Source organism: Homo sapiens, chromosome 5, assembly GCF_000001405.40.
Source record: "Homo sapiens chromosome 5, GRCh38.p14 Primary Assembly".
In the NCBI taxonomy this organism is placed as follows: Eukaryota; Metazoa; Chordata; class Mammalia; order Primates; family Hominidae; genus Homo; species Homo sapiens.
This window is the reverse complement of record NC_000005.10, coordinates 158,673,539-159,132,199: the sequence shown is the minus strand read 5'-3', so window position 1 is coordinate 159,132,199 and position 458,661 is coordinate 158,673,539. Positions and strand designations below refer to the sequence as shown.

The 458,661-nt window shown below is 40.2% G+C and overlaps 1 protein-coding gene and 2 long non-coding RNA genes across 30 annotated transcripts, besides 24 other annotated features; 1 reads left to right on the top strand and 2 right to left on the bottom strand.

Annotated features, from left to right (window-relative positions):
- Positions 1–14,721: 14,721 nt before the first annotated feature.
- Positions 14,722–31,717, bottom strand: LINC02202 (long intergenic non-protein coding RNA 2202). Its single transcript, NR_109890.1, has 3 exons — positions 31,362–31,717; positions 20,202–20,341; positions 14,722–17,088 (listed from the first exon to the last, which is right to left on the bottom strand). It is a non-coding gene; the product is annotated as a long intergenic non-protein coding RNA 2202 (long non-coding RNA).
- On the bottom strand, positions 24,761–27,181 carry LOC107986467 (uncharacterized). The gene is made up of 2 exons (XR_001742942.1): positions 27,104–27,181; positions 24,761–25,333 (listed from the first exon to the last, which is right to left on the bottom strand). It is a non-coding gene; the product is annotated as an uncharacterized LOC107986467 (long non-coding RNA).
- Positions 27,263–28,168: an enhancer, noted in NCBI's record as "H3K4me1 hESC enhancer chr5:158531040-158531945 (GRCh37/hg19 assembly coordinates)". NCBI's record gives its function as "activates a minimal SCP1, AML or CMV promoter by ChIP-STARR-seq in naive H9 embryonic stem cells {active_cell/tissue: H9 hESC(naive)}" and the evidence as "EXISTENCE:reporter gene assay evidence [ECO:0000049][PMID:30033119]".
- Positions 30,749–31,375: an enhancer, noted in NCBI's record as "H3K4me1 hESC enhancer chr5:158527833-158528459 (GRCh37/hg19 assembly coordinates)". NCBI's record gives its function as "activates a minimal SCP1, AML or CMV promoter by ChIP-STARR-seq in primed H9 embryonic stem cells {active_cell/tissue: H9 hESC(primed)}" and the evidence as "EXISTENCE:reporter gene assay evidence [ECO:0000049][PMID:30033119]".
- Positions 31,376–32,004: an enhancer, noted in NCBI's record as "OCT4-NANOG-H3K4me1 hESC enhancer chr5:158527204-158527832 (GRCh37/hg19 assembly coordinates)". NCBI's record gives its function as "activates a minimal SCP1, AML or CMV promoter by ChIP-STARR-seq in primed H9 embryonic stem cells {active_cell/tissue: H9 hESC(primed)}" and the evidence as "EXISTENCE:reporter gene assay evidence [ECO:0000049][PMID:30033119]".
- Positions 32,284–436,280, top strand: EBF1 (EBF transcription factor 1). 28 transcript variants are annotated; one of them, NM_001324106.2, is made up of 17 exons: positions 32,284–32,855; positions 35,070–35,226; positions 35,794–35,857; positions 36,525–36,580; positions 47,461–47,534; positions 58,736–58,804; positions 292,090–292,171; positions 308,883–309,000; positions 335,725–335,855; positions 354,661–354,787; positions 401,043–401,131; positions 418,018–418,083; positions 419,053–419,230; positions 419,867–420,046; positions 424,027–424,221; positions 424,564–424,632; positions 433,058–436,280. In NM_001324106.2, exons 1-16 carry the CDS (start codon positions 32,722–32,724, stop codon positions 424,629–424,631), a joined length of 1,788 nt encoding a protein of 595 aa, NP_001311035.1. In that variant the 5' UTR covers positions 32,284–32,721; the 3' UTR covers position 424,632; positions 433,058–436,280. The 28 variants fall into 28 exon arrangements, with proteins under 28 accessions (NP_001311035.1, NP_001311032.1, NP_001311030.1 ...); NM_001324103.2 differs by having other exon boundaries at positions 308,883–309,024; NM_001324101.2 differs by having other exon boundaries at positions 308,883–309,024; positions 335,722–335,855.
- Positions 32,822–33,111: a silencer, noted in NCBI's record as "silent region_16568". NCBI's record gives its function as "represses an Ori minimal core promoter by ATAC-STARR-seq in GM12878 lymphoblastoid cells {active_cell/tissue: GM12878}" and the evidence as "EXISTENCE:reporter gene assay evidence [ECO:0000049][PMID:35858748]".
- Positions 33,754–34,647: an enhancer, noted in NCBI's record as "H3K4me1 hESC enhancer chr5:158524561-158525454 (GRCh37/hg19 assembly coordinates)". NCBI's record gives its function as "activates a minimal SCP1, AML or CMV promoter by ChIP-STARR-seq in naive H9 embryonic stem cells {active_cell/tissue: H9 hESC(naive)}" and the evidence as "EXISTENCE:reporter gene assay evidence [ECO:0000049][PMID:30033119]".
- Positions 35,542–36,435: an enhancer, noted in NCBI's record as "NANOG-H3K27ac-H3K4me1 hESC enhancer chr5:158522773-158523666 (GRCh37/hg19 assembly coordinates)". NCBI's record gives its function as "activates a minimal SCP1, AML or CMV promoter by ChIP-STARR-seq in naive H9 embryonic stem cells {active_cell/tissue: H9 hESC(naive)}" and the evidence as "EXISTENCE:reporter gene assay evidence [ECO:0000049][PMID:30033119]".
- Positions 40,294–41,423: an enhancer, noted in NCBI's record as "VISTA enhancer hs1123". NCBI's record gives its function as "enhancer in: cranial nerve[5/9]" and the evidence as "EXISTENCE:transgenic organism evidence [ECO:0001131][PMID:17130149]".
- Positions 49,071–50,366: an enhancer, noted in NCBI's record as "VISTA enhancer hs1117". NCBI's record gives its function as "enhancer in: neural tube[7/8] | hindbrain (rhombencephalon)[7/8] | forebrain[7/8]" and the evidence as "EXISTENCE:transgenic organism evidence [ECO:0001131][PMID:17130149]".
- Positions 71,710–73,088: an enhancer, noted in NCBI's record as "VISTA enhancer hs1022". NCBI's record gives its function as "enhancer in: neural tube[10/11] | hindbrain (rhombencephalon)[10/11] | midbrain (mesencephalon)[9/11] | dorsal root ganglion[8/11] | forebrain[6/11] | trigeminal V (ganglion, cranial)[10/11] | cranial nerve[9/11]" and the evidence as "EXISTENCE:transgenic organism evidence [ECO:0001131][PMID:17130149]".
- Positions 91,974–92,053: a silencer, noted in NCBI's record as "silent region_16567". NCBI's record gives its function as "represses an Ori minimal core promoter by ATAC-STARR-seq in GM12878 lymphoblastoid cells {active_cell/tissue: GM12878}" and the evidence as "EXISTENCE:reporter gene assay evidence [ECO:0000049][PMID:35858748]".
- Positions 155,657–156,174: an enhancer, noted in NCBI's record as "NANOG hESC enhancer chr5:158403034-158403551 (GRCh37/hg19 assembly coordinates)". NCBI's record gives its function as "activates a minimal SCP1, AML or CMV promoter by ChIP-STARR-seq in primed H9 embryonic stem cells {active_cell/tissue: H9 hESC(primed)}" and the evidence as "EXISTENCE:reporter gene assay evidence [ECO:0000049][PMID:30033119]".
- Positions 173,518–174,380: an enhancer, noted in NCBI's record as "OCT4-NANOG hESC enhancer chr5:158384828-158385690 (GRCh37/hg19 assembly coordinates)". NCBI's record gives its function as "activates a minimal SCP1, AML or CMV promoter by ChIP-STARR-seq in naive and primed H9 embryonic stem cells {active_cell/tissue: H9 hESC(naive and primed)}" and the evidence as "EXISTENCE:reporter gene assay evidence [ECO:0000049][PMID:30033119]".
- Positions 173,640–173,689: an enhancer, noted in NCBI's record as "active region_23539". NCBI's record gives its function as "activates an Ori minimal core promoter by ATAC-STARR-seq in GM12878 lymphoblastoid cells {active_cell/tissue: GM12878}" and the evidence as "EXISTENCE:reporter gene assay evidence [ECO:0000049][PMID:35858748]".
- Positions 173,720–173,789: an enhancer, noted in NCBI's record as "active region_23538". NCBI's record gives its function as "activates an Ori minimal core promoter by ATAC-STARR-seq in GM12878 lymphoblastoid cells {active_cell/tissue: GM12878}" and the evidence as "EXISTENCE:reporter gene assay evidence [ECO:0000049][PMID:35858748]".
- Positions 177,844–177,973: an enhancer, noted in NCBI's record as "active region_23537". NCBI's record gives its function as "activates an Ori minimal core promoter by ATAC-STARR-seq in GM12878 lymphoblastoid cells {active_cell/tissue: GM12878}" and the evidence as "EXISTENCE:reporter gene assay evidence [ECO:0000049][PMID:35858748]".
- Positions 179,646–180,303: an enhancer, noted in NCBI's record as "NANOG hESC enhancer chr5:158378905-158379562 (GRCh37/hg19 assembly coordinates)". NCBI's record gives its function as "activates a minimal SCP1, AML or CMV promoter by ChIP-STARR-seq in naive and primed H9 embryonic stem cells {active_cell/tissue: H9 hESC(naive and primed)}" and the evidence as "EXISTENCE:reporter gene assay evidence [ECO:0000049][PMID:30033119]".
- Positions 216,597–218,246: an enhancer, noted in NCBI's record as "VISTA enhancer hs230". NCBI's record gives its function as "enhancer in: neural tube[7/8]" and the evidence as "EXISTENCE:transgenic organism evidence [ECO:0001131][PMID:17130149]".
- Positions 250,599–250,778: an enhancer, noted in NCBI's record as "active region_23536". NCBI's record gives its function as "activates an Ori minimal core promoter by ATAC-STARR-seq in GM12878 lymphoblastoid cells {active_cell/tissue: GM12878}" and the evidence as "EXISTENCE:reporter gene assay evidence [ECO:0000049][PMID:35858748]".
- Positions 379,634–379,753: a silencer, noted in NCBI's record as "silent region_16566". NCBI's record gives its function as "represses an Ori minimal core promoter by ATAC-STARR-seq in GM12878 lymphoblastoid cells {active_cell/tissue: GM12878}" and the evidence as "EXISTENCE:reporter gene assay evidence [ECO:0000049][PMID:35858748]".
- Positions 394,131–394,707: an enhancer, noted in NCBI's record as "NANOG hESC enhancer chr5:158164501-158165077 (GRCh37/hg19 assembly coordinates)". NCBI's record gives its function as "activates a minimal SCP1, AML or CMV promoter by ChIP-STARR-seq in naive H9 embryonic stem cells {active_cell/tissue: H9 hESC(naive)}" and the evidence as "EXISTENCE:reporter gene assay evidence [ECO:0000049][PMID:30033119]".
- Positions 414,483–415,784: an enhancer, noted in NCBI's record as "VISTA enhancer hs813". NCBI's record gives its function as "enhancer in: midbrain (mesencephalon)[3/9]" and the evidence as "EXISTENCE:transgenic organism evidence [ECO:0001131][PMID:17130149]".
- Positions 419,463–419,963: an enhancer, noted in NCBI's record as "H3K4me1 hESC enhancer chr5:158139245-158139745 (GRCh37/hg19 assembly coordinates)". NCBI's record gives its function as "activates a minimal SCP1, AML or CMV promoter by ChIP-STARR-seq in primed H9 embryonic stem cells {active_cell/tissue: H9 hESC(primed)}" and the evidence as "EXISTENCE:reporter gene assay evidence [ECO:0000049][PMID:30033119]".
- Positions 433,775–434,429: an enhancer, noted in NCBI's record as "NANOG hESC enhancer chr5:158124779-158125433 (GRCh37/hg19 assembly coordinates)". NCBI's record gives its function as "activates a minimal SCP1, AML or CMV promoter by ChIP-STARR-seq in primed H9 embryonic stem cells {active_cell/tissue: H9 hESC(primed)}" and the evidence as "EXISTENCE:reporter gene assay evidence [ECO:0000049][PMID:30033119]".
- Positions 454,789–454,838: an enhancer, noted in NCBI's record as "active region_23535". NCBI's record gives its function as "activates an Ori minimal core promoter by ATAC-STARR-seq in GM12878 lymphoblastoid cells {active_cell/tissue: GM12878}" and the evidence as "EXISTENCE:reporter gene assay evidence [ECO:0000049][PMID:35858748]".

Sequence of the window (458,661 nt, the reverse complement as noted above, 5' to 3'; positions counted from 1 at the left end):
ATAAAGGCTCATGATAGATAGGATGTGGCAGAGGTCAGGAATTCTGCTGAGTACAACCTGAGGGTATCCTTCAAATTGCTTGAGCTTTCTCCAAATCCCCTAGGACACAATCAGAAAACGAGTCCCCTTTAATTTTGGTGCAGAGCTTTTTTCTTCCTTCTTCACAGAGATTCAGAGTGAAGATGCGTTAGGCTGAGCCATCTAATTGCATTCTTTACTCCCTAACATTAGTTTAGCCCTTTCCTGCTTTGTATCATCTATTATAATTACTAATTTGCTGGCCACAATTAGCATAGGGGGTTTTATAGAAGCAGAAACAATTTCTTAGCTGCCCAATGTTACTAAATAATTTAAAAAGGGGAAGACAACGAATTTCCATCAAATGTGCTTTGTTTTCTTAATGCATGTGTTGCCATTAAGGAAAACCATTATAAGGTAAAGAAATCAGGAAATTCATAAAGATCAATACACCAATTATTTCCTGCATTATAAAAGTTACCTCTTCATAATTTTCTTTTCCTGGTGAGGTAGATTTAATTTGCTATTAGAAACTCAAAAGCTGAGAGGTCAGTTTCACTGTTCAAAACAGACTGCTCTTTGTCTAGCAGGAAACAATGTTTTCCCAAAAAAAAGTCCAGAGAGATCACATCCCCCAAAAAAATCATCATTGAAAAGGTTGATTATGAATCAATAGAAACTTTTTTTTCTATAACAAATTATGTTGAACTATACTGTACCCCCCAGGCCCCACCCCCAAATCAGAGTAAGAATCTCTTGGGGGTTTTTTGTTTGTTTTTTGTTAGTTTTCATCACTGTAACTATGCTGAAATTCAAAGCAGGGTGGGCAGATATTACACAACTTCATGAAATATACTAAATATACCAGTGGAAATCAAATGTGAGGCATGGTTAGTTTCTGCTGGCAGACTTACTTGAGATTTTCTGAAGAATTCTTCAGGTTTCCTCCAGCCCCATTTGTTCCTGATGCTGATCAGTGTTGATGATTCCATTATCTTCTTTATGTTACAGATTCCTCCCTCCCCCAATGTTCACTCTATTGTTTTATTATGTGTTGACATCAGCCTGCGGACGATGGTGTTCTGGCAGAGTCCCCTTCCGTGGCTTTCTGAATACCACTGGTAAGTGTACTTTGAGCCTCTTTCTGGAACTATATCCCCAGGGCTGCAAATTATACTTGATTTCATTGTTTGCAAGTGTGTAGAGCCAACATGTCTGTTTAAGATACTGAGCCAAGTATTGTCTTTCCAGTACATCTATAACTATTGATTCCTATGAGAGAGGCCTAATTATATTTGTGCTTATCTTAAAACCACAGCAATGAAAGAGGCTTTAAAAATTCCTTCATCTCATCTAGGGCCTGGGTCCGTCCCCATCCCCTATCAGCCTTCTGTGGTACAAGTAATAGAAACCAACTCTGGGCAAGTTAAACCAAAAAGGGTATTTGTGTTATTGAAAGGGGGTCTCCAGAAATAAAAAGGCAGCTGAAGAACCAGGCTAGGACGACTCAGGAACCATGAAGATTCTGGGGATCTAGGTGACAGGCACTGACCAGTGGTGTCACCCAGTGGTGACTCCAAGGAGATATTTGAGGATATTTGGAGGAACTTTAAACCCCTCCATCCTACCCTAATTCTTTGTGTGAGAAGTTGAGCTTTCTTACCTTTATGCAAAATGCTATACGAAGATAGGTTAAAGTGGTCCCCCAAATCCTGCCCTCAACAGACTGCCAGCCCCATCCCTTCTACATAGAAATTATAAGGCTGCCATTGAAACAACCACGGGGGGTGGTCAGCTTTGCATAGTCTTCCCAACCCCATACTTAACCACTGCAGAGAAGAGAGTCTTGGGGAAGAAAGTCCATCTGGACAATCTTAGGTGTGTGACCACCCTTCGGCCAGTGTCACTGTTTAAGTCAAGGCTGCCACAATAGAGGAGAGGTAATTCTTCACAGGGAAAATTGAGGGCTGTTCCCCAAGGGAAAGAGAATGGCCAAAAAACATGTGGCCACTACCTTACCAAGAGAGTGAGAATCACTTTCAGTGATATTGGCTGTGCTGACTCTTCAAGTAGCCTCTTGAGAAGATCTGGTGGTTGCAAATCCTGCCTTTCCTTGAAGAGAGCTCAGCCACCCACACCCTTCATGGCTTTCCTCTACTGATCCTGGCTACACATTCTTGAGCTCATCCAAAGCACGTCTTTCAGATGTTTGATGTCAGCTTGCAAGTCAAACTCTCTTTGCAAGTTGCTCTCTCCTTCTCTAGATATTTTTGGGAGCTCTGAACTAGCTATTTTATTTTGCTGGGTTGCGCTTGCCCCAAATCCTTACATGCCTGACTCTATTTCACCCTTCAGTTCTCAGCTCAAATTTCATCTTCTAGATGAGACCTAATCGGACAAATCAAGCTCAAGGCCCTCGTACTCAATGCTTCTCTCTGTCTGCCACCCTGCATACTCTTTATTGCAATATGAAATTACTTTTTTGGGGTTTACTTTTTGTCTATCTTTCCCATGAAACTAAGCTTTAAGTTCCATGAGAACAGAGACCTTCTCTGTCTTTGTATTACTGTATATACTTCTTGCCTAGAATTGTGCCTTTTAGACTAAAGTTGCCCAATAAATATTTATTAATTAAATAAATTAACAAATTAACATGTTTTATACAACTTTTTAGTGTAATATATAATATGCAAGGAGAAACATGCATTAGACTATATGCACGGTTGAAGAGATGGCTCTAAAGTGAGGATTTGTTAACCACTACCCAAGTCAAAAAACAGAATAGTACTGGAATCCAAGAAACGATCTTTGCACTTCATGTATCCATTTCCAATCAAAACCCCTTCTTCCCCTAGAGGTGACTACTATCTTCACTTACATGATAATCATTTACTTGCTTTTCTTTATAGTATTATCACCTGTACACTCATCCCTAAACCATATAGTTTAGTTTTGTCGCAGTTAGAACTAGATATAAATGGAATTGTATTATATGCACTTATCTGCACAATAATTATTTCACTAATAATTACTTCATATAATTATTTAAAATAATCTATTATGTAATTATATTATAATTAGTACATTATTATTATATTATATAATATTATTATCTATTATATAAGTATATATTTATTTATATTAGTGGAAATACTGATTACAATAATTATTTCACATATATTTAGTATACTATATGTACTTATCTGCATAATTATTTTACTAATTATTAGTGAAAATAATTATATAATTACCTATAAAACTATTTATAATTATTTTTAAAAAATTATACTAATTATATGTATAATTAGTATAAGTACATATAATTATACATATGATTATTTTATAAATAAATGTTTATAAATAATTATTTTTACAATAATTAGCGAAATAATTATGTAATAATAATTAGTATAATTATTTCACTAATTTTCATGCAGAGAAGCACATAGAAAAAATGATTTTAAACTTTCAACTTCCAGCATGATGGAATGAGAAGGCAGAGAAATTCTGTCCTCAAAAAGCAACTATTAAGTTGGTCAAAACTTCAAAACCAACAATTTCAGTGCTCTGAAAGTTGACCAAAAGCATACCACAAACTGATGAAATGTCCTGAAGTTTGGGTAAGAACAGCATGAGTCTGTGGTGGTGTTGCCCAGGCTGCTCCCATCCCCTCCCTCCCCGCCTGCCAGTTCTGTGGTGGTAGTTCAACCAGCGGGGGCCAGGTCATGGAGACCCACAGCCTTGTTGCTGCTGCCAGAAGGTGCTCCTTGATTTGGAATGTTGTCAGTTAAAGTGGCAATCTTAGTAACAAGTGGATAGGGAGAGCCAGCAGCTCTGCTAGTCTGAGATTATGGCCCTATTTGGGACAAGCGGTGGACCGAGAGGCTTCCAGGGATTTAACAGGGACGCACAGATATGAGATAGCCCCAGGGGCTTGGTAATCTCCCCACATATCCTGTGTTGACGAGAGGCTGTGCTCATGTGCTACAGAGATAAGCTTGAACCCAGGCCATTCACACATGCCTGGCCAATAGAACCTGCACACATGAACAGAAGAGAAATAAGAAAGCCCAACAGAAAATAAAAGTCAAGCCTGACTTAAAAACTTCCTAAGTTTTGAATGTACTCCCCACTCCACACATAGCCCATTAGCAAAGAGTGAAAGCCTCACTGGCTTGAGGGGTTTGAGTGCTGTTGCTGACCATTCTTAACCTGAACTCTAAGCTGTCAAGGGCAATTCCTAGGCATCCAGGCTTTAAAATGTAAACAAAGATAAAAACTGATCAAAGTCAACAGTGGCCACACGCTTTATAGATTTAGCCCAGGCAAGTTACTAAGTTAAAAAACAAACAAACAAACAAACAAACAAACAACTCTAGGAGGAAAAAATCACAATCCAGAGTGGCTGCAGTATTAGCTAAGATGTTCAATATTCAATATAAAATTACAAGGCATATAAAGAAACCAAAAGGATGACCAAACTGAGTCTACTGAAACTGTCTCTGAGTGTTTCCAGATAATGAATTTAGAAGACAAAAATTTCAAAGTAGCTATTATAAATGTGTTCAAAGAGCTGAAGAAAACAATTTTTAAAGATTGAAGCAAAACATGACAACAATGACTGAATAGAGAATCTCAATAAAGAGACAAAAATTATTTAAAACAAATGAAAATTCTGAAGTTAAAAATTCTAACTGAAATGAAAAGTTTACTACAGAAGCTTAACTGTAATTCTGAGCTAGCAAAAGAAAGAACTAGGGCTGAACGTGGTGGTTCACGCCCGTAATGCCAACACTTTGGGATGCTGAGACAGGCAGATCACTTCGGGCCAGGAGTTCAAGACCAGCCTGGCCAACATGGTGAAACTCTGTCTCTACTAAAAATACAAAAAAAAGTGGCCAGGCATGGTGGCATGCGCCTGTAATCTCAGCTACTCGGGAGGCTGAGGCAGGAGAATTGCTTGAACCTGAGAGACAGAGGTTGCAGTGAGCTGAGATCATACCACTGCACACCAGCCAGGGTGACAGAGTGAGACCTTAAAAAAAAAAAGAAAAGAAAAAAGAAAGAAAGAAAGAACCAGGAATTTGAAAAGAGAGCAGTGAAAATTACCGAATCTGAAAAATAGGGAGAAAAAAGATGAAAGAGAAATAGACAATCCTATAGACCTGTGGAATAATATTAAATGTACCAACCTAGGTGTAATGGGAGTCTCAGAAAGAGATGGAAAGGAAAATGAGATAGAAAAACACCTAAAAGTAATGGCCAAAAACATTTCAAATTTGATGAAAATATATTAATGTACAGATCCAAGAACTTCAAAGAATTTCAAGTAGGATATACACAAAAAGATCCTCCTTAGACACCTCAGAATTAACCTGTTGAAAAATAAATACAAAGAGAAAATCTCAAAAACATAAAAAAACCCCACAACACAGAGGAACAAGAATCCTAGTAACATCTGATTTCCTATCAGAAAGAATGGAGGCCAGAAAAGCAGTAGAAAGCTATATTCAAAGTGCTGATAGGAAAATTTTTTAAAAGCCTGCAAACTTAGAATTCTACATCAAACAAAATTATCCTTCAAAAGTGAATACAAAAATAAAGATGTTCCGGAAATAAATGAATATTGAAAGAATTCCTCACTAGCAGAGCTGCTTTACAAAAATACAGAAAAGGTCTGTTAGGCTGAAAAAAAGTGACAACAGAAAATAGCTGTAATCCTAAAGAATAAGCGAAGAATGTCAGAAATAACAAATATGTGGGAAATTGTAAAAGTCTCTAGAAATAAGTTTTTCTCATTTTTCTTTTAATTTCTTTAAATGATACAAGACTGTATAAGGCAATACTTATAACAATCTAGTTGTATAGAGTTAATGTAGAGACATAATCTATACAACATAATAGCACTAATGAAGGGGGAAAAAAGAGATATATTAGAGCAAGCTTATCCACCCCATGGTCTGTGGGCCACATACAGCCCAGGATGGCTTTAAATGTGGCCCAACACAAATTTGTAAGCTTTCTTAAAACATTATGAGATTTATGCATGGAATTTTTTTAAAGCTCATTAGCTATCATTAGTGTTATTGGATTTTATGTGTGGCCCAAGACACTTTGTCTTCCAATGTGGCCCAGGGAAGTCAAAAAATTGGAAACCCCTGTATTAGAGCAATGTTTCTATATTTTACCAGAAATGACTTAGTATTATTCTGAAGTAGATTGTGATAAGTTGAAGTGCATATTGTAAACCCTAATACAACCACTAAGAAAACACCTAAATGACATATAGTAAAATGTACACAGAGGAATTAAAAATGACACATTAAAAATATTTATTTAACACAAAAGGAGGCAGTAAAGCAGGAACAAAGGAAATACATGAGACAAACAACACACAGCAAAATGGCTAACATAAATGCAAAGATTATCAACAGTTACATTAAACATGATTGGACTAAACACTCACTAAATACTCCACTCAAAAGGCAGAGATTGTCAGACTGAATGAAAAAGCAAGAGCCAATTATATGCTATCTATAAGAGATCTGTTTTAGGTTCAAAGGCACAAATAGGTTAAAAGAAAAGGATGGAAATAATATACCATGTAAACATTAACCATAGGGTTGGAATGGCTTTTATCAGACAAAATAATCTTTAAAATAAGAAATATTATCAGAGACAAAAGGACATGTTATAATAATAAAATGGTAATACATTCAGAAAATATAACAATTATAAATCTCTATGCACCAAATAATAGAGCTTCAAAACACATAAAGCAAAATTTGACAGAATTAAAAGGAGATGTAAACAATTTAACAATAATAGTTGAAGATTTCACCCTCAATAATTGATACAACAAATAGAAAGAAAAACAAGAAGCATATGGAAGACCTGAACAACACTAAGACCTGAACAACACTATCAATCAATTTAACCAATATTTATAGAACAAACAACTCAATAAATGCAGAATACATATTATTTTCAAGTGCACATGGAACATTCTCCAGGATAAATCATATATTGTATCCATAAACAAATCTCAACAAATTTTCAAAGTTTGAAATCATCTAAAGTTTGTTCTCTGATCACAACAGAATTAAATTAGGTTTAGGGATCCACAACAGTAAGAATTCTGAGTAAAACTCAAATATTTGGAAATTATACAACACACTTTTAAATAGCCCATGAGTCAAAGAAGAAATCACAAGGGAAATTAAAATATACTTTGAACTAAATGATAATGAAAACACAGCATAGAAAATGTATGGATTGCATTAAATAAGCACTTAGAAGGAAAATTTTAGCTCTAAATGTCTATATCAGAAAAGAACAAAAGTAATCTAAAGGTAATCAGTAATCTAAACTTCCTCCTTAAGAAACTATAAGCAAAAGGAGAGAAAAAATATTAGAGCAGAAATCAGTGGATCCCATAAAGAGAATCAGTGAAACCAAAAGTTGGTTCTTTGAAAATATTAAGAAAATTGGCAAATTCTCAGCAAGTCTGACAAAGAAAAGAAAATAGAAGATACAGATTGTTAAAATCAGAAATTAAAGAATGGACGTTATTACCAACACTGTGGGAATTAAAAGGATTATATGAAAATATTATGAATAACTTTATACCAACAAATTAGACAACTTAGATGAAATGAGAACATTCCTTGAAAAATGTAAATTACAAACACTAAGAAATAGAAAATATGGATAGATTAGAAGTGAAGAAATTGAACACTTATGTTCATAGCAGCATTATTCCCAATAGCCATAAGGTAGAAGCAACCCAAGCATTCATTGACAAGTGAATGAATTAACAAATGTGGTGTACACATGTAATGGAATATTGTTCAACCTTGAAAAAGAAGGAAATTCTGACACACGCTACCACATAAATAAACTCTGAACTTACTTCAGTCACAAAAAAGACAAACACAGCTGGGTGCGGTGGCTCGCACCTGTAATCCCAGCATTTGGGGAGGCCGAGGAAGATGGATAACTTGAGGTCAGGGGTTCAAGACCAGCCTGGTCAACATGGTGAAACTCTGTCTGTACAAAAAAATTAGCTGGGCCTGGTGGTGTGTACATATAATCCCAGCTATTTGGGTGGCAGAGGCATGAGAATCACTTGAACGCAGAAGGCAGAGGTTGTAGTGAGTCAAGATTGTGCCATTGCACTCCAGCCTGCATGACAGAGGGGTACTCTGCCTCAAAAACAAAAGACAAACGCTATATGATTCCACTTGTATGAGGTGCCTAGATTAGTCAAATTTATAGACACAGAAAGTAGAATGGTGGTTGCGGGAGGAGGGGAGAATGGGGAGATGTTTAGTGGTATAGAGTTTCAGTTTGATGAAAATAGTTCTGGAGATTGGTTGCACAAGTTTGACTGTACTTAACACTACTGAACTGTACACTTAAAAATGACTCAGATGGTAAATTTTATGTTATGCAGTTTTACCATAATTTTTTTAAAAAGAAGCTTCCTTGGAGAACACAAGATTTCAACACATCATTACACCTGTATAAACTCAATGCATTCCAAAACATTATAAAAAGAAGAATTAGCAATTTAAAAAGTCTGAGTAAACCTCAAATATTTGAATTTAAAAGAAATTGAATTAGCAATTAAAAAATATTTCCAGAGAGAATAGTCCAGAACCAGATGATTTTACCGGTAAATTCAATCAAATATTTAAAGAAATAATACCAATCCTTCAAATACTTTTTCCAAAAATAGAGGGGGGAGGGAACACTTCTGAACTCACTTGATGAAGTCACTATTACCCTGTTACCAAAACCAGACAATGACCTCACTGGAAAAGAAAACTACAGACCAATTTCCTTCATGAACATAGATACAAACATTCTCAACAAAATATTAGAAATTTGAATTTAGCAATATATAAATAGGATTATACACTACGACCAAGTAAGATATATCCCTGACATGTTAGGTGATTTAATGGCATTTCTGTAGAGTATATACCTAGAGGTGAAATTTCTAGATTATAGGGTAAAATATTTTGTAAATAATGTCAGACTTGGTTCCAAAGTGGTTGTACTTATTAACAGTGTATGAGAGTTCTCACATGTATTAAGTAACACTTGCATTGTCAGTCTTTTAAACTTTTGACTATTTTTTTTGAAACACGGTCTTGTTCTGTGACCCAGACAGACTCACTGCAGCCTCAGCCTCCTGGGCTCAAGTGATCCTCCTGCCTCAGTCTCCTGAAGATCTGGGACCATAGGCATGTGCCACCACATCCAGCTAATTAAAAAAAAATTTTTTTTGTAAAGATGGGGTCTCCCCGTGGTTGCCCAGACTGGTCTCTAACTCCTGGGCTCAAGCAATCCTCCCACTTCATATTCCCAAATTGCTGGGATTACTGGCATGAGCCATCGCACCCAGCCTAACTTTTGCCTGTTTGATAGGTATAAGACTATCTTACTCTGGTTTTATTTTGTATTTGCCTGAATTGTAATACAGTTGAGCACCTTCTTATGTGTGGTTAGCCATTTGGGTATCTTCTGTACATGTGTGTAAAATGCCTGTTAGAGTTTATAAATAGTGATTATATATAAGATTTTATTGAGTGTTTACTACATGCCAGGCACTAATTACTAGATAAAGATTCATTTTATCATCACAATAAAGCTAAGTAGTATGTACTATTATTATCTACATTAACAACTTTTTTCTGCTTCTATTGTGATGAAGACAATATGATTTTCCTCTTTTAACCTATTAATGTGGTGAATTACTTGCTTTTCATTATGTTACATCAACCTTAAAATCAAAGGATAAATTCTACTTGTTCATGAGCTATTGTCCTTCCTGTATATTGTGAATTCAATTTGTTAATATTTTGTTTAAATTTTTAAAAATCTAGGTTAATGAATAGGATTAACCTATATTCTTCTCTTACACTGTTTTTGTTAGGTTTTGATATCATTATTATTATTATTATTACTGTTTTTGAGGCAGAGTCTCACTTGGTAGTCCAAGCTGGACTACAGTGGTAGTGCGATCTTGGCTCACTGCAACCTCTGCCTCCCAGGTGCAAGCGATTCTCCCGTCTCAGCCTCCCGAGTAGCTGGGATTACAGGTGTCCACCACCAAGCCCAGATAATTTTTGTATTTTCAGTAGAGACAGGGTTTCGCCATATTGGCCAGACTGGTCTCGAACTCCTGACCTCAAGTGATCTGCCTGCTTTGACTCCCAAAGTGCTGGGATTACAGGTGTGAGCCACCGCTCCTGGCATCATTATGATTTTTAATCCTGAATATTTATCATTATTCCATTACAGTAGTCCCACCTTATTCACAGGACATACTTTTGAAGACACCCAGTGGATGACTGGAACTGCTAATAGTGCCAAACCCTATCAATACTATGTTTTTTGCTATATATGCTTACCTATGATAGAGTTTAATTTATAAATTAAGCACAATAAGAGATGAACAACAATAGCTAATAATAAAATAGAACAATTATAACAACATACGGTAATGAAAGTTATGTGAGTGTGGTCTCTCTCAGAATATCTTATTGTACTATACTCATCTATTTTCTTCAATTTTTTTTTAACTCAATGGTTCTTTTAGAGACATATACTTGCCTATTTTCAGATCATGGTTGACCCTGGGTAATTGAAACGCAGGAAAGTGAAACCTGGGATAAGGAGGGACTGCTGAAATTTCCCCTACTCATTTGGAAGTAACACACGCTAGTTCTATAATGTGTAGTTGTTACCTTATATTATGGATTGAATTGTTTCCCTCCAAAAGATACACTGAAGACTTAACCTCCCACCTCCACTCGGTAACCTTATTTTGAAATAGGGTCTTGCAGATGTAATCAAATTAAGATGAGGTCATCAGGGTGCAACCTAATCCAATATGGCTGGCGTCCTAGTAAGAGGAGATGGCAGTGACATATGGGGAAGATAGCCCAGTGAAGACAGAGTCAGAGATTGGAGTAATACTGCCACAAGCCAAGGAATGCCTGAGACTACTAGAGGCTAGAAAAAGCAAAGAGGGCTTCTTCCCAAGAGCCTTCAGAGAGAACATAGCCCTGCCAACACCTTGATTTTGGACTTCTAGCCTCTGATACTATGAAAGAATATATTTCTGTTGTTTAAGTCCCCCAGTTTGTGGTACTCTGTTATGGCAGGGGTAGGAAACTAATCCTAGAAATTCCAACCTCCATAATTAGTGTACCAAAGTTTACAAGTGATCAGAATGTTATTCCCTTCCTGGACAAACGTGGAACACAGGGAAACCACAAAGAAGAACCTTTTATTATTTCTGTATTTCCCTTCTTCAAACTCATATGCTTTTGTTGTCCAGTACTTTAATCAATCCCCCCTTTTCCCCACTAGAAATTCTCATTGCTATTTTATACAGTCGATGCTTATTTTGTTTACCCACATTACCTACTTGCTTTGTTCCACAAAGTTTGATGCATCTCAGATCTTCTTTCCGGTGTCATTGTCTTCCTGCCTAGGTACAGCAAGTGATTTTCTGTAGTGAGAATCTGCTGACAACAAATTCTGTCAGGTTTAGTTTCACTTTCACTGGGTGTAGAATTCTATGTGGCAACGATTTTATTTTGGTACACTTAAGACACCATTTCACTATCTTCTCTCTACCATTACTGCTGCTGAGAGAAGAGCTAGCTCTTCGTTGGAATCATTCTAATTGCCATTCTTTAAAAAGTTACTTATCAGGCTGGGCGCGGTGGCTCATGCCTCTAATCTGTGTGTCAGGAATTGGTGGGTTCTTGGTCTCACTGACTTCAGGAATGAAGCCACGGACCCTCGCCGTGAGTGTTACAGTTCTTAAAGACAGCGCTTTCCTTCAGATGTTCGGATGTGTTCGGAGTTTCTTCCTTCTGGTGGGTTCCTGGTCTCACTAGCTCAGGAGTGAAACTGCAGACCTTTGCGGTGAGTGTTACAGCTCATAAAGGCAGTGTGGACCCAAAGCGTGAACAGCAGCAAGATTCACTGGGAAAAGTGAAAGAACAACACTTCCACAGTGTGGAAGTGGACTCCAGACCCTTGCCACTGCTGGCTTGGGCAGCTTGCTTTTATTCTCTTATCTGGCACCACCCACATCCTGCTGATTGGTCCATTTTACAGAGAGCCGATTGGTCTGTTTTGCAGAGAGCTGAATGGTCTGTTTTGACAGGGTGCTGATTGGTGGGTTTACAATCCCTGAGCTAGATACAAAAGTTCTCCATGTCCCCCCACTAGATTAGCTAGATACTGAGTGTCCATTGGTGTATTTACATACAAACCCTGAGCTAGACGCAGAGTGCTGATTGGTGCATTTACAAACCTTGAGCTAGATACAGAGTGCCGATTGGTGCATTCACAATCCCTTAGCTAGACATAAAGATTCTCCAAGTCCCCACCAGATTAACTAGATACAGAGTGCCGATTGGTGCATTCATAAACCCTGAGCTAGACACAGGGTGCTGATTGGCGTGTTTACAAACCTTGAGCTAGATACAGAGTGCTGATTGGTGTATTTACAATCCCTTAGCTAGACATAAAGGTTCTCCAAGTCCCCACCAGACTCAGGAACCCAGCTGGCTTCACTCAGTGGATCCCGCACCAGGGCCACAGGTGGAGCTGCCTGCCAGTCCCATGCGCCCTGCACCCGCACTCCTCAGCCCTTAGGCGGTCGATGGGACTGGGTGCCGTGGAGCAGGGAGCGGTGCTCCTCCAGGAGGCTGGGGCTGCGCAGGAGCCCATGGCAGGTGGGGGGAGGCTCATGCATGGCAGGCTGCAGGTCCCGAGCCCTGCCCTGCGGGGGCAGCTAAGGCCAGGTGAGAAATCAAGCACAGCAGCTGCTGGCCCAGGTGCTAAGCCCCTCACTGCCCAGGGCTTGCAGGCGGGCCCGCCGCTCTGAGTGCGGGGCCCGCCGAGCCCACGCCCACCCGGAACTCACGCTGGCCCGCAAGCGCCGCGTGCAGCTCCGGTTCCTGCCCGCGCCTCTCCCTCCACACCTCTCCGCAAGCTGATGGAGCCGGCTCCGGCCTTGGCCAGCCCAGAAAGGGGCTCCTACAGAGCAGCAGCGAGCTGAAGGGCTCCTCAAGCGCGGCCAGAGTGGGTGCCAAGGTCGAGGAGGCGCCGAGAGCGAGCGAGGGCTGCAAGGGCTGCCAGCATGCTGTCACCTCTCACCAGCACTTTGGGAGGCGGAGGCGGGAGGATCACGAGGTCAGGAGATCAAGGCCATCCTGGCTAACAGGGTGAAACCCCGTCTCTACTAAAAATACAAAAAAATTAGCCGGACGTGGTGGCGGGCGCCTGCAGTCCCAGCTACTCGGAGGGAGAATGGCGTGAACCTGGGAGGCGGAGCTTGCAGTGAGCCGAGATTGCGCGACTACACTCCAGCCTGCGTGACAGAGCGAGACTCCGTCTCACACACACACAAAAAAGTAGCTTATCTTTTTTCCCTCTGGCTGTTTTAAATATTTTTCTATTTACTTTTGTTTTTCTGCAATTTTACTATAGTGCATCTAGTTGCAGATTTTATTTTACTTGCTTGGGGTTCTCTGGATCTCCTCAATTTATAGATTTAACATGTTCCTTCGATTCTGGAAAATTCTCAGCCATTTTCTCTCCAAACATTTCCTGCACCTCATCTTCTCTTTCCTCTCCTCCCAAGGACACAATGTTAGATTTCTCACTATATCCTCCTTGTGTCTTACTCTCGTTTTTATTTTTCCTTCTCCATGTTTCGGTTGGATAGTTTAATTTATCTTTCCATTCATTAGTTCTCTCTTATCCAATCTGCTGTTGAATCCATTCACTGAATTGTTAACATTATTTTAGTCTTTATTTATAAAATTTTTTTTTCAAATCTGGTATGACAAATTTTATAGTTTTTCTGTTTCCTGCAGATATTGTAGAGTTTGTCATTTACTTCTTTACACATGGTTAACTATGGTGATATTTCAGTCTGTATGATACTTTCAATACAGGAGTGGAGTGCAGATGTTTCTGCCTTCTGTTGGTTCTGTGGATTCTCATTGAAATCCTAGCTTAATTTGAGGAGGTCTCCTAAAAATTTCCCACCTTGGATGGCTTTGAGTCCTGACCTTTGCTGCCTCTCCCCATACAGCCCCTGAGCAGAGCCCAAGTGAACGATAACCAGAAATGCTTTCAGGCCTAATTGGTTTCGTGTCTGATATTCCAGTCCTTTTTCTGGTTACAAATCTGTCCCCTCAAATTGTCCTGGGAATTTCCGACTGTTGTTTTTTTCTTTTCAGTCCTTTTCAGGAGAGTTCAAACTTATTTTGACGTGTGTGTGTGTGTGTGTGTGTGTGTGTGTGTGTGTGTGTGTATGTTGGTAGTAGAGGGTTGATTTGAATGACCTAGCTGCCATGGCTGGAAACCAGAAGCTCAATGATACTATTTTTGGTCTTTCACATTCTTGAGTATATCCAAGTTGGCATGATATCCCCACAACATAATGGAATTTGAGTGCTTAACTGCATGTGAAGTACTATGCATATGATTATGGACTAGCATCAAGGAAAAGGAAGGGGAAATTAACTTTGCTTAGATTCCTTATCTAATTCTAGTTATTTAAGAATATTATCCAAGTCCTTATTTAACAACAATCGTTTGCACATCTCAAGACAGTATGAAGTCCACAAATCTTAACATAAGAAACTGAAGTCGTAGTCTAAGTGCCAACATATTTACTGGAGACAGATTTATTTAAACAATCAGATTTGTGAATGGAAGCCTCCAAAAACACAAAATTTAAAAATCAACAATTGCTCTTGCTTATTAGAAAGAGGCTGTATTTTTATATTTTAAAAATATCAATGCTTCTCACACATGCCCTTATACAAAATTAATGAAATAGAATATTTTATCAAAATATTAAAAATAACTATGCTTTTAATGCTAAGACTACTGTGAAGACTAAAAAAATTTTGAATTCAAATTACAAAATCATTTGGTCTGAAAACATAAGGTACTCCACATTTTACCTATTGTAGAGTTTAAAGTCCTTGTGAGCAATTTGAAGTGTCAACTTTCCTACTGATGTGGCCTACATATTTCAAAATCCAATCTCTATTCTGTTTAATAGTAGGTGCTTTCTGAAGGCTATAGTCCATCACACAAGAGAATACTTCTTCTCACTTATACAACACATGTGTTCATGCCATTCGATTTCAGAGTACAAATACTAAGTCGACTGGTCTTCATTCTCTTGAAAAGCTAAGCGAGGTAAAAAAATAATAGCCATAACGTACAGATCACAAAAAAAGTTATTTCTTTTCCACATGGTTTCCAACAGCCACAATGAAGCCAGCATTGGGTGCTGAGTGAGTGTCATGTGGGTTTTCCAGGGCCCAGGGCAGCTGTGCTCAGCAGCAAGGACATCATTCCTCAGGTTGCTTAAGAAGTCAAACCCAGGCCGGGCACGGTGGCTCATGCCTGTAATCCCAGCACTTTGGGAGGCCGAGGCAGGTGGATCACGAGGTCAGGAGTTCGAGACCAGCCTGACCAACATGGTGAAACCCCGTGTCTACTAAAAATACAAAAATTAGCCGGCCTGATGGCGTGCGCCTGTAATCCCAGCTACTCAGTAGCCCGAGGCAGGAGAATCACTTGAACCCAGGAGGTGGAGGTTGTATTGAGCCAAGATCACACCACTGCACTCCAGCCTGGGCAACAGAGCAAGACTTGGTCTCAAAGAAAAAACAAAGAAGTCAAACTCTGTCTCTCCTGATCCCATAACCTCTACATGCTCCACCTTGATTTCCAGAGGCTTGAGACCCCAGATGTCCCTTCTGTAGCTTAATCAAGTCATCTGGGTTGGTTTCTTCACATTGCTTTGGCACATGTACTTATAAATGGATATCTCAAAGGGGAAACTGAATCTTTCTCTTGAGAGGCAGCATGGTGGAGTGATGGCCTCGGGCTTGGCCTGGGATCCAATGCTGACTTCACCACCTAATGCCTTACAATCTTAGACAAACTATCTCATCCCTCTGTGCCTCAGTTTCCTCATTTGTTAGAAGAGAGAATGATTGCTTCCACTTCATAAACTTGCCATGAGGAATCAATGAGGTCATAAACAGAAAGAATTGACTAGTTTGGCATATAAAAAGTGCTCAATAAATTTTTTGATGTTATTATTCAGATTGAGAAATGTTGTGCACAGCTTTGGTTAACTCACCTGGGGAGAGTAATATTCTTGAGAGAGAGTTTTGAATGTAGTTCAGAAATAATTAAATGCCTTCCTTGATTGAAATAGAAAGGCAATTAAGACAATGAAGTATTTTTCTCTGTAGTATCTAGGACATATTTTCTCATTTTCCTTTTGTAATGGGAAAATGTGAAACTCGGTGAAACTTTCTCAGAGTAGTGACAAATTACTCATTCTGAGGTCAATTGTTCCCCCACAAATACATTTCAAACAGGGAAGGTAGGTAAGATTCTAGAGGCCTCGGAATTCAATGCTGGGGTAGAATGATGTTTAGGACTCAGGCAGCCCAGATTACTAGTGTTGCCAGCCATATGATTTTGGAAAAGCTCTTTAATCCCTCTGGGTCTCAGGCTTCCTAACTATAAACTAGGGGTAAAAATATCCACTGGCAATGGTGATGGTGTTAGGGTGACAGGAGACAGGCTGTGACTGTTACTACATGGTAGCTAAGCAAAAACCCAGAACTGACTTTACAATGGGTTCCAGGGACTGACTATAATAGGGAGCAACATGTTCACATAAAATGGACCCAGTAGCCAAGCTTCTTTCATTCTACCCAAGAAAACCATCTCACAGGCCAGGTGCGGTGGCTCACACCTGTAATCCCAGCACTTTGGGAGGCCGAGGCAAGTGGATCACCTGAGGTCAGGAGTTCAAGACCAGCCTGACCAACATGGTGAAACCCCATCTCTACTAAAAATACAAAAATTAGCTGGGCATGGTGGCAGGTGCCTGTAATCCCAGCAACTCGGGAAGCTGAGGCAGGAGAATTGCTTGAACCCGGGAGGCAGATGTTGCAGTGAGCTGATGTCGTGCTATTGTACTCCAGCCTGGGCGATAAGAAAAAAAAAGAGAGAAAGAAAGAAAATCATCTCACAGATACATGTATCTTGTTATCTGGGATGGGGCACAAAACATCTCAAATATGTGTCTAGGAATAGGGCAGTGGAATGAAGGAGGGGGAGGCAGTGACAACTTACTTAGAATGTTATAGATGCTGTATCCATTAATCTCTTCATACACATCATTATTTTTCTGATGGGAATTATATTATTTCATTAATGGGTATTGGGAAGGCTCTGGAGAGGGTAAACAGTTGAATAATCCACAGTCCCTGTCTTTAAAGGAACTGTAGGGAGATAAGGGAAGTATAGTATTTACAGAAAGCCATCTATGTGTTTGAGTATTAGAGCAGTCTATTGTCAAACAGCTCTAAAATTTCAGTGACTTGACAAAATAGATGTTCATGTCTTGCTCATACAAAGTCTATTTCCTCATGTAGTAGTTTATGGACACAGACTCCTTCCATTTTGTGACTCTGAGATACCCTATAGTGGGAGTCAGCAAACTGCGGCTCATGGGTCAATTCCAACCTACCTACTGTTTTTTGTTTTTTTTTTTTTTTTGAGACAGAGTCTCCCAGGCTGTAGTGCAGTGGCGCGATCTCGGCTTACTGCAAACTCCGCCTCCCAGGTTCAAGTAATTCTCCTGCCTCAGCCTCCTGAGTAGCTGGGATTAGAGGTGCACACCACCACACCCGCCTAATTTTTGTATTTTTAGTAGAGATGGGGTTTCACCATGTTGGTCAGGCTAGTCTTGAACTCCTGACCTCATGATCCACCTGCCTCTGCCAACCTACTGTTTTTAAACATTCTTTTTTTGTAAATAAAGTTTTATTGGAACAGTCACACCTATTCACTTCCCTTTCATCTGTGCTTTGTAGCTGCTCTCATGTTGCAATGGTAGAGAGAAGCAGTTGTGACAGAGACTGTATGGCCCATGAAGGTTAAAATATTTACCATCTGTCCTGTTACAGAGAAAATTTGCTAAGTCTTGCCAGAGGGCATCGGAGTCCAGTGTTAGATTCTCTGATTCAGCCCACAGAAGGGGGAGAAAAAGAGTGGAAGATTATGCAGGAGGATTGATGGACTATGGAAATGGCTTTCTTCAATCCCACCTCAGCCTGACTTCAGCAGAAGCCGGGAAATGCAGCCTTGCTATTGCCCAGAAGGAAAATGCAAAGCAGTTCTCCATAGACTGGTACTGTGATAGACTCTTCCATTCACTCTCTCCTTTTTGTTCATCAAAACAACCCTTTAAGCTGGGCATGGTGGCCTGAGCCTATAGTCCTAGCAACTTGGGAGGCTGAGGCAGGAGGATCACTTGAGCCCAGGAGTTTGAGGCTGCTATGATCTTTGATCACACCTGTTAACAGCCACTGCACTCCAGCTTGGGCAGCATAGACCTTGTCTCTAAAAAAAACAATCAAGCAAACAAAAACCAAAGACAGAACTGCTTTGCAAATGAGTTATCTGAGGTTCAGAGAGGTTAAGCAACTTGCCTCAAGGTCACCCAGCATCAAAATATTTGTAGTTGTAGTAGCAATAAGATTCTCATCATACTTGTGCTATTCTTTCTGAAAAAATCTTTTTTAATTGTGGTAAAATATATTAATACTTAACATGACATGTACTCCTCTAACTGTTTTTAAAGTGTGCACTTCAGTGGCATCTGAAATGTGTTCTTGAGAGTGGGAAGTTTCCTAGTTGTTAATAAGAAATTTAAAACTTAGGGTTTTCATTTCAGTGATTATCTTAAAATGTTAAACAGATTCGTCTGGGCAATACCTTTAAACTGAAGACTGACATGAAATTTCTGAGCTTAAATTTTAGTTTATGTTTATTGGTGCCAGCGGTAATTCTGAATTGTCATAGGCTGGTAAGAAGGGGCTGAAATTTATTTGATACTGAAATTATTCCTTTAAGCTTTTCCTACATACTGTGAACTAAGGAATGTTTTGTGCTGGTTCACAAAAAGAGAAAAGTGGTGGAAGAATTAAATCATCACAAATGGCATAACTATAAAGGCATGCCATATCCAAAAGAATCTACTCCACTGAATTCAAAACAATGTTGATATTTGAGAGGCAATTCAGTTTCCACAAAACAATGTCATCCAGTATATTTTATTATTGTTTACTTATAAATCTTTGGTTTTGTGGGGTTTTTCTTTTTCATTTAGTTTGCAATTTAGTTTCACCATTGTTTAAGCATTGTTATGCATGAAGAATTGATCTCTAGTTTTATGCTTGCACATATTTAAGTTACATAATAAAATTAATTTAAATAAAAACATGAGAGGTCTAGAAGAATACTTTCTCCTTGAGAGATATGTGTCTATGGCTGAAGTATAAGAGTGTCTACCCTACAGAGATAGTTCTCTTTTACAAAAGATTTAAATTTGAATTAGGAAACTGTGCCAGTGAAGACAAGCTAAGTTCAGCTGCAGTAACAAGCAAGCCAGAAATCCGAGTGGCTTAAACCACTTGCTTACATTAAATCCATTGCATATTGGTAAAGAGCTCATGGTGCTTCTTCTGTCTGCCTACAAATTCCTCTTGGTGTTAAAATATTCCATTTACTGAACAAAAACAGTACATGATAAACTGTTCAGAAAGGAAACTTGTTTTTGCTTTTCAGGGACGGACATCTGTATGGCCCTGTAGGCATATATGGTCCAAGAAACTTCTTCTGCCAGTTTCTTCTAAATGTTTGCCTACAGACTTCTCTTTGTGATAAAATCTTCCATTCACTGAGCAAAAACAGTACATGATGAAGTGTTCAGAAAAAAAAAGGTGGTTAATATTTTTCACGCCGGGGTAACTGTATGGCTCTATAGGCACAAATGGGTTTAAGACACCTCTGCTAGCTTCTTCTACGTGTCTGCCTATAAAATCGTCTTAGTGTTAAAATCTTCTGTTCACAGAAAGAAAACAGTACATGATGAACTGCTCAGAAAAGAAGCTTGTTTTTACTTTCCAGGGCTGGATATCTGTATGGATATCAGGACCCAAACTGATCATCATAGCAGGACCCAAACTGATGGATCTGCCCTCAGTAATATTTCTGGTTGAGGAGAACGAGTGCTCTGGGGGTTCTCTCACCTGCAGATAAATGCGCTGAATCAATTAAGTCAGATGACTGCACCGAACTTCTAGAAGAGGAGCATAGTCCTCAGGTATGGCCAGGATGAGAGTGAACCAGGCATCTGTTACCAGCGATCATGTCTGCAACAGAAAGCATCCTGCATCTTTTTATAAAAAAGTGCTCCATAGCATAGTTCCGACACTTTCTATTTCCTACTAAAGCTTCAGACAGCTTTCTAAATTTCATAGGCAGCTGTGGCTTTTGAGTTACACCCCAAATCTGGTGCTTCTTAACCATACAGTATGGGCGGATCTAAACCTGTTCCTCCTCTGTGAAGTGGGGCAGAAATGTCAGTTGCATGGTGTGTTACGAGAAGTCAAGGCAGTAACTCATGTGAAACTTCTTTGTCAAATTTAAATTATTATCCAAATGAAATTATTATAACAATATTATTCTTGGCAGTCAATCATGCCACACCAAGGATAAAGAATAGACAGTAATGATTTCACCCTATAGCACTCATCGCACAGTCAATATTTTCTCACAAAAGTTTCCTGAAAATCCACAGAAAAACTCTTTAGGTTATCAGATAATGAAACCTATAGAGAATAGCTCTTCAATATAGAAGCAAATTTCTCCTCTTGGCTAGAAAATGACAAAGCATTTTACATGGCCCCAAATCTATACAGCACACTTTTCTAGCAGATTCCCACGTTTAAAAGATTTGAGGCTTAAGGAAAGAAGTATTATTTTGCCTAAGAAGCAGTTGTTTTAAGTTGAGATCAGTATAAAAAAATGAAAAAAGATTCACAAAATAGTGTTGGGGATGGAGACACAGGAAGATTTTTATACTGTAGCATCAACTCTGAAACTGCTATCACCCAGATACCTCAAAATTCTAGCTTAGTAGAACTGAGTGGTACCCTGAAGTTCATGTTGTCTACTCTTATTTTCTAGTTGTCTTAGTCAGCTCAGACAGCTATAACAAAATACCACAAACTAGGTGGCTTAAGCAACTAACATTTATTTCTCACCATTCTGGAAGTTGGGAAGTGTGAGATCAGGATGCCAACATGATGAGGTTCTGGTGAGGGTTCTCTTCCTGCCTTGCAGAAAGCTACCTTCTTGTTGTGTCCTCGTATGACAGGGAGAGACAGAGAGGGAGAGAGACAGATGGAGAGTGCTTGCTAGCTTTAGTCTCTACCTCTTCTTTTAAGGACACTAATCCCACCCTCATGGCTCATCTTAACCTAATTACCTCCTAGTTATCTGTGGGAAGTAATACCATCACATTGTGCATTTGGGTTTCAATATATGAATTTGGCAGGGCAGAGGAGCGGGGCAAGGCAGAAACATTGAGTCCATCACACCACATGAGGACAAGAAGGTCTGGAAAATTTAAATGACTTGCCCTAGATCACGTTATTAAATTCAAGTTGATTAGTCAAATATTTTTCCTTTTTGCCAATCTGATATAGAATTGAACATGAGGCAGAGAGAAAAGTTACTTTATGTCTGCATACAGTTGCTAATAAAGCCTTTTCTTTTTTTCTTTTTTCTTTTTTTTTTTGAAATGGGTCTCTCTGTCACCCAGGCTGGAGTGTAGTGGTATGATCTTGACTCACTGCAACCTCCGCCTTCTGGGTTCAAGTGATTCTCCTGCCTCAGCCTCCTGAGTAGCTGGGACTACAGGCGTGTGCCACCACGCCTAGCTAATTTTTGTATTTTTAGTAGGGACAGGGTTTCGTCATGTTGGCCAGGCTGGTCTCAAACTCCTGGCCTCAGATGATCCTCACACCTCAGCCTCCCAAAGTGCTGGGATTACAGGCGTGAGCCACTGTGCCTGGCCAATTGCTAATAAAGTATTTTCTAATCACAACCTATGTAACTCACTTCATGATGTATCTGCAAGTGGACTAAGGACCCACTGAATATTCTTGTCGAGGTCTAGCAATAATTTTGAGATTCCTTTTAAGTATTTGTAAAATTTAGTTATTCTCCTTATTTCAGAGGGTTCCAGATGTTTTGACCCTGGGGAAATGTATGAATAGACTAAGAAAATGAGATTCAGATTTCTAGTTGAATGATTTCATTTTCTGATTATTTTATTTAATTAGACATGGCAGTCTACTTTTCACTCTAGGAGAAGAATTTTCAAATTGCCCCCCAAAAGAAAAGAAAAGATGAGTTTCCTTTCTAAGTGTATTCTTCCAGAGAGGCTAGGTTATACTGCAGTACAGAAAAATCTCTGGGATTTACAGTAACAAAGGATTATTTCTCATTCTTGCTAAATGTCTATGGGTGTAGGAGATGTCTCCACTCCACACGTCTGTGCCAGGGGTGGGATGCTGATGGAAACTCCATCTGGTGGGGGCAGCAACAGCTGTGCCACCGGGAAGGGGATTTGGTAAATTGCACTATGGCTCTTCATGCTTCTGCCCCTGTAAGTGACACATGTCACTTCTGCTAATTCATTATTTGCCAGGGCAAATCACAAGATCACAGCTAAATGCAGAAGGGTCAGAATACTTCCATCCTTCTATGCACCTGGAAGAAGAAAACCCAAAATTTTGGTGAACATCTCTAATGGCCACCATAATAGGAATAAAAAAGGAAAACAGAACACACCCCAACTTTGTCAAAACGCCAGTGTCTCACACCATCAATATGAATCAAATTCCCAAATATCCATCAGCTGTACAATAAAATATCTTAACACATTATAGAGTTTCCTGAATCCATTTCTTCATCTCTATACAAGAGAATTGCATAGAATGGGAAGCAAGTACAATAAAGTAAATTAAACTGGGGCTGGAGTGAAGTTTCTAGAAATGGACTGTGGGCCAGCAAAATGTGGAGGCACGTTTATACCTTTTGTGGATTTTATTAGCCTCATTTCTCAGAGGAGAAATCATGTGTTTATGACATGACAATACTAGTCAACAGTCTTTCCAAAATAATTGGACAGTAGGAAAGTTATAGCCGTAACAGGGGAAAAAGTTCATTTTCACCTAATTGACAATAGGAATGTTTGTTTAATGGGTCACTCTAGAAAGAGATGTTAAATCTTTAAAACTTAACCTTTTTGGGAAATGTCTTAAGGTCTAGAATATGTTCAGACAACCTTCATTTGTTTATTTTATTTGGATACAATCATTTGCTTAGACATGTATTTTTAAACTTTTAATATATTAGTAGTAATACATTATTTTATTTGAGTTTTCTTTTATTTGGATACAATCATTTGCTTAGACACATATTTTTAAACTTTTAATGTATTGGTAGCAATGATGTTTTCAAGTAGGGAAACACTTAAACTAGCTCAGAATCTCCCCTAAATTAAAAAATAGAGTTTTGTACTTTCCAGAATAATAAGCATCTTTTTCTTTTTCTTTTTTCTTTTTTTTTGAGGCAGAGTTTTGTTCTTGTTGCCCAGGTGGAGTGCAATGGTGCGATCTTGGCTCACTGCAACCTCTGCCTCCTGGGTTCAAGCGATTCTCCTGCCTCAGCCTCCCAAGTAGCTAGGATTGCAGGCACCCGTCACCAAGCCCGGCTAATTTTTTGTATTTTTAGTAGAGACAGGGTTTCACCATATTGGCCAGGCTGGTCTCGAACTCCTGACCTCAGGTTATCCACCTGCCTCGGACTCCCAAAGTGCTGGGATTACAGGAGTGAGACACCGTGCCTGGCCAATAAGTACTTTTATAGCCTTTCTTTAAATCTTTCTTGGTAAAGATCTACAAAGCAGGAGGAAATTACAAGAGGCAAAGTTTGCTGGTTTACTGTTTGATTATATCTCTCCCACTACCCCTTAAATATTTGTAACAGAGCAGGGTTAACATTAACACCCTAACCACCATAAACTAAAAATATTTATTATATAATTCATGTCTAAGATGAAAATGAAGATATAACAGTAAGATGATTTCATACAGAGGTACAGGGAATTCTGTGTGACTAGGGTAAGTCAATTTTGTGTTTTGTTTTTTTTGTGTGTGTTTCAGTAGTTTCGAGTTATTATAATTACTGAGCAATGACTAGAATGCTATATATCATGTAATTCACATTTTTTTTTCTCATTTAATCCTCCACAGAAAACCTACTTTTAGAACTTAGGAAACTGAGGATGAAGTGACTTGACCAAGGTCTCCTAGCTACTTAGCAGAGGAATACTCTTTAGAGATAAATAATTGTGGTGACATTTCAATCAAAGTATCTGATAATTGCAGTGCCTTCCCACACCCAACTCTCTAGGAGAAGAAATAATTTAAAAGATACATTTATTCATAAACACACAAGTACTCATTCTGTGTCTTTTCCTATCACAAAGCCCACGGATATACAGCTGAATAAGTCTGCAAGTCAGAGGTTAAGAAAAGTTGGCTCTGGCATCCGACAGGCTGACTTGGATGAGGCTCTGCAATGCTACCTTGGATGGGTACTTATTTTCTCTAACCTCAGTTTCTTCATCTGCAAAATGGGAAACAATATTCGTGCTTTCCTCATGATTTTGCTGGGAAAATGAAATAAGACAATATGTTTTTGCACAGTACAGTGCATTAAACGCTCCATAGTATGCACTTGATATATACTAGGTTTTATTGTTGAATAAGCAAGGACAGCCATGGCTCCTCTCAGAGGAGCTCCCTGATTAGGGAGAGGAGAAAAACGTTTAAATAGCATTTCCTGTCCAATGTGATGCGAGCAGTAGGGAAACCAGGGAAAGGCACGAATGACTGCGTTGGAAAAGTCTAAAAAGGTTTCATAGAGGTGACTTTTGAGCTGGTGATTTTAGGGGGAGCAGTGCTTCACCGGATGGAGAAGGAGGTAGACATTCCGGCTATGTCCAAACGTGGGGTAGAAAGGCGCGTTTGGGGACCTCAATACTCAGGATAAGGGAACATTGAAGAGAGAGAAAGGGAAATAATGAAAGTGCATGGAAAACCAGTAAGTGTGGGACCCTGGGGGCTTGGACCAGAAAGGGCCAGCCTTCCGTGGCCATGAGGGAGGGAAGCTGGAGGATCGCGAGGTGGCGCTGTGGCTCCACCTTAAGGAAAGATTCTGGAGCTCGCGGGTCACCCGCACTCCCAGGACAGCCTCGGAGAGGTGGGGCAGCGCAGTCTTGGTGGGTTTGGCATCTTCACGGCAGCTGCCAAAAAATAACGTTGATAAAGATAATAAATACATAAGCAAATAAACCGGAAGCGGTCCCTTTTAGGACACACGGCAAGCATCAATAATCAGAGACCGTAGGCGAGGAAGGATTAAGAGCACGGAACTGTCCAGCAGGGACCGTTCCCAGCTCAGTCCGCGTAATCTGTAGGCCCGCATTGGGAACCCGCATCGCCTGCCTGGAGCTGAGCTGTATGCTAACCCGCGTCTTCGGGCGGGCCCTGCGCCCCGAAGGCGTCTCCCTAAAGCCAAAGTCGTAGCGGTCTGCACGCCTGCCCTTGGGCCCTCGGTCCGCACCCTGCCTAGACCTAGATTTTTTTGGATTTTTTTTTTTTTTTTTTGCTGAATTTCATACGCACACGTGCACACAAAACCACGTGTGAGTTCAGGCTCACACACGTTTACGATGCTCTTGCACAATACACACGGACTTTTGCAAATGCACAGCCCACTCACTTAGACACTACACATGACACGTGCACACACTATACACATGCGCACTCACGCCCGTGTGCACCAATGCCTTACGCACCCACGCACACATTCAGCCAAGTGCTCTCTGTCACCGGCACAAACACACACTTACTGCACTGGCCCACAAATGTGCAGCCACTTTTCGCACATGCAAACATATTTGCACATTCACATCATACACATCTCGCATCCCAGTAGCCAACAAAGACCTCGCAGCACGCAAAGGTGTGTAAATATTCAGCAAATTGTCCCTCGAAGGAAGTATGAGCGCAAACTTTTTGTTATCCAGGCATCTCGAGCTTTTCTGCTAAACTCGCCCTCCCTTCTCCAACTTTCCCCTGAATAAACAGGCCTGTTCCTCCCAGTCTCCCCTCTGAGAATGTTTTAAGGCCAAGGTTTCTTCCATAAGGTTTGCGCTACTGAAGGGATGCTAATTTTCAAATCGCTAAGAAGCTCCCTTCTCCCATCCCAGAGCCTCCTTCTACCAAGGGAGCAGGGACCTTCCCAGATCGGATTCCAATCTCGTGGACTAGGGGACTGTGGGCAAGGGCCACCGGGTGGGATATGATCACGCCCTAGGGCATCCTCGGACTTAAAGATCCTTTCCGGCAGTGCCCCCAACTGTATTCTCCCGACTCAGAATGACTTCAGCTTCTAGCTATCTATGGTCACGCCAGGGCAGAATCAGCATCTCCCCCATTAAAGCACATCCGCAAGTGTCCAGATTTCTGTCCTTCGATGGGCATCAGGAACATCCCCGCAAAGTCAGATACTTAGTCTGTTCCAACAGGCAAGCTTGCGTGAGCTCTAAGATCTCATCTAGGACTGGGAGAGAGAATGACTGACAGGAGGTCACATAGTAAATGTGGCAGAGCCGGGGCCGGGGCTGGCACGTCCCTGGCGCGCTCTGTCCCTGCGGGCCAGGAGAGAGAGAAGCACATCGGTAACTGACCACGTGAATGCGCATTCAGTACGCGCATTAGTTAGGACGTTTCATAGTCTTCCCCTTTCCTCTCCTCTGCTCCCTGCCCTCGGGAGGCACCGTGCGCGCTCGCTCCTTTCTCCTCCCGGATGCGGAACCCGGGCCCAGGAGCTCCAGAGCCAAAGGACACTTGAGAGTTGGGGGACAAGAGATTCGCGCCACAGCTGGGTGGACGGTTTGGCTCTATATTTAAGGGGACAGGCTTTAGCGATATTCTGGCTTGGCGACTTTATTAGCTGTTGGCCGTGGACAAGTTTTTCAACTTCGCTCACAGGGTCTCTGTTTGCTCACCTGTAAAACGCCGGAGTGGTCTTATCTGCCGTGGTCTGTGGCGGATATTCAGTGAGTTCCTGCCCGTAAAGCCATCAACAAATGGGATCTATTATTATCTGGGGCCGCCCGGGGGGAAACCCAAGAGAGTTGGCAGGCTCGCCCCAGAAAGACCTGTAGGAACCCCTTGCCCCAGGCTTCTGGCCGTATCAGACTAAGCGCTCCCAACCTGGGACGGAGCCCCGCGGTGTTGTTTGCTTGGTCTCTATCTCCTAGCCGTCTGTGGGTGTCTTTGTCCTTCTCTAGGCCTCAGTTTCCCTGTATGTACCATGGGGGGTGGGAGGTGGAGGTGCGCTCCCAGAGCCGGGAAGTGTCGGTCATACTGGGCCAGCAGAGGAGGCCTTCTCTGGAGCGTAGGGAATCGGAAACAGAAATCAGATTCTGGATTTCCAGTGGACCCCTGGCCTGCTACTCCCACGCGTTCCCCGAGGACTGCGCATGGAGATCACCGAGGAAAAGAGCCACGGTTTTGAGGGCTGGCGGTGTGTCACGGTGTTCGGCCACTCGCGCCATCTTCCGGGTGCAGTTCAGGGGCCCCGCAGAGCCGAGCCTTCGCGCAGGTCCCGGCTTTCCCAGGTCCCCGGGCCGCCACCCACTCCTATTCTCGTCCACCGGGCAACGCCGTGGCCCCTGCTCCTCTCCACCTCAACCCCGACTCCAGGCTGCTGGTCGACTCCTCTGGAGCGGCCGCAATCTGAGGGACTTTGCGCCTTGGCTTAGGTCCTTGCATCTTTCTTTTCCCCTTTCCCTTCCCAACACTGAAGTAGGCATCTGTCCTCCCGCCTCGTTCGAAGCTGTCCCTGGCAGGTGGCGAGGGAAGGGGGCACGTCCCGGGACGGTTTGCCCTTCTGTGGGCCCGCCCTCACAAGGGGAATGGAGATCAAGAGAATTTTCCAAGTGACAGGTCCCAAGTCTGGCCTCCTGGGGGCGGACGAACAGAGACGATTCCCTCTTCCGCTGGGACCTTTCCACGGGTCTTAGTTTGGCTGTATTTATCTAGTCTCTTCTCTTTGGGGAGACCGGTATGTTTCTACTGGAGTCCCCAGAAATTACTGGTAGATGTTGCCTTTCAGAAAGGGGAATTGATTTCCCTGTGCCTCAAGAGGGTTGGGATAGCCAAGGAGCAGAAGGTCAGGGTGGGAGTGGGTGGGTAGGGAGTGCTTGCACACTGCCCTGGGCTTCCTCCAGGCCCAGGTCAAGAGATCCCGAGAGCTGGACAGCCCTGCCTACCGCTGGGAGCATCTGAGGGGCTGTGTATCCTGAACTCCCACAGCTGCAGAAATTTTGAGGAGCTCATCAGGGAAACTAGGCTCCAGGGGAAACCCCAAACCTCTCTAGTTTTTCTTTCCAGGTGTAAACTCATTCTGCTGTATTTTTTCCCCATGCAAAAGTCTTTTTTCCTCACGCCTTCCTTCCCTTCCTTCTTTCTCTCAGAGATGATATATATTCAAAAATCAAGAGTTTCCAAATAACTTTAAATACAGATCCCAGGCACCAACACAGGAGGTTCTGATTCTGTGGGTCAGGATAAGGCCTGGAAATCTGCATTTCTAACAAGTGCCTGCACCCTTCCCCATGTGATTAGCCTGATGAACCCAGTTTGGGGATTACTATTATAAACTACCCTAAAGTCAAATCACTCATATGCCATAAAGCCTAGGCAATGCTGTACATACTAGAATATCTCATTACAGGATACCTTTACCATAAAGTATATACCTAAGGTAATTGTGATGGATAGTGCTTGAAGTATCTGCTTTCAGGTATGATGGCAATCACCCTCTACACACATGCTTTGTCTCTGGAGGTAGTGCTACCCTCACATGAAGATTTAGAAGTATTTAAGAGGCTCTTTTTCAAAGTTTAAAATTACAATTGCTGGTTCAATATTCACCAGAGAAAATCCATAAAAAAAACTACTGCTCTGCTGGCCTGTGTGTCATTTCCAGTTTTCTGTCACTCACTCTGTCTCTCTTCCACCTTCTCTTTAGCCTCCTTCCTACTTAAACATTTATTACAGGATGAGAAAGCCAGACTGAAAGCACAAGGACACCAAGAAGAAAAGCTATGAATACACTCGGCTTGATTAAAATAAAGCACACTCACCACCCCAGGTGAGGTATGTGCTGCCTCTGCACAGCCAAAGGAAATTAGTCTTATCAAAATATTTCTGCCCCCTTTTATTTTTCTTCCTTCTCTAGCCTGGCAGGTATGGAAATTGCCTCCCTCATATTTAGTTCCTGGAGAGACTGGCTCTGGGGTAGAAATTGAGCTGCTCAGGACTTCTTGCTTTGTGCCACTTTCTCATTTGGGTGAGTCAGCTTCAGGCTCTCAACAAACGCATCCTTTGCAGATGCTTCTAGACTCTGTTCAACCCCAGAAATCTATCTGCTGTGTGTCTCTTGCTGATCCTGGACTTGAGGGTGTCTATGCTTTTCTTTTCCCTGGCACTTTTGTCACCTTCCTTTGGCAGTGATCTGCTCCCTTATTTTGTGTCCCTCACCACTGGAGACACCCCACCAGACTCAGCTGGGAGTCCTGCAGTTGAGGACTGTTTACTGGAGAGTAAAATGGAGGTTCAGGCAGATAAAGAGAAGGAGGCCTAGGCCTTTTGCCAGGGCTATATGGGACCCATTGATAGGATGGGTGGGCTTTGCTTCCTCATCTCCTTACCTTCAAGGATCCTCTCTGAGCTGGAGAATATGGCCCAGGCAGGGGGAGGGATTGACTCTGGGGACCCCTTTGGACCTGGAGCATAAGGTTAAGTTTGGAGCTTTAGAAAGTTTTTAGCAGGCCAAGTTTCAATTGTGCATTTAAATACTATAGAGACTGAAAATGTTCACATACCTATCCCCAAAAACCTACAGCCCTTCAAGTCTCTCCACCATTATACTCTTCTTCGACATGAACGCTATGTTAGGAACCCCTGTGAATGCTATGGGGATCCCAAAAGATCAGACCAATCCCTTCAGGGAAGTCCTGGAAGAGATGGCATTAATTATGGTACCAGGGGAAAGTGCTCAGCACACAAGAAGTCTAGATTACATGTGTGAGAGCTGGGCAGGCCTCGTGCACAGGAGATAAAGCAGTGTTTGAGGACAGTGGCCATGCACTGCAGGCCAGGACCACACTCTTTCATCCAGTTTAGGAATCAGGAAGTGGCTCCACTGCTCTGCCAAGAGCACAAAGCATAACTCTTGCCTGTCTCTATTCAACATGGGCATGTGTACTTTTCCATCACTGACCCCATGAGCTTCCTAAATCAAAGGACCAAGGAAGGCCAGCAGAAAGGGGACCTGGATTTCTGGCAGATAATTTCCCCGAAGGAGTCCTTAGCAGATTTGGCTGCAGTCAGGGAGTTCCTTTGAGGGCAATGAAACAGAAGTTCACCATGTGCTTATTAGAGGTTACAACCTGCTAAAAAATGATGGGGTACATTACCCAGAAACTTCTAGCTATTTCCTTTGCCAGCCACAAAGATACATGCTGAAAAGCCTGAGGAGGGAGACAATTTCGTCCTTTTTTCTTTCCCTTTTTCCTTCCATCTCTCCCATTTCCATTCGTTCCTTCTCCTTCTCTCCTTTCTCTCTCCCTCCTTCCTTCCCATTTTCTCTTCCCCTTCTTCCTTTTTTGTCCTTTCTCCCCACCTTCCTTCTCTTCTCCCCCCACCCTTTTCATATGGCAGAGACAGAGTTAGGAAGGATTTGTTCAAGCCCTCCTTTTTAACAGGAAGAATAAAGGAGGATGAGAAAAACCCTACACCAAATAACCAGCTAATCAAGGACGGTTAACATTGCTGTTGCTTTGGTAGTTACTCTAAAAACAAACGAACCAACTACTTGGGGTGGGGAATGAGGGGTTGGCATTTAATTTGAGAAAATTTAAAAACGCATCCTGACACAGCCCCAGTGAGAGCATTCATTCCACCATTCACATATCTCGAGGACTGCCCGAGAGAGGTGAGCGTGTGAGTGAGAACAGTGCCCAACCCTGGCAGCCTCTAGGCTAGCGGCCGAGAGAGAAGCGTTTCAGAGGCCGGGGTGGGAGTAGAGCCTGGTACCCCACTTCCTGGGGACCCACAGCGCCTCATTTGCCGGGGCCCAGCGTCCATTCATCCCTCCCAGCGTGGAGGCCGTGCCCCTCCGAGAGTTACCAGCCCCGACCTCGCGCACCCATATTCCATCCCACCGCCCCCGCCTCAAAGCGAAGAGGTGGGCACCTGGGACGCGCGTCCTGCTTTTTCTGCCCGGGCTCTCCCGTCTCCTCCACTTTTGTCCCCGACGTCCCAGAACGGCGGAGCAGGACGCGGCATCAGCCCTGGGAGGGCGCAGCCTGCGAGCCTCCAGCGCGCTCAGGGCGCGGCGAGGATGCTAAAGGACTGCAATGGCCAGGATGCAGATCCCCAGCTCAAATTCCTGAGGAAGACACCCGCCTCCCTTTCCCTCTGTCCCCTCTCCGTCCTCGCTCGGACCCGCTCCTCCCCAGCCCAGACGTCAGTGCTCAGCGCTCCTTCGCTCGCCACTTTGCGAGGAACTTTGGCCGGCTCCCCTGCGCCACCGGGAGCGGGATGTTAATGAGAGAGCGTGGCCTGGCGCCGCCAGCGAGCCGGCTCCCGGGCCGCGATTGGCTGCGGTGGGCGGAAAGATGACGTTATGCAAATGAAGGGGCGGGGCCTCGATGCGCGGGCCCCGCCTCCTCCCTTTGGGGTTAGTGTGCCTGTGTTTAGCTCTGGGGAAAGTCAAACTGGATTCCATAGGGAAAGCCTGCAAATCACTTCTATTTTAGCAAGGAGAAAACAGAATCTCCATCCAGCAGGGTCCACCCCTCTCTCTTTCTCCCTCTCCTCTCTATCTCTCTTTCCCTCCCCCCCTTTCCTCTCTCCCTCTCTCCCCTTCCCCCCACCCTCTCTGGTGTATCTGTCTACGGCAACCAGCGTCCTCCTCATCTACACGCAAAGGAAAGAAACATCTTTGGTTGGGAGAGAAGGAGGAAAAAAAAAGAGAGAGAGAGGAAAAAACTTGCCTGGTTGTGGAAAATGACACTTGAAGTAGCAAAGCCGGCAGCGCGAGTTGAGTCTATTGTTTCTTAAATTGCCATCAGGGTTTTTTTTTTTTTTTTTTTTTTTTTTTTTTTTTTTTCTTCCTGCTTCTTCAAGTGAAGGGTACCTCTACAAAAGGAAACTCCAGCCCCTCCTGTCCTCCACCGGCCTGTGATCATTACAAAAAAAAAAAAAAAAAAGCAAAAAAAAAAAAAAAGCACCCAAACCAAAAATCAACCAACCAAACAACCCCCAACAGCCAAGCATACATCTCTAATTTTATTATTTTGGTCTTTTCGTTGGATTTTCCCTTTCTTCTTTTTTTCGGGTTATCGCTCAGTTTTGAGCAGAGGTTTACATTTTTTAAAAATTTGCTTTCCAGCCCGCCTTGATCTTCTAAGTGCGAGTTCATCGTCTGAGAAAAAAAAAAATCTCTGGTTGGCGTTTTTGTTTCTTTTCTTTTCTTTCTTTTCTTTCCTTTTTTTTTTTTTTTAATTTTTTTCAAGGGGGAGGAGATTTTCCACAAGAAAAGGTTGTTTTCATGTTTGGGATTCAGGAAAGCATCCAACGGAGTGGAAGCAGCATGAAGGAAGAGCCGCTGGGCAGCGGCATGAACGCGGTGCGGACGTGGATGCAGGGCGCCGGGGTGCTGGACGCCAACACGGCGGCGCAGAGGTGGGTACTGCGCGGGGACCGCGGCCGAGGTGAGCCGCGAGCGGGAGAGCCGGGAGGCGGAGGCGGCAGCGGCAGCGGCAGCTGCTGCCGCGGGGCCGGGCGGCGGGGTGAGTCCGCAGCCGCTGCGCTCCGCTCTCCGCCGGGGCTCCGCGCTCTCCAGCCGCTCTGCCTTCGTCGCCTGCGGCCGGAGGACCTGGAGCTGTCTGCGAGGAGCCCACGCTTTGCCAGCACTTTCCCCTGCCTCGTCTGTGACTGTTTTCATTTTGTTTTAACCCAGAAGAGGCGTCTCAACACAGCATGTTGGAGATCTGTGTTTTATGTTTTTATGTGATTGCTCTTTCTTTTCCGGCCGGCTCTCTTTTCTTCTTTCCCTTCGCTCTTCCTTTCCCTCTTTTCTTTTTTCTTTCTTTCTTTCTCTTCCTTCCTTCCTTTTTCTTTCTTTTTTCTTTTTCTTTCTTTTTTTCTTTCCTCCTTTTCTTTTTCCTTTTTCTTTCTCTTTCCTCTTCCTGCCTTTCTTTTTTCTTTCTTCCTTCTTTCCTTTCTCCCCCCTTTATTTTCTTCTCTTCTCCTTCCTCTTCCTTTCTTCCCCTCTTCCCTCCTTCCATTTCTTTCGTTCTTCGTTCTTTCCTGTCTCTCTTCCTGCCTTCTTTTCTTTCTTCTTTCTTTCATTTCCTTCTCTCATTTCTTTCCCCCACCTTCCCTTAATTTCTCCCTCACTCTTTTCCTTCCTCCCTTCCTCTCTCCATTTTCTTTCTCTTCTTTCTTCAGCTTCCCTCCTTTCTCCTCTTTCTCCTTTCCTTACCTCTCTGGCTTTCCTGTTTTTTCGTCCCATTTCTCCCCTGAGTCTTCTCTTATTTCTGCTATCTCGTTCTCCTTCCCTCCCTCTCTGTCTTTCAGTTTTTTCTTAGTCTACCGGTAGAATAGCAACTCCCAACTTTAATTCTGATATCTCCCAAAAGTCTTCTCCAGCCCCTGTCACCATGGCCCCTTCCAGCCCTTCTCTCACTCGCAGCTCCCTAGACACTAGACTGTGTGGCCTGGAGGCATTGCCCTTGGAGGTTGACCTGAGGGAACTTTCCTGGGCACACCCAAGGCTCTTTCCCAGGCTCCTGGTCCCAAGTGAGAAATGGCCTTTTTCCCCCCATTAAGCCACCAGCTGAGCTTGGGACAGTGGGAGATCTGGTGGCCCCAGGCCCTATCGGACTCAGAGTGCGGAAGGGGAAGAAGGAAGATGACTAATTACATCATCTCCAGCTTCCCTGGGCTGGGGACAAGTGTCCCCAACACTGTTCCCATCCCCACTGAGTATTAGGATGGGGGTGGGTGGTAGTGAGAGTGAATTGGGTAACTGGGCTGGAAGTGAAAGTGTGTGCGCGGGGCGCTCGTGTGTGTTCTTCTATGTGTGTGTGTGTGCCTGTGCGCGCTTGTGTTGGGCAGGTCCGGCTGTCAGTGGCCGCCTGGCGCCCCAGGCGCTCCAGCCTCCCATCGCCGGCCGGCGCACTGAGCCAGCAGCCCTGGCCTTTAGGATTTCTGGAATGAGTGTGAGGATTTCTGCGGAACAGCGAAACTTTGTTAGGACAGGTCTTTAAGAAAACACCCCTCTTCCCTTTTTCACAGCGACCACCCGCGACAGTTCTGAGCCCCGCCCTCGGACCCTTCTCCACATGCTTTTTGGTGGTGGGGGGATGTGGCTTCCCAAGGCCGGGCACTCGCAGTTGGCCAGAGCTTGAGGGGTTCCTGGAGGGTGGCTGCTGCGGCGAGACGCCGAGCATGTTTTCCATCCATTCCCACCTGCCCTGCTAGCTGAGACGTGAGATTCGAGGGGTGCCGGAATATAACTGTGGGTTCTACTCCGCGAAGGTGGGTTCACTTCATCCACCGCCACTTTTCTTCCTCCCCACGCAGTGCGTGTCAGGTAGGAGTAAATGCTTATAGAGTTTCATCTCGCGCGCAAAACCCAAACAAAACTTTCACACCTCTTCAGCGAGTTCTGAGGACGCACCCGTCCTTGGCGGAGAGGACGAGGACATGAGGGGACATGTGTGTCCCGTTGTCAGCTGGGTCTATGTCGCCTGAAGGGGCGTGAAGAGCGCCCACTGGATGTTTTGGGGGAAGAGGAGGTGGGTGTTTGAGGGTTCGAGTGTGTGTACAGGGTGACAAGGGGCGCGGGTCGGCGTCCGGTTTAGCCATCTAACTCTGCGTCTTTGGCCGCAGCGGGGTGGGTCTGGCCCGGGCTCACTTTGAGAAGCAGCCGCCTTCCAATCTGCGGAAATCCAACTTCTTCCACTTCGTCCTGGCCCTCTACGACAGACAGGGCCAGCCCGTGGAGATCGAGAGGACAGCGTTTGTGGGGTTCGTGGAGAAGGAAAAAGTAAGTGGGCGCAGCGCTGTCGCCCCTCGTCCCCGGCTCGGCTCGGGAGCAGGCCCGGGAGCCTTGGGCAGCGCGCCCTTCCTTGAGTGCAAAGCATCCATAACACACTTCTATGTGGGGGTCCCCCAAGCCACTTCCCATCCCAGACGAACCCAGGGTCCTGGTCCACTGGCTCCTTCTCCAGAAAAGTTCGCACGGAGCCCCCAGAGCTAGAGAGAGGCAAGCCTGGCTCTACAATCCACAGCCATGGGCACCCGGAATGAACCCGCCCTCCACTACCAGATTACGCACCGCCTGCCTCTGGTGGCCGGGGCACGAGCCCCTAGGCCCTGGAAAGAGGATAGCCTGTGTGCGCCCGACGGAATTTTCTTTTGGGAGAGAGGGAGCAGTCAGGAACAGGGGGCGGAGGAGGGATCACAATTGGCCACAATTTCTGCTGCTACCGTGGCTGCCTGGCTCGCCAGCGGGGGTCCCGGCTTGGGGAAAGTTGCCTCGAAAGTTGGTCCACTCGCTCACGCAGACCTCTCTCCTGCATCTCTTGTGTCTTTGCGTCCTGATGCAACCCAGGAAGCCAACAGCGAAAAGACCAATAACGGAATTCACTACCGGCTTCAGCTTCTCTACAGCAATGGTGAGGCCCGGGTCGGGTCTATGGCCTCACCCTGGGGCTCCGGGTCTGGGCAGGGGGCGCAGGGAGCTCCAGGTGGACGAAATCCTCCAGCGAAGGTCAGTCATCCGCTTTATTTGAGGTGAACCAGCCTCTCCTAAATTTCGCCCCAGGAGGTTTCACCTGAGGAGGCTCCTAGTGGCCCAAGAGCCTTATCGGTCTCGCGTTTACCTGGGGCCAGGTGTAGTGCCTCATCCCTCCCTGAGCCACTTTCATTCTTCCTCCCCTTCCTGAGGCCTGTTCCTTTGGCTTGGCCCAGGCTGCAGGCCCATGGCCCCTTGGGCTTAGGGGCTGAAGGGTCATGGCCTTGAAGGCTGTGTGCGAGAGCAGAGGGACTCTTGCCGTGAGAACAGACAAGTCGGGGTACCCCCATCCCAGTCCCAGCTGCAGAACTTGGCGTCTGGCTTCCAGGAGCGCTAAGGCAAGGCCAGCAGCACCTCTCTGGACACTGGGGAAGGGAGATCGTGGCTGTATTTTCCAGGACAGTGGGAGTTCCAATCAGCCTTGGAGCCCCTTTCGTGATATGTGTGTGGGGGTTTTGTTGTTATTTTTTGTTGTTGTTAATTATTGTCCACCCACCCTCCGTAACCTCTCACTTAATTCTCCTCCCTTCCCCCATTTCCAACCCTAGGGATAAGGACGGAGCAGGATTTCTACGTGCGCCTCATTGACTCCATGACAAAACAAGTAAGTTTCTTGATTTTGGGCCACGGGGGGCTCTATGTCACAAAATTCAGGGCAGTCAAGAAGCTAGTTGCTCCACCGCAGGTGGGCTGGGACTCTAACTCTAAAAGCCAGCGGGGGCGGCTCAGACCAAACTTGCACGGCCTTCCAGTGTCCATTCATGCGCTTGCACCGCCGCGTGGGGATGAGGGCTCGACGCGCGCGCGTCCCTCCAAGGGAACTCGGGCCTTGTGAATTAAGACTGCAGGGTGCTGAGTGGCGAGAAAAAGGGCTGAATTTCCTCTGACCCGGCCAGGGAGCCCCGAAGGGCTCAAAGGTGCCCAGGGACCCTGGTGCGGAGTGGGCTGAACCTTTGAAACCCAAGCAAGCCAGGCCTCCCCGGGAAGCAGAGGGGCGAGGGGCTGAGGGGGCGGAGGAGGGGTGGCAGAGGCGGCTTCCCCAGGAATGATGAGATGGGCTGAGAGCGCAGATGACCATTCTGCAGATTTGTTTTCAAAGGGAATGATGGTGAAGGTAGTGTTGAAAGAGGGAGCGACAATTGTTAGAGGATATTTTGCAAAAACCCTCCTGCTTTTGCCTCCAAGTTTGGCAGGAAGCCAGGCAGCATGAGTGAGCTTGTGGTCTTAAAGGTACATAGACGGCATTTTCTTAAGCTCCCAACACGCGGGTGTCAAGCAGTATACATTAAGGTTGAGTTATGGTTTAAAAGATACAATTATGAGCCGAGTCAGAAAAGAGGCCTGACGTTTTAATGAGGCACAGGAGCTTTTTCCCCTTCTTCTTAATTTTAAGAAAAAGTTTAGTTTCAGAATTAAGTAGCTGGTTAGGTAGTTGGAGGAGTTAGTAGCAGAAAAAAGAAGACAGCTTTATTGGGTGGGGGAAAGAAATTAGAACAAAGAAAAAAGTTATCCATTGTGTACTAACCAGCAATTTAGCAAGAGGATTAAAATTTATTTACTTGATTGTGATTTTAGAATGTTTCCTTTAAAATAAGAGAAATGATTTTCTTTCATAGATATTGGCTGAGAAAGTTTCAAATTAGGGTATATATGCATATTTAAAAATTATTTTTAGATACACCACGGCTTAAATATGTGGTAGAAATGTCACATTAATAAGCTGTTGGGCATTTTAAAAATCTAATCTTCAAGAACCAATTTATTAACAGCTATTTTTGATGATCACTTTCATATTTCGATATGACACAAGTAGAAAGCAAGAGTATGAAATCTATTTTTTAAAATAAAAATAAAGATTGAAATATATTTCATGTTATTTGCCTAAAATATTTGGCTTTCTTAAAAATCTGTTTATTTCTCAGTTGATTGCTCAGAGTAAATCACCATTTATAATTTTTGGTCTTGGTTTTATTTTCTTTAATGGATTTAATAATTGCATAGGATAATTCACTTTCATTTGGACACTGTGTTTTTTTTTTTTTTTTTTTTTTTTTTTTTGCCTTCCAAGGCAGAAACACAAAAGCCTGATTTTTAATAACTTTTTTTCTTTTGCGATGTCAAAATAAAAATGTCTTAAGTGGAGTTTTGTTTTCAAAAATTGCCTTTGATACCCTGGATATCCTTTCCTGCCATTCTCATTACAGGAAAAAAAAAAAAAAAAAAGTTGGGAGGGAGAGGGGGAAAGTAGGAACTCTAAGACATACTCTATGTGTATTTATTAGGATTTACTTTCTAAAAGATAAAAGGCACACATACACAAATCAGTACATAAGGCCTGTCTGCTTGTGCAACATTGACCAATGAAATATTAAATTATAGGTAGCACTATGAAATGAACAATTGTAAGAAGCACAGAATTAAGACATGTTTGAAGTGATTAATCGCTCTATGAATTAAACCTCCTCAAAATTTTATTTTAAGTCTCTCTAGTCAAAAAGTGCCACTACTAATTGATTTTCCCATTATGGGATGAACTTACCTTATACTCATATAAAAATGGGGGAGAATCATCTTTTGATATTTTTAAAGCAATACATCAAATATCATTTTACTAACAAGGTCATAGAGCTTAAGAAAAACTGCAGCTTAAGGCATTCTTTGACCACTTGGTGTCATAAATTCTATCAGGAAAGAGGGAGGAAGAGAGAGAGAAAGAGAGAGAGAGGAATAAGAACAAGATTAGTTTTATTTTCGATAATAGCACTTATGAGAAAGTCATTTGCCATAATATGACATCTCAGTAAAAGTCAAAATTATAAATGCATGCAATGATATATTTTGGTGGGGAGTGGCCTGAGAAAAGGTTGAATAATTATCTAAGTCTAAAAAATATCAGGAAAAGGAATATTTCAAAGCTTACCTGTGTGCTTTCATAATAATTGTTTAACCACCTCTCTGTAGCTTTCACTTTGAAAGGCAGTTCCTACTCATTATCCAATTGCTTGTTCTTTGATTATGTGCTGCAAGAGTTTTGGAAGTAGGTTAGCTTCTTGTCTACAGGGTTAATACAATGGCCTCCAAAAAGCAGATAGATGAGCGTGAAGAAGCTTAACTTTCCCTAGGTGTGACATAAAAATAATTGATATTTAGCCTTAATGAGTAAAACAGTTAATTTTCCTCTAGCTTGAAATTATTCTATCATAATTAAATACCAAGTCTGATTTAAAATTTCTTGAATCTTTGATTTTAGTTTAATATACAGTGGCTCCTTAAATCAGATGTAAGTCTTGATATAAACTGATGGATTAAATGATTACATTTTTTTTTCCTGTGAAATTCTTCCTCATACATTATGGATTTTGATAATTATTTAGAGTACAGAATGAAACACTTCTGGTCTGATAAGTTCTGATAACATCATCAATTGTGGAAGGAATACCTAGCCACTGTTCAAGTGTCTTTTCTTAGCTGCCTGTTTATTATAACATTTTTCCTATCAGAGATGCAGCTTTATGTGAGTGATGTCATATTCTTGACTAGAAAGTGGGGTTAAAACTCAAAAGGAATTTTGGACAAGCAAAATTTAAAACTATTTTTGCATTCTACATTTCCATAAACTGTTCTTGATCTTGGGTGGGATTAGCAGCATTGAGATAGAAAAGAAATGTACTCAATCAACCAAGATGTGTTGGTATGACACAGTATTTCACACCTTTTCAAAGTGTCTCATTAGACTATTTTGGGTAATGACTCTTAATTTTTGGACTCTACCAGGAAAGATGAAGCTTCATTAGAAATGAATATATAAGAATCTGAGATCCCTTATCCCTATGCCTTCATTGTAAAGCACACAGGATATAATATTTTAAAAATTCACCCACCAACTAGAAAATAAGAGGCTTGCTTTTGGGAAGGGTTGTTCAAAACCAAGTTTAGCTGGACTAAAAATAGTTTGTTTTCGTGTCATTACTGTTTTTGGTATTCCATTAGTGAGCATGCAGAATGCCCTGTAGGACCCAGAAGTTTATGGCTGCTGCATCCAGAAACAATATCTACTGCAGAAGCTCAAATGAATCCAGTGGGGGAGGTCTGAGGTTTAGTGGGCATCCTTTCAGATTTTCATGTAGTATTTGAAATATGATTACATTCTGTGATTGCTATAGTGAGTTATATATCTTTAAATAGTTTTTTTTAAGTTTAGCTTATCTCCCCTCTTACCATCTTGCTTTAAAAGAGTGATATTTTATAATTCAAAGAAAAGATACCAAATTGTATTAAGTTATCAAAACAAAACACTCTTCCCCTAAACAAAAGCCTGCTTGAGAAGCAGGAAATCGTAGTCACATAATCCTTGTATGTATGGATTTGAAAGTAGATGATGTAGTGAGGAGACCGTGAAAAGGTTCCCAGGACAGTGGGGGGTCCAAGGTACAATCATCAGAAATGCTATCAGGTTTCTCTTCCCAGCTAGACTTCTTGATATATTTGTTTTGATCTTCCCCGTACTTTAAGGTATTGATGCAAGTGTATTTTTTTCCTATTGATTGTTTCATTATATCCTGCCATGGCTACATAGATTTGATTAACAACCCTTTCAGTTCATGGTTCTTCATTGGTAGATAAACACATTTTCAGTATATCAATAAGTTCCCAAGGAATTCACTAGGCCAGCAGAGAGTTTCTTTCATATATTTGGGGAAATAAACAAACAAAAAAGGACACAGCAAGTTTATAGTCAGAGGCCATATTTCAGCAGCTTTCTCTCTCCTTTGGTAACATGTCAAAAATGCAGGTGATTTAAATTTCCTTGCACATAGAGGAATGAAGAAGTTTGGAATTTTTATGCATGATCAGGACCTGTGTTTGGGAAAATGTAAACTCATCACAGTGGAAAATGTGTTGTTTGGAGTCTGGGGGTGAAAACAAAGCTGATGGTTTTGGAGAGATTGCCGGAGCCAGATGGCCTAGTACTTCCCCAGTCTGGCGGGCCAACTGCTCCCTCCTGGATAATATACAGCCATTTGTTCGGGGATATTTACGCTAGAGCTGTTTCCATGTGAATGTTTGAACAGCATTAAAAACGAACATATTAGTAGAGATGCATTTATTGAACTCATATGACTGTACAGATAGTCTGTTCTCTCTGTCTTATATTGCTGAGAGCGATGAAGGAGTGTTTGGACATTGGTGAATTGTCTACATAGTTGTTGAGCAAGAATGATCTGGTTTTAGTGAGCAATTAAAATACATCAATGTTTGGAATCAGACTAATGGAAATAATGTTAGCACCTACCTTGAAGCTCCGTTGTGAGAATTAAATAACTTCATACATGTTAAGAACTTAGAACAGCGACTGGTACAAATTAAGTGCTTAATAAATTAGATGCTTTTATTATTATTATTATTATTATTATTACCCCATTGGGTTGACAAAGCCAATTGTATTTACTAATGTAGGTGTAAATGTAGTTACCATAGGAGTGAAATATCTTTTATTTGTGCTAGAAAAAGAAATACAATATGGGATTGTTAGAGTGATTTAGTTTTTTATGGTGTTTGAATAATATAAGGGGTTTTAGCTCTTTGAGACATAAAAGATGCATTCTAAAGCTAACTGCTTTTGGTACACATTCTCTTTTTATTCAGGGCTGTGATGTAACTGAACAGCACACTGAATCTGATATCATTCCTTCGCAACTTTCCTAATTCACTTCTGAAAACGGGCCTGCTTAGCTGCTGAGCTGAAATTACATCTTTGTAATTTGTTCACCAGTAGCCAAGCTGCTAATTGAAGCAAAATTATTTTTTTATTTTATTCCACTACTAATGTTGGATTGCTGTTTGACACGTTGTTTATGAAATGTCAGATTTGTAGTGTTTCCTTTGGCATGGTTTAATTTTTAACTAGTGTGCCTTCACCTACTGGAAATTTCTAAGACCAGATTAGCTAGCACCTTTTTTTTTTTCTTTCTTTTTTTTTTAATGACAAACAGTAGAAATTGGTGGTTGAATGTAATGATTATTATTATAGTGTGTTGATATTGTAGGTGTGCATATCATTTTTTGATTAGCTCAATTCTTGGTAATTTGCTGCCAAAGGCTTGTTGACAGTTTGCATTCAGAAGACATTTCACTTTTGGTTACAGCAGGTACTTTGTGCATTCATGAACTTATTCTCTTAGGTGACAAAGTAGGTTTGGCTTTTTATTTTGTAAGGGGAAAAAGGAGTAACATATTTTCAAGGTACAGTTTTGATTTAAATAGAAAATTAGAAGTCTTTGTTAGTTACTGATAACCTTTCTTTTCCCTCCCTCCAATCCTTTCTTCCTACCTTCCTCTCTTTTTCTTAATTTCTTTTCCTTCCTTTCCTTTCTTCCTTTTTCTTTTCTTTTCTTCTTTCTTTCTTTCCTTCTTTCTTTCTTTCTTCTTTTCTTTTTTCTTTTTCCTCTTCCTCTTCTTCAACTAATGATGATAAGTTTCCTTTTGTTTGCTTATAAATCAAGAAAGGTTCCTAATGAAAATATTTTGTTTCTAAAAATCCTTTGGATTTTGCTGAACCAAAGTCAAAAGTATTCTCTTCACCGCCTTTATTTTGTCGTGGAACACAAAGAGTTAAAACTATTAGAAAAGTAAACACAGAAAAACCATGTTCAATTCTCTGTATTTCCTTTGGCATCCTATTGAAGTGTGATCCCGGTGTACATTCACTGTGTATTTTTTCATTTTACTGTGTGGTCTTTACCCATAGTAAGTTTCAATTAACTTTTAAGACCTAGCAGTATTTAAGAAAAGCTAGAATGAACTACGCTTCACAGTATGTCTTTCAAAACAGTGGCAACTCAGGCAGGTTTTTGTATATTGATTGATTGGTTGATTTTCAAAGATATTACAGGTTACTTTATAATTGAGCGTTTAGAATTGATGATATTTTATTCATAACAGTGAAATTTCCAGAGATGTTTTTGCATAAGAATATGCAAGTTTAACAATTTCGATGTTTTCTTCTTCTTTTAGTTAATTATTTTAAATATCCTTTAAAAGCCCCTTAATCTGAAGTGAAGAGAGTATCAAAAAATAATATGAGATATTTTCTTTCTACTCATTAGAGTATGACAGCAGAAAAGGTAGGCTAGTATATCACAAAAATAAATCTGTTCCAAATATATCCACTTTTGACAGCTTGTTTGTCAATTTCACCAGGTTTTTAAAGTTGAGATGAGGTTAATGTTGTTTACTATTTAACTCTTCCTCTTATACAAGCATTCCTGTCACCTTAAGGGATTTATTTGCCATTGGCAGGATTAATTTAAACATTGTTTTCTACTTGATATTGCATTTTTGATTCTTAGGTTACAAACCTCAACTTGATTCACTATCAATTGATTTACTTAAATAATATATTTTATATGATTTTTCTCCCCCTCCCACCCATCTATATAGCAGGCATCCCATCTTCACTTCAGATAAACACATTGATTTATTTAAACCAGTGTTGTCTTTGTCCCTCTCACAACAGACAACCTTCCTCATAGTGAGCAGACTCATGATTTACTATGGAGGATGAAAATAAGCCTTCTTCTTGGTGTTTCATTGTCTGGGCCCTAAACCAGCTGTCTATTAAAATGGTTTCACTTAAAATAGCCAATGCTGTTTATATGCTTCTGTGATCTCCCAGCTGATCCAACCCCAACCAGCTTTACTCATACACCACAGAGGCACATATTTAAATTAGGAAGAAACGCAGAAACTTCTCCCGAAGTTGGTGTTAGCAGGATCCCTGTCCTTTGGGGCTTAAAGTCTGGGTTTGCTGAACTGTGGACCAGTGTTGATGTGTATGCTAAATGTAGATGGTAAAATTGATGTAGGGCTATCAGTTGGGTGTGCAAGCTGCAGGGAGAACTTTAGGGCATTTTGAAAATTCTTATTGTTGCCACTCTGCATCAGAGACATTCATCAAAATGAATTTATTATATATTCCTATGCTGGATCCAATCAGGATGTTGATTTCCGTGCCCATACCTTCTGTATGATAGGGGTACATGTGTGTATGTGTGTTTAACAATACTTTTCAGTAACAAAAACTGCTTTGATGAGGTTAGAGGTGGATCTGTCTTTGACTGAATTCCACTCTAGAGCTAACCTCATTACACTGAGTTTTTAGTTTACTTTAGTTACAGGATTTTAGTCCTACTCCATGGTGGAGTTTCACTTGCTTTTATTTCAGAAGTCATGGAGGCAGCACTTCTTTCTCTGCCTTTATGTGCTGAAAAATATTGTTCTATAGAGGCCCCAAGGAGAGGGAGAGAAGAAACTTCATGCTTGCACTCCTCCCTAGAGTTCCTAACTATTTCTGAGCAAATCCAAACTGATGGTTTCATTTTTCTGTGCTTGATTTGGAGAAAGATTCTGTTTTGACTCTGCTGCTGGAAGCATAGTGGCAGTGTGGTATTTGGTGAAGAGATGTATCATGGAGGCAAAGGGCCTTAAACAAGTGATATTCAGTCACCAAAGAAGTGACACAGGATTTCTGGAAGTCTGTATCATCTGCTGTTTGGGAAAACCATGAATGTATTTGTATTGCAGCATTGCATCCATTGAATATCATCATGGGCCCACTAATTTCAATGGAACCAGCAGTCTTAGTGAAACTAATATTTGCGTCATCTAGAAAGAATTGAAATAAAAAGATCTGATGTAACTGATAATTCCCCCTGCCTCCAAAAACCAAGCTTTTCTATATATATGTGTGTGTGTATATATGTGTGTGTGTGTATATATATATGTATATATATGTGTGTATATATGTATATATGTGTGTGTATATATATGTATATATATGTGTATATATATGTGTGTATATATATATGTGTATATATATATGTGTGTGTATATATATATGTGTATATATATGTGTGTGTGTATATATATATGTGTATATATATATATGTGTGTGTGTATATATATATATATTAGGGAAAGCCCCATCAGTATCTGTGAATTTATTTACCAGCTTACTTCTTTTAGCTTAGCATGACAAATATATTATTTTTTAAAGAGTGGTGGAACCAAAACATCACAAATATTAAAGCTGAAACAGAGATTATTACGAGTATTTAGAGAACATACAAACCATGTAGTACTAATAGGATTTAGAAGAAATGCTTCATTAGAGTTTTTTAGCATCATGTATGAGATCTAATAAGTAATTTACTGTGTTTTTTAAAATGTTTTCAGGAGTGATTGCAGGAAATAAAGCAGGCAGATGTAATTTTTGGTTTTCAAAACATTTTTAGTTAATGCATTTTCTTGAGTAATGCAACTGCTTAGGATTTTGAAAAGGTCTTTTAAGAATACAGCAAAGAATAATCAATGCTTGCTGAAACTAGTGGATGAAAATTTGACACATAGTAAGATATTAACACAATCTGGATTACGTCTACAGAAGATAGTTATGAATTGCATAGGGTAAAGTAATAACTTTACCCTGGGGAAACCTGGCTCATGATCTCTGATAGCAAGCACTACCTTAACCAAATGGTCAGAATTTATGTTGCCAATAGTGGAACTAGTCAACAACATGATTTGATACACTGAGAAGAACTCAAAATCACCTCTGTGTTATCCCTGCCCTGAAGTATGTAACTTTAATCCAAGCCTGAGGAAACGCAGGCAAACCCAAATTGAGAGATGTTCTACAAAATAACTGGCTTGTGTTCTTCAAAAATATCAATGTCATGAAATATAAAGACTCAGAAATGTTCCATATTAAAGGAGACGTGATAACTGGATGCAGCATTGGATTTTCTTTTGCTGTAAAGGACATTATTGGGTAACTGGTGAATCTCAGTAGGGTCTGTAGATTAAATTATTGTATCAATGTTAATTTTCTGATTTAGATAACTGTACTGTGGTTATGTAAGAGAATTCCTTATTTTGAAGACATACAGGCTGAAGTATTTAGGGCATGTCTGCAATTTACTTAATAAATGATTCAGAAAAAACTACAGAGAAAAGAATAAAGCAAATTTAATAAAATATAAACATTTTAGTCATCTGGTAAAATCTGGATGAAGAGTATCTTGGAATTTTTTACATATTCTTGAAAGCTTTTTGTAGGTGTACATGTATGTCAAAGTAAAAAAATTTTTAAAATACAAGGTATTATAGGTTAGCCATAAAAAGTGGTTTCGATGGGCCAATGGTGGAGAAGTATTTTTTCCTCATGCAAGTACATTTTCTCATTTTTTATTTTACTGCAATGTTCATTTTGTAACGGGATCAGATACCATAACCACAGTTCTCTCTGAGGATCTATACACACTGGGTCGCAAGTTATATTCATCATTTACAGGTTCTGAAAGTCCCAGGTTCAAAAACAAAGCACGTTAGAGTCAACTACAAGTTAGTCTTGTAGCATCTGTATGTACTATATAAAGATATATATACTATATTAAGATATATGTACTATATAAAGATAGTCTCTGGCTAATTTAAGTAGTTTTGTCATCAAGAAATTGAGGGCTATAGGAATGTGTGAAAGTAATTTTGTTAACAATTTGAAGCCGTGTGATATTAGTATTATGCCGTGATACAGTGTTAAATTAGCTAAATGTAGCCCACTGCAGAGCCCTGCTCTGCTAATAGCTGTGTGCATTGCTTTGGTCCAGGTATTAACATGTAGATCCATGAAAGCTGAGGTCCCAGGGAATCTTCTTGGTGTCCTTGAGTAAAATGTTCGTTTTACAAACACATTACAAAAAATAGAAAAAACTATTTGGGCTGGTGAGGTGATTTGGGACTCCAGATTTTGAGAGTCAGTTGTAACTCTTCTTAGTTTAGGGAGATAACTTTATGGCTTAAATCCACACACAGAGCATATGCCAGCGAGTATTCCTGTTTGGGTGGGTGTGCACCCTGTGAGAGCACATGTTCTCAGCCTGTTGATGGGAAGAGGGATTTTCCCTGATTGATAAATCATTGCAAACATGACACAGTTAGTGAATGGACTCCTTAGTTCACCTACACTTGTTTTCTACTACCCATCCCTGGAAGACTAAATGTTGAGCCTGGAAGTAGTAAAGTGAGGAGGCAAATACATATCATTTAAAAATCAAATCCAAATGCTTTTCTGTATTTTCGCTAAATAGTATCTCAATCTGCTAAGCCTTCTGGGGTTTCCCTCCTTATTGATGAGATTTATTTGTATTCTATATTAAAAGGAGAATTGTGGCTGTCTTGCCCATCTCATACTCTGATCCAGAGATGTGCATCATGGCAAGGTGGTTGAAGGGGCAGAGAGGAACATGCCTTTCAGGTTAATCCCGAATATCATACCTTCAGACGATCAACCCAGTGATGTCTTTGGCTCCTCAAAGCTAATTTGGCCTTCAGTAGTGGTGAAGTGGTTAAGAACTCAATTGTGATTTTTTTTTTTTTTCTGCTACTCCTTTCCATTCTTAGCTAAAACTGTGCTTTTGCTTTTAGGCCATAGTGTATGAAGGCCAAGACAAGAACCCAGAAATGTGCCGAGTCTTGCTCACACATGAGATCATGTGCAGGTAAGAAATATCTTGGTCTCTCCCGTTAATTAGCAAAGAGAAGATGAATTTGCATTTCAAATCTTGGTGAACTTTGGTCTTTTTTTTTTTTTTTGGTACACATTTGTCTTGCTTCTATAGACAATCTAAAAAGAACTGTTAGATGTGAGTATTTGGTAGTAAAGTGTCAGGCATCACAGTAGTTCTTAATTATTTATTAGATTTCATCCCGAAAGACATACATTTCCATTTTGATATCACACTGTTAATGGGCACAAAGCACTGCCTTCCCCTACTCTCTTAAAATCAAATAAAACAATATAACCCTTTTAGTGTTAATATATGCGCTCAACTGCATTGCTAGTAAAATGAGTAAGAGTTCTATTGATGTCAGCAGAGTCTTCTGTTTGGGTAAGACTTGAAAGTTATAGTTCCCCTTTCTAATTCTCCCACTTGAAAATATGACGTCCACACTTAGGCATCATTTCTTCTTAAATTGCATGTGGGTTTTTTTTTTCTTCCTCTTGCATCTCACCTCTTATTTACCCTATATATAACTCTGACAATGTAGCCAATACTTCGCAGAGGTAGTGAGCTTTTGGAAGGAAGGCAAAGATGAGTCCCTAAAAGGCATAAAATTCATGTGACCCATAGATGAGTGTCTTTATTTTTGCCTGTAATCAGACTGAAGCTACATTTGAAAACAGGCAAGTAGACCAAATTAACTTCCATGGCCTCAGCCAGGCTTTCCACATGTGAGGGAGTAGGCCAGGGAACAGCCCTTTAACTTGCATTCTTATTCTGCATAAAGTAACACCAGCAGTTTGCTCCCAATATATTCTGAATAATTGGATAAAGCATGAAGATGCCACTGTGCATCAGAGAAAGGCTACTAATTGCTTTGTTAACCATGCAGGCTCTTCCTGGCACAATGCTGGCCTGGCTGCTGACTATTACTGACCAATCCGTTTAGGGCTTCAGCTGCTGCCTCAGCATGGATGGGCTTTATTTGCTGCTTGTGGACTTGTGGGGGAAAGCAACCTTAAAACTCTACAGGTGGAAAGAAAAAGGGCTTAATGTGCTTTCTGAGTGAAATCCCAAATACCAACTTCTTGTATGTCTACAGTTACGTATGGATATACAATTTTCATTTTTTCCCTTTTAAAAATATTTCTAACATATTATTCTAAAATATATAGGAGTTTCACAAGTTTTCATTTCAGTGATTTGTAAAACTTGTTAACTATTATGAAAATAGGTTGTTTTTCTCTAATTTTAAAACAGTAGCAGAACCCCCAAAATATGGCAATAGATTTCTTTATAAGATATTATTAGGCAAAAATTAATGTTATATTGTACATAACAATTCTACAATAAAGCTGAGTTGCACCTTTCAGAATTGTGAGTAAAATTCATTTTAGAAAATGTTAAAACATGACCTCTTTCTTCTTACTATCTTTTTGACCATATCTCTGTTCTGGCTTCTTACAATTAGCATGTCATTAGAATGAATTTTCCATGTTGTACTACATGTGATTCTAGCAAAATAGGAAACAGACAGGAAGATGGATCTCAACCAATAGGCCAAATAACATCTATATATCATAGATTTGCATCTCATATCTGCACATGTTTAGACTATGCTAGAAATCATTCTATTCTTGAAACATTTAAAGATATATTATGCCTTTCACACACAGGCCTACCCTCTATTAATGCAGTTTATATTTTTCTTGTTTTTAAAATTCACTGGTCCAAAGTACTTTATTATGCTGGTTGGTGTGCTTTACTGCTGATGTTCTTTCTATTTTTCAGAAACATAAAAATAGCAAAAATAAAATTCTGAAGCCACTGAAGGCAAATGATGATGTTTGTACTGCGTGGCTAAGAGGGAAAAGCCGTATTCAAAATGTCATCCTGCTAATGTTACAGATTACGGGTTTTCCTGGCTGCCTATAGATGTATAAGGGGTACTGTTTGTTTACCAGGCTGCCATGACCCTATTACACAAACCTGTCATCTATTGTGTGGCTAACAGTCTTTTAAATTGCAAATCTGATGCTCTTTAGGGGGCTTTAGGAAAAAAATTCTCACTTTCCACACCATCCTATTTCTCTTGATTTCTTGCCTGTTTTAAGTGGAAGTTGGGATGTGCTGAATTTGCACCAGGGGTGCAAATGCAGGCTCAATTATAAGCATAAAATTAGAGTCTGTTCCCCATTAATCAGGCTGGCTAATTGCTATGCACCACCATTAGCCATATGGTGTGAAAGACAGCTTGCTCTCCCCAAGATGAAATTTCTTCATTGCAGACATGAAATAGTGAGGGCCCTGGATTTTAAAATAGCTTGTTTCAGATATTTAATTTCTAAACAACTTTCTGCAGTGCTTTCTATCAAAGCTAACGGCACAATAAAACTTTGTGTTGATGTCATGAAAGCTGTATATTTATAGTATGTTGGCTATGGTGAAGGAGACACAGAGAATTTAGATCGACAAGACAAGGCTTGGTATGATTCTGTTTTGTTGCAGGCAAAGGGGGAAAAAAAAAGAAAAAATGAGAAACACCAGAGAATTGTGTCTCAGGTGGTTGCAAATTTTTAAAATCCATTGTGTTCTGTCTGAAAGGTGACCCCACTGCCTGGGCTGGATAAGGGACTGGCCACCATTGGATCATATTATAATTATTATTACCACTCAGAGACAAAGCCTCTTTGACTGGACATGGAGCTCTTTCTGTGAAATTCTGAGAGAGTCTCTGCCTGTTTGGTAAATTGGAATCTATCATATCAATCATCATTACATTTTGCTATACCTGTTGGCTACGCTCTTAAAATAATACGGCCCCACACATGATTTTCTAAAGCACGATTCTAGAAGAGATTTGATTAAAGGGCATCCTGACATCCTGTGTTTAAATGTGGATGGAAAATAAGAACTATGCTTGGTCAGTGAACCTAGTTCCCAGAGCTCTGTTTAAGAAAGACCTCTTTCCCTCATCAGTGTATGGTTTCTTATAGGACCATGAGTTCTCAGGGCTCCCTTGAGTTCCCTTTTCTTCCTTTCTCTGTTACTGGCTTATTCTGATTCCATCCTTCAGATTCCCACTTAAGCATGGCTTCTTCAGGGAAGCATCCCTGGCTCTCAGCCTGAGTCAAGTCCTATTGTTACGTTGTCCTGTAAACAGTGGTCCTCTTTTATCCATGAAGGATGTGTTGCGTGACCCACAGTGGATGCCTGAAACTGCAGATAGTCCTGAACCTTACATACGCTATATTTTTCCTATACATGCATGCCTATGATAATGTTTAATTTATAAATTAGACATAATAAGAGATGAACAACAATTAGTAATAAAATAGAACAACCATGAAAACAAACTGTATTAAAAGCTATGTGGATGTGATCTCTCTCTCCAAATATTGTACAGAATACCAGCCCTTTGGGAGGCCAGGGTGGGAGGATTGTTTGAGCCCAGGAGTTCAAGACTGCCCTGGGCAACATAGTGAGACCCCCCATCTCTATAAAAACTGAAAGAAAAATTAGCCAGGCATGGTGCATGCCTGTATTCCCAGCTACTCAGGGGGCTGAGGTGGGAGGATCGCTTGAGCCCAGGAGATCCAGGCTGCAGTGAGCCCTGATTGCACCACTGCACTCCAGCTTGGGTGGCAGAACGAGACCCCATCTCAAAACAACAACAACAAAAAAATGTACTGGACCACAGGTAACTGAAACCATGGAAAGCAAAACCATGGATAAGGGGGACTACTGTCTGCTGTGCTTTTCTTTCATAGCACTCAGCACATTTGTAACTTTTTGCCCACAATCTGTCTTCCTTTGCTGGACTGATTGCTTTTTGAAGGCAAGGAAGTTACTGGGTGTTCCTCTGTCTTCAGTTTTCGTATTTCTGAAATAGAGGATAATATTACTTATCTCAGAAGTTGGTGATTAAGATTAAATGCAATAATCACCACAAATGCTTATCACAGTGCCTTTACACACAGTAAGTACTGAATATCTACTGTTATTATTAATAGTAAGAGTATTTGTATTAATAGAAGCAGTAACAGCAATATTTGCAGTGTGGGGCTAAGTACTTGGTGCGCAGTTGTTTGGTGTGAATGAGGATAAAAGAACTTTGAATCAAAGTGAAATGTCTACCAAAACATTCATGCACTTTGTTCATTCTAGTTGTGGGAGTTAAGGATGTTTTCATTTATTCTTTTAGCACCTACTATGTGCAAAACACTCAAAAACGGAGAGCCAGGGAAGACTTTGTTCTGTAGTAGGGGAGCTTATGGTGTGGCCTGGGAGATGATATTGGTTGGCAGATAACGAGACTGCACTCTAGAAAGGGTTGAATGTGATGAGAGGTTGAGGCAAAGGGCTATGTCTATTCAGAGAAGGGAGGAAATACTTGTAGTTGGGTAGCAGGAATAGGGAGGGGGATTTTAGAGGGTGCATGAAGTGTTTGGGCACGTCTGTTTCAGTCCAGCCAAAATTTCTCTGTGGAGAGTCCTGCAGGTGGATGGTCCTGAGTTCTGGATCTGGAAATAAAGTTATGGTCAAAGATAACTGACTTCAGAGGTCGTTTCCCAAGGGTGAGAGTTGAAGCTATGGGCTTAGATGGGATTGACAAGGGAGGGAGAATAGAAAGAGAAGGCATGGCTATATTCTTGGGGGGAATAATCACGCTTAGCAAGAAGGCAGGGTGTGTTAGAGAGTTCAGAAAAAGAAGCTTGAGCATACAGAGCATAGAAATAAAAGGAGGAGGTCAGGTACGGTGGCTCATGTCTGTAATCCCAGCATTATGGGAGGCCGAGGTGGGCAGATCACTTGAGGCCAAGAGTTCAAGACCAGTCTGGCCAACATGGTGAAACCCCATCTCTACCAAAAAATACAAAAATCAGCTGGGTGTGGTGGTGTGTGAACCTGTGGTCCAAGCTACTCGGGAGGCTGAGGCACGAGAATCACTTGAACCCAGGAGGTGGAGGTTGCAGTGAGCAGAGATTGCGCCACTGCACTCCAGCCTGGGTGACAGAGCGAGACTCCACACCATCTCAAAAAAAAAAAAAAAAAAAAAAGATAAAAGGAGGGTGTTTCAAAGAGGGGGAGTCATATAATAAGTGCTAGAGAGATCCAGATGGACATGAAGGCTGAGAAAGCACCAGACAGTCACTGGTAAACTTTAAGAGGAGATTCAAGTACATGCTGAGGGCCTGGATGCCCGTATTATGTGGTTGAAATGGCAAGTAGTGACAGGGACTCTTATAAGAAGGATGTCGGCAGTGAAGAAACTAACTCAGAGAAAAGAAGGAGCATCCTTTTAAAATTTTAGACAATGGGAAAACTTGATAATGTTTGCAAACTGAAGGAAAGAATTAACCAGGGAGGGAAGAATGGCAAATGCAAAACAGAAGAGGAGTCCTTGGTGGGGCTGGTCCCAGGTAAGGCAGAATGAGACGGACCTGTGAGCTCAGGTACTTGAGTTAGTGTGACGAGGATGGATCACTTACTTTAAGACATGGGAGGAAGAGAGAGGATAGAAGAGCCTATTATGTAATGGATTCTTTAAAATCAAGTCATCTTTATAACTATTAATAAGACTATTCAGATAAATCATAGATCTCAGTCTCTAGCCACTTTAGGGAAATAGGTAAGGCATCTTGTTTTTTACAAGTTTGAAATGATGCTTTCCTCCTGTTGAGAAAGACACTATTCATAGGAAAAAGTTCCATGTCCCTAAGATGAGGATCTGCCGATTCCATGACTGGGAATATTTAGGTGTTTCTTGCTCTAGTTTATGAAGCTCTAGAAATACGCCACCTGTGTTAGGCTGGTAAGAAAGAGACTCATAAGTTCGCTTTTCTCTGGATGTGCAGAATTGTTTGGGAGACACACAATCCTGCTGAGGAAAGGGCTGCTGATTTCGGTCCGTAGTGTAGGTACCACACCAGGTGCTGGCTACCAACGCCTGAGACTGGCCACATTGTTCTCATGTCACTGGGGTTGCAGGTTCGGAAGGGATGTAAACAGTGGCCTGCTTTTAAAATCTTACCCTGGCAGCAAAGCAAATTAGGAAACTCCAAGCCTTGCAAGATGCCAGCATGAGAGAGCAAATCCCAAGTCTGTGCCTGGTACAGTGCCCAACACACATCGTAGGAGCCTAAAAAATAGTGCTTTGAACGGATGAAGGTCCATCAGTCACACAGTAATGAGGACCTAATTATCATTGTGATTTCTTTTATTAACACTGTCACTTTTTCCGTTAAGTGCTTTTGCATCTGTTTCATCTACGGAATTGTTTCAGTATGAGCCCTCTTCTGCCTTAAACATAAGTGAATTCATTCTCCTTTCAGCTTTTCCTTCCTGGTTTCCTCCTGTGTATAGTGGAGGTTGGTGCTCACTCTTGGTCCTTCTGAGCTTAGCAGAAAGAACTATGGGCAGTTCTACCTGAAAAGGGAGAACTCACATGGGCAGGAAAGAGCATTGTGGCAACAAAGGAGAGGTCCTCACTCTGCTCGGCTCTAGGAAGCCACAGGGGGCTTGATATCAGCTCAGTCTACAAGAAGTCTTTCCTTCCACTGCTTGTGGTTGATTTTTAATTTTTAATGTAAAAGCATATTGCCATATAAAGCAGAACACTAGCCTGGGCGTGGTGGCTTGCACCTGTAATCCCAGCACTTTGGGAGGTCGAGCTGGGTGGATTGCTTGAGCCAGGGAATTTGAGACCAGCCTGGGCAACATGGTGAGACTCAGTCTCCACAAAAAATACACAAAATTAGCCGGGCGTGTTGGCATCTGCCTGTAGTCCCAACTACTTAAGGGCCTGAGGTGGGAGGATCGCTTGAGCCCCAGGAGGTCGAGGCAGCTGTGAGCTGAGCTGAGATCACACCACTGCACTCCAGCCTGGGAGTGCAAAAAAAAAAAAAAAAAAAAAAGCAAACCACTGCAAAAATATAAAAATAAAATGCACGTCTTCCATTCTTCCCCACTGCCTGTTCCACTCTCTATAGGTTAACTCTTTGAAGTTCCTACATTTAAAAAATATTTCCTGATGGCATACTGTGTGCCAGGCTCAGTTCTAGTTGCTGGGGTCTATGACTGTCTTTGTGGGGCTTATATTCAGGTGAGAGAGACAATAAAAGACAAATGAATATAAAATACAACATGGTGAGTACTATGAAGAAAAGTTAAGCAGAATAAGGAGCTAGAGTGCTCTAGGGCAGTCATTTCTTTCTTTTTTCTTTTTGAGACGGAGTTTTGCTCTTGTCACCCAGGCTGGAATGGCACGATATCAGGTCACTGTAACCTCCGTTTCCCGGGTTCAACCGATTCTCCTGCCTCAGCCTCCTGAGTAGCTGGGATCACAGGCACCCACCACCACACCCAGATAATTTTTTTAAAAATTTTTATTAGAGATGGGGTTTCACCGTGTTGGCCAGGCTAGTCCCGAACTCCTGACCTCAGGTGATCTACCCACCTTGGCCTCCCAAAGTGCTGGGATTATAGGTGTAATCCACCATGCCCAGAGGGGAAGGCATTTCTAAAGCCGTTGACATTATGCAGAGACTTGAATGAAGTGAGGGAGTGAACCATACTTGTAAAAACTGTCTCTTCCCCTCCCTCTCTCCCTTTCACTCTTTCATGCTTTCATTTTTCTCCCAGAAATGGGGCCATACTTTGAATAGTATTCTGCAACTTGGTTTTCTCAAGTCACAATATGCTGTACATTTCTTTCCATTCCAGTGCTTCTAACTCTACCTTCATTCTTTTTAATGCTGCACAGAATTCCATATACACATGTATGTGTACACACACATCCATATATGTACACTCATATGTATGTATGTACACACATATGTATGTGTGTGTGTATATATATATTTAACAGAATCATACTGTAGACATTATTTTGTAGCAGACATTATTTTGAGGTGCAGAACAGAAGCCGGAGTAGCTCATTTCAGGAATAATGACTATGTGATGCAGTGATATGACCCAAGAAACAGGAGACATGTTGGGCTTATTTTTCATACTTGGCCTAAAGTTTTTTTTGTAAGTGGTGAGTGAACTCCAGCCCTTTATTCTTTTTTCTCTACTTTTCTTCATTCTCCCCATTTCATTTCTATATTTCCTTCTACACTTCTGCTCTTTGCATCTGCCTATTTCCCTGGGTCCCTTAGAAAGGAATGCTTCAATTCATCTGGCTGCTCTCAGGGACATTTTTATTTTTAGATGACGACCGTGCTTAAGTGAAAAGGAAAAATCTCAGGCCTGGTGTGGCATGCTTGGGGGAGGTGGTTTGTTCTACGGGTTGGGATGAGGTGCACCTTCCTTCCATCAACAATGCCTTGGATTTATCTGTCACCCTTTTATTCTTCCGGATTGTATTTGCCCCCCAATACATAACATTCATTCATAAAATTATTCATTTATTCAATCAATTAATATTTGAGCTTTTCTATTCTACCCCAGGCCTTATGCCACTCATTAGGTAAGTAAAATTGATAGTTTCTTCCTCTACGAAGTCTATGAGTTAAAGGAAGAGAAGAATAAGAAGAGGGAGAAAGACAGTAACAAAAAATACACACACATATATGTAAAAATATAATTTGCATTGAGTTAAGTGCCTTAAAAGGAAAAAAAAAAACAGGAAAAACCTAATTTAGATTAAAGGTGGGGTGTCAGGCCAAACCTCTCTGGGGAAGGAGCTATAGGCTGAGCTCTGAGGGTGAGAAAAGATTGGCTAACTAGGGAAGGGTTGGAGGAGAGGCCCGCCAGGCAAGAGTCGGCCAGGGTCTGGGCCTGAGGTCAGATTGAACAGGGCACAACTGAGAGGGATTGAAATGGGCCAGTGCGGTAGGAGCTTGGCAAGTTGGAGGAAGGGGGCAGAAGGTTGGGAGGTGGTCTGGTATCATGTCATGTCATGGATTTGTTCTAAGTGCAGTGGGAAGCCATTAAAAAGTCTTGGGCAGTGAGATGGCACAGTACCACTGACATTTGGAAAAGCTCACTCTGGCTATTGCAGGGGGTCAGAGTGGAGACAGAAAAGTAGGCAGCCACTGCAGAGTCCAAGGACTTGGATGGAGATGGTGTAGTGGGGGAGGAGAAAATCAGATAGGCTTTAAAAACAGACCCTTGTGCATGGTTATCAGCAAGCAGGTTGGAGGAGTTCCTGGAGGACATTTCTCCCAGGCAGGTCTGTGGGCAGCTTGCATTGCCTACTTGCTGTTTTGAAAAGGAAAATGAAGGAGAAATAGGTTTTCTCAACCGGCAGTTTTCCTCCATGGGTAAAGGAGACGTGGGCTCTGTCGATGGGCTGCTTTTGGAGACCTGCTGCTTCTGCAGAGCACAGGGCAGATTTGCCTGGACTTGAAGGAGGAAGGGACTGAAGAGGGTAGGTGCAGGGGGTGATAATGATGCTTCATTGTGGCTTTAGTGAGGCTAGTCATGAAGCCAAGTCTTTATACCCTTATTGCCTCAAGCCTGTTCCCTGGCATTTAGAGGTAGATACTGCAATTGCTCCATTTTACAGATGAGGAAACTGAGATCCTGTGAGGTGGATTACCTTGCTCAAGTTGAGATAGGCAGCTCTGTCAGATTTCAGAACCAGTGTTCTTAACCACTATACTATTCTGAGAAGCCCATGAAATGTAGGTATAGGGGATCAGAGTTCAGGGATGAAGGAGTTATATTTTTATGTATTTTCTGGCATGCATTTCAACTGCTTGTACTTTCCACTGCTTCAACTACTTGTTACTTTATCTGTCTCTTAGATATCATGATACTTTGGTTTTTCCATCCCAAAAGTAGCAGTATATAGCAGAACTCAGGCCTGGAGGAAATAGTTCCCTCTGAATCAGAAGGTGAAAGGCTATAAGGTAGACAGAGTGGTTTTAGCCGAGGCTTTGACAAAGGAGATACAGTTCTTACTCTTACTCTCCGAAGACATGAAAGAAAAACAGAAGACACTTAAGAGTGGAGACTAATTCTCTTCTCAGAGGCATAGTTATGGCAAGAAAAGAGACTTTCCAATTTTGGTGAAGGACTCCCTACGCAGGAGTATATTTCTGGGTCCTGAAGATGAAGTTCAATATTTGGTTCTCTCCAGCAGCCCTCTAAATTTAGGCTGTATGATTCACTAAGTTGTAAGTGTGCGCGTATGTGTGTATCTCTCTCTGTGTACACGTGTGTGTGTAAGAGCAAGAAGTGCATATTTGCTTGTGGTGCTTGGTGAAATGTAAGTTTTGGAGGACCTCCCTCCCCATCTACTTCACTGCTTTTATAAGTATGCCCCTGGTGCAGATCTTGTTTTTATTTGCAAACAAGTTTCAGATGGATCGTTTTCTGTTGACCATTGTACTTTTCAAAAACATAAAATGTTCACCCTTTAGAAGGCATCTCAGTTTTTAAAAAACTGGCAGCCACAACTGGCAGGGGAGATTTTAGTAATAGGTACTTTTCGAGCCCATAGGCTCTTCCTTCTCTAACATAAAGAGCGTCCTCTCACAGAGCTGTGCTAACCTTTACTTCCAATGTCCATAATGCCCCCAGAAAACTTAAGTGAGGGTCAGAACAGGCTTTTATAGCCAGAGGAATGTGAATCTCCACTTTCTTTTATCTTGCCCCTTCCTTGTCTTAATTATTGTGTTTTACCTTTATTCTCATGAAAATGGTTCAAAAGCAAACCTAGCTGTAGGATTTTTGGAAAGGCTGTGGTTGAAGGAAATGCTACCCATAAAGGAGAAAAGAGAAGAAAAAGGAATCCATTTAATACAAAATGACTGGAGGGGGAGAAATCACTCATACCTCATTATTGATGCGTTCCACACAATTAGTGTGATCTTGAGGGAAGAACGTTTGAGCCACCCACAACCTTGAATATTCTCATTGGGTAGATGCAATAACAGTGCACTTCACAGTGAACTCTGCCAGCACCGCGGGCAGTCATGGGGAGACCCCATCTTGGGGTTCTGAGTCTTGGCTCTGGGAGAGCCCCTCTCCCCCACCTCCTTCTTTGAGCAGGGAGAGGTTAAGCCTGGCCATTAACCCATAGGTGACCCAAATAGAATTATCTGTCCCAGGGATCCGTTGATTGCCAGGTATGGCTTTGTGGTAATTCTAGCATTTGCAACCCAGCAATTTGAGCCTTCTGTCTGCCTAAATGATGATTTTACATTGTAATGGTTGTACTAAATCCTTTCGCTTTTGCTCCATAGCCGCTGTTGTGACAAGAAAAGCTGTGGCAACCGAAATGAGACTCCCTCAGATCCAGTGATAATTGACAGGTAGGGACCACTCTTCTTTCACTGGATTCTTATTCCTCATTATAATGAAACACCTGCCCTTGTGTTGCTCATGGGCGAGGGTTAGGAATGCATGTGGCTGAAATTTGCCTGTTGGTCATGACTTACGCTGTGCTGAGCGATTTTGATTCCTGGGAAAGCCATATGGAATGTTCTTTTAGAGGCCTGTTCCTTGGATTGCTCCGGTTTTTGTCTGATTCATGCTCCTAAAGGAATATATTTTTTCTTTCCTGACTTTCTGTGGCTCAATCCTCATGCTGTGCCAGGAAGCTTCAGAAATAAAATAATAATAGTTTGTGATTTATGAAATGTGGTTGGGTGCTTATAAATATTTAACTTTTATTTGAAAAATGTTTGAATCATTATCACTTTTAGCTACAGTAGTTCTGTTGGACGTAATCCATCTACACTTTAAGGTTTTATTTATGCATAAAAGCAGTTTAAAGAGATCTGTGAACCAAGATTTTCTACTGTTATTTGCCGGATTTGATTGCAGTATGAGACCATATTGTAAGTTGATTAATTTATCCTGCTTGTCTTAATTTTTGTGTTTTTAAACAGATCCATATTACTAATCTGACATGACCAAGTAAATCACCGTAGAACAATAAATCTGTTTTAGTTGTTCGGTGTAATTTTGAGTCAGTGTGCACGCATTATGCAAAGTCGCATTCCAAATATTCATTTTACATTTTAATTATTGAAATTCATTGTATGGAAACATGTATGATAAACCATTTGTTACATAGCATTACTCATTGAGAGTTAAATGGCCTGGAAGGTTTATAGATACTGTCAATTGTCAGCTAGGAAAAGAGCTAGCATCTTGTACTAGCTGGAAAAAGAGTCTTGCCAATAAGACTGACCGATCCCTCATTGAGGAAACCAATGGTTGAACACAAGTCCCTTTTTGGGTTTCAGCAATATTGATTTTTGACAACAACAACAAAAGAAAAAAAAACCCATCTTTCTTTCTACCTTTTTTGGGCTTGTTTTATCATTTTTCAGTTAACAATGACAACAACAAAAAACAAGATGTTTACTTCGCTTCAACATAATTTATGCCAAAAGATCGATTGTTGATTTTGACTTATGTGAGTCTTCAGGCATAAACCCAATTGATTGCCAAGAAGCTTTATAAAGGTTACATTTCAATCAGATATTTTAACTAAATATTCCTCACTAGTATTCACTAAAATATATATATTTTTGCTCCATATAAGAGTATTAGTATATTTGATTCAAAGTTAAAAGATGAGAAAGTTTGACATATGGTGATGTGTGTGCTACCTATAGAATTAGGATAACATGTTTATCTACAAAAGCAGATATACTGTTCATATAGTTGCTTTTTCTGTGATTGAACATAAGTCTCCAAATGAATAAGGTCACAAGTAAATTTAACCTTTATGCTGGTTTGTTTTATTTAAATTTACCTCTCCAAAATATCATTTGTTATTTTAAGCATTTTTCTTCCTCCTCTGTTGAAAAGAAAGTGTACGGATCAAAGGACCAGCCCAAATAGTCCCCAAAACTTTGAAACTATAAGCATTTTGTTCTGCCATGTAGTTCCTTTTGGTTTAGATGATGACAAGAACCTTACCTTGCCACCCTCAATGAAAAGACTTTTTTTTTTTTTTCGCTTGTGAATGGGTTAAGCTTTTAAGTTCTTCGTTTGGTTTGAAGCTGTGACTCTGATATAGAAGGTTGATATGACTGTGGTTTGAATAACATTTGATTTTGACCTGTTCCTGTGGGTTGCGATGGCATAAGAAACTTGACTCAGCAGCACTGTAATTAGCCCGGCCCCTGTTTTTGAAACAGGATTGTGTTACCTGGATTGCATTAGTGTGGCTTCTATTGTTGCCGCTTTGCATCTGTCCCAGAAGGGTACTTAAAACCTTTTCTTGGCTGGGGTAGTTCAAACAATTTAGGCAAAATAAGTATGCACTTTATGCTGTTGGTGGCTTTGGGGATATTACTCATGACATTTATCCTTTTCATTTTTTTTCCCTTTTGGTTTGACAAAGTAGAAAACAGTGTGTAGCCAATCTTGGTCTCTTCAGATAGGAGTACTTTAAAAACAGCTGAAACTCAGTGTATGTGCACAAGCCCCACAGCATATGTTTATTCGCTGGCTGTTGCCATTGTTTCTGATGAACTATCTTTTCATGCAGTGATGCCAGTTGATATGCAAAACCCCATTTAGCTATTTTTATTTGCACCTGAGTTTTCAGAATTTATTTGTCCTTCAGGCTGCCAAAGGTTTTAAAAGCTCCAGTCCTGTCTGTGCTGATATGTGAAACTCCCATTCTTAACAGCGAGAGAAGAGAATAACAACAAGAGAAGAACTTATGCAAGAAAGGGCAAAATAGAAAAGATTTTTCAATTCCATAAAATTGCTGCAAAGGGGAAAAAATGATGGCAACCGTGTTTGAATTTCATAGTTTCCAATTTGATTCTATATTACTGATTGCATAATATCTGTGTTACGTGCTTAGGGTTTGATTTGCTTTCAGATTTATGGATGCAAATCCCTGAATATTTTGTGAAAATAGGCTATGAGGCCTGCATTCAGTAGCAATAGTAACTGTTTTCAAAAGATGCATACAATATGCAATTACAGAGCTGAGGGTACAGGCCATCCTTGCGTTAGGATTTAGCATAGTTTTAACACGCAGTCAACTTTTGAGCACCAATAATTTTTAGCTCTCTTTGCTTGTCCTTCGGAATTTGGGAGAACACTACTATTTTTATCAGTCAAAAGACTTTTAGCAGTGGTTTATTCAGGAAAACTATTTATAGGGTAGAGAGAAGAGACTTTCTGGTCATAGTGCAATCGTGCAGGGCAAGCTATTTCTGTGTTAAATTTTGGCTGTATTATTTGCTGCCACTGACTTTGGGACATCAGCCTGGCATATTCTATCAAAAAAGTAGAATTAACAAAATCAGCAGTTGCAAACTGTGATTTAGAAAAGGGGCTTCTATTATACTTCATCCTTATGGCATGCACAGACTGAGAAACATATGACCCCAATTCTTTTTACAATCATGACAATTTGTCAAGTCACTTCAAAAAAGTTTATAGAAAAATTGCTGTAAATGCAGGAAGTGCACATCTGGAGTTGAATGCCAGGTTACATTTCTGTGTGGTGCCAAATAGCTTGATTAAGAAGCACATAACCCAGCCTGCACTCAGTGATCCAGATATTTGAGCTGCATAGACATGGGAAAAGTCAAATGTGTTATGTTTAATAGCAAATAACCAGGAACTGATAACAGCAGATTTCATTATTTTTGAGGTAAAGGGCTATGTGTGGTAATTATTGTTAAAGTAAAAAGCAAAAAATGACTTCCAGTTATTGAATTAAGGTGGAGATTGATTTTACATATTGACACAGTAACTAATATTTGAATTTAAAAGGTTTGCAATAAACTTCATGTTTAGAAATTGAATAAATAGGAGTTTTATTACCACATTGGATATCCTTGTGTCCTAACCTTTTTCCTTGGAGTTATCTTAGTTCAATAAATAAAACCTCATTAGACTATTCCCATTTCAACGAGTTTATTAAATTTTGCAGGAGTAATTAGCATAAGCTGTGCTAATTTTTCTGGAAGACTAATGAGGGAGGTTCTTAATTAGGTTTACTTTGTAAGAATCAGAAAAGATGATAATGACAAAAGTCACATAGGGTAGTCTGAATTGGGAACCCAGTTTTTCTGCATCTATTAAAAAATCTTTCTATATGGAAACTTTTTAATAAATGTCGGAACTGAATATATTAAGTATGCAGACTGTTATTCCATATCTGGTTAGGATGACCATTCATTCTTAATTTGCTTCCCCAAACTCTTTATTTTCCTAAACTATCTTTGAGCAATGACATGGATGAATACAGATGGTCTTATAAAAACATTTCTTTCTCCAAAGTATGCTGGAGGCTTCTTTTCACACAGACTCCTGAAGTTTCTGGCTAGATTTCTGTTGCTTATTTGCAGTGGGGTGGGATAGGGGGCAGCTTAATGTTTGTTTGTTTGTTTGTTTGTTTGAATTTAGAATTAGTGCAATTGATGAAATGAACCATTAAGTAAGGGTGACAATGTGAGCATCATTCCTTGTGCAATGAATCCTTATCTGTTAACAAGTGGATTTTTTTTTTAGTAGATAGAAATACTAAAGGATGAAATTCCATCTCAAATTATGTTCTCCTATTGGTGTGAATTTAGACCTAGTTTTTTAAGGATATAATGTAGCTCCAGTAACCTAAAAGTTTTGGGTTCCTCAAAGCCGATATTTAAAACTTGGATGTTAAAAGCTTGTCAACTTATGTACCTGTAAGAATTTTGAGTTTGTTTATTGTAATATTAACAGAATTACCATGCCTTTTTCCCCCATTTTTAAGAATTCCTGTATCTATGTGTATGGCTATGGGATGTAGGCCTTGACATGTGACATAAAAAAAATACACAAATTTTGTAAAATGAAAAACCTAGTCTGTTTGGAATTACTTCGGGTCACACTTACGCAAGGGTCTCCTATAAAGGAAAAAAATGCCTGTATTTCTTTTTTCCAGATTTGTCTAAAGATCTTCCACATCTAGATCACTTCCATTTAGGTAACACGAATTGGGTTTGTTTTATGATTATCTGAAATAGAATGTTCAGTAATGAAAATATTAGAATGCCCATTTGCCTGTTGATTTTATATGATGTACATCATATGAACGGAAAAGCTTAACCATGTTATGGTTGCTCAGATAAACAAGTTTATTGAAGACTCATTCTTTTTCTAAGAGGTGTAAATTCTGTGGTAAGACTTTTCAGAAAAGTGCAGTGTTGCCTTATCACCAAGCTAATTTTCTTCATTAAATTGACACCAATGTATTTATATAACATATATGCCCATATGTATAATAGGAAAACAATATAAAAACTTTAGAGTTAGGAGAGATCTATCTATCTAACCATCCATCCATCCATCCATCCATCCATCCATCCATCCACCCACCCACATACTTTTTACCATTGGGTCGGGTGTGGTATGTATTTGCCAAGGATTGTAAAGGCATCTGGGCCTTTCAACAATCAATGGCTTTCCTCTGTCTTTTATAATCAGAGGTAAATTCCAATATTTATTTATTTTTTGTCATCCACATAAAGTCCTCAATTAACATGAACATAAATATATAATTTTATTAAAGTTGCAAATGAGGCTTTTAGTTAGTTTCATGATTTCATTTCAATGCCCTTTCAACTCTTCTTATTTTGGTCTTCATCCAGTTTTTAGAAGGACCAACCACCACCAATGCATAATCATTCTGCACTATACACAAATGGCTGTGTGGGGTATGAAGAACCAGAGGTGTAAATGCATTTCTCAGCGTTCCGATAAACCTTTTATACCACCTGATTTGTAACCTTGACTGCTTGGTTAAAATAAAAGGAGGAGGAATTCACTCTCTAAAATTGCCCTAGGCAGGATAATTATTGTGTTTTTGGTTGGTTTGAGAGGTTTGCATTTTTTCAAAAGTGAAAAGCCAGCATTGACACTGAGCATGAATTTAAGACTGTTTATTAACCTTAGTGTGTTTAAACATTTGTCTTCTCAGTGGGAATTCATATGTGATTATTAGCGATGAGACTTATGTGAATGAGTATCATTCTAAATTTTATCACATATCAGATAATACCATTCTGAATATGAGATGAGCCCCGTACATTTGTGTGCAGTTTGCTACCGTGATAAGAAAATAACTAATACAATAAGCTAATCGCAGTCTATATTCCATTTGCTATCAGCTATTCCCAAATACACAACCAGGATGCATTAAAATGCATTTCGAATACGCTGACAATGTATCATAATGCAAAGTACTTTTACATGGTATAATACTATTGCAGACACTGTATAATGAACAACAGTGGTTTTCCTGTAAAGGAAATAATGGCAGCAACTTCCAAGAAATGTATTTAACGGAGCTTCAGAGAATCAGTAGTGTGTATGTGTAGCATGGCCCGGGTATCAGCCCGTGGTGTAGGTTTTTAATCCCATGTCATCATAACTTTGCTTTTGTAACAGTTCTGGAAAAATACAGAAAAGCAGTACGAAGTCCTCTGTGTGTCCCATTAGTAACTATGCACAATCATTTTGTAATGAGAATATATGAGTATATTAAACATGCTTTTACTTTCCTAAAAGAAGTTGCTTAGAATGGGGGGAAAAACTCTCTCCAAGTGTAACTCTCCATTGATAAATTCCCCTCATTTCCTCATTTCCCTCTCCTGCCAGCACCCGGTTAACTCTCTAATAAAAATTGACCAGATTTAAAAAACTCCATTTAGTGGTTCCTGCGTAAAGAGATGGTATTTTGGTCACTTTAATTTGCATGAGATGTTATCTGAAATCGACCACTAATTCTTCCTTCTCACAGCCCCCCATCCCATTCCTCTCTTTACAAACCGCGTAACTACATACTATCCAGGACAATATAAAAGTGACCTCAATACTCCTATTGCAATCAATGAAATATGGTGAACAGTACAGGTTTGTCTTTCATTGCTCCCTGCCTTGAAAGGTGTGGGTAGAGGAAGAAAAATCTCCCTTACAAACTATTTCTCCAGTTACAAGTCTTTGTCCAGAAGCAAAAGAAGGTTTTAACGTTACAGTACTTATTCTAATAGAATTTTAATTGCCCTAATCCTGCTAAAGTGTGAAGCTGAGTGTGTGTGTGTGTGTGTGTGTGTCTGTGCATGTATTCCTAATAGGGAGGGGAGTCATGCAAAAAAAAAAAATCTTTGTTACATTTTTCATGGGTGGGGCAGGGGGTGTCACATATGTTAAATGATGCAAACTTAATTAAACTGATTCTGGGGAAGGACAGGCCATTGGCGTTCCATCTATGAAATGTGTACTCCACTTTCGGTGGGAACAGAGTGGTCTTCTGTGTGCTTTGGGAATTTCTATTTTTGAAAGTGAAGTGCTTGGTTCCAGTTGCAAACATGCCCTAAACCCTACTTGTCATGACTGAGCTAGACATGCTGGCAAATTATATAGATTGATCCTACACAATAACCTCCAAAATGGCACTTGGTAACTATACCATCCTGCTAACTGTTTGAGGCACAATAGTTTTGTAATATAATATAAAGTAATGGTGTTAGCCAACACATCTTTAATAAGATATTGTTCGTGCCTTTGCCATATGCTACAGAGCAGCCTCTCACTCGGTGGGCCTTTTGATTCCTCTCAATAAGATTATTTCAAATACTCTAATCCTGAATCATTGACATGAATACAAAAGCCTAGTGACATCTAATAGATGCCTCTTAGCTTTGCTTTTCCTCTTGTTCCTTTCCTTTTTCTTCTCTTTTTACCTGACAAAAAGCTCATAGACACTTGGGCTCTGTCTCTCAGTAGCAGCATGGGGGGCTCCTCATGAAATATAAAGGGGGAAAAAGGACTGACAGAGGCCCGATAAGCTACAGAGTGAAGGGCCATAGATTAAAAGTAAATGCCAGTAAATCCTACCCTGTACACTCACTTGTTCTTTTATTGTTTTCTTTAACACTTTCAGAGCCAGGGCAGGGAAAAAACCAGAAAATAGTAATCAAGCTGCCCATGTACATTTTTAATCTGGACACTGTCACTATTATACATATTTTATGGGGCTTTGGCGACATTCTCAAATTTTGGTTCATGTAAAGGTTGTGGTGGGTTTTTTTTTTAATGTCCTTTTAATCAATATCAAGAATCCCTCAAGAACTTTTTTGCTCATTTGCTGCTCAATTAACTTAATATTGATACCATGTGTGGGTAGGAAGAGCCCTTCTGTAGGGTGTGAACACTGGGGCTCAGGACATGACATCTTCAAGGCTGAAATAACTTTTTTTCTTTTCTTTTTTAATTGATGAATTGAAAATTATCAAAGTAAAATGATAGGGTATTTTGTTTCATGACATCAGCTGCTGCTTTTTGATGTGGTGCTGCTCCCCGCCAGTGCCGTGAATTCTCCGCCTTTGCCGGGTGGTGCACGCGACTTAGACTCTGCTGGTGCATGCCGAGGAGTCAGGAGCCCAGCTGGGTAACTTTTCTAATGGTCAAAAGGTTGTTCCCTCCTCCACCTTCCTGAAGCAACCATGATTTGACTAAAGCTCTTTATTACTCCACCTGAATATCAGACAGTCATGCTGCTTGCAATTTATTTATTGTTTTCCAGAGGTAAACTACTGAGATTTTCCCCACCTGTTTTTAATGTGCTTCTCGTTCATAAGTATTCTGATCTGTTAGTAATATCTGAAAATATCACTTTTAACACTCTTGGGTGCACTATTGGCTGAAGCCCCCTCACAGAATGGAAAGTTAATTTGAAGAACTATGGACCTGCATCAGGTTTAGCTACACACACCACACACATACGCACATACACACACGCACATACTCTACAGAGACCAAAAAAAAAAAAAAAAAAAAAAAAAGATGAAAAGAGAGCAGTCTCTTTTTCATTTTTTAAAAAGTTCTTTAGAAAAGAAAGTTGGTTAAGGGTTCACCTGGTTATCTTTGAAGCTGTTACCAACAGTTGAAAACCCATGTTTCTCTACACAGTCTTGTTGTTTTCCTAAAGCCAGATTCTAATGTTAGATATATGGGATATGTCTCAGAATATGGTTTTAAACACTGAGTTGTTCTTCCTGTAGCTGTAGAAATGGGAGTGCCCTGATCTGGCTCGTGAAGACCAGCATCTGAATCCTGGTCTATGAGCACCTTAAAACAAAGCAAGCAAAACCCCTGATCACTGTGAGTTTAATAGTAGCTTACACCTAAATGGCACTTCCAGCGTTTTAGAGCACGTCGGGGTATACCATCTCAGAAAATTCTCTTTGCACAAATTGACTCCATTTGACAGATCTGTAAACTGAGGCACACAGCCTAAGGAACTATCCACTTTATTGGTGACAAAGCAAGTGATTAGAAACTCCACATCTCCTATCTCCCAGACTGATTTTTTTCCCTTTTCTCAATTGCTCAGCTAAAAACACTGTTTTCAGTATTTCATAATGTCTCTTTTATTTCATTTTTCTTGCTATCCACAGCACATTTTCATGTATTACTCTAAACCTATTTACCAAGCCAGCTTTCTTAGTTGATGTCACAATTAACTTTCAGGATTTTATATGTATATATACACACACATATATATAAACACATATATATACACACACATATATGCATATATACATATGTGACACTGTTTATTGTACTCATTGCTGGAGCAATGTTTGAGTTCTTATGTCCTCATTTAATTTGATTGTGTATTTGCTTGAAAAAAACATCAGTAATCCATACAGAAATCTGGGAGAAGGCACAGTATGATGGCAAAGGCATAGATTTTGGAGTGCATTGGCTAAGGGATCCAGTTCCTCCACAGCTACTTATTAGTAGCTGAGCCTCAGGGGGCTCAGTTTTCTCATCTTCAAAATGGGAAAAGTCACTTCTATTTTGAAGCGTTGTGAGGATTGAAACACCTAGCACTGGGCTTGGCACATAACAGGTGCTTAAAATCAGGTAGCTCTTGCAATTTGAGCATCGTATATTCCATGTGGATTTTCATTCTTAATGTGATCATTGCCATGGGACTTCCTTTGAGCACAATTACCTTACTGAAGTTAATCATGGTAGCTAAGTCTCCTTAGATAAAGACTCATTCATTGTTTTGTTTCCACAAATATTTATTAAGCCTCTATTATATGTCATGCACTGTTTTCAGGGTTGGGGGTATAACAGTGAAAAAGACAAACATAGTTCCTGGCTTCATGCAGCTTTCTCAGTGTCTCAGGGTTGATCTCTGCCCCCAGTCCCCCAAAAATAGTTGGAATAGTAATAGCAAGTATAAACAAAGAATATATTGATATATATGTTTTAAAAATAGAAGAATGCCATTTTACACTGGGATCATGATGCAGAAGAAAAATATCCCCGGGTTAAAGTCACCTTTTAGCTCATACCCAGAGGTATCGAACTTGGGCAAATTCCACGGCTTTATTGCACTCTTCTGAGGCAGTCTACATGTTGGTTAAGACTGAAGGAAGAGATCTCTAAGACCCTTTCCAACTATGGAATTCTAATTTTAGCTGTTTGTGGTATTGCTGAGCACAGGCAGGTAGATGAGCGCTTTGGAGGGTAGGTTGTAAGCCTAAGAGGGCAGTGACTACGTTGAGCACAGTGCCTCCCTCCTGTGTACTAGATGCTTAGGGCTTGTTTTTGTGAAAAGAAGGAATGACAGGAACTAGAAATGCAGTTGTTGAATCTGGTGGTCTCATCTCTCTGTCTAAAGACAAGCTTGTTATAACTACACAATAAAGTGAAATGGCACTGCCATTAAAGAATGATGAGGAACAGAAAATGTAAGATAAAATATTAAATTTGTTACACTTAAAAATGTTAATCTTCACACGATTACCATGCAAATCTCCTCATTGCCTAACTGTTTAATTGATCAAGTAAATCACAGAGCAGACAAGTGAAAATCTCTGCTGTTGACATTCTCACAAAGCATATTTTCAAGAATATATTCTATTAACTATGTGTATTACACATGATAATGGGAATTTCTTATTTTGTAAAAACATATATATGTGGCATCCTTTGCAAACCACCAGATTTCAGAGAGTTTGGGAGAAGGCTTGATTTTTGCAGGGCAAAAATTCAGCCATCCTCTATTATGTCAAACGCGAAATCAGTGTTAGAAAGACCCCTGTGCAAGCAGCGCCTTTGTTTTATATACTATTAGAAGACTTCAGAATTCACCAGTTTTTCTTTCAGGCAGGTATAGCATTGACCTGATACTCTGGAGATTGAAGGGTTAATGAATTCTCTTTCCCTCCCTCCCCCTCCCCAATCTTCCTGTCCCCCACCCCCAATCCCATCATGTGCCTGGTTGACTCTGAAAGAAGGGGCTTGAAGTTACCCACAGGGCATCCCTTTCCCCAGCCTTCTCCAAGGCCACCTGGGCAGACGGGAGCTTGCCTTCTGTCCTTAGGACACAAAATCCAATCAGGCGCCTGGCCTGCTAGTCTCTCTGACCTGCGAGCTGGGAAGAGGGAGGAGAAGCAGAGGCCCTCACATTTGATAGGCTGCATCTTTGTGGCTTTAGGGGGCTCCTGTGTCTACTCGAGGAAGGAAGTTCTCCCTTATTTTAAGATAAGGTGTCATTCATGAGAGCAATGTGCTGAACTAATCAGGTTAATTGAGAGGCCGTGAGTCGTCCTCATTGAGCCCATCTCTTCTTCCTGTTAAAGGCAGATAGCGCAGACAGACAGATTACACATATTTTAGTTTTTTCCCAAAAGCTTATGAAATAATGTAGGCAGGCAGGGAACGTAGGTTCAGCTGAATGTCATTCAGGCTATTTGAACATGGATTCTTATTGTAGAACAATGTAGCATTCAAAAAATAATAAAAGAATAAGCTCTCCTCAAGATTGAAAGATGAGTGTCTCTGAATGTCTGATACACTCTTTTTTTTCTTAATATTATATTAAACTAACCTCAGCATTTCAGATCAACTAGGAAAGAATGTTTGTTGAAGAGTCCAGTTAGATTCCTCCGCGGCTATTTTATTTAGGATTGAAACGTAAAAAAAAAAAAAACAAAACAATCTCATTGTGATGTGTCATCAGTGACAAGTAGCTTCTTGAGCCATGTTTCGATTCTTCGGCTTCCGAGCCGGACACTGGGGGCCGTCGCCCTGACTAATCGCATCTCGGACCTCCCTCTGGAGCAGCCGAGTGGGGAAGAAAACAGAGCTGTTTCAACTGAATTCCATAAAGGGCGGGGGCTCCTCCTCCCTCTTCTCCACTCAAAATGATTTGTCATAGTTTAATTTTAAACACTATCATTGACTATTCTTTCTTTCTACCCCACCTCTTTCCACCTTTTTTTTTTTCTTGGAAGTTCCAGGAATGACTTTAATTATCTCCACAATCAAATTCTCGTTGCTGCCTCTGTGAAAGTGTGCAGTCATAGATGGCAGGGATTATTTTCTTTAGCACTTGGGGATACAGAAACCGGTTGTTTCAAAATGAGAACCAGCTGGTTCCACAGAGCCCTTATTTAATGGGGAGCCACTTTGTACACAAAGCCTTTGCTCAGGTCAGTCATTATGGCAAACCCCAAATCAGCAGTGTTTTGTCTATCACCCTGTATTAAATGTCGAGCGAGGAGTGATTTAGCAGATATGATAATAATAATAATAATAATTAAGAAATACCCAGCACACCCTGCATCTTTAATTTTGCCTCAACTAAACACTCCGGTTTGGAAGGAACATTTCTCAAACTTCTTCCTACAGTGATTACAATCATAGACCTAGTTTACCACTGCTCTCTCATAGATGGCTGAGGGGTATGTGTGTGTGTGTGTGTGTGTGTGTGTGTGTGTGTGTGTATGTAGCTTTAACCCTCTCTAAATCTAGAAAATAAAATTAAGCTCATCTTTCAACATAATCTTTTATCTGACAAGCACAGTAGATAGATGAAAGGTAGATAGCCAAGTTGTGGGTCCCCTTAATAGAACCAATTGGAGGGCAGAGATAACTGCTATTATCAAACATCTTTTATGCCATCCTGTAAAATAAGGACGAGGGTGATATACCATATATATTTTGCTGTCTTTCTAGCTTGTAGAAATTGGTTTGTTGTCATACCCTGTTAATCTCTAACAGCACTAAATTCAATTTGAAATGAGGAGAGTACTTTCACTATTTGACTGTACAAAATACTTTTGAAGCATGCAAAAAGAAAAAAAAAGGATAAAAGACACGTAAAACCACAATAGATATTCGGTTATGAGAATAGTTTGTTTTTAGAACCTAGGTTGCATTTTTCTAAGGTGAATAGTTTTGGAGGATGCAGTATTTATTCAATCAGGAATTGAAGAATTAAAAAATAGCAACTTTACATAGATTTTTAAAAATCTAGTTTAACCAAATTTTATCTTTCAAATATGAGAAATTATTTTGCATTACTAATAAGAATATGTGGCTTTTAAAAATTATGACATGCTTTTTTTACATTGATAGCAACACAACAAAATACTTTGAAGAAAGGATAACGATTTAAAAATTTATTCTCACAGGGAGTTTCATTAAGCTGAGCACTGGTATATATGTTTTTAATTATTTTTATTTTTAGGATTTCCATATTGAAGTATGGTTTGGGTAAAATCTTATCAAATTATTTTGTTTGTTTACTAAGTACTTTGATTGTATAATGTCTCTAGTTCAAACTGTAATTCTATTTTATATTTTCTGTATTTGTATTTTTAAAAAATTCTGTTGATTTTTTAATATAAAAAACAAATGACTGTTATATTTCTAGTCACTCAAATTTGAACTGAATTTTACTTCCTGTTTCAAAGGTCAAGGCAGGCTGACCTCAACAGCAGTGTGGAGGCTGCTGAATTATTCATATCATTGACTTTGTGTCAGCTTCCACATTTGTGGAGAGGGATGTTTTATTCATTTATCTCATTTAGGGTTCTTCTCTGCACCTGTTTCTACCATTAAGTACCCTGTAATTTGCATTTGATGCTAATTTAGTTTCATATCAGCCTGGTCCCCCCTTGTTAATTTAATTTTCTAAGACCCTTTTCATTACAGTAGAACTGTTTTCCTCTTTAAAGCAAACATCTATACAAGTAATTGTATAAACTGCCTTTTAAATAATATCTTTTAGAAGATTCCATCGTTTAATTCCTTAATTCCTATAATTAGCCATGGTTTGATTAATGTTTCAAAGGGTTAAATTAAAATGCAGAATTACTCAAATGCATACTGGAATAATTTCTTATATACAGCAGAGTTAGCGTTGTGGTGTTCTTCCTGAGAATTCTCAGACAGTATGTCTTAACAGCAGTCATTTTCTTTATTTAGAGTGCTGTTTAGTTTACTAATAGTGATTCTTTCAAAATCACTGTGCACTCAACATTACTCGTGAAATGTTAGTTTTTTTTTTTTCATCAAATTGTTGATAGACAGTGGCTTAAAAATGTTTCTGCAACATTGATAATGACATACCCAAAATAATCAGGGCAGAATTAGGTCCAATTCCTTGATCTATCCTGGAAGTTTGGTATAATGAATTTCAGGAAACTCTGTTATATTATATGTCTGTTTCTCTTCTTACCAGCTCTTTTATTTCTGTCTGCTGCTCAGGGTAGATTGCCTGGAAATTTGTCAGCTTTCCAGACATGGTTTTAGCCAGCTTTGGTTTGTATCTACGGACACCCGTTGGGCTACAGTTGCCACCTACATATTGTAGAAATTAGGAGTAAGTTGTTTGAGGAGGCCTGATTGAAATGGTGGCTACATGGCAGAAGTGGCCATGTCCCTGGAATGTCTGTCAAGGATTTGGGGGTTATGAGAACATGCTACTCATATAAACCAGGTCCATAGCCCCTCTGACTGTTCAGAAAAGAATTCTAGCTCAGTCCTTTTCTTGGAACTGTTTGGAGGGTGTTTGACATGAATGGCCTTATGGAATCTGTTGGTAGTGGGAATTCAAAACAAGGGTATGAATTACGAATTCAAGCACTAAGATACGTGAAAATTAAACAGAAGGGAAGTGGCTGCAGCTGAATATTACTAAGAAATTAGCCCAAACTCTACAGATCCTTCTTCCACTAGGTTGGATTAGTTTGATCTGTTGTTCATATTCTCTGGGAAAACCAAATGAGGCAGTTCCTTTGGGTTTCCGGAAAGATCTCAGGTCTATTGGAACTGGAGTTTGAAGGTGGCTTTTCCTTTTCTTTCAGTTATAAATGATTCCTGGGGACTCCCACACACAACTTTGTCATTGTGGAAATGTGAAAGGGTATCTCCAGATTTTCTAGCAGACAGCTTCATTTGTCTGGTTGCAAGGTAGGGCTGGGGGTGGACTGGACAATTCCCCAGGGTCCCCTTCAGCTGAGAACTTCCCTGGACCTACCAGTGACTTTTTCACGTCCTACAGCTTATTAAGCTAGCTCTGTGCTTCTGCTGATGGTCCTAAAGCAAAGTGAGAGCTTTCAGGAATGAAATACAGGATCTTTATTCATTAACAAAACATTTTCTTACTCATTCTCCCTCCTACATCCCCCTCCTCCAGGTTTAGATATTCTTTTTAGTTTGGACAAGTCTGTAAGCTCCAATAGAAAAGCCTCCTTGAGGTCTGATTAAACGGCTGGGTTTAAAAACAATAAAGACTATCTGCAGAGCTCATGAGAATGCAGGAAAGGTTTTCCCACCCAATTCTGGCTGATGCTTGGAATTCCACTGTCAGAATCTCATCCCTTTAGCTAAGAACCTTCAATGTATACCAAGACATACAAAACTTAGGGAAGGCTAGCACTTTAATTCTATCATTCACATACCTCTTCGAGGGAATGACATAAAGATCTCACATGGGTTCAGCTCTTTTTAGTTTTCATGACAACACAGTGAGGTAAGCAGGATTTTTTTGTATCATTTCACAAATATGGAGAATGAATAGCTTAAGAACGCTAATACATAGCCTAGCTAGATCCCAAAGGCAGGTTTTCCAAAAAATCTAGATTCCTGTAGGAAGAGACCACGATTCCATTTAAGCTGAGTGGACTCTCAGAGATTACAGTTCAGCCCCTTCATTTTAAAGATGAGAAAGCTGAGGCCAAGAGAAGCACAGCAATGTTGCCCAAAGACCTAATTAGTCTCAGAGCCAGGACCATAAGCCAAGTCCCTGGCTCTGGTTCCAGTGGCTTTTCTACTACTACTCTGGGCCATCTGGGTCCTGCTCTGCTCTCCATTTCACCTTGTGTGCAATCAGCCTTAGGGAAGGGTACAACGTGTCTTTTCTGGGTTTGGGTCCAAGGAAGCCCCTAAGTCCTGTATCTCTAACAAGGCCTAGCATTGTGCACGGAGCACAAGTTAAATTGTTTCTCAGAAATTATAACAGTCCGTCAGGCGCGGTGGCTCATGCTTAGTAATCCCAGCACTTTTGGAGGCTGAGGCAGGTGGATCACCTGAGATTAGGAGTTCGAGACCAGCCTGGCCAAAATGGCAAAACCTCGTCTCTACTAAAAATACAAAAATGAGCTTGGTATGATGGCACATGCCTGTAATCTCAGCTACTCAGGAGGCTGAGGCAGGAGAATCACTTGAACCCAGGAGGCGGAGGTTGCAGTGAGCCAAGATGGTGCCATTGCACTTCAGCCTGGGTGACAGAGTGAGACTCCATCTCAAAAAAAAAAAAAAAAAAAAGAAAAGAAAAGAAAAGAAAGAAATTATAACAGTCACAGGGAGGAGGAAGCTACAGAATATCCCATCATAAAATATTACTTTATTTTTAAAAGCCCACATATTTCATTTATTTGCAACTGTGCTTGTTCATACTATGTCATATAACACCGTGCGACAAATTGCAATTTTTGTTTTTGTTTGCCAGAGGTATTTCATCAATAGTCATCTTTCAGTAGGAATTTTACAAAAGGTCTTTCTATTCCAGATGTCTTACCATGAGCAGTTGTCTCTGACTATTATCTTTCTCTGGAAGGTACTGACATACATAAATATTGACGTTGGCAATTTTCAAAGTAAGTCTTAATAAAATTTTTCTTTTATTTAAACCTAAACAAATTGAAAGTACCCTTTCCAAAAATAATAATAAAGGAAGTGAGGCATTGTTGCAGAATATAATTCTGAAAAAATTGTAGTGAAAGGGGAAAAAAGTACACTGTATTTCTTCCTACTCAAACCACTTTTGTGTACAGTTTTGCCTAAGCCCGAAGAGGTTTGTCACACATTTGGAATTGCCAAGGAAGGGCAGAAGTCATGGGTATGGTGCTGAGAGAAATTATTAGCCCCTGGCATAGTCTCATGCTGAACTGCAGGAGAATGATTCCAGAAGGCAAAGGGGCATTCATTCGCCTGGTAAGCTAGAGGGAGAGGTGGGGAGTTGGCAGCTTCTGTACTGTTTCAGAGTATGGGGCAAAGGAGGAAGTGACAATTATTTCACCTCTGAATTATTTGACTATCTGGTCTGGCTGAAAAGATTGTGCTGATTTGGAAAAATTTAATTTTTTCCGTCTCCACAGAAATATATGACTGAATGTAGTCAACCAACTAAATCTTTCTTCCCAGTATCAATCCACTAAAATTAATTTTAAAAGGTGGAATTTTGAATTTATGTATACTCTTTTCTTCTCTTTTTCTCTTCCCAAATTGTCATAAATCATTCAACAGGCTGGATTCCTTTCTGCTCCCAAATAGTTTGATACCAGAAGCCAGAAAGGATAATCATGCTAAACCTATTAAAAAATGGTTTCATGTAGGGTTAGTCTCTCCTTTAGAAACCATTGTTTACATTCACAGAGGTGGTGAGGACAAGCAGCTGTTGAGTTCATTGACCTCAGACAGGAGAAACAAAGGACCCAGCATGTTAATTTATTCAATAAATGTTCGTGAAGCATCTACTATATAAAATAAGTTGTACCCCCAATCCCAGATTGGGGACTGCCCCAGAAGCACTTTGTGGTCCTCCCAGGGCACTCACCTATTAAGGAAATTGGATTTGGTGTAGAATCTCTTTCTCTTTTCCAAATCACCACCAAATCCATTGCCATTCATCTTTCTCCTGCCATTACCTGGCCATTCCCAGGGTAAGGTCCCACCTCCAAAAAGAGATTTAAAGTAATTCACTACTCATCAGATTTAGTGTAGGTTAATTCCCTACTATGCTAATAATTTTCATCTTCAAGGTACTAATAGTTCTAATATGAACCCAAATTTGTGCATATTCTTCTGTTAAGGAGAAAGCATGCTTTGGTTCTGTTAAAGGCTCGACACATTAAATTGCTCATTCTGATATGGGACTTCTCATTCATTATGAAATGAGAAGGAACCTCATGTAGAATGCTGAACTGGGACACAGGAGACCTGGTTTTGAGTACTGCCCCTGCTGTTATTTAGATATGTGAGCCTCTGTGTCTGTGTGTCTCTTAACTTCTCTGGATTTCAGCTTTCTTATTTATAGAACGAGAGAAGTAAACACTTAGGATCTTTAAGGTTACCTCTCTCAATGACTTTAATCCTCTCTACCCTTATAAATCTGGTTACCTCTCATATCTGACATTGGACAGTACCTATTATTAAACATGTGCTTAAGTAGCATGTACTATAAGGTAAATAGCAACCTCACAGAGGTCAGAACTGAATAACCAACAATATTCTCAATCAACTTTCAGTTCTTCTTCCTTACCTCATCCAAGGGATCAGCCAGGTAATAAGAAGATAAGGCAGCAGGTACAGCCCATGTCTATTGCTAAAATCTACCTTAAGGCAGGAAGCTAGTGGGTGAGATCTTTAGATGATGCACCTTACAAGGCTAATTGAGTTGTTATATTTAAATTTATTGGTAGCATAACTTGGGCAAGATGGGGAAGGGATCTAGTAAAAAGAAAATTGTAGGCTTGTAAAATGTGAGGCACGTGGACCAACACATTTGTCTCTGTGAGATAGTAACCCCAAAAGGTTGTGGGCAGAGGTTGCCTGTGCAACATCCTCAAGTTGTCTCTTAATCTGGTTGAGACTTGTCTTCCAGATGAAGCAGCCTAATGTTGATATACAGAGAATCTACACTAAGTTGCACATAGTACATGCTCATTAAATAATTGTTCATTTTCTGCATATCCACTTTGTTTCTGTACTTTTAGGGTGTATAATTCCTTTTAAGGCAAATAATGCTGAGCATCTTTGGAATGAAGCTATGAAATTATATGCTCTGCTAATATCCTTTGCTTGTGAGTGACAATACAGTATATATTCCTTAAGCTTGAAGAAATTGGAATTTCATAAAATCTTGAAAAAAATTTTTTTCTATGTGCAGAGGAGACGAGAGAGAGACTGAGAAACAGAAAACTTTGTCCAGGATGGGAACCAGATCTCTCTCTCTATTTTTTAAATTTTAAATTATCCAACCGTTAAATATAAACATTATAATATTTTGACAGGTTTCCAAAGAAATAAAATTGTGAGTCCCATGGATAATGATTTTTCTGAGAATTCCAGGTACAGAATAGGCCCTTTCAGGATTTCCTGTTTTTTTGTTTGCTTTCCTTCGCTTCTTATTTTAGGTCCAATAAACCTTTTACTTTAAGCAGGATCAAGTGTTAAGACAAACCAACTACAGAGCTAATGTATAGAACATTAATTCTATAGAAATGCCCTATAAAAAGCAAAGAAATAAGACTAACTATTAAAAGAAATCCATATGTCTCTGGAATTTTTATTTAAGTTTATATTAGCAATAATGACCTTGGTTCTAGGGAATTCGGTAACGATTAATGACCAGCAAGGGGTCACTGGCCTCATGGTGCTTTGGGCCAGCAACCCCTTCCAAAGAGGACAAGAACTGGCCATTTATCCCAAGGAAGTGCCCTAAGGCGAGGTCCTTATCCTCTTGCCATCTGATGGTAATTTAACCTCAGCTTTTAAAGGGCCCTTAGGAGCAAATATACAATGGGTTGTGCTTTCAGTATTTTAAAGAGTTTATTTTTGCCATGCAATGCCTAATTGGGTATCATTGAAAAGAGTTGTCAAAATAAAGTTGGTAATTATGTTCCTTTTATTCCGGGGTACATATACTCATTTTGTGTCTGCATATCTGCTGGCTTGTATTGGTGTAGTGTGCATCTATGCAGATGCTTATACTCACATTCCCATGTCTGGGGTGTGTGTGTGTGTGTGTGTGTGTGTGTGTGTGAGAGAGAGAGAGAGAGGGAGAGAGGGGTTAAAATACCCAATGCCAGATCAACAGAATAAATAAAACTTGAATGATAGAAACTTCAGTCACATTAGTTTTGCCTGCAAGAATAAATCCCTGTAATATGTAAAATAAGGGGCCAGAGGCAGAGTAAAATTAGTCTTTTCTTGGTTACAGATGACTGGTGTGGCAGTGACTGGCATTGGCGTTTTGCATGTTCTATGTGTTATTGTCATTACTGTAATTACTGATGATAACTAACCATTTATGAAGCCACATATTAGCTGAATTCTGGGTATTCTCTCATTTAATCCTTACAGCAATTCTATGTGCTGAGTATTCTTATTTCTCCCATTTTACAGATGAGGAAACTGGGGCTTCAGTTGGTTAAATAACTTGCCCAACGTCAACATAGCTATTAAGTGGTGGAGCTGGGATGCCAACCTTGCAGTGTCTGACCCCAAAGATCAGGGTTTTAATCATAACACTATTCTGCCTCTATTTAAAAACTAACATTTCCATTTTCTAAGCGCAGCCCTTAATATATTCATTTAGGCAAATTTCCATCCTTTGCTGGCGTAATCGCTATTCCTTTTGTTGGTCATTGCTCCCCTGGGCTTCCTTCAAACATGGTCAGAGGTGCCCCAGACTTTTTAAAGATGGAAGAAAGGCCACATGGCCCTGCATAATTTGACCGAGACAGCTGTGCAGTTGGTTGTCTCATTTAAATTACAACCACAAAAAAGATGTGCCAGGCTTCATTGACACAAAGCTAAGGGCAGGAACACGGAACCGTTTCCTGAACCTGCCCTGGGTTCCTGCCAAAGGTAAGCAGCCACGCTCAGCAGGGTCTCACGGACCACTGAGGAGGCAGTGAGCTTCACTAAAACAATTATCCCTCCCCAGGGCTCTGCCGAAGGTTTGCAGCTCCAAATTCTCATGGTAAAGGATCCGTCCAGTCTCTGAATTCCAGCTTAGAATGGCTGACCTAGGCAGGACAATTCCTCTGAGAGCGAGGGAGAAAAAACAAAAGTGTGGGATTTAAAAGGCTGGTATTGCAAAGGATCATCTTGACAGGCTGTGGCTCAGATTTAGAGAAACCCCGAACTGATTTGCAGAGGACTGAACACCAAACCTTGTAACCACAGAGCAGACTTCGGGGAGGTAGTCATAGGACCTGACAAGCAATCTTTTAATACAGAATCTGGTACAAAGATCCATGTGTGTATTTTTGCTGTGGTTTTTTTTTTTTTTCTATATCTTTTGGAATGGAGTCTAATCGTCCAAAGGATAGTTTTCACGTGTAGTGTTTTTCTCTTTGATTTGAGATAGGAGGTTTTCTGTGGCTGCTAAGCAATACACATATACCTACGTGGCATACAATGTCTTTTTTTTTTGGTGGAATTCTTAGCATGCATATTTTTCTCAGCTAAATGATTTTTAACAGCAGTTATTTAGTTCCTATTGCACCTTTCCAAAATTGCGTTCATGGTAGATACTTCTCAAATAAGGTTTAGTTTTATTAAAATTCTTACGTCTTTCTGAAACAAATATACTAAATCTTCCAGAAGAGCCCATAATAATAATAATTTTTTTGCGTGTGTCTTATGAGCCTGTGCGTATGTGTGCACCACGCAGATTTGTGTACACATTTGTATGTAATACTGTTACAACTATAAATGGCAAAAGAACGTATTTTAAGCCTCTTGGGGTTTCAACAAATTGTGATAAAAGGGTGGTGGTGGCCGAGATGACTTTCTCCCACTCTATTAAGAAAAAGTGCAAAATGAATGAGGGCAAACTGCTGGCTGCGATTGTGATTGTGCACAACTGCAAAGCGGGATCGGCTGGGATGGAGGCCACGGAGCAGGAACACCCCGTGTCTTGCCCCCCCTTCTGAATGCCTCTCAGTAGTGGCATTGTGGGGACTCATGAATTACTTCTTACAGTCGGGGCTCCTTGCTATAAATCCAGCCCTGGTGCCGAGCGCACTGTGGGCAGCGGAGCACCGAGCCGGGCCGGCGGTGTTTGTGTTGTTGTTAGCGACACGTAGCGAGTTCCTCCTAAGCGGAAAGGCCCCGGCTCCAGTTTGTCGCCAGCGAAAGCCGAAACACGAGTCGCACATGTGGAGCGGGAGCCGTCAGCCGCCGGGCGGCGGGGTGGGGGGGTGGGGGGCTGCGGGAGCGGGGGGGAGGGGGAGGGAATGCGGCCCGAGGCGGGGCCTAGCGCTCACCGGGGGATTTGTTTGGGGGGCTGGGGAGGGGAGAGAGGGGACAGGGTGGGAGCAAAGAAAGTAGCCCAAGGGGAACCAGGAAAAGGATGCCTTGACCTCTAAATGTTGTGCCCTCCCCGTGACATCTCACTACTTGTGAGAATATTTGAGAATTAAAATAAAAAAAAAAGGAACCCTTTGTGGTGCGGCTTCAAAATGGTTTTCCTTCCCAGGATATCCTGTGCCTGTCTTTGGGTGAGTTTTTCATAGGTTACTTGGTTAGGAGACTTCTCCTATCCCTTTAAGAGGTAAAAACATAAAAAACAAATGTAAATGTAGGGACTTTAACACTTCCCCCCTTCCTAACATTCGTATAATTGCTGTTAAGCCACACTGAAAACCCTGGGGCCTGGTGTTCACCAGGGTAAAGTTACATTTCACAAGCAGAAAATTGACTCACCACTTAGGAAAATTGGCTACCAATTATGTGTCAAAGGCTCTAAAGTCAGACCTGAGGTTTTCTTTTTGCCAGAATGGGGAATTAAAAAGAGCACAGGCACCCAGCTTTGTACCCACTACTCCCTCCGGGAGCAATTCTTGCTTGCCGCTGGGTTTCTTCTGAGTTTGCTTCTAAGCCTTGGCGGGGAAGGAGGGCTCCTGGCTGAACCCAGCCAGACTGGCTAGCAGGATGAACGGAGGCAGGAGTCAGTCAACCCTTATAAGGGAGTTCATGCACAAGTATGTTACAAACATGCTTATGGCCTGTGTGCAGAAAGTAACTGGTGGCCTAGCACAGTTGACCAAAGTTCTGAGAGCTATGACTGAGACTCAGGGGCCCAGGGGAGCTGGAGAAAGGAGGGGCTTCTGAAGGCCAAGTCACTAAAGTCAAGGGACATCTGCTGTCTCTGGTGACATGTTTATCACACCCACACCACGTACATTGTCCTGGAAATTTATTGTTGTCTCCTCTTGTAGGAGAAGCCACCTGGGCAGGAGGGGAGACAGTCCCTTGTGGGAGGACTGATGGTCCTGGTGGGGAAGCATGGAGGGGTAGAAGTCAAGAGAGAACAAGAGGAAGAGACAGACAGGGATACAGAGTCATAGATACAGGGGCAGAGGAAGAGCAATGCAGAGAGGGAGAGGGAGGAGAGGAGAGAGAGAGGGAGGAGAGGAGAGAGAGAGGGAGGAGAGGAGAGAGAGAGAAAAGAGAGAAGAGAGAGAGAGAGAGAGAGAGAGAGAGAAAGAGAAACGAACCTCTTGTTTACTTCTCTCCCCGCTGTCCCCTGGTTCTCCTGTATCCACTTTCTTGACATACTCCTTGCCTTCTTCCAAGGCCTGCTTTCTGTTCCTGTCAGAGTGGCTTATCCTTGGTTTTGTTTTTAATGCCGTGAAATTAAACCTTATTTAGTGCTTCATTTTCTGCCTCTAGAGGGAGAGAAAGAGAAAGCGTTAGGACCCACCAAATTGAATGAATTTGCTGTGCTGTGTCGGAGAGAGTTAGTTTTGTAGGACAACCGGGATGTAAAATCATTCTGGAGATTATCACCAGATAAGCACCCCTCCCAAGAACACGATGTGATATGTAATAATTTTAGTGAGGAAAACCATCCTTGTTTTGCCTTCTGGGAAATCTTATGCTATTTCTATTTGATTCTAACGTTGGACAATTTCCAGAGTTCTGAAGAACCAACTATCTTAACTCCTCAATGATTTTGACAGGGAAGACAAAAAAGGGACAGCAATTCTGGGGCTGGGGCTGGATCTCAACCAAAATATCTAATTTCAATTTAGTCCTGGCTTCTTAGCTGGAACAAAGAGAAAGTTTTTACATTTTGCAGAATATTTAGTTCGCCTCAAAGTCTATTGGGTTAAAATATATGTGTGTGTGAGTTTTTCCTTTCATAGTGGTTCAGAATGCCTGAGAGTTTGTCTAATCAAGACTCAAACATTTTGAGTGGATTTTTTTTCCCTCCACCATCCTACTTCTCTGAGATATCTTTTCTAGTTTTAAGAATCTCACAAGCTCCCTCAAGTGATGCTTAATTAGAGGAGCTTTCTATCCACTAAGTATTTTCTTAAATGTATAATTGATTGTGCAAGGAAGGAAGAGCTGCTGGAGTGGAAATCATACATCATTTCATTATTAATGGCAATGTCTAAGTAAAATGCAGACATTGTCATGCTAATGGATAGCTGTGTATGTTTAGCTTTAAATCAGAAGCTTTTTTCCCCTTTACTGTTCTGGGATCATTTTAGGAAGTTTAAGTAGCATTTAATATATTGATAAATACCTGCTAGCATGCTGGGCTAAGGTTGGAAAAAGGAGCCAAATGAAATCCTGACGAATGCAGGGGAATGGTGTGACAAAATGAATAATTTGGGATGCCATGTACATTATTACCTCCTTTTTACTACTTGTGAAGAAGCTGGATTTTTACCTGGATTTAATTTGGAAGACATGTGTATTTAGCACTTACTGTGTACTGCTTCCACTGAAAACATCCACAGATGTCCTCAGAGAACAACAGAACTGAAAAGTTGCTGAACGGCCCTCACCCTGTTTTTGGTGTGGAATTCATCAGCCAGAGTGAAAGAGTCTCTTGTGGATCCTGAAATGGCTGGCTTAGATCAGAGGCTTTCTTAGTTTGCAGTTCCCCAGAAATTAGACCTTCAGCAGGGATTTGGATGCAGGTAGTTTATATGGGCATGATCTTAGGAAGCAGGAAATGAGGGAGAGAGAAGAGGGAAAAAAGGCAAGGAAGAAAAAGTAAGGCAGTGATGTATTATCAGAGTCACTGCTGTGGCTGGTACATGGTCCCATTGGAATCTTCTAAGGGACAGAGTAAAATGTGCCTCCTAGAGCCAGGCTCCAGAAGTACAAGAGGCTAGAGCATTATCTCCTGGCACCTGTCCCCTCTTGGTTGAGGGCTGTCCCAGGGTGCTGGTGTGCAGGCTGGGCATCTGCTTCAGAGTTGGCATGCCGTGGAAGGAAGCCACGACATAGCAGGTTGTGGTCAGGGTCAGACATGTGGCTGAAGTCAGAGGTGGGACACAGGGATGTGAGGTAGGCACCAGATGCATCTGTTATAGAAGCTGAGTGTAAAGTTCCTATGGGGAGGGAAGCTTGATAGTCCATCCTTTTTTCTTTATTGAGTACCTACTGCGTACTTGGGTGTAGGAGGCATCTGGTGATTCTTCATTGAGTCCATCAAGAAGTGCACAAATTCATATACCACAAATGTTTGTTGAGTGCTCATTGTATGTCTGGAGACCATTCTGTCTTCTTCCCTAAGAGTGTTCATGCTGTTGGACCAGGTGTTATGATTTTGCTCTGGAGAATAAGGTATTTCCACATGGAGCATGTGGAAAATATAGTGCCTATCTCCTGAAAGGTCCAGGTGATGCAAAGATGAATGAGACATGATTGGAGGTTTTTCTTCTGTCTGAAATGCAGACAGTTCTGGGTTGGGCAGCTCTGTAAGATGCTGAACATGTGTCCTTCCAAGAAGCAAGGATCAGAAAGCAGACTTTGATGGGGGATGTGAGAGAAAAAGTTCAGACAGGCTTCTATGAATTTACTAAAAGTTTTGGAAAGGTTATACCCCCGTGGGAGGGAAATAGCAGTAATGGGGTATGTGGCAATGGGTACAAAAGGGTTGGGGCTGATGTGTGAAGGACCTTGAAGGGCATGAGAAGAGGTATGGGTTTTCTTTTGTAGGGAGTCTTTTTACACAAAGGGGAACATAAAATTCATGTGGATGAAAACTCAATGTCAAAACATGAATTCATCTTCCTCCTTATTATTGATGGATTTCTCTGTCCCTTCAGTTATAGGAACCGAGGAGTCATCCTTGCTGTTGCCCCTCCCCCATCTCTGTCAGCCATACTAGTTATCTCTCAGCTCTGTCCCCTTTGCGCCACCCCAACTCTGCCACCTGACTCCTGCCTTAACTCCAGATTGGTGTCTCTGCAATCTTTTGGTTTCTCTAGAGACCCTTCTCTCCTTATAGGAGCCAAAGTAAGCTTTTGAGAATTCGAAGCTGATCACGACATTCTGTAGCCTTTAACTCATCAGTGGCTCCTTATTGTTCTTAGGATAAAAGCCAACTTTCTTACTCATCTGCTGTTCCCATTGCTTCTGTCACGGACATTCCTTCCTCTCTGAGAAGCTCAATTCATCCGTCAGATTCTAGCCCCTTTCCCTTCAGTTCTCAGAGACACCTTCACTCCCCAGCTGGGTCAGTTCCCAGCATAGGATGCTCTAAGCCCCATGCAGCCAGGAGCTGTGGTTGTTTGTTTACTATTCTATTCCTCCTGACACTCAGTACTCAATAATAAACACAGTGCCAGACACTCGGTACGCAGTAATATCTATTGAATGAGTTATTGGATGAAAAGCAATGTAGCTTGTGGCTGTGGAGGGTACGGATTCTGTCCAGTGTTGTGCTGTAGCTGGCTTATGTGGACTCATGAGAACCAACTGAGTGAATCTTTTCCCAGCTCTGTTCAGTGATATCACATTGGTAGCTTGAAGTCATTCATAGTGGGGATATTTACACCATAGAAATTGGCAAACACTACAGAGCCGGGCTCCCTCCACCCACTTTACTCAGAACACTGTTGATCCTGCCAGTCATGAATCTTATCCAATCTTAGGTTTCTCAGATTTACCCCTCCATACTATGTCTTTGTCACCAGTTTTCTGGAGGGCAGAGATCACATCTTATTAGTCTCTGAATCATTAATCTGTAGCAGAGTGTACAACTCAATAAGCACCTGTTTAAAAAAAGAAAGACGCTCACTAGTAGCTTGAGTCTCCAGTCCTGGCATGCTGTCTCTTCTACTTAATGTGCTCTTTGAGAAAAGGATTTTGAAATGATGCTTTGGCCTATTTGAGGTCTCTTCCCTTCCACCACTCCACTTAGGCCCATGGCTCTTACACATTCCGCTTATGTTACAGTAGAATGTTTTAATAAGTAGGATTTTTGTCATTGCACAAGTCGACACAATTATGGGAATAGCTAAAATTCACCAGTAGACCTAGTGGGTTCAATTCAACAAGATTATTGAGAGCCTGTTTTGTGGGAGATGCTATTGCTCATATGCTAGTGAAACAGACATTTTCTACCCTCGAGGGTCTGTGCACTGAGAGGCATAGTCATATGCAAACCAAGAGTAACTGATAAGATGGTTAAATGGTGGGACAGAGTGTCAGGGGCACCTGTATCGGAATTGATTAATTCTGTGTGGGGGTCATGGAAAGCTAGAGAGAAGGGATATTTGAGTTAGACTTGGAGGAATATACGGAGAGCTGTAGGGAACAGTTCCCAGAGGCAAGGAGATCAATTTGGGAAGTTACTGGGATAGTAATGGCCCAGAGATAATGAAGTCTTGGTCATTACTGGTGGCAGAGCTAGAAGGCAGTGGGCAGGGAACAAAGCTCAGATAGGCTATGGGGAGCTGAGGGAGAAGAGAATCAAGGTGAACTGTCTGGATCATTTTTTCCTCCAGTCCTTTTTGTGGTGGGAAGATGGGAGAATTGGAATGATCTAAATATGGCTTCCTAATGTTCATGTTATCTTGACTAATCTTGATAAGACTTTATGACAACTTTATCTCAAGCTCCTGCAGTTTCAATAGAAATTGGATTTTAGGATGCACAATTTGATTTAGCCAAACAGCTTTGGACTTCCATCCTACTTCATTGTCCCTGAGTGTCATGACTGTCATTGTCTGCATTCTAATTCTGTTTCTATTTGAATCATTCATTAAGTACCTAAAAATTATGCATATAGTAAATTCACAGGATACCATATGCAAATAGGAAGCACCCCTCACCCTGGTCCTAAATAAACATTGTGGATTTGTTAAGTAAATTTGGGAGTTTCAGATCTTTTTTTTAATGCAATGAATTGTAATGTCACACTTCCAATACGACAAGGATTCTTTTTTTTTTCTTCTTCTTTTAAATACAAGGGGAAAAAAAAATTCATTTTGAGTCAGAAAGTGGGTGTACGTAGGGGAGAAAAAAGGAGGGAGGGAGGAACTGTGTATAACTTCTCTTCTGCGTTTTGGCACAAAAAAGTTGCTCCCATCAGCTCAGCTTGGCTAAGAGAGGCCTCCAGATAAGAATTCTTGAGATCTCTGATTCTTCTCCACATGAAAATTTAAAAAACATTAAAAAAAGAAGAAATTACAAATGATCTGATCTTGAATGCCAAAAATCTAACCTTTGATGTTGGCTTTTCGGAAGTTAAATAATGAACCAAAGTTTCTTTTTTTCCTTTTTTCTTAAAGGACTACTTCATAAAGCCTATCTTACTTTATAATAAAAGGAGGAAAACATAAATAAAAGACACTCAAATATTTATACAGTTATTCAAAGGATTAAATGTATTTGGTAAGGTCTTAAGGTTGTTTAATATTTTCCCCTTCTTTTGAATCTTTGTTTTTAGCTCTGGTACATTGAAGATTTTCTTTTTCCTGTGGTTTTGTTTATAGAAATTAACAAATTCCCTTGTGATCCTTAAGAAGTTACTTTAGAAATATACAAATATACATGAATGAGAGAAAGGGGATATGAAATAGATGAGATAAGGAAATATTGTCATAATAACTACACTCTTTATATTACACTACTTAGTTAACACTACGTATAATTGAATAAATGACAACAACAGTGAGTAATAGACTACTTATTTGACTCAGAGAGAAAAATCTTGGGGACCTGCACTTTAGAAGAATATAATTTTACTTTTAATTTTTATGTTATATGAATACTCTGTGGCAATGTACATACTCCACATGTATTTTCTGCCTCGTGACTTACACTGGAAGAGAGAGGAATGATTAGTTTATATGTTAAAAATGCAGTGAATTTTTATTTGTCCTGAGTCCACTTCCTCCACTCCTACACACCAGCTAGGATTCTCTTGTGAGACAGAACACACTTTATAGTTTTGGTTTGTTTAATTATATGAAAATTTAAGTATTCAGACAATAGTTTTTAGTAGATTAAAACAACAACAATAGCGACAACCCCCACAACACCTGCATTAACTTGGGGTCCTTCAAAAGCCCAGTGTTTCCAATAATGTAATTTGTTGCTTAATAAATAGGAGGTTGGGCCCAATATCCTCTGCTAAGATTGTCATCACTTACACTTAAGATGAATTAAATTTCTCTTAACAAACATTAGTGGGTATTCTATGTAGTTAAACATTCTGGTTAATAGATAATTTCTTCATATGATATACACAGAACATCATTTTTAGATATAATAACATAGCTATGATCAATACAGTTTTATTCAACAATTAGGTGTTGTATAAGGTCCCTGGGGGAATTGTATAAAGTGTTCCCATCTCTCAAAGAACTTCTCACCTAGTGACATTTTTCTGTGATTCAGAGATACCTTGGTGACTTGCTGTGAATTAGGGTCACAATTATGACTATCATTTATCATTGTACTGTGACTGCACAAGTGCCAGTTAATAGAAGATTCAGAATGATAGAATGCAGAATAAATCACATCACCTTTTTCTGGAGTAGTGTCTTGGTGAGCCGAAGCAGAAGCAGAGAATGGATACTGATATTATTTCCATCTGCAAGCCCTCATGACGTATGAAGTGCCGAGAGACATTTATGGTTTTGTTGCTACCATTAAGACCTTTGGCAGAGTCCTAAACTTATTTTGGTCTCTCTCTCTTTTATTGCAAGCTATTTCCAGCTGTTTATTTTTATCTTGCTTTGAGATGTTTAAATAAAAGACATAATTTGAATCTAAATTGTGGTTGTTATCAGATCTGGCTAGAATAATAAGACAGTGATACCAATTCTCCTGGCTTGAAGTTTGGAGTAGTGGGTCATTTATTCATTCAGTGGACACCTACTATGTACCAAGCGAAGACTGTTGTAGACTTTGCATAGACTTTACAGTCTAGTGGGAGAGACAGTCATTCAAAGAATCACATAAATAAAGGTAAAATTACAATTGTTTTAGGTGCTATGAAGGAAAGGGCAGGAGGATGATATGATATGCCAGGGAGAAGAACTGGCTTATTGAGGGTTCTGGAAATGTGTCCTCAGTGAAGTGATGATCAAACTGAGCAAATCTCTTATGCCTGCATTTTCCCCTTAGAGTCCAAACATACATGCTGGAGTCAGATGGACAAGGGTTCCAAGCCTCCAATGTTCCTAACTAGCCATAAGACCTTGGAAAAGTAACCTCATCTCTTTGGAACTTGGAGTTTTTGTCTGCAAAATAGAGAAAGCAACATCCATCCTGCTGGATTGCTTGGTGTTGTTGAAACAATACATTCTATAGGTACCTGATTCAATTAGACAGTAGGTGCTTCATAAATATCAGCTACTATTATTATTTCACCTATGATAAAATATAAGTTATGTGAATCAGGCCTTATCCTTTCCAGAGATATTTTTTAAGAGGGCTTTCCTGAAGCCTAACCTTAAGCAGCTACCTAGTAGCTCCCTGTCATGACATCCTATTTAACTTTTTTATTTTTTTTTTTTTACTGTGAATGTTTGGTAAATAAAAATAAAATATATGTAACACATGCTATAAAGTCATCCAAACTTGTGAACACTCTACAGAACTTAACAACTTAGACTTTTTAAAATTTAAGATATTAATAAGTAGGAGGGCTATGGTACACTTGTCTTTAGAAGACGGATTTTTTTTAAGTAACTGAAAAAGGAGGTAATTATTTTAAGCTTTAATATAGTTTTTGTTGCTGGGGAGCCAAAACATACACACACACATGCACACACACACACACACACACACAGGCAAAGAATTTTTTTTTTCCTTTGGGAAAACAGTAATATGTGTAAACTGGTTTGGAGGAAGTTTATTGTTTCCCAGCCAGAATGACATTTAGGATATTTGAATTCATTGATCATAGTTTTAGGTAAATAAACACTGAAATAGGGTCAGCTTTTAGATATATGGATGGGCTGGGATGCAAGAGAAAGGCTGGCTTCGGGTCCAGGCTTTGCCTTTGATGGGCTATGTACCTGGGACTTGTTTATTTTGCTTTTTTTGGAGCTTCAGTTTCCTCACCTCTGAATTGAGTGGATGAAAGGACCGTCAAGGTTTGCCACGTCCTCATTCCCTGCTTCTGTGATCTGATCTTCTCAGATCCAGATCCCTTTGTGAGCAGAAGATGCAGGCAGGGACCAGGATCCCCATGAATGAGGTAGGCTACCTGCAGGTGTGCATCCCTCCATGCCATGGCTTTGATGGGTTGGCGCCGACAGCAAGCTTTTTTGCATGGGAAAAAGTTCCCTTCCAATTACACAGCAGTTTTGTGGTGGCTGAGGGGCTATAATGGGAATGCTTTGCAGCCAAAGCACTCTCATTCATAAATTCCACTGTGACACTCTCTCTAATTTTTTTCTCTTTTGGATAGATCAGTATTCTGTGGTTTCCTCCACCACAGCCATGCAAGCAAAAGTGAGTAGTTAAATCTCGTCATGGCCTTTAAGTCTCTGCAACACACGGACATGACAGTGTCAATCATAAGCAATATTTGGTGCAGTAAATAACAGTGAGCTGACCCTTCCAATATCTTCTAGGAGGCGTCTTTAAAATGAAGTACAGGAAGGAACTAAATATAGGAGCTGGTCTGTTTCTAGTTTATGGATTTCTCTAGAAATAGACATTTTATTCTGGTAAAAGCTCTGTGTTCATCACACACAGCTAGATGCATGTGCTGAATGTCAACCTCTGTGCAGGTGTGAATATCTAATGTAAATTATGGAAATTTAGGCTGCTTTTAAAAAATATTTTCTACATCTGCTTTTGTAATTTGCATTATTCCTGGGATCCCTTTCTAGAAGTGACTAAAATGCAGAAAGAAAATCAAAGTAAATGTCATTCAAAGAAATGAAATACATAAAATAACCACACAGAATCCATACGCGACAGGCTGTTTTAGTATTTATTTTTTTAAACGTAAGAAGTATATATATTCCCTTAAAGCCAATGTATGAGTCCCTTTAGCAGTGATCTAAAAGATTTCTACTTCATGAAAAACCTATTCCTCTGAGAATCTGCACCCTGTGTTCAGGTAGGTATGTATATGACACAGAACATTAAAAAGTTAACGTTTGCCTTTTCCATGCAGTGTTTGCTATGTTTTCATAGCAGGGATGAGTTAGATTCAGCATAATTGGAATTTCAGAAATACTGTTAGTTTATTAAGGCATTGGGGATTGGTCAAGCTCAGTTCAAATGACCATTGATGTGTGTGACGATGGGTACCAAATTGTGGTGTACTGAACTGTGGATTGTAAGTCTGCCAAGGGTTTGCCTCTGTATTTCTCTTTGGAAAAGATGACTGTTCCTCTGTAGATATGTAGCACAGAATCCGTTTCTAAACAGCTACTATAAAATCTGTTTATTGGTGTCTCTTGTCTACATACAGCCACCTGTCTAAAAGCATAAATTCACATGTAGAGAGTGGTCTATTCTCCCTACATGAGTATATGTCACCCCCATCGGCATCAGTGAAAGCTATGTGCTTACCAGCAGGAGAATAGATTCATATGCTGTGAAAAGGTATGGAATTCTGATTTATAGTCTGTGTTGCTTTTAATGGATATACCTGCAACAGCCACAGAGCTAAACCTGTAAGGTGTTAAAATAAAACATTTTACAGTGCAATATATTGCCTGCTTGTTAGTTAAAAGCACTACCAGGGAGCACACTTTGGTTAAATTTGGCTGTGTTAAAAACATATGTAAAAAAATCTTTGTTTTCTTTTCTCCATTCTTGTTCTCTGTATTTCTCCAAGGATGCTTTCCCTGTTTCCAGGACTCAAGGCCTGGCAACACCAAGGGCACTGAGGGTGGACATGAGTGTGGCTTCAGACGAAACTAAAATGAAAGATTAAAGCAATTCTGAAAGATTTCAAGATAGGCCACTGCCAACTCAGCTTCAGAAGAAGAAAAAGGGAAGGAAAACTAGTTTCTTGAGTCGCTTGTAATCTGGATCATAGCCATTTTGGTGGTGGCCTCAATGGATGTAAAGTAGATAGTGCTTTCAAACCCTTCATGCCAAGGCTCAAAAGCCTTTGCAGAATCATTTATTAAATATTTAAGCGCTTCCTCTTTCTGCCTCTCACTCAGCGACAGAGAGAGCCTGAGAGCAGCATTTTCTAAGCCCAGTGTGGTGCTGGTGTGCGGCACTTTCCTTAGGTTTACTGGCCAGGGTCAGCTTTGTTTTGGCTGATGCTCAAGCAAGCACCCCTCACTCACAGCTGCAGGACCCTCACCACTACAGTTACAAATGGATCTACGTCCTTTTGTGTTTGTGGAGTCTTTAAGTGAGGTGGCATTTTAAAGAAATTCACAGTGCTTTAGAGAATGGTTAATATTACATTTGAGCAAAAAACAATTTTACGCATAAAATTTAGGATTACCTCAAGCAAAGCTTTTGTTTAGTTTTGTCACCTTTTAGAGGTACTCCAGAAAATATTTTAAACCTAGCTGTGTATATCAAGGGTCTGGGGACCTCATTATTAGAAATGGTGGTCTGTACTCATTCGATATTTTATTCCTTACTTGTTTTACTCCCTGCCCAAGTCTTGCTTTTAGGTGAGCATGAATCAAATCCAATGGGACATTTTTAGCTCTTCCCAGGGCCCTTGAGAAGGAATAATAGTATGTGTTGGTTTTAAGTTTCATGACAAAACCGCTTTTAATATTTAAATAATTTTTCTTCTGAAATGGGGAACTCCAAATAAAAAAGTTATTTAATAGCGAAGTTACTTTAACAACTGGCTTTCCTGTTTCTTTCTTTCTTAAAATCTGGAATGGTGCTAAAATAAAGTATAATGTAATATTTCAGATAAATATATTTAGGCCCTGTGAAAATCCTGCTTCACAGCATTTGTAGGGAAATGTAATGCATGCAAAAGTAGACAGTAGTTTATATAGTAGTTTTATTTTAACTAGTACAATATAACAACCTGACATGCTGTGAAAAATAAATAACTTTTAGAAAATGCATTTTCCAAGTATGAAAGTAATGTTGAAAAATGACTGAGGTAATCACTTTTGTATAGATTCTGAAAGTAGAAGAGAGGGGAATAATAATTTATGGTTTAATGCATAGAGTTATACAAAAGTGTAAAAGATTTTCTTTTCTGACGGACCCAGAGGAATCTGCTGTGCCATTTTGCAGAATGACTCAGGGAAGAGGGCTGACTTGTGAGCCAGCACGTGCAGGCATCTTGGCCAACTCATTTATACCACAGACTCTTTGTTTTGGTTTTGGGGTTAGCAGATTGAGTAAATGGATTTCTTTTTTATTCCTTCAGAGGAAAAAGGACTCTTTTGGCTGTTAAATTCCAATTTTCTAAAGGAAGTAAACATTCCATCTCAGGCTTCTCACACATCAGATAAACACCACTTTGAATCATATGTTTATCCTGGAAGGAAATCGCCTCTCCATTTTGTAGATGGGGGCCCAGGAAAGAGGCTACTTGTCCGAGATCCTACAGCTAGTGGGCATCTGAACCAGGATCTCTTTCTACCCCATCCCATTAGCCCTCCTGGGAAGAGTTAGGGTGGAATTTCTGAGACTTCCACAGCAATTAGGTGCTCAGACACTAGATCAAGGGGAACTTTCAAAGTGTTGTTGATAGTCTTGCTAATAGGTCAGGCAGCCCAAAACAGCGCAAATATTATGAGGTGATCAGCACTACACCAAGGAATGGCTTAGGAATGAGGTCTGATCCCCACTCTCCATAGTCTCTATCAGCTACCCACTGGCCTTCTTAAATGCAGTCTAAGTTAATGTGTGTTTGCTTGCTGTGAGGCATGGCCTCTTTGCTAATTTCTTTCACCCCCATACTCTCCTCCTGTATGGAAATACTAGTGCCACCCTGCATTTGATTTTTTTTAAGTTGTTTTGACCGTGAGTCTTAATGTCTCCCTTTGATATGAGTAGGTAGGTCCATCTCGACTGGAGAATGTATACATAAAAAGTCTCTTTCATTGGTTCTAAAAGTGTAAAATATCTGGGCTGTTACCTAAATGCAGAATGGAGAAGGCAGGGCAAGGTCAGAGTAGGGTGGGTTTCCCCCCTCATTTCCCTCCACTGTTTCCCATGGTGTTTTATCTTTTTGCCATAAAGCTTATAGGTTAAAGAGAAAGGTGAGATTGCTTTGCTGTCTGTCATGGTGATGGTGGGCCGTGAGTTTAGGGAGAAAGGACTGCCGAGATAAGAAATGAAATGGTCTTGAATCTCTGGGATTGCAAAGGACAAGGAAAGATATGGGGCAAAATCAAGACATTTCCTTCACAGTATCCCAGAGAAGTGTGGTGAGTTCTTCAAAAATAGCCTTGGCAGCCAGCCTCTCTTGCCACTCTGGCACTGCACACGAACCTAGGTATGGGTATTTGTGCAGAAACAGTCCCTGCAAATTGACTTGAACCCCAGTCCTCTTTCCCTAGGAGATCAGAGGATGGCTGATGTGGCAAATGTGATGGTGGCAGTGGTCCTTATTGATAAGGAAGCTTGGAGGGGTTGAGAGAGGAGCTGATCTTCTTTTTTTTATTATTATACTTTAAGTTTTAGAGTACATGTGCACATTGTGCAGGTTAGTTACATATGTATACATGTGCCATGCTGGTGTGCTGCACCCACTAACTCGTCATCTAGCATTAGGTATATCTCCCAATGCTATCCCTCCCCCCTCCCCCCACCCCACCACAGTCCCCAGAGTGTGATATTCCCCTTCCTGTGTCCATGTGATCTCATTGTTCAATTCCCACCTATGAGTGAGAATATGCGGTGTTTGGTTTTTTGTTCTTGCAATAGTTTACTGAGAATGATGATTTCCAATTTCATCCATGTCCCTACAAAGGACATGAACTCATCATTTTTTATGGCTGCATAGTATTCCATGGTGTATATGTGCCACATTTTCTTAATCCAGTCTATCATTGTTGGACATTTGGGTTGGTTCCAAGTCTTTGCTATTGTGAATAATGCCGCAATAAACATACGTGTGCATGTGTCTTTATAGCAGCATGATTTATAGTCATTTGGGTATATACCCAGTAATGGAATGGCTGGGTCAAATGGTATTTCTAGTTCTAGATCCCTGAGGAATCGCCACACTGACTTCCACAATGGTTGAACTAGTTGACAGTCCCACCAACAGTGTAAAAGTGTTCCTATTTCTCCACATCCTCTCCAGCACCTGTTGTTTCCTGACTTTTTAATGATTGCCATTCTAACTGGTGTGAGATGATATCTCATAGTGGTTTTGATTTGCATTTCTCTGATGGCCAGTGATGATGAGCATTTTTTCATGTGTTTTTTGGCTGCATAAATGTCTTCTTTTGAGAAGTGTCTGTTCATGTCCTTTGCCCACTTTTTGATGGGGTTGTTTGTTTTTTTCTTGTAAATTTGTTTGAGTTCATTGTAGATTCTGGATATTAGCCCTTTGTCAGATGAGTAGGTTGCGAAAATTTTCTCCCATGTTGTAGGTTGCCTGTTCACTCTGATGGTAGTTTCTTTTGCTGTGCAGAAGCTCTTTAGTTTAATTAGATCCCATTTGTCAATTTTGGCTTTTGTTGCCATTGCTTTTGGTGTTTTGGACATGAAGTCCTTGCCCATGCCTATGTCCTGAATGGTAATGCCTAGGTTTTCTTCTAGGGTTTTTATGGTTTTAGGTCTAACGTTTAAATCTTTAATCCATCTTGAATTGATTTTTGTATAAGGTGTAAGGAAGGGATCCAGTTTCAGCTTTCTACATATGGCTAGCCAGTTTTCCCAGCACCATTTATTAAATAGGGAATCCTTTCCCCATTTCTTGTTTTTCTCAGGTTTGTCAAAGATCAGATAGTTGTAGGTATGCGGCGTTATTTCTGAGGGCTCTGTTCTGTTCCATTGATCTATATCTCTGTTTTGGTACCAGTACCATGCTGTTTTGGTTACTGTAGCCTTGTAGTATAGTTTGAAGTCAGGTAGTGTGATACCTCCAGCTTTGTTCTTTTGGCTTAGGATTGACTTGGCGATGTGGGCTCTTTTTTGGTTCCATATGAACTTTAAAGTAGTTTTTTCCAATTCTGTGAAGGAAGTCCTTGGTAGCTTGATGGGGATGGCATTGAATCTGTAAATGAGGAGCTGATCTTCTTATCAGAAGCAAGGTATCTAAAAGTGCCAACCCATCCCTGATGCGACAATTGAGCAGTTGAAGTGCAACTCTGAAATTCTTCTCTTCTGATCTCTCAATCACTGTCTTCAGTCTTTTATCCTGCATCACAAACTTTATCCCTTACTCTGCACCCATGAAGCCAATATTCCCTAAGAACCAAGTCTCTCCTGAGAAAGGCAAGGTGATATGAATAGAGTGAAATAGTTTCATGTCCCCCACCACTGGGGGTCAGGAAAGGAGAACTTCCCTTTTAAATCTTTGGGGAGATCAACCCAAGGACTGAATCTTTTAATGGTAAAGTTCAAGGTCCTTCGAACCCCAAAAGGAGATTTTAAGGGAGTGAGTGATTATCACAATACTTTTGTGCATGCATGACCCTGGGAAGGGCAATAATTTGGAAGGCAAATTCTGTTTCCTCACATTCTTCAGCCTCTCCATTCATAAAACAAGTCTGAAAAGTGATTTCTTGCCTACCCATATAAAATAATTTGGGATCTGATAAAAATGATAATGTCAGTCAACATTGCTTATGTGACAACAGCTGTTGTCATCCTTATGTATAGGTGAGGAAAGCTGAAGCTTAGCGAGGTTGGATGAATTGTACAAAGTCTACAGCTAGTTTGTAGAAAAACTGGGATTTGAATCCAGGTAGTTTAATTTCAGCCTCTAAGTATGAAACCATCACTCTGTACTGCCTCCTTCAAATATGGTCCAAGATCCTTCAATCCTGTGATTTATAACGTCAAATTTCTGCTGATAACTTAACCTTTGGTATCATTTAACATCTAGAGCTGCCAAATAGATTTTCTGACTTTAAAACTCTTGGTTTCTTCCTGGCATTTACTTTTCACTTATTTTGGTGTTTTTTTAATTTATTATTTATTTTTTATTTTTTACCAATGTTCCATTTAGCAGAAGTAAAACAGAAAATTTTTGGTGATTTAGAGATGTTTCCCTTCTTGTAAGCTTTCAGTCACTGATGGCTGATGAGCCTTTGGATTTATTGCTCCCCTGATGAAATGGTGGTCTAAACTCAGCTGCCTTGGTTCTCGTTCTCTCTCTCTCTCTCTTTCTTTCTCTTTCTTTCCCCCTGTTTCTGATGGCTTCAATCAGTCAATAATGTAATTAGGCCACAAAAATAGAGAAAACCAGTGGCTTCTGGTTTATTTTTTGATTTTCTAGTAGGAAATACCCCTAATCCTTGATGTTCTCTTGCATATATTTTCCAAAGAGCACCATGTGAAGCCAGATTTTTATTGACTGGTCTTTGTTTCTCAACATGAGGGGAAAAATGGGGATAGGGCATTGTCCTGGTTGGACAAGGTAGGCAGGAAGCATCAGGCAGCAGGATCTTGTGCCTTGCTCTTGGTTTTTATTACCTGGAGCTCCATCATGAGTCTCAGGGTGGATTGAAATCTTGCATTGAGGCCAAAAGTGAAAGGAAAACCAGGACAAAGAAATCTGCAGGGCAAGGGGTGGGGCTTGGTTAGCAAGAGCAATGGAAAACAACGACAATGAAGTAGCTTGTAGCTTGCTGCCTAATGTGTGTAAAGCGATGGTACAGGCAAGATGGAGTTAATTCAATAAAATAAATATAAAATACTCTCTCCTCTGTCAGGCCTCGCTGGAAGCAGGTCAGGGGTCACTGAGCCGCTTCACTGGAGCACTAATCGATTTGCTGTCAAGGTGGCCTGCTGGGGTTTCAAGCCAGAGAGGAATTGAGAGGCGCTCTGGCCCAATTTCCATAATTGCTCACTGCCTTTAGTGTACAACCTTTTATGAAACACAAAAAATATATCATGGAATTGTATTGATTAGCCATTGGGCTGAATAATTCACTTAGTATTTATTACCTGACCCCAAGAGGTTAAATAAATCCACTATCTAACTTGGGTTTGTGAGAAATATTACTTATTCATTGAAATGTGGGCTGTTTATTGCACAATAGGCCTGTATCTTTGTTTCTTGATTTTGCAATCAAGATTAACCCTTCTTGCATTTTAGGGCCAACAAGTCAAAAAAAGCATAGTTTGAGTGCTCCCCAAAATAAGCCCAATAAAATCAATGCTGAATATCCCTTTGAAGCAGTTTTTTTGATGTTGAATTTTAGTCCTTTGAGTCAAATTTCAAGATGGCCTCAATGTATGGATGCCAATGAAATATAGATGCAAGCCTGGTTTTCACTGCAAACACTACATATTATAATAACAGATGTAATAATAGTGATGACATCTAAGCCCATTTTTATTACACCATTTTTGGAAAGCTTACCCTATTACATTAAACACCCATAAATTAGATGTCCCAGGAGACAAAGGGGTGTAGGAGGTCGTTGGGTAGAATGAAGACTTTTTTGGTCTTAAAGAGGAATCAATCCTGGACAGATAACTGATATTTATTCCAGAAAAAAAGCTAATTTTCAGTAACTTGAAAATATGATGGAATTTTATCTGTAGGGCATTTTATGCATTTGTAAACTTTGGGGCAATCATTAATTATTTACCAGCCAATGGCATTTGCACATTTCTGTTACTCTGAGCAGTAAATCTGTTTTGATGTGCTATGCATCCCAGGCACAACTACATGACATTCAAATCTAATTATGTTCTCAGTTGCCATGAGCTCTCACTGTCAAGATACAACCCTTCCTTAACTCCCTCCGAAAAAGACGTTTTAACTTTTGTGTAAAGTCTTTCTTCAGTTTCCTGTCTGCATCCTCTAGCATCTCAAAGCATTGTTTTTGAGGTTTAATGGAATTTGTTGTAGGTCAAGGAAAGGAAGCCATGTGAAGCTTTTTTTCCCCTCTCTTCAATGAAAGGGAAAGGAAAAAAACATTCATTTGAGTTCAGAGCTAACTATGTTTGTTGATCATTTAGCATTTCTGTATCCAGGATCTAATCTTACGATTAATGGTAGGAAAAGCTGGGGCTCTGGAGTTATGCTCAGAATCTGCCTTTCCTGTGCTGCGGAGTGGAAGGAAGGGATGGCTGCAAAGCGGGTAAACGTGTGCAGAACTTCCTAAAGCATGCTCAGGTGCACCCCACTTCCCGCTTCCAGGCGGCTGCTCCTGTGAATTTGGGCATTACATTTAATTTCTGTGTTCCATGTTACCATGATTTGTTGATTATCATTTTGGAAATTTTCAAGTTTGGGTTTTGGTGTTTGGTCTCTATATTTAGTTTGGGGGTGGGGGCGGATGTGGGAGGGTGGAGAAGGTAGAGGAGGGAAAGAGAGACAGAATAGAATACTTGATTTTTTTTTTAAGCAAGGTTTTAAGTCTTGCTTTCCTTCCCCTCCCTTCTCTCTGTGTGGGGCTCCTTTAAATAGAGAACATAGTTAACAAAATGACTTGAGAGCTCTTGATAGCCTCTTGAGATAATTTGGTTGTAAGCACTGAGCAAAATACATTCTTTGGATATACTCATTTCAAGTGCTAATCATGAATGTTAAATTTTTAAGGAAGCCAATGTCATAATACTGTTCATGACAATTCCAAAATAAATATTAGTGAGATGCTTTGAAGGGAGAGGGTGGTTTCGGAGAGATAGGGAGACAGACAGACTCTGGTTTATGTTTCCATAGAATTCTTCTATAATGTAACCCGGAATCTGCCATAAGGCACAGGATTTGCCTATGTTTAAGAATAACAATGTATAGAAAAGAGATCTGTTGAAGAGGCTAGAAATAATCACTCGGTTTTATGCAGCTTTATGTAATAGTCCAAGGAAACTAAGAGCTGATCGAGGAGCCAGTGGCGTGTCTTGATTTCTAAATATAACCATTTTGAATGGGTGAGGGAAATCCCTTCCTATGCAATAAATATAATGGAAAGGGCCTAGTCTTTGAAATCAGATGGCCCTGGGTTTGAATCCTGGCTACCACTTGTACCTGGAAAAATTAAGTAAATTATTCTGTTTTTTACATTTGTACAACGGAGATAATCATACCTATACTCACAGGATTTTGGACTGAGGATTTAGGAATCAGGATTACAGGAGATGATTCTGGCACAAATTAATGTATAAATAAGTGGTAGTTGTTCTATTGTTATTCTTCAGAAAATTAAACAGGGCATTTGTTACACCTGTTGATATTGACTGGACATTTTGAGACTCTTCTTGGTGGAGATGCTAAACTGAAAACAACCTACACATACCAGAGCATCCAAGAATGTATTCACCAGGTAACCTAGAAGAAATACATAGTTCAACATTTGAAAATTTTTTTTTATCATTAAAATTCCTTCGAAGACGGGAGGAGTGTGGCTGATTTGCAACTGCACCCACAAAAGATGGCGGGTTTTGTTTTATATTTTAACTAAAAGTGGTGAAGATTTTCCAACTGTTCTATTTTTACAAATTTTAAAAGTTTCATTGCTGGGTTAGATTTAGGGCCTGTGTGGGAAACAGAGACTTCTGCCAGCAGCGCAGCGAGAGCCCTGCTGTGTTGTGGTTTCCATGTATTTTTACATTCCACGCATTGCTGAACTGTGTATAGGAGCAAGCTCTAAATCACCGGTGCTTTATGTGAGTTTGCGACCTTTCGATTTGGGCTTCAGACTGAATGCATGATTTTAAAACTGGAGATGTGCTAGTGACTGTGCCACAGACTTTGCCTCCTCCCCTTCTCCCAGCTCCATCCTTCACTTCCCCAGTTGAAGTCAAATGTAGACTTTATATAGCACAGGAAACATTTGGGACTGCTAGTAAATACGTGTAAGAAAGGAGGCTTTCGTTGTTGGAGGTGCATATGCATATGCTGGGCATTAAAGAAAGCCTGGTGGAGATGGGAGGTGAGGAGGGGGTTACTGCTTCCCCCAAATGTCCAGATTTTTTCAGGACAGATTATCTGTCTTAGTGGATTCTGGACATGTTGTTAAAGAATTCCACATACAGGATCCCTTTCTAGTTGGTGATCCTCTTTTATAAATTCCGACAGCTCCAAATGTTGTTTAGGCCCCTGACCTCTTCTCCACATCCCAGCCTGTCCCTGGGCTGTACTCTTTTCTTTTCTTTTCTTTTTTTTTGAGACGAAGTCTCGCTCTGTAGCCCAGGTTGGAGTACAGTGGCATGATCTCAGCTCACCACAACCTCCGCCTCGCGGGTTCAAGCGATTCTCCTGCCTCAGCCTCCAGAGTAGCTGGGATTACAGGCACACACCACTGCATCTGGCTAACTTTTTGTATTTTTAGTAGATATGGGGTTTCACCATATTGGCCAGGCTGGTCTTGAACTCCCAACCTCAGGTAATCCGCCTGCCTCGAGCTCCGAAAGTGCTGGGATTATAGGCATGAACCACCATGCCCGGCTACTGTTTTCATACTTCACGGCCCCACAACCAGCCCATCATGCACACTACAGCCATGCTACTCTCCATAAAGTCCTGTTCTGAACATGTCACTGTGGCTCACATTCATTGGAACCCTCTTGCTTTGACTTATTTGGCCTGTGGGCTTAAATTCACCTTTTCAGCCTTATATTCCTTTAATGTGCTCAGGAGTGTCCATGCTTCTGCGACCCAGACTTCTTTCTCTTTCCCAGACACATTCAGTACTTGCTCATCGCCAATTTCTTGCTCCCCTTGCTCCTTCTGCAGGGCTGCCTTTCCCACCTGGCCCTCCGCTCAGATCGGATCCTGTTGTCCCTGTAAGGATCCACACAAAGGCTCGCCTCTGCAGGAGGCTTTCTCCAGCTCCTCTGGAGGGAATCTGTCCTGCCTCTCTCTAGTGCTTCATTCATGATCAGATTTTAATTAAAAGTATATCTATTTACTCAACAAATATTTGTGGAGTATTTCTTTTATGCCAGCTCCTTTGCTTATGCTGGGATGTAGAGATGAATAATAATATACCATCCCCTGGCCATCAAGGGTTATTTTTAAACATTAAAAAAAGGTTAGAAAAGTAATTTAATTGCATTACAGAAAAATTGGAAAAGACATAAAAAAGGAAAGACCCCATAATCCAATTATAATCATCTTATTGCACTTTTAATTCATGTGCACTTCTACATTTTAAAAAAATTATGATATTGCAACTACAATTTTGTGTTCTTTGTTTTACATTCATATATATATATGTAAAACAAAGTATATATATATTTTTTCTGTGTCTCTACATAGCCTAGGTTTAATGGATAATAAATTACCTTCTTATTGTTGAAAATTGAGGTTTTTTCATTTTCAACTATTATTTACAAATAATACTGATGAACATATTCATATTTATAGTTTTTTTTTTTTTTAGAAGGAGTTTTGCTCTTTGTTGCCCAGGCTGGAGTGCAATGGTGTGATCTTGGCTCACTGCAACCTCTGCCTCCCAGATTCAAGTGATGATACTCTCGCCTCAGCCTCCTGAGTAGCTGGGACTACAGGCACACACTACCATACCCAGCTAATTTTTGTATTTTTAGTAGAGAAGGGGTTTCACATGTTGGCCAGGCTGGTCTCGAATTCCTGACCTCAAGTGATCCACCCGCCTTGGGCTTCCAAAGTGTTAGGATTACAGGCATGAGCCATGGTGCCCGGCCTAGTTATTTTTTATAATTTGGATCATTTCTTTAAGATAGTAGGGTGATTTTTAAAAAATTATTAGAACTTCTTTTTCAAGTAAACTTGAAACAGAATCTGAATTTCTACAACAGAACTGTGCTGGTTGTCAGGAGGTAGAATCCCTATAGCCCCACGCATTCTTCCCCTTTCATAATCATTCCCTGGACTTTGCTGTCAGAAATCTTGAAGCCCCTCTGCAGAATCCTAGGGCTTTGCAGAAAATACTTTGAAAGCCTTGGGATAAATCTCAGAAGAATTACTCCTTCAGACACTTCAACATTTTCATGGCTCTCAATGCATAATGTCAAATTGTTTTCCAACAACTTGAGTCTCCAGTGCTCGATTCTATTGGTTATTTGTGAGAATACCACTTATTCAAATCTTTGCCAACATCGTGTATCTATCATTAAATTTACTTTTACCTAACTTAATAGATTCAAATTGGGCTTTACTTACATGAGTATTTCTCTTATGAGTATGGTTGGGCATTTTCCCATATGTGCATATTTTATTTATATGTCTTTTTTGGTGACTTCTCTATTTCATTCCCATTGATTCATTCTTTATGGAGATCTTATTTTGCTTATCAATTGGTTTAAGGCTTTATAGAATAAAGATAATAGCTATCAAAAATAATATATATACTTTAGGGTTGTGAAACACGTATGATTGATTCTTCCATTTTGTTTGCAAAGCAAACAACTGTGATTTTATTCCCAGTACCCACTCTGCCACACTCCAGCCTCACTGGCCTTCTTCTGAAATGCCAAACCTGTTCATCCCTTGGGAACTTGCTGTTCCTTCTTTCAAGAACTTTTCCTGCAGAATAACCATGACTGGCTCTTTCTTGTCTTTTAGCTCAAATATCACCTCAGAGAAGCTCCTCCTTTCCTTCCAACCTTCCATCCAACCATCAAGCCACCCAGTCATCCAGTCCTCCATTTATCCTTTAACAAATGTTTGTTGAATCCATGCTCCGTGCTAGCACTGTGCTTGGTGCAGGGGATACAGCTGTGAACAAAACAGATGAAGTCTCTCTGTTTTCATGTTGAATATCTTACTCTTATTTGTTTCTTTCTTTAATTGTGTGACTCCTTCACCCCCACCCGTAGAATGGCAATTCTGTGTGAACGGGTACCTTATCCTTCTTGCTCACCATTACATTCCAGCCCAATACTTTCTAAATAAATATTTGCTGAATGAAAAATATTTCTAAGCCCACCCCTTCTGCAATCTCCTCCTCTAGTACGGTACCATTACAATTGCTTGGTATGTTGATAGCATCTTTTCAGAAGCTTAGATTTTCTTAGTCCAGCAGTATATTTATTGGGTTTACTCTCTCTTCCTTGTCACCAAGTTCCTGGATAGAATGAAATGAGGGAATATCCTCTCTCCTCTATCCTTACCCCAAGTCCTCCTATTGCCATGATGCCACTCATGAGGTTTGATCCAAAGGATGTATTTTTCCTTTAGTGCATGAGCCCAGTTCCCATTAGGGTTAATGAGGAGGATGCTCTTTCATCTAGAGCCTGCTGGGATTGTTCAAGCACCGTCTACATACTTAAAATAGAGACACTTCAGAAAGTAGGAAGCAGTTGCACAAAGCCCCAACTTCAACCTGCTTTTAATAATAGAAACTCTTATTTACCAAGTCCGTGTCATTTTTTCCCTTGCAAGCTTTATTTGGAAGATAAATGGGCTAAAGTTCATTTTTCCAGAAGAGAGTAAATGAAAGATCCATATGAGCTGGGGGAACCCTGGGTGTGACAAACTTGCATGTACTTTGTACAACTCAGGAGCTGCAAAGATCTACTCAAAATTCAGCTGTGGCCTACCCTGCTGAGTGACAGTTGTTGGAAGGCTGGAAAATTCCGGCTAGAGGGGTAGGAACCAGAATCAGCATGTCCTTGTTTCAATCCAGTAAGTGTTTTTCAGATGCCAGCTGCTACACAGTGCTGAGAAGTCAGGCAGTGACTATGATAAAGAACTAACGTTTTGGGATAGTGTGATCTGAAGATCAACTGGTCAAATGAAGATTCCCAAGCCTCAGCCAGAATTAGAATATCTAGGGTCAGGTGACTAGGAATTTGCATTTTCAGCAAGCTCCTCTTAGATTCTTTTGCATTCTAAGGTCTGAAGAACACTGGTGTGGTAGTGTGAGAAAGAAAGACAGAAAATAATGATTGAGTGCTGAATGTTAAGCAAAGTGCTAGGAGAGGGTATGTTAGGGCAGCCTAACCTGGTCTGGGGATGAACAGTGGTCTGAGAAGGCTCCTGGAAGAAGCGACATTGTATTAGTAACTTGGAGGAGTAAGGGTTAGCTAGGAGGGGATGGGGTTGAGGCCTGGTCTTGGATAAATGATAGATTAATAGGAGGAGGAATTTAGTAGCTCTCTGAAAAGTGTTCAAGTCATCAGTGTGAACTAGCACAATGTCCATGTGTCTACAACATCAGGAATGGGAGGAGTGTACAGGTAGGAATTTCTTGCTCATGAAAAAAATCAGGCTACATAGTGGCACTGCCCCTGCTGAAATGCTGGACATACCCTCTTCCTGTTTTCTAATGGAGGGACGAATGGATCCAGGACAGCCATGAAAATATGCACTAATGGTCCAGATAGATGCCTGAGGCCAGAAAAGCCAACTGGGTGGGGCTAATGGAAATTAGGCAGGGCCCAAACTAAATGAAATAGATTGTATCTCCTCTTCTCTTCATTTTTCAGTTTGTTTGATTCCCCCCAAGTGGGAATTTGTTTGTGCTGCAGGCAGAGGCCTACTTTTTTCTCTTAGCTTAGAGACACAGGGAGGGCAAGGAGCAGAAAAAGGAAGGTTTGATTATTAGAAAATAAAGCGACATTGGTCCTCTGCTTGTGTACTGGGCCATGTCCTTCCCAGATCAACTATCTGCTGATCTGATGTAGTAGATTTCGATGTCTAGGGCTGCATTTAGCTTAGGGAAATAAAAATTTGATTTGAGAACATGCATGCCTTCTAAGGCCTGTAGTTCTGGAGAAATGTGAGTCCAGCATGTGGGGTGGATTTTTTTCTGTGCTGGGGAATAAAGGCCTGGACTTCGTTGGGATGGTAAGAGCAATGGTGGCCAGCCTAGGACTCTGTTGGTGTCAGTTCTAGTTTTCCCAGCATTGCTAATGGGAAATGTTATTTCTGCCCCCACAGTTCTTAACTCCTATGTTTGCTTGGTTTGTTAGCACTGACTGGCTTCCCTCTGTATGCTCTTCCTTCTCCTGTAGTCTTAAATGTTCTTACACTGACCTGGCTATTTAAAAGCATGAATTTCCTGAGTTGAGGCTATTTGTATTTAACCTGGAATTTTTCTTCCCTAAGTCCAACTTATATTAAAAAAAAAAACAGTCTTCATTAACACAAGAGCCTACTCACCAAAATACTGACTAAGTCTGGCTGTAGAATTTCACTTCATGACCTTTTAGGGTTGTGAATGTCAAAGACTGAGCCCGGGGCAGTGTGAAATAATAAACAACTGGGCCATAAGATCCAGCTTGACGGGCATCATCTGAAATCACCTTCCTGAATTTATTAGAGTTAATCAATCCAGGCTGAAAAACGGAGCTAGGAAATCTCTCCCACCATGCTCTATTTCATTCACACTTCCTTCACGTAACAGACATTTGTGAGTTTTGTTTCGCTGTTGTATTTTTTTGAGACAATCAAACATATCCCCAAATAGATGCTCCTTGGATGTAACTTGAAAGGTGATAAAATGCCCAAGAAGAAAATCACCAAGTTGTTGCTTCACTTGAATTGCCCAGGGCTTTTTTCCAAAGGTAAAACTTATTCCTCCTATTCAGAGGTGTATGTTGGTGGTGACAGTAGTTAGCAGGAATCACATCTCATTTCAAACATCCAGGCAGACCTGTTGAGATACATTAAGGAGATGACCCATTGAAAGAGAGCTTCCTATAGAAAAATCTTACAGGGTTCAGGCTAGGGCAACTGCTTGTGACCTCAAAGATTGGAAATAAAAAGGCTGCTATTAGTTCCACATCGGTTCTCAGAGTGAATGTTGCAGAGTGATGGAGGGTGTTAAGCTGTCAAATACCAGCAAGGGTTAATAAGGTTAAAGAAGAAATAAAAGCTGGTCAACAATAAAGCGGTGTGGATAAATCAGCATCAATAAATAAAGCATGTCATGTCATGTATACACAGTGCGGGAAAAACAAAAATCATAACTCATGTACTCAGGCAGTAGTTGCAGGAATTCTTCAGTGGGACATCCCAGATGCTTTCCTTGGGCATCTTACATGCTTACTTGGACACATCAACAGCCCCCTTTTCTCTCTGGAAGTCATTTACTCTCTCCCCTTTTAGAAGAATTTTCTAACATCTATCAGACTGTGTAAAATATAAGAAGAGCAGAGCCAGGGTAGCTTAGCACCTGATGTCAAAGAAAGGCAGTTATAAACCACCACACCAAGGAGGTGATTCACTTTCAGTCCCCTTTGACCTCTACCCTGGAAAGGAAGGTCAGATAGATACCTTTTGTGTGGGCTGTATTTGCCCAGCTGACCAGGAAAATTCAGGGCTTTGGTGGCCAAAGGATTTTGCAGATTATTCTGTACATTTGTGTATTTCCTGTAAGTAACGGAAAGCCTTGATGACCTTGCAGCTGAAATGCCTTCACAGCCATAGACACTTGCTGTTGTGCCCTAGATGGAAATCTTGCAGGCAAGGTGGCTCTGCGCACCTATGTTACTGTGTAAGTGCCAGGCTCCAGCTCAGTTTTAACTGGTTGATGGCTGGCCATTCCAGCTGACTTGTGGACCTCACTTTTATTGTTTCTTGTCTACTTCCAGACTCAATGGCTATGGAGAATGCTTCTGGTTAGTGGTCACTCTTACTTAGAGACAATTCTATAAAGCATGAGTACAAAGAATCATATGATGTATTTATTTTTTAAAGAAGGACACCCCACTTACACATTTAAGTCAATATTACTCTTTTGAGAAGTTGAGGGCTTATTCCATTGCTTCAAACCTATTTTGACTCCCAGCCTGTGGCATATTACTTTGACTATCCTTGGTAGGGACAAGCCTCCATCCTTGGGATCTGTGTTTGGAAAGAGCCTAACATTAGGAGTCAAACAGGTGATCACGTTGGGTGATTTTTTTCTTTGTTGCATTAGATTATGAAGTGTAAGCACTGATTTTTTTTGTTTGGTTTGGTTTTCGATAGGACTGTCAAGGGCTTTCCAAAATATATCAAGCAAGGGCCGTAAAATTGGAAAAATTACGTAGTTTCTCCAAGACTTAGGTTCTGGTAGATGTGTTGACTAAGCATCAGCCTATCACTTTATAGTCCTAGCTTGTCAACTGTCACGCAGGTAATGAGTTTTTGAAGGTGAAGTTTCTATTCTCAGGAAGAGTCTTCCAGCAGGGAATTAGTAGTCTACGAAAAGTGACCTTGCTGCCTTCTTTGCTTGGATCTGTTGAGCTCCTGGAACTCTAGAAACTGGTTTGTGAAGTGTAAGAGTTCCAGGATCTCAGCATCTGGGGTGGCCCAAGTCATGGAGATTTTATCAGAATACTATGGGCTTTCCCTTTCTTAGGAGATAAGGTTCTGGCCTTCAAACACTATTTTCACTGACAATTTCTCTTTCCTTGCTTGAATAATCCCACTAGCAATCTAAAGAAAGAACTTTTATTCCAAAGAAACATACTCATAAAGCTGTGAGTTGTTAAAGAGAACATGTGAGTTTCTCATATTCCTACCTTCCACTCCTCCTGTTTGCCCACCCTTTCCTCCAACTCCACATTCAACTTAGGATAGTTTTATTTACACAATGAGGTCTGATTGTTTTGGGGCTTTCTTTGTCATATATCATGCCATTTAATGGTAAGCAATACATTTGTGACTATTCTTTTAGGATGCATCAGACTTTCCCTATAAATCTGAACAGAGTGAGTGGTATGGAAAACTAGCTGCTAGAATTTTGTTTTTGCGAGTAAAAGGCAACGTAACATAAAAATTAAACAAACATCTTCCTTTCCAATCACTATCTGCATGTTACAAACCATGTAGATTTGTAACTTTGCCAATACACTATGGTGGAGGAAGGGTGCCTCTGTTCCAAGGGCTTCACTCCTTGGAGATGTGTTTTCAGACCGTGGAACACAGTGGGGTCAAGTCTATCAGTATGAGGCACAGGGACAATGGGGAGACTAATTTAAAAAGCATAATGTGGGCATCAGACAGAATTGGGTTTAAATTTCTGTATTTTCCTCACCAGTCAAAAGGCGTTGCTTGGTTCAGTCTGAACTTCATTTCCCTATCTGTACAATGGGCACAATTTGTTTTTCATAAGGTTTTTAGTGCTGTATCTATCATGTAATGATCATAGAATCTGATACAGCCTCTTGATTCTCTTTTTTCTGAAGCCATTTGCATAAAATGAGTCTCACAAACTTAGCTTTTTTTTTTTTTTAGTGAGAAAATTCTGGCATCTGATGTAGAAAATAAATTAATACCTGCTTAAGAGTTCTGTTTTCTGCAGTGAAGCACAGCTGTTATTACTGTTAATGGCCCCAAGCTTTCACGATTCCCAAACCAGAAAAACAAGCGCAAGATCTTTGCTATGTTGAAGGGAGAACTGGGAAGGCAAGGTCTCAATTCAGGGCCATTTGGAAATATTAATATAATCATTTAATTTCATAATTTCTTTTAGCATTTGGCTCGATGACTTTACAATATTTTTTTAAAAGTCAAATGCTAACAAAGAGAAAACTTCGAGTACTTCTTCTTGCATTTTCTTGCATTGAAGGCTCTTCTTGCATTTTTTCTTTTTTTTCCTCTCTGTCCATCTGTCCGTTTGTCTCTCTTTGAATATGTCTGAGTTGAGGAGTGACTTTGAGAAACAAGTGGCGTTGCATTGCCTAAATAGCTTGTGTTCTTATCCCAGCGGCTGGTTTTCAAAAAAAAGACTCCTTTTTCAGTCCCTTTTCTTCTTCATTATATACAAACTGCAAGGCAGAAAGCCCTTTTGCCTGTCCCCTAATTCCTTAGCCCATCCTTAATTAGTGTTTTTACGGTTAATCCCTACCATATATCTTTAAGAGTTGCACATGCGTTGGCTCCCCACAAGTTTTATTGCATTCAAAATAGAGGCAAGCTGGCAGTGTGTGATGGTGGGAATATGTACAGTCACTGAGAGGAGTTGGCTGTTACTTGTAATTGATTGCTCACTGAAGCCTGCCCGCGCACTTTACCCCGAGGCCTGACTTTCCTCCATATGCCTAGTGTCAGAACTTGGAAGCCAGCTGGTCAGTCAGCGCACATCCTGTGGGAAGCGGCAGACACAGGCGGCCGGGTAGCCATCAGCCTCCCCGAGCACATTTCCTCTGTGTTTTGATAATAGTTCTGTAAGCTTTAATTATGCTGTGTGACAACACATTCATGAACTATCAAAATAAATCCTTTGAAGAGATGGCTGCTAACAAGTTTTGAAGCAACAGTGCTTGTTGCAAAGAAGTCAGGAGCGAGGCAATCAGATTTTGCAGGATCCCCCTGGATGTTGAAACCAGATGAAACGTTCTCTTGCCTTTTTTTTTTTTTTTTTTTTATCGTGCTGACAAATGTTCCTTTTAAAGCTATGCCCTTAAGAAGTTAACTGAAGACACTTATTGCAACACTCGAGTGTATCCAACACAGCGTTTCACAATTAGCAGCGGTAATGCAGGCATTAAAGCTGTGCCCCAATATCAGTATATAATCTGGAGGAACACCACAGGGTCCATTAAGGCCATTTACAGTTGAGACTGAGACTAATGGTATTAAATTATTACGGCTATTGCTAAAAGGGCATTATAAGTGAATCCCTTCCAGCTGGGTTGGTTGTATATGCTCTTTGTCAACAGTACAGTCCTTTAAGGATATCCTTATTGTTCACGATCGTTTAGACGTGCTGCCGTGAGCTTTACTGAAGGTGTAAATAACATCCGACAAAAAGACTGGGAATTAGGGTTTGATTAAACTTGGCTTAGAGTTAAGTGGAGCTGAGTAGTTCTTGGGCAAATCCTCCTTGTCTTTATATACACACGCACGTGTGCTCACACACGGGATTGCCTGTGTTCATGCGCTGCATGCGGCTGTGTACTTTTGCCTGACCTCACAGGCACAGGTGGACCCAGAAGTTAATTAGAGTTGCTTGGATTGTTCGAGGTGGTTGTTCTGTTTGGAACTTGGCAGAATTTAGGGCATTAGTGTTAGAATGCCAATGAGAATTCTGTTTGGAAACCACGTTTTTAAGAAAGAAGAGTGATTCATAATCCTCAGCATACATTAGTCTCCTATTTTTTTTCCTCCTATGAGTGCAGTTGCCCTTTTTTTTGGCGGGAGATTCCCAGAACTTCCTCCAAGGTTGGTAGCATTATTAAGTGTTAAGTTATTTTAACTCCCTCAATGCCCAAACAACAGGATACTGCTTTAGGGAATAATTAAGTACCAGGGTCTTCAATTTCAATTTACTGAAGTAAGGAAGTTGCAGAGAGAAATTTGAGAATAAATTCAAAGTTGCTACTGAGCTCGAATAATGAACATGGCATGAATTAATAACTCCAGTATTGTCAGGGGTGCAAGAGAGAGAAGACTGAAACACACCCCGGAGCGAGTCTTCTCGGGAAGAGGTCAAGGGTCAGAAGGTGTTCATTGCAAATAAGAACAGGTAGGTTGCCGTATTAAGTATATTCACATATATTATTCATAACTATTATACTATATATGTCTTCTCTTCATTGTATAAATTAAATAACTGTAGCTAATTAATTGTTATTACTTATCCCCATAGTTTGCCTAGATCAGATATATTTTCTGAGCATCTACTTACTTTATGACTTCCACTGTACTAGGCACTTTGGAGAGGGGGAAGAATCATATCAGACATGACTCTTGCCTCAGGGAGTTTACAATCCAGCTGGGAAGAATAGGCAATTTTAACAGAAAAGAGAAACTTGTTCAGAGCTAGATTACATGGTACTAGTCATGAGTATAATAAAAGTTTAAAGAAGAGACAAAGTAGGTGAGGTATTTTGGCCACAGAGCGTGCAGGAAATGGGACTTGAGCTGGACACAGAACTGCAGGAAGGAGGAGGTGGGAGGAGGTGGTAAAGAGAGCAGAGGAGTCCGCATCGCTCGATTGAGGGTGAAGTCCCAGAGAGGACTGAGCAGTGGGCTTTGGCGGATACTGCAAAGGCCTGCTGGGTTGAGGCAGAGCCTTGTTTCTGCCAAGTCCTGTGTTAGGCTCTGGGGACACAAATGGGTAAGACATTGTGCTACCCTCAGGGGACTTAGAGCCTCTTGCGGCCATTCTCAATCTATGTGCCTTTCCACTGGAATAAAAATTTTTTTGCACCGAATTCAAGGAACTCAGTCCCTCTGAAGCCCATCAATTGATCCTTTGGCTCAAGGTTAAGAACTGCTGCCTCATGGGAATGTGGGCCATAAGTTTAAGGTGGGCTGGTTTGCAGGGGTGAGGTAAGGACACTTAGAATCCTGGCAAAGGAGTTTGACTGACATAGGAGGCAACAGGGGTCCTTTGAAAAGACCTATAGAGAACGTTAGAGATGGGCCATTGTCCATCCACCTCATTCTTAGGTGGGGAAACTGAGATCCCAGGGCTGAGGTCACTGCCCAAGCTCCCCAAGTTGTTCCTAGGGGTTCTTTTTTATCCTTAGCTTAATGGAAACTTCTTGCTTGGATCTGACTTTCTCAGGAATTATTAGGGTGGCAGCAAAGGGTGCAAGATGAAAAACTGACCTATGTTAACGTATCCTTATCAGAGATGCACCGAGAACAATCGGAGCAGTAAGAGAAAAGGAGAATTTAGGAAGAAGCTAAGAACAAAGGATGGAGCCACTGGCGTGAAAGAAACTCTATCAAATCCAGTTTTAATGCAAATCGCTGTTGGCACATGAGACACTTCTTAGTGAGAAACCTCTTCTTGAATTTTGCGATAAAGCAGAGAATCTTTGCAATCTTTGAAACCTTTCACTTTGGAAATATCCACAAAACAAATGGGAAAAACAAACATTAATGAGGCAGATATAAAACACTTTGGAGAAAAAATAATTTAGCATTTTTATAGTTGCTATAGAAACACCTCAGCCCTCACTCGTGCTAATTAGTTGGATTTTACACATTTTATATTTGGAAATGCAAATCAGTTTTCATAAATTATTACTTATTTTTCATTTATATTTGCAGTACTGTTATGCAGGTATACACAGAAAGTCTAGGATATTATTTAGTTATATAATGTGACACACTTAGTTATATGAGCCCGACATTTATATCCACAAGACATTTCTTAGTTTAAATATTCTCCTGTTAAATGTTGTGGGAAATTATACAGAGATTTAGAATTTTTACAGAAGAAAATGTAAATTATGTGGTGGCTTACTAAAGGGCTTTCTCATGGAGTCTTGGGAGAGAAGGGGAGGAGTTTTACCCCCAGTAGACTTTAATAAACATTTAAAAACTTTTCTCTGGTCGTGGGAATTATGGTTGGTTTGGGTGTCTTCTGAACTTTTGGTACTAAACATTTGCCATCTGTAAACACTTACTGGACTTACAATGATTGGAGAAGACACAGGCATGTTTGTAGCAAAGGGAATATAGGACAGCTCCAAGATCCGGGGCGGCTTATAGTCTTTGCGGAGGAGGTGAGTGAATGCTCAGACTCAGTAGATGGCAATTATAGACATATTTTCAGTTTATAGACAGAAGACAGGAGGAGTGAAGCTGTGGACTTCAGCTTTGTTGTTGAAAAGGGGTACTCTGTGACAGACCTGGGTTCAACTCTTAGCGCTGTTACTTACTAGCTACGTGATTTGGGGCAAATTACTTGGCCACTCCAATCCTGTTCCTGTAAAATGGAGGCAAAAAGAATAATTCTTACATCATAGAGTTTTTGTAAGGATTAAATGATAGAATATTTATTAAGCATTTGGTTCAGGGCCCAGTACATTATAAAGTGCTTAGCCAGTGTTAGCTGTTATAAAATTATCATCACAGTCGATTCTCACTGTGCATGCAATTATCCTTCTGATTTCAACTATGTGTGCTGGAACAAAAAATTAAAAAAGAGAAAAGAATGCTAAGAATAGTTTAAATAATGTTCTTCATACACTCACTGTGTATCTGCCTCCTAGTGAGCCCAAAATGTAAATAGGCTGGTGATCAGACCTTTGTATATAGATGTTAATGCTCAAGGTTGCAAACGCATGCATACTGCACTCTATGTGTAGTTTCAGGGATTTGCAAAGATTTTTTAGACTTTCTGAAGTTTTATCTTATACCCTGACTTGAGACACTAACTCCCACATCATAGTTGAAGCCACTGTTGTTGGTGTGTTGATAGTGTTACTATTGGCTTGATGTGAAAGAACAAATAGGGTAGCTGATGGAGTGACTGGAAGCTACAGTTGAGACCTTGGATTAGATCTAGATGTCCTTGGATGATTTTGATAAGGAGAGAAAACAGTTAGTGGGGAGAAGTGGTGAAAGATCCTTAAATGTCCAGTGTGAGGGAGAGAGAGAAGAGGGGGTGGGGTTAGCGATGGGAGGTGTTGGGAGGGGCCATGGCTCCTTGCCCAGGAGGCTGGGGCAGGGACGGGGGAGACAGGAAATGGGCCTCTGAGTAATGGGAGCCGCAGAGAGACCGACTGGGTGCTTAGCCCCATGTGGGAAATAAGCAACACAGGGAGAAAGAAGTTTATACAGGCACTAGTATTTTTAGAGACTGTCCTTTCAGTGATGCATTTGAATAACAAGGTGTCCTAATACTCCTTAGCCTTCTCAGTCTTATGTCTTCAGTTATTTGAAAAACAAAGTAAATAGCATAGCTTCCTTCCCTAGGCTGATTTCCGTCTTTTCCTGAATCAGTAAGCAAGGATTTGTTTCTTCTTTGTGTGTATGACCCCATTTAAATTCAGAGTTCATGGTAACATAAATGGTAACTGGTAGGAAAACAAATAAAGTACAAATGCATAAATACATTTCTTTTTCAAAATTTATCACATTAAACAAGCCAATAGTTTTGATGTTATCTCCACAAGGTTGAGACCTTGCTATTTATTAGACCTACTGGGATATGTCCAGGCAGGAAATGTAAGGTACTGAAGGAATGGGGGTTGAGAGAGATGGCAAGCTGGAAGCCAGTGTGCCTTCTAATGGGAAGAGCTGAGGCTCATTCTCAGTTCTCTCTGCTCCGTTGCTGTTGGAGAATTTGAACCCAGGGTTATCAGATATGATTTTTTGATAGAAGCCAGAAGGTATTTTATTGTGAAATCAGATTTTAAGTGATGGCAACTAATTTTCAAAAATTTAAATCACTATGAAAGCAAAACAAAATTAGTCTGTGAGTTGCTGGTTTGTCAACTTTCTTTTATAGCTGCAGGGTAGCTAGATGTGGTTATTGAGCACTGGAGAAGTAGCCAGCACAGATTGAGATACGCATTAGATATAAAATACACACTGATGTTGGAATATTATGAAAAGCATCAATAATCATTAATATTGCTTACATGTCAAAATAATATTTCGGATATCATGGGTTAAATAAAACATTGCTGAAATTAATTTTACTTGGTTATTTTCTCTTTTTAAAATGTGGCAATCAGAACATTTTGAATTACATGTGTGACTTGTATTATATTTCTGGTGGACTCACTGCTCTAGAGAATTTGAGCTGGGTTTTTCCTCTAAGGTCATCTCTCAAAGTGTGTTTGTGATTTTCTGTGGGTGAAGGACCATGAACTTATCTACTTGTCCTTTCTTCCTTCTTAGACCAACCTAAGGTCAAGAAAGGTCTGTCTTTTGGGGGGCCCTCCAGCCGGGTCAGTTTTGATCCAAGGATAGAGCTAAAGATGGATCTCACGCTTTGAGCTCAGGTTTCGATTGGCTAGTCAGTGTATGCCCAGCTGTCCTCACCCAAGTGCCAGTAATGATGACCCTGACACCTGGCATTGCAGTCATAGGCATGGAGTCCTTGGTGCCTAGGTTCTTCAGAAGGCGTGGCAAATTCCTGGGAATCACACTTCTTTTGTTTGCCGTCATTTTGCTTAAAATCTTATTTTCTATTAGATGAAAAAGAGCAAGCACCTAAAATTTCCTATCATCGTTATCATTGGAGTCACATTTTAACTCACATTTTGAGTTAAATTGAGGCCCACATTTTAATTGATTCAAGTCTTTCAAGCCTCACCTCAAGAAGTTTAATTTATGAGAGAGCAATTCCGAAAGGCAAGAGGGTGGTAACCAGTCTGAGGGGCCATAGCTGAAAAAAACAACTTGGAAAGATGGGAAGCCACTGGCCAAGTTCTTCTCTTCAGCTTTTCAGAGAACACAGTGTGTTTGTAGATCTCATCAAGCAAGCTCTAGATTCAAGTCCAGGAAATGTTATTGCTTTACTTTCTAGGGACTAGGTTCTGTATGGAATGTTTGTACAGACATCACCTCTTTTAATTCTCACCTCATGAAACACATCTAGTAACCTCTACTGAGGTTTTATGTGCTTAATCTTAAGAGAGGCAAGGAGGAACACTTGACAGTCTCTACCCACCTCCAGACATGCTAAGGATTTAACAATTTTCTTAAAGACAGGATAGTTAGAGTGCCCAGATATGGGCATATGGATTTTCCTTTTGTTCCTTTCTTTGGTCCAGCTCAGTGGTGCTCAAATTTTAGTAGGCTGTAAACACAAATCCACATGTGTGGTGTTTTATGGGTAATCTAAGTGATTTTCAAGGGTAGTTTTGACTACACGTGATTTTTGCTTTTCAGGCTAAGTCTAGGACCCGACTTTGTGGCTAAATGGAACTCGTTTAAATGTGTACAAGTTCTTAGAGCACAACTCCAGGTGGTTGGACACAAAGATGCGGACCGTATAGCCACTGTCCCCAGTGCTTACAGAATAATGTGTGTTCTTCATGTGGGCTTTGGTGGGATGGGGAGAAAACCCACTGAAGTTTAAATAGTCTCAGTGTTCCTGAAGTTAAGGAGCAGAGGTCTGGCCTGGCATGGGGAGGCATTCTTTGGAAATGGAGGTGGCAGCAGACAGGCATCCTGAAGAGAACAGCCCGGCCCAAGACAACTTCCCAGCCTGAGGTTCAGGTCCTCCAGGTATTTGGCTTCACTTCAGCCACGCTCACCTTATCTCTAGAAGTTGCTTCAAGATCAGCTCCAAGCTGAGTTCCTGCAGCTTCCAAGAGTGTCAGTTATGAGGCCCTCAACCTTAAGTATAGCTGGATGTTGGAGCTTCCTGGTTGTTGCAGGGAATACAGTGAAATTCATCCATTTAGTGGGAGTTCACCATGAGTTCTGTTGTGCGAGGAACTTAGTGGCAGTAGCTGACATTGAGGGTTTATGATATGCCAGGGACTGTGCTACATATTAAAGTTACATCCTATTACATTTAATTCATGCAATACTCTGAGGTAGGTTTTACTCATCCTCTTTCACGGATTAGAAAATTGAGAGAGATTAAATCATTTGCTCAGTGTTCCATGCCTTTCTTTAGGTGACTGCATCAGCCATAGTTAGATTCGGCTGCAAGTGAGGGAGCCTCTGGCCCTACCCAAAACAAAACAAGAGTGGCCTAAATAAGGCAGAAGTTTATTACTCTCACATAAATTAAGCCTGGAAGTAAGCAGCCTAGACCTGAGGTGGAAGCTCTTTCCCCCAAAGCCCTCCAGCCAGGTTCCCTCTAGCATATTCTTCTGCCATCCCTAGAGGGTGGTCTCATCCCTGTTCTCCAAGATGGAGCTGTAGCCATTACAGCAATATTCCTAGCAGCAGAATGGAGGAAGGAAAGGGGCAGGGCAGACCCTTCCTCTTAATGATACGGCTTGCATATTACAGATAGCACCCTGCTTTCATCTCATTGGCCAGGAATTGGTCACATGGTTACCTAGCTTTAAGGAAGTTTGAGAAATACAGTTTTTATTATGGGCAGCCATGTACTCAAATAAACATTGAGGATGTTATAACTTCATATGAAAGAGCAAAGAGATATTTGGGGTCAGCAATAGACCTTGTCACCATAGTGACTTTGGGCAAGTCACTTAGATTCCTCTTGCTTTTTCATCTATAAAATGAAAATGATGATTACTTGTTCTCACTTGTGCCTCATAACACTCCTGGAGTTAGGATAACTCTAGTTAGGGGTGTCATGAGGAGTAAGTGAGACTTTGGAAAGCATTTAGCATAATGTCCTATAGTTGGCATCATTTAAAACATAGCTCTTTTTAATTAAAACATGGCAAAGCCTTCCGTATTTCTGTTAATTTTGGGGACATGGTAACATAGTCACTAGAGAAACATGCTTGCTTTCTATATTTTCTCCTTCGTGATCTGTTTTCACTATTAAATAATACTTTGGAATCTTCTGCCTGCCATGTAACTTTAGTTTAATATCTATTTTTCTGTCAGGCTGAGGTGGTAAGATTCACTGATCATGAAATTTTAAAAGTTTGAAGAAGAAATAATAAAAGATAATGTTGACTTTCTTTCTCTTTCTGTTGATACTCTCACAGATGGTTCCTTTCTCTGTAGAACTCAATTTTATGTTGTGTGCTTAGGAAGCCCAATGTTGATGTAACTATAATTTAAAATAATTTGGAACTTACCCTTTAAAGGAGTGGGCTAATTGGGAAATTTCACATCTGGATCTATATTTATATCTATCCAGGTTACCACTGTTTTAGATTGGCTTAGGAGAGAGGCATACTTTTTCAGCCAGAAGTTGGAACTCTTCTTTGGAGCGCTGAAAAGTGGTGTTAAAATTGAACACCTTTGCTTGGGAGGAGTGTGAGCTGGAAGGATAGGTGTGCATGGGACAGAGAGTGTTATGCCTTCAGTTTGGATCAGTCTCAAGGTGTTAGTACAGCCGATAGGGATGGGTGGGGGTGTTAAGCTAAAGTCCTTATTGGTTTCCCACTGGATGAACCCATCTGGATCAGTCTCCACTGCACCACCACAGGGCTCCAGTGGTCTGATCTTCTGCCTCACCAGCCTCAGCCTGGATCTCAGGCACAGCATTGTGGGCCCTCCAGCCTCATTCATGCTCCCTGTACCTTGGGGTCCTTCTGCAATTGGACCCCTCTACCTGGAGTGCCTTCCTTGCCTCTCTGCCTCTTCAAGTGTTCCTCGTCCTTCAGATGCTATTTCCAGGAAAGCCTCTCTGAGTTCCTGAGTTGTCAGGCTTCTTTGTTTTCACTCTTATAACACTGGGCCTGTGTCCTTCAGAGACATGCCTAGAGTCCTCTTAGGAGACTATTTGATTCATGCCTGCCTCCTTTAGTCTGTAAGCTCACTGAGGGCAGGGCCTGTGTCTGCTTTTGCTGACCTTCTTGTTCCCTGTGCTTGCCGTGGTGCTTCACAAATATCCGCAGAATAAACCAATTTGAAAATTCATATATTACTTATGGATCATCCTCTGGTAACTTAGAAGGGCTGCTCAAAAAGGACTTTAATATAAATATATATTTAAAGCTTAGCAGTTGCATGATGGGCACACTGGTTTGCCAGGGCTGCCATAACAAAGTACCACAGACCAGGTGGCCTAAACAGCAGAAATCTATTTCCTCACACTTCTAGAGGCCAGAGGTCTGAGATCAAAGTGCTGTTAGGGTTGGTTTCTTCTGAGGGCCTCTTTCCTTGGCTCGTAGACGCCGTCTTCTTCCAGTGCCTTTGCATGGTCTTCCCCTGGGCATGTCTGTGTTTTAATGTCTTCCTCTTATAAGGACACCAGTCATATTGGATTAAGGCCCACCCCAATGACCTTATTTAATTTTAATGACCTCTTTAAAGACCCTGTCTCCAAGGCTGGGTGCAGTGGCTTATGCTTATAATTCCAGCACTTTGGGTTGCCAAGTTGGGAGGATTGCCTGAGGCTAGGAGTTTGAGACCAACCTGGCCAACATGGCGAAACCCTTTCTCTACAAAACTCTACAAAAAAAAAGTACAAAAATTAGCAGAGCATAGTGGCTTGCCTGTAGTCCCAGCTACTCAGGAGGCTGAAGTGAGAGGATTGCTTGAGCCTGGGAGGTTGAGGATGCAGTGAGCTGAGATCTCACCACTGCACTCCATCCAGCCTGGGTGACAGAGTGAGACCCTGTCTAAAAAAAGAAAAAAAAAAAGACTCTCCAAATACAGTCACATTCTGAGGTACTGGGGGTTAGGACTTCAACATATGAATTTTGGAGTGGAATGGGACACAATTCAGCCCATGGCAGTGGCCATGATTAGACTCTTAACTAATATGGAAGCCAAATGTTCTTCAAATCACATGTCAGCATTTTCTTTTCTTTTCTTTTCTTTTTTCTTTTTTTTTTTTGAGACAGAGTCTGTCTCTGTTGCCAGGCGAGAATGCAGTGGCGCGATCTCAGCTCACTGCAATCTCCGCCTCCTGGGTTCAAGCCATTCTCCTGCCTCAGCCTCCCGAGTAGCTGGGATTACAGGCGCGTGCCACCACACCCAGCTAATTTATGTATTTTTAGTAGAGATGGGGTTTCACCATGTTGGCCAGGTTGGTCTTGAACTCTGGACCTTGTGATCCGCCTGCCTTGGCCTCCCAAAGTGCTGGGATTACAGGCGTGAGTCACTGCACCCGGCCACATGTCAGCATTTTCTAAGCAGAGACCAGGGTCATTGCAGTAAGGTCTCTCTTGGTTAGAGTGATGCAAAGCCAAGTGGCTTCCGAATGACACAGCAAGAAAGTCAAAGAAAAGGCTCCACAAAGGCTATGTGGGCCACATTAAAGCGCAAGATTTATTTTCATTATATTTTTTCTTAGCAGAACCCATCTTATCTGGTTAGACAGGCTTCTTTAGAACCAGATTTTGTTCTTTGTGACATTTGGAGTTAATATGAGGAAATGCTCTTTGTATTGCCCAGTATTGAAAATGTCAGTAAACAAACGCAGCAGTCAGAGAAGGGGGGGTTCTAACAAAAGACATTGTTTCTTGATGCAGGAGGTAACAAGAGTATTTAGAACAAAGGTTTTCTCAAAATAGGCTTTTTAGCAAACTTTGGAGCCCTGCTCTGGTACCCCACCCGCTTCCATTCTGCTGAAACAGCGATGTTGATGAAAATACTTATTATTTTAACCAGCCCCCCAAACTTACCAACACAAACACACTCTTAATTTCAGGGCTGACAGCAGGGCTGGGAAGGTCCTTATAGGATCGCAAAACAACTCGGGCAGTTGAGGGCTTCCGGCAGCCAGCTAACAAAAATATACTCTCAGAGGATGCAGCTCAGGGAGGCGTGGGACCTGCACAGCAGAGAGCCTGAAAGCTGGCCTTTCCGTTTTTTACAGAGCTTCACCCTTCACATCTGGCGGAGCTGTGACAATCAGTGTTAGACCATTTTAGAAATCAGATACCCTGGGTACCAGGAAGTTGATTTGCCTTCAACTTCCTTAAGAAAACACGCATTAATATTTAAGCTGGGTTTTCATAAAAGAAGCGTTGTGCTTGAGATGTGAAATAAAGTTAGGCGGCTGGGAAAACTCCTCCAGATACGGTGACCCTGATGCAATTCAAATCACACTCCAGATTTGAAAAGGAAAGGGAGCAGGGCTCACCCTCCCCGCAAAGTCTTTGTGGCATTTTGTATCTACTGTTTTATGGTGTGTGTCTATAATTTGCAAGGAACTGGACTTTAAGTTGTAACTTCCTTCTCTGTAAACAGAAGTTGGAGATTCACGAAGGTTACTTTCTTAAGTGATCCCAAAAAACACTGTTTATGATTTCCCCTTGGTATTGTTTCTTTGCAGCTTTTTTCAATTAAAGAGCCCTGTGGCGTACATCATCTCGTTACGGGGCTCATGGAGGCTCTTGCTGTACAGGTCCAGCCTTATGCGTTTCCCTGCCCTCCTTTGGATCTACTCCCTGTGGAGCTGACATTGAGATGGTGTCAGATAAATCAGGCAGGACAATTCTGATGGTGCCATCTTGAATGTAGTGTGACTTTAGTATGTCTCTAAAAGAGTTGTGGAGACAAATACAGTTCTTAAAGGGCGAAAGAGCTTTTTCAAAGATCAGTATAAATGGTTTACTTTAAAAATAAACATTTTAAATCACTTTGATCTTAGCTGTCCAAAAGATGCAAACTAGTCATGCTTCTGGGGGGGAGTATTTTCCGGGGTTTTAAACCTAGCATAGACCATTTCCTCTTTGTTTGCAAAAAGATAAATAATTTTTGGAACAATAGAACACAGAAGAAGCAATTGTGTAAATAGTGGACAGGTAATATACTGAAGGTGTTGCAAGAGCAGAAATTGGTTTTGCATTTGCCCATAGAGCTTTTGGTAACCTCTGTAGGTAAGGTTATTTATCCAGATCAGAATTCTGCAAACTACATTCCTCTGTCTGTGTCTGTCCACCCTCCTACTCATCTCCATCTCATCTGCGAGGATATCGTGACTTTTTTTGGTCAGATACCTTATTGAAAATTTGCCCATGACTTAGCATAACTTCTGTCTTTTGTTTCAATAATTAGACTTTACTCTTTCGGGCTGTATACTTTCATGCTCACCTGGCATCATCATTCAAATATGATTTCAGCATTAGCTTAGTACTTAAGTGTCAAGCCTGTATTTGGTATTTTGGTACAATGGTTAATATTTTGAGGATTGCCTGAATTTTAGATTTTGAGTAAGTCATACATAATTGCAAAGGGAGTAAGTTCTGATGCACTTTCAAAATCTAACCACAAATTATGCAGAGATAAAATGAAATAATTTTGAGGTTTTCCACGTTTCTTTTGCATGAAAAAACAAGTGTCAGCTATGCTAATATCACGTACTATATCATCTTTAATTTATTTTTGCTTTTTTTTTTTTTTTGAGATGGGGTCTTGCTCTCTTGCCCAGGCTGGAGTGCAGATCTCAGCTCACTGCAGCCTGGACTTCCTTGGCTCAAGGGACTCTCCTGCCTCAGCCTCCTGAGTAGCTGGGACTACAGGTGTGCACCACCGTGCCCAGCTAATTTTTTTTGCTTGTTTTTTGTGTGATGTCTAAAATAGTTATCTCCTGGATAACAGGAAGTTGTCCTCAGTAAGTCTGCCATCTTTTTCGTATTCATAGTATGAATTCTCACTCTAAAGTTTAAGGAGACATGATCATTTACAAAGATACTTTAAGACCAGGGCTGGCATAGTAAAGAAAGTGTGATATTTTATTGTTAACTGGCTTCTAGTGGCATTTCTTAAACGAGGCTCTTTTGTCAAGTTCCACACAATCACGAGGTTGAGGGTAGGTTTTGAAGGAGGAAATACTGTGCAAGACAATTTGGGTAGTTCTGTGTGGGTCTCTTAACACTATAAAACAATTAACAGAAAACATGCGCTCTTTGTTGGACAGACAGAACCACAAAGTGGACACAGGATTATCTGAATGAAGACATCTGAGTTTTAATATGAGATCTTCAACTAACAAGCTGTGTGACTTTAGGCAAGACTTCTAACTTTTCTGGGGGGTTTTCTCCTTCATAAATTAAAAAGGGCTTGGCTTGACATCAAGTTAAAAATATAATTAAAGTAAATAAAAGCAGAGCTCCTGTAGTTGAGGAGAGCATGAGGCTGGGAGAGCTTTCCACTGGCTGAGCTTCCCCCTGGCCAAGGTCAAAATCACCTCCTACTTCCAGCATCTTACATTCCTTGAGTCTAAAAGAGATAATGTTAATTAGAATTTAAACTGATAAAAGCCATTTTGACATTTTTAAAGTGTCCCTTTGCTAATATTACTTGTTATAGAGGACTTGGAAAATATGAAAATGTTTAGGCTGGGCGCGGTGGCTCACACCTGTAATCCCAGCACTTTGGGAGGCCAAGGTGGGCGAATCACGTCAGGTCAGGAGTTTGAGACCAGCCTGGTCAACATGGTGAAACCTTGTCTCTACTAAAAATACAACAACAACAAAAAAATTAGCCGGGCGTGGTGGTGCATACCTAGAATCCCAACTACTTGGGAGGCTGAGGCGGGAGAATCGTTGAAGCCCAGGAGGCTGAGGCTGCAGTGAGTCCAGATTGTGCCACTGCTGTCCAGCCTGCCTTCATAACAGAGCAAGACTCTGTCTTAAAAAAAAAAAAAAAGAAAAGAAAAAGAAAAGAAAACGTTTAAAAAGGAGACCAAAATGATTTATTCACACCAACTCCCAGATAAATGCATTTGAGGTGTATTTTCTCTTTTTCTTTTATTTTCTTTCATATCAGTCTCCTCATCTGTTTGTTAACTAAAGTGTGTGTGTGTGTGATTTTTAAAAAGATCCTCGCTATTGGATATTTTAGTTATTTCCAGTTTTTCATGGTTATAAATATCATGTGATGAACACCTTTGAATATAAATCTTCAACTGTTGCTCTGATTACAATCTTAGAATAGATTTCTAGACATGGAATTCCTGGGTCAAAAGTTTGACTTCTTAAACTTCTAGTGATCTCATTTTATTTTACTTTTTTTTGGTACCACTTGTTTCAATAGAAATAATCTCTTATTCTTACACATGGAACCATGATGAGTTGTTCAGACTGTTAGGTGAAATAGTATTGAAGAGTAGTGAACCTGAAGCAGCTCTTACATGCTAGCAAATAAAATCTATCTCCCACATCATGATTAAATGGATCATTGTTCACTTGGTATGCTATGGTAGAAAGCTGCTTTCCAATTTGGAGAAAATAACTTGTAAAATCAATTTTAACATTTGTTGGGTGACTGGGATCTATCTGGTTGCTAAGATTTTTCTTTCCTTCATATCTCATGATACTTAACTTTGGTTTAAACAAATAGAACTTATGTGTTTCTAACACCCCTCATTTCTGAACTCCTATTTTTGAAAAAAAAAATTGGAACTGTGCATTTTGGTGGAGGGGGAGAGAATAAATGCATATTTAAGGTATGAATGCTTCTTTCAGGAATTGATCTGCATCTTGGCTGGCAAATCTCTCAGGTGCACGAAGGGGCCCTGGCTACTTGGTCATTCATGGAGGAATATATTTTTTAAATGCTTTCTTGACCCTCTTCTAATTTGGAGGCAAGCACATTCCTCACTTTTTCCCAACCAGAGCGAACCAAATTTTCATGTGCACAGAGTGTGTTTTCAGTGGATTAGACCCAAAGCTATGTTGTTCTAGAGGTCTTAGAACTGCTTATGTAGTACACAATAAGCTTTGTAGCACAATTTAAATGTTGATTTTAACATATAAACAGTCATCCAAAAGCATTCCAGAAAAGCTGTTTTTAGGATTTGGCTTAAAAGTGTATTGGATAATGACTTCTCAAGCATGTTTATTTTTTTTGGTGTCTTTATTTAGGCATATAAAGTTTTTCCTTTTACTGGGACCCCATAAAGAAGTCTGTGTCCCCTTTTTTTCTCTCTCTGTGCTTCTTCCTTTCCTTTCCCAGCTGTTCCTTTAATTCATCTGAGACATTAGATGACATTCTTTATTTTGCCAACAATGACTTATTTATAACTAATTGCCTGGGTTCTGGGATTGTTAGGAAACTGTATTGACAATGATAATTTTTAGTTGTCTCACAATGAGGACACATGAATTATCACAGATTCCAATCAAAAAATGGCAAATGAGAAACAAAGCCCCCACCAACGGTACATTTCTGACATTGCCTTTGTTAAGTGTTGCATTAATAGGAAGGTGACATTCTTTTGAGAAGTAAAGCATATGTAAATAGGAAGAGTTTTTAAAAATAGAATTCTTCAAGCCAGACTCATTTCTACAGCTTCATAAGGAAAAGAACAAGTTAGACAGAAACCTTCTGTTAACAGAGAATAGAAATTGGAGTTGTTCTCCTGCTTTATTTATGGACCAAACTTTTTATGTTTTGAGTATTTTTGGGTATAGTTGGGTATAATTAAGTGTGGTCTGACCAATCAATTCTGTGTTTAAATTTCATCATTAGTGAGAACCCAAGAGATTCCCAGGCTTTTTTTTTTTTTTTTTTTTTTTTTTTTTAACATGGCTATGATTGGTTATATGAGTTTGTGAAATTACAAACCTAATTTCTGGGTGGTGTCAAAGATGGGATTACCTGAAACGGATTCCCACGTTGCTTTGTGATTTGGTGATTATGGTTCTTGACTTCTCTAAGAGAGGAATAAAAGTGCCACACTCACTAATGACCAAATTGGTCAGTTCCACTCATATGCCCCCTATAGCCTCTTTACCATCTAGCCTTTCCAGAGTTAACCTATTGTAAAATTAGATTGTAAAAATGGACAGAGTGGCCACCACTCTGGGATAAGGGTGAAGGACTCATGGTGTCATCCCCACTAAATACTCCAGTGGAAATTATCACTTAATTATTTGTGATATCACCCAGCTCCCCAAAGAGCTGGCCTTCCTTTTCAGCCCCAGTTATCTTTTGGAAGTGTAACTCTTTCAGTTTGATTGTCCTGGGAACACATGCAGTTTTCTCTTGATGGGGAAACCCCTCTCTGAAGGTCTGCGTTTTAAGTGGCAGAGATGCAAAAACAGCCTTCTAGACAGAGTTTCTAATTGAATTCTCCTCTATACCGTTATCCATAAACTGAGTAATGCATCCAAGGAAGAAGAGAGGATGAGAGAGGTCAGGAAGTTTAGATTCCAGTAAAATTTAAATAGCCACTGAATTTGCCATAGCAAAACATGAGCTATGATTCTGTTAGTACACAGGAAAAGTCAATTAGGTGAACTGATTTTTTATGGTGTTGGGAATATTATAATTCAGGGATTCTTAACCTATAGCTTAACCTATAGGCAATTTAAGACTAGATTTCAGGGGTAGGGCAGTGAAACTTCTAAAATTGCTGTAACATTTTTTATTAAGTCATAGGCAGTTTCCTAGGGAGAGGCTTTTATCAAATTCTCAGAAGGGTCCACTGCCATAAAAGATTAAGGAACCACTGCATTCTATCATCATAATTTTTTGTCTTCTTTCAAAAGTTGATATTCTGGTTTTTTTTATGCAGAAAAGACAAAAGCATGTACAACTCTGATATTTCATGATCTTTAATTTCTTCCCCCTCCTGGATGTCCTATAATAAATGTACAGGAAAGAAATATAAAACGCTATCCAAACTCAGTTAATAGCTCTGAGAAATGCACACTCAGAGTGCTTTAAAATCAGGTTACAAATATCATTTTCAATTTGCTGGGGAGAAAATAGGAAGAGTCCCTTGGAATACAGAATAAATTCATTCTATGTACATTATCAGTGTTGGTTCATTATATTCTCATTGGCCCACAACTCAACACATCTTTAAGAAGCAAAAGTGCATACACTCTCCCTTACTGACAATATTTAGGGGAAGACCACATACTTTGTGAACTACTGTGAGTTGAGTTCTTGTAGTCAAAGCAGTAGTAGGTGGAGCTTCATTCTCTGGTATTAAAATCCTAAAAGTGAGTAGTGTTATTAATTGGGGGCACTTTTGAGATTTGATTAAGAAATTTACTGCTCTTGTGGGTTGTTTCCTCCCTTGTGGGATGTTCTGGATGAATGTCAAGGTCTAGCCCCGGCAGATTCCAGAAAGCTTGTCCATCTAAATTTGCTGTTAAGCCATGGGAACTTTTCTATTGCAGTCTTTGGGTCATGGTAACGTGTAAAGCCTAGAGTTTGTTGAAGGGCACTTTTCTCTCTCTAAAATTCTCCATTCCTCACAACTGGTTTTTATTATTCCGTGACATGCTGGGAGTGTTGCTATGACTGTTTGAGAAGTATGGGCAGATATATTGCTGGCTGGCTTCTTACAGGAAGAGTTTCCCATGATGGTAAGTCTGGCTGTAAATTTCAAGCAGCATTGCCACTTCCACCTCAAGCTTATCAAGACTCTTAGCCTTCCTTCACCATGAAGAATCCAGGATCTTATCACCTGAAGCTATTGAGATAATGTGACATTCAGTGGATGCAGAGACTTCCAGAGCACAGTTCCCTACTTGGCAGCTAGTAGGGAAACATGGAATTCATTATAGAACAAGCTAAGCAGTTGTAAATTGAAATATGGCAGCAATAACTACCTTTCTACTCAGTGACTCTGAAAGACTTTGATTATCTACCTACCTACCTACCTACCTACCTACCTACCTACTACCTCTCTGTCTTTTTGGTTTGCTACTTTATAGCAAAATGATAGTGTTCTGGAAAGACCCGAATTCTGGTCCCAGGTCCTGTAAGTCAGAGCTGTTGAACCTTAAGATAGTCCTGTAGCCTCCCTGGACTTTGTTTTTCTTATCTGTAAAAGGAACATAATAGTATGTGCTTTGCTGACTTAATATAGTCAGAGTGAGGAGGAAATGAGACCTCAAATTTGATATCACTGAGAAGCAGTTTTTTTTTTTTTTTTTGGAGATGGAGTCTCGCTCTTGTCACCCAGGCGGGAGAGCAGTGGTGTGATCTTGGATCACTGCAACCTCTGCCTTTGGGTTCAAGTGATTCTCCTGCCTCAGCCTCCTAAGTAGCTGGGATTACAGGCACCTGCCACCATGCCTGGCTAATTTTTGTATTTTTAGTAGAGACGGGGTTTCACCATGTTGCCCAGGCTGGTCTCAAACTTCCAACTTCAAGTGATCCGCCCACCTTGGCCTCCCAATGTGCTGGGATTTCAGCTGTGAGGCACTGTGCCCAGCCCACTGAGAAGCATTTTAAAGCCAAATGATGATTGCCATTTTCCTTGATAGAAATTCTCCCAACATTTTAGTGTCTCACAGTTCTGGCTTTGCAGTCAGGCAGGGCTGGGTGAGAACCCTGACTACACCACTTACTCATCCATGATCTCAAAGGAGCCACTTGTGTAATCTTAGCTCCATCTTCCTCATCTTTAGAACGGGAGCAGTGATAGATCACACCTACTAGAGCTGAAGTGTGGATTGAGCCAGGTGAGATTCATGAAGTTTGAGCACATGGCTTGTGGGCATGTGCTCAGTCCTCAATGAATGTAAGCTGTTGTCACGCTTTGAGTCCCTCTGCCTATATTGCTAAGAATTAGAACATTCTGAAAACAGATCCGTGCATATGTGCTCTAAGAATGCACAATACACAGGCAAGCTGTCATTTTAAGAGGAAATCATCCAAGGTCTTCTGGTTAGTCCTCAATAATCACCTTCTATTACAATCAGATTAAATCTTCAAGTGGTGGCAGAATGCCAGTTTTTTTTTTTTTTTCCTGCAGTTGTGTTTCCTGTGCCTTCTAGTGGTATTCAAAATACTTCACAATTCAACTCAAGAAATTTAGCACATCTTCAGAATAAATTATTATTGTCATTAGCACATTACCACCCAAGAAAATCTGTACAGGAACAGAATGCCCAGAGTGAGACACTGCATGTTCATCAGCTTGTGGGTGCCATATGTATGGGGATGTTTTTGTTTCGGCTGTTGCTTTTTGTACACCAAAGCTAAAAGCAAGACACACCCAGTGATGTTTGTTGATCTTGTGACTAACAGAGTTAGCAAAGAGCCAATTAAAGCAGTTCAAACAGACAGAAAGATAAAGATGCCAGTGCAGAGAAAAGTCACAGCAGCAATAACCCTTGATAAAAGGGCAAATGGAACCAAGATCTTACCTTTCTTGAGCTTATATATATAAATGTATCTGGCAGTAGAAGCATCCCAAACTTGCATCATGAGTAAAGAGTGATCGAAAGGAAAATCTGTTTTGATTATTTTCACAAAACTTCCTTTTGATGTGCACCGATTTTAATCAACTTTCCTACACAGCTGCAAATTAGTCCTCTAGCTCTCCATCCACTCTATTGCTTTCTTTCCTTATGATTCTTGTTACATTTTAGTTTAGCACATGACAGATCCTTTTTACTTTACAGATTTCCAAAGGTGATAATTTCTTACATTTTACATGACTATGTATACTAAAGATGAAGTACTGCTTTCAAGTACAATTTTAGGTGCCTATATGGCTTCATCCTTTGAATAGCACTCCTTCCTCCTTTTCTATATATATAAAAACTATGTCAGCCTTGAACTCAAACTAAAATTTCTTCCATTAAAGGGTATGTTCATTATTTACTGTAAGATGAATGCCCTATGGATTTTTAAACATAAGCCTGGAAAATAGGAAATAATTCACTCTGGCTTGAAAAGGGTGGAGATTTCTTTGTTTCTTTTTATATTTATTCAGGAAAAGCTGACAATCGTCTCACATTAATGAACTACACCATCAATCACTGTGTTGACAATGAGCGGAAAAGCGAGGTATATGTCAGGCTAACGGCATATTGCCTTTTTCAGTGAGGGCATGGCTGTTTATAGCACTTTCATTGGCAAAATACTTTTGCACTGGAATAGGAATAGAAAGGAGAATTAGAAAGGCAGCCAGTGGAAAGAGCTTTATGTTTTCAAATTATGGAAAAAGTAATAGGGGAAAATTGAGAAATGATTATTTTTGTACTTTGTGTACCTATCCCACAGGACTTGAAGAGTAAATGGAAAATGAAAAAAAAAAAAAAAAGGCTTGGGGGAGGGTGGTTTCTTTTATTTCTCACCTTATTCTACTGGGCTGTTGTCTTTCCCTAAGATCATGGCAAAAAGTTTCAGAGATTATGTACAACAACTGTATTGGAACCCTGCAACCATTACAAAATTGAATTAGAAGTAATTGGTTTTATGCTACTCTGAGCACCCACCATAGCTTAAACACATACACACATGCGTGCACGCAGGCACACACACACACAAACACACACACACGGGTGATAATGAAAAATACTTTGGTGGCCTCAGGAAATGATAGAATTTTCTCCCATGTTTAGCTCCCACTCTCCTGAGGAACAGGTTGGTAAGGAGATTAACTAAGCCCTGGTGAAATCACTGTATCAAACAATATTGTGGTGAACTGTGACTCAGGCTTAACAGCTATGTGGTCCTATAGCCCCTGAGAGGAGGAACCTTCATCTGTTTTGGGGAGGGCACTTTATCCTCTCCTTAAAAATCTAAACAACTTTAGTGTCAACTTAATAAGTTGGCCAAAAAGGACAAGATGAAGGTAATATCAGAAGCTAGCAATTATTAGAGGGGGTTAGTATGTGTTAAGGACTCATAACAGCCTTGTGAGGTGGGGGAATATCGTTTCTTTTACAGATAAGCAAACTGAGGCTCAGAGGGATGAAATGATTTGCACCAGGGGTCACACAGTCAGTGAATGGTTGAGTCATAATTTGTGGATCTTTCTTAACTACAGATTCCAGTCTCTTCAATGCTAGACCAGTGATTTTGAAATCTTTTGGCCTCAGACTCCTTTACACTTTTAAAAATTGTTGAAGATTTAAAGAAATTTTGTGGATGTGGCTTATGTCTATCCATATTTACTGTCTTATAAATTAAAATGAGAAATTAAAAAAAATTTCTTTCTTACTCATTTAAAAATAACAATAGCAACCCCATCACATGTTAACATAAACACAGTTTATAATGATAAAATAACTCCATGTTCTGAAACAAAAACATTTAGTTAGAAGAATGGCATGGTTTTACATTTTTACATTGTCTGACTTTTAATAGAATACAGTATTCTCATATTTGCTTCTACATTCTGTTCCTGGATGTCATTTTGATTAAAGTATATGAAGGAAACCCAGCTTCATAAATATATATAGTTGGAAAAAAAGAGGAGTATTTTAATTGTTATTTTTCAGATAGCTGTGACTATTCTTCTTTGATACCACACCAAAACTTAACAAGTTTCTCAAAAGTTAGTTGTGTGATACCTGAAACAATATCAATGAATTTTTTAACTCCTTACATTAAAATACATTGGTATATCTTTCACTATGAATAGGTCTTTTACCCATCATCATTTTGTAACATCACTCATTGGTCATTTGAAAAATATTGGTTCACTGAGTTATGTTCATTGAGTTATGTGACATACTTTGTTAGACAATATCAACGATTTATGTTCATTAATATCACCATTGATCTCATCAGAAAAGGTATTGGAGAGCTGCCAATCTCATAGTTGTGGACCCAGGTTTTCCAAAATTCTAATTTTTACTTGAAAGGTGAATTTTATTATTGGCAACACCTGCTGTCAATAGTTTTCTTTGAAGTGACAGTCTTACTTTTTGAGAAAATGTTTGCAATACACAAGTTTGAAAAGCCATAGTTTGTCAGTTGTATTTTCAAGTAAAAATGCTGTTCTATGGAAAAATCAAAACAAAACAGAAAATAACTACTTCAGCTTGCAACTCAGACAGTTGCACAAATGCTTTATCTGGACATGACCATTGTACTTTTTGGTATGCAGTGAAAAGCTTTATCTGTATTACTCATTTTATCATTTTATCTCAAAGAATACTACGAAGATGTAAGGAGGGTCAAGATTTAATAAAATTTAATATTTAAAAAAGTTTAATAAAATTAGTAGTTTTATTACTTCAACAACATTCTTAAATGAAGTGGCTTTGATGCTTTGTGTTTGTGTGTGTGTGTGTCTGTACTGCAAGTGTGTGATGGAGAAGAATACAATGATTAGTGAGTACGGTTTGGCATGATTGCCATGATTTTCACAAGGCATGAATTGCTTCATCTATCATTGCTTTTGCACCTTCAGCACAAATGTCAGGTCAGTAGTATTATAAGGAAAATAGTTTTCACCCCATGGCCCATAAAAGAGACTCAGAGACATTCAGATTTCTGCAGGAGCACATTTGAGAACTGCTGCTCCACACAATACTGTCTCTCAAAAATGCCAGTGATGGATGTATCAACAGCTTTCTGTAGCAAAACAGCAGAAAAAGTGAACAGTAGGAAAAGAGTTGGATACCATTATTCTTACAATAAAGTTTTAATGCTTATTTTTCTATATGTATGTCTGTCTGTAATGGTGGATAGAGGCTTCGTTAAAATGTCAGTAGGTTTTTATTTCTTATTGAATCTTTGTGCTTCATTTCAAAGAAGAAAGAAAAAAATACACTACGGATCAGTGGATAGCATAATTTTGAGACCATCAGCAACTGCTGAACTTAGTTTTCATTTTTACCATGTCAACATTGGAACACACTGATCAGTTCTCTGTTTATAATCCTGAAAACTTGCCACTTGGAATAGATTTAAAATATTTGTGTATAGTTACAGCATTTTAAGAGGCAAAACCCACCAATTTCTCACAAATGCTTGGAAAGCTTTCTGTTCTCTAACTGAAAACATCTCATGTTCCCGCTTAGCCAAGAGAGAGAAAAAGATTTGAAGACAGATCCTTTAACTGGATGTAAGGAGTTCTCTAAAAGACTTAACAACTTATTCGAAAGTAGTTTGTCTTAAAGAAGAAACCTGTCTTGGTTGAAGTGAAGAAAATTTGGGATTTTTATGGAAACTAATTATAAGTACTAATGCTTTTGAAGTTATGTCTCCGTTGCTTGGAACAACTATTGGTCACATTTTCTGTTTTTGGGGCATTATACACTCTTAGGAATTGCCAGTGTTTCAGGCTGCAGCATAGCTTCATCCCAGAGTGGAGTCTCTGGGTAAGAGCCATCAATATGGCTTTCATTCTGTTTCTTTTTCTGTCAGATTTTTTTTTTTCTTTCAAAGAGAAAATGAAACACAAAAACTCTTGTGTGTGCTTGAGGTTCATTCACTGCAATTTGAGAAGTGTGGTATTCGGACTGAACCTTTGAAGCTTCCATGACAGAGAAATGCTTTGGGTGTAGGCACTAAACTCTTCAGGTTGTGGGTATTTTTCAGTACTAGGTGAAAAGCATACATAATATACATCGCGATCCGGCACAGTTGGGGAATCAAAGATCTGTTTGATCAAGTCAATAGCACTTCCCAAAGTGTGGTAAGCTACCAGTAAAAGCACCGGTGCTGGCCTGTGAGATGATTTCAGGAGATACACAGGCATTTTGAATTTAATAATTATATGCCTACTTTTGTGCTTCCCTTCAGTTGAATGGTTTTCTACATATAGTTTCCTTTTAGAATAATTTTGCTGAAAATAGCTAGTCAATTTAAAGAAAAGTTATTAAGTAAATGACAATAAGGGCGGTAGGTGGGTTGGTAAAATGATAGACAAATGATTGAAGTTTTCGGAAGCTGAAGTAGTTCAGACACTTAGTGCATTCATTTGCTTATTCAACGTTATGTATCGAATACCTGTCTATTCCAGATTCTGTGGATTCAGGCAGTCAATAGTGGGAACAAAGTCCCTGGCCTTGTGGAACTCTCATCCTCGATGTGGAAGAGAAATAAATATATGCTATAATCTCAGGTAGTTAGTGTCGTAAAGGAAAATAAGGCAGGGTTAGGGGCTAGAGCTTGCGGAGTAGGGGCAGTTTTAGAGAAGGGTGGAGGAAAGCCTTGTCGAGGAGGTTGCATCTGAGCAGAAAGCAAGACAGATTGGGTTTAGTTCATTCTGCAATCACACATGGGGTGTTTGGCTCTGGAAAACAAATACAGAAAAGACTGGCCAGAAGAAGCTCATAATTTGGGGGTGGAGGACTTCATTAAAATTTAATAAGATAGAGTATAGTGAAAGCGATGCAAGGAGGAGACATTGGGAGCATGGAAAAAAGGAATGGCTGTCCTAATTGATGGGAGGTAATATGATGGAAGATTTCCTAGAGGAGGTCAGTGTCCTGAATTGAGCCTTTCAGAATGAGGAGGAGGTAGCAGGGGAGGGGAAGGAAATGGTGGCAGGACAGGGCCATTTACAGTAGAGAGAACAACATATGCAAAGGTATAAAACATTCCTTGAGGGGGCACATAGTGGGTATCTGGTAAATTCCTGTTGAATGCAAAAATGATGTGAGGAGTGCTTTGACGCTGCAAGAACATGAGCGTTGAGGTAAGGAGTAGAGGGAGAGCCTGCTGTAGAGCTAGCAAAGGCCTGTGTCTGGGAGGCTTGGACTTCTTCCTTTGGGCCACAGGGATCCACTGGAGGGTTTTACAAGAGGGATGACATGTTACATGTGCTTCATTCATTAACTACTATTGTGTTAGTTTGGAGAATAAATTTGCATGGCGTAAGGACAAGCACCAGTGAAAATCAGGAATGGATTCAACAAGACCCAGAAAGAAGTAATGGGAAGAAAAGAGCTATAGGGAGTCAGTTGGATTTGGCAGAATGGGCATCATTGGTGAATTTAAAGCAGCTTAATTTATGCATTGAGGGTAGAATCTGGATTTTGGGGAATTGAGGAGTAGACGGAGGATAAACAACTCTATGTATGTGGATTAGCAATTTTTAGATAACTGGAAACTGCAAAATATTTAATACTTAGCTACGTAGAATGTGAAGTATTTATTCGGAATGGGGCTGAATGTCCAGCACTGCTCACAGACCCAGTTCAAGGGTCCTCCGCCTGGCCTCTGCTCTTTAGAGGGTCCCAGTCTGGCTCTCCTCAGGGAGTGAGAGACCCCTGGGGCCACCTGGAAACTGCCCACTCTTGTAAGATGTTGCTCAGCGTTCTTGGGACCCAGGAATTCACTGCTCCAAAGGCCCTGAGTTCACTTTCAAGGCTTGGTTCTGCAGGGTGTACTCATGTGTGCACCCTGAGTCTTGAGGAGTAGACAAAGGGCTTTTGTGGAGGATGAGGAGGGAGATTGGATGTGAGCACTGCTGTGTTCATACGTGTGCTGTGTTCTGATCCTTGAGATTTGGATCAGAGCCAGAGGTGGAAAGAGAAGAGGATGGGGTGTAGTTGGGGCTGGCCTCCCTATGCCACTGACTACTTGAGAGGAACATTGAAGAACTGAAAATTCTACAATCGAAGTTGGCTTTCCAGGTTGTTATAAAGAAGTATTTGTCAAGACAGGAGGTATAACATATTTCATTTAAAAGTTTGCTAGCTTGTTTTATAGCTTTTAAATATTTAGACACGTAAGATGTGAGCCTTCTTTTATTAGGAATGGGCTTGAGTATCATAATTCCTTGCATTTGTTGTCTTTAAACTAGAAACTCAGTAATAAATGGTAGAAGTGTCCAGTTCCTGTAAGGCTGCTTAAGTGGATTTTTACTAAATATTAAGTGTTTTCAAGAAATTGTGTTAAGATTCGCCTCACTTTCCACCAATACTACATGTCTTTGGCCTCCCCACAACCTTAGAAATGTACACCCAGAACTGAATTAAGTAATTTAGAATAAGCTCACATTTTAAAGTTACTTTCAGAAACCAAATTTGAAGAAAGTGAAACAATATCCTTTGCCCCTTACTTCTGGGTAAAAGACAGAAATCACAACTGTCCAAATCTAGACAACAATCTTTATGGTTAACTTATAAAGTGAGAGTTAGTTAAAAATTTCATAAAAATTAGAGAAAATTGTAGCAAAGCCATCACTAATTTACCCAGGAAGTATATTAAGACATTACATGCTTACAAGTTATTTATAAAGTCCCGGACATGTTTGTTGATCTGGTTAAAACAACACTAAGTACTTCCAGAAAAATTCCTTTCTAGATAAAAAGATCTGATAAATCAGCATGATCATCAGATTTCTCTAATAAAAGAAAGGGTGTTGGAAAGAGTGAATTCCAGATAAGTCCTGTGTAATGCTCCTGAAAGCCATGAGGTCACCAGTAAATTAAAGTTGGATTTGGGGCCCAGAATCTGTTATAGCTGTTTGTATTCTCCTAGGCTGGAGGCCAGACAGCTAGAAACAGGGCCGAGATCCTCAGGGAGTCTAAGTCCTCTTCATGCAGCACTTGACACCGTTATTGCACCTCTGGAATCTAGTAGGTTTCACTAATATGTTTTGGGGGGCTCTGCACGTCATGTGATAAAATTGCATTGCGAGTCTGTGACCGAAGATGAGATCATCTTTCTTAGCTCATCGTTTCAGGCAAGGGCCACCCTCCCCATAGGTGGAGTAGCACAGAGTGCACTGTGATATGAAGAAAGAAGGAACTGAGATTTTTATCATGCAGTGATCCTGTGCCAGGCAGGGTGCTGGGTTCTTTCTTAAATCATCCAGTTAATCCTTACAATGACCCTGTAAGAAGGTCGGAGAGGGTAAGGCATATATCCAAGCTCACAGAGCTTAACAAATGGCAGATCCTGGAGTCATTCTGCTCTCCACAGGATGCCCTGTTCGGGGCTTTTTCCTCAACACCACACTGAGGGGTGTCAAGAGCCTCTCTTGCACTGGAAGATTATTTAGCTTTTTAGACTCAGGACTCAGAAGAGCCTTGGAGATTATATAGTCACCGAATCCTGACACCTGTGCATTTGCTGCTGAATTCACAGCAGTTCTAAGCCAAGCATATGAGCGTCCCCCTAGCATTGATCTGCTACTGTGCCTAAAAGTTTCCCCTGCAGTGACTATTCCACATGAAACCATTGTGCCTTGTTAAATAAAATATGACTGTATCATGAAGACACCACCAATACTTAGGTTCAGGTGATTTTATGCCACTAGTAAGAATCCAAGGACAATGTGTTATTGGGGAGAAGTAGAAAAAGGAAAATCTGGGGTAGCACCTGGCATGCTCTTTCTCCAATTTTCTACTACTTACTCCTATTCCCCAAATTCTCCCATCAAGGAGGAAATGAACTCTGAGACAGAAGATGAGTTTTCCTCAAAGCTTGACCAGGATATAAGTGGATGCCTTATTGGGCAAAGCAGAGGGTAACCAATTAGAAGGCCCTGGCTTCTCTTGATTGATAGCTGAGAACTCGTCAGAGGGATCAGTGCTTTCTCTGTGTATTGCTGGAGTCTGAAAGTGTGACTCTCATGTCACTGATTCATTTCTGAAGTGTTAAATTCAGAATAAATTTTTGATAATCAAAATGAACTTAGAGAACTTTGTTGTTTGGCATTGTCAAGAGTGAAGAATTCTTGCCTAATGCAAAAAGTCATCCATGAATTTTCTGCCATATTAGTTTGAGCAAAACTGTGTTTTTTGCCCTACTGGATCTCTTAATGTAATGACATGTTTGGGATTTTGAGGTTGAAATGAATTTCTGATAAAATAACCATTCCAATGATAAAATGTAAAATGGTAATGCAAGATCAGTCACTCTCGTTATGAGACTTCTGGCTCATATGATTATAAGTGTTAAAGCCAGGCAAAATCTTAGGCGTAGAGTTCCAAGAAATATTATACTTTACTCAAAAGGCGTGCAAGGGATGTTCCAGAGTTGTCATTAGTAGATTATGATGTCAGGTGACAGCTCCGCAGGTTGTGTCACTCTTGCTTATGTTGTGTTTTCACAGCTCCCTTTAACAAGACACATTTAGACTTAGTGGATTTTGTAAGTTGAAAGGCCCCTTGACTCTAAGATCAAGAGTTAAAAGAGGCTGAGGTTGGCTTGCTTGCTGGGTTTGGGCAAAGCCACTGTACACAGTACCCAAATAATATCTGGAATCAGATCGCTCATTGTACTTATAGAAAATTAGAGTGTTCTTTGGTCTATTCATATTGTTGGAGTTTCCCCTTTGTCTTTCCTGGGTGGGGAAGTTAAAGAGGAATCTCACAGTTATTTAAGTTGGTGGGATAGAGATGTAGCTCATGTTGTTCTCCTTCTGAGACGCACCCACCTGCAGGAAGGGGAATGATTAACCCACCACATGAGGGGGTTTGGCTGAGGTGCAGGAACCAGCATAGAATGAGATAGGAGAACCCAAGTAACTCACCCATCTTCCCACCTGCTGTGATGATAACTGGGGTCATTTATCCACAATGCTTAAAGTGACGGAGACAACCATAGGCATTTGCAAATTCCTTGTCTGCCTGCCTATTTACCTAGGACAGACTTACATTTTGACTTGCCCTTTCCTCCCCAGTTGGACTGGAATTTGAGATGTTCCATCAGTCTGTTTAATCCTTTAGGTCTGACCATGATCTGAGATGAAGTTTGTTCCTTGGTTTTGCTTTTGCTGGTTTGTGATCTTGGTTCTCGACTTAGACTTGGAAGGCTGGACAGAGTCAGAGAGATTGGCAGTGATAATCTTTACACGTGCTTTCTCCTTATGTCATTTTACATTTGGAGCAATCCCTTGAACTCATAGGATGAGTATTGTTAGTTCCATTTTACAGACAAGAAAAGAAGGCTCAGAGTAGTGAAATGACTTGCCCTTTGAGTAGTTGATGTCTAACTCCAAATATTTATTCCACTATTTTCTCTACTAATCATGGTATTTCTCATCACCATTGCTATGCCTGTGAGTAGAATTTTTATCCCTGTTTTCAGAGGGAAAACACTAGGATTTTAAGAAACTTTTCCCCCTTGATAATCCATCGATTCAGTAGTTGTGCCAGATACCAACCAGAGACCTCTTTGTAGGTCACACTCAATCCCTAACAAGTCTAAAAGAAACAGGGCCAGGCATGGTGGCTCATGCCTGTAATCCTAGCACTTTGGGAGGCTGAGGTGGGTGGATTGCCTGAGCTCAGGAATTTGAGACCAGCCTGGGCAACACAGTGAAACCCCATCTCTACTAAAATACAAAAAAATTAGCTGGGTGTAGCAGCGTGCACCTGTAATCCCGGCTACTTGGAAGGCTAAGGCAGGAGAATCGCTTGAGCCCAGGAGGCGGAGGTGAAACCCCATCTCTACTAAAATACAAAAAAATTAGCTGGGTGTAGCAGCGTGCACCTGTAATCCCGGCTACTTGGAAGGCTAAGGCAGGAGAATCGCTTGAGCCCAGGAGGCGGAGGTTGCAGTGAGCCGAGATTGCTCCATTGCACTCTAGCCTGGGCAACAGAGCAAGACTCCGTCTCAAAAAAAAAAAAAAAAAAAAAAAAAAAAAGAAAGAAACAGCAGGGCTCTTAATATACCCCTTAGTGGAGATAAATCCTATAAAATTACACTTCAGCAGCAAAATAGACAAGCACAGTAATTTTGGTGTGAAATGTGCAAAGTCTTATTTACAGAACATCTCATGATGCTGTTCCCAGATGTCTTTTTAAAGAAATTTTTAGTTACATGCAAAGGAACTGAAAACCAGGAATATAATTGGTAAGAAACGTAAATCTGTCCAAAAAAAACAATTGCAACAACTTGATGAGATATATATTTTCTCAGCATCAGCATAAAAGAAAGAACATTCTGATCCAGAAATGGTATGTAAGTAAATAAACTTTAATTGGTTTGACAATGCCCCTTTTCCTGGCAGTGCCAAGAATCCTAGCATTATAATTACACAGTTCTGGGCAGACATGTGGTTTCCATTAAGAAAGACTTGTGATTGACTGAGTTCATGAGGCATGTCAGAAAAAACACATCAATGTCTTTATAAGAAGGGAAGAGAAATGGATCTAAATGTATTTATAACTTCACAAGATACACATTCATAGTTTCAAAAGGGCATACATTTCTTTAATTCTGATGAAAAAAAAAAATCATTAGGGAAAGCCATTGAGAGCATTTTGGCCTCCACTGCTACATGAGCACAGTACAGTGACTTGCATTTAGGTAAAAGGAATACTTTTTTTTTTTTTTTCCCTTACAAGGATTTATTTAAGGATTCTGGAAGGCAAACGTTGAGGAAAGTCTTAGTTGAATAAGCTGTTGCTTCATGGTTTAAACGTTCCCCAACCTCCTTTTTTCCTTTAAATGGCTTTACCATTAACAAAAAGATTTTTCAGATCCGTTCTCTCTTAGCCCCGTGTGGTGAGCCAAGCAGGATTTAGTAGTCTATCTCCCCTCAACCCTACCACCATCTCAACTTTTTAATAGAGGAGGAGACTGAGTCTTGGGAAGTTGGTGAGTTGCTGAAGGTCGTTCAGCTAATAAATGCTTTTAATTTAAAATGTGTTGCAAAAACATTGGAGAGGGGTGAAATGGGCAGGCAGGGAGGGGCTTTGTTCAGCTCTTGCATTGTGCAAATGCCAACACTCCACAGGTAACACAGACACAACATAAGAAATGGCTTGAATTTTATATGCAAAAGGATAAAACTAGCTTGGTTGAAAAGGGTGCATTTCCTCCAAGAACATTTTAAACAAAAACCTAATGACTTGCCGTAATCACCTAAAGTGACTAAAATATTGAATTGTTTATTTTTTGCTTTTGCATAAATACTTTTAAGATGACAAATACTTTTAGGTCTGCCAAATACTGTCATCTTTTGGCAATGTTAACATCTCAGGCTTGATATATTTTCTTGACAGTGAACAATTGTGTGTGCGCGCTTCTTCTTTTCTTGAAAAACATTTTGTCAAGAAGTAGTGGCAAAACATGTGGTAGTGTTTTTAAAGAGACTATCTCTACAAAGGCATCTCTTACATAAAATATGAGACTTTTTAATTTAAAAAATAAATTTGCTTTATTCAATGGAATGTCTAAAGCTGTTTTGTGATTCAGATATTTTTAAGCAACCATCTGGTATGCTAGAATGAATATGAAAAATATTGCAGTCTGAAATTCATGAAACAATGGCCTATGATGTCATCAATAATAAAAATAACAATGAATGATAGCCTCCATTTATCAAGTGCTTTCTATGTGCCAGGCATTGTGCTCTGTGGAACATATTTCTTTAATTCTCTCATTAGTGCCAGGGGTAGGGATTATTAACTCTATTTAACAAACGTAGAAATCAAAGTTCAGTAGTGTATTGCTCAAGATCACACAGATAGTACATAGCAGAGCAGGGATTTATGATTCCCTCCCTTCCCTACGATGTCTGTTACTCTTTCTGCAGTTATTGGACGTTGAGACATTGAGCAGGTCCTATGACTAAAGCTCAGTGTTGGGATCCATTAGTGTAGTTCTTATATACCAGCTTTTGTTATCAATTGGCCCATGGGTGCTGAGAAAAATGGAAATTGATGGGTTTAATTGAGATTAGCCCATGTCTTGAGTGAGATTATCTCTGACAGAGAAACTAAGAGAGTAAAGAGCCTCGACAGATCACATTATAGGAATAGTAGAATTCTGTTATGAGCCTTTGTCTTTTTAGTTCTTATAAAAAAGTGAAAACATATTTATGCAATTCCCATTAAGAGTTACTGTGGATAGGAACAGACAAGGACAACAAGGCACAGGGAGACTAAGGGACTTGCTTGGTCACACAGCTGGTTTTTACTTGAATTGGGGCTGGAAACAAGACTTTCTGACTTGGAGCCCAGTTCTGTATGGAATCACATTAGTTTTCAAAGCCAAGCCTGGTGCTTATTTTCTGGGATTGTATGACTGACATCACAATAAGAGCTTGTCTTTGTGTCATTACTCTTTGGTATCACAACCTTAGTTCAAGGCCTGTCTTATTGCAGTTGCCTTCTAACTTGACTTTCTGCTTAAAATAGTCTCCTCCTCTAATCCATTCCTCCACACTGCAGCTAGGGAGATCTTTAAAGTGCCTCTTCTGTTATGCCTTTCTCCAGTGAAGAAGCTTGAGCTGGCTTCACGGAGCCAGGATTGCTGAATGTTGCCCCAAGGCCTTCCTGGTAGGAACCCAGAGGCTGGTTTCCCTGGGATGTCCCCACAGTGTGCTCCATCACCAGCAGAAGAGTGCCATCCTGGTATCAGGGTGGTGTTTCTCTGCGTTCTTTATGCTGCCCCACCTGCACTTTGACTGAACCCCTTGGTGCCCCAATCCCATGTCTAGAATCATTTTCACCCTGCCGCAGGAGGTTCACATTTCGCTCCCTCTTTGAAGCTTCCTGATCCGTCTCTTAATCACCCCCTCCAATGGTTTCTCTGAAGTGTTGTTGTGTTTTGTTTGCATGTCTCATAACACTCATCATTTTCCATCTTGTATTCTCGTTGTCTTTTCCATGTTTTATTCCCCCTGCCAAGACTGCAAGTTCCTGAAGGGCCGTACCATCTAGAGTTTTGCATAGAAATAATGCACTCCATAGCACTTAGCAGGGGAGGTCAGGCAGTCAACGGATATTGTCTGGAATAAGGGAAGGAGTGAGTTATAGCATGTCAGACATGCTGTTATAATAAATTAATATGTCTTGAATGAATGAACACATGAATGAATGGCTGTGATAGGCACTTGACCTCTTACAGACTTGAGAAAGGGGAGTAAGAGTGAAAGTTTTGAAGTCATTACTGCTGATCCTCTCTCCTCATGGCCACTCTGCTCTTCTGACCATGAGCTGGGTTTGGAGCTGCACACAAACAGAGGAAGGCTTTAGTAAGAAAAGCTGTGTCCCCGCCAGGTTTCTGTCTGCCTTGATCACAGGGATGCCTGCAATTGGTTTTAAATGGTGGTGGATTACACTGATGTCTGTGACTAAGCACTTGTCTGAGGTTTTCCAAGAGCCTCACCATCACTCGTATCCATCATTTGACATGAAGAGGTTTGTGTTTGCTCTCCAGTCTGACAAGAAATTGTCCATCATTTGGCTCAGGAGCAGCAATCTCCCACCCTAGCAGCCTGCTTTCAGGCCCGACTGTGCATTGTGTTAAAAACTAAGCACAGCTCTCTGACCTGGGGATTGAAGAGGAGGCTTTGCAGAAAGCCCTTCTTCTCCAATTTGTTCTTTTCTGTTTCGTGCTGGAACAAGAGAGGTACAGACTGTCGCTGTCCAGCTGCTGTGATATGGAGGGTTGTCGCTCAATTAGGTGTTGGAGGTGGGTGGGAGGATTTGCTGGGTATCAGACAGCCAGGAAGTCAACACACATCTCCTGGTGTGCCCCAGAGGCCTGGAAACATGCATGACACTGAAGGACACGTCAACGATGTTCCTCTGGGGCAGAGAAGAGGGCCTAAGCCTGCGGTGGGCAAGACCAGTGGCTGCCAAAGGGTTTTCTGTTGGAATTATGCAGGAACTAATTCAACTGGAGATACCAGCTGCTGAATGAGGCAAAGAGTGAAGGCCCCTTTGAAGGTTTAAAAAATTCTTTTCCCTCCTCTCTGTGTTATTTCACTGGCTACACTTTGCAAAGGCTAAGCCAGATGGAGAGAAAAGGAGCAAAATATTTGAAGTAGTTATCTCTCCTTCGCATCAGCTAGGGGCAACCTGAACAGGCTATGCACTTCTTGTCATATTTATATTATTATTGATAAGTTCGGGAAGCAGACTCAGAAGAACAATGGGCCTATTTAAAGCATCTTGGAATCACATCAGCTGATACAATAGCAACCCTATCCCCTCAACTCCTCCCTTCAAAGATAGGGTGGTGGGTGTATTAGGCAGAGTCCTTTGGTTTACAAGCAATAGAAACTGACTCTTGACAACTTAAGCAAATGGAAAGGGATTTATTGGAGAGCTTAGAAGTGAGAGGAGTTGAATAAGGAGGTGTTGGGAAGATGAGGATGTGAGGCAGTTCTGGGGCTGTGGTGTAGTCGCTCAGGATGCTGCCTGGCAGAGGCCTGGACTCCTCCTTTTTCCTCCCCTAGGTCCCACTCTTCTCAAGAGTCAGCGTATAGGGAAAGAGTGAGAATGGCCTGACATGGTTATCAGTTTCCCTAAGACCATGAAGAATGGACCAGGGGCAGTTTACGAAAGGAAAAGTACAATTACGAAGAGAAGGGGGGGCACTGGGCAGGAAAAATAACAGACTTCCACCAGAATGGGCCAGGTCCACTGCGGATGGCTGGCTCATAGTTTCTTCCGTCTTTGTGACCAGAGGTATTCATTCATTCACTCATCCATTCCACCTATTTTAAGCACCTACTATGTTCCAGATAATGTGCTAGATGCTGAAAATACAGTATTTAATATTCCAGTTGTCTGTGTTATAAACGGTGCTTCAGAAACAGAGGAGCTGGGGAGAGTGGCCTGTTTTCTCCACAGTGCTGCTCCAGTGAGCCCCGGGGGGATGCCATTCCCAATGCTAGTAAATGGAGGATACGCATAGAAGGGGATCTAGGCCTTTGACTTTCCTCCTTCAGAAAGTTTCCATATTTTACTATCTAGCCTTGGTTGCAATTGCTTCTAGTAATTTTTTCCTATAAGTATTTATCTACATAATTTGCAGTATATTACTTCCAGTTCATTTATGTTACTTCAGAAGAGTTCTTATATCTTTTTCCTGGGCAGTTAGTTGTGTTGTGATCCCTGTGAAATGTCTAGGCACCCACGGACACATGTAATGCTTCTACTTTTAGTGGTCTTCCCTATCCCCCACTTCCTCCTTGGAGTGTCTAATAACTACAAGAAAACACAGGGTTATGGAGCCTATGTCTGTGTGAATTTGGACATCCTCTGAACCTTTTCCTGCCTTCATTCTCTCATCTGTCATACAAGGTAATCCCTGCCCTGCCTACCTCCTTGTATTGTTGGGAGGATCAAATGAAATAATGGGTATTAAAAGGCTTTGAAAAATTAAAAGTGTTCTTAAACCCCAAGGGCTTAAGATTCTATGGCTGAAGGCTAGAGGGCTTAACATGAGGAATGATGACTCTATAGTAAAGATAATAGAAAAATAACAATAGTGGTGCAACTTATCTGGGGTTTATTATACTCCAGACACTATGCTTGGAATGCCCACCCAGTAGTGGCTGTAGGAGATACTGATGCTATCTCCATATTACAGATGAAGAAACTGAGGCTCAGAAAAGTAAAATAGTTTGCCCAGGGGCTTATGGTTTGGTATATGCATAAGCCTGGATTTTAATGAATACATGTCTACTTTATCTCTCCAACTAGATGAATGAATGCTGTCCCTGTCTAACTCCCTCATATTTCTCAGATCTGTTAGTGCTAGGGTTGGAAGCTCCACAGCAGATGTAGGGTTAAAAATGTGGAAGCTGAAATTAGACAACCTCAACTTCACATTTGTCTCTGACACCTCCTAGCTGTGTGATTGAAGTTGAGTTATTCAGTCTCTCTGAGCCTCAGATTCCTTATGTGAAATGGTGGCAATAGTAGTTCCTTATTCATAGGTGTCTTTAGCGGAAGTGCACATGCAAAGTTATAGAAATAGTAATAATAATTACTAATATTTGGTTGAATGAGTGATTAAATTTCTAAACTGGGGTCCAGGCAAAGATTATATAAATCTGGCCAGCCCAATGAAATGATAGAGATTAAATTCTTAGGAATTTTCTCTCCCCTTCCCCCAACCTCACAACTGAGAAAAGTCCACAAATGGGTAGCTTCCTAACTTAATTTGGTCCTCAGATGCATTTGGCTTGGTCGGCAGAATATTTTTTAAGAATTTGAATTTGATGCCAACATCATGAAATCAGGCTTCACATTCAAATCCATATATCTGGCTGCTTTTATAAAATTGGAGAATGTATAATTATGGGCTCACATGCCTGCCCAGCAATCCCCAGCTGTTGCTGAGTATAGCTGCTCTCTTTACCTGGGGATGCAGCACTTCTGTGTGTTCCTGTAGGCATTTGAGTTTGAGGCCCCTGCCTGAGAAACACCAGAGTCAGCCTAGGAAACCTAGGGGAGGAGATAGAAGTGACTCTTTTTAATCTTAAAAAAAGTCTAGTCCTGAAATTGTACCTGTTCCCCATTTCATCCAGGACTTGTCATCAGCATTTACTTCCACCTATTATACTAAGAAGTAGAGAGCAGCACCCGTTGTTGCAGACCAAGGAAGGGGGAGATAAAAGGGAAAACCAGAGAGAGAAGGACAGAAATCATGCTGTTTCTTAATTAAGCTGGGAAGGAGACAGGGGCTGGGAGCGGAATGGCTTGTGGCTCAGCATTTATCACACAACTCCCCGCTCCACCCGGGGCCTGTGCCGGACAGGAGAGCCAAGTTGCTCAGAATGGCTTTGCTGATGTGCCATTGCTGGGGTAAGTGGTTATTGATGAAGGGGCTTAAGTGGTATGTGCCCTAGAGCTCACTCCCAGCCTCTGCAGTTTACCCCATCTCCAGGAGCTTTGTTGCACAGTGCTGACCTCCATGGGTCCTCTTGGCACCCAAGTCAAGGAATCATACCTTCTTCCTCCTGCCCTTCTCACACACACTGAGCTAGGAGTTAGGAAGCTGGACTGCCTGTCCAGGCTTTCTGACTTTAGACTCTGATGCCTCTGCTTTAATGGCTTTATTACTGATCTGAGAAGTAGGCAAATAGCACATTAATGGCTTTTGTGGATAATAGTGATTTGGGAGATGTCACATCAGCAAAATTCAAAAAGGATATGTGGATCCAGAACTTTGAAAGAAAAGGAGGGGAAGGTTAAAAACAAACAAAAAAGTAGATGCAGGGAGAAAAGAGATCTTTGCATTTTAAAAGTATTTTGAATGCAATATTAAGCCTCAGAAGATTTTAGAGATCATTTCTCCCAATGGTTCTCTGCCCTGGACTTATATTAGAATTTCCTGGCCATCTTTAAAGCAAATACTGATGTCTAGCCTTTGCCTCCAGAGATTCTGAAATAATTGGTATGGGGTAGAGACCAACACTGGCATTTTCTAAAAGTTCCTCAGGTGATTGTAGTGTGCAGTCAGGTTGAAAACACTGATCTAACTTTTTCACCTTATGGTCAAGATAGGTGATGTTCAGTGGCTTTCACATGGTCCCAAAGCTGGTTAGGCAGAACTACCACTGGAAATCCAGGTTGCCAGTTTTCAGCCCAGGTGTTTATTTTACACCAGATTTCCTTGCAAATGGTATTCTCGTATCATTTTCATGACTATTGCCATATCTTTATATCATCTGTACTGTTTTAAAAAACAAATGTATTTACATCAATTTACTCTTTAAACTTGAATTTATTTGAAAAGAAACTATAGTGCCGCAGTAAGTAGCAGTTCAGCCTCACCTGCCGTAGATGGGAGGTAACCACAAGAAAAATTCAATGAAAAGAAAGCAGCATTGGGCTGAGTTTGGTGGCTCATGCCTGTAGTCCCAGCACTTTGGGAGGCCGAGGTGGGTGGATCACGAGGTCAGGAGATTGAGACCATTTTGGCTAACATGGTGAAAACCCATCTCTACTAAAAATACAAAAAATTAGCCGGGCGTGGTGGCACGTGCCTGTAGTCCCAGCTACTCAAGAGGCTGAGGCAGGAGAATCGCTTCCCAGGAGGCAGAGGCTGCAGTGAGCTAAGATCAAACCACTGCACTGCAGCCTGGGTGACAGAGTGAGACTCCATCTCAAAAAAAAAAAAAAAAAAAAAAAGGAAGAAAGCAGCGTCGTTAGATTGTAGCTGGACGCTGTTGCCTGCCAATGACTCTGCTAAACATGGAGATTGGTAAGTGGTAGGTGTTCCAGATACTAGCACCAAACTGAGACTCCCTCATTGATGTAATCAGAACAATTAAGAGAAAATTGAAAACGGCACTCTTACTATGTGATTCCATATTATTTAATGCTCATATCCTTGTACCATTAGAATTGTCCTGAGCACATTACTGGTACAGTTTTATTTCCCTTAACAAGTGATGGTAGTGCTTATATAATAAGCAAAGTAGTCTAAAAAAAGGTCAGTATCTACAAAATGGAAAAATGAAGTATAAACTCAGGTCGTTGAACAAGAGACTTGAGAAACTTAGAGAATAGAGTTAGAAACATGAACTAATCATGAACAGCACCATAGAAATCAATTTTCAAATCAGGTGAGAATCTTAACATTTATGGTTTTGGCCACCATTGATATATCGTTGTTAGCAGACTTGTAGGTAGTGCTCTCAGCTAAAGCAATAAGTTGAATTTAGAGGAGCTGGAAACTTTAAGAAGTGTTTCTTGAGATTCTGTTTTACTCTTTCTTTTGAGATTCCAGGTATGATTTGGAAGATTCATGGCAAATAAGCTTCTAACTAAAGGACTCAAATATTATAACAGTAACCAGCATTTTAATTCTATTTTTTGTTATTGAATTTCCACTGGAAGAGACATAGTTCTATGTTCTTTATTTGGTTACACACACACACACACACACACACACACACACACACACACACACTCTTACAGTTGCAGGATGAGAATCTGCCCAGATAAAGTACTAACATACTCTCAGGTACTTATAAAAATTACTATCCTAGGCCTGGAATCTATTCTAGATTTTGGTTGAGCACATTATTTCAGATTTGGTCATACCTTTTCCCTCTCTCCGTATCTCACTCCCACCCATGTGGTAGCATTCATTTTCCAAATTGAAACACTTGCTTCATATTCCCTTTGATTTTTCCAAAGACATTAGAGCCAATAGGGAGTCTTAGTCACCCGGTCAATGCTATTTGATACATTTCCCTAAATGACATGTTCTTCTTCATGTCGTTGCATCCACGCAATAATTAAATGTACCTTCAAACACTATTGAAGGTAGGTAGTCTTTGAGCTTATTGCTTAATTAGTTCAGGTTTGTCCTATAGTTTCCCATCACTGTGCAATCAATACTACTCTAGACAACATTCCACCAATATTGGGAAAAGATGCCTCCTGCCTCCACGAGTGGATGCAGCAGAGTTCAAATTGTGTTGTAAATTAGTCGTATGGGAAATATCAAGTCAGTCATACTTTCAGAGAACTTAATAAGTGAATATACCTCTTCAAAACACACTTTATATACAGAAAAAAAACCCCTACATACTTCCTTGGGACTTATTGTTCCTTTCTTCTTTCATGTCTTCAGGTTAGTAGAAATTTCAACCGAATAAAAGATACAGCTTTTTCAAGGTTCCTGACAAAGAGAACCCTTATACTATTTTACCACCTTCTGGGCCATCACAGTAATTTGATTGAAATGAAAAGCTGGTATTTTTCTGACAAGAGACCTACTAGAGAGCTGAAAGAGTAAGGGCTGAGGGAGTCAGGAGCCCCCAAGATGGATATCCAGGGCCTCTTAGGTAAAGTGTGGCAGGTGGAGCCTGGTGCCAGGGGCGGCAGATCCTGGGACAGCTTTGCCCTATGAGGTAACAAAGCAGTTCCTCATAGGGGAGCAGACCAGAAGGATTCATAGTTTCTAACCATTTGTTATTTTGGATTTCCTCCCAAGATAATTCTGGTTAAATCAAGAGTTTCATACATAGGATGCTGAATGGGAATTTGACCCTTTTTAGACCACTATATATATATATATATCTTTTGCTTTAAATACCAACAGGATTATATTCTCGGAATCAAGGGATCATGGACACTTTATTAAATTATATTTAGCTAGGGAGTTTTCCAAAAAAAAGCAAGCTGGACTTGTGATGGAAAAATTTAAGTACCGTGTAAAGCAAAAAGAATTAGACTGTGAATGCCTTGTCAACAGGGATTTTTATTTTGTTATTAATTCATCTATTCAACAAATATTTATCAAGTATCTTCAAGGTGCCAAGCACTGTGCTAGGATCTGGATGTATAACACTAAGTAAGGCAGACTAAAAAGTTATGGCCCTCAGGTAATTTAATCTTGTTAATCTTTATATCCTCGTTGCCTGACACAGTGGCTGACATGCAATAGTCCCTCAATAAATGACTGTTAACTTGAGTGTGAAGTATGCCCAAGTGCATCCTTTTCATCTGTGTTTTTAAGCCTTGGTAAATCTGCACCTTTGATTGAGCCTTACTGTGCAAATAATACTATTAGTAACAACTGTAGCAGCTAATGTTTATTTAATAAATGTCAAATGATTTACATTCATTAGCTCATTGTCTCAGGGCATTTATCTATTTGACCTAGGATTTCTAAAGATATTTTTAGGCATGTTTAAAACCTATCTACCTTTTTTACAGAGTTTCAATTAGCGTGTAGTTTGGTCTAGGCCATTGTAACTTATTTTGAATCCTTTTCCCCAAACCATAATTTGACAATGAAATCCCATTTTAAGCACATAGTGGGAACACAAACAAGTTCTGATTGAGTGAACTGGATGCAATTTTAAAATGATATTATCAGGAGGCTTATCTAGCTAGATCATGAGTCAAGTCTCAGATCTGTATGTTAATGATTTGAAGTCATTAGTCAATGCTGTTTTGCTATATGTGTCCGCTGGACTTTTAATTTTTTTTTTATTTTTAGTAAGATTCTATCAGCACTGTTTTGATGAAATATTTAAAATAAAACAATAGTAATTGTTCTACATCAGTCAGTGCAGTTCTGCAAAGTAACTGTAGCTTCTTGCGCCATTTTGTTAGGAGCTTGTGGATTATATCATGTGCACAACCAACAACATAAAACCTTTAAAAATACAGAACTCAGGGTACTTGAATGTTTATAAAGTATTTTAAAATTAATTTTTAATGAGTTTTAATATTTTAATATTATACTGGATTTTAAGTAAGAAAGTTGTTCTTGTATTAGGCAGTGGTGTACAATATTACTTCATGGGATAATGTTTAATTAAAATACACTAATTTATGTGTTTGTTTATTAGCTCTATCCCTAAAGCAGAGAGAACCTCTTCACAATTTTATGAAAAATGTAAATGAGGGTTTTGGCACCACTAATACAGTTAAATTAGAATAGGTAAAAATGTATGCTTCTACTTTCATAACTTTATAAAAAAGCACCTTAAAATGTTGATTTGACATACAATAAAGATCACTTTCCAGTGAAAAGATTAAACTCCCATGAAAACAACCTTCTATTTTTCTAATTTCCTTTTGACTTTATTAGGTTTTACCTGATTTGTTCTTGTCTCAAAACATTTTCCCTTGTTTCTGTAATTGTTGGAGTCATTTTGATGCAAGGATATTATAGTCAGTTTTTTTTTTTTAACATTTGGAAATGGTTAGCTACCCTTGCTGAATATGGCCCATTTTGAGTATTGGTGTAACAAATGAGAAACACCTTATTGAATAGTATATATTCTTTGCTGGTTCCTCTTATCCCCAACTAAGATTTTATGTTCCTCAAGATTTGGGCTTGGTTTTTGTAAACTTTTGCAGTGGTTTTAAATATTCATCATGTTTTAGAAATTAGCAATTATATTATAGCCTTAACCTTATTATGAAACTTACTAGTTTCTTTTTCCTTTTTAAAATAATTGTTTAAATCCCTTGATATAGACAAGGGGAAAAAAATGAGAAGGCATGTCATACTCCAGTTTTTCAGAGTTTTATTTAAGTGTTCTAGATACCAGCACACAAACACCTGCTGTTTTTACTGTTCTGGGTGTCATAGAGACACCTTCAGTAGCAACATGTTTCTAGCAGAAAATAAAACAGATTCAAACTACATTCAAAGGGGGAATGCCATGAGATATTTTCTCTCCATTCTTCCTTTGTTAGTTATTTATATTCACACATCTTCACTTAACTACATTCCTTAGTAAACAGCTTGCGGGGGGTTGATATTTGTTAATGAACTGTCAATAAACACATGTTCTCTCGACTTCTTAAAAAAAGACTATATTGGGGTTGAGTGTGCTGGTTTCCAATTCCTGTTCACGCCATGGAGACAGAGAGAGGAGTCTTGGCTGCGGATCTGGCCTCAGAGCTGGGCACGGCTTGCGATCACGTGGTGGAAGCACAGCTTTTGTGCAGGGAGGAAAGTGGCAGATTTTGATAGAGAGCGTGCCAGCAGTTATTAGGAAGAAATCGGGAAGTGTTTGGAAACAGGGCTGCTAGCATTCCCAACAAAGCTGGAGAAGTCTCTCCAAAGAACAAAAGGCAAGCACACGTTCAGGGTGAGGACTTTCTTCTCTGTTGACATATGAGACGTGAAGTGAGTCAGACGCTGACCCAGGTTTGGAGAGAGGACAAATAATAATATCTTTGTTGAAGGAAATGGGGTCTAGTCATTTTCTTTTCTTCCTCCTGTTATTATTCTTTCTTTGCCTTCTCTTTTTCTCTCTATGGCTGAACATCTCTACTCAATTGCCTAATGAAGTCCTTCTGACTATAAAATACCAACGGAGAAGAACCTCGGTCATTTGCAAACAAAAAACAAAAAACAAAACACTCCCAGTGACTTGTGGGTAGAGGAAAGCAATGATGCTGCAAGCAGAGAGTGAACGCAGGGAAGGGGCCAGAGAATGACCTTTGCATTTTGGGCACCAACCTAAAGTACAAATGAATAAGAGAAACTTAGAACAGCCTTAAATAAAACTATTTATAATTTGATTAGCGTTATTACTGCCTTCTCTTCACTTTGAATCAAATTATCTCAAGAGCAACAATTCTGGAAATTTTTGCTTTAGAAAAAGAAAAAAAAAGTTGAATTTCCCAGTATCCTTGTCTGCTTTTTTTTTTTCCTTAAAAATTTCATGCATTGTTAGGGAAGAAAAGTCTAGTCTAACTCACAAATGCATCCTTATTCTCATGTATATTTGATACCGGCCCCAGTCTAATCTGATAAAGTGCACTTTGCCTGTGGTGTCTTACAATAAGCTGGCTGCATTAGTGCCGGGAAAAATCAATACCGATTTATAATTTACCATCGCAAAAACCTATCACTTTTTATGACCCTCCATCCTGGCTCATTAATATTACATTAAAACACACACACCCACTGCAACAGGGGGAAATTGTAGCTTGTCAGGTTTACAGCCATAAAGAAACCTTTAATTGGGCTTAGTTTGGGAATTCAGGCACAGATTTTGTTTATTTGTTTTATTTTTAATGTATGATATTTACCTTAAGTGAATTTTAAGATAATGTGTAATATACCTATCTATTTCTCTGAAAAGAAAGGAGAAAAGCATGTCGCAGAAATTCTGACATCCACTTTCATATAGATCTTATACATTTTAATAGTCTCTAATAGCATTCTTCTCTGTTTTCCTATAGTCTCCAAACCTTTTTCACTTTCTTCTTTTTTCTCTTTGTGTGAGTGTGGATTTCTTTATGCTGAAACATTCCAGCTGATGGTATTTCTCTTATCTTTTTGGCTTGTCATAGTTGATATTTATCCTTCCCACCTCAGATCAGGAAGAAGCTAAATGCCACCTTTTGCATTGTCTGTCTCTCAAAGAAAGGATGCATATTTGATTTTTCTTCTACACCGAATGGAGAATATTACACTGACCCTGCTTGGAAACTGAGTGATTCTCCTAGTGCTTGTTCTTTCCCAAAAGAGAACTGTGGACTCTCTCTCTGTGTGTGTGTGTGTGTGTGTGTGTGTGTGTGTGTGTGTATGTGTGTGTGTGTGTGTATCTTCAATTCTTTTACCTTCAAGAAACCCCCAAAGAAAAATCAAACAATAGTCTTTCCTTAATCAAGCCTATTAAGCAGCTTTGCCCTCATATGTTTTTAGACTTAAAAGTCTTATATCTAAATTCTTTCCAGATAATGTAAAAAAAAAAAAATGATGTCACTGTTTATGTTGGCAGCGGCAAGGTGCTCTATTTATTTCATACTATTCAAATAGTTTCCAGGGAATTTTTCCTGTAAAAATCATGAACAGAACTTACCACATGGCTTGCCCCTTTCCCTTGCTGCCTTAAAGGTTAAGGCTTCTGCCCCTTCCAACCTTAAAAAGAGGCAAAATGAAGTGTAAAGCAGATCCAAAAAAATAAATAAATAAGGGAAGGGGGAAATTCAGTGTGTTCTCAAGTGTGCAGTAGTTCCACACCATGCAGCAAATACATGTCGTGATTGGGTTTTTAAAAGACATCCGCCTGGCCCCTGACTGACAGGGCCTATTGATTTTTTAGGTTTCTGCCGTCATCGGTTTCCAGCCTCACAGCGGCCGCATGTCGGGGGTCAGGGCGCACCGGGGCGCAGTGAGCCAGCCCTCGCCACTTCCCAAAGTGAAGGGCCGCTGAAAGAAAATCAATCATGTCATAAGTGAGAAGCATCAAAAATTTTCCCCCTGTATGGCCAAGGCCCATCAGCCTGTCTCCACTCAGTAGCTAAGGTTAGGCATCTGTCAAGTCAAGACTAGGTGAAAAGTATTAGAAATGCCAGTTTACCCACGGGTAGACCGTGTGGGTGTGAGGCAGCCTCTTCCCTTTGTCTGGCCATCCCGGGATGACAGGGTTGGCGTTTTCACTTAATTTTTGAGTCAGAATCACCCATTTTCCCTTCCTTTAGCCTTTGTGTGTGTGTATGTCTCTTTCTCTCTCCTCCCTCCTCCTAAGGCAGGGCGGGTTGAGGCCTGGTACCCTGTTTATTTAAGAACCAGTGAAAAGTCAAAGTGGATGCATTCCCAGGCAGCCCACTGGGAGGTCAGCGCCATGGCATTCTTACTAAGTCACAGAGTATATTTCCCTAAATGAAGCAGATTTTTAACCACCCCTTTCATATCTTGCTGTGGAAACGCACATGACACAGATAAGTTTAATTGTGAAATTAATAGTGCATATCCCATGGTAGAAATTTTATTTGGCTACTGTGCTGATGTTTCTGAACTGATAGGATGCTAAATTTTCTTCCTGTGCTACTAATTGGGAGAACGTATATTTTTAATTCTCAGAGAAATGATCAGGAATATTCTGTTCATTTTTAAACACCTTTTTATATTTCTTACATTCCAAATCCATGTCATGAGATTGCATAGTTTGTTGAAAGAAACCGTATTAAGTGTCTAACTTAAAGAAACCCTTTACGTGTACTTTCTAATTGTGAGTTTAGTATTTAGTTTCCAAGCTATAAATCATAGATTATGTATTCTGTGAGAGAATGATAGGTTTTTATTAATGTATTTTAGATTACATTATTTTTAAATCAATAAGGTTCAAATGAATAGTTTTGCTTGCTTGTCTGTTTTGAGGGATAAGAAGGGTGGATTGGGGAACTGGCTGTCAGGCGGGCCTCACTTTGTGGTTTGCATCTACTCAGCTCTGCCTCCTTTCAGGTGTGTTGGTTCACTCTGGTTCCATGATAGTCGCTGTCCATTTAAGACCAGTTTGAAATTTCCCAACAAGAGCTTCTTACTGGAAAATCTGCAGGAGGAGTTCATTTGGGTGTAGGGGCAGATTCTGAGATTTCCTTCTGTGCATGGGATGACTACCCCAGGAGCAGTAGAAGAACCTGAAAATGAATTGAACTGAGAGCTCTGCTGTAACTTTCCACCCTAAATTGACATTCACTGCCTGAACCAAGATGTATACTCACTAATAAATATTTTAGCTCTCTATGCCTCAGTGATTACACTGGCCATTCCATACAGATAAAAATACAAAATGTTTCTTTAATCAGTACTGTGATGTGAGACCGTTAAGGTAATAGTGCTTGAAACTATTAGAATCTCAAAGATATTGACTGGCTTGCTTTTGGCATGGCAATTATAATTACATTTTTAGGTTACATTTTATGGGTTTATACTAGTTATTCTAACATAAAAGAAATTGCTGTCCAGAATTTTAACAGAGGGCAGAATGATCTAGGTTGAAATCCTTAGCAGTCCCAGCATCAGGGCTGCTAATATATGATCTAATTGTGATCAATACTTTCTTTTCTAGTTTCTGTAATGACAAGGCCTTTGCAATAAAAACACTACCATCTTTTTGAAATCCACAGAATGATAAATGACCTAGGCCAACTTGGGGGTGGGGGTGGGGAAGTGTAGTGTATTTTACATTCCTAGTGATTTATTGTGGGTTTGCACACATAACTGGTGTGAAATCAAGCTGGAGGGGGGTTGAGGGGAGGAGGAAAAGTACCCAACAAAGAAATCCATTCTGCCTAAAATGCCTAGGTTTAAGTCCCATTACCATTGATGTGAGCTAAGTACTCTCATCAAGAGGCTTGGGAGCCCTTGAGTTATTTAGATTCTTTTTGTAACATTACAGGAGAGGGGAAAAAAGCCAACACAATGAATCACTACTTTGCTATGTATGAATGGCTAGGTCAGCCTAACTCATGTGTTACATAAAAAGGACCAATTTCATTCTGTCTTGACAATAAATGAAAGCTTGGCTTTGAAGGTACTCTTTGCTGGATCTATTTGCTTTTGGAGACAGTCTATTGGACAGGCTCTGGGAGGCAGGTTATTTCAGGTGCAAGAAAGGAAATCACCTCGTTTCATTAACTATTAGGGACTTAACTTCCTTTGGTGTAAAGCTGAGTCCAATCATCCCAGATCTCCAATGAGAGGATGGGGGCGTGCTTGCTGTCCTAATCAAACCCAGCTGGTCATTCGGTCCCAACAGGTAAAGTTTTTGAGGAAGCCAAGTAGAGATTTGTGAATTCTACAATATAAAAATGTGAAAAATGTGTCAATGTGAGCCCCTTCCAGCTCTGACCCCCCAGTTGTTTATGTCCAACAGTGTTTCTCATGTGGCTGTGGATAAGTTTCTCCCTCTTTCCATTTTAAACTTCCATTTGTAGGTTGCTTGTGACATTTTGCTTCAGGCCAGCACTTAGCATATAATATTACAGATGCCTGAAATCTTTCAGCCTTTCTTTTTCTTTTCTTTTCTTCCTTTCACTCTCACTCTTTTTTTCCTGCCTCTCTCTGTCTTTCATTTCACTCCCAACTCCTTTTTTCCTTACAACACCAAAAACTCTTTCGTTTAAAAAAGTTGGAAAATATATGAAGACACCACACAGCATTCACAACTTTAGCACTGATCTGATCTATTTTTCTGCTATTCAACAGACCTGGATTTTTTCCCTGTGAACCAGAAAGTCTTTTGTTTTCTTGTCTCAGTAAACACAGCATACGGTATGTACTAAGTATTAGGACTCAGGGGTCTTATTCAAATATTTTTTGGGGGGAGTGGGGTCAGGACTATGGAAAGAGATACAGGAGGTGTAGGAGACTGGGTTTTAATGTGAGATCATTAATCATTTCTTTTTTCCTGAATCAGGCTTGGGACAAAAGGGATAAAGAGGGTTTTCCCCTCAAATATTCAATTTATCCTATCAGATTTCCCACAGTGACTTTCTCTACCAAGGTTCTTAATGCACTACTCTTAGAATGTCTCATCAGTGACCAGAGCTGATGGGGTCTTTGAACATTAGACAGTACCCATTAGTCAAGGTCCCTGGGCTAACATCTCTGGATGGCATTTTCTTCTAAGTGTGCCATTAGTTAGTATAATGGACTGGTGTCTGTCAGCCTTTGGGGCAGGACAGAGAGGTGCATCGAAGACCCTTTGTTAGAAGATGGGCTGTGTTTTTTCTTCAACCTGCAAGCATGTCCCCAGCAACGTTTTTAGCTTTTGAAAGACAATAAATGTTAATAGCTTCAGTGAAGTCTTTATAATCTCCCAGGTCAGAAATTGTTGCTGTTTTTTCTCCTTAAAGTCTCAAATATGGATTTACAAAATACTCTTTGGAACCATTATAGTCTTTTGGGTAAATAGTTTTCATTTTAAAACATTTTTATAATACACACATTTTAAAAAATGTTCTAAATATGTATTTTTACGATTGATCATGACAGCGCCTTAAAGAGCCATTATTGCCTATCAGGGAGATAATGTGTGTGTGTATTCAAGAAATTGTCTACAAAAAGAAAACTCCATCTCGAAGCCGTGTATGTTTCCAATGAGGATTTTTTTCTCACCAATAAACTTGAAGAAATTATGCAAAACAATTGAAATTTAGACAGATCATCCAAGTGAGACAGTTCAGAGTTGAGGATTTTTGCAATGCCTCTCAAGTGGCAACTGAGAAATTTCAGGATTGAAAGCTCAGAAACACTGGCTACCTTCCTTGAGGCTGTGAACATAGGTTACCAAAGGTTTAGGTAATTTTCCAGACTTTCTGCCTCAAGCCTGAAGTTTTTAAAAAGAGAAGGCTCTGATTATATTGGGTTCTCTGAACCACAGGTTGCCATCCAATCATGGAGGGCTAGAAATCAGTCTGAATAGGGCAACTACTTGTTGGTTTATTCAAACGTACTGACTGTATCATTGTGCTAGGAATTAGAGATATTAAGAGGATGAGCTGCATCTATGCCCTTGGGGAGCATGCAGACCTACAAACACGTTCACTGTGGCAAATCTACAATGGAGGCATGAATGAATCGAAACACCAGCAAAATGATTTAGGAATAAGAACGGAACTGCTGTTCATAAGATCTAGGTGTCTGTGCATTTCCTCAGGGTACAAGGTGGTGGCAAAAGACTGAGGGAGCTGGCCCAGGTGGGGAGAGGTGGTGAGAACCAGAAGATGGCATGCAGGTGATAACAACAATGACAATGACCACAGCTGCTACTACCACTACTACTACTAGGAATTATTGAGGATTTTATGGGACATTTAGCTAAGAATAGAATATGAATTAATTTTTACCACGGAAGATAAATGTTTGCCTCATTCAACCAAGAAATATTTATTGCATGCCTTCTGTGTGCTAGTTACTTGGGGGTATAATGATAATAGGGTCCTGCTCCCATGGAACTTATAGTTACTGAGATTGGGGGTTCTGGAGCTCAGACATTAAATTTAAAATTCACACACCTGAATGTGAAATCTGTAATGTGATAAGTTTACAAAAGGGAGGACGCCAAATATCTGGGTGATTTGCTGGTCCTATCTAATGAAGGCAGCAGGTGTGTGTGTGTGTGTGTGTGTTGGTTTGAGCTGGTTAGGAAGGTGAGGGAAACCTCTGAGAAAGTGGTGAAAGAAGAATGGAAGTCATGTAGGTGAAGGGGTGGGATTGGGGTAGGAGAGTGTGAAGAATGTTCTAGAGAGGGAAATAGGGGATGAAGAGAGAAAAGGCTAGAAAGAGGAGAAATAAAAAGGTGCATCAAGAGGGTGGAAATATCCTTCCCTCTCCTCCCCTTCCCTTCTTTCAACAAGTATTTACTGAGTACCTTTCAAGATCCAGGCACTGATCTTAGCAATGGGGATTAGCACAAATAAAAGAGTGAAAAAATCCCTGCCCTCATGGAGCTTACGTTCTAGGGCAGGGAGACAGACAATCAACACACAAACCAGTAAAATATCCAGTACGTCAAATGGTGATGAATTCTGCAAGGAAAATAGTTTGGGAAATAGGGTGAAGAAATATTTGGGGAGGGGCTGAAGTTGTCATTTTAAATACAGTAACTAGAAAAAGCCTCACTGATAGGTTGGCTTTTGAGCCAAGACCTGAAGGAGCAGAGGGACAGAGCCTTGCGGATAGCTAGGGGAAGCAAACACAGGGCAGGAAAGGCAGTGTGAGGCCCTGCAGGGAGTGTGCCTGACAGGTTTGAGGAAGGCTATGGAGGCCAGTGGGGAGGAGCAGAACGTGCATGCAAGAAAGTAGCAGGTGGCGCTGCCCAAGGCATCCTGGGGCCATTTCTTGGGCCCCGTGGGCGCTATGGAGGTCCTGGGCTTTTACTCTGAGTGAGATCGGAAGCCATCGAAAGTGGAGGACAAATAGATGAGAAGAAGGTTTCCAAGCAATGAAGAAGATATCCACCTAGTCATTAGCGTTAAGCCAAGAAGCCTTAAACTAAAGGGAAGCGTTTCCAACAACAGGCTTTGGGTATTCCAGGTCATCTGACATTTCCTGAGTGAAACCTTAAGACCACTACAACTAGTGATTTGATGTTTTTAGAATGGCTTCTGGGTCAGTTCCACTAACAGGATGGCTAAGCCGATCATGATTCATAAAGATGCATTTTGGGAACAGATCCATTGTACTTATTAAACATCTATCCGCTTTGACAACCGTATTGCAAACTCAGTTTCCACGAAACCATCTATGTTTATGTGACAACTGTGTACCTAAATATACGAGACAGTACGTGGGTAATATGGGCAGGTGACTGAAATAAAGTCAGCTGAGGGCTGAGTGACAGGGCATCCAGCTGGGTAGATGGAAGAGCAGGGAGGGAAAAAGAGCAGCTGGGGACACAGATTGAGGTGGGCAGGAAAGACAATGGCCTGTCAGGATGAGCACCTTCCCACAAAGGTCATCAGCCCTTCATGGACAATCAGCACGGACACCTTGGCTTTTGTGTAAGCTGAAGTTTCATTCTCTAGAGAACCCAGTGTGTTCTCCAAAAGGAAGGTTAAAATTCATTGTGGCAATTTGCAAAATGATGAAGAGGAAGAAATAGTTTATTATTCACATTCAAATGCTTTGTTACCCATACATGAGTGTCCTTCTTCTGGTTCCCTTTCTAGCATTAGGGCTATAGTCTTTGGTATGAATCTTTAATATTAATCTCTGAACACTAAGAAGCAATTTCAATGTTATGGACTTTAGGTCCTCGGCACTTTTCCAGGGTGGAGGTGAGGGAGAGCACTCCCTAGGCTTAGCTCTTGAAGACAGTGCTGGATGGGCGTGTTGGTTCTGTGGGCTTTTTAGAGGCCACAGTAAAAATCTTCTTATATTTAGACCTCTTCATGCTTTGGGACTGCTTGTGATGTTTTTCCTGTGGTCTTTTGGTCATCTCCTTGACAATTTCCTCCTATGGCATTTATTCTAGAAAACAGAGGTTCTCAGTATCTTGGGGCAAACACTCTGATTTTTAGTGAAAAGTCATGGAACCTCTTCAGCCTTGACCTGGGCGGGAGGTGTCCTGCAACCGAAGCAAAAGCAACCACGACTCCAAGAAGGCAGTCCCCTGACAGCCTGTACTGCTGGGTCCAGGGCCTTGATGCCGGGAAGTTATTTCGTTTATGTTTGCCTGTTTAAAGTCCCCATTTGCTTTTCTTCAAGGTCCAGCTTCCAAGTCTAGTTGACTTTTTACCATCACTCACTGGGCTGGCCACACAGTGCCGGAATTCATGGGCCTCCCTGGACAGGCTATTTTCCGAGACCCATGGAAATCAGATCAATGCTCGCTCGCTCTGTGACTTTCATCATCCACGTGCTTTCTAAATATGAACTCATTCTTCTTGCAAGAATCAGGTTAAGCATTGTTATCCCCACTTTACAGATGGGCGTGCCCAGATTTCATTATTCCGAAGATAGATTTTGAGTCCATGATAAATGTACTTAGCATTATAGTAAATTGAAGATGAAAAGGCCTAATAGGTTACCCGGTATTGCCCCTCCCTCTTCACCTCCATGCTACCAGAAGCTCCTGCAATCTACTTTCTAGTGCTTTGACCAGTCTTGGTTTAAATGTCCCAGGGGAACCTCCCTGTAAGGCTAAACTTGGAGAAAGAATCTCCTTCTAAAAGCTACTTTTGTGGTCTCAGTGCTATGACTCCTCCTCCCTACAGCTGAAAGGCACTTGGAAGTGAGAGGAATATGGTTGGAAGTCTTTTTTCCTTTCTCTTTTAGGAGAATTACAAATTCCAAGAGTCACATGTGTATCTTTTCCTTTTATAGTAGATTTTTATATGCCTTTCTAGGTTTACTAACAGACATACAGGATTTTGAGTTACAGTTGGGACATGAGCTCATGAAATTAGTCTTAACTGCTTTAACCCGTAGGTGCTTGTGTTTATGGAATAAGAAAGTCATAATCGCTGACCGCAGCCATTAAAATCTGATGTGAGTCAACTTTGAGTACAAAGGCTTTCTATAAGCCAACCCTCTTGAAGCAGAAATGATCACAATGTAATATAATGAGAATAATTAATAAGGAGTGTGCCAGTGACCTTGAATATTAATATTGTTTCCTTTTCCTGTAAACAAACTGGGTTATTTTATTATTATTTTAGTGTGTAATTTGGCATAAACACTCCTTTTCACATGATTTCCCCAGGTGACTTTTGTCTCCTTGGCAATTTCCGGCTTTAATAAAGAAAACCTAATTAAGAAGGAGCTGTTGATTGGTTTGCTAGTGTAATTAACACAGGTGATGCTAATGAGTTTCTATGAAACCGGTGGTTTATGGGAAAAATAAACAGACCGTTGTTGCATATGGCCCAACTGATATCTGCACTCTGGAAGAAATGATGATTTCCAAGTCTCCTGTGAGTGGTTTGTGGGCATGGAATAGGCAGATAAAATATTTTATAAGATTCATTAGTGGAACTTGACCAAATTGAGAGCAAAAAAAGTCTCAGTGTTAGGTGATATTAAAAAATCTGATCCCTGGCTGTAGTACGGGTTAGGTTTGTCATTTTTCATGTGCCTAAAAAGGGGCAGATTTCTTTTGTTTGGGGTGTGTTTCCAATTTTCATTGTAGGCATTTGAAGTTTGCAAAACTTCCAGCAGCCTTTTTTTTTTTTTTCTTTCTTTCTTTCTTTCTTTCTTTCTTTCTTTCTTTCTTTCTTTCTTTCTTTCTTTCTTTCTTTCTTTCTTTCTCTTTCTTTCTTTTCTGTCTTTCTTTCCTTTCTTTCTCTCTCTCTCTTTCTTCTTTTTCTCTTTCTTTCTTTCCAGAGTCTCACTCTATCACCCAAGCTCGAATGCAGTGGCACGATTACAGCTCACTGCAGGCTTAACCTCCAGGGCTCAAGTGATCCTCCCACCTCAGCCACTGGAGTAGCTGGGACTACAGGTGCCTGCCACCATGTTCAACTAATTTTTGCTTTTTTTTTTTTTTTTTTGTAGAGATGGGGTTTCACCATGTTGCCTAGGCTGATCTCAAACTCCTGGGCTCAAGTGATCCTCCTGCCTCGGCCTCCCAGAGTGCTGGGATTATAGGCATGAGCCACAGCCCCCGGCCCCTAGCAGTCTTTCTAGGGACATTTTAATTTTTATTCTTTTCTCCTTGACTTTGCCCATTGACCCTTGAGGATGCTGTGACCAGGAAGGCACATGGGATTGCTGCAGAAATTAAGATTCCTGAAAGTCTCTTTTCTTAGCCTACAAATGCTTCCTGAGGAGCACTTCTTTTGGGTTGGGGGGACCGAGTCTTGCTCTGTTGCCCAAGGCTGGAGCACAGTGGTGCAATTTTGGCTTACTGAAACCTCTGCCCCCCAGGTTCAAGTGAGTCTCATGCCTCAACCTCCTGTGTAGCTGAGATTACAGGTGCACACCACCATGCTGGGCTAATTTTTGTATGTTTAGTAGAGATGGGGTTTTACCATGTTGTCCAGGCTGGTCTCGAACTCCTGACCTCAAGTGATCTGCCTGCCTCAACCTCCCAAAGTTCTGGGATTACAGGCGTGAGCAACCGTGCTCAGCCAATCCTGAGAAACTCTTGATATTTGTATTTTCAGTGGTATCCAGGCTAGGTTGGTACATCCAGAATTACTTACAAGAAGCAAATTTCCTTTCTTTTTTTCTTACTTTTTCTGGGCTGGGAGGGGTGCTAGGGACTTCAGATGTCATTTCACAACTTTATACAAGGAACAAGATTTTTGTGGCATCAATGCATATTTTCTCATTGTAAATTTTACTTGGAATACATAGCTATTAGTGTTGATAATTTACAAATACCCTGTTCAATTTCAAAAATGATTTTTGAAGTTGTTTTCATAAAAGACAAGTTGATCATAAGTCCTTTGATGTTTACACAGCATTTTGAGGCCCCTTCTCTTTTTCAGTGGTATGTTCTTCCCAAATCAATTTTTTAAGTATGTGTTTTGTCTTCATTTTTATCTGATATTTCATCAGCAGCAAGTTAATTCTTTCTCTTTTTTCCTGTCTCCAAAAATGCCTGTTCCACTTTGTCTCTCATCTATTGCTATGTGACAGAAAAACAAGAGACATTCTGTGTCTAGCAGTGCACCTCCAGGGACATCTTTTGAACTCTCATAATTTGTATTTATTGCCACCCACTTTGTAAGTTCACAGTTTAATTTGCCGGCAGTGGCAGTGTTAGGCCGACACAGTAAAACAAGATAACGTTAAAATGTCAGAATGAGAGGGGGCATGAATGATGCATTACCCCTACCAGGACTTGCACTTGTCATTCCTTTCCACCAAAGTGATGTTAACTACCTTTTGAGAGCTTTATCTGACTGGTATTACTCAGAAATAGGATCATTAGTTCACTGTTCTGATTAGGAAGCCGCTATGCTTGATTAACTCTTCTTGGACTGGGATCTCAGTGGAAGCATTAAATGAATCGCACTGACTTAGACATCTAGAACTAATTTATAATTTTTTTTTGCAATTATTTGTAGTTGTTGACATGTGTTTTTCCATGATGTGGTACTTAACGGGAATGAGTTAAACCTACTGGAGACAAGCATGTTTGAGTTGCATATTTTAACCCACATTTCAAGACAGGTCTTCTAGATTTACAAAATGTTTCCTGTGGACAGATACTAAGCCATTGTTCTCAATAGCATCTATGTGTAATTCATTCACAACTTTTTGAAATTTCTGAGTTTGGGAAATTTCAGCCCTTTTGTAGTTTTGGCTGAATCATTGCCCTAGGGGGAAACTAGTTGAATTCATGTTTACTCACAGTGGTGACTTCATGGGTGTTCAGAAGCAGGGCTAACATGTGCCTTAAAGAAACTTCCAAAGTGATAAATCTAGAATATTGAAACAGGAAATCCCTCCCCACTTCCCCATTCCCCAAAACCACCTCACGCAGTTCTTTCCCTCTCTAAAATTTTCTTCGTAATCCTGCTGCTGTCTGAAATCCTACCATATTGATTCTTTGGCTTCTGAGCAACTACATAACTCTCTGCCCTCTTCCAAACATATACTCGATACGTATATGGATGAGTTTTAGATTATCTCAAGAGCCAGTTTTGATAGGGAAAGCATTGAAAGGCTGGAAGGTGGGTATGGGAGTAGCACTAAAGAGAAACTTTATCCTACAACAAGCATCTTGATGGTAATAAAGACGTCTTTTGTGTTCCATAGAAAAGGGCTCCATTTTACGGTAAAGATACATATTGATTCTGGTCCATAATTCCAGAATGAAACTTGTATTTTAGTTTAGCCTTTCCAAAATAAGAATATTTTTCACCTTATAATTCAAAACAGAAACAGAGCTGTATGAAATCATCTGAGGGGGATTTGTATCTCTCCTGCACTACTGCATGTACAGTGCCCAGCACTCCTGGGAGCTCCCTGTGCATTTGTTAAATGGAAGGGATGAAGTTATCACTATGGAGCAGCCTTCCCCACCCCCCTTATAAGTACATTCCCCCAAATCTCTTATTTCCTGAAAAGGTTTTTTTATCTGTGTAGATCCAGAAACTTGGGTTGTTATTACAGATGCCTCTGATGAACCTGGGGTTACCCTGAGCATATTAACAGCACCATCCCATTATGTTCCTTTATCATATACTTGACATCTGCCCTAAATTACTATCCTTCACTATCTGCTTAAGTAAGCCTATGTTCTCTTTGGAGATTTCTTGGCAGCTAACCCTTGGCTGTAGATACAGATGAATTGGCCTTCAGCTATTTGTATTAAAAATATAATCAGGACTTGCTTGTCTAAAAAGGTGATTTGGACCTGGTTTTCAGTACCAAGCCAGGTGGCTGTCTTTCGGGGGGACAAGTTTAACTGAGATGGGGGAAGCTGGATAGCAGTGTAAGAATTCAAAAAGGAACTTGCTTTCAGGGTAGTTACGATAAAGCCCTAGGAGGTACAGGAAAAAGAATATGTGTTTGGTTTGAGTTTCTTGGGTCTATTAATTGCCTTCTAAGAGTGTACTTTTTGTCGGGGTGAATCATTTATCGCCAATTCCAGTTTATTGATATTTCTCTCTGTGAGCCTATTTTTCAGTGGTTTTGCCATCTATTGCCCAGAGAATTGATGCTGTCTGAGATTTGACTGTAATGCTGCTTTTGTAGAGAGGGGAAATGAAGGCATAGAAAAATAAATAGCTTTTTATAACCCTATGTGAAAAAGTGATCATCAAATTGGAAGGACTTTTTCTTTTTCTCCTTCCATACCTGTGTGGCAGAACCTTTTGGTCAATATGGGTCAGGCTTAATCAAAATTAACTTTATTTTAAAACCGCTGTTACTTGGAAGTTCCCTTTCTATACTCTTTCTTAGAAGGGAAAGTTGGGTGTGAAGTTCTAAAAGAAAAGCTCTTTGGACAAGAAAATATAAAACATTTTCCCAAGAGTCACAAATACCAGTGTGTGTTTTAGGGAAGCAACCAATGTTACTTCTTCTAGAAATAATTGGTGTAACTGAATTAAGATTACTTTCCCAAATCAGATCCTCTGCCTTACTCAAGGTTTCCTGTGTTCTACCTTGTCCCAGATAGAGAACAAAATGAAACCCTCACCAATTTTGTCTACCTTTTTTGCTCTAAGCCAAGGTTTTGCAGCACCATTAGGATGTAGATTATCATATTTAAAACCTGTGATGACACCGTTGTACCCATCTGAATGATTAATCTGCTCATTAAAAGAGTGCCGATGGGCTAGTCTAATTGGAACATGGATCTTCTTAAAGGACGTTACAGGGTCGGGAATAGGAAATATTACTCATAACATAAAGTAGGGATTAATTATGCTACTAAATACTACTATGTGAAATTTACATATGGGTCTGGTTAGAGACAAGGATTAGAAAAAGTGTAGCATCCCATTTTATAACATTTATGTCAACTTTAAGACAGGTGGTGTGTTCCTTCTTTAATCCCAAATCTTAAATCAACATTTACAAAAGCTGTTATAAACTCAAATGCCACAGAAGGCTTAGAGGTTGGGATAAATGCAGAATTTGCATAAGTGAATCACCGTGATTTAACTGTATGGATTTTCAAAAACAATTGCAAAGATCCAAAGCTGCAGAGCAGTCTCTACTCTCTGTTAAAGCTTAAACTTCTGCATGATATTAATCTTCCTAGGAATGAAAGTACAATTGGGATCTTTCAGAAAATAGGCAAATCCACTGAGCACAAGTTTGCAAGCATTTTTTTTCCCAAATAACCTTTCTTTAAACAAACAATATGTATAAAAGATGTAAGGGGACTGCTCAAAGCAAAGGGGATGGGAGATTTGAATCTCCACCTAAGAGCTTTTATGCCACATGGATCCTGTGGCCACACAGTTAGAAAACCACCGTATAATATGGAGGTGGATCCTAGAATCTGGGTTGAAAAGAACCTTGAAGCTCTTTTATTCTATCTCCCTTATTCCCAGGCAAGGGAGCACAAAACTTACATAACGAGTTAGTGACAACCAGAGCTAAAAAGTAAAGTTTTTGACTCATAGTTCAGGGCCATTTTCAACAAACAACACGATATCTCTAGTCTGGTTACCAAATATCTCAACACGTTGGATTATTTGTTTGACGCATCACATGTTAAGCTATCTCTGTTTACTGAAGTCAGATCTGTTTGACAAATGTGAAATATATTCTTACACATCTTGATGATTTGTTGCATTTCCACTACTTGAAAATTCATATTATTTTTTTACTTGTAGGCAGATGTCAGATCATGTGTCAAGTAAAAAATGGAAAGTTGCTCCTCTGGAGTAAACACTGTACCAAGAGAAATGAAAATTAGAGCACTTGGTTATACGTGGGCCTCTACCTGTTTAAGGAACTCAAAGGATTACATATTGGTGTTTTGGGTCCTTCCAAGCTCAGCTCAGAGAATTTCCCTGGGCTTTGGTGATCATATAATATTTCTGGGATTGGGGAAGCCTTAGGTAGAGAATACTGTGCTTACAGAGACCCTAACAGACTGTCATTATCAATTCGAGCTTCTCCATACCTGTGGGTCCTTCTAACCAGCTCCCATGTTTGTTCTCTCCTTTCCATTTTATTCTGCTTGTCTGACTGAGTTGAATTCACCATTATCTCTCATCCAGATTACTAGAGTAACTTCTTAGCTATCTCCTGGCCTCCAGTCTTAACCCTACTCGGTTTGCTGTCTACACGGCAGCTAGAATGATCTTTCTGATGCTTCTGACATCACTCTTCTGCTTTAAAGTGGCTCCCACTTGGACAGCCTGGCTCCTCATTGTCCCAGAGATGAAAGTGCAAGCTTTTAAGAGTTATGTACAGTGTCCTTCCTGGCTTCATTTCTTGCTACTCCCCTCCTTACATTGGACCACTTTGCACTGATGCACACTCACCGTGAACTCTGAGCTTGCTTTTGTCTTTGCACCTGTTTTCCCCTATAACTGGTATACTCTTCTTAGCTTTCTCCTTGCCTCAGCTTTCATCTTGCTGTGTCTGACTTATCCTTAGGATTAAATTCAGCATTAACTTCTCAAAGGGGCCTTCTTGGACCCATCAACTTAGGGTACAAGTGTGCACTCTTTCTCCGTCATAGCATTTTTCACACTGCCTGGTAACAGTTTACCATGTAACTCCCCCCATCCCCAGCAGCGAGCTCCTTGAGGGCAGGGTGCAGGATATTATTGTCTTCCTATTTTTGTTTCCAAGTACTATGTCTGATTCCAAGAATGAAATCAATAAATGTGGGAGGAAGGAAACAAAGCAATAAACCTCAACAAGAATTTACACTAGAAATTGTGCAGAGAAAATGTTCCAACACTCTTTCGTTAGATATTCCATTATATACTGCCATTCATTAATAGCTGGATGGGTGCCTTTTTATGTCATGTTTAAATGTTTCGATTTAATATCTTTGTTTTTTTCCTACCCAAGTTACAAAGGGGATCAGGTGACCACCAGCTTCCCTAGTAGCACCTTTAAAAGCACAGGATCCCTGGGGTCGTTCTATTTGTGATTCTACATTGCATGCTTTGTGATATGTTTTGTGTGTAGGCAGAGGCCTATAACTGGTAGAAGAGGTAGGAAAGTTGTTTTTTCAGTTGGAGGGAGAAGCCTTTGTCATGGACTTCGGAGTATTCTCTAAGCTTGAATTGTGGCATGTCGTAGGGGTCAGTTCTGAAGATGTTCTTACTGTCATCCAATGTAGGAGATGAAACCTTCAAAGAACCTGTACTGTCATTCCGTAAAAGTTAATAGCAAAGTATCATTGCAAATCTGTTGGAAAATGTTTGTTTTTTTTGTGGTAAACCTCTGAACATTTTTAAGACTCTAGTGTGTAGAGAACCTTTCTTTAGAAATTCAGATCTGGTGGGATACCATAATTGGCTAGTGGTGGAACAGACATTTGAGGATAGTATTCTTTAGTGAATATCATTCATTCCTGGACCTCCACAGTCTGTAAGTGAAAATATAAGCTATAAGCCACCGAAGAAGTTAAGGAGATACGTGATTGTAGTAAAACCTTGACTGGCCAGAATGCCAGGGAAATGGAGTGATCTGTTATGCTTTTTCAGCTTTGCTGGTGGAAAAGGATTTCATCATCTTTTTTGGTAAATAGTGGTCTGTCTATAGGGCAGTGTTATAGGAGGTACAGGAGGTTGGGCTAGATGTGAACTCACTCTGGGGTGTCACTGAGTTGTTTTCCTAAATTTTAGAATTGTGGGCCTTTTGAGTCAGTATGAAACTTACCCACGATCTGATAAAACCCCATCCTTAAAGAAGTGGAAAGGGAGGCTGCAGAGATGGCTCGAAGTCCTATACCTTTTTAGTCCCGCAGGCGAGATTTATACCTTGCTCTCAGACTTCTAATATACTGTTCTTCACCCTGAACTGTAAGTACCTATATGGGCTTTGTAGGCTTTAAAAAGTATTTACTTTCATTCTCTTATAAGCCCAGTACAGAAAGCAATGCTAGTTAACTGAGGAAAGTGAATAGAACATAAGAAGTTGTACTCTGATAAAACAAAGCTTTCTATAATGACACTCTGGTTTATAGCACTGAGAAACTTCATGATTCTAGAAACTCTTCCTAGGGAGTGTGCAGAGTCAAAGTTGCAAACTGGCAACTGTGATCATATTGAGCTTGGGGAAGCGTTTCGTTTGGCCATTGTGGTGTTGTTGCCTTGTAGATGGGGTATATGGTCCTCTGCTTGCCTCGGTCCCCAGCCTCTTGGCAGCTTCACTTCATTATGTTATTGGCTTGGTTTCCAAGGCTTTTGAATTGGAAGCTCTGAGTTTAATGTGATTGTTTGTTTTGTTTGGGGCCTACAGGAAGGTAAGCAAGAGATGCCTATTTTATTTTCAAAACATCTGAGAAGGGGGCTACATTTATGGGATGGGCTAGTTGTTGACAATGTTGTTTACGTATTTTGGAAGCATACCGCCCCTCAAGCTGCCACCGGCTTTATCAGATCACTTAAACACAGTCCTGTGCTGCCATCGATAGCAGTCCAAATCTGTGACAATTGGTAACCTTCAGCGTTTGTATGGAAAGATGGTTGATCGGCCTGTGCATCGGCACAGATGCAAGGTGTAAACAAATGGGGTTGATGCATTTGTGCCACTAACCACTCAGGTTTATACAAAAAGTATCAAGCTTTCCCTGTTTCATCTGGAATAAGACTTTCTAGGATTTCAAAATTTCATTTTTCTCTCTTCCTAAAAAAATTCGCTCTCTTTCCCTCAGAAGCTTAGATAAAGAAATAATTATTGAGAAAATAGAAATGACCTCCACTGGTCGGAGTTTTACTTAGTGGTAGGTGGTAAGCACATAATTTATCTCTTGTTCCTAAAATGATTTTTATTTTTTAGAAAATAAATTAAAAGAGTAACTTACATTCTCTGTAGAGAATTTAAAAGAATACAGACTGGAAAGAAAAAATTATCTTTTATCCAAAAATTTGGAAAAATCATCTTTTTAACATCTGTATTTTTTTCAGAATATTTTCTCTGTATATATCAGAACTGTGTATTTACAAAATTGGATTATGCTGTTTTGTGACTTGCTTTTTTCTTTTATTGTGAATATTATAGTGTATCTCATAATTTTTTAAACACATAGTTGCACAGCGTTACATCCTATGGCTATAAGTTATTTACTCTGTTGTAGAGTCTGTAGTCAGTTTTCAATTTTTTGCAATTGTTAAAATCAGCAATGAGCCACCTTGTGTATCTTTGGGTTGAATATGATTTTTTTTTCCTTTAAGCTTAATTCCTCAAAGTGTAATCTTTGAATTGAAGGAGATGATCATTTTTAAGCCTTCTGATATATGTGGCTAAATTGCCCTCCAAAAAGGTTATACTGTTTACACTTTCACTATGTGTTAAGACAGTGCAGTTCACTGGCGTCCTCAAAGGACCTCATTTAGAAACTTGTACCAACTTGGTAAACTGAAATATAGTATTTATATTTTGTGATTATTGCTGAGGTTGAATACTGAGCTCGAATATTTTTCTTTGTGTTTTTGGCCATTTATATGCATATTTTGGTGAATTGCCTATTCATTTTCTCCCTTATTTTTTTCCCTTATGGGCTTTTATTTAGGTTTCAAAAAATAAACATTTATTGTCTCACAAGAATTTCAGGTCAGATGTAGCAATCTGAAGGCTCGACCGGGGCTGGGAGATCTGTTTCCAAGGTAGTTCGTTCACAGGGCTATTGGCCTGAGGCCTCAGTTTCTTGATACAAGGCCTTTCCGGGGCTGATTGGGTATCCTGATGACATGGCAGCCAGCTTCTCCCACACTGAGTGAGCCTACAGAGAGCAAACAGGAAACTGACAGGCCTTTTTGACCTAGTCTTGGAAGTCACACATTGCACTTTTTGTCTTCTTCTATTTGTTAAGAGCAAGTCACTAACTCTAGCCCACATTCAGGAGAGAGAAACGAAGTTCCACCTCTTGAAGAATTTGTGGATATATTTAAAAACCATTAGAGAACCTATTTTTTAAAAACATTTTTCAAACATTTTCCTCCAGTTTGCCCTTCAATTTAAATTTTTTTTTACAGAGATGTACAATTTTAATATACTTAAGTCTATTAATCATTTCCAGTTTTAGAGTCTTTCTTTTGCTTTGTGCTTAACAATGTCTTCTTTACTCTAGGGTCAGATAAATCTTCACCTATATTTTCTTTTAGTTCTTTGTTGATTTCACTTTTTACATGTAACCTCTTTAGTGTTTCTATAATTTATTTTTAGAAATAAATTAGATACAGCAATTTTTTTCTGAATAACATTTATTTAAGTGGCAATTTTTGAATAAGCTCACTTTCTCTTAATGATTTAGAATGCCTCATTTATTATCAGTAAATATAGGGTAGATATTCCACTGATACTTACAATATGACTATAGCCCTTATTAAAATCTTAAAATGCTTCCATGCTGATTGGTAAATATCTGCTGCTCTAAGTGTCCCCTCCTTTCCTTCCCCCTCAGTTCAGACCCTTCTCTATCAATTTAAAGGGGCTTCTCTGGTGCATTTAAAGGAGTGAGTGTGGTATTATGTCTTCCAGACTGGAGCTCCAGGGACAATGTAGGTGTCAATTCTGCTATTTTGAATAGCCACCCTAACTAGGGATATATAGGCACATGGCTTTCTGTTCTGTTCCATTGATTGGTCGATCTAGTTTGATTCTCTTACTGCATGATTTTAATTGCTATGGCTGTATAATGTGTTTTAATTATATAATCATCCCCCATTTTCATGACTATTATTGCTTATTTATTCTTGTATATGAATGAATCATATTTTTGGTTAAAATAATGTCTTTAGAAAGTTGAGTAATGTATTAAAGACTAGGGAAGTTGACATCTCTACTAAATTGAGTCTTTCTATCTTGAAAGTATATATATATATACATACATATATATTCTTTTGTCTTAAAAGTCTTCCTATTTTGAAAGAATTATATATTATTTATGTCTTTAAAATTCTTGAACAGGCCTGGTGGCTCAGGCCGGTAATCCCAGCACTTTGGGAGGCCGAGGCAGACAGATTGCCTGAGGTCAGGAGATTCAGACAAGCTTGGTCAACATGGTGAAACCCCATCTCTACTAAAAATACAAAAATCTTCCAGGTGTGGTGGCACACTCCTGTAATCCCAGCTACTCAGGAGGCTGAGGCAGAAGAATCTCTTGAACGCTGGAGACAGAGGTTGCAGTGAGCTGAGATCAAGCCACTGCACTCCAACTAGGGTGACAGAGTAAGACTCCGTCTCAAAAAAAAAAAAAAAATTCTTAAGTAGAGCTAGAGTTTTTCTTTATATTTTTGTTTTAGTTTATTTCGATTTGTTTTATGTTTGGCATCTTTTTTTGGTGTTAGGAATAGTATATTTTCTAAAATATGGGCAAATGGTTATTACAATTATTTATTCCTCAGATATGTTAATGGTTCAGGGGTTCTTTAAGAAAGTTATTTTCCAAGCTTTGGAAAATGCAAATTCACTGAAGTCCTTTAAATAATCCCTCCTCTCACTAGAATTTTGAATTACCTTGATATGATGCACAAAAATTCTGGTCACTTACATTGTTTAAGTAGCCAGTTCAAGATGACTTGGGGACAACTTGAGTAATGTGCGAATCGTGTGGGCAATCACATATTCCTGATATCCAAAATACCAGCCTTTTCATTTTCTTTTTCTGAATGTTTCTGCTTGAAATTACCCATGGTTTAAAATATGCACGGCACATGGCATTGAACGTGGGAAGTGTTGTTAAGTTTTGAATGGGATGGTTAGAAAACGGCGTTTCTGGTTGTGTAAGAGTCTCTCATCTGGATCTGAAGCCTCTTCCGGGGAATTCCAGGCCTTCTCCCCTCTATGTCATAAAAATGACTGGGTGACTTCGCAAAGCAATAATACCAGTGGGATGTGTATATTAACCTGTCTGTGGGGGGAAAATGCTGAGAGCAACAGGCCTATAATTTAGGTAATAGCGATAGCCTATGAAAAACATGCTGCTTTTGCCTTGATGCTAATCAGGAAACCATCAGACAGTCTTCCCTGACTGAGTAAGGGCAGGGCGGGAAGGAAGTCAGCTGTCATCATGTTTTTGAAGAAGAAAAAAATGAGAGGTGAACTGAACTCTGTGATCGGAACCTCACTCTAAGGCCGCTTCCTGAATTTAAAGGTGTGGTACTCCAATCAGCACCGCAAATTGGAGGCATCTGATTTGCATGGATTAACAGGAGTGGGTCACAACCTTCTGACAGGTCAATGGCACCACTGGGGATTTGAAGAAAACTTTGATTCTCCCTCTTTTCCCCCTCTGCCATGAAGCAATCATGCTGTTCTATTGTAAAAGAGGATCCCTTACTTATAAAGCCAAGCTTGTCATTTAAATTCACTCAAGTTAGGACACCACCGAGCTCTGTCAGATGTCAGTCTCAATTCAGCAGGAGAATGTTTTTCAACAGCTTTCTAACCTCTTTGCCGGGAAACACAGAGGCTTGGATCAAGGGGGAGGGGCAGCTGACTGGGCTTGAAGGATTTTTACAGAGGCAAGATTGGAATTTTTCATTTCAGGCAGGTTTTCTTTTTCTTTACGTTTTCTTATTATTATTTTTTCCTTTTTCCCTCTAAGCCTCGTGTAAAAGATATTCCCACAAAAAGAGAGTGAAAAAAAGTCAGATTGGTTGTAAGGACCACTTCAGTTGAGGGTCTCCTTGAAGGTATTTAAACCTGGGAGTGATGTTGGCATCTTTTCTGCATTAGGGGTATTGGCTGTTTGCCAATCATTTCCCTTGAAAAATATCATGCGGCCATAAAGGAACTATGAAATGTTTGGCAGAGGAAGCGTCCATGGCAGAATAGGGACAAAGGGAAATGGAGATTTTCTGATTCAGCCTCTGGTGCCAGACCCAAATAAAAAGAAGAGGCACATGCCATGGAACTATGGCTTACCTGAAACACCCTGGGTCAAGGAGCTTTGAAATGGTAGTGGCAGAGTTGGGACCATTTTTTTCTTGAACCTTGATTAACCAAGTGCTCTGGAGATAAAATGTTCAGAGAGTTCTAATATACTCACTTGCTACGTATTGTTTTCTACATTTAGCTACAACTGTTGATTCAGCATCTCCTATAGGCCAGATATTATGCCAGACCTAATTTGCAACAAAACAGATTTGGTTCCTGCCCTCTTGGGACTTCCTGCTTAGACCTGCCTCATCAATTTTCATTTCTTATGTGACTTAATCTTTGTCATTTAAATTCCAGTATTTTCTTGCATCCATGACAGTGCTTACCATTGTATTAATAATACCTTACAGAAAAGTCTGGTAAATATCTATAATTTTATTGGCTGTTCAAGTAATGTTTAAATTTATGAAGCCTCAGTTTTCTCATCTGTAAAATGGGGATAATAATGTCTATCTCACAGGGCGCTTGTGAAGAGTGAATGGTATAATGTATAGAAAGCACTCAGCAGAGAGCTTGGCACAGAGTTCTTAGTAATTGGGAGCTGCTAGCATTTTTCATTAGAAGTGTGGCTCACGCCTGTAATCCCAGCACTTTGGGAGGCCTAGACAGGTGGATCACAGGGTCAGGAGATCGAGACCATCTTGGCTAACACGGTGAAACCCGGTCTCTACTAAAAATACAAAAAATTAGCTGGGCGTGGTGGCAGGCGCCTGTAGTCCCAGCTACTCCGGAGGCTGAGGCAGGAGAATGGTGTGAACCCGGGAGGTGGAGTTTGCAGTGAGCCCAGATCGCGCCACTGCACTCCAGCCTGGGCGACAGAGCGAGACTCCATCTCAAAAAAAAAAAAAAAAAAAAAAGAAGTGTTGGTGGCAGAGGTAGTGGGAGTGGTAGTACATGCTTAACATCTAGAACCTTCTCTTCTGGTTAATTCCATTGGAACCTTTCTATAATATTTTCAATATTTTCAACTTCTTTTTTCTTTTAGTAAGTATGTCTTTCTCAAAGAATTAATTGTTTGGATGGTTGAAGATAACTTGGAAGACCTTAAGGTCGTGATTTCATGATTTGAAACAAATTGTCAAGAGCTATTTTAGAAGGAATATCTGAAAGTGTGCGTGCGTGTGTGTGTGTGCGTGTGTGTGTGTGTGTCTATGTGTGCGTGCATTCTAAGGTACATCCTGCAATTAAGCTTCCAGTTAAAAGTCCAGTTTTGAAAACCCTCTTGAACTTCTTTTTGAGTTCTCTTTCTTTTAATGGTTACAAATGTCCTTTCAGGGAAAGTTACTCTCAGCTCTCATTCTCCTCCTGGTGAAAAACATTCAGAGACCATTAGGCTGCATCTCAGTGAAAGGAAACTGCAGCATAGAACTTGATCTGAAAAGCCTGTGACACACCGTGTCGCTCCAAAGTAGAAGCCTCCTTGGTACTACAAGACTGTGGACTGGAGTGTGTTGCTGGAGTTTGACATGGGTTCAAATCTTGCCTTTGCCATTTATTAGCTTTGTGACCTTGGGCAAATTTCTAAATCTGAAAGACACACACACACACACACACACACACACACACACACACACACACACACATTTATATTTATTTAATTAATGCAGTATCTGGCATATTCAAGCAGGAGCTTGTAACAAATAAGTAACAACTGTAAGAAATAAGTATTTGTTGCATAAACAAAGCAATGGCCTGCAGGTACTCCTCCTTTGGTAAGCCATTGCTAAGCAACTCTTTGCTACTCTTCCTTTCAGCTGCTGGCTGAACCTGCAGCATCTTCTTGTGACTCCCCTCAATGGTAGCACACTTCTACTCTTTGAGGGTTGATCTGAGTTTCGGAAACAGCCAGCAGTAATTTGATAACGAGGCTGGTGTAAAACATCAGTCGATTAAAGATCATTTTAGATCAGAAATGATGCGTCCCTGTAAGGGAACTACTATATTGAGATGAACTCAAAACATTCTGCCTGGATTTCCAAGAAGAGCTGCAAATGCTCTCAAGCAGTCTTCCAAAGTGACAATTAAGAATGGGATGGAATTCATTTTGATGTCCAGCTCTGGTCTAAAAGTCAGTCACATTCCAGGTCTCACTCTGGCCCCTGTGCTCTGGAAAGAGAGGAGCAGTGAGATATGGCCATTGTTGATATGAAAAGCAGAAGGTGGAGGTCCCAGGCTGCTGAGTTAGCCCTCAGTTTGAATCCTGCGTCTGCTGTTTTTTAGCTCTAAGTCCTGAGGCCTCTAATATACATCTACTCTGCAATTACTTCTCTCTCTCTCTCTTTTTTTTTTAGATGGAGTTTCGCTCTTGTTGCCCATTCTGGAGTGCAGTGGTGCAATCTCGGCTCACTACAACCCCTGCCTCCCGGATTCAAGCGATTCTCTTGCCTCAGACTCCCAAGTAGCTGGGATTACAGGTGCCCGCCACCACTCCCGGCTGATTTTTGTATTTTTAGTAGAGATGGGGTTTCACCATGTTGGCCAGGCTGGTCTTGAACTCCTGACCTCGTGATCCGCCCTCCTCGGCCTCCCAAAGTGCTGGGATTACAGGCGTGAGCCACTGCGCCCGGCCCAATTACTTCTCTGTAATTTTTTTCCCCTGAGGATTGGTGGGGAAAAAAAATGCTTGGCACATAACACTCCATGTTAAGTTTCAGGATTATTTCTTCTTTTTACATTATTTTAGTTTTTTGTTCATATGTACTCAGGGCTCACACTTTGCTTGGCTCCGTAAGTCCTAGAGAAAAATGGTATGAGAAATGAATTCACATGAAGCATTAGTGCCTTAGTCTCTTACTGTTTTTACCTTTCCCGTGAATATTTGTGCTTACAAAATGGTGTCCAGAAAGGCAGTGCCTCAGCGAGATAAATATGTTTCTAATCTTAGCATCTTGGGCAGAGTGAGGCTGGCATCTGAGGTCAGGGAGGCCACAGGGCCACGCTACTGACCGCATTGGTAACAGACTCCATTAGGTTGACAGAAAGGTTAAGGTTCCTGGAATCTGTCTCTAAATTCTCCGTACCCCCTCATTAGGTTAGAAGCCAATGCCAATACAAGTAACCAATACCAAACCCTCTCTTGCTTACAGAGGCATTATTAAGTTGGGGGCACCCTAAGAACAATTCATTGCAAATAATTGTTGGCACATTTATTCTCATGGCACAACTTTCAAAAGCAAATTAATTATAAACTGGTTGCAATTTAATTCAGTTTGTCTGGATTATGTGTTTGCAAGGCCTAGAGTACATTTGGCACCGTTGCTGGCACATTTGGATTTTAATGTCTTTGACAAGCCACAGCTTCCTTGGCCTGGGTAAACGGCCTACTGCCATACTGTCATTTAACTAGATTGCGTCAGAGTGACTCTTTAGCTTCGCGGTGGGTCTTCAGTTTACAACCTCCACGCCACCCCATCAGCCGCACGGGCATAGATCTCAACATGTATCAGGAAACTGGAAGAAAGCTGTGAACAGAATACTCTGAGAAAATGATGGTTAATCGTGTAGAAAAGTTTAACTATTTGCATCAGCACAATATTACACAGGCACATACGACTTTCAGTTCCCTAAACCTGAGAAAAGGTTTAACAACATTGTGTGAAATCTGACATCTTGCTATTCATATAAATGTGAAAGGCAGATTGGGAAAAATACAGTAAAATCCCCGCTTTTGTGCAGAGAATGGTGCATATTTTTCCCCTAATTATGGAAGGTAGCCTTTTATTTCTTCTGAATTCATTCATTTCTGAGCCTGTGTTTTCAGCTTGCTTATGAAACTCAATTATAAAACCAGGGTTAAAAATTAAGTCAAGTCACAGGCTATACTCCTCTTTGATTCTGGGGCTCCTGAGAACTTCCAGCCCTCTGCCACTGGCTTGAAAAATCTCTACCCTTACAAATCTCTCAAGCTTTCATGCACCTCTCCTACACAGCAGATTAATTAAGGAAAAAGATGGAAAACTCCTGGCACCATTTTATCTTTCCAAACTGTGATTTGCCTCTTCCCCCTAAATCTTCCCTTCCCTCTCTTCTGCTCCTTTCTCAAAAAGAAAGTGTATGATTGTCAACTTTCTGAGTTCAAGACAGTGGAGGATTAAACTGGCCTTACTGAGATTTGAACTTGTGACTCAAGTCATTGGATTTTGTGAAAGAGGCCCAAACTCTCCGGACTGGACAGGTTACAGCTCCGGTTTCTGTCCCTCTGCTGCCTTTTCCTGGGTAGCATGATGATCTCTGGCATTTATCTATCTATGAGGCTTGCAAAATCGCGGCCTGTCATAATGGTAAATAAAATGTGTTAAAGTTAATATGAAGAAGAAAGGAGCAATTACAACTGCTTAAAACAGTCTTCAAATATACTTAAGCAGAGGTTTGCCACGTAAACACACAATTAAAGCAGGAATTTGTGATGGATGCAAGGGTTTGACGGTCCCAGACATACTGTTTACTGGTGTAGTTAGCAGATGGATAAGTCAACTGATCCCAGATGTGCAGCTTATAAATATAAACTCATGTCTTACTAGTGATGTATGTCTGCAAGTAGCAACAAATTACTTTCTATTTAACTCTTGACTGTTTACTAGGGGGAGCTTTGTAATGCTCACTTGCTTAAAAAAAAAAAAGGATTTTTAAACAAGTTTCCTCTTTTAAAAGTGGTAACCAAATATCTAAAAAAAAGGTACTTTGGTGCAGAAGTTGTTTTAAAGGACAGGTTTAAATAGGCTTACTTTTTTCTTTTAAGTTCAGATACCTAAGCCTTATGTCCCTAGCCGCAGTTTTCAGATATTTGCAGCTAATTAATTCTTAGGAAATCTAATCTGAATTGAATTAATTTTCCCTTTTAGGGCACACGAAGCAACTTTTAGGTAAGAAAAAAAATGAAAACAGCTTTTGTTGCACATAATTCTTGCAACTAATGAAAAGTAATATTGCTGTTCCCTTCAAATAATGCAATAACAAAACACCAAATGAGAGCATTGCATTGTATTGTTATATTTGCTGTTTAAATAATTTAGCTGCAAAAATCTGAGGGCTGCTTTAGCTGTAATTAATTATTCATTAATGACATGCTAATTGCACAATACCTTTGAATATTTAACAAAATGCAAAAACCAGGCTCTGAAGTTATGTTTTTAGTGCAAGGGGGAGAAGATTCTTTAGTCCATCACTGTACCAGGAGGACAAAAAAAAAGTCCTTTTTCAGATGCGAGGTAAAGTAGTAGTAGTGGCCTACTTTCCATTCACCATCTCAGTCACCCTTTGTGCCGTGGAATATAATGTCCTTATCTAGACTTAACAATTGACAGGGTGGTAAATCCCTTGACTTTTGTCCAAATGATTTCTCTACAAAAATGGGTTAATTATCGCCTTTCCCTAGCTTTTTGACTAACAAAAGGCCCTGGATCTCTTTTTTCCTTTCTTTCCTATTTACTGTAAGGAGCTCTTTGAAATGTGATAGTTTAATCGGCAACACCTTCTACAGGGGGAATACTGAGAGGCCGGCCTGGCCCTGCCTGGAGCTCAGGTTGCTCTGTGAACATTACCGTGGTTAGGAGATATGACCTTTATTATGCCAAAGCCATCCTGGACTTTCAGGATGAAAAACTCCTGAGTGCTCGGTAGTCGACTTCATTTGTTTCTGCTAATAAAAGCTGGCGGGTTTTTAACAGTGTCTTTTAGTGGGTGGGATGACTAAAGGGCACAGTGTTGAACTGGCTTAGCTGTGTTTCACTAATTCCCTGCAAGACAGCGAGTTTGCATCTTTCTGTGTCCTGTCTCTGTTTCCAAGCCTGAAAGCTCCTCATTGTCTCTGACCTGTAAGTCAGGGATACTCTTCGTAGTGGATAAGCAGAGAAGAGGACTGGCTTTTTTTCTTTTTATTTGTCATTATCACCCTCTTGGTCCCAATCAGAGAATCACCAGCCCCTAATTTAGTACAAGGCAGTGAGCTGTGTGGCAGCTTGTCCTTGTGGTTGAGAATATATTTCATGCACTAGGGCCTACTTAGTCATATTTTGCATTTGACTGCCATTACTATTAATGGCATTTATGAATGCACATTGGCGGGAAGAAGACCCCATTGAATCTGTGCATTATCAGAGATTGGGGAATTAGCATACTCCGTGTCTGGTTCATGATGGATTTTACTGTGCTGTGGAAATACTTAGCAATTAAATGAGAAATCACCATTGTGAACGTGCACCTGCCAGGAAAAAAAGAATGGAGTAGAGAAGGAGGGGCATTCACTCAAGTTGACGCCAAGTTCCCTCTTTTGCCATTGCCTTCTCTCATTTGGGAAATGCTACATCTGCCTGTAGCCATTGTTCAACATGGCAATATATAATAGAGCCACTGTTTAGTAAACGCATGGCATCACAGGCCCACCCAGCCAAAAGTGTGTCAGGGTCAAAAGTGTTTATAGTCAATTTGGAAGTCACAGCTTGCAAAGTGAAAAGTGAAATAATGCAAAAGTAATGTATGATTTAGTGCCACATGAATTAGAGAGTTCAGGGATTGCAAAGTGGCAAACCATGCGTTCAGACCAACCCAGAGTCAGATGCATTTTACTTGGCTTGAACTTTTTTCATTCTAAGTTGGAGTTAATATTGAAAAATTGGGAGATTTATATAGAAATCTGACTTTCCATCTTCTCTTGAAAAGTCAGAAGGTCTACCAACATGGGCTGCCAGCCATCCCACATGGCAACAATTGGCCAGAGCTAAGTAGCCCGGGCTTGCATTTTTCATTTGAATACCTCACCTGCCTGGAAGTTTCCTACTTTGGAATAGAGATTTGAGGTAGGAGTGACTATGGGTTAGAGTGAACAGGGAAGGATGACTTTTGGACAAACTCCACCAAATACACTCTCCACATGCTGGTGGTATAGTCATGATGAGATTTCAGATGGTTCCCGCCACTCATTTATAGCCTTTTCCTTTTCCAGAGTAAAATGTCAGAGATAAAGAAGGTTGTCTCCCAGGCCACTGAGGAAGTACTTCTTTGGCTTTCTGCATGGTCCTCAGAACGGGGCCAATTTTACTCGTAAGACTTCTTGTATTTCTTTTTTAGATCTCAGAATTTGTTTTATTAAGCCCCTCTTCTGTGCTAGACACTGGGCGGAGCATTTCTCACACAAATCCACTTCTTTCTGGTCCTGTGTGGGCTGGACTCTAGCAGTAGTCAATGGAAAGCTTTGGACTGCTATAGTGGAAGCTCTGCCTGGACTGAAGTTTTGTTGTGAAATAAATGGCAGTGTGAAGAACAGGTTACTATTCTTCATCGGCTACTGACTCTAGGACTTTAGCCTACCTTGAGCACCTTTTCTTGGGTACATTCACTTAGGATTAATGAATGATGTTGTTACATAAAACCTTGTTTCTGCCCAAGTCCTGAAGTGAATAACATCTAAGGGAAGTAGGCAGGAGTGCCAAGAGAAGCCAATTTCATCAGTGTTAATTGGAGACCTTTGGGCCAGGAAATAGAAGAGCATGGGTAATCCATGTCTCCTTAGCCCACTGCCTGTGTGGAAGCCAGCCTGAAACTTTTGATGTTACTTAGCAATATTAGGGAAACATCTGTGAACAGGCACCACTGTACACCACTGGGAATTGCTTAAAAGTGATACAACGTGAACCTGTCAAGTGACAAATACTGCTGTGGGAGCATGACTTATAAACTGTGTGAACACAGTTCTTCCTGGAAGTATGGATTGAGCTAGGGAGCGGTGGTTACCAGGAGAGAATTTGTTATCCTAGTGTGAATTAGGGAATGAATATCTAACATGAGACAACTAGAGCAGGGGAATTCTTGGATAAATATGGGTAGGGTGTGTATGGCTTAGCGCACATTTGAAGTTCATGACTGAGAAGATTTACTTGGTGAACATTTATTGAATAGATACAATGGGAAAGCCTGTATTTGTTGAAAGAGGCAGATATAGACATCTAAACCAAAGTACCACATTGGCCAGCCATGTCTAGATTGGGTGTGGGTCACCTTTTTATCTTCTAGGAAATTATCTTACTTGTTGAAGTGGCCTCTTTTGGAAAAAGCCTGAACATAGTTTGTCTATTGTGATCTGTTCTTTTTCCTGAAGAAAATATTTTCTTTTTAGTTTTTAATTTTAAAAAGTTTAAAAAGTTGTTTTTGTAGAGATGGGGGTCTCACTGTGTTGCCCAGGCTGGTCTCAAACTCCTGGCCTCAAGCAATCCTCCCATCTTTACCTCCCAAAGTGCTTGGGATTACAGATGTGAGCCACTGCACCTTGCCCATAATGAAAACGTTTTAAAGGAACTAGAAGAATGATAAATGGGTATGCCATCACGATGTGGAAACTATGATAATTCGAAAATTAAATCTGCTCAAATGCTTTTGTGGATTGATAAGAGACAAGTGATTATGGATCAAGTCATTAATATTCATCAATGTAAAGAATAAGTTGGGGAATTATATAGAATTGTAAGGAGAACAGGAAAAGGTATAAAAGGGGATATAAATTACTATTCTCCTATATGCACAGACAAAAATCACAAATGTCTAGTATAAAAAAGGAAGGGCCTTGAAATCCATTGGCATTTCCAGAAAATATTCCATGACCTACTCCTGTTGCAAATGTGCCTTTTACCATTGCAGGGTGATAAAATGCCATGATCCAACTCCAGAGTACAATTAAGGGCTTGTGTGATACAGCAGGCAGCCATTCCATACTTGAGAGTTTTCATTGTATAATTAAAATAAACTGAGGGGCGGGAGGCAGGGAATGAAGTAGGGGAGGAAGGTCCGGCTGAAGCGTATTCAGACATGACATTTTCTAATGTCGATAACCATCGAGAGCTCGGCTTCTCTGTCCATGAAGACGAGAATGCCACATGTCAGTCAAAGGCAGGGTCGCTGAGCAGGGCTGGAGACTGGAGAAAGCAAGGGAGGGTTCATTTGGCTCTGGGAGAGCGCAGACCGGCCTCTTCTCAGGCTTTAATTGTGCTTCCTTTGTGTCAGTGGTGTCCACGTCCAGATTTCTGAAGATGAGTCCTGATGATACAGAGAGATAGCAGGTAGTGCAAATTTGGCTCTCCCCTTTCAAGCTGGGATTCTAGGCCATGCTTAATCCCAGTGGAATAGATAAAAATAACACACCCAAGGAGCAATCTCAGACTTATGTTTTTGAAAGCCATTTTAAGCAATTTTGGCCCTTATACAGTATGCTTGAATAATGCCCCTGCTACAGTGGTTTTTTTTTTTAAACATTCCAGTGTACATCCCTCTGTGAGGGGCTCTGTCACTCTATTTATATCCTGTAGTAAACTAGCTTCCTCTCCTTTGGCTGGGCAGCAGCTGCCATTGGCCTGCCCTCGGGCCTCCCCTACATCACAGAGACAAGCATGTGTGTGAGAAGAACCCAGATCTCCCCCCAGCAAAGAACGGAATGAGGGCTCCAACCTGGGAGAATGTAGTGATGTTTTGACACACCCACCCGTACCCTCCACCCCGATGCAGGAAAAACTGGAATCTCTCTGTTCCTGTGACAGTCTGTCAATTTTGCTTCCAGAATAGTTCTTAGGAAGCACACTCACCCTCTAGGAATGGGGGATTCATGTCTTAAAAGATCATTACAAGTTCTTCAGTATATGCTGAAATTTTTTTCTGTTGCAGTGCTGGAGGTAAATACCAAGAGAACTAGTGCTTTAAAAGCAAAAGCTGGTTGTTAATGGAGTAAGGATGCTTCAGCGATTTAGGGAGGGAACTTTTAAAAGGGGGCTCCACATTTCTCCTGTTCTCCTTCAACCTCCATTTCTACACAGGAGGTAAATGATTTTCATCCCAACTCTTTACTTTCGTATTTAGCTTTGCTCAGACATGATTACTTCTCCTTTACGATTTCTGTTGGCTGCTATCCCTCTGTGTTCCTCCTGAATCTAGAGTTATAGATTGTCATGGCATAGATTAGAGAAAACCTTAAGGAAGTTCCCAGGCAAGATGGCCGAATAGGAACAGCTCCTGTCTGCAGCTCCCAGTGAGACCAATGCAGAAGGCAGGTGATTTCTGCATTTCCAACTGAGATTCCCAGTTCATCTCATTGGGATTGGTTAGACAGTGGGTGCAGCCCAGGGAGGGCGAGCAGAAGCAGGACGGGGCGCTGCCTCACCTGGAAAGCACAAGCAGTCAGGAAACTCCCTCCCCTAGCCAAGGGAAGCCGTGAGGGACCCTGCTGTGAGGGATGGTGCTATCTGGCCCAGATACTATGCTTTGCCCATGCTCTTCACAACCCACAGACCAGGAGATTCTCCCGGTTGCCAATACCACAATGGCCCTGGGTTTCAAGCACAAAACTGGGCGGCCCTTTGGGTAGACACCGAGCTAGCTGCAGGAGTTTTTTTTTTTTCCATACCCTGGTGGCGCCTGGAATGCCAGTGAGACAGAACCGCTCACTCCCCTGGAAAGGAGGCTGAAGCCAGGGAGCCAAGTGGTTTTGCTCAGTGGATCCCACCCCCATGGAGCCCAGCAAGCTAAGATCCACTGGCCTGAAATTCTTGCTGCCAGCACAGCAGTCTGAAGTCAACCTGGGATGCTTGAGGTTGGTGGGGGGAGGGGCATTTGCCATTACAGAGGCTTGAGTAGATGTTTTTCCCCTCACAGTGTTAACAAAGCCACTGGGAAGTTCCAGCTAGGGGGAGCTCACTGCAGTGCCACAGAGCCGCTGTAGCCAGACCGTCTCTCTAGATTCCTCCTCTCTGGGCAGGGCACCTCTGAAAGAAAGGCAGCAGCCCCAGTCAGGGGCTTATAGATAAAACTTCCATCTCCCTGGGACAGAGCACCTTGGTGAAGGGGCAGCTGTGGGTGCAGCTTCAGCAGACTTAAACGCTCCTGCCTGCTGGCTCTGAAGAGAGCAGCAGATCTCCCAGCACAGTATTGGAGTTCTAATAAGGGACAGACTGACTCCTTAAGTGGGTCCCTGACCCCCATGCCTCCTGATGGAGAGACACCTCCCAGCAGTGGTCGACAGACACGTCATACAGGAGAGCTCTGGCTGGCATTTGGTGGGTGCCCCTCTGGGATGAAGCTTCCAGAGGAAGGAACAGGCAGCAGTCTTGGCTGTTCTGCAGCCTCCGCTGGTGATACCTAGGCAAACAGGGTCTGGAGTGGACCCCCAGCAAACTCCAGCAGACCTGCAGAAGAGGGGCCTGACTGTTAGAAGGAAAACTAACAAACAGAAAGCAATAGTATCAACATCAAAAAGAAGGACGACCAAGCAAAAACTCCATCTGAAGGTCACCAATAGCAAAGACCAAAGGTATATAAATCCATGAAGATGAGGAAAAACCAGTGAAAAAGGCTGAAAATGCCAAAAACCGGGATGCCTCTTCTCCTCCAAAGGATCACAACTGCTCGCCAGCAAGGGAACAAAACAGGATGGAGAATTAGTTTGACGAATTGACAGAAGTAGGCTTCAGAAGGTGGGTAATAACAAACTCCTTTGAGCTAAAGGAGCATGTTCTAACCCAATGCAAGGAAGCTAAGAACCTTGATAAAAGGTTAGAGAAATTGCTAACTAGAATAACCAGTTTAGAGAAGAACATAAATGACCTGATGGAGCTGAAAAACACAGCACGAGAACTTCCCGAAACATACAGAAGTATCAATAGCCAAATTGATCAAGTGGAAGAAAGGATATCAGAGATTGAAGATCAACTTAATGAAATAAAGCATGAAGACAAGATTAGAGAAAAAAGAATGAAAAGGAATGAACAAAGCCTCCAAGAAATATGAGACTATGTGAAAAGACCAAATCTATGTCTGATTGGTGTACCTGAAAGTGATGGGGAGAATGGAACCAAGTTGGAAATCATCCAGAATATCATACAGGATATCATCCAGGAGAACTTACCCAACCTAGCAAGGCAGGCCAACATTCTAATTCAGGAAATACAGAGAACACCACAAAGATACTCCTTGAGAAGAGCAGCCCCAAGACACATAATTGTCAGATTCACCAAGGTTGAAATGAAGGAAAAAATGTTAAGGACAGCCAGAGAGAAAGGTTGGGTTACCCACAAAGGGAAGCCCATCAGACTAACAGCAGATCTCTCTGCAGAAACCCTACAAGCCAGAAGAGAGTGGGGGCCAATATTCAACATTCTTAAAGAATTTTCAACTCGGAATTTCATGGTACCAGTACCAAAACAGATATATAGACCAATGGAACAGAACAGAGGCCTCAGAAATAACACCACACATCTACAACCATCTGATCTTTGACAAACCTGACAAAAACAAGTAATGGGGAAAGAATCCCCTATTTAATAAATGGCGTTGGGAAAACTGTCCAGCTGTATGCAGAAAACTGAAACTGGACCCCTTCCTTACATCTTATACAAAAATTAACTCAAGATGGATTAAAGATTTAAACCTAAAACCTAAAACCATAAAAACCCTAGAAGAAAATCTAGGCAATACCATTTAGGACATAGGCATGGGCAAAGACTTCATGACTAAAATACTAAAGGCAATTGCAACAAAAGCCAACATTGACAAATGGGATCTAATTAAACTAAAGAGCTTCTGCACAGCAAAATAAACTATTATCAGAGTGAACAGGCAACCTACAGAATGGGAGAAAATTTTTGCAATCTATCCATCTGACAAAGGGCTAATATCCAGAATCTACATGGAACTTAAACAAATTTACAAGAGAAAAAAACCAACAACCCCATCAAAAAGTGGGTGAAGGAAATGAACAGTCATTTTTCTAAAGAAGACTTTTATGTGGCCAACAAACATATGAATAAAAGCTCATCATCGCTGGTCATTAGAGAAATGCAAATCAAAACCACAATGAGATCCCATCTCACGCCAGTTAGAATGGTGATCATTCAAAAGTCAGGAAACAACAGATGGTGGAGAGGATGTGGAGAAATAGGAACACTTTTACACTGTTGGTGGGAATGTAAATTAGTTCAACCACTGTGGAAGATAGTGTGGTGATTCCTCAAGGATCTAGAACCAGAAATACAATTTGACCCAGCAATCCCGTTACTGGGTGTATACCCAAAGGATCATAAATCATTCTACTATAAAGACACATGCACACGTATGTTTATTGAAGCACTATTCACAATAGCAAAGATTTGGAACCAATCCAAATGCCCATCAATGATAGACTGGATAAAGAAAACGTGGCACATATACACCATGGAATACTATGTGGCCATAAAAAAGAATGAGTTCATGTCCTTTGCAGGGATATGGATAAAGCTGGAAACCATCATTCTCAGCAAACTAACACAGGAACAAAAAAGCAAACACTGCATGTTCTCACTCATACTTGGGAGTTGAACAATGAGAATATATGGGCACAGGGAGGGGAACATCACATGCTGGGGCCTGTAGGGGGGTGGAGGACAAGGGGAGGGATGGCATTAGGAGAAACTAATGTAGATGACGGGTTGATGGGTGCAGCAAACCACCATGGCACATGTATACCTATGTAACAAACCTGCATGTTCTGCACATGTATCCCAGAACTTAAAGTATAATAATAAAAAAGTAAAGAATAACTGATGAATTTCAAATAAGTTTTGTCTCTCCTGCTTACACAAATCAATTGCTTGTGGCTGCTTGGAGTGCTTTGATGGGAAGTCTAGGAAGGCGCAGTCCGGGCTCAGTGGAAATCAGTGTGATGATAAAGCTTTCCCTGCACAAGAGGGTCTGGCATTTCCAACTGCTGATTTTGCATAATCTTATTTTCTATAGATTATGAGAGAAATGATTATAAGTCACTTGATTGACCCAAACATGGAGCAGTTGTGCTGCATAGAATATTTCAATGCCTTCTTTCCCATTTCAGGGTCCCTGGCGCCCCCTGCCCTCCCCACTATTCTGTTTCCCATTTCAGTTGAGATTTCAGAGATGGTTCACAGTTTTCCCAGGAATTCAGACTTCTGCTTAGAAGAGGCACTGCCACACTCTTAGGTAAAATCTGCTCAGCTTGCCTCCCTGATTCTAGAACCCAGAATGATTCTGGAAGTTATGTTAGAGGTCTTGTATGCATATGTCAAGAGAGACCTGTTCTGTTTAGAAGCTTTTCTGGGGAGATTTGGATCCAGTTATGGATGCCACGTATAATATATATCACAACTGGAATTAATTACTTCTTTCTGTAATTATTATATAGCCTTTCACCTTGCTAGATTTTAAGATCCAAAGGAGCACTGCTTTTTTCTCTCTTGTGTCCTCAGAGCCTGGCACAGTGCCTCCGGAATGTGTGTGTGTGTGTGTGTGTGTGTGTGTATCCAATAAACACTTGCTAAATGAAGTGAATGAATGGTTATCAGTACACTTTTAGACTCTGGAAGTTAGCCCTAAAGATTCCCTAAAGACTGTCTAGTTAGAATGATGACTAGCCTATGTGTCATTCTGGCCTCTGTTTGCATTAATGTGACCTCCTGAAAGACAGAAGATTCAATTCGTCAGATGACTGCCCTGGATTCATTTGTGACTCATGATCAGTCTTTCTAGTCACCTGAAACAGTCTTTTCTCTTTCTTTCCCTCCCTCCCTCCCTCCCTCCCACTTCCCTCCCTTCATTCCTTCCCCCCTCCCTCCCTTCCTCCTTTCCTCCCTTCCTCCCTTCCTCTCTTCCTCCTTCCCTCCTTCCCCCTCCCTCTTCTACTATCTTTTCTCTTTCTCTCCTCTCCCCTCCTTCCCCCTCCCTCTTCTACTATCTTTTCTCTTTCTCTCCTCTCCCCTCCCTTCTTCCCCCTCCTCCTCCTTCGACCACATTCTTGCAACAACACTTGCCTTGCTTTTGCCATTTCTACTATTCTCTTCTGGAGATGTATGGCGCCAACCCTGGGTCATTGTAGAGCCTTTCTAGATGGCCACTCTATTCCAGCATTTCTCCTTACAGTGTATTAAACCCCACGGGCTGGAACTTTCTTAAAGACCACTTTAGTAGACCATTCCTCCTTCAAAAACCTTCACTGGATCCCTATTTCCTTGTATTTGAAATTAAAGTCTCTATTTGGAATTCATGATAACTAGTAATCCAGTCCCACTTACCCAATTCTAATGTCCAGTGAAGCAAAACAACATACAATATTAATAAGGACTCTCATTTGTTGAGGGCTTACCACGTGTCAAACACTGTGCTAAATGTTTTTTTCCTATGGGGTTCCAGCTACTATTATTATCCCCAATTTATAAATAAACTTTGTAAAGCTAAAATAGCTGAAGTAACTTGCCCAAGGTTACATGATGAGTCAGTGATAGAACTAGGATTGAATGCAGGTGGTCTGATTTCAGAGCTAGGGCTCTTGACAGTTAGTTAATGATATTATATTTGATGTTCTTTGTATATTACCAGATAGGGGTTTCATATATACAGGGACACAATGCTAAATGTGATGATATCTTAGGACACTGCTTCACAATGAGATAAAAGTATTAAAAATAAGTACTGTGTATATATTTTATTTTATATAGCACAGTTTGTCAGAGAAATCCCCTAAATGATATATGTATTAATATCTGAATTTTTACCCACTGCTTTCTTTCTCATTTTCAGTGTTTGTAGTGAAAAGAATATTGCATATTTATAAAATGCATCTTTCTCTAATAGTCACATGCCTTTTGTTTCCTCAGAAAACTACTAAAGACATATCAGCTGGGAAACTATTCACAACTATACCAAGGCTTTTGTTTACTGATCCTTCCCATCCGACGAATCACTTCACCTTCAGAGCATTAGAAAAGAGGATGTATTTAAGTGGCCTAGGATACCACAGTTCTGGATACAGTAGTAGAGGTTGTTGCAGTTATTACTACTCCTTGGACTCATCACCATCTGATGTGGGACCCCTAATCCTTGGGCAAATCCTGCCCTTTGGTTTCAGCAGGGGTGTGGACTGAGAAAGCATCCTGCACACAGGTGAGGCAGTTTGCAGGTGCTATCACACCCCCACTATACCAAGGCTTTGTTCCAAGATATATAGCAACCAAATAGCATAACAAAATGGTTAAGATCTTGGGTTCTAGCATCTAGATCTTAAAATCTAGGATCAAGGATCTTTGGATCCTTGGAAGAAGCAGTTAAGTTTGGATAATTCAGTGGAAATCCTGATGATAAATGTGTGCATGAGTGTGTGTGCGTGTGCCCCTATAGAGTGTGTTTAGGAGGAGGACAGAGACAGGATGAACGAATATCTTCCTTCGAAACTTGCAGTGTTATTAGGCTCTGACTATAGATGGTTCCATTGTATTGGTTCCTTTGCCTCTGAAAAGCTGGGTTCTTGCTACAAGAATTTATGCTTGAGAGGTTTGCTGTATTTGTACGTGTTCCTGATTCAACGTCTCCAGTCTGCATTGTTTGGGTCTAACCCCTCACATTATCATTCTTCCTCAAATGTGTGTGTCTGGAATGAGTGTCTCTTTCACTCACAGCAAACCTGAGGTGCGTGAATGGTTTACAGAAAAGCCCCACGTGCCATATGTTCATCTTTTTTCTGTCCACCCCAATACAGCTGGTGGTAGTCAGCAACAGATGATTGTTTTCAGTTTTGTCTTTTCTTGAGGCTAAGAGCTTTGCCCTAATGATCTTCAAGGTGGTTGACATTTTCAATTAAAGTCTGCTCTGTCAGACAGACATAACTTCTCACAAAAAGCTGTCAGGAGCTGTCTCCTACCCAAATGTTACACAGATAATGATTATAATCATAATTGGTTTCAATTCATATACAGGCCATCCTTTCATCTGGAGTGGTTTTATTCCAGAGATAGTCCACCAGGAAGTGTCCTCTGTTGGGGATTCACTTTCCATTGGAGTCCATCCTCCATTTGACCTGCGGGGGGGGGGGGGGGGCGGTGGGGTGAAGGGGGTGCAGTCAGAAGGCTAATTGTGTGGAAAGAGCCTGTTTTATCTTCTCTCCTTGTAAAAGGCTGGATAAGGTGGCCTGTATGAACTTCCTGTCTTTGATGTCTCCCTGAGAATGTTCCAAGAACGTTCCAAGAACTACAGCAGCCAAATAGCACAGCAAAATGCTTAAGATCCTGGGCTCTAGAGTCAGACAAACCTAGGTTCAAATCCCAGCTTCACCACTTGCCAGCTGTCTGGCCTTGGGGAAGTTATTTTACCTCTTTAAGCTTTTGTTTACTGATCCTTCCCATCAGACGAATCACTTCACCTTCAGAACATTAGAAAAGAGGATGTATTTAAGTGGCCTAGGATACCACAGTTCTGGACACAGTAGTAGAGGTTGTCACAGTTATTACTACTCCCTGGACTCGTCGCGATCTGATGTGGGACCTCCAATTCTTGGGCAAATCCTGCCCTTTGGTTTCAGCAGGTGTGTGGACTGAGAAACCGTCCTGCACACAATCTCCAAGTTGTTCAGTCCTCTTCCAGGTGAAGCAGTTTGCAGGATCCATCACACCCAGCTCCTTGGCTAGTTGCTTTGTGGTTCTCTTACTAGCAAAGGCTGCAGCTGGTGATTCTGCTAAATTGAAGTGAGAACAAGAAAACTCTCCCAGAATGCACCAGGGCGAGGCAAGGCACTACAGCTACCCGCCAGGTAAGTAAGTACTGGGTGCTGCAGTTAGAAAGAGAGCAGGAAAGCCCCTGGGTGAAGCCTTTAATGAGGAGAGTGGTAAGAGGGTATAAGTGTATTCCTTGAGAGGGTATAAGTGTATTCTGTTTCAGAATTCCAAATTGGAATATTCAGACTTCATAATCCATGGTGTTTGTTAGCTTGGTAGTTGTGCGCCTCTGTGGGATCCTGGGCTCTGTGGGTCCAAGAAGGACAGATTTCCATGATGACATTTTGTTAGATGATTTCTGAGGTAGGAGCTACCTCGCAGCCTCCCCCACCCCCGCCCGGAAAGCAGACACGGTTAATCCTCCATGACTACTGATATTCGCTGATTGAGTGCTTAAAAAGTGGCAGACTAAAGATTTTCCTACAATTGTAGTGCAGATGTCCACATTCCACCAAATCATACCACAGAGCAAAGTCTGATTATGTCATTCCCCTGTGTGCATAATAAACCCAAACTTGACATTCAAGATACCAAATAGCTTCCCTTTTAACTAAATTTCAATTAAATCCAGGTTTGAGCCAGGTGTGCTGGAGATTTTCCATTTTCTTGCCCTTGCTTATTCTGGTCTGCTGATCTGGTATACCCATTTTCTGGTCATCATCTTCACGTTGACTACCAGCCTCTTCTAGGAGGCTTTCCAGCTCCCTCTAAGGCAGCTGGAAGTACTCATCTTGCCTCTGAATTTCCATAGCATGTGTCCATGTCTTCTGGCACTTTCAGCTTTGTACTTTGGAGCACAGGTTATTTCTATGTGCATCTTTTCTCTGTCTAGGCTATAAGTCCTTGAGGGTTAGTTTCTAGTTTATCTTTGTGTTTTTCAGAAGACTCAGCCCTTGTCCCGCACATAATAAGCCCTGAGGTACATGTGAGGCCAATGAGTAGCACCAAGTGCCCACGGGCTCCATTTAATGTGCTGCTCCTCTTGATTTATTTAGATGCATAAAAGCACATGTGTGCCAGGTCTTGAAATTACAGCAGAAAATAATATGGACACAGCTCTTGCTCTCCTGGAGACTGGTGGGAAAGTTGGACCAGTAAGCACACGTTATGTTCAGTGATTCCATACTTAAATCCAGGATGTCATAGATGTCTCTTGGAGGGGCCCTAAGCTAACATTTAAGGGTAGGTCCTAAAAAAAGAAGAGCTTTGAGCTTTGAAATGTTATAGACTGAAAGTTTGTGTCTTTCCAATATTCATTATTTCAAAGCTCCAACCCCCGATGTGATATTATTAGGAGGTGAGGTTTTTGGGAGGTAATTAGGTTTAGAGAAAGTTAGGAAGGTATAGCCCTCCCCTGCCATGATGGCATTACCGTCTTCATAAGAAGAGGAAAAGAGAGGAGAGCGCTCTCTCTCTCGTTCTTTGTGCCATGTGAGGTTGCAGCAAGAAGGCAGCCCTCTGCAGACTGGGAAGAGAGCCCTCAGCAGATATTGAATCTGCAGCACCCTCATCTTGGACTTCTCAGCCTTCAGAACTGTGAGAAATACATTTCCTTTGTTTATCAGCCACACAGTCTATGGTATTTTGTTATGGCAGCCCCAGCCAACTAAGACAGTAATAAAGATGGGAAGAGCATGAGAGTGTTTGGGACAGAGGGAACAGCTGGGACAATTCCCGGAGGAGAAGGGAACATAGCTTGTTTGGAAAACCCTAAATAGCTTATAATGCTGGAGCAGAGGAGGGGAGGAGGGGGGTGAAAGGTGAAGCTGCACAGGCTGTCCTGGGTCAGGGCCTGGAAGGCACTAGGGTTCATGTCAGAAATGCTGGACTCTCCCCTGGGAGCAAAAAGGAGGTGATTGATTAATTCAGAGGCTATGTTAAAGTATCGCAATTTTATGTTGGTTATTCAGGATCTGGCAGTAAGGATAATGAGTTTCTTTTGAATTGAAAAGGGTCTCAAACAAAACAAGAACAAAACCAAAACAAAAATATCAAGATTCCAGGAGCAAAGACCAAGGCACTTGAGCCGGAGTGAAAATTCCTCCTTCAAAGAAAGGTACATTTTGCCTTATAGTGTGAACATGCCAGGTCCACGACGAGACATTATTCTCATGGCTCTGACTGGCAGCCAGGAGCCATGGAGGAGCTCTTGAAGTGAATGGGAATATTTCTTGAGTGGTTTATTGAGAAAGCACAATGGCCAAGGGGTGGGTGTGGGGGACAATGCTTCAGGCTCTCGCCAGTGGGTGCCTGATGAAATACATCTTGACGTGTCATTGAAGTGTGGAGCCGTGCGGCCCCGTGAGGTCACCTGTCCCACCCCCTGCCCAGGCAGATTATTCCTCACACTCTCTTTCTCAGCTCTTTGTCCAGTGGCTTTATGCACCTCAAGCGATGGGGCTTCCACTGCCTCCCTTGGGAAGCCATTCCGCACTCGAATAGAGCCCGCTCTTAAGAAGGTTGCCCTGATATTCAGCCCAAGTTTTCCTTTCTGTAATTACATCCCATTCCGCTCTGCTCTACCCCTTTGCGTGACCCTGAGCAATTCTTTCCCTTCATCGGTGTGCCTACACCCTTGCTCAGGGAGAGTATTTGATCCTCGGTTCTTTTTGTCATCCCTGAGCTTTGCTTATTCCTGGCTGGTGCTGCGGGAACCCTTATAAGTAGCTCCTGCTGCTGTTCTCTTTAATCCTCGTGGCTTCCCTTCTTTGATTTCTGTCCAATTTGCCTATTTCTTTCAGGGGTACTGAAGGGCCCAGAATGAATCCGAGGCTTCCTAACTATATTATTTATTAATATTTTATATGGAAGACCTTCTCAATGATGCTAAACCAGGTTGGGTGGAAAATAAAAATCTCTTTGAAAGACGGAGCTGATGTGAACTCCCTGTGATAAGGACTCTGGACACTTCAGAAAAAAATGAGTTTGAATGCAAGGAAAAGTACCCCCACCCAGTCTTCTGATATTCATGCACCTGTACTTCATTGTACTATTGAGGGCAGAGGAAGCATGAATTTAGGCCACCGAGAGACTGAAATGACCCTCCCCAGTCAGTCGCACTAAGTACAGCCTATTCTCCAAGCCAAGCTTTCGGTTGCCCTCCTCCATGACCCTCTCTTTGATCTCCCCTAACCTCTACTTTGGTATAAGCAGATAAAAACAATCCCTCCTTCCTATGACTAGCCACAGTACTTTTGCAGGGCTTGCTTTGGTGGTACTTCCTATTCTCCATTTTATTCATTTACCCATCCAGCAAACATTTATCTCGTGCCTACTCTGTTCGTGATACTATGGCTCATACTGGGGGAAGTGGAAGATCAACAAGATTAAGGTTACAGGGCAAAATTCTTGCCCTCAAGGAGTTTCCCATCCAGAGGAGGAAGCCAGTGCATAGCTGTAGACAGATGCTGGAGTGGAAATGTGCTGGAAAACTGCATGACTATGAAATAGGAGTGACTTGCAATAGATTCTCATTCTTGTTGTGGATTGTGAGCTTGCAAATGTGGGAAGGGACACCGATTTATCTGGGTAAGCCTACGAAGCCTACCGTGTGCCATCCACATGCTGATGTTAGTATGGTGCACTCATATGTGCCAGGCAATGTGCTAAGCACTTTGTATGTGTATGTCATTTAGTCTTTACAACTTTAGGTACTATTATTACCTTTACATAGGAAGGAGGAAACCACGTCTCTAGGATACAAAGTAACAAACCTGAACCTGAAGTCACAGAGGTGGCAGGTGGCAGCTGAGTTTGAACTGAGACCCTTTGCCTGCAGTGTCTGTTCTCCTGTGCTCTCTGCTATATATATGTGGGTCATCCATTCATGATCAGCTGAGATGGGAAACTGAGGCAGGAAATATGGTTCACAAGGTAGCTAATCAAAGACCATTTTCATGTGTTATCCCATGTCACCTCCCCTTTGCTGGTCTTGGCAAAAAAGCAAAAATGGAGGTAGCAAGGCATTTTGTGTTGTCAGACACCTAGGGAACATGCACATATATTTATTTATCATTTCATTGGTTGCTTTGGAAAGAGGATGGAAAACCAAGCCTCTCCTTTTTTAAAAAATATTTTCTAATCCAGTAGCATCACATAATTCAACCAGTCTATCTTGGGCTATTGAGGAGCAGAGGGATCTGTCTCAGACAATGGCCACCCAGTGCAAAGATAGCTGAATAAAAATGAAATATGAATCATCTACTTATTTGAAAAACCTCTGGGTTCTTGGCAGATTTTTGGAATCATATATATTGGCTTTTTCTGGCATATACCCAGCACAGAGTGGGTGTTTGTCATGAATTTGTTTAAATGAATACATGGTCCCTACTTCAGATACATTTTGCACTTTTTTGGGTGAGAGTTGTATAAATGTGCTCCAGCCAAGAAATGGCTCATTATAGTGATGGGAATTGTGATCATCTTAAACAGAGTCACTAAAGGGAAGAAAATAATCATGTTAGTTTGTCTTTTTCTATGTGCTATCCTTTTGATAAATGCCTTTTTTGGGAGATGGGTCTAGTTTTTCTTCTGCATATGTTTTCTAATCATTTGTATGTATCTGTGTGTGCACGCGTGCACATGCAGTGAGTCTGCAGCAGTGGATATAGGGTGTTCTACCAGCTGGCCTGCCCCAGTTCACTTATGCTAATCTGGGAGTGGGACAGCAGCACCTGTGCCCATGGCTCCCCAGAGGCTTGCTGGGCAAGCGGGGTGGCTGTGCTGCAGCAGCACATTTGCGTCTCCGGAATGTGTCCTCAGCTCCTTGGTGCCTCTGGACTGTGCTCTCTGAGTTCACCTTAACTGTGCCCTCGGAACACAGCCTCTGACTGGCTGCTGCCTCCAAGATGCCTCTGGCAAACGCCTTGTTCTCATCTTCTCTTGGGCAGGGGAATAGGATGAGGGGCGGGGAGCTGGATGAAGGACACTTGCCTGCCCGAGCACCTCCATTGAGGCCAAACAAAAACTGGGTCCACCATTTCCCAAGAATAAACACTAGTGCCAATTTTTCTTAAATGTATTTTAATCTAATAGATTAAAAAATGTAGTGTAGTCAGTTACATCTTAGGCTCTGGAGCCAGCCTGCCTGGGTTGCACCCTGGCTCTAACACATTTTTGTTGAATCTTGGGCAAATTAAACTCAACAAGTCTGTTTCCTTTTCTGTAAAATGGGGATAATGATAATGTCTGCCTTGTAGACTTGCAATGAGTGCAATCATATACATAAAGAATTTAGCTCAGGGTCAGGCTATAATTTTTACTTACTGCTTCTTCTGGGAAGGACATTTAGTGAATACTATGTGCCAGGCACTGTGCTAAACGTTTTACATATGTTGTCTCCTTTGATCTTCATAACAACCTACTAAGGACATTGAAGTTATTTGACTAAATAACTTGTGGGAATTCTAACTCAAATAGTTATGAAATTAACAGAGGAAAAATGTTTGGACTGATTATAAGTTCTACAGTGCCAGACTCTGTACTCTTTCCAAATATTCAACACTGCCCATTGCAAGGTCTGTCTGAGAGTTGAATTTTGAGTGAGTTATTTGAACTACGAAAAACCTTTGAACTTGAGAGCTGGAGAAAGAGGAAGAAAAAGGTCAGTCCCAAGATCTTTCACTCTGGAAGCTTCCATTTCTCTCTCTTTCAAATGACCTCCCCTCATATCTCTACAGAGTGGTATGGCATGCAGTCTTCCAGATAACTTTAAGGAGACAATTCAGCATGGCGATGGTGGGATTGCTCTTGTACGAGTGTGTATGTGTGTATGTGTATGTGTATGAAGTGCACTGTACTACACTGGCATTGCAGAGGTTGTTGAATGAATGAATGAAGGAAGGAACTAATATGCATATAAATGACACATGGTTCTAAAGTGAGATTCGGCTCCCATAAGTCATTCAGGAGAGTCTGTGTCATCCCTTTAACCTGGTAATCATACCACATACACACTCCTACACCCAACACACACACACCATTCTCATTTGCCTGTGTGTAATGGGCATGGTGAAATCTGCCTGTGGCTCCATATCATGGTTTTGAGATTCTATTTTCAATAGTACGATAGATACTGAATGAGGGCAAGTTTCGTTTTTGTGTAATTCAATAAAAGAGCAAAATACAAAAAAGAGTCATTAAAGCATTGTGACATCAACGCAGACTGTCCTTTGTGGAAGTGCAAAGCAGAGGAGGTGCTGTGTTTACTGAAAGATCTGTGCTTTCAATTTATTCATTTGGGTTCTTTTGTTTTGGGGTGTGAGCAGATCTAATTTATTTGTTTTTGTATGCTTACTTTAAAGTGAAAAAGAAACCTATATTGAATGCCTACTATTTCTCCAGCTCTGTGTTAGGTTACTTAGCTTTTACACACCCTTTGAGAAATAAGGTGAGTGACCATTGGCTCAGAGAGGTTAAGTCACTTGCCTGAAGTGGCAGAATTACTAAGCAACAGGACAAAGATGCAAGTCCTGGTCTCTCTGTTCTCAGCTGTCTTTCTTCCTCCTCATAGCTTTGAAAAGATTCAAACAAACAATCAGTGAACCCTTTAATGAGTAGTTGAATTTTATTTACTCTCCAGTAGGGAAAAATCTATATTATTTTTCTGAGCATCTCCAAAGCCCACATAAATCCTGTTGTATTAAGAATTTGATTGGGAAAATGTTAAGCATACAATTTATTGATCCCCTCATCTCCAGCTGACAAGATGGCTTGTTTTGTGCACCTCTTTCGGTGTCTTCATTTTAGTTGTAATTATGTTATCCTTCATAAGAATGATGGTTGCCTATAGTGGTAAGTTTTCTACCTGCAGCTGAACTATCCCCGCTTCCTTTAGCAAAAAGCAATTTCAAACATTTTTTTTTTTTGAAAAACAGTCTCTGGGAAAAAGTTTACATGTCAAAATATTTCTCCCAGTTTGCTTTGAATTTTTAGTTTTCAAAATTTAAGTGATACCCCGTATGTATGTATTGACAGTTTCTCACTGATTAGGAAGAAAAAAATTAAAAAAACAAAAGAGTAAATGAACTGAGCCTTGGCTACAATTATCCTAAGCCCAGTGAAAGGAAAAGTGGCTTCAGAAGTTCTGAGGGATCAGAGACCAGGGTGTCTATCACTCTGTAAAGTGAGTAAATAAATCCTTCAAGGAAAATATCTACCCATGAGGATCTTGGACCATGCTAAGAAATGATCTGGGCTCCAAATGTTACACTCTTGTCTCATGTGAATCTACAGGCAACTTTATACAAACTGAGGTAACTATTATGGGTTTGATGTACAGAGATACTTTTAAAGGAGTGTTCTGGGAGTGCCCTACTAAAAGTCTCATAATAGCAGTTCCAGCATTTCAGTAATCTCTGGGCTTGAATGTGGCTAAATAGTTATGAAGTTCATAGAGGAAGTATGTGTGTTTGGACTGATTATGTTATAAATTATGTAATGATATAAATTATACCATAATATAAAACTTCTAATAACATCTGGGTATATTCTAAAAAAGACATATTATTGAATTATTTTATAATTTTCATATTTAAAATGAATACTTTTTACAAAGTATAAAGATAAACATTAAAATTGCCTTTCACTTTATCTTCCCTCAATAACCACTGTTCACGCTTAGGTATCTGTTTTCTACTCTTTTATTTTATTGCTTACATAAATAGATGCATTGAAATTTATGAATATGAGGACATATGTGTTATACCTGATGTTACATCTTTAGCCCTCTCCTTGTTGCTATTTTTATTAATATGCATTCTGAGAACACATGTTTTTTAATGACTGTATAATATTGTATCATGTGGATATATCATCATTTATCTAACCAATCTGCAATTGTTAGACATTTAAGTTTTTAATTTTTTCATTTTTATAAATAATGCTTTGATAAGCATCCCTGATTTCCTTATGATAGATTCCTAGAAGTGCAATTACAGGCTCAAAGGATATGAATGTTTTCAAATTCTTGATGCAATACCAAAGTGCTTCCCAGAGAGGCTGTGCCAATGTGTGCTCCCTCCCCTCCCACGGGTGAGAGTGCCCATCCACTGTATCCATACTGGTGCTGAGTGCTATCATTACTTGACATCTTTGCCATTTTATTAAAGAGCATATGGCTGGTTGCTAAAGGTAAGGTGGCAAACAAAAAAAACTGTGAAGAGAAGCAGAAGTTTAAATTCCAGACAATAAATGAAAATTGGTAAAGGCATCTGGTTCTTCTAGAAACATCCTTCCATTAATTTGTAGATGAGTATCTCCTATTTCTAGGAGGATGTGTCAACATTTCACAGCCTCCTAGAGTATTAGCTGCCCCTATGCCTCTCTCTATATATTCTCATCTGGCATTAATGCACATTAGATAGGGATTTGGAATGTTTACCACCTTGTTAGAACTTCTGAGCCATTTCTAATTTCTTTCCTATGCTGAACCCTCCAATAAAAAGCAAGTGACTGTTTATATAATATTAGAGCATTTTGAGGTACCTCTGCAGCTAACTAGTTTAAAAATGACAAATTAAGTCAAAGTTTGATTTGCTCCATGATACTGATGTTTGCATTTCCTGAGATGTTTCAGGGAACTGACTAAAAATTTTGATGGAGACAGTCTTTGAGAGTGTTCTAAAAAACTCCACGAGGTCATCTAATTCAACCCCTTGCTCTAGGATCAAACCAGCCCAAAACATGAATACCATGAGGAAGGAAAACAATTTTCATTTTTCATTCACAGTAGTTAAGTGTATTGACAAAATCCCCCGAACACCTGCTTTTTCCTGATCTGTGGCTGGGTAGTCAGTAAATAAGTGTGGAGTATGTTGAGCTTACTCTGAATCAGCAACACCGCTATAGGAAAAATAGTGACCGCTTTAAGTTATAAAATGTGATGGGTCAGAATGGCTTTTCTTTGGCATTTAAAAAAAGTAAACTAGAAATGGGCAGCTTAGTGGGAAATAATTACTGTTGGCTAAAGCAGGTGAGATATGGGACTGGACCTGCTGCTTTGATGAAGAGTTTGCTGTGCACAGCATCATCATTTCCATCGTAAGAAAATCAGAGATGTTCAGCAAAGCATTGCTTATAAAAATGAAAGATTAAAAATGTAGATGTCTAACACTGGACCCCCATTTGCAAAGAAACAGGCTGCCATAGAAACACTGTAGAGCTTTTTAGTTTGTGCAAGATATGAAAATGTGTTTTTTTTTTTGGGTAACCTGAGAAAATTAAAGGAGACCATTTTGAATTGCAGAGGTGGTATGACTTGGTGAGATTGGAACAGGGCTTATACTTGCTTTGCCTCTGACCTGGGATAAATTACTTTGCTCAGTTTACCTTATCTGTAAAATGGAGGCATTTTAATACTTGCCCCCCATTAGATGCCTTAGAAATGTGAACAAGCATTTTGAATTCTTATGAAGAAGGCAGTGTGGAAATTCACAGTGTGATAAATAAATTCCTAAAATGCATCATACAACCATACTTGTGTTTGGGAGACTGGAACCATTTTAAAGAAAAAAGTATCCAAAGTATCCCATTCTTGTTCAAGTCAAATGCTGAATTGTGTAGTGGCACAGCCTATGCTACCAGGGTAGGACTACATAGCTTTACCTCCAGGGCATGGGAAGGTGGGCAGCTCAGTGTGATCAGAGGCGCAGAACCTGCCGCATGATGGCCAGGCTCAGAGGAGCATCTTTTTACCCATATCTTGTTGATTCCAGCTTTCCTTGATTAGTCATTTGCATGCTCATTTTTGTTCTGTTCCTCTCTGGCGGGGTCTGTTAATTACTAAACATGGGAGACTTAACAACCAAAAAAAAACAAACAAAAAAAAAAACAAAAAAACTAGAAAACAGCTCGAGCCTTTTTTGCTCAAGTTTTGTTTTAGGTCCAGTAATTTGAATTGGCAGCCAAAGGAAAAAAAAAAGTAACAGATACACCTGACTAACTTGCATTTCGTATTTCTAACACTCAAAAGTACAATGCTTATGGTAATGAATTTTATCTATTACGAGGGAAAACAATCACCTTTGATGACATTATAGAATAAACACATTTAACAGCACGCTGAATTGCTGAAGTATCATTTTCAACGACCTCATTAGTGTCACTTAATTAAAACTTCCTGCTCTTGACTTTGATGCTGGTACAGGCAAAAACACAGAGGGAATTGAACAAACAACAAAAAAGGTGTAGGGGGTGCATTTTCTAGTGATAAATCGCAGAGGTTGCTAATGAAACCGAATTATGTACCTTTTTCCTGCAACTCCCATAAAATAATCTGAAACACGCAGCAACTTTGCATCAAACAAATTAATCAGCTGTCAGCAGATTTGCCTTATAATAATCTTTTGCACTTATTGATCATTTAAAAAGGGGAGGGGCTTTTTTTCTCTGTACACAAGCATTAGGTTGGTGATAATTAAAGCCTCAGCTTCAGAAATGCCATAATAACTGTTAATTAGCAGGATGCTATTTTCAACATAATTTGCTAATTAGGCAGTGAGCTGGTATAGTGTATATACCTAATTATGAAGGGTCTTGTGCTGTAGACACATGTGACTGGAGTGTAAATGACACCATTATAGGGGTCCTAGCAGACTTTTTAAAAATATAGTTTGTTCAGAAGTACTTAGTTCTTTAGGGACTTCTTCGTATAGGGAATATTACTCTTGGCTGTTTTGCATGAGGCTTAGAAGAGGAAACATTATGTAGAAATATACCATTTCTTTTATCTGTACTGTGGACAGACAGGGTCACTAATTCTAAAGAAGCTTTGTCGCCTGATGCCTGATACAAAGGCTGATAATTTAGGCACTGAAGTTGTACATACTCTACTAGTAGAGAATTACTCTCTGTTTGCTTGCCACACGCGATTCATCTGTGGACCAGGACGCTCTAAATCTTTTAATATTATATGTCTGCCATACTTTGATTTTTCTGCCACACACTGATAACCTATAACATGTATCTCTCTGCCTCTGTCTCTCCCTCCTACTTTTCCCTTCATGTCATAAAGAAAATCTAGACTTTTCGAAAATGGATGTTTATTTCTGCCTGGTTTCTTCTCTAGCCCAGTGTCTAACTGTCTTGATTTTTAAAAAAAGATTTAAAAATTTTTAAAAGAGAGGAATGATAAAACACAAAAAGTAAGGGTGAGCTGTCATGCAAAAGTCTCAAATTATATGCATATTAGCAATATTTATGAGTTTAAATTTGGCTTTTCAGCAGAGCATAAGCAGAGTGAGATCATTTGCAGATATATAAACTGGCTTCCTGGATCATAATAGCTGATTTCTTTTAAATGTTTTACCTTGTTTCAAATAAAACTATATTTCTTTATTCCCTTTAAACGAAATGAAAACTTAATTCAATAATAAATGAGCTTCAGAGCAGCACAAGAGTCACTTAACTTAAATCTTTTTGTAGAGGTTCCCACTTAAGCGGCTTGAAAGACAGTAAATCACACTGAAGAATGGACATCCCAATTTCATTGCTGCGCTGTAGAGAGCTGAATTAATGGCCTTCTCTTTAGAATGTATGGATGTGCTTTCCAGCTGCTAAGCCTGACAGTGTTATAGCTCAATTAATGTGATTTTGATGTAATTGCAGATAGGGAGCATGGTGCCAAAAAATTATTTTTTTTCATAAGAATCACATTTTATCATCCAGATGTGGGCAGAGGGGTGCTTTTTAAAGCTGAATGTGATAAGTAACAGGGCTCCTATTTCTGTTTTTTTGATAATATATTTCTGAAAAAGGGGAGAACAATGAATGAACATATTTATTTATTGAACACTTACTATGTGCCCGGCACTGTGCTAAGCATTTTACTCTAACATATCATTTGATCTTTACAAGCCTATGGAGCAGGTCCTATTGTCATCCCCATTTCACAGATGAGAAAAATGAGTCAAAGAGAGATCAGGCTAGTAGAGGCAGGCCTGGGAGGGATTTGAACCCTTATGTATCTGACACCCTGAGATCATAATTAACCATCATATGGTTTCTCTCCAAGTTGTCCTCAGAGGCCTCTGGCTGGAGATAGTAGGATCCATAAATGTTTAAATGGTTAAAGCAACTTTTTAGAACATTATAGAGTGGTGTTGTGAGAAATAGGTTTTAGGCAGGCTGCCTGGGTGTGAAGCCTAGATCTGCAGATTTCTAGCTGTGTTTGATTTTAGGCAATCTGTTTAAACACCCTCATCCTGAGCTTCCTCAACTGTAAAGAGGGTGTACTAATGATGGCTTCTTCATATGATTTGTTACAAAGATTAAATGAGAGAATCTGTGTAAAGTGTTCAGAACAGTGCCTGGAACATAGTAAGTGATAGCAAAGATAATTGATAGCCAAACACAAGCCAGCAAGGTCATTGATCTCTTCCAGTACAGTTTTCTTTGCCTCATCTTATCTATTGGGTGCAGACGGCCTCTGGGAACTTGGCTGCCAATATTTTCTGGGAAGTACCCAGAATGGCATTTAGCATGATATGGGCTGTGCCTGCTGGCATTGATGTGAAAAAGGCCTTTCTTTTTTGAAGCCACTTTAATTCCTGTATTATTAGAATGAATAATGGTGCTAACTTGGAAAATGATAAGCTGTGTACTTGCTGGTATATATAGCATTACTTGCCAGCCCAAGCTCTGCTCATAGATATGAGGAAAGCACTGAATTTCAGGCACTGTTTGGGGCTCCGGGACACAAGAAGAAGAACAAAGCAGTGGTTCATGAACTGAAACAAAACTCAGGACACCTCTTGCATTCATGATAGAAGATCTAGTTAAGGAAAGAGCACGGAGAAAAATGATGACAACATCGATGATGATTATGATGGTAACTGGCATGTAATGAGTGCTTACTATTCGCCATTCTGCAAAGTTATCACATTCAATGCTCACGATATTTCTACAGATAAGAACTAGTGTTATCCCTACTTATAGTTGATGGAAATGAACATCAAAGAAGTAATTTGTCCACAGTAATACCGCTGCAAATCTTTTTATGCATCTTCTCACCTCAGATCCACATTGCATAGATGGGGTGAAGCCACCTTAAATTTGCCTTGAGTTATGGGTGAAGGCAGGTAGGGTCAAGAGGCCTGGATTACTTTTATTTCTTGGCATTCATTGCATCAACAAGGAAGGCTTGCTTTTCCACTGGCTCGTTGCTTTGTAAATAATAACGTCCTTTATTTGTGGTTGTATTGATTCGGTTGCAATTAATACATTACTAAAGTCTGTATAGACAACTTATTAAGAGGGCTATTATTTGTACAATAAATCCTGGGCATTTTCATTGCTGTGGACCAATAATTTAAATAAGATAGTTCTTTCTTTCTTTTTCTTTTTTCTTTTCTTTTTTTTTTTTTTGAAATGTAGTCTCTCTGTCTTTGTCACCCAGGCTGGAGTGCAGTGGCTCAATCTTGGCTCACTGCCACCTCTGCCTCCTGGGTTCAAGCGATTCTTCTGCCTCAGCCTCCCAAGTAGCTGGGATTACAGGTGTGTGCCACCATGCCTGGCTAATTTTTGTATTTTTAGTAGAGACGGGGTTTCACCATACTGGCCAGGCTGGTCTTGAACTCCTGACCTTGTGATCCACCCACTTTGGCCTCCCAAAGTGCTGGGATTACAGGCGTGATCCACTGCGCCCGGCCAATAAGATAGTTATTTCTAATAATATACTGGGTTGGAACATTTTGACATCTAATAATCCTAATGTGTATGGTGATGTCATTGTTTCTTATTGTTACCTTCAGAATCAATATGCAAAAGTTAATATTAAATTTTGACATCACAGGGGATGCATTTATTAAGATATAACAAATGCGCTATCATTTGCTTATAAGTAGACCTAAATAGAAATGAGCTAGGGTGCTTGGTATACTTGTTGAAATACACATAGATATGAAGAGTTAGGCTTTATTATTTTTATAGAATAATAGTTATGGAAAGGATTTTTGGGGGTTTAGAAATATAACCCTTATATTAAAGGCACATTTCAATGGTGGAAGTATAAATAAAATGTATTAAGCAGGCACTATTTGCTTTTATAATTTTGTCTTGAAGTAAACCTCCAACTTTGAAGCTATTGAAAGAAATTCCTCTTGTACCATTTTGATTCATTTTCTTTTTAGAGCCCACCAAACTTTGTTCCTGGACACATGGGTAGTGGGAATAATATTGTGGACTGTTTCTGTTCTTATGTATTAGCACACTGATTCTCTTCCAAGAGCATGACCTTCTCAGTTTAAAAACAGTTGATATATTAATTAGAATTAAGTTAGGTTGTAATTAATTCCCACTCATCTCCACCCACCACACTCCTACCAAATAACAGTAGCTTAAGTAACAGAAGCTTGCTTATTTGTTTGTTTTCCTGTTTAGGAAATCTGGAGATGGTGCAGTGTGGGGTGTGGCTCTGTGATGTTGGGGCCCTGGTTTCTATTTTCTTCTGTTGTGCATGGCTACAATTCCCAAGGTCACCTAACCATCAGAGAGAGTTGCTGGAGCTTCAGCCTTTACCTGCACATGGTGGCCAGTGGAAGGAGGAAGGAGAGAAGAAGAGGGAGCCCTTTCCCTTTGGAGATCTTTGAGGAAGTTACACTTATCACTTCTCCATGCATCCATTGGTCAGAATTAGTCACATGGCCACAAGGGAGGCCAGGAAATCTTCCATTTATCTATCCAGTTATGCACCATTCATTTACTTAACAAATATTTATTGTATATTCACTCTGTGTTTGCTTTATTCCTGGCAATAAAGAGGTGAACAGGCAGACAAGGCCCCTATTCTGATAGCTCTTGCATCCTAGCAGGGAGCTAGACAATAAGATAAAAGTGATATGTGCTGTGAGGAAAATAAAGCAGGTTGATTTCATAAAGAGGTGATTCATGGCCACCGATAGGGATTACTTTAGATTGGGCAGTGAGAGATTCCCTTTCCAGAAAGGCGACCCAGCTGGTGAATGCATTGATTTTGGGTGTGAGGAGAACTATTTCAGGCAGTGGGAACAGCATGTGCAAAGGCCCTGAGATTGGGGTGAGTTTAGTTTATTTGAGGAACAGAAAGAAAGCTGCACACAGTGGCAAGAGATGGCTGTAGAGGAGTAGGCAGGAGTGGGGCCATGCTAGAGATTGGATTTCCTTCTAAAAGCAGCAAAAACCATTTAGAGGGGAGGCTAAACTACAGAAAGGAAGGATGGGCACGTGATTCAGTTTATCTTTTTTTTTTTTTTTTTTTTTTTTGAGACAGAGTCTCGCTCTGTTGCCCAGGCTGGAGTGCAGTGGCGCGATCTCGGCTCACCACAAGCTGCGCCTCCTGGGTTCACGCCATTCTCCTGCCTCAGCCTCCGGAGTAGCTGGGACTACAGGCGCCCGCCACCACGCCCGGCTAATTTTTTTGTATTTTTAGTAGAGACGGGGTTTCACCGTGTTAGCCAGTATGGTCTCGATCTCGTGACCTCGTGATCCGCCCGCCTCGGCCTTCCAAACTGCTGGGATTATAGGCGTGAACCACCGCACCCGGCCCAGTTTATCATTTTTAAAAGATCATTCTGAATGCCACATGGAGAAAGGTGTAGGAAACAGACCTATGATGCTGCCTCACTCAGCTGTGGCTGGTGTGGGGAGAGAAGGATTTGCCCTCTGCATCTATGTCTATGTTGAACAAATGAAGGAGATTTTCTTTGTCCAGTGGCATCCAGGGATTTGTGTTCTGCCAGGACCTTACGATGTGGCTTTTGCAACACACTGAAAGGACCTGCATGTTACAGAGACATGAGGGAATTGCGTGGAAAACCTCCTTCCACTCTGCAGCATCTGGCATGAGGAAGGTAGTGAGCTTTCACAGCGAAAAGGCAGAAAGACTGCAGGTGAAATGGAACAACAGCCCACCACGTAATTTGCCTTCTCGGCAAATTGTTTACCCATCATGGGGCAGAGCTGATGTAGATGGGCTGCCTGAGCCCCAGGGTGAACCCAGGAGTGGAATGCTAGGGGATAAAAAGTTAGATGACTAAAAACTTTGTCTTGTCATTCTCACAAGGGACAATGTTTTGTGAATAACACATCTGAGCTGCGGAGAAGGTCTCAAGGGCTTAAAACTAGTGATTAAAACAGTACAACTCTGTGTGAATGTAGTTTCAAGTAAGACCATTAAAATGTTGCTGTACCCAAAAAAGGCTAAAAGAAAGAGGCAGTAAACAATGCCCAGGTTTGGCTTTTGAGCTCAGAGGTAATTGCTTTTGAATCTTCCTTTTGACTGGTCCATCACTAGTTCACGAAATTTGAGATTTGTTGATTCAGAATCATTGAGACTTGGATCTGAAAGGGACCTTACAGTGAAATGGGCTGGGCACTGGTTTTACACATGGGTACAATTTGAGACCCAGAAGAGGCGTGGCTTGTCCAGTTTCTTGATTTAAGCTATTTCCTCTAGAGCAGACTTAAGGAAACTAATAGTATATCCCTTTGGTATAACGTGGCTTTTTTCAAATCCCACCTCCCGCCACCCAGCACTTTCATTCTTTGCCCGATATTGCAGAAGCTCAGCAGAGCTACATGGCTTCAACAAAACTAAATTTCCTGTTTTGTAATAAAATTGATGGAGCGATCTGAGACCCACCCTCCATAATAAGGCAAAATTTCTTAAAATATTTTGAAAGTGGCAATATTTTCTCTAAGGAATAACTGAAAGATGGATTCATTTTCATCATTAAATATGGGATGAGAATGCCAGATAAGTTTTAATCTGTAATTTTAAGAGAAGGAGAGAGAGGAGGAGATGATTTTTATGGATAAAGTAAGGTTGGGGATATACTTTGAAAAGGAAGCTTTTCAGGCAGCTGTTAAAATCTTTAAAAAAATTTTACCCCCATTGGAAGGGTGTTACTTATCACCTGGACCTGGAGAATTTTAGAGCTTTAGGAATAAACTGACAGTTCTCTGATTCTGAGCAGTCTAGCTTTGCTTTGATGAAGAGGCTAACGCTCTTCCTGGGTTTTGCTGGAAAGCCCCAAGGCCTTCGGGCTCCACGGAGGGGCTTTCTGCGTTCAAATCGCCCCTCCTGCTAATAGACCACCTAATTGGCTAATTGTAGGCTCAGCCATTCATTTCGGCTGCAATTAGCCACTTACTTCTTACTTTGCAGATACAAGTGGCCACTTGAATTCTCAAAAAGTCCATTGTGAATTCAGTTATTTGTGTGTCTCATTCCACCTGGACAGAGAGTGGTTAGAAAAAAGAGTAAAATAAAATAAATGATAGTCCTTGAAATAAAATCCCTCTGAAATCTGGCTCAGGCTTTCTCAATTCTGAAGTGACAATAACCTGAACAGTTCTTTTTTCAAAAAATGCACATTAAACATAAGACACACATATATCCCAGTAACTGGAGACTTAATTTTTCTCTTAGTGTCCATAATGTAGAGCAAGACATACCCACCTGCTGTTTTTCAGCTTCTTAACTTTCCGTAAATCTACTTTTCCAACCCTTAGATCTGCTGTGTGTAATTTAATTGGCTACTGTACCTTTCTGTATAAAATGAATGTGCTAATTTCTAGAGTGATGCATTAATTCTCTTTGTTATCCACAAAATTCTGGAGAAATGGAAGATCTATTTTAAATGTCTGCCCCTTGCTGACTCTGTCTTCCAGCAAAGTGGAAGAACTATTGTTTTCCTACACCCTTTTGATGTGGTCGGTTATTGTTATGTTGGGTCAAAGGGACTTACCTGGGGGATGACAGATGCAGACACTCTGCCACCAGCTTCCTTAGAAGTGCACAATAGCAACCAAATCAAATCACTGAGAGGATACTGGGTAGAAAGTTGCTTTTGGGGAGAATTCTAGGAAAGAGAAGACTGTGACCTCTGTTACTGCACAATGTCAAGGACAGATGGGAAGAAGGTATGAATCAATATATGTCAACGGCACAGATGGTATAGCCATACAGTGTCCACATCCTGATTTTCTATCCCCTGAAACTGAAATTAATAATGCCTTCATTATAGGCAGTAGCTGCCAAGCAGCTGAGAGAACCCAGCACAACTAAGAGCACTGCTCTGAGCAAGGTGTTTGAAACAGGAGTTTTCGCTGTCTGTCTCTGTCTCTCTCTCTCTTTTAGAAGATTAGGAATGCTATGGATCGTGAGGCAAAAGGGAATCATCTTTTGATGCTGAGTTTTACAGGTTCAATAAACCAAAGATAGAGCAACTGTGGTTGCTTCGTGCTTTGCAATATGTTTGTGCCAGGGAATCTTTCCCCAGGTTCTGGCCATGTCATAAGGGAGAGGGTTAACTTTGCTGTGCCAATTATTGGGCTTGCGGTGTTGAAGATCTCAGACCAGGGTTGGAAGTGGAGTGCAAAGTAAAAATAAGCAACCACAAACCGCCAAAACAAGTATTGGTACATCTCTACAAGCTCCGGCTGGTAATGATGAATTCAGTATTCATCACATGGACTAATTAATGCACGCTAACACAGCCCAGTGCAATTTGCGAGTCACAGATTGCATTAGGTGATACAAATGACTCATTTGTGAACCTGAAGGATGACCTTTGGCAGGACTATCTGCTGACCTCAAAAATATTAAAGAAAGGTTATTTCACCTTGCCATTGTCTCCAAATGCCAAAATAGCCCAATTAAAAACCTTGACTTGGAACCATAGGAGCAGATGCGAGTCCTAAAGGGCATTAATTATTTTCAGTGTCAGCTGGTTGTATAACTGAGGCCAAATGAGAGTTTGGAAAGCTATTAAGGCAGTGTATTATATGCACTGGGTCTAAGATTTGAATTCAGAATAAGGTGTAGATTTCATCTATTTAGGCAAGCTGTATAGAATTTGTGCTGGCTGTCCTGTTAAGGATTAAGGGCTAACATAGGCGAAACGAAGCTCATCACCCTTGCTGGGTTCTTCCCTCTGTAATCATTCATCTATTTTCCTAAGTCTATTTGCAGAACCATCATTAGTTACCATATTGTGAGGTCAAACGCATAAACGTGTGCAGCATTAGCTTGCTTCCAAGTGGACTTTTCTCCCTCTCTACAAGTCTAAGCACTGCAAATGATCCTGTACTATTTCCACCCCCAAATGTGGTGACAGATGAAGATATGTACCCAAGCTAGGTTCCCATATGGCTAATTTCTACATTTGTTTTAACAACATGCAGATTTTTAGGCAAATTAAAACACAGGGACTTCCATATTCATGGCATCCTCTCCAGTGCTGTCATCCCTTCCACCAAGTGGGTTTCAGGGAGTCACGCTGGTGCCAGAGCCTGCACTAAAAGGAAAAGGGGCAAGCATATCTATGAGGTGTGATTGACTCACAAGAGTTCCTGTTAAAAAAAAATGGAGCCAAGTGCAGTGGCTCATGCCTATAATCCCAGCTACTTGGGAGGCTGAGAAGGGAGGATCATTTGAGCCCAGGAGTTGCAGGCTGCAGTGAGCTATGATTGCACCACTGCACTCCAGGCTGGGCAACAGAGCAAGACTGTGTTTCTTTAAAAAAAAAAAGAAGAAAGAAAAGTTCCCTTGGCATTGCCTGCTGCACATGCCTTTCAAGTCACTAACTTTTACTGTGGACACTGGCCACCAAGGCCTGCCATGTGTCCAGTAGGTACAAAGCAGAGGTATTGGAGGGCAGGGAACGACATATTCTTTTCAGCCTCTTTAGAGCTGAAGTTTCAGATTCTGGTTCACCTTCACATCCAGTTGAAAGGGATGGAAAAGGTAGAACAATATGATAGGAAGTCCAGGGGTTTGGGGACCAGACAAATCTGGGTTTGGATCTCAGTTTGGTTATTTAGTTGCTGTGTAAACCTGAGCATGTCCCTAACTCAGCTTCAGCATCCTCACCTCAATCATGATACCTGATAGGATTGTTAAGAAGATTACATTAAGCATATGTGTGTATACACACACACATACACACACACACACACATATGTATATAATGAGCACCTTTTTTGGAATACATCTTTCTAAATATTGATGATTTGTAATTTCTCATATATATATGTTGCAAGTTATGTACACATATACCTAAAGAGGTGCTAGGATATCATGGTTATTGTTATTTTTATTGTGGGGAATTTATAGACAGTTTTCAGAGATCTGATTTTTTTCCTCTAGATTTTTCTTTCTGTCCTTTTGTGGGGCTATGGGCAATGCATATAGCAGAAAAACACAGCTTAGAAATTAGAGTCCTGTCTTTAAAGCCCTGTTCAGTTGGAAAGTTGCTTAATCTTGATAAACTTCAGATTCCTATCTGTAAATTGGGATAATAATATGTACCGTCGTGTTTTTTGAGAGGATTAAATGAGATAATCGATGCATATGGTGCTTGGCATTTGGTAGGAGTTTGATCAATAAATGCAACTTTACTCTCCTTGCCCTCAGAATATTCCTATCCTTTGTCCCCACATATGCTGTTAATAAGCCTTTAGTTGAGAGAAGATGTGGTTCTGTTTCAGGTTTCCCAGGCTAGTTCCCTGGTGTTTATTTATTCAAAAAAATGAGCACCGTTGTTGGAATATGTCTTTGCTAGACATTGATGATTTGTAACTTCTCATTCTCAAAGTTGAAGGGAGATCTGCTTTTTCATTTGGTGTCTTTATGTTTCTCTGTTGTTTTCCAGCACATTATTTGGTGACATCCCATGTTATAGATTAAAATATTGCAGGCATCAAGATTGTTCTCACTGGCCTCTCAGATATGATTGGTGTTATCTATGAGATAACCCTCTCCGGGGATTTTCTCCTCTGGCTACTTAGACCACATGTTACCCAAGCAACATGAGTACCATGTTCCCCCTACAAGGTTGTTATTATTCCAAACTTCCATTTCAAAAAAAAAAAAAATCTTAATTTCATCCTAAGACCCTCATAAATGCCAGCAGCTGATGAAAGCAGGTTTGTTTCTTGCTCTTTGGGAGGTGGCCACCCATGTCAGCACTGGAGAGTGTCTGCACATCCTCGCAGGCCCAACAAGTGCTAAACAGATGGAGTGAGTTCAGAGCTGAATTACCAAGGAGAAAATTCTGTTCTTTCACCAAATGTGATTTTTAACAGCCATTTGCAAAGAACTCTAGGCCATGGAATATTGGAAGGGTTGGCTTCATGGATAATGAATGCCTTAGTTGAAAGCCCATTCAAACTCTGTCAGCAGCTAATTTCTATATATAAGCCCTCCCTTAACCTAAATTTCAAGAAAGCAAGCATGCATTTCTGAATGCATGGGCTGACTTTGTACCAGAACGGAGCTTCCTATTGGACAGTAACTTGCCCTAATTTTGGTATGCCTTGCCCAGCACACAGGATGCTGCTCTGAGTATTTGGTAAATAAATAATAACTTCAGTGTTAGTCCATTCTCTCCAGAGATGAACCAATGTAAAGTAAGGGTAAGTGTGGGGAGTGGAGAGAGATGGGTGAGAGGTGGGTTTAGTTACATGAGCCCTCAGATAACCTTATCATAAAGTGGCTTAACTATACACACAGTGTTCCACTGAGGGATCAGTAAATTATTAAATCTCAGTTTCTCAGTCTTTCTGTCTTAGTCTCAATCTCTTTATCTCTTACTAATTCTCTGTCTCGTAACACTAATGGTAATCCATTCTTCCCCAGTATCAGTTCTCAAGCCTTAGCTCACAGAGAAATCACCTAAGAAACTAGTTAAAAGTGCACCTCATTAGAGTTGATGTCAAGAGTCTGTTTCTATAAAGTTGGGTGAGCCTGAGGATTCTGCCTTTTAACAGAACCCTCCTCCCCAACCCAGGAGATGCTAGTATAAATGGCCCTTAAGCCATGTTTTGGGAGAAGCTAGATGATGCTGATGGAGACCAACTTCCTTCACCATAAGCAAGGTTGCAAAATACAAGAAGACTGAAAGAGTTTCCAGTAGTTTGAGGGCTTTTTAATCATTGCTAGTATCAGTGGAATTCTTTAAACAAAATCGCCATAAAATTCTTCTTTCAAATGAAATAGAGAAAGCCTGCAAATAAAACCTCTCCCAAGAAAAGCTGCCCTGGCTGAAGGAGAGTGAGGCCTAGGGAGCCCTGCCACTTGCCTTCTCTCTCTCTTCTGTCTTCAATGGCCTCAGTGTTCTGGGCAGTGTTCCTAGAGTACACATCCCCCTTTCTTCCCAAAGGGACCCACGATGAAGGCCTGGGTCCCTGTGACAGGAAAGATGACCTCATGGGATATCTGAGTTCTAGCTCCAGCCTTTCCTCTTTGCTGCATGGCCTCAGGAAACTTATTTAACTTCCCTGACCTTCAGTGCATCCCTTGAGGAAAAAGAGGGAGTTTGGGCTAGATCAGTTTTTCTGGATGTCCCGTCATTCACAGACTCGCTGTGACTTTTGCTATAGATGAGTACCACCTGGAATATTTACTCCATATTTGTCTTTATAATAGAAGAAGTCTATTCACTGTTTCTTAGCTAAATATTCACTTAGGTTTTGAGCTAAGCAATGCTCTCTAAAATTAAAAGTTTGATGTGCCACTTACGGTTTTTCTTTCCTAACACACATGAAGATAAATACATAACCACTAACAAGTGTGTATACCTAAAATCAGTGGTTTGCACATGACCCTTGAGAAACATCAAGCCGGATGGTCTCTAAAGACCTCCTGCTCCATTCAGTGGAGCTGGTATCCAGGTAGGTCTGTGTTGTTATTACTTTGGAGGTTTACAGATGGGGGTAGGTTATAGGGAAAAACAAAGAAATCCTCCGAGTGTTATAAGCAAATGAAAGGAGTAAGGAGGACAAGAATTGCTTGTATTGCTGGAAAGAATGAGGGAACTGGAGGCTTGGAGAGTATGTACGAAGGATCTAAATGGTTCAAAGACAGCTTTCAATATTAATTTTGTAGAGACATAGGGCCACCAGCTGCTTGATTTTATTTAGGTATAATAGGCAGCTTAATAACTAAGAACATCATTGGTTTCTTGTTTGTTTCTTTTATTGAGTGTCAAAGAGCTAACAGTTTTTATTATAGATCTCCCAGGGCTGAAGTTGGCTAGTTAGGACAGTGGCAAGGCAGGACACTAGTGAAGAGTGCCAGGAAAGAGCCTTACCCTGTCCTTGGTATATTTCGAAAACTGAGCTCTAAATAAATGGTTTTCAAGAGACACGTTGTGGGAGGCAGAGGATGCTGAAGTCTTGCTTGCGGCACACATTGCAGAAGGAAAGACAATGTTTATGACCTGCTTATTGCATGGAAGGGGAGACAATGGCTCCAAATGTATACCCGCTGAGCTGGCTTGGACAATGCACGCAGACAATTCTAGCAGTCATGGTGGTCCAGAGTAAGGAAATAAAAAATGTAATTGAAAAGTGAGGGAAACTATAGCATGATTAAATTTGGCCAGCATTGAAGCACACAGTTATAACATGGAAGTCAGCCCAGAGTACATATTAGGTTAACAGCTTTGGCTTCAGAGATAGAGAGACCTGGGTTCAAATCCCATCTCTGCCACTTCCTGGATGTGATTGCTTGGACTAGGTACTTAATCTTTCTGAGCCTTAGTTTATTCACCTACTAAATGGATCTAATATATACTTCCAGGGCCACCTTAAGTATTTCATGACTTAAAGAACTTTGTACAATGTTTGGCATATAGAATAATATCTTAGTAAATTGTACATGCTATTTTTACATGATGATTTTATCTTGTTCTATCAAATCCAATGAGATAAGTAGTATATAGGTGGCCCGTAGAGATGGAAAGGAGATTGCTAAGACTCTGCCATTTTCCCAGAAGTGCCCATTGTGTGCCTCTGTAATGCTGCATTCTTATGACTAATATTAATCTTGAAAGATCATTACTTAATGATCTTGAGATATCCATGACAGGGTCACTTGTCCTGCCACATGAATCCTGACTAAGGTTTCAAGGACAAGAAGTCTTTGGACAGATAATTTCCATCCTTGGCATAAAGGCACTTCTCAGTAGGTTCAGGAGGATTAAGAAGAAGTAAAGAACTATGTATGACCTGACTGCAGTCTACTCAGCCAACATCAGCCAAATTTGGACCCCCCTTTGTCGGTCAGGAGGTCACCTACACTTGTCAGGAGCTACAGGTGTTGAAGGCATGAAAAGGCAAGATCTGTCAGGACATTGCGAATCAGTAAAACCAGACCTTTGCTCTTGAGAGACTCCCACACGTGAAGGTTCTTAATAAACTTTCTCACCTGCCAGAAAGTGTGAAAGCCTTGAATGTGGACCCCTTTTGATATGCCTGGCATTGTTGCATTGAGTTTTGTCATCCGTTTCTAGAAAAGATAAAGCAAGCTTATTTTATAACTTCTTTTCTTGTTTTTACTTACTATGTCTTCATCTTCATTAACGACAACAACCAAGAGTGCCAGAATTCTCTTGTAGCACTAACCCCCTTCTCTGCCTCCTTGTCTCCCTCCGTGAAAAGGCAACAGGCATCTGTTTCTTTAAGGGCCACAGATCTCCTTACTGTTTGTGCCATAACTAAGAGTTGCTTGTGTGTCTCCACGGAATTCCCCCCACCCCGATTGCTTTACATAAATGTCCAATTAATGCTAGTTAAAAGTTCTTGTTCATGATCTGTCTGAAGGGAGAGACAAAGAAGGGAAGCGGAGATGGCCCCGCTGCTGTGGCCATGTCCTACTTCTGTGATGCATTACCAGCAACTTCTTTCCACATGTTTTTGCATTGTTTCTTCTTACATTTATCCTCTGACTATTGTTTCCTTTTGTTCCAGCAACAGCTGGAAATGGTAAATTTGTGTTTTGAGCCAATGTTTTCCTTTGCCCTGGCATTTCTAAACATTTATTTTCCTACAATCCAAAAGTACCAGCAAAGAAGGCTTTTGGAAAGATCATCATCCCGGTGGCTGCCCATCGCCCTCCGAGGCTGTCCCTTTAAATGAGGCCCCCAGAGTTCACTTTCTGAAGTTCATTAGCTTGTGTTATCAATAATTTAGGATAATACTCCGGTAGAGCCTGAGTGCCTGGCCCGCCCCATTTTCACTGTCAGTTTTCTCATAGCCTAGCAGTCCAGTGAACTTGATAAGTGTCCCATCATCCTGTTAATCAAATTACTTATGAACTAAAATTGACAGTTTTCATTAATTATAAAGGATTATTCTAATTGCAATTCAAATTTATTCATTTAGAACAGACGGCATTCAGTAATATTTCAGGAAATTTGCATATTAAATGGAGAGGGTCGTCCATTAAGTATGGTAATGTATGCATATTTCCTTATTTTTAACTTCTAGGCCATATGCACTGCTGCTACTTCAGCAGGTGAAAAACCAGAACGTGCTTAATTTGTTCAACAAACACCGGGGCCAGAGCACATCTTTTGGCACTCGGTACTGGCATCCTTCTACCTTTATTCCTTCTGCCTTTCCTTTCCCCACCTCCTACCGCCCCACACACAGCCAAAACCGTGGTTGATCTTTCGAAGAAACTTTTTTGATAAACCTGGGCATTTCCCCCCCTCCTTTTCTTTTTCTTAAATGTAGGCACAGCTGGTAAGGGTTGATTGAAATGTTTTGCCATAGAAGCTGTGTTCATTAATTTCTTCAAGATGCTGAAGTAGGCATTAAGGTTGCCGGCTGGAGTCCTTCCCTGTGACATGTGGAACAGCAAGGGGCCTAATAGTCAGCCTTGTAACATCAACTGGTTACCCCCCTCGTGCGGCATGAACCTTTCCCCTCCAGTGAAAAATGAACCTGTCTGAGACAAAAGCACAAACCACGCATGCAATGAGACAGTGCCATTATTCACACCCATATAGGCTGTTTTCAGAGATCATTAAAAATCATATCTCCATGATATTAATAAGCACCTTCCCTGATCCAGGTCTCGGGTAACAGGAAGGTATATTTAGCACTGCCCCCACCACCTACCTAATCTGAGATCATGAATCTGGGAGGAAAAAAAATGCATGTAAGATGAAGGTTAACAAGCTGGTGTGGTAGGAGCCACTTGGCTTTTTAAACAGCTGGTGTGTCCCAGCTCTCCCTACACCAGGCCAAGTGGAGAAAGACAGGGTGTGGCCCCACCACATCAGGTTGTTTCTGATGACTTTTGCCTCTACTCCTCAGAAATTATTGATATCTGGTCTTAATGATCTGAAGAAAGCATCTGCCAGCTCATTCATCTCCAAAAACTCACACTGAATAACTGGTTGCTCATTTAACCTGGTTTCAAGTAGACTTGTTTTTCATTTTCTGCAGTTAAACTAAAGCCTTTGTTGTTTTACGTACAGATATTTTATTTGCGGAGCATATTTATTTCAGTCTGTTGGTATAATACTCGCGCTCTCATGGCCATATGTTATTGATTGAAAAGCCTCCACGAACTCGAATTCTGAATAGGCACTGTATCCTTGGTAGGTGTCCGAGAGGCAGAGATGGAGGGCCTGCTCCCTGCCTTGCCAAACCCATACCGAGGGCCCTTTCCACTGCCCTCCCTCCTCCCAAGCAATACATAAATCACAACTGGTGCAGAGTCCAGTTAATGCTTCAGTTGTTTACACAACCTCTCCCCAAATCTCAGTGGGAGCATGCAGTACCCAGCTTTCTCCTTTTTGGGGTACAGCCATTTCTGCTGGAATCACTAGGATCGAGAAAGCAGACCACCAAAGGCTATTTCTGAAAACACTGATGGAAAATTCTCAGAAATCATTCAAGCCCACTGACGTGTGTTAAGTCAAGTGAAATGTCCCCCTGTGGAACGTCTTTTCCTCCACTTAGTTCAGCTTTAGAACCATGAAGCCCTGGTCTTAATCCTATTTCTGATGTGAGTTAATTTTCAATGCAAGTTTTAAAAAATTTAATTTCACTGATTACTTTGACATGCAATAGTAAAGTAATATAAAAGAATGCCACAAATGATTAAAGTAAAACTTAACAACATACGCATTTTAAAAATCCCAGAACTCTATTTTTGTTATGGGAAATATTAAGTTGCATAATGTGACCCAGCGGTACAGGATAATTGCTTAAGAAGCTGTATTGTACAGATATTTTGTATATTATATCCTCATGTGCAGTATTTCTGGTGATGAATTCCTCTGCAGAAAAAGGCCCTCTTGAATGGATGTTGATTATATCAGAATGTGCACCAAAAGTGATGCCAGGAATAGAAGGTGGTCCTGGATAGGCAGGCATCCTCTGGAAATGTTGAGGACAATATCTCAGGAATTGCCTTTGCGGTCAGCATCTATACTACCTGCAAGAATAACTACTAGAACCTTTTTCATGTGCTACATCTTTTTTTTTCTTGAGGCTGATAGAGAGTAGGAAGGACAGGAATACAAGTGATGTATAAAACATGGCACAGAGCTAATGAGGTGGAATTAGGCATAGTGGAGGGAACTAACCTCTCTGAGCCCCATTTATTATATCTGCAAAGTGGAGCTAACATTTGCCCTATCTTCTTCATGGAGTTGTTGTGAAGATCCTCTGAGACCCATCTGTTTTCCAAATTCTCCTGTTCGTCAGAATCGCCTGAGAGTAGTTAAAATACACATCTCCAGGCCCTTGTACCAAGGGATTCTAGTTCAGTAGGCCTGGGGTGAGGCTTGAGAATCTGTATTCTTAAATATTCTCAGGTGATTTTTATGATCCAGCAAATTTAGAAGGGACGGGTACACCGTATGTTAAGTGCTCTCCAAGATACAGTACTCTTAGGAATTAAGAGGCTTGCACAAGAAGTAATTAGAAAGTAGTTCAAGACTGCACCTATGCATATCACTCCATTTTAAATTGGGCAAAGCTCTGGATTATAGGAATTCTAAGCATCCACTACATTCTGGAACTTGAACTTTGGTGGGTAAGTCCCTGGGATCCGTAGGTGAAACTAATGGCTATGTGAAATTTGCAATGTTTGTGCAGAAATGGGAATCTTTGTGTCCACCAGGAGGATCCATGAGGAAGGGCCCTTACTCTCCTAAGACATGTGCAGCCCACACTACTTAGATGAGCCCTGAGTCAATAGCAGGTGCTTATCAACCAAATATCTAGGTCATTCTGTGAATGTTCTTTATAGTTAAATAGACTCTGGAGGTGAAACTGTCATTACTCACCCACTAAAGAAATGAACTTGGAGAAATGGAAGAGAGAGCAGTTTCTTGTCTGTGAAAGCACATGGAAATGGTGATAGAGATCAGGTATGGCTGTATTTATGAATCATTATTGATGCAGAACCACTTCATACCATGTCAGAGAAGAATAAATTGGATAACAATGGGATGACAGCATCATCTAATCTAATGTTAGTGTGACTTAATAGTTACATTTTAGCTGCCAAGTAGGGCATGTGGAGTGGGTGCTGAGATTCTCAGCTCACAGTGGTTCTAGCCAAGGATCATAACAGGAGTGGTGGGTATACTCTCCTACTCAAGGAATCCCATTCCAGGGCAAGGTGAAATGGGGTGAGTAAGGCTTTTAAGAGATGATGATTATTATGTTATGATTTGTTCCTACTGTATGCTGTCGTAGCAGAAAATGCCCTGTTGTCTGTTTGCAGTGGTAATGGATTATAGCTTGGCTTTAGATGAGATGGAAAAGAAAAATGGGTCTTCATTTCTTCCCCTCTCCACCCTGAGGATGATAGATGATTAAAAACAAAACAAAACTAAAAAAAAACCCCTCTATCCTCATGAGACATTTTTTGTTAATTGTCTCTTTGTAGCTAGTGTAGCTAGCTGTAACCAGCCAGGCTGGTTAGTGATAGAAGTAAACAGTCATGTCTCTGACCTCTGAGGGCTGACAGCTGTAGTTAGTGATACTGAGTTAGTCATAAAGCTCACAGAGGTAAATGAGCAAGCCTTGAATGTTGAAAGAGTACGCTGAAGAAGGTCTAAGCATTTTGTACAAAATGGGTGTTACATTTAGTTTTAGTATTCAGCGATTTCATGAAAGGAAGGAGATTTGCAGAGGTTCCCTGTTCAGATAGGCGACTCGTTGAGGGAAGTTTTCTAGTAGCTGCTGCAATTTCAGAAGTGTGTTCCATGACTGAAGAGATAGAAAGGAGACTATGGTACATGGGGAAGGAAATTCTCTCTGCTGGGCTCTCGGTACTCTCCCCTGACTGCCTTGCTCCCCTGCAAGGCATACACACACTGCTTTAAAATATAGGGGATTTATTTTTCTTGTGAATGTGAAACACTGAATCAGCAGGTGCTAATTGGAAATAGAGTTTTGTGGACTACTCAAGGACAGCAGTGTTTCCCTTTGGGGCCACAAACTGGACTTTATAATTTCCTATTGAATCACTGCAACAGGCTTCAGCCAGCCTTTGTTTAAGGGGTGTCCTAATACTTTCCAAGATCCTGCACCAATTATTGTGTACATCTGGAGAAGACAGGGCTCACAATCTCCAGGTTTTTCCATAAACCATAAAACCTATTTGTTCTGAGAAATACTTAAAGATTGGGGAAAAAATTACTAGGTATTTCTGAGATTAGTCTGAGGGCATACATCAATTAATTTTTTATTGAGCAAAGAAAATCACATCTACATAAAATATGTAGTTTAAAAAAATCATCTTTGCTACAGAGATTCAACATACTGGTTCTTTAGTATAGGATCTAATTTCACCAAAGTAATTGAATCTCACAGTTCTCTGAAACATTTTCAAAGATAGAGGTGTGTTTAGGATTTAATGGTGACCCACCTTCTTCAGCATATCCATATGCTGGTTTACTTCCACGAATTTCTAAGTACCATTAATGGAAATTGAATGTGCCTTTCTCTAAGGGAAATATTAACAGAAAGTTATGCTTTTGTGAGAAGGGCATTTTAATAATTTGATTCTGGTACCATCTTTTTCATCCTTGGAAGAACCACAGCTTGGTGGGTGGCCACCCTGTTTCTGATAGGAACAGTGAGTTTCCATTTTACAGATTGGGACACTGAGGACCAGAGGACAAATAAATCATTTTTGGCTAGCATTGGAGTCAGTAACAAAAATGTCAGACAAATTCCATAGCTCAATGAGGATGACAATGTCTCTTCATTTCAAATGTATGCAGTTGGGAAATTAGGAAATAATACATCTGATTGTATTAAAAATGCTAAAATCTGCTCTTCTAGTTCCAGCTCTGTTCTTTCCCCTGCATTTTTTTTTTTTTTTTTTTTTTTTTTTTTTATAGACAGAGTCTCGTTCTGTCACCAGGCTGGAGTGCAGTGGTGCAATCTCGGCTCACTGCAACCTCTGCTTCCCTGGTTCAACCTCTGCCTCCCTGGTTCGAGTGATTCTCCTGCCTCAGCCTCCTGAATAGCTGGGATTAAAGGCCTGTGCCACCACGTCCAGCTAATTTTTGTATGTTTAGTAGAGACAGGGTTTTACTATGTTGGCCAGGATGGTCTCGATCTCCTGACCTTGTGATCCTCCCGCCTCGGCCTCCCAAAGTGCTGGGATTACAGGTGTCAGCCACCGCACCCGGCCTCCCCTCCTTCTTGACCTGATCTGTAACTGTAAGAACTCTCATAATGGCCAGTGCCCCTGTCTTGGAGAGTGTTCTGTTAGAAGAGGGGTAAATTCTTCCTGAGCCAACCAATGATCAGTCATGCCTGGCAGCATGAGTTTTGATTCCCCTTAATTAAGTATGTATAACTTCAAATGATCCTAATGGTGACACAATTATCTGGTCCTCTTTAATATGCGACCAGGGTTCTTGGTCCTCTAGTTAACATGGGTTATTTTTAAACATAAGCCCTTATTGTTTGGCATTTGTTTCTGTGTCTTCTAAACCAAACCAAACCAAACCAGCCAAACAGAACCCCTCTCCAAAAAACCCCCACCAAAATCCAAACAGACAAACCAACAAAAACCACCAGCACCACCATCCTAACCTGAGTATATGTTGCCGTTCCACCAGAGAAGGAATGCAAACACTCAGTGCAGTTTGTAACACCTTCGTGCATTTCACATCTCACATTTCTGTTCTTTCTTTCTTTTTCTTTCTGTTTTCTTTTTTTTTTTTCTGCTGCCCATGAGTTTCATTTTCCCATGTGCCGTTATATTAATGTTTTTCCCTGCTGGCTTCCCAGCCCGGGGGTCACAGCTTGTGTTTCACAACACAAGACACCCAACCATAAATCTCCTTTAAATAATACAGACGGCAGGAGGGGCACTGTTGAGAGCCAGTCGGTCTGAACAAAGTGGCATTGATGCATGGCAAGCGGAGCAGCTTGACCACAGCCCGGCTGGACAGGTAGAGTGTGGAGCAGCCTTTATTCAAGGGGAGGAAGGCATGTGCTCTGCATGGCTCCAAAGAGCCAACCCGTCCTGGTTCTCAGTATGAGTTGGCTGCCAATCACCGAGGTTTCCAGAGAATAATCACGCCACCTCTTCCTGGCTCCAGTTGGAACACCCAATTAACATAATTTGTGTTTGGAGGTGCAAACGCATCTCCTCCATTATAAATCTACATTTCTTGAGGCCTCTTGGCCATATTTAAAATGAGGTTGGGAACTGTCAGGGTGGAAGTAACAATACACACTTGATCAGAATACATGATGCATTGTGACGAGGCTGTTTCCTTATTCTAAAACCTAGAGTGGTTAATTTAAGGGGCCTGGAAAAAAAGCTTGATTGGAGTTAATGGGAGCCTTGCTTGCAAAGGAGCTTGCTAAGATGGGAAAGGAAAAAGATGAGGGTTTACCTAGGGATTTGTTAGCACAAACAAAAATTATAACAACTTATTGACACCCCTCAGCCAAGATATCATGTTAAGTTAATTTATCTGTGGCAATACCTTTTGTGAACAAAGATATGTGCAAATCTATGTAGACATACATAGAGATGATGTGGACAAGGTATACAAAGATATTTAGTTTGTGCACAAAGATAAAAAATGCATGTATGGGTGTGTACACCCTCCCCAACAGTTTGGGAAATAATTGTCAAGCACAGCAGGTACTGTGTATTTTAAGTAAAGATGAGGATATAGTGAGAGGAGCCACAAAGTTTCTTTCGACTGACAAGTCTTTTCAGGATTTATGCCTTGCTCATCAGTTGCCAAACTCCAGCTCAGTAATTTTTGTCTGCCAAAACTCGGTGGTGGGGTGTTGGGGAGAAGATTAGCATCTCATTTGGTTAATTTTTTTTGGACTCCTTTTTCTACAGCTATTAGTTACACTTCTGAAAAGTCAACACAGCTTCTAATTTCTCGATTACTTAACTCATTGTAGTGGTGTCGGGAGCAGTTTTCATTGAAGTGATTTCTAGAAGCTACTGCATACTTGATAAATGCGCTGAGAACAAAAGAGAGAACACTAATGCAGGGAATGATTGTGCTGGTTTTGGTTGGTTACACCTTTGAGCATTTGTTTTTTTTTTATATTGTTGACATTAATTGCTACTGTAATGTAATAATTGCTTCAAAGATACATGTTTTGGGTGGTGATAGTAGTGAAAGAGGAGAACTGATTCTGTTCTTATTCATTTAAAATAACAAATGAAACTGATAACTCAGGAATTCATTTCATGGGACCAGGACACCCATGAGAATAGGAAGGTTTTGGTAACATATTAACATCCCAAACTGAAAGTTTTGCTTTTCCAGCTTAACGTGGTTTTATATGGGGCATCTCAGTGATGAGTTAATGTGTTATAGAATTACCCTAGATGTTAATTGGGTATCTAGCAATATGCTAAGATACACACCTATTTTCTCAGATTTGCAAGCCATGGGTGTAATTTTGGCCTTATCTTTTTTCCACCTCATCCATAAATGTAGGTTTTCAATTATTTGAAAAAACTTTGTTTCTGATTTTATTTGTTTTGGTGGCTTTTTAGAGCTAAGAACACCATACTAATGCCACCCTGTGAGTATGTGGTATTGCTGTGCACAATACTTCCCTCCTTGTCACCTTCGCTCCACTGTTTTTCTGTCTGGGTCCCCATTAGAGTGACTGCTGCGTGAAGGCAGAGATGATGTCTGTTTCAGAAACTATCATACTCCCAGTATCTAGCCATAATTACTTTTAGTCTGACCAACTTCCCTGATTTGCCTGGGGACTTTCCTGGTTTTAGAACTGAGTTCCAACCCCAGGATGTCCCCCAGTCCTAGACTATCTGGGCACATAGGTGCTCATCAATATTTTCTGAGTAAATGAACCCCTCTTCGTAAGGAGGTTACAGAGTTATGTGGGACAAAAGTGAACTCAACTTCTATTTGAAATTAGTCAGCATCATATATGTACATCTTATCTCCCTGGTCAACAATAAAGGATGTGAGAGCAGGGACTGTGTCTCCTCCATTTCTTTGAATTTTTCACAGTGCGCTAGTAAACATTTCAAGATAGAATTCAATCAAGAGCTAAATGCAATAGAACCAAAGAGCAAATTGTTCTGTGGTATAAACCCAGACTCTACTCCTTCCTGGCTCTGTGAGGTTGGGCAAGTTACTCAATATCTCTGTCATCTTTTTCCATTATCATCATGTGTAAAATGGGAATAATAATAGTACCTGCCTCACAGAGGTGGTGTCAAAATTCAGTAAGACCAAGTACAGAGCACAGCCTCTGCTTCGTGGTGAGTATGAGACGTGTGTAAGCTATTCCTCCTCCTCCCCTGCACCTGCCTGTTCCTTCTCCACACATAATAAACACTGAGCATGTTCAGGTAAGTGACAGCACCTTTTTGTTGTTACATCTCATTAAACTGAATTTTGAGTTGTTTTTGTATAGAATGGTTTGCCTGGAAAAAGGATGCTTTTTTTGTATGTATGATTGGTTCCGAAATGTCTCATTCATTTTACCTGGAGTCTCTTTGCTTTTTTTTTTTTTTTTTTCTGCATTGCCAGGGTAAGGAAAGACAGGCAGCCTACTTCCAAGCAAGTGATCTGTTATAGGTGGGATAGTGAAACTGTCACTTACAACATTCTTGTAGAGAATGAACACAAGACAACACTCATACTGGCAAAGAGAGAAGCTTTGAGGGGAGGTGTGTGATATATTGAGTCTACCTTTATCCCTCTTTCCCTATCGAACCACCTTCCCCTCATGGTAAAGCTGGGACCTAGGTATATTGGTGGCAACATTTCTCTGCTGCTGACCTCAAAGAGACTAAAAGCATACGTGATTGAAATGAAAAATAAATGAGCAGCTATTTATAAATAACTCCTGTTAACGAAGGCATGTGTTTCATGGAAATAATCTCATACAAATGACTGCTTTATTTTGCTCCCTCCTCCATTCCCTTGTATCCCTCCTGCTACCCACTAAGTGGGGCCAGGGCAAGGCTTTCCTTACAGGTCCCCTATTTTCTTAATTTTTCTGGTGGCAAGCAGCAGAACAGAGTGGTGTCACTGGGTTGCCTTTAGAACTTTAGTCATTAAATCTCCTTTGCCCCAGCTTCGGTGATGCATATTTCAATAATGAGCAAGAAAAAATGGTTTATGGTAGTTTAATAAAAGCAGAAGACAAATGTTGCTCCTGTGCAAAGGAACTGAATTACATACTTCATGAACCAAATTAGTACCAAAACATTTGGCTTTGTTCGAAAGGTAATATGCATTTATGGGCCCATTTTTCAGTAAGATAAATATGACACACGCCAAGATTTCCCTGAAGTAAATACTGTAAATAATAAAAGACTCTGCCAAGGAAAGCTGAGAAATGACTTAATCCTCATCCAGTGCTATCGCAATGCCAAAATGCCACTGTCCAGACTTGAGAACAAACTGCCTCTTTAATAAACTCATCTCATGATCAAGAGAGTGCAAGGCCCTTTAATTTCCCAATAATGGTCAATATTCCTCAATTCCGGCTTAAAAAAAATACATTCACATAGGAGCTAGGGCATTTTATGGCATAAGCAAATTTGATTACCAAGTAACAAAATACATTTTGAGGATGGTTGGGAGTTACACGGCAGCAATGTTTATGTGAATAGGTGCAAATGGGGGAGGTTTTTGCAGAAAGTTAAAGCTATCACTCTTAGCCTAACTCTATAATCCTCATTTCGCTTGAGCTTATTCCAGTTAAAGTTTTCTGCTAGCAAAATGTGCTGAATGTATTTCTTCCCTGGGTGCAGATTTGCCTGTGAGAAGCTGGGATGATAAACAGAATGCTGTGAGATGTGAATAATATGAGAATTCACAGTGCCAGCAAGTGCCTTCTTTAAAGTCATTCAGCTGGCTCTAGAAGATGTTACAACACACTTCTTGTAGTAGGGCACATTGTTGTCTTAATGCTGGAGAATAACAAATTGAAATGCCACCTGAGCAGGCAGTAATATAAATGAACCGAGGAGGTGAGATTTGAGAAATGTATTAGGGAGTGGTGGGGACTGGGGCAGACCGGCGAGCATGTGCCTTGTATAAAGGGGAAGTCACCAATATACCAGGTCCCAGCTTTACCATAAGAGGAAGGCGGTTCTGTAGGGAGAGAGGGGTAAAGGTAGACTCAGTGGGCCTTTAGAAATGGGCCCATAAATGGATATTACCTTTCGAAAAAAGTCAAATTCAGTTCCTTTCTAATTTCGGTTCCCAACTAATAGCTGCTATGCAGGAATGTGGACCTAGTATTGCTGGATGTTTTATTTTCACAAAATGTGGGATATCTTGATGTTTCAGTGAATGCTCCCAATTAGTAAATGCTGACAATAAAACCAGAAAGGCTCTGTATCCCAAATAAAACAAAGGTCATGGGCTTAGAGTTTGTGAATTGTGCTTTGAAGTTTTGGGCTTGCAACACAAGAAAACAAGTAGGCTGTAATGAATGGCATTTAGTCCTGAGGCAGAGGCAAAGGTGGCAGCACACGTGGCTGGGAACTTGCTGTCTGCTGGGATCTGTCCTAAGCTCCAGGTGCATCAACTCATTGGATCTTCAGGTCCCCCTCTCAAGCAGGCACTGTGAGTAGGTACTATTTCTTCTCTGTTTTATAGATGTGGAAATTGAGGCTCCAGAAGGCACAGGCAGAATTTGAACTCAGATTGGCTCTGTGAGCTCTGAGGCACCACTCAAGCATTCCTTCCCCTTGCTTTGGTGGTGTGGCACCACAGGAAGTAATGTGAATTGGAGTCAGGGCCTTGGGTTTGGTTTTGCAGCTCCCCACTCCTTCTTGTCTTTTACCCTGAGCCTCTACTTCTTGCTGGATCAAGTGTTTTGTACCCTCCACCCCCTAGATTACCGGGTCTTTTACTCTGAGCCTCTACTTCTCCTTGTATCAAGTGGACATGATAGTACCTGCCCACTTTACCTCACGGGGTGGGGAAGGATTACCTCAGGAATATAAGCAGAAGAGTGTGGAAAATTGTAAAGTGCTCTGTCAACACAAGGAGAAGGAATATTGCTCATAATTAGAGAATACAGAGAGGTGAGATAGTAAAGCCACTGATTGTCTTTGGATCAAATACAATTAAATAGCAATCCCTTCTTGACTCTTCAACTCAATAAAGTGTCTATTTGTAGAAGTGGCTAAAACTGAATTCACTTTGAAAATTAATCAGCCACCACCAATGGCTGGATTAGCAGACTGCGTTTTTTTTTTAAGTGAAAAAGAACATAGCAGATAAAGAAATCTACCTTCCAAACAGAAGTTAACAGCCTAAGACCTGCCCATTGTCTGCCAGGCTCTTGACAGGAGGACAGAGCATGAGGGCACCCCACTGCTGGTGCCTTCTGTAACCCCTAATCAAGGGACTTCCCTTAGGAGAAGCCAGAGAGAAGAGAGGGGCCATTGCTGACCTGATTTGGAACTATTAATTGAAGTTGGCTGATAAGGGCACGTTCCTGACCCAGACACGGTGAGCATTTGAAGAGAAAAAGAAAAAAAGGGGCATGCAGAAAACATTTATGGAAAATACCCCAAGAATGATGCAGAAAGCTGTTTATGCATGTAGGCAGTGAGTAATCTTCTTATTTATAAATGAATGAGCTGACCCGGGGAAGGGGAGCTTTGTGGATTATAATCACAATCCAATGCGACAGGCTTCTTCGCTGAAGAGCTCTCCCCTCATTGACAGCCAAAGCCTTGCAGAATTTTTCCCCCTTTATACTGGAGTCTCAACCTAATGGCAGTGCTAATTTGTCCTCCAAAGTTTCGTGAACTGAAGGTCTTAGTTATTTTAGTTTACAAGATCTACTTTAAGGAAAATCTTTTGTGCCTGCTAGATGTTGTTCTTAACTTTCCAGCTTTCCCTTCTCCACTTTCCCCAGAGCCGTCCTTTGGCTCTACCCAGCAAAGTCTCTAACCGCACCTGTCAAAGAACCTTTCCTGTCTCTGGGCTTGGATTGGACACCCCCAGTTAGAACCCTTGCCTGCTCTTTTCTATCCACAGCTTTGTGTCCTTGGCCACCATGCTGAAATCTGTTGTCCCCATACGAGAAGCCTTTTGGGCTGGGCTCTGTGGCTCACACCTGTAATCTCAGCACTTTGAGAGGCTGATATGGGAGGATCCCTTGAGACCAGGAGTTTGGACCAGCTTGGGCAACATAGAGAGACCTTGTCTCTAATAATAATAATAATAATGATAATAATAATAATAATAATAATAAAATTATTCAGGTGTGGTGGTGCATGCCTGTAGTCCTAGATACTTGGGAGGCTGAGGCAGGAAGATTGCTTGATCCCTGAGTTCAAGGCTGCAGTGAGCTATGATTGCACCACTGCAACTGCATTGCAGCCTGGGACACAGAGCAAGATCCTATTTCTAGAAGAAAAAAAAAAAAAAGAAAAAGAAGCAGGCTTTTGGGCCTAATCGTACTTTGATCATGCCATGAATCAAGTCAGCTTGTGACTTGGGCATGGAGTTTCATCAATACTCTTGCTCAGTAATTGATAGGTAATTATTTTGAGGGTGGAGTTTTGATTGCATTGTGTGGTTGTGTCTCTACAGCCTCATGGGAGACATTGTTATTAGCTTCCTAAGAATTTCCTCTCCTTCTCGACAGCAGTAAAAAAATACATAAACAAGCACTTCTTACTCTCAGTAGATGGGAAGCAGTATACTGTCAAGTTAGGAGCATCAGAAAACTTCTGTTTTGTTTTTTTGTTTTTTGAGATGGAGTCTTGCTCTGTCGTGCCCAGGCTGGAGTGCAGTGTTGCAATCTTGGCTCACTGCAACCTCCGCCCCCCTGGTTCAAGTGATTCTCCTGCCTCAGCCTCCTGAGTAGCTGAGACTACAGGTGCATGCCACCAAACCCAGCTAATTTTTGTATTTTTAGTAGAGACAGGGTTGTACCATGTTGGTCAGGCTGGTCTCGAACCCCTGGCCTCAAGTGATCCACCTGCCTTGGCTTCCCAAAGTGCTGGTATTACAGGCGTGAGCCACCACACCAGGCCGAAAACTTGGTTTTGAGTCTTCTCTTCACTACTCACTCTCTGTGTAAACCGGGGGAAGTTACTGCATTCTCTATACCTCCCTTTTCATATCTCTAAAAAGGGGGTTAAAAGAATACCTACTTCATATAACTAACATATGCCTAGCATATACCCCAAATATTTCTTGGTAAGCTCTTAATAAATGTTAGCTATAATTATTATTATGGAAAATGCTTGTTGACTAACTGAACTTATCGCCAAATACTTTTGCTGTTGCAAAATAGTGCTCACATAGTGTTGGATGTTGAATGAAGAATGAAAAAAATGATTGAATGAGGGAATGAATGAACCAGAAGGCACAGATATATTCATTCATTTATTGTTGACTACCCATTGAGTGGCAGCTGAGGATGTAGCCAAGAACAAGACAAACACTATCCCTGCTGTCATGGACTTCAAGCCCAGAGAAGGCAGACAAATAATAGGAAAATTAAATAAATAATTAAGGCAATTTTTCAGACAGCAAGCTTTAGCGGTGCTTGGTGAACATGAGGACAATTACAGAGAACTAATGGTATTTATCCTACTGTCAACCCAATGGAGAAAGTAGGTTCAAATGTCTGATAAGATGTATGAGAGAGAGAAAGAATTGTTCTATGTTATTCCAAAGAGCAAGAATAACATCCATGTGGTAGAAGTTAACAAGGAAGATGATTTTAACTCTGGCTAATGAAGATACTTCTGGCTCAATAGTCCAGGAGTAGACTGACTGCCTTGAGGGCAGTGAGTTCATTATCAAAAGAAGAGCATAAACAGAATCTGAGGGACATTCTTGAGTAATATGTAAGGTTGCTTTGGATAATCTCTAAGGTTTTTTGTAGAGTAAAGATTCTAGGATTTGCTGTTCTCCAATTGACTAATGAAGAGATCTCTTAGGCTTTGGGATAAGAGAGACCACGTTTCAAGTCTAATTATTAATACTATCTGCGGGACCTTACTTATTTCCACTTTACTTTCCTCTTCTGTAGAATGGGTAGACTTATTTGGAATGCGGTAAGGATTACATTAACTGAGGCTTGTAAAGTACCTAGTGTAACGCCTGGTGCCCAATAAATGGCAGTTGCTGTTGCAGTTGATATTTTTATGATCATTGTTATTAGCATCAAAATTTGGGAATAGCTGTCTTAGTTCTCTGCTTCAGGGGATCCTCCCTGCTGAGGCAGTGACTAGGGAGCAAGTCAAGGAAGTAGTTAGGGGTCAGTGGGAAACAGGTGGTAGCTGCCTTGTTGAAAAAAACAGAGTTGTACAAATGCTATCAATTTCCGGGCCTCATGCCCATGTCGTTACCAAATCAGAACTGCCTAGAGAGAAAGAGCCCTCCTCCATCTCCGATGACAGTTCTTTTATCATTTTTCCCTCTTCTGAGCTACCTTTAGTGTTAATCAAAATTTGATTTCATTAGGAAGGAAAAAGTAGTAAAAAGTGATAGAGGAGTGGAGACACAGTATAATTTGTTTTGCACCCTCCACTCCCCTCTCCCACCGCCCAGGTCTCCAGGGAGATGGCCTTGAAGATACATTCACATATGCCTCTTGGATCCAGGCATCTTTGTAAAATATAACCCCAGAGGGAAAAACACAAGAACATCTTCTTAGATAAGAACGTGCCAATTCTTCTGGTTCAAAATGTCTTCACGTGAAAAATTTCCTGCAGCGGTAGGAGGAAGCTCACACACAGGACAAGCATGAGACACATCTGGAGGGAGCCCAAGCCGGGAACCCGAGGGCCTGACCATCTGCCAGAGGGCCAGATGCTGCTGCTGGAAGCCTCTTGCCTCCCAGCTTGTCATCTGGGTTCGATGATGCCATCCAAAAGAGGGCCACAGAGTGGGAGGGCGATGAGCAATCCATCTTCTCCCACCCACGGTTCTTAATTGTGTGATGTAGGGGGTGGTAGGAAGAGAAGAGGGTTAAAAAGTTTGCCCACAAAACCGCACCTTTCTCATGGAAATGGCCATCCTAAAACACATGGCTCTGACCACCCAGAACTTTTAGAATATTCCATTCAATATCTCTTCATTTTCCTTCGGTCTAAATAGAATGGATGAAGAGGCTTGGCTGTGTAGTTGTCAGTGGGAGCTGCCATCTTCTGTCAACTTGGGAGTGTATTAAGAGTTTCTAACCAATTGCATTGGTCGTTACATTATAGGATTTCCTATATTGCAAGTGTTCTTCCCGTTAACAGCTTTGGTGTCTGATTTTGGCCAAAGCAGATCATTGGGATTCAGAGGGACATCCTCTTCTTTTTCCATTGCAGAAACAATCAAGAGTCTGTGCACACGGCACTCATAAAAGGAAAATGATCAAAACCACACACACAAAAAGACTATTAAATTCCAGATGAGATTACTGCTTCCTGTGATTCCCACCATTCGGGAATGCCTTTCTGCTTCGTGATTGCCCACTGACAGACTTACACAAGCAAGATGTAAACATAGTAGGATTATCTCTTACACTATCACATATGTTTTATGCTAAATCATTAGACATCTAGGATGGTTTTAGCCATGGCCTGTTTTCAGTGCCAGTGGTGGTATATTTTTGTACTAGTGTACGTGCTTTAACTCACAAGTAATTGCAATATTTTCTAGGCATATGCAAGGCAGAAACTGTTTTATTTTAAAATGGCACCTGTTGGAATAGTTTAATATGTAATTTTCATTTTCACGTAATTATTCAGATACATTATTGAATAACTTACGCATCTTGTATTCAACAATATGGGGAACAGTATACTGTGTGTCTACAGTCTTGGGCTGCTGATAGTTCCTCTGCATTCATTAGAGGAATGACTGGGGCATCTTGGGCTGAAACCTTGTTATCGCTGCTCTTTGTAAGCAGGTTGTGTTGTCACTGTAGGGAGGGAGGGCTGTTTTAAGCTTCGTTCCCACATTTCTTTTTGCAGGGCTGGTAGGACCACCACCTCAGGCAGTCTTTCACTGCCCTGTAACGTGGATCCTTCCTAAATCTTCACTGTTGGATTGTGTGGCAACTTCTGCCTATTAGAGTTGCATCTGCAATAAAAAAGCGAGGTTCCTGAGAGACAAAAAAGATAATCCCCCGCTTAGTGCGTGGATGACAGCCACACTGAGTGCAGTACTACCAGTGGAAAGTCTGAGGTTTTGAAAATAGCAGAAGTGAAGGAAATGAAAATGTGATGTGAATTTATACCCAACAATTGTTTTCTATATTTCTCAGGCTAACAAATGTCCCAGTTAGAAAAACCTCTGGTACTGGGTAGTTTGGAAAAATAAAAGTTGCATTGCAAAAATAAAAAGAAAGATCCCATTCTAAGGTTAGAGCAAATGTTTGAAGGTGGATAGAACTTCCGATTCTGGTTGGTGGTTTATTACATATGCTTCAGGGACTTGGGCACATTTGACTACAATGAGTAATTTCTGAGAAAGGATAGTGAGGGAGAAGAACTTTTCTGTCAGCGTCAGAAATTCTTAAGTCTGATGTCAAATGATTAGTAATGATGTGGAACAGTTGCCAATGCAAATATTGGTAAAAGGAGAGCACCTGGAGATATCAAAAAAGACCAGGGGCTATTCAGACCCAAGATAGATGTCTCTGGTCTTCAGTAGCTAAGTATATATACTATAATAACAGTGCTGCTTTTGATATTTAAAAAAAATGTTTTAAAGACAAAGGGTAAACTTAAAAGTCATGGTTCTTAAATAGCAAGAGATTAGGGTCTTCTGGGGAACAAAACTCCAACAAAAGATTCCCTTTTACACAGTTTTAGAATCAGCAATGATCTTTCAATGGCAAATAGTGATGGCCAGCATTTGTTGAGCCCTCTAGATGCCTCGCCCAGTACCCTTTGTGCATTGTCTCATTTCCTCCTCACAGCAGTCCAGTGGAGGTAGTATTAATATCCCCATTTTCCACTGTCAAAGCTCACACCACTCTTCACTGTTGGAGACAAGACATAATTCTCCATTTCCAAACTAATCATCTTATAAAAGGAAGAAAAAGTGACTTCACCAAAACAGCTGTGGGGGCAGTGGCACAACTTGAACTTGAAGCTAAGTCTTGTGGCTCTTTTTGCCATTGGATGGTGGCTTCTATGAAATTCTGTTGCTTGTGGTTAATTAGTATCATCAACTTGCACAGTTCATTTCTTAGTCACATATGCATGTTAACTGTCCCTTTCAACTAGATGAGAGCAAGAATGATTTTTTTTTTTAACGTTTAAGTTCAGGGCCACATGTGCAGGATGTGCAGGTTTGTTATATAGGTAAACGTGTGTCATGGGGGTTTGTTGTACAGATTATTTCATCATCCAGGTATTAAGCCTAGTACCCATTAGTTATTTTTCCTCATCCTCTCCCTCCTCCAACCCTCCACCCTCTAGAAGGCCCTAGTGTGTGTTGTTTCCCTCTATGTGTCCATGTGTTCTCATCATTTAGCTTCCACTTGTAAGTGAGAACATGCAGTATTTGGTTTTCTGTTTTGTGTTAGTTTGCTAAGGATAATGGCCTCCAGCTCCATCCATGTCCCGCAAAGGACATGATCTCTTTCTTTTTATAGCTGCATAGTATTCCATGGTGTGTATGTACCACATTTTCTTTATCCAGTCTATCACTGATGGGCATTTGGGTTGATTCCATGTCTTTGTTATTGTGAATAGTGCTGCATGAACATACACGTTCATATATGTCTTTATAATAGAATGAGAGCAAGAATGATTTCAGTTGCCCTGCAGTAATACTAAGGGTCTAATAGACCCTTAACAAATATGAACTGGCTGTCAAAATGCCTCTGTGTTCGGTGTGTCTTGGGCTGAAATCAAGGGACCCAAATTCTACCTCCATTACTATTTAGCTATAAGAACTGGGCACATCTCTGAAACTCTGTTTGTGCCACTGGGATAGGATAGGTGGGTGGGCAGGGGTAGGGGCAACCAGTTTTTTTTTCTGATCTTCCAAGGAGAGAAATGAAATATCAAAAGTGGAAATTCTTTGGGTATTTATTTTACAAGAGGTTTTAAAGAGCTATTGGAGTCATTTGGCCTACAGAGACAATTTTAATGGAGTAATGAAAGAAGATGGTGAGATCCTGGAGAATAAAGCAACCACCCACGTGACTTTATCCTATGTGTGTAAATATGCACAACACATATGTACAACATCAGAGAAACAAGAACTTTGAAATCATACAATTTGAGTCCCAGCCTTTGCCACTTAGCTGTGTGGTCTTGAGCAAGTTACTTAAGCTTTGATTTTTTTCATCAGGAAGTTGTGGGTAATAATATTCCCCTAAAACAAGATTAAATTAGAGAATTATGAAAAACAGTCAGCATGTAGTACATTACAGGTCTTCAGAAATGGTAGCGATTACTATTATTGAATGAACCATTTATTGAGTGTTTAATCTTTCAGAAACGTGTATAAAGGAGATACAAGAAAAGAAATGGGCAAAGCTTGTGCCCTCTGGAGATTACAATTTAATAGGTAATAGTTGAGGAAAAAAAACTCAACTTCCCATCAATATAGCAAATCTTATTCAACAGTGGATAATTAAATGGAAATTCTGTGATCCGTTCTCCACATCGAATGGTACCGTATTCCTTGAAAGCTCTTTATCCTCAAGTGATTAAGGAATATTTTATTTTGATTGAAAGTGATTTGAAACTTGCCTTCTGTGAAGGGTTAACAATCCATATTATTATTTCTTTCTTTTATTGACTTTGTAGCTAAAGAACCTTTCCTTGTTCAACCTGACTTTGCCTTTAATTTTTCTCTTCCTTGTTATCTGTTGTATACAGTAATTGGGAATTCCTTTCCTTTCCATCTTTTAACCACTCCTCTTCTTTGCCTCTCTCTTTGTGCTGAATCAAGAATGCATTTCAGGAGAAGAAATGTTTGTATATGTCAATAGTTCCAAAAGTATGATTTGGCTGATCTCAGGAGTTTTATTTTTAGAACTTGGAAGTTGAGTTGCATTTCAGCAGCTGGTTGGAAAACAAGCTTCAGATATGTTTACAGGCTGGGAGCAGTTTCCACTTCTGCCTCAAGGGATCACTGGTTAGGTAGTTCAGGCTACCAGGCTTCAGAATCTCCTTTGGCCAGGTCACTCCTCCTGATCTGAATTGCTTACCATTCTCCTCTCAGGAAGTATTTGGTTTATTGATGGTGTCCCAGTAGAATGATAGCATTGTCTTTAGTCACTGACCTGGGCAGGGCAGATGACTTTCCTTCTTTCTGGCCCAGCCTCTTGTCTGTAGATTATGCATAATATTTGGCATCGATTATTGTGACCATTAAATGAGATAATACATGTAGAATGCTTAGGACGTATAGTAAGTACTCTGTAAATGTCCACTGATATTAGTATTAACTTTATTTTCATCACGATTTTTATTATAGAATAGCCAAACAAATATTATCGTTACAATTTTATTTTGAGACAGGGCCTCGCTATGTTGCCAGGCTGGCTTCAAATTCCTAGGCTCAAGCAATCCATCTGCTGTTGAACCTGGCTAAATGTTATTTTTTTACTGCGTTTTTATTCTTTTTCAAAGTGCTGTACTGAGTACTCTGTGCATAATGAATGCTCAATGAATAGTGCTGGTGTCCAACATTTCCTACCTGGCATCTGACTTATTATTGATGTTCATAGTCCTACAAGGGAAAATGATCATCTGTTCTCCTCAGCTGGTAAATAAATTTGGACAATGGTAAATAAATTTGGACAAGATTCTTATAGACTGAAATTGATTTTGGCATTCATTATAATCTTTGTCCTATTTAATGTTCATATTTATATATTTCACTGATGGGTTGTTACATAATATACAGTATATATAGTATATGTAACATTAACTTTCTAAAATCTAAAGGGTTCTGCATTCTGAAACATACCTGGCTTCTTAAAGGAAACCAGATAAGGGACTGTTGGCTTAGAGATGTGGGCGAATTGATACTTTATAAAGCTTTTCTGTGCACTGGCCCATCTGATTGTTGTAAAAGCCCATTGAAATCAGCAGGGCAAGCATGAGTCCCATTTTACAGATAAGGAAATGGAAACACAGGGACGTTGGATTACCTGTCCAGGTGACACAGTAAATGGCCAAGTTCCTATATTTCTTCTGCCACACTTCCTGCTCTTCTCTGTGATGTTGAAAGAGCAACTAATCTTGCCTGTAAAACAACGAGGAGGTGATATCTGGTTTGAGTTTTGAAGGATGGGTCACTCTACATGCCGCAAGTAATTGGGACCTTTTTAGCATCATGGAAACTAATCTGCCACTTGATGGAACTTAACCCAGGGTAGTTTCAGGAGTATGAGTAAAAAAGGGGGAGAAAAATAAACCTGAAAAGGATAAAGACATATTTAGGCATTAAAAGATTTTACTTTTTATTTATCTGCCTTCTATTTTTTATTTTCTCATGTTTGTGCATAGAGAGGATTTTTAAGAACCAAAGAAAAAAAATTCAATGGCCTCTTCCCTAACTCAAGCTTGAAAAAAGATCCAAAATAGATTTGATTCAAAGAATAATATTGTCCCATTATTAAATTTTGGTATCAGAAATGCATAGAGAAATTTAATGATTATTTCATGATGCAATCAATACTCTGTGGACTCTGCCATGTTTGCTGGGAACTTGGAAGTGACATTTTAAAGGATATGTTAATTTTTTATTTTAGTGACCTTTTTTTCCTTCATTCATTTGCAGGAGTTTTAGTATTTGGGCCAGAACTGCTTAAAACATATTTTAAATAAAGCTTCTCAACCTCACTTCCCTCCTTTTTTAATGATGTAATCTTTGATCATTTTAAATGTTTTAACAGAGCTCTTTAAAGAACACCAAATCTTTGTAAGATTTCTCAGATAACATTGTCCTACACCTGGAACACAAGAACCATTTTGAAACTGTAATTTGGTCCCCGAAGAGCCCTTCAGCCTCTTCCCTGCTTGCTTGCCCTGACTGGACTGTCTAGAAAGAAAGCTGAAGATAAATGGGGCTGGATTTATGCAGAGTAACTTAAAGTCTCCTGCCTCTTCTTGTCTGTCTTGTGGAGAATATACTTGGAAATGTGTTTTAAGTTTGAAGCATCCCTTGAACACCTATTTTGTGATTTTGTTTTCTTCCTTTCTCTTCGTGGAACCTTTATTAGAAGACTGACGAGCCTTGGCCTCAGCAAAGGATTAAGTGAGCAGATTCTTCATGTAATAAATCTAAAGACATATTAAAAGCAAGGAAAAGGGATTTCCCCTGTGTTTTGGGGGGATTTATAAGTGCCAAAGGCTAAACAACTTACAAGAGAAGTAAGATTGCCCCTTTTTCTAACCTGGACATGTTCTAATATTGTGACATAGCGTAGAATTAAGCTGGCTTACTAAGTAGAAACATGTAACATAATTGAAAATGCACAATACAGAGAGGAATTCTCGATACAGCAATGTCCTGTTGTGAAGATTACACTGATTTATAAGGAATGCCTTAACTCCTAATCCCAGCCATGCAAGACTACAGAGTCAAGTTGAGTATTTTATAACCAGGGGAAGAGAAAAAAGGCTTAATAATATATATTCCCAAAATTGAATATAAATTTGGAACTGATGGTTGAGCAAGCCATTCATTTCTCTTAAAACAATGTAACAATGAAAACATTTTTATTACATTTTGACATGTGGATTTTCAAAGAAGTTCAGGCATTCTCTATTTCAGAAATGATGGGTATAGCCAAATCAGAGAGTGAGTAATGGAAATGAATGGTGTGTGAGGGAGAAGGATAAATATTGTGGGACATAAACTGTTTAGAAAAGATCAGCAAAGAAGAAACGTGTCAGGCTAGCAGAAATGAAGCCAAAGGAATAACCTTATGTATAAAGTAAGGGTTAGAAAAAAAATCAAAGTAAAAGGGGCGCTTCGAGTAGGTGCTGAGTGAGCAAAATCATTATGGCTTGAAATTAAAAATAATAAAAAATAAGAATAGAAATTGAGTGCACCACTTCTTTCTTTTTTTGTAAAATGTCTTACCAGGAAAAGTCATATCATGAGGTCTGCTCAGGATGGAGAATTTTAAGAGCTTGTTTATGCATCAAAGATATCATGGGGATTGTACCCATGTCTAAGTTCAAAATATATTTTATGTATATATGTCTTAAACTTATAGCCTAAAGGCAATTTTATACAATATATTAGATAATTTTGTGCATGAAACGAAGTTTTGACTGCGACCCCATCGCATGAGGCCAGGAGTGGAATTTTCCACTTGTGTCATGTTGGCACTTAAGCTCATATTTTGGAGCATTTTGGATTTGAGATCTTTGGTTTTTTTTGTTTCGTCATCCAGGATGGAATGCAGTAGCACAATCTTGGCTCCCTGAAGCCTCCGCCTCCCGGGTTCAAGCAATTCTCCTCCCTCAGCTTCCCGAGTAGCTGGGGTTACAGGTGTGCACCACCACAACCGGCTAGTTTTTGTATTTTTAGTAGAGATGGAGTTTCACCATGTTGGTTAGGCTGGTCTCAAACTCCTGATCTCAAGTGATCCGCCTGCCTCAGCCTCCTAAAGTGATGGGATTACAGGCATAAGCCACTGTGCCTGGCCTCAGATTTTTGGATTAGGGATGCTTAACCTGTATATAACGGTGGAAGAGTAAAATATTGTTGAATAGAATATTAAACTTAGGAAGGACTATAAATATGTGTGTGTATGTGTATGTGTGTGTGTGTGCATATAGGAATAAAATGAAGGGAAATATCTTTGGAAGATAGTATTCCCTGGTATGTTACACAATCACAGCAATTGTGGATGAAATCCATAAAGGCTATGTTGACTGTGCATATAGAACAAGGGGAGCTCTTAGGTGAATGGTAACTCATTGGCAAAAATAAATAAATAAATAAATATTTTTTAAAAATAAAGACAATATTGAGCTTTGCATCATTTGTTTGTCAGTGAGACCAGAAGAATAAAAACTGAAATACCAAAAGAAATTTCTAGTTCATAGGAACTGGAAAACTATAGAGTAAGAGAGAGTTGAACATTCAAAACCTTGCCAAGGAGACTTAACTGAGCCAAGAAATGGCTAAATATTGTGTGTGTCTACAGCACACACATACGTATGCGTAAACATACCTATGTAATTTACAATTTACACACATATATACACATAGACATACACACACACACATATATATGCATATACACTAGCTGGCTCTAAGAAGGAAAATTACCAGAGAAATAAAGATTAGCCCAAAGTTGAGACCTGGGAAAGTGATGGCTCTGGAAATGGCCAGACTTTAGCACTGGGTCTACTTCGAATCCAAAGGAAATAACAGGGGAGAGATGCTGGAGAGATTTATTTTTTGCTTGCAGGGAAGTGGGCATTAGGGGAAAAATACACATATATATCAATAAAAAGGGAAGAGGATTTTGTTACCATAAGAGAAGGATGAGCTTCTTCCTACAGTTACAGGGACACAGTTCCCACTGAAATCAATTTTCGTTGCTCAGAGACCACTGCACTTAGTTTTCTAACTGCAGAAGTTGGCTACATACAGAAATGATGTCTTGAAGCCAAAAGAAGGCAGTGGCAAGAGAGAGACATAGGGTTTTAAAAATGCCAACCTCTCAAATCAGAAAGCATTGTTGTGCTCAAACTAAAACAAACAAACACACACAAAACTAAATTATGTACCGTGGGAAATCGTGAACTTCAATACCTCCTCACTTCAGGATAACCTGTGATTCTTTTGTGGAAGACAGAGTAACATACCAGTTTCACTTGTGGATTAACTTCCTGAGTGGACAGAAAATCTGTCTTATGCTCAACAGTCAAGTTGTTTTATTTATCTTTGATGTTTCAGGCAAGGGGAAGAAAACAAATAGTTTCCATAATAAGGTAGACACTAGCCCAGGATGCAGTAAAGCATTTCCTGAGGACTTGGCTAAAAGGAGGTAGAACTAATACCATCAAAGCTGATTGAGTTTTATTTTAAAATGTTAAATAGAAAACCTACACTTTCAAAAGTGATCCATTCCCAAGTAAAGGGAAAATGACATCATCTCAACTTCAGTATATAAAACTCTTGTATATTTGATACCAGGCTTAGCAGCAGGGTGGCGGGGGCTTCGGGGAAGGACCAAAAACAAAGGCAGCAGACAAAATGAAAAGTATAAATAGAAGTATTGAATATACAGTAACCTGGAGGAAATTACTCTAATGCTGCTCTCAGTTCTTGTCTCCATTTGTAACAATGAGAAAGAAATGACTGAGGTATGTAAGATAATGCTATAGGAGTCCCATGGTTCAGACAGGAAAAAGGTCTGTGTCTTTAGAAAAGAAAATTAAAAGATTAATGGAGCTCGTTGAGAAGTTTGCATGGTTCTGAGAGGCATGTAGAAGTGGCTGGTGGCTATTTGTTTTGGAATTAAATATATGAGGATAAGGGCTGTTAAATGAATAAGCAAATGCGGATCATCTTTGACATTCTTTGTAGGAAAGCATAATTACCACATTGAATAAAGGCCTAGTGGCCAGACAGCAGGAATTAAACATTTTTAAAAAATTAAGTAAGTGTAACATTTAGGGAAAAAACTCTTAAAATATCCCTGTGTGACAGTTTTAGCTTTGCACAATTTTTTTATATCTAGCATATATATTTTCATTTTACGCATTCTCACAACAACCTAGGGGATTAGACAGGAGGATATTATTATAGTTGTCCTTCCGTATCTGTGGGGGATTGGATCCAGCATGCCCCCTTGGATAACAAAATCTGCAGATGCTCAAATCCTTTATATAAAATGTCATAATATTTGCATATAACCTAGGCATATTCTCCCGTATACTTTAATCTCTATATTACTTAAAATACCCAAATCAATGTAAATGCTATGTGAATTGTTGCCATACTGTATTTTTAAACATTTATTTTATTTTCGTATCATTGTTTATTGTTTGAATATCTTTGATTTGTGGTTGGTTGAATCTGTGGATGTGAAACCCCATAGATAAGGAGGACCAACTGCAGAAGAGGAGTAGAGAAGACCTAGATGTTGGCTTTGACTCTGCTGGTAGCTCATTCCATGACTTCACACATATTCCCTTAATCCCTCTGGGTCTAATCTGTAAAATGGAACATCTGAGCAAATAATTTGTGAAGCTTTTCTGCTCTAGATTCTAGAAACCTTTAGTTGTCCAGTTTCACTAATGAATTAGGGATAACAGAGGCTAGAATCCCATTCTCGTAGCTCAGCATCATAAATAACTTAGATGTACTTATTCTCAAGCTTTCTGCTCAGCTTTGCCATCATTGAGGTTTTTTTCCTTAATTTTTCCTGTATATAACATTAAGCAGTAGAGGAATTGCTAGGACTTGTACAAATTTATTTTTAAAATTTTAACCTCAAGAAACCTAAGTAGAATGACAAAGTGGATCCTTTAGCTGCTCCAACTGAAAAGCTGGCTAAATACTGTCCTCAGCAGAATTTTCCAGGGTCCTTCTTGCCATATCCCACTTGCAAGTACTGTCTCCCCATCCTCACCACTTGCCATCCCCATCTATTGATTTAGATGTGGTTTATTCCACAAGTACTTGTTGAATGCTTACCATAGGCCAGGCATACAGTATTAGGTGTTTAAATTAGCATTATAGAATCCTGGCCACTTTCTAAATGGTGGAGTTTGAAGTTGTGGGAAATCAGGGTAGTTTTGGTAGTGTTACAAGTGTTACAAGTCTTTCTCAGTGGGGAACATATGTGGGGAAAAAACCCTAAAGTAATCAGTGGGAACTTAATACCTAAATACATGGATGGGATGGGAGCAGGAAAGGAAGAGAATTATTCAACATATTGGTGGGAGAAGTAAAGGGAAGAAAATTCTGCTTGTGTTGATTGGGAGAGGACACATCTATGACAGGGAAGATAGCAGGAGGAAAATCTGGTGGGAAGATGAAGAGGAAGAAGGAGGAAGAGAACCCTAGGTTAATAGATGGAGATGGTGGTGAGTGTTCCTGGAGTGGCAGAGGCTGGAGGAGAATTGCATTATGGGAGGGATGATAGGGCAGTAGTGGAGATATGAAGGAGTAAATTCATATCGAGACACAAATTAAACCTTTTTGGTTATTGTTTTTCCCACTGCAGACTTCTCCTCTATTCAAAATGTATCAGTACCAGTTCCATGGTCTTTAATATAATTTGTCAATTTTTACTGGGATCTGGTGGAGGTATTTATTTTAAATTGAAAAGATATAGTCATAGAAAATGTTTTCTTGACAACTCACTGAACAAATTTAGCACATTGGCTGTGAAAGCTTTCTGTAGCTATGTAGATTTATTACTTTTATGACTCTATACTAGGTTCACATTCTTGCCTCTTAGGAATGAATGTACACAACTTTCTCTGAGAACAATTTGGCCCAGTTACATTTTATTAGCCATAATACATGCTAGCCATAGTCAGTATTCTTTCTGGTATTTTGATATTAAGTCAGACATTGATTCCACAATATACACACAACAAACACACACACACGCACGCACACACACACACACGAATAAAAAATGAGGAGTGAATTTTAAGAGGCTCTTTCATTTCTTCACCAACTAGGAAAAACGGAAAAAGAACTTAGTGGTGGTAACTGTCAATATATGTTGCCTTTTGTGGCGTCTCTTTCCTAATCAAATAAATAATTTGTAAGGTTTTGATGAGAAAAGGATGTGACTTCTGCCGAGCCCTCACCTGCCAGCTTTACTCCAAGCAGACTGATTTAGAGGTTTAAGCAGAGAAACAGTCCTTTCTCCTGTTTGCCCTGGAAACAGAGAGCCCCATGGTGAGGTTAATCATTTGAATTTTGCAATTCATATTGAGGCAAAACAGAAATCATTCTTCACCTTAAACCCTGGAAATGTGTTGGCAAACTTTTCAGAGCTCAAGGTAAGGCTTTTCCCCCCACTCTTTGAATCATAAACATGAATGCTTTAAATATATTTTTTCATAACCCAGTCTCCCACTGAAGTGAATCTTACTGGGCAATAGAAAATGGAGTAGAAATCACTTCTAGAATACTGGGTTAAAGTGAAAATAAATAGAGGAGTATAAAAGACGCTTCCAATCACAGAGAAGCTTGTTGAGGATGCAGGTGGAACCTGACCGTGAAGGTTGTCATTCACAATGGTACCTTGCCCATATGCTTTTCTTAAGAATTGTCTGGCAAAATGTATACATTTTATTTAATAGTATGTATTATTAATATTTATTAAATATGAAATTTAGTTAAAACTGCTTCTGAGAAACAGGACATCTCAGAGATGAGCCTTAGCGTGAAGCTCACTAATTCTAGGCCCAAGAATTTTGCAACAACATTACAGTTGTTTTCTACAATGGCTGTTTCTGAAGAAAGGACGTATACATTGAAGCCAATTTTTAAAATCTAGGGTGGTTGATGGTAAACTTTGTGGTTTATTTTTAGGATCAAAGAATTTCTAAGTTATTGACAAGGAAAAGATGTATCTTCGGCTTGGCTGTTATAATTCAGCAGATGTCTCTGTACCTGTTAGGTTTTATTGGCCATATTTTTCGAATGAAAATAGAGACATATGGTCCTATATGTCTAAAAAAGTTACGACAACAGAACAGAAGCCATTCATTTGCTGAGTCATTGAAAAGAAATGTTAAGTACCAATTTGTTTTTGCCAATTGGTGTGCCCAAAAAAGACTGAATATTTGAAACTGGGGCCTTTGAAGAATCTAGGTTTCTACATCTGTGGTGTCCTCTTCTGTTAATATAAAGTCTCTCTTTTTTTTTGAGATGGAGTTTCTCTCTTGTTGCCCAGGCTGGAGTGCAATGGCACGATCTCGGCTCATTGCAACCTCCACCTCCTGGGTTCAAGCAATTCTCCTGCCTCAGCTTCCTGAGTAGCTGGGATTACACGTGCCCGCCGCCACACCCAACTAGTTTTTGTATTTGTAGTAGAGACCGTGTTGGCCAAGCTGGTCTCGAACTCCTGACCTCAGGTGGTCTGCCTGCCTTGGCCTCCCTAAGTGCTGGGATTACAGGCATGAGCCACCATGCCCAGCCTAAGTCTCCTTTTGTAAAGAAAATAATCATCCCATCTGTGTTTTGAATTTAAAATAAGTATGCATTTTCTCAAACTGGCTGTACATGTTGTTAATCTCCTAGTATGTAGGCAGCATTACCTTATGTAAATATCTGGCTAGAAGTAAATCTTTGAAAGAGAAACAGAAACATGACTTACTTTATATTAGTTTAAGATAGACAGAGGGTTTGGGATTGGAGTTCCATGCGGTGAAAACCCTCTTTTACCCCCAAATCTGTACAGAAATGCTTTAATCTAAAGAATGTATTTGTGAATCCTTTGGACTCGAAAACACCAGTGCAGAGCAAATGCCTATCTATCTAACTTGGAATGTTATACTTCAGAAATAGCATGGAATGTGTCAGTTATTGATGAGGATTGCTGGAAGACACTGAGCATCTGGCTTCAGACCAGCTTTTGATTTGCCAATGCAAGGAGCGTCTGTTGGGTTTGTAAAACTTGTGGTTTAGCCACTGGTCCACACAGCTTTTCCAATGCAACATTTTGATGACAGGCATGCCTTGAATTATGACTTTGCTTCTAACAGGCTGCATAGACAATAGCTGTATCCTTGTAGATAATCTGGAAGGTAGGAATTGATGGATTCCTCTAAGGATTAGGACAGAAGAGTTGGGCAAAGGGAGTGGCACACCTTCCCATTCACACCCAGCACTGCCAGCAAGGCCAGGCTCCTTTCCTCCTCCTGCCTTAGAACAACCTCCTTCAAACTGTACTTGGAGTGAGACTTGGGGGAAGTTGTAGGGAGGGCAGAGGCAGAGAAGCAATTTCAACAGGTACTTTGCAGAATATACCTGCTACATTTGATCACATATTTTCTGACATTTTTCTATGCTAGGAAGAGAAAACTGAAAACAACAGAGAACATCATGGCAGAGAATAATGGTTGACATAGCCTTCGGTGCTTGGCAGACCCAGGTTTGAGTCCTAATTCTGACACTTGGTAGGATGACATTTAAATGACTTGCCCAGACATTGTGGACCTTGTTTCCATATCTGTAATGGAGCCAGTATCTTTCCTGCAGAGTCATTGTTGAGGATTTGATGAGCAGAGGTGGACAAAGTGGTAGTGGAGTGCCTGGCCCATAGCAGGTGCTCAATAAACTCTGATGATATGATGATGATTGTGTGGGTTGCTTCTGCTCCTTGTAATACCCCTGCAATGTGTGCATGATTAACTGATCCTCTGAATATCACTGAACCAATAGTACCACCACCCAGGCAGCTCCATCAGCCCAAAGCAAGGGTGTCACCCTTATTTAGTCTGTCATTAACTCCTGACCGCATTACTGACTTAACATTTCTTGCCTGCGTCCACTTCTCTTTCTCGTGTCCTCTTTATTTTCCACTCTGACAACTGTGACTGTCTTCTCACTGTTCCCCTTTCCTTTTATGTGGCTCCGTTTTAATTTGTCTTCCACGTGACAGCCAGAGGGCTGCTTCTAAAACATCATCTTCTGGCTGAAACTTTTCCATGTCTTCCCATTGTCATCTGGATGAACTTTAGATGCATAAGCAAATTGCCTGTGTCTTCAGTGGTCAGCCTGGGCTTATGTCTCCTTCCTCTGCATCCCCAAACAGTCATAGACCTGGCCTCCTACCACACTGAGCTCCCTGCAGTTGCAGGAGTGGGCCTTTAACCTCAGGCAGGTGTGCTTTTGCACATGCTGCATCTGCTGCCTGGAGCACCCCTTCTCTCCATTTGTGAGACAAATAGCACAGAAGCTCTGGGTATGAATGTAGAGTTAGGCCACCTGCATTTGAATCCTGGATCTCCCTCTCAGTAGCTGGGTGACTTTGGGTAAATTTTAATTTCTCTGTGTCTCAATTCCTCATTTTAAATTATGGATAATACTACCTACTTTTCCTGTCAATAAGCACAAATGGATGAAGAGACATAAATTATGTAAGATATTTTCTATCATAGAGTAAGCAATTAATTTAATATTAGTAGTATAATAATGATGATCAGTATTGTTCTTGCTGCTGTTTCAGAATTGCACTCAGGATTAAACTCTGTCATGATGATTTTTCTGACATACCCCCAAAGGCTGAGTCGGGTGTGTCTCTTGCACCTTCCTGTTGTGCCCTGTGTTCCACCTAAAAGCACTCTCACACAGCATTCCAGCTGTCTCTTCAACTTTCCCCTGTCCTGAGGGCTACCTTGCCTACCTTTTTTCATTTTTATGTCTTCAGCAGTGAGCATGGTGCTTGGCAAGTAATTAGTGCTAAATAGATGCTTATTGAATGTATTATTTTCATTTTACAGATGAGAAAAGTGAGATTAAAAGAATTTGAGAGGTGTATTAAAGTGTTCACAGAACTCCCTAGATTCATATTTCTCATCTACAAAAGAGGGTATAATCAAGTACTTGTTAGAGTCAGGAATAAACCGAGATCTCTCTGACTTTCACCTCCTCATTTATTCCACTATGCCTCACTTACTGTATTTTGCTAAGATGATTCTGATCAAATTGAAATGGATGACACTTGATTTAGTGTCACAGCAGCTATTCTGTTCTTTGAACCAAAATAAGTCTCTGAAAATATGACAACAGTGACTTAAGCTGTCAGGATAGAAAAATGTTAGCAAATAATAGTATTGTGCCAGAAACTTTACAGGGTGCAGGGTGTTTGTGTACCTGCTGTAACAGGTTCATACTAGAGAAAAGTTGCTGTGTGTGTTGGAGTGCGCAGCTTCCCTGAAGACATCTCGGTTCCCAAGGCAGTGCTGAGTTTGCTATGTGCTTCCTAACTTTTTGCTGTGCTGGGAGGTTTGTTAGTTTCTGCCTTGTTAGTAGTATATATGGCTCTTATAATAGACTGTGAGCTCCTCCAGGGCAAGGACCGCTTTTTTATCTTCGTATCTTCCTTGGTTCTTCACACAGTGCCAGAGTAAAATGCTTTGAACAGTAGGGAAGGAGACACACAGGCTTTGGCATCTGGTGGAACCCAGGCTCAGTGGCTTATCAGCTGTGAATTGAGTAAGCTGCGTAACCTGCCAAAGCCTTAACTTCCCTACTTGTAAAACGGGGCTAACTACTCTCATAGGATTGTGAGACTTGGAGATGGTAATGTTTGTAATATCCTCAGCATAGTTCCTGGTGCTGATTCAAGGCTACCATCTCTGGAGCACTTAGCACTCAAGCGAGCACAGTGCCTTTTAGTAGGGAGTGCACGGTGGGGCATGCTGAATGTGTTATTAACTCTCTGCATCACCTGGGTATGCGTTTCTTTATACTGATATGTGTATGTGTATATATATATATACGTATGTATGTATATATATACACACATGTATGTATGTATATATATACATGTATGTATGTGTATATATATATATACATGCATGTATGTGTGTGTATATATATACACATGTATGTATGTATATATATGTTCCTGTAAAGTGAAGAAAAGCTGTCGCCAGAAAAAGGGACATTCATGTTTTATGTGTATTATGTGTGTATATACACAAACATTTGTATCTATGCATACATGTATATACACACAGACACAGATACACACATTTCAAAAATGAATGTACCTCTCTCTGGTGACAGCTTCCCTTCACTTTTTTTTTTAACATTACATACATATTTTGAAGAAAAAAGACTGATAGGATCAAAATGGCTGCAGGCATTTTATGGGCTTGGGGATTGTCTCCTCTTCCATAAAGAAATAGTAAAACAAGAGGAATGAAGGAAGAAACACAAGAGAGGTTAACAAATAGAAATGGAATGATTCACCCCCTTTTTCTTTCTTTCAAGGCCTGTGTCTTTACCCACAGATAAATAAATTCCTAACACAGTCATGCAGATTCACACATGAACAGCGGGGCTCTGCACCGTCTTGGGGTGCACCTGCAGTGCGAGGTGCTCGATGGTGTGTAACACAGCAACATGTATTGCTCCATGAATATCCCTGTGCTATCGAAACCTCCTATTGGAGAAGATATGTTAAAAGACTACCATCTTTCCAGTCCCAAATCACTTGCATCTTGGAATTACTGAGTTGTTGACCATTACTTTCCTATCCTTTTTTATTTTAAGGACTCATTGTTGTGATAAGGTTGGACACAGTTATTTTTCCTTCGAGAAACTTTGCATATTTTTATCTTGTATTGTCACAAAATAATTAGGAAAGTCTCCTAATTTCTGTATACCTTTCTCCAACACCTATCTTTCTAGCTTGGGTCTGTAAATGTTCCAGGACTTGGATTATCCCTTTGCTGGTTGAGTACCTGGCATCTAGCATATTGCAGCCCAGAATACGTGGCAGGCTCTGGGGATGCCAACTCATTTTAAGGAGAAAACACTCATTTTTCCTGTGACAATGAGCATGACATTCGCATGCTTGCATCCAGTACCGACTTGCTGCTTTTATACCAAATGGAGAGACGTTACTAAATGAACATTTCTTGCTCTTGTGTAAATAGATAGATTAATGGTGTTAAGTGAAAGCCAAGCCTGCTTGAAATGTTAACTTCCTTATGGGGTTTTGAGTTTCTCTTATTTTTGATAAATGGACCAATCTGGCAATAAAATCCTTGCACAGTAGGTTAATAATGTCATAGCTGAACTGTGAAATAGTAATGTGTGTACCATCTCTCAGCAAACAATAATCCTTGAAGCCTGATAAATCTATTTCCAGCCCAATTGCATGTTCATTGTTACCCACAACTCCTTCTTTGCAAATACAAAGCAGTTTCGTCACATGTATTTTTAAGCAGAAGCAACTAGGGAAGTCAAAGACACATAGCCCTGTGAAGGGAGGTGGGGGACAGATTCATTTTTAGCTCTTCTGAGCCCCTCCTGCCCCCAGGGCCTGAAGTCACTCCTGAGAATCCCTGCATTGCTGGTTGGGGTGCAGTGTAACCTTCCAGTCCTCCCTGAGCCCAAATCACTGATTTGCTGCTGGAAGCAGACAAGGATTGGGACCAAGGAAGCAAACATCCCCCAGGCTCTTCAGTTTTCATTGATCACTTGGTTGCAAGCAAGGTTTGGTGCTATTTAGCCCATATCCCTGATGACAAGAGAGGTGATGTGGAGACTTCTCTATGCTGACTTCCCATAGAGCTGGGAATATAGAATCTGGTGAATGTCTGCAGGCTTCAGACAGCCCGCAGCACATACAGACCTGTGTGCAGAGCACTTCAGCACCGCAGCAGATCGTAAACAAAAGACAGCCAAATGCCCTCCTTGTACTAACACAGAGGAGGAGGTATGGCCCCCTCTTGCCCATCTGTAGCCAGGGGCAGGCAAGTCCAGGGTAAAATTTACACTGCGTTGCTAAAAAAGAGAACTGTATCCAGAATCACGGGTGATTTTGAGGGGATTATTTAAGCGTCAGAATCTAAGTAGCTTGGGGCAGTTCACATAAACTTGACAAACAGGCTACTTTAGTCCTGTCTGACTGTATCAGCATAATAGGGCAATGAAGCTTTTATTCATTCAAAGAAAGGTTGAGTTTGATTGGCAGGGCAGCCTGCCTGAACGCGAGTGGCTCTTTCCCCCAACACTTCTCTGCTATCAATTACCGTTTTGAATACGAAGTGTTTCTAATGTAAAATAATGCCAACCTCTGCTTCTGTCCTCAGGCCCCAGAGTTTCTTTGTGTTATTTATTCCCAGTCTGTGACTGTTCTGAACCTTCCTCTCTTTACTGTGTTTTTTTTTCCCCTCTTCTTCTTCTTTGCAGTCTGTAAGTGATGTAACATTGCCAGCAGAAGTGAGGTTCATGCAGAAAACATTCCTGCTCTTTATTTTAATCAATAACCTCCTGGGTGAATGACATTTCCACCTTAGTGATTTAAAATCAGAAGACCAGGGGATGTCCGTGCTTGTGAATCACCCCGGGTTCCAGGAACAAAGAAGGCATTTTTGTTTTTTGTAATTTCCCCTTCACACTACAAACAACTGGGCTCTGAAGTTGATTTCATTTAGCAGTCAACTTCTGTCTAGAAAAATGTGCACAACTGAACCGAACACCGTTCTTATTTAAATCGGCAAGCGATTTGCTTCAGCTGCCATCTGTTGGCCGGTTAGCTATTTTAATTTGATGCTGGGGACATTACCTGACTTTGTATATTGCATTTTGATCTGCATCATGTTTGAGAAATATCTGCAAATGACTCTAAGGGAGAGGACTTTGAAGGATTCTATCGAACAAATATGTACATATGTTTAGTGCCGTGCTGGGCAGAGGAGTGTGGGAATGTACCAGCGTGTATATAAGACAGTGTGCATCTTACCTAATAATCTTTATGGCCAGATTGAGAATAAATTTTTCGAAATTTTCTTTCTTCCGCATTTCCAACTGACCCTTATTTAAAAGTCATTAATGTTGAGCTCTCTCATGGTATCTTTATCCATTTTTCTAAAGCTGCGGTTTCTCAGGTTATCAAGTTTATAACCCTTGTGAGCAAGTCACGGATGGTGGAGGAAGCATGATGGAGTATCTGCATGAGACGGGGGGCTGAGTGTGGGAAACTTGTGGGATCTTCTCATCCTCCCTTTCTCAGAGCACCCAGAGTTTGACAGCGCTTTGTGAGTGTTTATCAAGAGCCTCCCAAAAGAGGCCGTGGGGCGATTTGCGAAGTGCACAAGGCAAAAAGTCAATAGCCTGTTTTCTTGTGCTGGCTGGGCTTCTTGCCATTAATTAGTTGTGTGATTTGGGGCTAGTCCTTTAACCCATCTGCACTTCCATCTCTGTGTGTGTAAAATGAGGTGATTGTACCAGGCGATCTCTAAACACCCTTCCTGCCCTGATGTTCCAGAAAGCCTGGTTCGGGAGAGAGAGAGACAGACACAGAAAGGCGTGTGGCCCAATCTCTGCTCTCAAGTATTTCAACCATAGGAGCGATTAATATTCACTACACAGATTCAAAATCGGGGCTACTCCAGGGCTGGGGTGCCCTCCTGTCCGTTTCTTTTCTCCTCTAATAAACTCAAATTGCCTACAACTTTTCTTTTTATTATTATTATTATACTTTAAGTTCTAGGGTACATGTGCACAATGTGCAGATTTCTTACATATGTATACATGTGCCATGTTGGTGTGCTGACATGCACACATATGTTTATTGCGGCACTATTCACAATAGCAAAGACTTGGAACCATCCCAAATGTCTATCAATGCCTACAACTTTTCAACATGATTTTATTCTTCTCAGCATTGCCTTCCACACAATGCTCTTTTCTATATAACTTCTTCCTGTGAGGTTCTGTAATATTTGCTCTGTGCCTTTCTTTTCTCACATTCATTATCTTTCAGGTAGAAACACCCAAGAGTGTTTCCACTTGAACTTTCCTCTTTCTCAGGACAGCCTCTTTGCCAAACCCATCTTGACGCATGTACTCTCTTCCTTGAGCGTATGTGCTTGCAAACACTGTGTATGGTAGAATCATATGTTGCCACATTGAAGACATATAAGATGCCTCCAGTTTCTATGTTCACCATTGTGATCATTGATCACATATATGTGCCCAGTTACATACTGTACTGAACCAACCATCCTATGCCAGACGTTTACAAACAAAACATTCAGAAAACAGATGGGGCATAGAGGATGATAATAAGGCAGAGTGGATGGCAGGAATCAGCAGAGTGAATAATAGGGATGTAGACTAGACCAAAGGAGAAAAAAAATCCTGGGAGTTTTGGTTGCAAATTTGGAATGAAGAGAATCTATTCTTTTTTTCTGTTTATTGGGCTTTAGGACTGTGTAAACAAATTTAGGCTGGCTAGGCCAGGCATAGTGGCTCACAGCTGTACTCCCAGCAAGCACTTTGGGAGGCTAAGGCAGGCGGAACACTTGAGGTCGGGAGTTTGAAACCACCCTGGCCAACATGGTGAAACTCCATCTCTACTAAAAATAAAAAAATTAGCTGAGCACCGTGGCACATCCCTGTAATCCCAGCTACTCAGGAGGCTGAGGAAAGAGACTCACTTGAACCCGGGAGGCGGAGGTTGCAGTGAGCTGAGATCATTCCACTGCACTCCAGCCTGGGTGACAGAGCAAGACTCTGTCTCAGGAAAAAAAAAAAAAAGGCTGGCTAGAAGTAGAAATGTGTGATCTTGGGGAAATTGCTCAAATTACTCGTCTGAGTGTCAGTTTCCTTGTTGAAAAATGAAGGCAGTACTAGTATATACCCACATCATAGTGTTGTTGTGGGGGTTAAATGAGATAATGAGATTAAATGAGACATAGCATTTAGCAGGGCACCTGGCCCACAATAAGGATTCAGTAAATATTTCCTCTTGTTACTGTTATGTGGAAGTCATAACACCAGAAACCAGTGCCTTAATTGAAGAGATACTTTTAGAGAAATGGGCACTAGCTTTGATTTGGGAGGCTCTGTGGTCACAAGTCCCTCCAATCTAACCAGTAAAGCTTTCTCTTTCCTCTCTCTCTTCCCATGCCACTTTCTCATGCTCATATACATTTTTTTCCTGCTGATAGTTATATATACAGATCTGTCCTCACTCCAAAGCAGGTCAATATTCTCATTGCTGTTCGTTGCAAAGTCATAGGTGATTTATTACTAGGGAAAATACTTTTTGGATTCTGCATTTGCATAATCAATTAGTTAGTGTTTTCTGGGTTGTCTTCTGCTTGCAAATTGATTTAAACTTCTCCCGTGAGCAGTGACAAGTTTTCTTTGGACGTGAGCACCTGACAGAGTTGCAGTTGGTTTAGGTTCCATACAGCAACATGGAGTTATGTTATTTTCCATTGTGACTCAGGAGTTGGCATATGCATTCTATTCCTTGCTGGTTTTGCAGGCACTGGAAGCTATTATTTCCAGAGCAATATATGGCGACCGGAAATGACTTCGTTCCTAATTATTCTAATGAGGCTTCCCAACCATTATTGGAAAAGGAAGCCATGGAAATTGTGCATCCTCACAAAACTTAGTACTGTCAGCATAACATTAGGTCTAAAAAGGTTTTCAAAATATAATACCAATTGGAAAGTGTGTGTGTGTGTGTGCGTTTGTAGTATTTGGTTATAAACTATTATCATAACTCAGGGTCACTAAAATGTCTCTCTAGAAAGAGAACAGCCTAACAGGAATGAAATAATTTAGTCTCTATTTTTGATGAAGCAATAATATTTTTGAACAGTCAGCTGAATGCCTTCTAAGTTGCCTGGGTGCCTAAAGGGCTTAGAAAGTTCTTCCATGGAGATAAATAAGCTGTCAATTCATGATGAAGAAAATCAAACTCATGGTGTTGATCTTGGCTGGGACGCTGGTACAAGTATGAGAGAAATTTTTGCCGAGATGTAGCATAGCCCATGTGTTAGCAGTTAGCACTCCAGTGCCATACTGTGCCTCTGCTCGCCTTTTCAAAAGGTAAACATGGCTGTCGAAATAAGGAAAAGAAAAGATTAACCCATTCAGGGGCATGCACCTAGTAAGTGACACTGTAGCTCCCTAGAGGATACAAAAAGAATAGGGGCAAGAGTCCAGAGAGTGGCTGTTATTCAGTTACTGGATTTCCTCTTCTCAGCACCTTCTCAGAGTTGGGCTTGGAACTGTGGGCTTGGAACTGTGGGAAAACTGAAGTGAATCTGGGTGCAGTAGGAAAAGGAGTTGGTGGAGATAGAGGCTTCAAGAAAATACATGCCAAAAGCCAGTTCACTTGCTCAGTTCTTTACACTTTTACAATAAAACAGGGTATTTCTCTGACTTTGTGGTCTAAAGTCATGCATATTTTGGAGCACCTAAAAGAAAACAGCAAACAGCTTACTTCTATTTGTACCAGGTTAGTGCACGAATGTAAAAAAGACCTCTAAATGTTACCCTCCTATTATGAAAATCCAAAGCTGGGCATGAGCAGAAGAAAGGGAGAGAATCATGCTATTTTTTAATTTCCTTTGTATTAATACAATCGAAAGGGGGCTATCAAAGCATAACACTGGCCTGCCCTCCAGCTGCTGCGGTAGGTGGCGTTTCACTCGGTTGCCTTGAGATTTACAAATTCTAAAGGTATTTTCATGCCTCCAAATTGAACACAAAAGGCAGGCCCATGGAACAGTGGCTCTGAACTTCTTAAACTGAATAATAGGGCAACGTGAAACTTTTTATGGAAAGATGTTGTTTTTCCTGAAGTTCTTGCAGTACAGGTTGTAGGAGCTTCCTTTTCTCTCTATGCCCTCGGAGGTCTCACAAAGCAGCAGGCTCAGTGAGACCGAAAACATCAGTGTGTCTCCCATCTAGGAAGTCTCCAGTAATAACTGGTCCATGTAATGAAAGTTTCTTCTAGCCAAGACTCAAATAGAGAATTCTGATGTAACTTCCTGAAGAGTACACTAGAGGGAAAAGGGGTCGTGGGATTGAGGGTAGAGATACATGAATCTCTCTAAGCCTCAGTTTTCGTATCCTTAAATGGAGACAATAATAATACTACCTATTAGAGGTATTGGGAGGCTAAAGGAGACAGTGCCTGCAAAGTACAGTGCCTGCTTTATTGCAAGCTCACTGTAAATACTTGAGGTTGTTACTGATTTTTGTTCCTGCTAATATTATTATATTTTATATTATTGGCCGTAGTGTTTCAACTAGTCATGTGATACCGAATATGCCATGGAACAGTTTTTTGGCCTCTAAACTTTTCGCATCCACAAAATGAAGCAGTTGGATCAGAAGATATCTAAGGTTCCTTCCTGTGCTAAGATCCTAGAGTCCTAAAGTTCCATTCTTGTTGTTGTAATGAAGTGAAAAGCACACATATTCATACCAAAAGGGTCATAAATTTAAGATTCTTCTGTGGAGGGACTGGGAAAAGTCTTTACAGTTTTAGGTTGTAATTAAGAAAGTGAATTATGCTAAAATTGACTTTAGGAAAACAATGGTGTTTTGTGTAACCACATGGATATCATCTGGGTATATGTAAATAGGAGGCAGGTAAAAATGATGAATGCTAATCTCTGTAAAATTCAAATGAATATTAACTCTTATTCAAATAGCACAAGTACATTGCACAGGGAAATCAAGACGTGAATTCATATAATTTCATTTTTTTCAGCTGTGCACATCCTTTGGTTACAGAAACAGCTCAGAACTTAGGCATTGCTCATTTCCTAATAGAGTATGACATCTGGGCTGCTACTTTTAAATATAGTAGCTTGTTTGCTCAGGCTTATGGCTCAGTAATATTTGTTTTGTCTTATGAATGTAGTGAAAGCAGGGATTACAGGTATTCCTCAAGGACTAATTAGAAATAAAAGCTTATGTATATGAGGGAAGTTTTCGGATAGGAAGTGCTCTTGCTTGAGTCATGAAGTGACACTGGTTTCAGTTTCAATTTTGATACATTGGAACTTGGTACTTTTTGTAGAGTCCATTTGGAAAGGTTAAAAAAATCACTTGGAATTATCTGCAGAAGTTCAGGTTAAAAATTGTTTGTCCTTCTTCCTCGGTTTCAAGCTCCTCTACCCTATTGACAAATTCATACCTTCATTCCTCTGTTTGGATTTTAGGAAATAAATTCAAGAAAAGAAAAATATGTAACTATCATCACTGTTTCCATAAAATAAAGGTGTTCTAGAGATCAAAGAGAGGCCTTGTCTTGGAAATACAATTTGGCCAAAACTGCCTGGTGTGTGTGTGTGTGTGTGTGTGTGTGTGTGTATGTGTGTGTGTGTGCTTGTGTGTGTTCATCTCTCCATGATTCATTCTGAGAGCTGTTTTAGCCTTCATAAAATATTCATGCTAGTTGTGCATGGTTCTATAATTGCCATCTCAGGCCTTGAATTATTTATAGGTTGTACTGTTCACATAGTCTCATTTACTGATAGAGAAGATAACACCATACAAGAGGATCCCAAACACTCTGAGGCCTGTTACTTTGCATTAAGTAGTGGAATTATATTACTGTAGGTGTAAAACACTGGCCTTTTTTTTCCTCCTCTCCCTTTAATATATCATTTTTGTATTTATAATATGCTAATTGTCAGAATGCTGTTAAGCCTCATAATTCCTGCCGAGTCTTGCAGAAATCAAGATGTGGCTGAGATGATTTAGCTCTTGATCTCAGAATGATCGTTCTAAAAAAAACCTGTCTACACACAGCGTAATTTATTGAAATGATGTATGACTTTACATGCATACCTGAGCCCTTTTGTTTTGTACTATTGATCAGTTTGTATGTCTCAGTGTTAACCAACACGTGGTTGGTTTCGGTAGACATTTACCAAGAGCCTTGCAAGCTTGCTGTCCCTAATTAAATACTGAGTCTCAATTCACTTGTGTGACAGTTTCTCTGCACCTATTTATTTTGCTTTCCTAATTCTCCTTTCCCTTTTCTGCCAACTTGATCTTTCTTCCACATAGATTATATTCTTGATATTTATTTGAGGGTAGGAACATGCTATAGGAACATACTATAGTTGTATCTCCTCTCTCTTTTTTTGGTGTTATTTAGTTGCAAAAGTCCATTTAATGTTAATAAATATCAAAAGCCAGATTCACCACAGAGTGTACTTTTCTGGTATTTCATTATCAGTATCCATGTTTAAAGAGGAAAAACAGAAAAATTCATGGCAGCTCATAATCTGCTGATATATTCTAGTTTTCTCCTCTACCAGTGGAAACTCATGAATTTTCCTCTGGCCTAGGAACTTCCAACTCTATACAAATCACTAACAAACAATCCTCCATCTCCTCTCTTTAGGCTGATCAATATTTTCTCTCTAGCCTTCTTTCCATCATACAGGTTGTGTTCCCTTATGTGTGTGATGTGAGCTTTCCCATACCTATATTAGCCAACTCGCAGCTTCTCACTGTTGATCTGCATACTGCTGGTGGTGGTACTTCTCACTGTATACCTACATACTGCTGGATGCTTTTAAGTGGTACCTGTAGGTGTCTTTAAATAGCACTGAATTAGGTGATAAGGAAATCATCTTATTTAAAATTTCTTTTAGTTTTCCTGATGAGGCCAAAGTCCTTGTTTGGTGGGAATCTGTCTTTAACACCTCCCTCACATTTGCTTCATCTTGGTTTTCAATGAGTACCCTGTGGTAGGCAACAGTATCTAGCCAAAATTTAGTAAATTTTTAAAATTTTGTTTACATTCACTTTTAATTATGTTGCTTTCTTTTATCTCAGATAAGTAGTATGGGTTTTCATTCATAGTAGGAATGGAAAGTGTCATTCAAAAATAAGTTTATTAGGGATAAAAGGAAATGAGTCAGTATACATAAAATATTAAGTGAATATTATTATAGGTAAAAATGGCAAAAACTCTGAAGGTGCTGTTATGAGTGATTGAAGTTCAGGGAACACTGTGGCAATGCCAAAATGTGGCGAATCACTCTAGAGAGCTGTGTATTCTATAGAGTCAAAGGGAATGGAAGGGTTGAGTGATGCATAAAAAGAGGATGTAGAATCTAAGATGCTAGTGGGGGTAAAGACGTGCACTTTTGGGCAATTCACTTATCTTTGTCTTTAGACAGTAAAATCCCCACTAACTAGGGTTCTGGTCAGTCGGCTTTTCTAATTGAAGGTTCACTTGTATTGATGAAAATCATTTCTAATGGCACAGGAGTCCCATTTCCACTATAGTAAGTCAGAGTTGAGGGAGAAATTGACTATCATTAATGAATGAAGGTTTTCAGGTTGTTTTAAGCCATTGTGGATCTTGTAATGTTGATTAGCAGTAAAAAAAAAAAAAAAAAAAAAAAAAAAAATTAGTGTCATTCTTGACTGAAGAGCCCTGGACAAAGGTATGGCTTTTGATAAAGCCAAAATATTAGCTTGTTTTGTTATTCAAAGGGAATGTGCTCTGGGAGATTTCTGGTCTACACCCAGGGACAGTGCCTGGCATATTGTAACAGCTTAGCACATACCCATTGTATTGAACTGAATTAATGGTATGTAGCAGGGCTCTGATTAACTAATAGTTCCTCCAAAAATGTACACACAGAAAAGAAAAGTGAAGCATGATTGAAGATGAAATAAGATCATTGTTTCATCTACCAGTGTATCCCACAGAGTAAATGCCTATGTTTGTACACTGGGTGGTGGCCCAGGAATAAATTATGTAGTTCTTAGGAGCTTTCGACAGTTCACTTGACAAGAGTGAATTGTGTGCTAAGCAGGTTTTAAAATTAAAATTCAGATATGAATGTCTTGCATTCTCATTTCCTTCCATTCTATCACCAAAATCAGAAAAGACCAAAAACAGGGCCGGGTGCAGTGGCTCACGCCTGTAATCCCAGCCCTTCAGGATGCCAAGGCTGGTGGATCAGTTCGCGGGGTCAGGAGTTCGAGACCAGCCTGGACAACATGATAAAACCCTGTCTCTACTAAAAATACACAAATTAGCTGGGCATAGTGGTGCATACCTGTAGTTCCAGCTACTTGGGAGTCTGAGACAAGAGAATCGATGGAACCCAGGAGGCAGAGGTTGCAGTGAGCTGAGATCATGCCGCTGGGCTCCAGCCTGGGTGACACAATGAGGCTCCATCTCAAAAAAAAAAAAAGAAAAGAAAAGACCAAAAGTTTTCTACTTGGGTAGATAGGAAAGTCCAGTCTAAAGGCAGAGGGAAGCTTAAGACCATCATGGGGTTGGGATGACTGCATCTCTCCTGACTACTTATTAGTGTCTGTTTTGGCAACAGAATTAGGTTGTGAAGTATGTTTTGTAAAATTCTTTCCACTGACTTTCCATATTCTTAGAAAAGCCATGGCTGCAATTCCACCAAGTGCTCTGCACCTGCTGTGGTAACTACCTGCCTTCTTTTAGGCTTTGATCCCATTGGACCTGACTGTTCCAAGCTGGTGCTGTCTGGGTTTTTGTTTTGTTTTGTTTTTAGTTCAATTCTAGAAAAATGAATTTGGTGCATTGCTGTAGGAAGAGATCCTGGATCGTAAGGCTAGGTCTGAGGAAGGTTGTGGCCCCAACTCTGCAATGAATGAACTGTGCGTCATTGAGCAAATCCACTAAGCTATCTGAGCTTCTATCTCCCCATCTGTGGAAAGACATGACTGAATTAGAGGTTCTCCATTGTAACATTTTATGATTCTATCATTCCTGTTTCCACCTATGGGGATGGACTTCAGATCCTTGGCCAGGGGGTTTTATAAAGTCAGAGCATCATTTGTCATAACTTAAAGAAGACTGCTTGTTAAACATTTCTTATTTCTGCCTCCCTAGACATGTGACCATCTGCAAGAATGACTTTCTGGCTATTTCCTCCCTATTTTGATTGTTCTACATATTATTATTATTAGGTAAATATTCCTAATAGCAACAGTTGTGTTAATGCAATTGTATGGCATTTTTTTCCAAGGGAGCCCAAATGTGTCTAGAACTTTATTTAATTATTATTTTTTAAGTCAGGAGGGGATGGTCATGCAGATTTGTTCTCATGCAGAACTTTGTTTTTTCTAACTACCTGGCATTTGGTTTTAATGTCTTAATTTGTCTTCTGCAGCAATCTGCATGTCAGAAGTTGAACCTCTCCAAGCTTATGCTGGTCTTAGACCCTAAGGCTTGAAGGGAAAGTAGTAGCAGCTAGATGAGCACCTCACTTATCTGATATTTCTTCCAAGTAGTGCCTGGTCTTTTCTAGAATGTGTGCTGTGATAGGGAATTCATCTTGTAAGGCAGCCCCTTCACTATTAGAGAGTATTTTTTTCCTTCTGTCGTATTAGAGTGTTCCTTCTTGACTGAATTTTCAGGCTTTGGTCCCAGTCTGTCCTATAGACTTTTTAATTGTAAGTTTGCTGCTTCGTACAAAGAGTAAATAGTTCAAATATTTGGAAACAGCTATCTTGTTTCATCAAGACTTCTCTCTATCAGACTAAATATTCCTTCAAATATTCTCCTCATGATCTTGCAGAGTCCTCTGATGCCCTGTCCACTCTATGTTAAATATAAACAAGTACAAAGAGCCAGGGCATTAGGTGAACCAGATGTTGGTTCAGGTTTCAGACCTTGCTATGTGGTTGTGGGCTAGTGGGCAAGCCTCAGATTTCTCATTCTTTTTTCTTTCTTTTTCTTTTTGAGACAGGGTCTCACTCTGTTGCCCAGGCTGGAGTACAGTGGTGCAATCATGGCTCACTGAAGCCTTGACCTCTTGGGCTCAGGTGATTTTCTTACCTTAGCCTCCTGAATAGCTGGGACTATGGGTGAGTACCACAGTGCCCAGCTAATTTTTTGTAGAGATGGGGTTTTGCCATGTTGCCCAGGCTGCTCTTGAACTCCTGAGCTCCAGGGATCTTCCTGCCTTGACCTCCTAAAGTGCTGGTAATACAAGCTTGAGCCACTGCACCTGGCCAGATTTCTTAATCTTCAGATGGTGATGATATTTGAAAATGCCTAATGTCATCCACAGTCTATAGCAGATGCTAAATGAAATTTTATTGCTTCCTATTACTAACTTTATTTTCTTGTCCTAAATTATGACATCTAGTAATGGTGGAACTCCAGAAATGCCCAGTCCTTTCTGGAGGAGGGGAGCAGAATGTTCACATCACCTCAATTATGAACAGTGTATTTTTAATAACATGGCCAAATGCTATTTTGCCTTTGGTTGAAGTGGAGGGCATGCACACTTCTGTTGTGGGCTCTCTAAATCTAGTCCTTGCCAATGTGCTTTGGAAAAAAAACTTTGTTTTGGCATGAAGTGCACTGCTTGTTGATACACAGTGGCAGCTTTGGAGCATGAAATCTTGCTCTTTATGAGTATTTGGCATATTGTGGAATTAGAGTTTTGCCTTCTCTGGGTTTTCTTGGCTTTCTTCAACAGCCTCCCTACCTGGTCCCCAAAACAAAACAGCAGGAATAAATATCACCCTCAGACATGCCTCTTTCTCATTCAAAAGAAAGGCAAACAAAATAGGTATCCCCTAGAGCACAGAGAATAGACTCTCCAATTATCTTCATGAAAGAATAAAGACAGTCTTTCCAGTGTTCACAAGATCAAGTAGTGAATATGTCATGCATGATTCCAAGTCACTGGCCTGGATGAAAAGGCAGAGTGAAGTGAAAAGGGGATGGGGAGACCTTGGATTTGGGTAGGTCCCAAAAGATCAAAACAAAACAAAACAAACAACAAAACGTGTGTGTGTGTGTGTGTGTGTGTGTGTGTGTGTGTGTGTTTATTAGGATCTGGGCCAATTAGGGAAAAAAAAGAGAACACTACTAATATAGGAAAACAGAATGTTTGGAGAAGAGGAAATAGGAGGGTCTCAAGGATTTCATGCAATGAAATGATGTTAAAAGGTCGGGGGCGGGTATTCCCTCCTGTGACCCCACAGACTGAATGGCAATGCCTTTCTCTCTAGTGGGCTGGACTGAAAAGTGTGGTGTATTCTCTCAGGGTATCCAGATCCTTTGGGTCCTCCCGGATAAGCAACAGCACATTGTTATGCAAATTGTTCTATTCCCAGGGGGATCTCACTGCGCCTTGTGAAGCCCTCTCTGCTGGGAAAAGCACTTTTCAGCTGTCTCCTCCTGGGTTGATATCTTTATAGAGCAACCAGAGCAGACAGCATTCTGCATTTTCTTCCATACGGCGGCCAGAGTTCTGGTGTCTTCCATTTTTGCCTTACTTTTACACACATACACACACGTACACACCCTAAACCAAGTGCCTTTTTCCTGTGACACACTGCAGAAAACACCAGTCCTGGACGGAGAAAAAGTTGAATGCCACATTTCATGATTCCAAAGGAAAAGTACATATCATCTTTCTTTTCTTTCTTGGTCCGGCTTTGTCAAGAGAACATGAAACCTCCTTCGATTGCTGTTAGTTGATTCTATGAAGTCATTTTGAATCTTTTCAAGAGTAGGTTAAAAGTTAATGCTTTCAACATCAACCATGTTGAAATCATTTCAAGTTTTGCTTATGACATTCCCACCCTTTTGTCCCCAGCAAAGCATTGCCATGGCCCTTGACCACTATGCAGCATTTTCAGCATCTTCACTGCATGAAAATTGTGCAAACACCCAGAGACAGGGGCACCATGTAATCACTTGACTTATTGGTCTGCTAGTCTGTACTGTTGCACACCATGTGTGGCTGTGTGACGTGTGACTCCAGACCGTACTTTGAAGCCATTTTCTTGAGCATCAGACGTTGCTCAGTTTTCACATAACAAAAAAGCACTGCCCTTTCTTCACTGTGAACTTCTCTCTAATGTATTAGGGGACGTGAAGGGTGTTAGTCCTTGAACTAGACATTCACAGATCCCAGAAAAAAACAAACAAACCCAAAAGACTGAACTGGGCAGTATGTTCCCTGCCAGATGAAGTGCAATGCAAGTACTTTCCTAATAGACATGTAATAAAAACATGTTTGGAGCTCTCTTCTTAATTTCCTTTAAATTTTTGAGTGATTTTTTTTTAGGCAGCATGTTTAGCTCTCTAACATCTCTAACACATAAGTTGAAAGAATTAAACTCTCAGCCATATACACACAAAATTAAACTCTATAAACTCTGGGTTTATAAAACAGGAATCTTTGTCTAGACATTTAAATCCTAAGGCTATTATTTCTTAATGATAATTCAATGACAGAATGAAGAATATGGCAAAAAAAAAATGAATAGGAGCCATTTTTTATGTTGTTTGTTTCTTGGGGAACTCTGATTTGAATCCCGTCCCTGATATTTGAGCGAAATCCTTGTGTCAGAACTACATAAAGAATTTCCAGATGTAGATATACAGTCTTTAGAGAAAAAAAAAATTAAGCTTTTGTAGGATTTGTATAGTCACATGGTAATGCTATCTTCTGAGTTTTGTAGGCAAGTAGAAAAAACAAATGAAGGCAGAGTCTGAAATGGTCGAATGCTCATCAAAGAGGAGCCATAATAGCAACCCTGGAAAATCCACTTCAAACTTTTCAAGTATCTAGTTTTTCAAATGTTGTTCCTTTTTATGTCCATTGTAATAATTAGCTCTGAAGCTAAGATAGGATTACAGGGAGAAAGAAAATATTAACAATAAAATATCTAACCATATGGAAGTCTTGGTACACTCCAATAAATGGAGAGGTGTTTTCTTCCCGCAAACTAAGGCAGGTGAGAATTGTCTGCCCTAAGAACTCAGCCCACAGAGCTGTGACCTTGTATGCAGATTGATTCCCAAGGAAATCTCAGGCCTTCTTTGCCCCTAGAGTTTTGTCGCTGTGTATGGTGTTCAATCCAGGTGTGCAAAGACCCAAAGTGTCTCTGTAGTTCCAGAGCTGCCTCTGACAGGGGCAAAGAAACAAAAAAAGGGTCGCCAGTTAAAGAAACACTGTATCCCATCTTGAACCTTGAGTTAGATGAAAATACGGAGGTAAAGTTACACCCAAATTACATACTAATGATTTTTTCACATATGAAATCATGGCTTAGAAGAAGATATAGATTATTCAGGTCTGTTTAGAAGCAAATAAGTAACCTCTTCCAACCCAACACCCAACAACCACCAATTTTGTCATAAAAACTCAGGCCCTTCCTCTAATTACTGGTATTCTAGGCGTAATGTGAACCCTCTCCTTTCATTGACACCATTATTAGCTGGGATGTCAGGCTATCCTGAAACCTGGCCAGGCACAATAGAGCAGAACTTACAACAAATTTGAAATTAACATTGACCACTTTTATGGGACTGTCATGGTTCCTAGTGCTGCATGTTTAACCTTTTAGAGAAGAAAGTACAGGGGATATTGCACAGCTCTTTGTGAAAAATTATGCATCATATTTATTCCATGTTTGTGCCTCTGTGTATGTTGGCATGCTTTGTTAGTTTGTGTGGTATGTCTGTATGTGCTTAGACATATGCACTATGTGGCTTTATATATATATATATATATATATATATATATATATATATATATATATATATATATATATATACATATACATATATATACATATATTACTGGAGTCCCCAGTGTATAGTTTATAGTTTGGAAAGAAATCATCTTCCATCATTCGTCACTGCCTAGCTGTTGTAGAGTGGGCCAGAACATCATTTGTTAACGGCGACAAAGCTGCACTCATAAACGCCGACATGTTACATTAATTTATAGGCACTGAGTGACTTATTAAAAGTGACGTGTGAAATATAACAGGGCCCGGTATGGATGATTAGGTTTCGGGCTTTGAATTGTTGACAAGGCAGGGGTAATGAATTGCGGGACACTGGCTCCTGCATTTCCCCCTCATTAGTCAGTATTAGCTACATTAATAGTAATAATTGGATATATTCATCATTTAAAATGTTTTAATAAATGTTTGGACAGTACCCGATCAGAGCTGTCAAATATTAGGCTGGAAGGGTTGTGACAAGAGAAAAATGATGATGTTCCTTAGGTGAGAGATTTATGCAGCTTTGGAGATGCCAGCCTTGACTTTCTACTCCCTAAGGATCTCTCAGTTCAGATGAGTTAGGGTTACAAACCATGGAAATGGGGAAACCTGACTTTCTCCTGTCTCAGAGGACATTTCTGCAAGAAGGCTTTGAAGGAGATCAAGAGGCCCTGTCCAGAGGGACTCAGGTCTGCAACTGGTTTGCCTAGGATGGCCTCTGGGAAGAGATTAAGAGACCCAGCTCTGACCCAAGTTAGCTTTGTGGCCTTGGGCAAGTGCCTTCACCTTTCTGAGCTTCCATTTCCATGCCTATAATATGTTTCATTTGGGTCCCCTTGAGATCTAACATTGTGTGAGTTTGATCATCAAATGTGATACCATTAGCCTAGAGCAACCTCTAACTCACTTCCTCCTTTCTCCACTCTTACTAGTATTTATTGAGGACTAACGTATTTGCTCCAACGATGGTGAATAAGACCTTTCTTTTGCCTCCAGGAAGGTGATCTGCAGACATTCTTTAAGTATTTGCAGCATTATCTCTGTGATACGGACATGGTTATATTCCTGCAGTAATTGGAGCCTAGATGTACCCAATTTTATGGTTTAGTTCTTTATTGATCTTTCTCTGTTACTGTGATCAGATTAGAGTGATTGTATTATATGCAAAAGATCTGGGGGAAAAGTTTTAGTAGAACTGTAAATGGCTGCTATTCCCCTACTCTACTACAGCAAACACAACACAACACGGCACAACAAATATATCTTAAACTTGAATTTGAACAAATGCAGATTTTAGATCAAGATGGAAATGATTGTGATCCCATTATCACCATTATCATCATCATCAAATTTGTACTAGCTTAACCTTACTGAGCATTTACTATATGCCATCCACAGCCCTTGGAACTTCATATATATTCTTACTTATTTCTCACAATAATCCTTCAAGGTAGATACTATAGTTCTCATTTTACAGATAAGGAGGCAGAGGCTTAGAAAGGTTAAGTGACTTGGTTATGATCACACAACTGATAAGTGGTAGGGCCCAGACTGGAACCTTTTTAAACCAAGTTCATGTCATAACCAACCTGCTGTGCTGCCTCTAACATTTTGGAGGCTTGCTCAGTTCTGGCATAATTGAGGAGGGGTGTTGGCTAATCAGAGAGTATTTGGAAAAGGGTGAACAGGATGGGAAGGGTTTGTGAATCCTATCTTGAAGGGGTGGATAACTAAAATAGGTTTATCCTGGAAAAGAGTCCTGGGAAGAGAAGGTGGGCCGGTTTCTCTGATTTAAATTATTTTTGGGTTGTCTCAGGGAAGGAGGAGATGTAATGCTGCTATCTGAACCCGAGCTCAAAACTGAAGTTTCTGAAGGTAAATGATAGGAGGGAAGAATTCAGTTCTCAGGAAGAGGGCACCTCCTGGCAGAGCTGTCCAGCTCATATGGGAAGGACCATCTCCCAGTGACGGGCTGCTCTCTGTTAGAGATAGAATGATCCTGCCTCTCCTGGAACTGCCGTCGCATCACCTCCCTCCTCGCTCACTGTGCTGCAGCCACACTGGCCTTTGCACTAACTGGAATGCTTTTCTGGGTTTTGGCATGGCTGGGCTCCTTCTTGCCCTTCAAGTCCCAGCCAATATATCATAATTTCCAAGATCTTCTCTTCTCCCCTTTCTAGGAACCATCACTTTCCATCTGCCATCCATTCTTTTCTAATAGCTGGAGTCGGTAACTGACATTATCTTTTTTTAACTTGTGAGTCTTTCACTTGTTTTTTGTCTTTTTTCCCCACTAGAAAGTCAGTCGTTGGAGGGAGAGTGCTCTCCTATCTTCTCCACTCCAGCAACCAGAACAGGCATAGAACTACTGGGGCAACCATTTGTCAGGGACACTGCGGAATGGATCCCTTCTTTGGGTGAAAAGCTACTCTAGACAACTCCAATATTTATTCCTCATTCTCGTAGTCTGTGAGCACCTCATTTTTACAGCAGTTTCCCTTGCCCCTTTGGCTTGGCAGAAAGGTAAGAAAGACAAGACTATTTGAGATTTTAAGTAAATCCAGTGTCAGATCTCGGTTAGTTTAAAAGCCAGTACTCTCTTCATATCTAAGGTGGCCCCTGAGTTAGATTTTTTTTTTTTTTTTTTTTTTTTTTGAGACAGAGTCTTGCTCTGTCACCCAGGCTGGAGTGCAGTGGCATGATCTTGGCTCACTGCAACCTCCACCTCCCGGGTTCAAGTGATTCTCCTGCTTCAGCCTCCCTAGTAGCTGGTGTGTACCACCACAACCAGCTAATTTTTTGTATTTTTAGTAGAGATGGGCTTCCGCCATGTTGGCCAGGCTGGTCTCAAACTCCTGACCTCAGGTAATCCACCTGCCTCAGTCTCCCAAAATGCTGGAATTATAGGCATGAGCCACCACACCTGGCCCCTGAGTTAGATTCTATTTACCCCCTCAGTAACTCTGTGAGGAGTCTCTGCATCTGCTGCCATTGAGCTTCCGGTTTCTGTATATTTTCATGAGACTTTGGCATCATTTACGTAAAATATGTTTAGAGCACACCAAAGAAAAAGGTTTGAGTTATATTGAAGAGACTTTATAGAGTTTGTATTTATTGTTATAAATGATATTCTGCATTTTATGAAAAAAATCAAGATTATGGTCACACAGTATAAAGCTGCAGATGTTTTTTGTTAATACAATTTGGTTTTGCAAACATTCCAGCATATTTTTTTTTATAATAAGCCATGATACTCTGCACACACACACGTGGTTTACAGCTAGAGTGTCTTCAGGCTCTTGGTCTTTGTTACTTTATTTTGGATTCTCAATTATTTCTTAATCGTAGGTAGCATTTTATCATTTGTTGTTCCGGAATCAAGCAGATATTTATAAGCTCTATCTCAGGTTCTGAGGATACAGAGATGAACATACATGGTTGTTATCTTCGAGGATCTTACTCTCTCATTCCGGGGAGATTGGTAAGTGGCAGTCATAGAGCAATGTGACAGATGTGGTTCTGGAGGAGTGTGCCGTTGGAAAACTGAGGTGGGATGTTCTATTCCTGTCGGGAGGAACTTGGGAAGGCTTCCTAGAGGGAGAGGTAGGAGTTGTGATCATTCTTGAAATATAGGAGATTTTTTAGACCAGGAATGGGCAGGGGTGAGGACTTACATGGGGGGAGGCTTAAGAGAGCTCAGAGAGTTTAGGAAACATCAAATGAGTTAGAGTTCCAAACCATAAGCATGAAGGTTACAAACCTTTAGCATAAAGGAACATAAAGGATAGGGGACAAGAGATTTAGCTGACTGGGTTTTTGGTGCCAAATTGTAAATGGTGGACTTTATGCCATGTGACAGTGAGAAGAGATCACATATAATTTGAGTCACTAGCAGTTGTATTTGAGGCTGACCTCTCAGGAAAACAAAAAGTCTTCAAAATCAAAGTCAGGGTCTGTAGAATTCAATCGTTCAAGAATGTGAGTCTAATGAAGGACTGCTGTTCCTGAGCAGATGTTCTTGTTGAACAATTTCCAGGTATAATTTTAAGAAAATGATAATCATATTGTAGGTCACTTGTTTTGAATTTTCCTTAAAGCCTAAGTTCACAATATGGTGTCCACTTTGCAAAGGATGCAGTTTCTCAGGGAGGATATAACTTCATTCAGACTTTAAGCAGAGATCGCTTAAAAAATGAGCTTTCTCTCACCCTACTCTTGGACATGGTATCTTGGTGGTAGCATGGGCCAAGTAGAAAACCTGACTGTATCCAATATTGACTTGCTTTGCTGTAGTTGAGTCCTTTTCTCAGCCCTGTAGCAGGCACAGTGGGACAAGCATAGTGGCACGTAGGGGGCTTCTCTGAGATAGCCTTCATTTGTAGTTACTTCTAGTCCAAGATGGTGACTACACTGTCATGGGTTTCAATGCATTGTAGAATGGCAGGTGAAGACAGGTTGGATCATGGATATGCAATATGTGCTGCTTGCTTCACTGGAGTTTTTGTTTGTTTGTGTGTTCTTGTTTTTTTTAATAAACATTGGATGTCCCTGGAACCCAACTTATCAAAACCATTTACACCATTGGGCCACTTTTTGAAGTTTTCCCAGCCTACTTTGGCTGAATCTGAAGTTACCTTGACCTTTGCCAACATTTTTTTTTCAGATGAAACTATTTTACCCTCCATCTCCAGCAATCTGCCACCTTTGACTCAGAAATTCTTGTTAATTATTTTAAGGCAATCCTTGGTTATTCAGATAAAATTTTACATACAAGAATGTTCACCAAGGGATTATTTATCATAGCAAAAAAATTTGAAAGTAATCAAACATTAGGAGATCATTTGAATGTCTACTGTATATGATGAAATGTTATGGAGTAAAACAATATTTTGAAGATATGAAATAACATAAAAAAGGATATAGTGTCTGTATATGGTTATTAAATTTGTATGTACTTGAAGAGATTGAGACAAAATGGGATACAGGTGGCTTTTATTTATCTATGAATTTTGGATTTTAAACATTTTTTTTTTTTTACAATAAATCAACCTTTATAAGAAAAAAATCTAGACACTATTTCAAAATATGCCACTTGGAATTTTAAAGAGGTGTCTCTATGTAAGATGCCACATAACCAAAGAAAAGGCAAGGTGATGCATCATGGCCAAAACAAGTGGGAACTGCTAAAGTCAAACTAAACTGCTTTGGCCCTGGGATCTCATTAAGCAGCAGAGGAGCATTAATTGAAGGCAGCATTTGACTAAGCTAATTCCGGACATTTCTCTCAACTCCTGTGCCATTGGTTTCAAGTTGCAGGGAACATTTCTGGCTCAGGCCAATGGAGGGAGCATACATAAACATGGGGTTTATTTTGTCAGGGATGTTCTTGAGAGACTCAATTCTCTACTGATCTTTTTTTGTTCTTTGTGGACATTTATTTACTTTTGAAAATGCCCCTGCAGATCCTCGCTTGAGTGAAAAGGAGATGTGTTCTCATGGCAGGGCTCCATTGCTGATCAGCAAGTCTCTAAAAATTGAGTGTACATTCGGTTACTGCTGTTTTTAACATTCTACTAGGTTGGCTTCATTTTTATAAATGAATGATATTTTCACAAATCCGCATTTGATAGACGCCATTAATAATGTTTCTCTTCACCTTCCAGTTCCTTTATTTTTTTTTAGCCTGCCTTTGAGTAAGATTCTTGATAATGCGGGTTCTTAGCTATCACCTTGAATCCTCCAGGGGACACAGGGGACAAGTGACCAGAAAAGGTCCCAGTTGATTTTACTCATCACCCCTTTAGTGAGTGCATGAGAAGAGAGGAGATTTACAGTTAAGGTCCTAAATCAGTTCTGGCTGTTAAAGCTTTTGTTGAGGATTTAGGGAGGCTAAAGCTAAAACTGAGTGTCGTCTTGGAGGTTAATCTACCCAGCTCTGGAATGTGTGTCCTGCTCCCTGTGATACTGACATGGTGAAACAGCTGATGGTTAGAGGCCCACGCTCACCCTTGTGCAGGGTGCTGGAGGTGGATGTCATGATGGCGATATCAGAGTTCTGAGGCAAAAGGGATTTATGCGCCGAGACACACATGCAACAGAGACGCAAGATGCGCCATGGGCTTGGACTGAAGGGGAGAAGGAGCAAAAGAGTCTGAGCCATCAGAAAATGTCACTTGTTTGTCTTACCAAACCTTAAGCAACAATTCTTAAAATTCAAGCTGACCACGTTGGCTCAGAAAAGCAGGCAGTGAGGGTTTTCTTGTCCTTCTAAAAGTGAAAAGGGCTCAGTGGCACTGAAGAGAACCATGCCAAGATGGCAGCCAAGTCCTATCTCAGTGGAAATCGTGAGAGGTGGCTCCTGTCCACATGGTGGTGGCTTGTCTCTACACTCTGAGTGGGGTCACTTATACCCCAGATCTGCATTCTTATGTCAGAAGCCAGGGTGAGTAGGCGTTCTTCACACATATGTGAATACCTTCCAAAGCATGATCAGGTGGCTACAAATAGTGTCGTGAACAAGAACACAGATATTGGCCTTAGTCATACCTGGATTTGAATCCAGGGTCTTGCAAGTACTAGATTTGTGATCTCAGGCAGATGGACTATTGATAGTGTCTACCTTAGTAGTTACTATCTTAGGGTTGTTGTGAGCATTCAATAAGATGATGTTAGTAAAGTGCTTAGCAAATGACCTTGCACATAGTAAGCACTCAAATAATGGTAACTTTAAAAATAAGAATAATTGTAATCATGTTGATAGCATCATTAGTAGGTGCGGAACTAGAAGTTTATTGGCAGTACTGTGGAAGTGTATCCATCAATACTTGTCTTATTTTTATGGAGATCCCAAAGTGAAATATTAGACTAATGTTCATTTATTCACCAAACGGTGATGTATAAACAAGATTCTACTAAACATTGTGGAGGAAACAGGATTGTATAAAATACGTTCCCTTCACATAGACGGTTAAAATCTGGTTGGCCAGATATGAAATGTAAATGCAGATAGGCAAAGTACAAGGTAATAAGTGACCGATGAGATATCAACAAAAGCCTTGGGAATTTAGATAATGCTGTTCTGGCCAATGTGATCAAGGTGGATTTGGAGTTGGCTTGAGGAGTGGGCTCGATTACCTTGCAATAGACAGCTTTCCAGACAGAGGGAACAGTATGCACAGAGGCTTGAAGGTGGGAAGTGGCCAACTTCCGGGGCCAAAATGATGAAGTGTTTGACCACAGGTTAAGTGAGGGGCAGCTTTGGAGGTACAAGTGAATTAGTTTCAGCCAGAAATAGTCCCAAGTGTAGTCAGTGAGGTTCAGCAAAGCCTCAACCCTCTTGACCCCTTCTAGGTGTTCACAGCCAAATGAAGCCATCAGATTCATGCACAGATACCCAAAGTGTAAAATGACCTCAGAATTGTAAGAAAGACACTCACAGACTTTGGACACCTCAGTTGTATGGAGAAGTGATATCAACTCCGAATGGGAAAATCTGGGAAGTCTTATGGGGAGAGGGAGAATCTTAACCAGACCTGGAAGGATAGGGGGTCTTTAGAAGGGAGAGAAAGGCATTACAGGCAAAAGGAATGGTTGAGCTAAAGCTTGGAGGTCAGAGAGAGCTCTGATTTTCCAGTGAACATGGGCCATATTATATATGAAGTCCACAAAGTGATTCTAATTTGAGTTAAAGACCAATGTAAATGCATATCACTTGACTCAAAGGGAGGGCAGATAAGAACTCTTACTGGCCCTTTTTTCACATTAACATTGAGATGCGTCTCTTGTATGGAAAATGGAGAGGGGCTGATTTTTCTTTTGGTAGATAAACATGTTGTTGGCTGGCAATGATTGCGGTGAAAGTCTTTTAGACCACCCATGGATGTCGGGCAGAAGCAGACTGCCTGAGTCCTCTACTCCTAAAGCTCACTGTCTAAGGAGCCAAGACAGCTGCCCATTTTGTTCACTGTCTCCCTGTCACTCACCCGGCCCCACCCCTGACCTCATTAGGAGGGCTTTACCTTCCCTGAAAAGTGAACCAACTACTTCCACACCAAAAGATCTGTTCAAGCCAAGCCCCTCTTCCTTTCCTCTGAGCCCCCATCTTCTGGAGCAGGCTGCCTTGATGTGAAATATAGAGGCACGTTTTAAAAATGTATGTTTCAGAAAAAGGGGACCTTGTTTTTAGGGGCAACAGAGATATGAAACTTGATATTTTGCAACATAATAATTGTAGCAGAAGCACAGAGGAGAGAATTTGGGGAGATTTTGGGGGACAGCCAGGGAAGTGTCCCAGTGCATGTGATATTTGATGGATGGGATTATTCAGCTTCTACTAAATGTTTGTCCCTTAAGCCTTGGTTTCTTTACTTTATACTTTGCTGCTTCAAAGGAGGAGAATGCAGTCTTCAGAGCAAGCCAGTGCCTTCCAGATTTGTTATCTAATGATGACATTGTTATCCAGAGGTGGCTTTATTTTGAAGTGTGTCTGTGCATGTGTGTGTGTGTTTACCATTCTTTTGAGCAAGCAGGTATGAAGAAGCAGTACCTGAGAAGGCAGCATGTGTCAGGCGGGTCTGCTGTTCTCTTTGAAGAATTGCCATGTCTCAGCTTCTAAATTTCTTAGGAACCTGAACTAATGCAAGTTTACCACTAGATGCAGCCGGTGAAATGCCAGTGTCATATTACAATTAACAGTAATTCTGGTGGCTGTCATCACTTACTCCGAACAGAGGATCTCCAGCAAAAGCATGACACCGTCACGGCTGCTAATTCAAAGGCATTGTGTGAACTATGACAGACCTTATGGTGCACCTTTTATGCTTATTCAAATGAATAAAGTCTAGCCACTTAAATGGAGGAGAGGGAGAAAAAGTTTTAACACATTTCTGCAGATGAGCCCACGAAGGGTCAACTTGGAAAAAAAAGTTGTGTTAAGGAAAGTAATTAAACAGAGGCAGAGAGATTGAATATTAGTGATTTTGCAGAGTAAATGAGGATAAATTCTGTTAATTATGTGACTTTTTCCAGTACTAATGTGATAATAAAGTACTCTAATTCTAGAGAGGCTTGTCACAATCCCAGCTAAGGCAGTGACCCTTCTACTAGGTGAGACCAAGAAGCAACTTATAAAGCTTTCCAGCAAAAAAGCAAGAAATCAAAGTTAAATGGATTTTTTCCCCGTCTCCATTTTTAGTATGGAAAACTGCTACCCAACACCATCATGAAACTCTTGGTGAATGGACTGTCTTACTTGAGGCACGAAAGCACTTACACTTACTTTTTTTTTGCTTAGTTCTTGAGGGAAGAAATGTGAGCAATTCAAAGAGTATAAATAGCCCAGTGCAGGATTCTAGTCCAATGATTAACAGCACCAAAAAGATTATACTTGGAATGTGAGTGAAATTTGGTCTTCGGGACTTCAATCTTACAAACATTTATGTCATTGTGAATGGGTAGGAACTTGTTTTTAGGGGCAACAGAGACATGAAACTTGATATTTTGCAACATAATAATTGTAGCAGAAGCACAGAGGAGAGAGTTTGGAGAGATTTTGGGGGACAGCCAGGGGAGTGTCCCAGTGCATGTGATATTTGATGGATGGGATTATGTGTTGTTCAGGTGAGAAGGGATGGGAGAGGTGAAGAGAAAGTTTGCCAGGAGAGAGCCATAGCATTTGCAAAACTACTGAGTTGGCCAAGCAGAAGGGGTGCTGAGGGAATGCAGAAGGATCTAACAGGGTTAGATCTAACCAACACAGTTGGTCTTCACATCAACATAATCTCTGTGGCAGAGAGTAGGAGGCGGAAGATGGCAAAGATAGTTTTGTTCCAGATCACAAAGGAAGGAAGTGATTGTTTCAAGGGCAGAAGAAAGGTTTGTTTTGTTTTGTTTTGTTTTTTCTCGCTTTTAAAAAATAGATAGGCATGTTGCCAGATTTTACCATGCAGTATCTAAGGACTGAGGGAAATATGGTAGCTGCCAGTGCAGGCATATTGCTGTACCCTACAGTGGTAAAGGGAACCCAGATTCTTAGCCCAGTTGCAGTTCTTATGAGCACAAGCTGTCTAGTGAGACTTTGCGTTCAAATATTGTCTATATCTGCCATGAGCTATCTGTTGGCAGGCAAGTTACTAAATCTCCCTGTGATTCAGCTGGTTTCTTACCTGGTGCCCTGGGACAGGAATGGAGGCAGGGTGAGTGGATGGGGGAGCGTAGGGTTGCTGTGAGGACTAAAAAAATGTACTAAATGTAGTATAAACATTAGCTATGCTTAACTCATTATTATTTTTCTAAAGCCTAGCACTTGGTAAAGTATTCAGTTAGGCTACTTTGGAGCAATCTTTCCTTCTAAAAGAATCAACCATCATCAAAGGAAATTGGTATTCTGAGTCATCTTGGCTAAGAATCACCACACCACTAGAGTGTGCAGGCAAACTTGCTTCCATAATTCAAGGAAACATACATAAAATCCCATATTTTCCCAGGCTGTTCACTTTGAGAACAATTTATCATCATTATCTTTGTAAGAGAAGAGCCTTCCATATCAAAAATAACACTCAAAACACTCTCAGCGTTCAGGGAATGGTTTTGGAAGTAGACTCATTGAGAGGGAACACATACTAGGTTCAAGCAGACCCAGTGCTCTCTCACGACACCTCTTGGCTTAAATTGGGGTGCGGGATTGTGTCAGGTTTCTCTCAGAGGCCCCTCTCTGACATCTGGTAGCCATCAGCAGAAGAACCCCAGAGACAGGGATGAAAACTCAGAGAAGAATTAAGGATCTCTGTTGTAGCCTGCTATACCTGCCTGTAGCTTCTTCTTTTCTTAAATTTGAAGACTCTCTACTTTGTTTTAATAAACTATTGTTTTATGACATTTTTATTTATATCCTCCACTTTGTGTGGCTCTTCCTGCCATGCTTAAGAATCTAGCCTGGAGTCAACTGAGAAAGACATTGAAGAACAAGTGCGTGTGTTTGGAGCAGGGCAGGGGGTGTCCCACCATGGTCTCGTTTCAGCAGGTGGGTCCTTAAGTATTGCTGGGGCAGGATTTGTTTTCATGTGTTATGCTACAGATGACCAGAGGTGCTGGGGAGAAAGTCCTGATGCATAGTCACTGTTATGAGTTAGAAAATTCAGAAAGTTGAGAATTCATCAGGCGTTCATTTACTTACTTACTCATTCACTTAGCAAATATTTGACTGCCAGATGCCAAGCACCGTAATAGGATCTGGGTATGACGATGATGGGGAATGAGAGGGGGATCACTGAGGTAGGATACAGGAAGACATTCCTGGGGAGATGACATCTCAGAGACCTGAAGGGTGGGAGAGAACTAGGGCCAAATCCCTCCAGGACCCAGGGTGGGGAAGAGCTTGGCATTCTGTGGATGTGAAAAGTAGCCCCCATGGCTGGGGTGCTCACGAATGGGAACTAGAGGCTGCCACTAATCAGCTGGGTGACCCTGACCATGTCACCTGATTTCTTGGAGCTTCAGTAGACTCATCTGTCAAATGGAAGTGACTTTATCCACTCCCTGTCATATACTTCAAGACTTTTCGTGAGGATCAGTTAAAGAAAAGTTAGAAATGATTTTTTAAAGTGATGCACAGTTTAAAAGGTATAGCCTGTTTTTAAAAAATTGTTATTGATTTAGTGGAAAATTATTGCCTATAGAATTTAGCATAAGTTTGAATACCTGTTTTTGATACAAGGAAGTTTATCCTCATTAATACCAGAAGCTGGCTCTTATCACGTGGTTTTACTTTTAACTCGCTGCAGGGGAAATCAGTGAGTTCTATGCTAAGATTTTGCTCTCTGTTATGAACAATATTTTCTGGGCCCAGATCCTGGTTCTTTCACTTATATGTGACCTGGGGTTCTTTTACTGATTCCCCTCGCCTCAGTACATTCATCTGTAGATGGGAATATAGTAGGCCCTAACATTAAGGGGTGGTGGTAAGAATTCATTAGAATGAATGTGTAAATGCCCAGTGCCTGGCATGTGCTGACCAAAATGGGAGCTCTTTATGTGAAAATGGGAGTGATTCCCATGCCAACAAGGCCTGGCCAGATTCAAGGGTCCTCCCATTAAATGTAGGAAGGGAAAAAACTTGTTTGTGCTGGGTTTGATGGCGTCTTCTTTCATACAGAGAGTTCCAAATTGCTGACTTTTGAGGCCACAGTCTCTTTAGAAGCAAGGAGGAAGGCACCGAGTCAGTTGTTTTGTTTCCTGCATGGTTAATTGGTTGTAAAATGCTACTAAAAGTTACTGCTTCTGATTAAATTAAGTGCCCTGGGAAATCCAGCTGTGAACAGGTGGGTATTGGAGGTTTTCCCTGTGTCTCTATTCACTGTCTGTGGACAGCCTCATGCTGGTAAATATGCACTGCCTTCACTTTTGCTTCTGGGACCAGATGCTTTTCCCAACTTCTCCCTTCACCCAACCCGTCAGCTGCCAAAGGTCTGGGAGAAAATCAAGCTTGACTACATCTGAATTTCAAGTGATGCGATCCTTAAAAATAACCAAACAAAACATGCCATTGCTTCAAAAGCAAGAACTATGTTTGTTTTTTAATGAGAGGAGTCCCATTTAGTGTAGCCACAGGGGTCCTTGTTTTGTTATTGTTTTTATTTTAAAATGGGCACAAAGTGACCCTGCCCTAGTCTTGCAGACAAATGACTTGCTGCCACTTTGGTTATTACAGTTTAGGGCCGGAGATGCAAACTGCATCCCTCTACCAGATTTGTTTTGTCTGGCCCTTCTGTGGTTTGGAAGATTGGCAAATTTCACACTTAACAATATGCATTTCCAGCTTCTCTTCAAATAGGAGGGTCTGACAACACTGTACCCATATTGCCCTGTGGAGTCAGTCGGCTGGAGAAGAGTCAAGCTGTCCCTGAAGACAAGACGTTGACTCTTGAGTTCTGATAATTCCCAGTACTCTCTGTGGTTTTACATGCAGCCTAGTTCACTCATTGATTGACCTTCCTGGGCTCTGTAGGGTCTGCATTTGAGACTCTGAATTTAAAAGCTTCTATCATTTTGAAAGTTAATAGCAATTCTGTATGTGAAATAAAAAATATATACATAAATGTATGTGTATGTGAGTGTGTGTGCGCGTGTGCATGTGATAGACTTAAGAATATTGAAGTTGTGGAGCCTAAAAGTTACCAGCACTCTATTGAATATTCTCTCTCTTACATTTTTGAGACTGTCTCGTCTCCTGCCACCCTCTCAGCACACCTCCTTCTCCACTTCTCCTTATCTTTCTTGGAGGGCATTGTATGATGTAAGCTCTTCTTACCTTCTCTCCTCCCCACCTATGAAAGCTCACTTTTCCAGTGATCTCTACAAGGTGGAATATGAATGGATTATATTCTATTATAGATTCATCTCAAATGTATTGAATTTTCCAGCAACCCCAGCTGCACATCTTTTTGGGTTCAACTCTCATAAATGGAAATTCCATCTCTTTTTTTAAAGCCGCCCAAACAAAAATCCTGAGACTAGCTCAGATAGAGCCTGATTGGCTTGACTTGGGTCACATGCCAGTCTCTAAAGCAGATATATAGTTGGGGGTTATGATACTCTGACTGGCCAGGCCTAAATCACAAGTGCCTCTTTGGTCCAAGTGTGGAATGAGTTTATGCTGCTGAAATGTAAAGACTCTTGAGTGAGGGCGAAGTTGTTCTCTAAAAAAGAGAATAGCAGACTGTTATCAAAACAGAATAAAAAGGATTCTGGCAGTCAATTCAGACTCCTGTCCTCTGAAGCCTCTGGACCCATTCCACAGGAAAACAAGTATACAAAAGTTTGCATACAATGTTGGGGTGATCACGGATGCCATGTAGACCACCCACTGACTGCAGGTTAAGAATATCTGGATTAGATCATTTCTTATCCCATTCCAGCATTTTTTTGTAAATGATCAACCAATTTTGTGATAAAATGAAAGCTTTTTTCAGAATTATGTTTTCAGTGTTTCAGGTTTAAACTGAAGCTGTTCAAAAGTGACATGCGGGGAGGGCAAGCGAGTGACCTGTGAGCTACAAAGCACCCTCAGAAAGTCTAAATGCTGTCATTGTTCGTCTCTGATACTGCTTTAGTTTCATTTTCCATCAGCATCCTTATGATATCATGAGAAATAGTGCTTAATAAAGTGTCAGACTCTATTTTGCATTATGATTTCAAAATGATAAATTTCTTCTTATATTTTTATGGACTAGAACACACAGGCTTATTGGATCGTCTATAATATAGACTAGAATAATTTGGAGCACAGGAGATTATTGTCAGTGCTCTGTGGGCATGATGCTCGCTGGTCATTTTTATTTGTAGACTGGTCCTGAGGTTTAAATCCAAATTAAGGAGTCACTTGTTTTTATCTGAGCTCAGCTTGTGTGGCATGTTGGGATGCAGAGATTTTTTTTCAATGAAATCCATTGCTCAAATTAAATTCATTATCCCCAATGATGTGTGAGGCCGGGGGATGACAGGCAACACATGAAGATGCTGAGACTGGGACAAGGGAGGGTATGATGGGAAAAGTGAACAGACAGATGCGGTGAATATTAAAAGGGTAATGATTATTTAAAATAGTTTCAAAATACTTTTCATCCTTAGCAAGATTCTGTGTCCCCCACCCCCCACACCTTGGGGAATAGCTTTTTCAGCTGATCCCTTTTGTCTATATGTACTTTTTTTTTTGGTTGAAAAGTGAGTTTATTTATTTTCCTTGAAGCATAAAGTTTCCAAATATCAGCTTTCTAACGCAAACAAGAACCCCTTCCCTCCCCTCCCTCCCCTCTCCTCCCCTCTCCTCCCCTCTCCTCCCCTCCCCACCCTTTCCCTCCCCTCCCCTCTCCACCCTTCCCCTCCCCTTCCCTCCCTTCTCCCCCTCCTCCCCACCCTTCCCTGCCTTCCCCTCCCCTTCCCCTGCCCCTCCCCTACCCTTCCCTTCCCCTCTCCTCCCCCCTGCCTCCCCTCCCCACCCCTCCACACCCTTCACCTCCCCTCTTCTCCTTTTCCCTTCTTCCCTTCCCGTCCCTTCCTTTCTATTCCCTTCCCTTCCCTCCTTCCCTTTCCTTCCCTTCCTTTCTCTTCCCTTACCTTCCATTTTCTTCCCTTCCCTTCCTTTCTCTTCCCTTCCTTTCTTTCCTTCCCTTCTACCCTTTCCTTCCCTTTACTTCTCCTCCCTACTTCCCTTCCCTTCCTCCCCTCCCCTTCCCTTTCCTTCCCTTCCTTTCTTCCCTGCCCTTTCCTTCCCTTCCCTTCTCCCCTCCCCTTCCCTTTTTCCCTCCCCTTCCCTTTTTCCCTCCCCTCTCTCCTCCCCTCTCCCCTCCCCTCCTTTCTCCCCCCTCCCCTTCCCTTCTCCCCCCTCTTCTTTCCTCCCCTTCCCTTCTCTCCTTCCCTTCTCCCCTTCCCTCTCCTTCCCTTCTTCCTTTTCTTTCTTCCCTTCCCTTTCCCCTCCCCTCCCCCTCCCCCTCCCATTCCCCTTCCCTTCCCTTTCCTTCTTCCCTTTCTTGACAGCGTCTCACTCTGTCACCCAGTCTCAGCTCATTGCAACTTCTACCTCCTAGGTTCAAGTGATTCTCCTGCCTCAGTCTCCTGAGTAGCTGAAATTACAGGTGTGCACCACCACGCCTGGCTAATTTTTGTATTTTTGGTAGAGACGAGGTTTCACCATGTTGGCCAGGCTGGTCTCAAACTCTTGACCTCAGGTGATCCGCCTGCCTCCCAAATTGCTGGGATTATGGGCATGAGCCATCATGTCTGGCTAGGAACCTTTTTCTTTCCCTGCAGCTTGTGCTGGGATAAGAGAGGATGGGTGGGGAAATTTTATTTTTATTTCTACTCAGCAGTGTTTTGACTTGTTTTTTTGAGATGGAGTCTCGCTCTGTCACCCAGGCTGGCACCATCTCAGCTCACTGCAACTTCTGCCTCCCAGGTTCAAGTGATTCTCTTGCCTCAGCCTCCAGAATAGCTGGGATTTCAGGTGCCCGCCACCATGCCTGGCTAATTTTTAAATTTTTAGTGGAGACAGGGTTTCACCATGTTGGTCAGGCTGGTCTCAAACTCTTGACCTCAAGCAATCCACACGCCTCGGCCTCCCAAAGTGCTGAGATTACAGGCGTGAGTCACCACACCTGGCCCTACTTAAGTTTTTATGCTGAATTTCAATTGCACATGATGAGATGCCCAGGCAATTCACAATTTCTGGTATATAGCTCCATCATTTCACTTATCACATAGTATGGTATTATTAATTTTAAGAATCAACTAGCTATCAATTCTCAAGCTTTAGTGTGCATCAAAATTCTTCAAATGCCCCTCTGGTCCAAGTGGACTCATCCCACAGGAAAGAGTACGTACAGAAATTTTCATACAGTTCCTACTTTCTCTCTGCCAGGACAAGTTTCTGAGGTAATTCTGATGAAGACAGCATGAGAACTGTACTTCAATGAACTTTCACAAGGGAAGGGACTGGGTTGTCTGTTGTATGCCTTCTGTTTGGTGCAAAGTAGGTGCTTAGTAAATACTTATTGAATAAGGACAGACTGAATGAATAAATAGATAACCTAAGAAAATAGGCTGAATGAAGAAATAGTAAATCATTAAGAGTTTTAACTAAGGGTTTCAACAAAAGTCAACAGAATGGTCTGTAGAATTTTGGAGAAGAAACTAAACAGACTTTAGTTATATGGCCTTTTATTCCTTTGGGTTACACTTGAATGATGGGAAAACAATGGCAGGTTTAACTTGGAGATAAAAATTTCTCAACATCAAAGTTTAAAATATTAAGTAGGAAGTTAAGGACACCAATGGTGTGGAGCCTTCCCAGTTGATACTCATGTATGAATTATGCAATATGAAACTAATAAATGATGTACATTTTACAGAGTGTGAGATGGATAGCTCTTAACTGTTCACATTTGAGTTAAATGGTAAATCTTAGAGCATAGAAACTTTGAGAAAGCCACTCGTAATCTTTAGTTCCTAATTTATTCCTTGTAGAATGGGGCCAACATCCCTAGGTTCTGTGCTGAATGATATTCACTTGAAGTTTTACAATGCAGTTGTTTGTTATTTCATTAAAGTAGTGCCTATTCATAGAAAAGTCAGAAAATATAGAAGAAAGAAATAATCTTTGTGCTATAATTCAAAGCTAACTGCCATTAATATTTGCAGGTAGTTTAAGTCAGCTGTGTATTCAGTGCTTTGCATGTACAGCTGTGCAAGGAGCTGTCAGGAATGGAAAGGCACTATCAGAAGTCCGTGGTGTCTTGCAGGGGCAGACCATTATACAAGCAACTGCAGGCCTTGCAGTGAAGACCAAGTGTGACAAGTGCTGTAACAGAGTGTAGGTGGCAGGGATTAATTCTAGCTCTGGGTATCTGGGAAGGTTTCATGAGCTCAGTACATTTATACCGCACCTGGAGGGATAAGTGGGATGATGGGAAGCTGAGATGGTGTGGGAGTGAGGGAGGCATTTCAGATCCAGGGAGGCAGCCTATGGTGAAGGCAGGAAGGAGATTTCATGTTCAGGGCACAGGATGTAGCTTGGTGTGACTTAGCAAAGAATGCTGAAAAGTGAAGAGTAGGAGAGCATATTATTGGCATTATTAGGGACTTTGAAAGATTCACTGATCTAGCCCCTGCCAGAACAGCCACAACTGATTAATATTTTAAAAGTATTCAATCTTCCTTGGCAATTACTTGAATACTCTATCATCCTAAGAGTCAAAAGTTTTCCTGGGAATTTGAATGTAAAGAGTTGTCTTCTTTTTTACTTTTCTTTTGGAGAAAAACTTGAACCAAAATCATGGTGCTCTTAGTAAAATTGGTATTGAATGAGAAGCATCACTACATATTGGACTCTCTGGAAAGGTCTGTTGGTTGAGTAAGTGAATGAATGTGTGACAACGAACATTTGTACTTTTTGAAGTCTTGAATCATAAGTTGAGCATCCAGGCAGAACTGTATGCCTCAGTTACTGTGGACTTGAACTTCTTGATCTCTCTCTGACATCTGTCACCTCCACAGGGGAAGTTAATATCGAAACCCTCTGAGTCCTTAGAAGGGAAAAGTGAAATTCTAACGTGAGATTCTAAATGAATCTGCTTTAAAATGCTAAACACATATGTACTGAACAAGGAGATATTAACAGCCTTTCATTTTCAACCCCTGGCTTTCTGTCTGCATGAAACACACACAAAAGTAGTGACTGGTGACTATCATAATTACATATAGTATAATTTAATCCTTATGGTGATGTTCATTGACACTTCCCAAGAGACCCAGATTACATTGGTTTTGTTTTGGCCACTGTTCTCCATATTTGGGTTGGTTCTGTTACCAGATCACCCACTGGTCTTTCATTATGGTTAAAATGCATTTGAGGGATCACAAATAGGGTGAGAGTGGTTGGGAGCAAACTCAAAAAATATTAAAATTTATAATTGGCTATAATCTAGTGAAAGTGTTGGCATTTCTAGTGAAATGATTATGCTGGCTTCAGTTGTAATTTTGAATGAATCTGGTGATGATAATAAGAATATAACCAGAATGGTCAATGATCCCACGATATATATATAACATGTAAAGAATATAGTTTAATGGATGTGGGCTTTGGAGTCAAACTGCCTATGTTCAAATCTCAGCTCCACTTGTTACTAGATGGGAAACCTTGGGCAAATTACCTTACCTCTTGGTAGCATTATCTGTAAAATGAGAAAAGAAGTAGAATCTCATAGGACTGTTGTACAGAGTAAACTGATACATGCAAAGCACTCAGGACACGGCCTTACACATGGTGCAGTGCTTGTGTTTGCTGTAGTAACTGCTAAGTTGAGGAGCTGAGGCTCCTTCTGCCTCATTTTTTATGCTTGGCTTTGTGGGGTGGGTCGCTGTTACTGAAGCAAAGTTGCCACCTGCCTGTGCATCCTTTTCAGCCTGGGGAAAGATTTACACCAGTAATCCAGAAGTGCAAGTCCTGATACCTTTGCTCAAAACCTGTCCCTTGGTCTGCAGGAACTCTGTGGCCATGATTCCCAGTAGAAATTTGGTTCCTTGTAATGGAAACAGTTTAAAACAAATGTGTCCTCAGTCTGTCCCCAGTTCCAAGAAGGACAGACGGACACTTGGTTTTGTGATCTGCCTCATTTCTGCCACATTTCAAATCATTAGGATGACTTCAAATATTCGCCCAGGGCCAGAGTTTGCACCTTAATATGTTTTGGCAAGAAACACTTGGCATTTGAGTAATCTGTGTAAAAGAACATCCGTGAGGATAAACATCTTCTCTACCACACATGAACTTAGAATTCTTTCTCTCTTAAATTTCCAGTCAGACATTGCTAGGGGAGTAAGTTGGGCCAGATAGCCAGAAGTCAGTGTTAAGCTACAGCCCCCTTGCTCTAACCTCCCTTCTCTGTGTCATTTCTAAGAAATTGTAATTTTTTCTTTCCCCATTGGCAACTGGTTAGTTGTCCTGTCCTCTACCTATTCACTGTCTCAAGACTTTTTCCTGCCTTTCAGATTTGACTTCTAGTATGAGGAGACCTACGTGGAGTGCGTCCTTTTCCTTAAAACTATTTTTAAATTCTTTCATTGGCTGCTGTGCTATGACAAAACCATTTTGTTTTTTTAAATTCTTGCCACTAATGATGCCCTTCCCTCAAGGGCATACTCTGAGCTCTGAGGTAATGAATGCTTTTCAGGTTGATCATGTTCATCCCTTCAGGCTGAGAACACTTTCCAGAAATGCCCAAGATCTAAAGGACCTTGGCCAGTGGAAAAGGTAAACTTCTTGAAATCAGTGGCCAAGAATAGGGGCAGCCACATGCTCTCCCCCTGGGATCCCCAAGATAGTGCCACAACTCGGTACCATTCCACCCTCCACTGCAGGGAGAGAGGAGAGAATTTGCTTCATCTGTGCAGAATTCCCTCCAGGATCTTATTCCTCCCCTTTCTGCCCACCCCACCTCTCAAACAGAATGATTGGTGCTTAAGTCAAAGAGGGTCTCTCTCAGGAATGCATGTTAATATCAGAAAAGGAGAGGAAGTCAGCCCGGCAGTGAGCAACCTTTACCCTTACATGGGTTCAGCCTCCTCAGCCTGCCCTTGTGGCATCCTGGGATTTTGGCAGCCTTATGGGTATCAGATTTTCACATGGATGAACTGTACTCTACAACTACTTCTGTGTGCTAGGAACCAAAACGCTTTCTTTGACATTGAAAATAGAGTTTTCTCCTTCTCACTGTTTTGGCCTGCTCTGTTGCAAGGGAGATCCATTTTTCAGGGCCTTGAGACTCTTGTTTACCTCTTCTCAGAGCTCTGTGTCTTTGAAGGCTACCAGGAGGTAGTGATGACCTTCGGATAAAGCCCCTGGCAGCTCAGGTGGGCTGGGTAGGGATAGGTGCTTTTTGGTTCAATATTTTCAATTTGGGAGATAATCCTTAGACTCTTAGAAAGACTTCCTTGGCTATTTCTGGGCAGTAGGCTTGGACATGGAGGCAGGAGGTTCTGCATTTCTTTTTCAAAGCAAAGGTGATGGTGCCGTCTATGGAAACAACTTTTCCAAAGAGGTCCTTTTAATCATGAGGCATTTTGCTGTTTACCCTCCAGTGTGTGTGGGGTGGGAGCAGCTTGAACTTCACACAGAAGGGAACCCACAGTTGTTTCCACACAGCTGTTTCCTGCATTGGGCCAGAGCAAGTCTCCGTGTCCTGAATATCTGCGGGAAGGATCATCTGCCACATAACCATCTGCAGGCATAAGTCAAGAGGAACTTTCGAGGAGCCTTAAGATTGCAAATGTAGGTTTTGTGTCTCAGTTTAGGTGTGCCTTGATGCATTTCCTGTCTAGCATGGACATTATGAGAGCAGCTGCAAAAATCCAAACGTGATTTTTCAGAATTTGGGTTGGGGGAGGTAAAAACTCAACCTGCTCAGCCCAGATTGATTGCAATGCTTTACATAATAATTAATGATGTACAAGCTGTTGCCTAATGGGCAGTTTTACTGTGTGTGCCCTTCAGTTCTGACTGGCTGGAGTTCTCCACGATTTAAGGCACTACCCCTTTCCTTTATGTGTCTTAGCCTTTGGGTAAAGCTGCTGTAGTCATTATTATCTTTCTTTGGTGGTTATTTCTTCTTCTTTTTTTTTTTTTTCTTTTTGTAGGTCATTCAATGAAACCTATAGTTCTCATTGGGTACATAGGTCTTTGCTTCTTTTCTTGACCTTAACATTTAAAGAGTGAAGAATACTTTTTGTATCTGAAAATCTCAACATCTCTGAGTGCTAGGCAGTGAGCAGTTGCCAGGGATAAATGATGAAGAAAATAATTATCACTTCCTCTATGGCAGGTACTATTTCAACACTCCACATATGTTAACTCATTTAATTCTCTTAACTCTTTAAAGTAGGTTCCGATGTTCCTCCCATCTTACAGATGAGAAAATTGAGGCACAGAGAGGTTAAATAATTTATCTAAAGTCACCCAATTAATTAAGGAGTAAAGCTAAAATTACGGTGAAAGCTGCACAGTGATCCTAGGAGAGAGGTACTATTATTCTCATGTTTTAATGAGGCCACTGAGGTTCAGGAATTGTTGAAATTCACTCAGGCTTCTCTTAGCTCCAATGCAAGCTCTTGCCCAGTATATTCTACTGCTGTCTTTACTGTAAAAACACCCTTATTTCTATCCCTTGCAGACCCTAGACTCCATTTAGTTGAGCAAGTATTTACTGAAAAACCACTGGGTTCTAGGTCTTACGCCGGGCACTATGCATGCAGGGATGATTTTTTAAAAATTTTATATCCTTATGTAGGTGAGTCAGATCCTGCTGACTAATTGAATTAATTTTCCTTTTGGGGGAGTCCAGAAGTGCCTTTTGGTCTTGAGTACCGTGCTGGTCACATGAAAGCTACTCAAACTAGATACTAATATCTGTTGGTTGGTAAAAGGTGATACAGGTATGTCATTGAACAAGCAATTTTGTTCTACAAATGTTTGTATTGGGTTCAGTTAGTTCCGTGATGGGCTAATGTCCTACACTGGCCTGATTGATGAACCCAAATAAAACTTTTAATAGGATGTCACCTTTTGGTTTTATGACTGTCACTTTCCCATTTGAGGTAGTAGACTAAACAGTTTAAGAGCGCAGGCATTCAGCTCTTACAGGATTGGCTTGAGAAGCTAATATTATGTTGGGAAAATTATATAACTAGACATCAGGACATATGGATTATAGTTCCAGCTCTGATATTCATTACTAACTATGTGAATATTGTCATGTCTTCTGATGCCTAATTTTTCTCATAGGCAAAATGAGGAGGTTAGACTAAGTGATGATTAAGATCACTTATAAAATCCTAGAGTTCATGGAAAACACATACCATGACTAGTCCTTTCGGTCAATTTACGAGATTGGTTGTTGACTGTAGATAAATCCCTTAATTTTGTTGTCTTTGTTTTTCTTGCCTTTCAAATGGCTTTGATAATTCCTGGTGCACCTAATTTATAGAAATTCCGTGAGGATTTAGTGAGATATTGGGAATATAAGTGCTCTGAATAATTAACGCATTACATGAACACAAGATGATATTATTTGTACTGAAAGTTAACAGAAAGATGTCGAGTTTCTCGTTACCTCCTTCCTTCCCCCTCAAAAAAAAAAAAAAAAAAGGCTTGAGTTAAAAAGGAGTTTGATCCTGGTCAGGCTGTTTCCTGGAGTTTATGGAACTCCTTGGAACTCTACAGGGTCAATAGGGGCTTTGTCCTGCTGTGGGTCAGTTTCCCACAGTTGGGGTAAGGCTGCCACACTTTTTCTCCTGACAACACTTTATCAAACACACCCGCCTCACAAAATGCAGCAATTCATTAGACAAAAGTGAGGTTTTGAGTTACAATAACCTCTGCTTTGTTAAAAGCCCCCTCGGAATCTGAGATCTTCTCCGTAGGCCAGCAGACGTGCACATGTCCCCCGGTTTACAAAGGCCTTATAAACTTAGCCTGATAAGTCATCCCCCAAATTCGTGTGCCATGTCTGTCTCTCAGTGGGGATATTTTTAACTCCTCCTTCTAACTCCTCTCAGTTCCTTTAAGGAACTGTAATCCGAAAGGGTCAGGCACTTGGCTTTTACTTAGGGGAAAACTTTGAAAGAATTTCTGAGGCTCCCTCTGGGGTAGGGCTGGCTTTCCCCAAAAGAACTGGCCCTTCAGAGCGTCTTTTCCACATAAGGGCTTGTGTGAGGCCTCAGGCACCAGTTGATGGCCGTGTCTTCCCCACGACAGATGGTCAAGCTTTCAATTTCAGCAAGTGATCCACTGTTGAGGGGGCAGGCGGGGGACTCTGCCAGCATGCCAAGTGACAGGCCAGCTTAGGGTAACAGGGATCTGGTGTGTGCCCGGCATAGCTTTTGTGCTAACGATGGGCTGCTGACAGGCGCCCTGCCCCAGCTCATCTTTGAGGCAGAAGATCCTCTGCTCCCTTGATTCTGTTTCTCCCTGGCATAGCTGGTGTCCTGTTTGCCTGTCTTTCAAAATTCATTTTGGCACCAGATGGACCCCCTCATGGTGGCTAGCAGTTGTCTGACTTGAAGAAGCCAGAGGGTGTGCTGACAGCTCCTTCTAGCACAACCTGAATCTGGCTGTCTTGTCTGGGCTCAAATGGCTTAAACACACATGGGCAGCAAATATTACCAACCCTGGGGAAGCAAGCAGGGGGCCCTCTTAAGGGAGAATGGCAATGACGTCTACCTCCATAATGTTCATGTTGCTGTTGTGGAAATCATGATACTAATAATTATTCTTAGTAGTTCGATTAATCTTATTTACTCTTATTAGCAAAATTGCTGTTACAGTACGATTGCTATCAATAGTACAATTAGTATTAACATCATTACTGCACTACTTCTGTCATTACTAAAACTACTACATCATGGTGGTTAAGAGTACAGTCTCTGGAGCTACACTGTCTGAATTTGAGTTCTAGATTCACACTTCCTAGCTTTGGACAAGTTATTTCACTTCTCTGAATCTCAGTTTTCTCATCTATAAAATGGGATTAATAGCAGAGGTTACTTAGGAGGATTGTATGAGAAAACAGATTTGTTCTTAGCAGTGAACTGAGCACAAGGTAAGCACCCAATACACGGAAGCCATTCTTATGATGACTGCCACCATCAGCATACCTACCATGTATCTGTTACTCTGCCTTATCGCAATTTTCACAGTTTCCCTATACAGTAAGGCCTGTTATTGCACCAGTTTATAGATAAGGAAAGTGTGGTGCAGAGAAGTTCAGCTCCTTATCCAAAGTCACACAGGTAGTACCTGTCAGAGTCAGGATATGAATCTCATTATTCTGGGTGTTTCTAATGGCTGTGGCCTTTCACCATATCACACCCACTCTTGTTGTCAGTTTAGTGATAATCAGCCCTCTCCTGGGGCTTGAAGTAGCTTTGAAATATGCCCTTCTAACTGACTGTTCTTGAAAGCAGCAGCCAGTTTTCATGTCTTCAGTGTCTATGGATATAGGATTGAACCCTAGCAAGATTCAAGGATCACAACAGTCAGCTCCACTGTATTAAATGGTTTCTGAAAGCCATGTGTGATCAGCAGGGCTACCCAGCACTTGCCTTCTGGGAGCTCAGACCAACAAGACAGTGCAAAGGCACTTAGGATTTGGGCCACTCCCTTAACCCCCCTTCCTTTACCAAATCTGTCATATTGAAAGTGGGCAAGAGTCAATGACTGGCTGATTGTCCTGTGCAAGGACAGTGTGGGTCTTGGTACCGGAAAAGGAGAGCTCAAAATCAGATTTTGTTTCACACAGCTGGGCTTCAGTGGTGTTCTGTAAGCCATTTGTCTTGGACGAAAGGTTGATCAACTTTGGCTTCTGTGGAGAGAATCTGGAAGTAGCGGCAAGTGATTATTTAGAGGCCTGCTTTCATTGATGGGCAGTCAAATGTTGTGTGGTGTTAAACAGTCATTTTAGGACGATGTTTGCATTTTTAAATGTTACTCTTTTGGTTGAAAAGGCCATTGTTTGTCTCTAAAGAATGATTCCCACAACATACTCCCATCTTGGCAGATTCTAAGAGACCAAGGAGCAGAGGGATTCATCTGGGACTTCTCTCAGTTTCATATTCAGAAATTGGCTGAACTCTGTATGTCTTCGTGCAGTGCTGTTGTTATAGAGGATCCCAGTGTTACATGATTGACAGACATTGCAGTCAGAGCCAAATTCAGACTGAGGCATCATAGGGTGATAGTTCTTCATAATCTATTTGTGTTGAGATGGGGATTTTACTCCAGTGTGGACTTGAAGTGGAAGAAAGGGGAAGAGAATTGAATTACAACAAGAATTCAGTTGACCAGCATTTTAATGCATTTTGATATTTTTAGGAAACATTTCGGCCTGAAATCCACAGGCACATCACATCTAGGCCTAGTAGTAAAAGAGATTGCAAAACTTAGGTATCTTTGGAAATACTTCTTTTCCCAAACCTGGGCAGGTAGAAGGTTTAATTACAGGTGGTAGACATGAATGCCCCAATATGACACTTTTAGTAGCTGCTGCTTTTCCATGATAGACTTTAACAACTGTGATGGTTACATAAGAAATAACTCAGAAAGTTATAGGGTGACCATATAATTTATCACCCATACCAAGACATTTTTGAGAGTTAAAGTAGGTACTATTAATATATACACCAGTACAGCTGGTATAAACTGGGATTTTTCTTGGCAAATTGGGACCTTTGGTCACCTTAGCAAGTAAAACCCATGAATCTCACTACAGAACCAATTCAGAAACCAAGGTGGCAGTGAGGCAGGAAAATCTTTATTCAATCACAGCTAGCTCTTGTCTACAGCAGACAGTTTAAGAAAAACAGGAGGGCCTGGCGCGGTGGCTCACGCCTGTAATCCCAGCACTTTGGGAGGCCGAGGCGGGCGGATCACGAGGTCAGGAGATCGAGACCATCCCGGCTAAAACGGTGAAACCCCGTCTCTACTAAAAATACAAAAAATTAGCCGGGCGTAGTGGCGGGCGCCTGTAGTCCCAGCTACTTGGGAGGCTGAGGCAGGAGAATGGCGTGAACCCGGGAGGCGGAGCTTGCAGTGAGCCGAGATCCCGCCACTGCACTCCAGCCTGGGCGACAGAGCGAGACTCCGTCTCAAAAAAAAAAAAAAAACAAAAAAAAAAAAAAAAAAAAAAAAAAACAGGAGGTATTTGAGAAGTCAAAGGAGTTTAGTTAGTTTGTGAATTTTACTTATTTCTCATGGGTAGTACTAATTAAAACATTTTACTTGAGAGGCTAAGATAAAAAGTGGTTACCAAATCCTTGTATTCATCCAGCATGTATTTGCCAGTTCATCATCTGTGAGTTTATAGGGCTTAAACTGCATGTTGTCGTTGGGGACCATGAGTAATTCTCAGACAATTATATCCAATTGGAACCTAACTTAAATTATGATGAAAGCTTTCCCTCTGTATGAGTGAAAATACTTCCTTGGGGCTTAATTCTTCTGTGAGATCTGTTGGCAGTGCCAACAGTGTTTGTGTCATAAGGAAGGTCCAGCGTGGAAACAAAACAAAGGCTAAAGCCACAAATGAAATATTGGCTCTAACACCATGCTGAATATTTCAGAAAACATGTAAAGAGAATCGAATGCACAACCCAGGGGTGACTTACCTCTTTTTTCCCTCCCGTGTCAGAAACCGAAATGCTAACCATGATGATTTGTTTCTTCACAGGTTCTTCTTGAAATTTTTCCTCAAATGTAACCAAAATTGCCTAAAGAATGCGGGAAACCCACGTGACATGCGGAGATTCCAGGTGGGTCTGACTTATCTTTCTTGAATCTCAATAATGGCATGAATATCAGGAGAGGATAAAAAAGTCTTAGGCAGAAGATACGTAGCTTTTTTTCCCAGAGGTGAAGAGCAGCTGAGGCCCTTGGTCCCCCAGGTATCTGCAATCTAGCAGTTGTTTAGATTAGAGAAGAGTGGGAACTGTACCACCTGTGCTCACTGGTGGAAACAATGGTGTTCTTTGAGTCTAGTTTTGGCTGCCTGAGTGGACTCACTTGCCTAAACCCCCACAGATTAAGTAAAGTACATAGAAATGATGAATCCTTTGTCTAAAATTTTGTATGTAGAAAACCAGTAAATAAGAGTAAAGAGGCTGAGCGCAGTGGCTCATGCCTGTAATCCCAGCACTTTGGGAGGCTAAGGTAGGCAGATTGTTTGAGTTTAAGAGTTCAAGACCAGCCTGGCCAACATGGTAAAACTTCAACCCTACAGAAAAATACAAAAATTAGCTGGATGTGGTGAATTTGCCTGTTGTCCCAGCTACTCGGGAGGCTAAGGTAGGAAGATCACTTGAACCCGGGAGTTGGAGGTTGCAGCTGAGGTCATGCCACTGCACTCCAGCCTGGATAACGGAGTAAGATCCTATACCCCCCACCAAAACAAAACAAAAACAAACAAACAAACAAAAAACAGTAAAGAGTACAACTGGTAAAACTGCTCTGCTTTACAGTAATGGCTTTCTCTTCCTTTGCTTCTCTCTGCTCACCTCTTCCAATTTTGGAAATTGTTAGTGGTAGCTGCCTATTATAAATGGCCCTGTTAAGAAGCATAACATCTCTAAAATGATATGGATAACAATTCTGTTTCAGAAATGTCCTTAATTATACATTTACTAAAGGAAGAGGACTCACAAACAAATTCATTTACTTCTAAGACACAAAATGGTACTTGGATTTTAGAAAAGGTTGTTGAGTCTAGACGTGGTGCTTCTCTGACTTAAAAGTGCTGAAAATCCCCTGAGGATCTTATTAAAATGTTAATAGAGGTCTGGGGTGGGACTGGAATTCTGCATTCCTAACAAGCTCCTGTATGATGCCAAGGCCACCGCCCACACTTTGAGTTGCAAAGTTTTAGACCCTTGTGCTGCTCTCCACCGAATGGCTAAGTTATTTGTATGGTCAATGTTAGTTTCCCTGTCAGAGCAACGATCCATTTATGTATGCTCATATGGTCCATCAAGGAAACAGCATGGTGTTTAAAGTATGCTCTTAAGTATATTTAGTCAGCTTTAAGTGTAGATTGAAATGTATGATCTCTGAGAGAATCTTGAAAAATTTTAGCTGCACCTTCATTCTCTGATGGGAAAAAGGAAAGATGATCTTGAGCATTGATTGGAGATGTCAATATCTCTTAGTCTCCAAGATGATTTCTTTTAAGGAGGTGAGACTTATTAGTCTTATTAAAGAACAAATGCGGTAGAAAAAAGTAATCTCTCCTGAGATTCTGAGGTATTTCTCTAAAATCATCTTGGCTTCACCACCTTTTGGCTTGACACACAGGAATGGGGATGTTTCTTTTTTTCTTTTCTTTCGTTTTTTTTTTTTTTTTGAGATGGAGTCTTGCTCTGTTGCCCAGGCTGGAGTGCAGTGGCACAATCTTGGCTCACTGCAAGCTCTGCCTCCCGGGTTCATGCCATTCTCCTGCCTCAGCCTCTGGAGTAGCTGGGACTACAGGCACCCACCACCATGCCCGGCTAATTTTTTTGTATTTTTAGTGGAGACAGGGTTTCACTGTGTTAGCCAGGATGGTCTTGATCTCCTGACCTTGTGATCTGCTTGTCTCGGCCTCCCAAAGTGCTGGAATTACAGGCGTGAGCCACTGCGCCTGGCCAGGAATGGGGAGGTTTCTAGTTTCTTGCAAAATGTTTCCTCCGGTCATCTGACTTCAAACTTGGTGTTCTCATTCCCATAGAGGATTTTTTGTGTTATGTTTGAGTCAACTTTGCAATTAAGCTGGCAAAACCACACATGTGGTGCTACTAAGTGTGTGTTGCTTAGGGTCTTGCAACATGAGGCTGAATTTTGGAATAAACTGTTTTGTAGCTTGCTTTGGTCTTGACATGAACCTTATATTTCTTTTGACCAAAGCTTGAGTTAGGAGCAAAGTATAGCTGGGCGTGAAACAGTGTATGTCTAATAAACATGTCTAATGCCTAATGTATACCAGGATTAACTCTGCTGTACCTCTTAGGGCAGCAGAGTTTGGGATGGACTTTGATGACACTGGGAACCTAAAAGAGCATCCGTGTAGAACTTCCAGGGGCTCTCTTTTCTTTGTGGAACCTACTAGTAAAATGTCTGAAAAGGTTGAATTATAGAAATATACCTGTTATACAAGATGAGAAACCAATTTAGTCTATTATTTTTGAGAACATCTACAAAGCTTCTATTTTGCAAACAAAATAGTTATTCTTTGTTTAGTAGAAAGGCTGCTGAGATGAGGAGGCACAACATAGATATCTGGAAAGTCTTATAATCCTTTGGAGCTTCAGTTTCCTCAACTGTAAAATGGAGGAAAATTGACACTTCTGCTTATATCACTACATATGAAAGAAAGCAATATTTTGCATGTATAGCTAATTTGTAAGTGATAAAATACAAATGCAAGCCTTTGGAGAAAATCCATGTGACAAACTGAAGATGGATCATGAGTTCAGTCTAGGGTTTCTCAACCTGGGCACAGTTAACATTTTAGACTGGATAATCCTTTTTAGGGTCAATCATGGGGGGTGCCCCCATGCATTGTAGGATGTTTAGCAGTGTCACTGGCCTCTACCCTCCAGATGCTAGTAGAGAACATCTACCTCCCAATCATGACACCCAAAAATGTCTGCAGACATTATCAAATGTCCCCTGGTGGAGAGAGGAGAGGCAAAATGGCCCCTGACTGAGAACTACTGATTAGTCCTATATCTGATAACCGCTGACAAGCTCTTACTGGTGACAGTGCCACTGTCCCAAAAATTGCACACTTTGATTAAGTGTGAGAGCTGCCCAGCACAAAGTCCATACTGTCTTTCAAATAAATATGATTTATCTGAACTCTGACACTGACAATGCTCTTGCCTGTGATTCTCAAATGGGTCCTAAAATAGATCAATAGGGGCAGCTACCTTGGCCACCATAGAGTCAGTTTTTGAGTTAAGGATGAGCCGTGTCTTCCTTTATTAACAATGACAAATTCCTTATTGGGTCTCAGGTTTAACCTGCTTTGTTCCCATCACCCACTCTTTGCTGCCTAGAAGAGGATGGAGGAACCCATGGCAGAATGAACACTGTCACATTTTATTTTTTATCCCTGTACATTAATACATTTCTTTATTATTTTCATACAACCAACATTGGGTTTCATGCATGCAGGTGCATGGATATTTGTGTAATTAGAGGATGGATGAATTGCCTCGAGAGTTAAAGCAAAACCTCAAATCTCTCTAACCCAACCTTTTATTTTTTCTTCTTCAGTCTTTTTCTCTTTCATGACTATTTACTCCTACCTCTCTCTGTATTATTTCATGCTGGCAGACATTACACCCTTTTTGAATCCATTTTTTTTTCTTGAATTATATAACAACAGTCACTCATTCTGAACTCCCTACAAGGGATGCTGTTTGTTTGTCTTCTGTAAATATTGTTTTTTTCCAGGTCTCCTTCTGAAGTCCAGATCTTTCCCCATTTTATAGGCTCTCTCCAGTATCTTCTCCAGTCACAGCATCTTAACCACTATTTATGCACTGAGAACTCTGGTATCAGAATCTCTGAGACCTGACACCCAGGTTTAGATCTAACTGTCCAGATGTCTGCTGGATATTTCCAGGAACTTCAACTCAGTCAGCCCCAAACTGAACTCACTGTCATCCTCAGGTGTTTTTCTGTTTGTTCGTTTTGCCTCCACCCCAAGCTTCTTAGGTTCTCTGTCTTGGTTCATTCCTAACTGCATTAAATGCTGGGAAGATAACTGTGTCTATATTCAGCATGTTCCATGTTCACGTGTATAAATGCATGTGTCCATGTGTTTACCTTTATGTGCTTCTATCGATATTGGTAGCGATGATGATGATAAAGCTAACATTTATTTGGTGCTTCTTTAGTGAGAGACATTGTGCAAAGTATTTTACATGAGTTATCATGTTTATCTTCAAAATACCCTTATTAAGAATATGGAAATGTGGATTATTCCCATTTTTAAAATGAGGAAACATTTTAGAACAGTTAAGCAATTTACCCAAAGTCACACATCAACTAAATGGTAAGGCAGTGGTATAATCCAAGCAGTCTGACTCAGATATTTTCTGATGTTTTGGAACAACAACAAAAAAAAATTGTCCATAGTCTGTGAGCAGATATTTAGTGAGGCTATAAAGAGATCTCGTAACATCTGAGAGCCCTAATGACCCCCCACAAATATGTGCTGGAATCCCAGGAAAGCCTGAGAGGGGTCTTCAAAAGAGATATTTGTCCTAGCAGAGCCTAAAGGTGCCATCTGCATGAAGAACATTGACACACAATCAAAGTTCATCATGCAGAGGGTAGAGTTGTGTGGAAGTGAGGAAACATGAACATTTTTCCAGAGTACAGCTACAGTGTTGATCAATTTTTACTTGCAGGGACTTTAGAAAAACAAGCTATTATTTAGCAGGTAACCTGAACTTCACTTAACCTGTAAAGGGTTTGGTCAATTCTCCAAGGCAAGAGAGCTCCTCACCTAGATGGGGCATGAGTAAATCACCCCGAAGACATCTCAGAGTAGTCTGCTAAGAAATCCTACTAAATTTCCCAAGTCTTAGGACCGAACCAAGACAGGGAGGATTAGTCTTTGCTGTAGCTGTCCTGGCTACAGAGGTGTGTGTCATAATGATATTGGTTGAAGATTGCTTATGAGTAAGACCTATACTTTTTAGCATTTTTCTCATAGCACACTAATTGGGAGGCTGGTTTCAAATATTTTTATGTCTCTGTTGCCTCTGAGGGTGAGTGAAAGAGTGTCTTTCTGGCACAAAAAAACTCTGGTCTCCTCCTTACATGTCAATGTGGCTTTTACCAGTTTTATTGAAAACCTGAGTCCTGGCACATCTGACTGAAGACACCCTCTCTTGCCTACTAAGCAGGGTCTGTGCAGTGGTCACTGCCGCTGCTTTCCTCCATCTCACTTTGTATGCTTGCCGGCCAGCCTGATCTTCATATAGCAACGCAGGAGCGTGTCTCCTCTGAACAGCAATCAGGGGCCTGTGTAGGTGACTGAGGAGGACATAAGAAAGGTTGTTGATCTCTTGACATGGAAAGACATTCTGTCAAGCAAACTCAGCTTCACAGTGGCTGGGCTTCTGCTGTGTAAACAGAGATTGCTTAATTACACAGGTCGTGTCAATTAGTGTGACCTTAGTGTTTTCAAGAAATTAATCACTTTCTGCAGAGCTGGGCTGTGTTCATACTTTAAGGCAGTATGGAATAAACCTTGTAGAAAATCTGGCACAATGTTTTTTTTTTTTTAATTTACAATGGATGCTTTCTTTTGAAATCCCTAGGCTGTAGTTAGGGTAAGAAATTTGCTTAAATACAACAGTGGATACAGGCTTTGTTAAGGACTGGTGGGTATGAGGAAGGCTGGAGGAAAGAGAAGGGGAGCAAGCTGGGGATGGAAATAGCTCACGACACAGGGAGAAATTCACTTATGACTAAACAATCCTATTTCTTCGTCTTGACACTAAAAAGATGCTAATGTCAAAGGACTATGTTAAAACCATGCTTCGGTCTGATTTTTAACCGACAGGAGCCAGACAATTCAACCTTAAGATTTAAATTTTTATCAATAGCTTTCCTTTTGGGGACTGGCAGAATGAGGGTGGTAAGGGAAGAACAAGAATCAGGTTCAAGCTGTCATTGCAATAGATACCATAATACCTGGAGACTGAAGTAAAGTATAAATTTCCAAATTCATCTTATCTCTTCAATAAAGTTTTTCCATTGGCTATAAATCTATATTCACGTATAAATATTAGATCTATAACTATATATGAATGTAAATAGAAGACATAGTTATGCACACATGCAGGAATGCGTGCATTCAGTAATATTTATTGAAGTGCTAAGTGGTGAGTCTATCATGATGAATAAGAAAGATAAGGTCTTTGCCCTAATGAAACTTATATTCTTCTTGGGATGATACTAGCTCTTGTAACAAATAGAACATATAATATCGAATGGCTCACCTGCAGCAGAAGGTTATTTCTTGCTCACATAATGGTACAAGGCAGGTGTTCCTGGTTGACGAGCAGGTGTTGTCCTTGAGGTTATTTGGGGACCTGGACTCCTTTTATTTTATGCCTCTCCTATTCTACAGAACCCTGCTGTCTTTATCCAGTCCTCTGATGGGAGAAGGACACATGAAGGGTGCCATGTGCTTTTTAAAAGCCTTGGCTTACAAATTTGCTCACTTCCATTGGCTAGAAGTCAGTCACATGGTCATATGCAATCATAGGGAGGCTTGCATGGTCTAGCTGTGCAGCCCATGAAGACAAGAAAATGGATGTATGTAGAATAATTGCCATTAGCTGCAATGAAGATGTGTACAAATTAACAATTACAAATATTAGAAATTGTAACTGCTGCTATAAAGAAAATTAAACAGGTTATTATGAGAGAGAAAAACAGTGTGGGGTGGGAGATGAAAACCTCTCTTTTTTTCTTTTTTTTTTTTTTTGAGATGGAGTCTGGCTCTGTTGCCAGGCTGGAGTGTGGTGGTGCCATCTTGGCTCACTGCAACCTCTGGGTTCAAGCGATTCTCCTGCCTCAGCCTTCAGAGTAGCTGGGACTACAGTCACGCACCACCACCCCTGGCTAATTTTTAGATTTTTTTTTTAGTAGAGAAGGGAGACAACCTCTCTTAAAGTAGGTGACCAGGAAAGCGTTCTGAGGTGAGGACACTCAAGTTCAGAGATCAAGAATAAGGATAAACCATCCTGGGAAGAGCCAGAGAGGGTTCTGAGCAAAGGGAATAGCAAACACAAAACTCATGTTTACCTCATGTTTATCTAAGGAGGCAAACAATCTTGCCTCACATCTTAGTCATTTGGATAGTAAAGAAGAGGAGAAACCACTGGGTTATTCATCCCAAATTCCCACCAAAAATGTGTTTTGCTTTTTAAAATGATGACATGAGTTATGACATTAAAAGGCAACTCCCTGCCTTTTCAAGTAAATTCTAGAAATTTTGGAGAATCTTTGCTGTTTGCTTAACAAGCCATGGTATCTCTGGATCCGTATGTTTTAGGGAATGATTAGAGGATTCTTAAAATACATGCCTGACATCTGCAGTTTCTGTCTGCTTTAAATACACTTACATAAAAGGGATAAGAATATGTGCTTCTTTATTTCTCCTCCACCGACTCCCAGCCCCTGTCTTGGATGTACTTATATTGTTATATTGTTTTGACAAATAGCACATCTTGCAATTAAATTCTCTACCAACAGAATGCTAGGGGCCCGAGCTGCGATCACTCTCTTCATACAGAATAATTTCAAGAGGCTCCATGCTGATTAATTATACTGAAAGCAGCTCTAATGATAGTTTCAGAATACAGGATTAAGTCACATAACATGGTAAATACAAATGGTGATTTTCAACCTGATATATTAAACCATTATGGCTTATTGGGCAAATATGTATCTTGGCATGAGCCTTATGCTGAGCCTTGGCAGAAAGTGTGCATCACTGAGAAGGAATCTTTATGAACAGCATTTGATGAGTGGTCGCCCTGCACTTAGAGAACATGTATTTCTACATTAAACACAGCTGCTTTTAAAGGAAATGTAAAATACATTAAAGGATGAATGTAAAAGTGTTTGGTTTGATCAGTGATTACCAATGGATGCTGGCTCTGAAGATGCCTATAGTTGTTGGGATTTACCAGCAAAAGGTATCCTTATATTCTTCCACTTTTTAAGTTGTAACTTGTAGAGCTCTAGTTATATGTCAGACAACATACTAAGTGTTATACATGTATAATCTTACTTATTTTTCTACCACTTTTTCTCTTATTTGCTTTAGTCCTGTCAAGCACATTGGCCTTCCTTCATTTTTCTTCCCCACATACACCAAACTCATTCCTGCCTCAGGATCTTTGCACTTTCTATTCTGTCTCCCTGGAAAACTCTTCTGACACATTGAATGACTGGATATTTTTTATTCAGATTTCAGGCTGAGCACGGTGGCTCATACCTGTAAGTCGAGCACTTTGGGAGTACGAGGCAGGTGGATCACTTGAGGCCAGGAGTTTGAGACCAGCCTGGCCAACATGGCGAAACCCCATTTCTTCTAAAAATACAAAAAATAAAATTTCCTCTTTTTTTGTCACTTCCTTAAAGAAGCCTTTCCTAATCACCCAATTAAAAATATCTCCCACCTAGGAATCATCTAGGTGGAAGATATTTTATTTTTTCTTAGAACTTATCACAATCTGAAATTTGCTTTTATTGCTTACTTATTGTCTGACTCTCTCTCTGTCCCCAGTAAGAACTAAACTCCTGCTTGGTAAATGCTTTATCGGTTTTGTTCATTGTTGCTTCTTCAGTGCATAGAATAATGTTTGGCACATGGTAGGCACATAGTGGGCTCACCACGTATTCCTATGACTAAGTGACTCATCTAAGATTACAAGCAAGTAAGTGATGGGACTGGGGATCAAATTCAGGATCATCTGACTCTGGAATCTGAGCCATTGACCAATATGCCATTTTCTTGCTCCTGATTTCCATGTCCGTATGCCATAGCCCCATCGTTACAGAGCACACATGACAATCCTGTTTGTCTCATTCCTACCTAAAATGGCCAATGAGGACACACACACAGAGAGCACCAGCTAAACACCAATGACACCCTCAAGAGTAGTCAAAAGTATCCTGATCCACAGAGGGAGGAATGAGGTTCAGATGACTTGTGAGCTTTTCATGTTTATCATATGTCACCGTTCAGGAGACAGAAGCTAATTCTAGTTTCCAAAGGTCTAGATTAGCTTAGCACATGTATCTGAGGATTTAGAAGTGTCTGTTCTTGTCTTCCTGTTAAGAGCTGGTTTTGCCTCAAGCCTTAAAGTGCGAATGTAATTCCATTAACCACTCCTTTACTCCAGCAGTTCCACTCCATGACATCCTGTAGGTTCACGCGTCCTCCATAATTTTTAATGAGTTATTTGGAATCTTTCAACCAGATAGAAGCTAGCAATCAGGAACATTTCTGAGAATATCGCATTCATATCAGCCAAGGATATTTTAAAGGACAAAGTTAATGAAGACCTAACTGCTGCAAACTATTTTTATGTAAATAATACTCAAACTGTAGTCGGTCACACAGGCACCATAGATTTGTACTGGAAGTATTAGGAGAGTCCAGAGAGAGGATGTAAGCCAGGACTGTGTACTGAAAGGCCAGAGGCCAACTGTGTTGGCTTACACCTGTAATCCCAGCACTTTTGGGAGGCCGAGATGGACGGATCACGAGCTCAAGAGATCGAGACCATCCTAGCCAACATGGTGAAACACCGTCTCTACTAAAAATATAAAAATTAGCTGGGTGTGGTGGTGTGCCCCTCTAGTCCCAGCTAGTCAGGAGGCTGAGGCAGGAGAATTACTTGAATCTGGGTGGCAGAGGTTGCTGTGAGCCGAGATTACGCCCTGCAGTCCGGCCTGGTGACAGAGCAAGACTCCATCTCAAAAAAAAAATGAAAGGCCAGAACTGAGGGTGGGTGAGAACTGCACTGTGAGTCTACAGGTTTCCCTTCAGGCTTGCCTCTGCTCTTAATTTGTCCTATGATCTTGAAGTTGTTTTTTTAAACTCCTGGGCCTTAGTTTTCCAAGCTGTAAAAGGAGGTGTTGGACAAATCTGGACTGCCATAACTTATATTGAGGACTCCTTTTATCATTTTCTCCTATGAACCTCCTATGATGACATATTTTTCAATCAAATTGCATTTATTAAGAATCACGTTCTCTTTAGAGTTCTTTAAAGCCATGTAAAACTGCTAGTTGAGAGCTTCTCATGTAGATGAGATAACCAGAGTTTCCACATGGAGTTGATAGGGTCCCAGACAAGGGAAAGTTAACTGAATATTTCAGTATGCAGCCTTACTGTGGATGCTTTTATGATTCCCTCTGTGCAATAATGTCACCCATTATTACAGTCAAAAACTCTTAGTTAGGAGCCACTAGATTAGCTGATCTCTGGAGTCTCTTGTGACTCTAACATTTGACGAGTCTGCAAAGTAGTTCAGCTGACAGGTAGAATGTAGAATGTAGACTATAGGGGGTTGAGGGTAGAAGTGTGATCAATACCTTTTAAAAAATATAGAGAGTTTATTTTGTAGAGCAGTTTTAGGTTTACAGAAATATAATACCTTCTCAACCCCATCCCCATCCCCTAACCCCCAGTTTCCCCTATTATTAACATCTTGCATTAGTGTGATACATGTTACAATTGATGTGCCAATATTAATATGTTATTAAAATCCATAGTTTTGTGGGCCGGGTGTGGTGGCTCATGACTATAATCCCAGCACTTTGGGAGACTGACATGGGTAGATCACATGAGCCCAGGAGTTTGAGACCAGTCTGGGCAACATGGTGAAACCCTGTTTTCACAAAAAAAATACAAAAAAAAAAAAAAGGCTGAGTGTGGTGGTGCATGCCTCTAGTTCCAGCTACTCAGGAGCTGAGGTGGGAGGACCAGTTGAGCCCGGGACGCAGAGGTTGCAGTAAGCTGAGATCACACCACTGCCCTCCAGTCTGGGTGACAGAGCAGGACCCTGTCTCAAAAATCAACATCAATTTAAAGTTTACACTAGAGTTCACTGTTTGTGTGTACATTCTATAGGTTTAGACAAAAGCATGGACATATACATCATTACAGTATTATACAGAATGGTTTCACTGCTCTAAAAATCCCCTATCCTTCACCCATTCCTCCCTCTCTTCTCCCAGACTCCTGGCAACCACTGATCTTTTCACTGTCTTCATAGTTTTGCCTTTTCCAGAATATCGTATAGTTGGAATCATACAGTATATAGACTCTTGAGATTCACTTTTTCTTATTTAGTAATATGCATTTAAGACCCCTCTATGACTGTCTGTGGCTTGATAGCTCATTTTCTTAAATTGCAAAATGATATTCTATTATATGGATTACCAGTTTGTTTTTCCATTCATCCATTGAAGGACATCTTGGTTGCCAATGCCTTTTATTTAGTTGAGATTTTTATTCACATAATTTTAGGTTTACATGCAGTTATAGAAGTAATACAGAATGATCCCATGTACCCATTACCCAGTCTTCCTCAGTAACATTTTGCAAAGTTATTTTACAATATGACAACCAGAATATGGACATTCATGTAATCTACCATCTTATTCAGGTTTCCCTTGTTTTACTAGTACTTGTTTGTGTGGGTGTATTTTTAGTTCTATAAAATTGTATCATGTGTCTAGCTTTGTCTAACACCACAGTCCTTATATAGGGAATTTTCATCACCACAAGGATCCCTCATCTTGTCCTTTTTTAGTAATCATACTCACCTTCTCTGTGTGTCCAAATTTCCTCCTGTGAGGATTGGATTAGAGACCTCTCTAATGGCCTCATTTTAAAGTAATCAAAGCCCTATCTGAAAATACAGTCACATTCTAAGGTACTGGAGATCAGGCCTTCAATGCATGAATTTCTGGGGGAGGAACAATTCAGCCCTTAACATGCAGTATGTATCCCCTGGTTACTGGCTTTTTACCCTCAACATAATTCCCTGGGATATCAATAGTTTGTTCCTTTTTATTGCTGAGTATTATTCCATGAAATGCTGCCCAGTGCTTTTCATTTAGTGTACTTCAAGTTAATATTTTTAAAGCTTTGTGATTAGGGGCCCTAAATTAATGCAAAAGTACAACAAGCAAAAAACAGAGAGGTTAGGAAGCATAGAACAGACTAACTTTAACACTGATTTCCTTTTACTGAGTTACCATGTATCAGCACTGAAAACCAAGATTTGGAATTTTTAAATAATCATTCAAAATTAACGTGAGGAAGAGTTTATTTTTTGGAAGGAAATACTTAACTGTCACAATATTCTAAATTTAAATTACAAAAATATATTTATGGTCTAATCTTTGCTCTGATTCTGTGTTTGTTGGAGAAATGCTTAAAGATACAAATTTCAACATGTTGGGTTGCTTTTGTCATAACCCCTTCTTCCCCACAAACTGCTACTTTTGTTAATGTGATCTTCCACTCATGATTGAATTTAGCTGCTTGTGTCTTTTTGAAAATCTGCTCATGAGACAGAGGTTATGCTTCATGAATCTTAGATAATAGAGTTAGGACATACAAGGTCTCCTGCCTGACATGAAGGGAAGAGGGGCTGCCTGAGAAGTGATGGTGAGGAAGTACTCACCAATAACAAAACTCCTGAGAAATCCTCATTGATGGGAAATATTGGGAAAACTAGACTGAACTGATGAGACATCTCATTTACAGACTATTTTCAGAATAGTAAGGTTTCATTTAGTTATAATAAAGCCTCAAATGTAAGAGGCTAAGATACAGATAGGGTCTAGAAAGCGACATTATATAAACCAATGAAAACCGCAATTCATGCAAGGCCTAAATGTGTAATAATGTGTTACTAGCACAAAGGTCTTTAAAATTGTACGTTTGTGTTGAGCAGTGGACATAGAAGAAACACTTTCTGTATCCTTTTATTTAAAATTACAGTGTATGCTGGGTCTTCTTTACGGTCATTAAGATACTTCAGGTTATCAACCCGACACATTCTTTTGAACTTCTTGTTTAACATCACCCACAAATTGACAACTACTACTCTATTACTGCTACTAATGTTTATTGAGTGCTCCATGTGAACCAGGAACCATGCTGGCCACTTTAATTAATTTAAGCCTCACAGTTACCTTATGAGTTAAGTATGGTGGTTATTCCCATTGAGAGTCAGGGACACTGGGACTCAGAGAAGTTAACCTGGCCAAAGTCACATCAACCAGGAAAGCTTGAGAGCCAAGGATGAAATTTTGTGTCTAGTTCTTTCAAATTCTAAATAGAGGGGGATTGGAATAATACCTTTTAGGGATATCTATCCAGAAAAGGATATAACAGAGGAGATTCTGAACCACTGATATGAGCCAAGAAATTGAAAACATCAGTGTAAAATATCCAAAGTCCATGGGTAGCTAGAAACTTCTTTTTTGCCCTTCTCGTTCTCTTATAACGAATACTCTCAACTAGAAAGGAAGGCCCAGATGAAAAGTACCCTGGAACATGCTGAGTGTTAATCAGCATATCTCTAGATTGCCACATTAAGAAGCAAAGCCCCCTAATAGAAATTTCATTCCAAAAATATAGTGATTAAAGCATATATGTATAAATCTAAACCTGTTTACATAGGCTGATATTTATTTCAGGAGATATAACTTGGACATCTTCAAGAATCAAGTGCACAATTTATTTCAAAACCATTCTAGAGCAGTGCCATCCTATAGAACATTCTGCAATGATAAAAAAATTCCCTGTTCACCGTGTCCAATGCAGTAGGCAATAGTCGCCTATGGCTATGAAACGCTCAGTGTGGCTATTGAGGCTCAGAAAGGGAATCTAAAATGTCGTTTAGTTTAAATTTAAATAGCCAGGCATTTGGCTTCTGTATTGGACAGTGCAGTTCTAGAAAGTAAAGGTGTAATTATAACAGATATCGTGAAATTCTAAACATATCTTTTCCTTCGTATTCTCATCATCTGTTTCTCTGGGCAGGGGAGTGGAAAAGGGGAGAAAGAAGGAAAGTGTTGTTGTGTCCAAAGGTAAAATCATTTTTAATGTTTATCTGTCTCAAATTTAGGCTGTGTTTTATTGACAAAATTTAGGAAGGTTGAAGATTTGGCAGGCTTGTCTGTCCCCTTGCCTGTGTGAATGTGTCAGCACCTTATTAATTATGTGGTAAACTGTAAAGGCCCTTTTCCCTCCTACCATGGGCCTATTTTTAAAGGACACTTCAGTACCCCTTTTGCATCTCACAGTGTTTTTTTTTTTTTAATTTACAAGTCGCTCTGTGGATTAATTTTAGCATATGTTTTATTTAAATATATCCTGAATATTTCCAAATTGAAATGGGAGAAATTGTTTTGTGGTAGGGAAGTTGTGCTGTGAGTTTTTGAGGAACGTATTAGCTGCTTATTTTCTAGAAATTAAAAGTATAAAGATTCTCTGTATTATCTTTTTTCCAATTTTGATTGGCATTTCAGCCAAATGATTCTATCACACATGTGGCCCTGGTGGTTCTTCTCTTGCCAAGAAAAGAAAAACATATGGGGTGTAGTTTTTTTTTCCTTAACCGTTTTTGACATTTTTGTTCAATGTAGGATTAGATGACAGTGTCTTTGAAACATACTGAATATTTTAAGCCTTAAGTTTGTAGAGCTTGTGTCTTACAGGTGCATGGTGAATTGTCATTGTTTTTTTTTTTTCCTCCTAAGACAGACATCTAGAATAACCACTTTCTGTATTTCCTGACACTGAAAACAGATATGGTTTGGGATTCCTTTTATAGTTTCTTCAGCTAACGACTCCAGTGACCGCTCAATTGTGGTCTCATAGTAAATCAAAATTTCTTTGAAAGACCCAGCTCTGTTATGTAATTGTAAGTCCTAAGAAGTCGTCTCTCTAAAAAGAAAAGTGAATTTCTGTTGCCTTAAATAATATTGACTTTGCCACTGCATATGATAGTTTTTGAAGGCAAAATAGTAGACCGTTTTCTTCTCTTCTTCTTTCTTTTAAATTAACCTGTAAACATACAAGCTGTGTTTACACATAAGGCTGTGTCAGATCTGGTTGGTCAATCATGAATAAAGAGAAGAACCACTCTGCAAACTTCTGCATCAAACTTACATGTCATCCCCCAAATGATTTGTTCTAGATGGAATTTGGGGTTTCACAGTGGCTAAGGAGAATACTCTGATTCCCTGATTGAACTCTCAACTGTTTCCTATGCATTTTAATTAAGTAGATTTAGAAAACAAAATCAACCTTATGCTACTAGTATGGGTGATGTGTTCATAGCCTGCAATTCGTGGGCATCTTTGAGGCTCTGGGAAAGGAAATTCATCGTATTTTGCCAGGATGCACTTAGGTCAACGAGGAGGACAGTGGAACTTTTAAGTATGGGAAGACTGTGGGGACTGGCGTCCAAGCTGACAATTCACAGGCATAGGCCAGGGCCTGGCGTTTTCCCCTCTGCCCAGCTTAGCTGATGAAAGAGTGTTACACAAGACTCTTCAGAAGTCGATGCCCCCTTCAGCCAACTTGGAGAAAAGGCTTCCTCAGAAACTGAGGCCTCCATCTGTGCCAACCCTTGTAAAGCGGTTCACCTCTTCAGAGGCTAATGCCTCTCAAAACCAAGAACAATTAAAGCGAGAGTCTTTCCAAGCAACTGGGGAATTGAGCAAAATAAATCAGAAATCCTCAGCCTTCGCTCTGGAGGCTCGCCTCATTATGAGAGCAGATCTATTAGCCCTCTTGCCATTGTCTTTCATTTCTCAAGTGAGGTGATTCTAATTAAATTAATCTGCATGTCAATCTATCGGTGATCAATCAAAGAGCCTGAGGTTTCCCCTATGCTGCAGGGTGCTTGCGGCTGACAGGGGCTGATAATGGAGGAAGAAATAAACTGTCGAGCAAAGTTAATTAGTCAACATAATAGGTGGATTAAACGGGAGCGGGCTGATTGCTGTTTCCCATGTCAAAGCATGAGGTGGGAGCTGAAGCTGCAATTACAGACAATTATTATATTTGGTTGTAAGAGGTCGCATGAATAAACATATCTCTGTGGGTTTCAGTTTTAATCCCTTTCCCCATTTAATATAAGGAGAAGCGTAGGTCATTTCTTCTCATTGTTTTAGTCAAAGTTCTCTGAGACAACATCTTTGCCTGTGTCTCTTCTGGCAAACTGGGTTCACAGTCACTTTATGAGATGGTTTCAGTGTCTAAATTATGTCTTGGGCCATTCCCACCAGTTTTTTTTTTAATTTGAAACAGATCTAAGACCCTTAATTAGCAGGAATTTTTTGGGGTGGGGTGATGGTAATAGTAGTGAGGGGGACTTTGGTCTGATGAACCAAACTAATGTGGAAAGAAAAACGTACAAGAAATCTCAAAAAGACATCCAGGAGAGAAAAATGCATCCCTGCTCTTACTGAAATCTTTTTCATTTCTCTATCCTCTTAACCCTGACACAGTGGGGAGAAATATTTTAAAGATTCAAAAGATTTTTATTTGCATGATCAACTGTGATATATGCTTCAGTGTCTAAACTGAAGGGTAATTTAGGTGAAACACAACCACCCTTGTGTAAAAAAATATGCTAATAAAGATCCTCTTGTTAAAATTATGGTTAACAGTGTACCTTCTGCTGTATAACTATAAACTGTGCAATTTTACTTAAAACTGCATCAAAAGCGTTCCATGCCAAAGACCCACTCATCAATAGCTCCTCTTGTTAGACTTGTACAGCATAAGCACCAGTTATTATGTGAAATAGCTATGCAATTTTCTTCAGCTCCCAGCTGTTATTTATTTAACTTGAGTTTATTACCCACCACGCTTTTATATTAAAATGTTCATTCATTTCTTTCTTATGTCTCCAGGTCGTGGTGTCTACGACAGTCAATGTGGATGGCCATGTCCTGGCAGTCTCTGATAACATGTTTGTCCATAATAATTCCAAGCATGGGCGGAGGGCTCGGAGGCTTGACCCCTCGGAAGGTACGCCCTCTTATCTGGAACATGGTAGGCGAATCATTTTCATTGGTTGGCATTGCTACTTTAACTGTGAATATATTTGGTTTCTTTCTTCCACTCCACCACATGTTCTATTCTGTTTCAAATTTCAAAAGTCTTTTTGAATAAGATTGGTCCTCTAGGGTTTTTTCTCTTCAACATATGGTGGCAAATATTTAAAGACAGGAAAATATCTCTGAGGCCCACCTTTCTTGTGGGACCACTCTCTACTCTGGAAATGGCTGATATTGCCTCCTTTCAGGTTGAGAGAAAGAAGGAGGCCTGGACCATTGCTTTATTCTAAGCTCCCACTGGATTACAAAATAAGGAAAGGCCAATCCAAGGGAAAAATAAGGAAAGGCCACACAATTTGGTATCACTAAAATTGTGATATATTTGACATGTTTATAATTGACCATTGAGGTTTTATAATGAACCCATCCTCTTTACCACCCTCCTGGTGTATCTCTGTGACCACCTGTTGAACTTCATTTGGAGATCAGGTTCAATGTCGAGGTTGGAGGTGCTTTCTGAATATGAAGCCCAGACCAAATGTCCCTCCTGTGCCCTGTACCTAACTCTTACCTCTTCACCATGTGATAGAACTTGCTGTCTGTAAGTAGACTTTGGTAGGGAGAAATCCCATTTGTCTTGAGAATTATGGCTAATCAGTGGTGCCTTTGAGAGGACTGAAGGAAACCAGATAAAAATTTGAATCAAGGAAAGTGAATGCCACTCAGAAGAACCATGGGTTGGGTTAGGGGCACGCCTGAATTTTTCAGTGCTGCATGTGTGTGTGTAATATATCCACTCTTCCTCCTCTCCACTCATCCATCCATCCGTTCATCTATCTATCCATCTATCCATCTATCCATCCATCCATCCATCCATCCATCCATCCATCCATCCATCCATCCGTCCATCCGTCCATCCAAGAATGAGTGACTGAGGCTCTGCTGGATACCAGTCACCATATTAGACTTTCTTCAATTGCCTCAAACTCTCAACCCATTTCCCTCACTTCCCTTTCCAGTTTGCTAGGGTCAGCAAGATTCTTTTCAGAACACTACCACACAAATGATCACCTGATTGCCTGCTTTTTTCCATGGGCCAGGAGTTGCCCATAATTTACAAGGTAGAAAACTCCCTTCTCTGCCAGCATCCCAATTTAATAAACACGCCACTCTCATCATTTTTGCCTGGCTTTTTCCCCTGTGCTTATGGAACACACGAACTGTACTTTTTATTAATTAGCCAGATGTAATGCTCTTAGAAGGGATTCTTCACCACATCCAGTTTTACAGTCTTTTTAAAGTAAACCATCATCTTTCAAAAGCTGCTTCTTTATGGTTTCATTAGTGCTGAGATGGATGGATATTACATTTTGCAGGAGGCCATTTCAAACACCTGCTCATGATTACATTCCTAGTTCCATTTCTGTACTTAAAATTATTCTGATCCTCACTTTACAGTAATGTTGTCTTTATAATACCCTTGGAGTCACTTAAGGCATTGTGTGACTAGAGGTGTTTAGGTGAAAGGAGGAAGAAAAAATTAGGGAAATACTCAGTGGGCATGATTTGGAGAGTGCTGCTTAAGGATTGAAGTTATGTTTTTGACTGTGGGTGGTTAGTTGCAATAGGTACTGCCCAGTCTGGTGACAGACTTGACTGTCAGTTTGAAATCTGGGTTCACACTTTCAAAATATGCTCAGGCCACACCCAGCTCCTATTTCTGCTCTTGGGAAGCCAGTGAGAAAGCTCCTGACACCAGGCAAATTATCCCTCCAACAAAAACCAAAAGCAAACATAGAATATAGCCTTCTCTAAAGGATCCCTCTAGGCAATGAGGATCAGTAACGTTATTTTGCAGCATGATAAAGGACTAGGTCTTGAAATAGGTACCAGGAACCCCAAATTCAATTTAGTTTCACTCTGGCCTCTATTTGACCTTGGACAAATCGCTTTAGCTTTTGGGATCCTTGATTTCCTCCTTGTTAAAATGAAGGTGATGATCTGTAGGAGAGTTTAAAAAAAAATCTGTGCTTTGGGTGGGGGCAGGTAATGTAGATAGGGAAGTGGGCTGGGTGGAGGCTGAGAAGACAGGCAAGTACACGCTCTGGTGCCCCTCGGCCCCAGCCAGTTGTTGCTAAGGGGAATGAGAGCCCAAGTGGGGCCAGATGTTCCAGTTTGGCAACAGTGAATTTTTAATTGTTGGTAACTAATTACAAAATTTTTGGACACTGAAGGGAGGAGAGGGGGAAAAAAGCCACTTAGGAAGAATGCAGCCACAGGTCAACAGTTTGAGACCTCTGGATCAACACAGCTCTAAGCTTCCTCCCAGCTCAGATATTCCCTCTTCTAAGAGTGTTAATATTTCAGTTGGGGTGTCATATTATTCTAAGTTTTAAAGTCAGCATTTTATTCACCTGCTTCAGTTTATGAGTCCACAGATGGCCATATTACTATATTTTTCAAAAAATGGTGACATTTCACTGTGTAAGTGGTTGGCCATCCTTGGGGACATAGGTATGTCCTATTTCCTTCAGCAAGGGGCTTTGCCTTCACCGAAGCCTTATTTCACTTCTCTCCAGTGGAAAGAAAGGGTAGACATGTTCAAATTCTTAGTAATGACAATAGCATAGAAATCTGCTTCTCTGCAGAGTGAGTCAACCAACCACACAAAACCACCCACTCATTTAGACACTTCAGGCTGACACATAAATATCTACTCAGCAAAGGATGACTATTGAACTCTTTCATTGGTAATGTGTGGGAGTGGACCTAGATGCTAATTCATGTTGATGTGAGGGTAATACTTTATTTTGCTGTTGAAAAGTCCTATTTCAAAATGCTCTGTTTAAAAGACTTTGAGAATCATACACCCTCATCCCTCTGTGTCTCCGCTCCCACCCCCCACCGCCTTCAAACAGCTACCGCATGGTGAGACGGCAAAGCATGTTCTCCTCTTGTGACCTGTGGGAACCTACGTTCTCCCCCATTCTGGACTTTTTACCATCTAATTTACAGGTAGCCTGAATTATTTTGGGCTATTCTGCAAATCTCTATTTATATCCTGCTTGTCAGACTGTTGGAGGAAGTTTCCTTTTGTGGCTCACCTTTCTGTGTATAAGTAGAGACAGAGATCGTGCTTTACATTCATGCATGGGCTTTCTTATGTGACCCATGGACTCGCAAACCCCTGTGCTCTGATAAATGACCCTGTAATTCAAGTATGAGAGTTGACAAAGGCAAATTTATTTCATAGACTCTTGCATGGTCCAAAGATAGTGAATCCTGGCATGCTATAGATCGTGGAAAATGGTCTTCCCCCGTACTTTCTCTTCATTCATAAATACCAAGATTTTCTTTGGCTGGATATTTATGGGACCATTTAGCCTAGTGAGGTTTCTTCTTTAAGCAATAGCTTTATGGAAGATGTACAGTCGTGGAGACAGGCAGCCTCAAAATGTAACTGCTCTCTCAGTTCCAATTTTTGAAAAAGCATGAGCTCGGGATGAAAGGAGCTGAGTGGCTGCCACAAGGCTATGTTCAGCGCTACCCTGTGTACTTGCCTTGTCTTCCAGTCATTTGGGCAAGTTCATGAAGACTGTGTTCTGGGGAGTCATTGAGGGGCCTGAGGAGTGTTGCTATTGGCATTGTTGTTCCCCTGAGTTCCAGGTTGTGTTTACTTGAATTCAAGGCCAACTGTGGCATCAGTTTCTCTGTTTCTTCCCCCTGTGGCAAAATGCGGTGCCCTCACAACACTGTGGTGCAGAGCCCCTGTCAGCTTGCATGCGCTAACACTTTATTATCTAATGATCTAATATGCAACAAGGCAAAGTGCCCGTGCTCATCATTCTGACATAGAATGCCGGGAGAAGTGACTAAATTACTTTATGTACCATTAGCGCTTGCAGCTATGGTGAACTCACAGGCAGCATTTATGCAAATGCCTGTGAATACACTCTAGTGGCTTTGTCAGGAAACCATCTGACAAGCAGTTTAAATGCTCATTTTTTTAAAGGGGATATATGTATTTTTTTATTTTGGTGTGCATGTGTTTTTCTCCTTTCCTCTCTTCTTTTTCTTTCCCTTCTCCCCTTTTTGGGCTTTTGGAGGACTTGCCTCCTCCATGGTGACTAGAGAAATGTGAGCACGTTCTAGAGCTCACCCACCAGTAGGAGCCATTTCCAGGAGTGGGATTAAGTCCCCAGTAGGGTATTCTTTAGATCTAGTTTTTTTTTTTTTTGTTATTGTTTTGAATATGTGCATCCTTCATATTTATTTGGAAAAAAAAACAATGGAACTATTAGTCAAGAGTTTTTAGAATATAAACATGTTAGTGTTCATGAGCTCTGACCTGGGGTCCTACTTATTTTTTTAGATTGAAGATAGATTCTTTAAAACATACTCAGTTTTTAAAAATGGAAAATGATTGAAATTTAGCTTTTGTGGGCATCAGATACAAATCAATTAAATTTCCCTTCAAAGTTATAATAAAGACTGCAACATAAAACATAAATGTGCCAAGATTTCAAGATAAATAAAAACAATAGTGGAGTTTGGTCACACTCAAAGTATTTTGAAGAATAAATACTGATGATAGACTCACTGGGCCCATCTCCTGGCTGTAATTATAGCTTTGGAGAAATAGAGTCAGGTGTTCACCACCACCAGTGAATTCTGACCTTTTGGTTGCAGTGTCACATTACAACTGTCCCTGACAATATGGTGGTGTTCTTGATCTTTAGCATATGACCTTCTATAATCCTTTTGATCCAGACAGAGGCAGTTTTTGCTTCTGTCAGTTGCCCCTGGGTGTCCAGCACCATTGACTTCCTGTGACCAGCTGCATTTAAATGTGTTTTTCATTTGTTTGGTTTTTTTGTTTGTTTGTTTTCATGTTTTTACGGAAATGTGGAGAAAGATGGTTTGAGCTTGGAGAGACTACCTCAAATTGAGCCTGTCTCTTTTCCCTTCTGTATAATATGGTCCTAACAAGAGGATAGAAGGAGGATCAGGCTCTCTGGCTGAAGTGGCCCTGGGAAGGTCACTTTGCTTCTGTGGGCCTCAGTTTTGTATGTCCAGTGAGAGCCAGGTGGGGTCCTCTCTAGGCTTCCTTTTAGCATGTACTATTTTATGGTGCTCTGAACTAAAGCTATTGGCACATGACTTTCTGCAGGAGGTGACTTTGGAGAAATAGAGCTTCCTGGGAACAGAGAAATCCACTGGCATTTTCTAATAGAACCCTTCCTCTGGATCTCCAGCCAAGGGATAAGGTGTCAATAAGGTGGACTTGAAATCGCTCATTCATACTAAGCAGGCACTACATGCCAGACATTAAGCTAGGTGCAGTAGGATAATGCAGACTCAGTCCTTGTCTTCACAGAATATATGATGTGAATAGAGAGGAGAGGTACTAAGCAAAATTAGAGTGGTGCATCAAAGGGGGACCACAAAAGCAGAGGAGAGTAATGAAGTGTCAGGGAAGCCTTGTTTCAGGAAATCTCATTTATGCCAAAACCGAAGAGATGAGTAGGTTTTTACTAGGTGTCTTAGTCTGTTTTCTGTTGCTTTAACAGACTGGGTAATTTTTGAGGAAAAGGAGTTTATGTCTTACGGTTCTGGAGGCTGGGAAGTCCAAGGGCATGATGCCAGCACTGGTGAGGGCTTCCAGGCTGCATCATCCTATTGTGGAAAGGTGAAAAGGCAAGCAAGTGTGGGTGAAGAGAGCTCACTTTTATAACTAACCCACTCCCACAATAATGGAATTAGTTTGTTCAGGAAGGTAGAGCCCCCATGACCTAATCACTTCTTAAAGGTCCTACCTCGTAATACTGTTGAAACTGCAATTACATTTCAACATGAATTTTAGTAGGGACATTGAACCATTCATCTATTCAAACCATAGCACTAGGCAAAGGGGACAAAAAAAAAAATTGCCAGGTATAGGAAACTGTGTGCAAGGGTTGTTTTGCTTAGGTGAATTCCAGGAACAAAAGGAGACTGAGAGGGCTCCTGTTGCGCCCAGGCAAGGGAGGAGTGGCAGGAGATGAGACTAGGGTGGCTGTGAGGGCTACATCATGCAGGCCAAAGTGGGCTGGTCAGGCCATGGTCTTGGTGGCAATTGCGAAGTGGGGAGGAGGTCAAGCAGGGCTTTGATGAACTCAGTTTCAATTACATGGGCTCCTCAGATCCGGTGAAAGCCCAGGGCAAGTTTGCTCAGACCTACTTATAACTTTGCTCTTCGCTGCTGGACTTTGGAAACTCACCAGGGAGTTGGCTGTGCTTTGGAGCTGTCCCCCTAATTACTCCTTATTGTATCAATAGGGCATGTGTTCTTCATAGAAAGTCAAACATTTTAAGAGTCCTTTCTCCTCTTTTTTTTTCAGATGGCTTCGTATTATTGATTTAGTTTTTCGTAAGTGGCTTAGAAAGAGTGTACCTTTTGGCATCTTTTTAAATTTGTGGAGACCCTCACCTTTTCATGGTCTTTAGAGTAGAGGACTGCTGCATTATTTGACCCATTAAAATGTATATTACCCCACCAAAACTTAGTGAGTGAAAATAAACTAAAACAACAGAGAAAAATATACCCTCCCAAATTTCTCTCTCCCCTCCCACCAGGGGCAATGCCTGAGCCACAGCTCACACTGAGTGAAGTCAGTGAAGGATGGAAGGTCATTTCTTTCACTCTTCCTCATTTTACAGAGACCCAGAGAGGGGATATAATCTGCTCAAGCTTAAACATAGCTTGTTTCTCTCAAAATCCATTCAGCACTCTTTGTACTTGTCCATGTGCATTTCAGGGTTTGCATAGTTTCCTGGTCACTGGATAAACATGCCAGAGGATTTGGGGTCCACCCCAATGCCTATCCATTTCATATTGGCCTAGCCTTGCCTCCAGTCTTTCTGGGATTCCCAGGATGCTGAGAAGAATGTCTGTAAAATAAATCCAGCTTCCTGACAGAAATGTACATTCAAGGGCAGATGATGGATGATGCATAGCTTCCCACATAGCCAACAGCCCTTCTGTGGCTAGTTTTGATGCAGAATCCCAGCCAAGCCCACTAAGGCAAGATCATCTTGGTGAAGGGCCCAGGCTAAGTAGAAAAATATTGGTGTCATCTTTTGTGACTGAGGGTGGCATGTTACAATTTACCAATTGATTTCCCTATTTGAGAAAAGAAGACAGGTGTAAGAGCAAAACATTAGGGCTAAGAATATCCAGCTGTGTCATAAAATAGAGCACTGAGACCCCAGATTTTCAGGTATCAAATCAGGGCTTTTACTTTGTGCAGTTGAGAAGATGCCTTTTGTCTTTCCTTGAAATAGAAAGGATGTGGTAAGTGGTCAAGATAATGCACAACGATGTGAGTGAAGACTGATTTCCAGTGTATTCCCTGAGTAATTCATAAAGCAGGTAACACCGGAAATCCTAACACTGGGGATATGGTAGCCAGCAGGATCTCAGCATCAGACAGACTGAAGGGTTCATGAGCAGGTGATCTATGTTCTGCTCATTTGACCATGGCACCACCAATAGCACTGATAACAAATGAGAAATAGTGCTCAGACTTTTTTGCCATACTTGACAGTAACCAGGCCAGGTAATAATATTTATTACTCTATTATTATTTACTACCACTATTGTTGTTTTTTTAAACTATTAGCATTTATGGATCATTTACTATATATGCCAGCACCATGCTAACTATTTTACTTATCATCTCATCAAGTCTTCCAACAAATCTCATGATATATAATAATTATTATCACCATTTTACAGATGAGAAAACTGAGGTTTAGAAAGAATCAATAACTTACTCAAAGCTGCAGAACTAATTAGAATTGGACCTGGAATTTGACCTTAGGTCTGCCTAATAACAGTGCTAAGAATAATAACAATAAACATTCCCTGAGCCCTACTATGACAGGCACAGAGTGCTATAAGTACCCTGTTGTAAAGAGGAGAAAACCAAGGCTAAAGAGAGGGTCAATAACTAGCCTAAAGTCACACAGCAATTAAGTAGTAGACCCAGGGTTCAAATCCAGGAAGCTTGATGCTGAAGTCTGCACTCTAATCTACTGCTCTGTTACATTACAGTATGAGAAATTCCTTCCATCTCCTATCCTATTGTTCTTATTTTTTTCTTAACACAAGCAAGGCAATTGTGCTGGTATCTTCAACAGACTTTTCAAAAGTTAGCCCAGAGCATATCTTTTTAAAAAATGGGGCACATCATGTATATTTACTTTATAGTTGATTTTCCTTCAGAAACCTGAAGGAAATTTTTCCCATGGCTGGGACACATTCTGCTAGTTGAATTTTAAAAAATGCTGATTTTATTCGATGACTAGTATATTTTCTGTGGGGCTGGCAAGATAATAAGGATGCTGGTAATATTTTATTTATTTGCAAGAATGTCCTAACTCATCTCCCTAGAAATCATTTGTTGACCATATGGGCTCTCTGGCACGTGTACAAGGTGTGGAGGAAGGAGTCCATGAGAAAATGATGAGATGATGAGTTAAACAACCGTTAGGATACTGAAGAGTTTGTAAACCTCATGCTAGAAATAACATGGGAAACCGATTTGGATATAGGGAGGCTAGTTTCTTATATGAATTTCTTGACAAACCTGTAAACTGTGGGAAATTTCCAGTATTTGGTTGGTTGAGCTAATAAATGAGTGAGTCACACCTTACTAATTTTAATAAGCACAAAGTGTGGTGTGTTGTGTGTTGTAGGGGAGATTTGGGGAGGAAAGATTGTTGCTTTCTACTTATATTTTGGCCAGAAATGACAGGACTTTATGTAAAAACTTTTTTTTTAATGAGACAGGGCCTTGCTCTGTTGCCCAGGCTATGAAGTGCAGTGGTGCAATCATAGCTCACTTTAGCCTCAAACTCCTGCACTCAAGCTATCCTCTCACCTCAGCTTCCCAAGTAGCTGGGACTACAGGTGCACTCCATCACATCAGGCTAATTATTTTGATTTTGTAGAGACAGGGTTCCTATGTTGCTCAGGCTGGTCTTCAATGCCCGGGCTTAAGCAATTACATCCCCTTGGTCTCCCAAAGTGCTGGCATTACAGGTATGAGCCAGCCTGGTCAGAACTTTTTTAAGCCTAATTTTTTTTGTCTTATATTTGGTTACAAAAGCATCATAATTCCAATTGCATTGATTTGCCTAATTGATTGTTTCAAACCAAGCTGTCTCTATACTTATCTGTCACAGGAGCTCCCCTCACTTGAGAATTTCAGAGGCTTCAAATGATGTTTATGGGCAAGTGGAAGCTTTGATGTGCTGTTCATAAACCCTTCTTAAGATGAGATATTTAGAAGCAGTGGCCAGGGGTTGATTTTGAAATATTTTTGTTTGACCATTTTCAGTTATATGTGCAGAAATAAATTAAAACCAAGCTCTGCCACTACCTTACTACATGACTTTGAGTATGTACTTTGATTTCTCTGGGCCTCTGTTTCCTCATCAATTAAGGTGGGTCTTGGAAGAGCCCTTCAAGCTCTGATGATTTGTTTTTTGAACCCAGCTAATTCTGTGAGAGGTTCTTTTATGTCTTGAGGGGCTACACACCTGCAGCCTTGGAAAAGTGGCTACCAAAATGCCCAGGTGAAAGGATCCAATTTCCCTCCACCTTGGCCATCTCTGCAGGAGGTTAACAGTTGGTTCTAGGAGGCCTGGAAAAGCCATAGAAATGTGGCATACATAGCCATTGTGCCTTAGGTAGCTCTCACCCTGCATTCTTCTCCCTGGATTTCTTCAGCTGGGAAGGTGTTGTGTACAAGCGGCTTGATAGTTTGCAGTGAGCTTTCAGACCACTATTTCCCATGCAGTAGGTGAGATAATTTTAGAAAATGGAGGATAAACATTTAAACATTTTTAATGGTTGTGTGTTTATGTTAATGCGTAAACAAAACAATAACTCCAACTTCAAAATCATGATCTCACAGCTATTATTGCTTAGGGCAAGACTAAAGTTAAAGAAAAAGTTGATCTAAACAAACATAGCAGCTAAATACTATTAAGTAAATAATAGTGTAAGTGGTACAGGGATAGAGGAAAATCAGGACTGAAGTTTGGGAAATGCTGTTAGAGAGGGCTGTAAGGGTTGGGGGAAGTAATAATTCTTTCAAGTCACCAGGAAACAGTGTAGGACCCTGGGAAACATTCTTTTTTTGAGTCAAATCATTTTTAAAAGAAAGTCCTTTAGGCTCAGTTTACTGTTAGAATAGACTTAAATATCCTAACAGGATTTTAAAAAATAAAACTCCCAAGCTGCTGTTTTTTTATTTTTAAACAAGTAGGGTCTGCATGTCAGAGAGCAGAAATTAGTTTGGAAAGAGGACTTGCATCAGGAGAGAAAATCAGCCAGGGTCCACCCAGGCAGCGCATTATGATAATACATACGGAACCAGCTGGACACTGAGCAAGGCTGACATTGTGTTGTCAAGGGCAGGATCGCCCATCAATTTCTGAGATAGAATTTGAGTTCAGATGACAGAAAGAGCAGCAACTGTGTTGAAACTGATGCATGGGGGAGGGGCAGGCAGGCAGGAACCACCGGGTCTAAAGGCAGGAAGTCCTGGTACCTCCGGAAGGGGGTGGCTCTGTTTTCTCATCTGGCTGCTACCCTTCCTTCTAACCTTAACATCTGTCAGCAAGATCCACCTGGGTCCTTGCATGATTAGAGCCCACTAAAGGGGGAGCTTACTGGTGCTAATTTTAACCCCCAAGAGAATAGAGTGCCTGCTGCTGAAATGGGGGCTAGGTCGACCCAGGAAATGGGACTCCACGTAGCCACCAGTTGTCAACCTAAGAAGCCCATTGTGGGTGTAGTGGCAATTGTTAATAACTTTTGGAAGAATTCTTAACTTTTCAGCTACTCTGTTTAGTTCCTTAACATCTTAATAACACCAGTGATTCCTCTTTAGTTCATTTGCTTATTCATTCAATCATTCATCTATTTAACACTAACACATGTTTATTGACTGACTGCCAATTATATCAGACAATAGGGCTACAGAGGTGATAAGGCAGGGACAGTTGTTAGCATTATGACGTAGACTGTCACATGAGTGTAAGTATTTATGTGCCGATATTAGACAAATAATGGCACACGGAATGATTTAAACTGCAATGATGGTTAAGTGCTATAAGGTACAAATACAGACTCCTAAGAGAGCTTAGAACTGGGGGACTCAGCCAAGTCTGAAGAATCAGGGAAACTTTTAAAATTTTCAATGAGAATGAACAGGAGAGGGGAACACATATTCAAAATTCCACGTGGGGATAAAACATTAGAAGCTGTAGGGAGGGCAAATAGGGAAGGTAGGTTAGGTCTGAGATCCATTTTTGAGAAACTAAACTTGGAAAATTTCCATAGGTTGTTTACTCTTTGACTTTGAGATGTGGTTCCATTGCAGTTTCTTAATCATGAGCTAACAGAACTCAGTGTCCATAAAATGGTAGCATTTAGAGCAGTGTTTTGGGTGATCATGGCCTTACTGTTACGATAGCGGTTGTTAAGTACTTTCTCTGCATCAAGTTCAGTGCTGAGCACTTTGTATGATCTCTTTTAATGCTCTTAACAGCCATGGGAGGGCACTAGTATTATTAGTTTTACTAAACACATTTGGGAAACTGAGGCCATCCTTTAAGGATTTGGTCGTGGCCAAAGTTAGGTTTTTATCTGCAGCTTTTGAATCTCCAAGTAGTTGACACAGGGGTCCTCACCACTGTTTTTTCTTATTGTTTAGTCAGTGCTAACCTCCCCTCCACATTGGACTTCAGACGTGGAGAGAAATTCTCCTGCTATTTGAGCATGTAATATAATACTTGCTTCAATTGAAACAAATTGACGACATTACTCAAAGGCAAATTGAAAAGCCAGATCTATGCTAAATCCCAAGGGTAAGTTAGTTGGCATGTGCAGTGATATATGGGAAGGTGCTTTTCTGGGTTAAGATAAAAAGTCCTGGTATCACGTCACACTATCAGGCACCCCATCTCAAACTCCCTGTGCCAGCCCTGCAACTTGAAATACTCAGTGGACAGAAATGATACTTTATAGAAATTAGGTGGTCATCATTGTTATCAGATGAATATGATGCCATCAGCATGATTTTAGCATCCTCAAAAAAAAGAGATTTACCTGGAGGGACACAAGAGAAAATCTGAAGCATGGATTGCAGGATTGTGGCTTTTCTGCCGGCCTGCCGTGGGCAAGTCGGCTGGGAGATGACCTAGTAATTAAAATCCTGCTTAAACGTATGCTGCTGGTCAGTTATAACAGAAGCACTAACATGGGCAACCAGAGAAAGATAAGAAAAGCGAAACACAAAAGTAACACTCTTGAGCCCACAGGGTGCAGAAATAGATCTGAATGGACTGAGTGCATATCTGAACGCTAAGCATGAAAGCAGAACCCAAGTACTAATATATTTTTATCCCAATCTGTGAAATTAATCAATATTTTATATGCGAACATATGCTCCTGTGTTGCTGGCTTATTTAATTGACAGTTGCAATCAGCAGGATACCAGTTGTTCAAACCCACATTTTTCATCCACAGTTCTGGGGAGAAATGCAGCAGGGGACCCAGGGAACAGGGACACAGACAGTGTCAGATTTGAGGCCTCTTCTCAACCCTTCAGTTTCTTTCATCGTCCTTGGGGCAAAGTAATAAAAATTTCAAGATAGTGCAAATGTTGAATATGAACAGAGAGCAATGTACTTGGGCTACTATTTAGAAGAATGATAATTAAAATGAACGTAGTTGGTACAAATTGAGATCTTTAATTCTTCATTGTTTTTTATCTGTTTCTCTTTTGAACATAGCTGGAGAAGCCAACAGATACTGAGCACCTACTATGTGCTGGGCCTGAGGCAAATGCTGTTGGGTGTATTATCCGTGGGCTGGTGGGTGAGGGGGATATATCCCAGCCAGTTCCAATGTATTGGATCATTTCTTGATAGAGGAAGAAAATATATCTTTGGTCTTTCTTTGCCAAAATCTTCTGGCGGAATCATCAAACCAGCTGTGCTTTTCCAGTAACTATTATGTGCAACAAATCTATAAAGTCAAACCTCATATTCCTCTACCTTTCAACTTTGGCAGAATCCTAGAAACTCTCCTTGATTTGGTTAGCTAAAGGCCTGTGGAATCCAATCTTTGCTGTTTAAAAGAAAAAGAGAGTTGGGGGAAAGTGTTATTAAGGTACTATTTTAGAATAGTCTATTTGTTAGTAAATTGTTATTATTTTCATGATACGTGCAACATTCTATAGTGAAGACCATTGGAATGGACAATGTCCAGATTAAAAATGAAAGTTAAAAGGAACTGCCTGATACTTTAAAAATGTTTCTCATAGTGTTGCTATCGTTTGTGTTAGATGTTCAGACTCAGTGTGTGTTTAGCAGCCCAACATGTAACAACAGAAAAGCTTCTAAGCCTGGAAGTTTGGCAGTATTTTCAATGTTCCTGTATTTAAATTGGCACCTGTGCTATTATATTAGGATGCCATTTTCTGAACTTGGAAATAGAAGAAGGTGGAGAGAGATTTTACTGTAATTCATATGTGGGTCTGAGTCTTAGGGGGAAAATAACTTTACTTGGAAATAGAGTAGTAATATTCTGTAAAGTTAATAAATATCCACCCTCTATCTTGGGGATAAGAAATTGCACAACTTAAGATTTTATGGGACTTTGGCTGTATTTGTATGATTGAAGTGAATATTTTAGCCAAACTGAACAGAAATTTCAGATAAACACCAAAGTTGAAGCGTAGTTTGGGTGTTTTAAACATTTGACTATATCAATCAACATGGATTCTCAAAGTCTCAAGTCCAGTTGAATCCCTGAGATTCAGCTATGTCATTTGTAAAGTGGAATGAGGAACATGGTCTGTTTGCCTACTGCTCAAGGTTGATATAAAGAATAATTAAGATAATGTATGGTAAAACCCTTTAAAAACTTAACAATGCTAGTTAATTGTCAGGTATGGGTTGAGTGCAGAGTACTGTCTACCCAGTTTGTAAATGAATGAGGTCCCTGTCTGCAAGGGATGCGTTGACTAGTTGGGGTGATTTGCCTATGTATATACATGCCCAGCTATAAACACATGCATATATCAAGATGAGTTCAAGGAAAAGTGCAGTAAATAATAAATGGGAAAGATAGGAAGAGTTCACTAAAGGGTTAGTGTTTTGTAGACTGGGATAGAAAGAGACACCTTCATGCAAAAGATGGATCTTTTTGGCAAGTAACTGTTTGGGTGATGGAAGTAAGTGGTATATCTTTCATAAAAAAATATGCTGGGAACATGCAAAGGATGTTTGGAGACAGTGGATTTGGGAAGCTGGTCATTACCATCTTTCTTTTCTTCTTCCCTATTTTCCTTCTCCTTCTCCTACAGCAACTTCTCTTCTTCCTCCTCCTCTTCGTCATCATCTCACAATTTTTGCCCACTCTGTACTGAACTCTTCACATAGATTAACTCATTCAAACCTTACAACAATCCTATGAGGTGGGCTGTCTTATAATTATTGTCCTCAATTAAAGTGGTAGAAACTGAGGATTTCAAAAAGTGAAGTAATTTGCCCAAGCTGGTAAATGGTGAAGCTGAAATGTGGGCTAGCTGAGGCCCCCTGAATCCAGAGCTGGTGCTCTTAACTGCTGCTGAGGCTGAAAATGAGGCTAGAAAGGGAGAATGGGCCAGACTCATGAGGGTGGACTTGATCCCGCTGGCTAAGTTTTGAAAGCTGGTATTTGAGGAAGGTTAATCTGGGTTTTGATAGGTAGACTGGACTTTGCATATAACTAATAATTATGTAGTAGAAATGAATCACAAACAGGCAAGTGCGAGTATTTGCTCTTTGATGTCCAGACAGAACAGCCCAGACCCCAAAGAGTAATTTTTGAGGAAGTTGAGTCAGTACATCATAGAGTTGAGATGAAAGTGGACTTCCCATTCTTTGCATGGCTTATGTGGGCAAAGTCAATGATACATATTCCTGTGCTTATGACATCACAGATCATCACCACGGAAACATCTGTGCTGTAACAAACGCTGGATTGCAGTGTCACTAAATGTGTCAGGGAGGAGAGGAAACTGGCTCAAAATGATAAGGCTCTGAATAATGAAAGTTCACTGAAATATGTTAGCAATGGCAGCCTCGGTTGTGGAGAGAAATATAAGCAGAACTATTCCGAAAAGCACAAAGCAGGACTTGTGCATTATTAAAGGTTGGGCAAGGTTGGTTTCAAAATGCTGCTCACATTCAAAACATGGTTTTCTTAAAAAGTCACTATCTATGCTGTCTTGCATGACAATAAAAATCCTTCAGGAACAGGAGCTCATCTCTCAAACTGCGTATAGAAAATCTTCTGCATAGCAAAGAAAGGCCAACTGGGGGACTTCCGTGTGTTTTGGGAGAAGACGTAAAGATCAGGAGCAGAATTGGCCATGATTATGTTTATTGTTTGGTAAGTCAGTGACAGTATTAGTTCAATGATTGCAGAAATTAATAATCAGTAAAAGATGACTCTGAGCCCTCTGAGGATTTATATAAGTTGCACAGTGGTAGATCATGAACTGAATCCAGCCTTCAGCCATATTTATGTTTGGGTTGCATGGCACCTTCAGAAATTATGTATTAGTTGCTGGCAATTGAAGATAGAGAGATTATATGAAAACCTGGATTTACTAATGTCTTTTATAATCAGAAGAGCTGGTAGTGCTGGATCCACATTCTCAAATGGCAACGGGTAGGGAAAACTCAGAAATCATCTTCCTTTTGGATGAAGCACATACTCTACATTTAGCCACAATCCCCACCAATCCCATTGCATCTCCTCATCCCATTTCATTGACTTACCTTCCTGCCTAGCCCTGTGAGCATTTGATTTTGTGCTCCTCATTGGAGGGATTGGAGATTAATCGTTGTTCCTAGCACAGTTCCTAGTCTATGGAGGGCACCCCCTATATTGTAGCTCTGATTAGTCTTTATCAGTTATAGGCTGAGTTATGAAAACTTGATCCTGAGATCAGCGGTATCCAATTGAACTTCCTGTGATGATGGAAGTGTCCTATCTCTGTGCTGTCCAATATGATAGCTACTAGCCACTATAACTATTGACTACTTGAAATGTGGCTGGTATGACTGAGGAAATAATTTGTATTTCATATTAATTAATTGAAAATTAAATGTAAATAGCTGCGTGTAGCTAGTGGCTACTGTAATGGGCAAAGCAAAAGCAGATTGAGTAATGGGATCAAACATCCAGTCAGCTGTCCTCATTTAGGATAGAATGTGGAAGATAGACAGTAGGGTTGTGTGTGTGAACTTGCCCATCTTACAAGAGATGACTTATAATAGGCTTCATCACCTAGGGGCATCTACTTCCAAAGTGGGAACCACTACCTGGCTAGAATTGTTGTCAATTTCAGGAGCCTAAGACATGTGTTTTACAAAATGTTTATGTGCACATTCATAGCAATAAGTGTAAGTCATCTTAAGCTTAAATAGGAAGTCTGACTGTTCTCTGTCCCCTAAATGTTCAGTTAAGGGTACTACTTAAGTATAATAACTGTACTTGTGAGTGGAAAAGCCTACATTATTTGATGAGCTGCTTGACTCCCACATTCACGACAGCATAGAGCCAAGAGCCAGGGTGAGTGAGGGTACTGTGAGAAGGAAGCCTGTGGAATCCTGCTAGACTGCTGGAGGGATCCTCTCTTCTTAGGGCCAAGGGCACACAGGCTGCCATCTCTTGAGATTTCCATCGTGAACACACTGAGCACATCTAATGATCATGTTGCTATAAACCAGCTCACAAGTAGGATTCTAAAAGATCCCTCTCTCATGCAACTTTTTCTTTCGTTCGCACCTTGTTTGCCTGGGAAACTTGTCACTGGCCCTCTCCACCGTGCCTGGTAGTCAGAGCCCTCCATTTGTCTTTGTCATAGAGTTGAAACCCAGAGCCATCTACCAAGCTCTGGCTTAATGGCAACCCACTGGCCTTTTTCCTGAAACCTGCCTGCCATAAGCCAACTTTTCCAGTTGATCAATAAATGACTTCACTGCTTCTAGGGATATATACATGGAGGACAAAACAGATGTCTGCTTTTTTCACTCCAGTTTAAGCTCAAATTATAGCTTCTGCTCCCACACCCATACCCCTGCCCCAGCAAAAAAAAACATGCCTCCTTAAAACATAGAAATCTTAATGAAAATGATAGAAACAGTGTTGTAGCTAATTTTGTTAAGTGATGACTATTACCGATCCTCTTGTAATAGAAAAAAAAAGAAGAAAACACATGTGACTATCTTCTGCTTGGATCATTCATCCAATTGGAATTATACATCATCTAATCTTACAGTCAAATTCTGCTAAGAGGATACCATATCTTTTTTATCTTTGTGGGCAAACATCAACGTAAACTCCTATTACAATAGTGAATTGAATGATTCCTAGAATTCAATAGGAAGAGAAAGACAAAACCCTCTAACAAAAAAGTAGATTCTACATGTTTTAAAATTTCTTCTTAGCAAAATTCATAGCAAAAACATTTCCTAGAAAAAGACCAAGGTAATATGAACTGAGAGTAACTAATGAAATGCTAAATTATCTGCACGCATCTATGTTTTTATTGCTGAATTTGGTCCTGCCTCCAGACATAAGGAGGCTAAAAATTCATATTCAGATAAGGAAAGGCAAACCTTGGCGAACAGATGGAGCAGAGTTCAGCATAAAGGTTTAATCCTATCAGGCCGATTCCTGTATGGCCATCTGGATAATCCGGCACACACATTCAAGGCCTGTTAAAAATACGACTCCAGCCAAGATTAGCGTCACAGATTTTCCACTAGACTTGCTCATATTTGGCTTTATGATTTTCCAGGCCCAGGAAGACTGCTTGTGAATAAAGACTTAAATAGTCCTTGAAGAAGCAGTTGCATATTTTTTTAACCTGAAAATTGTTTCCCCTTTTCACAATATTGGGTGTCCATTTTTGGAAGGTTATTTTCATTTCCTTTTTTCCCCTTGGCTTTCATTTCCCAAACTTTTCTTACAACAGGACAATAAGGAGAATTGGACTAAAAATAATTTTGTGCATAAAAGTTCTCCTTGTCAGGATGAAGAGAGTTATTTACTTATTGTATAATCAGAGGCACGTGAATGTACTATTGTTGCAACAAATATCACAATTGGATCCATGAATAATTCATTTTGAAAATTCTCTTACCCTCCATGACAATTTTTCCCCATTGCTTTGCAATGGAGTGACTGACAGTCATAGAATAAGAGGTGGGAAAGAAACCCAAAGAACTGATGACAATATTTGCCTTTGGCTGCTCTAGGATTAATATTTTGTACATTTTAATTTTGGATTTGGCAGATCAAACATGAGGTGGAAAACAGTGTAGTCACACCTTGAGTTATAAAATTCTGAGCTGCAGTGTAGTTAACAAACAATTTTTGCATATTATGAAACAATGCTATGTTGTGTGTCATTAAATCAAAAAGCCTTCAACAAGTCTTTCAAGTGCAATTTAGAAGTTACAGGTACATCAAAATGTCAAGATTTCTTACTGCTAAATTGTCAAATAACCCCGTGTAATGAACCTGCACACAGTTCCAGATCTCCGACAGACAAACTCAGGAATCCAAAAGCGCTTGCCCTGGAATGTTTTGGATTACAGTTGTTGCACCAGCATTTTTGTCCTTCCCTTGCTCAGGTGCTATGTCCATTGATTGTTGAAAAATTTTGCTAATTCAGAATAAAATAAGAAAGCTGCAAAATAGGAAGAGAATATAATTTGGGCTTAGTCTATAATTAGCAAATGGCATAAATTGGAACTTAGACACTATTTTGCTAAGTTTAGGTACATCTAGATATTCACCACTAAGCTAACACTGCCTTAATGTAGATGGACATTGGAGCTACATTTCCAAATAGTGCCTGTGAATTTTTCCTTTTCTTCTTTTCTGCGAGAGCCATTAATGCTGTCAAAGCAAAGGGCATTCTTGCCAAATGAAGTCACTTTGGAATAAAGGATGAAAATCACTTGAAATTCTCAATCTCCTCATTTAATATTTAATAGGTTTAATTGCATCTAGTATGGAGAGATCTCTGTATCATGGGTTACATTTCTCCTTAAAGTGACAAACATCACACACACACACACACACACACACACACACAGACACACACACGACTCTTTTTCATATATAATACATGAATCTTTGCCAAGTATTATCTAGATATGCTAGTGGACAGGACAATAAATGCAGACAAATAACAAAATGAAATAAAAACCCTAATAAACAATAAAATGCTTAACTGCATAATGCAATTACTGAAGAAAATAAAGTAAGGCAGAAACAAATCCCTAGTAACACAAGTTAAAGCAACAGCATAAGTGTTATAAAGGCTGCTACACCTTGCATGAGGAAACTGTCAAATTTGTTTGTTTGTTTATTGGCTGAGTTTATTTGTTTATTTGGAGTTAGCATTCTGAAAGTGAAGTTTGCATACTCTGGTACCATGGTTCAGGTCAGGCATTCTAATTGCTTCTGGTTTCTAAAGCATCCAGTTGGAGAATGGATAAACAAAGAATAGATTTGCCTCCTGTGCATGGTGAAAATACAGAGGTCCAGTCTTCCAGCTGGAAGAAAACCTTCTGTTTGTCCTCTTGCCTGTCCAGTAGCTGCTAGTTTCAGGATCAAAGAAGGCAGGTTGTAGTGCTAAGGAGCTGTGAGCAGGAAGGTCATCATTCACTGAAAAAAAAAAAAAAAAAACACCAGCAAAAACAAGCATTCAGATCGAGCAGGAGGAAGAGATATCTGTGCGCTGAGTCCAAGTGGAATATTTTGTGCCCTCAATAGTCTCTCCGTTTCTCCCAAGTACAACATCACCAAAATTAAGGAGATAAAAGGGAGAAAAGCATGAGTTTTACGAGGTCACAAGTATCCCGTAGAAATGAGCTGAGCTCATGGGTTTTATGTTTTCTGCCAAGTCTCAAAAATTTGGGACAATAACATTAAAGTCGATTCCTCATTTCTGAAAAGTTTCCCATTAATATTCATTCCAGGCAAATGAGATCCTTAAAAAAACATTCTACTTTGGAGGGACTGTTGCCAGTTCCACCTACTCAGTACATTTAGTTGGATATGTTAGCAAGCAGCTGAACTGGGAGTTCTTAGGAAAGTCTTACAATAAAATACATAATCTGAACTGATGAGAGTATAGGGTATTCTCGTAAATAAACTCTAGTTAATGGGGAGCTGATGGTAATTATTATAGCAGCAACTAGCATACTATGTGGTGCATAGTAAAGCAACAAAACACAAGTAGGCATTTTCTGTGTATTTTGCTGGAACTCTGTGAGGTGAGTGCCCTTATGGAAACTACAACTTAAAGAAGGTAAGAGACTGTTTCAAGGTTGCACTAGGTGCTAGATGTGGAATTTGAACAACTGGAGCTCTTGCCCATTTTCAAATACAGTCATACTCCAAATGTTAAAATCAACTTAACATAATTTCATATTTCTGTCTTTACTCAGAAGCCAGTAAAGGCTAGTGCCAGTATTTTCACCTCCACTGTAAGCATCAGTGGTCTGCTTTGTAGAAATGCTCACTAATAGAGAGTTCTGGTTAATAGAATTCTGGAAAAGGAGAGTGTGCACGTTTTCCTACACCATATGTAATGGGAATGGAAAAGAACCTTATATCACCTTGAGATTTAGATTTAGATTTAGATTAGAAAATTTCTAAATTTGTACATTTTATCAACTCACAGAGTGTTGTTTCTCCAGTGTATTTAGATACAGGAATGGAGAAAAAAGCCAAACAATATATCTCTAATTAGGCTTTCATAATGTCACATCGATTGTCACAAATGCCTCATTTTGGGGATAAGATATGATAAATGCTGAACCTGGGTCATCTATATGGCTACCCCAAACAAGTGAGGTATTGATCACAGCACAGAGAGATTTCAGAAGGAAAAATAAGAGCAGCCCTAGGGCCCTGCTGATAGCTGCACACACCACTAATTCACCTCAATGGGCAGGCACCTCTGAGCTCAATTAACCCTTATTCCCAAGGCTACCCATAAAACCCGAGGTAAACATGGCTCTCCTGGCCCTTGCTTTCTATCAAAGAAATAGATCATTTCTATTGGAGGCTGAAGTGCGATTCCAGCTTATAAATTCACCTTGCTAATAAAGAGACTGATGCTCCCAGTGCGAGTGTGCAGGCACTTGAATCATGTAACACTTATTCTGTAAATCAGAAAATTTTAAACTACCGAGGGCATCTCTGATTTCTTCTGCCTTCTGTGGCTGTTCGAAGGAAATATAAATGCTCGGGAGATAGAGTAGGTGATAGCAAATGTCCCCTGGTGCAGTTGTCTGCACACAGAACATTAGTTGTTAAATACGTACTGGAGCTGAACGATTTCTTTCTTTCTTTTTTTTTTTTTTTTAATTCTTCCCTCTCTTTTCCTTCTCACCATGACCATTGTTCAAGAAGCAAATTGGAAATCTGGTAATTAGGCCCTGACTCACGGTGTAGTATTAGAGTCCTGAGCCAAAGTTCAACACCCTGAAATGAAATTTAAACCAATTAATCTGTTAGATTTTTATCGCTTGTCCGTGTTTTCTCAGCAATTCCCCCAGCACGTGGCCTTTGATCAACTCTCATACAAACGCTAAAATGTGTGCCTGCTGCTAGCAAGATGGGAATGACATTAACATGGTACTCATAAAACAATCAGAGCAGAGAAGCCCTCAAACAGGCAGGGCATAGTAATATTTAATAAAAGCACACACATAATCTTCAGAATTAGCATTTTGTGCCTTGCAGTACCTTTGGGAGAAGAGCTTTTATTTGTGGAGTGATCATTATTATAACAAAGAAGAGCTACCTAATAATTTCCATTTTAACTCTGCAATGTGCCATGAGCATTTCAGAGCCATTATGCTAAACTGTGGTAGGGTAATCATGTTATTGTCATAGTTTGAAGGAAGGAAAATCTCCTCTACTTTCGTGGCTGGTGAGGGGTGGGGGAAGGGATTTAAAAAAAGAGGCAAACCCCACCCCCTAACCCTAAACTTTTATTTTTAATGAGATTTAAAACCAGAAATTGGGTCACTGGCCTTGCGGATACTTATGAGTGTGAAAATTCATTGGAGAGGAAGAAAGAATCTTGTATTAATTAAATCAAAAATTTGCTGGTAAAAGTGGTTTTGTATTCAAACACCGCCCCCACATTCCATAATATTTGCTTGGAGATAGACTTGTATTGATTATCACATCCCTGTGCTGAATTGAACTCTTTCATAAATCTTTTCACAGTCAAATTCCACTGAATCCATCCACTGTGACTATTAAAAGTGATTTTTCCCTGTCTCCCCTCTGTTTCTCTCTGGGTATCCCAAATGTAAGAAACAAGTCCTTGGCTGCTTTGCATGTTGTCTGAGCTTTCTCAGAGAAAACATATCCAAAATGAGGAGAGAAGGGGAGGCTCAGGGTCAGCGCAGCTGTTTTGTTTGTTTTATTTTCCTTTTTTAAAATGTAATTTTGCTCTAAAAAGTACAACTGTTTGCTCTCATAGAATTAAATGTTCTGCTGCTACTTAATTTTTTAAATTATTATTACATAGTACCTTATTTGTACACATTGAAAAAATTTAAATCATACAAATATATAGGGAATAAATGTTAATAGTCCTCCTTTTCTGTCAACCCCAGTCTAGTTCTTTTTATAAGGACCTGCTGGGGACAGTTATACATATCCTTCCTTCCAGGCCTTTGTCCATCATACTTGTTCACATATAACTGCATGCATACTCATACTGGTTCATATACAGGTTCATATATATCATTTAAAAATCAACTTAATTACACTGTCCTTTAGTTTGCAAATTGTTTTTTTCACCTGCTAACCTATTTTGAAATCTTTCCATATCAGTTTATAGAATTGTTTTGTGTATTTTAATGACACTCCTAGTATTCTATCGTGTGAATATACCATAATTTCTTTAACCACCCCCTACTGGGAGCACCTAGACATCTGAATTTTTTGCTGTCAATACCGCAATGAACATTTGGGTACCTATAGTTTTAGCCACAATTGCAAGTATTTCCAGGTCTTCTTTTAGCCTGGCAGTTGTGTTGTGAGTAGGGTTAAAATGTAAAATAGCAGCCTGTGAGTTAAAGCCAGCCCACAAACATTTTGTTTGGCCTACGCATTAAAAAAATACTGAATTCGTTTCCAACATTGAAAGATTGAAAAATTTGACATAAAAATGTGGCTTCCTGGCTTCTTTGGAAAGATCACCAGAAACCCAGACGATGCTAGGCCTGCATTTTTATGGGGTCACCAAAGGCTGAAGCTGAGCAGTGCTGTCACCTTTCCCTGGGGCACGTGCAATTCACCAGCACCTTCCCGTTGCATTACAGATGTTGAGAAACAGTGGCCATTAATCTCATGCTTGTTCTGAGATCCTGAGCTGCTGCATTCGTTTGTATGTCTTGCCTTGGTCTACATGGGTCTGTGAATTCTTAACAATAGCTCTTGGGCCTGATTCTCTTTTGCTGGTCACAGGGTTTTCTACATTGCATTATTGACATGTTGGGGTTCTTCATTTATGGGGACTATCCCATGCATTCATGCATTGTTGGATACTTAGCATTCTTTAATTTAATTTAATTAATTAATTTATTTATTTATTTTAAGAGACAGAGTCTCACTCTGTCTGGAGTACAGTGGTGCAGTCATAGCTCACTGCAGCCTTGAACTCCTGGGCTCAAGCAATCCTTCTGCCTCAGCCTCCCCAGTAGCTAGTATGACAGGCTTGCACCTGGCTAGTTTTTAAAAAACCTTTCAAGAGACAGAGTCTTACTGTGTTGCCTGGGCCAGTCTTGAACTCTTGACCACAAGAGATCCTTTCACCTTGGCTTCCCAAAGTGCTGGGTTTACAGGTGTGAGCCACTATACCCAGTTTGACCTCCAGTTACTAAATACTACTAGCTTCCCCTCCTCATCCTCTCTCTCTGGGATAGCTCATGATTCCTTTACATATTTTTGAAATTTGTCAGTGGGGAGGTGTCACAGAGCTTCCCCTCAAGACTAATATGTTATAACAGATGTATAGGAGGAGCTTTGGAACCCTTAGAGGTCTAAACTTAGAAAGGTCTGAATGACTTACCTGCTCTAAGAATGGCATATAGTCTCGAAGCAGGGATGGTGGATGGTGCTGAGTGTAGAGGTAGGAGGGACTGAGGGGTGTGTCATTCTTCCTGGGGTACTTCCTTTAAGGCTTTATTTCTCTAAAACTAAGACAATGGTGTCAAATATTGTTTCCTCACCTGGTTATCTCTGGAAGCTTGATGCTCTTTCTTGCCTCTGAGGCATTGACATATAGCTTTGCTTCTGGAAAATTGCTCACAGTATTTGAAAACATTGCAACTTTCCTTGGGAAGTGTTTGAAAGCACATACACACGCATGCATGTACACCCACGTGACTTCTGTATCCTACGTATAACAAGTGGGAAAAAAGAGGGAAGGGGTCAAGTTCAAAACCAGCAGGTCTTGGCCATGCTATTTTAAGGCCTTTCCTGTAGGAGGGTTTCTCAAAGACACAGAAACACCCCCTTCCACCTCCCTTTGTGCAATGATGAGAAAGCCTGCAGGAGACCGTATTTAGCTAAAGAAATATGTGTGTGTGATTAAAAAAATAAAAATTAACAGAAATTCCAAAGCTAAAACTGATAATAAACACAAAGACCATTTTGTGATCTGTGTGGGTAATCTCAGGGTCAGCAATTAATGACCCCATTGGATTCCACAGTTTGACTCAGTCAGGACTCTCAAGACCAATTCAGTTAAACCAATAACCTGTTCTTCTCAGAAGTACTAGGGATATCATAACACCTTTTGTACTCCATTCTAGCAACTAAGTAGACTGAGTTATAAATTAAGAATTGATATTTGGGGACATTAACAAAATGTTTCCAAACTGCATATATTTTTAGAACTTTATGTAGTTGTTAAATATAGTTTATTTCTCTTATAACTTGCTTCAAATCATACATCATATGGTACCACTGGTTTGGGAGTACTTAATCATGCATTTAAACATTTTTTACTTTTAAAGGTCACTTTTGTTTAAGAAAAAGCCCTATAGTTGTGGAACACTGATCACAACCTCTATGTATGTTAAAAAATCAGACAAGAAATGTCAAGTCACGAATCATTTACATCTTCTTGATTAATTATTTTGTTTTTGGGAGAAAGTAGAGAAGAGAAAAGTCATCTGAACTGCCCAGTTTTAGTTGTAAATGCATTGCTATGAGTTCAGCCAACATGAAATGTTTAGTTTGGATATTTCCAAATTTCTCTGTGCAAATTTTTAAGATTAATTTGAATCAAAATCAAACCCATTCTATTTGTTTGTGTGGTGGCACGTGAGCAATGGTCCCACCGGGCTGGACTTAATATTTTCTTTCCTTCTTGCAAAAGTTAAAGCATGACATTTTGCCAAATTTGACAAAGTCCAAATATTTTTTTGCCAGTTTTTTCCCGTTAAAATTAACTAGTGCTCTCATTGGCTTCAATGCTCAGAAAGTCAGTCTTGGATACTTAATAAACTTTTTATTAAAGATGAGGGTCCCATTTTCTCTCCTTGAACAATATCTCCCTTTAGGATGTTGCTTTCTTGTTGTTCATAAAAATAATCATGAGAACAGAAGCATGACACTGTAGAGTTAAAAACCCTCAGTGGCACGAAGGTGCACCCTGAGAGATTTTAAAAACAATCCAAGAATTACATTTATGCCCAGCAATTCTGTTGAAAGTATGCCATGCTCATTAAACAAACCACCTCCAGTCTATTTGGAATCACAGTATTTGCAAATTATTTCCCATCTCCAAGGGCCATTTATAATGGAAAGAAAAGAGATATGAAATTTTGAAAAAGTCAATTCTAGGGTTTTATGCCTGGGAAAGACAGCAAAGCAAAGGTCATGGAAAACTCTGTGGTTGAGCCCTGACTCAGCTATTTGGTTACATAATTCACCCCGAGTGACCTGCATTCTTCACATCTGTAAAATGGGATCTATGACATTTATTTGAAAAAAAATCGTAATGATTTTTAATGAGACATGTTGCAATGTTAGTGTTTCAGACAGAAGGCATGGAGCAAGAATCATTTCCCGCTCCAGGCTCCTCTCTTTCTTAGTTTCCTATTGGATGGTAATGTTTATCTAAAAAAACGTAAGTTTTCTTTTCAGGAGATATATTTAACTATGAAGCAATTCTGTAAGGTTTCCAATATATTCCAGAAAGTCACCCATATTTAATAAGAAAAAAATCCTTAGCATTTCACAAATTAAAATTTGCTTTGTGTTTTATTTCATAAAGTTTCAGGTTTGATAAAGATTTGGGTAAAATATATGTATCTTAATAGAAACAATGAAAAGAATGCTTTTAAAAACTGAAGTTGCACCCTGAAGTTTCAGGTCCTAATGTGGCTGGGAAATGCTGAGATCTTGAGGGACTTTCTGTTAGTGAAAAGATAAAAGATTTTTTTTTTCCTTTTTCTCAAGTCTTCATCATTAAAGTTTGGTTCTAACAGCAGACTCCTTCTCTTTTTCATGTGTGTTGAAAAGCAGCTACTCCCTGTATCAAAGCCATCAGCCCGAGTGAAGGATGGACGACGGGAGGTGCGACTGTGATCATCATAGGGGACAATTTCTTTGATGGGTTACAGGTCATATTCGGTACCATGCTGGTCTGGAGTGAGGTAGGTGTTGTCTGAACATTAATATCTAATAGCTTGATCTAGTTGAAGATACTGTCTATACTTGAATTTCTAATAGAATGTGTAGACTCTAGTGGTGCCGCTCTGGGTGGGCCAGCTTCAGTCTACAGAATTTGGGGAAACTAGAAGAGTTGGTTTGGGTTTACCAGGAGGCAACAGTTACTACTGGAATGACTTCCTTTCTTTGGCCCATAAGCAATGGGAGAGCTTCTGTTTTGCAGTTTGTCTTCTTGGGCTTGCCATGGTGTGGAGGTCCTATTGTATGTTGGGAATTGAAGAGGAGATGCAAAGTCACAAGATGTATAGAAAAAGCCCATTCAAGTTTTAGCAAGGGTGTAATCTGTGACTATTTTGCAGAAAGAGTCTACGGTAGCCTGATCTTCAAGGAACATCATTCAATGGCAGCATAATCCAGGTGTAGGTGGTTCTTGACTTATTTGGTGACTATTCATCAGACAGAGTGATTTGCTGGGAGAACCTAGAACCACAAAGGGCTTTTTCTAGCTCTAGGAATTTACAGCTCTCAAGCATCTCAGTGTGTGACTGCAACCCCATGAAAATGACTATGTTCTAATTGTGCAGTACTGTCCAAGCACTGTGATTGTTCTTTTAACCTACCAGTTGACTTGTCTGGCAACCATCAGCATCAGCTCAAGATTACAAAACATGCATCCCGTTATATAGATGCCGTGGCAAATCTGCCATTGTGTTCTCAGTTCTGAGCCCCAGTTTCTTAGCCAGCATGCTCCGAGCACTCTCTCTTTCACTTCACTAAAGTTTAGAATAAAAACAATGTTAGGGTTACAAGGTACCATAGGGTTCATTCACCCCATTTGCTTTGTAAGCATGTAGTCATCCTAACTTACTGAGACTTACCATATGCTAGGCAATGTGCTAAACCTTGAGGTAGATCATCTCACCCTTCTTTCTACACTACGAGGTAGATACTCGTAGCATATTTCTTTTCTTGATAAGGATAGTGAAGCTCCAAGACAAATAGTTACATAGCCAGAGAGCAGCTGCCCAAAGCCTATAGAATGTAAGTGATTTGTATATGGCCACACAAAGATTTCCATTTCTAGCTGTGCTCCCGTGACACTGGTTTAGCCTATTTCTTTGTGTTGTTTTCTCTCTAGAGGGGCCATGCAGATGAGCAGAAAGTTAAGACTGTGATACTTGGGTATGTTTGTCTTTCCAGAACAGACGCTGTTCTTTGTAAGCCTTCTGTGTATACTGCTTACTGCCAGTAACCCACTCAGGCAGGCCCCTTGCTAGCTTGTGCTGCTGCTGCCTTGGTATTTTCTACTCAGCAAACAAGGGGTATGCATTTGGTCGTAGAATCAAAGTTCTCATAAAGCCAAATCAGAGATGAGCTTCCCAGCCCACTCAACTAATTTTTAGGCAAGATGGAACATTTCAGGTATGAAAGGTGGAGTAACTTCCCCTTGCCAACTGTACTCTATGTTTTGTTGAAACTATTGGGTTGTAAATTAGAAGCATCAAATTCATGGCATGTTTTGCTGCCAGCCTGCTGTCTTCCTCCTGCTGGAGACAGCAGTCCTCATGAGGACAGACTGTCCCAGGTCTTGTGGGCTGTATCTTCTACCTTTTCCATCTTTCTTTCTGTTGCTTATCAAGGAAGTTGAGAGATGGGAAGAGTAAATATAATACGGACTCCTTGTTTCATGTCATTGTAGTCAAAGTGGAGCTCAAAATTGGCATTAAAAATTACTGACCCTTTGAGAAGGAGGTGGGTTAGTCTGAAGCTTCCTGTAAAACCTTGTGCCTTCTTAACCCAAGTGGACTCCATTGAATATGGAATAAGGACACATCAGGAAATCATGCATTTGCACCTCTGCCTTACGCTTAATCAAGGTCCCTCCATTTTTTCTCACTTTCCTACTTTCTTGACCTGTTTTGGGAACAGCAAAGGGAGGTTAGCATGTAACTTGGATTTATCCAAATTGCTTTAAAGGATCTGTTTCTATATAACAAAATTGATGAAAGTCATAGGAAGGAAAACCCATTAATGTAATATCTTTGTCCTCCTCCCTCCTCTGTCCCTCCAGTGCCACTGCCTTGTGTGTGCCAGGAGCCCCTCTTCACTCTGTCCCAGGGGTCAGGGTGGGTCCAGCCAGGAGCTGAGGGTGGAGGATGCATGCTCCTTCATTGTCCAGCCCCTGCTTTCGTGCTGCTCTTGGTTGTAGCTATGTCATAAATCAACTATGACCCTGTCCTGGTGCAAACTGTTTCCCAAAATATTTGTGCAGATCTTCTTTTAAAACAAGCAAATCCAACTGCATTAGCAGTTGGGTACCTGGATGTAGGACTTTAAATTGGGCTGTTATCATCATGATTGTCCTGATGTTCAGAAGAATGATCCTTGTAGAAGTGAACCCTTTTTTGTAATATTCTAAACTATTTCTATATTTAGGTTTTCGTACAGGCTACTTGGCACACACAATTTTCTCTGCCTTTTCATGCAGGGAGAGAATTTGATACTGCCCCAAATAAAGAAATCCATTGTATAATGGTGGGAATGGAGAAATAGCTCAGACTTGCTAAGGGTTCATCATGTGTAGGCACTTTATGGGTATTACTTTAAGCCTCACAATAGGCTTGTATGCAATACTCCTGTTATTCTAATTTTACATATGAGTAAACTGAGTTTCAGAGAGGTTAAAAAGCTTGCCCAAGGTTACACAGCCAGATAGGACTAGAGACTGGATTTGAACTATACCATATTTTTTTTATAAAGGAAGGAAAAGTCCTAGTTAATAAGAGAGCACATGCAATCTTGAGAGAGGGAAGAATGACAGAAAGAGGAAAGAAAGAAAAAAAATGAGGTTTCATAAGCCAGGTGGTATAGTAGTAGAAAGTAGTAATAGTAATTGTAGTAGTGATGATGGTTGTTTTTAATCGAATAAAATTACATGAGTGCCTTTTATTTTTGTAGAAGCAGAAAAATATTAACCAAGTTTGAGGCCATTTGTCAAGGCTTGCATTGTACAGAATCAGAATTTGATCAGAAGACATCTAAGAAAAAGCTACAGAAAATGCAGAGTGTGACTAATATTAGCTAACATTCATTCACTGAGCACTTAGTTCCTGCCAGGCAATATGATAAATGTTTGGTAGTGCTCTTGTGGGATTCTCACCACTGCGTATGATGTTGTTCTCATTTTACTGATGAGGAAATTGAAGCTTGGGGAAGTTAAATAAGTAAGTGGTTCAGTTGCCAAGTGGTAGAGAGATGGGACTTGAACCCAAACAGTCCAACCCCAGGGCTTACCTTCTTAACTTTCATAATTTAGCCTGTGCCACCATTTTTATCATAGGGTGTTATCAGATCAGGGTGATAGGCTCACATTGCCATGATGTCTTGTGCTGGGGGTGCCTTAACAGTTGCTGTTACCTTCCAAGGTCAGGTAGAATTGGCATGTACAGACTCAGAGAGGTAAGAGGGCTTCCCTTCATCTTCCAGTTGTATATGTTTGTGATCGGCACCACTGGATTCTAGGTAGAATTTATCTTTATGAAGTAAAGGATACATGCCTACGCTAGGGCAAGACAGTTCACCTGTTTAGCCTCATCTCTAGAGCTGGATCCCTGTCCATCCAAAGTCTTTGCCCCAGACCACATGATCTTGAGGTTTGTGCCATGTCTAAGATCCAGGCCTTCTAATTTTAAGTAGACTTTTATCACTTCTGCATTTCCTTACTCTATACCCAACACACCCAGGAAGCAGGCTGGCAGGCTAGGACAAGTGGATAACATTTTAGATTAGCAGCTAATGCCATTATTTAGAGTCTTTTTTTAGCTAAAGAATTTTTTAAAGAGCCAGAGAAAATCAGGCTGGCTTAACAGACTCTAATCTGTGCTCTTTCCCTACCAATCCAATCTTCTGCCAATGAGTAGTTCAGTTTAGCTCATGGATCACCCCCTGAGGGGTGGGAAGAAGAAAGGGGCACTTTATTGCTCCTAACTCAGCTCTGCCTTCTGCGAGCTCCCAAGTTCACATGGCGTTCTTGTGAATTTGATTTGCCCCCTTCCTCTTTCTTTATTGTTTCTTGCGATTTCTCCTCTCCCTCTTTTTAGAAAGTAAATTATTTTACTCTTATTCTTGTGCTCCTTGCCCTGTCCTACTCTAAAAGTCTTTTAAAAAATTGTTTTAGTATTTTATATACAAATCTAGGAAAACTAGCAGGGTTGATGTGTGATGTTTAATGTGGGGTGAGATTATTTTTCTTGACCAGAGCCGCACTTGGTTGTTTTGCTTTTCTACCAACATGTGATTTGGAGCAGGGAGGGGCTCCTGCTTCTGGTGTGCAGAACTAATTGTTAGTTTAATATCTCCTCTGAATTCCTCCAATTTCTAAAGAGTGAGCACTGGTTGGCTTGCCTGCTGGGTGTCTAGCACTGGGATAGGTACCATGGGTAATTAAAGTTGGGCTTTGTGGGATCTGGTGTTTTATTTGGAAAGACAACTTGCTTCCATGCAGCAAATTAGAGAGTTACATAATATATTTATATAATCTAGTATTAAATTGGTAGTTTACAATTCACGCTAAGTTCTGGAAAGCAGAGAGAGTGGTGTAGTCAGAAGTAGATGGTTTGAATGACCAATCAAGTTCCTCTTACATATGGATGTAGCTCTGTGTTAGGTATGTTAGGCTCTCATGACCCTTTTATTTTATCACAGAATTTATACAATTTAGAGTATTTAAGCTGTCAATTAAAAAAAAAAGTACAATGGTGGGTTTCGTGGGGAGCAGAGAATAATATTCCAGGCTGCAAGGGTTGAGATTGCATGGGGTAGCAGTGGATAAGGAACCAATTGAGAGACTTGGGTATTGATTGTCCTTCCATTGCCCAATCAGAGGATATAGATTTAGTCATTGTTGGTCGCTGGACCTCAGTTTCTCATCTGAAAATGAAAGACTTAGTCTATATCCTCTTTGAAATCAGTGCTACAATTCTAGCAATTCCTTTTTTTTTTTTTTTTTTTGAGATGGAATCTTGCTCTGTTGCTCAGGCTGGAGTGCAGTGGCATGGTCTCAGCCCACTGCAACCTCCACTTCCCAGGTTCAAGCGATTCTCCTGCCTCAGCCTCCCAAGTAGCTGGGACTACAGGTGCGTGCCACCACACCCAGCTAATCTTTGTATTTTTAGTAGAGACGGGGTTTTGCCGTGTTGGCCAGGCTGGTCTCAAACTCCTGACATCGTGATCTGCCCGCCTCAGCCTCCCGAAGTGCTTGGATTACAGGCATGAGTGACTGCACCCAGCCTAGTGATTCCTTTTAGAGTTTATTCCCCTGAGAATCCTCCCACAGTCAGAAGGGGACAGTGGTGGCAGGTGGAAACTGCTCCTTTTCTTCCACTATTGTTCTTTTCTTTCAGAGCACACTTGCAATACACAGATGTGATGTTGATTTGCAAAAGAATTATTTAAACTTCATCAAAACAATTTAATTGGCCACAAAACTGCATCTCCCTATTGATAGGTCTTTAGTCAATATTTTTACTCTCTATGCTTCAGATTCTGGTATCTGATATAAATCTGAGACTTACGCCACAGTGTTGGCCTAATTCGTCTTCTAGATAATGTTATGGAAGACTAGTTCTTCAGGATATTAATAGATACCCATTGGGAGATGAGAGAGGGAGGTTTTTCCTGGTAAGTTTGGGAAATGCTGAGTCAAATTCTGCTGGTCTTTCTTCTAGGGCTTTGCACAACGTTTGAGGTACTAGCATGCACCGCAAATACTTAGATGCAGTATTCAGCATGTCCCAAACTTTTGTGAAGGCAGAACTCTTTTTTTTTTCCCCAAGGATCACCTTACAGGGAGATATATTGGTGATGGCTGAAGTGCATTTTGATTTCATGTTAATGGAGCCAAGTCATGAAATTCAATCACAAAGTGGTTGGACTGGGATAGATGTGAGAAAACCATCTTAAATATTTGCAGAATATCATTCAGATTAGACCAGGAATGTTTAGAGCCATTATTCTCCAATGCTGCAAGGCTTTGAACAAAATTTCCCTCATATTTTGCATCTGGTTTTAGTCAGTACACACTTGGCATTAGATGCTATATGATTTTGTAGGGCAGCTATATTTAAAGATTGCCAGTACCACTTAGCTCAGATGGATGAAGCCAAAGTTTCCTCGTGTGTGAAGCAATTAGTCTCACACAGGTTCTCCTCGTTGTCTTTATCCAGATGCATGCTTTCTTCAGCTACATTCCCAGACACGGGGCATGAAGTCAAAAGAAACCTCTGGGGGAGACCTGTGAGTGAATATAGTTGGGTAAATGGTGGTTTAGGGGCTCAGAAGCAATTTTGCCACTTAAATCAAAAAATTGGAAAACCAAGTGGTAAATGCAGTCCTTCATTTCTTTCTTTCTTCCTATCTATCTCTACTTTCCATTCTCCTTTGTACACATAGCTCAGAGGAATGATTGTCAATAAACAAGAGGATTGGCTTCCCTATGATATTCAAGAGTGGTTGACTAAGATGCATACAGGTATTCCACCGGAAGTTTCCCAGGCCTTTTTGCCCGGCCTTGACTCTTACTGAACCACATGTAGAGTCACCACATTTTAAGGGCCTTGAGAAACCTTTTTTCAGTCAAGTATAGTTTCTTATTTTGTGAGGAAAAAGAGACTTCACAGTGGTAGGGTGGCTTGTCCTGGGAGCATATTATCTACTTAATGCTGGGCTCAGAGCCCAGTTCTCTTGACATCCAGCTTCACCCCCATTCAGCTTTTGGTTATACCAGATTTTCTCATGAAATTTCCATGGGCTTTTAACATACTTCCAGAAATTTACCAAACCTTCCTAAATTTTATACATAATTGCCCTAACACTCTGAAGACTTATCTATACCACCTTTTATGTGAGATACAGCTCCACTAAAATAAAAAAGAAAATTAAGACGGAGAAAGACATTATGTCAAATATTACCTCTTTCAAAATGTCATGATAGAAATGTAATACAATGTAAATAGTTGTGTCCATTTATTTTACATATATTGAGGCTTACATGTATAAATTTAATTCAAAGTTGATTAAATGTGTGGATTTAAAATAACTCCTAGTTGCCTATTTTTTTCTAAATATGTTTCATGTCCTATATTTAACCTGTGCTTATTGACCATCTATTATATAGAAGTTGCTTTGTGCAAAATTATAAACTTTATTTGTTAACAAATTTAAAAGCAGTCTGGATTAGTTGCATTAAACTTTGAATATGACTTTGAAGAACAACTTTCAAGCCCAAGTAATTTTATGAGAAATCATTTCTAAATGAGCCAGCATATTAAAAAAAAAACAGATAAAAATGGTCTAATGGCCTTTTTAATATAGTTACATAGTTACAGCCATGCTCACTTTATTCCTAAGAAGCCTTAGTCTATATTGTTATTTTTGATGACTGAGGCACTTGAAATCTATTTTCTATGTTGATAATTATGAAATAGTTAAAAAAAGACTTTAAGATGACATTTTCAGCTCATTATTTACAGCGTGTTCAGGAGGTACACGTGTCTGTAACTTGAAAATAGGAACCACAGAAGTGTGATGAATTTCTAATTTTCATATGAATCAATGACAGAATTCACACCTGGCTGCAGTCATGTGACTTTTATGAAGAAAATGAATATTTATGGATATCTAGATAGTGCTGTATTCCTTTCTTGCTGATTGCTGATCACTAGGTTGGCTCCCTGATACCCTGAACTAAATAAAGCCTTCTACCTTATACAACCTTTACTGGCTTTCTCTTTTCTAAAGCCACAACTTCTTTGGGATTCAAGCACACCACCTTGACTCCAACCTTTCTTTTCAACATCCTCAACCAACATTCATTTTAATTTATGTTCTATTCCATTGACTTGTTAGCTGCTCCTTGTACCTGCAGTAACTTTTCTCCCTGTCTTGCTGGTGCCATTGCTCTCCATGGGATCCTTTTCCCTCCTTTCTGTGCCCATATCCCTCTGCCCTTTAAGATCCTGTAAAATACCACCTTTTTCTCTGGAATCTTCCCATATGACTCCAGGTATAGAATATTTTCTCTTCTGTCTAAATTCTTATGTTGCCTTATTTCTACCATACTGTGTTCCTTATACCTTTCCATCTTTAATTATCCTGATTTAAGGGCATTCCCTCTTCCTTGAATGCAGGATCCAGGATAAATACAGCTTAATTTTCTGTGATGCCCAGCACAGAGCTTTGCACTTCTGAGGCATTAGTGAAAATTTGTTGAATGACACTATTTCCCCTTTCATTCATTCATTCATTCAGTCAAACAAATGCTCCCTAATAGCAACTGTTGTAGTTGACAATGCTTGAAAGTGTCAGTACTAGACAGATTGTGGTCCAGGTTTTGCTAATGCATGTATGGGTAGGTAGTTTATATTTAGATATAATTGTTGTGTAATAAGTATGCACATAAATGTCTTAATGTAAATCTATTGGTGATGGTGAAGATTGAGTAGTAATAGAAGTAACACGTGTTGACTGATTGATACAAGTGATGCCTTTTCCTACACTTGTTACAGGAATTGTGTCAATTAATCCTTGTAATAAACTATCAGATAACAAGTCCCATCCTACTCTCTCCCCCTTTCCCCAATAAGGAAACTGAAGGTCACAGAGGTTGAGTGACTTTCCAAAGGTCCCACAGCTGATTATTGACAAGGCTTGGATTTGAATCAAAGTCCACCTGACTCCATAGCTATCTCTTAACTATCTAATATGAATGTAATAAAATTCATTTATCCAGAGATGTGTTATAATAATCTCAACTCCCTAAAATTCAGCATGAAACCAGAAGCAAGCCAAAAAAGTAAATAAAATAAAAAGCTTTGGGTTAATGAGAACAATACTTCTTAACAAACTATGTTATCTGTTTTCCTAGGTCACAGCAAATTAGGAGGCCCAAACTAGAGGAAGATCATGTGTGGAGGCAGGCTATTGGATACAGGCTCAGTGACAGCTGATGGCCTGATGTCTAGGGAAGAAATGGAAAGCCGAAAAAGCAAACACAGAACTATATTACTGTGCAGCTCATTAATGACAGTGGCCCTGAGTAATCAAAAAAGAGCTGGCAATTATATTTAGTATATTCTATTTAAAACAGCAGGATATATATAAGGCAACCTTGAAAGACTTTCAGCAGAAGCAGTTGTACAGCCACATTATTAAAAGGGGTTTGGCTTCAGTTTTTTGTAGTGCTTACTTTTATTACATCTCTGAGTTCCTGAATGAACACGTTAAGTGAGGAATTACTGGTTGCATGTGCTAGTATCAATGTATATCATATCTAGATATGACAAACACCACAAAAAATGTTAGAGTGAGTCTCTGTATCGTAAAGCTTTGACATCTTTTTTTGTTTGTTTTTAAGCTTGGAGAGACTCTACAAGTCTTTTGGTGAAAGGTGAATTTATTCCCTGACTACTTTATCAGTCTTTTGGCTTTTATATTTTTCTTTACTAATTCCATAGGCAAAGATTCTGCCATGTGAATTGCCAATGTTGATAACAAGCATTCATCCCCTTCCATAAATGCATTCTGATTTCCTTTTCCTTTTATATTTTAATTTTCAAACAAACAAGCAAGGAACATAGGACACTGAGCCAGGCCTGAGTAGGGAATGATGTTCCTTCTTGACTGAATTTAGAAAAACAAGCCTTGAGAAAGAGCTCATTGTGCAGCCTCAAACCACAGGGGCTGGCGTTGCTGGTGTCTGATGCTCTCCTTCTGGAATACCCTGGGCCTCAGGAACTCACCCTTGCTTTTCCAGCTCCCAGATGGTCAGGATGGGATCCAGTCTTTAATGGGGCCCAACTGGCACAAGATCTACATCCTGGGAAGAGAGCTGGAGAAAGTTTATTTAAAAAATAAATTACAAAATAAATAAATAAATAACCCACAAAACCAGAGGTAGTGGAAGCATAATGTATTTACTTCAGTCTTTTTTCTCCCAAATCTGTTATTTTGAAAGATGATCTTGTTGCCATTTTGTTTTGTACAATTAACTGCATTGATTTCGGGACCTGGTTAGATGCCTGGTCAGAACTGGGCAGTATATTTCTGTGAATGCTTAATGAGGATACCAGGAAGTTTGTGGTGGAAAGTAAAAAGTTTTTTTTTTGTTGTTGTTTGTTTGGGAATTTTTTAGTAAAAAGAATTCTGAATGGAGTGGTGTTGATTATTTCCTTTTTGTAGATTCATAAGAAACTTTAGTGAATCTTTATCTTAATTATTAGTGGTGGCTAATGGCATCACGATATTTATTCATTCAATGTTCAAGTATTTATTGAGTGACTACTAGTTCCAGGGCCTTGTTAAACACTGGAAACATAGCAAAAACAAAGAAGGCCAAGGTCATATCCTTATGGGGCTGATATTCTACTTAGGGGGACACGGACAATGAATAGGAAAGCATATCTACATCTCTCTACCATCCATCTGAGTCTATGTCGATATCTATATTGAGAGAAATTTCAGTGTTAAGTAACATGACTGACTATTCAAAAGCTAGATTTTAAGTCCCCCATTTAACTCAATTCCTGAGACTTTAATTTCAAAAGTCTCCTTTGACATTCATACATAAAGTTTATCTTTAAGGATTCATGTGACTCAGCATATTTTGGTAAACATCGGTTTAAAGTTATTTTCTTGAAAGGACAAAAGGAAACCAGAATTTTTGTGAAACAGTAAATGCCTCCTCTGGCTTTTTCTCACGTTCTCTGAGAAATCATACACTGCTTTTGAGACAGGCAATTCTTGGGAATGAAAGAATCTGTGTTATGAAACCCAGAGAACTCTGATTAGGGAACAAACCAAAACACACCAAGGAACTCAGAAGAAGAGCTGGCATCCCCTGATTTATGTGGTAGCCACTTCAGGGAAATAGAGATATAATATGGAGGTTCAGCCAGCACAGTCGCCAAGAATATATACTTTTCATATTTCAGCTTCCTTTAGCAACCCTGAAAATAATATATTTTAAATGCCGTGTCTAACTCCAAAAAGATGCATGTTTCAGAGTAGTGGAGGGAAAACAAGTTTGCCTGTTTGTTCCCTAACACCTTGGTATCTCTTTAAAAATCCGTAGTTTGATTTGGTTCTAGAGCTTTAATTATGCTTTTATGTTACAGTTTTCTTATTTAAGTGTCTGCTTCATGTCTATCACTCAGTACCCCCTGCCTATCTCAAAAGAGATGGATATTATTATCCTAACTGAGGAGAAGGGAGAATGCTGTGAGAATTATTAATACATAAATTAAAAAATTAATCTGGAAAGTGCTTTAGGGTCCCCAGAGAAGCTCTACCCAAACATAAAGCATGTATAATATTATTATCAGCACCTCCACAGAGCACATAGGAGCTGGTGCAGTATAAGATTAGTAAACTGAGGCACAGAGGGTGTCAATGAGTGAATGGGCTAGCATGCCTTAGAACGCAGACCCTTCAATGGGTAACATCTAAAAACCACCTTGCCAGTGCCCACTTTAGGCTTTTTCTAGCCACAAATGCTCATTATTTTTCCAGAGAAGAAACATTTCCTTCCTTTTATCCCTTCTCTTTGAGTCTTTGCTTGTTTTGGACTTTTTTTCTTTACTTTTAAGTGTTGAAGGTGATTAAGGTTAAAATATTAGGTCCTAAACCTAGTAATGAGAAATCGCTGGTGTGCTTTCTAGTAACCCCAGTTATTTTTTGGCTTTGTGGCTTGCAACTTCAACTTGCATTTATTTTACCTACTCCTATTGGTTGGAAAACATGGATAAAGGCTTATCTTGGAATTGCTTTTTTGTTTTCCTTGGGAATCATTCTCAGCTTGCCTTTCACCAGTGAGGAAAGTTGTTTTGAGTGGCCACTATGTTCCCAGTTCATTTCAAGGTATGGGAAAAGCTGCAGATACAATCCATGCTTTCAAAGGCAGAGGTCAGATGCAAAGTACATGTACCAGGAATTATGGAAAAACAATGAACAGTCATATGAACAGATAGTCATGGTTGTATAATGATGGTCATTAGTCAGGCCGACTGGCCACTTCCAGTTGGTTTCTTGATCATATTTCTTAACTTTCCTGAAACTTATTTTTCTCATCTATGAACCAGCTAATAATCATACCTACCCCATAATACTACAGGATGTAAATCACTGAAAGAGTTTAACATAGCGCTTGACATATGGGAAAAAGACAACAAAAGGTCATTATAGTTGAAGTCGTTATCAAGGTCATTACCATCATCAATTTAGTGAGAACTAGAACAATATAGATAATAAAAGCTGCGGAATTCTACAACATGCTTCCACTCATATTTTTAAACACTAGATACTCTCATTTACCTACCATGTGGGCCATACTTTTGATATGATGGGAGGCTGTCTAATACGCATGTAGAAGATTGTCCTCTTCCCTGCCTCTCTTCTGGGCTTCCAGACTTTGCAGGCTGCCTCTTTGGAGTTCTACGTGCACAGCTGCATGAACTACCATGCATTCTCTCTCCTGATTTCAGCTCTTCTGTCAAGGAGAGGCCCCATTCAACCACCTTCATGTCTGGCTCCATCTTGTCATGGCCACAGTGGCTTTACTTTGTACCCAGAGGCCACAGTGGGCATATCTCGCCTGGCTAACCCCCACAGGATTCTTCAGGTTCTGTGGTCTGAGTCTGGAGAAGAGAAAATGCTCACACAGGCAGCTTAGAGGGAGCAGAAGTGTTGCTGCCGGCAGGTCCCTGGCATGCTGACAGCCTCACCTGGAGGCCTGCAGAGATTATGTGTGTTTCATCTTACTGCCACATAGAAAAATTATTTCTTATGAATATAGTATTAATGCATTTTTATTGTTGAGCAGTTGGAGAATTCAGAGAAGCATACAGAAGAAAGTAAAATTACCCATACCTCTACCATCTAGAGGTAACTTCCATTAACATTTTGAAGTTTTTCCTTTCTTCTGTGCAAATACGCATCTAATTCTTATATAATCACATGTAATACATATTGCCCCAAACTGATGTTATTCTACTTTTTAAATAACATTTTTCTCATAATAAAAATAATGGCTTTATATGTACAAATAGGTTTATTCCATAATTATTTACATGATCCAGTGCAAGTTTGGGACATTTACACACACAGAAATACATACACATAGGAGGAAGAGGCAGACAGAGAAGACAAATCACACTGAATGTTATCAGTCCAGAAATAAACACTCTTACCATTTAGCAAAGATCTTGTGTGGCATACTTTTTAAGTATTAATTTTTAAACCTTTTTTTTTTCATTTCATCTTATCATTTCTCACTGGAGTTACAGACATTTAGACATCCTTTTCTTTTTTACCACTTACATGATATACAAGCAGTGGTCTCAAGCTCATATTGAGATCTGAGTGTCGAGCTAGTCAGATAACTAACATTAAAAGCAACTTAGGTAGAAAACAAGAGTTGAGTATTATCAGGTTAAGAACAGTAGACTCACCTGGACTCATGGATAATGATTATGATACCCAGTGGAGTCAATGATTTAGTAGAATTCTGGCCTAATTTATGTAAATATTTATTCCAGAAATATTTTGAAAATATCTTGTATGTAAGTCATTAACTACTTAATTTGTTTTTTATTTTATTTTATTTTATTATTTTTTCTGAGACAGTCTTGCTCTGTTGCCCAGGCTGGACAGCAGTGGCACAATCACGACTTACTGCAACCTCGACTTCCTGGGCTCAAGCAATCCTCCCACTTCAGCCTCCCAAGTAGCTGGGACTACAGGCGCATGCTGCCATGCCTGGCTAATTAAAATTTTTTTTTTGTAGAGACAGGGTCTTACTTTGTTTCTCAGGCTGGTCTCAAATTCCTGGGCTCAAGTGATCCTTCTGCCTCAGCGTCCCAAACTGTTGAGATTACAGATGTGAGCCACCACACCAGGCCAAGTTAACTACTTTAGAGGTTGCAAATGTGAATTAGACTGTGTTCCTGATCTCAGGAAATATCTAATGAGAGAAAGATGTATAGGACACTATTTATGGCACAAAGCAAAATAGGCTGCTAAGTATTATAGTATCAATATCATAACAGTATAAATTCCTCAAAAATGCAGGCAACTTTCACCCTTAGGATCAGGTAAAACTTACTGGAAGAGGGAACGTATGATTGGGGTCTTCAAGAACAAGTAGAATGTCAGTAGAAGAATGTTTAGGAAAGAATGGCATGGAGAAAGCAAAACTGTTGGGCAAGGGAATGGTGTTTTCGTGTATCCACATGCCCTTTACTCCAATATGTGGTAAAGCAAAGTGGGAAGTGTGCCTAGGAAGGGAAACTGGCCATCAGGCCTTGGCGAACCCTAAATATTATTCTGTCAAGGAGTTTGAACTATGTAATAGGCAAAGGGGGCAGCTGAGGGTTTGGTTTGAGGCAGGGCATAATATGATGAGATTGTATTTGAAGAAGATAATTATGGTGGAAAAAGTAGAAGTAGAGGGAGACCATTTAGAAGGCAATTTTTCCTACTGTTGTAATAGTGTAAGAAACAGTGACAGCCTGAACAGGAGAAAGAGAAGAAGCAGAGAAGAGCCAGTGGGGCCCAGTTTGGGGCAGAATCAATATGACTGAAGAAAAATAAAGGAAGAAAAAGAAATAATGATAAACTCAAGTTTTCTGTTTTGGGTAATTCAAAGGCTAACATTCCTTTAACTGAGACAGGAGACACAGAAACAAGAAATATATTTACAGGTAGTAAGATGATAAATTTAGCTTGGGTCATGTTGAGATTGAGATGGCAAGAAGACTTATTTGGGGAGATTCTGTTACTCTGTTGCTAATAAAATTTGATGCTTAGCCAAAGAGATCAAGTCTACAAGTGTAGATTTGGAAATCAGTTTAGCTGAGGTGGCTGAGCTAATGAGTGAAATCAAGAAGTGCTAGGCAAATAGAGAAAAAAAAAGAAGACAAAACTTGTGATATTTCTACAACTAACAAGTTGACAGAAAAGTGGAGCAAATGAAGAAAACCAAAATAATCAGGAATCAATGAATAAGAGAAGATATCTGGAAAATACTTCTTTATAAGTATAAGAGATTGGTTTTCATCCAAGTGTTTTAAATAATATTAACTTGCCTGACCATCAACTTTTCTCATCTGAAATACATAAACCACAAACATGATTTTAAAAAATTAGTGAACATGAAAGTGCTTTGGTAAACCATCAGACACTTTGCAAGTCTTACGTCTTATGATTATTGTCTCATAAGAAAATGGAGTGTTCCAAGGAAGGGAAAGAGTAGTGGCAGATGCTACAGAGTTTCAGAAGAATATTTATTTCTAGCCCAAATTGTTTGGCTTGTAATTTAAGGAAGTTAAGTCAAAGAATGAATCTGTTCTCTAATCACTTAGAACAGTATTTACCAAAGTAATGGGGCATGGGTCCTTGGTAGTACAGGAGACATTTTTAGATTTGACACAGACATGAAATAGAACTGAATCACACTGTGAGAAAGTTAGTCTCCTTTTGGTTTCTCTTTTCATCACTCCTTTTGTTTCTCTTTTAATCTTTGTTTTATTCCATAATTATGATTTTTATTAAAGGGATAAAGTCTCAGGGCAAAAAAGTCTTTAATATTTAACACTAGCTAATCACCCTTTTCAATAAATTCCTTCAGGTTGTCAACAATATCTAGCTATAATTTATATTAACTTCAAGATTAATATCTACAATACCTTCTTATTTTGCAGTTGATATCAGTTTTCCAATTATGGTAGTGACATAAAGTTTTCTTTTAAAATAAGTTTTTTAAATAAAAAGATAATCACTTTTTAAATTATTAAGTATGTAATTGTATAGGTGGTATATAGATATGACAAAACTAAGAAAGTGATATTCCAATGATGAAAGTTTGAAAAATTTAGACTAGCCCTCCCTCCTTCTGTTGCTTTGAGTGGCTGCCTTGGGTTCAACCAGGCTGGAACAATGTGTGAAATTTATTTTGTGATTTGTGGGTCCGGAGTTCTACACCCTAGATCTAGACCCTGTCCCTCCTCTAGCATGTTGGGTCAATTTTCGGAGCCACCAGACATTTCTAGATTTTTGTGTCCTTATCTGTCAAAATAAGAAGATTAGCTTTAAACTATCACTAGCATTCCTTCCAGCAATAAATTCTACAGTTCTTTGAGTGATTAGTAAATAAGCCTGTGCTTTCAAATTGATCAAAGTTAGCTAAAATGTTTTTCCTCCATAAGCATCAATATCATGTGTCAATGCTAGAGATTCTTCCCAGACTAATATTCACAGCTAGGAAAACATCAACAAATTTATTCTCTATTATGATTCAGATTCTACCTCATCTGTGAAGGATTGTTGTTTAGAAGGAATCTCTGCTTTAGTTAGGGCAATTAATTAAAATTGAAAATGAAATTGTAAATGAAAATTTGTTTGCATTTCCTGAGCCTAATGCTTTATGCTAAAGCCTCACTCTCAGTCTGTAGTTTTATTGCAGTCATATCTAATCAATTTATAAAGCCCGTGAATTTTGTTCCTCGGTATAGCAACTCATACATATTAAGTCCCTATACTTAAAAAGAATCTTCATCCATCTATTTACTAATATCTTTCCATCTTTTAAAATTTATTTCCCCTGAGAACAAGGAGAGCAGGTGAAGTGTTTTCTAACTGGCTGAAAGTTCTTATCAGTATTATTGTGAGTTAATGGTACTCTATATCCCAAGTACGTGTTAAAATTAGAAGCATACCTTCTATTTGAAATATAACAACATGGAACATCCTTTACCACCAAAAGCATGGCAAAGCTCCAGGCAATAAATGAAAAATGGAGAGAGCATAGGTACAGAAAACACACACACAAAGTCTTTGGATCAGAAAAAAACTGAGTTTGTTACTACCTTTAAAAAGCTTCTATATGAACAATTTTTTTCTCTATGATTACAAAGGAAGTGTTTGTCCCGTGACTTTTTTGAACTGCATCAGTGTTGCCTTTTGCTCTGACTTGCTATGACAAGGGTAAAGTTGCTTATGCAACAACTTAATTTTAAGATTCTGTTTTCTCACCTGAAAAAAAAAAGGATAAAAATACAGTCATTGTTCTGACCAAATTAGTGTTTGTATGTAAAATATCCAGCAATGTGGTAGATACCTCCTGGGTACTCTACAAGTTTTAGTTCCCAACATTGCAGTAACAGTGTCTCAACAATTAACATGCTCTTGATTTGGGGAAGATCATCTTTCACTGCCCTTCAGAGCCTCTTTCTTCTTATTCTCTCTACATTATTAAACTCGATTTCCTGATTTCCATGCTCACAGATTACAAGAGCAAATTAGAAGGTGCTAAGAACAACAGGAAAAAAAAAGACAAAGAAGCGGAATAAAAGAGAAATAATTTCAAAATCTTAGAAACCTGGAGCCATTTAGTACAGGGATAAATAGTTCTTCATACCTCAACAGTCATTTAGGGCTTTTTTATATTACAAGATATAATACAGGGTATTTGTAATTGCTAAGTTAAAATGGTTTTTATGCAGATATGACTTTTTCTTGTTTCAAGAAGGAACATTTGATATAAATTACTTGTGGGCTTTAGCAATAACAACTTTCTCAAATTATTTTCCCTAGGACTTGGTGTTAGAACAGTTTATCCAGTCAGGGACCCATTGGCCGCATCCAGCCTCTCATGGTGTTATCTGTGATTCTCTGGGCAAAACACTCAAACTGGGCCTGGTTTGCACATTGATATAAGAGCCCTTTCTAAGTTATCCCCATGAGAACAGAACAAGCATGTTAGTTTAAACTCATGTATACTGTATAAATTATCCACTGTATGCAGTGGACTCAATACCACAAATATTGAGCTAACTGCATCTGAAAGGAGTCAAAGAGTAGACAATTGCAGAATCCCATAGAAAGAGAACATGTAGAATCCAGCACCATCAGAGGTCAACCAGTCAAATACCAGGGCTGGATTTTTCAAAGAACCAGATAATGCCAGTTTTATGGCCATTAATAACATTTTAGTTATGTAAACAAAGATAAGAGTAATACAAAATAAATTCTGCTTCATGGTGTAATCTGATTGCCAACAGAGTTCAGAAATGAACTTTCTCATTGTGCACGTGGCATTGCATAATGGACCAGTGATCATTCCGCAGCCTCCCCAGCCTTCCCTTTCCCTTTCCCTTTTATGGAGAGTCCTTAGTTCTGCTAGATCCATAAGCTATTCCAGGGAGGCAGATTCTTTGCTTTCCCCTGTAAAGCTCTTTGATTGTGCCTCTGGTAGTTAATACACCAAATGGTCTTCAGGGGTACTTCATACGTGCACTCCGCAGCTAATCACAGTGCCTTGGCCTGCTGTTTCCCTACCTCTGTGTTTTCCACATGTTGACAGGCTCAGTTCAAACACCAGGCCCATCAGCTTCTGGAGAGTCACGGCAAAGCTCGGCTCTGATTTGGGTGTCTGCTTCAGAGATTTTCCAAAGGATATCCTGTAGTAGATAAATCATTTCATTAGGCCAGGTTCCCTGTTCAAACCAGGAAGCAGAGGGCCTGCCATGTAGGAAAACCCAGATAATATTGTTATGGCTGTACTCAGAGCATTTGTAAATATTGTTGTCAGTGTCTTTCACGCAGGTTCCATCAAGATTGGATTTAAACATAGACAGGTTAATTATGTGTTTTAAAGCTTTGTTTATGGAGAGCTATTAGGAAGACTGTGAAGTTTTAACTATTGCAATGACAATTTTTCCCCCCAAATGTCTCCTCCAGTTGATCACTCCTCATGCCATCCGTGTGCAGACCCCTCCTCGGCACATCCCTGGTGTTGTGGAAGTCACACTGTCCTACAAATCTAAGCAGTTCTGCAAAGGAACACCAGGCAGATTCATTTATACAGGTAAGAACCACAGCACATGGTGAGCACAGAACTGCCGTGGTCTTGTGGGGTCTTTCCCCTTATCTTGTCTGTATAAAAGCATGTATTTTATTTTAAAATCTAGTTAAAGCCTGCTTTCTTTCTTCATTTTACCATATGTATGACCAAACATGGTGCTTTTATTATTGTATTAAGAATTCTTCTAGGTGTCCATGTTGAATGGCGCGTTCTGTTGAAATAACTGGTTGGATACCTAAAGATGCCACATGAAAAATAAGAGAAGGGGAAAGAGGTGTAGCTAGTCCTGAGTTTCTGGATGTTAAGCCACCTTGTTAGGGTTTGTTGGCTTTATGGAGTAGGTTTGTGCTTTCATGAACAGTACGTCTTTCCTCTAGCCTGTTCACGGCACTTGTATTACATACAATTGGTAGTTTTCATATTTAATTCTGGGTTGGTGCCTTCTTTCCAAGTATGCTGCATTTTTGTCCTCCCAAAACAGCCTTGGCACATGGATCCGCCTTGCGGCAAGAAGCTAGGGTTTCAGAGTGAATGTGAATTCCCTCCCATCAGACAGAGAGAACCAGGCAGCATCTCTGTGGAATGACATCAAGTATAAAGGCTGAGTGCCCAATGTGTACGCTAAGAGATCCCTAGATTGTGAAGTGCAAACCAAATACCCAGGGATCTTTTACAATTCACATTCTGCTACAGTAGGTCTAGGTAGAACCTGAGATCCTGTTTCTTAAGCAATCCCAGGTGAGGCTGATGCTGCTGCTCAAAGAACCACAGGTGGAGTGCGGTTCTGGGCCCTCTGCTTAGTGTCAGTCATCCTTGGATAGTGGTAGCTGTCTCCACGAACTAGTCCCAGGTTTCCTTTTCCATTCAGTAAAAGACCACAAGACCAGATTAAGTACAGAGCGGAAGTTGCTTTCACACAAAGAGATAACAGAGCAGTGAAGGGATAACAGTTAACAAATTGTAATTATAACCATACAATTAAGTGGACGAATTTTATTTTTCTGTGACATTTTACTTCAGAGCATCTTTCCCTTGTATTTCAATATTAGAAGTAAAACCAAACATACTTCTTAGTCACCCAGTTTCTCTCTCTCTCTCTCTCTCTCGAAATTATAAAAACAATTAATGCATCCTGACCCTTGGAAATGCCTCCCAGCCCTTTAAACAAAATGCAGGTTTGGTGCCTGCCTGACGATTAGTTTTAGTTAACTGAAAATTATAGGATTGACCCAAGAGGAAAATTTTGTTTGCACTCCAATCACTTTTACAAATTAAGGAAAATTACCACAATTTTGTTTAGCTAAGGTTTCACACTGAGTTCAAGAAATTAGCTCAGCCATCCCAACAAAGTCAGCACTTTGTTAGTGAGCACTTGAAAAAATAATAGTCTTTCTGGAGTTTTGTGGTGTATACAAACGAAGCGTAGAGAAAGCTATGATGCTTTATAGAAGTAGGCCAAGTGTTTTTAATTAGGCTCATTGGTTCAGCGTAAGTTTTGAAGAATAATCAAACTAGCAGATTAGCTGTTTCTTTTAAAGCTAGGATTTCTTGCCATTCATTTTTCCCATGAGAACTTCCACATAGCAGTGTGTGTGTGTGTGTGTGTGTGTGTGTGTGTGTGTGTGTGTGTGTCTGTGTGCATGTGTGTGTGTGTGTGTGTGTGTGTGTGTTTTACAAGTCTCATTATGGGGCTGCAGGAAAAGGACCAATTGAAACTTCTGATACTGTAACATTCCCCAGCATCATTCCAATGGATGGGAGTTTTTCACAATGTTCCCCCACTGAACTCGGTGTTCTGGAACATATTTCAAAACCACAGAGGCCAAATGTTTTCTCTGAGAAGTTTGGACTCTGTTTTTGGCCGAAAACATTAGGCCTCGCTGGCTGCTTATTTACTCAGCTATTAAGAACAAGAAAAGGAGAAGAAAAAGAAGAAAATGCTTGTGTGGTGGGAGGTACAGGAGGCAATCAGGCATGGTTTCCGCTTTGGTGACAACGTCCCTGCCCATTAATGGTTCCATTTTGTGGTCAGGTCTCATTTAGAAGAAATTATTTTTAATCAGTCTTCAACAAAATATCCCCTAGAGCCACCTGGCCATAAAAGTTAGAAAAAAAAATCACCCTCATTAAATTACTTAAGTTCTCAAGAGAAAAGAGCTAGGGATCCATCATTATTTGGAGTTTTTTTAAACACTAAAAAAAAAAATTGCCATCAGTTTAAGAAATCACATCTTAGAAAATCTATATCACACTGGAATTAAGAAAAAAGTGTTGGATTTTCAAGCCTAGAAAAGTAGTTAAGGGTAAGAGCAATAAGTTGGCGCATATGCACATGTATACATCTGTGGGAAATTTAAGGTATGAAAAAATGCTTCTGGTGATCTGGCCTCAAACTGTGGGCACCAGACAAGAAGCCTTTTTTTTTTTTTTTAAATATTCTAGAAGAGAGTTCTAACCTCTCCCCATATCGGAAAAATAAAAATCTGAAGAAATTGGCACAATGATTTCCCCTCTGGTATAGTTACTTGGCTGTTAACAGTTATTGTGACATCACATCATTTCTGATGAAAGGGAATCTGTGTTCATTGGTGACCTACACATGGACCTTTTGATCATTAGCATTAAATGCCTCTACCATGCGTTGCTTGTTCATGGCTGGGGCTACTGGCCTCTGTGATTTACTCAGTTTACCTCTGCTGTCACCACTTAATAGTAAGGGTATAGAGATGGCTCATAAAACCTCTCTGTTCTTTGTATCCAAACAACTGCTCAGATCATTGCAAATGTACGGCCCCCTCCTTTGTCCACCCACAGAAGTTCACACTTCATTTTCTTTAACATCCATAGTATTTCAAGATGTGAGGCTTGGTTTTCTGGATTGGGTGAGCTAACCCTCTTATTTGTTAGTGAAATATCACTTGGAATTTTTCCCTTGAAAAATATTATTGAGCTGAAAAGTAACACCCCAAACTAAGGCCTTATTGCTGTTTTTAAAGTATGCAAGAGAGAGTTGGCATTTGTAGATGTAAATGTCTCTAAAAGTCCATAACATTAAAAAAAAAGAAAAAAGGCAGGAACAGCATGGCCTAATCTATACTAATAAAGGCAGACCTTTTGGGGAGGGAAGAATCTGACCAAGCACAGATTGCCTGCAAGCTGGCTCCCCTTGTAAGGATGGTAAGCAAGCGTACATCTCTCCCTCATTGGTTCTTCAGACCAGAGACGCACGAGGAATCCATAGCTGCTAATGTGCCATGCCCTTGTGTTTGTCCAATCAGAGTCACAGACTCTGGAAAGTGAATCCTGACTGGATTAGAAGCAGAAAAGCTCAATAGCACTTTCTAGATCTTACTTTATTGTGTCCAGTTATTCTTATGTAAATGTAGGGCAAGGCTGACTTTAATTTTCAATAAATGTTTTCTAAGAGAAGGAAACAAAAACACTATCTAATCACAGGATTGATTTCAAAGCCCTATTATCGTTTCTGGTCAGTCCAGTGGGAATTAAATCCACTATAACCTCACTGCCATGTAAGGGCTCTCCCTAATACCTTTATTATTCTCACAGCTTGTTTTCTTGCAGGTGTTACATCTTTAAGTGGCTTGGATCTTTTCGAATCGTGATCTCTCCTGCTAATCCCTAAGTAGCCTTGGAAGCTAATAAAAGACTCTTAGGCACCTTTAGCTGCTTCCTCAAAGTTTTTGTAGTTGGTTTTCCTGATAAGAAGCGGCCAATTCCAAATGCATGTGTTGCCTTCATTCTAGTTATATTTTCTGTAAGAATTTTCATATATTCTCGGGGAATATATGACTGAAAGAATGGGACACCAGGACAAGGTTTGAGCAGCCTAGGGGTACCCTGAGAGCTGTACACCACCTGACCCCCCAAAAGTTGGTGAAAACCCTGATGAATGATCATCTAACAACTCAGATGTCTGGTTAGGTCACTTATCAGATCTTTTCTACCACTAACTTTTCCAATTCCAAACATTTTTCACCCAATTTCCTGTTCCTGTGGAAGGACTAACCCACATTCCTGTGTATTAGCCTGTGAACTAACTTCGAAATGAGAATTCTTCGTGGAAATACTTCCTGTTTGTACCTTGTGCCCAGAATAACTCCACATCCTTTGCCAATGCATAACACGTTGCTTTGCACATAGGAGGGGCTATTTTGTCTGCATATGCTCTGTGGAACTTGACATCTTTTACTATGACTTTTAAGTTTTCCGTTTTTTCTCCCTATCCCTCTTATTTTCTTCTTGCTCTCCCATCTCTCCTATCTCCCTTTCGCCTTCCTCTCTCTTTTCTTTACTCCCCTCATCCTTTCCTCCCTCCCTCCTAAGGGGATAGTACCTCGCATACTGATTGACTGCTTAGGTTCAAGATGATGGATATAGATTGAATTCTCAGATCTACCATTTACTAGAGAGGTTATCCTTGGGACATCATATGATGCCTCTAAACCACAGTCACCTTATCTTTATAAGGAAATAATAATAATACCTTGCTGGGGTTGTTTTTAGGATCAGGGAAACATATGTAAAGTTTTAGAATCATGGAACTGTATTTAGCATGAGGCTAGATACTAGTAGTTTCCATTAATAAATGGTGGCCATTATGATTCATTCCTTTGTTTCTGAGTCCCTACCAGGAGTAACTATTTTCCATGGATTGTTTATCATCCTTGTCATCTCCCTAGAAATCTAAGAAATGTCTTTTGGGATTTTTAGTAACACAACTATAGGCATCAGTTTAAAGAAACAAGTAACACCTGTCAACCCCAAATAAAAGGAGCAAAGTGTAAATAAAGTAGCAAGAAAAAGAAATGCATAAGTGTAAATGTAATAATTTGCTTAAAACAAATATTTTTGCAGGAATGCATCACACAGCTAATATTTTAATCAGATACTCCTGATTTGTAAAGTTCTCTGGTGTTAACTTTTTTAGGGAACAACACATGCTTGTTCTCTTATTTCCATCTCAGCCCCTCCTCTGGAGGTCCTAGCAACAGGAGTACAGCCTATCACCAACTGTCTTCAAAAGTATTTAGATTATAATCAGCTTCAACTCCAGCTTCCAGAGTTTTCACCAGAAATCTCTGTTTCTCATTCTTGGAAACCTCCTCCACAAAATAAAGGCTGCCACCTTGGGCTTGAACAAAGTCATTGGTTTTAGGGAAGAAGTGGAGAGTTTGCACCTAATGGATCTCCTGCACTTTAGTCTTTTCTTACATAAATTCTTTGTCACAGTACGCTCTGAATAGCCACTTTCATGTCATTACCCTGCAGAGAAACCTTCCCTCTTTGCTCACTGTATGTAAGACGTAGCCCAAGTCCCGAGTTTGGCTCACTGTGCTCTGGGGCTAGGGCTTATGATGCTCCAGTCAAACCAGTTTCCTTGCTGTGCCTCCAGCTCACTTTAGCTACTTTGGGCATGGTGATTCACCTGAAGGATCCAGTTCAAACTCTTACCTCTCTGAAGTGTTCTCTGACCGCTGTGGTATAGTGGACAGAGCCCTGGGCTGATAGCAATGAGGCTTGCATCGTATCCCAGCCTTGCTACTCGCTAGCTGTGAGACAAGTTGCTTATGTGCTCTGGACTCCAGTCTCTTCATTGTGAAATGAGTCAGTCGGACTGACTTTGGTGCTCCCTGTAACTCATCTTGATTGACTGGGAGAGTCTCTGTCCTTGAATCTCTTTTGTCCCAGGTGCTAAAACCATCCCATTCATCATTCACTTCCTTTTGTCCTTAGTTCTCTTGTTCTGTTCATAGGTAGACAAATCATAAAAAGTCCACAAGCTTCATGAAGAAATAGAAACTCTTCCTCAATCTTATTTTATACACTATGTTGAAGGGATTTGGCTCAGCATTTTACTTGCAATAGGTGCTATCATTGACATATTGCCCAGGATCAATGGGTCTTCATTGATTTTTGTCCTCTGGATAACATGGAATGTAAATAAGAGCTGTTAATTAAGAATCTGTCCCTTTCTACTTGAAGTTTTACATACATAGAACATAGTTTCTTTAAATGAAAAAATGGGATTTGGCTTATATTATGAATTTCATTTTCTTATCTGTAAAATGGAGCTATTTTAATAGTACCTTCATCTAAGGAGTAAAAGGGTTAATGTATGTAATGCAATCCTGAGAGTACCTGGTCCAGTATGAGTGCTCCCCAAAAGTAAGTGAGAAAAGCAGATAGTGGGTATATATATTTTTGAAAATCCAAAGAATTTGTCATTAGAGTTTGATGTTATGTATGTGTCAGCTTTGATTATGAGTAAAGACATTGTTTCTTTCTAGGCATTAGAATAGGAATAAAAATACCTGTGTTCTGTTCTGATTTTACCACTTCCTTTTGTTACTTCATTCATTCACCTCACAAATGTTTGTGGATTGCCTGTCTTATTCTAGGCAATGTTCTAAACCAGTTCTAGGCCAAGTCCTGAAACAGTGTTAAGCAAAACCAGACACAATCCCTGTTTTCTTTATTCTAAAGACTAAGAGGGAAAATGGGTGTTCATAAGTTTACTATTTCAAACCTGGTACGTGTCCAGAAAGAAACAGCGCTTTTGATCAGCACATAATAAAAGAGCCCTGACCAGTCAGTTAGAGATATTTCTCTACAGGAAAAATTGCACAAGCTGAAGTTTGAAGGATGACAAAGAGCTAACCCAACAACCAGTGAAGGGTGGGGGTAGCATGGGGTTAGGGAATGAGCCTTCCAGCAGAGGGAGCAAATGAGAAGGCCCTGGGTGGGAGGAAACACGGTACCTTGGACGGCTGTAAGAATTGCAGTGAGGCTGGAAAATCAAGAGGGAGGAGGAGAACTGTGAGACAGAAGGCTGCGAGAAGTAGTCAGGGACAAGGGTATGCAAAACTTTATAAGCCATGGGGAGGAGTTTTGTTGTTATCTTAAGAACAATGGACAGTTTTGAAGTGTCTGAAATGACAGGTGGACGTGACCAGGTTTACATTTTGGGAACAAACTAACTCTGGCTTCAAGAAGCATAGGAGACCAGAATGTATCTTGGAAGGCCTCTTAGGAGGTCATTGCAGTAGTCTGGGAAAGAGATTTGGTGACTTTGATTTGGGTGGTAATCAGTGGAGATGGAATGGAGTGAGAGGAATCAAGAGGAATTTAAGAGGAAAAATGGAAAGGACTTGATGGGTTAGATGTGGGGATGAGGGAGACAGAGGGGTTAAAGCTGCTAGATTTTTGTCTCCCTCAACTTAAGGGATGGTAGGGCCATCACTTTTCTGTGCATCCCAAGGATCTTGTGAATATCAATGAAAAAATGGCCATGAAAATATTTTGCATAGCGTAATATTCTATACATATGTTAATTGTTATAAAGACAAGCCTAAGCAAACTCAGAAAGAATTGGAGAAAGGAAGGCAAGAATGTGTTTTCTTTTTTGTCAGATTGTTTTCACTTAGGGATTCAGCTGAAAGAGGGCTGGGTAATGAATACTTGACTAGCAGCTCTGCCTTAGCAGTGTCCTAATTGGAATAGACCCAACAAGAAAGAAAAATTCACAGGCTGCTCCTGTCCACATGTCTTAAATATTACTCCAAATGAACCATTTACACACAAAGAAAAGAATTCAAGGCAGAGGGAGTGTTTATTCTTTTTGCTTTTGTGATACAAAGGGTAGGTCCCAAGCCTCTCCTTTTTTTTTTGTTCCACAACATATGATTTTTCCCTGATCAGATGTATGCTGATGTGATCAGTGATTCTGAATCTGCTGGCATTTGTACAGTTAAATACTGTTGGTGTCATAATGAGAACAACAACAACAACAAAAGTCACTGAAAGTAACCATTGTACTTCCGTGACAGCTATAAAATGAGAGCCATTTCTGCAAAGAATAAAGCTGATCTGAAGGAAGCATATTATTTTGCATATTTTACAAATATACTTTCCAAGAAATATGACCTTTATTTCCTATTTGGAGTGGAGTGTAATCAGGACTTGAGTAGCCAGTATAACAGGATCATTAAAAGGGATATTTTCACTGACATTAGAGGTCTAAATGGCCACGAGGCCTTATATACAACCTTGGCTTTTTCCTGTCTACCCAGAGTTAATAAGTGATAAGGCCGGGAGAGAGATAAATCACAGAAATCCCTGTCCAAAGAAAACATATTGACTACAGCCAAGCAAATAACAGACCATAACCAACGGTCCCATTCATCATTCATGTAATAGGGATATGAAGTATTTCCTACCAATGAAACCGTACAGTAGGAAGAAGCAGATAAGCTGGTCCAATCTAAGGCATGAGATTTGGTTATTAAGGAACATGAACTATTTGTCACATGGCTTTAATCTTAAGATGTGTTGCCATTTCTAAACTATAAATTTCTGGTAAGGGATTAGAAAGCTATTAACAATAAAAGTAGGAACTGAGCTGTATATGTATTCTTGCCAATGTAATGCAACACTGTAAAGTTTTGAACCTCTAATCTTTTTAGTATGATATAACATGATTTGGTTTTCAAAGCCAATAAACTATTTGGAAGTATTCAAGTTTTCACTTTTTTTAAACCGAACATCATGATAAATTAACCCTTCAGCTTTTGACTGTATATCTTGAAATTTTCTCAAATATTGTGGAATAGGAGTAGGAAGTGGAACTCTAAATTTCTTTTCCTCTTTTCCTAAGATGTATTCCAAATGTTTGATGGAGGATTATTCGTTTTACTTATCTGTGTTTGCAGTGATGTGGATGCCAGTCCTGTTCATTGTTAAAGTTAACGAAGAGACGTGGGACCCGCTAGGGCATTCACTTTTGTTTTTCATTCTTTACTGCAAAGTTATGCATATTGATTTCAGATCATTTAGGAAGCACCAATAAAACATAATTAAAATAATATTGAAATTGCTTACATTCCTACCGGTTTCTTGTTACATAAACACTCAATAAATGTGAGCTATTAATATTGTTTAATGATATATATTTTGCAGTATTTTTCCTATGCATATATCTGACTTATTACCATAATAATTATATCTTACATCATATTATTTATCTTTTTTCATTTAAAAATACATAAATATCAGGGAGTTATGAATTTAAAACAATTTTTAGTCATTGATAATCATCTTATGCCCTAGCAGAACCTTATACTGAGATATATCATTATCTTCATGTTAAAGCATAGCCCCCTGGAATTTGGTTTCTCCTCTCTTTTTCTTTCTGAAAAACCCACAGCACAGGGTCAATAAGTCCTACACCTGGATTATTTGGGGTCAGGATCTGAAATTTATCAGCCATCCCCAAATGAGTGGGTGTGTGTTGCTCCAAGGACCCAGTGTCCTGAGAGCTTGGGAGCGGCTCCCAAAAGCATTTAGCTATATAGTGTGGCACTGCTTCTGTTTTCAAGCTAAACAACCTCCAAGGTAAATGAATTCCATAATCATGCTCCCCTGCTTCCCGGGACCCACCACGTGCTGTACTTTTCGTAAGTTAAAATGGAACTCATCTAAAACCCTAACGATATCTGAAATGTAATCAAATCCAAAATTGTAACAAAAAATAGGTAAATGTAGGCCCCTCTCTGATCCTCCATAGGCCAGCAGCATTTCTTGCTAGAGCTTTCAGCTCCTCCTTTCTCTCCCTGCTCTTCTGGTTTCCCACTTCAGTGGGCTTTTGACATTTGTTGACTTTTCTCCTGTTGTTCTCTCCTATTCCACACCTTTTTTTTCACCCTAACTCTATCTTTTCTCCCAGTCTTCTTGTTCTCTACAATTACTAAATGTAAAGCAATCCCCACCCCCACCCCCTGGTGCCACCCCTGAGAATCTGTGTAAGACAAGCCCTATTATTAGCCTATTTTTAACACCAAAAAACTCAGGTGAAGTGACTTCCTGGGTTATTTAGTAAGTGGAGGAGCCAGGACTTGAACCCTGGTGAAGGGTACCAGAGCCTGCACTGAGTAAGCCTCCTGGCATGCTACTTTACCTTGTTAATTTATGGAATTACCTGATTCCCTGAAATGCAGTTGTTGGTGATGGGAGAGTGGCAGGTATTTCTAGGACACGTGAGTTCTGACAGGAACTGGAGCCTTAAGTATTTTAACCAAATTATATAATTGTGAACATAATGCATACTTATATGGAAGATTTTTAAAATACAAAAAAGTATGAAATAATGATTATCCATTATTTCATCCCTCAGGGATAATCACTGTTAATGTTTTTGAGTACTTACTTCTAATATAGAAACCATATAGAAGGAAGAGACAGATAAGCTCTCACAATCTAAGGCATGAGATTTGGTTATTAAGGGACATGAACTATTTATCACATGGCTTTAATCTTTAAGATGTGTTGCCATTTCTAAATTATAAATTTCTGGTAAGGGATTAGAAAGCTATTAACAATAAAAGTAGGAACTGAGCTGTATATGTATTCTTGCCAATGTAATGCAAGACTGTAAAGTTTTGAACCTCTAATCTTTTTAGTATGATATAACATGATTTGCTTTTCAAAGCCAATAAACTATTTGGAAGTATTCAAGGGTATTCAAAGAAGGTACTAAAAAATACTCCTATATTTTTATCAGCAAGTCACAATAGGTTTATATAGTTTTGCGTCCTGCTTTGTTGTTTATATTATACACTACACATTTCCTCTGTTAGTTCAAATTCTCCCTGAATGCATTTTGGTGGGTGTATAATAGTCCATCTGATGGCTGCACCATAATTTGCTTCATCATTCCTCTATCATTGGACAGCCATATCTTGTCTTTTTTTAGAATTTTTAACATCAGCTATGCCAGAATATAGTGTGATTCTGAATATTTGGTGTTCTCCCTTTTTTCTAGTGAAGTTTAGGGCTTCCAGAGCAAGTAAACCATATACATATTTATAGATACCAATACATTATCAAATGTCTACTTACAATATTTCACATATAAATTTTGTTACTTGTACATGTCTAATATCACATACATAATTTACAACATTTACAAATACAACTTCTGCATTTTGGGTTTCCACCCTTAATCAAACTTTTTCAAGTCATTTTTTCCATCAGTTGTTTTAAAAAAATCAAAGCCAGAGCCATTTTTCTCCCATTATAGTCTCTTCTAAGTTGTTTGTGATACACCTCTTTTTAAATCTATGCATGGTGCTTTCACTGGAAGATTTTTTTCTCAGCCATAAGTAACCATTAGCAATATTTTAAAAACCGATATTTAAAAGGCTTGTTTTGAGGAATGCTTGTAATGATAAGAGGTCAATCCTCCTTAAAAAGATACTACATTTATATTAACTTTCTAATCCTTTTTGTCTTGACTGACTTCTGCACCTCCGTAAGCATTACTAAACCACCATTGATTATGATTATTTCATGCCCCTACCGATTTAAAGTAACATAATTGAGAAAGCATCTTGCTTTAAAAATACTCAAATATTTAATGAGATAACTTTTTTTGGAGGGCAGGGGATCTGCCCATATATAGTTCAGCATGCTGATATTTCTTTCCCGTTGCTGGGTCCTCAGCCCTGTGCAATCCTTGGTATGAGTTGAATTATCTGTACCACAAGTCAGATATTTTTGACTTGAATAAAGTAGGCTCACCCTTTTACATGGACCTCATATTATTCAAGGTACTGAGAGTGCAGGTGGAAACCATCCCATTAATATCAGGCCTGAGTTTTTCTGCAGTATCTCTCAATGGTGAGAGGTAGACAGAAACTGGCACTCCCTAAATCATGAGCAGAAACAACAACAGAAGAGCGACTTCCCCTCATACCCACTGCTGTTCAACCTGGCACATGTAATTGTTCATCTTTTTCCTGTTAACATCAACTGTGGTTAACTTCTTTACATCACGGGTGGAAGGCCTGACTTGCTAGGCATAGCCACCTGGGATCAGCCTCGGTGGTTAGCTGCAGGAAGCACCAACTCCCAGTCATTATGGAGTTAATTTAGATCTTTGTTTAATGCCAAAAATATATTCACATTTAAATATCTGCACAAAATATGGCCTTCCCAGTCATTCTACACACGTTCATCATTTCCTTTTAGTTTTAATTGATTTTTAAAATAGTCAATGAGGCCAGGATGACTCTTTGAGCTTGTAGCGAGGTTTAGATGAAGGAGTGTCTCTGAATAATCTGTTTTCAGCAAGCTTGTAATTCTCATAATTCTCTACTTTTTTAAGACTAGAAAAATGAAACATTTGCATTGGTTAGCTCAGAAGACATAGGAGGGTTATCTAAAGGTTTAGAAATTTTCCTTAATAAAATTACTAGCATCAAAGCAAAAAAATTGTTGTGACTTACTGGAATGTTCTGTATCGGGGGTCAAAGTACAGGTCTGACTACTGACACTATGTGTCTCTTCTTCATCATAATGTTTGTAGAAACAAGTAAATGTACTTAAATGCATTTTTATAGTTGACAAAGCCTTTCTCATTCATCAATTCCTTTTTGTTCTTTATGAGGAAAGACAGGTATTTTTAGCCCCATTTTCAGGTGTAAAAATGAGGTGTAGAAAGAAGTGAAGCGGTTCACTTATGGTCATTTAAGCCATCTAGTGATGGGTCTGATATCAGATCTGTATCCTCCAACTAGTTGATTATACCTTTCAATATCTTAGATTTTTATACCTACCAAATGGACTTATCCCAGTTTTATTCCACTTTTTAGTTTTCTATGAACATAATTCACTAGTTAGACTGGGGGCTTCTAGAACCTCAAGCTGCCTCCCCAGCATTGACACTTTGAGTACATGTAGTTCTTTTATTGACAGCGCTATCACCAGCTGATACAATCTGAATTATTTCTTTGCTTCCTTGTGTGTAGCCTGTGTCTCTCACTAGATTATAAGCTTCCTGAAGGCCGTGTCCTTGTCTTTCTCAACCAGTGTATTCACAGTGCCCAGCACGGAGTGAGATGCAATAAATATTAGTCAAATCAATGCATTAAAAAATGTGTGAAGGAATGACTGACAAATGTGACCTTAAATATATGGGATGTGAGTCTTCAAGATAATCTAGTTGTCCAAGTTGTTGATGTCTTTATAGATGGTGAAAACAAGGCTTACAGAGTTTTAAAGACTTGGCTAAAGTCTGTCAGTTAGTGGTAGATATTTACACCAGATTCCTTTTCTTCCACCTATCAGCCAAGAGCTTGTCTCCACACTACATATATTTTCCTTAGGCTCACCTAGTTATAAAGAAACTGTATGACTATAGAGCTCTAGAATCATGACAGATCCCAGTTTGAATCCTGGCCCAAATTCTTGCCAGTTTCTTAACCACTCTGAGACTCCATTTTTCTCATCTGCAAAATAGGAATGAGAATATATCACAGGACTGCTGTGAGGGTTTGATAAGGTCATGCATATAAAAAGCTTAGTACAGTGCATGGCATACAGTAAGTGCCTGATTAATGGTGGATCTTATCAAAAGAGCATCCAAGAGAACAGTTGCCTGTAATTTTGAGTTTTAGAGTTGGAAAGGTCCTCAGAGATAGCCTGGACCAATCCTAACATTTTGTAGAGGAGGCAGCTGAGGCTCAGATAAGGGAAGGGTCTTTCCCAAACCAACACAGGATGTATTTGCTTACAAAACCAGAGCAGATCACATATAAATGGATTTACTAATTACTTTGTGAATAGATTCCCAAGTATGCAAATATATAAAAACATAAAATTTTTGAATGTATATGAAAATCAATCAACAAACATCACCATGGTCGTTTGATAAACTCTTTATTTCTCTAATTTCATGAATCTTTCAGTAAACTCTCAAGGAAAGGGTGAGGTGGTATAGACGCTTAATTCCTTGGACCTTCCAATATGTGATATGTTTACAAAAAGGGTGTCATGGACATCATTATTCTGATTTGTTTACATGCTTTTCTGTCTGTTGACAAAAAAGAAGGGGGTTTTCTTGACCTCTGAGTAAATCAAAGCCCCACAGAAAAGCCAAGTGCCATTTTCACTGTGGGTGAAGTGGAGTTACGCAATTTAAAGGCATGTCCTTTATCTCATCTTTTTGTGGGAGCCCACTGTAAGAGCAGGGCATGTCAGACACCAGCACATTGTTGGAAGACCTCATTGGAACTGGTGGATCATATTCCCTGGGTCCATTTGGGGAGGGACTTAGTGGGGTCCACCCAAATATACTGTCCCCTGCTGCACTCTTGTAATTTAATGCCCAGTGGAGACTTTTGGTGAAATTCCCTCTTGGCCACAAAATGTCTGTGGACCCTCCTTTGTGCCTCAGTCCCCTGGTGGTCCTTGAGGAGATAAGATGTAAATGCCTTTATTCGGTGATCTTCTGCTTAGTGGGTTTAGAGGCAAATCATTAAGGGCCAATGAGAGAGAAATACTTGCAAGATGATGGTCATCAGGGATAAGATTAAAACCTGTTTGAGAAGAGATCTGTGCTGTGTTCCTGGCCCAGTGAAGTTACTGTTTGTTTGATGCCCGACAGGAACGTTGACTGGCTAACAATGAACGAGTCCAGAAAGTGTTGTTAGGATTATACTGCGGTTAGAGGTGAGGAGGGTATCATTCAATTTTTCCATGGCATATCCCAATTCATAAAAAAATTAGCTGGGTGCAGTGGCTTACGCTTGTAATCCCAGCACTTTGGGAGGCCGAGGCAGGCGGATCACGAGGTCAGGAGATCGAGACCATCCTGGCTAACATGGTGAAACCCCGTCTCTACTAAAAATACAAAAAAGTAGCTGGGCGCAGTGGCGGGCGCCTGTAGTCCCAGCTACTTGGGAGGCTGAGGCAGGAGAATGGTGTGAACCCAGGAGGTGGAGCTTGTAGTGAGCTGAGATTGTGCCACTGCACTCCAGCCTGGGTGACAGAGCAAGACTCCGTCCCAAAAACAAAACAGAACAAAACAAAAAATCAAGATTGTATTATATAAGGGATTTCTGTTCTAAACCTTATTTGGGGCTTGTGTTAGGATTCAAAGAAAAGATTTTGTTTCCAGGCCTTCCTAAAAAGGCACTCAATTATTGGTGAAAAGCCAAAAAGGGCCAGTTGTCCATTGATGCTACAGGTAATGAGTAGAGTAAAAAGTAAAACATATCTATTCCCCTTTTCCAACTGCAGCTAATTAAGGGTAGCTCATTTAAAAACAGACCTAATTTAATCTCTAATATAAGTATTCAATTAAAGTTGTTCCCGCTGCTTTCTTCTAAGAAGGCTGCTTTATACATTTATATATGATGCATTTATGGTGTGAATCCTTCTAAGGATCCAGGTGGTAATAGAAAAGTGCTTTCAGGACTTCATAATTGCCCAAATTAAATAATATGTATGTAAATGGGGGTTGAGGTATAAATTGTGCACTGCAATGCTATAAGGAATTGAGCCCCTATATCCTGCTATCTTTTAGCCAACCAGAATAAAGTACTCCCCATTTTATTCTATACTACTTAGAATAGTTTATTGCATTATTAAGTACATGTTACAAGAAGCACATTGTTGTTTAAGACTCATTGATTTAAGTAGAACTATTCTTATAAAGTTCCATAGGCTTTTACATAAAAAGAGAAGAGCCCGTATAAAATTATAAAACCTTAATGTAATAAAACAGCCTATAATATAATATTCTCCCATTTTCTAAAGAAATCACCAAAAATTTTTAATGAGTTTATTAGAACCACTGTTTGTGAATCCTGGGATGTCATGTCTAATTAGACTTAATGGATTTAAGTATTTCTTTAATGAAATCTCTAGCTTAACTCACCAGGATTATATTCCTTGTCCTCCTGCCCTTCAAATGATTTTACTTTATTTTTATTTTGGGTAGCATTAAAAAGAAATGAAAGACTATGATTCTGCCTCATTCTCAGATGGATATAGTGAAAAATACAGTGCTTATTATGAAGTTAATGTGAATTACCATGTAATTACCACTGGCTGCACTGTAATGATTATTTAGTTACCACTGAGCATTCTCTGCCAAATAACACACATTATTTCATAGGAAGCATAGAATTAACTCAAGTCATCCCGGAACTCGGGGAGAGAGTATATTCCTGATCTCTTTCGTTGAGTGTAGGCGCTGCTAATGTTAACATCGAAATAATCAAGCTTGGAGCAAACCGACAGCAGAACAGGATATGAGTTTACATGATTTGATTTGCTGATGTTTTAAACACTTAGCAGGAGACAGCTATAGAAGCCAATTAAATCTCTCCAAGGTGCATAGAGTTATCTCCTTTGTGAGAAACAATTTAAGGGAATTGCATTGGCCCTTTAACTGAGGGGAGAAAAAGCATTAGGAATGAAATTTCAGATGCAAAGTGCTGATCAATCCTGCCTCTTTTTGTGTTTTTCAGCTTTGTGCTGTTTGGGCTGTTGCTATTTTAAAGGATTTGCACTTTTATTTTGCAAGCACAGGGTTATGTTAAACTTTTCTTTGGCTATTGATTATGACGTGCTTTAAACAAGGCATTGTGTCTAAAAGAGTAAAACAAAAACAAAAACAAAAAACATGTCAGTACATTCTGTCCCTTTCAGATACTGCATCTTATTTAGTGTACCGGAATTCCCAGTTTAAAGTAATCACAAAATTTATGGAGAAGCGGATAAAAAAGGTTGTAAAATATCGATTTGAGGAAAATAATAACACAACTCATCTATAATAAGAAGAAAAATGAAGCAATAATTCAGGGGGTATCGAGCGGCTTGCTGCTGGGAGTATTGATCCAGTCCTTTACGGTATAAGATCGCACCTGAGATTGCTCTGAAAGAAAGAACAGCATTCCTTCGCTCATTATTTCTTAGATACTATCGCCTTGTTACATGGGTCCTGCAGAGTTGGAATAGTTGCGGCTGGGAGAGTGGGACCTGCAATAATAATAATAAATAAATAAATAGCTCAGAAATCTATATTGCCTTAAAGCCACCATGCCTGGTCTTAATAACACATTGGCTCTGGTTTTATAAGTTCTTCATTGCCTTATAGTAGCTAATGACAATTCCTATGTTGTGTGGTTCATTTAGGGGCCGAACAGATCTTCATCTTATATAATGGGTTCTCATGTTTGGAAGGAATTCCTGTCTTGGCTGTTGTATTTCTTGTTAAGTCACTAAATTGAAAACAATACACTTATGCCACGTTGGGCCATGGAAAATGTTGGCTTTTGCTTTAATGGGGCATTGTTTTACATTTTAAGACAATTTTTGGACTCAGCAGGACTATGATGGTTCCTGAGCAAAATCTTTAAATAAATTTGGCCTGAAACTTTGAAATTCAAGTTCATAAGTCATGAATTTCTGATTTGTGATAACCGTGAATTTATTAATTCACCTAGAATTTCTAAAGTCTTAAAGGACAAATCTACTTGGCAATGTACTATCATCACAGTGAGGCCTTAAAATGGCAGACTGTATTTCATTCCCGAAGAATTCTAGGTTCTTTTCAGACTTTAAGATGATCTTACAAGTAGTATTGAGGAAACATGAATATTTTGTTGTCACATTATTTTTTTTTTGGAGGGGAGGGTGCAATAATATTCAAATTCCAATTTAATTAAAACATTTTGAATAGCTATTATGTTCCAGGCATTTTCTATGTTCTGTAACCCAGAAAGGTGAGGTTCTTGCCCCCAAGACACCTGTATTCCAGTGAAAGAAGGCAGGCAATACACAAGGAGGCAGAGAAGATAATAATCAGATTGGCAAAAGTGTTAAGAAAGAAATAGGGAGGATGATCTGGTACAGTGCAATGAGGGGAGCTAGAGGACTTCTTTAGACAGCCATGTGTACCTTAGAATTTGTACAGTATACAAATGGATAGCACTGTAAGCCCTCACAGCATCACCCAGGTACACTTATTTTTATTTCCAAGCATCTGTGGACTTTCCCCAGCGCTCACGCTATGCTATCATTTGCCCAGAAGATTCACTCTCCCTATCCCATCCCCCAGCCACTCTGTGATCATTATCTAGAAATATGAGCCGTACCAGCTGACTATGTTCTCAGTAGATCAAGCTTCCTGAAATTTCAAAAACATTGATTCATGTCATTGTAGCAGATCCTTGAAACTGTTGTTTCTGTAATATCTGTCTCTCCCTTTCTGACTCTAAAAAAATAGGTCCATGGAACAAGAGGCTCATGCCTGGTGACAATAAAGGCGAATAGAGGGGGAAGGATGGAGAAGCAGAAAGAATAAGACATCTAACTATCAAGACTAACTCCCAAAATAGCTTTCAATAAACTGCAAAGCACACCCCTCCTTCTTTATCCACATAGTAAGATTGAAAGTCGTCACTGAGTCTTAAACTGTGAATATTGAAATTGTGAGATGTATGGTACATTTAATGGAGACGTTGGTGAAGTGCACAAGTCATTTTAACTTTGTCTTTTAATTTTCAAGATTTATTGGTTCCAAGGGAAGAGAATATTTATAAGCGTTTTAGGTATTCACAAAACATGTAGTTGCCAAACAGTGCAAAGAATGAAAAGAAATCATCATTATGAAGCTGGATGATTCAGGAAATGTGGTGATAAATATGGGAGTGACAACATATTATCTCAGCCTTTTCTAGCTCCACATTTTTGAGTCATGATTATCAAGTGTATCACTGCAGGGAGTATGCTAAGTCAGTTTGGAGCTAGAGGAATTTTAGTTTTAAAAGAATAACCACGCCATGTTTGGGAAGTACAAATACAGTAAATGATGTCACGTCATCTCAGTTTGAATAAATATATATTGTATAATTTGCTTCTGTCTTTTAATTTCTCATAATGAAAAGAAAGTGGCAAGCAACATGAAAGCAATTAATTGCAACAATGATTACTTAGCTTCTTGGTGCCTGAATTAAAAAGAATATTAAGATTACTTTTCTAATAGCTCATATGTTTTTTTAAAAAAGTCATTGATGTTTTATAAAGGGCAGGTGCATTTGAATTGTCCTAAAACACTAGTTTTTCCCTTGTGGGCAAACAGATTGTCAAAAGTCAACTGTTGGCCATTCTGCTGGTTGTTTCATAGTGTAGTCTCAAATTCAGGAAGATAAATGTCATATCCTAGCTAATCTATTGTAATCCTTCTCTGTTGTGTGCTTCTTTTTAATTTGAGACAGGCTGATTATTGAAATACAAACTTGTGACTGTCACTGTGATTTTCTTACGTGTATAAGTCCTCTCTCATCAGCCCAGAGCTTTGTATTCAGCAGTACCCAGTAGATGTTAAGTAAATGAATGGATCAAGAGTCAAGACCTTGCCCTCTGGCCATAGAGAGATTACATTATCATTTAAACCTCTATTTTCTTACCTCAATAATGGAGAAAATAAATAAGCATATCTTCTTCACTAGTTTGTTGTGACAATTGAAATAATACGAGTAAAGTACTTGGCACATGATAAAAGGTGCACATGAAGAACTCAAAAAATGGTAGCTGTTATTAAAGACTTTAAGTGGTTCTCAATCTGTGATTATCTCAGAGTTTACTTCCATTTGGTTTACAAGTGTATTTCCAGTGCCTCGTACTATGCCTTGTCTAGAAGATGCTCAAAAAGTGCTTGCTGAATGAACAAAGCCCCCGATTCTTATTAATAAATAACAAACAGCTACTGCTGCTAACACTCACAAAGCACTTACTCTACCACACAGTTTTAAGCACTCAACATATTTTTAGACATCTAATCTTAAAAACACTACAAGACAGGTAGTATTATTATCGCTGTATTACAAATGAAGAAACTGAGTCAAAGAGGTGTTCAGCATTTGCTGAAGGTTATGCAACTAGAAAGTGGCAAAGGCAGGACTTTTACACTGGCAGACTGGCTTCAGAGTCCAGGCTCTTGTGCGTATAACATGATCTTCAGTATTTAGGCACAAAGGTAATGGAAATGTTGCACTGTGCCCCATTTATTCATTCAACAAATATTTATTAATCATCCTCAGTATGTTAGTTACCGGAGATACCACGTACATAATGTGCAAAGATGTGCATAATCCCTGCCCTCATAGAAATTATAGTCTAACAAGTCTGATTTCCTCAAGTTTCAGTTTGTTCCATACTTTCCTCAGTGACTCTTGTAATGAGAGACAGTTAAAGTCTGACTTGATGCAGTAGAAGGGAGGCTATAAACATTTGCAGGAAGGAGAGTGCAGGGGTAAGCCTACAAGGGAAACAGGGTGGTATTGTACTGATCACTATGGGTTACCCAGCAGAGAGCCCGCCTTCCCTTTAGGATGTATGCATGTAGCATGCCTTTTGAAGCCCTGGATGCCACTGAAGCCCTTTTCTCCTCTCAAATTTTGTAAGCAGATGTGTGGTCTTGCCATCTGTACCACCACACTGACATCTGGGTCCAAACTGAGCAAAGCATTGTTCCAATTTAGCCACAAGGAGGCAAGCTCCTGGCTCAGCCTGTGAAGGGTGATGGGGTATTTGGAATGAGCCCACTTTCTTTTTCTTTTTTTTTTTTTTTTCAGCATGAGGGTGAGAAGTCATGTTATTTTACAGAAAGGCTCCACTAACTTTGTCTTTTATGTCCAGTGCCTCAACTTCAAGGCTACAGGAATTAGTGCCCACGTGTCCACATTTTAAATCTGTGGTAGAATGTCCTAAATCCATAGGCACACACAAACCGTGGCACATGCATGAATTTCACACTGTTCTGCTTGTCTCTCCAGTTTGAATTTGCCCTCTTCATTATTTAGTTAATTCATTTGTTCATTCTTTCATTCATTCATCTATTTCTTTATTAAATGTTTACTGGGGAATTAAAAAAAAAGGCAGCTGCAAGGATAGAGTTTGCATGTTAGGCACCACAAGCACAATGACTGGCAGAGAGTTAAAGTCCTGTAATGGTTGTCAGATAAGTGGATTGATGAAGGAATAAAAAAGGAATTCAAAAACCATTACGTTTATACTTCAAGAGGTTATTTTTAATCAGGAATGGATTCAAGTAAAATATTCTAAGTAATTTTTGAAGAATGAGTAAGTTACTCAATTTAAAAAAATAAAGGGGGCAAAAGAAAAAATCAAATTTGTCCCAACAGAGTTCAGTGATTTTACAAAACAAATCCATTGATCTAGACTCTCCCAGTTTTGTCTGCCTTTTCCTGTGATCACAGGTCAAGATGACTGATTACCCTGGGAAACACGCTATAGTCTATCTCATAAACAGAAAAAAAAAAAATTCTCACACTTGGTCAGAAGGCAGCCAAAACGCTTCATCTCCAGAGGCTGGGAAAGTTGATCTGTGGTTGAGATTTGGCCAGAGGGAAACAGCCTGCCAGAATGAGAGCCTGGAATCTGGGGGGCTCAACCAAGACTCCAGTAGAACTCACCTCAACAGCCCAACACATTCAGCAAGTTAGCAGCCAGGGCCAACTACAGAACTTAGTAAGGTTTGCTGCTGAGCTCTTTAAGCTGCTAAAGTACCATTGACATTTTGGCCAAGTTAGGAAATTTAAGAAAGAGAGCCTTAAAAACAAAAGTATCTGATTTCACACTTTCTTTTTTTCAATAGGAAAACTTCCAGATGTCTTTATCTACACTATTTCGTTCAGAATCATAGGTGATCTTTCACCAAACTATGTTTTGAATATTTGGGCACTAGTTTTTGCTTCCACGGATAGGTCCTGACCCAAACTCCCTCAAACATAGAGGTTCTCCCCAAATCCTATCATGGCAACCATTTTCCATGAAGCCCCTCTCCCTCCAAGGGCATTGTACCAAGGCCCTTGCAGGCCTCAGCCTTTGTTTTCTTTTTTAAAATTCTGTGGGAGTTCCAAGTCCATCAAATATCTCAAAATGCCTTCCCAATCCCTGTATTTCTTTCCACTTTTAGGCCTTCAGCTAGTTAATCCCAATAAAGATTTAGGAGCTTGAAAATAAAATGAACTTCCTAAAGTAGAAGTCTATTCGTCTCTTGAATTTCATTCTCTGCCTTTTATTGAATGTCAACTATGTGCAAAGTGTGGTACAAAGCACTAAGATAAAATAGGAGACAGGTGCAGAGCAAGGATGAACAGGAGGCAGGCTGTGCTGGCATATGATGCAAATCAAAGTGACAAAATGCTCTGGTAGAAATCTGGGTAAATGGCTAGGGAGAAGACAGCCTAACCTGGGAGTCCAGGGAACTAGAGAAGTGGGGAGGGGATATGGCCAGGGGGCTCAGGGTAGGAAAGATTACTTTAAATGTGTGTTTTCTACTTTTTTCCTAATTACTGAGCTCCATCTTCTTAAAATTGGGCAATGGGCAGTCTTTATATGTGAAAAAAAAACAAAACAATAAACATTAGTTTATAAGAAATTATAAGAAAAACTCTACACCATCATCATCTATCCCCCTTTTAATTTTACTTCTCAGCCATAATATGTTCTACAATAGTCCAGGACCTTATACAAATGATGTCCCAAACTCATTGTTGTCATTGTCCCACTCTGTCCTCTTAATACCTTATCTCCCCGACCTCTCATGAGAGATTTGAGGTTACTTAGGGTGTTTTCATTTTCTTTATCATGCTATGGAAAAGCCTGAGCACTCAACTGAATTCAATTTTAAGTAAGAAAAATTCCTTGCAATTAAAATTGTTTGCATTGAATTGAGTAGAGTTTCCAATATTCATCCATTGTCATCTAAATACTTTTGTTTAGAGCAAAATAAGGTGCTTATTACAATGAGTCAAATATTTGGGGGTCTTTGTCAGGTCAGGATGGTGTTTTTGATCTGGTCAAAATGTAGTATTTGCTAATACTTTTTCTAACTAGAAAAAAATCCAATCTGATATCATAGATTTGGAATCAAGGCTGGTGAGTGGCATAGGTTGAGGAGGCTCTTTTGGAAAAGTTATTGACAGAATAAATAAATGAATGAATGAAGAATACTCCAGCCTGGATTTAAGAGTAAACCATATCACTTGCTTCCTTCTCAAGATGGCCTTGTGTGGATTCTTATGTTATTGAAGCTTTGGAGCATTTTGCTAGGAAATTCTTTCCTTCTATTGCAACATCGTGGCGATCAGGCTGCACTGTCAGTTGAGCACTGGGGACTGAGATGTTTGTGAATGCTGTGGTCAGTCAGGTCTGAGTTCAATGAAAAGTCATTGCCTGAGGGTTGCATAACTTGATTGCTACAGGTAGAGAATGGCCTTTCACCAACACCAAAGATTTATTGGCTTTTGGGTGGGAAAAGTCAGCTTTTATATTTCAAGAGAGTAAATCATCTCTTGTTAATTGTGAAGCCTTTAAAGGCTATTTAGGATGGTGAACTTCTGCTAGAGCTTCATGCAGTAATATGTAAAATATGTAGTTGACCAGAAGTTTACAGTTTTGACTAATAGAAGTATTAGTCAATGGGTAATACTTCAAGTTTGCCAAGTCCCAGCTTATAACTGGACCTTCATAAGCCAGCCTCATGTTCTAACAGTCAGAAGCACTCTAGACTTGCAACTTTAAACCCTAGTTAGAAAAAAAATTAGCAAATACTATATTTTAGCCAGAAAAAAAAAATCTAGGGCTACAACATTTTACCAGGGACTCATGTTAACATTTGGTCTACAACAACTTTGTTTATAGAATACTCATGCAGGTAAGTTTTGTGGTCGTCACAATCTGTCTGAAAGTAAACATTTTTGGAAGTAGAAATTTGAGAAAGCTATGGTGGTGCTATTTAGTAACATAGGCCATGGAGAATTTGGTCAATGAAGATCAACAACTTTGATGAAATAGTTTTTGCCTGAATAATGAATAATTTATTTTGCCTAACAGTCTACATTGCTAAAAAGGTGAAAGCAGTGGTCAATTTAATGAAGAAAAGTGCATTCACTCAAAGTTTTTGGCAGAAAGGAGAAAAAATATCTGGTTGATTGATTTCCTTATTTGCTTTCCAGCTGGTGGTTTTGGTGTGGTCGAGACACTTCATGGGGTTCCTGCCTTTAGTTATGCTAGTTGTAGCAGACCACTACCTTGAATCAAGAAAGCATGTTGGTCTAACTCTAAGATTATAGCCAGAACCCATCAGAGGGCTAGAATTTCTTTCCACTAAAAGTTCCTTTATAAATTCTTGTGTTTTGTTGTGTTTCTAGGTATATGTTTAAATGGTTTCAAAATTGATTGCTTTTAATAGTTCTTTTGTTGTTGCTGACAGTTGTGGAGAGAGTAAGATGGAGATACACAAAGCCTTTTCTTATTAACAGATTTCCTGTTATACATGTATTAAGATTGTCGGCTTCTACTCCGGTATCCTTTCCTTCTAGCTTGCTTCACCAGAGGGAGAAAGACTAGCTCAATTATATTATCCTGTTAGATTGCTTAAATCATGTTTAGATAAAAAAAAATTACTTTCTGCTTTCTTACTATAGTTCATGATTTCCATTTTGTAAGGCATCTTTTCTAAATTTTGTGCTTTATTATTTTTGCGGTGTTGAGCGAGCGAAAACAAACTCTAGTTCATAATTCACTTTAAAGAACATACCCTTTCTTTCTATTTTCTTGTTAAAACCAAATTGTGTGCAATTTGTAGGAAATTGAAACCACATTTTTCACTTAACTTTCCAAAATTAAAATTTATGGGGAAAAAGAAGCAATAAAACAGTTACAATCTGGTCATCTATAATTATCTGTGTGGTGTGAGCAGTTCCACATTTGAAAAATGTGACACGGATAACTTATCAAGATTTTACAACCGTGGGACATTTCACTTCTTATTTGCTGCATTGGAGCCAAGATCTCCACAAAATGCTGAAAGTTACCACTGTCAGTTTGAAAGTTACATGTGTGAAGAGGAGCTTTGAAATGTATAGAAAACAATGGACAGTATCTAAAAACAGTTGTTTTCCTCCCTCACTCAGTAACGAAATGTATTACAGTAAAAATTTGCCATTGTAGACTGTTCTTATTTCCAGTATTGTTCTTGATTTCAGTTACTTTAACATTCTCTTGTCACGCTCTACTGGGTAGGAGAAAACCACAGAACTAGTGAGATGAACCGTCTATTTCTGTTTATTGGTGCTGCCATTGCTGTCTTGGTATCTCCATTTCTAAAGCTTTCTGCATCTTTATAGATTTCCTAAGAAATGGATCCTTGAAGATATTCAAGTCCTAAGCTGTGCTTTTTTTTTTTTTTTTTTGGAATAAATACTTTTTCCCCTTTTAATCTTGCCATCTAATTGTTTCTAAGTTATAATAGTAAAAAGTTTTAGATTCTAAGAAATTTGATACTTCAATCCTAGTTCTTAATAGAGGGAAAGTTCATTTAACAATGGCTCCTTTGTGGAAATATAATCATATTTAGACAACTTGATGCAGCTGTGGTGAAGTCATTCATTTGTGTTTTCATTCAGTAAACTTTTATTGAGTATCTATTTAGTTTCACATCTTCTGTTAGAATCTAAATATAGAGTGGGGAACAAAACACTACAAATAGTACTGCACATAGTAATTATTCCCTTGAACCTTAGCATCATCAACATCATTCTAGATAAAAATGTATGGATGGACAGATCTTTGGCAGTATAAAAAAACCATCTAAAACCACTACAATCCTGAGTCTCGACTTAAGCTCAACTGAAATTGCACCCTTGCCTCAGCAACTTACAAATGCTCAAATGTTTTATAAATATTTTGGCCATGTCCATTTCTTTATTTGTAAGTTGATTCTGATCAATATTATCAGAATTTTAAAGATGTATTCATTTAATGGATAAGTACTTATTGTATAACGTAGTCTTCTAAGTGTTTTACAAATATTTAGCCCATTGAATCCCTGAACATCTCTATAGGGAAGGCACTTGACTGTCCTGATTCAACAGGTAAGGAGACTGAGACATAGATTAAGCATTTGCCAGAGTTACTCAAGTGGAGGAACCTGGCCAGACCGTCTGACTCCAGAATTCATCCTCTTAACTGTTCCACTGTACTCTTTCCTCAGTACTTTGGTATTTCTATAACTACGTATGTCTTTTAAAAGTGTGATGATCCCTGAGTGTATGACGCTTGGACACATCTGGTAGGATTCTGCAGACAGCTTACTCTGCCTGTAAGTGGAGAGGTTCCAAAGAGGCATCAGTAAAGGAGTCCCTGGCATGTGATGGCCCTCAGGTCATTATGAGCCAGGGGCAAACGCAACATGTGTCCTACCTTCCATTCATTCTAAGTTGTTCATTCGCCCGTCTCTCTAATACGTGCTTAGATATAAAAATAATATGTGCTAATTTAGAAAATTTAGAGAAAAACAGGATAGAATTTAAGGAGTTCAAATCATCCAATAGCCATCACCCAGAGTTGACCACTAAAAAGATTTTTGTATATTTCTTTCATATTTTTCTATACATAACAAATATATATGAACATTTTCTTCGTATTTGTGGTTATACTGTATATGTGTTTACACACACACAGTTTTATATCCTGTTTTTTTCACATAGCCTAATAAGCATTTTCCCACGCATTAAAATTTCTTCATAAACATGTTAATAGGCTGCATCATCTCCCACAGTGTGGATTTACTATATTTATTTATCCATTCACTATTGCTAGAAATTTAAGTTGTTTTATTTATACTCGTATAATGATACAATCTTTGCTCTTTTCTCTAACTTTGATGCTTTAAAAACCATAGTAATTTGTGGTAACTAAATGTTCTATCCCTTTATGAAGATTTTTTTTTAAATGCCCTAAATGATTTTTTTTTGCAAGTGGTAGATTTTTAAAAAAAACTTTTGAAATAATTTTTTCATATAATGCTTTTATTATTTGCACTATAAAATGATGCTATAAAATATAGAGTAGAAATAAAATATGCCCAAGTGTCCACATGAACTCACAATTAGTCTAGGAAATTATATCTAGCCGTAAAGTGAGAATATTAAAGCTCTTGTATCTATATTAATACAATCAGCCATACTTTTTAATGATAAGTATTTAATCTATCAGTCTCCTCTCTCTTTTTTATCACCCAGTTGCAAACTAGATTCATTTTGGATAATTACCTTTGGTACTAAATGTATATTATCTGCCCAGTTAGGAAATAGATCAGAGGGAATTCATAAATCAATAGTAATAAAGTAAACAGAGAGAATGGAATCTATTTCCTCTCTTATCATTTGTTTGAACCCATGCTACTAAAGACAGGGACCCTGTCTAATGGATGTCGGACAGAGGACCACAAGTAAACCCCACTGGGAACAGCTCTCCTTTAAGAATTGATCTGATATTTCAGGAAATATCTTATTGTTTGAATATTATAATGGTAGGTGCTTAATGACAACTACGATGCTTTGACTTCTGCTGTTTACAGAATTGATTTCAGTTTCTCTTTCAATGTTTTTGTATCTATTCCTGGATGCACCTCCTTTCTCTCCAACCTCTTTCTAGCCTTCATAAAACAATTTTTGACAGAGCATTAATGTTAGATTTACCAGTGTTATGCTAACCACAATCTCATTGTCCAAAGGGAGATAAAAATCCAGTGTCCCATACTGTTGACTACAAAAGAGGCTCTCTGTAGTTTCAATGTTGATGTCATCATGAGAAAAGATAATTCAATACTCAGAGTGGGACCTGTACCTCTACTTCAGCACAAACATGGGAGAGTTAGTTTACCTTGCCCAGACCTCTAAATATTCTAGCAGGCTAATGAAACTCTGAGAAAAGGTATGTCCAGCCTCCCTTGTTGATATGCTAAATCCAACAGCCAAGAAAATATTCCTGCCGTGTAAAAGAAACTCATCACTGCTATTATTCAGTGTATATTCACCTCCCTCGTGTAATACAAAAGTATTACCTGTTTTCCCCAAATCCTAAACTCTATAGGAACTTATTGACTTATGTCACAACTAATGGCATTGCTAGGAGGTATACTAGAGCCCACTTTCACAGTTTTCTACCAAGTGTTGACTTCACTGTAGCGTGGTTGATCCTAGACTCAAGTGACCTGATTTGGTGGTGCCTTCCACACCAAAGTTTCAAGGCCAGGAATATAGTGAGTTAGGAATCTCTTTCTGTGTTTACAGGATTATGGTCACTGTTGGTTTTAGAATCTTGGCCAAGGGGAAGACTATTAGATTCTGAGTTTATTTCCAAAGCAAAAGCAGGAAATCTAAAGAGATGGCATTGCATATTTTGGGAGGTGGATCTTCTTCATGGTTTCCAGTATTTTAATGACAATTAGAAAATTGTTTTTGATAGGATCCAAGTAGTTCCAAATTCAGAAAGAACTTAAATACGCTTCTGTCTTTCACAAAGTCCAATTGTAAATGATGTCTTTATTAGCAGAGATACATACTCTTGCACCCTTGTCACTTTAAGAGGCCACATACTCGGGAAGAGGTATGTGCTTCCTCAAGGAGCTTGCTTCTCCTGGCATAGAAGGGCAGTCAATCTAGGCCCTCTTCCACAGGGAATTGCCATGCTGTGGGCCACAACTTGACAAGATTGCCTTGGGGACACACCTCAAACTCCTGCTTAGGTTTTTCTGCTCTGGAGAGACAAAGTGGGACTTTCAAACAGGCCAAATATTTCAAGAGAGAAATCTGCAATTAGTTTTCTTCCCCCCTCCTTTGATCATTATACCATCCTTTTACATCTGCCAGGCTCTATTTACAAGCCTCCTCTTCCCTCAGTAGGCACATTTGAAGCCTGCTTAACTGGTATTCAGAGGGCAGAATGGCATTATTTGTGATTCCTTTGCCACTGACTCGGAGCAGTGATGGGAGGACGTCAATTTTGCAAGGGCAGCATTATTTGACGCTCTTACTGCTCAGTCCCAGAACGCTCGTTTGGTTGTGAAGATGAGCACTTAATATGCTCTCTTCTTTTCTCTCCTGTCCCTTCCATATTCCTGCTGAATCTCACATTCCTCTAAGCACAGCCCTGAGAATGCCAGCCTTCAGACAAGCCAGAAAGAAGACACTATGTGAAAATGGGGCATTAATGGTTTGTGAATCCGAAGATAGTTAACTGATATGTGCATTCAATTAAGATTGGTTTTTCAGTTAAAAGACTCCCCAGGAAGAGCAGCTTTATTCTCATTTCTGGGTTATGAGCAGTTAATGAAGAAGGCATACCAGAATTCCACCCGTGTTATCCGGAGCTACCTCTGGATTCCATAACCATTTTCAACTTACTTGATGAGGGGAAACTTGCCAGTTGAGATTAAACAAGCTGGACGATGGTCATGGAGAAGCGTGTGTCATTTCCCATGTTTTTTGTGGGTGATGTCACCACCACACACCGCACAGAAACTGGTTTTGTATTTAAGTGTGATCCATTCTGGCAACTTTCCCTTTTAAAACATATGTCTTAACCAAGTCAAGTCTTTATGTAGCATATGTGGATATACATTTATATTTTTCAAGTCTAAGACAGATATTTTTACTGTAGGCATCTTTTACTATTTGTTTTCTCCTGTGTTGTCCTGAAGGGAAAGATAACACCATTACTTCCAATGTATTAGCTAAATGCTTCCACAGGGGCAGTCCATCACAGAGAAGCCAGTGAACAATAGTGACAGCCTGCCCTGGTTCAGCTCTTACTGCTGTGCAACTTAGGCAAGATCCGTCACCCCTCTATCGTCCTAAGGGTCTTTCTCCTGTAAAATGGTGATGATAACAGTACAGACTTCACAGAGACAGCAAAGAGTTGGTGATTTGTAAGATAGTGCTTAGCACAGTCACTGGCACAAGGTCATTGTGCATCAATTACTATGAACTACTATTCTTATCTCATTTCCATTACAAGAATGTAGGTAAAGTCACAGCATGTTGTTTTTAGTCTTGGAGGTTTTTGCAAAACAGCCTTTAAAGGACAGCTTGGCAATGGCTTTAAAACATGCGGATGCTTTGTAGACATGGTCCATGATACTTTCAGGGTCCTGGGAACATTTGTTGTCTTCCTTTTAGTTGGTGTTTGTTTTATAAAGTGGCAGGTCTATTTGGCTTTGAAATGGCCAGCAGTAATAGGAGATAGATCATGTATATGAAGATGTCATCTGAATGACAGATTTGATGTTGTCTTTTTCCATAGGTGCAATTCAATCACATTTCATTTCTTTGCCTACCAATCCTTCACCCAAGACTAGCAGCCACAGTTTTCTCATCTGTGAAATAGGAATATCTACCTTTTGGGGTATCCAAAGGAAAAAATTAAGTTTGCAAAAGTGAAATGCTCAGAACCGCTTCTCAACAAATGATCCTATTTATTTTAAGTCAGGCTTACATGGAGGAATGACACAGAGGACTGGGGTTGGTTCGGCTCCAACATTTGAGTTTTAGTTGTGATTCAGCTGTTGACTAGCTGTTGATCTTACACTGGTCACTTAGGCTTTCCAAGCCTGGTTGTGTTTGCTGAAGGAAGATTTTTGCAGTAATAAAGTTCTGAAGTTGATTGAGTAGATGTGCCTTTGCCCCTCTCTACCTGACCACATCAAGATCACACTGTTAAATCTAGAGTTAGAAGGGAGACTTAGAAGAATGTATTCGTATCTAAAAGTTGTTTTGGTAGCTTTTGAAAAATGCAATCCAGTATATTTGATTTTGTCCTTAAAGGGTCACAATACCTATTGTCCCAATATAATCACAAAAATTTTCCATTTGAGAATAGGTCAGCAGTTTATCAAGCCGATCTCTGCTCCTGTAGATATGTCCCAGCCCTCTGAAAAAGCCAGCAACAATATCTCACATATTGGTCTCAGGCAAAGTGAATTCCGCAGATGGAGCTAAATATGTATTTTTATTTCCTCTAAATTCACCAGGCTTCAATAGGAGCAGGAAGATTATAGAGAGAGTATAGAAGGAAGGTCACTTTTTTTTTCCTTGTTGGTTTTAAGCAGGTCCATTCCACCCATCAATATAGAGAGAAATGCAAGATTCAGTTTGGGGAACTTCAGTCTCTTAATTCCAGTTAGAAGGAAAAAGAGGTCCAGAGGAATCTTAGCAAGAACAAGGGCTTCTGGTAACGCTAGATGGCATTTCTAAAGGCCTTTGCCCACTTGGAAAAATAGTTTATGTGGCCACTGGGCCTACTTTTGGGGATGCCTCTGAACTTAATACAGATCCAGTCTCTAAGCTTAAAATTCTTTCATCCTCCCCACCCAAAATAGCCAGTTTGCCCTCCAGAAAGCTTGTACTGATTTCTAACCAACCTTCTGGGTATAAGAGTTCTCATTATCTCCATTAAAGTTGCTGTTATTAAGAATTTAACCAATTGTCACTTTTATTAGTAAAAGCTAACCTACTTTTGCTTCATCTTGTGCTGTGACAAATGCTATGCTCTAACAGCGTCCTGTCATAAAGTCTTCTAATGATGCGTGTACCTTAGGAGAACCATTTGCAGCTCTCAGACAAGCTAAACAGAAATATTAACCACGAGTCTTCCCCCAAGCTGGAAATAACCCAAAGCAGTAGTAATAAAAACTTAACCATGATGTCCTGAAACATGGACTGTGCTATCCTATCCTTAAAAGTTCAGGGCATAACTTTAGCTAAGCCTCTCTTTCACTCCCTACACTCACCCACATTATTCCATGGGAATTAGGAAAGCCTCTCTAGCACTTGGGATGGCACGTGAAAGAAAGAATCAGAGCCTGAAGGTGGAGGCTGATTGGTTTCTTCCACTTAGGTTAGTGGATTACCAGGGTGTTTGCTTATAGATCAACAGCAACAGCCAACATTATTTTCACTTTCTCCTGGACAGTGTGGTCCATATTCCAATTAGAACCCCCACCCTCCCTCTTTATCCTCTACATTTAGACAACAAATTATATCCACATGGCAATTTCTTTCTAATGCAGTTACCAGACCCCTTTCTTTGGGGCCTAAATTCAAATGAGATTATGAAAGCCTTTGGGTCAGTAATGTAGCAACTGGTCTAGTCTCTTCAGCTCTTGAGAACTGATGTAGGCACTAATGAGATAAATTCACTAAAATGCTTTTACATGGAGACTTGGTAAAGATACACGACACAAAGAGTCTTCTGTGTACCTGGCTTAGGTGGGTGGGTTCAAACCTTTTCCTTGCTGAAGGTCAGAACCAGTGTCAAATTTACAGCAAACCCACTTTTGATGCTTGGTGTTCCCTTTGGTTTTTATCGTCACAGTAGGTATTACCTGACCAAGAAGTAATTACACCATTATTTTTTATGTGGTGCTTTATTACTTGCTTTTCAAAATTGGTTTCCACCATCTCACGAGCTAATAGCAACAAATATGTGATTGTAATGTTCACTCTGTCAGGAGACCCGGGGTTATTGCGGAAGTGGCCACATACCCATTGCCCACACAATAACTGTTACTCCAAAACAAGTGAACTGCTTAACTAAACATCTATTGATTGTAAGACGCTGGGGACCAATATTAAGACCACCAACATCCAAAGGGGAAGATTAAATTCTAGTTATTATACACTATATTTTGTCAATATTTTGTGGCGAGGAGACGGAGCACAAGTCCAAATCTAGGGTAGATTAGAAGAAGTAGAACTTCACTGGGTACCTTAAGTCATTAACTTAGTTCAATCCACTTCTTAAAAGACAGGCATTAAGAGTGTCAGCAGAAAACATCAAGAACCATGGAAATCCCCTCATCTTCACTGCTCCAAATATACTAACAGGAATTAACCAAATCTAAAAGTCAGCTCAAGGTTTATCATCATAGTTGTTTCCGGTGAATGTGACAGCTTTTGCCTTGAGGCATCTGAAGTTCTACAGTTTTCTTTAGGACTGGGGACTGATCTGGGACTGAGTGTCCTCCACGCTTTCTTGTATGGCTCTTATGATAAGCTAAGCTACAATTGGGCAAACAAGTTTGCCAACCTCACTTACTCATTTAGGTTCATATCTTTTTACTGGGAGTTATAGAGTGAGACTGAAGAAAACCAGAACTTTAGGATTAAAGCATCCACAAGTTGTCTGAAACTGTGTGTGCCATTTATGCTAATGATCTTAGTATAACATTTACAACTTCCTAATATACTAATTTACAAATTTGCTTACATTTACAACTTCTCCTCAGACCTCTCCTGGTTGGTTGCTTGACTGCACTAGATGGTGTTGATAACACCTTATATTTTGAGTTCCTCGTTTCGGTGATACTATTCTCTCCTGGTATTCTTTCTATACCTTTTTGACGTGTATTTGTCCTGTTTTGTCTCTCAATCTCTCTCTAACCATTCCTTACCTGCTTGTGTTCCCCGTAGTGTCTGCCCTGGGTTCTCTTTTCACATGTGGTTTTTGCTATTACCTATATATTGGTGTTCCTGATAGAATTAACTCCATCACTGATCTTTTTCCTAAGCTTCTGGTTTTTTTTTTGACAGTGTCTCACTTTGTTGCCCAGGCTGCAGTGCTCACTGCAACCTCCACCTCCCAGATTCAAGCGATTCTCCTGCCTCAGCCTCCCAAGTAGCTGGGACTACAAGTATGCACTACCACACCTGGCTGATTTTTGTATTTTTAGTAGAGACGGAGTTTCACCATGTTAGCCAGGCTGGTCTTGAACTCCTGGCCTCAAGTGATCCACCCACCTTAGCCTCCCAAAGGGCTGGGATTGCAGGCATGAGCCACCGTGCCCAGTCTGAGCTTCTGTTCTTTATTCTCGACTGTCTACTAAATATTTTTACCTAGATCTTCTGGCACCTAAATTCCAGCATGTCTGAAATTGAACTCATGATTTTTTTTCCTCCTGTATATAGTTTTCTTTCTGCTAAATGGCCACTGTTTCCACTCAGTCAGATAAATTAGAAATGTCAGCCATCCCCCATTCTTCGTATTGCCTTACATCTGGCATGTTGCTGAATTCATGTAGATTTTATTCTAAAATATCTCTCTGAAATCTACTTTTTCCTCCATGACCACCCCATCATTAGTTGGTCTTTTATTTTCCATTTGGATTATTACAATAATGCTGCCTTTAAGAGCCAACCTTCATTTTACTTCTATGGCTCTTTAAAATGTTGATCACATCGTGTTGCTCCTACGATCTGGAAAATCTTAAATGACTCCTTGCTCTCTACCTGCTCTTAGCAAGGCACCAAGGCCAATACTGTTACTTATGGTTAACCTTTAACACCTCACTCTCAACATGTTAAGCTGTACTCTGCCCAAACTGGAACATCCAACCCTACTTGAACACATCTTTTGTATAACTCCCTTTGCTCTTTCTGTTCCTATTGCCTGGAATGCTTTTCCTGTCCTTTTCCGTAGAAAAATCCTATTTATCTTTCCATACCCAACTCAGATATTTGAGCTAAGTATTTCCCTGACTCTACTACAGAGAATTAATTTTTTCCTCCTTTTGTGCAGTGTACATTAATAATGCTACAGTTTTGTATATTTTTGGGTAGCCAATTACAGGTCTGTCTCCCCACTGGACCATGTTCTTCTCAAGGGTATGGCACAGTGCCTAGAAGAGTTTTTCAAATGGAATCAATCATTTCCAGCTGGGGACTCACAGGGCACTGGACTTGCATGTTGTACATCTTTTTCTTTTCATCTTCTTAAGCATGGGGCCTTGTATACAGCAAGCCTGCAATTTTATTTAATTAATTAAACAGTATAAAACACCCCAAGTCTGGAAATGAATCCTGTCTTAATTAGGTGTCTCCTATTTTTTTCTCCTTTGTTCACAGAACTTACATTGTTTTAAAATGGTTGTGTCCTACTCCAGATGGAGCTCATTTTCAGGGTAATATTTGAGAACCAGAGGTGGTAGAATTTTTTAAACTGTAATTCCAAGTTAGCATAAAGGAGATGGGGAAGGTTGAGTCCCAAGGACAAGTGTAACACACCCGCTGTTCTAGAACCCCACATCTTCCTGCTGTTGTATTTGCCACACTGTTTTAGAATTCTGTTTGTGTCTTTCTGCCCCTCTAGACTCTGGAGTTCCTTGAGAGTGGGGAATATGTAAATATGTCTAATTAGTCCTGTATTCATTGCACCTGCCCCTGTTTCTAGCACATGGCCTATATTCTATTAATAGTAATAACAACTGCCTATTGAGTATTTATGTGCTAATCACTGTACAAATAATAGCACATTAAATCTTCACTTTACAGTTGAGGAATACTTAAAGAATGTAAGTGACTTTTCCAAAAGGAACATATATCCTGTCAATTATGTAGCCTGGCTGCAGTCTAGCTGAGTCTTACTCCAGGACGGTTGGGACAAAGGGAAGAAGAATGTGTTATTAGGAAAATGGAAGTCAAATGGGTTCTGGAGTGTTTTCATGGAATATAAATTGAGACAAAGGAAAGGACTAAAACAGATTGTAGATAGAAGGATACATGAATAGCAAAAACAGTATCACAAAAGTCCTGGAAGCCAAAATTATTAGAGATCTGCTCTGAGGAGCCCTTGGTTGGCCTAACTTGCTGCTCTAATGAACAGGTTCAGAGTAGGGCTCTCGAGGCAGACTGCCTGGGTTTGAATCCCAGCCCCTACTTTCATTAGCTCGGTGGATTTAGGCAAAGTCTGAACTCTCCAAGCCTCCATTTTCTTCTGTGTCTAATGGGAATAATGATAGTACCTCCTTATAGAGTTGTTGTGAAGGATAGGTTAATCCATATAAAGTGCCTGGCACACAGTAAGTCCTTAGGAAGTGTGAGCTGCTGTTGCTGCTGTTGTAATTATTAAAAGAAGACAAGATACACATGAATGAATGTAATTCATTGTGGCACTTAGCATTTAATTAATATTATGCTTCTCAGTGAATCCATGTTTTCTAAACTTATCAACCAAGGTGTCCCTACAAACTTAATGGGATGCTATGAGATATTTCAAACTTGAGGGAAACAGTGATACTTCAAGTACATCAGATACTGTATAAACTACCAGTTTAAGGTAGTTCAAAACTCAATATTACATTATACTGCTTTTTTTTTTTTTTTTTTAAAGACAGGGTCTTGCTCTGTCACCCAGGCTGGAGGGCAGTAGTGAAATCATGGCTCACTGTGGCTTGGAACTCCCCAGCTCAAGCTGTTCTCCCACTTCAGCCTCCCGAGTAGCTGGAACCACAGTCATATACCACCATGCTTGGCTAATTTTTTAATCTTTTGTAGAGACGAGGTCTCACTATATTGACCAGGCTGGTTTCAAACTCTTGGGCTGCAGCTATCCTTCTGCCTCAGCCTCCCAATGTGCTAGGATTACAGGTGTGAGCCACTGTGCCCAGCCTTACAGTGCATCCTTTTGATGGTGTCATATCTTTGCAAAGCTGGTTTTCAGCATTTACTGTGGTTACAAAAAAAAGTGCCACGTGAAAACCAATATGGAATCAAAAATGAAGGTGGCTGTGTTTAGTCTGATTCTGAGGTGTGCAAAGTTGTGTGGTGCCCACCAGGAACACATGTTTCACTAGTAAATTGTGATTATTTTAAAATGAAATAAAATGTTATATATTTTTTGTCCATTTCTTTATATAGTTTTTGTCAAATATGTATGTCCTACTAAGTTGCTGGAACATAAAGTTTAAGCTGTTCGCATCTAAGTAGTTAATAAACAGAATTGTTGGGCATTGCTTTTGGCTTAGGGATGCTTTGAAGGGATTGCTGAGATACTCAGGGTACTGTGAACAGAGAAAGTTTGAGGAGCTCTGAAGTAGTAGACAATAAATGTATAAGCAAAATGTGTGTTAAAAGTGTTCTAGAGTATAATAGTCAGGGGGAGGAGACTTCTTAGGATCAAGATGCTCAGCAAAAATAATCATTTAGGTTAGGTCAATACTGAAGAAGCCTGACTTCATTTATTTTTAAATCAAGATGCTATTTAAGTTGAAGCTTTGGCTGATAAAAACTTCCAGGCTTATCTGCAAGGCCATTGTAGCTCGCTGCATGGCATACTTGTTGTAAGTTCTCTGTAATTCCATTAAAATGTTACCAAATAATCACTTAATCTTCTAATATCTTCCAGTTACAAGTACTTTCCTGTCTTATTAGTGGAATTAGTGGATGATTTGGAGTCACTTTTTTATCACCATTCTTGGGATTTGTTTTTTCCTTTCCAGTCTGACCGTCTGCAGAGCTCTGTTATAATTTCATTACAACTCTTCTGAAACCTGTCCACTGGTTTGGAGGAAACAACTCTGTGAACAGTGGGAGTCATTTTCTGAGTTGTCTCATAAAACCATGATATTAACAATCACAAGTAGGACTTCAGCCCAGAACTCCGCGTTTGGTTAGCACAAGGCTCAGGGAAGGATTTCTTCGCCTTGGAGCCTGACTCGGTGCTGTCCCCTGCTGAGAGCCATAAGTCACTGGTAGGCTTGTTCTAGGAGAGTAATAAGTATTGTTGTTTAGCAATTGTGTTGTTGAAATTCAGCTCCACTATGTCTGACAGTATTTATCTAAAATACTTTCCCTGGTGCGTGTTCAAGTTCCAGTAAACCGTGTCTTATTGTGCGACCTTTTCATTTTCCAGTGAAAAGGGATCAGCTCGTCAGATAAAAGCTACAAGCCAGAGTACAGGAAAAATGCGTGCTCAGAAAATCCAAGCATGATTGAAAACAAGATGTGTTAAATCAATGCGGTTTATCGCCTGCCTATTCCCGGCAATTGCTGTTCTAAGCTCATTCTGAACACACACGGGGTGATAAAAGTATAGTGTCACAGCACTTGCTGGGGTGGGGATATAAGAAAACATGTTTATCAGACAGGCTGGGTGATTTTACCCCCTTGATAACAGCTAATGTCAAAACTCTTTGGGAAGAAATCTGAAGAACAATTATAGAAGTAATATTACTCTTGTTATATCAGAAACTATGCCAGTAGGGAAGAGAATTATGGACGTATCCTTAAATGTTAAGAAAGACAGAATATGTTGGTCTCCAATATTTAAACGCCATCATCCATTACAAAGTGGAAATTATTCTTCTCTTCTCATTTAAAGGAGCAAATTTGGCTTTGAAACCTAATCGTGAATGATCCAAATTAAAAAAACACCCAAATGAAAAAGATTGAAAGGTCAAAAAAAAAATTGTGTACATTCAACTTCTGTTTGCTCAAGGGATTTTATTTTAGTTTTAAAGTTGGATCAAATTTGGGAATCTAAATTAAGGCTCCTGGACGGCCATGCTGTTCAGAGCACTTTAAACACAGTAACAGGGGCAGCTTTTCTCATCAACTGTAGTACACTTAGAGAGCAATACAGTTTCTCCTAATTATTGGAGGTTCACCTACTTCCCATTTTAGACACAGTATAGCCCTCCAGGGCAAGAAAGGGGTCTGTTCATGAAGAGATGCTCCACTTCTGCCAGTAACTTCTCACCACACATCTAGAAAATGCCAACCGGTTGTAGTATAAATTGGTTTAATGTATCTCAGAGACAGCATTTGTGTCTCTTTCTCTCTAAAGTCAAATCAGCATTTGAGAGCTCCTTGTAGGCTTAGACCAATAAGAAGAACCTGATGGACAGAAAACAGTTTCTTGAGCATTTGGGGGCAAATTTAAAATACTAGGGTGGCCTCCCCAAAAGGTTTGTGTTAGTTGACATGGTGAGCCTTACATAATAAAAATCAGGCCACCAAACGGCTTGTTCATGTGTAAAATGTCAGGAGCCTAGGCACAGAGATTCCTGTTAGTGCTGGGATTTTGTTTCACGGATATTTAGTAAAAACAAAAACAAAAAACAGCAGTTTAATTGATTTGGTATCAGGACTTGTTAATGTGTGGCAAATTGAGGTTCATCAATATTAACATAAAATAGTCATCTTGGAATAATAAAGGACTACAAAAATATAAACAATGAGGCTTCTGTGCTAATTTATGCAACCAACTCTTTCTGTGCCTCAGTTTCCCACCTTTGAATTAGGAGTAATTTTTAACATTTACGTCAAGGGCATATTGTAGGAACCAAGGAGATAATTTCTAGAAAGCACTTTGTTATTACTGGAAAAAGAGTCTTATATGACCTCAGGGTATGTTTAAAATGGCACCTCTACAAGGAATCATTGTGACTGTTAACACCTACAATCTTCAGAGGTCCTTATAACTTAGAGAATAATTGAGTTCAAGATGCAAAATCTTAAAAATTAGTTTTCTTTTGCAGATGCCTTTGAAAGTAACCTGTCAAAATGTAAATTGGCATAAATTTTATGAAGGATAGTTAGGAAATATGTATACTGAAAGACTTGAAATGTGCATATTCTTTTATCCTGAGAAGTGCTTATTATAAATGCTTCTTAAGTCAGTGAAAATTTTGGGAAGAAAACCTTACATTCCAGTTAGTAGAGGATTTGTTACATAAATTATGTCTATCTGTATAATACGGTAAGCTACAAACATCAAAAAGAAAGAGATAGGTATAAGCCTGTATATAATCTATATTTTTATAAAACAGTATTGTGAAAATGTTTGGAAGCATACATACTAAAATATCAATCATGCTTCTACATGAATGGGGATATTATGGGGGTTTTCCTCCTTTAAACTATTTTTTATATAATAATTATGTTAACATTACTTTTAGATTTAGAAAAACAGTAAGGTGATTTCATTTTGAAAAACAAAAGCAAGTCTCTTAATTCTTTGTTCCTCTTCTTGATGGCTTTTACTTCTCCAAGAATTGTTAATTTCCAAACATATGCAAGTTCTTTGCATTCCAAGCTACAGTCCTGAGGATCTTCCCTCATCAGTCTTCCTCCGAGTGCCCCTGCTTTGTTTCATCCTCCTAGGCTCTTTGCTTTTCAGTTGACCTTCTGTCTTCAGCCTTTTCTTTGCATGTTACCCTGGCTGCACTCTTTGTAAAAAGGACGTAACCACTCAAGGCACCTAATACCTCTGATTGTGCCTGTGGTAGAGAGGCCTTGCTTCCTTTGCTTGATTTTTGAATCTCAAAGTTGTTGTCACACATCAAGAGACCTGAAGACTACAAATAAGACATCAGGGTGATCGGACGCGGTGGCTCACGGTTGTAATCCCAGCACTTTGGGAGGCCGAAGCGGGCGGATCACGAGGTCAGGAGATCGAGACCATCCTGTCTAACACGGTGAAACCCCGTCTCTATTAAAAATACAAAAAAATTAGCTGGGCGTGGTGGTGGGCGCCTGTAGTCCCAGCTACTCGGAAGGCTGAGGCAGGAGAATGGCATGAACCCGGGAGGCGGAGTTTGCAGCGAGCCGAGATCGCGCCACTGCACTCCACCCTGGGCGACGGAGCGAGACTCCGTCTCAAAAAAAAAAAAAAAAAAAAAAAAAAAAAAAAAAATCAGGGCATGTTCAAAGGCAGTTTGGAAATTTTCCTCTGGCTTCTCTATTGGTTAATTCTGCCTATGTTGGCTTCGTCTTGACACCCTTCTTGTTGCAGAAAGTTACAGCTTTCTGTGGTTCCAGGAGTCCTTCCCTGAAGCCCTCCTGAGCCTCGCTCTCTCCGAGGCAGGGGCACCAGGCTGTAAAAGCATTTCACGGGAAAGCAGGAGCTCACTTGCAAGGAATTTGGTGTTGGGTTTCTTAGGAAGTGTATCACTCCCACGGAAGAGGTGACCTGGTGTGCCGTTTGTGCATCAAGTATCTAGGCAGGTAATGAAATATCCAAATGGCTGGAAATGCAACAAATTTCCTCGTGAACAATATTTCTGGCCTTGTTCAGGTTTCTGGCTGATTTTTCGGTTTATATATTTTAAACTCAGTCTTAAAGATAGATTTGTGAAGATAACTTGCTGTTTTATTGTTTACCTCTGGTTGTTAATTTAGTGACTGAGGGAAAAATGGGGCCATTATGGAACAAAAAGGCTCTGCCTAACACATATGTAATAACTCTCATGCCCAGAATGGATCTGCCTTGGAGGGAAATGCTCTGCTGTTACTCCTTTAGTTCAAATATGGAGTAGTCACCAGGGAAGCTTGGAGACCCAGGTGCTAGTTTTATCATTGCCTCTGCTATGAGGTTTTATTTATTACTTGGCATAGAGTCTAGATATTTGTTTGGACATTAAATGGCAATAGAATATTAATATTGCCTTCCTAATATCTGCATTTCTTTTTATTTCCAGTCAAAATGACATCATGTCACACAACCATTAAAAAAAGGAAATTAAAACCCCAGAAATATGTGAAAGCACGGCAGTGAGTCGCTGAGCTATAAAAGCAGGGAATTCTGTAAGCCAATGTTGGAATGGCACCCAAAGCACTTTTCCCCTGGTGTTTCTGAACAGAACTCTGCAGCCTCTCATTTCCATCGTTTCCAGGAATAAGTATTCAAGAAGTTAACGGGGACGGAGGAGTGGCTTCTTTAAAAGGAAACTCCAAAAAGAGAAAAATCATTTTTCATAACTGAGAATGCATCTGGCTTGACTATATGATTTTAATTTGCAAATATACCCCCTTACAGAGAATTTCCTTTATTTGATGTGTTTGTGAAGTGGATTTCTTTAAGAAAGAAAAAGAGACTATAGGCATGAAAAGGCCACATATATATTTGGTTAGAATTCACTCATTATTATGAGTTTTCAATTGAATTTTAGAAGCTTGTGATTAGTATGAGTGCATAAAAACTAGTTGTGTTATCTCGATTTTCTTTGCATATAGCATTTCATGCTGCATGCACATTTGGACATTAGAGATTATAGCTTTGTAGAACCAGAGCTGTTCTGTCTTGACCACCACCTGGGTTGAAGCCCATAAAGAGAAAGGCTGAGAGATCGGTTGGAATAGAAAGTTGCTGGTTTCCTTTAGGGGACTCTGAGATGATGAGATCCGGAAGGAACCTAAAGCCCTCTATAAGCAGTCCCAACATAAAGCCAGAATAAAACAGTTTGATTTTTTTAACCATTTCATTAACTTTTTTTTCAAAAGTAGTAATGTTGATACAGTTCAAATGGCATCCTGGTGCATACAACAGATACATCCCACCAATATCCATTCCCCAGTATCACATCATAGCTGTGGGTGAGGGGATCCTTCTCAAATCTCAGCTGAGACATTTGCCCTGCAAGCTTACTCTCCTGTTTGGGAGCATTTGATTTTGCTTTTCATGCATTTACAGGAACGTTTCAGATGTACCCCTCCATAAGCTGTACACAACTCCACGAAGTCCTACTATGTGGGTTCAGTAAATATCTTTCTACCAGTAAATGAGTTTGAAGGGGTCAGTGGAAGACAGCTTGAATTCAATTGCTGTGGCCCCTCAACAGCCTGATTGTTCTTTAAATTAATGTATCCCCATTAAGTGTATTGTGACCCTAGACTTTGTCAGAAAGAGGAGCAGAGGAGGTGACTATAAGGAGGACCTGGCTGTGAGATGCTGAGATGCTGAGCTGCATCCCAGCTCTGCAAGTAGAGGATTTCATCTGTCTTTGGGGGTTGGATTATGTGTACCTTTCGGAAAGTTTGTTTTAAAGGGCTTATGATGTTGTGACACTAAACAGTTCATTCCTACGAATGCCACCCCCTCTTCTTGAGCATATGGTAAGCACTAAAAATGATTACTGAATAAATGGATAATTTAATGTCTTTTGGAATTTTTAAAATGCATACATTGGCCCCATTTTATTCTCATGGTATAAACATTGAGGCTTTTCTATTTGGGATAATGGATTCTTCTAAACCTAACTGGTTTAGGGTGACACCCTCTCAGACCCTTTTCAGAGTGTGTGGACTGGGTATTTGGAAGCAGGGCCACACAAGCTGTTCTCATCATTCCATTCCTCTTGCAGTTTACAGCTTCATCTGTTTTTCTTTTTTCAATCTAAGATGCTCATGCTTCTTTATTTGTAGTTAATTGTGTCCAATTAAGTTTTTTTTTCTTGCTCTACCAGATTCTCGGAATTGTCCCAAGTTTGAGGGGGAAAAAAATTGGTTAGTCCCATTTCTTCTGGTGCCTCCTGAGCCCTGCGCTTGGGTACAATGAGGTCACTTTGTTGAAGGATTAACTTTATATTACATTCTTGCAGAGTAGATGTATGTCCCTAAGGTATGACTACCCCCACTGATGAAATAAATATACCATTCTTTATGATTCCTCCCTGTTACCCTCTCTGTTGATTTTCAGAGAGTTTATGAATAGTCACATATTTATACAACTGGCCAAAAGTATACTACTTATTTTTCTTATGGTCTGTAATAACCTATGCAAGGTTATTAAAGGGTATACAGACCCCTCTTAAAGCATAGTTTCTTATGTCATTACTTTATACAAGCAGGTCAAATTCCATCTCAGCAACAATCTCTTGCTCTTAACCTTTTTCTCTGATTATATAAGTAATATATGTTCATTGTGGAAAATTTAGAAAATTCACAGCAAAAAGAACAGGAAGAAAAGCACTTTAAGACCCGCTACTTAGAAATAACTACTATTTGGCAGTTTATACACAGACATATTTTCTTTATTCTATATATGTTTGTTTAAAAAAAGTAACTATATTGTACACATGCTCCTGTAATCTACTTTTTAACCAAGCAATATATCAGTAAATATTTTTTCCTATGGCATTGCTTTTGAGGATGGCATCATATTCTATTCCATGCGGGTGCCTTAAATTAACCATCCCCCACTTCCCAGATGTTTAATATATTTTTTGTGGGGGCAGTTAAAATAACAGTCTTTGTCAGATGGCTCCCCCACAGTCAGTAATTGGTTTACTTTTTTTCTCTAGTCAATGCAATCAGATAAATCATCAGGTTCCTTTGGATTTAGGACAGTGAGCTTTGTCTAGCATCTTTAATGTTAGCTTTGTCTGCAGCACTGGACGATTCCATTGTAATATTCAATACCTGTATTGAGGGCAGGTTAACTTGTTTAAAGCTATGAACAGACAGCAAATCATAAAGGCATGGGACATAAGTTAAAAGCCCTTGCCTTACTATTTAAATATTTCCTCTCTCATAGTACACGTCCATGGAGTAAATCCTTATTTTTCTTTGAATAATGAGTTTAATATGTCTAATTCAATTACTCTGTGGCAGCCGAATGACTTCTCTTCAGCTCTTTAGCTATTAGTTCCATATGATATTTGAATTGGTTCTTTTAATTGCTGATATTGTCGGTCATTCCTCTGTGAGCTGGCCATATAGCCGGAGAAACATCTCTCTCCCCGCCATACATCAGACAGTCATTCAATTAACAACCATGAATTTCTAGACACAATAGGAATTCATTATGCTAATGATTGAAGTGGTGGGGCAACAATTCAAATTTTACTGGTATCTTAGACTGAAAAGTAAAACCAAGAATTAGAATTTTCAGGATGCTGAATTATGTTTTCAGATATTAAAATGATGCATTTAATTGTCTAAAGCTACTATTTATGGTTAAACATTTTTGTTGGCAATTAGCATTATGGGTGGGGGTGGATATTATAAATAACTTAAACCTTGGTGCTCATTCCTGTCTCTCTCATGCATCTCTTGATTAAATACAGTGGATTTTACAAGTTGCAGCTTCCCTGCCTAAAGAATTCTATGGCATTTTCTCTACAAGTCTAATTTGAAAAAAGAATTCTTCTCAAGGGTTTAGAAAGTAATTCATAAAATGGAAGGAATAATAAATATTGTGCCTTAACTCATATACTAGTATAGATAGAAAGATTTGATACACCTGGGTGTAATTTTAGTTAATTTCCACAAGAGACAGGTTGAAAGTTTACTGTTTGGAAATGGGGGGAGGGTTAACTAAATCTCATATTTGCAAAAATGATTACATTATCTTAAATGAAAATGCCACTCTATTAATGACTTCAATAAGCATTGCATTTGGGGGAAAAAAATCTTTCTAATAAAAAGTTACCTAAAGTTCACTCTAACTTAAAATATACAAGTGAAGAAAAAGTACTTACTCTGATTTATGTGTCTTTTGGAGGTGTAATTATTGGCTTTTTACTCACCTGTGTAAAACAATGTACTTTTGTAAATGGATTTCTGGCCACTTTATGCAGCTTTTTTTTTTCCTTACATAAAAAGTAAGCACTGTCAATCAAGGAATTTTAAGGTTTATTTCCTCTTTAGAAATGATTGATAGCCTTTTAGATTTACAAGTTGACAAGTTAAAGAGTTCTATTGGTATAATTATGTACTAAATTCACAGTCTTTCAATTTAAATGTCCTTTTAAAACCACAAGATTATCATACCTGTATTTTGAAAAGTGGGCCAGTCAGTTTGGGTTGGTATACAAATTGCTTCCATTAGCCTTGGGACCTATTTGAATTTAATACAGTTTTTTAAAGTTAGTACTAGTATGAATCTTACTTTTAAAATTTAGGTTAATGGAAATGCATTTTAAGCAAAACGTGTGGCAACTTGTTTTTTAATGTATAGCTAAATGTCAGAACTACACAGACTGTCTTTTTTATTCAGCATGTGAGAAAATACATGGTTGAGCACTTTGATTACACTAAAAAAGACAAGAAATTTTAAAAAAACACCCACCTACCCCTTACTTAGAGAATATAGGGATGTGGAGGCTATGGATAGGAGCTGGAGCTGCCGTGTTTTCCATCTCCGCTGTTTCACGTGAGACAGCCTGAAGATATTTCACATACCAGGGAGAAATTTTGAAAATGATAGACCAGAGTCCACTTAATATTGTGTTTAATTTAAGGATGCTTTAAAGAGTGTGTAGTCAATGTGCACACAGCAAGGTCCATTGTCTCCAAATGTTATTCCAGGTTTGCTCTTCTTTTGGTGTTTTCAAGGATTATTCTTGGAGACTCGGCTGCTCTAAGCTAGTACTTCACAGATGCTGGTCCCAAATAATATCAATGTTGGTGAAAGGATCTATCATTTCAGATGTGAGAGTTTTGAATCAGGGCATTTTCAATACCCATCCCTTTGCAGACTCTCTCAAGGGTGGCACTGGCTTTCCATACCTCAAAGATTCACTTCTACTCACTCTCCTCTACTCTCACCAGCCTCTTGCATGCTTATTTGTGCTGAGATATTGTATCAGCTGAGGTCCGCTAAGGATTTTGCAGTTAAGCAGATACTTTTAATTCTCCTGCTGTTTACAATGTATAGATACCACCAGGCAAGCCCTTGAGTGCTTTTACCTGAGCAACTGAATTAAAGTGGATACTAAAAACCTCACATCAAATACCATTTTACTTTCTATTTATGATCATGTAAGGAGTGTAGAATTTGGCCAAAGGAACACTGTTCAAGACCTACTCCTAATGTTCTTTTGGGCGGGTCACTCCCCACCGTGGTATAAAGCAGATGGTGGAAAGTTTAGCCAAGAGATCATTCACACAACCATCTTGTGATCCAATTCAAAAGTATCAGTTAAACTTTGGACTTCCTGGTTATTTCCACACCATTAGTGTTGCAAGCCATGTTCAGCTTTATTTCTTGAAAATGTACTAATTGTGTGACTTCTTTATTGCAGCGCTCAACGAACCCACCATCGATTATGGTTTCCAGAGGTTACAGAAGGTCATTCCTCGGCACCCTGGTGACCCTGAGCGTTTGCCAAAGGTGAGGATACTGCCTTTTTGTAATTCCTGAAAATTTGGACTTGAGCGATTTGCAGAAAACTCTGCTGCTGATAAAAATTAGTTCACAGGTAAACAACTCATATTTTTGTGTTTTGTGTGTTTGGTGCTGTAAGGTAAGCAATAATAAAAGTAGCAAGCACTTATGTGCCAGGCAACACTGTGCTTACTTTTATATCTGTTATGCCATTTTATCCTCTCAACAATGCTCTGATGTTGGTATTATTACCATTCCTATTTTAGAAGAGAAAATAAGCAAGGAGAGATTAAATAATAATTTGCTCAAGGTCACATAGCATGTAAATCGCTAAACCAAGATTTGAACCTATGCAGCATGGCCCTAGAGTCTGGGCTACTTAATCGCTACATCTTACCAATTCTCAAAAGAAAAAGCAGCACCAAATTTCTGTCTACGAGGATCCGTACTTAGTCCTGGCAAGAGGAGAATAGTTAGAGCTCAAAATGTTTTGGTAGATCTTGAGATTGGGCAAAGACAACCTCTCTTCTCCTAAGGCATTCTACCTGGTTGGGAAAATAGGCACAAATATGAGAGAAATTAAACAAAAATTCAAGACAGAGTCATATATGTCACCAATACATCATTAATTGCCAGTGCAGAAAGAAGGAAACTGACCTTTATTGACTATTGCATACCTGTTGTGAATGTTTGGGATATCCCCATCCCTGTACCTGAGGAACTTGGGCTTTATGTGGGAGAGAATCCCAAACACAACTAATCATAAAAATAATAGCACATTAAAGAAAAGTGCAACCAACGTTCTGTGAGGACTCAGAGGAGAGGGCAGTTAAATGCGAAGGAAGTTCAAAGTACAGAATTCGTTGAGCTTGCATTCACTGTTTACTGACGGCAAAAAGCTTCATTTATTACACAAGTGAAAACTATTAACATTAAATTGAATTAGTAGTTTCAAGGACTCTTTCTTGCCACAGTAAGTCTAGAGATATGCCATTTCTAGGTTTATGTATCCGTGTAAAACACTTGCAAAAATGAAGTTGCCATCCTTCTTAGCTTGGTGAACCTCCTTGGAGTATCAGTTCGTCATCAAATCCTACCCGTGTGCTGGCTGCCCTTGTAGGCAGGGCCACCTGTCAGAACTGGCCCTGTCTGGGAGAAATCCACCCCTCAGGCCACTACACAGAGGTGAGGCGCATGGAGAGGAGGAGCGCTAACTGCTCCGGAGAGGAAGGACTGTGATGAGCAAGGGCCTGTGTCCTGCATCTTGACTTTGAGGGAAAAACACCTTCAGTTTTCAGAGATGATGCCTTCAGTTTCAAGCTTCAATTTCCAAGAACAACCTCACTTCCACTGAAGTGCTGTCCTTCCCTTTCCTTTTCCACCCCAATTTATTCTTGGTAAGCAATTAAATCATCTACAGGTTATTTAATATTATTTAGTAGATTAAATAATCTAACTATAATAATAAACAGCAGTCTCCACCCATGGTATAGATGGTCTGTGGAGAGATTTACCATTAGGTTCCTCTGTCTAGCAAGAACATGGTCCCGTGCATTTCCTATGGGACAACTGGTAATTTTATAGCACGATGATATAAATGATGTGGGTCTGACTAATGGTAGGTGCCTTAGCTGTCTTCGTGCTAGAACAAAGGCAGGGGTACAATGCCAGATTCTTCCCATTGTTCCCAGTGAGGAACATTTGGGCACTGTATTCACTTTATATTTAGCACTTGCTTTACCATTTGATCTCTAGAGTCCACTGGAGGTATTGAGGAGAGTCAGGTTGGACAAAGTGGAATTCAGACATTGGCCACTTGCTAGCTATGCAACCTAGGTCAAAATTGTTTACCTCTCTGTGCCTCAATGTCCTCATCCACTAAATGTGGATGGTGCTATGTTGTACCTTTTCGAGTTTTATTACAATGACTTATTTAGCAGCCAACAAAAGGTAGCTATGATGATTTGCCAGTTGAGTGAGAATGGGACCCTTGCTTCTGAGAGCTCTTCCACCCAATCTCTGCAGAGCAGGAAATCCTAATCCTGGTGAGCAGTTGAACATGTGATTTCTCCTCTGTGCCTCAGTTTCTTCATTGATAAAATGGGGATAATTAATCATGCTAACTCATAGGGGATCATGTAAGGATAAAGAGGTCATCTCATGGGTGCCCTTGGCATAGCATCTGGCCCATAGTTGCCACTTTAAAAATACTTATCGAGCAGTGGCTCATGCTGGTAATCCCAGCAATTTGGGAAGCAGAGGTGGGAGAATTGCTTAAGGCCAGGAATTGGATACTAGCCTGGGTACCATCACAAAACCCTATCTCTACAAACTAAAAAAAACGTTAGCTAGGCATGGTGGTGTGTGCACGTAGTCCAAGCTACTTGGGAGGCTGAGGTGGAAGGGCTGCTTAAGCCTAGGTGGTCAAGGCTGCAGTGAGACATACCTACCATTGCACTCCAGCCTGGGTGACAGAGCCAGAAGACCCTGTCTCAAAGAAAAATAGAAGACAAATCTGGTTTAATGGTTGAGGTCTACGGAAACCAGACAGTTCTTTTTCTTATAAGAAAGGAAAGGAGAGAAATGGGAATCTAGGGTTGAGTTTTGTGTACTTACTTTTGAAAACACTTTTATGGTTGCATGTTATGTTCAGAAATGTTGAACAAATAGCATAGGCACGTGTCACTTTGTCCCTGATGGTAAAATTCCCAACCCTTTTTTCCTGGGTTTGGAAAGAGTAATCAAGGACACAATGGATTTGTGTGTTAAGGAAACACTCCACGGCTTGCATCTAGCCACTTGATCGTGCAAGGGCTGGCCGGAGCCCACCCCAGGAAGCTCTCAGTGTGACTCAGAGCCGAGTGGCTGTCCTCTTGGCTTTGAATGTTAAAGTGGAGCGAGAGTTCAAGGGCAGGGTCAGGAAGTGGCGGATGGAGCCAGCACAAGGTATTCCTGTGGACTTGGGAGATTTATACTCCTGCTGTCCATTGTTAGGGAGATAAAAATGGGCTGCGCCTTTCTTAGGATCATGGTCAGTGTTTGTCAAACAGGAGTGTTTCAGTGAGCTATGGACCACACACCTTAAAAAACAAACTCCTCTTTATTAAACCCATGTGTTTGTGAATAGACAAAGCTAGATTCATACAACCACCCACACATTCTGTCAAATGAAACTGCTCCAAAGACCAAGCAGACAGCTTTCCATAATAATATGCCTTTGTATACAGGCATGTGCTTTTTCAAAAAAACTTGGACGTGCTTTGTTTTATTGGAGTCCCTCCTGCGAGAGAGGCTGGGCAGCAGACATCTTTACCATTTACCAAATAGGAAAACGGGAGCAAGCGGAATCCTGCTCTGTAAATTATTTTGTCCCTGAAAGTCACCATCAGTGATAGTTGCTGTACACACAAATTTAAAATACTGTGATTATGCTAACCCCAGATGTTTTTTGGTTTCCTTTTTCATATACACAGGGAGAAAAGGGCAGGCTAAGGTTTTTAAATCACAGCATTCTGTTCTGTTTCATACAGTTTCGCCTTTCTCTCTGGATCCTGGCAGGAAGGGGAGGAACATGTGACCAACTTTGAGGTCAAGGTTGACTTTTCTTATAATTTAGAGGTGGAGGGGATGGGGAACATGGTCGATCAGAAATTCTGAGATGCTGATGGCCGCAGTGATGCAATCCAGACACATTGGGCAAGGAGCGCTCTCTGTGTTCAAGGTCAGAAATGTCTCCGCCCCCTTGCAGTTTGTTAGTTGCCTTCGTGAGTGGTCAGTGAGCCTTAGCCCTAAGGCAGTGAGTGAGAGTGAGCCCTGAGCTTAGCTGGCGTCAGGCGTGTCAGCTGTGAATCCTAGGAAGCAAGGAATGTTTACTTCATGCCTACTGTGAGCCCAGCACTGCATTATTAAGGTTTTCGAAGATCATAGAGGCCAAGAGAGTGGGCTCTCAAGTCAGAAGGATGTGCGTTTTGGAAACATGATCCCCTACTTGGTACACATGACTCAACCTCCCATGCTTCAGGTTTCTCCTCTGTAAAGCAGCTGCCTCACGGCATTGTTGTCAGGTGTTAATGAGATAATTTATGCCAAGAGGCATCCCTGGCATCTAGCAAGACTCCAGTAAATGGGGGCCACTAATCCCTGCACTGTGGGTGTTCCCCATTTTACAGATGAGAAGTTAGAGTCCCCAGAGATCTGAGTGACTTGCTACGACATCACAGCTAGCACGCGGGAAAACTACCATTCATTCAAACTCAGGCCCTCAGGGTCGGTAGCCTCACTGCCGTCACTATGTTGAGTTCCCACTTCTCCTGCCTTGAGGTGTCTCCTCTGCAGACACCTGACACCTGGCCCCCATCCTTATGTAGATTCTCACCAGCTTTCTCTCATTTCCCTACTGAGAAGGCTTGGCCTGGGGACCTTCTCAGGGCCAATGTCTTTTCTCCAAGAGCCAGCCCCTCTTTTAGAGAAAATAAAGCAGTTTGGGAAAAGTAACAAAGGCTGCATTTGTGTATTTTGCTTTATGGAGCTGAAAATATCTGGTAAATTGATCCAGTGGGAGTAATAAATACACATTACTTTATCTTGTTCTTCATGTCCTATACCCCTGAGCCTTGATAGAACACCACCACTTAATAGACTTAAAAAAGAGTAATTACACTCATTGGTTGTGTGATTTTTCAGCCCTCCCAGCCCTGCCTGACCTTCTAATTTAGCTCACCGTGTCTAACTAATGCATTTATATTCATCTTTTATGAAGCATGTATAGTACAGAATTGACTTCAGAGCCTTTTTCAAGCTGTCCTCCTAGGTCCCCAATCTGGTTAGTAGTAAGGAGAATGGGAGCTATCCATCTCTATGTTGGTAGGTATAGATAACACGTAGACATGGCTCAAAGCATTTTTTATCCTTTATGAAACATAAAAAAAGTATTTATTACATTTTTACTTTAAAGCTTTTATACATTCGAGCATTATTTACAGCTAAACATGCAGGCAAAAGATGCGAGTGTTTTTAAAATGATTACTGTTAATGTTTCTGCTTGTCAGAAGTGCTTAAATTTTCCTGCACTTTGTCTAAAAACTTAGTACTGTTGCCTTTTAAGAACAACACATTTAAAAGATCTTGCAAGTCAGATTTGCAAACACTGCTGACAGTTTGTGATGAATGATATTGCAAAATTTGCAAGATGTTTGTCATTTCACACAGCCGACATATTAAGGAACGGATTAAGAAACGTGAAACCCCTATGGAAAACAACCATCCCAAACAAACCTCCGCCAAACCTTGAACCCAGAGAGCACACCGGAATCTCTCACCCGGGTTTTCTCTCCCAACTTCCCACTCAGCCAGTGGAACCCAATTGTTCTCAGTGCATTTTCTCTCACCATATGGTCTCCTCATTACCATACACTAAGAGTCCATATGGGAAACTTGTGAAATGAACTGCATTCATTTTAACTGCCAGATGAGCAGCCTTTTGCTTTGCAAGCTTAGCTTAAGTCATCTGCTGTCTTCATGTTGTTATGGCAACACAGCACCAATAAAAAATTCTAATCTACTGTAAGTGATCACAGTATTTTAAGTGCTTGCCTATAACTGCCCTCAAAGGGGAAGAGAGAGGAGGGTTCTATTTGTCCAAGGAGCAAAAAGTTGTTGTTCATTCCAGCAGGTGTCAGTAAAGAAGTCAGTGACATGGGGATTGAAGTACCAGTGTGGCTGGCTGTGCAGTAGGTTGGAATTATAAGGGAGGTGAACACCAGTGGGGTGGATGGTGGGAAGGAGGGGTTGTGGACCCTTTTGGTGGGTCTCCAAAAGCACATTGAATGTCAAGCACCATAGTATCTCTGGCAGACATGCTACTCTGGTGGTGCTGTGTGGCCAGCCTGCCGTGAAGGAACTCAAGGCTTCCTTGGAAATACAGAGGTAGCAAATCCTCACGGTAGCTTCTCCTTCACTGGCATTCGAAAATCTCAGTCTCTATGAAGTGGCTCTCCCTGTACATGTGAATTAGTCATTTCAAACACCAGGCTAATTAAGAGTACCTTAAAGTAATGGAAGTAGGCAGCAACATCCTTAAATATAAATCATTTTCACCTCTGCTGGCCACATGATATGTTGCATCTCTGTCGCTCTATCTATATTGAAAGTGAATGTTTATAGTCTCAGTTCATCAGTTCACATTAGCCTCATGCTGAATATTTAAACACAGAACAATTTGAACACACCATGAAGGAAGACAGTGACTGCACTTTCATTTGGAACAGCAAGGGCTCATCTAATAATAATTTAGTAAATCAGCCATTTAGTGGCTCAGTTGTGCACTGCATTGTGCCAAATATTATTCACTTCAACTGTACACTTGCAAAATTGAAATTCAGACTCCAGTCACAGGCACTGTTTTTGCTCAGTGGAGAGACGAGACCTAAAATCACCCTCCCTAAAGAGCATTCATGTTTAGTGATTTATCATAAATACAGAGCTGGGGCAAAATAAAACTGGAGTTGGCTGTATACAATGTATTCTAATTATGCTTTTATTGTTTTAGTCTTTATGCAAAGACTATCAGTAATTCAAAACCTGCAGTTGCATCAGTGAAAATACAAATAAGATATCTTTGCATAACCACGTTGCCTCCTAGCAGAAAGGGAGATGACTAAGGGTTTCAGCAAAGGATGAAGAACGACTTAACATCTTCATCTTCCACACTGACACTAGCCTCTCTCTCACTCTCACTATCTCTCTTTCTCTTTCTCGTGTATTTACTTTTTTAATTTGAGGAAACTCGATTAACATTATATCCTGAAATGAAAGTGACCCTCCTCAGACGAAAACACAGAAACAAATGGCAAATCTTATGGTATATTCAGCTCTTAGAAAAAACATGCCTGAGTTTGATTCCAGGAAACATCTCTGCATTCTCTTGTCAAAAACACAAGCTATGGAATGCTGTCCATTTCCCCCACTCTCTCCTGTATCTACCAGAAAACTTACAGGCAGATTCCATTTCCCCATTTGATAATATGCTCAGTCTAGGGGCTTGGTATCCACTACTACTTATATTTCTTTTTATCCAGGGAGTTTAGCCTGGATCTGTGTACCCCTGAAATTGCATTTAGAATTCCTGTGTGTGTGTGCGTGCATGTGTGCGTTATGAACATGCACACACAAATGCCTGCACATGTAATTTATCTGGGGAAAGAAGTTGTAGCCTCAGTAAAAAGGCCGATGACCCCCATGAAAGTTGTAATTCTCACCTCTTTAAGTTATTTATCTTTAGCTGACTTATTTTGCGGCAAATGCTTCTGCTTGTCATTATTGTTTCCTTCCCAATTTAGAGATGAGGAAACTGAGATTTATACAGGACAAGTAACCTTCTCAAGCTTATGCAGCTAGTAAGTGGAGGTTTCCTAACTTCCCATACTTCCTAACCAGTAATCCATTTAGAGTCTTTTATAGAGTTTTGAAAATAGGATTATATCTCAAACATAGCACTCAAGGCACGCAATACACATTGACTGTAAGAATGCATATATTTTGCCAGAGTTCCTTGGAAAATAAATGGGGATTATTAATAATATTGCTGGTTATTGCCTGATAAGCACTAACTAAATATAATCTACTAAACCAGGTGTTGGTATTAACTCTGTTTTACAGATGAGGACACAGAGGCATGTGTTTACGCTGCTAATACATCGCAGAACATGGATTTGAGCCAAGTCTATTGGACTCCAGATCCAGAGCCTATATCCCCTAAGCAGTGCCTCCCAGAATTAAGAGATTTTAAGAAAAAAAGCCAATTTACAAAATCAGTCTTAAAACCCTTCCAGCCTGGTTAGGGAAGGAGGCAAGTGGTGGCCTAGACCTGAGGTTAGCTCACAAAGGGCTGAGCTAGGTGGAAGCGGCAGGAAGAATTCACATGTAAATGCAGACAAACCCTGGGTACCATGCTTTCCCTCTTTAGCTGCAGAGTCATTGTGGGAGGGACTTGCAGTAACCGTTATCCAATAGCTCAGTGCTGGAACTCTTTCGAGTTCCTTTTTAGCACTGAGTTCTTGATGGGGAGGACTAAGGGTAACTTACTTCATATCATACCCTGCATACAGGGGCATTGAACATAATTACTCATTAGTTCAAGGGTAGGTGACAGGAGAACCAAGAGGCAAACTCATTTCTACCTCCAGCCACCCAACATCCTCCCCTTAAAGACTGAAGCCCTTAGGAATGGAGATGCTTGGAGGTCTTAAGCCTTGCTCACTATTTTCAGCCCTGAGTAACACTTCAGTGGAGCATTAGAGTAATAAGTACCAAGCCCCAACAGTCTTGAAGCAGTGGATTTTAATTGCAGTTATACTCAGGACCATCTGTAAAGGCTTGAGAATTATCATTTACAGATATCGTTTGTCTGGAGATACATATGATAACCGATGATGTTCATGCTCAACAGTTGAAGAAGCAAAAGCAAATTATATTTTTGCCTCCCTTATGTATCTATATAGTATGGGAACGTGTCACTCAAGTTTCCCTATAGTATACGTCCAAAAATATAAATATGCACGTGCATTTGTATACACACACACCAAACATACAAACACATCCACGTATGTGTACATGACAAATACATCTCTTTGTTTACTGAGCAGTCCCTCTACTTTTAAGCTCGGTATTTATTCAGCCTTGGCTGAGGGAAAGAAGCCACAGCCAAAAGACAAAGAGAAACAGAAGTAGTTAATTTTTGGCTTTTTGTGTTTTCTAAAAGCCCAGGCCTTGGCGACTTAAAGGTGACTTAAAAGATTTTCAAGGGTAATTTTGACTCTAGGCCGTTTTTGTTTCATGTGCTGACTTTACAACCTACCCCTGAAAAAGGCATCTCTGTCCAGAGCTTTCTCTTTAAGCAGAGACTTTTATCCTGATCAGAAAGTCGATTTCCAAGGCACTCAGCAGGACCTAACCCACAGCGTTGGTCTTAAACCAGTACAATGAATTGGAATAAGAAGATCCCGCCAGAGGTTACCAAGTTCAGCTCTGTACCTCCAAGCAGGTCATAGTCAACAAGGGTGCAGACACCATTTTTCACTGTATCTGTGGCGGGAAGCACCCCAGGCTCCCATTCACCAATTACCATGACACCATTTAGAAGAAAATGCCAGGAGACCAAATAAAAAAAAAAAAGGGAGGGGAAAGCCATTGTCATAACTCTTCTCAGAAATACCTGGTTTCACAATTTATACTTAACTGCTGACACTTGAAAAGTCGAACATTTTGGTAAAATGAATCAAGCTGTAATGTTTCTTTTATGAGATCCCCTTGCAGGAAAGGGAAGCTTGGCACCTCATGGAGCCCAAGCTTAGTTATCCATCATAGTAAAGTCAGCTGTCCTAGCCAGCTTCTCAGAGGTCACACGATCGAACCAACAGCTCTTACAACTATATTATTGCTTACGGGACAGTAATTGAGGCACCAGATAAAAATTACCTGGTCTAATAGGCAGCGAACAATTTTCACTCAATAAAATTATGAGCCAAATCATTTATTTCATAACACTCTGGCTAATTTATTTGTTGACCTTTTAATATCCATAGCTCCTCAGTGGTATTAACTGCAACTCAGACAAAATCTCTTGTTCATTTCACTTTCATTGATTTTTTTTTTCCATTGTGGCAATAACAGTTGCTTGAAAACAGCCTTTCTTTCCATTGTAAAAGTCAATCACGTAAGTTAGTATGTCTTACGTTGATATAGCCGCGTTAGCTTACAACCTAGTTTAATTTCATATGATTCAGAGTCTCCTATACCATGTTTTTAACAAAGGCAAGGCTTTCTGGTTTACCTCCAACCATGCCGCATGCTGGTTCATAATAATATGTTTGAGAAGTAAGAGGGCTGTCATCTAATCTGAACATAAAATCAACTTTAAAATCAGAGGAGGTTCAGAAGAGGTCCTCCTGCTGCATTTTCTCTAGACTAGAATGTTTTTGGTGCCTTGGCCTTTGGTATTAATAGCAGTAGACTCTTTCAAAATATTTAATTCCTTTGTTCTGGAAATGTCTAGAGATTTTTACTGTGGTTTGAATTTCAGTTTTTAAAAAGACTCTGGGCAAAAAGTATGCGCTAGCTAGAATGTTCTGTAGGGCAATCTAAGCTTCAGCTGAATCTTCTTATATACTAAAATACTATGAAGTCTTTAGAATGTGGGGTTGTAAAATATAATTGTTATACATTTGGCATTTTATGCCTCCCTGCAAATAACTACTTGCTACCTATACCTCATTTATGTTCCTCCTTTCCATTTCAATTTACTCTAAAGTGGTCCTTAGCTATAATGAGAATGCCCCTTTCAACAGAAACATGTTTAATTATATCCATGCTAAATGTAAGTGACTCTTCTCAGTCATAGGGCTTCTAAGGAAAGAGTGTTTAAAGTGTGACACTAAAGGCTTCTAATGATCTGCACTAAGCTCTATTTCAAGAAGTTTATATTACAAGAAAAATGAAAAATTTGAGGAATGTCTCAGAGGATGGGAAACTAAACGGTGCCCAAGTGTTATTTTGGTTTGTTTTACTCTTTCCCTCACTGCCCTCATTATACTGATTTTTTAGAATGCAAAGTCTACCATTGTGGAATTTTCCATTTGGCTGAATAAACACAAAGGAAGCTGGGATATAAAACTACCCTCCAAAGAAATACATCTCAGGACAACTAGTATTTATTGCATTGTACATCCAGCTCTGCAGGAAATGGGCTGCAAGAAACTTCCAATCAATTTCTCAGCATTCGGCCTTTCCAATCAGTAATGTCACCCAGGCTTTCAGAAGTCAGTGGGGAAAGATCCAGGACTTAAAGTCTAGGAGCTGAATGCACACATCAAAATCTGGGTCCTGCAGTAAACCCTATACGAAGGAAGGCAGTGAAATCAATGCTGATTTCATTGATAGGTGCTTATCATCTCTACATCAAGAGTGATTTTCTCATTTCACTTCATTGTGTGTTGCTGATATTTGGCCACTATATTTTGAATCCCCTGATAAAGCAAAGTAGATTGGTGATAAATGGGTATCAGGGAAATGTGCAGTGACAGGGAAGTATTGTGCTTCTTTCTCAGAAATCACCCAACTCAACTTGACTTTGATTATGGATGCTTGTAGTTTTTTTTTTCTGTTTCAATCTACATTCCTGAAAACATTTCCTATTTGGGTAAGCATAAAGCCAAGCACAGATTATCCTCTGAAATTACTGAAGCATCCCTGGGCTTTAATTTTATGGGCGGAGTTCCCAGAGTCTCAAAATCTAATGCTGAAACATGAAAATTAATGTTGTGTTCGTGTATGGGTATCTATCAGCTTTATGATCATCAGCCTATATGTGCTATGAACAAAAGAAAGTTCAGACTATCTTCCCTGCTCATCTGGGGTTGAGTTGCCCAAAACATTGAACTGGGTTTATAAATGGGCCCAGTATTGGCCAGTTAGACAACCTTTCCCTTCACTCTAGGAGGCTAGATGTGGCCAGTGAACTTGAGCTTATTAGCTATAGATTTCAGGTCAAAGGCTAAAGAGAAGGACTCCCACAGATGGTGAATAATCCTAAGATTTTTAACTCATAAAATAGAAGATGAGTTAACTATGTCTGCATATTTGTCATGATATGCCTGGTTCCCAATGTGTCTTTCTATGAATGTGCAAATACCTAACTATTTCCAAGGGCCTAAGAGTACAGCTAATAAAAGGCTGAGGACCATAAGGACCAACCTCATGTTGCTAGCAGCCTATAACTTGAGATAATGTCTGTACTAGACATGATTCATTGTATTAATCACAAAATTAAAATGTAAGTCCAAGCCAGCAGGAATGAAAGAGCAAATTCATAAAAAAGTGACATAAAAAAACTCACAGTGATCAAAACTTGACCTTTGGGAATTTATATATTGGATTTAAGAGTCTGTAGCTAAATGGAACACCAAATTTAAGTCTTCTACTTTTATAAACCATGCCAAATATGACTTTGTCATTTCATCATACAAATTAAGTGTGTACTTTTAAAAATCAGTAACTGTATCTTAGAATAACACATCAACATGAATTTCTCAAGACTTGTGGTTTGCTAAACATTATGGTAGGAGCTTAGATAAGGAGATTAAGAACCTATCACTGGCCTCAAAAAGTCTGCAGTCTAGCTATGGAGAATGATGACTAACACACTTCAGATCAGAGCAGAATGACCTCTCAGTATATACTTCTGTGCTGTGCTGGGTGACACAGATGGTCAGCACTCTTTTTCAGAGGAAATAGAGATATTAGGAGCTGGGGTATCAGTGAAGGTGGAATTATTTCTGATAGAACAGTGTGATTTTCAAGAGCCAGGCTCTGATGTCTAACAGGCCTGGGGTTGAATCCATGCTCAGCCACTAGTCAGCGGTGGAAACTTTGGGAAAGTTAGCTGACCTCTCTGAGTGTCAGTTTCCTCATCTGCCAGATAGTAATAGAAAGAATACCTTAAGAGGCTTTCTATGAAGGTTGAATGAGTTCTTGCTCCACTTTCAATAAATGAGAGTGATCTCCTTCATTACCATACCATCACGATCCCCTTCAGTACGAGGCTTCAGAGGATGGAGAGAGGCATTGTCCATGGGCACAGATTGAAGCCAGCATTCCCTCCAAAAAAAGGGGAAGGCAAAAGGAGTGAAGGTATGGAGATAGAAAGGAGCCAAATGTTTTACTTCTAGGCTGGGGAGGACAAGCATAGAGAGCAGTTCTTCAAATACATAGGGAGAGATGACTGGACAAAGATGGTAGGACCAAGTGATGGCGACAATCTTTTGTGACTCTCATCAAACTTTGTAGGTCGATGCTGGGAAGATAATGTGCCCTGAAAGTTGCTGGAGAATAAGATCCACATATGATGACAGACAAGGGCAACAAGAAGCTCAAACAATATTTGCTAATTGGGTTGCAAAGTAGAAAGTAAAGCTGAATCTTCCCTTTATATTTGTAGCCCATTCAGCATTTTTATTATAAAGCTTCCAAAATATAAGTAAAACCCATGCCAGCTACATTTGAACTGTTTCTTGGAACCCCATTCCTCCTTCGGTCTCCCTAACATTTCTGTAGACTCTAAATAGAGTAAGAATAATGCATCCACATTTTTCTCCATAGAACCCCACTCACATAACCATCAACCTATGGTCATAGCAAGACAGGTGAAGCCACGTTTTGATAGTGAGATGAAATCAATCAGTGAAAAGTAGTTGTTGTTTTTAAGGAGTAAAGCTTTTTTGTATCTTTAAGAGAGAAGAAATCCAAGGCCATGAGCAGAAAAATTGTCTGACTCAGAATGTAGATTGGAGAACAAACATTACCTCTACAAGGAGACTCTGGGGCTTTTCAATATTTAGGATACTAGTATTTGTCTTTAATTCCCAAAAGGGATTTTTAAAAAAAAAAAATCCAAGGATAGGATTAATTATCTTGGAATTGTCTAATATCCACTCTTATGTTTGAAATTGCAAGCAGGGAGACGTTTTAAACATTATGAAAAGAAGAGAAAATCTCCCCTGACAAATAAATGCCTTGAAACATTAGATATTAGTACTAGTCAAGTGCTCTTTCTTTTCAGAAATATTAAAATTGCATATTAAAATGAAAGATCCTTAGACTGTGCTCCTGCCTAATGCCACAAAAAATAAGAATTTAAGAACAATTTTAGAGACAAAAGATTATATGAAACATCCAGCTCTTCCCCTTATGGGAAATTTCTTTTTTTAACATCCAAGGCTCAATCATTTCCTAATGTGAAATTACAGATTTTTCAAATTACCATATAAAACTGCAAAAAAATTACACTTGTGACCACAGAAGAGATGGCATACACTATCAATTTGATTTTAAAAGGCATACATCTTTTATACTACCTGTCATTTTTATAATGCCTTTTACAAATTTAATCAATACATTTTAACATTCTATATACTTTAAGTGCAATATACAATAAATATTCAAGTTTCATCTTAAACATGCTTTAGCCTTTAAATTGTTAAAACTGCAGTGCCCTTTCAATCTACTTACATAATGTCATAAAATATACATTTCAAGGTAAATGAAGTCAGCTACTTCAATTTAGTCCCTCAAACTGGTAGTAAATGAGAGGTTAACACTATGGTGCCAAACCCATTATTGAGTAAATTTAGCACCTTGGACAGCTCTGTAAAATCTTTATTGCTTTCCTGACCTGCTCGTCATGTTCTGTCTGTGTGTTCAGTGGCTCTCAGCTCTGATTGAAAGGCAATATATTAGATCCCCAACACAAACACGCCTGGGGGCTAGTTCACTGGGAGCGTAATGACATGGAGGTGAGAGCAATTTTCTGGTCACCGAAATCCAAGCAGTTTGCAGGTCCATTGCACTAACTCATGGAGGACCCAGAAATTTCCTTTCTCCTTCCCATTTGCAGAAATACCTAATAGAAGCCAAATCACATGGGCAAAGCTCAACCAAGTCTTTCTTAAGTCCTTACAAGTTGATACTACAGTGAAGGATATTTTTTAATGGGTAAGATATTATTTAAGGGTGTCCCTTTCAAGACAAGAAATCCAGGTTCACACTCCTCAAATCCAAGACTGCTGGCCTGAAGTGATGCTGTACTGATGACCTACCTATGGCAATGTACTCAATGGGAAAACATGCCCCAGCATGGTGGATCAAAGAAGGCAGCATCATGGATCAAAGAAGGATGCTCCTTTAGGAAACAAGATCCACGTGTTTTATTCTCAAAGGATTAAATGGGGATGAGAGCTCTGGATATCGACATAAGGAGAAAAAAAAAAGTAGATTTTGTCATTGAAAAACTCTATCACCAAGGATATATAATATATACTGATAGATGGTATGTTTTCAGGCTTATGAAAACTTCAAAGATCTTGGAGTTTAATTTTGAACTTCCCTCCTCCCTGCTTCTGTGAAATTAATTAAAATAAGGTACACTGCTCTAAGTCCTCAATTATAGTGTTACAAGAGTGAAGTTCACAAGTGCAGTTTCTTTCTGTGCCTCATCACGCTTTTGACAAACGGGAGACTTGCCTTTTTCCCCCCTAAAATGGAAAGAAAGGAAAATACGTTCCCTGCCAAGCCCCAACACTGGCATAAATATTTATTTGGAGAAATAAATGAACATAGGCCTAGAGAAGTCTAATCTTAGTAAATAAACTCACTTGATCCTGTTTTTTGTTTTCATCTTTCCTAAGAGCCAGATAAAGCCAAGAGGTTTTAGTGAAGGCAACACAGGCTGAATTTGATCTGGGGATAGGGTTTAGTGTGCCCGTACAATAGTAAATTATTAACTGCTGTGGTCAGACACTACTACAGCAAACAAAAAGTGGTAAATTAGCTTGTAGCTTACATTAAAAAATAAAGAAATGATTTCAGATGTATTGGTTCAAATCCCTTTGATTATATAATGTTCTTTACTCCCTACATGAAAAATAACTAAACTGTTTTATAAAGGGGGTCTATCAGCTTAAGGCAAGCATAAATGTTTATTGAGAACTGAAAACCCCACTATCTTATTTTTGAATTTAGGACATTAGATATGTCATAAGTAGTTACTGTAGTATGACAACTACTTTATCTTATATTATAGAGAATTTAAAATTGAAAAATGCTAATATGTATCTAAAAGCTTGTCATTTCAAGAGTTGTTCAAGGATTTTTGAAGAGGCTATGATGACAGCAAAATGAATGCGATTATCTCCCTATTTTCTGATCAGCGACTGCAGTCTGTGAAAATTGAACAGCACTGCTTCTCCATGTAGAAATCTATTGTGTAAAATATTTAAAGTTACACTTCTGTTTGAAACTTTACCCACAGTCAAAAATGGTAAACATATCTTCATGCAAATCACCTCTGATGATCCTACCACACCCTTACGTTTGGTTCTCTGACAAGCCCCTACCTTTTACATGCATCAAGCTTAACTTTGCTTTTCTTTTCACATTCTAGTGGAAATGAATCTGAAGAAAATTAGGGAAAAATGAAGAGAGAGATTTCTTTTAGTTAGAACCAAAAATATTAGCACCACACTCACTTTGTAGAGTACTCCCTATTATTAGAACCAAGCATGCAGGCTAAATATGGAGGTCCACCTAAGTAAAAAGAGGGAGATATTTTTCCTTCAACTGGAATGAGTAGCCAAGCATCTATCTAGGATGAGAATGAATGAGCAAATGGGGGAAATCACACAATACTGAAATAGCAAATAATTGCTATTAAAGAAATAGATACTGCCAGTAATGAAAATTGGTGCAGAGGGGGCCTCTGAGGACAGTAGAGTCCTTTCATAAGAGTTTTTGACAAACAGTGCATTGCCTCAGTATGTGGGTTTCCTACATCACCCTCTTATATTATGTCTCTACCATCCAAGAGAGATAAACAAAAGAAGTTTAATACTACATGCTTCTAGTAGCTGAAGATTGATTGGAAATCCCTCGAAAATGACCTGTCTGATAAGGTCATGGTTACTGGAATAAGCAATTAAGTGCAAAATAAACACATCTTAGGGATTCATACCACGACTGAATGACATCAATTGTAGTAATCTAGTAAATGACCTAGGAATTGTATTCAGCAATAAACATATGAGTGCTTTATCATGCCTATGGCAGACTATTGAGTGATGTATTTTATCTCGCAGTACCAATGATGCTCACCTTTTGACTCAATTAAGTGTGTATGTGAACAGGGATAAATTGGTGATTTAACACCCTTCTGGGGTTCCCCAAGCTACGGCCTTTATAGCAGTGCCTTGGCAAAGTATGGCCAGAGGGACTGGAATGTGATCATGTCAAAAGATAACGACAACCTGCCTTCACTCAAAGGATTGTATCTGCTTTTCTCTTGACAGGAAGTAATACTCAAAAGGGCTGCGGATCTGGTAGAAGCACTGTATGGGATGCCACACAACAACCAGGTGAGCGCTGTGGGTGTCTAGCCTGTGTGGACTGCCACATGCAATTAAAGATCTCAGATTCCTCATCGTAATGAGAAAGCACAAACAATATAAAAGCCATGTGCATGAGTTAAGAGTATAAGTAATTCAGATATAACATGTTGCAAGATGATTCAATCCTCTTTTGTAAACCTTTTATTGCCCTTTCCACTGAATCATTTTCTGTATGAGAAAAGGTACTCCATTTAAAACTAATCTTTAGTGGGAACATACTTCCTAATTGAAGAGGAGAGTTACTGGTGCTTTATTTTATTTCTCTCAGGTTTTCAAGCAAATTTAGGAAGAGAAAGAGGGTTTAATTTTTTCTCCAAAAAGTATAGCAAGGCCTGAATAGTATTGTCTGCTTCTGTTTCATAGAACTCCATGTATAAGATTCACATAGCTTAGGAAACTGAGTCTGACAAACCATTCACTCCTTTTTCATGTAGCCTGAGTCAATGTCTGGGGGACACAGTCCCATTAATACTCAGTAATGCAGGTAGTCATCTACAGCCTTCCCTTAACATCAATAGGGGAGGTGAATTGCAGCCTCTCTTCCTCTCCCCCTGGGTAACCTCAGACTTCCTACATGTTATTGGGAAGGATGGAAAACCCCATGGTGCTGTCCTGTATGGACTGTAGGGTAGTATGAAGGTATAGTTAAGATAATGGACTTTCAAAGTCAGACAAATGGGCTTATGAATCTCAGCTCTGTTCTTAAATAGGTGAGTGTACTTCGGTGAGGTTTTTGACTTTCTGAGCCTCAGTTTCCCCATTTCGGATACAGGCATGATGATGGTGAGACTAATATAACAGGTTTGTCATGAGGGTCACAGAAGTTAATGCAGCTGACCATTGAAAACCCTGAGCACGGTACCTGGCACCGAAAAAATGGTATTATTGGGAATATGACTGGGGGCAGCTGAAGGGGATATTCCTTTGACTTTTCAGGAAATCATTCTGAAGAGAGCGGCCGACATTGCCGAGGCCCTGTACAGTGTTCCCCGCAACCACAACCAACTCCCGGCCCTTGCTAACACCTCGGTCCACGCAGGGATGATGGGCGTGAATTCGTTCAGTGGACAACTGGCCGTGAATGTCTCCGAGGCATCACAAGCCACCAATCAGGGTCAGAAGCTTGCTTTTCTCTTCCCTCCCCAACCTTAAGCACCCCATCTCCTCATTTATTGGTCATGAACAATTTTTACATTAAAAAATTATTTTCATCCCAAAAGGGAGATTCTTAGTTTATGTGTATAAGATATTATTGTACAATATTGGTCCTAGCTATCATTCGGGTAATCTAATATAGAGGGCTAGAAAGGATGCATGCATTTAGCCATCTCTCTACATTTGACTTTTCACCATAAACCATGAATGACAGATCACAGAGAGGGATGGAATTAAAGTTTTGAGGGCCCAAAGCACATCATTCTTGCCCAGGGAATAGGAACCTGTTAACTCCAGGGTACATCTCTTAGATCGGGATTTATTTCTGCTCTAAAATGATAATTTATAGGCCCAGCATTGCCATTTCTCACGGCCCTGCTAAGTATTTATGATCTCCTAAGAAATGTGTCTTTTGCTCGCTTCCCATTTTAATCACAGAGCTAGCACCACCAACCCACGCACATGAATCACCCAATCCCTTCCCTCTGGGTTGCGGCGACGGGGCCAGAAACAGAGACCTTCCTTTCCCCGAGTCTTCCAGGATTGCCACCATCTGAATGCCACCCTCACCTCCGGTTTTGCCCCCGCCCCTCAGGTTTCACCCGCAACTCAAGCAGCGTATCACCACACGGGTACGTGCCGAGCACCACTCCCCAGCAGACCAACTATAACTCCGTCACCACGAGCATGAACGGATACGGCTCTGCCGCAATGTCCAATTTGGGCGGCTCCCCCACCTTCCTCAACGGCTCAGCTGCCAACTCCCCCTATGCCAGTAAGTAGAGATGCATATCCTGCGTTCCTGCACGTTTCGCTAGAAGAACTTGGCATCATGCCATGTGGCCCAGTGGGCAGGGCTTCTCGGTCTGAGGCCCCCCATCTTTCCCTCCTGTAAGGCACTCCCCTGGGTGATGGTGCTAAAGGCACCATCGTCTCCAGCAGGAATCTCCGCTCTCCAGTGCTCACCTTCCTTCCTACAAAGTCTCCCTAACAGTCAGAATGTTGCTACCATCCAAAGCAGCTGTATGAAGTCGCTTCAGGAACCCATGCTCTGAGTTAGATGAAGACGGGTTGACTCCTGCTTCTCCCAGTTACTAACTCCCACTTCTACCAGTTACCACCAGCTACTCAGGAAACTGAGGCAGGAGGTTTGCTTGAGCCCAGGAGTTCAAGGTTACAGTGAGCCATGATTGTGCCACTGCACTCCAGTGCCTGGGTGACAGAGCAAGACTCCGTCTCAAAGAAAAAAAAAAAGCAAACAAAAAAACCCCCATAAACAATGAGGACACCATATTTGTCATCTACTTAATCCCAAAACATCTATTAGTTTCGTCTTGTTTCACCTGATTATTTTAGCTACATAAAAGGAATCAAGTTCATTTCCTCTCCAAGCCTCAATTTTCTCATCTGTAAAATTGGGAAGGAACTAGCACCCACCCCATCCAGTGTTGTGAGACATAGAGAAGATAGCGCATACAGTGAGCTTGTCCTGATGCCGGACACATGGATAGAGGCACATTTAGTAAATCTAATAATCATAGTGATGCAAAGATAATAACGTGGTGGTGGTGGTATAACATAGTAACAATAGTCTAAAACCTAACTTCTCTCCCTTCATAATTATTCATAAAGCACTCATGTTGAAAAATTCCAATGGAATAAAAAAAAATAAGACATTCCTCTGGTGAACACACATATGACTCCTTTATTTTTTAATGCTTGGATTTTTCCCCTTTGTTTGTGTTTGGTGTATATTTAAAACAACAACAAATCAAAACACTTTTCCAGAAATCTGGCAAGATTAAAAAAAAGGAAAAGAAAACCATATACACATAAAAAAACGTTCTTTGGTGCCTTGTCTCTGCCTTAAAGAAGTTTGCCTACAAAAACATTTTGGTACATTTATATTGCTTCTAAAGAACCTCAGAGAACTGGCCTCCTTATCTATAAAATGTCATAACCCGTGTTCTCACAATCTCTTGATCTCGCTCTGACTTTGAAGTTCATCTTGGACATTGCGAGTGACTCTTCTGATGTGTAAAATGTGGCCAAACTCTTAGATATTTGTGGAAGGATAGATAGGTGTACCATTAAATTAAAGAATATTCATGATTTCTTAAGGAGTCTTGGCTAAAAATACAGCAAATGATGCCCTGTCTCATAGTGAAAGTATGGATTGTTCTAGTTCTTTGAAAGAGGAAAGATCATTCTTGCCCTGTAAGAGAAGTTATTTCTGAAAATGTACTTACAGACTTTTACTTTCTGGGTGAATTTTTCTGCTCAAGGTCCACAAAATTACACATTTCATCTTAGTTTGGAATCAGCAGTTTGTTGAACATTTACAACTCCCCAAATAATCTGCATATATTATGTCTGTCTACTCACAAGTCAATGTTTAGGATCAGTTTCACATTAGATTTTGATTTATCAAAAGATTGTTTCTCATAGAGATCTATAATTTCAGTGTTCTCCCATTTATTCAGTCAGAAAATGTTTCGATCATGACCTGAAAATTAAAAGATGGCATTCTTAATTAAATCAATAAACTAATTGCTATATGGTAGCAATTCAATTTAGGGGCTTGGAATGCTCTCCTCCCCAAGCCTGTGCAGACACTCAGCCGCTTCAGCCTGAGATTGCATCTGTCAGACTGTGAAACTTTGAACATTTAATTTCCATTAATTGATTTTCTCAGTGCTCACAAACATAGTATTAAATTCTCAAATATGCTCTCAGATGGGACGGCTTTATCTGCACAAATGCAAATAAAACAATAAACACAAAGCCCAGTTGATTTGAATTTTTGCCTCCATAATATTTAATTATTCATAAAGCACTCATGTTGAAAAATTCCAATGGAATAAAAAAATAAGACATTCCACTGGTGAACACACTTTCTGGTGTGGTGGCTGATAACTAATAATGTTATAACAAATGGAGCTGCTTGACTATATTTTACCTCTACCTCTGTTAACTGGCCCCCCACCCCAAAACTCCCCACCTCTAAATACACATAATGATCACATTTGCCAATGAGATTAATTGCCTTCCTCAGTGAACCAGCAGGATTTCAAGTCTACGAATATTTAAAAATCAAACCTCCAGTGCAGGAGTTTTGCAATTTAAATGGGTGTTATTATTGAGCGTATTTTCACAGTTACAAATCCTAAGAGATGTATAAAAATGCTGGCCTCATTAAAAGAAAAAGTACAGTTTAGAAAATGTTTGTGAAAACTCTGAGGATGGTGGCTCTGCATTCTGCCCCATAAAGCACTCAGTGCGTGTGGATTGGGTAGTGCCTTGGACTGATTAGAAGGGGTCATTTTCCCCTGATGGCAATTGTTGCCTATGACCAATTGGATTCCCACTTTGCAAAGGATAAGGCCACCCAAACAGCTCCTTTGACTCTGGTGGGCTCATGGGAACGAGGCTTTTCCCCCTGGAGATCTGTTTCCTTTGCAGGGTAGCTTAGCAGAAAGAGCTCCAAATTTGGGCGTGATTCCTTGCTTCAGCGCATTCTAGCTATGGCCCTTGGGCTAGCTGCTACACTACTTTCTGAGTCCCAGCTTGCTTCACTTCCTCGGTTGTAAAAAAAAAAAAATATATGTGATAGGCCCCGACTTAAGGTTGCATTGCCCATGACAAGATGAAAAAGACGTGAAGATTCTTGTGAATGATAAAACAATATCTGATGTTTTATTAAGTTGTGTGAAAAAATAATAACATAGAAGAAATATCTAGGATACATACTTTCCTGCAGGAAATGGAGGAAATAGAAAGCGAGTGTATGAAAATATTAGTCTTGACTTAGCGTATGTGAAATCTCTGTCTCCTAAAGTAACCGAGAGATTATTAACCTGGAACAAAAGATGAGAGGCCAGGCCAAGAGGATCATGGTCGGTAGAGAATGTACGTCTACCGAGCTCTTTCATATCCCCAAGCTGCTAGGTTTTCTCTGAGTTGCCAGAGTTTTCCCATCATTGGTTATCTGCATCCCTACTACTACCAAACTGTGAGTATTTATGTAAGGCTCTGATCCTACTGCTTATTAATTCCCAAACATTCATGTATATCCCATGGCGGTTATAAAGAATTTGGAACTTGTAGAGTTCTGCATTTTTCACAAATGCTGCATGTGGCAGTCTGGTGGCCATCCTCTCAAGCTGGCTTCTTCCTGTTCCCCCTACCCCAGCCTCTTTCCTAGAACTTTAGTTTAGGCTCTACCTGGGATGCATCCCCTGATACCTCTTCTATGAAGTCTTCTCTGATTTCCCTTCCCTGCCTCCACTGAGATGGCTATGTTCACCTTTCTCACTGTTTTGTGCTACTCTATCCCTCATAAGAGGGTGTTGCACTTTTGTTTCCTGGCCTGGAATACTCTGAGGATGGTGGCTCTGTGTTCTGCCCCATAAAGGCACTCGGTGCATTTGGATTGGTTAGTGCCTTGGGCTGATGACCAGGGGTCATTTTCCCTTAATGACAATTGCTGCTGATGACCCTAGTGCCTAGCACACTGCCTGGCACACAGTGGCCCCACAATAAACACATAAAAGATCTCCAGTAATGAAAGGTAGCACGTGCTAAGTTCTGTATAGTGAAAGTGGATGAGAGCCTGCGAATTCAGGGAAGGTTTGTGCTGGAAGCATCGTCTGAGCAGGGCAGAGCAAGGTGGCTGGGTGAGGGATGGATCTGAGCTTCTTTGCTTCAGGATGCCATGAAAGGCACTGATTTCTCCTTTCTCATTGCCCCTCTCAGTAGTGCCATCCAGCCCCACCATGGCCTCCTCCACAAGCCTCCCCTCCAACTGCAGCAGCTCCTCGGGCATCTTCTCCTTCTCACCAGCCAACATGGTCTCAGCCGTGAAACAGAAGAGTGCTTTCGCACCAGTCGTCAGACCCCAGACCTCCCCACCTCCCACCTGCACCAGCACCAACGGGAACAGCCTGCAAGGTAAGCCCCAGGCCCCACCTGCCAATCCAGATTCAATGCCCTGACTTCACCCTCCCAGGGCCTGAAGCAGATGCATCACCATTGCTGAGGGTATCAGCCTTGGGCCCTGCCTGATTCTCTCTGCCCTCATCTCTTCTGTTCCTTTGTATTTGCTCTCCTCAACCCTGGCCCTTGGCCCTTGGCCATACTCATCTCTCCTCTGCTGGAGGTGCTCAAGAAGTCCTCTTTCCAACTTCAGCAATTCTGCTCAGGCCCGGGATTTGCTTGGGAATACTGTTTCTACTGACTAACAGCATCATTTCTCTTTTCTCCTCTTTCACTCCTTGTGGTCGCCATTATCAGATCAGTCTTTTGTGGACTCTAGCAAGTTCTCCAGTGCAGGGTCTCTCCCGGGACTGGCCTTCTCCTGAAGTAGGTCACTCAACCTTCCCTTCCTGTTGCCTGTGTCAGAGTGAACGTGTGTGGGGCTGATAACAGGGAGGGGGTGAGCCATAACTTGATCAGAGCCCTGAAGTTAGATCATCATAGACCAAAGGCCAAAGACTTCCTACTGGGATTAAGAAACCCCAGAACACCACTAGAGTATTCTGATTCATATTAAAATTGTTCAATCGCTTTCCCACCATTGCATTTGGAAAATAAAATAGTTGCTAAGAGTTGAGATGACCTTTTCATTAAGAATAAAAGGTTACCCACCTTTTAAAACTGAGCACACCATTTCTTACATTTTTCTTATGAGCTTAGCACTCTGTTGTGTGTCATATGTTGAGACCTGCACAACCTCATTCATTGCCCCCAGCAGGATTGTGTGGTAGGTACTCATATCTGCTATTTGACAGATGAGAAAACTAAAGGTTAGAGAGGTTATGAAATTGCCTGACTTTTAACAGCTGATACATGGCAGAAGCTGGCTTCAAATTCAGACTGAAACATTCATCTCCTAAATACTTTATTATTCAGAGGTGCTAAAAGAGACATAGCCAGGGTTCCTAAGGCAGCTGGTAGGGAGATAAGATTAGTAAACTAGTCAACCACCATTTATTGAGCACTGAACAGTGTACCTGGGGCTGTCCTATGCATGGAGCAGATTTTATACCATTTAATCCTCACATCTTCCTAAAGTATGAGGGCCATTATGGTCTTCATTGTGCAAATGATAAAATGGAAGCTTAAAGAGGGTAAATACCTGACCACAGACATAGTCGGTTAAACGGTGGAGATGAATGTAAGCCCCATCAGAGTCTGTGCCCTTAAGCCCAGCCATACAAAGTTTCCCACAGTGTCTTCCCTTGGTGGCTGGCATCTCACTGATGGAGGTCAGCCTGGAAGTCAGGGAGGGGTGAGGAAGGCAGTGCACATGTCTGGGATATCTCAGCCCTGTTTCTTATGTACAAGTACATGCATATTTCTACTTGTCTACACATACTGTGTGCTGGATGCTTTACACTGTGATGAGCATATAGTGATTCTCCTGAAGACCGTATGATGTCAGCACTAGTCCCATTATACAGATGGGAAACTTGAGGCTTAATTTGATCCAGGTCACATGGCTAATAAATAGTACAGCTAAACTGGAACACAAGCCATGTGACCCCAGAGCCTGAGCACCCGATCACGTTGTCTTTCTGCCTCCAGGAGGACTCTTCAAAATACTCCTCAGAACCTTGCTTGCAAATCTGCCCAGCACAGCCCAGACTCAGCGCCCCACAGAGCACGCCGCTCTTCCCCACTCTAACATACAGTGGCAAATCCATCTTCTTAGAGGAAAGAGGAAAAAAAAAAAAAAAGCGTGCCTGTGCAACTGCATTTCAGGCAATATTACTCATGATAGAAAATGCCCACCTCCACAAAGTAGAGCCACCCATTCCTGCAAATCTCATTCTCTTTCAGCTAAAAATAATGCTTTGTCACCCTCAGTACACCTCCAGCTGGCAAACTAGGGATATAATGCTTGAGCGAATATAACTTATAATAGGTTTAAATAATGATCATACATATGGAAAGCAGAAATTTACCATTCTTGAGCTGCCAATCTCAGCCCTTGCTAAACATAGATTTGACATCAGAAACAAGATATGATGGGGTTTATAATCAGCAGTTGACGGGAAGCACTGGAGAAGAAAAGGCCCCCACTATTGGAAGGTCAGTGGCTCTATCATAGGCCAACAGTGACAGAAGTGGGCAGCTCCCAGGAGGCCCGATGTCTTCTCATGCCCTGTGGTCCTAGGAAGGAGCAGGAAGTGGTTGGAAACAGGGGCTGGGCTCAGATCTTATGACTTCCTGGGTTTCAGGAGATCTGGTTATCAACTGAAAGCCAGGATCTGGATGAGGGTATGTGCCTGTTTAAGTCATGATGAAATGGCTTCAGGACAGGGATATATACAAAGTTTGTGCATTTGTCCTCCCAGGGATTTTCCAACTCAATTCTTACCCAATTACAGATCCCAAAAGTACAGAGACTGTCCCCATTTCTCTGAATAACTGCTGAGTCTGTGCCTCTCTGTCACCTTTCCTAACACAGGGCCACAGTGTGGGAGGTTTGAGGTCTGATTCAGGGACACACCTTGTGCTGGATTCACTGTTGTGGATGACACTGCCCTTTCCTTCTGATTGAACAAATGTCAAGGAGACTTTTTTGGATTTTCCCCTATCCCATGCCCTGACTATTGAGCATGATAAAACAACTATAAAAAGAATGGACTGGGCGTGGTGGTTCACACCTGTAGTCTCAGCACTTTGGGAGGCTGAGGCAGGTGGATCACCTGAGGTCAGGTCTTTGAGACCAGCCTGGCCAACATGGTGAAACCTCGTCTCTACTAAAAATACAAAAATTAGCCGGGCCTGGTGGTGCAGCCTGTAGTTCTAGCTACTAGGATGACTGAGGGAGGAGAATCACTTGAACCTGGGAGACAGGTTGCAGTGAGCTGAGATCGTGCCACTGCACTCCAGAGCAAGACTATTTCAAAAAGAAAGACAGAAAGAAAGAAAATGGTTTTTGGTTTGCTCGTACTGTCATATACCAAATATCCCTACTTTTGAGATGTCAGTGATGGACATACGGATGGAGAAATTAAAGTCAAATTAATGTAAACATCTCACTTTAAGCTCTTCTTTCTGCCCACTGCACCCCCAGGTGCTGTGCTGGCAGGTGGGGCCCACACTCTGGGACTTGCCTCTTTAGCCTCTGCACACAATCTCCAGCAGGGCAAAGAGGACCCAGCCTTAGGTGGGCACCAGTTTTTCAGGGCACTCTTGCTTGAGCCACAAAAGTTTTCCCTGAGAAAGGTGACATTCAGAGAATTACTTCATCTTTAACTTTCCAAACTATTTCTACCATAAAAAAAAAAAAGAAAAAAAGGATGAAGGCAGGTTATGGAATTGGTGTAAGGATCCCTGAAGTGTTCTATTCCACGTTTTTCCTTTTCAATGTTACAGTAGCACCTACTTCATTGGGACCCACCTAGTTCAGAATTGTGATCATTAAGACAGGTTAAGTGACTAGGAAGACTTGGTTAAGCAAATTGCCCATGTCAACAAGATTAGAGGTGCCACATTTAGGCCATTTAAGTGTTTTCAAGGCCTATTTACCTCCAACTACCACTCTGTTAACTGTGCATGGTTCTGTTTTTTAAAGCCGACTCCTAAAAGACCTCTTCCCCAGCAGCACTCCCTTAGTCTCCTCCGGTTACTACACGCATATTTATTCCCCAAGAACTAAGCACGGCCATGTCACATGGTGGTGATAATGGTGAACACAGCCACTGACTAGGAGGGCTTATTCCCAGCCTGGCTCCCAACCACCCTTAAGGTAGCTTGTCTGTTGTCCCTGTTATACAGATGCAGAAACTGAGACTGAAGCTAAGGTGGCTTGTCCCCATTTACACAACTAGCAAACAAGGAAGCCTGGGCTTTAAGCCCAGACAGATTGACTGGACTATGTTAAGCCCCTATGCTATATTACATTTCTATATTCAAGTCACTAGGTTAGGCACAAGAGGGCTACAAAATCCTGCCCTCAAAATCTTTCCCTGTATTAGGGGAGACATGACACCAAAGTAAATAAGGAAGATCTGTCTGGGAAAGGCTGGGCACCCAGCTGTGGAAGTACAGAGGAAGGAAAGATGAAGGAGAATTCAGAACAGGCTCAAGGAGGAACAAGTGGGATTCAGGGCCAGGGAGATGGGGGCAAGGGGCACTTTCAGCAGAAAGACTGAGGACAACCTTAGCCAAGAAGCAGAGACAGACATGTCCTGGATAACATGCGGTGACCAGTAGGATTCACAGATTCTATCATGATTCCAGCTGGCTTTGTCTCCCAGGTAGATAAAACGTTTGAAAAGTTACCATATATCTGAGGGTTTTTTTTTTTTTTTTTTGAAAAAGCAACTCTAGTCTCAACTTCTGGAGCCTCACAAAATGTCCTGTTAAAAAATAAAAATATGGTAGTCAAAAACATTTAGAATGTGGTGCTCCCTGGATCACTATCTTGGAGATCCACAATTAAAGTCTCTGGGGCATCCTGCAGTTAAATAAAAATGACTATTTCATTTAGTTTGGCAAACTTGTTTGCCTACAGAGTCCTTTTCTGCATGTTAAGAACACTTAATGTCATATGAAAAACTTTGGAAAATGCAACTATATTTTGGATTTAAAGAGAAAAATGCAGAGATACCTCTTTCTATTCTTATGCAGGTGAAGTAATTGATAAATCCTGGTCCCAGACTACCTAACTGTGTCTGTTTTCCAGAGCCAAAGACTTGAGTCACCAACTATGCTCAGTCTTTGTCCATGGAGATGTCCTCTCCTTTCTCCTGAAGCTTATGCTGCTTAGAGCTTGGGTTTCAGGCAATTTAGGCCTCAGAGGACTTCATTTATTCAAGACAGAGGCATCCCCAAGAAGGCTGTTACATGCCATTGGAACCCCCGCTGATGTAGTGATTCTAAACCTTAGCCATGTCCTGGACAGTCTACGCATGAAAAATTAAAAACAAAAAGGCCAGAGTAATTTCACAAAAGTAGTATCCATATACTGATGTTTTTTCTTTTCCACCTTGCTGAAGCTCAGGCTGGCTCTTCTCAACCCTAGATATCATGCAGCCCAGGACCAAATCCTATGGAATCGTCATTTTTTCCATGCACATATTCAGTCGGTGCAAGATTTACCCACTCACTTACCCCCCTGTTCCTGATTAGCTCATAATTCTTTTTTTTTTTTTTTTTTTTTTTTTTTTTTTTGAGAAGGAGTCTCCCTCTGTAGCCCAGGCTGGAGTGCAGTGGCGCGATCTCGGCTCACTGCAAGCTCTGCCTCCCAGGTTCATGCCATTCTCCTGCCTCAGCCTCCTGAGTGATTAGCTCATAATTCTTACACATGTGGTGGTTTGGGTACGACCACATTCCACCCTCTCACTCCAAACCCTCCCAGCTCTGCAGAACTTTGTTTTGTCTTTGTTTTTATCAAAAATATGGAAACGGTAATGAAAAATGCATTGCCTCTCAAAGCAATAGTTTTCTGAGCTTCTGTCAGAGAACATGATCATCCAGCTGCTGGGGAAAATGGCAGAGCCACCATGGTCTTGTGATGTCTTGGCACATGGTGCTGAGAGGGTGGTGTCCTCATGGGAATCTTTATGCACTCCACTTGGGCAAGTTAGCATGCCAATGGCATTGCTGGAACATTCCAAGCTCCAGACACCCATCCCTCTCACCCACATAATCTTCAGATTGCAGCACAGATATAAGAAAAACAACTCCTAAAACTCAAGATCTTCAGGCAGTTTTGCAGTGGAGTTTCTCTATTAAAAGGGCCTCTTTGGAGGTATCTAGGCTCAGAGGCCACAGGCAGGGATCTTTTCCCATAATTTACTCAACCGCAAGGGTTCTGCCCTTGGAGTTTAGGAAGTCATGATTGGGATTTAGAGAACAGTAATGCTTTGATATTACATGCAAAATTCTGGGTGTAGGCAACATGGGCCTTAGAATGTTCCAGAAATGCTGTGGCATGCTGTCTTGCCCAAGTAGGGTACATGAAGATTCCCCATGAGGATACTCAGCACTGTGTGCCAAGACATCACAACCTCTTTTGAAGAGAGGTTCCATAGCTCCCATTAGACTCTCAGAGAAGTCTGTCGGCTGATGAAGGCGAGGTAGGAAAGTAGGAGTGGGCCAAACCCACCCCCTAGACCCATATATTTGTTTTTAATTTCAATTTTGTGCTATCATGTATAAACTTGGCTATTTCTTTTTTTAAAAAAACAAAGTCTAAATCTCTAGCTTCTCTTGAAACATTTGAGAAGATCAGTGGCTGTGAGCAGGCATTCCTGCCCAGTGGCATTTGGTGGGAGCTGAGTCACTGCCCAGGCATGCCCTTGGCATCATCACCTCCATCCTCACTTACGCACCCAGGGGATTCACTCACTGCTGTTCGCAGCCTGGGCTCTTGGGATGCTGGAGTTTGCAGCCCCAATGGTCCAAAATAAAAAGCGCTGTTAACTATGAACTGGTACATCAGTTAGCTTTGCTTTAGAACTTTTAATGTGGCCCTAAGTGGAGGCTTAATCTAGTTGATCTAACACACTATTTGGGTACCAAAAGCCTGCTTAGATTTTTTTTTTTTTTTTAATTCTGGCCATTCAAATGGGATGTTTTCACAGACCAGCTAATAAATGTTGGCTGGACCCACCAACCAAATTAGCTTTTTCCTTTGCTTTGAATCATATTGATACTGCCTGAGTTGTGTGACTATACTATAGGGAACTGCTCTTTAATGCCAGGCACGCAGAATAGATTTTGGTGGAAAGCGAAAGTAGACTTGCACCTTTTGCCACAGGCTTAAAACTCCCGCTGTCTTTAATAAAGGTGCCTGGACCCACCTCCAGCCCAGATGAAAAGATCCTTGGGGAGGCAGAGCCATGCTGGGCTGTCACACAGCAAAGACTCCCCTGCGCCTCCTTGCCTTTGGAGTGATAGCATCTCGAATTCTCCAGTTAAGGCTTGGATTGAAATACTGAGCTCCTGGTTTCAGTCAAACCTAGGGCTCACTTGAATCTTAGGGGGACTGCATTTCCAACTGATCTCAAGTCTTTGGGGGTTTAAGTTGGTCTGCGTTTGGCAAAAGACAACTTCCTGTTTCTAAGAAAAAAAGGCTTATGAGGGCTTACAGAAAGGACTCCAGGAGCTTTTGGGCTGCAAAAAGGCTCTTGCAAAACAACATTTGGATGATTTACGTGTAAATGAATCAGAAACATGTGGATTGAATTTCCTTGTGAATACAGATGGGTTTAAAAATTAACGGAAAAAGTGTTTGGCAAAATACTTTTTGGGTTTCATTTTAATTGAATCTAAAATACCAGGGGTGGGGGTGGGGAAGCCGGAGGAACGTGGGGGTCTTGGGGCTAAGAGCCCAGGGTGGCCTCCCTGTGTCCACTTGCAGGATTTGTGGTACTGGGGTTCGCTTTTTTTTTTTTTTTTAAAGGCACATTCTTCCAGAATAGTAAACTAAGAGGGCCACTTCCTAGACACAGTCATCACTGACAAGAACACTAATTAATTTACGTTTAGATTTGCCATAAAAAGAAAGCAATGACTCTCTCTGCCTGACAAGACACTTAACCGTGATTGGGAGCCAAAGACGGCTGCCCCTTGCTTGTAATGTCAGCATCTCTCTCACTTTGACATGTTTCAAAGGTGCCACCCTGTTTTAATTTTCTTAGTTATCCTTTTATTCTTCCCAGCAATCACACAAAGTGTGCCACATGGGATGGTGCCTATTTGACATAAGAGCAAATACACCTCAGAAAAGTTAAGCAATTAACACAAGGTCACACAGCTAGTTTAGTAGCAGAAGTGATGGGTTAAAAATCCCAGCAGCTAACGTCTATCAGGTCCTCACTAGGAGCTGAACCCAGGCTAAGCACTTTGCATGTGTCATTTTATTCACCTCTCCAATAACCCTAAGTGTTGCTGTGATTCTAGCTACAGAAGCTGAGCTTCACAGCAGAAAAGCCAGAGGTGGGACTCAGGCCTATCTGATTCTGTGTTCTCTAAATACCACTATCTGCGACCTCCTAGCTTTGAATGCTTTCAACAATTTTTGGTTACCTCAAACAGGCTTCTTTTTTCCCAGGATCTCACTCCAGCTTCCCCAGGCTACAGTTTTCTAGGAAATATGGTCAGATCATTCCCGAAACGTTGAGTGAAGCCGTGATATGGAAGACATTCTGCAGTTTCATGCAAACCTGTCTTCTCCTCCCAGCTATGCTTTCTCCCAACTTTATGTTCCCAGTGAACAAGGCCTGCTGTAGCTGGCATTTCCTTCTCCCAGCTTAAGGACCTAAGCAAAGGCACTCAAGATTTCTGCTCTGTGGCTTAGTTTTTGTGCTAATACAGAGGATAGGGAATGCCAAGTTTTTTGTAGAAACTGCTTGCAGTTTGGATGGACCACTTCTTTATATTTTGGGTGTGAAGGGGAGGGAAAAAAGAGTGACAAAGTGAAAATTCTCACTATTTTGCAAGGTTCGAAGCTGCAACTTTCCCAGTGGTATTCAAACTATGCAACTTTCCAGTTATGCCTTAAAATTGAAATCAGATTTGGAGAGATGTTTAGGATATTTTGTTCTGTTAAAGACACATACCCATGCTGATTTATTATAATTTTTAATAAAGCACATGTATATTTTATAACGAAAATTCATTCCAGAGAAGATGAGAGCAAATTTGTGGCTAATAGTCGAACAACATAGTTGTGTGTGGGTGTTTTTTTTTTTTTAGTCTTCATTATTTTTCTCAGTGAGAAGTTTGAACGCAAAGAAACCATTGACTTCTGTCTTTTCTTTCATAGCGATATCTGGCATGATTGTTCCTCCTATGTGAAAGAATTGCCTTGAAGAATTGTATTAATGAAGAGGTTGGATTCTGCTACAGAGAGTAATCTGATACAAGTCCCAGAGTGGAACTTTTAACTCAGGCCTTTTTAAGAGGAATCACAATAACTGCAGATTTTTAAACAAACAAAATCACCGACCTTGCAAATACTGAAATTGGAAGAGGGATCTGCAAGTGCAGGGTGTTGGTTAAAGTTGTACCTCCCAAGTATTTGGGGGATATATTTATTCTGTATTGACAAAAGCAAATCCACTTTTTCTTTTTCTTTTTTTTTTTTAAGCTTAATTCTGCAATCATTTGTCTTTTATAAACCGTAAAGCTCTATACAAGGGACACTATAAATAAGACTCCATGTTTTAATTTATGATGTTTTTAAAGCTGTGTAAAGGAAGAATGAAGTGGTGATATTTACAAAAAAGTAAAAAAAAAAAAAAAGAAAAAAAGGAAAAAAAAAAAAGCTTGTATGGGACAGAATAGGAATGCCAGTTAGATTTTTTAGAAAAACTAAGGGTCGGCTTTTGCGCCTTAAAGCATATCAAATGGTAGTTAGCTCAGACAGTGCATTTTCAATATCTAACTTAACATGCCACCCCTTAGCAGTGCAAGCTTATTTATCTCTTTTGTATTGTTGTCTTAAGCAACTGTGTAAATAAATGCAGCCTGGAAAGTTAAAACGCGATGTAAGTGATCACATTTTTCCCTCTACTCGAAAATCCAGTGCCTCTAGACAGATTGTTAAAACTGCATATTTAAATCTGATCTCATTCTCTCCTTTTACTTAAGTCAGTTTCTTCTGAAGCCGATGGCCTCTCGAGAGCTTGGTGGCACACATACTGTGTGAGAATCTCCTTTGAGACTTCATGGAACAGGGTCCAGGCACAGAATTCCACACTCTGCCCTCCAGTTAACAAGCCAAAACCTCACGTACGCTCCCCCATTTGCAAGTTTAAAGTTTACTCGTCCTAAATGCAGACTTCATACCTATCTTCCAAAAGTTGATAAAAGCAACGTGGCAGGTATTTTCGATTTTCCCATTCCAGATACTGCCTCTATCAGTCGACCCTTACCATTTGTAACATAATAGATTGAAACAACAGGTTAAGTGCTTTGGAATTAAGAGTTAAAGGGAACCGGGGGTGGAGAAAGGAAAAGAAGGTTGAGACCTCCAAAACATAGTTTTCTGTTCTATGGGAATTTTTGCTCTCATTATCTGGGAAGTGTTCTTAAAAATAAGAATTAATAGCAAAGATGCAGCAAAGCTCTGAGGATGCATTTGCCTGATATTTTTTTCTTTGCTCTTGTGTTTTTGTATGTAGTTATAAATACTGTAGATTTTTTTTTTGTGATTTTTTGCCAAAGTTGTTGTTCTATTTATACATTTTAATGTCTTAAGACATTTTTTCAATATCACAAAAAGATTTTACTGCGTATTTTGCAAAGAAAAAAAGCTCACTACCTTTAGCTTGCACATACTTGCAAAGTTAATTAAAAGGCTTTTTGTTTTAAAGGGGATTTTGTAAAATATCCATATAAATAATGTATTTATCTTTCGAATTTGTACATTGCTTTTCCCTTCTTCCTCTTCCTTCCACCCCCAATTTATTTTATTGTGTATGTTTGCTACGTGAAAAGTGCGTATTTGTTTGGTCACCTACACTTGTATTAGCTGTTTCAATGTGATTTTTAAACATTTCATTTATAGTTATTTTTAGTATTGTTATAAACCATGCTTCAGTTTTTTTAATTTCCACCCAAAAGTCATTGTCTATTTTTGTATTATTTGTAAGTTAAGAAGTTTTTTCCAATATATGGCAAAAAAAAAAAAATAGTAGCATATTATTCTTGTAGTATTTAGTTCAGTAGATTTAAAAAAAAATGTATCCTTTGCTTTGGAAGCTTACAAAACAACCCTAATGCTGTTTTACTCTATTAATATGCATGGAATCTCTCCCTTTGGAGTGACGCATTTTGTGCATTAAATTCTAGGGAGAAACTTCATAGAAATCAATGAACATACTTTCTTTCTTAAGTCTGCTTGTATATTTCCTCTGTCTTTCACATAAATATAAACCAGCAGATTGGATGCCTTAACAATGCAAATCATATTCATTTCACTTGTACATTGTAACTGTGCACCAGAACTGTCAGTCATCACTAACATTCTAAGAAAAAAGAAAAAGAAAAAAAGAAAAAAAAAAAAACAAAGAAATCGAAAAGCACAAAAGAACTGTTTTGTTACCTTAAGACAATGTAACTTTTTCTAGTAGAGCAAGAAATCATTTACAACAATGCTGCAACTGTGCATGCCCCCATATGGATTTTGCAATGGTTTTCACTAGGCTGTCAAGAGTGCGATTTTTATGGGTTGGGGTGGGTGGGGGAGGGGAGTTGTGGGAGGGTAGGGGAGGGAGGAAAGCTGTTTTTCATGGTGAGAAATAATAATGATGACTAATAATAATAAAAAAAACTGGAAAATGTAAGCAAGGTGGACGCATTGCTTCTCGGTACTCAGAAAGGTTATCTGAATTTGCGTGGTAAGCGCTGGCCTGAAGATGTACACAAGTTAAAGCCATATTTTATCTGGTGAGCCCCTTAACTGTTTCTGAAGGAATGAACGGTCAGCCGGGAAGGTGTCCGGCTTAGACCTTGACAACAGACACTACCCATCTGTCAGCCATGTGCAGTGGTTAGAACTCTTCTTGAAAGTCCAAAGAGCCTTTAAAATGTGTATAATTTGTGTTTTGTTGCTTCTATTTCTATTGATTAGATGAAAAGACATTCTGGCCCTCTGATCCTCTTTCTTCTCCACAAAAGTTTTACAAATAAAAGATGTTCCCCTAAATACAGAATATGGCTTTAAGAAGAAAATGAAATGAAGAATTAAATTAAGATTTCAGTGTTGGGGGAAAAAATACAGCTTCTGGATGACTGGATTGCATAACATTGCCCTGGCCTCACATTGTACTAGGATGCAGCTTAAATGAAGTCATCTCTAAATCTACTAACCTTTCACCTTCTTATCAAAACTTTTTGAATAGACACACACTGTACAGTTCAATTGTTAGAGAACCTAACTACTGTAGAGATTGTTAAATTTTTTTTTTTTTTTTGCAAAAATTCAAGCTGTAAAAACTTTTCAACTTTCACAATATTTAATTAAAGTTACTTCCTGTCTGTGATGGCAGCTCCTAGTTGTGTATTCATTTCTCTATTTCAGATGAGCCAAAGTCCAACATAATGTAAAAGGTCTGTGTTTGCAATGACTCAGATCAGTCTTGATACCCAGTGAAAAGGAATTAGGGTAGTGCTGGGACACCCTCTTTCTTATGTAGGTCCTTGGGGATTTGCTAATCTGGGATGCAAATTGAACACGCGCAGCGTACTGCTGCCCTCTGCCGGCGGTAGCTGGATGTGCACATGCCCACACCGGTCCATATAGGAGCCAAGAGCCCCCAGCAACTTCAACAGCCAAGCCCTGAGATCCTCCTGCGTGATTGAACTGTGAATCCAGGAAGTGGCCATTCTAGAACCCCTATCCTTCGTGCTACAAATCTGAACCAAGCTTTTCACACACAGCTGCTAATTAATCCCAGCGAGCCTTCTGGTCAACTAATTATGTGCCCTGGCTCATTGATGAGGAGGCATGTGTGAACTGAGCCTTCTGTTATCAATATTTTTTAACCCCACATGAATAAGATACTTTTCCTGTTGGACAGGAGTGAAACATTCCACAAATACTAGATAGGTACCTACTCATGTAAAATTGTTTCACTTTAAATTCCATCATGATCATGAGTCTTTCTAAATGCACACTCAATGATTTTCCTACTTTTACAGTTATTGAACATGATGAGGTTAATGATACTTGTAAAATGCCTCAAAAACTCAGCAGATAGGCTGTAGGCCAACGGAAACTTGATGGCCAGAGGTGATAGGATGGCTGCAACACAGTCACATGTGGTGGGCACTGTTTCGGCTTTGGAATATAGCCCGATTTGAGTAATGAAAGAGAGTGATATATAAGTTAGAGAAGCTGCCATCCTTTTAAAGAAACTTGCTGAAAAGTGTGGCCATTCAATATATGTTTCTTTTGAATTCTGTGTTTGATATAGTTTCCTGTATTAGATGCAGAAGATAAAGATTGAACAAGAGGCCCCTTTTCTCAGGATGCACACCATCTCAGAAAAGACACACTTATATTCAAATTATGCTAGAATGGTCGGCCAGGCTGAGACAGGTGTGCCACAATGCTCCACAGAGCACAGCTGACGTCCACACCTCTGACACGCTGGCCCCTACAGTCTTTAAGGGCTACCTCTTGAAAGTGCTCATTCACTCGATCGTTCATTTATTCATTCATGCTTGTAAACTTTGCGCGTTTCCTATGCCTCTGGTGCTAGGCAAGACATGGTGATACATCGGTGGGCCATGGTGACATTATACCCACTTGGAGCTCATACTTGAGTGGGGCAAATGAACGTTAAGCAGCCACTCAAGTGCCTGTAACAAACGAATCATGGTAATGAAGAAAATGTCTACAATGCTCTGAAAGTACATTGCAGCAGGATCTGATTTAACCTGAAGTGCTGGGAAAGGCTCCAGAGAAAGTAACATTTGAGCTGAGGTATAAAAGCTCAGCAGGAGCTAACCAGGTGGGCCTGGCCCCTTAGGCAGAGGAAATGAGGGAGGTGTAAGAACACTGAGCTTTGGAGCACATAAGGTACATTTAGGAACAGAAAAACTATGTGAGTGGAGTGTGCAGATGTGCACAATGAGACTGTGGGGCTTGGGAGTTCAATTCAGAACATGTCCTGAGCACCTACCACGTGCCTGGTACTGTGCTAGCTGCCAGGTACACTAAGCAAATGGGCCATAGTTCCTGCCTGTAGGGCCTATGGCAAGGCTCATAAACTCACAGCCCCATATTTGTTCATAGGGGCTATGCTGGTTAAAAAATCGGGGTGGGCCAGGCACGGTGGCTCACGCCTGTAATCCCAGCACTTAGGGAGGCCGAGGAGGGTGGATCACGAGGTCAGGAGATTGAGACCATCTTGGCTAACATGGTGAAACCTTGTCTCTACTAAAAATACCAAAAAAAATTAGCTGGGCGTGGTGGTGGGCGCCTGTAGTCCCAGCTACTGGGGAGGCTGAGGCAGGAGAATGGCGTGAACCGGCAGGTGGAGCTTGCAGTGAGCCGAGATTGTGCCACTGCATTCCAGCCTGGGTGACAGAGCGAGACTCCATCTCAAGAAAAACAAAAAATGAGGGGGTAAACTAGGGATAAAAACAACCAGACAGGGAGTGGGAGGGCTGGGGCCACTGGCAAGTGCATGCTCTGTCCAAAGTGAGAATCCCACTTGCTCCAGGCAATTGCTCCCATGTGAGAATGTGGACCCAGTGTTGCCCATCTTTCATTTCTCAAGAATGCCAGATATGTTACTAGATTATTTAAAAATCTGGCATAAAATTTTCATTTTTAAAATGTCAGCAACTTATCTAAAAACAGTGTTTTAAAAACACTTTCTTGGCCAAACTAAGTCCAGAATCCCCTAGAGTGTCAGTTTGAGACTTCTGACCAAAAGATAAGTTACGAACGGTGATGTTCACACAGCCTGATTTGAAAGTCATAATGACATGTTCTCTCCATGGAGATCAAGGAAGACTGCAAAGAAGAGGATACTCCAGTGGTGTTCTATAGGATAAGAGTTCTCCAAACATATAAGGGAAAGTAGGTAATGGAAGGCACTGGTCAATGCCCTGGCAGCTGACTTTATGAGAAAAAACATTATTACCATAAATCCAAATAGGAATATGGAAAATTGGAATCATGTGCTTGTGAAAAAAAAATCCTCTGTCTTCTGCAGTAGCTGTATTCAATGCAGAAGTATAGGTCAGCTTTTAAAAACAACAACAACAACAACAATTCTGTTTGCCTTGCAGAAAGACCCTTATGAATGAATCCATTTTTAAGTACACTTTCAGTGAAGTGGACCCTTTCCAACACACCATGCTCAAAGCCACACCTGCCCTAGCATGCTCCAAAATCATCATATCATCAAGAATTTTGCTCCTGAGATTATCTTCTCCCTCTCCAGCACCATCACATTCTCTTTCCTCAATTTACATTCAGACCAGCTTACAAATGTGATCTCATTGAGGAAAAAAAAGATTTGACCTCACTTTGCTTGTAAGCTAGCCACAGTCCTCCTGCTCCTGATAGTAGCGAATCTCAAAAGAGTTGTCTATGTCTGCTATCTTCTCTTCTTCATTTATACTTTCTCATTATTCATATTACAATATATGTTTATTGTAATTTTGAAGAGTGGAGAGTCTTCCATGTTGTAAACAAGGGATCTCAATTTATATTTTAGAAGTACCATCTTGGTTGCTACAAAAAGAACAAATTGGAGGGAGACAGAGGGAAAATAGAGGACATTAGAAGGCCATTGCAGTCATCCAAGCAAGGAATGAACAGCTTGGACTAGGAGAAGAAAAAGGAGGAAAATAGAGAGGATTAAAAAATATTTAGGCAATAGAACTATCAGGATTTGGTGACTGATTCAATGTCGGGATTGAGGGAGATGAAAAAGTCAAGATAAAGCTCAGTTTTGTGACTGCTGGTAAAGAAATAGTTGATGTCTCTGTTTGGGCTGTTTCCTTGCTCTGGAGCGCAATAAAGAAGCCCCTTCCTCGAATTGCCTTTGCTTTCCTTCCCTCTTCCAAATATGATCCTCTTCTCCAGAGGCTTCTGTATTTACATTAGGAATGAAATTCAGTTTCTGGAGCTGGAAACACTTTGTTACTTTTTTTTTTTTTTAACTTAAGCATCAAGCAGTTTTATCTCTTCTCTCTGGAGAGTTATGCTACAGTGGGACTGATTTTTATCTACTTAGCATACATTTTTCCCACTGATTGTAGAATTTTCACATTCTATATTAAGAACAAACATTCTAGGCCCTGGCGTTAACCACAGGCCTGATGGTTGGCCTTCTGTAGGAAATATCCTGCACTGGGAATTATCTTATAAGGAAAATTTAGTACTCCACAAAGACGCTGATGAAATGTCAACACAAAGGAAGGAGAGCCATTGAGGGCGATTCATTCAATAACATTGATATGGATGGGATTCTGCCAGGAAAGCAAGGAGAAATGAATGAGAAACAGGCATTACCCATGGCCTTCTCTGAAGCATTTATTTACACAATATCTCCTTACTGAACATCTTTGTGTCAAGTGCTGTGCTAAGGGCTGGGAATATGATTTATGTCTTAAATAGACCTATCTCCTTCATTGTTTACTGCCTAAGGAGGACAGAGACATGACTCAAACAATCACACAAACATATAATTACATACTGTGATAAACTGCTCTGTAACCCTAATATATCTGAGTGAGCATGTGGCTCTATCTCTGCATAAAGTTGAGCCTAGCTCAACAGCCAAAATTAATTAAAGGGGAACCAAATTCCTTATCTAGACCCATCAAAAGCTATTAAAATAATCTAAATATAAAGCCCACAGCAATATCTAGTAAAGTGACCTTTCTTCTATTATCTTTTCCCTCACTTCTCATCTTATTCAGATACTACTTTCTCCAATCCATCTGACCAAAACCCCCTGCTCTATTCTAAGTTTCCATGATTTTTCTTTCTGCCTTCTCCCTCTTTGTCCATCTCTCTTATTGTTTTATTTTTTACTGTAGGGGCAGAGAAGGTTTCTCTTCCACCCTCTCTGAAGGTTCTTTGAAATGACTCACCATAGACAGATAAATAGGAGAAAAAGGCATACAAACTTATTTACTTGCACAAGGACCCTGGAGCCCTGCAAATATGAGACTCAAAGAAGGGCCAGATGGCTATAGCTTAAATACCCTCTTCATAGGGGAGAGGGAAACGAAGGACTATAGGTAATCTTACAAGGATAGTACATATTTTTTAGGGAAAATGAATAGACTGGGGAGGCAGACATTATCTTGTAACTGACTGTCTTATAAAACTGCAATTTATAGGAATGTGAGGGGCAAAACTGCATTGTGAACAAAGGTTGTCTTACTGTGCAGATAAGGTCTTCCAGGTAATCTCTCTGAGCTGCTCTCAGAAGAGGAGATAAAGGTCTGCCTGAACATGGTGATGACTTTTAGCCTCTTCTCTGTTTGTTAATCTTTCCTGGTTATTTGATGAGATTCCTAGGGAGGTGGGTCTTAAGACAATTGCATTTCTTTCAGAAAGAAGTTTCCTTAGTCAGATAAGAAAATTCGAGAGAAAATCTCTCCCTGTGCTTTTAGGGGATGTGGGGTGGGAGGGTAACAAATAGATAAGGTTAGTAAGTTTTGGCCTCTGAGGCAGCTTCGAAGGCCTTCCAAGTTTTAAAAATTCTGCTCAGCATGCCAAAGCACCATACTTTGGGGGATCGCTCTCTATGCTCCAACATTAGCAAGTCTCTTTTCCAGCAAGAACATCTTTCGTCTTTAGCAGAGCAGGGGAAAAAAGGGAGATATGGTGCTGGTTAACTATGATTCCTTTTGGCAGGCTGTGGGAGGGAAAGTCCATAAACATTCCCTTGTTGATACTCAAGAGGCAGAGGCGGGAGGATCACTTGAGCCCAGGAGTTTGAGGCTGCAGTGAGCTATGATCATGCCACTGCACTCCAGCCTGGGCCACTGCACTCCAGCCTGGGCAACAGGTTGCACTCCAGCCTGGGCAACATTCTGTTTAGGCAACAGAATGAGATCCTATTTCTAAAAATAAATAATACTAATAATCCCGGATCTGTTCTACTTTGAGAGGCAAGCATAGGGAACCATGAGCACATATAGCAAATAAATTGATTTGGTTATGTTTGAGAGAAGACCTGGAGAAGGTGAAGCAAGTCAGAAAGGAAGAGTTGGGAGTGAAGAGGAAAAATATTCCAGATAGAGACGACAGGTTATGGAGCAGTGGAAGAACAGAAAGAAGGCTAGAGGGTTGGTACCATCTATTTTCCCCTGGGGAATTCTTCTCCTCAGTTCATCTCCTTCTTCCTTTTCTCATTTCTTTTTTCTGCTTTTAATCATGACTTCCTTCACCTTTGTCTCTGCATCAGTGCTGAAGAGTATTACGCTCACTGGTAGCTCTTAAAGAAGAGCCAGCATCCTAGATTTTCCAATGCCCCTCTCCTTCCATTTCTCCTCATGCCTACCTGACCCCTAAATCTATTGCATGGAATTTTAGAGACATAGTCAACTTCTCTTCAACCCTTTAGACAGCCATAATCAGAGGAAAGGTTGGGCCTCCCAATGTGCTTCTTTAGAATTCAAAGGAAAACATTCCTACCCCCCAATCACATGCCCTACAAACCACTGCAGCTCAAAGTGCCCAACTGAAAAGAGCAACGAGCCTCCTATTCTTCACAAGCACAGAATATTATAGAACATTTTTGTGTCCAGTACAATGCCAATTTACTTTATCAAACTTAAGGAGCCCAGAAGAAGAGAGTAAAGATAAGCAGGAAATCAATACTAATGGCAATTGGCATCCCTTGTTGAGGGCTTACTTTTATGTATTATTATTCACGTTAATTTATTTTATTTTCTGAGACAGGGTCTTACTCTGTCTCCCAGGCTGAGGTGGCAATGATACAATCATGTCTCACTTCAGCCTCAACCTCTCAGGCTCAATCAATCCTCCCACCTTAGCTCCCCAAGTAGCTGGGATTGCAGGCGTGCACCACACATCTGGGCAATTATTTTTTTAATTTTTGTGGAGACGGAGTCTCACTATATTGCCAGGCTAGTCTCAAACTCCTGGGCTCAAGTGATCTTCCCACCTCAGCTTCCCAAAGTGCTGGGATTACAGGCATGAGCCACCACACCCTGCTGGGGGCCTACTTTTAGATGAGCTGATATACTATTAGCTATAGAAACATGTTTGTTAACTTCTCACAGTAGCCATGTGATATGGGAGCAATTATCTCCTGCTGAAATAGAATTGCTCACCAATCCCGTATAAGAACAAAGGATCCCCAATGGAACTTGAAGGCCATTTATTTAATGCCTATAAACACAGTAGTTAGTATATCTACGGAATGCATTGCTTCAATAATTCGTATCTATGGAAATGACTTAAATCACTCAAATTCTATAACTCTCAGTTACTCATCTTATTGTTTTAAGTGACAATAAGAGTATTTATGTTAAAAGGTGTCTAAGAAGATGATGTTAAATAAGTCACATATGGAGTGATTCAGTGCCCAGGACATATTAGCCACTCTGTCAATATCAGATATTGTTATTCCGTTCCACAATTCCAAGTTGTGTGTGTGTGTATCATAATACATTTAACTGATCTCAAACCAATAGACATTAGGTTGTCTCTTATTTCTTGATACTGCACTCATTATGATGGACTCCTTGATTTAAAAGAATAAAACTCTTGCAAATTCTTACTGCTTCTTGAAAGCTAACTGTATAGTATCCCTAGCATTCACAGTGCCACCCTGAAGATTAGATTAGACTCCTTTAATATGGGAGACTTGCCCAATAGTTTCCATATGGATCCAAAAGATGGTCTGTGGCTGATGCTTGTCATAAGCACAAGCAAAACAACAGTTCTCCTTCAAATCATTTATTTTCATTATATTTCTATACTATATAGTACCAGGGAAGGTACCAGGGAACTCCAGACAAAAAATAAAATAAAATAATCAGTCTGAATATTGTCATGTGCTGAAGGAAGCAGATTCTAGGCAATAAATCTGCAGGGCAAAGGCTTAGCACTGCTGTCAGGGAAGAGGATAAAGATGAGAGGTGGGTAATGTAGGGGCACAGGGAAGGAGAAAAAAAGAAATATTTCCTATGCACCAACATCACTTAGTAGTAAGATCCTACTAAGCCCCTTCAGAGTTAAAAAATACAAATGTAACAGGTTTCAGAGAAATGAGATTAGGTGTAATTTAGATATGATGAATTCATTTACAAGTTGGACTGCTAGGAGTCCCCATTTTCATTCAGAATGAGAAATCTCATGAAATAACTTACTTACCCAGATAGTTAGGTGGTTACTATCTGCCAGTTGCTGACCTAGAAGCTGGTGTGAGAGCCATTGGATGTAGACAATAACCCAGTATAAAACCAAAAGCAAATTAGTAAGTTCACATGTAATTACACATTGGGAAGAGTCCTGTGAGAGAAACTGGCAAGATATTGGACACTTCATCTTACTGATGCTGGGATTGGCCATGGGCTTGCTACAGCCTGGGGGAATAGGTGGTAAGATACTGACAAAGGTCTTAGATGCGACTGTGAAGTCTGTCCTGGTTCTTTTTTTTTTTTTTTGAGACGGAGTCTCGCTCTGTCGCCCAGGCCGGACTGCGGACTGCAGTGGCGCAATCTCGGCTCACTGCAAGCTCCGCTTCCCGGGTTCACGCCATTCTCCTGCCTCAAGCCTCCCGAGTAGCTGGGACTACAGGCGCCCGCCACAGCGCCCGGCTAATTTTTTGTATTTTTAGTAGAGGCGGGGTTTCACCTTGTTAGCCAGGATGGTCTCGATCTCCTGACGTCATGATCCACCCGCCTCGGCCTCCCAAAGTGCTGGGATTACAGGCGTTGTCCTGGTTCTTACACTGCAGAGATTGGCCACGAGAAGGGCTTCCCCATGGAAGCTGTTGAAACTCCAACCTGAGTTCTGAAATGTCCACACCTAAAACAGGTATGAGCACAGTGACATCCTGGAGCTAATCTCTGCTGCCCCTCAACTGGGAGCAATCACCCAGCCATGCCTGCAATATCAGCCGTTCCTCAGACCTACTGCCCTGCAAATTTGCAAGCTTGAGAATTAACACTTACTGTTAATTCTTGACCTTCGAGGTAACTTGTTGAATGCCATGATTGTGGCAATAGCTGACTGAGGCTGAAATAGAAACCTAGAAGTAGGCATGGTTGTTAAGAAAAACCTGAAAAGATGTTTTCAAACTCAGTGGTGAGTGTTGAGGAAACAACAAAAGTAGTTTAGTAGTTTAGAAAAATTGTGACCTGTGTCATGCAACGGTGAAACATTTAGTAAAAGTAGTACCTGTGATCATCTGGAAAGGAAGACATGTACCTGTTGAACTTAGAAATGGAATATTAAAAGCCTGAACTGGCTGTAGGTAGCCACACTTGATAAGGTACTACATGAAAGAGATGAGCTCAGAAAAGAGCTGTCCAGTTTACAAATACAGTTGAGAGAGTACACAGAGAACTCAGAAAATCTGGGACATACTACACTGGAAAATGATACTGTTTCTCATCTCCAGAATTTTCATCCAGTGAAATATCCTCAAAGAAAATACAGCCCAAGGGCAAAGACCAAAATAAGGACATGGCCTTTCAGATATAGCCTAGGAGCCTATTCCAAATAAAAAGTGTGCCCATCACACCCTTTGTTAAGACCTCCCAAAGGATTGAAGTGGAACCTAGTCGATTCTTCCAAACGGACAAAGGGGATCCTAGAAAGATCACGTAGAAGCCTGAGGTACCTAAATTAAAATTTTATTTCACTTAAGGGTAAAATAAAAAAGAACGGGTCCCCAGAGGGCAGAACCAAGACCTGTGGAAAACAATTGTGTAAGGATCCACTTCAAGGAAGCAGAATTAGGGTGAAGCATGTAGTTCCCCACTCCACTGATGTCGGGCTAGCCACGTGACTTGCTTGGACCAATGGAATGAAAATGGATACACTGTGAATGGAAGCCATGTGGCTTGCTCAATACGGCTTTGGTCTGGCAGCATTATTGTGGTAATAGGTGACATACTGATTCTTGCTCTCAGACAGAATTTGGACCATCTGAACATAATTGACTCTGAACACCCAATTAAAATAACCTCTTTCATGTCACCTTCTCTAACATCACCATTTTCTATATTCTTCATAGCCCTTTTCCCTCTCTGGAATTATCTCATGTGTATATTTGCTTATTTGCAAGCATTCTTATTTATTGCCATATCTGAGCACCTAGAACTGTTTCTTGCACATAGTAATACTGAATAGATGCCCTTTGATTTCCCTCTCAAGGATTCTATAATTTTTGTAAGCACAGGTTGTACTGGGGATATTATGAAGACGTTTGGTTTTCACCTTCAATAGTGCCTCAAAACACTGATTATAATTTGTGTAAAGCGCATCTTGACCTGGGATAGTTACAACTCACTGGGAAACCTATATGTGCTCTAATTAATTATATCTGAATAAGATCAGCAAGTGGAACCATCTCTGAGTAACTTGGAGTAACTGAGTAACTCTAAATAACCAAGTAATCCAGGAGACAGAAAATACTTTCTGCCTGAGTTATGAGGAGCAGGACTACTAGAGTGTTATTTCCAGTATACCTATCTTAAATGTTTTCATTGTTGATAAGGCTGTCTATATCAGGCAAAATAAAAACTACTGTAAATAATCATGGAAATATGACACAATAAACCTCACCTATAAGGAACAAAACCCAAGAAATGCCAAGGTTTAGTTCTCAGGAGCCCTCATTGTCCCTCTACATTTGTTCTCAACATGAAGCTCTCTCAAGATTGGGTTGATTCTTTTCTTCACTCAACAGGTATTATGGAAAGTGCTGAGAAAACTGTGGCAAGCAAAGCCAGAGGTGGTTTTTGCCCTCAAGGAACTTTCCACCTAGTGAAAGAGCCAAACATTGATCAGATATTTATGTAACTAAATACAGTATATTAAGGTGTTTTGAGGGCTAGTTTGGAGGACAGGAAACCAAGAGAGCATCGAGTTAGAGACTGACCCTGCTTGGGCGATCAAGGATGTTTTTCTCGGAGAAAATGGAGTTCAAGCTGAGATCTGAAGGATGATTTAGGCAAGAAAAACACTAATGGGAGATTGAATATCATACGCAAAGGACCTGAAAAAGATCAGTGTGGGTGGAGCAAGGGAAAGAGAGGTGAAAGATAAAGCTAGACACGCAGCAAGGCTCAGACTATGCAGAGCCTTGTGTAGGCCAGTCAGGAGTTTGAGTCTTATCTAGAGAGTAAAACTACCAGCTTCCAAGACACTCAGGAAGGCATTGTTGACAAATATCGAGGGCACTTGGATAGTAGTTCTCAAACAACACCCCTCCGCTGGTGAATGCCTCTGGACTGAAACACAGCAGAGTTGTTTACCTCCTCTTGCCCAGAATGCCATGTGTCAACTTGTAAGAGTTGGTTCACCTTTACCTTTCCATGAAGCCCGCTATGGTGTAAGCAATACTCATCAGACCTCGTAAGGCTTGATATTTATTTTATTTCAACTATCACTCTTTTTTGTCAAGTGTAGTCTCACACACAGCAGGTAAACCTTAATGGTTTAAGGAATAAATAGAAAATTGACGGGCTCACACCCATTAGCTAATGGATTACTAAGCAAAAGGGACTGCCTTCCACCCCAGTGCACTTAGCCCAGGGTTGCTAGGAATGTTAAAGACGACAAGCTAACACTCCACCTTCACTCCACGGGCCCAGGGGAAGGGAACTCAAACTCAAATATGGCTCCTTTGATAGACAGGTCAATGAATGTGGCTATCATTGTGTAATCACATATCTTAGCATTTATTTATTATCGACTGCACAACACATTCTGGAAATGTATTGGAGACATTTGACCTGCCAAGTTGGAACGTTTGTTGGCTACAGCCTGGCAGACAGAAGGACCCTGATGGGAGAATCACTCAGCCATCTTGCTTTTACTCACCGCATTGGTGTCCCAATCATTCATGGGAAAATATGTAAGAAAAATCAGCCTATTTTAAATACATCTCCTTGGAAGTAAAGGTGCGTGACATTCTGTTATCTGGAATGCTCCTCACCTTTGTAAATTAGCCACCCCACATGTTGTGCTGAGACCTCCTTTCCACAGTCTTTAATCAGTTGTTTCAGATATATGTGTCTCATTAGCATCTGAGCAATGCAATCACTTTTTTAGCCTGAATCTCATGATTTTATTGGGCTATTAAGAGCTTGATTTGTGGGCAGTGGGAACAGCAAGACAATCCATGCCATTGATCACATTATCCACGAGGTATCCAGCAGAACGGAGAAACCAGCAACCCACACAGAATGGTGGGAATGTAAATTAGTTCAATCACTATGGAGAACAGTTTGGAGGTTCTTCAAAAATCTAAAAATTGAGCTCCTATATGATCCCAGCAATCCGCCTACTGGGCAAATATTCAAAAGAAAGGAAATCAGTATATTGAAGAGATATCTGTACTCTAATGTGGTGTTGGGGAGAGCCAGCACATGCTTGGCCTCAGAACGCCAGGCCATGCAGCAACCCAAGCAGTGACTGTGGCCTGTGCCATCACCCTCTGACACCTCAGCTTGGTCCATCTGGGAGTGGAGAGGAAGGGGATGAAAACTGCCTGCTTCCAAATGGAGTTTTCCACATGTTAAACTGAAAAATACGTTTACAGGTAAAGGAACCACAAAACATAGTAAAAGGATCACAATGCTATTTCCTATGAGGCTGTCACTCAGAAAAATCAGCAGCTAATGATCCACCTCTTCTGCGTTGCTCTAACCCAACACTAAAGAGTTATAGACTCTTAGAAGATAAAGGTATAAGCTTAGAGATTATTTTTCAAATGCCCTCACTTACAGGATGAAAAGGCAGACTCAGGGAGGGGAAGCATCTTGCCTATCATCACGCAACAAGAACAGAGCTTGCACAAGCCTCAGCATCCCCATTCCCAGCACAAGAGTTGGCTGTTTCTCTCTCTCTGTACTTCTCTAGTTTCTGGGTCAGTGAAAATAAAGATCTGTAAAGGCAATTTTTAAAGTTGAGAAGTGGAATAAAAAGGCAAATGTCCTCTTCTCATTGCGTGGTACACCTACAATAATAGCAAAGAAATATTAGCATATATCATTTTAAGAAAACTCATGTAATTCCTCATTTGTGAAGTCAACTTAATGGTTCACCTAGTAATATATGTATGGAATTTTCTGGAGGGATTAGGAGAAAATAACCAGCAAACAGTCAAACCTAGGCTCCTTCTTTTTAGCATTCTGCCCATCTGATGAAATGAGATGTCCTGGAGGAATTTGGAAGCTGGGAAATACCTCCATCTCAGCAAACACAAATGGTGATGCATTTACTAACTGCCTCTTTGCATCTCTTCTTGTTCTGTTCTCTATTACCAGTAAGTGTGGTCTTCCTAAATCACGAATAAGATTATGTAAAGCTCCATCTCCTTCAATAGCTTCCCATAACACTCAGAATGAAGCACCTGCCGCTTCTCATAGCCGCAAAGCCTTACATGATAAGAGCCCTGCTTATCTCTCCAAGCATATCTTATACCCATCTCCCACCTGCTCATGTCCCCTCTGTATGCCCTGCTCTTTCCCACTTCAGGACCTTCGTACATGCTCTTTCCTCTGTCTGGAAGGGTCTATTCTTTTTCTTTGTATGTCTGGTAACCTCTCCATCAGGACTTGGCTCACATGTCAGTTTCTCAAATGAACAATCCCTGAATCTCCCAAACAGGAATCCTTTCCTGATCCGGATATTCTCTACCCTAAGCCCTGTGTTTCTTTCTTCCAGTACTTATCTCTAGCTCTGATAATTTTATTTTTCTGTTTATTTGTACTTCCCACTAGAATTCAGGTACTGATAAAGGCAGAAACAATGTCTGTACTGTTCACAGTTATAACCTCAATGTATAGTACAGTGCCTGGTATGACACAGACATTTAGGAAGTATTTGGGGGGGAATAATGACACTGATGATTAGTACTTTCATACTAAACAGTTCCTTTTAACAGTCTTTTAGATCATTTACATGGCCAGTTATAGTCTGTAAATTAGCACTGTGATTAAAAACATGAGCTTTGGGCTGGGCACGGTGGCTCATGCCTGTAATCCCAGCACTCTGAGAGGCCAAGATGGGTGGATCACTTGAGGCCAGGGGTTCAAGACCAGCCTGGCCAATATTGTGAGACCCCATCTCTACTAAAAATACAAAAAAAAAAAAAAATTAGACAGGCGTGGTGGTGAATGCCTGTAATCTCAGTTACATGGGAGGCTGAGGCAGGAGAATCACTTGAACCTGGGAGATGGTGGTTGCAGTGAGCCAAGATCATGCCACTGCACTCCAGCCTTGGTGACGGAGTGAGATCCTGTCTCAAAATACAAACAAACAAACAAAAACCATGAGCTTTGGAATCAGACACGGTTCTGCTCCCACCTGACGGCTCAGTGGCCTTATGCAAATTAAAGGACTTCTCTAAGCTTCTGGATCCTATGTGTGAGGACCTACTTTAGGAGTAGAGAAGAGCAGGGACTGTGATTATTACGTTACACAGAGTAATTGAGACTTACCACTTGCCCAGTGGATCAAGAGCTATAATTTAATTTCCCAGGACTGGCTGGTACAGCAAGGTGATTGGCAGGGTTTTCCCAGAGGCTGCACCTCTAATGCAAAGGCAGTGGCAAGGGCTGCTATGGAGGTCACAATGCCAGATAGAGCCTCCAGAGCTTTCAGGGGATATTCTGAGGCTCTGTCAAGCCGGCAACTTCCTTTCTTTTCTTTTCCTTTTAAGTGATCTAGGGAGAGTTTTTTCTGAGGGAGTCTTTGTTCATTTAGAGAGAGAAACTTAATTCTCTAGTCTGTCTTCTATGCCACTTCCTATCTGATTTCTTTTAGTCTCTCCAGTCCACAGATTGACAACATAATAATAAGGTCAAGAAGAAGAGGAAGAAGTTCTCATTTCCCTGATATCATTCTGACCTTCTTTGATGTGCCTCTCCCTTTCAATAATGCAAACTATACATTGTGTTTTCCTTTTTACTTTGGCCTCTAGGGAGCTCAGGAGAAAGTCTGAAGTTCAACCACAAAATTTGACCAAATAGCATCCCCTCTTCAATGTCAATTCTCATAATTCCAAACTTTATTTTATTTATCTTCCTACACATATTAATATGCTATAGTGGGAACTGTCTTAAATTTTTAAAATATATTGGATATAAGTTATAGAAAACTTAACTTAAAAGGTAGGGCATGGTGGCGCATGCCTGTAATCCCAGCACTTTGGGAGGCCAAGGTGGGCAGATCAGGAGGTCAAGAGGTCGAGACCATCCTGGCCAACATTGTGAAACCTCTTCTTTACTAAAAATATAAAAATTAGCTTGGCGTGGTGGTATGTGCCTGTAGTCCCAGCTACTCAGGAGGCTGAGGCAAGAGAATCTCTTGAACCTGGGAGGCGGAGGTTGCAGTGAGCTGAGATCACGCCACTGCCCTCCAGCCTGGTGACAGAGCGAGACTGCATCTCAAAAATAATAATAATAATAATAATAATATTAATAATGATAATTAACTTAAAGAAAAAATATATCTACTGTTTCTTCTCTCAATTGTTCTGCTCCCCCAGTGAGATGACAGGAAGAATTTCTCTCTCTGCCATCTTTTAATTTTGACTGTAAACTATCACTTCAGTCCATTCTACTTCATTTTCAGAGCAGTAATATTACAGACTTCTTATAAGAAGAAACATGTGCTAGTGGCAGTGCATGGAAATACAAGCTGAGTGCTAAAGTCAAAGAGACAAGTAAAGGAAACACAATATTTACTAGGTGCTAGGTGTTTTGCACACATTAGTTCATCTACACTTTCTAACAACACTAAAGCCGTTCACACATGAGGGCCCGGAAGCTTAGAAAAGTTCTTTAATTTGTCTAAGGCCACTGAGCTGTTAGGTGAGAGCAGAACTGGGTCTGATTCCAAAGCTCGTGTTTTTAATCACAGTGCTAATTCAAAGACTATAACTGCCCGTGTACATGATCTAAAAGACTGTTAAAAGGAATTGCTTAGTAAAAAAATACTAATTGCCAGCATTAACTATGTACATTGTTCTCATTGGCTGTTTTAGAAAAGTTATTTAAACAGTCTCTAGGCAAAAGAAAAGTTAAGTAAACTGGGATTTTGCAACTAATCCAAAAAAGCATGGATAGTTGGTTCAATGGTATCTGTACATGCTTTTTCTTCCAGATTTTCTCTTCTGCAAAACATTTCCTACGGTGGTCCATGTCGCATATTTTTAAAATGGCTGCAAGAGGATGCAAAGTTGAGAAAAAAGGAGTTCCTTTCAGGCTTGTGTGTCCTTAGGGGAACGAAGAGGATTGTGGGCAATAACAAAATGTTTGGGAAAGGAATCAGGATGAGAACAAGGAGGCTTAGGAAGAGTTAGGCTTCCTATTGAAGTCAGATCTTCTGGACTCGAGGAGGAGAGAGTGGAGAAGAGGTGGTGAGGCAGGAACACCAAGGGTCCCAGAGACGGGCTCTGTTCTCTGCTTCCTGGGGCAGAGCCTCGGAGTACCCCAACGCCAGCAGGGAATGAGGGAAGATCACGCATACAGACAACCAGGAGATCCATATCCAAGGGAGAAACCTGGTCACAGAATAGCACTCCTGCCCTCAGGTGGTACAGAAGCAGACAAGTCAATTGCCAGTGCTGGAGGGATAAGATGGAATCAGAAATCTCTCAGCAGTAGCCAGCGTGGATTCCAACTAAGGATCGCCAGGCCACATCCGGCTCAGGAAAGGTTGTCTGGAGGATCAGAGAGCTGATCTTCCAAAGGTCTGGGAACCATGTGGATTGCTGGAATTAAAGCTCACCCTTGGGGAAAAGGAATTGGAAAAACAACTCATTTTGACAGAGATTAGGTTTCTGCCTCATCAGTGGGGATCAGTCTTGAAACCAAAACTGAGCTTAGAGAAAGGGAAAGCTCAGCTTCTTGCACCTCTGAGAATGTGGTCTTTAAACTGCACCTGCTTTGCTCATTTCCACAGGGCTCCTGATGATTCACTACATGTAGGCTCAACTCCCAAATACAGTCTCTGAGCTGCATTAGCCACTGGGTGGGGAATGAAAAACAGCCTCATTCCACATCCTCATGGTCCTGGAGGGGAACAGTCTTCATATAAATATACACAAGAAACTCCAGTCTTCAGACATCTGAGCTTTTTAGCCCGCATAATCATAACACCTCCGAGAGCAGGGATGTCTCTATCAGTGTGTGGGTACACAGCTGCTCCTTCCATAAGCGAATCCTCTCCATCCAATTCAGACTGAGTTTCAAGTTGATTTTGGAGAAAATGTATACAGTTTACAGGTTTAAAGCCTTTTCTTCATCCCAGAGGACAAGCAGCCTAGGGGAAAGGAATGGGGGACTGCTAACATTACAGAGAAGAAAGGAAAGTAAGGCATCCCCAAGAGACAGGGAAGAATGAGGCCAGAGATGCAAAGAGGGCAGATGACAATTGTCAGATGAGTTTCATCACTCGGCTTTGCCTCTACCTGCTCCCAACTTCTCTGAAAAATTGTCCTTTGGGGCCCAAACTTTCTCTGTTTTGTCTCAGCCCAAAGGTGAGTTGGTAGGAAGTTTGAGCAGAATTGTTTCAGGCATCTTGGAGTTACGCAGGCAGGCAATGAAATAACATTATTTCCGCTTTCAAAATAAATAGGAGTTTTTGGTCACAGAGAGCTCAGGAACAAGAACTGAAGAATGGTTGCATCCTTAGACTCCGGGAATCCCACATCCCTGGTAGCAAACAAACCTCAGAGACTGGGAGAAGAGAGAAGATGTAGGAGTCTGTGGACAGGAGGAGAGTTAAAGTAGATTCTGTTAACCAAGTTAACTTATTTCAGTTTAATTGTATCATTACTGATGGATGGAAACCACAGGCCATGTCTTACCCTTTTTACTCTTCTTTTCAACCACTGAAAAGAACAAAATTCTCTTTGCCAGGCTTGTAGTTCTTTATAATTTTCCAGATTACCCTCCAATTCCAAGTGGACAAAGCTCTGTGTTTTTTTTTTTTTTTTGTCCCCCTTCGCCTTCCTTTGGCGATGAGGGGGTATTTTTAACCCAGCACCTTTAAACACAAACACACTAATAAAAATCTCTGAATCTAGACAGACAACATTTGTTAAAAAAAATATGCAGAAAAACAATTTGTACATACTATGAAGAGGCTGAGGAGTTAGGGTGGAGGCACATTTTCTGGGCAAGATTATACCTCTGGTATTTTTAAAATCAGTAAATACATCATAGGTCCAATGTGGCAAGATTTGGTGTGGGTTATATAGCCGCAGTGATCTCTTTTCTGGTCTCAAAGTATTCCTCATGGAGATAGCAAATATGTCATATGAAAAAAGGCTATATAATGCCTATTTCCCACTCCATGCCCAGGTGGCACTGCCACTGACTTCAAAGCATGCCTTATCCTTGTACCTGCCGCCCTGCAGATAATGTATAAAATAGCAGAGAGACAGACACATGTGCATGCCGAGCAGTGTGCTTTAAACATCTCAATATATTACCTGGCATGCGGGGTGCATCCTGACTGCTCTATGGATGCTTCCCTCCCGCCCTCCTGCCTTTGATATGCAAGAAGCTAGGGCCAAATCAGCCACTCCGTCATTTCCATTATAAGTATCTTTGGGGATGCGTGCTTTGGCAGTGAGGTGCCAGGGCCCCAGATTGGACCCCACCATGAAGTTCTCAAAGCTTAGCAATTTTGCAGAATTTAATGGGCGTTGGGAGACGATTTTACAGACTGATTTCCAGGAGCACAAATATTCAAATTGCTCAGCCCCTATTTGAAGACAGATCTGAAGGTGCACCTTACAACCTGTGTGGAGCAGGCTCTTTTGAATCTTGTCCTTGAAACAAAAAAAGGGGGGAGAAAAAGAAAGAAAGAAATGCAGCGCCCCCTGGGACTTTACCGGCAGAGACTCTAAGTGCAGCGTGACTGCAAAGGCCTGCCAGGAGTCCTTGGGGCAGGAGGGAGGAAGGGGATGAGAGAGACCGGAGATGAGAAGGGCCTTCAACAGCCATTGGGGAGGCGGTGGCGGGGGAGAAGAAAGGGAGACACGTACTAAAAACAACAGAAACACAGGTGGAAACGGCCTTGTGGGAAATCAGCCTGTCAACAAACAAAGCTGGAGGCTGGAAACCACTGCCTCACCAGCCCAGCTCCTGGGCAAGGAGATTGTTCTGTAAATAAATTAGCGGTGACTTTGACTGCTTGGAAATTAATACTGACACCATGAAAGCAGCAAATGGCTCCCTTTTATCAGGAGCAGAAGCACTACACTTCGCAAACGGATCTTCTTTGCCTTTCCCTGTTTTATTTTGCTTTGTTTTCTCGGGGAAAGTAAATTAGAGCCACTTACATCAGCAGCTCAGGTTAAAGAAGGGGAAGAAGAGAGAGAGAGAGAAAAAAAAAGTTTCATTTCATGTACCAGTGGCTTAGAACTTCATTTAAAGCTAATCACGCCCCCCACTTTCTGCGAGCCATTTCTGACAGCCAGCATAGCCTAGAATGCCCATTGAGAGACCCAGGCACAGTGAGCTTTGCTGGAGTTGCACCCAAAGAGTGGGGAAGTGGTCTCCAGGTTTCTGTCAATGGTTGAGAAAGTGCAGTTTCTAGAAAGAGTCAAGTCATCTAAGGTCTAACTTTTAAGAGCTGCCCAGTGTGGGCTTCTTCCAGAGGATCTCAGGTATTTCCTTAAACATGTACTCTTCTTCCAGAAAGATGACTGCGTTGTTTTTTTTTGTTTGTTTGTTTTTTACCTTCAGAAGATAGGAGTACCTCCAAATTTATCAGGTAAAATAACTACCTTTATGAACGTGACCCAATAAGGCAAAGCAAAGGCCTTGAAACTGTAATCATGTTTATACTCTTGTGAAAAATCAGAAAATCTGTCTTTTCGCTCTATCTTAATCATTGCCCTTCCCCCAAACAAAATGGACCAGTGATTTTAAAGAATCAGATACCTTTAGAAAAATTGCATATTGCAAATCTCTATCACTCAATATCCTACTAGTAAAAACTCTCTCTTGACAATTTCTGTACATCTGTGGTAAACTCAAAATTGATGGTGGCAAAAAGGACCTTGAAGCCTCATAAACTCTTGAAGCATGTTCTGGACTATAAAAGGTGCAATTATTTAATCTAATTTTACCAGAAATTACAGTTGTCTCTGCCTTGGAAGAGTGATAATCCATAGGTAATAGTCATGGTGACTCTGAAATAGCCAGAATCCTAGATTAGTGAGAATGACTCCAGTACCACCAGACATCAGAGTCTTTATTGCATATTAATTCTTTAGCTCGTGTTGAGACAAGCTTGCTGGGACTCCTTTGTTACTTTGTTACAGTTGCAAACTCCCATGTAGACAAAGAAAGTCAAAAGAAAACTTAGCCCTTGCACACCCAGCAATAAAAGATTGTAATGGACACAAAACACCACAACAAGCTGCTTCATTATGAAGTGAATTAGAGGTGCTGCAACTCGCTGCAGGGATCCCTCAAACTGTCAAGAACTGAGAAACACCTGGGAAGTAGCTGATGCTAGAAGGGACGTAAGGAAAGCACAGGAAAGAAACTAGAATTGTGTCAAGGACATTGGGCACATGAGTGGTGAGCCACAGAGTAAACACGGAGTGACCCATGTTGTGGCTGTCCCCTCCAATCTCACATCGCAGTGCTCTTACCAGGAAGGGCCTTGTTTTCATATGAAGGCACTAGGATGTGTGTTCTGGGATAGAGACACAGAGGCTGGAAAATTCTCTGGGAAGTTCTTCATGGGAAAAAAAACCCCAATTTGCTAAATGAGCAATTTGGAATAACCAATTTGTCAAATTATAAAGTTTACAGAATTCATATTGCATGAGATGATTTCTAGTCTTTGAGGATTTGTTTTTTCAAAGTTTTAGTTTCAACAATTAGGGAAAGTCCTAGATGGGTGAAATTGGCATGCATATACACTCACCATTTGGAAATCAAGGCCATGAAAATTTTTAAAATAGATGCAAATTAGCATAGATCTGCACATAAAAGGCATATGTGTCATTTTGTACATGAATAGTTGAGACTTTTGAAGTTTGGATACTCCACAAAATACACATTTAATCAAGCTACCTTGACAAATTATCAAACTAAGAGATGTTGGAAACTCAGTAAACTACACACAAAAGAAGTTTTGGAAGAGAATCCCACCCTAATATTTATAAAACCTAGACTAACAACATACACGCTGCCTTTAATTTAGAATAGAAAAGGAGTTTTCTTCCGAAAATTCAGAGGCCCCAAGGAACAGGACAACATAGACTACACTGACCTTTGGCTGGCTTTGCCAAACGCCTGTGGCTCTTGTAAACCTGGGCTAAGGTATTTGACTGGCAGTTTTTAGTGACTTGATAACTGGTCAGATTGGTCATTGAGTAAATCTTTTGAAAAACTGACCTAGACCCCGCTCAGTGGACATGTAATGCATCTGTGTGCCATGCTGAACACAGTTGACTAGCATAAGGCAAAGGTAACCAGTAACAGCTCATTTAAAGGTGTGCAAGCAAGAAAATGAGGCTGAGCTTTAGAAGCCAGTCTCACTATGAAGTTTCATACCATCTAAGCAAAGAATAGAAGAATTCCAAAGTTGTACTAAATTTAAAAGATGCACATTTGGACACAATTTACACAATATAAAATGTTAGTGGATCAGATAATACATGATATTTATCTGTGATATAAAAACAAATTTATGCACAGATGATTACACAGGCTGCTTGACCTTCTTAACCTTTTTGCTAAAAACACAAAATTAGGAAATAGTCTTAACTCATCCATAAAAGCAAAGGGCTATTCTCCCTTTTCTTCATATTCTTTGACAAGCCTGGAGAGTCTAGGCTACTTTTCCCTCCCTAACATGTCCATATTTCTGACTATTCAAGAACATAATGAAGACTACCAGTTGCCCTTACGGTAACCATGTGCAAATTGGAAAATTACACCTCTTCTTTCAAGACACTTTATTTCCATAGATCAGAAAATGACTATAACACATTGATTTGGTTTGGAGTGGATACTTTACTGCCACCTGCAGAAAAGTCATAATTTAACCAATCTATGACATCTATTATGTGAACTGTCTTCCCTTAGATAGGACATACTTGTGCAGTATGCAATCTGCACAATATGGTGACGTTGTACCCAGGGGAAGAATATGAATGGGACACAAAGATACGGAGATTAGCTGTCATGGGGGAGAAGACTATATACAATTGGCCTGAGGTCAGAGGAGGGGCTCCAGCTTAAGAGGACATGGATTAACTGTAATACCATAGGTGCATTCCTAAGTACTGCCTGTAGCCTAAGGTAGAGCTCAGACCTGCCCCATTTTCTTTCAATCCTATTCTAGAATACCTTTCTTCTGATTTCCTAATTCTACTAATATTTCATTGTCCATTTTGACTTCAATTCTTCATGATTTAAGCCAGGTACTTCTGCCCTCAAATGACCATCTCCCATTCTGAGCTATTCAAAATATTTATTGTACGTAAGATACACATTGCCATGATTGCAGTGGACTGCTGGTGATATGGAAGTGGCTGGGAAGGGAAGAGTGTGGTCCCTTCAGATAATACAGAAGCAGGGAAGGGAAGTGCTAGGTAGAAAAGGGCATGGTCCCTGGCTAAGATTCCACCCCAATGGACCTACGTGAGGACAGGCATTTTCTGCCCAAATATTGCATTTCCCAAGACCACCCTGGCCTGC

Excerpts from the sequence above, each read along its gene's own strand:
- EBF1 (NM_001324101.2), top strand. The coding sequence starts at position 32,722 with ATGTTTGGGATTCAGGAAAGCATCCAACGGAGTGGAAGCAGCATGAAG. Across the intron at positions 401,132-418,017 it reads ACCCTGAGCGTTTGCCAAAG|GAAGTAATACTCAAAAGGGC; the intron begins GTGAGGATACTG and ends TTCTCTTGACAG. Across the intron at positions 418,084-419,052 it reads GGATGCCACACAACAACCAG|GAAATCATTCTGAAGAGAGC; the intron begins GTGAGCGCTGTG and ends TTGACTTTTCAG.